The sequence below is a fragment of the Balaenoptera physalus genome (assembly GCF_965194825.1).
Source record: "Balaenoptera physalus genome assembly, chromosome: 20".
Lineage (NCBI taxonomy): Eukaryota > Metazoa > Chordata > Mammalia > Artiodactyla > Balaenopteridae > Balaenoptera > Balaenoptera physalus.
Window position 1 is genome coordinate 46,110,283 of NC_138901.1, and position 520,025 is coordinate 46,630,307.

At 42.1% G+C, this 520,025-nt stretch overlaps 5 protein-coding genes, 2 long non-coding RNA genes and 2 pseudogenes across 21 annotated transcripts; 3 read left to right on the forward strand and 6 right to left on the reverse strand.

Moving 5' to 3' along the window:
- Positions 1-4,902: 4,902 nt before the first annotated feature.
- SPACA3 (sperm acrosome associated 3) lies at positions 4,903-42,659 on the reverse strand. Its single transcript, XM_082443760.1, has 5 exons — positions 40,083-42,659; positions 10,319-10,586; positions 9,375-9,533; positions 8,878-8,956; positions 4,903-6,649 (listed from the first exon to the last, which is right to left on the reverse strand). Exons 2-5 carry the CDS (start codon positions 10,503-10,505, stop codon positions 6,583-6,585), a joined length of 492 nt encoding a protein of 163 aa, XP_082299886.1. The 5' UTR covers positions 10,506-10,586; positions 40,083-42,659; the 3' UTR covers positions 4,903-6,582.
- A 154-nt stretch (positions 42,660-42,813) lies between these two features.
- On the reverse strand, positions 42,814-54,652 carry TMEM98 (transmembrane protein 98). Its single transcript, XM_082443754.1, has 7 exons — positions 54,352-54,652; positions 52,108-52,288; positions 50,830-50,961; positions 49,749-49,782; positions 47,663-47,778; positions 44,932-44,991; positions 42,814-43,659 (listed from the first exon to the last, which is right to left on the reverse strand). The coding sequence occupies exons 2-7, from the start codon at positions 52,236-52,238 to the stop codon at positions 43,452-43,454; spliced, it is 681 nt and encodes a 226-aa protein (XP_082299880.1). The 5' UTR covers positions 52,239-52,288; positions 54,352-54,652; the 3' UTR covers positions 42,814-43,451.
- An 8,921-nt stretch (positions 54,653-63,573) lies between these two features.
- On the reverse strand, positions 63,574-75,990 carry LOC309651260. 2 transcript variants are annotated; one of them, XR_014257982.1, is made up of 3 exons: positions 75,858-75,990; positions 74,218-74,581; positions 63,574-63,973 (listed from the first exon to the last, which is right to left on the reverse strand). It is a non-coding gene; the product is annotated as an uncharacterized lncRNA (long non-coding RNA). The 2 variants fall into 2 exon arrangements; XR_014257983.1 differs by having other exon boundaries at positions 74,002-74,581.
- MYO1D (myosin ID) lies at positions 75,499-426,610 on the forward strand. 8 transcript variants are annotated; one of them, XM_082443687.1, is made up of 22 exons: positions 75,501-75,973; positions 176,047-176,255; positions 178,245-178,338; positions 180,776-180,941; positions 183,169-183,222; positions 184,399-184,494; positions 188,416-188,532; positions 190,194-190,397; positions 194,726-194,871; positions 194,951-195,065; positions 199,465-199,635; positions 203,186-203,256; positions 206,729-206,803; positions 211,954-212,086; positions 223,640-223,806; positions 233,146-233,353; positions 266,966-267,189; positions 270,770-270,914; positions 271,752-271,856; positions 284,801-284,914; positions 319,108-319,262; positions 424,469-426,610. In XM_082443687.1, exons 1-22 carry the CDS (start codon positions 75,879-75,881, stop codon positions 424,623-424,625), a joined length of 3,021 nt encoding a protein of 1,006 aa, XP_082299813.1. In that variant the 5' UTR covers positions 75,501-75,878; the 3' UTR covers positions 424,626-426,610. The 8 variants fall into 8 exon arrangements, 5 of the variants coding, with proteins under 5 accessions (XP_082299816.1, XP_082299815.1, XP_082299817.1 ...); XM_082443688.1 differs by lacking the exons at positions 319,108-319,262; positions 424,469-426,610 and adding an exon at positions 299,904-300,120 and having other exon boundaries at positions 75,500-75,973; XR_014257970.1 differs by lacking the exons at positions 266,966-267,189; positions 270,770-270,914; positions 271,752-271,856; ... (1 more) ...; positions 319,108-319,262; positions 424,469-426,610 and adding exons at positions 233,694-237,096; positions 245,882-245,930; positions 249,969-250,389 and having other exon boundaries at positions 75,499-75,973.
- LOC309651255 (small ribosomal subunit protein eS24 pseudogene) lies at positions 284,921-295,955 on the reverse strand (annotated as a pseudogene). Its single transcript has one exon. The product of its transcript is annotated as a small ribosomal subunit protein eS24 pseudogene (transcript).
- Positions 426,611-427,906: 1,296 nt separating the features above from the next.
- On the reverse strand, positions 427,907-433,271 carry CDK5R1 (cyclin dependent kinase 5 regulatory subunit 1). 3 transcript variants are annotated; one of them, XR_014257976.1, is made up of 3 exons: positions 432,055-433,271; positions 430,124-431,734; positions 427,907-429,433 (listed from the first exon to the last, which is right to left on the reverse strand). XR_014257976.1 is itself a non-coding variant. In XM_082443748.1 (2 exons), the coding sequence occupies exon 2, from the start codon at positions 431,593-431,595 to the stop codon at positions 430,672-430,674; it is 924 nt and encodes a 307-aa protein (XP_082299874.1). In that variant the 5' UTR covers positions 431,596-431,734; positions 432,055-433,271; the 3' UTR covers positions 427,907-430,671. The 3 variants fall into 3 exon arrangements, 1 of the variants encoding a protein (XP_082299874.1); XR_014257977.1 differs by having other exon boundaries at positions 427,907-428,443; positions 428,911-431,734; XM_082443748.1 differs by having other exon boundaries at positions 427,907-431,734.
- A 2,840-nt stretch (positions 433,272-436,111) lies between these two features.
- Positions 436,112-466,443, reverse strand: PSMD11 (proteasome 26S subunit, non-ATPase 11). Of its 3 annotated transcripts, XM_082443718.1 has the most exons (15): positions 466,283-466,443; positions 463,799-463,900; positions 458,022-458,146; positions 456,053-456,073; positions 451,138-451,209; positions 450,680-450,737; positions 448,424-448,618; positions 443,941-444,085; positions 442,938-442,998; positions 441,083-441,145; positions 439,085-439,210; positions 438,544-438,579; positions 438,228-438,279; positions 437,786-437,928; positions 436,112-437,667 (listed from the first exon to the last, which is right to left on the reverse strand). In XM_082443718.1, the coding sequence occupies exons 1-14, from the start codon at positions 466,371-466,373 to the stop codon at positions 437,786-437,788; spliced, it is 1,290 nt and encodes a 429-aa protein (XP_082299844.1). In that variant the 5' UTR covers positions 466,374-466,443; the 3' UTR covers positions 436,112-437,667. The 3 variants fall into 3 exon arrangements, with proteins under 3 accessions (XP_082299844.1, XP_082299845.1, XP_082299846.1); XM_082443719.1 differs by lacking the exon at positions 456,053-456,073; XM_082443720.1 differs by lacking the exons at positions 436,112-437,667; positions 437,786-437,928; positions 438,228-438,279; positions 438,544-438,579; positions 439,085-439,210 and adding an exon at positions 439,217-439,351.
- LOC309651199 (very-long-chain (3R)-3-hydroxyacyl-CoA dehydratase 1 pseudogene) lies at positions 446,288-448,406 on the forward strand (annotated as a pseudogene). Its single transcript has one exon. The product of its transcript is annotated as a very-long-chain (3R)-3-hydroxyacyl-CoA dehydratase 1 pseudogene (transcript).
- Positions 466,444-466,913: 470 nt separating the features above from the next.
- On the forward strand, positions 466,914-484,008 carry LOC309651265. Its single transcript, XR_014257987.1, has 2 exons — positions 466,914-472,288; positions 472,602-484,008. It is a non-coding gene; the product is annotated as an uncharacterized lncRNA (long non-coding RNA).
- Positions 484,009-520,025: the final 36,017 nt, after the last annotated feature.

The following is a 520,025-nucleotide window of genomic DNA, read 5'->3' on the forward strand; positions in this document are numbered from 1 at the left end:
CCAGGGCTGTCAGCAAAGCTGGGTTTTAATTTTCAGAAACAGGGTGCACAGCTGCTGGAAGTGTCCTTGTTTTCGTGTTCTATCTCTGCCGTAACAAAATGACAAACTTAGTGGCTTAAAACAACACAGATGTATTATCTTACAGTTCAGGAGGCCAAGAATCAGACATGGGTCTCACTGGTTTAAAATCTAGGTGTCAGCAGGACTGCCTTCCTTTCTGAAGCATCTAGAGGAGAAACCATTTCCTCACCTTTTCCTTCTACAGGCTACCCACGTTCCTTGGCTTGTGGCCTCTTCCTCTTTCAAAGACAGGAATGATGGGTTGAGTCCTTACATCACAAAGACAATGACCTTCTCCTGTAGTCACACCTCCCTCTAGCTCAGATCCTCTCCTGCTTGCCTCTTCCATTTTTAAAGGACTCAGATGAATTAGATTAGATTAGATTAGGCTAGATTAGATTAGGTGCAGCCAATAATCCAGGATAACCCTCCTATTTCAAGGTTATTAACTAATCACATCTTCAAAGTTTCTTTTGCCATGTAAAGCAACATATTCACAGGTTCCAGGCCTTGGGACCTGGACCTTTTTGGGGGCCATTATTCTGCCTACCCTAGCCCTTTGGACCACGTAATCTACTTACCCTCATTTTCCAAATGAGCGGACCCAAAAAGGGAGGGAAGAGACTTGCCTAGCATCACACGGTGAGTTAGCAGCAGTGCCCAAACTACACTCCCAAGCTCCCAGGCTCACAATTCCATCTGTAGGCCCACTTCAAGCAAGAAGGACTGAGAGTGATCATTTTTCCAAACTTTGCCAGGGCATGGAAGTCTTTCTCCTGAGAGAGGTTCACTCCTCATTACGTCAGGCTGGAAAGTGTCCTTCTGGTGCCTAGACTATAGGATGTAGAAGAACAGAAAATGTCTTCAGACTGCTCCCATCAGGGATAGAATTCAAATTAAATGTCTATTCAGTGAGTTGGGAGTCTGTTGGATGCTTCTGCCTCGTTCCAGTTTAACAGTTTCATACATTTTTTTTAAATCTGTAATTTAAATTTCAATTTGAACTGCTTCATTGGATTCCTGGCTTCCTTTAAAACAAACAAACAAAACAAAAACTTCAGATCAATTTGGGATGGAGTGAAGAATATCCTAACAGGTTTGGATTGCTTCAGGCTTCTGTATGTGCCCCTTCTGATTTGGGGATTCTGGCTTTGTTCATCTGGGAGCAGGTCTACAAACTGAACCTGTTTAAAGAAAAAAAGACAGGAAATTCGAGAGAATAAATTAATAGCCAGCTACCGATTATAATTAACTGGTTGTTGAGCAAAGACATAGTCGTAAGCCTAAATTCTTGGGAGTGGTGGTATTTTTTAGTATCATTATTTCAAACAAGTAGCATTGTGTGCAATCATTCCTTTAGTGGAGAAATGATTTCTTTACTGAAGAGGTTCGGTAGACAGAGAAGACCTGGGAATTGTCACATTTTCAAGAGTCACCCAAATGATGACATGATGGCCGCGAGTTTGGACTGATCGCAAGCCCAGCAAAGCACAGGGATGAATCATCAGGGACCTCAAAGTGTCACGTCAACCAATCAATTGATCGATCAACCAAATAATGGCACATAATCTCAGAATCGGTGGTCTGCTGCAGTTAGGTGAAAGGAATAAGCATTTCTGTGAGGAGCCTTGCCAGGGACCGAGCCAGCTGCTTAAATGCTGTTTTTTTCTTGTTGTTTTGGGCGGAGAGAGGTCAGGGTTATTTTCCTCTCTCCAGCTGGGAGTTATTTTTGTAACAGTCTCAACCAGGAGCGCACCTAGTGACCAAGGGTCCACAGAGGGTCTCTGGCTAGGTTCTTGGTGAGCTGGGAGGGAGGAAGGCAGGGCAGGCCCCGCCCACAGGTGTGATCTTTGTGGTAATGGTTCCCTCAGGTGAAGCTCAGCTCAGCCAGCCTGAGCCTGAGACGCAAGGAAGAACCTGGGACCTCCTCCTCCACAAGCTCAGAGATTTCAATTCGATTCTGAGACCTAAACTCGGAGCAGAGGCAAGAGGCCTCCAGAAAGCGCCTCCAGAAAGCTCCCCCGTTACAGAGAAGCAAGGAATTTACTTCTCCGGGGGTGTGGGCTGCCAGCCCTGATTCACCCACAGCCAGGGCAGACCCCGCGCTGCATAGAACAAGCTTCTTGGCAGAGCTGGGAGGGGAGCAGGGCGATGCGGAAAGGGGAAACACGTGAAGAACACGGGTTCTCCATTTATTGATGGTCTATTGTGTGCCGGGCACTGGCCCTCAAGGAATTTATCATCTGAGCAGGGGACACTAAGTAAACAGATGACTCTCAGAGATGGATCTGAATTTTGCAGCGGAAGGAGAGCAAGAGAGCAGCATGTGCAAAGCCAGGGGGTGAGGTGGAACGGGGGAGTGTTGGAGGAGGCACAGTCCTGGGACTGCACGGAAGTGCAGGCAGGCAGATGCCAAAGGATGAAGGGCCACGGCAGCAGGTTGAGGGCTGTATCACGGCTGAAGTCTCTCAGGCTCCTTCCTCTGCTCTCCAAGGGTCTAGGACCGTATTTCCCAAGCCAAGGGTTGATGCATCTATCTAATTGCTCTGGGATTCCTAGCACGTAGAATCATTTTGCGCATGCATCTGTGTATTCCTAAGGCTCATAGGCTGAGTGTGTTTGGGGCCACGAGGTCCCTGGAGACCATGAAACAGGTCAGTGGGAACCAGCCCGGCCTGAGGATGGGTGGAAAGGGGAGGGTGTCTTACTAATTCGGTTTAATAGTCAATGAAACCTACGCTTACCGGGTTTGCAGGAATAAAGCAATAGTTGGCAAAAGCTTTGGACAGAGTCAAAAGATTGAATCTCTAACCTGTTTCTGCTGTAAACTAACCATATAACTTTGGAAAATGTATTTCACTTCTCTGGGCCTCAGTTTCCCCCTCTATAAGAGGGGAGGGATGGGAAATGGACAAATAATCCCTTTGGTGCATCCCAATTCTAATGGTCTATGAGTCTAAATTGAGAATGGGTGTCAGGTATCCAAGCAAAGATTCCGTTTACTGCTCGGAGCCTCTGTTTCCCATCTATATAACGGTGATAATGATACCTAGGTGTCAGGGTAATTATGAGGATTAAACGAGCCGAGGTGTATACTTTCTATCTTTTCTTCTTTCCTTGTTTCTTCCTGTAAAACATTGATTCTAAATCTTGCTTGGATTAAAAATAAGGTGAAAACTATGAACTCTCTCCCCAGAAAAAAAAATGCACGTGGCCCCCATAGATGTACATAAAATTTTGCATGCAATTTTAGGAGGGTTATGGACCCCAGAAGCCCATCTGTGATCCCCTAGGGATGCACCCCTGGTCTAGAAAGTGCTAAACATTCCCCCAGAAGAGCTGAAGGAGGAGAGTACCACTAGAGCAACCAACATTTCTTCCCCTAAATGATATTCTGACTGTCATTTTTCAATTTACAGGCAGGAAAAAGGATAGATTGGGTTTGATCAATGTCAACTTTTTTCTCCTATAATTTTTTAAACCTTTGGAACCTGCTGCAGCTTGTGTGCTAGCAAGTTCTCACAGAGGGCAAAATGAATGAACGAGCAGAAAATCAGTATGAACAGAGAACCTCTGAGATTACTTTATGCACGTGGTGATTACGAGGGCCGAGGAGACCTGCATACATAGAAAGCAACTGTAGCATCGCTCTACAAACATCCCTGTGGCCTGATTCTTCAGGAATGTGATCACTGAGTCCACTGCATGCAGGAAACGCACGCTCATGGTCTCTGTATGCCGTTGAGCCCCTAGACACGCACCCCTGTTGACATCTCATTTGTTTTTGAGCAAGACTGTAATCGTGCTTTTTGTTTAAAAAGAAAAAAAGAAAAAACACCCCGTGATAATGGCCGTGAGTGATGCCTTGGCATGGGGAATTTGGATGTCTTGACTCCTTAAAACTACTCTCCACACCACCTGCTTCCGAAGGCAGTGGCTCATTTGGCTAACTTAACACCATCATGGGCTGTTTGTCTTTAGTGTAATTCAGACTTTGTGGCTTCTTTTCAAAAGGAATTCTATCCAAGTTAAAATAAGCCCAAGAGAAAGTGATTGGAGGGCACCAAAGCATCCTCAGTTCAACCTGTCTTACAGGGAGGAGGGACAAGAAACAACTGGAAGGCTTCCCAGCACCAGCTGGGGGTCTCCATCCGGACTTCCTCACTCCATGAGCATTTTCTGCGTGGCTCATATATCAAGAGGACACAATCTCAGGGAGCTCAGAGTCTAGGCAGGCAGAGGTAGGCAACAGACACGCACACGGGAACCTGAGCAGAGAGACGTAAAGTGGAGATGCATCTGGTATGCACACTCATTGGAGAAGAGGCACCAGGGCTGTCTGCCGGGCTGAGGCATTAGTAGGTTCTGGCTGAAGCCTTGAGAGGTGGGTGGAAGTTGCCAGGGAGGCAGGTCTGCAGAGGAGACACCTGAGCAAAGGCTTGGAGGCAGAGGAGAACGTGAAGTGTCTGAGGAAAGACAGATGCTTGATGGATAGAACTGAGCTGTCTCTCCACTGCCCTCCATCCACTGTGCCTTCCCACCCCAGGGGTCCAGCCGACTGAGAGTCCAAGGGCTGGTCCAGCTATGGAGGCTGAGACATGCTGAGGACAAAGCACAGCCTTTGGAGTTCAACAGCCCCATCCGAATCCCAGCTCCACCAACTGTGTTACCTTGGGCAAGTTCTAGAACTTGTCTGGGGCTCAGTTTTCTCCTGAAAAATGGGGATGACCATCTCTACCCCCTGGGGATGCTGCGAGGGTGGTGAGATAAACCATGGAAAGTGCTGGTGAGATGCCTGACACGTGGCAGTTCGGAGATGATGAAGTCCTATCCTACCTGCCATTGAAGTGTCAGAAGGATTCCTGGCCACATAGAATAGAGGCTTGTGCTCAGTTTACAATAGCGGTGTCCGGTGAGTGCTGGATCCCATCTGATTGGGCCAGTTTCCCGTAGTTTCCCACTCTAGAAGCTTCAGGCCAGTGTCCAGAGTGGAAAAAGCCAGCCACATCCAGCTGAGGGTATGGATCTCACAGGCAGAGCACAGGGACCTCTGCCCAAGAGAAGCACACTGCAGAGCCCCACTCATCTGCCAGGAGCCTCGGGGCCCCTCACCTGTACTTGCCAGTAGAGAAGGAACAGCACCTTAGCAAGCTAATTATCCCCTGGGGCATTCACCCCACCCTTAGCACAAAAGATAAAGTCCATTTCCAATTAGTCTCCTGGAGCCAAACTAGTCCAAGAATGAGGTGACTAGGACTTTTTTTTTTTCCTTTTTTTTTTAAACATTTTTAATTGGAATATAGTTGATTTACAATGTTGTGTTAGTTTCAGGTGTACAGCAAAGTGAATCAGTTATACATATATCCACTTTTGGGGGGGGATTCTTTACCCATATAGGTCATTACAGAGTATTGAGTAGAGTTCCCTGTGCTATACAGTGGGTCCTTATTAGTGACTTGAACTTTAAAAAGTGCCAGAACTTCACTTAATTCTCCCCACTTCCCATAGAAATTTCTGCCACTTTATCCAAACCATCCCCGTGCCTCTTCTGCTCTTTCTTCCACACCTTCTCCTCTCCTCTTCCTCCTTCTCAGCAAACAGTGACGAGGACATTGGTGCAGACCTCCCAAGGAAGCCCTGGTCACCAGGACAGGCAGGACGTGTGCCCACCAGGTGGGCTGGGGCTTGGCACCCCCAGAGCTCAGGGAAGCCAGACAAGAGGCCAGTGTTTCTTAAGTCCCTCCCACTCTGTGCCACGCCCTGTACCAGGTGCCTCCCTGCTCTGTATTATGTGATTGATATCAATACGATATTGCAAGCTGGCCTTTATTAGCTCCTCTTGTCCGTGAGGAATTTGCCCGTGAGAGGTGGAGTGACCTTCCCAAGGTCGGGCAGCCAGGATAAAGGAGAAACCCCATTAAGCCAGCTCTTCCCGAATCGTGCCAAACCCCCCACTGCTCCAAGATATGGCCAAGTGCGAGGTGAGCGAGACTTGAATGAGAAGCAGGCAGAGCGGTCCCCCTGAGAGGGAGAGAGCTCGGGAGGGGCTGTGGTTCCATCTAGAGAGAAGCCTGGGGCCTGACAGCTACTGTTGAATGAACTGTTGCTATGTTGAAAGAAGGTATCGGGGCCCATTCATTTACTAGTTCTACAAACGTTAGCTGAGTGCCTACCATACATTCAGGATGCATCGTTCATGCATCAATCATATATTCAAGAGGTTCATGTAGGAAACTCTGCCAGGTGTGGGCAACACAGGCACTGACACCCCCCCTCCCCCAGGCTTCCAGGAATGGAGGCAAACCTCCCTTAGAGTCCAGCTGAACCCCAGCTCATGAGGATAGTGAGGAAACCCTGAGATGCTTCTGGCTCCAACACGCCACCTGGACACACAGTGATAGCTGAGAACCACACTTATATTAAACTATACTTTATTAGTTGGCTTGTCTCCCCAGGCCTGGGTCAGGAACCAAACCACATCTCCCAAGCTGCTGTGCATGGCCTGTCCATCCAGAGAGAATCCTACAATTCACAGCCATCCACCCAGTCACTGAGGTCCTTGCCCTGGCAGTGATGCCTCCAGACCTCCCTGAGGATGGAAGATGGGGAAGAGGAGAGACCAAATCAGCTGCGGTCTTCAGTCTTCGCTCAGAGAAGAACAGGATGGAGGCGAGGGCTCTAAACCAGAAGTGAGGTGAGGAAAGGGGCTAGCAAGGGGAAGAGAGACAAGTCAGCTGTGTTAACTAGCAAAGAACCCCCTAAAAGAAGTAAAAAAAAAAGAGAGAGAGAATGGCCCTTAAAAAGTTACCTGTCTAGCCTCCATATTTTACCGATGGAGATAACAGAGTAACTTGCTCAAGTTCACCCAGAAGTCAGTGGCAAAGACTGGGGTCCAGAGCCCCAATTCAATGCTCGCTTCCTACACCATGCTGTTTCTGCAGACAGTGATGCCACTGTACATGTGTACAGCCCTTTACAGTTTACACAGCACTGTCACACCCATCACCCATTTATCTGCCATCCCCCCCAGCAGCTCTATAAGGTGGATTGGGCAGATATTATGTTCCCTATATTCCAAATGAAAAGCTGAGACTAAGATGCAAAATTACTTGCCCAAGGTCCACAGCTTGTAAATGACAGAAATGCACCTACTCCCAATTCTCCTTGGCTACCAATCTGGATCTTTCAGTTGCTGGTAACTATAGTTTAGAGGCTCTTTTAGGACCATTACCTTGTTCCAGTGTCATACTAGCCTCTTGAGTAAGTTAAGCAAGATCCTGGGATCCTGGGGGTCCCAAGTTCCCAGGGGTTCCAAACTTGGAAAACTAGTGTCCTCTATGATGTCAATGTCAGAGAGCCCAATGGCAAGGAGGGCCCCTAAAGGACCTTGGTAGATCTATCAAGCGAGAGGGTTGACTGGCTTGTTCATCTCTTCCATTAGACTGAGACCCTTGAGGGCAAAGAACGGTGTCTTGGCCACGCCTGAAGCCCAGCACCCAGCACAGAGCCTGGCACAGATGAGTTCTCCGGTGTGCATGTGGAGGGAATAAACAGCACCCTTCCTACATTCTAGGACCACTTCCTATTAGCCTCAGCCAACTCTCAGAGGTTATACATGCCACAGATTTACTCCCAGCGTACAAGAGAGTTGTTCTTTGATTTAACCCCAAAGAACCTGTTTCTTCCATCCCAGGGTAGTGCCCCCAAGGCCTCAAGCCCTTGCATTCCTACCTGAGCCTGCATTCACCCTTCCTGATTTTATAGATGTGCATTCTATCCTGCTGAGCCTGCCTCATTCCAGATTCAGCTCCCGGGGCTTCAACTGTTCTCAAATCAACACATCTCCAAAGCTGTGGCCATTGTCAAGGCCCACCTTGGACCTTCTCTATGTTCGTGGTCCTTTCCACCTCCTCCTCTCGCTCACTGGCCATGTATCACGTGTCCCTGTTCCTCCTCCACAGCCCCTCCCCCCAACCCCTCTCCTGTCCATCACCTATACAACTGAGTCCACACCCTCCGTCTCTCATTTAGACTCCTGCAAAGGCTTCCCAACTAGCCCCCCTGCCTCTAGTCCGTCTCGCCTCCTTCTGATCATGGAGTGACATTTGATACTTTCCTAATTACCCCACCAGCCTCGTCACTATCGCATCTGCCCTGAGTTCTGGTACTCTGGCCACCTGGAGGGATTTTACCTTCCCCACATTCTGTCCCCTGCCGCTATCCAGATAGGGGAGTAAAGGGAGGTTGGAGACTCTATGTAGAGAAGCTCCCATCGGAAGAGGCTGGGAAGCTGTAGGCCTGCTGCTTCAGGGGCTCCAAAGATATAGTCCAATGCCCCATCGGATGCTCGTCCGAACTCCCTTGCCTATGAGGATGGCTGCAAAGGCCATCTCGTGGGAAGGAGGTGAGTAAAGGGAAGGCTGATAGGCTGCGGCTCCAGAGCACCCACCCGTGCTTCAAGCCGGGAACTTCTTTGATCTCTTGTACTAGGCAAAGATGCCACAGTTAAGAAGCAAACAAAGTTCCTAGACCCTGGTCTAATGAACTTGTAGGCAGGCATCCCAACATAGGCAGATCTTGGAAGAGCCAGGCTTGGCTCCGTGACCTTCAGTGACTTGCTTATCCTCCCTGAAATTCAGTGCGTTGTCTGTAAATACATCAGTGGTAGTGAGCTCTGCCACCAAAAGTTGCCGTGTGGATTAGATTGTGAGACCATAGAATGGTGCCTGGGATAAGTAAGACACTCAGAGAAGGTTAGTTCCCTACTGTGGTCCTGGCCACATCACCTTGCAGGGGGCTCCAACCTACATTACTTACCAGGTGCCCAGACCCTGGGGATCTTGAATTATCTTCATGGCACAGATAACAGTATCCTTGAGGTTAGGATTCAACAAGTCTGGGGAGGGAGGCAGAGAAACACGATGAGGGAGCGGGGGGTGGAGCTGGACAGCCAGAGTCTGTCTCTATCTCTCTGTCTTTCTCACACATGTACACACCCTCCTCCATCCTAAATTCAACCCTGTCTCTCGACCGCCCTGGAAGCACAGGGCTTACCCGATCACTTCCCCCCATCAGAAGCCATCCCCCCTCCCTTCCCATAGCTCTCAGGGCAGTGTCCCATCTGGGACCCCAAATCAGATTCACGGAGGACCCATCCTCATCACTTGCCCCATCCCGCCCTCCTTGGTAGACCCAGCAGGCAGCGGGGGTCCCCACTCAGACATAAGGCAGGAGGAACACACAAGGCTGGGGAAGAAACAATGGCCAGTGCAGAGCCTGGCCCCAGCCAGCCCCGGGGCCCAGGCCCAGCCTACCGGAGCAGTACATCTGGCATATGTTTGGGACATTGGGTTTGAGATTTTTGCACCACTTCCGGCTGTTGATCTGGAAGATGCCGTTGTTGGTACTTCCATCGGCTTCGTGGTCCATGGCAGCTGTGTCGAAGCCACTTGCGAAGTAAGCAAGACAGACCCCTGCACAGGGCGGAGACACCGGCCTGCGGGTCGGATGACGGAGGCCAACCCAGACCAGAGGGCTCATGGGGAAACTCCACACGTCACCTCCTCCGAGCCTCAACTCCTGTTTCCAGGCAGTCAGGGCAGACGCCCTCCCACCTCCTTGACAAATGAATCCATCGAAGCTCGGAGGGGCAAAGTGACTTACTCAAGGTCACACAGAGCTACCAAAGAGCAAGAGTCAGGACCGGACCTCAGGCGTCCTGACTCCTAGGCTAGCAATCTTCCCACGGTCTCACTGCCCGCACATAGTAGGACCCAAGAAATGCTGTGGGATGAATGAACAAGAGCTCGCTCTTCAGAGACATGATTAAGAAGGCACAGGGGGAACCTAGAGAGAGGGCTAGAACCAGAGAAGAAATGAGTCCCCGTGTGGGTGTACTTCATAGCTCCTCGAAGCTGCCACCAGCTTGAAGAGTTTGGTATTTACTGCTTTGCTCAGCTTGCCCTAAACTTCACTGGGAATGTCTGATCCTAGTGGCCACAATTCAGATTAGGGTAGGAAACCATTCTTTTCCTTTGGCTCCCGACTTTACCAGCGGGGGAGAAAATGAAGAGGTCATTCTGATTTGGCTGCCTGTCGCCTGCCTGCTGTGTATTCACGACCCAGTGCCAGGTGTTCTCTGCCTCTCAGCTCATAGGATCCTTGTTTGACAAAGGAGAACAGAAGCTCCCAAGGCCACAGCCTGTGAGGGAGGAGGAGGGAGGGAGAGCAGGAGGGAGGGAGGGAGTGCAGTCCTTACAGTCTGCCAGGCTGTATCCCCGGAATCCATCCAGGCCGAAATCCTGCAGCACTCTGGCCAGCTCACAGCGACTGTAGACCTTGGCCTGGCCTGAGGTGAGAAGGCAGCTGAGCAGAGAGGCCAAGGCCAGCAGCGTGATCCCAGGCAGGCACGACCACCTTCTGGGAGCCCAGCTCCCACCTTCCATGCGGGTGGCAGGGTTGGAGACCCCGCCACCCTGGCTCAAAGTTGGGCTTTGAGATGACAGGCAGCTCACAGAAGGCTACCCCTGGAAGAAGACGGGAAACAGGGCCTGAGTGTACCTGGGAGGTGGGCAGAAGGTTCCAGCACTGCCAACCTGCTCCCTTGCAGGCCTGATGGAGCATTAGCCGTACCACCAAGAGCCAGAAGAGGGTTCCCCGAGGCCAGCCCCTCTCCCCTCCAATCCTGCTTTGTACCCCCCTGTCCTGGAAGCTGAGAGAAGAGGAGGGGAACCGGGGAGAGGACAAACATATTCTGAGCTCCATACTACTTGCCAGGCATCACGGAATCCTGAAGCCCAAGACTTCACAACTCAGAAGGGACAAAGTTTGGACTGAGACCAAAGTTTATGTTACTCCAAAGTCCCACGAGGGTTTGGCCACAAGCAGATGCTCCCAGAGGGGACAGCCGAGCAGTGACATCAGTGTAAATCAATCCCTCAGCCCAGATGCCACGAAGCTCTCTTCTAGCACTGAGCCTACACCTCCTGGCCTGCACGGAAGCCAGGTCTCCCCCTAGAACACTGCCACCCTGCAGCCTCTCAGGTAGAGGATGCCCTTTCTCCCACACACAGGCCGCCCAAGGCGATGCTGAAACTCTCCTCCATGCCCGCCACCCCATCTAAACCATCATCTTGTTAAAGCCCGGCCTCCCTCGAAGCTCACCTCGCCCGGTTCGGTTTCCCCTCCACGCCTCTCATCACTGGCTCTGCAGACCTGTCCCCAACATCGTGAAGGACATTTGCAGCTGGGTATGACCTTGGCCTCCACTCTGTCTCAGAATAGAGAAGTGTCTCTATTCTACTTCTATCTCTCCCCAGCCACCTGTGACCTACCTCTCCATGTCTCTCACGACCTCGGCCCCCCAACTTGCCCTCCACCTTCATAGATTCCAAAAACGAAACACAACCTCGGGAGTGGGTGTCCCTACAACTGGGTGGCCCCGAGCCCAAGGATGACAAGACAAGGGTGTGCTTTGCAGTAAGTCTCGTCTCAGCGGGAAGCCCGCCCCTACGCATAACGTCTCCGACGTGGACACTTTCCCAGCACCATCTTCTTCCTCTATAACGTGAAGAAATGAATAACACCTGCCTCATCGGATTGTTGAAAGAATGAATGAGAAAAGAAAGGCACAGAGAGAACAGGGCTCTTTGTACTGGAACTCGGCTGGTCATTATTTCTATTAGGATGTGATGTTGGCACCGGCCCTGATGCTCGTCTTGGTCAGCTTTCTCTCTCCCTTCTCCCTCAGAGGGTATTCATGACCCTCATTACTGTCCTTGAGTCCCCTCCCCGCCCTGTCCCACCTCACCTCCCGCCTCACTGAGAAAAACAAGGTGCTCACAGGTGAGATTTCCTTCCTCTTTCTGCTTTTACCCCATCCCACTCACAGGTGCATGAGTGGCCACACCTACCCTCACAGAGGAGGTGCCTCTACACTGATGGGGGCCCATCTTTCCTCCAAGCTCTGTGTTTCATCCTTTCCCGTCTCTCCACCTTGTTCCACCAGCCACTTCTCCTCTCTCAGCCTCACCAGCAACTCTTCTCCACCAGCTTCTCCTTCCTCTGCAGGTACCGACATGCTTAGGTCTCCAGCTTCTAAAATACCTTCCCTGGACTCTTCATCTATACTGACCTGTCCCTCTCCCTCTCTTTCTCATTTCAACTTCTAGGGGGAAATCTACGATTTTCTCACCTCCCATTTGTTTCTCAACCCAGTGATACTTAACATCACCACCACGGCCACTCGCCTGACACTGTTCTGCGCAGTCCAGTGGACCCTCGTCAGCTCCTGTCTCGCGGGAGCCCTCAGCAGCCTTGCACGCCGCTGCCACTCCCCCTGGTTGAAACTCCTGCCTCTCTCCGCTTCCAGGATGCTCCCCTCTCGCGGGTTCCTTGGATTCCCTTTTGTGGAATCCACTTCCGCCCAGGCCTTAAATGCTGATATGCTTCCCAGGCATTTCTCCCTTGAGCCCTGCTCTCTCCCACTTCAGGAAACCCTCTGGGCAGCCTGCAGGAAGCCTAAGCCTGTCTGTGCCTACTGCTCGCAGGATGTACAGGATGATGGCTTATATGACATCTTCACCGGAGCAGCAGACCTCATAGGGAGCTGCCTCCTGGGCATTTCCGCTTGGATAAGACACGGTGAACTCAAACTAAGCACGTCCAAAACAGAACGAAGCTTCCCACTATTTTAGTGCTCTTTTGTATGTCTTCCCTTTCTTGGTTTAAAACATTCTTGGCTTTAAACTCATCATGTTTTATTGTTTAAACCTATTTATCCAAATTGGTTAACATTTTTATCCAGATATAAATGTCATTCTTCACTCCTCTCCATCACAACATCTTTCACTCATCCCCAAGCCATCAATCCCAATGTGCTGTTGAGTCCACCTTCCCTCCAAGGGCAACATCTTTTCCTTAGTTCGGGCCACCCTCCTGGTGTGCTGATGGTCTCCTGGGACCCAGTCCTGACCTTCTCCCCAACTATTCTACCCACATTCACCAGCATGACGGTTTTACACAAAAAGCCTGGCGTGTGACATCCTTTGATGGCTTCCTTCCTCACTGCTCCTAAGCGTGGTCCACAAGGACCCTCGTGACCCAGCCTTGCTGACCTCTCCCCCGCGACACATTAAGTTCCAGTAATGCCATGTCATTCGCTCACGATGATCTTGCCGTCTGAACGGGAACCCTCTCGTTTCCTCTACATGCTTCACTCTTACCTATACTTCAAGGGTCATATTAGAGGTGAGTTTCCCAGCAAGACTCCCCCAGTGTACGCCCCCGCCCCCCCCTAATACTCCCAAAGCGCCCTGGGCTTCTGCCCTCCTGCACAGTAGACTGTAAAAGACGTTAGCCTTTCCCGCTACAAGGTGAACTTCCAAAGAACAATGGTGCTCTTATTTATCTTCTTATCCTGAGAGTCAAGCAGAGCTGCCGGCATGGAGTGGCTGATCAGTGGGTGCTTCTTAAGACTGAAGTACATTGAAGTCGTGTCCACAAGCACGTGAGCCCTTCTCATCAAAGTGTGGAGGATGAGAGGGAAGAAGACACACTTCTGAGTTCTTAAAATCTGGCAGACAGTGTGCTGGGCTTTTTCTGGATGTTTTCTGACTTAATCTCATCTAATCCTCTCAACAATTCAAGGTGGGGAGGATTATCTCCAACTTATAGATGAAGAAACCAAGCTGACTGCTCTACAGAGACTGTTTTTGCTTTTTCGGTAGCAGAGTTATTTAAAGGTAATTTCATCCTGAGCATTTCCCAGCAGGTCTAGAGGTAGCAGGAGTCAGGTCTGCTGATCCAGAGACCAGAGACTGCCAGCGTGGTCTCCAATCTCTCTCTCTCAACTCCCCACCCCCGCTTCACCAGCCCAGGATCTGCCCCCCAACCCCCGCCCCACCATCTCTGACCACTGCCTTCCTTTCTCCATGTCTCTCCCTGACCAGTTCACAGCTGCAGGAAGAGGGGGAAGGGGGCTCACTGATCAGGTGTCGTCCGCACCAGAGCTGACACAGCAGTGACAGTGGCAGTAACAGCAGTGGCCCAACACCCTGCTTCAGCCCAGGACACCCCCCATGATACAGCTGGGGCCCCAGGCACGCAGCTTGAAGAGAATGATGGGAAAGGGCAGGCTCCAAACTGACGTGGGGCCTTCTGGAACTCCCCAGTTCTGTGAGCTCATCTTCTAGAACCATCTTCACCCACCCAGCTTTGCTAGCCCCCCTGAGCCCCTCAATGTCAGGGCCTGGGGACATATTAGGAGGATCTAAGCTCAACCCCTCTTGCCCACCTTTGCTCACACACACAATACTTTGAAGGATGACTCACTCCTCTCCTCCCAACAGACCCTTCCGGTGGGTACCCAGGGATGACAATGCTGGCGGGTGGCCACCGCCGCCCCAGGCATCCGACCTCACGGTCAAACTCCTTTGTTCTTCTTCCTTGATGCCGAGCCATGAACCGCCCCCTTTCTCCATCTGGATGATGACAGTTCAATGTGGACAAGCCTGGAACAAATGTGATGCTGTCGACCCTAAAGCTTGTGGGACAGAGCAGTAAAATAGAAGGGCATGTGACACCCGTGTCTATACCCCACAGGGGTCCCTGCTTGGAGGCCGTGTGGCACAGCAGTTAGAGCATGGACCTTTGCAGTCAGGCTGACCTGAGAACGAACACGGGCGCTAGTGACTACCAGCTGGGTGTCCCAGTAAAAGTGACTTAACCTCTCAGTTTCCTTCATTCTCAAGGGGGAATAACAATACAGGAAACATCTCTAGAGACACACAATACACAGGATCAATTACCGCTAAGAGCAGAGCACAACCAAAAACATGTCAAGCTGCCCCTGTTCATCCTGTCTGCCTGGGCCCCATCCCAGACAGACCAGATTCGAATTGAGGGTTGACCCACGTTTGCATCAGGATTTCTCTCTCTCTTTTTTTTTTTTTTTTAATTTTACTGTGGTAGGAATACATGAGTCACTTAACATGAGATCTACCCTCAACAAAATTTTAAATGTATAGTATGGTGTAGTTGATCCTAGGTACAGTGTTGTACAGCAGATCCCCAGAAACTTCTTCCTCTTGTTTCACTGAAACTTTATGCCCGTAGATTAGTAACTCCCCACTCCCTTCTCCCCCAGACCCTGGCAACCACCATTCCACTCTTTGATTCTATGGACTTGACTCTTTTAGATACCTCCTATAAGTGGAATCATGCGGTGTTTGTCTTTCTGTGACCGGCTTGTTTCCCTGAGCATAATGTGTCCTCCAGGTTCATCCGTGTGGTCACATGTTACAGAATTTCCTTCCTTTTTAAGGCTGAATAGTACACCACTGGGTGTATAGACTGCATTTTCTTTATCCATTCATCTGATGGACATTTAGGTTTTTTCCACATCTTGGCTATTGTGGATAGTGCTGCAATGAACATAGGAGTGCTAATATCTCTTCAAGTTCCTGATTTCAGTTCTTTGGGATAAATAGAAGTGGGGTTGCTGGATCACACGGTAGTTCTGTTTGTAATGTTTTGAGGATACTGTATTCCACAGCAGCTACGCCGTTTTGCATTCCTACCAACAGTGCACAAGGGTTCCCATTTCTCCATGTCCTTGCCAAAACTTATCTTTTGCTTTTTCTATAATAGCCATCCTGACAGGTGTGAGGTGATATCTCATTGTGGTTTTGATTTGCATCCCCCTAATGATTAGTGATGCTGAACATTTTTTTCATATGCCTGTTGGCCACCCGTGTGTCTTCTTTAGAGAAATGTCTCTTTGGCATCAGTATTTCTTAAAAGCCCCCCCAGAAGACTCCAATGCACAGCCAAGGCTTGAGCCTTTGTCCTGGGGGAAGGGCTCTGGACTTGAGTTAGAAAACCTGAGTTCAATGTCTTGGTCTGCCCTTGACTGGCTATTTAGTCTTGGCCGGTTAACCTCCACTTCCTCATCTATAAAATGGAGTCGTTACCCTGACCCACCCCCCTGGAACCACGGTAATCTCCCCAAGCCTCATTTTGCTCCTCTGTAAAATGGGAATAATCCTCCCTCACTGTCTCAATGCCTGAAGATACATACCACTTGGATCAGTACATCTTAACTATTGTTTTTATTGTCTGGCCCTGGGTGGTGATTCTGTGTGGTTAAGTTTTGGGGTTTTTACTGTATCAGCCTGCTTTTACTATTTTGTCACTTCTTTTCATTGAGTCATCTTTCAGCTTATTTTTATTTTATTGTATGTTTTGTTATTTCCCACTTGACTTTCACTCTTAAATGGAGAAGAAGAAACAGAAAGCTCAAAAGAAAAAGTTACAAGGGCAGACAAGGCCCCCAGCTGACAATTGGTGGGTCTTTATTTCTCTGCTGAGCTCAGCACGAGTCTTTCCTGTTTCCCCAAAGCAAGCTCGGATGCTTGACCACATCCCAGCAGAGATCCCCCACCAGCTCCCTTCAGGTTTAAGTTCTCCTGAAGCATCTCTTACCTTTCTGCTTCTCAGTCCTGGCTGCACTTTAGAAAAAATACACCTGGGCACCACCCCAGTCCAATTACATCCAAATCTCTGGGGGTAAAACCCAGGCATTACTATTTTTTCAACACTTCCAGGAGATTCCAAAGTGCTACCAGAGGTGAGGACCACTGTTCTAATCAAACTTTAGTTCCCTAAATGTGTGCCAGTGCTTTGCAACCATGTCTTACATGCTATTATATAAGCTTTTCCCTCTGTCCAGTACACTCTTTCTGTTCCAACTAACTGGCTAGCTGCTGGTCCTCCTTAAAGCATTGCTGGAGCTGAACTTCCTCCCCTGGACTCCTTGTGTTGAGTCAGGAGTCCCCTATACCCTGGCACAGCAATCAATGTTAATGTGTCATCTCAGCATCTACCACACTTCATCAGTATCTTCTTTCTCCATCACTCCCACCAGACTAGGAGATGCCCGATGCGTCCCAATTGTCTATTTTCCCATTGTTGACAACAAGATCAAAAAATACTATGGAAAGAAATGAAGAAATGAATGAAAATCATCTAGTCGGTTGATTCAGAAGAACCTCAACTCAGAAGACTCCATCAGGAGAGCGCCGAGGGTGGTCCCAAGGAGTATGCAGGGGTCTCTGTGGACAATGAAGAAATGAGTCCTACTCTGCCTGCAAGTAGGGAAAGGCTGGAGCTCCTAGAGAAAGGTCTACTCACCCGATGCACTCCCAACTCATAACAGTGAAAATAGAACTGACCTCTTCTTGATAAGTTGTGTCCCTGTTATTTTCATCTTTGATCACAGTATGTGGCTGTAATCACAAGACATTGTTATCAGGAGGCCTGAGGCATGTAAAGTCACTAACCCTGCACTGCAGGGTCTCACCTCATCATATTCTTTTAGTTTTGTGTCTCCTTTATTAATCTGTCTTCTTCCTCTTGATGGTTAATTTTCTGTGTCAACTTGACTGGGCCACAGGGTGCCCAGATATTTGGTCAAACATTATCCTGGGTGTTTCTATGAGGGTGTTTCTGGAGGAGATTAACATCTTTAAAAATTGAAACATATTTGACACATAAGGTTGTGTAAATTTAAGGTGTACAGCATGTTAATTTGATACATTTCTATATTGTGATATGATTATCATCATAGTCATAATTAACACCTCAGTCACATTACATCATTATTTCTTTTTAGTGGCTGGAATAATCAAGTTCTAGTCTCTTAGCAAGCTTGATGATTACAATACAATATTGTGGTCTATATTCATTATACTGTGCATTAGATGAGATGAACATTTAAATCACTAGACTGAGTAAAGCAGATTGCCCTCCCTAATGTGGGTGGCCTCATCCAACCAGTGGAAGGCCTGAAGAGAACAAAAAGGCTGATCCTCCCTGAATAAGAGGGAATTGCCCCTGCCTGACTGCAATTCAAACTAAGACATTGACTTTTTTCCTGCCTCTGAACTAGAACTGAAACACCAGCTCTTCCTGGGTCTTGAGGCTGCCAGCCTTTAGACTGGAATGCCACCATTGATTCTCTTGGGTCTCCAGCTTACCAACTCACCCGGCAGATCTTGGAACTCACCCACTTCCACAACTGCATAAGCCTTATTCCAAATATATATATAACGACTGTTCTAACCAAATTTTTATAGTTCCCTATATGTGTATTTATATACACAAATCTTATTTGTTCTGTTCCTCTGGAGAACCCTGACTGATACAGCCCTCCGTGAAGTTGGTAGAAAATCACTTAATCACTTGAGGAACTTGAGGTTCCTCAATCCACATTATTCCCTTCCTTGCTGTGGTGCCACTACTGGCTGACAGTCTTCCCTCCCCGCTTATGATGCGTGCCTTCCACAGTACAGGGCAGCTGAATGAAAGCAGCCAGACCTGGGCTGGAGTCCTGACGTCACAGAATTTACTAGCTCTGTGACCTTGGTGGGTTCGTTAGCCTCAATATCTTCACCCATAAAGTTAAAAGGACTGCCACCCAGGGGGTTGCTGAGAGGATTAATGAGATAACATGCAAATCATCTTACACAGGACCTGGCACCAAGCAGACACTCAATAAAAGGTAGTTCTTTAATTATTGTTATTCTGGGAGAGAGGAAACTAACTAACCATACTTTTGAGAACTTCACTTGAATTGTCAAAAAAGGCTCTGAGTGAAAGGGCCTAAAGGATATTGCAAAGGGAAAGCAGGAGCTAGTTTTAACCAATCAGAGGCCTTTTTCCCATCCAATTTTGTGCTGTGTTGGCCCTCGCGGAAGTCACAACATCTCTGGATGAGCAAGGAATTAATCTACTAGCATTCATCTTCCTGGACTTACATCCTAGGGATTTGCTCTCAGGGAAACCGACACAGCCTAAAGAGGAAGGAAAAAAGTGCTTGTTCATCTATGTCATACTCCCCCCTCCCCATCCTGATGTCCTTCAGAGGTCAAAAATGGTTCCTCCGTATCTGCCCCCATCACTCTGGTTGGTGCTGTCAGCGTATCTTATCTGAGACTACAATCATTCCCTAAGGGGTCTCTCTCTACATCTAAGTGATAGAACTGAATACACCAGTCCCCGTTTTTAAATCTTTCACTGGATGTCTATCACTTGCAGAACTAGTTCAGAGGTCCTCCACGCTCTGTCCTCTCCCCACTTCTCCAGCCCTTCCTCCCAACACTTCTCTCCCTGCAACGCCATCCCCTGGGCTTCCACGGTTCTGAGCTACCCACTCTTCCCCAAATTTATCTGTCTAAAATCTCTCCTCATTGGGCACCTGATAACTCCATTTCACCCTTCAAAATCAGCCTAGCATTGCAACTTCCACAGAAAGTGTTAATCCCACACTCTCTACCTCCTGAACCCTCCAATCTATTTTCTTGCCCCCGGCCCTTGAATTTCTCCCTGTCACAGAACTCCCACATTGCACTATAATTTATGATGTACATGACTGTAGCCCTGTCTGTGAGCTCTTCCAGAGCAAGGAGTACGTTATATTTAATCTCTGTATTTCCTTGACCTATTAATGGGTGAGACACCCAAAAGGCACTGAGTAAAGGTTAGGAGAATACATTTAAAAACACACTGGTTGGGGAGGGAAGGAGATGCCCACGATTCTATAGGGAGAACACAAGGGAGATTTTGTGGTGCTGGGACAGTTCTGTATCTTGATCCGGATGGTAGGTACACAAATGCACGTCGTAAAATGACGCGAAACCGTACACACACATCATCGCAATGTCAATGTCCTGACTGATATTACAGTGGGTCCCTTGGTATCTGTAGGGTTTTGGTTCCAGGACCACCTCCCCGCCCACACCCAGGATACCAAAATCTGCAGATGTTCAAGTACCTATAGCAAATGCCCTAGTACGGTTGGCCTGTATCCATGGGTTTCGCAACCTCAGGTTCAACCAACTGCAGGTGGAAACCCACAGATACGGGAGGCCAACTGTATATTATGTTGTAGAAGGATATTGCAAAGGGAAAGCAGGAGTTTGTTTCAACCAATCAGAGGTCTTTTCCCCATCCAAGTTTGCGCTGTGTTGGCCCTCGTGGAAGTCACGAGCTCTCTGGATGAGCAGGGAATTACTCTACTAAGCATTGATCCTTTTGGAAGATGTAACCGTTGGGGGAAACTGGATGAAGAGGCCACAGGATTTCTTTCTACCCTCTTTGTAACTTTCTGGGAATAACTATTTGATAATAAAAAGTTTTTTAAAAAAGGAAAAATGCACTGACGACTTTTACTGTTCCGACTCATCTAATAAAATTATTGGAAATGAGGGGCAGTCAACCCTGGAATTTTTCACAATCTAATTTAAGATTATTTAAAACTGACCAGCTAGAAGGTGAATTATGAGAACACAAACATAACCCAAATGTGCTTCAACATCTGCTTTTTTTTTTTTTTTTAAATCATCACCTTTTTTGACCAGGATTCTTTCTTTGTTTATTTATTTATTTATTTATGGCTGTGTTGGGTCTTCGTTTCTGTGTGAGGGCTTTCTCTAGTTGCAGCAAGCAGGGACCACTCTTCATGGCGGTGCGCGGGCCTCTCACTATCGCGGTCTCTCTTGTTGCGGAGCACAGGCTCCAGACGCGCAGGCTCAGCAATTGTGGCTCACGGGCCTAGTTGCTCCACGGCATGTGGGATCTTCCCAGACCAGGGCTCAAACCCGTGTCCCCTGCATTGGCAGGCGGATTCTCAACCACTGCGCCACCAGGGAAGCCCCATCTGCTTTATTTAGAATAGTAACAAGTTTCTGCTCTAAAGGCCTTGGAATCAGTACCTAAATGGGAAGAACCGGGAGTAGAATGAATCAGGTCAGCACAGCTGTGGGAGCAGAACGAGGCCGCCTGTGATGAAGCACCTGAGAAAAACAGAAAGCTTCTGTGACTCTACCTGACCAGAGAAAGAGGCTGAATGGGTGGGAGAAAACTGCATTTCTGACCCATGACTTGGGAGGCCCTGAACCTAAAAACCTGAGTCCACATTCTTAGTAACTTGGAAACCCTCACATGCTGGAGGTGCTAAAAACTGAGGTTTTGGGAATTCCCTGGCGGTCCAGTGGTTAAGACTTCACGCTTCCACTGCGTGGCATGGGTTCAATCCCTGGTTGAACTAAGGCAACTAAGATCCCTCATGCATGCTGCACAGGACAGCCAAAATAAAATAAAATAATTAATTAATTAATTAATTAAGAACCGAGGTTTCCAGTAAACTAGCACCTTCAACAGCAGAAGGCCTCCACACACCCAGGGCCTCTGACCTCCTGAGATTCCTAGCAACCAGGGTGGGCTCACAACCTGATGATGTCAATAGCCCTAGGAGCCTGAGACCCCTAATAACTGATGTCTCTGAGAACCATGAAGCCTTTAATAAATTGAAAAACTGAATAACCCAGGGCTTCTACAGACCGAAGGACTATAATAAACGGAGACTCTTAGCAACCCAGGTCTCCTAGCAACCTGGGGACTCTGATTGTCAGAGACTCCTGGCAACCAGGGAGATTGCACAATCTGGGGCCCCAGCACACATCCAACCCTGGGCCTAGACTTCCTCTCCCTCTGTGGTGATTCCACACTGAACCTTGAGAGGAACTGTGATCTGAGAGACAGAGGCAGAATCAGGAGCCAAAGACCTGGGTAAAACGTTCTGATCTGGCCACTTACTAACTGTATATCCTTTGGCTTAATCTCCCTATCAGACTCCTTACATACAATATGAGAATGATAATTATAATCTCTAGCTCATAAAATTATTGTGAGCATCAGGTAAGAAGGCTTAAGGGAAAGCATTTTAACAGCTATACATATGCATGTTGCCATTTCCAATTGCACCCTGTCCCCTCCCATCTCAAGACCCACCATACTGCATCAATTGGAAGTCAATGCTACTTCCAAAACATTTTTCCCATCTATTCCAGCTCCATCACCACCACCAGAGTCGCAAGCCCCCATTGTCTACATTGCCACCAGTTATCTTTCCAACACACAAGTGCTCTCCTTTCTCTTTTGCCCACAGGCTTCTATTGGCTCCCTTGTTCTTTGAGTCAAGTTCAACTCTTTGGCATGGTATATAAACTCTTCATGATCAAGCCCTATCTTTCCAGTTCATCTTCAATCACTCTCCCAACTCCCACTTCCTTTATTTACTCTGAAAACAAACCTGAGAGGTGGGTATTCATCATCTCAGTTTCACAGATAAAGAAAACAGGGCTGAAGTAGCTCACGCAAGTGCATACAGCCTGGAAGCAGTGATTTGAGGCCAAGTTGGATTGTAAGACCCAAGTCCTTTGACTGCAAAGCCATTACCTCCTTTTGGAAGCTTCCCAAAAAGCATACTTCTCTGGTTACTCTCTTAATAAACCAACTTTGGTCTTGTCCCAAAGCCCCTCCACCCTTTTCTGCAAGAGCCGCTGAACAACATTCAGCTTTGGTGGAGCTTAAATTTACACTAGGGGGCGCTCTCCTTGCACACAGAACTATATACATCATCCCTAAGAGACTATTGAGACCACGCCCAGTGATGCTTTACCTGTGGCCTGGCTCATTTTGCCATATGGTTCGAGGTGTAATTCTAGGATAAATGTAATTTTAGGATAAACTGCTTCCATGTTGCTGCTCCTCAAAAAAGCCCAGATATTAACATTTCAGGGGCTAAAAAAAGTCATTTTTATTAACATCCTTCCTGTCAATGGAACAGGTTAACCTAAGTTTTAAGAATATACCTGTTCTTCCATAGGACTCAATAAAGCTTCTCTCATTTTCCACTAAAATAAATAGGACCTGAAAACAGCTGTATTTGCTGTTTGATTCTCAAGGTTCGGGGTGTGGGGAGGTTGGTGGGGACAGCAGGACAATTTCTCATCATGGGTACAATCTGACATCTTCATTCTATGAATGTGAGGACAAAAATCCCCAAAGGGAAAGCACATTGCTTCAGGGCCCATGTCAAGTAAGAGTCAGGGCAGGGACCAGATCTAATTCTCCAGAACACATCTTCATATTCATAGACTCATCTTGTAATTAACAGAGAGTACATAAGCGGAGCCCTCTGATGTTACGGCTCATGGGCTCAGAGCACACGGCATGCATACTGTATGGGGCTCCTTATGGCGTATGGAAGAGAAACCATACTTGGTTCCGTGGGTGTGTCCAACCCTCTGAACATGTGTGAGATGGGGGAATATGTACGGGTGCCTCTCAGAAGGCCTGGCTTTCCTGATGTGCTCGCTCTGGTACCTTCCCCCACCTCTCTGAGAGCTGTCCTCTCCAGGCTGAGATCAGGGGCCCCAGAGAGCTCTCCAAAGGTGCTGGGCAGGGTAGGGTTGGGAGGAAAGACTTTCTCCCCTTAGACCCAAAAACAATCTCCCCCCGAAACTGCCAGGGGAGAACTCAGCACCAGGTTCATGCTGTTCAATGAGCCTGAAGGGATTCTCATTTGGGGATGATTTTACCCCCCAGAGAACACTTAGCAATGACTGAAGACCTTTCTGGTTACCACAAAGTGAGGAGAGGCATGCTACTGGCATTTAGTGAGTCAAAGGAGGTGAAGATGGCTACTCTTGACTGTTTAAAGCAGGGCAGGTGCCATCCAACCCCTGAGCCTCAGCAAAAAAAGCAATCCTTGTAACACAGAATCTGTCCCATGGTGAAGCCAAGACCATCTTTTATTGATTGAAGGTCAACAAGGATGTAGATAACTGAAGCTATGCAGGGAACTAACATTCTGAAATGCCAAATCCTACGGCTAAAAGTCTAAAACCAATCATTCAAAATACAAGGAGGGCTTCCCTGGTGGTGCAGTGGTTGAGAATCCGCCTGCCAATGCAGGGGACACAGGTTCGAGCCCTGGTCCGGGAAGATCCCACATGCCGCGGAGCAACTGGGCCCATGAGCCACAACTACCGAGCCTGCGCGTCTGGAGCCTGTGCTCCGCAACCAGAGAGGCCGCGATAGTGAGAGGCCCGCGCACCGCGATGAAGAGTGGCCCCCGCTTGCCGCAACTGGAGAAAACCCTCGCACAGAAACGAAGACCCAACAGAGCCAAAAATAAATAAATTAATTAATTAATTTAAAAAAAAAATACAAGGAGATGCAACTCCGAGGACCGATCAGAATCTGAATGGCTCCACTGGATCTAAAACCCAGATCGCCAACATGCCGCTAAGGTTCCCACATGGAGGGCTGTCACCGAGCTCAGAGCCGACACTGCACGAAATGCACGGAGTTCACGGGAATGTACGCAGATCTGTGAGCACCCACGTGTGCATTCCTACCGCTCGGAGGCTGGAGAGAGTCAGGCTGGGCAGAAGAAATAGAAAGGAAGGCAGAGGAAGCCGAAGTGAACGGTGACATCCAATTCTGTTTCCTTCGACATTCCAAAACAACAGTGGAAACTCACTCTTCTCCTGGTTAATCCTTCCTGTCTCCAAGGAAGCTGGCTTTTAGTTATCATTCAGTTTTCTCATCAAAGGAAGCCAATTTACTGTATAGAAAGCCAATGGAGTTATTCCAGAGCCTTTAATCTAATTGTATTATCAGCACTTGGCCTTAAATTCAATACTTGTCCTTAAAAAGTACCCAGTTCCTTTGAGTCTAGGGCAAGGGGTTGAGAACAAGCCAGGGCAAAGCTCAGGACAGCGTTTGGTAAGAGGAGGATTTCAGCTCCAGGGCTGGCCTCTGGAGAAGGCACCCCTGAAGCCTCAAGGGGTTAAGTTCAACAGGTAAAGCAAGCTCCAGGGTGAAAGAAACAAAGGTCAGGAAAGCTGCTCTGGCTGGGATAAGGGCACAGCAGTGGAAGGTCTGAGTGGGCAGCCAAAGCTAAGAGTAGAGAAGTCAGTCTTGGAAAATCTGTCCATCTGGGGCAAGACCTCACCAGCAAGTGGGTGGGGAAGAGAATGTGTATCCAGCCTTATCTTCTTGTTTCTCACTATCTTCTCAGGGCCTAACCCAGACACTGGTACCTAATAGGTGCTTAATAAGTATTTGCAGAGTGAATGAATGAAAAACAAAACCCCTAGAGATACCAAGTCCACACACCTCCTTCTTGCCTCTACCATCCTGCCCTATGGGGATGAGAGAGGATGCCACTGCCTGCCTAGGGACTCCTTGGTGATTTATTAAATCACTAATTTTAATTAGGCACCAAGAACAAAAGGATGAACACCGCCAAGTTGCAAAGGACGAGAATATTGTGGGAGAAATCTAATGGGAAACACGGAGCATGGAGATGGACCTGCTGATTGAGCTCTGGGGGCCGGGACTGGGAGGGGTAAATGTGGCCACTGCCAGAGCAAGTGGGGCTGGCAACAGATGCCCTGTGGGTTTGTCCCCCCTGTGGCCTGGAGAGAGGCAGAGGAGGCTGGACCTTGCTTCCTGGTCTGGCCAGAGGCAGGCGACTAAAACCTACATAGAGTGATCCAGCCAGCCCACAATGGGGTGTGGCCTGGCCCATCACATGAGCGTTTTCCCTTCCCCGCATGGGCTCCTCGTGCAGCCAGTGGGAGAGCAAAGAAGTAGGGAGGCCAGGTAGGAGGGGCTTGGCCTCGGCTCAGTTCTACAAACAGCAAGCAGGCGGCCTGCTCCAAAGGCGCTGCTGAGACCATGGTGAAAACTTGGTAATGGTAAGAGCCACAGTCCCCCAGCCAGGAGCCTCAGGCCCTGGGAGCCAGATGTTCCACAGGACAAGAACGTCCTGTACCCGAGTCGGGAGGAGGCAAGGAGCTGAGGTTGCTGCAAGGTGGTCAAGAGGCATGTGGAGTAGACTGGGACCCACCCCACCGCTTGGAGCCAAGCAGAGCTCAGCAGCATGCAAATCAGCCAAACCCCAGCCCACTTGCCGTCCAAAGCCCAGAATGAATGCTTGTTGTAAGTCATTGAAGTTTCACAGTAGTTTGTTATGCGGCAACATCACTGACTGCACTGTGCCTTCTGAGGGCCTTTTCAGTGCCTTCAGTTAAAGAAAGAGTCTGGCTATTAAAAGGAAAAGTTTACAGAAAATTCGAACACTCCTTGGTTCTCCCATTTGGGAGAGCAATTTCACAACTTCCAGAAAAGTTGAAGATGCACGTACGTTAGCGGTCAACTACTCCACCTCTAGGTGACTACACACCACAGAGCAGGGTCAGAAAAGTGTTTCTGTAAAGGGCCAGAGAGTGAGCATTTTAGGCATTTCAGACTAGATGGTCTCTACGAGACTATACAACCATTCGACTCTGCCATTTTAGCGTAAAAGCAGACGCAGACAATACTGAAATGAATGCCCGTGGCTGTGTTCCGATAAACCTTTTTTATGGACACTGAAAGGTGAATTTCATGGATCACAAAATATTCTTATTTTTTTATCCATTAAAAATGTAAAAACCATCCATTGACAGGTGAATGGATAAACAAAATGTGGTAGGTACATACAATGGAATGTCATTCAGCCTTAAAAGGAAGGAAATTCTGACATGTGCAACATGGATGAACCTTGAGGTCATCATGCTAAGTGAAGTAAGCCAGTCACAAAAAGACAAATAGTGTGTGATTTCATTCATACAAGGTACCTAGAGTAGTCCAATTTATAGAGACAGAAAGTGGATGAGTGGACAGGGGCATAGAAGTTATTGTTCAATGGGCAAAGAATTTCGATTTAGGAAGATGAAAAAGTTCTGGAGATGAATGGTGGTGATGGTTATACAACAATGTGAATGTACTCAATGTCACTAAACTATACACTTAAAAATAGTTAAGGGCTTCCCGGGTGGTGCAGTGGTTGAGAGTCTGCCTGCCAATGCAGGGGACACGGGTTCGAGCCCTGGTCTGGGAAGATCTCACATGCCGCGGAGCGACTAGGTCCGTGAGCCACAATTGCTGAGCCTGTGCATCTGGAGCCTGTGCTCCGCAACAAGAGAGGCCGCGACAGTGAGAGGCCCGCACACCGCGATGAAGAGTGGCCCCCACTCGCCGCAACTAGAGAAAGTCCTCGCACAGAAACGAAGACCCAACACAGCCAAAAAATAAATAAATAAATAAATAAATAAATTTTTTTTTTTAAATGGTTAAAATGGGAACATTGTATGCTAGGTATATGTTACTGCAATTTTTTAAAATTAAAATTATAAAAAGAAAAAATTAAAAATTATTCTTAATTTACAACCCCATACTAAAACAGGTGGCAGTGGATTTGACCTATCGGCTGTAGTTAATAACACTTGCCCTAAAGAAACTCTCTTAGATGTGCCCAGGAGATAAGTACAGGAGTACTTATCACGGCACTGTCTGGGTTATAGAAAAACAACAGGAAATAACCTAAATATTCATCAAGAGGAAAATGGAGCAATGCATTGTGGTATAATTATTCAATGGAATACACAGTGATAAGTGGAGTATGCTATAATTTATATCTAAAACTTAAAACCCTACTGAATAATGCTATATTGTATTAATGCATACATAAAAATGTAAGTGTAAAACCATACATAGGAATGATAAACACTGGATTCACAGTAATAGTTACCTCTGAGGAGGAGGGAGAAGAATAGAAATGGGAATGGAAAATACAGGGAGCTTCAATTATATCAGTAATGTTTTATTTCTTTAAATGAGATCTGATGCAAATGACACAATGTTAAGATTAGATAAAGCTTAATGGTGGGTAAATAGGTAGTCATTACGCTCTTTTCTATTCTTGTCTGATCTTTGAAATATTTCACGATGAAAAAATTAATTCATAAAAGGGGAAAAAAGCAAAGGGAGGAACAAATTTTTAAGGAAAAACAAAAGCCAGCAATTTCAAAGCATGCCAGTAGCAGCCAGAGGAATAACAGAAGAGGTTATCAATTCATCTCACTCGTCCTTCTGGGTTTCCTCCACCAGCTTAGAACTCAGGGGGGTGAACCTGATGCAGAGACCCACATTCGGAACCACTAGATGGCTCTGCCTGTGAGTTTGTTCTGTGTGTCTGGAGAAGGAAGGCTGACAGATCCCAGACCAGCCAACCCTGAGAACCATGTTCCAGCCACAACCTGCTTTCCAGAGGCAAACCTGCCCTCACCCACAAGGCACAGGAAGGCATTTCAGGGCTTCAAGGTGTTTCATTGTGAAAACCAGGTTCTCTCACCAATACCTGCAGAGACGGAAGTGACAGGCCACCTCTCAAGCCTTCTCTTGGGGACGTTGCTTGACCTTAGTTCTTGTCCGTATTTAATGCTGTCAATTAAGATTAGGTTAGATTGAAAGTAACAGGAAATGCAAACAACAGTGGCTTCAACAAGACAGAAGTTTATTTTTGTCTCATGTAAGATAAATCCAGAGGTAGATAACTCAGGGTAGTGTCAAAGCTACGGTGTGACCTGTCCTCCGGTTCCAAGATGGCAGCTGGAGCTCCAGTTATCAGATCTGCCTTCCAAGCAGCAAGACAGAAGAAAGGGAGAAGGACCTGCCTCCTCCTTTTTATTATTTATTTATTTATTTATTTATTTTGGCTGCACACGGGCTCTCTCTAGTTGCGGCGAGCGGGGGGCTGCTCTTCGTTGCGGTGCGCGGGCTTCTCATTGCACTGGCTTCCCTTGTTGCGGAGCACGGGTTCTAGGCGCAAGGGCTTCAGTAGTTGTGGCTCGCGGACTCTAGAGCGCAGGCTCAGTAGTTGTGGCGCACGGGCTTAGTTGCTCTGCGGCATGTGGGATCTTCCCGGACCAGGGCTCAAACCCATGTCCCCTGCATTGGCAGGCGGATTCCTAACCACTGCGCCACCAGGGAAGCCCCCTGCCTCCTCCCTTTTAAAGGAGTCTTCCAGAAAGCATCCCATGATTTTTCCACTGACATCTCATTGTCCAGAACATAGTCAAATGGCCACACTTACTCCAAGAAAACTTAGGAAATGTCTTTTTCTGAGAAGCCATGAACCCAGCTGAAAACCAGGAGCTCCCTTACTAAGGAAGAAAAGGAGAACAGATATTAGAGAAGGCAACTTGCAATCTCTGTCACAGTTGCCACCTTACTGTGTCACTTTGAGCAACTGCTGTCACTTCCTCACCCTTCAGTCAATGCACTGGACTAGGTAGGTCAGAGCTAAGATCCTTCCCAGATCTGACATCCTATTCTATGCTAAAGTGTTATATTTATGTAAATCTTTGACTCCAAAGTTGGAAGAGGCAAGTGAAAGAAACTAACATTTATTACTTACTCATGAGTGATCGATTCTTTCTCTGTTTAACTCTTTTCAACCTCATCAGCGACTATATGATGTTGGATGTATTACTGCCTTTTAGAGAAGAGAAAATTGAGGTTAAAAAAGGCTAAACCACCTCCCAAATTCACACAGCTTTAAGTGATGGAACCAGGATTTGAACCCCACACATGCTCCTTCACTATACCATGCTGCCCATTTCCGTATTTGGAAATAGACCAGAACACAATTCCAGGTCTGACACTTATTGACAGCGTAACCTTGGACAAGTTACTTAATCTCTCTGTGCCTCATTTTTCTCATCTGCAAAATGGGAATAATAATGGTACCTAGGCTATAGGGTTGTTGAGAAGATTACATGAGTGAATAAACATAAAACACTTAGAACATGCCTGGCATGCAGAATTAGTCTGCAAGTGTTAGCTATCATCATATTAGGCAACATTTGAGAGGTTCCACGAGGGAGAACTGAGGAACAGAGAGGATGTTCCAGGCTGAGGGAACAGCCCAATCCAAAGCTGGGAGACGGTGACGGCAGAGTCAGGTCTAAAGGCATGAGCAGGAGTCATGAGTCTCCAACTTCAATACTTAATCGGGGTCTCCGCGTGAGGTAGGGCCTCACTAGTTACATACTTGATTTGAATAGATCTCAGGAAAACCCCTAAGAATGAAAAACGTCTATAGATACGAATCTCAAATTTTACCTTGAAGGGAAGGGAAGAGTGACATACACCGGCTCCCAACTGCGAGCTCCCCATATGCTAGGAGCATGAAAAGGGGGGCAGCCTAACACCCAGAGCAAAGTATATGCACTTGGGTCCTTGCTCTGCCTGGCCTTTATGGTGCCATATTCCGGGTGTTATAGCTTATTATTCACAGCTGGCAGCCAGCCAGCACCAAAGCACCCAGCCCCACCTTCTGAACTTTGCCCCCAAGCAGGAAAATTTTCTCCTCTGTGTACTTAAGAAAGGGACAGCTACACAGTGTCACACCCACGGGTACTTCCGGCCACAGTTCTACAGCCAACCGGAGGCCTGAGGGACAGGGCTGTCCTCCCCACGCCAGCCCCTCCCAGGGAGGAGCGTCTCCCTCTGCCAGGGACCAGGTGCAGACCCAGCCTTTATAAAACTGGGCGAACCAAGATAGGAGGCAAGCACCTGAAAATGGGACTTCGGAGACCTGGGTTCTTACCCCAAATCTGCTACTAAGTCGTTCTGTGGCCTCGGGCCAACACCCTGCTTGCCTTAAACCAAGGGCCAGTGGAAATAATCACATGCTTCTTGTAAGATCGCTCACTGGTTGTGAATATTAAATGAAATAATGCACGTAAGGTGTTTAAATCAGCTCAGCATGCAGTAGGGACACAGCCCATGCAAGGTCCCTTGTCTCTTAAGGTTTCTGTCAGCGTCAGAACTCTCCGAAGCGTGATGATAATTCCCATAAGTGATTAGATGGCTTCTCTTTTTTCGTCCTAAGCATCCTCAGTGCTCCTGCACTTAATGAGTTTACCTTTGGACTCTTCCACACTGTTCATGCTTTTACGACTTTTTATCACACCTTTCCCATGATGACCAATGGTAGGGGCCCCAGGTAACACGTTCCTCTCCTCTTCTCCAAAAGCACCAATAAGATAAACCAATGACACAGACACACAAGGATTATAAGCCAAATGGAAGTAAATATCATCTTCCCTGGTACGTTGCAGACCTCAAACCACAGGCTTTCCTTTAATTTGTGTTGGAGAATTCAGATCAGGCCAAGGGTAGCTGTGGGACTTCTTAACTCCCAAATCTAGATATTGGAACATATTTCCTCGCACACACCCTGAAGCTTGCCTGCAGAGACGGTGATGAGGTCTGAGAGGAAGCTCAGCTCAGCTATATAGACAAGGATGCAAGCCTTCTAGAAGGTAGCCCTGAGCCTGGACCAAATATGCTCCAAGCTGAGACAGTAAGAGGAGGAGGGCTTGCTGAGGAGGGAGGGAAGTTGAGCAGGAAGCAGCCGACCTGGCTCCTGATTTGGAGTCACAGCAGCCCTGACCACTAAAAGCTGACCCAGTGACCATCCGTTTCTGCCCAGCCGGTCCAAACACTCCTCTTCCTGGACAGAAGCAAAGAACAGTAGGGAGGGAGACACTACACATCCTCCGACGTGCCTCCCTCCTGAGAAAAGCACATTTGAGAGGAGTTTCTAAAGGAAGGTGAGAAGGAGAGATATTTTCTCTTGCCCGACAACATGGGTCTTCTGTTTTTAGCCTAGCTTAAGCAAGAGCAAATCCCTGCCCTTGAAGATGCACACTTGTGCACACACACACACACACACACACACACACACACACACACACCTGATCCCACTTGTGCAGACAGCACCAGGTTTAAATTGAGTGGAATGATTGAGTTCGGCCTCCTCGCTGAACTTCTTATCCAGACAGAACACAGAAGTTGGACCAAAGGCACATCCAAACCAGAAAACCATTGGGACTGCATGCCTTACACCCGGTGTACAGGGAAGATGCTGCTGAATCTTGTTCCCAGAGTCCTTGTGGCTGACATCCTAAAAATTAATAGCAACATGGTGATTCGTCTGCCATTCTGAAACATAAACCCAACAGACCAGCAGGCCAGGGCCATGGGCTCACACTAACAGGGGTTTATGGTACCTTCCTGAGAATGGGATCCAGAGCTCACCCCTGCATGAGCCGCCTGTCCAGTCATCACATCCAGGTGGAGCCCTGGGCCCGGCAATGAACTGGGAATTCCTTGGTGTCCTTTCTCCTCTCAGGTCTTCCGTTACTAGCCACACGAACTTGGAGAGTTAGTTCCTCTTCTTGGGCCTCAATTTCCTCCCTGCTAAGCCTTGTTTTCTTAATTTCATAACAGGAAAAATAATTGCTACCCCTATGGACCTCCCAGGCCCATGGACTCCAGCAAGGTGGGTATGGGACGTGATCTCCCGACGAGAGGGCATGGGGGTCACACAAAGTCCCATCAGGTCAGGAGGAAATGACCAGTCCAGCAACAACAGTAAGCCTGGGAAAGGCAGTTTTGTTCATTTTCCAGGTGGGGCTGGGTCACCTGGAAAGACAACCTGAGAAAGGTTCTCACGGGGAAGAATAAAGCCAAAAGTTATAAGGAGCAAAACAGGTAATCCCATTCGCAGAAGTAAATAATGAAGAGCACAGAGAAAAATGGCAAAGGTGATGGACTGAAACAGAAATCACTAAAAAATAAAAATTAAAAAAAAAGAACCAAAGTGAGAAGTCTGCATAAACAGAATGGTAATTAGGAGAGAAAGACAGGGTAGCAGGCAGGGAGGAAGGTCAGGTGCAGACATCCCTCAGAAATTCTGTGGGGTGGGGGTCAGAGGGCAGCAGTGGAGCTGAAAGGGGAGAGACAGATAAAGGTGGTGCCAGGGAGAAGTATGGGCAACAAGCAGTGTTCAGAGCTCTGTTCCAGGAGCAAGGAAGGCTCGGAGAGAGTGGGGGGCAGGCTGTGGAGGGAGAATATGGTTTCCAGCTAACATCACAATTCTAGAACCGACCAAGCCCTAAAACCAAGACAGTGCCCCAAGGACTTGGGGTCTGGCTATCGAGCTCTCCAAACTGCCTCAAGACCAAGCAAACTTGGATTGCTGTCAAGGGAAAAGGAGAGGGCTAGCCAAGGACACAATACGCGTGTACTCTATATAAAATAGAGAAACAACAGTGCTACTGTAGAGCACAGGGAACTATAGTCAATATCTTGAAATAACCTATTATGGAAAAGAATCTGAAAAGGACTAGATATAATTAACAGAATCACTTTGCTGTATACCCGAAATTAACACAACCATGTAAATCAACTATACTTCAATTTTAAATTTTTTATTATATTTAAAATTTTTATTTTATATATTTTAATATATATTCTTAATATAGATACTTATAATGTATAAATATATATTTATATTTTTAATGTATTTATATTTTTTCAGATTCTTTTCTATTCTATATATTCTTTTTCAGATTCTTCTAAATTCTATTCTATATATATATTCTCTCTATATATTCTATTCTATATATATATATGAATCACTTTGCTGTACACAAGAAACTAACACAACATTGTAAATCAACTATACTTCAATTTAAAAAATAATTTAAATAATAAAAATAAAAACAGTACATGTGGAAAGGGCAGTGGGCAGCTCTGACAAGCTGGAACCCAGTGCTGTGGTTTGATCCCACCAAAAGTAGGAGCCAGGCTTCGGCACCAAGCATGGTGTGAGGGGGGTGCCCCAGCAGATAAGGCAGTGGGTGCCATGCGGGATGGCAGTGAACCACTCGGCCATCATAGGGGAAACTACAGGGGGACCCACAGAAGAAGTGTTGGGGGAGTCATCACGCTCAGATCCACAATAGGCTTTGAGCCAGGAGAAATGTCGGCGGGAACTTTGGAGGCGAAGAAAATGCCAAATATTTGAAAGAAAGAACCTGGAGAAGAAGGTGCCGTGCAGGGTGAGGTTCAGATATTAGCCTTGGAAAACTGCATGATGGTGGACCAAGCAAAGTGTGTCACCCTCAGGCAGGGATGGACCAATAGGGCAAAGACAGAAAGTCATTTGAGTATTTGCTGCTGAAAGAAGAAACACTGACCCTCATTAGTGCATATGTGGTACTTCGAAATGTCTGTAGCCACAATTTTTTGAGCACCGGCTGGGTGTAGGGAAGTGGGCTAGGCACACTACAGACATTAGATCCCTCAATTCACACACACACATACACACACACTTTATTGGCAACAACATTGAGACTTAAGAGTGGGTAAGCAATTTGCCTAAAGCCACACAGCTAGTAAGTGGCAAAACTGGGATTTGGATGCGGGTTGGCCTCACTCCCAAGGCCACGTTCATAACTGCTCTTCTGTCCCTTAAGAAGACAGAAGGTAACTCTGCTTTGAGAGATGCTTTCATTTCTCCCATCCGACTAAAAATCGGTTCTCTAGAACGGGAAGGGGCCCTGAGTCATCTGCTCAGGGCTGAATGAGGGGCTTCTCTCTATTCTCCTCCAGCCCCTCTGCTTCCCCTGCCTTCACATTGCATTATAATCATTTGTTTACACATCCGTCTCATCCATTAGGCCAGCAGTGCTTCTCATCCTTGGCTGCACATTTAAAATCTCTTTTACAAAATAACAATTCCTGGGTCCCACTCAAGACCCATTAAATCAGAATCTCTAGGGCCAGGACTTTGACATCTTTTTTTTAATTCAATGATTCAAATGTGCCATTGGGTCTGCAACCCACTATTGCAGACTGTGGGCACTTCAAGTTCACGGACCAGGTCATGGGTATCTGAATCCCCAGAGCCCAGCACAGTCTGATCCATCGCAGGGGCTCCATACATGTTTAATGAGAGGATGAACACAGAAAACAGAAGATGAAGATCAAGAGCAGAGAAAGAAAAATCAGGGAAGTATTATGCAGAAGGGGGGCGCGGAGAAGGCAGTGATATGAGACTGAGAAGCAGAGAGAATCTTTTAAGATGCCCGGGGCAAAGGAAGAACCTGGATGAGGTTGTCTTGCATAGCAAATCTCTAGTTAAAGCTAACATGAAGCTTCAGTGCAGAATAAACAGCACCTGCCTCAGAGAGAAATGAGGTGAAGAGGAGTCAAAAACGTGAGTTTCTCAATGTGCCGGAACGGTGGGCTTTGGGGGCCAGAAGACTTGGTATCGGTGAAAGGAGATGAAGAGGGCAAGTGCCAAGAAAAAAAGAAAGAGAACAGAATTGTGATTTTGAGAACCACTGAAACATGGGAAAGAATATGACCGGGAAGATAAAACTCACAATTTGAAAATAAAATGGGAAAACAAGAGAAAGCAAGGTTAAGTATAAGAGAGGAATGAATTCCTAAGTCATCCATATGTGTATTTGCTCAAAATGCTATTGTTTCAGTGCTAGGGAAAGAATTAGAGGTAAATAAAATATACAAATGCATTTCATGATGAACAATCCTGTGATGAACAATGGAGATAATCGCTGTAAAAATTCTCTGAAAATAAACCACAAAATGTTCTAGAAATGAAAGGTGGCATGATTATCATTCTAAGGTAGGTGTTGCTGTATGTGCTAAGAAAATTGGCTCTCCAAGTGTTGGTCATTGGTCAACTAAACAAAGGCCCAGAGTTCTCTTAGGTCGGTTTCAGAGAGCTCTCAAAAAGGTAGGCGCTCCAGGGCTGAGTCTTGGAAGAGAACAGTGCTTGCCTAGTATATACACCAAGTACCCTGGGGCCATCTCAAGTTGGAAGAATTAGGTTTAAGTCTCTGGCTGCAACACATAGAGCCAGAAAGTACAGAGAAATAAAATAAAGGTAGCAGAGTAGTTAAAAGGAGAGAAGGGAAATGTATCTAGCATTTATTGAGTGCATACGGCAGGCCAGGCACTGGGCATATGGTATTTTAGGCAACCATCAGAATAACTCCACAACAGGGGCTTCCCTGGTGGCGCAGTGGTTAAGAATCCACCTGCCAATGCAGGGGACACGGGTTCAAGCCCTGGTCCAGGAAGATCCCACATGCTGCAGAGCAACTATGCCCATGCGCCACAGCTACCGAGCCTGCGCTCTAGAGCCCGCGAGCCACAGCTACTGAGCCCACGTGCCACAACTACTGAAGACCACACGCCTACAGCCCGTGCTCCGCAGCAAGAGAAGCCACTGCAACGAGAAGCCTGCGCATCTCAACGAAGAGTAGCCCCTGCGTAGCCCCCCCGCTCGCTGCAACTAGAGAAAGCCCGCGTGCAGCAACAGAGACCCAAGGCAGCCAAAAATAAATTAAATGAATTAAATTAAAATAACTCTACAACAGCCTTAGACTGGCCCAAGATCATATTAGATGTCAGAGTGCCTTATGGCCCTGCTCTATTTTCACTCCATACTGTTTCGCTAGCATCGCCCCATTAGCCGTAACTCCAACAACAAGGACCTCTGAAAAGCCTCCAGCCCAGTCTTCTCTAAGCTTCAGACCATTATATCACACCCAGCTTAGATATCTCAAATGCACCTAATATTCTTCAAATCCAAAGCAGATGGTTTTAACCTCTTCCCCAAACCTGGTCCTCTTCTGGCATTTCCTATACCAGTGACCCCTGTTCCCAAACTCTCATAGCCATGTTAGGTGTGCAAACCTGAAACCTAGGAGTCTTTCTGGACACCCCATCATCTTGCATCACTGCCCCATATCGAATCCATCCCAAGTCCTATTTCTTTTACTTCCTCTCTCAAATGTAACCACTCCCCTAACTTTCCATCTCCCTCTCCCTGCTCAGACCAAGCTACCGTCTTCTCTTGCCTTGACTAATGCAATAGCACTGGGTCTCCCCTATCCACTCTGGCCCAATCTAACTGGTTCTCCACAAAGAAGCCAAAAATACCTTTTCGAAATACAAATCCGATTGTATCTCTACCTCCAGCCCACGCCAACCCCACCAGCTTTGAATAAACCATTTGAATGGATTCACATGGCTCTTCAGATAAAGACCAATATCCTTCACATGGCTTAAAAGGTCGGGCATGGTTTGACCTCCTGCCTCATTCTCACCTTTGTCTCCCTTGTCTTTCCGCCAAAAGACCTTTGCATGGGCTGCTCCTTGTGTTTCAACTCCTCCACCTCTGAACTCCCGCTTATCCTCCAGGGAGTAGATCCCTTTTAATGGAAGCCTTCCTTGACATCTACATAGATCAGTTTCCCTAATAATGTTTCGTAAGATTTTCTCTCTCTTCTTAAAATACTTTAAAAACTTTTCATTTTCCATTGATTCAGAGAATCATTTGCTTGATACCTGCCTTTCCTCACTAGTCTATGATCCCACGCAGGCAGAAATTGTGTGGTTTATCTCTGCCTTGTATCCCCACCACTTAGACGATGCTTGGCACAGAACATGCGTCGGATGGAATTTGCAGAAGGAAGGGAGGCAAGCAGGTGGGAAAGGAGATGGCTCTGGAGTGGCAGAGTCAGGACCCAAACCCAGACTCCCTCCTGGCACCAGGGAAGAGAGGGAAAAAGGATGAGAGATGACAGGGACTTCCCTGGCGATCCAGTGGTTAAGACTCTGCACTTCCACTGCAGGGGGCACGAGGCACGGGTTCAATCCCTGGCTGCGGATCCCATATGCCACGCGGTGCGGCCAAAAAAAAAGAATGAGAGATGACATTATCTCCCCACCATCTGGTCCAGATGAAGAGAGGCTAGTCTCTTAAGGGAGTGCAGTCTACACCCAGCCATACTATCCTGAACCTGCCCGATCTCGTCCAAGGGAAAGCAGACTAGTGCCATGGTCAAGTCTGTCATCGGTCTTCCTTTCCAGTTACTTTTGACTCCCAGGCTATGCCTCCTCAAATGAAATGGCTCCATGAGGCACCAAGAATTATTTGGATTATGTCTTCAATGTTCTCAGAGCACAGTGAGCCTAGTTTATGGGCCCTGCTTGGCTCTCCCTGATTCTCTTTCCAACCTCGTCTCCCATCCCTGCTTCTTCTCATGTTAGATTCTAACCAAACACACTATGTTCCTCCATACCTAACTTGGGACATGTAGCTTCCTCCCCACGCTGACCACCTCCTACTAGTTCTTCAAGACTCTCTCTGCCTCTCCCCAACAGCCTCATCCAACTCTTTGATCCCTCTGGTTCCTCCTACCTTTAACCTTGAGCTGGGTTTGGGGTGAATAAATGAAGGTTTGATTTCTTCCAGCCTGGTTTGTTTGTTTTGCCACTACCTCTAACCTGTGAATATTATTATCAATCATTCACCCACAACACTTCACTGCTTCAAACATTTCAATGCTATTTATTTGATCTTGGATGAGAGAGGATTTTCTAAGCATAAAAGCAACGGAAGAAGTCACTAAGGGAAAGAAAATCAATACATTTGACAACACCAAATTTAAAATGTCTGGATGTCAGAAACCATTCTAAACAAAACTAAAAGGCAAATGACAAGGCTGGGGAAAGTCTATGCAATAAATATGACAAAGGGTTGTTATCCTTAATATATAAAGAGCTCATATAGATCGATAAGAAAAATATTAAAATCCCAGAAGAAAAATGGGAAAAGGACATGAATAAGTACAAAGAGCTAATAAACCCATAAAAAATCCTTCACTCCACCAGTAGTCAGGGAAACACAAATTAACACAATGCTAACGATGGTTCATCTATCAACTTCGGATAACATTAAAGGCAGATAAAAGTGAGGAGATTAAAAAAAATTTAATAAAAAGTATGGAGATCATGTGATTGTTTTCCAAGAAAAAGTAAGCACTTTTTCAACTTTCAATAGCTCCCTACCACCTAAAGAAAAAAGTCCAGGCTCTGGTCTTCACCTTCCTCTCCTGTCTCATCTCCCACCACGCCCCCCCTCCCCTCTGACACTTGCAGCAATAATTCCCTGAGCCCGGCATGGGATGCTGGCTGCAAAGACTGCCCTTCTTCGATTCTCTGTCCTCCTCCACCTCCATCATCTACTATCCCACACAATCTTCTTCTCCCAGGTAACACCTACTCCTCCTTCACAATTCTTCTGAGACAGCATCACCTTCGGGAAACTCTCGCAACCTGGGGTTGGTGCCCCTGCTCCGTGCTCTCATTACGCACACGTTCCCTTACCCAGCGCTTACTGAATTAGATTGAAAATGACTCTTGATGGGTTTCTTTCTACCTTAGAGTATATGCATCTCAAGAGAGGCATTATATTTTTATTTATTCCTGTATCCCAGGGTTTAATCCATGTAGATGCTCCACAGATGACTCCTGAACTAATCAATCATGTAATAAATTCATTATTCCATGTTGCACCATAAATTTTTTTTCTTGCCACTATTCTGGTAAATGCATGTTTTACTTAAAAAGGATAAAACTAAGCCGTTTTGAATGGAGAGAGAATACCTCACCCATGCCCCAGCCCTCATTTTAGTGCCCATGTCCTATCATCTTGTGGGTTGTAACCGATTAGTGGGCCATGAAATTAATCTATGGGTCATGACCACCAATTTTTTTAATGAAAAACACTAGAACTAGAAGAGAAAAGAATAACTCTGGGATCTGCTGTTTCCTTCGTATTGTGGATTTCCCCACCCACTGAACCCAGGCAGGCAGGAGTGGTGGTAAAGAACACCAGGTGGGGAGTTGAAGTTCCTGCTCTCATTCTTTTTTTTCTTTTTTTTTTCTGGCCATGCTGCGCAGCTTGTAGGATCTCAGTTCCCCAGCCAGGGACTGAACCCAGGTCCTGGCAGTGAAAGCGCTGAAACCTAACCACTAGACCACCAGGGAACTCCCCCTGCTCTCATTCTTAATAACACCACGAAAGTTACTGGTCTCTCTAGGCCTTGGTTTCCTTATCTGTAAAATGGGGATGATAAAATACAGATAGAATGAGACAGCAAGGAGGACCCAGTGACGCTGCAAATCCTCAAAACTGCTCATCAGCATTTCTGATACAAAGACACTGTAACTACCTACCAGGATGAGATCCAGCACGACCTCACTACTACCCCGGCCCATTCTGTTCTAACGCCTAGCCTCCCTCTTCCTCCACCCTGCCTTTCTGCCATGATTGAGTCATGAGCCTCTCAGGCTCTGCAGGAAACACGTGCTCAGTGGCATCAGGCACATTTATGGGTCTTGACGTCTAACGTCATAGGGTATGAAGTAAATGACTCTTTCTAAATTGCAAATCTGACCAAATCACTCCCCAGTTAAACCTTTTCCAGGGTCCCCATTATGCTCAGGATAAAGCTTCAACTCCCTAATATAACCTCTAAGACCCTCCATGATCTGCCAACCTGTCCAACCCCACCCTCACAGCCCACCCTCCAGCCCTTCCCCATCACCTGCAGTTCTCAAATGAGTGTGCTCTCTTGGCCCTGGACCTTTCCCATGTGGTCCAGTCTGCCTGGAACACCTCGATAACACTCTGTCAACTCTCCACTCGGGCATCAGCTCTTCCCAGGTTTCTTCCCTATCTCGACCCCGCCCCTTCCCTGTCCCGTGCCCGCTCAGGGGCCCCCGGCTAGGCATCCCTCCCTCATTGCACTGGCCACAGTCATGTTTCAATCAACTGCTCACTTGTCTCTGCTTCTTAAGGCCAGGTATTGTGGCTTTGGTTCCATATCCCCAGCACCTAGCACTATGCTTCTGCCTAAGTAAACAGTACTTGTTTGTGGGAGAGAAGGGTGGAGGGAGGGAGAAGAAGAGAAGGGAGGAAGAGGAGGACAGAGGGAGGAGGAAATAGATGGAAATTCTTCATTTGACACTTTCCCAAAGTGTCCAAGGTCATAACGTAACTCAGGGGCTTTGAACTGTAAGTCATTTTCTAAAGATCAGGCTCATGTGGCCACACGGAGTAGAAAGGGTCTCTGAAGAGAAGGAACTCCTGGAATGTGGCGGTCAGGGTAAGCACCAGGGTAAGTTGGATGCCAGGAACACGTGTTCTGTCTGGGAGATTTCACAAGCTGGTGGAGACTCTGGGCTGCGCTCTGGAGGAATGCAAGCTTGGGCAGTCAACCCTGGAACACTGATAAGAGGCCAAGAGCTTTGATTGCCTTCCTGTTGTGAACATACTTGGGGTGGGGCAGGAACGAGGTTGGGCCAGTGATTCCAGAATTTTGGCTATTTGGTTCCAGAGCTCATGAACAGAGCTTAGACAGAGCCATGGTAACTGGGGTGACACCATCTCGATCAGCTGCATCAGGGCACGGGGGACTTTGGAGAGAGAAGTATTAACATTGGCTAATCAGTACCAGGCACACAATTGGACATTTCACATACACTGCTTCATGCAATTGACATACCAACCCAATGAGGCAGTAGCCTTGATTTTACAGGTGAGAGAGCTAAGGACCAGAGAGGTTAAGAAACTTGTCCAAGTTCACACAGTCAATGACTGAGCCCAAATCTGAATCTAATTCTGTCTGACTTCAAAGACCTTGCTCTTTTCACCCTCAATTCCTATCCCTAATTCCTTCTTCATTCAGAATTTGAGTCTGATGCTCCTACTCCAGAGTAAGAGGGGGTGGGGGTCATGGAAGAAAATCATGGAGGAAAAGATCTATGACAATATACACAGACACTAGTGAACTAGGGACTCAGGATGTGTCCATCATCTGGGAAACCATACCTGGCTGGATCCCCAGTGCTTGCCAACCAGTCCCTCCCAAATGAGGAGGCAAGTTCAGCCAACTCCCAAAGGGCTAGAAGAGTCCCACCCCAAAGACAGTGCTTCCACCTCAACCATCAGTCACCAACACCAACCTGATCCAGAGACTTCTTATTTGTCCTGCACCGGAAACAAAAGAAAGGCTCCACAGCAGCAGAATCAGAGATCCTGCAGCCTAGCAGACACTTCCAAGGTCTTCAGCCACCTCTTCTCACTACTAAAAGGGCAGCATCTCAGAGCTTGAGGAAGTAGGTGGGTCAGGACTTGCCAGGGTTCAGAGATGGGAGGTGGTGCTGGGAAACTTCTCCACCTCTAACCCCACACCTTGTGGATGGTATTTGAGAGATTAAGGGCTCTCTCTGGCTTAGGGCTCTGGTCCAGGTTAAAATACAGGGACATTGACAACCATGGCAGCCACTGCAACCTTAGCATGGTGGTTTCCAGTCTGCTTATGAAAGCAGGTATTGAAACGGAGGGGAAAAGACAAAAACAGGAGGACTCTGGATATCTATCGGTGGAGGACACAGATAGAAAAGTCACAGTGACTCTGTGGACACTGCCCATTCACAGCTCACCAGCAGGACAGGAAAGTTACCTAGCACGTGTTCAGGGCTGATGGGAGTGGACAATCCAGTAAGGCGTCTCCCCTGTCCTCAGGAATCCCTCTATCCTTCCATGAGGGTTGAGCCCCAGCTTCCCTCTCCTGACTCCACCTCCCCAAGTGGGAATTGGTGTGCACTGTGCTGGAGAGAAGCATCTTGCTTTTCAGGAGAGAATGAAATTGGATGGATGACACATCTCAATGACAAACAAGGCCCCGATCTTGGACTTGGGAACATGGGTTCCTGGTTCTCTAGAATCAGGCTGAGGGATTTGCTGACTTGAATTAGGGCACAGAAAATGAAATGGGAACAGACATGGAGCTCCAAACATGCTTAACAGCATAGGATATGAACCAAGGCAGCCCCCAAGCCAGGGCCCTCTCCCAAGAGTGAGGTTGGCTCTGAGATCCTGGGAGGAAAAAAAGTATTTCAGGTGTTCCTATATGCTTGTGATGGAAATTATAGAATTTGGATGCAGTCTGGATTATACAATTGTGATTCTGGGTTCCCCAAAGGTCTCAAGTCATAAAAATGCCCCTCATCTTTCAGTACTTGCCAAACAAGCAGATACCAGAAGAAAGGGGACCCATCTTTCCTGGATGTCATTGGTAGTGTGGAAACAATACTTCATGGTGGTTATCTTCACCTCTGCCTGAACTCTGGAGGGTCTCTGAATATCTTATTTTGAGTCATACACACAAGGCATCCTTGGGATTCTTAGCCTCTCTCCTTCCACCCTCAGTCCTCAGACAAATACGTCCCGCCACACACCGTGCATCAGAATTTGACTAAACAACCACACAATTGAGGGAAAGCTAAGTATATGTTTACTCTCCACCTAGTGGTAGCTAGGTAAAATTGCAGGCATAATGATAAAAAGGAAATGATCAACTCTACGTTGCTCATCTTCAAACCCAAACCTGTAAAGAGAAGGAGGGACCCAGAAGCCTCAGGGACCGGGCAGATAATACAAATAAATGAAACAGGCCAGGTGAGAGAGTACAAGTATTGTCAAGAGAGGCAACTCCTACGTAGTTCCAATTGATTGTCCTCTGTGGAAAATGCAGATCAGAGTTGCCTCAACTTCTGATTGTTCAAGAGAAACCAGATATTCTGATTTAATGTGAAACCTCCTGATTCTTAGATGGTGGCTGGATTTTCTTGAAAACACTAGGTGAGCTAAATAAAGCTTACAGTCCTCCAGTTTTCAAAGCTCTGCTGTACAGATGGTGACTGTCATCTCCCCTAACTGTGGGATTAGACTGCCACTCACCAGCCACCATTTGTAACTACAACAGAGGCATCAACTGCTTTACTACACACACACAGCTGGACTCCCCAGCTGTGGAGAACTAACTCTACAGGAAGAAGTAGAAGGCACAGCTGAGCCAGCCAGCCATGGCAGCAGGCTGGCCCTGTGACCAGCTGTGGGCTGGTAGGCACTAAATGGCCGACTGCTCCTGCAGGAAGCCTTCAGGGCCTGGGAGACCTTTATCTGGCTCCGAAGCCAGGGCTGCTTCTCGAAGGACTTCCAAGTGCTCCTCGGCAGCTGACAGCGACTGGTCAATCCAATCCAGGCCCCCGGTCAGGTGGCAGGCATTCCTGGTCACCAGCACCAGATGACTGACAGACAGGAGCAAGGCAGTTGTCCTAAAAAAAACAACAGGATCAGGTTCCGAAGGATCTAAGGGACTTTGCCCCAAAGCCCAAAGGGATAGAGTCTAGACTGGTGTTCCCCAAGCTGGAGTCCCTTCCTTAGGAGGTTGCTGAGTATGTAATTTAAAGAGAGTTCGATGCTCAAAGAAAGCTGGGAACGCCTGGGTTAAACAAAGGTAACTGAAGCCCTTCTCAGATGATGCACGTGGTAAAGCTCTAAGGGGAGAATGTAATACTCTGAGTCTCACTAACTTATTTAAGACTGGGAGCCCACTTTCTGCAACACATCCATTAACATCTCCCAGAAGAGGGTTTTGTGGGACAATTTGGATCTAGTCAATTGGATAAGCACATCCCCAACTGCTGCCCCCTTGAAGACAGGATATTCATACCCCACCTTGGGCATCACTTAATGATTCTGAATCAATGAGGGCCAGGGCTGGTTTACCGCATCCTAAAAAATTTAATTGCAAACTAAACTGAGGAGGAGGCTTTTCAGTATTGAAAGATTCAGTGCAGAATATCTTCTATATAGTGAGTGTGCACGATGCATTTGGGAATGCATTGCAGATGACTAGCCCATGAACACAGCTGGGCAGTAATAGGAGTGGGGCGGAGAGACCAACTGAATTGCTGTGACCCACAGCCTGTCTGGCAATTATTACACAGTGGGCCTATGAAACAGTCATATCAATCTGAGAGACAAAGGAACATGTTTTTTTTTTTAAGTGGGTTTATAACTCGTAGAGGAACATAACAACTTCAAAAGCCTAAGTACACTCTGCATATTAGGGGAGGATCATGAGACGGGGCTCCTGGGTACGTCCTGTGGAAGGTGAGCACAGCTTTAGCTGACCTGTCACTTGCATTCTCATTTCCTGCCCACCACCCGTACCAGCGACCCACCGGGCGGCACTCACAGCTGAGGCATGTCTGCTTCCGGCGTCCAAAGGGCAGAGAGAGCTATGGGGGAAGTGGGAGGGAGGGAAGGTGCAGATAGGACTTGGCCTGGGTGGACGTTTAATCACAAAAATTCAAAATCTAAGACTGGCTCTTCCTCCTCTGGGGTTTCAGGAAGAGCCCTGGCCGCCAGCATCCAGCCAGGCTTCGTTCGCTGGTTGGCTGACCATTACCCACAGCCCAGGCAGCCTTGGGAACCCACCAACACAGCTCTCTCCTCCACAACCTGAACAGCCGACCTCACAGATGTGATAACACAGGGAGCCTCCAGCATGAAAAGACACACGACCACTCCACCCCTCTCACCGGGCATCCAGGAGCTTCGGGTCCAACGGAGGGTACATTGACTTCACAACATCGTCCACTCTGAGGGGAGGCAAAAGGTTTTCAGTATTTCGCTTTTCTTATGGCCTTTTCTCCTTCCTTTCTTTCCTTATCCCTATGCTTCTCTTTTGATATTCCAGACCCAGTCTTTAGGGACTTTAACTGCATTCTCAGACAGGGACTTAAACAGAAAGACTTAAGATTCAGTTTAGCGAATATTTCTTCTGGTTTTGTTTTAGCTCCAGTGGTCTAAAAAGTACAAGTTCGCACATCTGGAATGATGTTCAAGATATACAACTACATTTGGACTTCCCTGGTGGTGCAGTGGTTAAGAAACCGCCTGCCAATGCAGGGGACACGGGTTCGAGCCCTGGTCCGGGAAGATTCCACATGTCGCGGAGCAACTAAGCCCATGTGCCACAACTACTGAGCCTGCGTGCCACAGCTACTGAAGCCCACACACCTAGAGTGCATGTTCCGCAACAAGAGAAACCACTGCAATGAGAAGCCCTTGCACCACAATGAAGAGTAACCCCGGCTCGCCGCAACTAGAGAAATCCCGTGCACAGCAACGAAGATCCAATGCAGTCAAAAATAAATAAATAAATTTATTAAAAAAAAAAAAAAAAAGATATACTACTACATTAAAATAGCATATTGCCAAACAATATGTAAAGTTTGATTGATCTCATTTGCGGAAAAATGAATAAACAAAAGCTGTGAAATGCAGTGGGCAGGGGCAGTCTGGAGGAATACTCACCAGTCAACAGGGATTACCTCCAGGAATTAGGATGGGGTGGAATTAGGGGGTCCTTCACTTTTCAGATACTCTATTTCTGCAACGTTTTAACTTTTACAAGTGTTTATTACTTTTACATTTAATTTTTTAAAAATGGTTAAAGGTAGTTATATAGAACACTAAAAAAACCCTCCAAGTTTAATTTGGGTTCAAACTACTGCATTGGATTTCTTTTAGCACACGGTACAGTTCATGGTTAATTTTCTTTTAATCAAATTCTAGAAGGAGCTACTATTCATCCTCATTTACATGGTTCAAGGTTTTCATCCAAATCCTTGCTCTTGGACCACCTGATAGTCAAGAAGCAAAAAATAACGATGTATTGTTTGATTCCCAAAGGCACTTGAAAACAGATGCCCTTGAAAGTCCTTGTCTTGGGACTGAGGGGCTGGTGCGGAAGTACAGAGGTGTGGTCACTCAGTGCCCATCTTAGCCGGCCCCTTTCTCTGCCCTGCAGCTGAAGCCACTCTTCTTGAAACTAACATGCTATCAACACACTGTATGGAATAGATGGAGCAAGAAAAACAGTTGAGACAAAAAACAGCCCGAAGGAGAAAGAAGTGTGAGGGCAAAAAGACAAAGCAAGGCCCCTGATTGATTTATGGCAGGGATCATTCTGGAAGCAATCCAAGGTGCTCTGTAGGACGGGCCAGTGAGCACAAGGTGAGGTCTGCCCTCTGAGCGATGCCACACCCTGGCTCTAGCACCATTGCTAATCCTGACCACCCAGGACTTCAATGGGACTCAGAAATCTCAATCTCTTTCCTCCTCCGAGCCCTCCTGGCGATGCTGCCTTGTAACCTGGGGTCACATGAATTCGTCTGGCCCCTGGGATGGCTCTCAGAAGTAACAAGAAGCATGAGGAAGGTCCAGCAGATATGAGCAATGCAGCCTCTACCAATCACGGGAGGCCAGAGGAAGGTCTGGTGCTTGCCCAGAGCCTGGGTCGGAGGGTCTTCAGGCCAAGGGCCGACCTAGGCTGATCCCACTCAAGTAGCCACACCCACCCGGGGCAGCTCCAGAGAAAGCCAAGAACTCTTCTGGATCATCTCCTTCCCACGTTCTCAACTCACTGAACTCCCTGGACAGAGTTCAAGTGTACCAACTCTTTCATGTTCCCTCCAAGGGCTGGTTCCTCGTGATCTACCCGAGGCCACTGCAACGTGGAAAGCGAGGACCTCTGGAACTCCGAGGCTGATAAAGAAAACATCCTGAACTCGAAAAACTCCCAACTCAGGCACATCCACATGCCAGCCACCAGATGGCAGCACCAACTTAGTACCGCCCTTCCCTCTAAGAGAAGGGCTTTATTTTCTTCACAAGATCGAGCCCAAATGAGGGGGTGGAGCTGTTGACTACAATCCTGCTCCTTGCCTCCCACATGGTATTCTGCAGACAGCCTGGAATTTGGGAGATCTGAATGATGTCTTCACCTCCCACCCGGTCCCGGAGGCTGCTGGCTGGGCCCTGGATGGGGCCGGGGGTGACAGCACAGAGACAGGGAGCTGGTCTACAGTACAGACGCCAGCCACGAGGTCACTGCACACAGGGCTGTGGGCACCAGTGGGAAATGTGCTTGCTGGCCCGGAGCCCAGGAAGAAGGTGTGGCAAAAGGAAGGAAAGCAGCCCCGGCTGGCACGGGACCCAGGAAGAAGGAGCCACTCAGCACTAGTCATATGCTGGCATTTCCCAAAAAGCCTACAGGAGGGGGCACTCTGGAGGGGAGGGGAGCTGTATGACACCACCTTAGCCTGAAAGCCTCCCAGCGTCTACACCCTCCTGGGTGCTCTGGGAATGTGTAGGACATAAACCACTCAAGTTGCCCCTGGAGTGTCTCAGGAGAGCCTGGTCTTTCCCTCATCCCAGCTGCCGGCCCCTCCCCTCCCCCTCCCCCGCGGAGTATGGGGACCTCACCTGGGGCTGATCCGCTTGGCCACCACGATGATGTCACTGACACTGGCTGAGGTCTTCATCTTGGCCCCCGAGCCCATTGTCATGGCAACAAGTTTTTCCGTCAGAGTGTGACAAATCTACCGCAGCAGGGAGGAGAGAGGTGATGAGGAGGGACCCAGCTCCCCCGAGGGCTTCTGCCAACCCCACAAAGCCAAACACGCCCCCCATCTCACAGCTGGGCCCAACCTAACGGACAGATTGAAGTGAAAAGTACACAGAGATGAGAGGAAATGGGATGGAAGAGGCAAACCCGAGGACACGGCCGGGTGAGGAGAGAGGGGTGGGAACCTCAGATCAGGGTCAGGGTTTCGGCTTAGAGAAGTCTGAGCTGAAATAATCTGTCTAAGAAAAATCATGTGCTCTAATTTCACCTTCTCACTTAAGGGCAAAAACCTATTTTCTCTCTCGATTCCTTCACCTCCTGGCTTCGTCTTCCAAAACGATAAAGATCTCCATGGGCACCCTCAGAACTATGGACGGACAAAGGGCAACTGTTCCCTGTAAGCACATCCTCCAAAAGTGGAACTTATTTCAGCACTTTTCTAGGGTAACATTTTCACGTTTGTCAAGATGATGATAAAAGGGCCTTGGAAAAAAAGCAGGAAAACAGCAAGACCAGGACACGTGGCCTTTTTCATCACGCACCAACAATGCTGGCCGCCCCCAAAGCTTTGCTCCTCACTTTCACACCTCCCCGATGTCAGAACCTGGATGTGCTTCAGGCCCTGGCAAAGAAGTTCCATCACTTGCCTTATACTTGGGGCTGGAAAAGAGAGGCCGAAAGAAGCCCAATAGCCCACCGAGGAGAGAGCCCAGGCCCTTCCCTCGAGGCCCCATCACAGGGATTCAAGGGCATGTGGCCAAGCAAAAGGGCCTCGGGATCCCAAGAGGAAGATGAGAGGCTCTCCTTTGATCTAAGGCTCTCAGGATGGACCACTGATTCCAATCCAATAAGACACCTTCTGGCTGATTTAACCCACACCTCAGCTGTCATTCATTCCCCCTCCTCCAACAGGCAAGGGCAGGGGACAAAACCCAGAGCCAGGACACATCCTGGTTGGGAGAAGGGGGATGTAATATGGTGTCATTGCTCTAGACATTAGACCCTTGTATCTCCATCTATAACCACATCTATACCCCAAGAGCTTCTTGGAATTCAATAATAAGCCTGGACTCTGGGACTACAATGTCCCACCAGGAACTTCTTTGTCCCCCAAGAGAACAGCTGAAGAAGAGGTGGGATGAAAGACTTTTTAATATTTTGTACTGAATGACACTTAAAGCTGTCTTTTTTGAAATCTTGAATAATTGCTAGACAGAGAGAGAAATGTGTGGTTCGCCAGGTTACTGAAATGAACGATATTTGCCATTGGCCAAACATTTCAATATTATTATTATCCTATTAAGTAGGAGAGCGTGAGGCAAGAATTGAAAGCCAAATGCCGAAACTATAAAAATTACCCCAAACTATAAAAATTTCCCCAAATGCAAATTGGATGCAACTCTCCACCCTGTCCTGGAGGCTGTAGGCATTAGAAGAAAAAAGTCTGCCTTCAGGTTGAAGTACTCACGGTTTGGCTTTTTTTTTAACACTGATTGTCCCGTTTGGCTGACTACCGTCACAGTCAAAGAGGGCTGGTGAGCAACTTCTATTAACTGCAGAAGCCCCAATAACAGAACTCAACTTGCTGTCGAGGGCTGAGCTCTCTGTTCATGAAAGAAAGTGCCCAGGAGAAGCTGAGAAGCCCCGTCTCCCCCTAAACACGGTCTCTATTCTGCACACAGCTTTCTCCATGGTCAGTGAAAATGGGGTTAGCGACTGCCTGTATGAGGACCATGTGGGAAGGGCCTTGAGAATTCTAAAGCAGAACAGACCATCCAGGGGGAGCAGAAGTGAACAGTAGAAACTCCAACCGTCAGGCATGTTACAAAAGGCCTCCTGCACAGGTCAGCGCTCTTCCCAAAGTTCCTTCCCCTCGGACAGTCTGCGGACACGGATGCTTTGGTGACCACCCCTTATTCTCCTGGGGAAATCGCAGACTATTACCTTCAAGATGGCAATGCAGTGGGACATGAGACCCCTGGGGAGACAAGAAGCATTTGTCAGTGCTCCTCCTGAGAGGCCCACCTCCCTCCAGCGACCACCTCCGTGCCTCATCCAGCTCTGACCAGTGGGCACAGCTGGACACCACCTGAGAACAGGGGTGCCTCAGCGATAAAACGAACAAGCCCAGTAGCTAAACCAGGAGGCACCTTCTGTCCCGTCTTTCCCTTTCCTCTCCTGCACCCAACCATGCTGTTTTAGAGCTCTGAGCTTCTGAGACTGTTCCCTCCACCCAGGGAATCCTTCCCTGTATCCTCAGCCTGGGCGGTCCAGCGGTTAAGACTCCGCACTTCCACTGCAGGGGGCACGAGTTCGATCCCTGGTGGGGGAAGTTCCGCACGCCGCACGGTGCGGCCAGAAAAAGACCCAGGACAAAAGGCACGCACTCTGGGAAAGCCTTCACGAAATCCAGCCCCACCTCCAGCCAGGCAGCTCTAGACGCCACCTCCTCCGCGTGTCCGCTGCACCGCGCACAGAGACCCCCCTCCATCATTTCTGCAATACTGTATTTTAGTAGAATTCTGCCTCCACCGCCAGTTCCATAGCTGCAGCGCCTGGCCCAGAGCCCGCACATCACACCTGTAAACATCTGCCCAGTGAATGAACGGCTGAGTGACAGGAAAGGGAGCGGCACACTCTTCTCAAGCTACAGCATCTCCTGGTGGGTGGAGGGATCTCCGAGGGACACCGGAGACAAAGGCAGCATCCCTGGAGCCTGAGGGTCAAATTCACAGGCGCCCCAAGAATAACCCAAGCACATCAGAGTGACTTTAGAACAACTCTGCCACACATCTATGGGCCTCAGTGCTCAGGTCTACAAAATGGGGAGAGCAAGGACAAACACCGTGGTGTCATATTCTAAGTTCCCTCCACAGTGAAGGCAGGGGAAAGAGAAGCAAGTGGCACAGCGCTCCTGGGCGCTCAGTCGAGGGCTCTGGAAAAGGAGGCCACGCAAGGGCACCCAGGAGCCTCGGTCGTCATCCCCAGGCGGCCGCAGGAAAGCAAATGGTCCCCAAGGCCTTACGAGGCATCTTCAATCCACTCTTCGTTCTCCAGAATGGCCTCGATGTGGGGGTTGGTGATGACGACATCATCCAGTTCCAGCTCCGAGGGCTCAGACTGGGTCTCCATGGCGCCGATGAGGTCCACAATGGGCCTGGAAGGAAAGCCCAGCTAAGTGGTTTCAAGATGGGCGACCGCTGCTGACTCTCTCCTCATCGAGGTCCACATATCCGCCCGAAAGGATAAAGGGAGTGAGTAAGTTCAAGCAGGGACTTGTTCTGGAGCCAAACCTGAGGCTAGTGGAACTGCACTGTGGGCAGGGCACATGGCTAGACAGTGAGTCAAGGAAGTAGGGGCACGAAAACACAAGAAAAGTGACACAGAACAAGATGCGCCACTAAGAGAAAGGCAGGGCTACAACCACAAGAATTACAAAGATGTACTAGACAGGGCTGCTCCTTTGGGACAAAATAATATCCGTTTGTAACTTATTTGCCCTCCACACCTACCTTTCATGGAGACGCTAAGGTTCCTAATACTCAAACTGACCTGTACTTGTTCTGCAGAATCAACTCCTGGGAGCGACCTTGGTCCACCGGCACGAGCCCATCCCCTCCTAGTTATACTAGAGAAGCGGGCGAAGTAAAAATACCTCCTACTTTACAACAGGGCCCTTGAAAACATGAGACGCCACAGCAGAGCTTTCCTGGGTCATACAAATGGTCATTTACTAATTATTAACCACTCAACAGAGATGCTGATAGGATTCAGATAGAGGGGTAAGAGAAACTAAGGGTTTAGTGGCCAGGGTCCCTTGGGATCTATCAATTAAAATATCCCTAAACTGAAAACGGGATCTTGCTTACAAAGTATGTTTCACATGAAGAACATCATGAAGAAATTCGAGCAGAGAGAGAGGCGCTCCTATGCTGGGGTTTCGTAGCCCCAAGTGTCTGTTGCTTAGATGTGTGGCTGTAATGTGGGCACTGGATTTCTGTTCCTATGAGTTTGGCTGGAAAGGGATTTGGCCTGTCCAAATGCTAAGTGACGTGGCCAAGTTTGGGATAGATTTGTGCTAGGTGAACATGTTCAGAGACAGAGTCCGAGATGGCTCAGGATGTTGGGGGAGCTTAAGGAGCATTATTAAGCTCTGAGGTCTTTATAGGGAAGGACAGCCTTTGGGTACCATTTTAGAGATAAAAAGCTGAACGACAGCTGCCCAGCACCAAAGTTCTTTTTCTTTTGTCGGGGCCCCAGGGCACAGCCCCTCTCTCCTCCTTCCCCTCCCTGAGCCACTCACTTGGAATCATAGCGCTGCAGGAGATCTCGAGGCCGGCAGTAGCGCTGCCTGCAAACCACCACCAAGGCTGCAAACGAGGCCAGAAAGATGGTGGCCAGCACACCTATGGCAACAATCACCACGGTCTCCATGCTTCCAGGTGGCTCCCTCAGTCCTGGTCAATCCCCCGCATGGGCTGAAGCTGGAAAGACACAAGGGCAGAGCAGCCTGGTAAAGAAGCAATGAAAAGTAGTGTGGTGGTGTGGGGTCTTCCCTGCTGGCGGGTTGATGGGGAGGGCAGCTAGGTTCCCCAAAGTCACCTGTAGAGACCTGAGGGCATGAACAGAATCAAGACGCATTTTAGGTCATGCCCCAAATTTGATCTTTTCCTTCACTAAAAGCGTTTGCTCCCCAATTAAACGGGGATGGCCTTTTCAACCTGGGACAAAAGGAAACATTGTCACTAGCACTGTTGTTTTCACATCTGCACCAGGAGCATGAAAGAACACCCACCTAAGAAGAAAGGTGGAACTGTAGTCCCTGAGGGTCTACTCTGTGCCAGGCACTTGGTATGTGTTCACTCTTCTAACGATCCTATGAGGTAGGTATCAGTATCCCCATTTTACAGTTGAGAAAACTGAGGTCCAGAGAGGTTAAGTAATTTGTCCAAGTTTACGTAGTCAGGAAGCAGAAAGCCATCCACTCAAACTGAGATGGACGGTCACCTCCCTTGTCCTTTCTAAGGAGGAAAGAGGATTCTAAAAATTCTGGGGAAAGTTTCGATTGTGAGTTTCAGCGTTGGAAACTTACAACTGGTATTAAAGTGTTCCTTGCCTATTCACTGCCTGTTTTCATTTAGGTCGTTCTTTCACACCTATCTTAAACTCATAGGCTGGAGGAACAATGGCATCTCAGGGAAGCATGTATTCACAATGTTATTTCATTGCAGGTCTCCTACTTGTGTCCTTTTGAGCAAGTCTTCTCCCCTCTCTGGGCTTTAATTTCTCCACCTGCAAAAAAGGGTGCTTTGACCTAGAATTCTCTCTGACTCCAGGACAGTACATCTTCTCTCTTTGGATTTAATGCTATGTTCTATGTCTTGGAGGGTCCAAATGCTCCTGATCATCATTCAATAAGTATTTATTGTTCATTTACTATGCACCAAGCACTGGACTGGATTCTGGAGATTGGAGATAAATAAGACATGGGCCCCAAAACCTGGGGAGCTGGGGGGAGAGGCAGACAGGCAGACAAACCATTTCAACTCCGTGTGCCTGTGTCACATGCAGAAGTACACAGAAAACAGAGTGCCAGTGCTTACATGACACTCTCTAGGAAAGCTTTCCTCCCAGGGCAGGTGATGCCTGAGCTGGGTTTTGAAGGATGAGGAGTTTTCCAGGGGGACTTCACTGGCTCAAAGTGCCAAGGAAGCCTTCTCAGAGAACTCACAGAGCTGCTCTCCCATGTGATGCTCACGTGCCCACAAGGGTAAGAAGGCTGGGATCTACCTTTTTCATCTCTGCATCTCTGTGTTTGTGGGGGGAGGGATCCTGCGTCAGTTTCTCTAGGTGTGTTTCTCTATACTATCCCTCCTAAAGGACTACCTCCTTTAGCCCTTTGTCCTTCCTCCTCCTCTCACTTCTCACTCTCTTCATTTTTCCCTGTCTCAGCTTTCCTCTCCACCCTTCCTTCTGTTTTCCCCCTCCCCTCATCTCTTGCTTTCTCGGTGTTTCCCTTCCCCTCCCCCTGCCCCAGGTCTCCAAGACCGCCCGCTTTGTTTCCTGTCTTCCTGTGCGTTTCGGGTGAGTTTCCCTGAGTGTGTAGGAGCTTTTCTGTGAGTTGTTGCCGTCTCCCTCCGTGATCGGTCTGTACGAGTGTTTCTTCGTGTGTTTTCTTTTTTCTTTGTGTATTCTCCTCTGTGTGTTTCAGGATGAGTTTTTCTGTTTCCCTCTAGCGGGTTCTAAATCCACAAGGATAAAACAGACCCAAGACCCGCCTCCTTCCCCCTGCGCGGCCACCCAGAACACCCACGCCACACGCAGGACCTAGGGAGGGACCCCCACGCGCCCCGGCGCGCGCCACGCGGGGCTCGATGGCTCCGGGGCGCGCAGCTCCGCCTCTCCCCCCTCGCGGGCGCCGGGCTCCCCTCCCCCTCCTCTCCCGCACCCCCCGCCCGCCCCGCGCACCCGGCTCCAAAGGGGCTGCCAGGGGGCGGCCCGCGTGGAGCCCCGGTCCCCAGCTCCGCGGTGCGCCGGGCTCACCCACCTGAGGCTGCGGCTCCGGGACGCAGGCGGGGGCGCTCCCGCGGCCGGGCCCCCCGCGATGGCAAAGTCCGGGCGCGGGACTGGCGGCCGCCTGCGAGCGGGGCATGCCGGGAAGGCACCGAGATAAGTCCCGGCGGCCAAACCCCCGGAGGTGGTGCGGGCGGGGGAGCCGCCGGCCGAGCATCCAAATCCCCCGCTACCAGGCGCCGCCGTCACCGCCAGGCCCCCGGGGCCGGCCGGGGGTTGGGGCCGCGGAAGGCCCGGGCAGCTGCGAGGCTGTGGCTCAGCGACCCGACAGGCGGTTCCCGCGCCCCCGCGGAGGCCGGGCCGTGGAGGGGAGGGGAAGGGGGAGGGAGGGGGAGGGGGACGCGGAGGGTCTGGCCGTCCGGTGGGGGTGGGGAGCGCCAGGCGTCTCCACAGTGTGGCTGGGCCGGGAGCGAGTCTGCTCTGCTCCCCGCTGTCTGGTTTAAATCCTGGCTCTGCCACTCACTAGCTTGTGGGCAACTGATTTCACTCCTCGGTACCTTGGTTTCTTCCTCTGTGAAAGGCACTACGACTTGTAAGCATCCTGAGTTAGTTAAATGCCACGATGCATGCAATGCTGGGCCCAGGGTCAGTGGTAATCAGTGAGCCACCCTGGGCAGTGACAAGCAGGCCCACCCCTACCAACTGCCTGGCCAGGGGCAAGAGTACGATTGCAGGACCCTGGTTGGCAGTCCTGCCCCTTCCGTTCAAACCCTACTCCATCCCATACCAAAGGGGGACTCACAGTGCGTTCATACGGACACAGCCTCCACCCTGCAGTGAGCCATCCCTCAGGCCTGAAGATGCCCACGACAGGCGGTGCCGGCTGCCTTGGAAGGATGGAGGTCCACGCAGCCCCCGGAAGCAGGCTGGGGGCCGTCTGAGCAGGGATTTCCAGAGTCCAGAGTACCAGGAGCATGGTCTAGAAGGATCATGGGCATTCTCCCTTGGCTCTTGAACTCCTAGCCCTGTGAGGAAGAGGCAGGACCAGGGCAGGACCAACTAAAGCCTGGGGCCCAGTTAACCAGTCTCAGGTCAGTACTGGTCATAAGTACCGAAGGATGCAGACCAGGTCCCGGGCACTTAATGCAGGCTCTGCAATCTTGTAGCCCCTAGGCCACATCCAGCCCACAGAGGTATTGCTTTGGCTTACAGTTTTTAAAAACTCAAATTAATTGCCAACATTTTAAAAAATCAGGAATTTTACTTATACCTCTAGATTTCTAGCTTCCCTGGAAAATGCATAAGCTCTCTCAAAATGCAGCCCATATTCCATTGGGTGCAACAGTCAGTAAGAGAAGGGTGGCTGAATTTCCAGGCCTGTTCTCCTGGCCTACCCCCTTTCCTGCTGGGTGCAACATACACCGTATGCACATACCCTCGCACTTCGCGTTCTTTTAAGGGCCTGGCCCTGTGGGAGCTGAGGTTACGCACCATTGGCACTCAGGGATGAGAAGGTTGAGGAATGATTTTATTACCCTCCAAAGGGCTTTCATGGAGAAGTTACAATCCGTGTAAGGAAAATGGACTGACAGCAAACATCAGAATGGGTGACTGGGGACAATGTCTCCATGTCTTGGGGATACTATGAGAAGAATGGAGTGCTATTTTTGTCTAGGGTGGTTTAGACACTTGTGACTCTGTGGGAGAGATATAAAAGAAAGCCTTAACCTTGGCAGGGGGGTTGTAAGTGGAAAAGACTTACCAACACAAACAGAAACAACCAAACGGAAAAAAAATAATCTCAGCTGCTGCCTGGAGCTGACGGTGCAAATGCCCCAATTAACCACCCACTACCCAGCTGTAGGGAAGACAGGGTGGCACTAAGGTTGAGCCAGTGCCTTTCCTAGTCAGCTGTGTCCCATCATTCTAGCAACTCCTGCCATCCCAATGCCCCTTGAAGTCCCCCCAGACTGACCTGAAAAGACCTTGTGAGTACTCAGTGTTCTTACTTGCAAGCAATAGAAATTGGTTGCTTGTCCCATGTGGAAAGGGATCTTGTTGAAAGCATCTGGGGTATTTGCAGAATCAGCGGGAGACTGAAGACCTGGATTAGGACATGGGCAGGCACCACAGGGGCTCCAAGGGCTGGGTGCCATTGCCCTGAAATGATTGTGACCCTCCCTTCAGCTTTACCTTCATTCCGGATTCAAAGTCCTGGGTAGGACCTCGCCCTGTCGGCTTGCACTGTAGGAGACGAGGCACAGGCAGTATCCTGCCTTCCAATATCTCTGCATGCGAGGGAGGTCCCCCCAACAAAAGATAAGAGGGAGAGTTGCCAGGCTGCTGCCCCCAATTCCAATACTCCTAAATACGGCCTCTCCCCACTTAATCTGAACATCAAATGGTGTAGCAAGAGTTCCCAAATCAAGGACTGAACTCGATGGGTAGCAAGGAGAAGCCAGCAGGTGGGCAGTGGTGCTGACCGTGGTGAGGCTTGGTTCCTGGCCGGTGGGTGCAAGCTCGTGCTCCACCCAGGCAAGGAGTGAACATTTATTGAGCGCCAACTATGTACCAGACACTGATTAGGCATCCTACATGCCTTATCTCATTTGATCTTCCCACCAACCCTGAATAGATGGTATGATTATGTTTGCAAGGAAGGAAATAGACTCGGAGGGGTAAGGCCACTTCCCCAAGCTCTTTCAGCTTGTAAGTGGTAGAGCAGGAGTGGAACTCAGGACTCCCTGGCATCAAAGCCCAGACCACTCGAACCAGGAAACTGCCAGCTCTTCCAGTGACCTGGGTATCAGAACACAGCAGGTTGCCATGGCCCCAGCAACAGCTACAATAGCTAGAGACACTCTATCCCAACTCTGTGTGCACCCCATCCTCAAAAATACACTTCCTCTGGTCCTGGAAGTGAGCCTGTCCCATTGTGATATCCTTTCACTTTGTTTTGTCTTTTCCTTCTGATGCCAGCTGCAGAGTTGTATCTGTGTCATTTGATCCTCCTGGGTGATTCCTTTTGCAGCACCTAATGCTGTGTTATGTCCTAGTAATAATAGATGGGGATAGTGCTGCTTGGCAGGCTGGATGCCAAGCACCTAAGATACTCGTGCTCGTCCACTCAGGGCAGCTGAGCATTCCCTGAAAGGCAGCTCCAAAGACCGAGGTGGGAAAGGAGTGAGGTAGACAGATGTCGATCACCTACCTTCCCCCCCCAGCCCCCAACCCATAGCTCTGGGCAGCAGCCCCTTCCTTCCAGACAGGCAGGACCAAAACCCCCTCCTGCCCCAGCAAGAAAAGCACCTCACATGGCCTGTAACCCTCACTAAACCCTCCCGACCCACCTCCGGGCCATCAGAGGGACAGCAGAACGGCATCCTTCACCCCCACCAGGTAGGCGGTTGAGAGTAGGAGCTGAGCCAGGGAAACTGCGGTCTGAGGTCTGCCTCCTCTGCTTGGAAGCTGTGTGATCTTGGACAGTTTCCTCCAAGTGTCCCCATCTGGAGAATGGGCATGACAGCAAAACCTATGGCCTCCAGTTGTTCTGAGGATTAAATGAGATGATGCATTTAAAATGCTCATCACAGAGAAAGTGGAATGGTGGTTACCAGGGGCTGGAGGGAGAAAGGAATGGGGAGTTGTTGTTTAATGGGTACAGAGTTTCCGTTTGGGAAGATGAAAACATGTTGGGAAGGAGTAGTGCTAATGGTTGCCCAACAGTGAGAATGTGCTTAATGCCGTGACCATATACTTAAAAATGATTAAAGTGGTCAAATTTATGTCGTGTATATTGTATCACAGTTTTTTTAAGAAGTGTTCATCACAGTATGACATACAAAAAAATGGGGCCTCTTTGACATTCCTCAAACATGCCCAGCTCACCCTGCATCCTGGTTGGGCTTTGCTCAAAAGTCAGGGCACAGGTTGCCATCAGGAGGGCAGGATCCACGCTTCATTTCCGTCTCTGGATCTACGTGCTGGTTAAATAGGTGGATCCGCTTCTTTAAAATTCCCTATATTCCTGGACTCCTTGCTGCTGTTGTTCCCACGGCTCCCTCCCTCCCTTTGGTCAGATGGCTGCTCAAGAGTCACCTCTACCAAGAAGTCTTCCCTGATCACCCCATCTGAAGGAGCATCTCCCATTGTCCACACTCCCCTGGCCTGATGTGGTTTTTTGAATGGCACTTTTGCTACCGGACAGTGCATTAAATATTTGTTTATTGTTTCTTCCCTTTCAGAATGTAAGTTCCACGAGAGCAGGGACTTGACTGTCTTATACTTTACTCTGCTGACCTCCAGTTCCTAGAACAATGCCTGGCATTTAGTAGGTGCTCAATAAACACTTGTGGGAGGAATGAACATAAAGCTTAACTATCGTCACTGTCATTCTACAGCGGGGATAGGAACTCTAGACCCATTCCCAGCACTCGGAAGCCCCCTGGGGTGTGGCCGCCAGGGGGAGGTTTAAGGCAGGAGGTTTAAGGCACGTGGGAAGCACTCAGAGAGGGTAAGGCAGCAAGCACTGGAAAGAAAGGAAGGTTGATCGGAATTTGAGTCGCAGTTTTAAATCCCTGATTTGATTCCGAGTTCATACTTGTTTGAAGTGTTCGGGCCCTTTTACGGGCTAGTGAACAGCTTTCCAAGGAGACAGAGGCCAGCAGGGAGGGGTTTGTGTACACGCACGTCAGTCCTCCTCTGAGCTATGGGCGTGGACAGACATCACAGTGAAGCCAGTCTGCCTTGCAGGAGCAAAAGCCAGCAAACCCTCAGAAGGGTTGGGTCTGGCAGCAGCGAGGGAACAGGACCAGAAAGCAGCGAGAAGGGAGAAGGCTGGAGGAGGGCAGGGCTGGGCCGGGCTCCCCACTGGGAACAAAGGCCAGATTTGCATTTCCTCTACATCAAAGCAACTGGACCAGTGGACATAGAGACCATTAATACAGATTTCCCCCAGGGGACATTAGGGCATGTGCACGTGGGCAATGGAGCGGGGGCGGGGTGGGGGGTTTCGGGGGGTGGAGCAAGGGAAATTATACTGTGTCAGTATAAGAAACACTTTCATGTACGTTACTTGACTTTTACCACAACTGTGTGCAGGGGGCGTTACCATCACTATTTTACGGATGTGGAAACAGATGTGGGCAAGTGGCTACCTGACTGCAAGTTCAGTGCAGACTCTTGCCACTACACCAGGCGGCCCCCTAAGTTCAAAGTCAAGATCAAGCTGGCGACTGTGAGATAAGAGATGGGGAAGAGGGTTAGAGGCGAGTCAGACAGTCTTCCTCCATTTCCATTTCTTGACCACCTTCGAAACCATCTTCTTCAACCTGCCCCACTCCAGGGTTCACGCCTCAGCGACACATCCTCATTTCACCCCCTTGTGCCTGGACTTAAAACCGGATTGGCTAACCTCTTAAAGTGAAAGATAAACAGCAGGTCTTAGTGAAAGGTAATTAGACAGAATAATAAAAGTATCGATAACTTAGGTCATTGCACAGGGAGTTAAGTGTGCTATCTTGGTCCTCTTTGTATTTCCCGTGAATACAAAAACTAATCAAGACACAAGCACCCCTATGTTCATTGCAGCATTATTTACAATAGCCAAGATATGAGAACCACCTAAGTGTCCATCAGTGGATGAATGGTTAAGGAAGATGTGGAATATATATACAATGGAATACTACTCAGCCATAAAAAAAGATGAAATCTTGCCATTTGCAACAACATGGATGGACCTGGAGGGTATTATGTTAAGAGAAGTAAGTCAGACAGAGAGAAACAAATATTGCATGATTTCACTCATATGTGGAATACAAAAACCAACAACAAAAACATAAACAAAAGATAAAATAAACCAACCAGACAAAACAAACACATAAATACAGAGAACAGAGTAGTGGTTATCAGAGGGGAAGAGGCAGGGGTGGGGGGAGGATGAAATGGATAAAGATGATCAACTGTACGGTGATGGACGGTGAGACACTGCAGTGTATACAGAAGTAAACATATAATGTTGTACACGTGAAACTTACACAATGTTATAAAGCAATGTTAGCTCAATAGAAAATTAGTTTTAAAAATAATGAAGAGGGGTAATAAAATACTAGAGCAAGAGAGGAAGGCTGTGAAATCTGTCTTTAGACGTCTTTCCAAAAAAAGTGTTTTGACAATTTTAAGTGTTTCTGCCAAGAGTACAGAACAGCTTCTAACTGAGATGCAACCAAATCCTTAGCCCAGAAGTCAAGCCTGGTACCTGTGATGGGTGACAGGATTTGGGGAGAAACTGTGTTTCCCTCTAGACTAAGTCAGACCCCAGCGCTTGGGGAAGGAGAATCGCGGGGGAGTTTGAGACATTAGGACCCTCTCAGCTCTTGAGTCAGCTGGGTTGACAATTCCCCAGGACAACCGTGGGCTGGAAGAGGTTTGCGTCACTACCTGGCATTTGTCTAAACCCTAAGGGTTTAGGCATTCCCAAAGCCATCCTAAGATGCTTGTTCTGGATCCCCAGGACGGCAGAGACCTAGCAGGGAAGCCCATGTCTGGGCTTACAGCTGCCAGGTTGCCTTCAATGCCTCGACTGTCCATGTCTAGTTACCCACCTGGGCAGCATCTCTACCCCCTTCGAGAGCGCAGGGCCAGTGGTCCAACTATGGAGAGAATCGGGGAGGGCTTGAGTGCCTCCCAAGTGGAGCAGAACGCCCCCTGATCACTTCATACAAGCTGGCTTTGGGGTCTGCTGACAACATAAAACTGAGAAGGTGCACTTCAAGGAGTGGTCACTGGGTGTCACCCCTGCTTCTTAGGCAAGAGCCCTCATGGGTTAGCTAACACTGAACGGCGCTGGAGAGAGAAAATTCCTTCTCTGAGATTCAGTTTACAGGCCTGACATCTTCCGTGCCTTCTGTGAATCCCATGAGGTTTTGCCCCTCTCTTCCCACTCCTCCCCGCCACATCCTGGCTGGCCTGGATTCGACGGTCCATCGTGCGGTAGCTCCCTTGCTCCTCTCTCCTTCCTAGTTCACTCCGCAGAACCCACACTGCATTCTGCAGCCAGGCACTGGAGCAGATACATGCCGTGGAGAAAGTCACACAGCAAGACTGGCTTTGCTTTCAATTCATGACCACAGACCTTAAGCAGGTGCTCAGTCCTGGGGAGCCATTTGTCCACAGATGTCCCAGCTTCACGCTTAGTCCCTTAGACAACAACTTCATATCTTGTCTGCAAACTTCCCATGTCCCTCCTCCACTTTCACTTGTTTCACTCAAAAAAAAAAAAAAGTACTAATTTCCTCATTTTTTCATACCAAATCTCTAAACTTCCCATATTTGTACACATCGTCTCCTCTTTCATTTCTACTCTGAATCCCATCCCCACCATCACCCTGTTGAGGTCCTTGGTCCTTTGCCTTTTTCTACGTTCTTCTGAATCTCCCTCTACGCTGGAGAATTCCCATCAGCAAACAATGGCGTTCTAGTACCTATCATCTTCAAACTCTCTGTACCCAGTGACTCTCCAACTACCAGCCCAAGTCTCTGTTCCCTTTCAGCGCTAAATTTCTCCCTTTGTCTGAACACCGTCAGAAAAGCGGTCTCCACTGACTAGCTCCCATTCACTCTTCAACCTGCTCAAATCTGGCTGATACCCACCCTGCTCCAGTGGGCAGATTTCTCAATGGCACCATGATCCCCTTGTCACCAAGTGCAACAGACACAAGCATCTCCTTTTAACACTCTCCCCAGGATTGTGCACAGTGGACTGGACCCCTTTCTCCTCTCCTGGCTTCCACGACACTACCCTCTCCTGATTTCTCACATTTCCCGCCCTTTGTTTCCTTTGTCTGTTCTCCACTACCTGAATCTAAATATTAGAATTTCTTTGGTCTTGGTCCGAATTGTCTTCTCTTTTCCTTTTTATCCCATCTTCCTAGGTAATCACACCCATTCCTGCTGATGTATATGTTGCTATTTTATGCTGATTCCCAAATTTGTATCTTTGGTCCTTCCTACCTGTTTGACATCTCCATTTGCATGTTTCACAGGTATTTAAGACTTAACCTGTCCAGAATGCAAATCTCAGTTTACACCTCTCCCCCAAAACACCTGTCCTCCTTCCTAGAGTCTTGTCTATTTCTATAACCAGCCCCACTGTCCACCACACTGCTCAAGCCCTAAACTTAGGAACCATCACTTTTTCCTTCACTTCTCATATCCATTCCATGAGCAAATTCTATTGATTTGATCGCAAATTCTATTTCAAATCTCCTCACTTCTTTTCATTGCTACCCACCATCAAGCAGCCCACCATCATCCCTCCACTAAACTCATGCAAAACATTTTGAACAAATCTGCCCATTTCCACATTCTCTTGAATCTATTCTTGACACGGCAGCAACAGTGAAGGAAATGTGCTGTATCTTATTCTGAGTATATATAAACATATATATGTAAAACTTTGAGGTATGCTTAAGATTTATACACCTTACTGTGGGATAAACCTCAACTAAAAACAACAAAAACCTAAACAAGATGTCAATTCCCTAGTTAAAATCCTTCAGCAGCTTCACATTGTCCTTGGAATAACAAACCAACCCTGCATGACTCGGCCCCAGGCTTTTTCTCCAACCTCATCTCCTAATGTACTTCTTTCTTGCTTGCTAGAACCCGGCTGCTCTGACTTTCATTTAGTTTCTCTAACAAGCTAAAAGCTTTCCTGTCGGCCTCAGGACCTTTGCTCATGCTGTTCCCTCAGCCCAGAATCCTTCTCCCCTTCTTTTCCTTCATGTCACCTACCCAGGCTGTCCCAGACCACAATGTCTAAAATATATCAGCCCATTTATTCTTTCTGCTCCTAAATTATTGTATTTTTATACTACTATTATAATTGGTTTGTTTTTCCATGGTTGGGACCAGCTTTTACATTTGACTGACACTTATTACATACATGCTATTATGCTAGGTGCTATATAGATAAACAATGTCATGGGTCTTATACTCAAAGAGCAAACAGACCCCTTTTCCCTTTATTTTTTAGTTTCCATAAGTCAAGGTAGGGGTGCTTAAATTAAGAAAAAAAATCCTCAGTTCATATCAGTGCCGCAGCCCCTACCCTGGGGCTGGAGTGGGGTGAGCGATGGTAAGTCCACAGTGTAACATGTTGTATTGTGTCCAAAAATACAATAGGTAAGCTCAAAACAGGGCAGATGCGTGCTTCAGAAAAAATGTTAAAAACCATAAGCAAGCATCACACACAAGAGAAAGTGCCTTTCCTTTATTAATTTATCTATTTTCACAAATTAAGTCAGAGGCTAAAAATGCAAGACCCAGAGACCAGGTGTGTCACACCGAGACCACCACTGCAGCGGGTTCTTCTCAGATACTTCATCTTCCAGCTCAGTCCTCCAGCGGATCCAATTTTGTTTGACAAGTGTAATCATTTCAACAACAGGGCCATCCAGATTCACTTCATTTATTCCCAAGCTCTTCCGAGAGCATCTCTGCTTGACTGCCTCAAGGATCTCTCTGCTGGTGACGGTTCTTCTGTGGTTGTAGAGGGACAGTCTAACCGCCTCCAGGCTAACCCGTTCCAGCCACCAATCCTCCAGAGCTCCCAGTGCATCCAAGATCCAGAAGCACCCACTGAAGTCTGGGTGGGTCTGGGACAGAGACAGCATAAGGGTGAGACAGAGAGGTGAAGGCTCCCACAGTCAGGAACGTATGGTCCAACCCAGCACCCGAGTACCCATGGCTTCTGTGGATTCATGCGTCCGTGGAAACATACGACCCACCCAGAGGGACAACGGTAGGGATATGATGAAGGAAACCAGGCCATTGTACCTATCAGCTCTCTCTGAGGAAGAGGGAGGGAAGGGAATTTGTAGCTATGTGAGAAAGGTAACCTTTGGATAATACAAACTAACTCTGGTTACTTCAACTTTTGCGCCTTGGTTTTTCCTAATTGAAGCAGTTAACATCTGGCACCTTCTGAAGATGGAAAATATAGTTTTAGCTTCCAGTATACTTTCACACTCTATATTCATACTAGTGAGCATTTAACACTTTCTAATTTCCCGCCTTACTTCCTTGTGCCAACAGGATCTCCAGCCAAGCTGGGAATACTTGCTCTTCCTCAGGTGTGTCCCTATGTTTTCCGGTCCCCATGCCACTGTGGATCTGTCACCTCTACCTCCCATGCCTGCACCCAGCTCCACCTTTCAAATCCCATCCATCCTTTAAGGCTCTTCCCCAAGTGCCACCTCTGGCTTATCTGCATTCCATACAATCCCCCCACTGAGGACCAGAGCACTTTTTGTTCTCAGAGCCTGTGTCACACACTGCCTATGTCATTAGTGTCCTTGTCTGAAGTTAGAGAGGCAGCAGAAACAGTCCAAAGAACGCTGCCCTGAGAATCACCCCTCCTGGGCTCTAATCCTAACTAGACAAGAGACATCATGTTAGCAAGTCATAGACTCACACTGGGCCTCAGTTTCTTGAAAGGAAAGGTTTGAGGTAGGATTCTAAACATTCCTCGTGGTTTTCATAATTTACAGGTATTTCCTCAGTGCGTCCCCCAATGCGCGCGCACACACACACACACACACACACACACACACACACACACACACACACACACACAGCAGCACTGTGAGCCCCTCTACAGCAGAGCCCTCACCGTTTTCATCTGAGCTCCCGCAGCAGGCCTGGCTGGCACTTAGGCACTCAATATGTTTATCCAACCAACATCTGGTTTTATCCTTGCAGTGCCCTGAAAGGCTGACCCAAGGTCACGGACCTGACCCTTTGGAGGCTTGAAGAAGCAGGGCGGCCTGCTAGACCCACAAGGTTAAGGACAGGCCAAGGAAAAACTAATGCTCAGTAGACTTCTTAGTCCAAGTACTCCCACCGAAGGCCTTTCCAGCCAAATGCAGGATCTCCTGCAGGAGCTCGCAACTGGGGGGTGATTTTGCCCTCCAGGGGACATTGGGCATTATTTGTGGAAATTTTTGGTCGTCACACTGGGAGGGAGGGTGCTACTGGCATTTAGTGGGTAGAGGCCGGGGATGCTGGTCAACATCCCACAATGCACAGGACAGCCTCCCGCGCAAAGAATTACCCAGACCCCACTGTCAACAGTGCTGTGGTTGAGAGCCCCGTTCTGAATCACACACCTTCTCTCCTTCTCCTGTCATTCCTTAATCCCATTTTCCCTTCTTCTCCCAGGATAAACAACAGATTCCAAACGATACTACTGGAATACAGGGGGCTTCGGTACAATTACAGACACGAGCACTCAGCCTTGCTTCATGGGCATGAAGAAGTAAAATCCCATTAACATATGCACACTATTGTATATAAAATAGATAATCAACACGGACCTGCTGTAGAGCACAGGGAACTCTACTCAACACTCTGAAAAAGAATAGATACATGTGTATGTATAACTGAAAAAGAATAGATACATGTATATGTATAACTGAAAAATAGATACATGTATATGTATAACTGAATCACTTTGCTGTACACCTGATACTAACACAACATTGTAAATCAACTACACTCCAATATAAAATAAAAATTTAAAAAAAAAGAAGTAATATCCCCAATCAAGCCTTAACACATCTTCCAGAAAATCTCCTTCCTGTCTTCCCCATAGCTTCTCTTGAAGGGGAAGACTTTCCTGATTTTGTTTTCTACAATTTGTATGCCATGGGGTGAGGTGTTGGGTGGGCAGGAAAAAAGGAATGAGTGCCTACCTACTTAAAGAAATTTCTAAGTGTAACACAGATGACCATTTAATGAAAACCTGCTAGTTGCAACTCTTCAAAGTGACAGAACAGACGAGGTGGTGAATCCCCTCTCTGCAGGAAAAGGGGAGGGCATTTAAGAATCACTTTACAGATTAGCTGCCAACAGATACAAGAAAGGGAGACACGAAGGGCTCAGGTGTTCAGAGTTGCTGCCAACAGAAAGAAAGGCAAGTAGGAGAAGATAGCAGCCATTCACAGATCCAGTTTATAGCAGCAACTTTTCGGGAGCTCAACGTGTGAGGAAGGACTCCTGCACCAGAAGTTGAAGTCAAGGTCACACCCAGGGCCACTAACATGATACCTGTCTTGGGCATCCTCAGTTTGCATAAAGAGAGTCCCAACTCACTTGCTTTAGAATTTTCCCCATGTAACTAAAATATGCCTCTTTCTTCTTCCTCCTCTTCTTCCCAAAGGCGGAGCTGGCCCGCTCATCTTTCTCTTTGGCTGGGATATAAATTGTGGGCTTCTTCTTAGGGAATCGTAGGCCATGTAAGCAAATGAAGTGCATGTGGAAGACTTGTCTTTACACTTCTAGCTCAGAGCACTGGCCGTAGGCAAGGGCAGTGCTGAAGAGGTTTTATAGGGAGTGCTGGAAGACACTCTTTCCTAATAAAATCAGTCATTAGTGACTGCACTTGCAGGAGATGAAGGCTCTCAGAATCCTCAAGAGATATTAGACGTAGGGTCTAAAGCCAGCTTGTGTTACCTTCCCGAAGGAGCATGAGGTGGGAAACTCATGTGTGCTTTGGCTCTGTCCCAGGTGAAAGGGAGCACCGATTTGAGGTAAGAGCCATCCGTTTACCAGGTAATGCTCATTTCAGAAGTTATTCTTTGTATGTGCCTAACTCCAGGTAGTCTTATGACAATGGTTCTTAGCCATGAAAATTCCAATTCAAAAGGACCAGAAGTGGGATCCTGGAAGCCGTATTTTTCGAAAGCATCCCAGGTGAACCTAATGACCAGCCAGATTTGGGATTCATGGGTCTATAAGACCTTCCTAAAGCAACTACACCAGACTCGGGGGTGGGGCTGGAGAAGCTCCTCACAGATGTGATGCTTAGGCCCCGTGTATTTCTATCTGCCTTGCGAGAGAAATGTCTCTCTTGAAAGGCAAGTGTGTGCCTAGTTACGCAAATGCAATTAGGAACTCAGGAGCCAAAGCTTGGATGGGAAAGCCAGCAAGTCACTGTAACTGCAAGACTGAAGGTTGAGAAATTGTAGATAGAGAGGCCGTGAACTGCCTGCGATTAGTGTATCAGCTCAGCTACAAGGACGTGACCAGCCTGACACGAACCAGCAGATAAGAGGACACCAGAGAACCAGGGTTCAAAAGACAAAAAGGACCAGAATGGAACACTCTTTCCTCTCCCACCTGGTTATGAGCCGTATCGAAGTCCCAGTAGAGGGACTGGTGAATAAGGAAGTACTATCAGCTTACATTTATTGAGCCCTAACTATGTCCCGGACCCCATGCTAGGTGCTTAACATACTTTATCCCACTTAATTATCATAGCAATATTACGAGGTAAGATGTATGTATTACTTGAACTTTACAGAAGAGGAAACTGAGTCTCAGAGGGCTGACGTGACTTGCCTGATGTCACATCAGTGAGTAAGTGTCAGAATCAGCCCCTGAGCCTTTGCTTCTAACCCCACACTCTACCACCTTCCAGACCTGAACACCAGAGCCCCACGACCCTTATAATTACCCGTGTGTGCTCTGTGCAGTTGCTATGTGTATCATTCATTGATGGAGAACTTGGAATGTAACTTATCCATAGCGTAGGCTCAATTCTTCTGAATTAATCATTTGATCACCACCACGGAAGCTAAACTGAACCCTTCTGTGAAAGGAAAAAGTGATTCCTTCTTACCTGGTTGTCACAGCCACGTCCCGCCCACCACTCCAACTCCTCCCATTTCACCATTTCACCAGCTTCCTCTCTCATTATTTCTCTGTTTAAAATATAACCTATGCCTAGAGCATATATTGTATGATGAGGTGAATTGGACGTTTTAATGCAAAGAAGTAAATGAAAACTGGCAGGTATCATAAAGGCATTGTGGGATAGCACTGTTCACTGGAACCGGGCAGTGGGAAGGGTCGGGCCAGGAGGGAACTGAATCAGTGCCATAATGTCAAGATGCTGGAGAGCATTTGGGGGAAGGGTGAGAAGAACAGATGTGGTGTTGCCATGGGAATGTAGCACAGAAGGTCTAGCCAGATGGCATTCTCTCGATGCAAAATATTCGGCAATTTTTGATCCCCTACTAAGTGTAAGGTCCATGGTTATGCATGGAAATGGTAATAAATTACCAATACGAATCACAAAACTCAGAGGAAAACGTGATCAGAAGATGCACCAACATCTATTAGAAATCTCAGTCTGCTAAAAAGGACATGAAATCAATGATTACCTGGTAATAATTTCCCTATCCTGAAGATAAAAGAAGAAATTACACTAATAGGCACGCTAGCTCATATTCATTGAGTGCTTGCTACCTGCCTTGAATTATACGAAGCACCTTATAGACGTCATCTCATTTCATGGTTTTAACACTCACAGATGGGTTTTATCATCTCTTTAACAAAGATGAGGAAACTGAGGCTTATCAAATGACCTAAGATGTTCAAGGTCACACAGGTAGTAAGTTGCAGAACTAGGAATTGAGCTGCAATATGTCTGACATCAAAATTCCCATCAATATTTCTCTAAATTAGGCCCCCTGCCCACCGGCAGCAGAATCCCTTGGGCTGCTCATTAAAATGAAGACCCCCCAACCCCTATCCTACACCACCAGTACAGGTATCTAAAGTTTGGGTACCACTGTACTACCTCCGCCTCTTGAGGATGGGAAAAATGCTACTCTGAACTGAAGGGCTATTCTGTGCAGAAGGGCTATATAGAGACTTGGAAAGGATGGGAACACTGGGAGAAAGTGACTGTGACATGGCTAAGAGATAGCAGTCAGACACAGAACTTAACGTTGAGAAGGCAGAGTTCAAAGAGATCAGAGAACATAGTGTTAGGGTTCTATGGATAGAAACCCTAAAAGGCAGATCAGCTCAAGAAAAACAGGAGGCTTTTCCTTAACTGGCTATGACCTCGGCTCCTCTCCTTGATTACAATTCACTTCAATCCGGTCCTCTCTTGGTGGAAAAGCAGATGCAAAGGGCAAACCAAGTTCATACATGCGGATTATGAGTAACCGGAGCAGAGGATGGGAGTGTTGGGAGCTGGCTGACATACAGGGCACGGAGCGAGTCTGAGCAGGGATTCAGGAGTCAGATTGAGTGAAAGGGTGTCGAGCCCGCTTTTGTGTGGACACATCTGCATGGCATGGAGGAGGCCTAATGAGTCAAATGCCTGGTAGATCCAGGCATTGTATTCAATAGCATATGGTAGAGGGGATTCAGGCATTGGGTGGGATACTGGATCACTTGGCCACTGAGGTCTCCTAGGTTTTGTGGATTCTACTTTTCAATCATTAAAAATTCCCCCCTGTATCATTTCTTTAGAGTTCAGGTTGTCAGAATTTGGATAGAAGTACTGCTCATCGTATTCTACCTCTAGGTAGTCTGAAGAATGAATCCAGTTGACTGGATAAAGTCAGAGGGTCACACTGTGCATTTTAACATCATCTTATTTCATGATCTTAACACTAGGAGATGAATACAGCCGCAGCTCACCAGTTGAGAAACTTCTCATGAATGGCAGGAGGAGATGGGGTCTGGGAGGCAGATTAGAAGACGTCACCTTGAGTATGATGTCACACTCTTCCTGCAATGTCAGTTCTCTGGATACTAATCAAACATTAATGGCAGATGTTATCTGTACTAACTACTTGCTATTCTGTCAGGTGGAGGGGAGAAAGGAATTGGACTTTTCCTGACCCCAGCAATATTTTCTCTAGCCTCTACTCCAAGCTTTTAGAAGAGAACAAGGCGAATGGGGAAAAGGAGGACATCAGCCTCCCACTTAGAAATGGGGTAGGGAGGTCCTGGGGTTACCCAGGGGAGATCTAGGGTGCTGCTCTCCTTTTTCTTTACTACACACACACACACACACACACACACACACACACACACACAGACACACACACACATACACTGTCTTACAAGTGAGTATTCATGTTGGATAGTGGAAGCAATCCACTACCCAAATCGGAAGTTGTATAAGTTCTGGTCTCAGCTCTACCAGTGCCTCACTCTGACCTAGTCAAAGTCAGAAGCTCTTCCTGGGGCTCACTTTCCCCATCTGTAAAGGGGTACATATGTTTGATTACATGGCCATTAGGATTCCTTAGAATCCTGCTACCCAGGGAGGTCTGGTCTACAATCTGGCTGCAGCAGCGTCACTAGGGGATCCTGTTAAAATGCAGATTGCAATTCAGTGAGTTCAGATCTACTCAGGTGGGACCTGAGACTGCATTTCTAACAAGATCCCAAGTGATTCTTATACACCTTAAAATTTGTGACATCCTGCCTTAAGATGCAGGATTCAATCCATGAATTGATTGTGGATGTGTCTTCCCTCTCATGGGTTCCTATCACACTCCCAAATTTTCTAGCTCTAGGACTCCTTCCAATGGCCAGAATAGCTTGAGTTATTGATTTTCTGGCATAGGGCACAGAGAAATGTCACACGCTCCCTGAAATATAACCCTACATCTACACACCCCCATTTACAAATAAATTAACTCACTAATTAATTCACCTACTCGATTCAAGAAATATCTAAGGGGCATCAGGCACAGACTGAGGGCTGGAGATAAAAGGATGAGTAGGGCGTGGCCTCTGTCCTAGCAAGTTGAGGGACGTGCCTGGACAGCCAGCTCCTACCATCTGACCTTGTCTTTCCTGAGGCCTTAAACAATGTGGCTCCAGTGCCAACTCCCGGGGACGTGCTCTTGGGACAGCCCTTTTCTGGTGACTCACGGGACACTGACAGTCATGCCTTGCTTAAGTTCTTCTCCATTCCCCAATGATTAGGACCTGTGGTGTGATCCCCCTCTTAGCTCAGGGGTTCTTTTTTTCTTTTTTTTTAATTTATTTTTTGGCTGCACCTCGCGGCTTGCGGGATCTTAATTCCCGGACCAGGGATCAAACCTGGGCCACAGCAGTGAAAGCGCCAAGTCCTAACCACTGGTCCACCAGGGAATTCCCAGGGGTTCTTTTTTTTTTTTTTTTTTTAACATCTTTATTGGAGTATAGTTGCTTTACAATGGTGTGTTAGTTTCCGCCCAGGGGTTCTTAACTTGGGATCCACAGACAGGTTATTCTGGGCCTGGGAGAATCAGGAGAGTCCACGTGCAAACTGTTTTGCATGTGTGCTTAAGACATTTGTCTTGGGAGAGAAAGTTCCCGTGTTTTCATCAAAGGACAATGAAACCTAAAAATTGGAAACCAGTGTCTTGTTACTATCCACTTGCTGCCCTGAGACCCTGGCAGTTGCAGCCACTTTCCTTCTCTTCTTCCTCCTCCATCTCCTCCCCCTCCTCAGCTGCTATCTCCCAACTTCCTCTGCGCTTAGGTTGATTATGTTAAAAGTAGCTCTGTCTATAGTATCAGCCATTTCAAAGAGCTAAGGGAAGATCCTTGTCCCCAACTCAGCATCGTCACAGGTAAGCACAGCTGAACCACAGGCACAGCGGGCAAGAAACTCCTAGAACCCGGAGACAGGTCTTGAGCAATTGGCCCGCCGTCCCTCTGTCTTTAATAGCTAGAGGTGAGAAGGTGAGCTTCTTAAGTCACTTTCTGGGCTTTCAGGGTAGTTTATGACAGTGACCTCTGCTATGAAAATTCCCTTTCCTTTGTGCTGTGAGATGTCTAAAGAGTGAAAGGCAGGGGTGAGGGAGTTGGGGGTGGGTGGGGGGAGGGGTCAACAGGTGGGCAAGTCATCAATGACACCAGGGAGACAACTGTTGGGTCTGTTTTTACTCTAAAAAATTTAGGCTTCAGAAACCATAGAGAGCATATACGCTGTCTTTGATGTATCGTTCTTAGTTCAAATCCAACCTTAGGCATGAAAGAGGAGGATGTATGTTTTGGATAATATCTAAGGCAGAGGGTTCCATATCATTTCCATATGGTTGTGAGTGCATTAGGAAGTTATTTTGCAACATAAATTCGCCTTTCTACTTCTGCTCTAGAATAATTGGGGCTTATACAATAAATTTATAAAATGCCCTTTGGATATACTTTGTGACTATGTCCCTCCTGGCCTTCCTGCTTGTCTTGTGGGACTTATGCTGAGCCATCTTCCCGGATACAACGCACCTGGTAAAGAGAGGGAGGGTGGGCAGCCCAGAAACATTCTGGGAAAGTAGAAGAATGGGAGCAAATATCTGCTGTGGAAAATTCAGAGTTGATTTTTTAGGGAGAACCCAGAGCAGATCCTCTGCAGCTGGTGTCAACAGCAGACGGGTTTTTCGGACAACAGCTTTTGTTCAGTGTGAACATGTAGCATGCAGGCCTGGCCCCAAGAGAGAAGTGAACACAGCCCAGAGACCTGCCTGCAGGGGCAGGAGATGAGAATGAGATAAACGCTGCACAAAGAACGGCTTTTAATGCAGAAAATCTACCAACAAGGGTGGATTTACAAACTCACATTACATAACCCATAGATTCACAGATCATCCCCTATTCCTTCATCAAGCAAGCGTCTATTAAGAGCTTCACACGCTAAGCACTGTGCTACTAGGGGCCAGAGCTACATCCAAGAACAGGACAGACACAGCTTCCAGTACTCATGGCCCCGACACTCTAATGTGATAGATGGACAATAGGTTTGTTAAAGTGCGTTCAGCCTGTAACGAGGATGACACTTCCAGGGTGCTGTGGGGGCGCAGAGGAGGGACTTAGCCAACCCTGACTTAGGAGATCATGGAAGCCTTCCTGGAGGAAGTGACGTTGAGGCTGAGGGCAGAGGGATGAGCAGAAATTAGCTAGGCCACAGGGGTGAGAGGCAGGACAAGAGGGAAGAGAATTTCAGGCAGGGAACAGGTTGTACCCTCTCTGGGGCATATTTGACAACTAAGGTAAACATGAAATTATTTCATCTAAATTATAAAAACATATTTAAAATAGAAATTGTTGAAATTATTTTTGGTTTTAGAATTATTTTTGGTTTTAGTGTTTATAATCTCCTAGCATATGTATGGCAACCAGAGCGAATAGATAGTCTGTACCAGAGCTTTCAAAGTGTGTGCTGGTTTTCCAGTTCTGGAATGTCTGCAAACTTCCGATGTGACTTTCATTTCTAAGTGTTACATGATTGCTTTCTCTCTCTCTTTTTTTTTTCCTTTTAAGTATAGTAGATTTGTAATGTATTAGTTTCAGGTGTACAGCAAAGTGATTCAGATGTGTGTGTATGTGTGTGTGTGTGTGTGTGTGTGTATTCTTTTTCAGATTTTCTTCCAAAATAGGAAAAAATTATTACAATGCGATTTCTTAAAAATAAACCTTTTAAAATTTTAGAACAGTTTTAGATTATTTGATTTTTAACTTTATATTTCAAAATAATTTCAAACTTACAGAAAAGTTGCAAGAAGACTGGAAAAAAAAAAAGGCTCCCATATATACTTTATACACCAATAGTTAATATTTTCCTACAGCCCCACTGGACAGATTTGAGTTCAGCAAAAGAGCTTCATTGGTCTCAATGCCTGATTTTATACTAATTTGCACTTTAAGTTGATACACTACCCTTTGCATATGTTGTGTATATGTTTTACACATTGGGCTCCTGTACAAGACACTGATTAACGCAGGAGTCCCCTTGCTTTGGCCATGTGAAAACCAGAGCTGCATCCCACCATAGATCCTACCCACTGTACAACTGCTTTTGCCCTAACAACCCAGGGGAAATACCTACCTCCATCTTCCAATAATCGTTTCCAATGAGTGTGGTCCCTGGTTGCTCTAAATTGCACAGAATTTGAGATTTCTTCCTTTTCTTTTTGAAACTCAGTTTTATTGTATACTAAAACATACCAATGCAAACATTTTAGGAATGTACCACACTCTACGCAATCACCCACTTAGCCACTGACCCACCCACACAAATGACCCAAGCAAAGGATGGTCCTACCTTGGAAAGTATCTAACCCAGAGGTCTTATTCCACAAACGAGGATGCTGAGATTCAGAGAGGTGTCTTCTGAAGAACGAGAGGTGCTAATGGTAGTCAGACTGCAACTCATCTCTGCCTGTGACAGAGATTGGGGTGGCTTTCTCATGGCAGACGTGCTCATGCAGGAGGTGATCAAGCTGTCTTACCCTCTCTCTTGGCCAGGGTGGGTTGTTGGAAGCTGAAGCAAACGTGAGCAAGGTCCTTAGGTCTGGCTTACACATCTCACAGTCAGCCATAGTGTAGAAGTCCAGCCAGGTCTTTGGGGGCTTCTAGATTTCCTAGTAGGTTTTGAAATAGAAGATAGTCCTAATAGAAACACAGGACTGAAGAGGTGCAGCTGCCTTAGAAAGCCATTTATAATAGATTTTCACTGAGAAAATGCAGTCTAGGTTCCAAAAGAATTTTCCAAGATCAACCAATGTATCTATAAATTGGAGATCACTTAAAACCCATTCTATTCCATTGAACCATTGTGCATTTCATATGTATATGTGCAAGGCACTACACCAAGCTCGTTGGTGTGTGTCAAGGGGGATATGGAGAAGTTCAGGACATGGTCCCATGCTCAAGAAGCCTACAGTAATCCCAGGGAGATGATACACAGATAGATGAAAAACTTAATAACAATATAAGATAATGTTTGATGACATGCTTAGGTGAGTGGAAGAGAAAAATGGATCACGGAACACTGGAGAAGGAAAGCAGTCTGCCATGTGGCTAAACGCTGGGGCTCATAAGTCAAATGACCTGGATGAAATTGCAGCTTCCCCACTACTTAGGTAGCCGTGCGCAAGTTACTTAAGTTCTCTAAGGCCCTTATAAAAGCTCTGGGCACTTTTGGTACCCGCAACGTGTTAATTATTATTACTATCTCTCAGTCTGAGCGTGAACCATCATTTTAAGGACGGAGAGGATGTGAGCAGAAGAGCAGGAGAGGGCTTCGCAAAAGGGTGACAGAATCGTAATGAATTATCCACGCGAGAAGCTCCACAAGATACTTTCGTAACTTTGTTGGCATATACCAAGCCCGGGCGGAGGCGGCAATCCTGGAAACTTGATTCCACCCACCTCCTACGTTCGCACGCCTCGGCACCGCCCCCCTGAGCTCCCAGCGCCCGTCCCCAGAGGGCGCTGCCACCCCGCCGCCTCTGCCCGGCCCGGAGCGCGCCCCCGCCGGCCGCCCCGCGCGTGCGCGCCGCCCAGGTGAGGAGGTGGTGGCCTGCGCCGCGGGGGCGGCTCCTCGGCCGGGGGGGGCGGGGCGGGGCGGAGAGGCCGGGCCGCGGCGGGTGGGGCGGGCAGCCGCGGGGCCGGGGCCAGACAAGGCCAGAGGCGGGACCAGCCGCCGCCGTCTCCGTCTCGTTGTCTCTTCCCCCACGGCGCCGGGCAGCAGCCGCGGGAAAAGCGGAAACTGCCGGGTGAGCCGCGCGGGACGAGAGCGCGCTGAGGAGCAGCGGGGCGGCCTCCGTCCCGCCCAGCCCCGCCGAGCCGCCGCGGCGCCCCCTTCCCCGCGCCCCGCCCCGGCCCCGGCCCCGCCCGAGCTCGCCGCGCGCCCCCGCCTCCGCCGCCCGAGCGCGCCCACCTGAACCCGTTCGCGCCCACCTGAGCCCGTGCGCCGGCGCCATGGCGGAGCAGGAGAGCCTGGAGTTCGGGAAGGCGGACTTCGTGCTGATGGACACCGTCTCCATGCCCGAGTTCATGACCAACCTCCGGCTCAGGTGAGGGCGGAGCGGCCGTGCGCAATGCCGCGAGCCTGCGCTTTCCCGAGAGGGGGCGCCCTTGCGGTGCGGCCGGATTGGGGGTGTCGGGGGTGCACCGAGCGCGAGGGATGGAGTGCGGCCGGATTGGTGTGTCCGGGGTCCTCTGAGCTCGATGGTTGAGCTTTCCCGAGAGAGGACGCCCTGGGGTGCGGCCGCATTGGAGTGGAACGGGCGTGCCGAGCTCCAGGGACTGCGCCTTCTAGAGAGGGGGTGTCCTTGGGTGCTGTCCGGACGGGGGAGGGAGTGTCGGGGGGAGGCAGCGCTTGGGGCCAGGCAGCTAGTGCGCTGCCCCAGGTAAGTGCTGTGGGCGGGCCGGGTGACCTAATGGAAACAAGAGTAAAGGGAAATAAAAACTTTTGGGAGAGTCGTGGCGGCCGCAAGGCTCTGGGAAGACTGGAGGGTTGTTTTGGAGAGAGGCTAGGGTCTCATCGCGGTTTCACACTTGGTTCTTTTCTTTTTTCGCTTTCGTCTTTTTTTATTTTTTCCTGGCGTGGTTCCATCACGTCATTCAGGACGCTATGGAGTGATCCCTGAGCTGTCTGTTCCGGGACACCGGCTATTTTTTAGTTACTCTCTGAACGTAATTAGACACGTTTCCAGACATCGAAGAGACTGCTCTGCTTGCCAGTGCCAAGATAAACTGTCTGAATTTGACAAGGCATTCGTGGTTTCAGTTTTTTTCAAGGAGTTGTGGATGGAACCCTTGTGTTACTGACATCCTTGAGAATGTAGTCACAACTCAACGCCCCGGGATGGGCTTCCAGGACGAGTTTGTTTTAGAAAGGCTTCTACATGGGATTATTTCACTCCTGATAGAGTAATATGTAAGCAGAGCTTTAAAGTAGTTTGACCTTTTTTTTTTTTTTTTTAAAGAAAACATTACAGTAAATGGAGTTTCAAAATAACTGAGTTGGGGGGGGGGGGAGGTGTTTCCTGGAAGTTCTGACTCCATTTCTTGTAGGTTTTAAATATCGCTCCATAAACTTAAAAGTGAAAATCTTAATCTCGGTTTGGGTGCTTAACTAATCCCACTTCTCAGTATGAATTCCCCTGTTAACTTTAAGAATTTTAAAAACTTTTTTAATCTTCAAAATTGCAGTCTCCATAGTCTTCATCTGCCCTTAGCCAGGCTTCATTGTGTCCCAGAGTAAGGAGCAGGGGTCACAGACTGGAGTTCTACACCCACCTACCATAAACGACTTTGAGCCAGTCCGTGTGTCTGAGTTTCCTAATTTGTAAAATAATGATCTCCAAGATTTTTCTGCCCTTAGGTTCTGTTTTTGCTTTCACATATCATTGGTTGCAAAGTCTTGTGAGGCTTGCCTCTTAAGAAAGATTATTAATGTGAGCCTAACTTAGCTCAGAAGAGAACTTTGCACAGGAGAGAACTTTGCGATTTAATTCTGCATTATGCAGGGTACTTTAGGAGGTAAGGTGGGAGGGTCCAAAGAACCATCAGATGTGTCCTTACCTCTCAAAGACATGCAATGTTTATGAAGACAGGGAGCAAGGTGAAAATTTTTATTCATTTAAATAATAGGTGAAGAAAACAACAGAAAAGTTAAGCTTTGTAGAGCTTAGATGATTCTTTGCCAAGTAATTGTACAACCTGATTGTTCTGGAAGTTCAGCAGAGGGAGAGATGCCTTAGGCTGGCTCAGAAACACCATCGAGAGGAGAGGAGGGGTTGAGAGTAGTTGCAGAGGATGGGTAGGAGCTGTGTAGGTGGAGAACGTTCCAGGTGGATAAAGTGCCAAGCAGAGGAGTGGAGCTTAAAAGCTGACTCTGGGTGATCGTGAATACACTGAGTTGTCCGGAGGGGAAGGAGTGGGTGTTGGGGAGTTGTGGAAGGAATCGCCAGCTCTCATTAGTATGACCCTTGGCTAACGCCCGGGTTTCTAGGTCTACCTTTATTCCCAGTCACCAGGTCCATCAAGATTCGGATGTTGTATGCGTCTCACCTGTGTGTGTACTCGACCACTCTGCAAATTGGCTGCAAGTCTCAGCGCACGGGTTCAGTGATTGTTCATGGTTTATTTATAAGTTGGGAGGGGTTGGTTCCCGGGAGCTGTAAAAAAGGGTAGCAGTGCCCTTGCCTCCTCCCCAGCTGTAAATCTTGATGACCCAGGTGGAAAGCAGGCCGCTCTCTGATAGTTGGAATTTCCTATCAGCCTGGTGTTCCTCCAGACTGTTCCAGTGTTTTAGCTGTATGAGCTACTGGGCTCATGCTCGTGTGGACCCTTGGATATCTGTGTCCCTCTGCAGAAGGTGACCACAAACCCACTGTAGATCCAGGTGCGATTATGTCATGTAATGTTTTCATCTCCTGGAATATGGGTGGTTGGTCCATACGGGGTGTATATTTATGGTTGTATAGAGGCGAAATTTGAGTGTATTTCATCTCACAGTGGGTATGTGCGCACGTGCTCCATCATTCCTGCCTTCCCCAAGCTGCGGCTTCTCCTCTCACTCCCGTCTGGAATGTCCTGTCCCCTGCTGTCTATCTGGCTCTTCTGCAAGGCCCCTTTCCTTCATTTATGGTCTGTGACATGCGTTTAGGCACTTACAGCTACAGTTGTTTCAGGGGTCTGTGTCATCCAAACTGAATTTTAATTTTCCCTACAGTAGCACCCACTGTGACAACATTTTTTATAGAGAGAGAAAAAAAGGAATGTTTCGGTTACTTTTTTTTTTTTTAAAGCTTTTGTGACGTTGTCCATTTAGAATTATCTTCTTATTTTGCTACTAGTCTGGCTTTCTTTTCCTCTCTTGGGTAAAAGCTTTATTTTTAGACATCTGCTACAATCAATGTCACTTTCCCCTTACTGTTATTATTTTTAAAAATTGATGTAGGCATGTGTCTGTGCCTGCGGGTCTGGATGAGGCAAGACTCAATGATGTGGATTAGTGTGAGTTAGCATATCTGAGAAGGACTTTCAGTTTGTATTTTACCCTTATACCAAAAACTGCTAGGATCTTGAGGGCTGCCTTCTCTCCCTCCTAGGAGTCTCTTGCTAAGGGAGATTTGTTCTATTTATTTGCTTTTCCTTTTGGTGGAGGCAGAGGTGTCGGTGGTTTTGGTGATGGTGGTAAGCTCCTCACTCCACTTCCAAGGGTCCAGTCCAGGAGTCAGATGCCTGCACAAGCACCTCCAGCCTTCATGGTCAGGCCTGGTTCCCGCCAAACCCCCGCATGGCCACCTGAAGGCCCGACCTCGGCATCCCCACCATGGTCTGCTTTCTTCCTAGCCGCTTCCTTTTCAGAGCCTTTGGTTCCTTTTCTCGTGGCTTGGGCCGTTCCTGGACTTGAGTTCTAACAAAATTCACATCAGCTCTGCACCGTGTCTCGCAGTGAGAGACCCGCCTGGTGCAGCCACGCGGAGCATCTGGTCCTCTCTGTGCTCTTACTCGCCACTTAGCCGTCCTCGAGGAAGGAGGAATGCGGGCAGCTGTTCCTGGGGACAGTGGCCTGAGACATGTGCTTTTCATGTCACAGGTCGAGGAAACCCACTTCAGGCTTCCAGTTTCTAACTTTGCTGGTGGTGGTTCCTGTTTTGAGAATAAGGCATCTGCTCAGCCTGGTGTCTTGGCTCTTTGGAAATTTAATTTGTCCTCTTTTCTTACCGGTTTTTCTCTTCCATAAAAGCAGTGATTTGAAGCACTGTGTTTACCGAAGCTCCAGGCAACTTCTCACCTTTAACCTAACACAGTGTTCCTTTTGTACCTTTGCTTAGACCAGGCTTTCCTCAGGCTTGGTGCTGTTGACAGTGGAGCTGGGTCATGCTTTGCTGGGGGGCGGGGGGGGCTGCCCTGTGTGTTGTCGGATGTTTGGCAGCACCCCTGGCCTCTACCCACCAGATGCCAGGAGCACCCCTCCCCTCCCATATGACAACCAAAAATGTTTCCAGATGTTGCCAAATGTCCCCTGGGGGAGGGGGCAGAATTGTCCCCAGTTGAGAACCACTGGCCTCGGCTGTTCTCACTCCCTGGAATGCCCTGGAATGTCCTCCCCCTACTCTCTACCCTCATTCTCTGCCTGTCAGACTCTTACTTGTCCTGCGAGACCAGTTCTGAAAAGTCTTTCCCAAACGTCCAAGGCAAGGGTTAAGCATACCCTCACCTGTGCTTCCAAGATATATGGGCACTTGATCATAACTGTTAGAGAGGATTTATCATGCTATGTTGTTTTCTCTGCATGTCTGCATTCCCACCAAATTGTGAGATTCCCTAAAGCCAGAGAGCCTGTCCGGAGGTGGATCCAGGTTGTGTGGTCCTTTGAAATTCATTACAGTTGGGGAGGGGGGAACCACCTCTAAGAAAAAGAGTATAAATTAATGAATGTCAAATTAGATACACGGCTTTGGAAGGGCAAGCACAAGTGAGTGGCTGTGAAGCAAACCCACCTCTAGCCCTTCTGCATTTTCTATCACGCTCCAGAATTGGGCAGCTATGTGTTCAACACATTTTAAAATGAGTGAACTGGGACTCCCCTGGTGGTCCAGTGGTTAGGACTCCGCGATTTCACTGCCGAGGGCCTGGGTTCGATCCCTGGTCAGGGAACTAAGATCCCACAAGGCACGCGGCGTGGCCAAAAAGTAAAAAAAATTAAAATAAAAAAATAAAATGAGTGAACTAAGCCGTCAAATGTTGGCTGATTATTCTTCAGCCCATGGAATTCTTAACTTTAAAAAAGCATACAATCATCTCAAAATGTTGTACTTAATTTAATACAACTTCAGTGTGTGTGGGGGGCGGGCAGGAACAATGAGCTGCAGAATTAGAAAGGCAGTGAACAGGTGCTCGCTTTCGCTCTCTCACTCGCCACACAACCTCTGCACTCTTTCTGCAGCTCTTTGATCATTTGGAAAATTAGATAGGACAGAGGGTCCCTCTTGCTTCCTGGGGCACAACCTTAGGTACCCTGGTGGTCCTCAAGCACGTGTCAATCTGTGATTGGTTCAGAGCTCTCCTTCAAAGGAGCTGTAGTTAGATTCATAGGAGAGGTGAATGGCACACTAAATCTTTTTGGCTTGCATGTGAAATTCTTTGGCAACCACTTTTAGAGGCCTTCGGAAAAGGACAGTTTGCTCTGGGCCTGTTTTGCACATTGGCTTCATATTGGGACAAAAAAATGAGAATTTGGGTTTCGGAGCTGCCATTTGGAGTGAATCACCCAGCCGTCTTGTTTCCTTTCCTACTCCGTGACAGATTTCCAAGACTATTTTTATTCGGGGTCATTTGTTGACCCTGGAGACTTCTGCTGAATTTAGCTCCCAAACAGAGCCAGATGTGGGTGGAATCAAGCACTCAGAAGCTGCTACTGGTGTGTTTCATCACAGGTTCTGAAGGGTTCTTCTTCTTCCTTAAAGAGAGGAGCTTTGACTTTTTGCTCAACTTGGAGACGAAAATGGTGACGCTGGTATAGACAGAAGTGTGTTTGTTTAATGACTCGTGTAAGCTGTCAGTGTTGTGAATTATCCTAATGTGGAGAGCTGTTTGCTGACATTTTCACCTAAGTCTGAGCCGCCTCAGCAAAAAGGACCAGATCTCAAGGACCGGCCTCATTTTATGCTAACTCTCTGGCATCCCTTGCTGTGTTGCTGTTGGGACAGGATTGGGTCATGTGTGTCACTGCCAAGCCTATCTAGTGGGATCTGCTGTCAACAGTGCCTCCAGCCCCACTGGTGATGAGCCCCACTGACATGGCCTATCAAAAAGTCAGCTAGATTCAGGAATGGGTTCAGAGGGTAACAGCAGTTTTAAATATACATTGCAAGTCTCTCTCTTTCTGTCTATTCAGTTTCTTGGTTGAGATAACAGTTTTATTTCCTCTGGGATGGAGGCTCCCTTCAGTTTACCTGCTGTGTAATAACTGGGCAGATCTCTTAGTCGATGGTGTTTCCCAAACTTTAGTTTTTGTTGTTTATGGGAAGAAGAAAGGGGAGCACGTGCTTACATCGGAAAGCAGTGAAGAGAGCAAAGGCTTCGAGTCCTGCCTGACCAAGTTCAAATCCCAGCTTCACTTTCACTCTTTTTATTAGCATTATACCTTAGGGTAAGTTAACTTACCTAAGCCTCAATTTCCTTATATATGTAAAATGATTGCCTCTTAGGGTAATTGGGATGAAATCACATGAAGTGTAAAAAGTGTGTGGTCGGTGCTTGGTACATAATTCCCTCCCAACTAATGTTAACTCTGTTTCTGAATCCTTCCCACATGGCCTCACCTCCCTGCCCTGACCCTGAAGGGCTTGCTCTTCCTTCCTCACAAAGACAGAGTCATTCGTTTTGGCTTTATTTGGGGGGCAAGAATGAAAAGTGTTCTAGAAGGGGTTGGGGTTACCTAGTGGAGAAAGCAGAAACATTGGAGATAAATAGCCCTGGACCTTAATCCTTTCTCTGTCCGCTACTACCACCCACGTGGGCTTAGACAAGTTGCTTAGCCTCCCTGAGTCTCGGTTTCTTCATCTGTAAAGATGAAGCGTTACTGCAAAGATTAAATTCTACCACCTGTAAAACACCTAGCGTGGTACCCGTAGCATAGTAGATGCTCAGCAGATGGTCCTCTGTCTCTCCTCTCCATCCCCTCTCAGTGCAGCCCTGTGGATCAAGTGCCCTTGTTGGTCCCAACTGTCTCCGTGACTGTCACACTCATAACCCTGTTCCCTCCAGGGTTACCACTATTTAGTTCCTGAAAATTGTTTTAAACTCTTTGGCAAAGGAGATCAGCTGTTCATATTATTCATAAGTGTTCCAAAATATTTCATTCTTCATGTTTACTGTTCTCTGCTTTCATGAAGGTTGGTGGCATTGGTGCCTGAAGTCTCCAGACACTATAGATGGGTGATTAACTTTAAATATAGTCTTAAAAAAAAAAAACCTCTAACTTACTTCCTTATTTAACTATAGACCTTATGTATTTTTAATATAATCTCCTGACTTTAAAGCTAGCAGCTACTTGAATTCTTGCTGTGTGCTCATCACTATGTTGGGCACTTTGGTGGGGGTTACTTTATAAAAAGTCATTCTTTGGGGGATAGCTTAATTGGGAGTAAAAGATACCTTAATAAATAGATCCAGGTCAAGTAGAATATGATTGAGCCAAAATGAATATTGCAGACAGTCAATTATTTTTAGGGCTTCCTAGAGAGAAGGAGCCAATGAAGCAGATTTTTTAAAAACAGAACTGATGACAATGTAATTAAGAGTTGTATATATGTTATGTACTGGAGTTCTCAGGGAATTCAGAAAAAGAGAAAATGGGATTGGGAGTAAGTAGACAGTGCTCTGTGGAAGAGGTAGAATGTGAGCAGACCCTTGTTGGGAGGAGAGAGAGTTTCTCATCGGGAGACACCCCTTTCACCTGGGCCCTGATGTGCTAGCCCTTTGCTTTCTCGCCATCCACTTTCAGCGCCAGTGGGCTGGCCATGCTGCCCGCCAGCTTCCACTGCTTGAAAATATCTACCACTACCACCACCCCACGCATTGTCGGCACTTTTTCATTCCTGTCTTATGCTACCCCCAAATTCTCCCAACTAGAGACTGAGTCAGGCTGATAAGAATCCTCTTCCAAAGTCAAATACTTCTAATGCAGCCCAGGCACATGAGGGTAAATTTGCTGGGTCCTTTCTGTCTCATGCCTTGATGAGGTCAGTTAGAAGGAGGGACTGAGAATTTCATTGCTGAGTAATAATTTTGCAGCCTGTCACTGCAGACCTGCGATGGAGAGCTGAACTCTGGCGGGAAGGATGGGCCAAAGATAGTGTGAGCCCAGTTTATTCCTGGGGAGGCAGGCTCTGAGGACAGAGAGGGAGGGTGCCAGAGAAAAACTTGGCTCAATTAAAAAATTTGTCTGTGGCTTATCTTTGGGTCTAGAAGAGGAAATGGAAAAAAAATTTTTTTTCTTCCTTTATTTTATGCCTAATTACAGAACTTTTAAGACTCAGCACCCAGACTGCGTGGTGAATACTATGGTCATTCCATTGTGGGTTAGAGACATATGTGAGCCAGCCTGTGACTCTAATCATGGCTTTCAACATTTCTTGGTGAAATAGAATGGTCCACTTTTGGAAAGTAGGCCATTTTAAAGTAAGGGTTTCTGATAAGTGACTTTAATTGATGGAGAAGGGATTTGAGAGCCTCAACTGGTTCCTTTCTGATACTTCGCCCACCTTCCCGTCTCCTCCTTGTCTCAGCCTCACCCCTGAGGATACCCCAATTTGTATTCCAGACACAGCTGCTCATGGGGGAGTAGTTACTCTGTGTCTCAATGAGACCGTCTTCATTCTCCCCACCTTTCTGCCCCTTGGTGCACAGTATGGAAATGGATTTCGCTTTAGTGAGATTAAAGCATTAATTTTAGTAAAGCTATTTTGCTTTAATAAAAAGGTTGTTTAGTGCTGAACATAGCTTTTTTCCAAAAAATACACAGGCCAATTCAAGGTTCTATTGAAACAAAACAAAACAAAAACTTCTGGAATAGATGGGGAAATGCATCAAGAGACAAACCCAACTTTGCTTTCATTCCTCCTCTCCATTTATCACCCACAGTCATATTACTAAGACTTGGGGGAAAAAATTACCGCTTACATACACCAGGGTCCCATAAGCGCTAGAAGCCAATGAATTAGTCAAAAAATGGCTTCATCTAAAACAATGAAGCAAACACCAAGAGCAATTCAAACAATTTTTTCCCCTCTGATCACAAAGTCTGCTTTGAGTAACTTGTACAATAGAGGATCATCCGTAGCCGGGTCAGGGCGATCCCGAAGGGCTTTGTCTCAAACCGCTGCTCTGTGCTCAGTATAAAGTCGAGAAAAATTTCATAGTCAATTAAAAAAAAAAAAAGTCAAACTCCATTTAAAAAAAACACAAAACCTTACACTTATTTTGGATCACCCTAAAATCAGTTATGTTTCAGTTTTGGCTTTCATGGACATCTCGGTCATTTAAAATTTATTGTAAGAATAGCCTTTGATCATGAGGTTGAGTTAGCCTGATTCTGCCATCCTAGCCTATGTTACTTGTAACTAAGAAGAAAACCTTTTTTAAAAAATCCTCCAAAGAACATCTCTAGAGTAGTTCAAATGTCAGGAAGTACAACTATGAGGAGTTCTTTTTTTTTTTTTTTTTTTTACCAATTGGTGACCTGTCTTTTTTTTTTTTTTTTTTTTAATTTATTTATTTATGGCTGTGTTGGGTCTTCGTTTCTGTGCGAGGGCTTTCTCTAGTTGCGGCAAGCGGGGGCCACTCTTCATCGCTGTGCGCGGGCCTCTCACTATCGCGGCCTCTCTTGTTGCGGAGCACAGGCTCCAGACGCGCAGGCGCAGTAATTGTGGCTCACGGGCCCAGCTGCTCCGCGGCATGTGGGATCTTCCCGGACCAGGGCTTGAACCCGTGTCCCCTGCATTGGCAGGCGGATTCTTAACCACTGCGCCACCAGGGAAGCCCAGGAGTTCTTTTTTTTTTTTATTGCATTCAGCCCATGCTGTCAATTCGTATTTGTGTCCTACCTCTAGTCTCGAAGTCCCGAGGGCAACTTTATCTTCTTTATCTCTGAAGCCTTCTTTCCAGGCATTAAGAACAAAATGTTTTCACATCTATCAGTGAATGAGTAAATGAACGCATAATATTTCCACATCTTTGATTCCTGCCTGAACTATGTATTTTCCGGATTTTGTGTATTGTATTTTGTATATTTAAACAATCTGATTTTTCTGCTGTAACTCTAGTCTTTGGGAAGATAGGAAAATAAAACTACCATTACTCTTGGGGGAGAAAAATAGCACTGAAATATATTTGGGATCCTTGTGAAATGATAGACATCTTTTCAAAGACTTGTAGAACTCAGACAGGTGGAGCTTGTCATCCATACAACAAGGGGGAAACCTACTTGAGTGGTTCTGTAGTCTCGTGTTGTTGCTTACCTTAGCAAGTCGATGACATTTTTTACCAGCATCGGGAGGCCTTTATATAACTTGGTATCATTTGTTGAATGTCTCTAAAGGGACACTCTTTCATACAGCAAACCCAGTGACTCAGATCATACGATTGGTGCTCTTTCAGTCTGCATTCTGTGGTGTCCTGGGCCATGAGAAGCCATCTTGGATGCCAGGTAGGGGTGGAGTAGGGCTTCAGCCCCTCTCCTTTCGACAGAGCAGCTCTGCATCTACATATTGGGGTTCCAAGGAATTCTTTTCTTGATGAGCTAATTTATTTTTATTTTTAATTTATTTTTTCAATGAAGTATAGTTGATTTACAATATTATACTAGTTTCAGGTATACCGCATAGTGATTCAATATTTTTATAGATTATACTCCATTTAAAGTTATTACAAAATAATGGCTATATTTCCCTGTGCTGTACAGTATATCCTTGTTGCTTATTTACTTTATATAGAGTAGTTAGTATCTCTTAATCCCTACCACTATCATTGCCCTTCCCCTTTTCCCTAACCACTAGTTTGTTCTCTATATCTATGACCAAGGAATTTTTTGTTTGAGAAGAAATGCTATCACATTGAAAAACCAGTTTGAAAACCACTGTTCTAGGTGCTTGTTTTCCAGATGGCTTTTAGTCTTACAACCACACACATACACACACACACAAAATTAGAAATACTTCTAACCAAGATGATTTAAAAAGTGGCAGTGCGGTATGATATAATGAGCAAAGGAAATATTTCAGTTATCCGAACTTAAGCATGGCTCTGCTATAGGTACTATATGACGTAAACAATGTACTTCAGTTCTCTGGGCCTCTACTGCCTGGTTTTAAAATGGGACTGATCCCTTACAAGGTTATTTCATAAAATGAGATCATAGATGGGTTGTTTATTGTTGTAAACATATCAAGGACGCTCAAATGCTAATGCTGTCTCACTCTTGCTTCCTTAAACAGAATGTAAGGAACGTAATTTAACTTTTTCCCTAAAGGACCTAGATCATGATAGTCATAGTTACGAACAATTGTTTTCACACCTCTGGGGTTTATTGAGGTACTGTGATGTTTTGTTCCACACCAAATTGATGTGAACAATGTAACATTTTAGAGTATATGGTTAAATTTCTATAGTTTCTCTTCGTGGGCCTCCCTATGGATTCTCTACCCCCTCTTAATCTACAAATGTGATCTGCTCTGGGACTGTCTCATGGAAAGGAATAGAGAGGAGTTAATGAGTTCTACTGAAGACTGAGGGGTTGCCCTCAGTCAACTCAGGGTTGCCCTTAGTCAAACACTGAGGGGTGTTTCAGTTCTGGGGCATGAATTTTGTGACGTCTGTTTTTGTTTTTTGTTTTTTTAATTAATTAATTAATTTATTTTTGGTTGTGTTGAGTCTTCGTTTCTGTGCGAGAGCTTTCTCTAGTTGCGGCAAGCGGGGGCCACTCTTCATCGCGGTGCGCGGGCCTCTCACTATCGCGGCCTCTCTTGTTCCGGAGCACAGGCTCCAGACGCGCAGGCTCAGTAGTTGTGGCTCACGGGCCTAGTTGCTTCGCGGCATGTGGGATCTTCCCAGACCAGGACTTGAACCCGTGTCCCCTGCATTGGCAGGCAGATTCTCAACCACTGTGCCACCAGGGAAGCCCAAGACGTCTGTTTTTTATCTTCTCTGCTCAGAATTATTTTTTGATTGCTTTGGTGTGTGAAGCCAAGGCTGAGTTCTGAGTCGTAGGCAAAGTGCTAGTCCAAAACTTACTCCTGCCCTTGGTATTTGAATTATTTGTGTGGTTGAACAAACCAGCGCATGCTGCATGGGTTTTTCCACACTGCATGCACTTTATGATTGCTTGTTGATTTGTGAGAGGCGGCAGCTGTTGGCAGAATCTGTTACCATTTGCATCTCTGCCTCCTAGGTTCCTGGTTTATCTGAAACCGTTACTGAAAAGAAACCTGTTCTTTAACTTCTTCGTTTATCCTAGGCTGGTGGTTCTCCAATTTGGCTTTGTATCAGAATCACCCAGCTCTTAAAATACCCAGATTCCCAGGACTCTACCTCCCAGAGACTCTGATGTATTGAGCCTCCTGAATGCCCAGTGATTCTCAGGTGCAGCCAGGTTAGGGACCACGATCCCGATCCTAGGCTACTGGTTTTTCATCCACAGCTGTGTTCTGTTGAAGCTATATGGGGTGTGAACTGACTGGCATAGTAACAAATGTATCATAACTTATCCAGATAATCAGTGTTCTTAGTTCTGTTGTGATTACTAAATCAATTTAATTATTTGATAGTCACCCTTTTTTTTTTTTTTTTTTTTTGGCTGCGCTGCATCGCATGCGGGATCGTAGTTCCCTGCCCAGGGATCGAACTTGTGCCCCCTGCAGTGGAAACACAGAGTCTTAACCACTGGACCGACAGGGAAGTCCCGATAGTCACATTTTACTCTTCATCCTTACAACACATTTTCTTTCACTCTGTGGTTATGGTTGTCCACTTTTAGCATACCGTATATTATTTTTCTGTCACCAGATTCCCCATACCAAAAAAAAAAAAAAGGGTAATCATACCATCCTTGTTAATACCTTGATATATTTCCTTATAATATTTTGTACATATATAAATGTATATATTTAAACATTGGGAATCTTCCTGCTTAAACAAGATACACTTTTGTAAACAGTTTTCTCATATAATGATGTAGTGTCCTCAGCATGTTTTTCGTGTCCTTAAGTTGTCATTGAAAGTATGATGGCAGCCACAGCATTGTCGTTCTTTTCTGGGTACGCAGGGGCAACCCAGACAGACATGGTTTCTTCTCCCATAGAGCTGAGGGAGACATACAAAACTGGTAAACAACAAAAGAATAATTACAGGTGGTAATAAGTGCTAGGAAGGAATGAACAGGGTTCCCTCCCAGGGGAAGTGGCAGCGGTATGTGTTCACGCCACGGAGAAGGCATTTTATGAGGAAGTTGACTTTAAGTGAGATCAGAAGGATGAGGTATCTGCGTGGGGGGGGGGGGGTGGAGGCAGGTGTGGGGCAGGGAAATCAGATAGGGGAGGGTGGTTCAGGCCAGGCAGAATGAGTCACTAGAGAGGGAGAGAGGCAGCTACTGATGGAGCGCTAGTCAGGACCACACTTTGCAAAGGGCCTTGGGAACGAAGGGCTCAGACTTTAAGTGCACTGGGAAGCTTTGAAGGGCTTCCCACATCTTGCAGTCACTTCAGGTTGATAGCGTACTTTTTAAGTGTCTGGGTTCAGCTGCCAAAACTCCCCAGGTCTGGTGGCTGTGCTGAATGTTTTTGTCAAATTGGTGAATGGAGTGAGGAGTTGGCAGTTGCTTTCTACACTTGTCGTTCAGCGATAGTAAACACACATACAGTTCCGTCTTGATCTGTCGTATAACAGAGCTGTTTCTTGGAAGAGGCAGCCCCAAAACAGTGTTTTGTTGATTTGAAGTCAATCTCAATTAATGACTAATAGGCTACAGCTGATTTTTGGGAGCTGCTTTTTCTGATTTTATGCTTCAAGCAATAGAAGAAGGATTCTGAGCCATGAATTCCCTGATGAAATCTCTGAGTTGTAGGACTTTAATGCCAGAAGGGAACCTGGAGGTTATCTCCCTGATGTACAGATACATGAAATTAGGAACACAGAAATTATGTGATTTTTTTTCCCCCAGGATTCTTCAGTAGTCTAGTGGCACAGTTATAACTGGAGCAAAAATCTCTGGTGTCCTAGCTCTGTATTTGTTCTTCTTCTTCTGTCTTCTTTACTCTGGATTGCTTTGCAATCAAGTAGCAATTCTTTAACTTCCTTTTTCATTCACCAACCCCCCCCCCCCCCCCGCCCCCCTTAAAACAAACTTACTTTAAAAGATCTGAGCAGGTTGAAACAATGAAGAAGCTAGCAATGTAAATATGAAGTAAATCTCTGGTTCTGTTACTGAAGGGCAACAGTACAAATACAAAATAACATTTTAGGAGTGCCAAAGATGAGGGTTTTAGGAGCCAGTGTCATGTGTCAACATCCACCTGGGCTCTATCAAGGAAAAAGAGACGAAGACTCAACACAGCCATAAATAAATAAATAAATAAATAAAAGAACGTGAACTTCTAAAAAAAAAAGAAAAGAAAAAAGGGGACTTGGAAGTTCTACTCTGGTTCATCCCACCTGCCCTGGAGGGGTGTGTAGTTCTCACTGCTTTATCAGTTAAAATGCTGTTGGCTGCAGTGAAAAGAAAACCTGACCAAACTGGCTTACACAGAAAGGAAACACATTATCTCACACAACCAGAAGTCAGTGATAAGAGAGGCTCTGGCTAGTCGTTAAGGACTCTGGCTCCACTAGTCTGTGATTATCTCAGTTTTGTCCTTCTGGGGCTGGTTTCACCCTCACACTGGCTGAGGATAGTTACAGCAGTTCTGTGCATCTCATCCAGACACAGTACCCTCCAAAGGAAGAAGAGGGAACCATCTGCTTGTCTTTGCTTCTTTTTTAGGAAGTCCCTAGAAGACTTCCTTGTGTTTCATTGGTCCACATTTGCTCACATGCAAATTACTAAACCCATCACTGGTTCTGAGGAATGCGGTTATCATGATTGATTGAGAATGCACACAGTTATGTGGAAGGGAGTAGATACTGGAACAAAATCAGCTTCTTTTAGGGAGGAATGGATTTTAGGGGGGAGAATAGGATGTTGAATAGGCAACCAAGAGTGCCTACTCTGTACACTTTTATAAGCTGTGTAGACAGAATGATGTTAATTCAGAAAAGAATGCTCAGTGTGATGAGGGCACATGAAACTATGTCATTATGAAACTATCTCATTTTTAAATGACTGAAGGAGCCATGGAAGCCACCTAAATGTCCATCGATAAGATGAATGGAAAAGAAGATGTGGTACATATATACAATGGAATATTACTTAGCCATAAAAAAGAACGAAATAATGCCATTTGCAGTGATATGGATGGACCTAGAGATTGTCATACTGGGTAAAGTAAGTCAGAGAAAGACAAATACCATATGATATCGCTTATATGTGGAATCTAAAAAAATATGGTACAAATGAACTTATTTACAAAACAAATAGTGTCACAGATGTAGAAAACAAACTTATGGTCACCAAGGGGGAGATAAATTAGGAGATTGGGATTGACATATATAAACTACTATATATAAAATAGATAACTAATAAGAACCTATTGTATAGCACAGGGAACTCTACTCAATATTCTGTAATGACCTGTATGGGAAAAGAATCTTGAAAAGAGTGATATATGTATGTATAACTGATTTAACTTTGCTGTACAGCAGAAACTAACACAGCATTGTAAATCAACTATACTCCAATAAAAATTAATTAAAAAGTAAAATAAAATGACTGAAGGAATAAGACAGAGGATGTGATAACTTTGGTGTGTTTTCCAGCATCACCAAGCAGTTCTCCACTTCTCAGTGGACACCAACTGGGTGTCTAACAAATTTAATGTGCACATTAAATGCACATTTAATGATCTGGTATGATCTACAGATCCTACAGGCTAAGGGCTCAGTCCCACAAGACTGCCTGCCACTTCAGACAGCAAGTCCAGGCTGTCACTTGTGCTTCGGACCAACCAACTGTAAACTGGAGGTTCCCACAACCCCTTCCTCTGATTTGATTTAATTTGCTAGAGTGGCTCACAGAACCCAGGGAAACATTTACTTATGTTTACCAGTTGATTATGAAGGATAGAGGTGAACAGCCAGGTGAAGAGGTACATAGGCTGAGATCTGGAAGCATCCTGAGCACAGGAGCTTCTGCCCATCCACACTCTGCAATATTATAGACCAAACTAAAAGAAAAAGGCTGTGTATGTATTGGCCTGAACATATGCCATGATATGTGATATTGGGTTGGCCAAAAAGTTCCTTCAGTTTTTAAGTAAAAATAAAAGACACATTTTTCATTTTCACCAAGAACTTTATTGAACAATGCAGTCACCATTCTGTTCCACTACCTTCTGCCATTTTTCAGGCAACTTCATAATTCTGTCTTTCCAAAACTTTTTATCTTTTTAAGCAAAGAACTGTTCCAGGTACCTTTTACAGTCTTCCAGGGAATTGAAATTTTTTCCATTAAGAGAATTTTGTAAAGACCTAAATTAATGGAAATCCTAAGGTGCAGTGTCTGGTGAATATGACAGATGAATCAGAACTTCCCAGCCAAGCTGTAGCCGTTTTTACCTGGTCATCAAAGAAACATGCAGTCTTGCATTATCCTGTTGGAAGATTATGTGTTTTCTGTTGACTAATTCCAGATGCTTTTCGTCGAGTCCTGCTTTCAGTTGGTCTGATTGGGAGCACTGCTTGTTGGAATTAATCGTTTGGTTTTCCAGGAGGAGCTCACAATAGAGGACTCTATTCCAATCCCACCATATACACAACATCACCTTCTTCGGATGAAGACTGGCCTTTGGTGTGGTTAAGGGTGGTTCATTTCGCTTGCCCCCTGATCTCTTCTGTTCCACATTGTTGTACAGTATCCACTTTTCATTGCCCATCACAATTTGTTTTAAAAATGGAACGTTTTCGTTACGTTTCAGTAGAGAATTGCATGCGGAAATACAGTCAAGAAGGTTTTCTTCGCTTAACTTACGTGGAACCGAAACATCAAAGCGATTAACATAACTGGTGCAAATGATTTTCAGTGCTTGATTTGGATATTCTGAGTATGTCGGCTATCTCCCGAGTGGTATAACATTGATTGTTCTCAGTTAATGTCTCGATTTGATTGCCGTCAACTTCAACTGGCCTACCTGACCATGGAGCATCAGCCAGCGAGAAATCTCCAGCACGAAACCTCACAAACCACTTTTGACACTTTGGACCAGTCACGGCACCTTCTCCATATGCTGCACAAATCTTTTTTTGTGTTTCAGTTACATTTTCACCTTTCTTGAAATAATAAAGCATAATATGCCAAAAATGTTGCTTTTTTTCCTTCCATCTTTAATATTAAAATGGCTACACAAAAATTCACCAATTTTGATAAGTTTTGTTTTAAATGCACGCTGATATTACAGCTGTCACAATACAGTCTAACAAAATTGTTTCAAATGAAGTTAAAGATAACTAAGCGCTACTGGAGCCATCTTATGGAAAAAAACAAATGAACTTTTGGGCCAACCCAATCTATTTAATGAAATAGGTGGTATAATTCCATTTTTATAAATAAAGAGGTGAATGGTATCCCTTCCTGTTTTAAAACAAACAAATAAAAAACAAAAAGCAAGATGAGCCTGGGGCATCTTGCTGTGCCAGAAACAAAAGAAGTCCTCAAGGAATGATGGACAATGTAAAGAAGATACAAAAACCAGCTCGAAGGAGCTCCCTCTGGCTAAATCTGGATCAGCTTGAGCATCCAATTGAAATAGGAAACCACGAGTCCATACTTACATAAACTAATCCGCTAATATCTTGAAATTTGTTGAGGAATGAGATCTTAGTATCTCGTTCTTAGTATCTCATTTAGTATCTCCCTGCAAAATACTCATTAATTAATATCAAAGAAAAACTAGAATATTGTTGCAGTAGAGAAGCCTGGTAGACACCACCTAAGTAAGTGAGCATAAGGGACTGCATCAGTAATGGGACGAATCAGATCACATACTACGGGCACAGATGCAGTGAGAACACAGTATCGCATCTTCTGAGACATTCTTTTTTTTTTTTTAATTTTTATTTATTTATTTATGGCTGTGTTGGGTCTTAGTTTCTGTGCGAGGGCTTTCTCCAGTTGCGGCAAGCGGGGGCCACTCTTCATCGTGGTGCGCGGGCCTCTCACTATCGCGGCCTCTCTTGTTGCGGAGCACAGGCTCCAGACGCGCAGGCTCAGTAGTTGTGGCTCACGGGCCTAGTTGCTCCGTGGCATGTGGGATCTTCCCAGACCAGGGCTCGAACCCGTGTCCCCTGCATTGGCAGGCAGATTCTCAACCATTGCGCCACCAGGGAAGCCCTCTGAGACATTCTTGCTAAAGATGCATAACCTGGATCTAATCAGAGGAAACGTCTGGCAAGTTCAAATCAAAGGACCAAATAACTATAATCTTTAAAAATGTCACATTCATAAAAATCAAGGAAAGACTGAGGAACTATTCTAGAATGATATAACAACTAAAGGTAAAGCACGATTCTGAACTGGATTCTTTTGCTATAAAGGACAGAATTGAGACACTTGGTGGAATTGGAATGGAGTTTGAGAATTCATTGTTGGTAAATGTATCACATATTAATTTCCTGATTTTGATGATTGTGTTGTGGTTACATAGGAGAATGTCACTGTGGGAAGCACATATGAATGGGTGGTAGGGCATCAGGTCAGCACATTACTCTCAAGTAGCTCAGGAAGAAAGAGGTAGTTGCAACTTTTTTGGTTGCAAGTTTGAGATTAAAAATAAAAAAAAAAAGTAACTGCTACCTAGCCATCAAATGGGTTCCCAAAGGTGGTAGTGAGCCTCTGGTTGTAGGGATGCATTGAAACAGAAGTTGGAAGTTCACCCGCTGAGGCCATTGCAAAGGGATGTTGTACATCTGGAAGGCTGGTCTACATGGCCTCTGAGGTCCCAGATGCTAAGATTCTGGGTGTCTATATACATATTTTAAAGTAATAGTTGAATTTATTAAATGATGTTTATGCCTTCAGTTATTACACACAAAAGGAGCTTGACCTCATACCAATCAGCAGGTGTTATTTAAAACTCTTTGCTAGAGGGCTTCCCTGGTGGCACAGTGGATAAGAATCTGCCTGCCAATGCAGGGGACATGGGTTCGATACCTGGTCCAGGAAGATCCCATATGCCGCGGAGCAGCTAAGCCCATGCGCCACAACTACTGAGCCTGCGCTCTAGAGCCCGTGAGCCACAACTGCTGAAGCCCGCGTACCTAGAGTCTGTGCTCCACAACAAGAGAAGCCACTGCAATGAGAAGCCCACGCACCGCAGTGAAGAGTAGCCCCTGCTCGCCGCAACTAGAGAAAGCCCGCGCGCAGCAACGAAGACCCAACACAGCCAAAAATAAATAATACAATTTTTAAAAATTAAAAAAAAACACAAAAATACTCTTTGCTAGAGACTTTGTATACTAAGGACTGTGTATGACTCCCTACAGGAAACGTTAATGATGTCATTGGGTAAAAAGGGCACTGACATAAAAAAGAATCTGACCCCCATACAGTAGTATATAATAAATACCAGATCAGTGGGACTGATATTCTACAGTTCAGACTGGGGGATGTTTCTGTGAGCTCAGGAAGGCCTTTAAAGAGCTATGGGATGGGGCTGGGTGCTGGAGCATGAGTAAGACTTAGGTATGCATGGAGTAAGAGTGGAAGGGGGACATTCCATGCAGAGGTGCCTCTGTGAAGGGGCACAACGTGTTTGGGGACAATGAGAGGACTAGTCTGACAGGTTTGGAGGGTTCCTATAGGAGAGCCCTGCTTTAAATACAGTGTAGTCAGGGAGACAGGACTAGCTTCCATAAAAAGGAAGACGGGGAGGAAACTCAGGATTGGGACATCAGGCACTGGGTTAGATGGTTTTTTAATTTGTGAAATTCATTCATTCATTTCTCTCTTAATGCATTCAGTCCTACAAGATAGGTGTTGCACTCATTATACGAATGTGAAACATTGTATTCAGAGAGAGGAAATGACTCTCTGAAAGTTACAGAGCTGATTTAAGAGGCAGTTTGAATCGGAAGCCAGATCAGCATGACTTCAAAGCCCATACCCTTCCTCTACCCCATCTGCTTCTTACACGTGGAAAAGGAATAGAGGGCAGTGATGTACGCTGGGGTTGCTGACTGTGTGTGTAGAATACTGGAAAGAGTATTGGAAAAGGGAGAATGTCTCTCAATACCTCCTGTCACGTTGAGATGGAGGTGCCCATGGGACATGCCGTGAGATTATCGGAAAAGAGCATGAGGTGTGGGAAAAGGGCCAAGGACTGAATCCTGAGGAGCATCTGTGCTTAAGGGACAGTCAGAAGAACACCCTCATGGGATCCTGCAGAGGAGCGTCCAGGGAGGTTGGAAGTAAACAGGAGAGTGTGATGTCACAGGAGTCCAGAGGAGAGGGTGTGGTTGGCAGAGCTGAGCACTGCCTAGAAGTCAGGGAAGATGCAGGTGGAGAAGCGTCCATTAGACCCAGCACCAAGGAGGGCATTGGGGACCTTAATGAGAGTGGTCTCAGTTGCGGGCAGAGGTGGAAAACAGTCACAGTGGGTTGAACAGTGAAGGGGGAGGGGAAGAGAACTAGAAACCGTGAAAGGTGAGAAGGCTTTCAGGAAGTTTTCTCTGAAGGGAAGGAGAACAGGCCGTAGCTACAGGAGGTGGTGGATGGAGTTTTGCTTTTCTCTTATTTTTAAGCCTGGAAAGTTGAGTAGGAGTAAATGATGATGGGAAGGAGACAGGAGAGAGAGAGAGAGCTTTGAGAGAAGAGAGGGTCTGATGCAAAAGGTGAGACCCCTGAGGAGATGGGCAGGATGGGGGGGGTAACGGAGGCACCATGCTCATTGTCTACACTGCCTGCTTCCCCCCACCCCCAGACACCAAAAGTCTCCGTGTGCCCATGCAAGGTGGCCTTACTGACCATAGCTTCCTGGTCCCCGCCATTTCCAAAACACATCATCCACAAAGAGCATCTGCTGCACATTTGGAACAAGGGCAGCGAAGGAATATTCTGTTTAAAGTGGCTCAATTCAGTGCTGTCTGTTTGTGCTCAATTCAATGCTATTTGTTCTGAAATAGCTTCCTTTAAAAAAATAGGTGTCCAAGGAGAATGAGGGAATGAGAATGAATACACTCAGGCCAGGAAAGCCAGTCCTGCCGAGACCACAGCCTGGGCCAGCATGGCCTTGGATGGGCCTCAGCCTCATCCAGGGGAGTCTAGACCACGCTTCTCAGGGCTGAATGTGTTTTGAAACACATGGTGTTTACTCTGTCATGGCCTCATTTACCACCATTTAATTGGGCATCTGAAGAACGATTTTGATCTGTAATAGCTGACAAAAACTGTTTTGAATAAATGAAGCATGCAAAAAAAAAAAAAAAAAAAGTGCTAGACCTGTATGTTAGATGTTAAAATGCAAGACGGAGTAAGAGCCCAAACTTGGGAAGAACACAAGTTCCCATCAGGAGTGGGATGGAAAAATAAATGGTGGTATTCGTACAGTAGAGGAACTAGATAACAACAGAAAGGAATGGATAACAGCTCCATGCGTCAGCACGAATTAATCTCACAGTCGTAACACTGAGCAAAAGAAGTTGGACACAAAACAATCCCTACGCTGTGCCTTCATCAATATAAAATTCAAACCCAAGCAACACTGATCTGTGGCGCTGGAAGTCAGGGTAATGGGAATTTGGGCAGAGGAGAGAGGGAGCAGTGATTGGGAGGAGGCTAAAGCAGGGCTTCCAGGGCTGCGGGTCATAGTCTTCTTAACACAGGAGTGTCGCACAGGTGTGTTCCCTGCGGTAATTCATCACATTGTGCTCTCATGATTTGTGCACTTTTATGTGTGTGTATTACGCTTCAATAAAATGTGTTTTTTTAGAAGAGACAATAAGGAAGTGGTTGAGGAAGCAGTATAAAAATCAGCAAGCAGTTCAGAGTTGGTGGAAGTCCTTTGACCTTACGCACGGCATCATAAATCTCATTGCAGCCAATGAGGATTAACTACCAGTTTATCAGTGCCAGCTGAAGGGTGGCATGACTGCAGTGGATTTGCAGAGACTGGAAGAGCAGCTACCAGATACGGCATCTGTGCGTGTGTGTGAGGTGACGTTCACACACGATACGTACACACTTGTATACCAGGCGTCGGTGTCTCAGAGAGACCACAGTGCAGGGACTCAGTATAGGGTGTGGATTCAGCCAGTGTGCTCACACCCAGCAGTGTCCCAACTCCTTATCTCCAATTTGTGTGTGCTATAGGCATAGTTACAGATTTTACTGGGCTTCCTCAACCTTTACTCTGTGTTTATTGCTTCCCTTCAGATTACTTTCTGATTTCGAGTCTCGGATGCCTTCAAGAATTGCATACTTACGGGATGTTTTGAATCCCCAGCTCTGCTTCACTGGCTCAGTGGGTTTGTGTGCAGAAAGTGCAAACTGATTCTAATATTAGTTTGTCAAATAAAATTAAATCTCTAACCACTGCATAAAGTGTATAGTGTATCCCAAAGTGAGGCAGAATTATTTTTGGATTATTTGTTGTTTGCAGTTGACTTCGTCAATGATTTTCTGCCTTAGGCCGGAGAAAAACTAAAGTTGTTTTGCTTCCATGTGCAAGCTCGTTCACTTGCAGGTTTATTTCAGGTGGAACTTTGCTTTTTTGGAGAAGGGTGACTCACTTGTGAGGAATTTTGAGTAGTTAAGCAAGGAAGAGATCTGTTTTTCAGGGTTTCATAAATTGTCAATAGTCTCTACTTTGCCAGGATACATCTTTATTTCTTCATAACCCCTTATGAGTTAGATCTTCATGAAAATTCTGGTTAATTTAAATTCCCAAGGGTTACCTCTTGCATGTGTTTGGAATGAATGGAGAAGAAGCTCTCCATGAAGTGAAATGGAGATTTTATTTTTCTTTAGTTCAGACTGATTCCAGTATGATTCCGGTTGTTGACATTGCTGGTAAAAAGAGTATTTGACTTTTTCTATTTTTAGGAAACTAAGATAATTTTTGCCTGTATTTGAAATCAGTAGCTCTGAAAGGTGACTTTCAAACATGTGCCTCAGAGAGAAAAAAAAAGTTAGGGAAAGATTCTTACGAATTAATCTAAAAACGTGTACACTTCCAAAGTGACTACAAGATAGCTATGTAAACTTAGTCAGATACCACACTTCATAATGTTCAACTTATTACTTGTTTCAGTTATTTATTTAGTAAATTTTCCACCTTGCATATATTGATTCTTAGAGCACTGGTTAAGTTGTGTGAGAAAAAAAAAATCCATAATTTGTTAATCCATCCTGTACTTACCTTATTACCCAAAGTAGGAATATGGGGATGGTGGGGCTGTTTACCGAGACTAGAGAGAAGAAGATTTGGAGTGTGGGAAGGAGGCTAAGACAACAGGTAGAGGCCATGGTTCTTGTGAGTCATCACAGGGAATTGTCTAGAAGCCACATGGAAGCTCAGTTCTGAAGCTTAGAAGAGTGACCTGCGCTAGGGACACAGGTGTCAGTCATCTGTAGATGGTGACATTTGGTGCTTCTGGAGTACATGAGATTACCTGCTGGAGAATGGGCAGGGTGAGAAGTGAAGGCAAACATCACCTTTCAGGAAAAAAGTTTGGGCCCTCTTATTGAATTTGTTTTTCATACATGGGTTTTTTCCTCTCAAAATACAAACGATCCCTGTCAAAAACTTGGAAAGTGCAAAAATATATAAAGACAGTAAGATTCACCAATAATGTAATTCTCATTTCCCAAGAAAATCACTGTTAACATTTGGAATATTTCTTTCCAGACTTTTTCCTATGCACATGCTTTCCACACAGTTGAGATGCCGCTGTGTAGACAATTTTGCATCATATTTTTTTCCACTTAACATTAGTTCAAGCATAGTGTCATCTTATTAAAATTATAAATAACATTGCATTTAATATTTCTGTGCAAGAATTATTTCTTTCATTATTTAGGATTGTCTTCTTAGCATGGATTCCTAGAGGTAGAATAACTGGGTTAAAGGATATGAACAATGTAAAGTTGTACATTTTATTAAGTGTTTTTCAAAATTTTTGTTTCAGTTTCTACTCCCATTGATAGATGGCTCTAATTAACATTTAAGGGTTTCACTGGAGGAAGAGTTAATAAAAGAAATAGATGAACCAGAAAGTAATGGTATGAGAGAAACTAATAAAAGAGAGAATTCCTAGAAAGAAACATCAGCAGTAGTAAATGCTGTAGAGAGGTCACATAAGCAAAGGATAGACGGATCCATTGGGTTTGGTGCCTGGAGGCATTGGTGTAATGGTAGGGTGTTAGCCAGGTTTACAGTGAGCTGACAGATGGATGAAGTAGATATGGTTTATTCCAGAATCATAGCTGTGAAGGGCAGGAAAGAGAGGGTTATTAGGTAGAGGGGCTGCAGAATTGATAAAAGGTGTTATGTTGTTTGTTTTTAAAGATGGGTGAGACGTAGGCCTATATGCAGGAATTGATGCTGGAGGACGTGAGAGAGGCTGGGGTCCAGAGCTCTAGGGCCACCTCTTTTTCAGAGACAGGAGGAAGGGGGGTCAGGATGGGAGTGGATGCAGGTAAACTGGTAGGAAGTTGGAGGAGTTTCTGTCTAATAGCTTTATTTTTCTCTGTGAAAGAGAAGGCAAGACATTGGCTGAGAGTGAAGGGAGTGGTAGAAACATCCGCTCGGTGACGAGGTGACGGTGAACAAGTTTACTTTCTGATGCAGGTGACAGTCCAGGGAGCTGTCTGAGGACAACCATGGGCATCACCAAGTCGAAACTTCACCAGCGTCGGAGGTTTTCCTGAGGTTGAAAACCACAAATCTGTAGCGTTTCCCATCTGTCAATCTGGGGGATTTCTCTGGCAGTACTTAACAGCCCAGGTGCAGGGGAGAAGCAAAGTAATCAGTTGGTCCTCCGAAAAAAATTTTCCTTGCAAGTATATTTAAATAACTTTAAAGTAAGTACAGGGAGGTTTATTCTCTCATAAACAAGAAAAAGGAAACGGATTGACTCCCATGGTAAGCTGGTGATCAAGCTCCATCCAGACCTTGATAATGACTCTGTTCCCTTTGAATTCACTAATGCTTGTAGTTAGGTTTTAGAAAAAAAAAATTTTTTTCAAGTGCTGGTAAAAGAAAAGTTGGCATATCCTTGTATGCTAGATCTTAGAAAAATAAAAAGACAGGGCACATAGTTTAAGTGAGGAGAAAGAAAAAAAAAAAAGAAGGCATCATTACTATGCTATTCCTGTTCAGAACTGCTGAATGTTATTGGAGGGGCAGTAATTATTTAGACATTGGAAGTTTTAGAGAAGCAATGAAAGAGAAGGCAATAGAGCACTCACAAAAGCCATTTAGTTTTTGTACTGCCCAGACATTTTACGTGAAGGATACCTTTTTAAAAATTATCTTCAAATACAATTTCATTTCAAAGTAAAATGGCTGTGTTCTATGGTAGTATTGCTGTACAGAAGGTAAAAGAGCAGTACGATAGTTCAGGGCCAATGGTGTGATGTGTTAGAGGATGGGCAATTGTCCATCTAAACGTTAGTGGATAATTAGCATTATGTCTATGAGAAAAGTTCACACAGTTTGATTCACTCTTCAAGTATTATAAAGCAACACTAATTTCTTTATCCAACTACCTTTTTTCTCTCTTAACATGGTTTTGAGTGAATCAGTTTTTAGTGAATGTAAACAACCATCCTCTGGAACAGTAGCTATTAAAATTGGTTTGAAAGCTGCTTGACAACGATGAAAAAAAAAATATTATTTCCCAAAGGACTGCAGTAAGACTGATGATTTTTATGCTAGTGGAAGGCCAGTTTTTACCACAAAAATTTCCCTGTAACCTTTCATGATTGAAAACATATTACTTGCTATTCAAAAACACAGGCAAATTAGTGAGGAGAGTTTCTAAAATAAGTTCAAGGGTTAGACATATACTTTGCGGATGACATGTAAAGTGTAGTCATGATAGTGAAGTGTATTTCCTTCTGTGTTTTGTTTTAAACTGTAGAAAGTATATGAAACACCACAATTCAGGCTGCAGACATGTTTTTACAGCTGTAAGATGAGCACACCTAATTTTTAAGGGACTGTCTGTTTCAAGTGTCTATGTCTTACTCCAGAATGTTTATTGCTCGCAATGTATTTCTTCTCTTATTTTATAATATATGTTTATCTGACTTTGCATGGGTCCATAGGAATGTCAGGGAACTTGGCATTGCCTTTGAAATGTTCATCTAGGAGCCTCTTCATTACAGGGCTGTTCTCTTAAAACATATATTTTAAGGAACAAATGTGAGATTTGGGGCTGCTGGGGTGAGTGAGCCCAACTACAGACTGTGACAATAAGGGTGCAGAAGACAGTAGCTAGATACTAACTGCCCCAAGAATTCACGCTTTAAGTAGTCATTGAATGACCCCACGGTAAACAGCCATGTGCTCTGCTATCAGGAGTGAATCAGTTCTGGATCCAGCATGACCATCAGAGCTAGCAACAGAATACAGTGGCCCTTCAAGCCAACTAAAGGCCTCTGCAGCATCCAGAACATTCCATTTCCTTGCTCACTCTGAGACTGAACCACCACAGAACCACTTGTTTTCTGAAGGAAATGTCAAGAAAAAGATCAATTAACTCTCTGGTAACTTTTTAGTTTGGCATAATTTTAAATTTCTGAAAAGTGACAGGACCTCCCTTGTACTCTTCACCCAGCCTTACCGATTGTTTGGCATTCGCTTTGCTGCTGCCCTCACCAGTAATGTGAGAGTAAGTTGCAGGCATCATGCCCTGTATCCCTAACACTTGAGTGTGCATTTCCTAAGAACAAGGAGAGTCTCTTACCTAACCCCAGTGCAGATACTGGAAGCAGGAAATTTTACTTTGGATTAGATAATTGTCTCGTATCAAAGTCCATGTTGAGATTTTGCCAGTTGCCCCCAATAATGTCTTTATAGCAGTTTTTTTTTTCCCGGCCTAGGATTCATACCATATCCTCTTTGAGCTGGATTAATCTTAAATGAATTAACTATTTTGAGCGAAACGGAGAGGGGGGCACGTTTTCATTGCATGCTTTTGTTACATGCATGTCCATTTCAACATCTTTTCTGAAGCAGAGTGACAGGAGATTTTATAGAGCAGCTGTCATGTAGTAAATACTCGTACTTCATGGCTCATGAGCCTAGTACCTTTTCCAGCAGGTGAACTACTTTCTGTACAAGCAACCACTGGTTCTTATGAAGTCTTGCTGTAAACGTATTATTGTTTGCTGAGTACAGTACCAAGCTTTCTTTTGTTCAAGACTGTCTTTTTAACATGTGAGAGCTGCTATTTCGTCCCATTGAACATTTTGTATAAGTTTTGAGCAAGTTGTGTAAGTTCAACTTATCTGCAGCTTGTCTTTCGCTGAGGAAGGATGACAGGTAGCCATCGTTTTTCTGCCTAAGGCCAGCAATTGGGTTGTAATTATTCTCTGGAGCATGGGAACAAAGCAGCATATGCTTGTTACTCAAAATCACTCATAACCTCTACCACATTTGTTCCATTGAAAATTGCATGACAGTTTTCTGTTCTGATGTTTCATTCTATAAGGTGTGGCAGAGCTCTGCTTTCAATTCATTCTCACAAGATATGAAGAATTCCCAAAATGAGATTTTTCTTAGAAGACTCATGGCCTAAATGGAATCACATAACTAAGAAATTCAGTACAGTTTTTAAAGGATTATTTTGTCTAATGTTATGATTCTACAAAGATGAGAATTATGCTATCATCTCACCTCTGTATCCTGTCTTGATTATTTAAATTGTTATAAATGTTTGGCTACAAAAGGATATAATGTTCTTCCCTAAGTTGACCTAGGAATGTGCTCTTAATGTTTATACTGTCAACCTATTCCCCTGTTTATTTAATGCTTTGAAATTTGGGGATAGTTTTTATACATAAAATTATCAGGTTTCTTAACTACCACCAATTACTGTAGTTTACTTTTTTGCAAGACTGTATTTCTATTTCAGATGATAGAATTTCAACACATAAAGTACAAAATTAGATTTTTTTCCCCAAGATACATCTAGATACTTACCTATAGATGGACCTGTATTAGTAAGTCTGATGACACACTTTGTCCATATTGCTGACTCTGTAATGCTGATCAGATATAACTTTAACAGTCGTGTGTGTGATCACATGATGTACGTGCACGTTTTGGGTAATACCTGAGATGATGTTTAAGTAGGCATTCTGCTATTTGACCTTTCAGAGGTCAAGACCAAAGCCACAAGAGGGTGTTACCCTGTCAGCTTTCTTCTCACCTTGTTTCATTAAGCCCAAGTTGCACTGCAGACCAACTCTGAGGCACAGAGGCTGTGTGGGGCAGGGGTAGACACCTAAACAAAATCTTAGCTCCATTACAAAGGAAGAAGAGGGTGACTAGGTGCTAGGTAGGCAGCCCCCCGAGTTCACTGTACCACCTTTCGGGTTCTTCTGGTGCCCCTCTTCTGCTATTCACTGTTCCCCAGCTATTCCAGCCACCTTTCAGTTATCCTAATTAAGCACAGTATTTTTTTTTCCTATAATTTTTCAGAGATTCATATGTTGTAGGGAAAGATCATCAAGTAATATCTTCCTTTTTTTCAAGAGGGCAAAGCAAGGGTGTAGAAAGCCACCACATGAGTGGAAAATGTTATTGGCATGGAAATCGCATCATTTCTGTGGTGATGGAAATATCTGTATCTGCCACAGTCCAGCACAGTAGCCACTAACCACATGTGGCTACTGAGCCCTTGAAATGTGACTAGTGCAACTAAGGAACTGAATTTTAAATTCTGTATCATTTTAATCAACTTAAATTTAAATAACCACTTGTGGTTAGTGGCTACCATCTTGGATGGTGCAAGCTAGCACCATTATTCACCAAACTGAGACCCTGGGCTCATCCTTCCACCTCTCCTAACTCAGGCTACTTATCTTAAAAGTGAGGATTATGCTTCCCCTGCCTTTTACGTAGACTTGAGGACCAAATAACGTTGTGGATATAAAGGCTCTTTAAAAATTGTAATTGAAAATGTAAAATGACATTGTCAGTATTAAGGCACCCCTGTCTTTTTTCCATACAAACCTGGAAACAACCACTTTTTATTGGTTATCTCAGTCCTATTATTTCTCCTGTTCTACTGCTGATTATTTCTTTTAGCAAGGATAAACTTAGAGTCTATTGTATAAATAGGGAAAGGAAACAAAATTAAAATAATTCATTATTTGATAATAATTTTTGAACCTTATTCGCTCTTAAAAAGGTTTGAAAGTGAATTGAAGATAGATTTGTTAAAATGAAAACTTAATGTATAAAAATAATATATGGTCCTTATTTTTTTTAATGGAGTCAAGACAGAGTTACAAAGAGGAAAGTAAAAATCACTCCAAGTCTCACCTCCAGAAAAGCCATTATCAATGTTTTGGTGTATCCTTCCAGATTTCTTTTCTTGTATATGTATAACATTTTATAAAACACAAATATGGGAACATGCTCCTTTTAGCCTGCATTTTCCACTTAAAATGTCTTATTGATATATTTACATGTCAATACATATACATGTACTTTGAAATAGCTATAGGTCTCCAATTACAAACGTAATACAAAGTCCCACAAAATTAAAAATTCAAGCATTGTATAAATATAAAATAAACAAAGAGAAATTCCCAGAATTCACATCCCCCATGACATTATTGTTCGGTGCACATTTCTTCTATCTTTATACACATATTGAATATGTATATACATGTCTACATACACATTAACATTATTTAAATTTTTATTTTTATAAAAACTAGATGACACTATATATACTCTTTTTAAACTTGCTTTTTTCACATAGCAACATATGTTTAATACATGTATTTTATATACAGTAAGTCCCCTACATACTAATGGGTTGCGTTCCGAGAGCGCGTTCGTTAAGTCCAATTTGTTCATAAGTCCAACAAAGTTAGCCTAAGTACCCAACTAACACAATCGGCTATAGAGTACTGTACTGTAATAGTTTCTAATACTTTTCACACAAATAATACATAAACAAACAAAAAATTAAGAAAAAATTTTAATCGTACAGTACCTTGAAAAGTACAGTAGTACAGTACAACAGCTGGTATTCAGGGGCTGGCATCGAGTGAACAGGCAAGAAGAGTTACCAGTTGGAGGAAGGAGAGGAGGTGGGAGATGGTAGAGCTGAAAGATCGTCAGCAGTAGGAGACAGAGGGCTAGCTGCAATTTCACTCACGTCTGACATTCATGGAACGAACGCACGTTTGTGTCTTTGAAAGTTCGCAACTTGAAGGTTCGTATGTAGGAGGCTTACTGTATTATTTATTGTATTCTATACAGTAGAATATTTAATCAATTTAGTGGTGAGCCGCTTTCAGTTTTTTGCTAATAAAGATATTGCGCTAACGAATATCTTTGTGTGTGTGTGTGTGTGTGTGTGTGTGTATAAAACTGTGTCTTTTTTCCTTAGTATAGATTCCTAGAAGTAAAATAAGGGGTCAAAATGTATGTACCTTTAACATTTTTATATTTATTGCTAGATTGCTCGATAATTAAAGTGATGTTAATTCAATAGAACATGAGAGTGTCTTCAAAATGGGTATTGCCATATTCATTTGGGGCAAAAAAAAGAGTTTTCTTAATGAATTTTGTTTATGTTACTCCTTGGTTGAAGTTGAGCTAGATGAGTCTGTGTGTATGTCCTTCGGGGGTTGTAGAGCACTGCCCCCCACCCCATTTTGCCTGCAGTACCTTGATGAAGGCCACTGCCTTTCCTTCAGTCCTGGTTCCTGGGTCTGTAAACTACTTCTTCCTCCCTTATTTCTATCTTTGCATACCACCCAGAAAATACTTAGTGACTAAGAAACATAAGGCTAGTAGTCATTACTAAGCATTCCATTTGATTCATTCAACATTCCATTACTAATTTGCCAGGTTGTTGGGCAGCTTTGAATACATTTTCTATAAACACACTTCCCATTTTCTCCTTGGTCACAGGAGTTTGTTCTTTATAGATACTCAGTGTGGTGTATGAGCTTTAGAATAAGAAGACAGTTGTCTACTTCTTGGGCTGTCTCAGTCCTTTCAATCAAGAGTATTTCATAGTCTCCAACTACACACATACATTTTGGCTTAAAAATTGAATTTAAGAAGATTTCCTGTCCTTAAGGAGGATGAGAAATAAAACAAATGACAGTATAATTATGTGGAATAAAAAAAAAATCTCTGTATTGGAAGAAATAGTGATTTGTGTTAGGTAAAATCTTGGAGAGCTTCCTTGAAGAAATTGGGTACTTACCCAGGTTTTGAAAGTTGGTGAGATTTTGCAGTCTGGGCACATGGAATGGGAAGTGTATTCTGAATGAGAGTGGAGAGAAGGCGTGTAAAACGCCGTGGGTGGAAGGTTGAGTCCCGCAGCATCTTGGAAATAACATGTTGTTTTCTTTGGATTGGAATAGATAACCTGACCTGAGAAAGAATGCAAGTAGCTTATCAAGGGGGGGGTGGGGAGAGAGAGAGAGAGAGAGAGAGAGAGAGATGGGGGCACCCCCCTTTAAGTGTATACTGTATGTAAAGGCTTTGAGGAATAATTGAATATTTCTGACCAAGCAAAATATCAGAGAAACCATCAATCCAGTGTGCATCTGACTCATAAGGGGCCTATGTGATCCCTGTTGGGACGCTGCTGGGATTAACTGTCTCAGAAACCTTGCAGCTGACTAAACTGGTCATGCGTCACATCCCTGTGCTCTTGGTCATCTCCCAAGATGTCATCTGTCTTCCCGTTCTCATACTTCTTCCTTCTTCCTTCTGACCTGGGATTGTCAACCCAAGCTCCATTGCATCTGTCTTCTCAACCTTAGACTGCACTGTCCCGCTGTCCTTCAGGGGGCCCTTACCTGCAAAAGTCCAGCCCTGGACCTATCAAGTTGCTCTTTTTTATTTGCCTCTATAGATTCTATATTAGGGCAGCTGAGACTTGCAGGAGAAAATTATACTACTGTACAGATAGGTATCAATAAATTTAGAGTTGCTACCCTCACTCAGGTGGTAACACTGCTGGGCATTCCTCCTGTGCTTTCCTAGGCTGCTCGCCGTCATTTCACATAGCATCTATTTCATATTCTTTCCACTAATCTCATATTTCTATCCTGCTCCCTCCCTCCTGCATCACTTTCCTGCTTCTCAGAGAGATACTTCTTCAGACCTGAACTATACCAATTCTGCCGGCACATTTAAACCCTGTGCGTTCACCCACTCCTTCCTCCTTCCTTCCTGTCTACTCCTCCTCTGCAAGGCCGGTCCCACGTGCCCTACCATGGACCCTATCTCTTCTCACCCTCACAGGGACACTGACCTCGCTATTATCATTTTGCTCTTTTGAACCTTCATCCTTGCCCTCTTTCCCAGATTCTTCCCTTCAGCATTCAAATCTTGTAGTGAACACCTATTGTTTTTCTGACTAGCATCCCTCCCTGCAGTCTACTCAAATGGTAACTCTGGGACCTGCAATTTAAATACAAGATACTCTTCCTTTTTTTGGCCACTGTTGATTGGTCCAGGAGTGGACACCTGACTCAAGCTGGACCAACCATAGTTCTTCACCAGAATTCTATATTTGAAACGAAATCGTTTTTCTCTCTCTTTTGGTGGTGGGGAATTCAGAATGTGTATATTTTGGAACTGTTTGGAATTGAATTCTGCTTGAGTATTGAAGAGTAGAAAAAAATAATAGAGAAGAATGAGGTAACGGAGACAGAGAGAGAGAGAATATGAATGAATGAATTTGAAAGAATTACAGCAGAGGGGCCAAAACAGCATTTCGTGAGTTCTTTACAAGCAGTAATTGCCAGCCTTTTTCATGTCATGACCCACATACAATAGGATAATATCAGTACTGCCCACTGAGGGAAATGAATAAGGCTGCGCTTATGGCTGGTGGGTACACCTGTGGTCTGAGCACAGGTTAGGAAGCTGTACTCTGCAGTGTTCTGGGAGAGCACGCCTTTAACCCACACCCCGGTGGGGTTACCCCGTTCCAGTGTCTGGTTCCAGGTCTTAGCTTGGGCCCCAGCCTGTGGGTCCTATGGGACACCCACATAACCTTCCCATGGAGTCACTTCCTCCAGACCGCCTTCCTGAACTCCCCACAGGCCTCCCCCATGTGCTCCCGTGCTCCCGTCCCCCATGGGACCTTGCACGCTGTACCCTAATTATCAGTGATTTTTCCCTCTACCCCCTTGTACTTTGAGCCCCAGGAGGACAGGCAGCACATCTCCCTTTTCATCCTGAGAGCCCCGGTGCCTTGAGTGTAGTAAACATCTCTGGAATGAAGAAATTATGCTCTGCCCAGGTAAAAAGATTAGGGGGAAGACTGCAATTGGAGCAGAGTCTTAGGTGTAAGATTCTTTTTTTCTAAGAGAGACAACTTTGGGAGCCCTGGAAAGGAAAGTGCATGAGAACTGTGTCTTTTTGTCATTATCGATCTAGCAGTTTTGTCAGACTGAAATCTTTCAGTTTCCCATATTTTGACTTAAATTACATATCTCAGCGTTCGAAGTGGAAAATAAGACTCAAACCCTTTTCAGAATAACAAATCTCTTGTGAAAAAAATGCCCTTAAAGACCCTAAGAATAGTGTCCATCGACAGATGAATGGATAAAGAAGATGTGGCACCATATATACAATGGAATATTACTCAGCCATAAAAAGAGACGAAATTGAGTTATTTGTAGTGAGGTGGATGGACCTAGAGTCTGTCATACAGAGTGAAGTAAGTCAGAAAGAGAAAAACAAATACCGTATGCTAACGCATATATATGGAATCTAAAAAAAAAAAAATGGTTCTGATGAACCTAGGGGCAGGACAGGAATAAAGACGCAGACGTAGAGAATGGACTTGAGGACACAGGGAGTGGGAAGGGAAAGCTGGGACGAAGTGAGAGCAGCATTGACATATATATATACTACCAAATGTAAAATAGATAGCTAGTGGGAAGCAGGTGCATAGCACAGGGAGATCAGCTCGGTGCTTTGTGACCACCTAGAGGGGTGGGATAGGGAGGGTGGGAGGGAGACACAAGAGGGAGGGGATATGAGGATGCATGTATATGTATAGCTGATTCACTTTGTTATACAGCAGAAACTAACACACCATTGTAAAGCAATTACACTCCAATAAAGATGCTTTAAAAATAAAAAACCCTAAGAATAAATATAGATGTAACACATATGGGCAGTTTCTCTGCTTTGTCCATTGGCAGAGTGATGTGTCCATTCTTGTTTGTCAATACTGAAGAGTGCTCCGAGGCATAGTTTCTTTCTTATAGGGTGGACCTCCTTCCCTGGCTTTCCTTCATTCTCTCTCTTTCTCTGGAGGAAGCCTTTTAGCCCCAGTTTGCTGTCTATCACAGAATTTCCACGTTCACCGCTCCACTTTGCTTTGGTGTGAGAGAATCCAGACTAGAACTGATTAGGTGAAGCCATACACAGATACAGTTTTGAAGCACCTGAGGTCTGCTTTAGGATCATTTTCACTCCTTTGGTTCTTCGCCCCCAGTACTATGGCTTATAATTATTTCAGTAAAACTTCAGCATGCTTTGAATTCTGGTCAGAGTTTTTTTCTTTATTCACTTCTTGGCTTTTGGAAAAATAAGGTTCTTTCTTCATTGGGACCTAGGCATACCTGTATTTAATGCTGGAGTTTAAAACGTCCATCTGGCTCTCTCCGGACAGCTTGGTCTGCCTTCTTGGCTTAGACCTTAGTCCTTTTTGTTTTTGCTTCCCTTTGGCTTTTGGCATTTCCTGTGTTTTTGGTCAAGATTAAGCCTCTCCTGTCCCGCCTTTCCCCCTTCATTTTTGTTTTGCTAACAACCATGCATAACCACATAACCTTCCCACAGAGTCAGTTCTTCCAAGCTGAACCCCCCCAGATGCGTCTCCCCTGTGCTCCAACAGCACCTTGCACCCTGTACTCTAATTGTCTAATTATTTTTCTCTACTCCCTGTTGTATCATGAGCCCCAGGAAGACAGGAAGCACATCTCCCTTTTCATCCTGATAACCCCAGTGCCTTGAGTGAAGTAAACATCTTTGGAATGAAGTAATTACGCTCTGCCCAGATAAAAAGATTAAGGAAGTCTTATGTTCCAGAAATACATGGTGAAAGGAGATATATGGTTTAGCAGCAGTTATTTAAAAACCGTAGGGAAAATGATATATAGAATTGTCATTCTTCATAAGTTCATTTAAACATTTAATATCATTTCAAATAAAGTCACAGTTGGATTGGAATGGAGTCAGGTGTACAGGAGGGAACTTGGCTAAATAATTTCAATATTAATCTGGAAAAATAAATATGTCATAGTAGCATAGAAAGTTTGAAAAAGAAGTACTGAGTCAGGACTTAATTCTACTACTGGTACCCTAGGTAGGCTCCTTGGCTGTTCTCTTGACTTCTAGTAAATGATTTTTTCATCCTCCTATATAGCCAAAGTGGTCTTTCTCAAATACATATCCAAAGTGGTCTTTCTAAAATGCATATCTGAACACTTTGCTCCATGATTAAACCCTTGAGTGGCTTCCCTTGCCCTCAGGAGAAAGTACAAAATCATTTTTAAAGTCTTGCGTGATCTTGCCTTTGATACCTCTTCAGCCTCAGCTCTTACCACACTCCTTCTCCCACCCCATGCTCCACTTCCAGTGCCCTTTTCTCTTTCACTTCCCGATCTTTTCAACAGGCTTTCTGCTCGGCCATAAGACATCACCTCCTCCAGGAACCGTGTCCTCATTCCCCACGTCCAGGTTAGGGGCCCCTCAGCTCCCTGTGCATCTCCTGTCATACGCATCGCACTCTGTTGTCACCACCTGTTGACTTGTCTTCGTCCTCCCACTAGTCTGTACATGCCATAAGGACAGGAACCAGGTGTGTGCCTTCACCACTTTAACCTTAGGGTCTAACACAATGCAGGGGCTGAATGAATATTAGTCAAATGAAATAATTATAAGGCTACAAGAATGGAAACAATATAATTGTATTGTAAAAACTGACAGACAAATTGGTGGAACTGAAAAGAGCCCAGAAAGAGATGATCACCTGCATAAAAAATTTAATAAGCGATAAAGTATGCATCATAAATCCAAAGAAGGAAGGAGTATTTGTTTGATAAATGGTACTTTCACAGCTGGTTATCAGTTTAAGAAAAGATAAGATTTAGAGATAAGTCCACTACAGTACTGCCCAAAAGGTTGCTAAGGGACTAAGGAGTTAAATAATTTTAAAAATAGAAGAAAATGGATGTGAATATTTATAGAGAAATATATCTGTAGGGAACACTTAATAAGGAATATTGTAGGGAGAAGACATTTCTAAGCTTGGATGTGATCAGAGATTTGACTACATAAAACTTTTAGAAGCACAAAGCACATTACATCTTGGGGAATGATTGCAGTAAATAAAATAAAATAAAATAATATTAAAATAATATGGAAAAGGAAAAGAAAAGCAAAGCTTAATACCTTGAGTGAATGAGAAAAACTCTAAAGACCGCAGTAGATAAATGCACACACACAAAATGAACAGACCATTTGCAAAAGTGAAAAATAAATGGCTAAACAAAAATATTTTCAATTTCACTGGTAGTCATAGAACCAAATATTAAAACAATAAAATACTAAATTTTTTTCTATCAAACCGGAAAAGATTTTTTTTTTTTTAAAGCCAGGGTCATTGAGGACATGGTGAGCAGGTATTGTCACTCACTGTTGAGTATCAATATCAATTGATAAAATTCTTTCTGAAGCAGCTGGGCTCTGTCTGTATCAATACCAAATGGTCATATGCATTGATTCAGTAATTCTACTTCTGTGAGTCTAGGTTAAGGAAAAATTTTTAGATACAGATAAAGCTTTAAAAGTTGGTAATCAACAAGTTTGATTACAGCAAAAATTAGAAATAATCTAAATATCCAGCAATAGGAAAATAGTTAAATGATGACATATCTAATTGATACAATAATACATAACTTTTAAAAGTGAATATGAGCCACATTTGGAAAAAGATTTTTGCAATACATATATCTGACAAAAGACTCATAGCCAGAACATGTAAAGAACTCCTAGAAAAAAAATAAATAAAAATTAAAAATAAAAATAACCAAATGATCAATAAACACTTGAAAAGTCCACAGTATCATTGCACATCAGGGAAGTGCAAGCTAAAAACCGCAAAATAGCATTATGTGTTCATCAGAGTGGTTCAAATTTAAAAGACGTGACAAAAATCAAATGTTGGTGAGGGCATGAAGCAGCTGGAACTGTTACCTATTGCTATGAAGACTATAAATGAATTCAGTCGCTTTGGAAAACTCTTTGGCAATGTCTCCTCGGGTTAGATATATACCTGTCCTATGACCCAGCAGTTCGACTCCCAGGTAGATAAATGCACACACACAAAATGAACAGACCATTTGCAAAAGTGAGAAATTCATTCAGGAGAGTGAATTCATATGTCTACCAAAAGACCTATGCATGGTTGTTCAAAGCAGCTTTATTCAAACTAGCCCAAAACTGGAAACAACCCACGTGATCATAAGAAGAGGAGCATGGATTAATAAACTGGTATGTTCCTATATGGAATACCGCATAGCTATAACAAAAGAACAAATTAGTCACGCACATGACAACACGAATGAATCTTACCGACATTATCTTGAATAGAAGAAGACAGACTGAAGGAGTGCACACTAAATGATTCCAGTTATATGATGCAAGAACAGGCAAATTAACTGATAGTGAAAGAAGTCAGAACAGTGGTTACACCTGGGTGGGAGAACTGACTGGGAACGGACGCAAGAGAACCTTCTGGGGTGATGAAAGTTTTCTAAATGTTAATCTGTATGAGGGTTACATAAGTCTATACATATGTCCAAATTCAACAGACTGTACATTTTATATGTATGCACTCCTTTACATTTCTCACTGATTTAAAAAAAAAAAAATCAGGAAATAAAGGACACGTGGCCTTGGACCAGTCACTTCATTTTCCGAAGCTTCAGTATTCTCATCTGTAAATCATAAGGATACTTAACTTGCATGTTCGTTGTTATAATAGCACATGGTCAGTGTGTAATATATGACAGTTTCTGAGCAACCAGAAATATTTTTAAATGTTTATGACATGTGAAATATATATAAATTGAATATATAGTATGGTTGGAGAAATAGAAACCAATACTCCCTTATATGTTAAGAAAATTAATTCATAAGATATACTCAATGAATTAGATGTTGTTGGTGGGATTTTTTTTCCTATTTTTAGTTTACAAAAATGTTTAATGACTGTTGGTTTCGTAATGGAAACCTATTAACCTTACTTTAAACAGTAAAAATTTTTCAGGCAATAGTAAGCTCAATAAGAACCAACAATTAGTGTGAACCCGCACATATTAATTCTGTTTTAGGTAAGGTTAATTGAAGAGTGGTAACTACGACAAAGGAAGCGATAGTCATTTGGTTTTAGGAGCCACCATTCTAAAGGGATATAAATAACCTAGAACCTATTCAGAAGAAGCACAGCCAGGAAGGTAGAGAGAATCCAGGTTGTGATATATGAAAGAAGGCTGAAAGAACTGGTCATGGTTCTCTGGGAGAAGAAATACCCAGGAGGGTCTGACGGCTGTTTTCAAATTAGAAAGGCATTCGTGTGACAAAGAGTGTGTTGTCGGGGGTGAGAAGGGGATGCTGGGACGAAGTGAGAGAGTGGCATGGACATATATACAGTACCAAACGTAAAATAGATAGCTAGTGGGAAGCAGCCGCATAGCACAGGGAGATCAGCTCGGGGCTTTTTGTCCACCTAGGGGGTGGGATAGGGAGGGTGGGAGGGAGACGCAAGAGGGAGGGGATATGGGGACATTTGTATACGTATAGCTGATTCACTTTGTTATACAGCAGAAACTAACACACCACTGTAAAGCAATTATGCTCCAATGAAGATGTTAAAAAAAAAAAAGTGTGTTGTGTTCTCTGTGGTTTCAAGCAGAAGCAGTGTCAGCAGGTAACGGCCATTCCAGGGAACCAATTTCAGGGCTGTGTAAGAAAACTCTGTGGCGATTGTATTCATTCATTTATTCAAGATATTGATCGAATGCTTTTCTGTTGTAGGTGTTCTGCTTAGCCTAGAGTTTGGAAAATAAGTAACATGTGGTCCCTTCAGTGAGCTTGTGTAGTGACAAAGGAAGCTCTGCAAATAATAACAGATAATGTCCTCAGTGCTGTGATAGAAGTAGGAACAGAGTGTTAGGAGAGCATAGAGGAGAGAAGCATTCTCTTCTGCAGGGAATTGGAGGAGGTAACCTTTTAGTGGAGCATTGAATGTTGGGTTAATCAGTGTTTGCTAAGGAGCCAGGCAGGGAATGGTATCTGGGGCAAAAAACCAGAGCTGTGTTGGATGAACCTACCAAGGTATGTTTGGGACCAGATTGTTCAGGACTTTGTAAGCAATGAGAAGTGATTAAAGAAATTTAGGAAAGGGAATGCAGTGGTGTTTTTGTGGGGGGCAGTAACTCCAGCCACATTGTGTGAGACAGACCGGATGGGGGGAGACTGGTAGCAAGATGCTAGTTGGGGGAATAATACTGCACTTCTCAGGGAGCAGACTGAAGGCTGGGGAATTGAGTGATGGAGGAGCTAGAGGCTTTGACTGTGTATGACACATTCCTGAGGTAGACTCGAGAGGTCTTGATGACAGATCTGTTCATTGGTTTAGAAGGTAAGAGAGAAAAAAAATTGTGGGTGATTCACAGGTTGCCAGCTTGGGAAACGGGGCCTGCTGACCCCGACCTTATGTACAGGCACCTTTTGATCATGGTTGCAGGGACAGGGGAGTAGGTACCTTCACTTGACTGTCACCTTCATGAGGGCAGGTCACTGATCTGCTGTTTTCCCAGTGGCAGTGACCCTGAATGAGTGAACAGGTTGCCTCCCAGAGGGTCCTACTAAATTGGAGGCAATTCTTGGACTTCTGTCTTTTGTACTTAATTACTATTGATCAGGTTAAACATGATATCAAATATTATTAAAGTTTGGAAAGCTGACTCATTTGTTTATTCAACAAATGCTGATTGAGTGCCTACTCTATGCCAGGCACCATTCTTCGCTCCGGAGGAAACAAAAAAGACAAAATCCATGCTTTCATGGAGTTTTCATTCTGTGAGGGGGAGTAGAAGGAGATGTGGTCAGAGCTGGGGGTGGATTGGAGTCAGAAGGCTGATGGAAGGGTGTGGCATTTTTCTGAGCTGAGAAGCCTTGGAGGGTTGGAGCAGAGGAAGGACATGACCTGACTTACATGGTAACAGAATCACTCGGGCTGCTGTAAACTGAACAAACGGAAGAGGAAGCAAGGGCAGAGGCAGGGAAGCCGTGCAGGGGGCCGTGCGATAATCCAGGTGAGAGGGATGATGGTTGCGTGGACCAGGATGGCAGCAGCAGAGGTGGGGAGAAGTTGGATTCTGCATGTAGTTGGAAGATAGGTATTGCTGATGGATCAGGTGTGGGGTGTAGAGAGAAGATGGGGCAGGCTCAGGATACCAGGAGCTCAGTTTGAACATGTTATGTTTGCAGTGCCCAACACACATCCAAGTAGAGATGCTAAGTAGGCAGGTGGATAGACTATTCTGAGGTTCAGGGGAGAAGCCAGGCTGGAGAGAGAAATACTGTGAGTGTAGTTTATGATTTGAACACCCACGACTCAGGGGAGTGCCATACACAACACTACTTTAGAATCATGTAAAGGTCCCTTGGGAAGATTTCAGATTATGTTTTGTAGGCACAAAAACATTTTATATTGATAGATCAGGTAAATTAAGCTGCTACCTTGTACCCAAGTTAAAAGTTATTTGCATTTTAAAAACAGTGCCTTCTTAAATCACGTATAACTTCTGTTCTTTACATTTGCTTTTTAGTTTTACTTTATTTTTAAAATAAACATGCCTCTTAAGTCAGTAAAATTGGTGACATTAACAGTTTTTTGTGTGTGCAGCCACCTTTACTCTAAACATCCATTCCTTTCTTTTTTTTTTTTTTCTCTCTTTGGCCATGGCATGCAGGATCTTAGTTCCCTGACCAGGAATCGAACCTGTGCCCCCTGCAGTGGAAGTGTGGAGTTCTAACCACTGGACCGCCAAGGAATTCCCCCATTCCTTTCCTGTCTTGCTTTGCCCTTCTCATTAATGTGTGTTCACAGACTGCAAGTTAATTTTAACAAATGTATGATGTAATTAGGAAATAATGCAGAGTATACCAGACTTAATTCCCTAATTTATGAATGATAGCTATAAGCAGATTGGGAGCTATAAGTCATATTTAAGCATTTTTTATAGCTAAACACTTTATGATGTATAAACACTGATATTCTATTTACTGTAGCATTACTTTGAGGACCCTGAATAGTACTTACTTTAGTAAGGAATTAAGAAAAATAGCCATCTTGATACAGTGGTATAAAATGAGGATTGTTTGTTAGTGAAATCTTTTCCCTTTCTTTTAATATTTAGTCTCACACACAATTAATTAGCATTTATTAAGTGTATCGTTATGGAAAGCATTTGGCCCCGTCTGGGGTTGGGGTAGTTGCCTCAGACACCACCTGAAAAGGTAAATAGATTGGTGAAAGCGTGGAACTTTATTCATTCTTTCTTCTAAGCCTACTATGTTTCAGGCATTTCATTTAATCTAATAGGTGTTAGATGTAGAGAAACTAAAGATATTCTGGAAACAGAACACAGTACAATAGAAGTACTCTGATAGGGGAAAATAGAATCAAAAAGCGATGAGAGGCAGCAGCAAAGGATCCTACTCGGCTTCACATCAGTGATGTAATGACAGGAGCTGACACTCATGTAACAGTATGTGTGACGCACAGTGTAAACCCATTACATGTATCAGCTCTGAACAGCAGCCCTACTGAGGTTGGTGCTCTATCTCCATTTGCACTTGTGGAAACTGAGACAGAGGTGTAACTTGCTCAAGTTCACAGCAAAGTGGTAGAGCCAGGATTTGACTAGGCAGGTGTCACTCTCGAGTACTTCCTTCCTGCCAGGCACTGTGCTGAATGCCTTATATACATTCATTAATGAATCTTATACCCCACGTAGAAGATTGTAACCCCCATTTTTATACCTGAGGCTGCAGAAGCTTAGAGAGCCAACTACCCAAAATCACACAGCTAGACTAGGGCTCAAGTCCGGCTCAGAATCTGTGCCACTGCATTGCCACAGCTAGAAAAAGTCAAGAGATGGTGAAAGATGCCTTGCATTTATGTGTTGTGACGGTAGCATGCCTAGTTACCTGATCAAGCAATTCAAATCCCAGGAAAAGAAAGCAGCAGGTCAACATGAAATTATGTCAATATTTGTTTAAGAATAATACATAAACCTAAGTACAAATACCCCAGCATAAGTTATTTTAAGTGTTTTAAAAAAAAAAAGTAATCAAATTCTCTAGGGCACAAATTGAGTTAATAAATGAAATACAGTTTTCTTTTTTTAACTACGCAATTCTGGTTATTATTTTGCATCGCATCAATAATTAATTATTGTTTTTTCCTCATTTACTTAGAATTGAGCATATGTTACATTGTAATTGATCCCAAGCCTTCATTTTAAACACAAATTAGTAGAAGCCTGATGATCACATTCCTCTTTAAACAGTTATTTTAATGGAATTACTAAGTATTTCATTATCTGAAAGCACTTAATTCTCTATCAGCATGGGTTCTCCTAAGCAATGTTCACACATTAGTTTGAAGGAGATTGAAAGAAATTCCATCTGTGAATATTTCCCTGGGTGTCATTAGTAGAGAGTACCCTTTATAGATTTCCTGCAGTAAAAATTCAGCATGCTCTAACACAGAAAAAAAAAAAGCAAAAAGCAATTTCTTTTTTCTCCCAGTGAATATTATGTGCTTTGAAAAAATGTTACTCTCTTTCTCAGCAGAATTTGGAAGCATTTTCTGATTAACACTATCAAAATTGCTGCTTAGAACTGTGCCAAATTCTATTTTCTTTTTAATTTGTGACACTGTTTCTTCTCTCTGTATATTGATCACAAGTCAGTAATATATTTATTAAAACCTCGTCTTTCCCTGCCCTTTGCTCTCACATCAGTATCTTTTAAAACCTTTTTCTTTTGTTGTAGAAAATAGAAATTGAGTATTAGGAAAAAGAAAAAAAACCCTGTAATTCTTCCATTTAGTGATAACCAGTCTTAATATTTTGTGTTTATCTGCCCAGACTTTTTCTTGCATATAGATACAGATATACAGATAAGAGAAATGCCTATGTGATTTTTAAAAATAAAAATGGATTCCTACCATAAATAGGTATAAGACTGTATCTTTCATTTATTGCTTTTTAAAACTTTTTCCTTTGTCAATAGATAATGTCTCTTCAGCATTATCTTTATCAGCTTCATACTCTGTTTCAAAGCCTTGCCTCTGCCTACCCTGCTTTTAGTCATCCCCACTTTAATCCAATGATAGCAGTTCCTGGGGGTACTCGGCTGTTATGCATTTTTAGTATTATATTAAATGATAATTAAGTTGTGATAATGCCATTTTCATTGGATGGAGAATTTTGCTTTAATGATGAATATCTTGATTTAAATGTTACCATTTTCTTTATTTACCCCAGTTATTTAGAACACAGTTGAGGTCAGAGTAAAATATATTTCATGCAAGCTAAAATAGATACTGTAATCAATTCACTTCATTCCTAGGAGACCGTCCCAGGCCTTTATTTGGAGCCTTTTTTCTCTCTAACTTTACGTATGACTCTAGAGCTAAAAACCCTAGAAATCAGGGGCTTGAATTACCCGGAAAATTTGATGACATTGTAATTAAAGTAACTACACCTATTAAGTCATCTCTTTTATCCTTAGAAGAAATGTTTGTTTGATTGATGGTAAGGGGAATGCATAGACCTTTTGATGATGAGTCCTATGCTCACCTTTTCATTACCCCTTTGCAAATTCCCCAAGGCGGGTATTCCATCGTCTGTGTCTCTGTCTCTCTCTTCCTTTCCTCATTTGTTTAAAAAAAAAACAAAACATGAGATCATGTTCCTGCTCCTACCAAGTGATAGAATAAGGGTCCAACCTCAGGAATGATGGCAAAGCCCATGGTTTTAGGATTCATGCAGAGTGTAGGTATATGTATAATTCAAAGTGGAAAAAATAACTTTTGATTTGGGATAAACACAGTTTTACCATTCGTTTGAAAAATAGGTATGTCTGATGTTCTGATAAACACCAGCCCTCCCTCCCCCAAAAAAGGGCATAAAAGTGCCCCAAGAAGACCTTTCTCAAAGATGCCCTTGAGAGATCCAGTTTCCCTGTTGAGTGTCTGCCTGGCCCCTCCCTGTGAGTCAACTCTCTTTTGCTACTATTTCAAGATCTCATCTTAAAAGTAAATGTTTTGTAGTTTATTTTGGCATCCACCAGAGCATATTTTCCTTCTATCATTTCCATTTTTACTCCTGCTTTACTGTGTCCTGCCTGTGTGGAACTGAGGCTGCACAGCTCAGGAAGCCCTGAGCCTTGGAGTCAGTCCTGGCCTTGCCTCCCACCTCCGTTATTTACTATGAGAGTGTGGCTTCAAGCAAGTCTACCCAACTTGCATGCGCCTCAGTTTTCACGGCAGTCAAATTGGAATATAATAATGTGGAATCAATAGAACGCGTAATACAGGATACAACCTCAGAGAGTCGCTGTGACCTTCAAATGAGAAAAATGCATAGAAGGTAGCAACTTGCCTCTCAGCACAAAGCAAGGACTCAAAACTTAGCTCTTATACCCCTTGTACTCCTTTAAGTAATATGAAGTCACCGATCTTGCTCAGTGGCTTACACTGCCCATTCCCCCGTCCCCCTGCCTCCACCCCCATCCTGCCCTTGAATACAGAATTAAAGAGAACACTGGAATGTGGCATACCACTGCCAAGGGTCTACTCATGCTCTGATGGACTCGTCCACATATGCACCTGTTTCCTGTCTTCTCATCTGAATAACACACAAGAATGAAAACAGTCTGATTTACTTACACAAAACAATTACCTCTTACCCAGAGCCTTTCTGGTAAATGACACCTGCCATTTGTATTACTGGCTTCCACGTCAGCCGGATCGCTGGAGGCCTGAACTTGAAGTGTTTTCCAGTGTGCATTTAGCCTCTCCCAAGTTCAGTGTTCTGTTCTTTGTCCAGTATTTAACAGTTAGTGATCGTGTGCTTTCGCCGGTGGTATGGTTCTAACTTGGTAAGAGTTATCTTTTTGATGCTTTACAGTGACATCCCTTTTTTCCCTTGTTGAAAATGTAGTTAATAAGTGAGGATAGGCATCATCTTTTACCTGCAAACCAGACTTCTGAAAATATTTTGCAGATAGTTGCTTAAGTGAGAGTTTCGTTTTAAGCTCACTTTTTCCTCATTGCCTTGGCATGAAAGACAATTCCTTGTGTACATAGTCACTAACTGTTTTGTGGGCTGTAGATTCTAGAGAGGATCTAGAATCTACTAAAGTTTAGTCTTTAAACTTAATGACGTTTTTTATTTTCTACTTTGTGTGTGTGTGTACACATTAGTTGACTAGATTGGAGGTTGGAAATATAGAGAAGTAAGGAAAAGCTTTTGTTTTTCAAAAACAATGAAATGCTTCCTACTCAATTTTTATTGTGGTAAAATAAACATAAAGTGTATCATCTTCACCCTTTTGAATGTACATTTCAGTGGCATTAAGTACATTCACATGATGTATAGCCCTCCCCACTATCCATCTCTGGACCTTTTTCATCACCCCAAACCGAAACTCTGTACCCATTCAACACTGACTCCCCTCAGCCCCAACTCATCCCACCCTACCCCCATCCCTGGTAACCACTCTACTTTCTGGCTCTAGGAACTTGACTATTCTAGGGACCTCATGTAAGTAGAATTTGACAGTATTTATCCTTTTGTGACTGGCTTATTTCACTCAGCATAATATTTTCAAGGTTCATCCATGTTATAGCATGTGTCAGAATTTCATTCCTTTTTATAATTAATTTATTATTATTATTTTATTTTTGGCTGCGTTGGGTCTTCGTTGCTGCACGCGGACTTTCTCTAGTTGCGGGCAAGCGGGGGCTACTCTTGGTTGTGGCGTGCGGGCTTCTCATTGCGGTGGCTTCTCTTGCTGTGGAGCACGGGCTCTAGGTGCGCCGGCTCAGTAGTTGTGGCTCGCGGGCTCTAGGGCGCAGGCTTAGTAGTTGTGGCGCACGGGCTTAGTTGCTCCGCGGCATGTGAGATCTTCCCGGACCAGGGCTCGAACCCGTGTCCTCTGCATTGCCAGGTGGATTCTTAACCACTGGACCACCAGGGAAGTCCCTCATTCCTTTTTAAGGTGGAATAATATTCTATTGTATATACACCACATTTTGTTTCTCCATTCGTTTGGGTTATTTCCACCTTTTGGCTGTTGTGAATAATGCTGCTGTGAACACTGGTGTGCAAATATCTGAGTTCCTGCTTTCAATTCTTTTGGGTGTGTACCTAGAGGTGGAATTGCTGGATCATATGGTAATTCTGTGTTTAATTGTTTGAGAAACCACCATACTGTCTTCCACAACTGGCTGTACCACTTTACATTCACATGGTTCCTAATAAAATTATATAGACTTAAAAAAAATTTTTTTAATAAATAATGTATACCTTTCCAACAATGGTCCTATCAGAATTGAGCAGGAAATCATGGAATGGCATGAGAAATGCATAACTAAATATTGCACTCTTTCATGTTTCTTCAAGATAATTTTATGTCCATCAAATTAGTTTACTGTTTGGTATGAGTTGTCTTCTGTTCAAATAGAAATTTTCTACTATCACAATAGTGTGGAAGATCTAGTGCCCACTGTGTTCTAACTCAGCCCAGGATTTTTGGTATCCTAGGTGGTATCACCTAGGTAGATTACATTGTGTCCAGTTTTATTAAATATCAAGTTTTGATAGATTTCAGATTTTAATAGTAGCAAAAAACAATTACTGAAGGGATGCACATTTTTCTACAGGTAACTTTTCAAGCCATAGATTTACTCATTTGCCACTAAATATTTAAGTTTCTATTCTTTCTAAGGTAATAAGATGGTGTCAAAGAAAAAACTATTCAACGGCACTTGTTAAAGCTCAGTAAGGAAGACTTTATGCAAGTGGGCTGCACACTATCTCATAGGGACCACCCCTTCAGTGGGATTTTATGGTGGGTGGAGAGATTGGGCTCAACCCTAAAAACAGCATGGGAATGTAGGAATTTTTAGCCAAGGAGCAGGGTGGATGTCAGTGGATGGAAAATTACTAAGAGGAAACATTAGGAGTAAGGGGGGTTCTGGCTAAACCGACGTAACAGAATTCTTGCTGGAAACAGGCCAGGGTGATCAGACATCAGTGAGGGGGCTGGCGGGGCATGGAGGGTGAGGAACCTTATCAGATATGGAGAGTGATCAGATATTGAGTGTGGGGCGTTCTGGTTAAACTGACTTAGAAGGGTTCTTGCTAAAACTAGATTTTGCACAGATGCTGCCTAGGAAAGGCTTCAGGAGCCTGATTAGTTTGGTCAAGCAGGGAATCTTCGCCATTGGCTATTGTAACTGAAGTATCCCTAAACATTTTTCCACATATGTCTAAAAGCATTTATGTCAACCAACTTTTATTGACTTGCTGTGTGCCAGGCTCTGGGCTCAATGGGTTGGGATGGGGATGCTGATTACAGACAAGCAAACAGCCAAGTCCTTATGGTAAGTTCTGTGAAAGGGGAGGTACAGAGTATTTGGGGAGTGGATGGGAGTAAGCAAGCTACCCAAAATTTGGACATGAGAGGAGAACGTATCACCAAGATCCCTAAAAGACCTCAAAATTCTTCAGGAAGTATATTCTCCCTTGAGTAGTCGACTCCCAGGATAAAGAAGTAATAAACATTTTCATAGCATTTTAACATCATCTCTTGTTTGTAAAATGAGTATTCTGTTAAGAAAGCAGCAATTATGCTCAGGCTATTAAAATACCAATAGAGTTTCAAAACTCTATGAATATGAGCATGTTACTGTACTTAAAGAAAATTCACCCTGAAATAAGGAATAACCTGCATTATAAAGTAGTGTATTATGGAAAAATTTCCCCTGGTTTTACTGAGATATAATTGACATATAACATTGTATTAGTTTGAAGTGTACAACATAATGATTTGATATATGGAATACTGTCAAATGATTACCACAATAAGTTTAGTTAACATCTGTTACCTCATGCAGTTAGTTTTTTTCCTCATGATGACAGCTTTTAAGATCTACTCTCTCAGCAACTTTCAAATATATAATACAGTATTGTTAACTATAGTCACTATGCTGTACATTACATCTTCAGAATGTATTTATCTTATAACTGGAAGTTTGTACCTTTTGACCATCTTCACCCACTTCTCCCACCACCTACCCCATGCCTCTGGCAGCTACTAATCTGTTTCCTGTTTCTATGAGTTTGGGATTTTTTTTTAGATTCCACATGTAAGTGGGGTCATATAATATTTGTCCTTTTCTGTCTGACTTATTTCACTTAGCACAGTGCCTTCAAGGTATGTGTGTGTATATATATATATATACACACATATACCTCACATACACACACATACACACATACCACATTTTCTTTATCCATTCATCCACTGATGGATACTTGGTTATTTTCATATCTTGGCTCTTATAAGTAATGATTCAATGAACACAGGGGTGCAGATAGCTCTTTAAGAAGGTGATTTTGTTTCCTTTGGAATTGCTGGATCATATGTTAGTTCTGTTTTTAATTTTTTGAGGCACCTCCATACTTTTTTCCATAGTGGCTGCACCAGTTTACATTCCCACCAACAGTGCACAAGGGCTTCCTTTTTCCACATCCTTGCCAACACTTATTACCTCTTGTCTTTTTGTTGATAGCCATTCTAACAGGTGTGAGGTGATAGCTCATTGTGGTTTTGATGTGCATTTCTCTTATGATTAGTGGTGTTGAGCACCTTTCCATGTACCTGTTAGCCATTTGTATGCCTTCTTGGGAAATAACTATTCAGTTTCCCAGCCCATTTTTAAGTTGGATTACTTGGCTCTTTGCTATGGAATTGAATGAGTTACTTATATATTTTGGATGTTAGCCCCTTATCAGACATATGACTTGCAAATATTTCCTCCTATTCCATACATTGCCTTTTCAGTCTGTTGATGGTTTTCTTTGCTGTGCAGAAGCTTTTTAGTTTGATGTAATCTCACTTATTTATTTTTGCTTTAGTTGTCTTTGCTTTTGGTGTCAAATCCAAAACAATCATTGCCAAGACCAGCGTCAAGGAGCTTACCCCCTGTGTTTTCTTCTAGGAGTTTTATGGTGTCAGATCTTACATTCGAGTTGATTTTTGTGTATGTTGTAAGGTGTAGGGGTCCACTTTCATTATTTTGCATGTGGCTGTCCAGTTTTCCCAATCACCATTTATTGAAGGGACTGTCCTTTGCTCATTATATATTTGGGGCTCTTTTGTTTTAAATTAATTGACCATATATGCATGGGTTTATTTCTGGGCTCTACATCCTGTTCCATTGATCTGTGTGTCTGTTTTTATGCCAACATCATACCATTTTGATTACTATAGCTTTGTAATATAGTAGTATTTTGTTAAGGAAGCAGCAATTAACTTCTGTCATGCTCAGGCAATTAAAAATATCAATAGAGTTTCAAAACTCTGTGAATATGAGTATGTTAGCTTAATTAAAATTCATCCTGAGATCAGAAATAAACTGTGTTAAGAGTAATGTAATATGGATATTTTTGTTTTAATAGTATTCAGTACTTCATTTGGGTGTGAAAATGTTCCACACAAAGCTAAATAAGCGCAACAAGTATTTCTAATGTCACAGTTTTCAAGTAAGCCACAGCTGAGATGTAACAAAGATATGCTGTTCTTTGGATAAACCTTCTCTTTGAATTAATTTGTTTTACATCTTAGTTACTTTTAATTTGGCTTACTTTTTTTATCCTTATTTTCTTTTTAATTATTAAAGGAAAACATCTTTCCAACAAGCCAAAGTAAATGAAGTAAAATGTGAAATTTCCCCCCTTCCTACTCCTCCCCCAATGCTACTCCCCCAGAGTAAACACTGGAAGTTTGGTGTATCTCTTTCCAGAGCGTGCAAACATTTGGACAACTAACTAGTTACATATATAAGAGGTAGGAGAGAGTAAGGAAGGAAGAAGAGAGGGAGAGAGATTGTGTGAGTGTGTTTGTGTGTGTGTGCACAGGCATGTATACACACATGTATAGTTTCAACTTAAAAAATAATATAATGTTGTATGGTATTAAATCTCCATAAGAACAAACAAAATTTTAACAGGGACCATGCCATAATAATGTTCTATAGTGTGGTTCTTTTTCCCTTTAATACAGTGTGTCCTTAACCTCTTTCGGTGTTAAGTGTATTGGATTCTGCCTCACTCTTTCCACTGGCCACATCATATGTCATTGTTTGGATGTAATCATTTTCCTAGTCATGATTGTTTGTGAAGTGTTGGCATTACAAGCATACTGCAGTGAGTACCCTTGTGTATGTATTTTTGCACACTTGGGCTAGTATTTCTATAGGATAGATGCCCAGAAATGTGATTGCTGAGCCCTTTGTATATGCACATATTCATCATTTAAAGCTCTTTGATGCAGTTTACCAAACTGCTCTTTCAAATACTTGAACCTGTTAACCAAAAACCTTATCCCTTTAACACTCGATTTTACAATTGTAAACAGCTTTTGCTAATCTAAGGTGAAAAATGCTATGTCATTATTTTATGGTACATTCCTGCATTGTTAGGTTGAGTATCTTTTCCTAGATGTATTAGCTATTTATATTCTCAAAGTGCCTATTTTTATTAGAGTATTTGTTGTATTCCTATTGATTTTAATAACTTTTTAAATATTATTCCTCTCTACTGCATAAGTTGGGAATATTTTTCATTTTGTTCTTTTAACTTTATGTGTAGTAACTCTTGACAAATAAAAGTTTTTAATATTTATATAGTCAAATCTATCAACTGTTTCCTTTATGGCTTCTGGGTTTGGTATCATAATAAAGACCCTTCCAAATCCAAGATTATGAAAATATTCATCTACTTCTATCTGTTCATTTATTACATTAAATTGTGAATGCATTTGCAATTTATTTTTGTGTAAGATACAAAAGATCTAATTTTATTTGTTTCAGCATAGAGGTTCACTGGTCCCAAAGCAATTTATTGAATAATTTTATCCTTTATTCATTATTTAGAAATACCACATTTTTCTTATGAATGGCGTCCCTTATATTCTGTTTCACTGAGCTACCTGTCTTGCTAGGAGGCAGTTTTGTGTAGTGAGCTAGGCCAGAGCACCAGCTCTGGAGGAAGAGGTCCTGGGTCAAACCTGAGCCATCACCTACTGGCTGTGTGACCGTAGACAACGATGCAATCTTCCTAAATCCCAGTTTTGTCATCTGGAAAATAGGGGTGGTATCCTGGCTACTCTGCAGGGTTGTGAGGATTAAATGAGATAATACATGTAAAGCACTTACAGCAGTGCTTTACACGTGCCACACTGGACAAATACCAATAGAGTATTGTCCATACCCAATACCATACCCTTTATGCTGTGTTTTCCTGTGTGAAAGGATACAGATCTCTTTATTGTTCTTTACTTTTCCAAAGTTGAACTTTAAAGCCAGCTTTTCAAGTTCCAAAATGAAAGTTCATTAAGATTTCAAGTGTGATTGCGTTAAGTTTGTAAATTCAATTTTGGGAGAATTGGGACCAGTTTTCAGAGTTGCTTTGTTCCAATGAGTCACTTGTGTTCAGCCTATAGTTTGCTTTTACTTTGTGATCATTCTGAGTCTTGCTTTAGATGATTTTATATGATCCTTTATTGATATGACAGGTATGTTTGGTCTTAGTTCTATCTTAATTTGTGTAATTTTTTTTTGTTTTTTTGTTTTTTTTTGCTTTTAATACTTCTTAAATAGTTTTTACCCCAGGTCCCATGTTTGCCTTGCTTTGTGTTGTGTGTTATTTTCCTTCTGACAATTTGTACATTTATAATTAGTTTTTAGTGGCCTTTTTTCCTGTAGTTATCTTTGTGACTACAACTTTACATTGCCCCTCTCCCGTTCATCACCCAATTGTTGATTAGTTATATTACAATTAGTCATTTTTCTAGTGATAATTCAGTTAGGATTGTGTTTGGTTTTTATGGAGTAGAACTCCCACATCAGTGGCCTCACCAAGTAGGGGTTTATTTTCCTCATAAAATGAACAGTGCAGAGGTCAGCGGTCAGGCTGGTTTCATAGCTACCCGGCGTCATCAGCATCCCTGGCTCTTTTTTTTTTTTTTTTAACATCTTTATTGGAGTATAACTGCTTTACAATGGTGTGTTAGTTTCTGCTTTATAACAAAGTGAATCAGTTATACATATACATATGTTCCCATATCTCTTCCCTCTTGCATCTCCCTCCCTCCCACCCTCCCTATCCCACCCCTCTAGGTGGTGACAAAGCACCGAGCTGATCTCCCTGTGCTATGCGGTTGCTTCCCACTAGCTAGCTATTTTATGTTTGGTAGTGTATATATGTCCATCCCTGGCTCTTGGTGCCCTCCCCCACGCTAGCCTCGGCTTTTGTGCCCATGCTTGCCTTAGAGTGGAATGCTGGTTGCTCCACCTTCAACCTCTCATCTGCATTCTAGATGGGAAGGAAAAAGAGGAAAAGGGAAAGGGGTGCCTGAACTGGAGAGGCAGAACTTTCCTAGAAACCCTCCACTGTGTCTCATTGACCAGAACTACGTTGCACCGTCATCCCCTGGCTGTCATCCTGGCCGGGAGGGTGAGTGTGGTTAACGGGGCCCGATGCCTCCCTGAACCAAATCGTGGTTCTGTTGGTCAGGAAGGAAGGTGACAAGACATCGAATAGGCAGTTAGTTCTGTAGGACGCAGTATGCGTTCGCATCTTTAAATAGTAACCCGTATCCTCTCATAACTTAGCCTGTGAGCTGTGAACGGTACCTGCAGACGCCCGACGGGGAAGATGAAGTCAGAATATTTAAACGAACTTCTGCCTTTTTTCCTCTCCTGCATTTTGTTAATGATATTACTGTTCTTAATACACATTGTCACTTTTTTACCACATTTTCATGCTGTCCACTCATGAATCCAGCACTTGCCTCCCGCCCTTTTGCTTCCCCTCAGCCCTTGGTTGATGTGACTCCTCTCTAAGTGTCTTCAGAGTGGACTCTTGTGAGCATTTCCATTCCTGCACTTTTCCAAATCCCTGCGTGATGCCTTTATACTAAAGGGATGGTTTGGGTAATAAAATTCCCCTGTCGTACTTTCTTTTCTGTGTAATCATTGCTGTGCCGTTGTCTGAGGTTGAATATTACTGAAAGTCTGAGGCTTGCCTAATTTTTCTCTTGCGAGAGACCGTGGCCTGATTTTTTTTTCTTGTTTTAATGTCGATGGAATTATTTTGTTGCTCTTTTATCTTTGAAGCACAGTAACTTCACTCCAATATGTTCTGGTGTTCGTTCATCTCTATTAGTTTATCTTAGAACATATTTGGCCCTTCAGCGCTTTAAAACGACCTCTTGGATTTCTTGAATTATCCTTTGGAGCCTTTTCATTTCTTTGTTCTTCAGAGATACCAATGAGGGGAATGTTGATTCTCCACGGCCTCCCCCTATATCTATTATTTTCTCTCAAATCCTTTTGTTTTCCATTGCGTTTTCTCACTTTTCTCAAGCTTGTCTTCCTTAGCCTCAGATGCCTTTTCAGCAGGGTCTTTGCTCCTTTTCGTTGCTTCCAACGTGGCCTTTTTTATGAGATGACTTTTACTCTTCCTTTCCTTTCTGAGCGCCACTAGCTCATTTTTTTCCACCTTTAGTTGTTGTATCATTTCTTTTCTCTTTTGAGCTGTTTTAAGCTCTTGTTTCATAAAGCCTTAAAGATTACCTGTAACAAACTACCACAAACTAGTGGTAAACAACAAAGGTTTATTATAGTTCTGGATGTCAGGAGTCTGATGTGGGTGTCACTGGGCTGCAATCAAGGTGTCGGCAGGTCTGGTTCCTCTCCGGAGGTTCTGGAGGAGAATCCCCGTTTTCTCACCTTTTTCGGCTCCTAGAGACCGAAGATACTCCGCGCCTCGGGTCCTCTCTCTCCACCTTCAAAGTCGGCAAAGCCCTTCCCACATCGAATAGCACTGCCCTTCTGACCTTCCGTTAGTCACATCTCCCTCTAACTCTGACTTTTGTGCCTCCCTATCATTTTTTTTTTAAACGCTAACCTAATAGGATACCCCTATTTTAACTCTCCATTTCCTTGCTATTACTCTTTTTTTTTTAATTTATTTATTTTATTTACATTTATTTTTGGCTGCATTGGGTCTTCGTTGCTGCTCGCGGGCCTTCTCTAGTTGCGGCGAGCGGGGGCTACTCTTCTTGCGGTGCGAGGGCTTCTCATTCCAGTGGCTTCTCTTGTTGCCGAGCTCTGGCTCTAGAGCGCAGGCTCAGTAGTTGTGGCTCACGGGCTTAGTTGCTCCGTGGCATGTGGGATCCTCCTGGACCAGGGATCAAACCCGTGTCCTGTGCATTGGCAGGCGGATTCTTAACCACTGTGCCACCAGGGAAGCCCTCCCTGTCATTTTTAAGGACCCTGGTGATTCCATGGGCCCCATCCAGGTAATCTGTGATCATCTCCCTATTTTAAAGTTAGCTGATTAGCAACCTTCATTCCCCTTTGCCATGTAAGGTGACAGATTCACAGGGGTTAGGACCTGGACATCTTTGGGGGTAAGGGTGAGGCATAGTTCTGCCTACCAGAAAGATCATGTTAAAAGTAATGTCTTTGCTCACAGACATAGAGATCAGACTTGGGTTGCCAAGGGGTGGGGGGAGGGAAGGGAGAGGGATGGAGTGGAAATTGGGGGTTGGTAGGTGCAAACTATTACATGTAGAATGCATAAACAACAAGGTCCTACTGTATAGCACAGGGAACTATATCCAATCTCCTGGGATAAACCATAATGGAAAAGAAAATTTAAAACAGAATGCCTATATGTGTAAAACTGAGTCACTTTTCTGTACAGCAGAGATTGGTACAACATTGTAAATCAACTATACTTCAGTTAAAAAGTAAAAAATAAGTAAAAGTAATATCTTTGGCCATGATTTTTTACCTGGTCTTGCAAAATTATGGTATATATTCTTTTTTCATTTCCCACATACGTATTCCTTTTCCCTTTCTCCCTCCCTCCCTCCTTCTCCCTCTTCCCTCCCTGCACTCCCCCTTTCCTCCCTCCCCCCCACTATTTTTTAGAAGTACTTCTGTGTTTGTCCTTAAATAAGAGGAGTTTTTCCTTGACCCAGGCTGTTCGTGTGAGCCACGGGTTGGAGAATAAGCTACCATAGCTAGTACTTTGAATTTAGATCTGTCCATGGAAATTCAGTTCTAAGGCAGGACCTGATTTTCCTGGATCCATAGGGAAGCCCCCTCTTAATCAGGGGTGTGTATTTGTTCGTGTGTATGTACGTGTGGCGGGGGAGGTGAATTAGTTTTATTTCTCTTCAGCTGACAGGCTCCTGGCCCCCCTTATTTCTCTACCACAGTATTACTCTTACCTGACTTGTAATTCTTAAAGATAAGTTTCAGTTAGTTAGTTGATTTTGAAATATTCCTAGAAGACAGACAATGAAAGGGATGGTTATACTAGATGTATGAATTAATTAAGTATGCCTGCCTCCCACCTACACCCTTTTTAAGAGTAACCACTCTCTACAGCCTGGCCGAGCAGAGGCTGTGTTTTGAGCCGTCGGATCCCCCTGCTTCCCTCCACCCTCACCCTGCTGCAGCTGGGATAGGACTTGATCCAAAGATGGCCAACCTGTGGTCTTACCAGCAACCCGTGGCTTGATTCAGAGAGTGTAACTCAACCCGTTTTAAGCACTACGTATATTATCTAGGCTCAAATTCAAGCTCAGCCAGTTACTAGTCGGGTAACCCTGAGCACCTCCCTCAGGGTTCACTATGCCCCGGTTTCCTTTCTGTAAAATATTAGATCCTATATAATGTTTTGAGAATTAAAAATAGTTAATTCACTTAAAGTTCATACAGCAGGGTCTGGCTCATACTCAAAGCTGCATAAATGGTGGCCATTCTTATTATTCTACTAGGAATTTGGAATTAGGAAACTGAATGACTTTGAGAGTCACCAGTAGAAACGAAAGCTGGCATGTCAGGGGACAGAGCAGAGTGCCTCCCTCCTTTTACGGAGTCATTGCCTTCTTGAGGCATCTGATGAAAACACGGGCAGTTCCCTGCAGAAGGGGACACATGCATACGTGAATGTACACAAAGTCAAGGTGGAAAGCGCCTCATCTAGAGAAGGAAGGGAAGGGCTCTGGCAAGTCAAAGCCACGTGCAGGTCAGATTCATGAAGGAACAGAAACACATCAAAGCAAGGGAGCTGTTTCATAAAGGGCGGAGGTGGACTGAGTAAGCAGAGAGAAACAGGAGCCGGGAGACACCCCTCAGTTTCCGGTCCCTCGATTTCTCCCCCAGGCTTCCCCTGCGACCCCTGCCCTTCTCCTCACTGACCTGGACATAAACACGCTGGCCCGCTCTCACATCTTGCGACCAAATTAGCCAGACAAAAGCAGTGATGACGCTGACCTGTACATGATGAAGAATTACTGCCGTGTCATCTCAGATTGCTTGTAGCCAACATTATGAAGTTTTCCTGTGGTGTGATTCTATCAACAGCCAGTGCTCTCTGAATAAAGTGAATAACCAGCTGCCGCAACTTTTCAACGACTGCTGACTTCCTTTTTTGTAGGTTGAACACGTTCCAGGAGTATCCTATTTTGTAATATTCCAGTTTAAGGAAAAAGCAAGGAAGAGGGTGACATCAACCTCTTCAGTGGAATTCTTTTTTTTTTATTTTGGTTAATCTTCACAAGTGTTTGAACTGAAAATGGGGCCGAACTTCGTAAGATTTTTAGAGCTGGAAAGGATTTTAAAGATTTTTCTAGTCTCGCTACTTTTCGAACTAAAGGAAACTGGACCCAGTATCACATTGCACGCCCCGCCTCATCTAGTACTCACAACACCCGTGTGTGGTACAGTACCCTCCCTTTACAGATGAGGACACAGGCTTGGAGAGATGAACTCCTTACCCAAGATCAAAGATACAACAAGTGGTGGAAGTAGGATTTGAACCCAGGTCTTTCTGACTACAAAGCATGTTAGAAATGCCTCTGTGGGCTCTAAAGCTCAGGCTAGAGAAGAGCAAGGCTTTTATTTTACATTTCCTTCCCTCTACATGGTCTTTCTTTCAACGTCTCTTCCAGAAAAGAAGGCCAGAAATGTACAATCCCCGCTTTTTAACCCATGAGCTAGAAGGGTCTTGAACATAGCCATCGACCACCTGCCTCCAAAGCAGTGAAGTATCCACCAATTAGAAATCTTCCTACTGAGCTGGAACTGCTGTTGGAGATCTATCCAACCTTCCTTCCATATAGAGGCCCTCATGTGGAACCACAGCCAGGCGGCGCTAGGGGCGAAGGTCAGAGACTGCTGGGGCCTCAGTGTCCAGTTTGAGCATGACCTGAATCGTATTTGATGACAGATTACTTGCAGGAGGCAGGAGTGGTTAAGAGCTCTGGCTCTAAAAGTAGGCTGCTTCCGTGAATCCCAGCTCTTCTGTTTGATGCTTGTGTGACCTTGAACCAGAATCTACTGCTTCTCAAAGTCGTGGTTTCTTTATCCATAACAGAAGGGCTATGTGATACATTGGATTGTTGCGAGGATGAAATGCAATCATGTATATAAACCACTTCACACAGGGCCTGGCATAGTCATGCTCAACAGATGTTGGCCATTATTATACTCTTCAAAAACAGTGTGCAGAAACAGCAAGGAAGAGGTGACATCAGTCTCTCACTAGAATCCTCTTTCATTTTGGTTAATTTTTAAAAGTTTTTGAACTTAAAACAAGTAACTTTATAGGCTTTCATAGCTGGGAAGGATTACTTTCCTTGAAAGTGGTTACTTGAAAATGGCAACTCCAGTGTTGAGCTGACAAGACCAATTTTTAAAACTGCAGTCACATTATAAGTGTAAAGTATTCATTTCAAAATGCAGAAGATGTACATACGTTTTATGACTATAATGAAGAGAGGTAGAAATATGTTCTTGCTCCGAGTTTTTTTGTTGCTAAACCATTAAATAATATGGCTGTGGTTTTCCTGGTCCTCAGCAGAATAAGGAAGCTTTAGTGCCCATATCTTTTTGGACTGAAAAAATTTTATAGAATTTTTAATGCATTCTTATAACATTACTATGAAGTGGCTAGCAGGTGAATACTATTTTTATTTTATTTATAACAATATACCAATATTCGATTTTAAACAATAACTCAAAATTCTCTTCTGGTTCGCTACCCAGATGAATAATTTTTAAATATTTTTTGTTCTCATAGACTACATGATTTGTGTTGGGCCACAGTGATTTTTCTAGCTTCCTAGACATTTCAATGTACAGTGGAAGTTTTGGTTTGCACAGTGTACTACCAATTAATGTATAACTTGTGCCAGTGTACAATGTATTATCGTGCAATGTACTTATTGTACAAACTTACAAAATACAATAATGTGGGAACTTCTCTGGTGGCGCAGTGGATAAGAATCCGCCTGCCAGTGCAGGGGACACGGGTTCGATCCCTGGTCTGGGAAGATCCCACATGCCGCGGAGCAAATAAGCCCGTGCGCCACACCTACTGAGCCTGCGCTCTGGAGCCCGTGAGCCACAACTACTGAGCCCACGCACCTAGAACCCGTGCTCCGCAACAAGAGAGGCCACCACAGTGAGAAGCCTGCGCACTGCAACAAAGAGTAGCCCCCGCTCGCCGCAACTAGAGAAAGCCTGTGTGCAGCAATGAAGACCCAACGTAGCCAAAAATAAATAAAATTAAATCTTTTAAAAAAATACAATAATGTACAATTTACCATTAGGTGATTTTCTGGGGCAGAGTTACACACAAATTTGAGAGGCTGACATTTGACAGGTACAAAAACCACATGCATTTAGAATCATAATAAGTTGACCTGGAAGGGAATTTAGAAATGATTCCAGACTAGTACCTCATTAAATAGAAAATTGAGGCACAGATAGTCACTTGTCTAAGTTACATAGATGAGTTGTGATCGTTTTTCCTTTCCAAAAATTTTTGTGCTGTGGCTTCTATTACCATTTGTCTTCCCCCTTTTTGTTAAAAATATTAATTAAAAAAATTATTTTAAAAATCTCCAAACAAGGGCTTCCCTGGTGGCGCAGTGGTTGAGAATCTGCCTGCCAATGCAGGGGACGCAGGTTTGGGCCCTGGTCTGGGAAGATCCCACATGCCGCGGAGCAACTAGGCCCGTGAGCCACAACTACTGAGCCTGCGCGTCTGGAGCCTGTGCTCCGCAACAAGAGAGGCCGCAATAGTGAGAGGCCCGCGCACCACGATGAAGAGTGGCCCCCACTCGCCGCAACTGGAGAAAGCCCTCGCACAGAAACGAAGACCCAACACAGCCAAAAATAAACAAATTAATTTTTTTTAAAAATCCCCAAACAAGATAGTATTGTATTTGAAGAAGAAAGGCTGAATCCTCTTTTTATGATCAAGATGGATTAGGGTTTTGATAGTGCATTTTCCGGGAGTTTTCTATAGTGTCTGCAGTTAAGAGCGTCCATCTATTAGATTTAGACCACTTTTTAAACATAAAACAATATCTAAAGCAGAACTAACTCATGGTCCACTAATTGCAAATAAATAGTATAAGTATTTTCAAAGAAAAAAATGCATTCAAGAGTTTTCCTCTCCTCTAGTATTTGAAGATACTGTTAAAGAATTGCTGTCTATTGCAAACTGGGCTGGTTAGGATCACACCGCATTGTTTAAAATTCAGTTGTAATAGTGCTCCAGCAATCAAATGGGGAGAAAGCAAAAGAAGTATTAAAATGATTTCAGAGCTCAAGACCAGAAGTAATAATATCGGGCTAGGTTTCCAGTCTTTCCTACCACAGCCTGTCCTGCTCCCTTGGTCTGGAACATTCTTTTTTTTTTTGTCTGTTTGTGTTTTTGTTTTGGCCTGCGCAGCTTGCAGGTTCTTAGTTCCCCGATCAGGGATCGAACCCGAGCCCTTGGCAGGGAAAGCGCGGAGTCCTAACCACTGAACCTCCAGGGAACTCCCTGGTCTGGAACATTCTTAACCTTCTTCCGCACCTGTCTAACCCTTATTTATCCTTCATGGTCCTGCTTTCATCTCAGTGGAAACTTCCCTAAACCAGTGAGGTCTCAGGTTAAATACTATGTTAGCATTCTGCTGTCCTTCATATCTCTAATTTATCTGGATCGTAATAATAGGGTTATTGGTAGTTTTTTAAAAAACTGTGTTCCTCACTTGACTATAAGTTCTATCAGCTCAGGAACCAAATGTCTTTTTTACTGCTACACCCTTCATGAAGAGCATCATGCTAGATGCATAGACATCCTCCAGAAATATTTATTGACTGATGGATGAATGGATTCCTTGTTTAGGATGTTGTCGCAAAGAGACGTTGAGAGGACTCAGCTGGCTGCTTCACACAGGCCTTCAGGTCACGTTCATTGCTACTAGGTCACTGTGAGTAAAGGATTTGGTTAGGTTTGCAAGCCCAGAAATTTACTTTGATCATTTTGATTATCAGATTCATTTGTAAACAAACTTACAAGAAGCTAATTTGTGTGCCAGAATACAACTTTTCAATTTACAGTAGGAAATGTACCCAAGAACTGGGCCTTACAATCTGTGCAGGTGTGGCCGAGACACTAATCACTGGATAACCTTGTACTTTTTTTTTTTTTTAATATTTATTTGGCTGTGTGTGCCGGTCTTAGTTGCGGCATGCGGGACCTTCGTTGCCGTGTGCGAGATCTTTTAGTTGCGGCACGTGGGCTCCTTCATTGCAGCACGCATGCAGGATCTAGTTCCCTGACCAGGGATTGGACCCTTGCCCCCTGCATTGGGAGTGTGGAGTCTTAACCGCTGGACCATCAGTGAATAACTTTGTACTTCTCTACATTTCCCAGCCTGGCCTGCTGTTAGGTTGGGACTGCATAACTGGAACTGACCAGTGGATTCTGAGCCAAAGTGATAGATGTTACTCTGGGGCCCAGGTAGTTAGAGCTGATGTGCTTTCTTCATTTCTTTCTCCTCTGCCATGGCAGCTAAGCCATGTGTTCTAGTTGGCAAGTCTACAAGATGGAAGAGGACTGGCTAACCAGGATGGGACTCAAATGAGCAAGAAATAAACCTCAGTGTTAGTCACTGAGATTTCAGCAGTTTATGTGTTACCATAACATAGCCTAGTATTACCTTGATTAATAAATTAGAAACTTTCTCTTGGTTTATAAATTTCCATTCAGAGAAACAAATTATAAACATGAAGCTTGTTTCTTGGGAAAACCCTCCATATTTGGATCTTACCTGTTCCCTTGACCTTGAACTACCTCAAACGATAACTATGCTTTATATAAAAATGATGAGAATAAGAGCTAACGAATGAAAATGTAAAACATCTAAGTAATTCATAGCCAGTAACTGGGATTTTGTAGTACTTTAGAAGCCATGTTCATGATTCCTATTGAACCACAAGTTTGGCATGTTTCTTCCACAGTAATAATTTTGGTCTCTTCTTGGTAAATAAGAAAAAATCCAGGTTGAAATGAGCAACTGCTATATATCAAGATCTTAGAAATCATCTTTTTCCCTACATTCCTTCAGTTTTTGTATTCCACAATTCTTTTAGCAGCAGTTTATGCCATAATGTGGGTCTCTTACAGGGTAATATTTTTCATAAAGTATTTTTTTCAATACGATTGTATTTGAGTACTGGGATTCCAGTTCTCTTTGAGATACTGTTAGGCTTTGCCACTTTGCAAAGATGAATGAGTCAGATGTCTTGTCCTCAGAATTTTCCCATCTGTGACAGAGACTGCTAACTATTCACCAAAACTTGTTTCCTCTTCTTTATGGGCACACCCTCCCTTGCAATTCCGTGTCTCGTGTGACCAAGTTCTTGCCAGTGGAACTTCCGAGGTCCAGCCACTTCCAAGCCTAGCTTGTAAAAGCCTCCCGCATGTGATTCTTCATTCTCTGCCCACTTCCGCTTCGATGCTCACGGTGACCTGGAAGTCTTGAGCTGAAGATGGAAGAGTTTCTGTGAAACAATTCACTGTATGATTGCCAGGAGCAAAGGCCCACTCCCTCTCCCCAGAAGCATTTGTGTTGGACTAATGTGTGAATAACAAACTTCTCTTGTTAAGCCACTGGAAGTTTGGAATTTATTATTGCAACTAACATCACCCTAAGGCAGCATTTCATAGCCAACACAGCACTTTCAGAGTAAATATTGAACATTTCAAGAGTGATGAACTTATGTCTTAATTTGTAATGTAACTTAGAAGAAACAAAGGTTTCATTTTAAAATAATCTTCTAGTTCTCAGTCTTTCATTATTCCAAATGACTTGGCTCTTCCTAAAACAGCCAACTAGTGGCTACTCTGATTAAGTAGGCCCTTTGTTTATCCTCCTTCCTCTCACACCATTTTATAAGGTCACATTCTGTGTTTACAAATCCAGGGAGCATTTACTCTTACTTAAAAGTGCAGTAGAAAAAAGAGAAGGAATACATTTAAAATGTCAACACAAAAGTGTAATTTATGTGGCTGACGCAGACTCTGGCAGGTCACTTTTCTAAAACGTGTCACTGCCTTGAGAAATTTACCAACATGTAAAAGCTGCTCTGTGTTCAGCCTTCCACCTAATGCCCAAGCCGGAAATCTGGTTATTCTTGATTCGTCTCTCTTTTTAACCATCTCCACCCCCATCTAGTCAGTCACCAGATGGGGTCAGTTCAGTTTCCTAAGTGTCTTTTGAATCTGTCTCCCACTGTGTTCTAGTTTAGGTCTCTATTAAGGATCCCATGGATGCAGTTTCTCCTCACTGGCCTCCTAGTTGTCTCCTGTCTTAATACTTCCATGCCATAGCCAGAATTCGCTTTCTGAAATGCAAAACTCAACACCTATGCCTCTGTGTTGAAATCCTTCAGTGACTCTCCCTTTGGGGATAAAGCCTAAACTTAACGGGACTTGCAAGGCCCTGTGTCATCAGTGATTAGTTCTCCTATCTTCTCTCTCACTGTCTTTCCTTCCCTTTACCTGCACTATCTTTCATGTGCCCTGTGCTCCATCCTTACAGAACTTCTTTTCTTTAAACATACCTTCCTCTGTCTTAAGCTTCTCAGCCTTTGTTCCCGCTGTGACCTCTGTGTGGAGCACTGCTTTTCCACCACCCCATCTGTATCCCCTGATCATGCCTACCCATCCTTTAGTTCTCAACTTAGATGTTCCTTCTTGGATCACCTTCTCAGATCCTCAAGGTCTGGGTTAACTGCCCTTCATTTGTACTCCAATATCACCCTGCATTTTCTCTATCATGATAGCTCCTGTGCTGTATTTTCTACTTACTTGTTTGTATACCCTGCAAGGCTGTCCGGAGGATCTCAGGCCATGATTATATTGATGACCATTGTACATAAGCCCATAGCACACTGTGTAACACAATAAACACTTGGATAAATGAGTAATAGGAACCCAGTCTTTTTCAGATTTGTCCACAAAGCGATATTTGAGGATATAATAAAGGTGACTAAACTTAGTGCCAGAATATCTTTCCAAATATTGGGAAACCATTGGTGCTGAAGACCATTTATATGAGAAATGATTGCTTCTGGATACACTTTGAAGGTTGAACTAATAGGATTTGCGGATGGATTTGCTGACGGATGTAAAGGACTCTATGCTTATAAATTCTATTTGCTTGGTGAAATTGTTCATGAAAAGATGGTGTCACGATTATGGTTAAGGTAATTGTGAGGATTAAATGATATAAAGTTACTCCTAGCCTAGTGCTTGGCATTTGGGTAGGTATTCAGTAAATACTATTTTCCTATTTGTAAGTGACTTAGTATCTTGTTAAGACCAGAAAGTGAAATGCATTGTAGCTGCTCCTCATCCAAAGCGTGCATCGGGTGTCGTCGGCGTCCAGCCTCTGCCTGCACCTCTGCGCCCTCTCTCTTGTCCTGTACAGACTGTCCACAGGCTGTCTCGGGGCCAGAGCCTCGCCCCTGACCTGGGACTCTGGTTGTCTCCCCAGTTCCCTCACTTTCAGAGTTTGTGACTGTTACACCTCACTCTTTCCCTGCAGATGGAACTGCGCCTTTTAAAGTGTTATGCTTCGTCTTCACCTCTCTGATTACTGCTCATTACGACTCCACTCTTTTCCCTTCCTGTGATTTAAGCGTAGGTCGCGTGGCATAAAGAGCTGAGCGTTTACTCTGTCGTCAGCCAGCTGGGTTTGAACTGCGGCACTGATACCCACCACCTCTGTAACCTTTGGCAACTTACTAAACCTCTCTGGTCCTCATTTCTGCCATATGTAAAGTAGGGGTGGAAACTTCCATTGTTGCGAGTTGTGAGGATAAGAGAGAGATTCTTTTAATACATTTGGAATGGGGCCTAGCCCATAAGAAGCACTGAATAATTGTTAGCCGTCATTAGTCATAATCATACCTGGTGACTGCAGCTACTCTGATGTAACTGGAAATGTCACTTCTGTACTTGAATCTACTCTCCTCTCCTCTCCCCCATTCTCATCCTTTGATCTTGTTTCCACTTGGATGTCCCACAATAAACTCAAACTCAGTATTCATAGCTAAGCTTATCAAACTGTTATCTGTAGCAGGATGCTTTGGCTACAAGTCACAGAAAACCCAAATAAAAGTGGCTTATAAACAACAAGGGAAGTTATTTCTCTCCTGTAACCAGAAGTCTGGAGTTAGGATAGATCCAATTTGGGTAACCTAGTTGCTCAACCCTGTCCTCAGAGACCCAGGTCCTTTCCATTCCCTCAGCCATTTCACTGATCCTTTTCAGCCGGCTCCCCTCACCTCAAGATGAAAATCCAGGAACCATGTACAACATTCTAAAAGGATTTCTCCCTCATCTTCGCTCAGATGAAGGAGACTTTCCTAATCTGATCACTGACAGGGGGATTGGAATTCCCAGTTTCAGCTTGCTAACCAAGATCCGTTTTCCTGGAGCTGGGGAGAGGATTCCATTCCCTGAGCAGACTGAGGGGGTGTGTGGCGGGAATGGGGGTACGGGGGGTGGGACGCTGAACACCTGTACGGAATCAGGGCTCTGCTGGCAAAGAAAGAGGGTTGGGGGATGGATTTGGGTAGAGACCATACAGAGTCTGCTACCGTGTTCGAAATATGTCATACTTAGAGGGGGAAAAAATCTAAAACTGAAGAATTGGGAGTCACCATTGAAGTCAGGAAAACTAGGTAGTGGGTATTGTAGAAAATCAAGTCAGACCAAGGAGTGAGGCTGGAGCAGAGGGGATGGATTTGAGAGATGCGTCTGGCGTCCTCAGTGGCTGGCAGAGGGTAGGGAAGAAGGGCCTCATTTGCTTTCCAGTTTCTTTGTGGCTGAGTGGATAACCGTTCATGGAGATGTGGAAAAGAACAAGATTTGCAGGCTTCATTGATAGGAGTTTAAGTTCCAAACACATTGAGTCTGCGGTACCTGTGAGACATCCTGGTGGAAATATTCCACAGGCAGTTGGAAGAAATGTCTGAATTGGAAATATAGATTTCAAAATGCTGCTCTTTTGCCCCCCAAAGTTCTGCCTTTCCCCTTTCCTTCACTCTCGGAGCTGTTGCCCAGTATCAAGCCCTCCTCTTCTTCCTTGATTACCTGTCTTCTCCTAGGTGACAGCCTTCTCCCTCTCTTCTTAGGGAACCCATCCTCTTTTGGCGAAGCCATTGCTTCAACCACTATGTGCTCAGGTTTCTGTGTAAGGATGGAAGTCAAGTAACCATCCACCGTTAAGATTAATTCAGAATTTACAAAGCCAAGTGATTTAGTTGGCCCACTTTTTAAAAGGCCCATAAACATTATTAAATTCAAAAAAAAAAAAAAAACCAGCTCCCACACCAGAATACCTCTACACTCATGCCCAGGAAATTGTGATAAGTGGACAGAGTTGTTTAAAGGCATATTAAAAGTTACAATCTTACCTTAGGGATTCCCCCAAGTTACAACCATGAAAATAGTGTTCAAAGTATCCATTTTCAGTTTGCTCTTTAGACCTGAATTAGCAGGGAAAATCAGCACATTCTGACAGAGGACACCCAACCATCTGTACCTTTACTGAGTCTGTGACCCCTGACCTTCAGGGTTGCCCTTATCAACTCCTTGCCTGCTCCCTTCTGTTTCTCTTGCCAACAGCTCCCCAGCCTGCCCTTTCTCAGCCTCACATCTGGTGTCCCGGCACTCTCCTCTCCAGCTTCCTCACCCTTCACATGCGATCCATTGTCACGTTGGTCCCTGGCACTGGTCACTACTTTCAGTGTCCTACCACGTCTCTGGAGTGTTTGCAGACACCTTTCAGCCACATCAGTCTCCTTGCTGTTTCCCGGTCAGACCTCTCCACTCACCTGCACTGCTCTTGCTTCTTCCTGCCTGCCCTGTATTACCCTCATCCTTTACTTAGCCCATTTCCCTGGCCTTTAGGAGAGGAGAAGGGTTAAAGTAGTTTGGACCTGACATTGGGGCAGCTTGATCGCTGTGAATTTGTTTTGCAAACACTACATAGATTGTGAGTTCACCTGACAGTTATAGCTGGACCTCTTCCCTTAAGATAATGCAAAAGGCTTGCCCAAATATTAGCAGTTGTTATTATTGCTGTCACAGAAACACAGCATGAGCGCCTCTTATTTTAAAGACAGCTGTAGAAGAGTGTGGGGAAACAGGCACTCTCATGGAGAGGCAATTTAGAAATCTCTCTCAGAATCTACCCTAAATATACATAAGTGCATGCGTATCTCTATATATGCATATACATATATCCATACAGAGCTATATAATTTTGCATATATATTCATATATTTGATATCTCTCAAGATACATATGAAATTGATAACATTGGTTATAGTCAGAGGAAGGCAATGGGATAGGGTGTGAGAGAGACTTTTCGTTGCATTCCTTTGTGTGCCTTTTGAATTTTGGTCATTGAAGTATTACTTATTTAAAAAATATTTTTAGTGTACTATTCTATGCCCAGCAATTCCACTTCAAGGAATTTATCCCACAGAAATATTTGTATACGTGTTAGCAAAACTGCATGTAAAATAGTGTTAATGGTGACATGTCTATAGTAACAACAATAACAAAACTAGGAGCAACCTCAAAGTCCATCAGTAGGGGCTGGTGCATCAGTTACTACTTACCTCTACTGTTGTTTAGAAGAATGAGGTAGACTAATACGGAAAGGTTGCTGAATTAGGATGTGGTAGGGTATGCTGCAGTCACAAACAACCCCCAAGTCTCAGCAGCTTAGTGTAACAAAGGATTGTGTCTCACTCCGAGAAAACCTGTGGATCCAGCGGACTCTGCAGGCAGCCACTGAGCACTCAGGCTGCTTGGATCTTGTGGCTCTGCCGTCTCAAACACAAAGCTTCCTCAATCACCAGGGTGGCGTGGACGCCAGCTTCTCTGCTCTTTGGCCCAGGAGTGTGTGTATCCCATAGCCTGTTGGCCAGAGCTAATCACATGGCCTGCCTCACTGCAAGAGGGGCTGGCAGTGCGGGAGAACAGATGGAATGTTTGGGGTGCAGCCATCTTGGCCATATCATTTAGAGTAGACTAATTTTAAAAAGCAACGTATAGATCAGGTTATATAGTGTGTGTGTATGTTTTATATATTATACACACACACATATATCTACACACATATATAATTTTATTTTAAAAATAAATGTATCTGGAGCATAGGCACATAAAGTTTTCTGGAAGGATGTATAAGAAGTTATTAACAATAGGAACCTCTGAAGAGTGGGACTAAGGTTTCCTTGTTTGAATTTTTTTACCGTTATTTTTAATATTTTCAATCTAACAGGAAAATGTTTAAACTGCCTTAAACACTATAGTGTAGTCTTTACCTTCTATTAATATATATTGAGGGTAGAATTAACAAATATTAATTTTTGTGGTTTTTTTGAATCTGGTCTAAATTGACTCCATGAAATGATTCCTGAAAAAAAATTTCAGTTTGAGAAATCTGCATTGTACAACTGTTAATTTACCTTAAATGAAATTAATTTAGAGCTCCAACATGAATGTGTGTATATAATATGAACAGAGTAGAGAGAATAGCAAAATCCACCTATATTTGTACTTCCTTGTGTTCTTTAGTTAAGCCTCACATTTGCCAGTTTTTTAAAATGGGAAATGCCCTTCACCATTTACTCTGTACCACTCCTTTCCTGAATATGCTGGAATTAAAGGGCAGGCAAAGAAATAAGCAATTCATTCATCGTGCACAAGCAAGGAACTGCCTTGCGTCACCTTGGAAAGCCAAATACCCAGCGAGCTATAAAAATACAGTAACAGATGACATAATCCTTACTCCTACGAGAAACATCTTAAAATATATTAATCTCTTGAGGCATTCAAAACACGAAGGTTCACTTTTACAGGTTAATGCCCTCTTTCTACAAAACCAGACATTTTCATTTACAGATGGAGTATATATTCAATGTACATTTAAAAAATACATTTAAACTCTGATTGAAAAACCAAACAGCATACCACCTTGGATGCAGTGGCCTTAGGTTCCTTTTACAGTCGGCATCTTCTCTCTCTCATCAAACCCTCAAAGGACAATGTAATCCCTGAAGGTGCCTATGGCCTGAAAAGAACAATGCGGTTTGAGCTTGTCTGTCTACCAGCGAGAGTCTCTGGAACCCCAGGAAAGAGCCTGCAGCCTCTGATATAGCTCTTCCAGTTCAGGTCCAACACCTATGCTTCTTTGCCCGACTCCTATCTTGATGTCCTTATGGACTGCCTTGACCAGGCTGAGACTATCCTGTAAATGTTAGCTTTTTCTCTCAAATACATCTTTTGATTTTGAAGTTATTTCTTTATGTGTAAATGCTGCCTTATTTTGATGCTTTTATGGCTTTATTAGTTAGTCATCTCTGCCAATAACACACCTCCCCATCAGTTGTGGCTCCAAAACCAGACTCAGTGTATGAGGGACTCATACCTCTCAGTGAACTTAGTACAGACTCTTTTGGTCTCCATTTCTCTGGACCCACTTTCATCATTATCATTTGGTTAACTACGACTGCTACATTCAGAAAAAATGTGTCTTTTCTGGACAAAACAAGGCTGTGAAGCTTATTTTGCTGAGGATTAGGCTTAAGTTAAATTAGATTAAAAATAAATAATACAAAGGGGGGGCCTTCAAGATGGCAGAGGAGTAAGACGTGAAGATCACCTTCCTCCCCACAAATACATCAAAACTCCATCTACATGTGGAACAACTCTTACAGAACACCTACTAAACGCTGGCAGAAGACTCAGACTTCCCAAAAGGCAAGAAACTCCCCACTTACCCAGACACCCTCAGGGGACCTACACGCAGAGATGGGGCCAAACCCAAAGCTGAACCCCAGGAGCTGTGTGAACAAAGAAGAGAAAAGGAAATCTCTCCCAGCAGCCTCAGGAGCAGCAGATTAAATCTCCACAATCAACTTGATGTACCTGCATCTGTGGAATACCTGAATAGACAACGAATCATCCCAAAATTGAGGTGGTGGACTTTGGGAGCAACTGTAGACTTGGGGTTTGCTATCTGCATCTAATTTGTTTCTGGTTTTATGTTTATCTTAGTTTAGTATTTAGAGCTTATTATCATTGGTAGATTTGTTTATTGATTTGGTTGCTCTCTTCCTTTTTTAAATTTTTTATATATATATGTATATTTTTTTCCTTTTTCTCTTTTTGTGAGTGTGTATGTATATGCTTCTTTCTGTGATTTTGTCTGTATAGCTTTGCTTTTGCCATTTGTCCTAGGGTTCTGACTGTCCTTTTTTTTTTTTTTTTAATATAGTTATTAGCGCTTGTTATCATTGGTGGATTTGTTTTTTGGTTTGGTTGCTCTCTTCTTTCTTTTTTTTTATTACTTTTTAATTTTTTTATTTTTAATAATTTTTTTCTATTTTAATAACTTTATTTATTTATTTATTTATTTTTCTTTCTTTTTTTTTCTCTGTTTTCTTCTGAGCCATATGGCTGACAGGGTCTTGGTGCTCTGGCCAGGTGTCAGGCCTGAGCCTCTGAGGTGGGAGAGCCAAGTTCAGGACATTGGTCCACCAGAAACCTCCCGGCCCCACGTAATATCAAATGGCAAAAGCTCTCCCAGACATCTCCATCTCAATGCTAAGACCCAGTTCCACTCAACGACCAGCAAGCCACAGTGCTGGACACCCTATGCCAAACAACTAGCAAGACAGGAACACAACCCCACCCATTAGCAGAGAGGCTGCCAAAAATCATAATAAGGTCACAGACACCCCAAAACACACCACTGGACGCGGTCCTGCCCACCAGAAAGAGAAGATCCAGCCTCATCCACCAGAACACAGACACCAGTCCCCTCCACCAGGAAGCCTACACAACCCACTGAACCACCCTTACCCACTGGGAGCAGACACCAAAAACAATGGGAACTACGAAACTGCACCCTGTGAAAAGGACACCCCAAACACAGTAAGTTAAGCAAAATGAGAAGACAGAGAAATACACAGCAGATGAAGGAGCAAGGTAGAAACCCACCAGACCAAACAAATGAAGAGGAAATAGGCAGTCTACCTGAAAAAGAATTCAGAGTAATGATAGTAAAGATGATCCAAAATCTTGGAAACAGAATGGAGAAAATACAAGAAACGTTTAACAAGGACCTAGAAGAACTAAAGAACAAACAATGATGAACAACACAATAAATGAAATTAAAAATTCTCTAGAAGGAATCAATAACAGAATAACTGAGGCAGAAGAATGGATAAGTGACCTGGAACATAAAATAGTGGAAATAACTACTGCAGAGCAGAATAAAGAAAAAAGAATGAAAAGAATTGAGGACAATCTCAGAGACCTCTGGGATAATATCAAACAACCAACATTTGAATTATAGGGGTCCCAGAAGAAGAAGAGAAAAAAAAAGGGACTGAGAAAATATTTGAAGAGATTATAGTTGAAAACTTCCCTAATATGGGTAAGGAAATAGTCAAGTCCAGGAAGCACAGAGAGTCCCATACAGTATAAATCCAAGGAGAAACACACCAAGACACATATTAATCAAAGTATCAAAAATTAAATACAAAGAGAAACTATTAAAAGCAGCAAGGGAAAAGCAACAATTAACATACAGTGGAATCCCCGTAAGGTTAACAGCTGATCTTTCAGCAGAAACGCTGCAAGCCAGAAGGGAGTGTCAGGACATATTTAAAGTGATGAAACGGAAAAACCTACAACCAACATTACTCTACCCAGCAAGGATCTCATTCAGATTCGACAGAGAAATTAAAACCTTTACAGATAAGCAAAAGCTAAGAGAATTCAGCACCACCAAACCAGCTCTACAACAAATGCTAAAGGAACTTCTCTAGTCAGGAGACACAAGAGAAGGAAAAGACCTACAACAACAAACCCAAAACAATTAAGAAAATGGTAATAGGAACATACATATCGATAATTACCTTAAATGTAAATAGATTAAATGCTCCAACCAAAAGACATAGACTGGCTGAATGGATACAAAAACAAGACTCATACATATGCTGTCTACAAGAGACCCACTTCAGACCTAGGGACACATACAGACTGAAAGTGAGGGGATGGAAAAAGATATTCCATGCAAATGGAAATCAGAAGAAAGCTGGAGTAGCAATTCTCATATCAGACAAAACAGACTTTAAAATAAAGACTATTACAAGAGACAAAGAAGGACACTAAATAATGATAAAGGGATCAATCCAAGAAGAAGATACAACAATTGTAAATATTTATGCACCCAACATAGGAGCACCTCAATACATAATGCAAATGGTAACAGCCATAAGAGGGGAGATCGACAGTAACACAATCATAGTAGGGGACTTTAACACCCCACTCTCACCAATGAACAGATCATCCAAAATGAAAATAAATAAGGAAACACAAGCTTTAAATGATACATTAAACAAAATGGACTTAATTGATATTAATAGGACACTCCATCCAAAAACAGCAGATTACACTTTCTTCTCAAGTGCTCACGGAACATTCTCCAGGATAGATCATATCATGTGTCACAAATCAAGCCTTGGTAAATTTAAGAAAATTGAAATCGTATCAAGTATCTTTTCAGACCACAACGCTATAAGACTAGATATCAATTATAGGAAAAAGTCTGTAAAAGATACAAACACATGGAGGCTAAACAGTACACTACTAAATAACCAAGAGGTCACTGAAGAAATCAAAGAGAAAATCAAAAAATACCTAGAAACAAATGACAATGAAAACACAACGAGGGCTTCCCTGGTGGCGCAGTGGTTGAGAATCTGCCTGCCAATGCAGGGGACACGGGTTCGAGCCCTGGTCTGGGAAGATCCCACATGCCACGGAGCAACTAGGCCCGTGAGCCACAATTACTGAGCCTGCGCGTCTGGAGCCTGTGCTCCGCAACAAGAGAAGCCGCGACAGTGAGAGGCCCGCGCACCGCGATGAAGAGTGGCCCCCACTTGCCGCAACTGGAGAAAGCCCTCACACAGAAACGAAGACCCAACACAGCCGTAAATAAATAAATAAATAAATAAATAAATCCAAAGTTTAAAAAAATGTCAGGACTAATCTCTACCTTCGTTAAAAAAAAAAAAAAAGAAAGAAAACACAACGACCCAAAACCTATAGGATGCAGCAAAAGCAGTTCTAAGAGGGAAGTTTATAGCAATACATTCCTACCTCAAGAAACAAGAAACACCTCAAATAAACAACCTAAACTTACACCTAAAGCAATTATAGAAAGAAAAACAAAAAAACCCCAAAGGTAGCAGAAGGAAAGAAATCATAAAGATTAGATCAGAAATAAATGAAAAAGAAATGAAGGAAACAATAGCAAAGATCAATAAAACTAAAAGCTGGTTCTTTGAGAAGGTAAAAATATTGATAAACCATTAGCCAGACTCATCAAGAAAAAAAGGGAGAAGACTCAAATCAATAGAATTAGAAATGAAAAAAGAGAAGTAACCGCTGACACTGCAGAAATACAAAGGATCATGAGGGATTACTACAAGCAACTGTATGCCAATAAAATGGATAACCTGGAAGAAATGGATTAATTCTTAGAAAAGCACAACCTTCCGAGACTGAACCAGGGAGAAATAGAAAATATAAACAGACCAATCACCAGCACCGAAATTGAGACTGTGATTAAAAATCTTCCAACAAACAAAAGCCCAGGACCAGATGACTTCATAGGCGAATTCTATCAAACATTTAGAGAAGAGCTAACACCTATCCTTGTCAAACTCTTCCAAAATATAGCCGAGGGAGGAACACTCCCAAACTCATTCTACGAGGCCACCATCACCCTGATACCAAAAGATGCCACAAAAAAATAAAACTATAGGCCAGTAGTTTGATGAACTAGATGCAAAACTGATGAACATAGATGCAAAAATCCTCAACAAAATACTAGCAAACAGAATCCAACAGCACATTAAAAGGATCACACCATGATCAAGTGGGGTTTATGCCAGGAATGCAAGGATTCTTCAATATACGCAAATCAACCAATGTGATAATCCATATTAACAAATTGAAGGAGAAAATCCATATGATCATCTCAATAGATGCAGAAAAAGCTTTTGACAAAATTCAACACCCATTTATGATAAAAACCCTCCAGAAAGTAGGCATAGAGGGAACTTACCTCAACATAATAAAGACCATATATGACAGACCCACAGCCAATATCATTCTCAATGGTGAAAAACTGAAACCATTTCCACTAAGATCGGGAACAAGACAAAGGTTGCCCACTCTCACTGCTATTATTCAACATATTTTTGGAAGTTTTAGCCACAGAAATCAGAGAAGAAAAAGAAATAAAAGGAATCCAAATGGGAAAAGAAGAAGTCAAACTGTCACTGTGTGCAGATGACATGATACTTTACATAGAGAATCCTAAAGATGCTACCAGAAAACTCCTAGAGCTAATCAATGAATTTGGTAAAGTAGCAGGAGACAAAATTAATGCACAGAAATCTCTTGCATTCCTATACACTAATGGTGAAAAATCTGAAAGAGAAATTAAGGAAACACTCCCATTTACCACTGCAACAAAAAGAATAAAATACCTAGGAATAAAACCTACCTAAGTAGACAAAAGACCTGTATGCAGAAAACTATAAGACTGATGAAAGAAATTAAAGGTGATACAAACAGATGGAGAGATATACCGTGTTCTTGGATTGGAGGAATCAACATTGTGAAAATGACTATACTACACAAAGCAATCTACAGATTCAATGCGATCCCTATCAAACAACAATGGCATTTTTCACAGAACTAGAACTAAAAATTTCACAATTTGTATGGAAACACAAAAGACCCTGAATAGCCAAAGCAATCTTGAGAAAGAAAAACGGAGCTGGAGGAATCAGGCTCCCTGACTTCAGACTCTAATACAGAGCTACAGTAATCAAGACAGTATGGTACTGGCACAAAAACAGCAATATAGATCAGTGGAACAGGATAGAAAGCCCAGAGATAAACCCACGCACATATGGTCACCCTATCTTTGATAAAGGAGGCAAGACTATACAGTGGAGAAAAGACAGCCTGTTTAATAAGTGGTGCTGGGGAAACTGGACAGCTACATGTAAAAGAATGAAATTAGAACACTCCCTAACACCATACACAAAAACAAACTCAAAATGGATTAAAGACCTAAATGTAAGGCCAGACACTATAAAACTCTTAGAGGAAAACATAGGCAGAACACTCCATGACATAAATCACAGCAAGATCCTTTTTGACCCACCTCCTAGAGAAATGGAAATAAAAACAAAAATAAATGGGACCTAATGAAACTTAAAAGCTTTTGCACAGCAAAGGAAACCATAAACAAGACGAAAAGACAGCCCTTAGAATGGGAGAAAATATTTGCAAACGAAGTAACTGACAAAGGATTAATCTCCAAAATATACAAGCAGCACATGCAGCTCAATATCAAAAAAACAAGCAACCCAATCCAAAAATGGGCAGAAGACCTAAATAGACATTTCTCCAAAGAAGATATACAGATTCCCAGCGAACACATGAAAGGATGCTCAACATCACTAATCATTAGAGAAATGCAAATCAAAACTATAATAAGGTATCACCTCACACTGGTCAGAATGGCCATCATCAAAAAATCTACAAACAGTAAATGCTGGAGAGGGTGTGGAGAAAAGGGAACCCTCTTGCACTGTTGGTGGGAATGTAAATTGATACAGCCACTATGGAGAACAGTATGGAGGGTCCTCAAAAAACTAAAAATAGAACTACCATATGACCCAGCAATCCTACTACTGGGCATATACCCTGAGAAAACCATAATTCAAAAAGAGTCATGTACCACAATGTTCATTGCAGCTCTATTTTCAATAGCCAGGACACAGAAGCAACCTAAGTGTCCATTGACAGATGAATGGATGAAGAAGATGTGGCACATATATACAATGGAATATTACTCAGCCATAAAAAGAAATGAAAGTGAGTTATTTGTAGTGAGGTGGATGGACCTAGAGTCTGTCATACAGAGTGAAGTAAGTCAGAAAGAGAAAAACAAATACCGTATGCTAACACATATATATGGAATCTAAAAGAAAAAAAAAAGGTTCTGAAGAACCTAGGGGCAGGACAGGAATAAAGACGCAGATGTAGAGAATGGACTTGAGGACACGAGGAGGGGGAAGGGTAAGCTGGGACAAAGTGAGAGAGTGGCATGGACATATATACACTACCAAATGTAAAATAGATAGCTAGTGGGAAGCAGCCGCATAGCACAGGGAGATCAGCTCAGTGCTTTGTGTCCACCTAGAGGGGTGGGATAGGGAGGGTAGGACGGAGACACAAGAGGGAGGAGATATGGGGATGTATGTATACATATAGCTGATTCACTTTCTTTTACAGCAGAAACTAACACACCATTGGAAAGCAATTATACTCCAAGAAAGATGTTAAATAAATAAATAAATAATACAAATGTTACTTTCCTGACGTAGCTGATAGCGTTAAACTGCTAATTGAAAACCAGGCCTTATCAAAATTTAAAGAATTGTAAACATAGAAAGTAATAAAAATAAATACATGCTTACACTGCTGAGATTTTTATGGACTTTTGAGTTAGATTTTATAAACTATTCTTAAGTATTACAAATTGTAACTTGGTCCTGCCGTGGATGACGAATATCCAGCCTGGGTCATGCTCGACTACACCATAAGAGTTTAACAGCATCCAGAATGGTCCATACTTTGTTGAACAAAATGAGTTCACGGGTCTCACTCTTGGCTGTCACTGTAATGTCAAATTGTCATAAAGAGTTTCTGAATGCCCTCTGTTTCCGTACTTACCACAGACCAAGCAACAAACAATTTGCAGACTGGAACACTTGGAGTAACACTTCTTGGGACTATTGGAGAATATAAGGAAATATAGAAGCACTTGAAATATTAAACAGCAATAAAAATTCTGTAGCTTAAAGGGTAATAAAAGAATGGCCCCAGTGTAGCATCCAGTTCATTGACAAATAAGTTGTAGAGTCAGTGAATCCTTAGTATCCAGTAAAGAGAGAGATTATTCAGGCTAGAGGGGCCAAGGAGAGAGAGTGGAGCTGGTGGAACTTGAAACACTTCTTAAAGGATAATTAAATGTTTAAAAATATAATTCGGATCAATTTTATTTTAGTCATTGTAGTATCTTGATTAACTAATTGAATTGTTCTATAAGCCAAAACTAAACATTAGTCATACTAATTAGTAATATGTAAATACTGATTTTACTACATAAATCTTAATGTCAGCCTTTGAATGCAAAGGACACTTCCTTGCTCGTGTTCTTTTTTAAAAATAAATAAATTAAAAGTCTTTGTTCTTTTGAATCATTACAAATTTCTTGGTAATTACTGTGTTTGAACCAGATTCTTTGTAAGTGAGAATACTCCGTAAGTTTCCTTTAAAAAGCTCTGCTTTGCAGATGTTGTTTTGTAATATGGGATCAATTCTTGCCAGCTCAATCTTCCTTTTTTATTTATCCTGCATGTAGTTTGTATTGCATCACTTCCTTTGCAAGGGAATTGACTACAGGATCTGAGGGTAGGGTCATTTTTTCATTGTTTTTGCACAGTGTCTATTACCTATTTATGGAATTATAACTTTCTGTTAGTCATCACCAAAAATTAAATGGGAGTTATTATTGCACCTGTCAACTGGTAGTGTGGTGAGCTGTACACAAGTGAGAGATGAATTTTTTTTCCTCAGACCAGTTTTATTATTTTTAAGCCTTAGTCCCATTTTAAAATAGGATACTATCCCTAAAAGAATCCATATTTCTACCTTCTCTTGAAAAATTAGAACTTCTGGTGCAACTCAATCTACATTTCAGAATAGGAACCATCTATGAAAGTAATAGCTGCACCCTTTATACAGAGCACACACTTGTCTAGTCCCAGCCATGCCATTTGACTGACTTTCTGCTTCACTTGTGTTTCCTGATGCCTGGCCTTCATAGACAGCTTGGTTTGATCATAGGACTAGCCTGTAAGAGCATGATTTACCCACCAAATTCAAAACCACACCAAAACAAAACCCTCAGCTTTACCAGCACCATCAGTTACCTTTCCTAACTTGACTTATGTGTCATTTGAATAATTAAATTATGTATAAATCTGTGGTTAAATAAATTGATCTCAGAAATAGATTATTATCTGTATAAACAAATATTGTGTGTATATGGATATTTACACACACATTTATGTGAGAATAAGACAAATCTGAAAACATGCTAACAATTGGAGAATCATCTGAGTGAAGGATATTTGAGAGTTTCTTAATGCTCTTCCTACAACTTTTAAGTTTGAAATTATTTCAATATGAAAATTATTTTTAAACGTCAAAGCTAACTCTCAGTCACAGATTGTCAGTGAGAAAGATTTTTTCTTCCCTAAGTGATTAATCTTTTAGTCTGAATTTAGGGAAGGGGAACATTTAAGGCCAACCTAATTGATACCACGTCTTACAAGTTATCTTCCAGTAAAGAAAAATTTTTTTCTTCTAGTTGATATGCAGAATAAAACTTAGAAAAAAGATTTTTTGTATGTATGAGCAACCGAAACAACTTGTCTCTGCATCTAATTGTTAGTACCATGACATAAGCAAGCATTCAAAGCACAAATATTAATAAATGCAGGCTTCTATGTATCCAAAGAAGGACCTTATTAGCAGAGTTTATCCATATTTCTGATGGGTAGACATCCACATCTTACATATTTTAAACAAGCAACCGTGTTGTCAAGAGGGCACAGATTTGAGCTATGTGTTCATTTGTGGTGAAGAACTTGTGCCAGTTTAGTCGCACACTTTGGCCTCATCAGCAGTATGTGTCTCCTAGAAGGCTGGTAAGGATACCAGCTGTAGCGCACACAGCCGCAACAGAGAACAAAGATAAATCGTCAACAACCAAATGCATTCTCCTTACTTTCCCAAATAAACCAGACGATTTGTCCCAGATTTGGGTAGTGGAAGCCTCTTTCTGCTGGCAGCAGTATCCTTTTGACATGTCCCTGTCATTCTTGGAGCACTTCCTTACTCCCTGGCTCAGGAATACTGATTCCAGGTTCATCTAGTGCTTTCCCTGGCCGGGTGATGGATTCAGCCATTTCTTCCAAGAGCCTTGGTTCCTGTTGGTGGTGTGTGGCTTTTAAAAACCAAGATCTGGGTAGTGGGTCCAGTTGTTGCTGCCAGTGTATCATTGCTTCCAGGCTTGCTCAGCAGAATTTGAGGGGGAACATGCTTACACACATATACATACGTGGGTTTCTATTTCTTTGTCTATTTATGTGAAATATCAGGAGTTCATCCCAGTACCTCCCATTTCAGTCTAACCCCCTGGGTTTGTTTGCGCCGTCTCGCTTCCGTATTTGTAATTTCTTTCTGCAGAAGTGAGAAGCCTGGCTCCCATCGTCCTCAACATATTTACTTATTTCCTTAATCCTCCCGTATGTAACTGATTTCCCCACCGTGCGGCCCCTACCCTGTTGGACACCCCAGCTGCCCTGGTGGAATCCTCCTCCTGGCCTCACCACTCACACCGAGCCAGCCGAGTCCTCGGTCCTGGCTCTGCCAAGTACACCAGCCATGCTGGCCAAACCTTGACTTTTTAAACTTAGATGACTTATAAGCAAAAACTCGAGACAGCGTATTTCCTGAAATTAGAAAATGAGAGGATTAATATTTTTCTTTATTCAATCGCATAGTTTCAATTCTTATTCACAGAGGACGACGGAAGTTATTTCAGTTAAAGATTTGGAAATAATGCTGTTTGTAAGTAGGCTTAGCTTTTCTTTTCCTTTTTGAAGTGTAACGTTAACAGACATTTAGAGAAACTGTGTGCAGCTTCCATGAGCAAGGCTGAACTTCAGGGACAGCTGCTTTCTGAGGGCAGCTAGAGCTTTTCCTATTGGCCCGGTTACAGGGGGACACTTAAAAGAAAAAATAAATATTATAGTATTTGTCTTACATTGGCCACCAGTCTACTCACATAAATTCCTTTCTCAGTTTGATCTTAGCAATAATAAAAAAAGATTTTTTCTGCTTTAGGAACTTAGAAAAAATAGGGAAAATTATTTGTTTTTTCCATTTCCTGATGTATTTGATCTGTTTTTAGTTTTTGACTCTCTTCTTTGCCACCACATTCTTCCTCTCTTAGTTCACTTCCTGATGTCTGCTGCTCCTGAGTGTAAGACAGCACTTGGTTATTTTCACAAGTGGAAAAGGACCGATTGGATCAAGCAGAGTCGTTGATTATCCATGTCTGTGTGGCTTCAGAATGTGTTGATTTTTATCATTTGAATATGGGCCCATCTAATACTTTCCAATTCTAATAATGAATCTCTTATGGTGCCAGGTCCCTCCTCCCTTAATAAAAATTCCCTTGGGTCCCACGGCAGCGTGCTAGGAATGAGTAAAAATAAATTTAAAAGAAATCTGGCTCATGGTTTCTTAGGGAACTTGATGACAATTTAGGAATAAAGCTGTAAAATGCAACATCTCAAATATCATGTAAAGATGAAAACACTTTGCAGAGCTGTAAGAGTTGATGGCTTTTGACTTTTATATCTTCTCAACCCCTTCCAAAGTCAGCTCCCTTCTCCTTACCATAATAACTTTATCCCCAAATGAACAGCCATTATTGAAGGACCCTGGTGAGCAGCTCTTGATATTTCACTTGGAGATGCCATGTGACATTCTTAATTTCCTTTTAAAGCTTGTTGGCATCGGAGGAGTTGCAGTATTAGCAGATTAGCACTGTGAAAGTTCTGTACGCCCCGGACACTTCCAACATGGGACAGTAAGTGTGCCAACTTAACCTCCCTCCTTCCCCTGAGGCTGCTGTCCCCAGCCCCAGAGTCAGGCTACCAAAATGACATGTATCCTACACCACTGATAGGGGAAAGGAAGTTAACCCTTCACTCTACCTTAGACACAAAACAGGTTGTTTAAAAAAAGCAAAACAAAAAACCGCAAGCCAAGAGAGAAGGCCAGCTCTAGCAAGTACGAAGATAATGCAACATTAAAAGCTTTACATGAGGAGATGTGGCCTTAATAGATGTTGCAGACTTCTGACAAGGAAAGCCAAGGAGAGAGCCAGGCGACAAAGTTTCTGGCCATTCATTCAGTAAATATTTTTGCTGGTTTTAAAATCCTCTGCTCAGTGGCGGCTATTAATTCACCCCAACAGAAACAATAGCGGAACACATAACTTAGGAGCATCTGGGCAAATTTCCAGTTTCCTTCCTCTTATGAAACCCCTCTGTAGGAGAAACAGATCTCCCTCCCAGGCCAATGAAAGCTTTGCTTTGTGGTTCACATTTCTCCAAGCAGAGATAATGGTTAGGAGATTGTTTTAAATATATGGTGATTTTCTTCTTACCTGTAACTGGGCATGTGACGTCAACAAAAGGTTTGGGAAGATTTTCTGTTAATATTTAAAAACATATGATTAGCAACATATGTGAAAAATATCTAACGCAGTTCTTGATACAACAGGTGCACAATAAATATAAGTTTAGTGTGACTTTGTTTATTGACTTAAAGCAGGTGTTTAAGTTCAATAAACAGGTGTATTTAAAACAAAAAACAGCTGTATTTACAAAGGAAATAATTCATTCACTTGGCTACAGAGCCATTTATTTCTCTTCAGTGTCACCTGCAACATAGCTACCACCCAGCTTGTACCCAAAAGCTGCCTACCTGGTTGACCCAGGACTGAATAGCAAAGCCTTCACATGTTATGAAAACCGGGATAAGGAACTATAGTTTTTGAAAAGTGATACAGTATATTGATTAGGTGTTCTGTCATTTACTAAATTAGGCATAGTTGTGAAAAAGTGACAGGGTATGCCTGTTAGCTTTCCTGTCTCCCAGGGAACCCAGGGAGCAGGATACCTGGGTACAGGTAAGGTAGAGGGGCTTCCTACCAGTATAAATTTGAGGGTGGGGTGGGATAAGAATCCTAAGTTTACTATATATAAAATAGATAATCAACAAGGACCTACTGTATAACACAGGGAACTCTACTCAATATTCTGTAATAACCTATATGAGAAAAGAATCTGAAAAAGAATGGATATATGTATATGTATAACTGAATCAGTTTGCTGTACACCTGAAACTAACACAACATTGTAAATTAACTATACTCCAATATAAAATAAAAATGAAAAAAACATTTTAAAAATGCTTAATAACTAAACATTCAAAAAAAAAAAAAGAATCCTAAGTTTATCCTATTTAGTTTCAGTCCTCAGACATCTTTGGGATTTATGTATGTGTTTTTTAGGAGTGTTCAGTACTGTAGTTTAAGTGGTTTATAGTATTATTCAAAATGCATAATTGTTATCCATATATGTAATTGTGCATTCCTACCGAAGAGTTTTCTGACTCATTTTCCTGAGCAGTGTTGGGTTTATAAATAGGCTAACTCCTTGGTTAAGGCAAAATGGAGTTAACTACTTCCCCAGGTAGACAAATGGTTACTTTAATCAAAAATCATTTTTAAATGAAATGGATATAAAGGAATAAATATGTAACAGTTGAGCCCTGTGTTGGATAAATTATATTTGTTACTTGTCGATTGGAAGAGAAAATATTGTGTCATGTCATTAATAGGACAGTTTCCTTTTTTTAAATATTTTATTTATTTGGTTGTGCTGGGTCTTAGTTGCAGCCGGCAGGCTCCTTAGTTGTGGCGTGCGCACTCAGTTACAGCATGCATGTGGGATCCAGTTCCCTGACCAGGGATCGAACCTGGGCCTCCTGCATTGGGAGCATGGAGTCTTGGGCAGTCCTAGGCAGTTTCCCTTTTATCTTTGGTCTAGATCTTCATGCCTGTCATTATCAGACACTCAGCATCTCATAGCTAAATAATACTATTGTGATGTAGTCATACACTGACATTGTAAGATACATAACATCTTTATTATGGGAGTTTTTTGTTTTGTTTTTTGTTTTTACTGATTTTACGTTTTTTGTTTTTACTAATATTATTTGAATATCTGAGCATCCGTTCTCTTGGTCTGAGGGTCTCTAGTTTCTGTGGACTCTTATAGTTTCTTATAGTGACTTTACTGTGGTTCAGTTCACCCATCTTTGTATTTCCTCAACTAGGATTTGAGGAACATCAGTCAATTAAATATTTAAATACTATCTAAAAGCTACAGGGTGGCAGATGACCAAAACAGATGATGCGAGTTCCGTGGTGTGGGTTTGGTAAGCTTACAGACCTTTTATGATCTCATGGGAAGAACAGCTTTCCTTGCAAGATCAAAATGTGGCCATTTCAGATTGATTTTCAACAGTGTGTTGAAGGTGCAGGTGCTCCAGACCTAACAGTGACTGTCTACCCTGTGTGGCCGTGTCCTGACACCAGTAGTAGTAGAGACTCACCTGTTGTAAAGTGCCTGGTTGGCTGAGTGCCCTGTGAGTGGGCAGTGTCCTTCTCATGATGCTGACCGACTTGAAAGTTGAACCTTTCCAGACACCCCAGCTGACAGAACAACACAACCTGAAAAGCAGTCCATTTACAGATGTCAACCCAACTGCTGTATTTGACAGATTATGTTTTATATCCTCAAGACTTCTCTTGTTTTCATTGAACTATACCTTAAAATGCTCTGTTTCCTTTTGCCAGGTGAATGAGTTGTGATCTTTGGTAAAAGTGTCTTTCATAGTCAAGAGATTTAGACAGTGTACTGAGAGCTAGTCATTGTATTTTAGTTTTTAACCAAATTGCCTGGGACCTTAGGCGATAGCCTTTATGGAAGTGGGTGTTGGATTGTTTCTAGTGTTTTCTTATACCAAGAAAGGAGAATCATTGAGTAACTTGACATGACCAAATTCAGTTAATGAAAAATTTAAAATAGAACCCAGATATCTACTATCTCTTTAAAATCTTTTTCTTGATTTTAAGTTGGGCAGTAGAGCATGTGGTCCCCTGGCAATGTTTGCCCACCGTGACAGGTAAGGATTTCTGGCTGCCCTTTCTGTTTTCTTTCTTTTTTTTTTTAATTTTAATTTTATTTTTATTTTTTTTAATTTTATTTATTTATTTATTTATTTATTTATTTATTTATTTATTTATTTATTTATTTATTTATTTATTTATTTATTTATGGCTGTGTTGGGTCTTCGTTTCTGTGCGAGGGCTTTCTCTAGTTGTGGCGAGTGGGGGCCACTCTTCATCACGGTGCACGGGCCCCTCACTATTGCAGCTTCTCTTGTTGCGGAGCACAGGCTCCAGACGCGCAGGCTCAGCAATTGTGGCTCACGGGCCTAGTTGCTCCGCGGCATGTGGGATCTTAGTTTCCTGACCAGGGATCAAACCCGCGTCCCCTGCATTGCAAGGCGGATTCTTTACTACTGGACCACCAGGGAAGTCCCCCCTCTCTGTTTTCTTAATACTCTCCCACCCTCTGTGTTGTTCCCTTTGTGTCCAAGGGATCAGATTTAATTAGATTGTGAGAGAAAGAAGAGGAACGTCTTCAGTTGGCTGTCTCTCAGGAATTAGCCTGTCTAAATCCCGGCCACCTCCTAAAATTCTGCTCCTCCTCCACTGTCCCCGTTCTCATTCACAAGCAGCATCGTGGTCTGCTCAGCTCTGGAGGTGAGAAGGCCCGACCCCTCCCTCTTTCTCACCTCTCACATCCAGTCTGGGTCATCCTGTCTCATCAGTTCTGCATCTGCGCTTCAAGCCTGTCTGCTGCTCCGTCTCTCCACCGCTCTGTCCCAACCAAAGCCCTGGTCATCCCTTCCTGGGGCTAATGCAGAAGTATCCTCACTGCTCCACCACCAGGCACTCAATCTTTTCCAGCCCGTGGTCAGAGGGGGCTTGCAAAAAAGTAAATGTGATCAATACTTACAACCCTGCCCTTGAGATAAACCCCAAATCCCCTACGATGTGCCTGCAAGGCTTGCATACTCTAGCCTCTCCCCTCACGCCCCTGACATCACTGTCCCCTTGCTCTCTCTGCTCTGGTCACATTGTCCCGCTCTGGATTCCCCAGGCACGTGTTCTCCCCTCCACCCACGCAGTGTACATTCTGTTGCCTCTTCCCCACACCCCTGTTGAGTGCTGTCCTTCTCGTTACCCTGCACTGGGGCGGGGACAGGTCTGCCTGTTTGTTCCTCCACCCACGGCTCCCAGCACAGTGCTTAGAACATGGGCACTAATAATGATTTATTGAATGAATGAATGCAAATAAAATTAAAGACAGCAGTAAGAACATTTAAAGTTACTATTTCTCTACAAGGAATGCCTTACTATATAATAGAAATGTGTTTTGAAAAAGCAATCATAATCTTTAAAGGGTATATATCAAAAATAAATTATTTCCATAGAGAGGGAAGGGTAGGGGAGGGAAGGGTAGGGAAGGGAAGGGAGGAAGGAAATGAATGGATGAATGAATAATTCAGCCAGGCATCTCCAGACCACACTTTCTGGTTGACTACCTTTGGTGTTGCTCACATGAAGAGACGTTGCTCTGGAGAAGAAAACCAAGAGATGAACTTAGGAAGTCTATAAAACCACCGCCAGTGGCCCTAGCTAGTTTCCTATATCCTGTGAAAAGCCTAAACGTTCTTATGGAGGGGTTTTGGCTTCAGAGGGTCCGTCCTAGAAGAGCGCTTTCTGTCCACGATGCCTAGCTGGATCACGATTCGTTCCACTAACAGAAGTGACCCTCGCCTGAGGATAAACGCAGCGCAGCGCAGGTGCAGCAAGCGGGACACTGGGACCTGAGCGGGGGAAGGACACTGCCTGCCATTCAGAGGGCTGGCGGTGCCGCTCACGGTAAAAATAGGACCTGGTCTTCTGCACCGCATGCCAGTAGTGTGCCTCGGGGTCCGTGGTGGAGTGTCTCATTTCTTATCACGGTCCTGGGAGGTGAGGTAGACACTAGCATTGTCCCACCTTCCAGATGAAGACAGACCCTCTCTAGCAGAGAGGTAAGATCACTTGCCCGTAATCATAGAGCTGGTTGGTGCTGCACCGCCGTCAGGTTGCAGAGCACGCTTTCTTAATGCGCCCTTCTGTCTGCTGTGAGGGTCCAGGGAGGCCTTGCGCTGCACTGGTGGGCTGAGGTGGTACTGCTCAAGCCCGCTCTTCCAGGACTGCAGTGTGTTAATAAAAAGTCAACATCGAGCATCCATCCTATCTCAGATGCTCTTAAGGCAGTGTAAACCAAGAGGTGCCTGGAATTACCTAGATGGAGGCTGTATAATCACATAAATAACGTAAATGTCAAGTAACTTAATTTTTAGGATGCCTTCTTTGAACCTTCCCACTGCTAGAGATGGATTAGGTGTCTTTTCTCTAAGCTTCCATAGCATCCTTTCTATCTTGTTGCCTTAAATCTTTTCTGAAACAGCATGTGTGTGTATCTGTGTGTGTGTGTGTGAGAGAGAGAGAGAGAGAGAGAGAGAGAAAGAGAAGGAGGGAGGGAGGGAAGAAGGGAATGATTTAAAAAATTATGTAATTTTTTTTTAATTTTTATTTATTTATTTATTTGTTTGTTTATTTATGGGTGTATTTGGTCTTTGTTTCTGTGCGAGGGCTTCCTCTAGTTGCGGCGAGTGGGGGCCACTCTTCATCGCGGTGCGCAGGCCTCTCACTATCGCGGCCTCTCTTGTTGCGGGGCACAGGCTCCAGACACGCAGGCTCAGTAATTGTGGCTCACGGGCCTAGCCGCTCTGTGGCATGTGGGATCTTCCCAGACCAGGGCTCGAACCCGTGTCTCCTGCATTAGCAGGCAGATACTCAACCCCTGCGCCACCAGGGAAGCCCAAATTATGTAATTTTTAAACTCTCTTTCATTATGCTTACCACATGGCCTTGTCTGTTTATGTAAACCTTTTAGTACAACAATGCCATGCCTTATTCTTTGTAACTCAGGCTCCTGACATAGTGCCTGGCACGCAGCACTTTTTAGTTCTACTCACATGTTTATGAACACACACAACCAGCAACTAGCAGAGCAGGATTCAAACCCAGGGCTCCAGGGCCGTATAACTCTAAAGCTCGTAATCTTTCCAACGTAGTCCCTGCCCATCTCAGGAACATACGGTAACAAAGGGGATAAAACGAATTGACTCCATCACATAGAGACCATGATTTTGCCAGAAGCAGAAACAAGATGCCTTCACCCTTGGGAGAGATTCTCCCCTAAGAACTGGGGGAGGTGAACTGAGCCGTATTAAAGTTGGCAGTAAGCTAATGAGTGTTGCATAAGTTTGGTACACCAGTAAAGAAAGGGGTCAAAGTTTTGTGTACTTTGAAAATAAAACTGCAATATAGTCTGTCCTTTTGAAACGGGCCAGCATCATTGATTGAAAAAACCCACACCCAGGAAACAGAAATCTCATAGATTGTAAGTGGAAGTATAAATTGCTGCAACCTCTTTGGAAAATAATCTGGCAATAATTCATAAATTTAAATTGCAGATAATCCTCTGAATTACCAATTTCAATTCTAGAAATGTTTTCTACAAGTGTATATACACATATGCACAAAGAAATATATGCCATTATATATATAGTTGCATTGTTCATAGTAACAAATGATTGGTAATAATCAATTAAATATTTTATTGTATATTCACCCATGAAATGAAGTACTATACAGGCATTAAAAATGAGGCTTTTCTCTATTTACTTACATGAAGCCATTGCCAAGATATATATTTTTTTAATTAGAGAGACAGAAGTCATCCATGGAAAAAACTACATGAATGCATATGTGTGTGTATGCCTAAACTATTTCTAGAAGAATTCACAGGAAACCAGTGACAGTGGTTACCTCTGATGAGGGAAGCTGTGGCAGAGATGAGAGAAATACTTTTCACTACCTATTCATTGATATCTTTTGAATCTTTTACTAAGAGTCTGTATTGCCTATTCAAAAGTAATAAATTAATAAAATTTAAACCTACTATATAAGGAAGCATGGAAGTTGGATTTTTATTAGCAACTTTTAATTTTGATATACTTTCAAATTGACAGAAAAATTTCAAGAATACTACAAGAAACTTCCTAGGAGTATACCTTGCATTTAGTTGTTATCTCTCTCTCTTTTTTTTTGTCTTTCGGCCACGCTGCATGGCTTGTGGGTTCTTAGTTCCCCAACCGGGGATCGAACCCATGCCCTCAGCAGTGAAGGAAATGGAGTCCTAACCACTGGACCACCAGGGAGTTCCTGTTGTATCTCTTCTAATCTGGACTGTTATTCAGCATTTGTCTGTTTTCTTGACTGTGAAGTTTTCCACTTATTTTGTAGACTGTCCTTCAGTTTAGGGTTGTTTTCTGTTTCCTCCTGATTAGATTCGGGTTGCGTGTTTTTGGCAGACACCACAGAAGTGATGGCTGTGTCCTCACCGCCTTCTACCAGGAGGAGCTGTCTTTCTCTGGGTTCTCAGCCCCGAGGCTGCAGGAGACACAGCTCTCCTTCAGGGCACACATAGAAGCTTTCAGGTCATTTCATGGCTCTTAAGCTGGGAACTTGAATCCCTGAGGTCATCCTTTTCATTCACCACTTTGTCCAGGGACATTAGGACCTCCCAGCCAACTTCCTATACTTGTTAACTTTTCCAAGAATGTTTGAAAATATCATATATAGTCACCCAGCTCTTTGTTTCTTACAAAGGTTGATTAGGAGTATCCAATGGAGATTTTTTTTTTAGGCGAGTTTATTTTTATTTATTTATTTACATTTTGGCCACGCCTCATGGCATGTGGGATCTTAGTTTCCTGACCAGGGATCGAACCCGTGCCCCCTGCAGTGAAAGTTTGGAGTCCTAACCACTGGACTGCCAAGGAGGTCCCCGCGATGGAGATATTGATGTATCTCTATGGCCAGATCACACCATGGACTATCAGTGCTCTCTTTACTACTAGAAATAGAGTCATTAGTGGCTGTAAATCTAATCATATTAGAGAGCCAATTCCAGAACCCCCAGAACCAGTTCAGAAAACTCATCCTGAAACGGGAACCTTCCTGCACTGTTGGTGGGAATGTAAATTGATACAGCCACTATGGACAACAGTATGGAGGTTCTTTAAAAAAATAAAAAGAGAACTACCATATAACCCAGCAATCCCACTACTGGGCACATACCCTGAGAAAACCATAATTCAAAAAGAGACATGTACCACAATGTTCATTGCAGCTCTATTTACAATAGCCAGGACATGGAAGCAACCTAAGTGTCCATCAGTAGATGAATGGATAAAGAAGATGTGGCACATATATACAATGGAATATTACTCAGCCATAAAAAGGAACGAAACTGAGTTATTTGTAGTGAGGTGGATGGGCCTGGAGTCTGTCATACAGAGTGAAGTAAGTCAGAAAGAGAAAAACAAATACCGTATGCTAACACATATATATGGAATCTAAGAAAGCAGTACTGATGAACCTAGTGGCAGGGCAGGAATAAAGATGCAGATGTAGAGAATGGACTTGAGGACATGGGGAGGGGGAAGGGTAAGCTGGGACGAAGTGAGAGAGTGGCATGGACATATATACACTACCAAATGTAAAATAGATAGCTAGTGGGAAGCAGCCGCATAGCACAGGGAGATCAGCTCAGTGCTTTGTGACCACCTAGAGGGGTGGGATAGGGAGGGTGGGAGGGAGGCTCAAGAGGGGTGGGATAGGGAGGGGATATGGAGATGTATGTATACATATAGCTGATTCACTTTGTTTTAAAGCAGAAACTAACACACCATTGTAAAGCAATTATACTCCAAGAAAGATGTGGGGGGAAAAAAAAAAACTCATCCTTAAAATTCTGTTCCTCTGGAACCACTCTTGGTACCAAAATCTGTGTTAGTTTAGGTTACCCAGAGAAACAGAACCAACAGGATAAGAGTATGTGTGTGTGTGTGTGTGTGTGTGTGTGTGTGTGTGTGTGTGTAAACAGTTTTTCGCTTATGTAATTTTGGACACTGTGAAGTCCAAGACCTGCAGTAGGCAAGCAGGAGACCCAAGACAGCCGATGGTGTAAATTCTAATCTGAGTGTGTACTAAGGCAGGAGACCTATGTCCCAGCCAGCTCAAAGACAGCCAGGCAGAAAGGATGCCTTCTTACCCGTTTATTCTAATCAGGCCTTCGACGGTTGGATGAGGCTCGCACATTGGGGAGGGCACTCTGCTTTGCTCGGTCTGCTGATTCTAATGTAATCTCAACTAAAATGACCCTCACAAACACACCCAGAAAAATGTTTGACCAAACGTCTGGGCACCCCGTGGCCCAGTCAACTTGACATATCAGATTAACCACCACAGGCACATGCGTTTGTTTGTTTCAGTATTGGTGATATTAATTTTGATCAGTTGGTTTAAGTGGCTATAAGGTTTCTCCACTAAAAATTATTATCTTTCCCTTTTGTAATTAATAAGTGATTTATGGGGAGATCCTTTGAGTCTGTGTAAATATCCTCTTCCTAGTCACACTTTCAACTCCTTGTTTAGCATACTTGGATCATTTTCTAACTCACATCATTCCTTCTGTATTTCTTAAGTGGCATTCCACTCTAAAGAAGGGCTTTTCCTTCTCTTATTTATTTCTTTTTTACATTGGTGTGGACTCACAGATTCTTATTTTATCCAAAGGATTATAATGTTCCTAACCTTAATTATTTTAATGCTCATATGGTCCTAGATTTGGCCAGGAGCCCATTCAAGCTGGCTGCTCTGGCCTTTTGACATGTCCCCGTTGTTCCTTGAGTACTTCCCTACTTTCTGGCTCAACATGCTATTCCAGTTTCATCTTCTGTTTTCCCTGTCCAAGCTCTGGAGTCAGCTTTTCCTCCAAGGAGCCCTGGGTCCTTTTAGTTAATTAAGAAGGACGGTATTTATAAGCCAACATCTGGGTGCCATTGCTTCTAAGCTCTCTCAGCAAACGGAGCTAGGAAATGTATGTGTACATACATCATCCCCCCTTTTATCTCCCGTAATCCATAAATTTATACTGAAATCTCCAATTCTAAGTCAACCCCATGTATTTTGTAACTTCCTTCTCTAACAGTGAAAAAAACCTGTCTTGGTTGGAGTAGGTACCGTTCAATCATATTTTCCTGGAATAAAAATTGCTATTTATATCTAGATTATGTGAAGTTTCCCACATGAAGGGAAAGATTATTTTATGTTGGGTCATGGGGATATGGCCCATTTTTAACTAGATGACATCTTGCTATATTTAGTACTCCCCCCACCCCAGTTTTTGAAAGTCACAAGGAAATAAGAGAAGTGAAACAAAGTATATAAATAGGAAAAAATGGTAAGGATGGCAGGTGATTTAAAGTTTTGCACACCTGATAGCCTGGATTTTCTCTGTAAGTAGAATGTAAAACCATTTTCTGAGAGAGTAGAGGTGGGATAAAGGAATATATTCATTCATTCCTTTATTTTTTCATTCATCAAATATTTAACCACCCCCTATAAATTCCAGGAGCATGTTGCATGCTGAAGATAAAACAATGATCAAGATAGATATGATCTGTACTCCCCCGCTGGAGACAGACAATAAACAAGAAACTGCTTGTGGTAAATACTATAAAGGAAACAAGTAAGTGTGAGATGATGGGGGTGGGGTGCAGTTTAGACGGGAAAGAATTTGTTTTATTCTCAGCCAGAGCACACAGTGACCAGGAGTAGTTGGCATGAGATGGGCCAGTATCTCAATATCAGATTGGCCTGACATTGAGGTTTTCCACGGAAGAGATTTAAGGATAGGAATGAGTAGTTAGGTTTATATTTTCAGATCATGCTTCCTGCTGTATGGAGATTGAAAGGGGACAGACCAATTAAGACGATACCTATGATGGGGAAGATACCTGTGACTCCATATTCTTGCTAACATTGTTCACTATAAAACTCTTGATCTATAGGTGAAAAATTGTATCATATTGTTGGTTGGATTTGCATTTCCTTAAATGTAAGTGAAATTGAGACACATTTTCATGGAATTTATTTTGGTATAACTAGTTGCATCAGGTTCCTAGAGTTGCTGCAACAAATTACAACAAACTAGGTGGCTTAAAGCAGTGGGCATTTATTGTCTCACGGTTCTGAAGGCTGGAAGTCCAAAATGGAGGTGTCAGCCGGCCATGCTTTCCTCTGAAACCTGTAGAGGAGAAATCCTTCCTTGCCTCCTTGCGAGCTTCCAGTGGTGACCATCAGACTGTGGCATTCCTTGGCTGGTAGCTGCATCTGCCTCTGTCATCACAGGGCATCCTCCCTCGGTATCTGTCTGTCTTCACAGGCATTTTCCTCTTCTTGGAAGGATACCAGTCATACTGGATTAGGGCCCATCTAATGACCTCATCTTGATCACATCTGAAAAACCTTATTTCCAAATAAGGTCACCCTCCCAGGTATCAGGAATTAGCACTTCAACATACCTTTTTGGGGGAACACAATTCAAGCCACCACACTAATAATCTGCATTTTGTTTTTCCAGGTGGCTAGCTCATTTTCTAACACTATTTATTGACATTTATTATTGGTATTATTGCTGTTTTGAAATGTCACCACTGCCATATACTGAAGTCTTCAGGAATACCAATTATGTCACCTCCGTTATCTCCCACTTCTAGAATTCCTTCTTTCTATTTTAATTTTGTTTTTCCATTTCATTTTGCTTACATTTCTCTACCCCTTCTTCTTGTCCCTGGCTATTTTCAGCAGTGCCCATTCCCCTTTTCTTTGTCTTTTAACGTGACCTTCATTTCTTTGGGGTTTTTTCCTTGAGCTCTTTCAGTTTATCTCCTTTAAAAAAAATGGTTTTAAATATGCTTTTTCTCTTTTTTAGCAATGTTTTCTTTGATCTCTTGGTTTATAGGGCTATATTTTCTTTACATTCTTTGCTTTCATGCAGAAATATTTTTTCATAATTTTTCTCCTTTATGGCACACTTTTCTTTTTCGTGGGTATTCTTTTTTTTTTTTTTAAATTTTTATTTATTTATTTATTTTTAATTTATGGCTATGTTGGGTCTTCGTTTCTGCGCGAGGGCTCTCACCAGTTGTGGCAAGTGGGGGTCACTCTTCATCGCTGTGCGCGGGCCTCTCACCATCGCGGCCTCTTCTTGTTGCGGAGCACAGGCTCCAGACGCGCAGGCTCAGTAATTGTGGCTCTCGGGCCCAGCCGCTCCGCGGCATGTGGGATCCTCCCAGACCAGGGCTCGAACCCGCGTTCCCTGCATTAGCAGGCAGACTCTCAACCACTGCGCCACCAGGGAAGCCCTCGTGGGTATTCTTGATCTGCTTTTTGTCCGTCCAATTCTTTGCCTACTTTTTTCCTTTAACATCTTATCATGGGCGCCATTCTGTTTCACTTTTGATTACTGCCATCTTTTTTTTTTTTTTTTTTAACATCTTTATTGGCGTATAATTGCTTTACAATGGTGTGTTAGTTTCTGCTTTATAACAAAGTGAATCAGTTATACATATACATATGTTCCCATATCTCTTCCCTCTTGCATCTCCCTCCCTCCCACCCTCCCTATCCCACCCCTCTAGGTGGTCACAAAGCACCAAGCTGATCTCCCTGTGCTATGCGGTTGCTTCCCACTAGCTATCTATTTTACGTTTGGTAGTGTATATATGTCCATGCCACTCTCTCACTTTGTCACAGCTTACCCTTCCCCCTCCCCATATCCTCAAGTCCATTCTCTAGTAGGTCTGTGTCTTTATTCCCGTCTTGCCACTAGGTTCTTCATGACCTATTTTTTTTCTTTCCTTAGATTCCATATATATGTGTTAGCATACTGTATTTGTTTTTCTCTTTCTGACTTACTTCACTCTGTATGACAGACTCTAACTCCATCCACCTACAACCAAGATTACTCATACCGCCATCTTTGAATAGGTGTGTTTCATTCTGGGTTGGTTAGTTGCTGAAAGATAGTGTGTAGAAGGACCAGTAGATCGCTGAGTTTGGGATCTGTTACTTCTAGACTCCTTCTCACCAACACTCTGCCCTGAAATGGCAAGAAGTTTGCTTGACTAGCTAGCAGGTCCCATACGTACGCCATGAGACTCCTGGGAGGTGAGTTAGCATTACCTCTTTTCATTTATGAAGATCACCTGCCATAGAGCAGTTGTGTCTAATTTTTCATTTTCTCCTCTCCGTTCTGACAGTCTGCTTTTTTGCAAAAACATATTGAATAATTTCTACTCATTTCTTCACGTAGCTCCACCTTGCAGCTATTCAGAAGTGTCAAATGGGACCCATTTTGTTCCGCAGCCACCTGCATCCTGAGACCCTGCCATTCTTGTCAAAATACAGTTGCCTTGGCCACTTAGGAACTGCAGCCACTTCTGGAGTACTTGCCTGGGCTTTGCAGAGGCACACGCTCCCTCTTGGCAGCCTTCTTCCATGAGGGCTTGTTTTCCAACACTTCACACCCTTTCTTCACAGCTTGTGTTTCCGAGTTGTAGCTCGTTTTCTGTTTCCTCATAGGTAAAGTTTTCTTTTCTGGTTTTATTTTGTCTTGTTGATTATCAGAGGGTAGAGTAGGACTAAGGTATCATTACTCCAGCCTCCTTAAATGGGCATCCCTTAGGTGGTATATGAAGTTGATACTGGACCCAACCCTAGAGAACTTGAGTGTTTAGAGATCTTTGGGAAAGAGGAGCCAGCAAAGGAGACTGAGGAGGAAAACCCAGAGAATGTGGCCTCACAGAAGCCAAGAAAGAATGTGGGGAGGAAATAGGAGTCAATGTCAGATGCTGCTGGGACACCAGTAAGTTGAGGACAGTCAGCCAGTGGATTTAGCAGTTTCGTTGGGAACTTACTTTGGGAAGTTTGATCAAGGTTTACTGAAGTGCTGGACAGGAACCCAGATTGGAGTTGGTTGAGGAGATAATGGAAGACAAAAAAAAAAAAAAAAGGCATGTGTAGGTGAACATTCCTGAGAAATGCAAACATTCAAAGCAATTTAAGATTGCCTTCGCATTGAAAAGGGGAAGAAAACAGGCCAAATCGATGTGGTTAAGCATCACCTATTTGAAAACGTATGTTCTCATGAAATAAATAGTATTTATTCGTGAATAAAAATATTAAGTACATAGTAGACTTTTTTTTTTTTTTTATTTATGGCTGTGTTGGGTCTTCGTTTCTGTGCGAGGGCTTCCTCTAATTGCGGCAAGTGGGAGCCACTCTTCATCGCAGCGCGGGCCTCTCACTATCGCAGCCTCTCTTGTTGCGGAGCACAGGCTCCAGACGCGCAGGCTCAGTAGTTGTGGCTCACGGTCCCAGTTGCTCCGCGGCACGTGGGATCTTCCCAGACCAGGGCTCGAACCCGTGTCCCCTACATTGGCAGGCAGATTCTCAACTGCTGCGCCACCAGGGAAGCCCCCCATAGTAGACTATTCACAGAGAATTTTCCTCCTGGTGATAGAGTCCATATAGTTTAAGAAGTCGATCAAGGGTAACACTGAATTCTGTTAGTGGGTGAACTTAGAATCCTCGGGAGTACATTTTGGAATCTCATCATCCAAAATAAATTCCTTTTTCTCTTCCACCCGACTCAAAAGTTAAATATAGTTTTGTCTCTCATGTTCAGCAGGTGTTCAAATTCTGCCCACTCTCCCTTTGAAACAACTCAAATTTCTCTTTCTCTCATTTCTACTGTTGTTCCTTTCATTGAGGCCCAGCCTTATTGATCTCTTTAGCTAGAAAAGTCTTCACTTTTTTTCTTGTTTCCAGTCACATCAAATTTAGACTTCCTCAATCTGGTTTTCAAAGCCTATCGTGTCAGAAAATAACCTAAGTGTCCATCAGGGGATGAATGGATAAAGAAGATGTGGTACATATATACAGTGGAATACTATTCAGCCATTTAAAAAAAGAAAGAAACCTTGGCATTTGTGAAATGAGGGCATTAGGCTGAGTGAAATAAGTCAGAGAGAAAAACAAATACCGTACTATCTCACTTAAAGGTGGAATCTTAAAAAAAAATACACCAAAAACCCAAGCTCATAGATACAGAGAACAGATTGGTGATCTCCAGAGGTGGGAGTTGGGCCGGGGGGGATGGGAAATGGGTGAAGGGAGTCAAAAGGTACAAACTTCCAGTCATAAATAAGTCATGGGGATGTAATGCACAGCATGGTGACTAGAGTTAATAACACCGTGTTGCCTATTTGAAAGTTGCTAAGAGAGTAGACCTTAAAAATTCTCATCACAAGAAAATACCTGTAACTTTGTATAGTGACAGATGTTAACTAGACTTATTGTGCTGACCATTTCACAGTATATACAAATATTGAACCATTACGCTGTACGCCTGAAACAAATATAATGTTGCATGTCAATTATACCTCAATTTTTAAAAAAAAGCCTGTCATATCAAATCTGACTCCCTCCTACTTTTCCAACTGTTTCCTGACATTCCCTAGTACAAGTTTTCTGCTCTGGTTAGGCCAGCCTCCTTCCCGTACTTCTAATCTTGCCACATGGTTCTGCCTTCATGCTTAAGTTCATGTTCGCAATTAGCACTTCATTATCTTTAGGATTGTTTTGTGTGTGTTGCCCCACCCCCAGTGTCATACTTCTCTGTAGGGTTGTACACATAGTCTGTCCATGTCTGATCTGAGGGAGCTGCATACATCTTGACTTATAGGTAATCTTTTATAGAAGCACATGTGCAAATTAACGAGGCTACGTTTTTAAAAAAATAAATGTTTCAGGGACTCCCTTGGTGGTGCAGTGGTTAAGACTCCGCACTCCCAACACAGGGGGCCCTGGTTCGATCCGTGGTCAGGGAACTAAATCCCACACGCCTGCCGCAACTACGAGTTCACATTGTCACAATTAAGGAGCCCACCTGCCGCAGCTAAGACCAGAAGCAACCCAATAAATAAATAAATAATTTTAAAATAATAATAATAGATGTTTCAGAATTGATGTACGAAAGACTATTGTTCTCCAGAGGCATAACCTTGGTATTTTCTCCATTGCTACTCACTAATTCAAAAACTTTTTAGAACCTCTTTGTTTCATTCAGAAGCCAGTGAAAATAATCCAGCGCGTTCAATACATATTTTTAATAAACTCCTTAAAGAAATTGTTTTAAAAATCAATTGCTGTTAAGCTATTTTCACTATTTGGGAAGTTTCAAAGGGAAAAAAAAAAAACTGAACAGAGCGAAGACTATAGTAGCCCTAGTGTTGGGGATGGGTACCAAGAATGGCTTCCTCGAGGAGCTGAGTTTCAGGCTTTTGAAGAAGGAGTGGAAATCTGCCAAGCAGAGGGGGGAAGAAGAGGCAGGTGGAGAAGGGCATTCTAGGCAGAATGGACCCCATGGGCAAACCATGCAGGCATGGTGGCCTTGGGAACTGGAACTAGCTCATTAACGTGAGAGCAAGAGTGACATGGGCTGGAGGGGTGGGAGTGGGGTTGATGTGTGGAAGTGTGTGGAGTTAGGAGGGTCCAGTGGAGAGAAATGTGGAGGCCAGAACACAAAAGACTTGTGTGCCCTACTGTAGTTTGTATATTACCCTTCAGGGTTCCATATCAGAAGGAGTTTGTCGTGATCTTCTTTGCCACCATGGTACCTGCTTTTAGCATCTTACCTATCACACTGTGTCATTATTATTTATTTATAATACTTCACTGTTCTTTATTCCTTTTTTAATCCCCAGGGTCACACCCAGTGCCTGGCACAAAGTAGATATTGAATAATGAATTATAAAATTTATGAAACCTGAAATATTTCAACTATGCAGAATGAGTGATAAAAGTTTGTCATAAAAGGTTTGCACACAGAGGTCCTAGAAATGCCTTCCTTGGTCTCTTGTAAGAGATGGTATCACGCATTTGTCATCTAGGATAATTACTGACATTCCTCCTAGAGGCAAACCAGAGGTGAGGATTACCTAAGTGCTTGCTTACTTCATACCCTGAGGCTCTCCAAAGCAAACGGAAATCTTGGGTTGGTGTTAAGGTGTATGCTGACACCATCTAGTGGTGATTTTGAGACCTAACCGAATTGAAAGTTTCGTCTTTAACAACCAAACTTTTGCTGAAACATTGTATTTAATGTCGTATTTTGTTAAGCCTTTGCCACTGTCTTCAAGTTCATAGCTACTCAGTGGATGGTTTTACCTATTGTGTTTTACAAAGATGCTCAGAAGTTTTGATAAACAAAACATTCTATTTGAAATAAAATGGAATTTCAGAGAAAGTACATGATTGGACGGACCTGGAGTCTTAGAACAACATTGTAATCTCATATGTTATTTGCTGTCTCTTAGTCACAGAGTTCCAGACTCATGAGGCAATTTTTTTTTCCTAATATCCTTCTCCTTCTCTTTACTTTTCTTTTTGGACAGTGTTTTTTAAGCTAAAGAATTTTGTCCTTTCGATTCTTATCTTTGAAGATAGCTATCGAGCATGTCCTTCAAATTTTCAGGTTAAGCCAGAAAGGCTTAGCTTCTTATTATGTTTGTGGGTCTTTGAACATGAGTTATGTAGACATTTTGCTTGTGACTTGTGTTGGTTGACAGCTGAGGCAGGCAATCGAATTAGGATCACTGCATTAATTCCTCACGTGTAGGGATTGCTGTGATTTTCGTAGCAATGTTAATAAAATGAAAGCATTCATTAAAAATCTCCTTCATGCAGAACGTAATTGGATGCATAAGATTAATTGCTTTTTTTTTTTTTTAAGTACTCAATGCCAGAGGGAGGGACGGGTATAATTATCACCATTTTACAGGTGAAGGAGGCAGAAACTCATGGAGGGTAAGCAGCTTTCATAGGCTCGCTGCTCTTAAGTTTGCAGGGTGAGCCTTTGGACTCAGGTGTCAAGGATTCCAGGGTTGGTGCATTTAGCTAGCATGTAAACTTTCTGTCCAACAATGGGGAGGATGCCTTGGAAAAGCACAGGAGAAAAATGCACAGAAAACCTTAATGTAGTCAGTAACTCTTATTTAAACATACACTAACTACTTGATAAAAATCTTGGTCTTAATTTATTGTTGACATTATCAGCATATTTGTTTCCACTCCTAATTATAGCTGACAGCCTTCATTCCAGTGTAAAGGGAGTTTAAGGGTCTTGCCCTTTGCTCTCAAATGCTTCAGTTATTTCTCGCTGCAGTGACCCTGCAACAGGAGTGCTCAGAGACCCGGCCGCTGTCCACGGACCAGCATTCTCCCATCCTGGTGCTCCCTTCTCCCAGCTCTTGGAAGCGAGCTCTCTCTGCCTGTGCCTCTCAGCAGGTGGAGAGTGTAGTGGCAGCCACTTGTGTAGAAACGTCCATTTGGGTGTTGGCCTCGCTCTGGTTCATATGTGTTTATATGTGTGAGTTAATGTGTCAATGGTAAATATATATGGGTTTTCTAAATTTTATATTGAACTTTTTCTTTGCAAATATAGTCACATGATTTTGCACAATTGGAGTCATATCATGTATGCTGGGTTTGTTTTTTTTACTCTTTTTTTTCTTAGTTCCTCTGGCTTTCTTCCAGCTGCCCACATGGCCTTCCTCCTCATCACCCTACTGTATGTATTTAAAAATACGTAAGACATAATATGCAGCCTTCCATATTTTTCTATGCTCATGTAATCATTTACAAAATATATTTATGTACAATTTATATACATATCATATATATATACAGGGTGGATTTTTAGCTTCTTATATGTGTGAGTGGTGGGATCATGTTATACTTTTTAAAATACACATACCTTTCAACCAGCTATCCCATTCCTGGGAATCCGTTTCACAGAAATAAAGGCACTGATTTGTAAGATTATGTGCCAAGAGTACTCTCTACAATATTGTTCATAAGAGCAGGAAGGATGGGGGGATGATTGAATAAATAAGGGTATATCTGCACTGTGGAATTTTAGGCAATCATTTTTTTAAAAAGTGAATTTGATTTATGCCAGAAATGCCTCCTCTACCATTCTCTCTGGTATGGGTTTTGCTGTTTTTATTCCTTTACTGACATTTTAGTGGGATTTCAAGAGGGAGAAGAAATAAACGTATTTGGACAATTTTCTTTACAACTGAAAATCTGACTAAATGGATTTCAAGACCTGCTCCGGCTTCTGTTATCTTTTCCTCCTAGAGCTCTAAGGTTGTCTTCAACTCTTTTTATTTCTTACCCTTCTGTATTTTGGAAATTAGGAAATCCCCAGCCTCCAAAATATTAAATTCTTTCTTCTCTCTTGGCTTATAACCCCTACTGGTCTTTTCTACCAGCAGCATCCGAAGGAACCCAGCCTCAAGCATTATCTCTAAAAGTAAACTCAGAACCGTGAAATGTCAGTTCAGAAATAGTTCCTGGGATGTTTGGATTTTCTTGGAAATAAGAGACTCACAGGAAAGAAATAGCATCTCTGTATAACCACAGCTCCATCTTCCTTTTCTTTGGCTTCTGTGCAGATTTGAAAAAGGGCGCATCTACACATTCATTGGAGAAGTCGTTGTCTCTGTGAATCCCTACAAGTTGTTGAACATCTATGGGAGAGACACAATCGAGCAGTACAAAGGGCGCGAACTGTACGAGAGACCTCCGCATCTTTTTGCCATCGCCGATGCTGCTTACAAGGCCATGAAGAGGCGATCAAAGGACACTTGCATTGTGATATCAGGTATTTAAGGAGTTCCCTGTACTTCCAAGGTCAATATATATTTAACTGACTTGGTACTCAAGGGTCCGAACAATTGATTAGGTCTCTTTTGAAGTTAAAAGCTTAAATAATTTTATAGGAGAAAAAAAAAATGTAATGCCAGATTATTTCTATCATTTCTGAGCATCTGCTAATCTTGGTTCATTTACACATTACCTATTATGTTTGGATGGACTTCTGGTCAATTTTGTAGACCGAGGTGACATGGGAAATTCATCCTCCCATCTCAAACACGGAAAACTACTGGATAAAAATGTAACAAAAATTATTTTAAATAATCACAGAATGAAACCAGGAAAATGAAATCCTGAGGTACCAAAAAGGAAGAATGAACTCCAAGTCAGACTGGTGAACGGGAGCTAGTGACCAGGGACATACAGAGGCCTGGGGGCTGGAAACAGGCTCTCAGAGCTGGGGGCCAGAGCTTTAAAGGCCGCAGAGGGGGAGACAGGTGACAGACCCTGGGTGCTCAAGTACGGGAGCCAAGCCCTCTGTGTAAAGCTGAGCTCTTCAAGGAATCTTGTGTAGTGAGTTGGGAACAAGAAAATACCTGCCCACTGACCCAGGATACCCTCTCCCAAACTGTGGGACTTTTTTTTCGTGCTAATAATACCTCATATTCGCATGAGTGGCTTTATACTTTTACAAGGCTTTGGTGATATTTATTCCATTTTGGTTATCAGTGCAGCTCTCTGATTGGTAAGTAGGACAGTTGTGTTTCTACTTCACAGATGAGGATATTAAGGGTCAGAGAAGTGAGGCAACTTAGTGTTGGAGTTGAAGAATTATATCCTAGGGCTACATTTTATTAAAACAAATTTTGAAGGCAGTATTATTGCCTGATTGTAAAAGGTGGCGGGGTGCGGGGGAGGCAATTTTACAAGTGTATAAAGTGAAAGCAAAAAGTCCCTTTCCCTTGAATACCTTGTTCCCCCCAAAATTCTAGCAGTAACGCCTGTGAACAATAAAGCATTTATCCTTTTAAACATTTTCTCTGTGTGTGCAAATATGTATAGTCACACATGCATATGTAATTATAAATATAGAATTATAGAATTATGTTATAACTGCTATTACATAACTTGTTTTTCCATTTAACAATGTCTAGTGGACATCTTTTCATTAGAGTACCTATAGAAGTAGTGCATTCTCTAACAGTTGTGTAGTATGCCATTGAATAGTTGAATCATAATTTATTTACCCAATCCTCTACTGATGGGCATATTATTTTCAGATTTTAGCTATAACACATAGTATAGTCTGCAGAAATAGTCTGAAAACCTTTGAAGATTATTATTGGATTATATTAGTATTTTTAGTATTTCTAGAGTATAAAATTCTACGAGTGGAGTTTTGGGTCACAAGGGATAAACATTTAAAAATCTGGGTTGATAATTATAAACTTATCCTTCTTCCCCTCCTTATGTCAGTTGTCATGCTTTTTCTGTGACACCATATGTCTGGAGCTTGCTGCTTTTGTTTTGTTTTTTCACTAAAATTTATCTAATTTTCTGAAAAAATTATTTCATCCCCATTAAGATTTTTTAAAACTCTGCCATAGAAAACAAAGTTATATGAGTTTTGCCGTGGCCACTGTTTGTCACTTTCTTGTTTCTTTTCCAATGGACTTCAGAGTCACTAAGTACTAAGACTTTAAGGAATTAGTTTACCACGTTTTATCCCTCGATATTTTTACTAAGTAAATCTTGATCTGTAATCTGTTATTTTGCTTCTACAATAGTTTTAATTTTTTCAACATGTTCAGACCTGTTAGAACCAATCCCATATCAAGACAGGATGAAATAACTCAAAAAAACCCCCAAAAAACCAAACAATGAAACATAAGGGATTTCAAATGAATAACTAATGTCAAAACTTGAAATTATTCTATTAAAAATTATTCCTCTTGGTTTAAGTTGTGATCTTAAGCCTTGCACAATTCTTCCCCAGGGGAAAGTGGAGCTGGTAAAACGGAAGCCAGTAAGTACATCATGCAGTACATTGCGGCCATCACCAACCCCAGTCAGAGAGCGGAGATTGAAAGGTAAGGGCAGTCTAACAACGCGAGGAAGTTCTCACTGGAGCTTCATTTTCTATACAGACTTGACTAGGTTAGGCCTAAACTCTGATATGCATGGAGTGTTTATTAATGGTTAAGCTACTTTGATTCCCTTCCTGCATACTGTCCCTGTACTTTTATTTATATCCCTCGATTTCTATATTTGTTTTTAATAGAAAGATACTGCTAAGGTGATTCTAGTCTATCACCGCTGCCTTCAGTGTTATGTGTGCTCAGCAAAGATGTTATACTTACTGGTAGCTGTATTGTTCAAGCTCTCACAGGTTTCTTGCTCTTTCTACTTTACCAGCATCTTTTCTAAACTGTGTTCTACACTCCCTAGAGTGAAAGGGGGACTCTAGGAGGCAGATCCATGCTGTTCCATCATTGCTAGAAGCAGAACCTTGGTATTAGAAGCTCTGAATAGGGTTCATTTCCTGAACGGGTTTCAGGCCGCATCATGCTCTGCTCACAGCAAGATGAGTGATAAAGCGGGTGCACACTGTCTGGGGCCCAGTGTTCAGCAGAGTGTCTGGTACGTGGTATTTACGTAGTAAATATGTAAGGAATGAAGGGGTGGGTTTTTTTAAAAAAAAAAGAAAGTAGGAAGTGTGGCTATAAAGCAACATGACTTGACTTTCTTATGTGGTGTGGACTTTTTGAAGAGGAAAAAGCAAGAGCTTTCCAAAGTTGCTACTTTGAGGCTCAGTATTTATTTACAGAAGAATCACATTCTGTATATACATCTCAATCTTCAGTTTTATGAATAGAGAGAAAGGAAGCTGGGTTGGTCTGAAAGCAGAGAATTTGGACTAGACTACCCTGCATGGGTAGAATTGGGCTAGATTGCCAGGTCAAAAGAGGTATTTTTCTTAATAGTGATACATCCCCAATTCTGATTCTGACTTTGCAACCTAATAGGACAAGAACAAGGATATAAGTAAGTTTTTAAAATTTCCTTTGGAGCTGAGGAGAGTAACTGGCTGAGAACTAAATTTTATTTCTAAACCCAGTTGGTACAGTGGAGTAAGGCATATTTACATTTACTAGTTTATTTATTTATTTTTTTAATTATTATTTTTTTTTTGGCTGCGTTGGGTCTTTGTTGCTGCGCCCGGGCTTTCTCTAGTTGCGGCGAGCGGGGGCTACTCTTCGTTGCGGTGCACGGGCTTCTCATTGCAGTGGCTTCTCTTGTTGCAGAGCACAGACTCTAGGCACGCGGGCTTCAGTAGTTGCGGTGCGTGGGCTCAGTAGTTGTGGCTTGCGGGCTGTAGAGCACAGGCTCAGTAGTTGTGGTGCACGGGCTTAATTTCTCCGCGGCATGTGGGATCTTCCAGACCCGGGCTTGAACCCGTGTCCCCTGCATTGGCAGGCGGATTCTTAACCACTGCACCACCAGGGAAGCCCCATTTACTGGTTTTTTAAGAGCATATCTTACCACAGTTTTATAGACACTTTCTTTTATTTACCATAAGCAAGCAGTTTCCCTTGCCCCAATTATAAGTATACTTTCATTCGTGAGGAGATAAATTTGTAGGGTCACTTAACAGTGGTAGTGGAAGGACCAGGGGATCCAGTACATCAGGTTATTTCGGCGATATGCCCATGTAAGAGGGATTTTGTCAGTGAAATAGAAACAAAGGCATAAAGCCTAGAATGAAGTTAAAATATATCCACTGGGAGAGACTGCTCTATAAAGAGTTAGCATTCATCGAATAAAGAATGACTTAAGTACCTGGTACCAAAGAGAGATTCCGTACAGCTTCAGACGAAATGACGAGCAGTTTCTAAACTAAGCAAGACCACATTTATGATGTATTAACCAAATGCAGTAAATTTCACTAGGCTTTATAAGCAAGAACTTTAAAAAATGGAGTCATTTTCTGTATCACCCGTTCTTTTCAGAACATCTCTTTTTAAGATTTTTCTTTATGTAAATAAAATATGTTCATTTAAAAGAATAACTAAAATTTACAGCATGATGTAAAACATGAAAGTTCCCTGAAATTCCACCCTACCTACCCCATCAACCTAGGTAACCATAGTGAAGTGTGCTGTCCCCTCCAGATTTGTAAGCATTTACTAACACGTGTGTGTGTGTGTGCACACACATGCACCCCCCACACACACACACACACAAATCCTGCAATACATATTATTTTGCAACTTCATCTCACATTCATTAATATATTCTGCACATCTTTCTATGTCACTGCATATTATACTGGGAAACAAAAATTTATTTTTATCCATCCCTATTGGTGGACATTTAGGTTGTTTGCAATATGTATATTTTTTGATGTTACAATGTTACAGTCAGCATCTTTGTACACAAATTTGCATGTCTTTTAATGAAATTTAGTTTCTTTAAAGTCCCAGCCTTTAAAACTTTTACAGCGACTTTCATTTATCTGTGTTAAAGAGTGAAGAACATGTTGCTTAAGTCCAACTGTGTCTTGGAAGCTTTCGGAAATGCCAAAACCAACCGCAATGACAATTCAAGCAGGTTTGGAAAATACATGGATATCAACTTTGATTTCAAGGGGGACCCTATTGGTGGACATATCAATAACTACTTACTGGAGAAGGTAAAAAGTGCTTAATTTCTGAGGGTAATGTTTGCAAATGCTGATTTTTTTGCCCTAGAATTGTCTTTTCAAATTGAGTTATAATTAACCTACAATATTAGTTTCAGGTGTACAATGTAGTGATTCAGTATTTTTATACATTCTAAAATGATCACCACACTAAGACCAGTTACCATCCATCACCATACAAAGTTTACAGTATTATTGACTATATTCCCTATGTGTACATTACCTCCCCGTGACTTATTTATTTTGTAACTGGTAGTTTGTACTTCTTAATCCCCTTCACCTATTTCATCCATCCCCCCAACCCCATCCCCTCTGGCAACCACCAGTTTGTTCTCTGTATCTATGAGTCTGTTAATGCTGAATGTTTTTTTTAAAAACCTGATTATATTAATAGAATTTCTTTCATTGCCCCAAAGTAGCTGTTAATCCTGTTCTCTGTCCCTTCCTGCTCCTCAGTCAGCTTTCTATGGCAAAATAATCTCTTTTTGTGTTCTCTTATTAGCACTTACAGTATCAAGCTGGGAAAAGTTATAGACTTTGTAGGTAAAGGTTTAGGTGGGGGGAGGGGGGAGGGGTGCCAACTTTGGGTAAGGTTTAACAAAAACCTATCTAGGATTAATCACTTCTACTCCTTCTACACATCCTCCCATGTTTTTATTTTAATTGACTGGCAATCTCGTTTTCTTCTAGTTTCTCTTTGCTCACTGCTTTATAGTAACATAGATGTACTTTGTGATCTTACAGCCTAATTACGAAGCATACTGCATTTGGTCTGTGAAAACTTAGAGTGTGTTTTTATCTGCCCATGTGAATGATAGGCCCAATTTGTAGAAGATTCCAGTTAAAACTCTCCTCTTGGGACTGCCAGAGAGGTTGTGTCCTAACTAATCTTGAGTAGATTCGCCTGGTTATTACAGTTAAGATTGAACTTTACTAGGTTAAGTCTCCACCTTGAATTGTACTCAGGTTTGAACTGACATGCCTTCTCAGTTAAGTGTTTTCCATCTCAGTCACACCATAGCAATCTTTATGGCAGCAGAATGCAGTATAAATCTTATTTTTGTTTGTTAAACTGAAGTCAAACTGTTAAGGAAATCTTGTTTTATCAGAGTCAGTTGAAAAATGACAGGAAATGCCAGTTATTATCAGTCTTTTTTCCAGAATGTTTCATGGCTTCACTTTATGTACATGCTCAATCAAAAGAATCCCCTTGAATGAACATACATTTTGAGTCCTCTCTCAAGAGCAATCTTTTTGAAACCATCTAAAGCAGAGGTCTCTGTATATGGATTTTGTTCAGCTCACTTTATTACAGGATATAAGGCATTGCTTTTTGAAATACCAGCAGACCCTCAGGAAGGGAATGTTGAGAATATTCCTCCCTAAACATTCCTTCCTGTTCTCCCCACTTGCAATCCCCCCACCCAAAAAATTTCCTCTTTAGGCTCTAGGTTTAAAAAATCAAAATAGCTTCATTTTCAGAAAGTTTAAGGAACTCTGTTTTTAAAAGAGTAAAAAGAATTATCAAAAAATTGCACAGAAAACCCCATAGAGGAGATCTAGTTTTAGGTTGGTCCCATCCGTGCGGTCTTTAGGACATTTCAGTGCACTGTTGATACAGGATTCCCTGGGAAAGTGGCTCTCACTTTCTTTTAGGAGTACATTCTCAGATTAGTGATTTTTTAAAAATTTATTTTATTGAAGTATAGTTGATTTACAATGTGTTAATTTCTGCCATACAGCACAGTGATTCAGTTATATATGTATATTCTTTTTCATATCCTTTTCCATTATGGTTATCACAGGATATTGAATATAGTTCCCTGTGCTATACAGTAGGCCCTTGTTGTTTATTCATTCTATATTATATATTCTATAATAGTTTGCATCTGCTAATCCCAAACTCCCAATCCATCCCCCCCCATCCCCTCTCCCCTTTGGAGATCACAAGTCTGTTCTCTATGTCTGTGAGTCTGTTTCTGTTTTGTAAATAAGTTCATTTGTATTATTTTTTAGATTCCACATATAAGTGATATCACATGATATTTGTCTTTCTCTTTCTGATTTGCTTCACTTAGTATGATAATCTCTAGGGCCATCCATGTTGCTTCAAATGGCATTATTTCATTCTTTTTCATGACTGAGTAGTATTCCATTGTATATATGTCCCTCATCAGATTAATGATTTTAATGTGCTTTTTTTCTTTTTTTTTTTTAGTCTAGAGTGATTGTGCAACAGCCAGGAGAAAGAAGCTTTCATTCTTTCTATCAGGTTAGTAATCTGTTATGCAGATAATCAACCATTTGCTCAGTTGTACAGGAAATGGATGTTTTTATTTGGGACTCTCTCCTGTCCTGTGCCTCCCATGCCTCCATTGGCCCACGACACGTTACACATGCGTGCACACACGCATACACTCTACCCCGTGGGCTTCTTCAGAGACTTGAGGAGCATAGCTGTTATAAAGAGCTAGCAGGTGGTTAACCAACCAGACGACTGCCTTAGTTGAGCATCCCTGTGTTTCTTTGCAGTGTAGGTAACATTTTAATGACCCTAAAAGCTTTTGAAATGGTACATTCTGAATATGTTAAATTAATTTTGTCTTATTTTTGAATTGAAACTTTTGTTCCCATTTTGGGGTGTTCCAGAGATGGGAATAGAAATTCAGGTTGTTTTCGTTAAAAAAATCAATTTTAAAAATCCAATAGTTACATCTTTTCAGTAAACCAAAGTGTGCAGTTTAATATAGAGGATTTAAATGTATTACCTTCTAAAATGCACGTTCTATGTAGAAGGACTATGCGTATTGTATTTGTGTTTTTGTTGACAATTCGCCATGTTTCCAATAAACTAGCTTTCTACCCAATATAAGAGTTCTGTTCATTTCAAGAACCCGTAACTTTTTCCGCACTTGAGTGAGAGTGTTGGAATTTGTCTTTGTCCACCACTACAGTCCTGGTTACCCAGTTGTCCTTTCCTGGGATATAGAGATTGATGAGGAAAAGCTGTTTGTTTCCAGTGTGATTCAACATATGACTGACTGCTGACACCTCTTAGTTCTGAGGCAATATTGACTTTTTCTGAATTTGAAACATAACCCTATGCTGTCCAGATAGCAAGGCTGCTAAGCACGTGACCACCACAGAGCGCGAGCTCCTGTTTTACAAATGGCCACAGTCAAAGCAAAACCTTTCATGCCAGTTATGTTGTGAAAGGGCTAAGACTTTTTTAAGTAATCTTCCTCATGACTGTATAACATTGTCCATCACTGATGATGTTGAAGCCATTCTTCGAGGTTTAAAAAAAAAAATCTTCAAAGCTAGAAACAGGAGGACCTAAGTGAATTAGCCCAGAAAATGAAAAAAAGCTAGACTACCAGTAAGAATACATGGTGTGTTGGGTTCAGGATATATTTTGCTAACTTATTTTTAATTAAATATGTTTCAGCTACTCCAAGGAGGTTCAGAGCAGATGCTCCGCTCTCTGCATCTCCAGAAATCCCTTTCATCCTACAACTACATCCATGTGGGAGCCCAATTAAAGGTAAGAGTTTCCTTTTTGAGATGATTCAGAAATAGAATCAGAGAATCAGAAGGGACATTAAATAATTATCTGGTCCAGCCTGCTGCCTTTAGGCAAATGAATGGCTCTTTTATTCTATTCTATTTTTAAAATTCTCAGGGACGGAGATTCAATATATTATTGACTCAATAACTTTGCTTAATAACCCATTACTGTATTTTATCACCATCCGATAGGAAAGAAGTTTCTCTCTTATGATCTTGTGGGGTTTAAAAAATTTTTTAATCCTATTACTTTTATTTTGACACTATAAAAATATTGTTAGAAGTAGGAAGTCCACCGCAAAAGAAGGTACCATATCATTTGGCCAAAGGCAAGTTGGTAAGACAAAAGAAAGTTTAAAAGCACTGTGGTTAAAAATAAATAAATAAAAGCACTGTGGTTGAAAATGGATATCAAAGATTGCCATTCACTATTTTTTCCAATAATGATTTTGATGTATCCTAGAAATAGTTTTGTGACCCTTGGAGCATTTCTAGTCAGCCTTCAATTTTTTTCCATTATTTTCCCCTTCCTTTGCATGTAAGCCCTTGCTCACACATATGCAGATCTTTTTGCCCTTTTATTTCTAATTAGTTTTCTGCTATATATATAATACAATTTCTGCTAGCCATTTTATAGCTAATCCTAGTAATATAGTAGCTTATTGATGATAGGTTATAAAACAGTAATTGCAGTGTTACCCAATTTTGTTGGGGGAATGGTGTGTGTGTGTGTGTATATATATATATATATATATATATATATATATATATATATATATATATATACACACACACACACACATACATACACACACACGCACACACACATACACACATACATGAAATAAGATTTGGAGGGAACTAGACCAGGGTTTTACTTCTTTACTCTGGATGGATGAGATTATGGGTATTTGTGTTCTTCTGCTTTTTCCACATTGCACATTTCTTCTATAATTAAATATGCACAGCTTTTGTAGATGGGGGAAAAATAAAAGAATTTATAAAAGGAAAGAATCTAGATGTGGAGGTGTTTTTTGTTTTTTGTTTTGTAATTTTTGCTCTTCGTCTTAAGCTAATTATACCTGCATTACTTGTTCAATGGTATTTTTATTATTGTGCATATAAATAAATGATATTTAGGGTTTTGCAATTAATTTTCCATTGTTTGAAATTTAAGTTGCACGAATTTTTTACTTTTACAGTCATCTGAGAACAGGATGTTTGGCTGAAAATTAATTGAAAGCAAACAAAACACCAGAAGGCAATACTCCAGCTTTCTGAGAATAGGTCAGAGGTACTTAAAGATGTATAAAGGATTGTAAAATGAACACTTAAAAAGCCAGTGACTGAAAATATTCTTTTTAAATCAGATTGTCTTATTGACCAAGTGGCTTTTGGCCCAGTCATGTAGAGCCCCACAGAAAGCAAGTATTAAATAAACATTTAGCCTTTTTTTTCAAAGCTAAATTTAGCTTAGGTTCCCCTTCCATCAAAGTTTTCCATTCCTATTCCTCCCCCTCCTTTTTTTCTGCCTCTCTAATAAAAACAAAGAAGCAATACATGATCACAGTCAAAACCTAAAATAAAGATGAACCAAAAGGAAATAAAAATATGCTAAAGCTCACCATCCAGAGATAATTATTGATAACAGTTTATGTGTATATATTTATTCACGGAATCATATAATAAATCCTGATGAAATAAACCTTTTATTATATTATAATCATTAATATCTTCCCATGTAAACAAATATAAATTAATAGAATGATTTTAGTAACTATAAAGTATTGCACTCTGTGTATCATACTTTTACTTAGCTATTCTAAAATATAGGACTCATGTACAATTACGACCCTGTGGGTTGCAGGTAAGGTAAGACCCAATTAAAAGTCACCAAAAACAATAAGGAACTTGGTTATCTCACATAACAAGAAGCCCGAGGATGGGGCAGTTCCAGACGTGGTTAATTCAGTGCCTTAACAATGTTGATAGGGACCCAGATGTTCGTTTATTTGTTTCTCCCACTTACCAATTCTGCCATCCTCACTGGATCGGGCTGGTCTGCTACAGCTGATTTTCCTCATGGTCCCCAAATGGCAGCAACAGTTCTAGGAGTCACAGGCAGAGGAAACGTTCCTGGCCGTAACCCTTGATAAGCTAGGGAAACCTCATGTCTTATGGACCAGAATGGCATCACATGCCCATGGCTGACCAATCACTTGGTAAAGGGAATAAGGTCCCTGTGATTTGTTTAGACCAATGAAGATTTACCTCCTGAGGCTGGCACCAATCCTGAAGAACGGGTGCACTCAGAGAGGGGTAAACAAATCAGGGTTCTATCAACAAGAAAGAAATGGGGCTGGGGAATGCCTGTTAGGTAAGCAGCCGACAGTTCTCCTCAGTAGGACACATAGACTTTGTGTCTGGTTTCTTTGCAGTTTTGACATGGTTACAGCTTCTAATAATAGTAATATCTGATACTCGAGTGCTTTTTATGTGCTAGGAACTAGGGAGGTGCTTTATATAAATTCTCATTCCATTCCCACAACAGCCCTGTAAGAAAGGTATTATTATGCCCATTGTACCCACGAAGGAATTGAGACTTGACAAGGTTAACTGTCTCACTCAGAACTGGGAGGGGGAAGAGCTTGCCTGGTCGTGTCCTGGACGTTAGAGGACCACATGCTCATCAGGCAGAGGGGAACCCTCCCTGTGCTCTTCCGTAGCAGGTGAGCATCTGGCCAGGTCTCTGTGTCCCGGCCAGAGCAGAAACTCACCAAGGAAGAGATCAGGCCCTCCGCAGATGCTGCTTTGGGAAAACTGCTAAGATAAGCAGTTACCGTTGCTTTATTGTAAATTTTATTGACACGCTTGTATTTCCAACCTGAGGGCTACAGATCCTCAAGGCAGACGATTTATCTTTGAACCCCCGCCTTAGTCTAGCTGGGCTGCTACAACAGAAATACCATAAACTGGGGTGCCTTATACACAACAAAAGTTGATTTTCACAATTCTGGAGGCTGGGAAGTCCATGATCAAGGCACCTGCAGAGTCAGTGCACGCTTCCTGGTTCAAAGGTGGTGCCTGCTTGCTGTGTCCTCACAGGGCAGAAGGACTAGGGATCTCTGGGGTCTCTTTTATATGGGCACCAATCCCATCGTAAGGGCTTCACCCTCAAGACCTAATCACCTCCCAGAGACCCCACCTCCTAACACCATCACCTTGGGGGTTAGGATTTCAACATACAAATTTGGGGGTCAGGGGACAGACATTTATTCTACAGCAGCACTTCTGTGCCATTTAAAGATCTGACTTGCTGAATGTTTGTTGAATGCCTGAAAAAGCGAAGTGATAGTCCCAGACCATTTCCCAAACTAGCTTGCTGAATGATCAAGGCAGGCCACTTGGCTTTGGGAGGCCTCCTCTTCCTCACCTGTGGAGTAGAAAGCCTAACCGTACAAGCATGGGAGTGTTGTTACAAGCCTGGACAAGACTAATTGTGGAACAGAAAGCCACAGACGACAGTAGCTAGGCATATGTCTCGGAGGCTCCGTCAGTCAGAGTTTCCATTTGTGGTCTCACATCTCACGCCACTTCCTCCACACATCCTGGAGCTTCTCTGAGCCAGCTCAGGACTTGCTTCCTCACCAAAGGTTCCAGAAATGTTCCTGGTGCTTGTCTTAGGTGACGACGACTCTCACAATTGGGCATTGTGGGTGCTGTGTTCTGTTTCTACCCCTGAAATCATTTTTATTTTCTTTGGATACCCATCATCCCTTCAATGACTTGCTCCAAAGGCATCAAGACCGTGGCTACACTTGAATTTAGTCTCATAGTTTTTGGATGTTAATGCTCACATGCAGTGTCTGTGACCTCAGTTTCCTGTTTTCATTCCTAGTCGTCTATCAATGATGCTGCAGAATTCAAAGTAGTAGCTGACGCCATGAAAGTCATTGGCTTCCAACCCGAGGAGATTCAAACAGTGTATAAAATTTTGGGTGCTATTCTTCACTTGGTGAGTGGGGACGCCTCTCAGAATTCTTCGCCTCCCTGTGGGACTAGGGTGTTCTTTCAGAAGGTTTGGGGTTTTGTAAAAAGTAATTTATGTAGAGAAAATTCCTCTGACATTTTGAAGAAATTACTCTATCTGTAGTTTCCTCCAACGTGTTATAATAATATGAGGGATTTTCCAAGCCACTGTGGGTTTTGAGACTGTGGCTTTAGTTCACTGCCTTCCTGGTATGTCAGACTTCGAACTGGTTAATTTCAAAGGTAAAAGAGTTCAGCAGTGATGTGACCACCAGTGGGATAAGCTAAAATCTTTTGAACGGAGCAAATTTCTAAAGGCATTTGAAACATAGAATCATAGATTTCTAGAACTAGAATTTTGATTATCTCATTTTATAGATTGGAAATGACTGGCTTAAAAGCACATCCAGTTCATTGCAGCCAACACCACGGACCACCCTGGCCCACTTATGCACAGGTTATTTTCCACACATCACACCAACCTTAGAAGTAAAGAACCATCAGTCGGAGTCCTTTCATTACTGTCTATATGATTAGAGATGTTGAAAACGTAATGAACATGTAACCTGGTAGTAAATGAGTGACAACATGGATACAAATCTGGAGTAAAAACGACCTTTCACTTTCCTGCAGTGAGATTTAACTCTAAGTGAATCAGAAATACACAGGACCTATATGAAAAATATTATATAGCAGTATATAAACAATCTCTTAAATGTTCCTGACTAGGAAGACTTTAACATTCTAAATTGTCTCATTCTTTCAACTAGTTTATAAATACGGTGCAACAATAATCCTTCAGAATCCAAAGAGGAATTTTGTTTTTCAGTTGACGTAATGATTCTAGAATTTACCTAGAGCAATAAACATGTAAGAAGGTCGAATAAAATGTGTTAGAGTAGTAGGGTAGGGGGAGCAGGGGAGAGGAGGCACGACTAATTCCACCAGGTTTAAAATGATAGTAAAAGCCACAGTACTTTAAAACTTGCTGCATAAATTCAGCACCAGATTAATCAACAGATTAGTTCATGTGCTGGACACTTGGTAGATGGCTAATAAGTATTTATTGCTTATTGAATGAGTGGAATATAAATAGACTCAAAAACTTGGTGGAAATTAATATGTAATAAAGGTGATATTTCAAATCAGGAGGAAAAGCTAGACTATTCGATTAATGGTGTCAGAGCAACTAACCATCTGAAAAAATAAAGTTAAATTCTTACTTTACACCACATACCAACATACATTCTGGTGGATAAAAAGCTTAAATGTAAGAATAGCTGTATGAGGAATAGAAGAAAATATTAAATATTCATAAAATCTTCAGAGTAGGAATGATCTAAGTATAACACCAAAGAAAGAGAAACCCGGAAGCAAATGATTCATAGATTTGACTACATAAAAATGTAAAATTTCCATCCATCAAAAACATATGCTGAAAATTAAAATATAGATGAGTGTCGGGGGGAGGAAAAAATGCATAAAACACTAGGTTTTTATATGTTGAGATATTAATGTATTTAGGAAAATAGGCGCTCCAAACAAGGTCCCTTGGAATTCTCTCTTAAACTGGCAAATACATCCCTGACATCGTGTTTCAGAATCTCATTGGAAGTGGTGTGTCTTGGTTTTTCTCTTCTGATACAGGGAAATTTAAAGTTTGTAGTGGATGGTGACGTGCCTCTGATTGAAAATGGCAGGCTTGTATCTATCATAGCAGAATTGCTGTCCACCAAGGCAGACATGGTTGAGAAAGCCCTCCTTTACCGGACAGTGGCTACGGGTCGTGATGTCATCGACAAGCAACACACAGAACAGGAAGCCAGCTACGGCAGGGATGCCTTCGCTAAGGTGGGATTTTAAAGGCATTGTGTCTGCCTTGCGAGGGTTCTGGTACCAGAATTTCTAACATCATGGGGAGGAGGTGTTTCCATACACCGCCAGCTCTCTGTGATGCCAGCTGGGTGTCCTACAACTTAACTCAATCCTAACACTGTCTACCGGAGATAGTATCACATCCCACAGGTTAAGGGCTCAGTCCCGCAAGTCTGTCCCCCAACATACACGCACGCACGCGCGCACACACACACACACACACACACACACACACACACACGCTTATCACCTGTGCTTCTGACCAACCAGCTATAGGTGGGAAGTACCAGCAACCTCCTCCTTGGATTCCATTAATTGCTAGAGTGGCTCACAGAACCCAGGGAAACATTCACTTACATTTACCAGTTATTAAAGGATATGATAAAGGATACAGACCAACAGCCAGATGAAGAGATTCACAGGGCAAAGTCTGGGAGGGTCCCGAGAACAGGAGCTTCCGTCCCCTTGGAGTTGGGGTACATCACCCTCCCAGTGTGTGGATGTGTTCGCCAGCTGGGAAGCTCCCAAGCCCTGTACTTTGGGGATATTATGGAGCTTCCTCATGTAGGCATGGTCAGTTATTAACTCCATTTCCAGCCCCTATTCCCTCTCTGGAGGATGAAAGGTGGGACTGGAAGTTCTAAGCTTCTGATCGTGGCTTGGTCTTCCTGGTACCCAGCCCCCAGCTAGGAGCCCACTCATAGTCACCTCAGTAGAGTAAAGATGCTCCTAATGCCCTTATCACGCAGAAATTTACAGGGGTTTTAGGAGCCCCGGGTCAGGGATGGGGTCCAGGACCAATATCAGAACAAGAGACGCTCCGAGTGTTCTTATCACGTAGGAAATTACAAGGGTTTCAAGAGCTCTGTGCCAGGAACCAGGGGCAGAGACCGGTATATTTTCTATTATCTCACAGCCTGGTGTTGATCTCAGTTTCATTTTTAGTGAAATTCTGTGAGGAGGTGTTCAGACGTTCCTTGAAAGCAGGTTAAGCCTCTTGAAACCAGAGTGGTGCTTTTTGACCATCATGGTCTCAACAACACCCCATGGCTGTGAGCATCGCTGCCAGAAACATTCTCAGAAAAGCAGAAGCTGACTGACCGGGGAGCTCAGGGCCCCTCGCTTGCACAGGCCCCTTTTGTGGCCCTTCGTTTTGCTTTCCTCACTCGATAATGCTTCGTGCAAGTCCCCTTCAAGCCAATGGATGGACCCATTGTTTTAGTGTCTGTGTGGTGATGGGACCATAATTTATTAACCATCCACCTCTTATGTCATTCACCTTGTTCCCTTTTTTTTTTTTGCCACTACAAACAATGCTGCATCCTTGTCCCTCTTTCCTGACACACCAGTGCTTTTATTTCAGTTAGATGGCCTCCCAGGAATGAGCAGGTCAAAGGACACCCCGATCTGAAGCTTTAAGTGACTGATTTTCTGGGTGTACAGTGATACCTCATTGTTACTTTAGTTTTCATCGCTAGTGTATTTGAGCATCTTTTCCTATTTTTGTAAAGTATTTACATCTATTCTGAGAATTGCTTGGGTATATGCTTTGTACATTTTTCTTTGGGGCTGTTACCTTTTTACTGTCCATTTGTAAGAGCTCATAACTTTAACCCATTGTCTGTTATCCATGTGGCAAATATTTTATTTTCCCAAGTTTACATTTTCTCTTTTTCTTGTTTGCTGGTTGATTAGGTTGCTCCATATTCCATTTTTTACTCTTGTAAACCTCTTGCTTGGTTTTTAGTCTTCAGAGGAATTTGAATTTATCCAAATGCAATGGAGAGTGGAATAGTTTAAGCAGAGGCAATGTCATCAAGTTTGAATTTTTAAAATGATGGCTCTGACCTTAGTATGAGAATCTTGTGGGGCTCTGACCTTAGTATGAGAATCTTATGGGGCAGTGGGTAGGGCAAGGGTGGAAGCAAAGAGACCAATTAAGAGGATATTTCAGTAATCCAGGAGGATGCTGATAGCAGCTTGGACAGGGAAAGTAGCAGTGGAAATGGGGAAAAGAGGATGATTTGAGACAGACTGTATCTGGAGAATAAAATCCACAGGACCTGTTGTTCTGGGGATGAGGGAATCAAGAATAATTTCTGACATGGTCCAACCGACCTCTCCTGTCTCATTTCCTGCCATATTCCAGACTCGTTTCTCCCCTTTACCACATTAGACTTCTCTCAGGCCTTACGTGTTGTCTTTATCCCTTTATCCTTCCAGCCACAGGGCCTCTGCACATGCTGTTTCCTCTGCCTGGATTGTTCTTCTCTCCCCTCTCACCTGGTTAACTCTTACCATCCTTCTGATCTCAGCCCACTTTCTCAGAGAAGCCATCCCTGGCCTTTCTGAACACTGAACAGGTTGAAATCTCCTCACATCCCATGCACCTCATCTGTGTGCATGTGTGTGTGCGCGTGTGTGTGTGATTTTCCTTCACTCTACTCCCTGAGCTCCTTGGAGACAGAGACAATGTTCATTTTACTTGGTACAGTATCTTCCACAAACTGCACAGAGCAAGTACCCAGCAAACATTTAATGAGTGAATGAATCCCCAAGTTTCTGTTTCTATTTATTTATGGTTAAAAGTTGGGTAGGAAGGACTTCCCTGGTGGCACAGTGGTTAAGAATCCGCCTGACTATGCAGGGGACACGGGTTCAAGCCCTGGTCCAGGAAGATCCCACATGCCACAGAGCAACAAAGCCCGTGCACCACAACTGCTGAGCCTGCGCTCTAGAGCCCGCGAAGCCACAACTACTGAGCCCGCGTGCCACAACTACTGAATTCTGCGCACCTAGAGCACATGCTCCTCAACAAGAGAAGCCACCGCACTGAGAAGCCCTCACAATGCAACAAAGAGTAGCCCCCGCTCGCCGCAACTAGAGAAAGCCCACACACAGCAACAAAGACCCAACGCAGCCAAAAATAAAAATTAATTAATTAATTAAATTTAAAAAAAGAAAAGTTGGGTAGGAACAGTTTTAGGAGGTGGGAAGATCAATAGTCCAGACAGGACATAAGTTTGAGACAGCTGTGAGACATCCAAGAGTGTTGTCAGGTAGGCAGTCAAACACGGGAGCCTGGAGCTCGGAGGAGAGGTCTGCATTCAGGTGATACATTTAGGGGTAATATTATATCACCGTTCTTTAATATTGTGTGAAATGACTTAGGAAGAGATAGGGAGTGAAGAGGACTAGGAAGAGATCCAACTTTTAGAGATCAGGTAGAGGAGGAGACCTACTAAAGGTCACCGAGAAGGAGCAGCCAGTGAAATAAGAGGAAAATGAAGAAAGTGTGGATTCAGGACTTCCCTGGGAGTCCAGTGGCTAAGACCTCACTCTTCCACTGCAGGGGGCGTAGGTTCGATCCCTGGTTGGGGAACTAAGTTCCCGCATGCCACCTGGCATGGCCAAAAACAAACAAACAAAGTGTGATATTACAAATCCCAGAGAGCCCAATGTTTCAAGACAAGAGTAGGAAATTGGGTTGAGTGATGCTGAGTATCTGAGTAAGATGTCCCTATAGAGGTACAAGAAAGGGTCCATATAGAGGTGCTTGGGGTCCTTGATGAGCCATTTCAATGGAGTCATGAGGGAGAGGTGAAGGCTGGAGTGGCTGGAAGCGTAAAGGGGGGAGGGGGAGGGGAGGAATGGAGGTGATGTGTATAGATGTGTGTAGGTGAAGAGAGAGGGTTGCTGGAGGGAGATGTTAAGGAAAGGTTTTCTAAAGATGTGACATTGCAGCGCACATTTGTGTCAGGATGTGAATGTGTGTGAGTGTGTGGTGCCTTTGTCCCTGTGTGTGTTTGCGTGTGTATGCTTATGTATTGACTGTGTATTTGATTCTCAAGGAATTTGAAATGGTGGCCTTTTGGCTCAGATCTTTATTTAGCATTATAAATCAATGTTCATATATTTAGAATCCATAGGGCATAGAACTCATTGGTTCTCTGCTTTTTATAGTTGATGAGATTAAAATAAAGCAATGAAGTGACTTATACGAGGCAGTAGGCAAATTATTGGTATTAGCAGGGCACAGAAACACACCTCAGGAATGTTGTTGGAATACAGCACATGTAGTGACCCATAATAATCTTTTAAAACTCCAAACGTCATGCATACGTCGTATAATTTTTAAACAGATGATGTGCATTTCTCATTTTTCAGCTTAGAGGATTAACAGCTAAACGGTAAGGAGGAGGTCAATAGGAATTTAATTCAATAGGAATTTAAAACTTATCACAAATCCAAACAGGGGGCGCATTTCCAAGGGGCAAGAATTTACGATGTCATTTTCATCACAGGCCATATATGAGCGCCTTTTTTGTTGGATTGTTTCTCGCATCAATGATATTATTGAGGTCAAGAGCTCTGACACCACCATCCACGGGAAGAACACTGTTATTGGTGTCTTGGATATCTACGGCTTTGAAATCTTCGACAACAACAGGTAAACCGGATAAGATACTGAAAACCCTATTGTTTATTTTTTTTATTTGTTTGAGCCTAATTGATTCCTTTTCTTGCAGCTTTGAACAATTCTGCATCAATTACTGCAATGAGAAGCTCCAGCAGCTGTTTATTCAGCTGGTCCTGAAGCAAGAACAGGAGGAGTACCAGCGGGAAGGGATCCCCTGGAAGCACGTGAGTGGACTCGTACAGACTGTTCACGATAACGTCAACTCTTAGCATCTTGGGTATCTGCTGATCTTCTTGGGTGCTTGAAACACCTAAACCTTAGCTTTCCTTTTTGGGGTATTGAAATATTACAGTTCATTTTCAGGGTTGATAGGTGGGATTTCTCTAATTTGGTCGACTGTCTGGTTGGTGCCCAGAAAAGGCTGAGTTAAAAATCAGTAAACTTATGTTCACTTTACAGCTGATACCACATAGTTTTTTGATTCACATCTGTCTATTAGAGTTTAGCATCATTTATAAGTTACTCAGAGCAGCAACTTATGCCTTCAGTTGGCTGAACTTTGCTTCCAAATTGAGTTTCTTCCCCTTCCTTCTTTCTTTTTTTGCTCTGATTTCTCCTTTTTTCTTCTCCTACTTTGTAAGCTCGGTGGCATTTTATTGTCTTTGGTTAATGAGGTTCATATTCCCTGAAACCCAAGCATGAAAACATGTGTATTAACTTTGATTTCCATTTACTTTCCTTTGTGTCACACACACCTATCACCTCTCTTTTCCTGGCTCTCTGTGAACTTTGTATTTGTCACTAGTCCGATAAGATGCAGCCAGACAGTATGATTGATGCTGGGTGCAATACCACAGATCACAGCTAAAAACATGACAATTAGACCTCCTGCTCACAATAGAAATGGGACCCTGTAATTTTCTTTGAAATTTGTATTTTTAAACAATTTTGAGGACAGACATGAAAAATTCAAAAACTTGAGTTTCCATAAATTTCTGTGTTTATCCTTTTGCCAAATAGTATAGATAATGAAGTCAGTATTTGTATTTTGATATCCAATGTAAGCAGTAAAAAGCTATTTGAAATGCTGTATTTAAATTACTTTTATATTCCTTCCCATCTTCCTACTTTCCATCTCCTCTCATTCAGAAAAAGGAGATACTGATATAATAACTAGCTTTCCTGCTTCAAATTTCTTCTTTGCCTTCCATCCATCGTGTGTTAAATATTAGAATACCGTAACAATTTTGTTCAAGTATAGTAGTATGAATTCTACATATTTACAAGTAAAGCAAAGGGTGTATTATTACTTTTTAATAGGAATACCTACAGTTTTGATTTAAAGAGTGAAGTCTCATCGCATATTTAAGATGTAATTCAATTCAATTACGTTTATATGCAGCTTTCTTAGAACAAATCTGTTGCATAACATAATACACAACTATAACTAGGGCTTAGGTTTTTATAGCAAACTTAATCATAAAACTTGTTATTCAGATGTGGTTCAGAGATACTGGTCCAAAATATCCTTTAACAATCAGAATATCAAATTCCACAGGCATAGTTGATAAAGGGAAAAGTCAACAATTGCAGGAGACTATTCCAAACATCTGAAAAAGGAGCAAAAGCCCTTTAAAACAATTCTTAGTGAAATAAACCAAGAAAAATGTGACCTAGAGGTAACAGAAAGCTCACTCCAAAATAATAGTTACTGAATACAGCCTGGGTCCCCAAATTAGAATCTCCATTCTGGGCAAGTATTTCCTTTAAAAACCCCAAACTTTAGAACATAGTAATTAATTTTAAAAAATTTTTTATTATGGAAAATTTCAAGCATACATAAGAGCAGAGATCACAATATAATAAACTCATTGTACCCATCACTCAGCTTTAATAGTTATCAGTGAATTGCCAGTCTTGTGTCATCTGTACCCCACCCACCCCCAGATTATTTTGAAGCAAATCTCAGACATCACATTATTTCATCTGTAAATATTTCAGTGTGTTTCTCTAAAAGATAAAGACTTTTATAAAAAACCATAACCACGACACCATTATCACACCTAAAAAATTAACAGTAATTCCTTAGTGTCATCAAATATGCAGCCAGTGTTCACATTTCACATTTCCTCAGTTGTCTTAGAGTTTTTGGTTTTGCTTTTATAGTTTGTTTGAATTTGGATCCAAATAAGTTACTTACGTTGTGATTGGTTGATAGGCCTCTCGAACATCCATCGATTTTCTCCTCTCTCCTCTCTCTGTCTCTCTTTTCCTTGCAATCTTTTGTTCTTTAGAGTTGCCCACTGTCTGGATTTTGCTAATGGGGTTCCCGAGGTGTCACCTAATCTGTTTCTCTGTTCCTTATATGTCCTGTACATTGGTTATTAGATCTAGAGTCTTGACTGGTGTCAGGATCACCGTCTACTTCATAGGTGGTATGTGAACTTCCACCAAGAGATTCATAATGTCTTGTCTCCCTAATTGATTCGCCTTTACATGATTTTGGTGCTGTAGTTTGCAAGTCATCTTTAGGTGCTGAGAACTTGACTCTATTTGGCACAAAGCTGCTCTATTTGGAGTGAGGATGGGAGGCCCAGAGCCCTGTGCCCCTGAACTATCCCCTCTCATCTCTCTTTGTCCCCTGCATCCGCTAAGAAACCTCCTGGGAATACCAGGTTGCTGGAAGAACCTAGTTTGAAAACCACGACTGTAAGCAATGTTTGAAGCAACAATAAACTGTGAACCAGAAGCTACTGGACTCTTCAGCAAAGACTAATCACTTTTAGTTAGACAGTTGGAATTTGGGGAACTTAATTCTTTTGTTCTTGCCACAAAAGACTTAATCTTTAATTCCATGGTCACAGAGTCTACGATTTCAGCTGTTAATTACTACAGAGTTCCTGCTTTTGGAATATTTTAAGGATATTTTTTCCAAAGATAGAAATAACTTTTCTCCATTATGAGAAATGTAATAAGTGCCCACAATAAAAGTAAATACTTAGACCAGGGCTTCTCCATCTCTGTACTAACATTTTAGACCAGATAACTGTTGTGAGTCTGTCCTGTGCTTTGTAGGATGTTTAGTAGTATCCCTGGCCTCTTCCCACTGGATGCCAGTAGCATTCTACTAGTCATGACCACCTAAAATGTCTCCAGACATTGCCAAATGCCCCTGGGGGGCAACGTCACCCTCTGTTGAGAATCACTGATTTAGACAAACCAGAAAAGTACAAAAAACAAAGAAAAAACCCACCCAGTTCGCAGACTTTCAGTCCATGGAATACAGAGGAGGACTTGGAAGACTAGGGATGGAGCTGAAAGCCACAGACATATAGCTGGCATGAGCCCTTGGATTTTAAAAAGCATTGAACAGGGATCCATGAGACACAGTAATCCTCTATCGTGAGTGTGTCGATCTTACAGAAGGTAGTGGGGACAACTCGCAGTTCAGGTACCTCCTAAATGAGGCGGGACACATCAACACACAAGATTAAAATGTGTAAGCTGCCCGTCTTCAAATGAGGTACTCCAGCTTTCCTGAGTCAGGCCCACGTGTGCTTTCTGTGTGTGTGGTGATATGTATGCTGCAGACTATCGGAACAGACAGGTGTAGAAGAGGATTATTACACAAACCTTGTGTGTGCTGAAGTGGCTAAAGAGCCTGCAGTTATTTACAACTTTATTCGGCCTGTGGAAGCAAGTGAAAAGCTTATTCTTATCCTTTATGGATACTTATTTCTCAGAATTAAATTTTTTATATTGTACCCTGGAAACCTCTGTTAGACCCATATATGCTTTTTAACTTTGGAAAACTGAAGGAGATACTCTTTGGGATTTTTAGTCAGCCAGGGCCGTGTAACTAAAAATGCAAGTTCTCAGAAACACCTTAACTCCATCAAGTTCAATATCAATGAATACTTCAAGGTTATTTGTTGGTACTCAGTGGAATCTGGGTCTTGCGGTTAACAGCCAACAGATTGAGGGATTGAGGGTCTGACGAATAAGGTTAGGTGCAGGATGTGAAGACAGGATTAAAACAAGAGTTAGCGAAGGGAGAAACATTATCTACTTTATAATTTTTGCCTGGAGCTGTACTCATTTAAGGCAAAACGTTTTATGATAAAAAGTCCACAAATACATTTTTAAAATAAATTTATTTATTTGTTTGTTTTTATTTTTGGCTGCGTTGGGTCTTCATTGCTGGGCACAGGCTTTCCCTTGGGGCGAGCAGGGGCTACTCTTCCTTGCAGTGCGCGGGCTTCTCATTGTCGTGGCTTCTCTCGTTGCGGAGCACGGGCTCTAGAGCGCCGGCTCAGTAGTTGTGGCGCACGCGCTTAGTTGCTCCTCAACATGTGGGATCTTCCCAGACCAGGGCTCGAACCCGCGTCCCCTGCATTGGCAGGCGGATTCTTAACCACTGCGCCACCAGGGAAGCCCCACAAATACATTTTTTTAAAAACCTCTGTTAGAATGTGTGCTCCTTTTAGCGTTATACCTCATTAGTGTTATTCACCTCTTCGACACCAAAGTGACTTAAATTCCTGATACCTATGGAGGCATTGCTGTTGCACCTGTTCCTGGTTTCCGTTGCCTTTGGAATTGCCGCTTTGCTGTGTCCTGCAGATCGATTACTTCAACAATCAGATCATCGTGGACCTCGTGGAACAGCAACACAAGGGCATCATCGCCATCCTGGATGACGCCTGCATGAATGTCGGCAAAGTCACCGATGAGATGTTCCTGGAAGCACTTAACAGTAAACTGGGCAAACATGGTCATTTTTCCAGCCGAAAGGTAGTGTGTATAATGAGAACTTCCTCTCATTTTGATCATTAAGAGTTTCCTCATTGTTGGACAGAATTCAATGACTTTATATGTTGGGTTGAAAGAATGTCCATTCAAGTGAGAGAGACCATAAACATCCGTGAAATGATTTATTGCTGTGGCTAAATTCTGCCTTTCTGGTTTGTAGGATGACGAGATTGATAGAAATCACAGTGTCCAGGAGAGGGAGCTCTAGACTATTCCATTTGCTAGAAATAGGAAAAATGAACATGATGCTTTAGAAAGCATGATGTCATTTGTAACCAATAGGTACAGAGTCCTTGTTCATGTGCTAGAATTTTGCTCCTGCATCTGATAATTCTGGCACTGAAAATAGCTTTTGTCCTTGACTTTCTACTGTAATCCTCAGTTATAAAAATCTAGTATGTGTTCTCTGCTGTAGTTCTTCAGACTATGTGACTTTCTTGAAAACAAGGAAATTCTAGCTGAAATCCTAGTGTTACAAGGAAACTCATTCCTTAAATGAATGGTGATCCTTCTTAAGTCCCTATTTTTCACATTCTAAAAATGTTATAAGTAGATCATATCTCCATGATAGTTGGTGGCAGTCGTGGTTATCCGACATTTGTGCTGTGCCTAGCATATAGTATGTTTGCCATAATATTTGTCATAGAAGAGACACGCCGTCATCCCTAGGTGTTCCCTACAAATGTAGGCTTGTCTAGCAACCATAAGCTGAAGGAAAAACAGGCCCCATTCTTCTTCACTTCCAGAAGGAAAGGGGCCAACATTTCTGCTCCTCCATAATTCCATATAAATCTATGACCCACTGCCACTTTTTAGCATGAATAAATCTGTATTCTGACTTTGTCCCTTCTGAAATTATGTAATCAGAACAGTAAGAGTCCCCAATTAACTGGAGACAGCACAAATCATCAAGAAATATATTACTGGCTGATATTTATTTTAGACTAGTTTATTTCTAAAATATTCTCCTTGGTCTACTACTGAGGACTAACTTGTAGCCTTCTGTAAGTCGGCTTTCAGATGCTACAATCTGATCTTTGACATTAGGGGTCTAGCTAGGGTTATTCCTTCAGTCATTTCCTATTTATAACACAAATACTTAAGTGCCTCTCATTTTCCAGGTACAATCCTGGGTGCTGGGGACGGAGCAGCGAGCCAAGTTAGAAGCCCCGTAAATAATTTACAGAGGTGCTTTGAAAGACGGCATGATTACAGGGCAAATGTCCTGTCTCTGAGGGGATGGGTATAAATGTCCTTTATAATCACAATTCAGGTTTTGGAGACTCGCCTGGCATTGGTAGACCATCTGTGTTTGTCCAATTCAGTTGAATTGGTCACAGTCATACCAAATAGACCTTATGAAATATTGAATTCCAAACTAAAACAGGCAAGGCTTCACTTTGTTTAAATAAATAACTATGATTCTCATGTGAGAAATCACTTCATTTTGTTATGTTTCACCTTGGCCATTTATACACTCGAATTTATCAACCAAATATTTTGAAATATAATTTCATATTTACAGTAGAAACTGTACATACGGTACTTTTAAGCAGCTGCTACTGACTTGATAGGAAATGCTAAATAGTAATTTATCTGTGGAGGTGGAATTTTTTTTTTCTTTCCTTTCTTTTTTTTTAATGTGGGAGCCCAGGTTTTCCCAACTCTCAGACCAGGTGGTTCCTTTCTCCCTCAGCATCCTCCCCCAGACAAATCCCGAGATGGAAATTTTTTGTGTGTTCTTTTCTGGAATTTTTGCCTAATGAAGGAAAGAAATGAAATAACCAAGCTGTCAGGATATTTTCATCACTATGAGTCTTTCTGTTAAATAAATGCTATTATTCTGTATGTTAAAGCAGGTATTATCATTGCTATTGGTTATTAACGATTAGCTAGAATTATTGGCAGGCTAAATAAGAAGTTTCTGGCTTGTGCTTATTTAGGGGCTAAGTTGTTTCTCATGCCTTAAAGTTATCTTGGAGAGGCAGGCAGATGATCCAATAAACCATAAAATAACTGTGTAAAATATTATTAACATATAAAGTTGAATGATAAATGCGTAACTTGTATTATTTTTTTATAAAGTAAAGAAAAATCTAAAAACTTCTGTGTTTAGATCAGTTAAGACTTTGCAGTATCCAAATGTAAGAATATTCAATTATAATGGTATAGATATCTCTTGGGTCCTTTTCCTTTGGGCATTTTGTAAGTAAAAGGGTTTTGTAAAAGTGGTTAATAAGAGAGAGAGAAGGAAAGAGGAATTAAATATTTTGGAGACCCTGCTGAATGTTAGACACTTTGGTCTCCATAGTTCATTTAACCTCCAGACCAACTCTCTGAAATAAGTGATTACTAAAGGAAACAGAACAAGTAGATGGTAGAGCCAAGATTGGAACCTCAGAAGTCTGACACTAGCTTCCTATAATTATTCATTTGTTGAATTAATAGACTAATTATTCCTTTAATAATCTAGACATCCACATAGAACCCACCAACCTGGTTGGGGTTGTTTGCTGTCTAACACTACAAGTCAAGTGGTGTTTGTATGTAACTGCACTCAATGCTTATGGATTCTTAGACGTCTGCTTTTGAATCTGTAGGATATCAAGTGATCCTTCACAGGGCGGTCAAAGAATCTAGGTGCTACTGTAATAAGGAAATTGCAGAAAGTTATAGAGACCCAGGGCTATATAAAAACTGCCTTCCCATAAAGTTCCTCTTCAGTGAGAAACAGCTGCAGAAGGTTGATCTGTGAAGCGATAGACCTGGAGTCCCGGCTTAGCAGAAGACAGGTGAGCCAGGCTGTTGTGTACATAGGAGAGTACAGACATTGCATTCAGTCCCAAGAATCCTTCCCAGAGCTACCACTTACCAGCTGGACCTTGGGCCAGTTACCTAATGTCTTTGAGCCTTAGTTTCCATGTATGTAAAAGAGAGCCCATAATACTTAGTCTAGATGTCAGTTGTGAGTATTGAATGAGATGTCCATGCCTAGGAGATAGCAAACCCTCAATATGGTCCTCCTTAAGTGGGACATGGAGGAGAAAGAGACTCTATCAGTCAAGGTAGGCTGGGCTGTGTTAAGATAGCAACCAAGATTTAAGTGTCATAGACAATAGAAGTCTGTTTCCCTCCCGGGGACCCAGACTTCTTCCATCTTCTGGCTCTTCCAGCCCCTGGGGACTATCCTTCTCTGCATCCAACTAGTGGGAGGTGAAAAGAAAGTACAGAGGAGAATCACCCACTTCTTACCAGCTTTGGCCTTGAACAGCCTCACCTCACTTGCACTCACCTTCCATCATCCAGAACTTGGTCACTCGGCCAAGAAATGAAGTCTGACTATGTGGACTTCTGGTGAAAATTCTCAGTCTTTACCACATTCGCCAAATTAAATCAAGCCCCACTCACTGTGATTTCCTTCATAATGATATCGTGATTTGTGACATGATTATCCTCTCCTATTAAGTTGGAACATATTTTTAGGAAAGAGAGAATGTCTGTTTTCAAGATCATCCCCTTCTTGATTTCTTAGCTCTGCGCCTCGGACAAAATCCTGGAGTTTGATCGAGATTTTCGAATTCGACATTATGCAGGTGACGTGGTGTGAGTATCTTACTTTGGTACCTGATGTGATGATTTGCATGCAGCCTCACTTCAGAAAATATAATCGAGGAAAATGGAAATTGTTTTTATATTCATTTGCATTTTCCAGCCATTTCATATGCCAGTATATTTTAATTTCTTCACTTAAAACATTGGCGTAGCTTCATTCATCCCTTGCTTTTCAAACATTTATTGAAGACACACCACGTGACCATACACAGTTCCTGGCATTGTTGGCACTCAGTCAAAATCAGCTGATGGTTAAATAAACCATGGAAGTATGTTAAGAACTGGGATAGAAAGATGGGTAATATGGGCCGTGCCCTGAAGAAGCTAACAGTTTAGTGGAGGATACAGGCAGAATACATGGTAAGTTGTTATAATGGAGAACGGAAGGGGTTAAATTGGAGACACGCAAGGCATTATGGGAACACTGAGGAGGAGTAATTAACCCAGAATGAGGAGTGTGGCCAAGCCTTTTAGGAAGTGATGTCCCAGCTGAGTCCTAGGAGTAAAAGAGGCTTAGTCACAAGACAGAATTAGGAAGAGAAGAGTAAGAGAGGGCATTCCAAGCAGAAGAGATAGCAGGCCTGCGGGCCCAGAGGTGAAAGTCACCATTGTACATAAAGAACTACTAGTGGTTGGGTAACTATATGAGCAAAAACCGGTTTACCATATGAATTTTCAAGTGTTATTTGAAAAAGTGAAATTCTCACAAGCTACATTTTCTGGTTATAATATAATAAAAGTAGAATTGGGGAAGAAAATGAAACTAAAAAAATATACCTAAACTAAAAAAATACGTTAGTATTTTCGTTTCCTAGGGCTGCTGTAACAAATGACCACAAATTGGTGGCGTAAAACAGTAGAAACTTATTCTTTCACAGTTCTGGAGGCCAGAAGTTAGAAATCTAGGAGCCGGCAGGGCCACACTCTGGAGGCTTTAGAGGAGGATTGTTCCTTGCTCTCTCCAGCGTCTGGTGGCTGCCAGCCTTCCTTGGTTTGCGGCTGCATCACTCCAGTCTCTGCCTCTGTGGTCACACTGCCTCCTCCTGTTCAGGGTGTCTGTATTAAATCTGCCTCTGTCTTAAAACTACACTTGTGATGGCATTTAAGGCCCACCTGAATAATACGGGATGAATTTCTCTTCCCAAGGTCCTTCATGTAATCACATCTTTTACCATGTAAGGTAACATTCGCAGGTTCCAGGGAATTTGACATGGTTGTCTTTCAAACGTGGCATCTTTCAGTCTGCTACGCTTACTATGTTTTGCCCACCCAACACTGCTTACTATCTTGTTTTTGTTTGAAGTCCCCTCTTTTCCTTTCTGCTTATTTTTTACATTAGGAATCCTATTCATGTAACCCATTACGGGAAGAAATTAAACAACAACAGAAAGCAAATGATCATCTGTATAAATGCCAAAAAGACATTTGAGGAAATTTTAATAGCTGTTCCTGATGTGAATTAAAACTCTAGAATCATAAAATAATATGGCTCAAAATTATCACCCCCCCCCACCCCGCCCTGTCAAACTAGGCGTTAGTGCTGGAATGGCACCATTATCCACTTTTTCTGGTGCTATTTCCAGGTTCCGGAATACTGCAGAGGGAAGATCCAGGACCATGCAGATATCTGCCTCTGAAAATCCAGGCCTCACTTATAGAGAGTACTTTTTATACAGCCCAGATTGGCATAACTGCAGAGCTGGACAGAGGCCTTAGAGAGCATGCAGGGCATGAAGAAATTTATGCAGAGTGTGTAAAATTCTTACCCAAGGTCACACAGCAAGCTTACGGAATAGCTGAGACAATAACTAGGTTTTCAGACTCGTGTTCCAGAAAGCTAGCCGGCCCCATAGCGGAATATTTGATGCCTCAGACTTCCCCTCCTCTTCTTAAGCTCTTCAACCCTTTTTCAGATTTTTGCTGGGTATCTTCTGTGTGCACAATACTTTATAAAGTATGTTCCCTGCCCACAAAGAGCCTTCCATGCATACATACATACATATGTGGTTGTGTGCATGTATTTATTAACACACACTCCCATATATATATACACATACACACATTTATATACATACACTGATACAACAAAAGATGGTTGAAAATAATTGCCGTATGAGTAATAATGTGTTGCCAGAATTCAGAATAAGCAAATGATATAATACTTCTAACTGTGTGTGATAAACCCAGGAAGGCAGATGCTGGTCCTTGGGTGCTAGGAATTATTTTTATAAGAAAAAGTGGGAAGAAGGCTAAAAATATTTAGGAAGTAGTAACTAGACCCATTTGACTGGAGTGTATCCTTTGGTGGCATAGAGAAGGAGAAACGCCTAGAAAAGTAGATTGAGATCAAATCACAATGAGTCTTAAAGGCCAAAATAAGGAGTTTGAAGTTTGAATTGTATGGGTCTAATGATAGATTAAGAGTCAGGTGACTTCAAGGGCTCAGTCAGAAGAGACTTGAAGGTATTAGGAAGAAGACCGAGGTTGGAGGAGGCAAGGAAATAATTTTGGACCTGACGGCCTTAATGTATGCCCACGGGCAGCACAGCCTGAAGGAACGTCCTTGCATAATTAAACATGTAAGGCTGGAACATCGGTGGGGGGTCAGGGTTAGGTGCGATTGTCAAGGAAGACAATATAGTCAGGCAAGAAAGGAGAGCTGTAAGGAGCAGCTGCCTCTATAGGGTTACTACTTACCCAGCCTCCTCTCAGCCTGTTTTAATCATGCAGAACCCTCCCTTCCTGTTATCCCCCCTCATCCCCTAGTTTTCTCCCTCTAGAGCCATGCCAGTCACTGCAGCAGAGCAACCCCCATTCCTACCTTTGTCACCAGCTGCAATCTTAGCTGGACCTTCAGGACATTACTCACGTCCCTTCCTCCAAACCATGAACACTGACCTTTTCATTTCCTCTTGAGAACGCCGCGCATGTGCCTGCTCCCGCCCTTTCATTTAATCTGTTTCCCTGTGTGATCTGCCTTCCTCTGTCTCTTCTGCTTATCCAAATCTTACCATCCTTTGCAGCTCTTCTTGGATTCTTTTCTCCCACCCTGAACGCAGTGAGCGAGCCTTAGGCAAGTCATTTGACCTCCCTACGGATAAGACTGTTAGATCCTGTACGTTGCCGTTTTGCTTTTATCTTAGGAATGCTGGATGATAAATACAGCTGTCTTTTTAAAAGTCATCGTCTTGAGGTAAGCAACAAACCAGTAGAGAATGATGATCTTAATCATAATGATGACACTGATGTTGGCTCTCCTTTGGAGGAATAGAAACAGCACCCCCTCTGTGCAGTAGGTGAATTCGTTATTCTTTAGCCCAGAACCGGGTGGGCGATATCAGCTTTATAGATGGTTGGTTATAGATAATTTAACTGTGGAAAGGCTTGTAGACTTCTAGAAAAGCTTAAAAGTGGCTCTCGCTTGGTGAATAATGTGTTTTCTTTTTTTTTTTTTCTCAACTAGCTATTCTGTCGTCGGTTTTATTGACAAAAACAAAGACACTTTATTTCAAGATTTCAAGCGCCTCATGTATAACAGGTAGGATTGAAATTTTATTATTTGTCTTTATGTTAAGCTCTTTGACATGTATATTACATAATATATATGCACATGATTATTTTATGTGACAATTTTAAGAGTTTCTGGTAATTTTTCTAGTTCTGCTTGATCATACTTAATGAGTGAAATAATATATTACTTTATGATGATAAAATCTGTAAACTTAGGGCAGGAACCCTGTTATTAATATGATGTTCCTTGATTTCCCTTGGGTTGCTTCAGTTTCTCCGTTCATTGCTGCCATCCTCTGGCACCCCTGCCAGTGTACTCAGCAGTCCCCCAGCCAGGGCAGTGGCCATGGGAGACTGTCAAATAGCCTCTGGCCCAGCCGAAAGCTTTACATACTCAGATTCCCACTGTAGTGTCTTTTTAGTGTCTCCAGCTAAGGGACCACCCTAATATCAGAGTGGCTCTGGTGTCAGTGGTGATAGATCCTGAGTGGTCAGAATCTCTCACAATCCAAGAAAATGTGAAAAATCTGTGGAGAAATAAAACCAGGCAGAGGATAGCAAGTTCACACCCAGTACGGATACCTTGGAAAGAAGGCCTACGAAGAAGAGAAGCTTCCTAGCCAGCTGCTTCTTTTGGAATAAAGTGTTGTCGCTCACGTATTAAGTCTACTCAGCCCGTTGGTCAGTAGGTCAGACAAGGTGTATGGAGCACCTCTGAGCTACACGTTCTTCTGTGCTCTTGGGGTGCAAAGCCCCTGCCCTCCTGAGGTCTTTTATTCTAGTGGAGATGACAGTTAATAAACAATAAAACAACGAACTTTCAGGTGGTAACAAGTGCTGTGAAGAAAAGTAAAGTAGTTGAGAGATTGAAGGGTACAGACCAGGAAGGGCCAGGGAGGCATTACAGGTAGGGTGGTCGGAAAAGGCTTCTTAAAAGAGGGGTCATTTGAGCTGAGACCTGAGTGAAGTGAGAGCATGAACCATGAACAGGGCGGGGAAGAGAGGGGGAGAGCATTCAGGCAGAGAGAAGGGCTAGTTCACCAAGGCACTAAGGTGGGAACGAGCTTGGGTGTGTTGAGGACGGCAGGAAGGCCAGTGTGGCTGAAATCAGTGAGGGGAGGGGAGAGTGATTGGGAGTGACTGCAGAGAGGTCCGCAGGGTCCAGCTCACGAAGAGTCCATGAGCCAAGCATGATGGGAAGCCATTGGAATGGATGATGTGAGGTGATCTCTATTTTAAAGAAATCATCGGAGCCACTGTGTAAAACCCAGACTGTAAAGGGCAAGAGTAGACATGCAGAGACCAGGTAGGAGGCTCGTTGAGTGATCCAGGCTGAGGCGTGGATGGTGGTTGCAGAGATGATGAAAAGTGGTGTGAGTGGGTGATGTTTTGAAAGTAGAGCCAGCAAGGTTTGCTGATGGATAGGATGTGTGATGTGAGAAAAACAGAAATCAAAGACGATGCCTGAGCAATGGGGAAGGGATGCTCGATCGTGGGAAAGACAAGGGGAGGCGCTCATTTTGGGGGGAAATCAAGAGTTTCGTTTCGGATGTGTTTTGTCGGAGGTGCGTTTTGGGCATCCAGTTGAAAATGCCAAATAGGCGATTGTTTGTGTGCATCTAGAGCTCAGAGTAAAGGCAGGACTAGAGACGTAAATTCATGGCCACCAGTCTATTGATATTATTTAAAGCCATAGTCCTGGGTGAGTTTGTCTAGGGTGAGCAGAGATAAAAAATAAAAGAGAGAAGGGGTTGAAAGATGAATCCCTGAGATACTCCACCGTTTCGAGTCAAGCAAGGAAAGAGGAACTAGCAAAGGAAACTGAGAGCATGCCTGTGAGTTAGGAAGAAAGCCAGGAATCTGGTGTCAGGCCAGGTCAAGTAAAAAAGATAAACTGTGTCAAACACTGTCAAGAGCAGAGTCCTATGAGGACCAAGATTCACCACTGGATTTGCAAACATGAAGGTCATTGGGACCCTGACAACACTGGCTTCAGTAGAGTCGTGAAGACAGATGTCTGACGGAAGCGGGCGCGAGAGAATGCAGAAAATGAGAATGTGGAGAAAGTGTGTTTCAACAGTTCTTTCAAGAGGTTTTGGTATAAAATGTTTCATCTGGATGGATGAAGCCTGCCAGAGCAGAGATGGAGCCATCATCACTAGAAAGTCACAGAGACGTGGGAATGTCAGAGGGGACCCATGTAAGAGCTGGTTTGGGGAGAAGAGAGTTTCAGAAAGAAGTTTCAGTGCTCGGTTTATCAGGTAAGATGCACCCATTTTGAGAGAGAAATCAAAGAGTCTGGCATTGCTCTGTGTGTAGAAAATGTCAAAAAGTCAAATCGGAAAAACGGCCTCAGTCGGCCAGTGACAAAGTCGGGGTGTGTTGCCCGGGGAAGGCAGCCAGGCTGTGTACCGGGAGGCTGCACAGGGTGGCATTCGTTACCTTCTTGAATTATCACAGCCCAGAGGTTCAGCTCACAGAGAACAGCTGCACCTTCTAGTGGTGGATTCACGTAACCCCCAGCTCGCAGGACCGATGCAGAAACAGACCAGCGAGCAGATTTATTTCCAGCGGGCAATCTAGCGGTCTCATGGTATGGAACACTTGCGTGGGGATAACAGCTCTTCTTCCCCATTGGAAAACCTGCCTGGGAAGTCAAATAGAACTCTGTTAATTGCCCATGAAAAATATCACCTATAGAATGCTTAGTTGCTTGGTAAGCCTGGAATCAGGACAAAGGAACTTAGATAAATCCAACAATTAAGGGCATCAGTCTGAGATGAATCCATTTCACAACAGGGATGGTCTTGCCAAAGGTATAAAAACATTAAAAGTCTGTTCACTGCAACTTGTTGTATATATCTCCGTAATAGGAAAGGCCTTGCCAGTGGGATGGAAAGTCTTGAAATGATTTTGGTTAAAACCATCCTCCTGGATGGTGTTTAGATGGGCTACCTTTGCCTTTTCGATGCTTCCATGGCTAAATGACCTTTCCAAATTCAATCCTTTCTTTATATCTGTTTAAAGAGTAACCCCTGGACCTCTAGTTCTGTAGAGTATCCATGCATGTGTGCAGGCACATGCGTGTGTGTGTACATAAAGGGAAGGAGGCAAGGAGCAAGCAGGTGGCATGCGAGGTGCACAGATCGCCCTTTACCACTCTCGTTAGCCAGCTAAGTTCCTCCTTATCTGTTACACGTACTGGGTTTCTGGATAAATAAGCTTCCCTTTTAAGGGAAAGTTTCTTCTAAATAAGTTTGAAAACTATGTTGACTTACTGGCCTGAAAGTTCTTTTTCTTTAAAACAATTGTATGTGTCTGTTTTGATTCATTATGCATCAGTTCTACTGTTTAATAACGTAATAATAATAAACATCTTATTTCCTTCATTCCCAACATTCCCCCCTCCCTTCATTTACAAGGTAGTGTCTGAAACAAGACCAAAAGGGAGTAAGGTGGCACTGAGGGTAGAAACTGTGTAGACAAAGCCAGTGATTTTCTGTCTTTGATGTGCATCAGAATTTTCAAAGTGCACACGCTCTAGTTTCTGGAAATTCTATTCCAGAGGTGTTAGGAAGGCATCCAGGCATTGTGGGCACTAAAGGTTGAAAGCCATTGCCTCAAGTTCTCTCTCTGCTAAAGGTTGAAATGGAAAAGTTAAGGAAAAGCAATATACATTTATGTGGTCATTTTTATTGATACGTGTATCATTGGAAAATTATGGAATAGGATTAGAAGGTAGTAAAACTGGGTCCATGAACCACAGATCATGCATTATTTTATAGCCACTTTTGATGGTAGTTGGCACAGCTTGCTGGCAATGGAGAGGGTTAGGACTGTTTTTCTTTTTCTGCCTTCATTCACAGACCCAGTCAGTCTTCACCTCACCGTTTATCTCCTTCACTCTTGTCATCCATTCTGGCAGTTTGCTGCTATTATTTAGAGCCTTTTTGTACAGAATTTTACTAGGTGTTCGGGGAACCAACTCAATTTTCTCAGTTTTATATCAGGAAAAGAAAAGTGGGCAAAATGATGGCAGCAGTAAACACAATTAGAAGAAAAAACAAAATCCATGTTAGGTCTTTTCTATTCTCAATCCCCAATTAAAAAAAAAAAATTCTGACGAGAGAAAAGTTTCCAGGATGCAAGCAACATTTCAAGTTCCAGTTACTTTAAAATCAAAAGCACCCAGTGTTGTGTTCGTTTCAGGTGTACAGCAAAGTGAATCAGTTACACATGTACATATATCCACTCTTTTTTAGATTCTTTTCCCATATAGGTCATTACAGAGTATTGAGTAGAGTTCCCTGTGCTATACAGTAGCTCCTTATTAGTTATTTTATATATAGTAGTGTGTATATGTCAGTCCCAACACAACATTGTAAATCAACTATACTCCAATAAAAATTTTTTAAAAATCAAAAGCACCCAAAGTGAAACAGGAAGAAAATCAGAGCTGAGACCACCATACATGTTTATAAAAATGTCTCCACTGAGCCAAATAAAGAATACAGTATATCATTTTTAGCCTGAAAACTGGTCTTAAGTACACTTCAAGAATCGGATTGCAACCGTCTTAGTGTCACATCAATAAAATACTGTAACCGCCGGTGCTACCTATAATGTGTTCATAATTCAGCTGCAGTAAAGGGATTTACTAGATGACAGTGTAAAAGTGGTTATTTTCTATTCCTATCTGTATTTTTTGAAAGACCTGGCTTTTTGTGACCTATACTGAATGAATATTTGTTTCAATTAAAAGGTGCTTTCTCTTTCATGATTTCTGCCCATGACATTGAGGATCGTTTTCCTACTAGTGGTTTGTTCTCATTCTTATAACGACCACCAGTACCATTTTATTTTAGGTATATGGTATCAGAGCTATGCAAACCATTTGAGGATCCTGCATAATAATAACATCGAGGTCACTTTAAAGAAGTTTAAAGAATTTTTCGAATGTGGTCTCGTTTGGACACATCTTCTCACTCTGTAGTGCAGTATCTGTCATTATACCCTCAGCCTAATTTTCTGGGTGGGATCATTTTTCCAATCAGGGCTTGTGAGTTCTGTCTGCAATGCAATCGTGGCTCCCAGGATACAGTTCAACAGGATTGCTTAGCAATTCATATTCAGCTTATTTGAATGTAGCATTCAAACCACTCTTTCTTTGCTTCTCAGTTCAAATCCTGTGCTGAAGAATATGTGGCCCGAAGGCAAACTGAGCATTACAGAGGTGACCAAGAGACCTCTGACTGCCGCCACCTTATTTAAGAATTCTATGATTGCTTTAGTAGACAACCTTGCATCAAAGGTAATTACTGTCTTTTTTAAATATCCATTTCATTTCATAGATTCCCTCTTGATATATGTTATAGAGAATGTATGTGTGGTTTGCTTTGTAGGTGATTATAGTAAATCAAATTGAAGAACATATTTAAAGTGAGTGTTACAATAGAATTCTTAATCCTGTTTTGTTTGTTTGTTTGTTTGTTTTTTGTTTGTTTGTTTGTTTTTTAACATGGCTTGGTAAAACAGTTGTTTGTGTCCCAGATGAAATGCTCTTCTTAAATTTGGGCCTTTTATCCTACTGTAGTCATTAATGGGAAAGTCTTAGTAAGATCTTTAAAAAAAAAAAAAGCAATATACTACAGGCATAGTATATGCCTGACAAAATAAACTTCAGCCCTGTGCTGAAGACAGGGCCTGGCTTAAAAAAAAAATCTTGAAATAAATTGTAACATACCATCTTTATGTTGTATCTGAAGACAAAATGACCAGATAGAGGTTTAAGAGGAAGTTTAGTATTTAAGTATTGTCCTTAGGCTGTTTTAAATAGTTGAACTAAAAAGATGTATTATTGGCAGTTATTTCTGCTTTTTATTGTTCCTTTGAGGTCTAATACTGTTTGATAACTTTAGTCTGGGATTTTTTTTCCCCTTAAAGAACAGATTTCTACTCTTAACTGCTGCTGTTGACAAGTTTGATAAATTAGGCAGCATTCTGGGACTCATTATTTTTAGTGCCTTCATTTTTATCTTTCTCTTCTGATGCTTTTCCAGTATATTTTTTCTTCTTCATTTTTAACTTTTTTTTAAAAATCAACTTCCTCTCTAAAAATTTAAATCTATATTATTTTTGGTTACTTCCCTGTGGATAAATTAGGCAAATCACAAGAACACATCTATTCAGTAGCTTTCTGTTCTTTTCATCAGGATTCTTTGGCCTCAGGTGACAACAGATAAGCACAATGTGTTGGCTTGTATAATCAAAAATCCAGAAAGGCAGGGAGGGGTAAGGACATGGAGTGGTAGACTAGAATACCCTTAGGGCCCCTCCTCTTGTCCCTCAGCTTCTCTCTGCATGTCAGCTTCAACCTGTCTCATCCAGCAAGAAGGAAAGTGAACCTAGAAGGAAGGCATGGGACACAAGAAACAGAGTTGAACACAGAATTTTATAAAATGTATTTTATACAATACATTAATTATAAATATATAGTTTATAAAACATATTCGATTTATTCAATTAACTAGAAAAGAATCACTTTTGTTTTCTAAATTTGGTAGTTAAATGTGAATTTTTTTAAAATAAAAATTCTAGAACCATCTATAATTTCTGTATGGGCAATTGCATTCAGCTACTAAACAACTGAACCCCCCCTCCCCAAATTAGTGGCTTAAACAAGAGACACATTTATTTCTCTCTCTGTAAATGAAGTACAGGAGAAGGTATCCCAGCACTCGTATAGCAGCTCTAAGGTTATTAGAGACAAGTTCCTTCTGTCTTTCTGCTCTACCATCCTAGTGCTTGGCATCCCTCCTCCTGGTCCGAGATGGCAATTGGAGCCTCTTCCCTTTTAAAGAGACTTCCTGGAAGTCTCATATAGCACTTTAGCTACATCTCATTTGCTGTACCTAGTTGCCAGGGAAGCTGGGAAGTGCCTTTTTATTCTGGTCAGCAGTGCACCCAGCTAGAAGTAAATTTTCTGTTTTGAAGTAGGAAAAAAAATACTGTGTGTGAGGTAGGCAACGAGTCTAGCAGTCTCTGCTACAGCTCCCCAGTCTGTGTGTTTGTTGAGGTGGGGGAATGAGGGAGAGAGTAGGGACAAGCAAAAGAATAGAGACAACCTATCAGTCTAATAGAAGGCAGGAAGGTGGGCAGGGCAGAAACAAAGGAAAAATGTTACATTTAGAAAATACATACATGATAGAAATAAATCTAATTAATTGGTACTCACCATAAATGTAAATAGACTGAACAGACTGGATAGGTGGAAAATCCAGGTACAGGCATACCTTGTTTTATTGCAATTCACAGATAGTGCATTTTTTACACATTGAAGGTTTGTGGCAACCCTGCAACAAGTAAGGTTACCAACACCATTTTCCCAGCACCATTTTCTCACTTGTATCTCTGTGTCACAGTTTGGTAATTCTTGCAGTATTTCAAACATTTTCATTATTGTTATATTTGCTGTGGTGATCTGTGACCAGTGATCTTTGATGATCTACGGCTCGCTGAAGGCTTAGGTGATGGTTAGTGTGTTTTAGCAATAAAGTATTTTTAATTCAGGTATTGGTTTTTTAAGGCATAATTCTATTGCACACTTAATAGACTATAGTGTCATGTAAACATAACTTTTATATGCACTGGTAAACCAGAAAATTCGTGTGACTTAGCCTGTTGCAGTATTCATGTTATTGCCATGGTCTTGAACTGAATCTGCAGTAACACCAAGGTTTTGCCATGTTGTTTATAGGAGCTACCTAGTTGACACTATGCAGAAAGATTAAGAACAAAAAGGTGGATAAAGATATATCAAGTCCCCACCCCAAAAAACACCCCTGGTGAAAGCAATATTAATGTGAAAAAACATAGAATTTAAGGGAAAAAAGTATTATTACAGATAAAGAGACTAATCATAATAAAATGAAAACTCAGTAAAGCCATTTTGAACTAGCTACCTAACAGCACAGCCATGAAGGTACTTGAACTCTATAAAGCAAAAAAAAAAAAAAAGAACCTGAAAAACTGTAAAAGGCAAAATTGACAGGTCCACAATCCTGGAGGGAGATTTTAAACCAACTCTACCAGAAACTGATAGATCAAGCAAAAACCTTAGTAAGAGTGCAGCAGCCAAATTTAAACTTTATCTAATAGATCAAAAGATCTCTGTACCCAGGAGATAGGAAATACATATTCCTTTCAGGTATACATGCAACATTTACAAGAATTGACCACGTGCTAGATCACAAAAGAAGTCTCAGCTATTTTAACAAATGTATATATAGATGCATCTCCATCCTCACAGCAAATGAAAAGAAAATCAGCATTAAAAAAGTTTTGTTTTTGTTTTTAATGTGCTTGGGAACTTAAAAATACTCCTAAAGTGGTCTACTTGTTATGCCTTTATTTAAAAAAAAAAAAAAAACAAGGAAGACTGAAAGTAAATGAGTTAACTTCAACTCAAGAAGCCAGAAAGGGAAATCCAAAAAAAATCTAAAGAAAAAATTAAGAAAATTTTTAAATAGCAAAAACTAAAAGTAATCAAAAAATTAATCAAATAGACCTTTAAAAAACTTATTTTAAAAATAGAAAATAATGTTAAAAATGAAAAAATGATACAACTTTATATATTGCAGAGATTTTTAAAAGTATCAGAATATTATGAACAACTGTATGCCAGTGAATTTGAAAAATTCGTTTTCTAGAAAAATATTATCAAAATTAACTCAAGAAGAAATAGAAAGCCTGAATAAATCAGTAACCTTAAAGATTCTGAATCACTAATCAGAAGTCTGCCTTCCCCCAATTCTGCCAAGAACTTCAGGCCCAGATGGTTTTACAGATAAGTTTTACAAATCCTTCAAGGAGCCAGTAATTCCTATCATACATACATTGTTTTGGAGGATGGGAAGAAGAGAGGCCACTACCCAATTCATTTTATGAGCTTAGTATTACCTTAGTACGAGGTTAACGTGAAAAAATGAAATTAGAGATGATTTTCACCTAGGAACATAAACATGAAGATTTTTAAAATACGTGTAAGTAATGCATTTTCCGGCAACAGGGTGAACAAAGCACCCCCTAAAACCAACTGAGAGCAACCAAAAATTGATAAATTATAAAAACCTACTTCCTGAATACGATCATGAACTAACAAGAAAGCAAAGAATATGCAGGCCTGGTGCTGAGTGAAGGCAGAAATTAACTGAATGGAGGGAAAAATAACTAGAGCACCAGAGCTGCTTTCACCCTGTCAGCATCTGTTGAAGTGGGTGACTTTGAGTATAGGTATCCAAGGCTGGTCCTTGGAGGGAAGCCCAGGGCCTGCCCAGAGTAGGGTGACTAACAAGGAATCACAAACCACATGCATACTCACACATATGTACACACACAAACACATGCACACACACAATGGTAGGTCTCCAGAGGGCTGCCTCCTCAGAGAGCTACCTCTAGAATGAGCTAGAAATAACCCCTCATTATCTGAAAGGAAAACTGCCTGTCTTGGTCCTTGGCACTGAGCCAAGCAGGGTGGGTGGCCATCCCTTGAGAATTTATAATTGTAAGCCAGCTTTTGTGAGATTTGCAGTCCAAATTCACACTACCTGGGTGGCCTGAAAAGGCTCAAGCCTGGTCAATTCAGGTCTGGTATTGCCCCCAGGCATCTGATGGAAGCAAGGTGAGGGAACCACCTTCATTCCAGACCTTAAAGAACTTCCACAGATGGAGTTCTAAGGAAAATAGGGAGTTCGTAGTAAAAGATCTCCACAGACATAAAGAAGCAAGACAGGACACAGGGAGAGTCAGTCTAAACAACAGACTCATGAAAATGTCTTATACTGGATTATCAGAAACAGACTATAAGAATGTTTAATATGTTTCAAGAAATGAAAGGCCTAAAAATATGAGAACTAGTAATTGAGAGCAGGTAACTAGTCAATTGATAGAAATAAAAACTAAATAATTAAAACTCAGTGGATAGGTTTAACATCAGTTTAGACAAAGCTGAAGAGAGAATAGGGAAATGAAAGAAACAATTGAAGAAATTATCCAGAATCCCACTTAAAGAGACCAAGAAATTAAAACTATAAAAGACACATTAAGAGACATTGAAGATAAAATGAAAAGGTCTAACATGCATCTAACCAGAGTCAAAGAAGGAGAGGAGAGAATGGGCAGAACAATAGAAGGAAAAGAAAAAAGAATTTCAAGAATGATGAAAGACACCACTGTACAGGGTCAGGAAGTCCAGTGTATCCTGAGCTGGAAAAATTAAAAGAAATCTGCTCCCAAGCACCTAGTGAAACCCCAGAATACCAAAGACAAAGAAAATACCTTAAAAGCAGATTAGCTATGAAGAGAGAAAATAACCAGAATTCTATACCAAGAGAATTTATATTTTTCAAGAAGAGAGACACAACAAAGAATCTTTCTGAAAAATAAAAACAGAGAGTTAGAACCACAGTAAAGGAAATTCTAAAAGATATATGTCAGATAGGACGATGTCTGATTACTGAACGAAAGTCTGAAATGCAAAATGAAGAGCAAAGAAATTGGTAAATATGTGGGTGCATATAAACTGACTCTGTAAAATAATATTTTATTGGATTAAAAATACAGGTTAGAGCTAAGTAACACAACAACAATAGCATATAAATTGGAAGGGTGGGTGATTATATTTCAACTGTTTAAGGTGCTTGGTTGTTCAGGAAAAGGATAAAAGTATTGGTTAGCTTATAACTCTCATGAGTTATAAATACATATGAAATTTTCTAGTGTAGTCATTGAAAGAATAGAAATGAGTTTATAACTTCCAAACTAGTGGTTGGGGGTGGGGGAAGCCAGAATGAAAAAAAAAATCATTAGTCCTAAAAAACAGGAAAGAGGAGACAAAATAACATAGGAAAGCTGGGACAAATAAAGATGGTAGAAATAAATCCAAATATATTAGTAATTACAGTGAATATAAATGGAGAAAAATTATCAAATCAGATTAAAGAAAAAGAATACAGATATATTGCCACTTATTAATGACATCTAATCATAACAGAAAGGTTGAAAGTTTACATTTAAAAAGATATATCAGGGCTTCCGTGGTGGCGCAGTGGTTGAGAATCTGCCTGCCAATGCAGGGGACACGGGTTCGAGCCCTGGTCTGGGAAGATCCTACATGCCACGGAGCAACAAGGCCCGTGAGCCACAACTACTGAGCCTGCGCATCTGGAGCCTGTGCTCTGCAACAAGAGAGGCCGCGATAGTGAGAGGCCCACGCACCACAATGAAGAGTGGCCCCCGCTTGCCACAACTAGAGAAAGCCCTTGCACAGAAACGAAGACCCAACACAGCCAAAAAATAAATAAATAAATAAATAAATAAATTTTAAAAATAGAGGAATTCCTTTAAAAAAAAAAAAAAGATATATCCGGCAAATTCTGACATTCTGGAATCACCTTAATCCAATTTCAGGACCTGTAGTGGCTCAGCAGTGAGCTGCCTCCCATCCCTGAAAGTGCCAGACTATTTTCCATTCACCTTTAACTCCCAAGTTTAGCTCTTCAGGATTCCAGACCAAAGTGTAGCTCTGCATCCAAGGTCTCAAATTCCAGCTTTCATCCCCTGAACCCCACAAGGCTGTCAGCAGCCGTGCTCAGCCTCACAGCTGCCTCTCCAGATCAACGGTTGCCTCTAAGACAAAAGCAGCCCTGAAGGCTGGCTTCACCCCTCTGGGCTTTAGTCTTACTCTCATCTTGGCTATGTTATTAGCTCTGATGCATTGAGATTTCTCCCCTCTCCCCATATTTTGTGTAGCACTTATTTTCAGCGACTCCCTCAGGAAGGTTGGTATGAATTGCCTGGTCCTCCATCACCAGAAGTGCATTTTCTCAGAGTCCACACAGTGGTTTTGTTTTGTTTTGTTTTGTTTTACTTTTTAAATGTTTATTTATTTTATTGACATACAATTGACATACAACAGTATATCAGTTTCAGATGTACAACATAATGATTCAATATTCGTATATTTTGCAAAATGATCACCACAATAAGTCTAATTAACATCCATCACCATGCACAGTTACACTTTTTTTTCCCTGTGATGAGAACTTTTAAGATTTACTCTCTCAGCAGCTTTCAAATATACAATACAGTATTATTAACTATAGCACACAGTGTTTTTAAATGTATGTCTTATCGCCACCTAGATTATAAGTCTTTTGAATCTAAAGAATGACTTCTACTAATTTTATATACTTCTTGATACCTCATAAAGCACTCTGGGGCTTCCCTGGTGGCGCAGTGGTTGAGAATCTGCCTGCCAATGCAGGGGACACGGGTTCGAGCCCTGGTCTGGGAAGATCCCACATGCCGCGGAGCAACTAGGCCCGTGAGCCACAACTACTGAGCCTGCGCGTCTGGAGCCTGTGCTCCGTAACAAAAGAGGCCACGATAGTGAGAGGCCCGCGCACCGCGATGAAGAGTGAACCCCGCTTGCCGCAACTAGAGAAAGCCCTTGCACAGAAACGAAGACCCAACACAGCCAAACAAACAAACAAACAAATAAATAAATAAATAAATAATTTTTTAAAAAAGTCACAGGCTGGCAATCATGCACTCCAGCAATATTTAAAAAAAAAAAACAGCGCTCTGAACAGACGGTCAGTAAATTATTAAATGAACTTGAATTTGCCTTTGACTCTATTTATACTGTTCAACACATGTTAAATATCAATAGATGAATATCTATCTAAATCAGGTATCTTCTGCCTAATACATATACTGATTGGTGTACTTTGGCAAAGGATGTTTTTCACAAAAATATAGGGAGAAATAGGTTTGAAAGCACAAGATAATAAGATCACTATCAACTTTGGGAATTTAACTTTAATAAGACACTTTGAATTTGTCAAATTTAGGATTTCTTAGGTTGAGTCAATCTGGATATTTACAAAGGAGAGAGGAGGCGGCGTTTATAAATTGAAACAGAATTCTGATTAAATATAGAGAAAGTATTTCCACTAGCTTCCTTATCTGAAGGTTTTTATGTTACTAACCAGGATGAAAGGGCATTCCCCCACCCCTTAGCTGGTCATGAAGTGTCTATTCCAGTGTTACCACTTCCTGTGCATAATCAGTCAATACTGGTAAAATTCCATTCAACTGGGTTCTGTTTAGTAAAGTTACTTATACTACTCAAATGATACCTTACACTAAGATTGCTTTGCCCACATGATTGCATAAATTATTGAGTTCAAAATATTTTCTAATTCATACTGTAATTTTCTTTTAGACCTGAGGGTAATTTAGAAGTATATTTCTTAATTTCCAGCCTTATATGATTTTCTAATTATCTTCTTGCTCTTGATTTCTAGCTTAATCTCATTTGATCAGAGGATAGACTCTGTGTGATTTCAGTCCTTAGAAATTTGTGAAGTTTTCTTTGTGTTAAAATTATTTGCATTTAATATTCTACACACATCCATTAGTTTGCTAGTCATATTATTATTGTCCAGTGTTTCTGCATTCTTACTAATTACTTTGTTTTGTCAGTGCTGAAATGTGTGATAAAACCTACTTTGATTCTGAACTTGTCTACTTCTTGTTGTACCTTCCATTTTTGCTTTAAATATTTTGAGAATTTATTAGGCTTATTCAAATTAGAACGGTTATATCTCCCTAGTGTTTGAGTCATTTATCACTATGAAATGTCTTTATATTGCTTTTTGCCTTAAAGTCAGCTTTGCATGAATAAAAAAGTTAAAAGCAGCTTTTCTTTTGGCCAGGGCTTGCATGGTCTATCCTTTTCCACCCTTTTGCTTTCAACCTTTCCATATCCTTATGTTTCAAGTTTGTCCCTCATAAATAGCATATAGTTAGTTTTGTTTTTTATCCCTTCTGACCATCTTTGTCTTTCAAATAAATCACTTAGTTCATTTATTCTTTTTTTTTTAATAAGTTTATTTTATTTACTTTTGGCTGCGTTGGGTCTTTGTTGCTGTGTGCAGGCTTTCTCTAGTTGTGGCGAGCAGGGGCTACTCTTTGTTGTGGTGCACGGGCTTCTTATTGCGGTGGCTTCTCTTGTTGCGGAGCATGGACTCTAGGCGTGCGGGCTGCAGTTGTTGTGGCTCGCAGGCTCTAGAGTGCAGGCTCAGTAGTTGCGGCTCACAGGCTTAGTTGCTCCGCGCATGTGGGATCTTCCCAGACCAGGGCTTGAACCCGTGTCCCCTGCGTTGGCAGGTGGATTCTTAACCACTGTGCCACCAGGGAAGCCCAGTTCAGTTACTCTTAACGTAGCTACCGTATGTTGTATTTAAATCAACCATCTCATTAGTGCTTTCTGTTTGTCTCTTCTATATTTCTTTTTCTTTGCTTCCTAACGTTTTTGATTGATTACTGTGGGCAAAAGGTAAACAGAATTCTATTCCTTCTGCTTGATAACCTCAGTTAAATTTCTAACTCTGTTCCCCTGTTAACCTAGTATGATGTATATCAACTATATTACTAGGCAACATCACTTAAGATAAAAATTACCCCTATTGGTAAATTGCACCTGTACTGGGAAAATGATAATTGTCTGGTGGGGATGACATACTTTTGGCTTCCTGAGTGTGATGACTCATGTATTAGGCATGTCCCTTTCAAGGACCCTGGAAGCTATGTCTTTAGAGTTGTTACAGAGATATTGAATCCTATGGGGCATGAGGCTTTTAAACCAAGGGCACTTCCCACATCTGTCTGATATGGACCTCATCTTATTGTGCCCAAGCTATTACCTGACTGCAGTATGGGCTGCTGCACGACCTTGACATGCCTGCTGGCAAACCGTGTTCTTGTCCTCCTGGGTAGACTCCTGCCAAGTGCGGGCTGTAAGTCTTTTGAGTCAGAATGTTCAGTTAGACCTAGGGAGGCATCCTTTCCTTGCACTGCCGCCGCCCCCACCCCACCCCCACTACCACTCAGTATTGCAATGATTTTTTATTACTACATTTATTCACGTTATTATTTTGGAAGATTTACATTATAATATTGTTTTGGTGGTTACTCAAGTTATTACAATGTCATTTTGGATTATAGAAATCTAATCTTATTTGGTGCTTTCACCTCCTTCCTGGACAATGCAAGGTCCATAAAACATCTTAATTCCATTTGTCTTCCTCCCAACTTACGCGCTCTTTTGGTCATGTACTTATAAATATTTTATTTATTTATTTATTTATTTATTTATTTATTTATACACATATATATACAGATATATATGTGTATATATATATATAAAGCCAGTAAGATGATGACATCATCATCATCATTATTATTACTACTAGGTTTAGTCAATATCTGTTTAGATTTACTCATTTATTACTTCTTTTTTCCTCTTTCTATATCACTGAGCTTCCTCTTGGACCATTCTTCTTCTCCCTGAATTTCATCCTGTTATATCTGAGGCCTGATGTTGACAAATTCTGAAAATATTTTATGCTGTTTTCCTTCTTGAAGAATATTTTTGCTGGGTGTAAAATTCTACATTGGCAGTTCTTTAAGCATTTCAAAGACAATACTCATTTGTCTTCTGGATTCCATATTTTCTTTTGAGAAGTCAGCTGTCAGTCTATTTGTTGCTCCTTTAGGTAGTCAGCCTTTTTTCTTCTGGCTGCCCTTCTTTGGTTTTCAGAAGTTTAACTGACGTACCTAGGTGTAAATTTTTCTTTTTAAATCTTGCTTGCAGTTTGTAGCACTTCTTCAGTTTGTTACAGCTTGATTGTTTTTCATCAGTTTTACAAAGTTCTTGGCTATTAGCTCTTCAAATATTGCTTCTGCCCCTTCTGTCTCCTCCCTTTGGGACTGCAGTTACTTAGACCACTTCACTGTGTCTTCTGTGCCTCTTAACCTCTCTTCTTTATTTTCCATCTTTTTGTCTCTCCATGATCCATTCTGGGAAAATTCTTCTCACCTTCCTTCTAGTTCACTAATTTTTTTCTTCACCAGTTTCTAATCTACTCTTCTACTGATCCACTGAGTTCTTAATTTCCATTATTGTATTTTTAAGTCCTAGGTTTTCCACTTGTTCTGGTTCTTTTTTGTAGTTTCTGGTTCTCTAAAAAAATTCTCAATATTGTCTTTTGTCATCTTGAACATGCTAAGCGTAGTTGTTTTAATATTTCTATCTGATAACTCCAGTATCTGGACCCTTACAGATCTTTTTATTTTGTATGTTGTTTTGCTATTTCTAATTCATGTTATCTTGGCTCCTTATATATCTGGTTAACTTTTATTTTGTTCCAAACATTATATTTGCAAAACTGTTTATAGAAATAATTGGAGGCCCAAGTTTATGTAATCTTTCTCTAGGGAAGATTTATCTTTGCTCCTTTTAGGCACCTAAAAGCACTGATATTCCAAAGAAGCTATTCCAGTTTGAAGGACTGAAATGATTCAAAGCTGAAAGGAGCACTTAGTATGTACCAGGGCTGTGCCAATTATTTTACATTCTTAAACAATGCATTTTTACCACAGCTTCTGCCTCTTTCTATTAAATTACTCCTTCTGTTACTTTTAACCATGTTTCTGTAAATACACAAAAACTTGATGTTTACATGTCTCAGTTGTTTACACCCTAGTTTTATCCCCTTTTTACTATTCCTGATGAGTCCTAAAATATAATAATACAAAATTTTAACTGAATGCCTGAGAATTTCCAGGCATTAAATTGAAGGGAAATTTAAGTTGAAGGGAAAGGAAGAATTTTTTTATAAGTCAAATGAGAGTCACAGAGCTCAATTTGACACAGCTAACACTAATGACATGTTAATGTCTTTAGTCCGGGATTTTTCTCCAGTGAAACTTATCATTTGCCGATTCATTTCTTTAGGAACCATATTATGTACGTTGCATCAAACCCAATGACAAGAAGTCCCCACAGATCTTTGACGATGAACGCTGCCGGCATCAAGTAGAGTATCTTGGACTCCTGGAAAATGTGAGGGTGCGTCGGGCAGGGTTCGCCTTCCGCCAGACCTACGAGAAGTTTCTTCACAGGTGAGAATAGACTAAACAAGGAAACCTGCTAACACACTGAGAATTATGGAGTCCTCCCCATGTTTAAACATGCATCAGCTCCTATCAGACAATCTAAATGTTTGTTGAATGAACAGAAGAGTTGAGGAAACTGCAACTATGAAAGACCTTCCCAGAATCGGCAGGAGTCCCCTTGAGTCTGTGGTTTACGGACCATGGGGAAAAGTTTTATTCTTCATGGGGAAAATGGGGGCATATAGTATAGGAGAAAAAACAAGGATTTGGAGTCACAGCTGGGTTGGAATCCTGGCTATGCTACTCATTTGCTTCACGACCTTGAGCTAGAAATTTAACTTCTTTGACTCGCCTTCTGCATCTATAAAATGAGTATAGTAACACTACCTCATAAGCCTTTTGTTGTGAGGATTAAATTAACCAAAGTAAAAAGGCTAGGTGCCTGACACATAATAGATGTTCAATTAATGCTGCTTAGCATTACCGATATTGCTAACTATAATAATAACAAAATATTAAGTAGTTAATCATGGAGCCCCTAAAATTAGTCTACCTGATTGAATCCTGGCTTTGCCATTTCTTAGCTTTTTGACCTTAGGCAAATCATATAACCTTTCCATGCCTCAGGTTCCTATGTATAAAATGGGGGAAATTAATTAATCTTTTTAAATGGGAATAATAATGGTAACTACCTGGTAGGGCTGCTGGGGGATGAAGTAATATATGTAAAGTACTTAGAATGGTACCTGGCATATAGTAATCACTCAATAAATGTAAGGTATCATTGCTATTGTTATTTATTTTTACTAACAATAATGATAGTTGACACCTGGTATCATAAAAATAGTGTTTTAAATGCCATCTATTCATTTATTTAAAAATATTTATTGAGCATTTCCTATGTTGTAGACTGCAGATTCCACAAAATATGAATAAACAAATACATAAAATACTGATTGGTGAGAAGAGTATCTAAGGAGATAATAATGACAGGAAGGGGTCAGCCATACAAAGGTCAAAGAATAGAGCAGGTAGAGCAGAGGAAACAGCAGAGAAAAGTCTCTCTTGCAATAATAAGTGGTGTTTTAGGTACCAAACATCATCCAGTGTGGTTGGAGGATGCTGAGTGACAGGGCAGTGGTGTAGGGTGAGATCAGAGATGGACATAGGCCAGATCATGTTGAATGTTGTAATCCAGACTAAACAGTTTAGATTTTGGCTAATTGTGGTAGAAAACCACTGGTGGATTTTATGCAGGGAGCAACCCAATCTTATGGATGTCTTAAGATATCACTGTGGCTGCTGTGTGAATAGGAAGCAAGGAGACATTTAGAGATGCTATTGCAGGAATCCAGGAGAGGCAGCTCAGCGAGAGTGCCTTGAACAAGGAATTATTGTAGATCCAAGAGTAGTGGACTAATTCAGGGTATGTTTTGTGGAAGGGTAGACTAGACTTGCTCATGGATTGGCGCGATGAGAGAGGAGTAGAGAGGGATGAAGGTTAACAAGTAGATTCTGGCTGGAGCATCTGGGTAAGCATGGTACCATTTGCTGAGGCGAGAAAGATTGGGGAAGAGAAGTTTGAGGAGGAGGACATGGAACTGGGGCAAAGATGGAATCAAGATTGTCTCCTGACTGTGTTAGGTTTGAAATGGCTACTAAATGTCTAGGTAGAAATACTAAGTAAGTTATTAGCCATACATATCTGGAGTTCCGGGAAGAAGTCCAGGCTGGAAATAGAAATTTTGGAGTTATTAGTATACAGATTGTATATAAAGTCTTGGAACTGGATAGAAAAGAGGAGGAGGCCCATGCCAACATTTAGGTTTGTGGTCTGACATGAAAGAACCAGCAAAGAGAAGAGAAGAAGCAACCAAGAGGATAGAAGAAATATCAGAAGAGGGTTATGTCACAGAAGCCAAGAGAAGATGGCATTTCAAGAAGAAGAGTACAGTTATCATATTAAATGTTGCTGTGCCATCAAGTAAGATAAAAGCAGAAGCTTAACCGTTAGACTAGGCAACATAGAGGTCAAAGGAGAAAAGGCTGGACAGAGCCCCATTTGAGCAGGATGGGGAAGTGAAGTGAGAATTTGGATGTCTCTGGACAACTCAAGAATGTGTGCTATGAATGAGAGCAGAGAAAAATAGAAGCAGCAGCCAGAGTGGAATGTGAGGTCAAGGAGATACTAGAAAATGTATGTATGCAGGTGGGGATGATTCAGAACAGAGGGAGAAACCAGCAACACAGGAGGGAGGGAGATAATTGTAATAGTAACATCCTTGAGAAGGCAAGGAATGAAATCCCAAGCACAAGTGGAAGGTTTGTCAGCTTTAGATGGGAGCAGGGAGGCTTCATCCTTAGCAACAGGATGAAAGGCAGAGAATATGAATACAGATGCAGGAAGCCTCAAAGCTTGGCTGATGGCAAAGATGAAGATGTTCCTATCTGATTGCTTCTATTTCCTTAATAAAGTATGAGGCAAGGTCATGAGCTGAGAGTGAAGATTAGGAGATGTGTAGGACGTTGGAGGGGAAATGAAAATACTCATTTTGGAGAGTGGGAAAGCATAGGTGTGTATGGTAGTTTTGCTGCTAGGAAGATCTGAGCACCCACTTGACATTTGAGGTTATAAGTGTACAGTGACACCACCTAGCCACTGTCTGTTGTTCTCCACCAGTGTTCAGCTACTTGTGTGAAGAAGTGAAAGGGATTTACACTAATTGGAGACTCTTGGAATGAATAAAACTTTATAGCAGAATAGCCTAGAAAATTGAAACAGTTTTATATTGATCAAAAGGTTATGCTCAAAACTGATCATTTTCCTTATTGAAATCATACTGTTCTTTAAATTTTTTTTTTTTTTTTATTGAGGCTGTCGAGTAGGAATGTTATCATGAGTAGAGATGTGTTCATTCTGAGTCTTGACTTCAAACAGTGTCAAATTATATTAATAGGAAGATTGTTAGTCCCTTGTCATTACTCAGAATTCTAGCAATTACTCAATTGTAGTATTGATTTTTGTGTTGTCACATATATAAGATCAGCAGAAGTTAAGTATTAGAATGAGCAAGATGGGAATGGGTAACTATAGGATGGGGATGAACTAAAAGTATATTTCCCTAAAATATATATTTCTCTAACTAAAAATATATTATCATGATAATAGAAGCCATGGAAAGAAGTTGAAATAAGAGAATAAGCAAGCTTGATTTGGAGGGGACAAAGACTTTTGCAAGTGCATATCCTCACTCTTAATCTCTTTATGCACCTATTTTACTTTCAACTCAAGATGTTTGGTGTGTTTTTTGGCATGAAAGACATGCTATAAGGATTGGATTCTGTTTTCTCATACTCATGTAAAAATAGAAAAGATTAAAAAGAACCTATGAATTTCAAATATGATGGTCTTAGGAGTACAAGCTTAAATCTGCCATTCCCACTCCAGAACATCCCCCAATAATATAAAATATGTGTATTTAAAGCCACGTTAATGCATAGCCACACTATGGAATCAAAAGGGGGATTCTCAGTGAACCTCCTAAATACCTCCTAAGATGTGAATCACTCCTAAATACACTATGAAGCAGACATGAAGACCCAGAAGTAAGCCAAGGTCACAGTTTTAAGGAAAGACTGCCTTGTGAGGCTTGAGCTGCCATTCAGGAAGCATCTCAGCTACTGTGCTGGAGTTTACCCAGCTGCAGCACCGGGAGGTTGCCATAATGGCCAGGGCAAGTAACCGCCTCAGCAACTGTAACGGAGACATCATAGGTATATTGGCCAAGACTCAGGAAGCAAAAGTAGCCACCTAACAAGAGGCCAACAAAGGCCAAGATGTACACGTACATAGAAGGACTCTGGGGAAGGAGACGAGATAACAGTCAAACATCTGAGAAAGGCCAGACCAATGAAAAAGAGACAATAAGCTCAACAAATAAAAAACCTCACCCCCAAGGGACCAGAGCAAGGAGTGAAAGACATTAGAATAAGCCTATTTCATATTCTCCAAGAGATAAAGGAGAGAATTATGGTCCTAAAATAGGAATACAAAGTTAGAAACAAGAACAGGTAGTTATTAAAAAGAACTAATTAGAGATTTAGAAAATGAAAACCAGATCAAGCACAATGAAAGAGTGAATTGTCCATCAGTAGAAGGAGTCAGCAATTTGTAGTGTAATCATACAATGGTTACTAATCAGCATTAAAGAGAATGAATGGCTAATACAGCAACAACATGGATGAATAAAACATTATGTGGAAAAGGAGTCACCGAAGAGTAATTTCTTTATGCTGCCATTTATATGAAGTTTAAGAACAGATAGAAATCAGAGCAGTGCTTTGCTCTGGGTTGGGGGTTAACTGGAAAGGGGGAAGGGCAATGGGGGAACTCTTTGAGATTATGGAGATGATCTGTATCTTGATTGGCATGTCAGTTCCATGGGTGTACACATTTTTCAAACTTACTGATTCGTGTACTTAAATGTGTGCATTTTACTATACGTAAAGTTTACCACAATTAGAAAAATTTTTTTCTTAAATAAACTTCTTTTAAACAACTTAGTGAGCTAGAGGATCAAGCTGCAGACTTCTTCCAGACCTCTTCACAAAGAAAAAGAGATGGGAAGTACTAAAGAAAGGTCAAGCTGCGTGTAAGGTTAATCCAGGAGGGCCAAAAGCCATCTAACTGGAGCTCCAGAAGGAAAGAAGAGTCTAGGGGTCAGATTGAAAGAATACACTGAGTGTAAAACATACAAAGTTTTTTAATGAAACTTAGGTACATTATGTTCACTTTCAGAATGTTAGACATAAATAAAAATGCTTAGAGCTCCCAAGAAGAAAGGCAAACTACCTGTGAGGGAGTGAGACTCATACTGACATTAGACTTCTCATTAGCAACATTCAGTGTAAACAAAGGAGCAGTATCTTCATAGTGAAGGGGAATGAAGTGTATGCTTAGAATTTTATTCCATGCCAAGTTATCATTCAAGAGTGTGGGCAAAATAAAAATGTTTTCTGACATAATATAGGCTCAGAAAGTTTACTATTCTGAGAGGGTCATAGACCCTCTGAAAAATCTCTAGAGGGTATACTTTAGCAAAAAGGAGAATAAATGCAGGAGGGAAATATGGAATGCAAAAAAGCAACATTGAACAAATAAGTAGGTAAAACTTTTTGTGAAATCTGAACAAGTATTGATTGTAAGGGGGAAAAAGTCTGTAGTAATCATTTGCAGCAAAAATTAAAATAGTAGTGAGAAATATAGAGAAGTAAAGACTTTTGTACTCCTTATGGGAAGAATATAGATGTTAATTAACTAGACAGGAAATAGTATATATTTTTACATAAATAAATGTTTACATATTTAATTTTTCAGAATGATAATAATAATAGTGCTGACATTGTGAAGTGCTCACACCATATGTACCCAGCACTGTTGTAAACAATCTGCATGTAGTCTGTCCCTAAAGCTGGCAACCAGATGAGGAGAGTGTGTTACCCCCATTTTATGCAGATGAGGAAACCGAGGCACACAGGTTAAGGAACTTGCCTCAGGTCATGGAGCCAGGTAGTGGTGTAGCCGTGTCTGAGCTCAGGCAGTTGCCTCCTGAACCTACCGTCTTTAACAGTGCACCGCCTCACAACTGAATGTGCGGCTTTATCAGAGGAAGGAATAAAATGGAATAAAGAAAACTCAGTCTACCCAAGAGAAAACAGGGTAAAAAGCAACGAAGAGAAAGCACAACTAATAGAAAACATTAAATGAGAAGTTGAGAAAATTGAAACATATTAATAATCACAATAAAAGTGTCAGACTTGCCCTTTAAAAGACAGAATTGTGGGAAGACTGAAGTCTCTCTAGTTGATGACTATCTAAGTTCAGATTAGGTTCTCTCTACTAGACTCATCTAGGAAGAGTGCTGGATGAGATGGTGGGATGTGCATCTGGGTGGGATGTGCATCTGGGAAGATGGTCTATCCCTCCTCTGCAGGCTGTGTTTATCTGCCACTTTACATAAAATGTGTTTGTTCACATTGAAAAATTGACATTTTATTGTCATACTGATTGAACTAATTAACAATGGGACATGGGGTAGGATGGAAGGTGTGTAGGACATTGGATCAATGTTTTCAGTCCTGGTGGGAGAAAAAGTAATATTTTCCTCAATGAGTTTGTGCTTTTAGATTCTGCAGATTTTTTGTAAGCTAGCTTTGAACCTAAATTTCTACTTGTCATTTTCATTTTCATTCTTTTATTGAAAAAGAGAGAGAAGGATTTTAAATGTACCGATAACCTTAAAAGCTGCTAAAGTCTTTCAGGGAGGTAAAACTAGTTGTCAGAAAGCAGATGAATTTAGCTTTTTAATTTGCAAGTTCAGGATGCTGGTTTGCTGAAGAACTTGAGGCATGCCCTTGACCGTCAGGAAGAAAGGAAGGGCGCCGTTATCCTGATGTGTTAGCTGAGCAGTGTGGCAGTAGGATTGCTTCTAGTTTCTGCAACGTGCCTAAAACTTTAAACAAATGCCATTACTCCCTGTTGACTCTTATTCTATCGAGAGTTTTATAATGAATTTGGAAGTTTTTAGATTTTATTTCCTTTTTTCACATGACGTTGCTTAATATTACCTTTCTCTTCATATTAGAACTCTGGTTTCTGTTTCTGTCTCTATCTGGCAAGTGACTAGACTTTTAAATGTATTTTCTTCCATTCTTTCATTCAGTAGATATCTCGTTCCTCATTGTATGGTGGACAACACGATAGGCACATGGCATATAGTGGGGAACAAAACAAAATTCCTGCCTTCGTGGTACCCATAGACTGACATTCAACAGACAAACACACAAATCAATATGATTACAAACTGTGATGAATGGTGTGAGGAAAAGAAACCCATCTGGCTGCCCTAGAGAGGAATAATGGGGGTGAGGGTTGATGGTTGATGAAGGAAAATCAAAAAAAGACTAAGGAGTCTCAGCCTTTCAAAGAGTAGATTAAAAAGCATTCCAGGCAATGGGAACAGCATATGCAAAGTCTCCAAGACAAGAAAGAGGCAACCGCATTACAGGGCCCTAAAGAAGGCCAAGGTGACTGGAGTAGAATAATGAAAGCAGGAGAGCAGTAAAAGATAAAAATGATGTGAGGCTTTTTGGAATACTACTCTGGCTGCTAAATATGCAGAATGGATTGAAGAGGAAATGGAAAACTGGTTAGGAGTCTATTGTAGTAAACTTGATGGTGGCTTATATTAGGATTGTAGCAGTAAAGATGAGAATAGTTGAATTTTAAATATATTTTGGAGGTGGAGTCAATAGACTTGATGATGGATTAGAAGGAATGATAGAGAAGAGAAGGGATCAAATATGACTCCCAGGATTCTGGCTTTAGTAACTGAGGACATTGAGGTAGGAAGGACTGAAAGAGGAATTTAAGATGCCTTTAGGTCTATATAGGCATTGGATATGTGAGTCTGAAGCTCAGAACTGAGAACTGGGCTTGGGATAATAAATGCATGAGTTGAAAAATAAAGTGGATGGAATAGATGAAGTGATGTGGGAGGTTGTACATAGAGAGAAGAGGGCCTGATATGAGCTCTGGGACACTCCAACATTTGGGGGTCCAGTAATGAGGAGTTGCCAGAAAATGAGATTGAGAAGAGATACCCGGAGAGACAGAAGGAAGCCAGGGAGAGTGTGCTGTTGTGGAAGCTAAGATGGAAATCAGGAAAAGAGAGAGACATCAAGAAGAAGGGATCAGATGCCCCTTAGATACATAGTATCTTAACCAGAAATGTGTAAAGCCCTAGGAGGAAAGCGTGCAGACTCCTGAAAGGCACGAAAGTAGACTTGAACTAATGGAATGATATCCCTTGTTCTTGGATAGGACAACTCGACATCATAGCTAAATTTAATGAATTTAACATGGGAACCCAATAAAAATACCAGAAAGGATTCATTTGTTTTGTGATTGTTTTCCCCTGGAACTATGCAAATTGATTCTAAAGTTCATATAGAAAAATGAACACATAGGAATATCTAGAAAGACCTTTAAAAAGGAAAAGAAGGAGAAGAGACCACCAGATATTAAAATATACTTATAACATCTATAATTAGAAATTTGCAGTACTGGTGGGGCAGAGGGACAGACAAAGCAATGAAACAGACCAGAAAACCCAGAAATGAACTGAAGTACATATGAAAATTTAGCATATGATAAGATGGCATATTAAATCAGAGGGAGAAAGACAGACGTTTTAGTAAATCATATCGGAAATAGCCTTTTGTCAAAAGTTGGATCCGTATCATGTGGACCCATATCAAAGTAAACTCCAAATGGATCAGAGATCTAAATATAAAAAATGAAAACATATAAGTACTAGAAGAACCCATAGGTGAATTACTCTGTAACCTGAATATGAGGAAAGCCTTTCTCACTATGACTTAAAATTCAGATGCAGTATGTGAAAAACATTACTAAATTTGACTACATGTATGAAACAACTTTGCACCAGGAATGGAGGAAAAGCACTGCAGTAGGCAGCCTTCTAAGCTGGTCCCAGTGATCCCCACCTACTGGTATTCACGCCTGTGTAATCCCCTTCCTGTGCGTATGGGCTGGCCCTAGTGAATTGCTTCTAGCAAAATGGAATACGTCAAAAGTGATGGGATGTCGCTCGTGAGATTAGGCTACAAAAGGCTGAGACTCTGTGACTACTGTCTTGCTCACGGTCACCCTCACGAAGAAGCTGGTGTGTAGTAAACTAACCTATGAGAGGGCCACGTATTGAGGAACTGTTGGCTGCTTGTATGTAGAATTGCAAATGATCTGTGTATTGACCTTATGTGCAGAACTGTGCTTAGTTTTCTTTTAGTGATGATAGTTTATCTGAAGATCTGCTTGATGTCCTTTGAAGCGAGTCATATTGTTCATAACTAATGTCAGTCATTTACCAGTTCAAAAACCCATGATAGAGGCATCCTTTTCTTGTTTCTGTTTGTAAAGACAATGCTTCCAAGGTTACGACATTACAAATAATACTTGCTGCAAGTTTTTGGCAAATAGCTTTTATTAAATTAAGGAATACCCTTCTAATCCTTGGTTGGTGAGTGTTGTATTTTATTGAAGGAGTGTTGTATTTTATTGAAGGAGTGTTGTATTTTATTGAAGCCTTTTTCTATGACTCTTATCAGGCTAATGAAATTCATCCCTATTCCTAGTTTGCTAAGAAGTTTTTTCTTCTTTCTTTCTATGAAGCATCTTGAATTTTATTGGATAGCTTTTCTGCATCTGTTGATACCACGTGGTTTTTCTCCCTTAATCCATGCCGTGTTCTTTTTTTCATCCAGGTACAAAATGATCTCTGAATTCACCTGGCCCAACCATGACCTCCCTTCAGACAAAGAGGCTGTCAAGAAACTGATTAAACATTGTGGCTTTCAGGATGATGTAGCTTATGGGAAGACCAAAATTTTCATTCGAACACCCCAAACATTGTTTACCTTGGAAGAGCTCCGTGCCCAGATGCTCGTAAGGATTGTCCTCTTTCTACAAAAGGTAATTTAATATTTTATATATAAGGATAAGGCCTTAGTTTTATGTTCTTAAAGATGAGTTGAATGTTTTCTTTGATTCAAGAAATGTTCACGATGGTATATTTTTTGCATCTATATGCATATCTTAAGAGTGTTTTCTGTTGCCTTCACACATGGAAAACTTACTGGGCTGCGTGAACTCAAAATTATTTTATCCTCAGAACTCTGAAGCTATTTTGTCTTCTGGTATTTAGAATCAGAGAGATGTCTGAAGCAGTCTGGTTTTTGTCTCTTGCAGTTAACTGAGTTGTTTGCCTCAGCTTAACTGCATAAAGGACTTTTTCTATCTTATAATTCAAAAGCTTGGCCAGCCTGTGTGAAACCACCTCCCTCACCCATCACGACCCACCACCAGCACTTGCCAAGGTGTGCAGTGCTCACTCAACGATCCTCGTAAGACCATGGTACCTGTCATCACTGATCTGTGCAGGGCCCCTTCTCATTTCATTCAATCACTCAGGTATTTCTTTTTATCCCTCTTACCCATTTCCGTACCTTCTGATTGAACCATTTTAATGTAAAAAAATTATATATGCATATAAAAAGAAATCGTGTTCCTCTAGGAGAATGTCCTTGGGGTATCCATCAGGGGAAAGGTGGCTGGGTCATTGGGTATATGTAGACCTAATTGGTATAAGTAGTGCCAGGCTCCTCTCCAGAATGTCTGCCAGTTTGCACATCACCAGTTTGTATGTAGAGGTTACTATGTGCCCACATCCTTACCAGTATCATCCAGGTCCCTAAATTTTGCCAGACTAGTAAGTATAATGATATCTCATTGTTGTTTTACTTCCTATTTCTCTGATTACCATTGAATTTGAGCATCTCATTAAATGCTTGTTTGCTTTTTGGGTTTTCCTATAAACTGCCTGTTCATATCTTGTATCCATTTTTCTACTGTAATTGGTATCATTTTCTTGTTGATTAGCAGGAATTCCTTGACTATTTTAGACATTAATCTCTTATTCACTTTAGATATTATAAATATATTCTCCTATTCTGTCGGCATTCTAATGAACTTTCTAATGTGCTTTGTTGATGAGAATCCTTAATTTTGACATAATCAAATTCTTCGATTTTTTTTTTTTTTGGCCTTATATTTTGTGCCTTGGAATTTTATTTAAGAGGGCTTTCCTTGTATCTAGGTCACAAAGGTACTATCCTGTGTTTTCTTCTATGAACTGTATAGTTTTACCTTTCACATTTAGGTCTTTAATCCATTCAGAATCCATCTATGTATGTGGTTCTCTCTAGGAATCCAGTTTTACTTTCTTCTGTATGGTGAGCAAGTTTTCTCAATACCATCTAAATACTAAATAATCTGTTCTTTCCCTATTGATTTGTGGTGCCACTTTTATTATGTATGAAGTTTATATATATATATATACATATACATATATACGTATTCTGTTTCTGAGTGCTCTATTCTGTTCCATTTTTGTATCTGCCTCTTTTCATACTAATGCCATATAGTTTTTATTGTAGTATGTTTTAGTATATGGTAGGATAAGTCCATCTTCTCTACTCTTCTTTATTGAGGTTGATTATTCTATACATAGACCTTTATTCTGTAATATAAATTTTAATCTGTTTATTGAGTTCATTAAATTCAACAATACTTTTTATTAGGATTGCATTGAATTTATAGGTTAATGTGAAAGGATTAACATTTTTATAATATTAAATCATCTTAAGAGTATTGAATAGGCTTATTTAAATCATTTTTTTGACTTTTAGACTTAGAGAGGTCTTATGAAGTCATAGTTAATTCCTAGATATTTTATTGTTTTTGTAGCTGCTGTGTTTTTATTATTGTGTTTCTATTATATTTTCTATGTGTCAGTGTTGGTATAGAGAAGTAATATTGGCTTATGTTGGTTTAACTGTATCCAGAATGAAACGTTTCTTGATTCATATTTGTTGATTCTATTAGTTTTTCTGGGTAAAAGATTATATCATATGCAGATTATAAAAGTTCTCTTCCAATTGCCAAGATGTTTCTGAGTGTTGGTCTCGTTCATTTATTTTTCCTAGAACTCAGGAAAACTTTTGAAGTGGAATACTAAATTCTGTTTCATCTTAGAACAGTTTCCTTCTATTAATTGTTTTTTTTAATATTGCTTTTACTCCGTTCTGTTTTCTTTCTCAAGACAGCTTGTAAATTTGCAAGGTGAATCTCTGTTTTTTGTCTGCCATAGTAAGTTATTTTCACGCATCTGTTCTTCTGTATATTCAAATCCTTACTTTTGATCTTCCCTACTTAGCAGTGGGATATTTTGTTGTTGCAGATCTGCTACTTTGTCTTTCTTCTTCATACCTATCCAAGACATTGACCAGACTCAGGGCTTGGCCCTGAGCCAGGATGACCATACCTCTCAGTTTGGTTGGGACGATCCTGGTTTATGACTGTGGTCTGTTGTAAATATTAGTAGGAAACCTTTCACTCTCAAAGTGTCCCAGCATGGGTGACAAATGATACAATAGTCACCCTACCATGAACTCACTTTCTTTCCACTTGTTGGCTGGTAGAATCCTCTTCTTAAATCTACATCGGCATTTTGTTTACTTCTTTCACAATTGTCAGTGTCCCAGAGACTTTAACCTGTTGCAGCTCTCAGCCAAAGATGGGGCCCACCCTGTCCCTCCCCACCCCAGGGCCCAGCTCTTACAGAAAAGGTTGAATTCCAGATCTTTCTCAGTCCTCTCTCTCTACAGCACCTCTGCTTGCTTTCTGGTGAGAAATTACAATTTCTACCTAGAAAAGAGAGATTCTAAAAGACAAGGGATGGCTGCTTCATAAACCATCACCTGCGCCATGGAGGGAAAGCTGTCCAGTCTTCTCTGTGGTGTAGATCTTGCATTTCTTAACCATAAGGCAGTGAGTAGGGGATGACCTCCCTCTAAATTCTCAGGCACACCATCCTAGAGTACGATACACGTGATCTACTGATTATGTTCTTCGAACCAACTCCACGGGCCATAAAATTAGTGAGAATTTCAGTTTCTGGGAAGAGGTCATCAGTCACCTAACTTTCCATGTGACGTGTTTTCAATTTTTCTGTTTCCTTATGGGAATGTAGTGTGACGCTGTAGAGGCAGCATCAGGAGATGCTATTTTAAACAAGACTCCCCAGCAATTAATTTTTTAAATTTCCTTTTTAAATAAAAATTAGCTTTGTCTTTTTTATTGTATAATTAAAGTGTGCTCATTGTAAAAACAAATTCAAACCATAATGAAAAGTATAAGGAAATCCATGGGAAACCACCTAAAATCCCACCATCCAAAGGTAACACACCAAGTGTGTGAATTTTTCCATTCTTATCAGTAAGAAATGCTACCTCGTTTCTACTATTTCATTTTTTATTTTCATGACTACTAGCAAGGGTGTGTTTATTGGCTTTTTGGATTGCCTCCTCTGTTACTCATTTTTATCAGTGGCCCATTTTTCTGTTGGATTGTTTGCCTTTTTCTTAGGAATTTCTGGGAGCTATTATCTTTATGTGTTGCAGCTATTTTTCCCAAGCTGTCATTTGTCATTTGATTCTGTTCATGGTATACTCTTTGATGTGAAATTTTTTCACTGAATGTAATGAAATATGTCTTTTTCTTTATAGTTTTTGAGTTTCTTCCAGAAACAAATTATAGATCTGGGATTTCATTTTGTACATGGTGTGATGTAAGGGTCCAACTCTATTTTGATCCAGGTATTCAATTCCATTTATTTAAAAAATTCCTCTCTTTTTTCCACTAAATTGAAATCCCACCTTTGTCTAATATTAAATGCCTATATATGCTTGAATCTATTTCAGGACTCACTATTTTGTTCCATGGTCAATTCCTATGCCAGAATCATACTGTGTTTATTATAGTACATCTTAATAGGTTTTAACATGTGAGAACGTGGCTTTCAGTACCTGTTCTGTGCCTTAGTGGAGATTCAGTGTCAAGTTGGAAGAATCAGTGATGTTGCCTAAAACCAGAACCTCCAAAATTAATTGTTCTTAAAGGAATAAACTGTATAACCACAAAGATTGCAGAGGAGATACAAACTATGTTGCTTTCTGATTCATAAAAAAATGTCTAGTTCTCCACTGTCACCATCTAAACCATTAACCACTTGGTATCAAGAATTATGGATAATCCGTGTAGTGCATCTTGTTTCTCTTCATATACTTGGTCATATGCTTGACATTTTAGAGGATTTTTGAAATTGCTAGAAATATCTTTTTTTAAGAAATAACCCTCTAGATTTCAAAGAATTTCATTGGTTTTATAGTACATAAGTAATAGCAATACAAGTTCATGTAGAATCGTGAAAAAATATAAATCCTTTTATAGTTTTAAAATGTAATTTTCTTTTATATTATACATAAATTTTAATCATAACATACCATTGTACAATATTTTTTGTTATAACTTTACACGTGTAAACACTAATTTGCGTATTTATAATAACTGACTTAGTCCTTAGTATGATTTACTAGAGTTTCCTCAATCTGTCTGCTATTACTGGATGTTTGGGTATTTCCAGTGATACATTCTTACAGGTCCCATTGCAGGGCACATCTCTGTTTACTTAGAGTACTGCCTGACACCAAGTTCAATAATGATACCTGTTGTTATTACTACTGCTACTGGTATTACTGCTATTAAGTATTTGTAAACATCCTCGATTATTTTCTTGGAATAAACTCATAGACACAAAATTGTTGGGTTAAAAGATGCGTACTTTTAAGATTTTCTATACCTGCTATCAAATGGCTTCCAGAAAGATTGTGCCGGTGTATGGTCCCACCAACTGATGAGTGAAAGAGCTTGCCTCACTGAAGCACTGGATATTTTCATTCTTACAAATACCCTTTCTGGATGACCTAAAATCTGAATGTTTTGCCTGAATACAGGCATACCTCAGAGATACTGCAGGTTCGGTTCCAGATCACCACAAATAAAGCGAATATTGCAATAAAGTAAATTACATGAACTTTTGGTATCCCAGCGCACATACAAGTTATGTTCACATAATACTATAGTCTGCTAAGTATGCAGTAAAATTATATGTAAAAAGAATGTACATACCTTAATTTAAAAACACTTTTATGGCTAAAAAATGCTAACCATCATCTGAGCCTTCAGCAAGTCATAATCTTTTTGCAGTAGTAACATCAAAGATCACTGATCACAGATCACCATAACACATATAATAATAATGAGAAGGTCATCTGCAAACAGTGACAGTCTGTCTTCTTCTTTTCCAATTTGGATTCCTTTTATTTCTTTTTCTTCTCTGATTGCCATGACTAAAACTTGCAAAACTATATTGAATAATAGTGGTGAGAGTGGGCAACCTTGTCTTATTCCTGATCTTAGAGGAAGTGGTTTCAGTTTTTCACCACTGAGAACGATGAGAAAACCATAATTCAAAAAGAGACATGTACCACAATGTTCATTGCAGCACTATTTACAACAGCCAGGACATGGAAGCAACCCAAGTGTCCATCAACAGATGAACGGATAAAGAAGATGTGGTACATATATACAATGGAACATTACTCAGCCATAAAAAGAAACGAAATTGAGTTATTTGCAGTGAGGTGGATGGACCTAGAGTCTGTCATACAGAGTGAAGTAAGTCAGAAAGAGAAAAACAAATACCGTATGCTAACACATATATATGGAATCTAAAAAAAAATGGTTCTGATGAACCTAGGGGCAGGGCAGGAATAAAGACGCAGATGTAGAGAATGGACTTGAGGACACGGGGAGCGGGAAGGGTAAGCTGGGATGAAGTGAGAGAGTGGCATGGACATATATACACTACCAAATGTAAAATAGATAGCTAGTGGGAAGCAGCCGCATAGCACAGGGAGATCAGCTCGGTGCTTTGTCTCCACCTAGAGGGGTGGGATAGGGAGGGTGGGAGGGAGGCTCAAGAGGGAGGCGATATAGGGATATATGTATACATATAGCTGATTCACTTTGTTATACAGCAGAAACTAACAAACCATTGTAAAGCAATTATACTCCAATACGGATGTTAAAAAAAATAACGAGAAGGTTCGAAATATTGTGAGAATTACTGAAATGTGATACAGAGACACTAAGTGAGCAAATGCTGTTGGAAAAGTGGCACTGATCGACTTGCTAGATGCAGGGCTGCCACAAACCTTCAATTTGTAAAAAAAAAAAAAAAAAATCTGTGAAGGGCAATAAAGTGAGGTATGCCTGTATTTTAAAAATTATTTTCTAAGAAGCCCTGGATGTAGTACTGCATGTTTGCATCATTAAATTAAAAGAAATGAAGCTGTGTAGCAGTGGGATTTTTTTTTTAAGATCATCTTCTCTTCCTTTCACAATACGCAATTGCTTCACTTCCCCACACAACCTCTACACTGGAGCTTGTGTGTGTTCTTTACGTCACATTTGAATGAGAAATCAAATAAGGTGGAATTTCTAGACAGCACTGAAGAAACTACAGTTTTCAGAATTACAGCTTTAAGCAAGGAGGTGCCGAGACATCGGTAGTCAGTTCAGCAGCAAACACACGGGGCTGTCAACATGTGTAATGATTGTTTTAAGTGTGTTGTGCAGCAGAGCTGTCCAAGCTGATTTCCTTTTAACTTTTTTCCATCTTCATCCTGTACCTTCCTGATTTGGTGTTTCCTATCATCCATCTTCTATATGTTGTATTCATTAATTCCCAGAAAATAAAGATACTTACTTGTTGTGTGGTTGGGGAGATCCTGAAAGAAGACTATAGTTTTCACTGTTAACTGGTAGTTAACTGTTAACTGATTTTTAATGAAAATATCTCACCAAATGCATTACAAAGCATCACGGTTCTCTAATATTCTGTACTCACTTAGTTTTAAATATTTTGCTCTCTCAGAAAAGGAGTGGGGGAGCTTCCCTGGTTGTCCAGCAGTTAAGACTCTGCGCTCCCAATGCAGGGGACCCGGGTTCGATCCCTGGTCAGGGAACTGGATCCCACATGCCACAACTAAAGATCCTGCATGCTGCAACTAAAAAAAGATCCTGCGTGCCGCAACTAAGACCCAACACAGCCAAATAAATAAATATTAAGAAGAGAGGGAGAGCTTATTAAAAAAAAAAAGAAAGAAAGAAAGGAGTGGGGTACAGAACCCCTCAAGAAACTCCCTTATTTTTTTGGTGCATGTATAGTTTTAAATGTATGTTCTCATCTTATGGCATCATAGGACAAGATCAAAATCATCATATAAGGTGATATTAAAAATGGATTCTCAAAGGGAGATAGAAAAGTACTGGGAGACTTCATCTTTTGTGTGGCCATTACCAACAAATATGGAATGAGGTGATGGATTTTGAAGAGTGGCTTTCTTGACCCACCTATAAGACAAATAGATGCTTTTGTGAATTGTGTCTTCTTTTGGGGAAATTGGCCCTTTCTTAAAGGGCATCTATAATCGATTATAGACAGACACCTTAATTGGTCACTGTGTTATGTATTTGGGCCAATTCAGATCACACAGCTTTGATCCTAGCTCTAGGAATAGATTTATCCTTTCCGGTGTGCCATGTTATAGTTAAGAGGCCAAGGCCCCTCCTCTGCCACGTACTGAAGGCTACTAAGCATAGATATTCTTTCTTAAAGTAATATCTTAAGGCTCTAATCATTTTTCTCCAAGCAATTTGTGGTCACCCTGAGATCACAATTACAACTCCCGAATTCCCCAGCAGCAAGAGCTGCCAGCCCTTTGAAAATTTAAATTATGCTAGCCTCTGACCTGCTCCACACTCCATGCCACGAGTTTTTGTGGGTTTTATTTCAATCCTAAATACGGCTCACAGCTTATAGCATCCATGACACATGAGCTGTGGGGTCCAGAGTCAAGCTCGAATCTGACATCAGTTGTCAATCTTCTTTTATAGTCATGTGAAATTACAGACATGTTTATATGGGAAATACAAAAGCTTCATGCTATCAATGTTCAGATCAGTCAGCCTCCTGGATCACTTGGCTCCCAGAATTTTATTTTTGCTTGTCTGGTGTCTGCCTGAAAGGATAGTAGTGGCTTGATTATTAGGTCATAACAAAATTGGTGCAATCTCAAAGGCAGGACAGGGGAGAACAAAGGAATGAGTGGAGGAGAAAGTGTGGAAAAGATGTGGATGAGAAAAAAAGGTGATGTAACGCTGAGAAAGGAGGAAAAGACATCAAGTCAGTGAAATAAAATACTCAAAATGTAGGCTAAAATGACATGTGATTGTCATTTCTAATTTTATGTGGAATTCAAGATGGAATTGTAGAGGGCTTCCCTGGTGGCACAGTGGTAGAGAATCCGCCTGCCAATGCAGGGGACACAGGTTCGAGCCCTGGTCCAGGAAGATCCCACATGCCACAGAGCAGCTAAGCCCGTGCACCACAACTACTGAGCCCACATGCTGCAACTACTGAAGTCCGTGTGCCACAACTCCTGAGCCCGCGTGCTGCAACTACTGAAGCCTGTGCGCCCTAGGGCCTGCGTGCCGCAACTACTGAGTGTGTGTGCTGCAACTACTCAAGCCAGCGCACCTATAGCACTGAAGCCCATGTGCTCTAGGGCCCACATGCCGCAACTACTGAGCCCGCGTGCTACAACTGCTGAAGCCTGCATGCCTAGAGCCCGTGCTCCGCAACAAGAGAAGCCACCACAATGAGAAGCCTGCGCACCACAATGAAGAGCAGCCCCTGCTTGCCACAACTAGAAAAAGCCCGTGTGCAGCTACAAAGACCCAGCGTAGCCAAAAATAAGTAAATATTTTTAAAAATTAAAAAAGAAAAGGCGGCTCATGTATCACAAGAACTGCCCTGGTTGTTTTTTCCCAATTAATAATTTAATATTATTTTTATGTTCTTGTATTTATTTGTTAAATTCGCATTTTTCATTCTTTTTTTAATTAATTTTTATTGGAGTATAGTTGCTTTACAACGTTGTGTTAGTTTCTACTGTACAGCAAAATGAATCAGTTATACGTATACATATATCCCCTCTTTTTTGGATTTCCTTCCCATTTAGGTCACCAGCACTTTACATTCTTATTGTTGGGTTATATTATAGTCCCAATCACAAGAAGGATCTTGTGAAGAGTTAAGAGTGACTCATAAAAGCATAAACGTATAATGAAAATAGCAAATTCTGAAACTGAGAATATTATCATCACTATTAATGATAAGTAATCGCAAAGGTTAATATAGGTCTGAGTGTAATAATTTTGTAAACCAACCAGAGAAAAAGTGTGAATAGAATCATTATCTGAAAATCAGATTGTATTGGTGTAGTTATTCATTTGCCCCTATTCCCTGATATATTGTTTATTGTGAAACTTTGTCAAGTAGTAGCATAAAGCTATGGGGTTTTCACGTTATTTTCAAACAAAGCTCACCAGCTTCTTTGTGAAACCAGTCAAGTGTTTTATTTCTCAGACTAAAAGCAAAATAATTATCTCTCATATGAAATTGATTACTTTTGCCCTTAAATTAAAAAAGAAAAAAAAGCTACTAATATAGTAGCTAATCTTTACTGAGTGGCAGGCACTATTCTGAGCATTTTGCATATATTAACTAAACCTTTATAAGAACTCTGTGAATGAGTGTCTATCAGTATTTTTCATATAATAGGAAAGGGAACTTAAGCCACGTGAATAGCTGAGTGCCTTGCTGGAGATCACACCAATAGTGGACCCCACAGCTGGGATTTGAACCCAGTGGTGCAGGCTTCTGCACACTTTTAACCCCTATTCACTTATACCACACTAGCATCATTCAGTGTGCACTCCTTATAGGAAAAACAGGTAACAGGTATGACTCACACTATTGAAGAAAAGTTTATAAAACCAGCCACAAAGATGATGATGGCATCATGCTCAGAGAGAAAGAAGGTGATTTGGCCCTAGTGCTGTCTGAGTCATTGACTATTGAGTATGTGAACTAAGATATATCTTTACTACGATTGGAAGGAAACACTGATGTTTCCTGTATGAATCAGCTCTTGACATATGTACGGTAATGAAAAGTGATCAGTGACTCTCTCTTTTTTTTTTTTTTTTTAATTTATTTTATTTATGGCTGTGTTGGGTCTTCGTTTCTGTGCGAGGGCTTTCTCCAGTTGCGGCAAGTGGGGGCCACTCTTCATCACGGTGCGCGGGCCTCTCACTATTGCGGCCTCTCTTGTTGCGGAGCACAGGCTCCAGACGCGCAGGCTCAGTAATTGTGGCTCACGGGCCCAGTTGCTCCGCGGCATGTGGGATCTCCCCAGACCAGGGCTCGAACCAGTGTCCCCTGCATTGGCAGGCAGACTCTCAACCACTGCGCCACCAGGGAAGCCCAGTGACTCTCTTTTACTGAGAATACGTGCTCCAGGAGAAGAGTTTTACTTGTTGTGGTAAAAGTTACTTTCGAGCCAGGAGTGGGTTGGGAAAGGTGTGTCTGGATGACTGTGGACAAAGCATGAGCTGAATTACAGGAAGGGTAGGGGAGGCATGGCTCTGTGATAAGAGAGGTTGCCCCCAGTGCCAGTCAACTCACTGCTTTATTCATGGGGAATACTTATGGTCAAAAATACGCTGCTTGACCTCAGCTAGTATTGAAAGAAATAAAGAAAGATGTGCCTTTGATCAAATGACCACCATTGACATTATGTCTTTTCAGTAGGAGGTGAGAAGAAACAGGTAGCTAATGTCCTTTCCAACACTGTGATGTGTGGCCGGGTGGGAGAAGAGCACTCGTGTATTTTAAATGAGTAATAAACATGGATTTGTCCATTCATTACTGAATAGGGATATACAACGAGCAAGACAGAGCTCCATCCAGAGGAAGCTGACAGCCGAGGCAGAAGGGAGATGTGTTAGCACTCAACCAGTGCAGTAGAGTAATGGTGACACTGTTGAGTAGGTAACGACTGCCAGGTGGGCTCAGAGAAGAGTCACCTACCTGAGCTGGGAGAGAAGGCTTTTTGGAAGAAGGAGAGATGCCAAAAAGTTGGAGAACAACTCTGTCAGATTCACATTTTACTTGAAAGTCCATTGTAGGGAGGACATATCTTAATCTCTATTTCATAAACCATTTATACAGGTTGAGTTCATTGGAGCTGGGTCATTGATGTGATAGCAGGTTAATTGTCACTAAGGTTAGTGGGTAAACTAAACTTCCTATGACAAAAACAGGGAACGAAGTTCTACAAAAATATCAAACAAATGTTGTTTTCCATAATAAATGTATACTAGTCTCAGTCCTTGGAATTACTGAAACTGCCCTTTCGATGTTACAGGAGAGTTCTTTGCCCTCCTTAGAAATTAGGACAATTAAGATGCAAATATACATGGCAGCCATGCAACTCGTGATGATAGAATTAAATTTAGCTGAATTTTATCACAAGTTTATAAATATTTACTAACCTTTCCCCTGTTTATCTAACAAGAGGTAAAGAGCTAGCTCTGGATTTGTCTTCTCAAAGCACCTAGGTCAACAATTTCCATTCTGTCATGGTTCCTCATTAATAACTGCTAGTAAAGGCTGGCAGCCTCTGATTTGATTGGGGGTTTTTTTCTTTGTTTGTTTTTGGTTGTGGCTTACAATATTCTGTTTCCACACTATACTGTACAAAGTCTCTGCAACTTGAGAGAAGGGGTGCAGAGGCAGGAGCGTATTTGGAGGAACTTAATAGTTTGGGGCATAGTTCAAAGTGCCTCTGAGACATTCGAGTCAAGATGACCAGCATATTGGATGTATGAGTCAGGGAAGCAGAGGAAGTAACAAATTTCAAGTAAGAAGGAATGATCAGCAGTGTCAAACACAGAATCATCCAACAAAATAAAGGACTGAAAGTGCCCACTTAATCTGGCAATTGGGAGATCACTGGTTTATTAATAACCAGCATGTTAAAGATGATCAGGATGAAAGGCAGAGTACAGGAAGAGAAGAAAAACACACCAAGTACTAGAATCCTCCAGGAAGAAAGTAGGTTGAACATTTATTGGTAACTCATGGTAATATGGTAATGAACATAGGTATAGGAAAGTATGTATGTTTTTAATGAAGAAATCAAGGAGTATTTATCATTTACAAGACATTTAATAAGTGATTATTGAATGTTGAAGCCTTACCCCTACATATGTTACTAAGCAGTCCTAATAAAATAACATTATTCAGTACAAGTCATTGATTTTTATTATTGTGAAGAAAATTTCTATTGATTTATAATGTAAGCCAATAACTGATGCCCTTTAGTATTTACATATTGACAAATGCAAAGCCCTTTTAGAACAATAAAAATGCTTCAGCAAAAATTTAACATTAGAACAACAGAGCATCCTTTCTTCTCTCTCTCTCTCTCTCTTTCTTTCTTTCTCCGTACCCACCTCCCCACCCTTTTCCTCCTCCCACCCAACTGAGGAATAAAAAAGATAAAAGCATATTTGGAAAATAATGATGACATGTCAAAAATAATTTGTTTCTTATTTATCTCCTCTCAGATACTGCCAATAAGAAGCCACTGCCGCCCCTTCCCCAGCCTGTTCCCCTGTAAGTTGGAAGCAGATGATTTGCTCTCCTGAAAGAGCAGCAAATCCGTTGCCCGGGTGATATCTCATTACTAAGGCAACCAATTTGGTGCATCAGTGTGAATCCCAATTTTAAAATGTAATTATGCCAAGATATGTACATATGCTTGAGATTTGCTTAAAAGAAATCTGTTCTCCTTTGGAAGGAAAACATTTCCTATGTTAGTTGAAAGAAAGGGGGAAATACTTCTTTTATTCTTTGCTAGTTAAATACACCTTTCAACTGAGCTCCCACCATGCTTAGTGAAAGAGCTTGCATTCGTTCTCTCTCACCACTTTTTTTTTAACTTGAGATCTTCCCTTTCCAAGACACTTCTCTCTTGAGACCTGTCACTCATAACCCAGCAGCTGTTGTCACCATGACAACATTTTCTGGCCCCTATAGGTGGCGGAAGGAAAAAAAAAAAAAAAGTGGCTCCATTTTCATTGCACTTTTCTTTTTAATTGCTGGGAACTCAAGAGATTGACTCTTTGTAAGGAATTAATTAGTGAAGGGGAAGTGATTCAATGAATAGGTGTTAACATTAAATTAAAAACTTGTGAACAATTCAGTGAGGATTGCTATCCCGGACTCAAATGAAAGATCTTATAGATAGGAGGTGTACACCAAAAGCTTGGCTGGAGGAAGACAGCCAAGCCAAACAAAATACCATCGAATCACTGCTGAGCAATTAATTTTTCTTCCTCCTCGACAAAAATTATTGTTTAAAAATTAAAAACGTATTTGGGTGCAGGGAATATTTAATTAACAATCTTATTAAATAATGAAACCCATGCAACTCATTAAGTTTCCCATTTGCTGAAGCTGCCAGGAAGCTCAGGATTCAGATTTGTACTCAGATCCAAGAACCATTCTTAGCTGGGGTTTCAAGTGTGACTGTCACCCTTCCTACTGAGACCCCCACCCATTGCCTACCTGTCCTTTTATCCTCAGTTGGGTGACTATGTTGTCTATGTACCTTTTTTTAAAAAAATTTATTTATTTAATTTATTTTTGGCTGAGTTGGGTCTTCGTTGCTGCACGCGGGTTTTCTCTAGTTGCAGCGAGCGGGGGCTACTCTTCATTGCGGTGCGCAGGCTTCTCATTGCGGTGGCTTCTCGTTGCGGAGCACCGGCTCTAGGCGCATGGGCTTCAGTAGTTGTAGCACACGGGCTCAGTAGTTGTGGCTCGCGGGCTCTAGAGCGCAGGCTCAGTAGTTGTGGCGCACGGGCTTAGTTGCTCCGTGACATGTGGGATCCTCCCGGACCAGGGCTCAAACCCGTGTCCCCTGCATTGGCAGGCGGATTCTTAACCACCTTGCCACCAGGGAAGCCCCCTTGTCTATGTACCTTTTATGTAAGTTCCCTCCGATCCTTTTGGAAGTAATTGGGTGACACATATTAAAGGCAACGATGAAAATATCATAATGGGTATTCACTACCTAGTGGCAATGCTGATATTTCACGTAAAATATCACCCCCCAAAAAAGATGATTTTCAAAACTGCCTTTTTAAAAAGGCCTTTCTGAAGTACATCATTTTGCCACATATTTCATTAAGCCAAGACACTTTATGGGTGACAAAATATATCCTCATATCCTATTAGGTATATAAAAGAATATATGTGGTTTAAGTGTAAGGGCTATGGTGTTGAGGTTTACTTTAGTCTTTTTCTTGCTATAGCACCAAGAAATCTAAGTGTGTCAGAAATTGCTTATATCTTTGTCCTGGCACATTTAAACACATTCTGCTTGGACTATTAAGTTTTGCTAACCAAAAAAAAAAGTTTATGAAATATTCAAATGTTCTGGGAAATGTATCATTATTTATTGCATATATTTAGAGCATTCAGTTTCTCTTTATGGGGAGACGTATAGTGGCTTTAAACTCGATCTTTTTCATTTCAGCACATGCAGAGTATAAATACCTTTAACGTACAAAAGGCCCTTCCAAAGAAATGAAATAAATACCTCACTAGAAAACTGAGGAAAACTATAGACAATCAGTCCACCAGAAAAAAAGAAAAATGGCCAGCCACTATATTTTCACCTATCAAATACTCAGGGTTTGTTTTTTTTTTTCTTTTAATCCTACACAGTGTTGTTGATGATATGTTTACTACTGGCATGAGAGTAAATTGGTGAGGACTTTCTGGACAGTAGTTTAGCAATGTGTTTCCAAAAAATCTAAAAGTTGGGTTTGCCTCTAATCTAGCAATTATACTTGTAGAAATTTATACTAAGGAAATTCTTGAAAATTCATGTAAAAATCCAGTTGTAAGAATTTTCTCTTCAGTATTTCTCATGAAAGTGGAAAATAATGGAGAAAAATGTTAAGAAGTGAGTCATATAAATTGTGGTACATCCCTACAATAGAAAACTAAGCAGCCGTTAACAGTAACAATATAAATAAATTTAATAACAGCAAGTGCTCATGGTAAATGTTAAGTGAGAATATATGTTACAAAACAGGATGTTCAGTATGATTCCTTTTTAACCACATTGTTAATTCTAGACATACCTACACATGCATGCATGTGTGCACACACACCCATTATATAGACTGAGGAGGAGTCATTCCTTTGGGGGGGGCTTTATTTATAACTAAAGAAAATTTAGGGCTATTTATTTATATTCAGTATTTTTTGTCAGAAAGTCTTACTGTTGCCAAACATCACTCTCCATTCAAATTCAGTACTACAAGGAGAATCTGTATTTTTTTTTAAATTGAAGTATAATTGAATTACAATGTTGTGTTAGTTTCTGCTGTACAGCAAAGTGATTCAGTTAAATATGTATACGTATATATATACATATATATATTCTTTTTCATATTCTTTTCCATTATGGTTTATCATAGCATATTGAATATAGTTCCCTGTGCTATACAGTACAACCTTGTTGATTATCCACTCTATATATAATAGTTTGTATCTGCTAACCCCAAACTCCCAATCTATCCCTGCCCTACTCCCCTCCCCCTTGGCAACACAGGTCTGTCCTCTATGTCTGCAAGTCTGTCTCTGTTTTGTAGATAAGTTCAATTGTGTCATATTTTAGATTCCACATATAAGTGATATCATATGATATTTGTCTTTCTGTTTCTGACTGACTTCGCTTAATATGATAATCTCTAGATCCATCCATGTTGCTGCAAATGGCATAATTTCATTCTTTTTCATGGTTGTGTAGTATTCCATTGTGTATATGTACCACATCTTCTTTACCCAGAGACTCTATATTTTTAAGAAAATTTAATTTCAAAATAAGATGTTTACTAGCCAGTTGTCCTGAGTTGGTCTTATTGTATTTGTGTAGATACAAACACCCAAAGAAATCAAACAGTCATAGAAAATATGTCAGTGACAAATATCCTCGGGGAACTAAAAATACAATCAAGCACTCGTGATTTAAATGCAGGTTACAGACCAAGTACTTTATTCACAAGTTTACTTTAAATGGATTATAGGGCTTCCCTGGTGGCGCAGTGGGTAAGAATCCGCCTGCCAATGCAGGGGACACGGGTTCGAGCCCTAGTCCGGGAAGATCCCACATGCCATGGAGCAGCTAAGCCCGTGCGCCACAACTGCTGAGCCTGAGCTCTAGAGCCCACAAGCCAGAACTACTGAGCCCGTGTGCCCTAGAGCCCATGCTCCGCAACAAGAGAAGCCACCACAATGAGAAGCCCACGCACCACAATGAAGAGTAGCCCCGGCTCGCCACAACTAGAGAAAGCCCATGCGCAGCAACGAAGACCCAACGCAGCCATAAATAAATAAATAAATAAATTTATTTTTAAAATGGATTATAAATAGGAACAACATAGAGCTGTAATCACATTATTTCCATCTAAAATTTTAATTGTTTTTATTATAAAGTAATACGTATTCATTGTGAAATTTAAAAATATACTTAAAGAAGGAAATAACATCATCCATCATCTCACCACCAAAAGGTAACTACTATTAATGGTTTGGAAGGTGTCATAACAGTCTTTGTCCTACTCTCTCTTACACACACAGTTTTCTAAATTGAAGTCATGCTGTGTACACTGTAAAGGGCTGTTCCAGATGAAAATCGGCAGAACCACGGTGATGGTTGTGGTACGGGGTCCCTGGACCACTTCTGTGTGATCTTCCAAGCTTCTCTCCTTGACCCACATCTGCAAAGCATCACCATCTGAGTTTTAATGATGTTGTTCCTCTGTTCAAAAGCCCTTCAATCACCTACAAAATTCAGACCAGGCTCTGCCAGCATCTTTCACTGTGCCACCATGCAGCGTCATCGTGTTTTTCCCTGCACTCTCACATACATCTCTTTCCCACCTGTGCGCTTTACACATACCATTTGCCTTGCCTTTTGTATCTTCAAATTAGACTCCACCCCCTCATTCAAGCCCTCCTGGCCAGACTAGTCTAAATAAAGTCATCTTTACTTCCTTCACCAGCACCCATTTGTCGATTTTACGTGGCTCTCTGAGGCAGTAACTTTAACAGGAGGTAGGAACTGTGGGCCTGCTGTTAGTTTGGGGGTTGTGTAAGGTTTTAGGTCATCACTTCCTTTATCTGTAAAACGATAGGCTTGGATATGGGCACATCTGTTACAATCAAGTATGAGGTGTATTATGAGTAACTTGGTACTAATAATAAGTTAGCAAAGATAATGAATTAATTTGTAAATAGGAGCTGATGCGAGGTTATTTCTATAAAATTTATATTTGCTTTCTTGAGTGGGCAAGAAAGGTCCATTTCAGGGATGGTACAACCCCCGAGGGTTGTTGCACGTGTGTTGCACGTGTGAGTGTCCTTCCTAAAGTGTGCCGTGGAAGAGTCAGGGCAGAGAACCTCCCAGCTGATGGTTTATAAGAGGTCTTCAGCTCAAAGATTCCCTCCGAATTCTAAGATTTCTGTAGTCTGTAGAGCATCTATTAATTTTGCACCTTTGTCTTCTCTCCTCAACCAGATTATAAATTGTTGAGGGAAGCAGTGTCCTTACACTTGTTTGTACTCCACCCAGGGGCCCCAGCATGGTGCCCTGTGCACAGTGGCTCACGTGGTATTTTGACAATAATGTAGTATCATGACTCAATACTAGGTGCTCTGGGATTATAAAGGTTCCTATTAGCTATGTTATGTTTATTAATACTTAAGAGCTAGTCATATGCATTTAAATGAGGTACCTTCATCATACCAAGCAAATGGAGTAATTAGTAGGCATAAGAGTTATTCCTAACTGGGAAAGAAGCCTTTAAGTTTTAACTCTGCTGCCAGAGTTGAAGAATCGCTAATTTCTGTGTAATTTCTAGTCTCTACTGCTGCCTAACCAGCAGGTAGTTCTTGGCTTCAGTCAACCACAAGGCACTTGGGTTCCAATCCCAGCTCCAACACTTACAAGATGAAACTTTGGGACCTCTCTGTTCTTCAGTTTCCTCATCTGTAAAAGGGAAGTAAGAGTACCCACCTTATAGTATGGTTGTAAGTATTAAATGACTTAATATATTCAACATACTTTGATCAGTGCCTAGCATATGGCAGGTACTATATGTTTGCTATTCTTATTAACATTGATATTATTAATATTATTATTATTGGTTTGGGTATATATCAGTTGACCATTGGCATAATTATGCCACAAACCACCTGTATTGGTTTCCTATGACTACTATAAAAATTATCACAAACTTGGTGGCTTGAAACAACAGAAATTTATCCTCTCACGGTTCTGGAGGCCAGAAGTCTGAAATCAGTTTCACTGAGCCAAAATCAAGGTGACATCAAGGCCACACTTCCTCTAGTGGTTGTAGGGGATTATCTATTCCTGGTTTCTTCCAGCTTCTGGTAGCTGCCAGAATTCCATGGTTTGTGGCTGCAGTCTCTGCTTCCATAGTCATATGTCATCCCCTTGTCTGTCTTCAGATCTCCTACCACCTCCCTCTTATATAGATATATGGGATTGCATTTAGGGTCCAAATAGATATATGGGATTGCATTTAGGGTCCAAACAGATAACCCAGGATAATCTACCCATCTCAAGATCCTTAACCTAATCACATCTGCAAAGTCCTTTTTTTGTCACGTGAAGTAACATTTACCGGTTCCAAGGATTAAGAGGTAGAAATCTTTTCGTGGGCGGGGGGGGGGGCGGGGGGTGGATTGTTCAGCCCACCACATCTCTAAAACACAGTGGCTATAACAGTCAGAATTTACTTCTTCCTCATGCATCCAAGGTTTGGCCATTTTTGGCTGAGCCCATCCCAGGCCGTGGGCTGAGTACAGATAGTCTCCACATGTGGCTTATTTTTTTCTGGTGTCAGTGGATCCCAGGGGCATGTTCTTCTCATAGTTAACAGCAAAAGCCTAAGAGGGCAAGGCTGACCACACAAGCACATTTCAAGCTGTTCAGGTCACATGCATATGTATCTCGTTGACCAAAGCAGGTCACATCAATGGGGTGACCCACGTAGGTCAAGAGGAAGGGAATAAATATTTGCTATCATAACAACTTAGCATGGGGTTTTCTGTAGACGACAGCTAACTTAAAGCTACATTAACAATATATGTATTTGGAAGAGGAAGAAAATCCAGGATTCAAAGCAAAGTTATTTAGTAATAAGACAGTTTCCTATAGTTGTTATTTGAAGGTTAAGTCAAGAAGCTATGTGTTTTGTAGTCTTAGTCTGGCCAGATACAGTCCTGAATGTGGTGATCACAGGAAACTTGTTGCATGATTTTTGATTTAGAGGATAAACCTCCACAGACGTGGAATGAGCTACCCAGCTCCTTTTGCCATAATGTAATGTAGTGACTCGGTGAACTCCTTGGAGATGTGAAAAAGAAGCAAGAGTTTTCTGCCCCTCTGGCAGAACAGAATATGTGCTGGGTAGCCTCGCAAGAAGAGAAGGGACCTAGAGAATACCTGTCAGCTGCTGAGTTAAAGCCAAAGCTACATTAATTACAGTATCTTCTCAGTCATCCTTGACCTATGAGCCTGAATAGATAGTTCATCTAAGTGATCTAACCAAGAGCTGGTTCCTTATACATTCATTGGAACCTGATTTTTGTTAATTTGAGAACTAGTATACAATATTTGTATATCTGAATTGGATAGAATTTCCCAATCTAGGGGGTTTTTTCCCCCTCTTTCCTCTCATTCCGGTAATAGAGAAATTAGATTATTCTCACAGGCCCAGTGAAAGAAAGGAATAATACACAGTAGAGTCTATGAGCTCTTTCTCAGTCTCTTTGGCTCCAGGACAGAATAAAGGATGTACCAGGTCACATTTTCCTCAGTCACTTGATAAAAAGCAGTGACACTAAGGTGTTGACTTGTGTCAAGGAAAAAAAAAAAAAAGGAAGAAAGTAAAAAAGCAAAGGGGGAACTTTTCATGAAAAATCCTGTAACTGGGATGAATGGAATTAGGAACTTAATTTAGAGTATCCGTATTTAAGATGAAGATTTTTACGTTTTTAGTGAAGGAAATTCTTTTAACATAAATGAAACATTCACTGAAAACCAGACTTCTTCACGACTCATGTTCCTCACTGGCAAACTGGCAGCAGTTTGCCAAGCAGATGCTCATTCATGCTAGACTGCTCTAGAACCATCAAGTGTCACCACTGATCTTGAAATTCCATTAAGGCTTGAGAACTGCGTGGCAGCTGCCGTGTGTCACTTCCTTGGATGTTTCATCATTTGCTTGGCTCGACTGCACTGCTGTGTAACGGGATGAGTTGCTTCTCTTAAGTGAGCTCTTAAACCCTAAGGTTACTTGGTTGTCAGACATTCCGTGGGGCCTTTTTCACAGATAAGTAAGTCTTCTTTTAAACTTGTAATAAAAGATCTTTAGTGTATTCAAGCCAATAAGTATCCATTCATTCAACAGATGTGTTTATTGCCAGGCACTCTTTGGAGACACCGGGATGAATATAATAGAAATAGTCCTTGTCTTCATGCAACATACATTCTAATTGAGGAGTAAGACAGAAAAACTTAGTCAACAAATAATTATAAGTTATGTAACAGGCATGAAGGAAAGGAAGGCCTGAATTGGGACAGTCATTCAGAGGACAAGGGAAATGGGCTGGTCAGGGAAGACCTCTCTGAGGAGGTGACATTAAAGTGAGACCGAAAAATTGAGAACGAGCTGACTCTAGGAGAAGTCCAGGGAGAGGAGATGCAAGCAGAGGGAACTACATAAGCAAAAAACTCTGCAGCAAGAGAGGGTGTGAACATTTGGAAGGCATTTTCAGCAGTATCACTGCCGCGTCTGTGCTTCTGTCACTTTTTTTTTTTTTTTTGAAATACTGGTGCACATTCCTTTCTTCAAGGCTCAGTGCAGCAGAATTTCTGTCTGTGAAGTTTTCAGCTGGAATTTGGGTTTAGGTTTTCTGGAAGGATACCTGGAGGGCAGCTAAGGAAGAGTTCCCTGAAATATTGATCACAAGCCAGTTGAGATGAGTGAAAAAGACCAAAAAGAAGGGTAGAGTTTGATGGTCCGAAAATATTTCACAGACAGAAAGAGTTGTTTATTGGCAAGTCTAACGCTGATGTTCGTTCTAAAAGCAGTCTGATTATTCTCTAAATCCAAGATATGGTTGAGCTGACTTTGTATGAAAATGCTGATTTAATGTGACTTATATATTAAAATCTATAGAATATACCCTTTCACTATAGCTTACGCCTTTTGCAGTCAAGTAGTTTTATGTATGTGGGTGGGTGGGAGTGTGGCTATATATATATCTCCTGATTATTATATATTCCTGATTATTTCCCAGTGATTTTTTTATGCAGCTATTTCAGAGGAGACATCCTCATAAAGATTTCCAGTGTTAACTCTTCTTAATGCCTGACCAGGTAGGATCTGACTTAGATTCATTCCACTCACATAAGTTTGATCCAAATAGAACATTTCTCCTGTCATACTCATCAGCCGTAGCTGGTAACTCATTTGTATTTCAAAGAATCCAGAGCTTTAGTGGGCATTTCACACATCTTTAATTATGGATAATCTACTAGAGTAGACACAGTTTCCTGCCATTCATGAAGTGATTGTGAAATAAAGGCTCTCTCCTATTTGTGATTGAGACCACTCCTCCACATAGAACTTACATTTTAACAAGACAAATTCTTTTTATAGACACATATTTAAAGTTTTTTTCTGAGATGTGCAATTTATTTATTTTTATTTATTATTTAAATTTTTGGCCACACCCCGAGGCATGTGTGTTCCCCGACCAGGGATCAAACCCACGGCCCCTGCATTGAAAGGCAGAGTCTTAACCACTGAACCACCAGTGAAGTCCCTAGACACATATTGATTTTAAAGTAGGGAGGGCCTTTCTGAGTTTAGCAGCAGCAAAAGAAGAATCATAAGGGCAAACGTTGATAAATATCTCTGAATAAACATTTAAAATTTCTGTTTCTCAAAAAATATCATTGTATCACAATGTGTTCAGTTGCAAGGAAGGGAGAAGGGGAGAAAAAGAGAGTAGGAGGGAAGGGGAAAGGAATAGAGGGGAGGAGAGGAGAGGGAAGGAGGGGAGAGCGTAAAAAGAAAACTCAACTCAGACGGGCACAGAGTGTAACGGGGATTTATTTCATACATCAGGAAGCCTTCTCTTGGGTCATCTTCTTTCTCAGTGTGGCTCCCCCTTGTGGTTGCCAGATGGCTGCCAGCAGTTACAGAAGCCACGTTTCGTTATTCAAGGAAATCTCTTCTAGAAGTACTTGGACATTCTCTCTGAAGAGTGAGACATTTTCTTTCTCAGAAACACCTAGAAAATGTCTTCTCATGTTTTATTAGCCAGGACCAATAACCATGGCCAGGAGATGTTAAAAGGCAAAATGCTAAAGAGCCTTTGTAAATGTAATAAAAGTTTAGCTTATTTCATATATAAAAAGCCCTTACAAATCATTATGTAAAATTACAAATATGTGATGGACAAAAACAAGGAATGGAAAGAGAATTCACAACAGAAAAAATTCAAATAGCCAGTGAATTTTTTATATTCCTAATCAAAGCAATTGAACCATAGCGACAATATGTTATCCTATATCAATCTAGTTAATTCTTTTTAACTCTTCGCGTGGTAGAGTTTGGAAATGAATACTTTAGTATGTGGCATTTGGAAATGTAAATGAGTCGCAGCAGCAATTCTATTTCTAGAATTAGAATTAGAATATGTACAATGATACTCCTAAAATGATATTTTAAATTGCAGAAAACACCAGAAATACCGCACAGTAGGAGGTTGGTTAACTGAATTATATGCATGTATCTGGTTGAGTACTGTGAGGCCATTCAGAATCACATTATAGGAGGATATTTGATCACATGGGAAAATGTGCTTGATGTATCAAATAAAAAGCATTGCAAAGCACTTTATGATAATTATGTGATCTCAGTTTTGTGTAAAATATGTATGTAACCATAAAAGAAAAATGAATACATTTGACCGCACACAATTTTTTTAAAAGACAACTTCTGTATGGTAGTATACCATAAATAGTACCAAAAGATCATTGGCCTACTGGAAAAAATATTTAAAATGCTAATAACAAAAAGATGATTCCCTTAATTTATAAAGAGCTCAATACAAATCAATAAAAGACAGTCCAAAGAAAATGGATTTTAAAAATAGAAATATGCCGTTTATAAAAAAGAATTTTAAATGACTGATAAAAATATACACGTTATATTTATATTTATATTAGTTGAAAAATCAATTATATTCCTGTTGACATCCATTTTAAATCTGTTCTGACTTGATTGGCATATAACTAAGAAACTTCAGTCTTCAAATATTATGTTATAAAACATTTCTTGGGAAAGAAATAGATTAGGTAGTAGGATTTTTCAGATTTGTAAGTACAAGGTTGTGTTTCCGGTAGGATTTTCAGTAATATAGTTATAGCTATGTGTACAAGTGTAAAACCTCAACATCACTGAGAAAACCTAGCATTTTAGTTTAGATTTTTCTCTAAATAGTAGCATTTCTGTCTGTCTCACCACAGCATTTTTCCAGCATGAGCTACTTAATACTCTGATCATAATAGTGTGTTGCCTACTATTACGATAAATCATGCACCCAACAGCGCAGTTGTATTCTTTTTTTTCTCTTTGGCATTGAGTTATGACCAGGAATGATCTTCATAGTTTTTTAATCATATTATGTTGAACTTGTGTAAATTTGAACTGTTGAAAAAGTATCTGTCCTTAGTAAGTGTACTTTTTCTTATCCTGCCATTTCGCCTTACATTAATTACAGTCTAAGACAGAAAAATAAAAAGAGGAAGCATATTTAATGTTTACCCAAGTAATCTAAGGGGCCTTTTCCAAATTATTTCCTTTCCCCCAACATTCTGAAATCCCCCCCCCAGGAAGCATCATCACCCCACATCACCATCGGTGTGAACACTGGGAACCGATAGCATATTCGGGGTACAGGGATACATTGAAGAGCGCTGGTCTCAACAAAACCCTGCTGGCACCATCACCCATTGCCTACAGCCAGAGCCAGGCTCCTAGCAAGAGCTGTGAATATGAATCACATTGCTCTGTAAAAGCAGGGTTTTAGGTCTGAAAAATGACTGTTTCTCAAAGCCAAGTGTTTGCCAGCAAAAAATATATTAATGTATGACTTCAAGAAACTTATGTCAAATGTATTCCCTGCTTTTTTTAATGTTGAATTATTAGTTGGAGAAACATAAAGCAGCAACGTACAAATATATGTCAAGCATAAGTGCCTTAAAAACCTATTTTTAATGTATATCAAGTGTTTAGCATAAGGCCTAGTCCATAATAATGAAATAATGTTTTCTCTCCCTAGTCTGAGGAGTCATAACAGTAATCAGATGAAAATCAAAGATAGTGGTTGTCAATGCCATGTGCACTTTAGATCAGAAAGAACCTTTAACACTTAAAAATTTTTGTTCATTATCAGTAGCTGTTAAGATAGAATATGAGTATGTGCTCTTATAAATCATCTAGTGTAACATCCTTGCTTTACAGCCGAAGCACCTGAAGCCTGCAAAGTAGTCTGTAGGGAATGCTGGCCTCTCCAGGGAAAGATTCTTTCCACTCCACCCCAACTCCCTGCCAGACAGGGAGCTGTCCCTCTCGCAGTGCTGGACTTCTTGAAAGAGCCTCACTGTGACAGGAATTCAAGCTTCTTTACATTGAGGTTTCCATTGTTGTGGCCTTTGACCAGATCTCACTTTTTAGGGGATCAGTTGTAGTTGTTTCCCAGTTATCTCATAGGCATGTTTGGTTTTTCCTAGAATATCATAGGTGTCCCCTGTTTTCCTCTATATCCCCAATAGAAACCAAACGTACAGTAGGAATTTGGGAAATTCTTATAGAACGAACAAATGCTCAGTAATGCTTATGCCACCATGGCATGTTTTGGGATGGCATATATTGATCCCCTTCAAAATGAATGAGTAATCTGTGTACAAAGGGTTCTGTAGTTAAATTTTGTTTTTAAATTTAAAAAATTTAAATGTTTTTAAAATTTTGTTGAACAAAGTTAAAATAGGTTTACTTACATAGAACTTCTTAAAGCTTTTAATATGCTAATGTACATTATGAATCTCCAAAAAGGAATTGCAGTATGCAGCCTTCCTGAACTTACTGAAAATGGAACCCTTTTTTCAAGGAGCATTTCGAAGGCCTTATGTTCCAGAATTCACTTTTGAAACTCTATAGAAAAGAATATTAGGATGCACCTTCAAATACCAGTTATTATCTGAGTTTTTGAGAGACCTAGGGAACCATTCAAAATTGAGATCATTTGCAAGCATCTGAAACAAAGGTTACTGGGTTTTGTTTTTTTTTTTTAAGGAATTCTGCATGTTCTAGATGCTAGACATAAAGGAAGAAAAGTCAGAACATTTATTACATAAGATAAAAGCCCAACCTGTCCCCTGACTGGTTGATGAGCCACCTCTGTCTTGGATGACAGTGGATCTGGGGGTGGACAAGGCAGCAGGTGTCTTCACACAAACTTAAAACATCCCCAGATGCCTCGTTGGATCTACTGAAATGCCCAAACACTTGACCCAAACCCTGAGGTTCTATGTCAAAAAGCAGTTCTGAAATAGCCTTGACCTGAGCGATTTTTGAAGATGAATTATCAACTTTGTACCTCTTAAGAAAAAAAAATTTTTTTAACCAAACAGAAGAAAGCAACCACTTCAATAGAGCTCCACAGGCAGTTTACTTTTGAACAAGATTGAATCCTGAAAGGCCCATCAGAATTACTTAACCTGTTAGCTGGAGTAATTTTGTTTTCGTTTATCTTCAAACTAATTGCAATTTGGGTTTTGACAGAGTTAATGTTGAGCTAGTCTTCTGACAATAATTGACTAAGAGGTTCGATTGCTTCTTGAAGTTACAGTTACAAGGAGGTTGTCAAACTATAGCATCATCATATTAGGCAACAGTTGTATGCACTAAAGAATTTCTAGGCTAATGGATCTGGAGAAGGCCATATAGAAGATGTATGAGTCCCAAATGAAGGTTCACAAGTCAACTAACTCGGCAAGTTAGTCTACCAGACCAAGGTAAAGCTCAGGGGTGATCATTTCTAAATTACACTCACACGCACATAGTTAAGTTCATCAGGATAATTTATAATGATCAGGCTCACACATGCTCTTTTTTTTGTTTTTTTTGGCGGGGGACGGGTCTCTTTATTTGAAGAGTTTACATCTGTTTATTGACTGAAGATCTGGTTATTTCATTTCTTTCTTTAATTTTTATTTTATATTGGAGTATAGTTGATTTACAATGTTGTGTTAGTTTCAGGTGTACAGCAAGGTGATTCAGTTATACGTATACATGTATCTATTCTTTTTCACATTCTTTTCCCTTATAGGTTATTACAGAATATTGAGTAGATTTCCCTGTGCTATACAGTAGGTCCTTGTTGGTTATCTGTCTTATATATAGTAGTGTGTGTATGTTAATCTCAAACTCCTAATTTATCCCTCCCCTCCACCTTTCCCCTTTGGTAACCATAAGTTTGTTTTCTAAGTCTGTGAGTCTGTTTCTGTTTTGTATATAAGTTCATTTATATCATTTTTTTAGATTCCACATATAAGTGATATCATATGATATTTGTCTTTCTCTGTCTGCCATACTTCACTTAGTATATTTCATTATTTCTTAATTTCTCCCCTGGGTCATCTGAAATGCTATTAATTTATCTGTAAAACCAAGGAATTTTGTGTCAAAATTTATGCTAAGAACTTACAAATTATATTCACTGGGTCTTAGTTTCTTCTTGGTACATATTAACCTGCTATTCTGGTAAAAACATGGGTACCGCACTAGCATTTTAAAAATAGCACATCAGGTCTTTATTCATTTTGTCCCTCATAGAGATATTTGGGTTGAAGAGGAATAACTCAGAAAATTTTTTCTGTCTTTGAATCTTCGTTTAAAATAACTCCTAGGAGGGGCCTTCCTTTAAAATAACTCCTTCGTTAATCGGTCATGAAATATTCCAAAATGGATGTCGTATTCTTAATATGATGGGGTATATGGATACCAAAGATAGATTTTGTGTATTTGCTCAGAGTTCAACCTGGTACCTAAATAAATTCTCTTCCACCACAACTCTTTAGCAACCGTATGCTGTCAGAACTCAGCCAGAATGACTGTATGGAGGACTTAAGGCTAGAAATAGAAGAAAGATGCCTCTCCCAAAAGTTGTCCCTAGGCATGGAGGGCCTGGGAAGCTTGGAAGCTGGAATTTTGAAGGATTTCAGTTGTAGAAACTAAGAGAATATCCAATTCAAGGCAACAGGGAGCTGTTTGAGAACAGGCAGAAAAGACCCAGCACCCATAATGACTAGAAAACAAAAACATGGAGAACTAGAGAAAAACAGAAAGCTGACCTGTGTTTGTTTCTGAAGCTAAACTGAAACTATGTAATTGACCTACTTCTTAACAGAGTGTTACCTAGAATCCTACATCTTTTGCAAAGTGTATCTTGTACTTTAATGACTGACAGACGTTGCTTTGAAATGCCTGACCACCAAGGAAGAGGAAAACATGGTCGAATTAAGATGGCATTATAAAACATCTGGTTAGACATGCCAGACTGTGCTTATATCTACTCCTCTCAAAACCCCTCAATCAGCAGTAGGGGATGAAAATTGGAGAAACTCACAAGGACAAATAGAACCATAATGGAAACAACAGCAGAAAAGAGGCATCAACATAATTTTGGAAGTAAGTGGACATGTGGTTAGTCCCCCAAGCTGGTGGAGAAAGCTGAAATCTAAGTGCCTGCAGACAAGCAAGCCAGGTCACCCAACCATGGGGCTGTAGGAAGATTCAGGATGGGAAGGACCAGGTACCTCTGTAGGTAGGGGTGAGGGGTGGAGCTGGAGGAGTAGAATGGTTGAAACTCTGTATAAAGAGCAATTATAGCGACTTGCCTGGTGGCACGGTAGTTAAGAATCCACCTGCCAATGCACGGGACACGGGTTCGAGCCCTGGTCTGGGAGGATCCCACGTGCCACGGAGCAACTAAGCCTGTGTGCCACAACTACTGAAGCCCGCGCTCCTAGATCCCGTGCTCCACAACAAGAGAAGCCACCACAATGAGAAGCCCGCCCACTGCAGCGAAGACCCAACGCAGCAAAAAATTAATTAATTAATTAATTAATTTAAAAAGAGAGCAATTATACATCCAACTCTCCTAACCTCACAAAGTTGGACGAGCTACCTCAGTCTCATTCTGATAGAAGACAAGAAGTTTACTCTGAAGAAATTGAACCAGAGAAGCTCTGGGCTTGGGGACATCATGCACCAGTGGAGGAGAGGGGTCAGGCACCATGTTGAAATCAGGTAAATTAAGCGAAAGTCTAGATACGAAAGATTTCCTCCAGCCCCCTTCACTCAGAATTCTGGCAGCAATGAGAAAACAGTTTAAGGTACGGACATTGCTGGGGTCCCCCACAGATGGTTGGTCCCCACCTAGTCACCCTGTAGTGAAGTCCACCACCCACCAAGCACACATACAGAGCTTCCAAGTGGCTTTTCACTTTTCAGTGAATGGACAGCCAAGGATCCCCAGTCATTCAAGCAAGGCCTCTAGCTCAAAAGACCAAGACCAAGACAAATGGGAGAAGAGGGGATTTATAGGTAACAGATGCAATGTGGGGAGCAGCATAAAAAGTAAAACCATAATTCATCTGCTTGAGAGGAAGGATGCTTTTGTAAAACAAGAGCAACATGCTTTTAAAAGGGATATTTGGAGAACGAAGATGAGTTCTTGAAAGTGGAAAACGTGACAGCGAAAATGAAAGATTCAATATCAGGCTTGCAAGATGAAGTTGAAAACATTCAGTCACTCAACAAATACTATTTTTTTTTTAAACATCTTTATTGGAGTATAATTGCTTTACAATGGTGTGTTAGTTTCTGCTGTATAACAAAGTGAATCAGCTATACATAAACATATATCCCCATATCTCCTCCCTCTTGCGTCTCCCTCCCACCCTCCCTATCCCACCCCTCTAGGTGGACACAAAGCACCGAGCTGATCTCCCTGTGCTATGCAGCTGCTTCCCACTAGCTATCTATTTTACATTTGGTAGTGTATATATGTCCATGCCACTCTCTCACTTCGTCCCAGCTTACCCTTCCCCCTCCCCATGTCCTCAAGTCCATTCTCTACATCTGCGTCTTTATTCCTGTCCTGCCCCTAGGTTCTTCAGAACCTTTTTTTTTTTTTTTTAGACTCCATATATATGCGTTAGCATACGGTATTTGTTTTTCTCTTTCTGACTTACTTCACTCGTATGACAGACTCTAACTCCATCCACCTCACTACAAATAACTCAATTTCGTTTCCTTTTATGGCTGAGTAATATTCCATTGTATATATGTGCCACATCTTCTTTATCCATTCATCTGTCAATGGACACTTAGGTTGCTTCCATGTCCTGGCTATTGTAAATAGAGCTGCTATGAACATTGTGGTACATGACTCTTTCTGAATTACGGTTTTCTCAGGGTATATGCCATACGACCCAACAAATACTATTGAGTGGCTACTATGTCCTTGGCACTGTTCCAGGCAGTGGAGATTCATCAGTGAGCAAAAGAAGCAAAGATCCCTGGCCTAGTAGAGCTTAAATTCCAGTAGAGGGAGAGCATAAACAATACAATCATATGTAAATTACAGGTGTTATAGAGTGTTAAGTGCTGGAGGCAAGAGAAGAAAATAGAGCATGGTACAGAGAGTGGAGAGTACCAGGAGGGGAGGGTGGACAAGGGGAATTTTTCCATAGATGGTCAGGGCCGGGCTCATTGGGAAGGTGACAGCTGAGCAAGGACTTAGAGAGTGAGGAAGATAGCCATGTGATATCTGGAGGAAGATCCTTCCAGGCAGAAGGAGAGGCCCTGAGACAGGAGGCCTGTGCAGGGTAGAGCAGGGCCCAGTGTGGCTGGAGTGATGCAGGAGAGGACAGTGGAAGGAGCTGGACGGTGACAGTACCAACTTATGTGGCGCTTGTGGGCCAGGGGAGGGACTTTGGCTTTCACTCTGGGGGAGCTGGAGCACTGCAGCAGAGTTTTAAGCAGAGAAGTGACACGATCTGACTTTGGTCTTAAAAGGATCACTCAGGGGACTTCCCTGGTGGCACAGTGGTTAAGAGTCCGCCTGCCAGTGCAGGGGACATGGGTTCGAGCCCTGGTCCAGGAGGATACCACATGCCGCGGAGCAACTAAGCCCATGCGCCACAACTACTGAGCCTGCGCTCTAGAGCCCGCGAGCCACAACTACTGAGCCCGTGCGCCACAACTGCTGAAGCCCGTGCGCCACAACTGCTGAAGCCCTCACGCCTAGAGCCTGTGCCCCGCAACAAGAGAAGCCACTGCAATGAGAAGCCCACTCTTGCTGCAACTAGAGAAAGCCCGTGTGCAGCAATGAGACCCAACGCAGCCAAAATAAATTAATTAATTTAAAAAGAAAAAAAGGATCACTCGGCTGCTGTGTTGAAAATTAACTGTAGGGGGTCAAGGTACCGAAGAGAGGAATTGTGTCTAAAATTCAGTAGCAGGGATGTGTGACCTGTGGCCCTAATGTTCTCTTTTTATACCTCAGTGTGTCCTCCAATTCACCCGCTCTGTTCGCCTCTATCCTCGGTTCCACCTAAGAAATGACTTGCTTGCCCTCTCCGTCAGCCTGATCCCTGCCTTGTACCTTCTGATAAATTCCTCTCCCAGATCCCATCAGGTCTCCTTCAGTGTTCAGCCCCCACTCTCTTGCATCAGATCCTAAAGCACATAATGTCTGGTTGGTCCCACTTTTAGTGTTCATATTGTTGAATGAGGGCCCCTCTGGCTCCCTGGTTTTTTGCTGAACCTCTCTAGGCATAATCAAATAAGCATTAAGCATTTGCTTATTGAATATAACATTTAATTTTCCCCCTTTAGACGCTCTATCATCAGGCTAAGTCCTCTCTGGAGGTAATCTTTGTATGACTTGAAAAACCCCACAGTTTAAGCTCTTTAAACAAAGAGGGAAACGGGAAGATCTGTCTCATACCTTAAGTTCCAACCTTCAGACCCTTCATGAGACGATCAACCACAGCCCTTCTCCCACAGAAAGTCCTGGGGAGCGTATCCGTTTATAAGGCATTATAAGGGAAAATACATGAATCATTTTTTTGCATAGAAATCATTTGCCTCCGTAGTTTTCACTGCCACTTTTTCTCTGATGTTAGAAAAATAAATAAAGCCGAAGGGACTTCTGATAAAGTTGATGATATTACTGCAGGCTCACAAAATTCCTTTCTCCCAAATAATATAGTTAATATAACAGATGTAATAATGTAAACACTATGGACTTTAAATTTTTGATGTAATTATTATTGGGATTATAAAGGAGAGGTAATAGTGATGGTAGGAGAGCTAAATCACCAATTTCTGTAATTTGGATAGGGTCTCAAAGGAGCCACCAAGAAATAACAGTATATGTGTATTATACAGCATATGTGTATCCTGTGTATATGTATGTGTATACATATAAATAAATTATATGTGTATTTAACTGCCACGAGAAGAAACAGTTAAAATAGTTGGCATGAAATAACACTGTGAGATGGGGAGGTGGGCTTAGGTGGGCAAGGGGAAGGGCTGCTGTCTTTTTTATAGCATTTTTGTGCTATCTGATTTTTCAACTACACAAAACCTAAATAAACTAAGGACACAGATGAAATCTAAAAGGTTGCCCAAAAAAAAAAAAACTACCCCTTAAGAAGCACCTACTTATACATTTTTTTTCAGATTATACTAGAGTCTAACCAAAAACATTTTAATAAAAAATCTTTATAAAACACTTTTTGAAAACTATAAGATTGATTTCCTATATAGATGTGGCTCCAGGGGGGGTCTTAATTTCCTTCCTCTTAAAAAAAAAAAAAAAAAGCAACAAACAGTATGAAACTTTAAAAATGTGTTTTCTTTAAAAAATTGAATTCCAGATTTCTACCCTCTAATTGTACTCTTTTGGTTTTTCAAGATACTAAAGAAGGGACCTTTATTTTAGCACTTGGGTGAAGGCCTGACAAAGCCATGTGCGTGATAGATTCGTCCACAAGAAGCGAGGCATCTTGACTAAAACAGGTTACTGTGCTGATGCCACACGCAGCAACGAGTGACTTTTCACTGCCTCTTTGTCTTTATATATTCTGTTTATACGTGAGCTCCAGGTTCATCCGAAATTGCTCCTATGTCGTGTTTCCCTCACATATCATGGTTTTTCTTGACCCATTAGTTCCTCTTTGGGGTCCGTGGATGACCTCCTCATATTTGTACAGCAGGCTGGAAAGGGAGGGCTTTGCAAGCACATGGTACCTGTTGAGGAGCCTTCATGAAGACCAACCTAAAATGGCTGAATAAAAGACGTATCATACCAGTTTTTCTGAGAGAAAGTGGTGGGCACAGATGGGGATCTAAGAAGAAATAAAAGAACCCTGAGTGATCCTGGAGAACCCATACTGTGGGCTTTGAACTGGAGGTTGAATATCTTGGTCCTGAGAGGCCAGAGATGGGGAGGGAAGTAGTACCATCAACCTAAGAATTGGGACAGTCATTTAAGTAGCAGCAGTGAGGATCGCCTGGAGCGTGATGCCGATGTGTACGAGGAGTTTATCCAAGAAAACAATGAGGAAGTTTGGGGTCTTGGGACTGTAGTAGCAGAAAGGGAAAGAAAGGGATTTATACTGGAAATACCGTGGAAGAAAGAATACGTTTGGTGGTAGAAAGCGTATTTAGGGGAAGAGCCAATAATGAAGATTAAACCAAATTTCTTCTTACTTGAGAGATTGAGAAGTATGGGGTCCTGAAAAAAATATAAGTATCTGTGACTTCACCATGTTTGGATAAAGCAGGCACCGAGACGTTTACATAATGTCTGATTGATTTCTGATCACTGAAAAAATTTAACAGATTTCATATTAGTAATTTGTTTTTTATCCTTTCTCCAGGAATACATATAAATTCTTGGGAGTTTACCTGGGGAGGGGGGCTGCACAGACTGTGTATAAATCAGTTCATACATCCAACGTGACATTACACTAGTGGCCAATGTGTATAATCTATGCAAAGCTAGGTTTCATAAGAGAATTATGGATGCTGATGGCTTTGTGTTCTGACTCATCTTGCTTCCTTTCAACATTCTTAAAATATTTATCCAAAGATAATGGTATTTTGGCTTTCTTCTTTACACGACCGTAAAGTTAGAACAGGGCTCTGCTTCAGAATCCGCGCACGCCTCCTTTGGAGATAACGAACAGCTAGACACTGAATCAAAATGAGGGACGTGACTCCTAGTGCCATCTGTTGGTGGCAGGCAGAACTGACATGCTCTGGCTGATTTTGTGACGCATACAAATTGCCAGGTTGAGCTTCTAAGTAAAGGAGCTTCTGTGATTTCAACGTGATCTACTACTCAGCCAACCAGCAACATTTTCCTTTTTTTTTTCCTCTATTGCGAAGGTGTGGCGGGGCACCCTGGCCCGTATGCGGTACAAGAGGACCAAGGCAGCTCTGACAATTATCAGATACTACCGTCGCTACAAAGTGAAGTCGTACATCCACGAGGTGTCCAGACGCTTCCACGGCATCAAGACCATGAGGGACCACGGCAAGCACGTGAAGTGGCCAGCCCCTCCCAGAGTGCTCTGCCGTTTCGAGGAAGCCCTACAGGCTATTTTTAATAGGTAAGGACTTGGTATGTGCTGCATCCATTTGTGGCAGTACACGTACTGTATAAATTTACAGATCTAAGACCGTGACATTAGCTCCACCATTTGCTACATGACGTTGCTTTTACCTTGTGTCTCCACCTTTGTAGATTTCACTTTCAAAGGGCATTTGCCTACCCCTCCAAATAATAGAACTGTCCATTTATTTTTCCATTAGCAGTAGACAGCAGTATGCCACAAGGCCTGAATCAAGCCAAGTTTAAGATAAGCTAGTGGCATGATGTCTCTCCTTTCTTTTATTAGCAAAAAGATAACTTTATTAAAATCACCACACGTCACTCACACTAGGAAGTCTGTTCATCCTTTCAGAGCAGGGGTTCTCTATCCCGCACCTGACATTCACAAGGAGTTTATAAAACACACTGATGCCCAACTCCCACCTCCAGAAAGTCCTGTTTAATGGTGCCGGGGAGCGGAGCCCAAGCGGAGGTCCTTTTTAAAGTTTTCCAGGTGATTTTAAAGTAAAAGGCAGAAAACACTGTTACAGAGCAAGCTATTTTTTTAAACAAATAAGTAAATAAATTAATTAACGCCCATGTAACATTTGATACCTTTCCAGCTAATCTTCATTTTTTTAATAAACTGCCCTGAATCTGACTTTGTAGTTACTCTTAGCTCCTTTCTCCTCGCTTTTTGAGCTTGTTTGTTGACAGCGTGCACCAGATATGTTTAGCTATGTCTTAGACACAGCCATCTAGTCGCATAAACTAAGCTGATGGTTCTGAAATGTGGTCCTTTGGCATTATGGTATTCCACCAAGAACACCATGAGCTAATTAACGTATTGATGTAATTGATGTATTGAATGTAAATCAATGTATTGAATGGCAGATATCAAAAGAAAGAAAATGCATGCAAGGAAAACTCTTTAATATGTATCTCATTTGCTTTTAAAAAAATGATTGCTCATAAAAAGAAAAAAATAAAACAGTAGAGCATTATTGAAAGCAAAAGCACCCCAGCCCTCCATTCTCCCATACAGTACTATAAATGTTAGCTGTAAATCTTGGCAGCCTTTTTACTGCACAGATAAATTTTTTTTCATGAATCGTATCATATCACCTGCATTTTTGACGTAATCTAAAAAGTGATTACATGATACATGAATACATGATCATTTTTTTGAAGTGACATAGGGACTTCCCTGGAGGTCCAGTGGTTAAGACTCTGTGCTCCCACTGCAGGGGCATGGGTTCAATCCTGGTTGGGGAACTAAGATTCCACATGCTATGTGGTGCGGCCAAAAAAATTTTTTTAAAGTAAATAAAGTGACATAATATAAAAATTTACAGGATATAAAGTTGAAATCCTCCACACCTCCTCTTGTCTCTCCCCATTTTCTTTCTTTCCCCTAAGATAACCACTCATTAACAATTAGTTTGTATCCTTCTAAATCTTTGTCTATGCACTTACAAACACATACACACATAAGAGAAGCATGATACAGTGGTTAAGAACACACACCCTGGAGCCTGGGTTCATATTCTAGCTCTGCCACTGACTAGTTGTGTAACCTTGGGCAAATGAGTTAACCTCTCTGTGCCTCAGTTTTCTTATCTGTAAAAGGGCCATAATCATAGCACCTGCTCGTAGGGTTGTTGAAAGGATTATGAGTAAATATGTATAAAGCATTTCAGATAGTGCCTGACACACAATAAGTACTATGGAAGTGTGTGCTTATACTGTGAGTGTGTATGCATTTGGGTGTTTTCCCCTCTCTTTTTTCCACAAGGAGGACTATATGTATGGTTACATGACTTTACTTAAAAATAAGTCTTGGAGACCTGTCCATCACAATAAGTAAAGATCTATGTCATATTTTTAATGGCTGCAAAGAATTATTGATTTTGATGATGTCACACTGTAGCCTGTACAGTCTTCTTTTTTAGACTTGGAGGTTTTATGTATGGCCTAGAATTGATTATTTTTTGTAAAATTCAGTTTATTCATTCAGCAAGTATTTACTCAACACCTGCTGTGTCACAGACACTGACCTAGGTTCTAGGGATACAGTGACAAACAAGAAGGATGTGAAATACTGTCCCAGCCTTCTTAGGGCTTATAGTCAATGAGCATTTTGAAAATAATACATCTGCTCTGTGTCTTGACTGTACACACACACACACACACACACATTGAATGAATCTTGCCAGCTGTGTTAATCTAGTTCAAAGGCACACTTTTTCTGTAAAGGACCAGATAGTAAATATTTTAGGCTTTGTGGGCTCCATATGGTCTTTGTCACATATTTTATTTTGTTTGGTTAAACACGTAAAAACTATTCTTAGCTCTATGGGCCGTGTTTGGCACAGGCTGTAGTTTACCAACCCCTGGTCTAGTCACTGTATCATATTTAATTTATTCTTGCATTTTTGATCTGTGGAATCCTGAGAGAAGTGTGTTAAAGGATTTTGCTGTGATTGTGGGGTCTTGTTTTCTTCTAACATCTCCGTGTGTGTCTAATCGTACTTAAGCTCGCTCCCACTCCTCCTAGTAATTCTTTCTCATCCTGGGAAGGCTGGGAGCCTTCCTCACGCCCAGCTTCTTCATGTGGTCAAGGCTGCTCACGTTTCCGGCGGCAGCTGTTGTCAGCTACACATGTTTAAAGATGGCAGTTTGCTTGATCAGGATGAGAAGCGTGTGCTTCTGTTTGCCATGGGTCTCTGGAGTCAGTCAGCTGTGGACCCTGTCCTGGGCCACTGTGGGCGGTGAAGAGGGGACAGGCTGACCAGGCACAGGGCCCTCTTGGCTCTGTGGATCCTGGCCCCGGCTCTCCCTCTGACACCCCCTCCTATTCCCCTCCCCCAGGCCCCTGCTCCAGCTCACAGGACTCCTTGCTTGTCCTCTCACACACCAAACCAGCTCACACTTCAGAGCCTTTGCACTCACTGTTTTCTCTTCCTGGAACAAGTATCCATACAGCTGGCTCCTCCACTTCCTGCTCACATATCCTCATCAGGGGTGCCTCCCAGACCACCCTCTGTGACTAACACCTGCTCCCTGGTCCTTCCCTCTGCGGCACTCCTGTCCCCCTTTCCTTGCCTTATTTTCTTCCATAGCACTAATCACATCATCCATCCTGTGTATTTAGGCATTGGTTTGTATCTTGTCTGTCTCTGCTCTCTAGACTATCAGCACCTAGCAGAAAGGACCTTCATCTGTTTGTTTACTGCTGTGCTTCCACTCCCTAGAACAGCATCTGGAGTTTAGTACGTGCCTAGAAAACATTTGTTCAATGAATGAGTGATGAATCCGAAGTTCCTACACCCTAACTATAGATATAAGAGAGTCCACATATCACTAAATTCTGGTTGCTTCCAAAACACGCAAACAGCAAAGGAAGTTTTACAAAAAATCTCTGTCCACATACAACTATGTGTATTTTAACATGTTCTGTGTATATTTTGGAGGCATTTTACTTTTTTTAGGGTAGCACGCAAGTAATTTAATTCTATTTAATGGCTGCTTCAGTTATTTTTGAGAATGAATGGGATGTGATTTCTAAAGTCTCATACATTTTGCTTGTTTACTTATAGATGGAGAGCATCCCAGCTCATCAAGACCATACCTGCTTCAGACCTGCCCCAGGTTAGGGCAAAGGTTGCAGCTGTAGAAATGTTGAAGGGCCAAAGGGCTGACCTTGGGCTCCAGAGGGCCTGGGAGGGCAACTATCTTGCTTCGGTAAGTCCAGGAGGACAAAGTGGAATCCACTCCTGCTCCCCTAACAAAGAAAGAGAAGGATTTTTCTCCAAGTGTTTGTAGAAAGACTAAGACACCTTCAGAAACTATATTTCTATGAGAGATACTAAACTAAAAGACTTTATTGCTTCTCAGTGTACGATATTTGATGTTTCCCTCACTTTAAAGAGAGTTCTCTGTCTTGTATCCATATGAATTACGTGCATTCAGTAATCTGGCTTTGATCATTTAAACCTTCCCTTGCAAAATTGAGCAACTATTTTTAATTACCACCTTTGTATCAGTTATTCCCGAAGCTGGATTTCATCCTCTCTCCCATTCCTTACTTTTAAAATATTCTAGGACTGTTGGTGTTATATTAACCCTTTAGTAGCTTATCATCTGGGATGGGGAGGTAAAAAGTACATGTGTGAAGTTATGTGAGTAGAGTTACAAAGCAGTAAAAGACTGCCTTCTCATCTAAAATGTTAAGCAGGGCTTCCCTGGTGGTGCAGTGGTTAAGAATCCGCCTGCCAATGCAGGGGACATGGGTTCAATCCCTGGTCTGGGAAGATCCCACACGCTGCAGAGCAGCTGAGCCCGCGTGCCACAGCTACTGAAGCCCGCGTGCCTAGAGCCCGTGCTCCACAACAAGAGAAGCCACCGCAATGAGAAGCCTGTGCACCGCAACGATGAGTAGACCCCGCTCTGCAACTAGAGAAAGCCTGCACACAGCAACAAAGACTCAACACAGCCAAAAATGAATGAATTAATTAATTTTAAAAAAATAAAGTAAAATGTTAAGCTTACTCATTTTATCGTGTTTCCTTGATCTTTCAGAAGCCAGATACACCTCAGACCTCAGGCACATTCGTTCCCGTTGCGAACGAACTGAAACGGAAGGACAAATACATGAACGTCCTCTTTTCCTGTCATGTCCGTAAGGTAAGGCAAGCTTGAAACAGACCTCCTTGGAAAGAAAAGTCTGATTCAGGTGAAACTGACTTAGCTATGACCACAGTAAAACAGAACAATAGGTACATAACTGGCTTCATCATCAGTGAGCTCTACCTGTATATATATGGTGAGGCATTGATGGAATGGCTGAAGTGACTACAAGTTTGGGGTTAGGCTATAAAGACTAATTAGGGAAGTGAATATTTTTGGTAGCCATTTCTTTTTAAGACAGGAGAAGGGGAATCTCCCTGAGGTCAGGGATTTGTGTTTTATTGCATGTATCTCTCATAGCACTTTGTCTATAGCATACTGGTCTGGCTTGTATTTAACGGTCATTCAGTACTTTTTATACATGTTTTATTATGATTTTTTTAAAAAACAGGGAACGGGGAGAAAACGTAATTTGGAAAAGGGAGAAGGACATAGTGAGACTTGGAAGTGGGGTGGAGGGGAATTATGTGCTATGACTATATTTGCGTATCTGAAGCAGGACACATGAGGACTGTTTTTTACCTGGGAATGAGAGCAGTTGAGCAAGGGGAAATATGGAAGCTGGAAAGTGGAAGGAAAGGGATATAGTTGGTGTTTAAAACCTTAAAACACTTGTTTTCAAAAAATAGAGGGAAAATTGAGATAATTGTAAAAGAGCATTTTGAAAAATTATGCAAATAAATTTTAAAATACCAATGAAATGGGTTAATTTAAGAAAAATATTGCCAGATTGACCCCAGAAATGATATTGACATAAATATGCCAATATTCCAAAGGAAGAATTAAGAAAATTATCAAAGAATTACTTATAACAAAGGTCCAGATTTAGGTGATTTTAGAGGTGTTTTGTATCACATCTTCAAAAAGTGCATAACTGCAGTATTATTCAGATCAAAATAGTGAAATATTATTTTTCAACTATAAATTTAGCAAACTTTAAAATGTTGATAACAACCAGTATTCTCAAGGGTTTGGGGAAATGCTATTGGTAGGAGTATAAGATACAGTCCTTTTGAATGGACAGTAAATACACAGACCAGGACTTCCCTGGTGGCACAGTGGTTAAGAATCCGCCTGCCAATGCAAGGGACATGGGTTCGAGCCCTGGTCCGGGAATATCCCACATGCCACGGAGCAGCTAAGCCTGTGAGCCACAACTACTGAAGCCTGCACGCCTAGAGCCCAAGGTCCGCAGCAAGAGAAGCCACTGCAGAGAAGCCCGCATACCACAACGAAGAGTATGAAGAGTAGCCCCCACTCGCTGCAACTAGAGAAAACCCACGCGCAGCAATGAAGACCCAATGCAGCCATAAATAAATAAATAAATAAATTTTTAAAAATAAATAAAATAAAATACACAGACCACTTTATCTAGGAATTCCATAACTCAGGATTTATCCTGCAATATATTTACACATATATCCAAAGATAGATATATGAACAGTTTCATACATTGTAGCAGTCAAAAAACTGGGTGAAAAAACATAAGTATGCATCAGTATGTGATTGGATTAATAAATAATCATGTATGTACACAATAGAATACAGTGTATCTACTAAAATGAATGAAAGGATAAAGGTTAAAAAAGCAAAAGGACAAAATATGTGTAACTGGTTTTCAAGACAGTGCACATGCAGGAGGGAGGGACTGAGAGTTTGGGGTTAGTAGATGCAAACTATTATGTGTAGAATGGATAAACAACAAGGTTCTACTGTATAGCACAGGGAACTATATGCAATATCCTGGGATAAACCACAGTGGAAAAGGATATAAAAAAGAATGTTTATATGTGTATAACTGAGTCACTTTGCTGTACAGCAGAAATTAACACAACATTGTAAATGAGCTATACTTCAATTTAAAAAAAAAAATACAGTGCACATCCAGCAAGGAAAGGCAGTGATCCCCGAAGGATGAGAAACAAATGAAGTGATGAGCCCTACAATTAGCCAGTTTACTTCCTGGAGAGAGTTCTGGTCTGTGGCATGAGCAGGGGGCAGCCAAGGCAGAGCTGCGAGCTGGGAGATACTAAGACAGCTAGAGTTTGCAGCGCAGAGTACCAGAGCAGAGAGAGTGCACAGAACTCCAGAGATCTTCAGAGGGTCCACTTCAGGTATTCAGCCGAGTAGTTCAGCACATGCATGTGAGGAAACCACCCAAGGCTTGGGAAAGAACCACCCAAAGAATTAAAGGTAACAATACCCAGTGCTCACACAGGGTTGCAAGTAGTGCCTGTCTCTGCAGCCAGATTGGAAAAACCTCATGATTCATGGGACATTGGATAGAATCCTAACAAGAATCTTGGCCTCAGTGGTGGGGTATAATTAGCCCTGACTAAACACTGCCCTAATCCCACCCAACAAATCACCAGAAGAACCAAACTGTTTCCAAGTAATCTAACAGTGTCCCAGAACAAAGCCCTCAGATATTTACAGGAATACATAATATCCAGCACTCAGAAGATAAAATTCAGAGTGCATGGCATCCAATCAAAAATTACCAGGCGTACAAAACAGCAGGAAACTATAAAATGAGAAGAAAAATCAATCAAACTGATCCAGAACTGACACAGATTATAGAATTAACAGACAAGGTCATTAAAACAATTGTTTTAATAAAATATGTATATTTTTTGAATAGAAATGAAAAATATAGTGTCTGATGTTTAGAAAAAATACACTTGATGGAATTAACAGTTTAGACATATGCAGCAGAAGAGTAAACTTGAAGATATAGCAATAAAACTACCCAGAATGAAATACATGGACTTCCCTGGTGGTCCAGCAGAATGAAATACGCGGGGTAGGGGGGGCGGGGGGAGATGCTTCCCCAAAAGAACAGAATATTAGGATGCCATGAGCCAACTTCAGGTGGCCTAATATAAGTGCATGTGGAGTCTCTGTAAGAGAGAAGAGGAGGGAAAATTTTTTAATATTTGAAAAAATAATGGCTGAAATTTTTCCAAATTTGATGAAAACTGTAAACTCATCAACAGACATCAAACACAAAAAAACATGAAGAAAACTATACCAAGGCACAACATGACAAAAAACTGCTTAAAACCAGTGATAAAGAGAAAAGAGACAGGAAAGAGATGAGGATGCATCAGATTTTTTGTCAGAAACAATGCAAGTGAGAAGACAGTGGAGCACCAACTTTAAAACTTTTTTTTTTTTTTAATTTTCATTTATTTATTTTTGGCTGTGTTGGGTCTTCGTTTCTGTGCGAGGGCTTTCTCTAGTTGTGGCAAGCAGGGGCCACTCCTCATCGCGGTGTGCGGGCCTCTCACTATCGTGGCCTCTCTTGTTGGGAGCACAGGCTCCAGACGCGCAGGCTCAGCAGTTGTGGCTCATGGGCCTAGTTGCTCCGCGGCATGCGGGGTCTTCCCAGACCAGGTCTCGAACCCGCGTCCCCTGCATTGGCAGGCAGACTCTCAACCACTGCGCCACCAGGGAAACCCTAAAACTTTTTTTACTGAAAGAAAAAAAAAAAAACCTGTCAACCTAGAATTCTGTATCTAGCAAAGGGTATCTTTCAAAAACCAAAGTGAAATGAAGACTTTTTTAGGCATGTCTGAAGATATGCACTCATAGGAAATGTTAAAGGGAGTCCTTCAGGCAGAAGGAAATGTGGACATACCCCAAAGAATGAAGAGCAAGGGAAGTGGTAGCTGCATGGGTAAATACCTAAAATTTTTCTTATCGCTTAAATCTCTTTAAAAGATAATTGACTGTACTGCAGTGTTCATAGCAGCATTCTTCACAGTAGTTAAAGGTGGAAATAACCCAAATGTCCGTCAACAGATGAATGAATAAAGAATATGTGTGTCCATTCAGTGGAATACTGTTCAGCCATTAAAAAAAAAAAAAAAGGGAATGAAATACATGCTACAATGTGGATGAACCTTGAAGATATTATCTAAGTGATAAGACACAAAAAGACAAACATTGTGTGATTCCACTTCCATGAAATATCTAGAACAGTCAAATTAATAGAAACAGAAAGTAGAATGGTGGTTACCAGGGGCTGGGGGGAGGAAGTAATGGGGAATTATTATTTAATGGGTATTAGTGTTCAAATAGTCTATGGAAAAAAGATCAACTCAGTATAATACAGACTTTTTAACAAAATAGCAGCTTGTTTTAAACTTAGAATGAAATACACGTCTCCAAGAAAAGCTTGCTGGCAGTAGCTTGGGGTGGTTACCAAAGTGTAGAGTCTAATTCTGAACTCCTAGATCCAGAAACTCTATTTTATAAGTATACCTAGAGCTGATCAGACAACCAAGAAATGACTTTCGCTAACCAGATGCACACACCCACACAAAACAGTATAAGCCATGATGCCAGTTTTTGAATTTGACAAAGGAATGTACCATTTTAGTGAATTCATTTAGTGAATTTATCTACTATCTAGGATACCTTCCTTTCTAGTATCAAGATATCTGGGAAGTCAAATTAGTCATCAGAACAACTGATCAGAGAGAGTTGGATGGTTTTGAGAATTACATCATCTGCTATAGAAAAGCCTGGCATCTCTGGTTCTGTCTTTCTAGTGATAACAATTTGATGTCTGACAGCATGTCTCTCCCTGGGTCCTACTGCATAAAAACTGAAAACGTTTTAGTCATGCTTGTGTATTTCTAAGTTCCATGCAAAATAATACAGTGTACTTCTTCACATTATAGCTTAGATAATGTCATCTTTAGAAACTTTTCAATCCCCAAGGATGTACCGAGGGAAACTTGACATGATTTTACTAAAGCCCTCTTCTTTATGCTTTGGTTCTTTTCGAAACAGCCACTTTCCACTAACTACAATTATGAAATGTCCTTTAAGGTCGGAGACCTGTGTAAATAGTTAGTTGCACCCATAATGTGTCCTCTCCTGGTCTGACTCCAGGGAAACTTTATCTCTGGCCCCCTGTGCAGTTGATGAAACCTACAGACAGATCCCTGGAAGTGTTCAGGCAAGAGCAAGTGATAGGGATTTTTCTCTGGTTGAGGGTTTTAGCTTGGGTAATAGAAGACATCAGATGAGATCTTATCTAACACTGAGTCTGTGATCTAGTTTTTCTTTTACATTATGAATTTAAGAGGAACAAAAATTGTGTCCCTATGCCAGAACTACTTCAAGTAAGTCTGAATTTACAAATTCACATGTGTATGTAAGACATTTGTCTTTGCCGTTTTGACTGAGCTAAATTTTGCAACTCAAAGCTTTTCCTTCATTACATCAATGTCCTTCCCACTCATTTGATTCATGCTCTAAGGATGATTTGAGTTGCTAAACCTCAAGGTAAAGTCTTTTGACCTGTTCTCTTTAGAAATTACATTTCTACATTAAAAAGAATGAAATGTTTCTAAACAGTGCTTCAGTGGAACTGCTGCTTTTAGGTTTTTGTTTGTTGGTTTCCAGATTAACTCATGGACACATCATAAGAAGAGCTATACCCTCCACTTTACCACCCTGCCTATTGTTTTTCTGAATCTTGTGTGACCTTGTGAAATTATGCAACAAGTTTTGTTTTTTTCATTTTCTTTTGCAACACACTCATATATTTCTCAGCGTGACTTCACAAAAGATGAGGAGCCCTACTTTTACTTGTTATGCAGATTCTATTTTAGATGTTCTCCGTTTTCCATATTCTAAGATGGATACAAATGACTAGTGTTCTCCCAGAGGGTTTTCACAAACCAATGTTCCATTGAATATGAATTTGTTTTTTTAAAAGAGTTCCACAACTAAATGTGTTTGGGAGAGGCTGGGTTAAACAGTTAAACATGCTTTTTAAGTGCAGAATTCTATGAGCCTTTGATGTATCCGTGGGATCTGAACACCACTGGTGGGGCGGTGGGGGGGGCGGTGAGGGAGGAGGGGGGTGTTTGCAGTTCCTCAAACCAGCTTGACTTGGAAACCTGTCTCTCACAAAGCATTGCACAAGGCTAGGGTTGTGCAAAACAACTTAGAAAAACGCTGATGTAGAAGCCCTGCAACCACCTTGTTTCAACTCTTATGACAAGTGCCAGTTCTCTTTTATGGCAAAAACCGTTGCTATGTGAAGTAAATAATTACCACCAAGACTGGTTATTACTTTACCACATAGACTCTGTTTTTCTCTTAATTACAGATACCATTTTTGTCAAGTTGAAGACTGGAAAATATGCTCTGTGTAAAGGAATGTTTAGAAAATGGACTGATTTCTAAGACTATGAGGCAAAGGGGAGAAGACAATAAAATTCAAACTAAAACTTGAAGTTTAGTTTGCTATATCCTACCTATAGCAATATATTCCACTACATTCTACCCTACCTATCCTAATTTAGTTAACTGTATCACAACTATACCTTCTAGTCTACTAAGGGGAAGGTTCTTAGTTGGTTCTTTCGTTGTTTTCTTTTGTTTTGTTTTGTTTTGCTTTCCTTTTCCTTTCAGTCACTGAGACACATGACATGGTAGTTGTTCAGAAATTTTTAGTGCCTGGTATCTTGATTTAAATATTACCCAAATCTAAAATTGAACCGTCCTCATCAGCAAGTTGTTAACTACTTATTTACAAAAATATCCTGTGGTTAATTCTGTCTTTTAGGAAAAGGTTTACCTGCAAATGTGGGCATTCTCTGACTCTCTAGCAAAGTAGCACTCTGTAGCATCAGACACGTACATTTTCTCCCAAACCCATTATCCAGTTTTGTTTTCTTTATGTGAAATTATATTTATATTTATTTATATTATGTTTTTCTTTCTATGAAATTACTTTCACTTTTTAGTTTCTTATCTATCTCAACTCCCATCTACCAGTCTCAGACTCCTATTGTAACAGAGGACTTCATGTCATTCCTTTGTATGTCATCAGCAGTTTTTAAAGTGCTTGAAAATGCACATTGTAAACTTTGGGGAAAAAAATTATCAAATTACTTAACTTGAGTAAATGCTTACCAGTATAATTTTTTTTCAGTTAATAGGAGTTGGGTGCTAGATTTCAAAATGTAGAAAAAATTAAGCTCAATCCCATCTTTAGATTTCTGGTAATAAAAAGACACGTTTCTCAATGAAATTGTGAGTCTAAAAGAGATCTTAGGGAATTCCCTGGCGGTCCAGTGGTTAGGACTCCGCGCTCTCACTGCTGAGGGCCTGGGTTCAATCCCTGGTCGGGGAACTAAAATCCCACAAGCCGCACAGGGAAGCCAAAAAAAAAAAAAAAAAAGTTTTTTAATAGAAGTAAATAAAGAAATAAAAGAGATCTTAGAAGGGTAGCTACTACCAAGCAACGCGTCGTTGCAAATACAGACTCGGAACCACTGAGGACAGCTTCTCTGGTCCGTTGGCATTCTGTGTGCAGAGTCTTATAGTGATGGCTGGTCGTAAAAGTCTTACCCTCCAGGGACTTAGACTCCAAAGGGAAAAATTAAATTAATGCATGGAAAAGATACTTTATGAGAGAAAAGAAAATGTACAAGTAAATCTCAACAATTTCAACAAGGAGAATAAAAAATAACAAAACAGTAATCCATGTGCTTATGTAGTACATGCCATATTAGGGAGCTTTTCATTACAGAGACAGCTGACGAATAAAATGGCTGCCAGCCTCGGAAATAAAAAAGCGAGAGGGCTTCCCTGGTGGCGCAGTGGTTGGGAGTCTGCCTGCTAGTGCAGGGGACACGGGTTCGAGCCCTGGTCTGGGAGGATCCCACATGCCGCGGAGCGACTAGGCCCGTGAGTCACAACTGCTGAGCCTGCGCGTCTGGAGCCTGTGCTCCGCAACAAGAGAGGCCAAGATAGTGAGAGGCCCGTGCACCGCGATGAAGAGTGGCCCCCGCTTGCCGCAACTGGAGAAAGCCCTCGCACGGAAACGAAGACCCAACGCAGCCAAAGATAAATATAAAAATAAAAAAAATAAAAAAAAAAAACCGAGAAATCCGTGGTTGCCCTTTCTTCAGTGAAGACATGAAGTTTTTCCACGACCCAACTGGGCAGTGGGGACTGAAGCTGTTGAGCCACTGTGCTTTCACTTGCCACTGGGGAGATGCTTTTCTTACATAATGCAGCCTCCGCAGTGTGCTGCAGCCGTCTTCCATCTGTTTTCCAGCCAGACAGTTCCTGTCGTCAACACTGATTGGCTCATGTAGGGAAGAAGACTTCTTGAAATTATCCTGTGGGATTAAAAGTGCTCTCAAAGCCTGTTGACTTCCCTGGTGGCGCAGTGGTTGAGAATCTGCCTGCCAATGCAGGGGACACGGGTTCGAGCCCTGATCCGGGAAGATCCCACATGCCGCAGAGCAGCTAAGCCTATGCGCCACAACTACTGAGCCTGTGCTCTAGAACCCGCGAGCCACAAGTACTGAACCCGTGAGCCACAACTACTGAAGCCCGCGCGCCTAGAGCCCATGCTCCGCAACAAGAGAAGACACCGCAGTGAGAAACCCGCGCACCACAACGAAGAGTAACGCCTGCTCGCCGCAACTAGAGAAAGCCCGCACGCAGCAATGAAGACCTAATGCAGCCATAAATAAATAAATAAATAATTTTAAAAAAGAAAGTAAAAACAAGCTTTAAAAAAAAAAAAAGTGCTCTCAAAACCCACTGATCAGCAAGGATGTACTAAGTCCTACAGGTTGCCCACTTCTGTACTGGGGGCTGTGACGTACAAGAAAAAAGGCACCATACGGTCATTAGCCTCAAGGAGCTTCCAGGCGGGCTGGAACACAGGAGTACTGTTCATGAAATAGTAAGGCAATAAGTAAAAACCTGCCCTGGATATCTGAGATTCTACATTATTCTTGTTCTGTTCATGCATTTGTTTGTATTGCGGTATAATTTATGTACAGGTAAATGCACAGATCTCAAGTATACAGTTCACTGAGCTTTGACTAGTGCATATGCCTGTGTAAATCACAACCCCATCAAGATACAGAACATTTCCATCACCGGAGAGAGCTCCCTCAGCTCCCTTCCCAGCCAAGCCCCACCACTACCAAAGGCAACCACTGTTCCGATTTCTTTTACCACAGATTAGTTTAGCTGTCTCTTAACCCTCATTTAAAAAAAAAAAAAAAAAGAAATCCTACAGTTGTATGTGAGATTTTTACTTTGTTTTGAAGTGAATTTGTTAGTCTTATTTATGACTATTTTGATAACTTATTTGTAGCTATTTTATAAGGAAAGCAGCTTTTGGATAGACTTCCAATTTTAAGACAATCTGTATAACCTTTGATATTGGCTCAGTTAATTAGAGCTCGATTAGTGAGGATATAGTCAGTAGATTTATTATCACAAGATTAATAAGTAAAATCAACCTCTTTTGCTGAACATAGCTTCAACTATAAGTTTAAAAAACACAGCATTCCACACAGCTATTTTAGCAAGTATATTTTTCATGACAAGCATTCATGGTCTAAAAGTTACAAGTTAGCTGTCCTTAAAATTATTAAAACATTCCAATTATTAAGTGAGAACTTCTGCTTTCTAAGAGACTAAGGAAACTGAATTGTCTTGGTTTTATAAGCATCGGCCAACCTTCCTCCCTGTCATTTTCTCCAAGCAAAGAGTAATGATGTAGCCAGTGTTTTCCGTTAGCAAAAGCACTTAGACTAATAGTTTCTCCTTTTCTCAGGTATCCTGCTTTAAAAGTAAAACCTGTGCTTTTTGGTTTCAGGGTCAATTTTTTGTTTCATTCTTAATTCTGCATATATCCTGTATATTGATTCTACAACTGTTTTGTAGAAGTTCAGAAAAAAGCCATGAAAAAAAGAGTGAAATAATGTCATTTGTGGCAACACGAATGGACCTAGAGATTATCATACTAAGTGAAATAAGCCAGACAGAGAAAGGTAAATATCATATGATATCACATATATAGAATGTAAAAAACAAAAAAAGATACGAATGAACTTATTTATAAACCAGAAATGTAACCACAGACATAGATAACAGACTTATGGTTACCAAAGAGGAAAGGGGTGGGAAGGATAAATTAGGAGGTTGGGATTAACATATACACACTACTATATATAAGTAGATAACCAACAAGGACCTACTGTATAGCACAAGGAACTGTACTCAATATTTTGTAATAACCTATAGGGGAAAACAATCTGAGGGGCTTCCCTAGCAGTCCAGTGGTTAAGATTCCACACTTCCATTGCAGGGGGCACACATTCGATTCCTGGTCAGGGAACTAAGATCCCTCATGCAGCACGGCATGGCCAAAATAAATAAATAAATAAAAAGAATCTGAAAAATAATAGATACATATATAATAATAGATACATATGTATAACTGAATCACTTTGCTGTACACCTGAAACTAACACAACATTGTAAATCAACTATACTTCAATTTTAAAAATAAATAATTTTTTAAACTTTTTAATTAAAAAAATTTTTTAAATAGAAAAAAAGAGAGTGATCATTTTATTTATTTATTTATTTATTTATTTATTTATTTATTTATTTATTTATTTATTTTTGGCTGTGTTGGGTCTTCGTTTCCGTGCGAGGGCTTTCTCTAGTTGCGGCAAGCGGGGGCCACTCACTATCATCGCGGTGCGCGGGCCTCTCACTATCGCGGCCTCTCTTGTTGCGGAGCACAAGCTCCGGACGCACAGGCTCAGTAGTTGTGGCTCACAGGCCTAGTTGCTCCGCGTCATGTGGGATCTTCCCAGACCAGGGCTCGAACCCGTGCCCCTGCATTGGCAGGCAGATTCTCAACCACTGCGCCACCAGGGAATCCCGAGAGTGATCATTTTTTACTAGAGGAATTGAAGAGGTTTTATAATAGAATGAGAAATTGAACACTGAGCATTATCTTGACATATACATGGATAAAGAGCAAAAGGAGGGAGTAGAAAATCATAAACATTTAAGAGAGAGCATGACATGAGGAAACCTATCAGAAAGGAGCCAGAGCCCTTGAAGAAATATGTAAAGTCAAATAAATAGAATAGTGGCAGATAGGAAAACTCTTGAAAGTCAGATAAAGGAATCGTAGAATCTGAGTGGCAGGGCACCTTGGAGATCCTTAGACTTCCTATTTAAAGCCCTTCCCTTCCACCGCACCCACATCAGATGTCTATTTAGCTTACGCTGAATCCTTTCTGTGTGGGCACTTACTGCCTTCTCATATGGTGCATTCTTTTTATGGAGAGTAATAATATGAGGAAATTATTTATGCTATATGCAATAGGAAGGCACTATCTGTTTTTGGATATTTAATCTTTTTTATTTTGTATGTTACAGCTGTACAGTGTAGTGATTCACAATTATAAAGGTTATACTCCATTTATAGTTATTACAAAATATTGGCTATTTTCCCCATGTTGTACAATATATCCTTGTAGCTTATCTTATACCTAATAGTTTGTACCTCTTAATCCCCTACCCTTATACTACCCCTGCCCTCTCCCACTGGTAACCACTAGTTTGTACTCTCTATCTGTGAGTCTGCTTCTTTTTTGTTATCTTCACTAATTTGTTGTATTTTTTACATTCCACATATAAGTGATATCATACAGTATTTGTCTCTCTCTGACTTATTTCACTTAACATAAGTAGATTTAATGTAGAACATGTAGATTCATAAACACGTTTTAGGGAATTTAATCTGAAATATACCTGCCCAGTGCATTAGGAAAGGGACAGAATGAGTTGTTTCAAACAGGTTTTTTTTTTTTAACAGCTTTATTGAGATATGATTCACTTAACATACAGTTCACCATTTTAAAGTATACAGTTTTAGTGTGTTTAGAGCTATATATCCATCTCTACAACCAATTGCTAAACATTTTCATTAACCCAAAAAGAAACCCCACACCCCTTAGCTGTCCTTCCCGCAAACCTCCCATCTCCCCCAGCCCTATGAAACCACTAACCTATGCTCTGTTTCTATAGATTTGCTTATTCTGGACATTTCATATAAATGGAATCATACAACATATGGTCCTTTGTGACTCTCTTCTTTTACTTGGCATGTTTTCAGGGTTCATCCACATTATAGCATGTATCAATACTTTATTCTTTTTATTGCCAAATTATATTCCATTGTATGGATACATCACATTTTATTCATTCATCAGTTGACAGATATTGAGGTTGTTTCTACTTTTTAGCTATTATGATTAAGGCTGCTGTGAACATTCAGGCACAAGTTTTTGTGTGGATATGTTTTCAGTTCCCCTGTGTATATACTTAGGAGTGGAATATCTGAGTCACGTGGCAATTCTATGTTTAACCATTTAAGGAGCTGCCAGACTATTTTCTAAAGCAACTTCATCATTTTAGACCCCGACCAGTAGTGAGGGTTCCAATTTCTCCACATCCTGGCCAACATTTGTTACTGTCTTTTTTATTATTGTCATCCTAGTGGGTGTGAGGTGGTATCTCACTGTGGTTCTGATTTACGTTTTCCTGATGGCTGATGATGTCAAGCATCTTTTCATGTTTTTTACAGCCATTCGTATGTCTTCTCTGGAGAAATGTCTCTTCAAATTCTTTACCCATTTAAAATTTGGAGGGTGGGGGCGGTCTTTTTATTATTGAGTTATATACTCTAGATACAACTTATATTCTATTCTTTCTTTATTCTAGGTAAAAGTTCCTGTTCAGATATATGATTTACAAAATTTTCTCCTATTCTGTGGGTTGCCTTTTCACTTTCATTATAGTGTCTGGGTTACGTGTTTTTAGTTCTTTAATTCTTCTGTGTTCCTCTCGTTTTCCCTGTTAGATGGTAAACTTGGGAAATTTACATTGTAAAATTCCACAAATCTGGAAACACTCCTTTTCCATCTCTGTTGCATCCAGAGAGTGGTCATAGGTGGTGCACATCAATTACAGAATCTGGCTTCACAGCCAGCCACCTCTGCTCCTAGATGTTTTCCTGACAGATCATTTGATTTCATTCTTGATGAGATATTATGGTTGATTATTTTGTTTTCTTACAGGTGAATCGCTTTAGTAAGGTGGAAGATAGAGCAATTTTTGTCACTGACCGTCACCTGTATAAAATGGATCCCACAAAGCAGTACAAAGTGATGAAGACTATCCCTCTATACAACGTAAGTGTTCTCTGCTTCTCTCTGAATAAAGGATTCTTAACCTGGTGTTCATAGACCACGAGTGGGTCACCAGACTGATCACTAGAACCTCTGGGGCTTTAGGGAGTCCATGAATTCCTAAAATTTTCTGCCAATCTCATGTTTTATACAAAAGCACGATTTTCTATAAGGAGGATCAAAGCTTCCAGTAGAAAAACGAAGGCGTTTTGTTTTAAAGTGTAGGACTCTGCATTCTACGTGACCTTTATCACTAATCCCACTCACTACTTAAATGTTATGACATGAAATGTATTTTCTTATTGATTTTCATAAGGCTTGTTTTTATGTGGAAATGGAATCAGGTAGAGAAATAGTAGGGAATTACTTTATGAAAACGTTACCTCTCTTTTAAATGTAAAATGTATGCTGTTTCCAGAAGTTATTTTCACCAATATATTTTACCTCTGATCTAAACCCGCTTAGTTATTCACTTTCGCCATGGGGTTTTCAAATTCTCTAATCATTCCTTATTTGAAATATGAAATTTGGTGGGTGTCTCCTTGAATTTCAATTTGAGACTTTAAAAAATTTGTTTATCCTGCTGTATGGGGTCTGCTTTACAAGTGACGGTTTGTTCTGATCTTGAAAAAGACCCTCCTGGACTGCTGGATCTTTCCATGTGTCAGGTGACTTTCCTCTGTCCGCTCGTTCTTAAAGAGGGAGGTCTGGGTTTGTCCAATCATGGGATCTATGAGGAGTATTATTTAAAGATTGTTTTAAATCCTTTTGGCCTCTGCAAAAGGGAATAGGAAACATACTGTTTTATAGTTTTATTTCGTTAAATCAGGAGTCCTGTTGGCTGTGAGGTTCAATGAAGACAAACTATTCCTGGCTTCGCTAAATAATTTAGAACATCCCTGCAGTCCTGTCACCCGATGATGAGGCTGAGATTTGTCTCCGTCACCCAGTCCCCCCACCCCACACACACATGCATACACACCTTTCTCCCTTTCAGTAGGAAGGCGAATGGATTGCAGCTAAGAAGGAAATGATGTTCTAAGACATTCTTGATCATATGTAGTCTTCTTAGCAAAGACTTGTGATCTTATATAGCCATCACAGTTTAAGCCTCATAACCCTGCAGTCTCGAAGAAGGAGATGAAGGAAGATACGGGAGAAAACCAAATTTTGTCAAAGTCTAATAAAGTTTACTTTATTTCTTTTCCTTACTTTCTATTAAAGGGAAATCAATCAGGCACGTGATACGAGTTCAATAAGTAGTTAACCCGGTCTTTGAACCGAAGTTATTTTCCCAAACTACCTTCCTTTTTCATGTTGACTGGTGTACATTTAGAGTCAGTGTTACCCTTCATCATCATTTTCATCATCAGTGTTATCAATAATATCATATTATACAAAAATTAACCATGCTTAACACTCGTAAAGGTAAACGATGTCAGTAGGATGGATACACACTGTCACAGATGCTGTCGGTACTCTGCCCACCTCCCCTTGTATTCCCTTACCATTTTTGTACACAACAGCCTAACTTCTGACAGCCAACACCTTTGTCGAAAGGCTTCCCTCAGGCTGCTGGAGTCCATAGAGGGCTGGAAACGCCCAGCCACCCAAATGACTAGTGGGTGTGGGGTATAAATGCTCCATCCCCACCATTCATCGGTCACAATGATTCTCAGGTGTGTTTAACACCATTTGCTGGAGGTTTTCTGTAGGAATCAGCTGCGCTGCCCACCGTGTTAGCTGCTTAGTAACGGGCCCTACTGGCTACTTTCCCTTCCTGAGCCACCTCCCCACTCCCTCGCCCGTGTACCTGCACCTCCCGAATCAATTCTGAGGCTCATCGGCCTTTGTCTCGGGATCTGCTTTGGGGAGGAACTGCCCTCTTAGGAGGGAGCAGATTGAATGGGGCACAGGACTTCCAGCCGTGTCTACCTATAAAAATGTTGTTCAGTCTGAAGCAAACACAGCCAGATATTAAGTCTGGATCATAGGGGCATGGGTGTTTGTTATTTTATTCTTTATCCTTTTTGTATGAAATGTTTTGAAGTTACAAAGTTTAAGACAAGGAACCTTTAAAAATGATACTGCTAATAGCAGGGATGAAGAAGCTGGGAGGGGATGAAGGAGAAAGATTTCAATCTTAACTAAGTTGCGTTTCAGGTATTGGTGAGACTTGTAAGTATATACCCCATAGATCACTGGCGTCTAATATTATAAAGGAGTGGTGGGTAGCATTCAGCACTTAGGATAAAAATTTAAGAGCAGACAGATGCATGTATAATTGGAGGCTGAAATTATGAGTCTAGAGGGAGAAGGGGCAGGTGATTTGAGAACATCCATGCTTAAATGGTGGGGAAAAGAGAGTGGCTGAAGGAAATGGAATAAAAAGGAGATCTCTTCTTTCTGGACCTCCATTTTCTCCTCTCTCTTCTAATGTGCCGAATGAGCTCTAATTTCCCTTCAGTTCCATAAGGTTATGAATTATTCCAGGAAGGGAAAGAACTTTGGGAACACTGTGTTTCAGAATCAAGTTGGAAAGTTTTCAGAAATAAGAGTAATCAGTGGGAACATATAGCTGAGGATCCCACAGTTACTCTTCCCCTTCTCTGCTCTTCATTCCTCCTTCTGCCGGGGTGCCTTTCCTGTGTTAGACGGACATTTCTGGCTCCAGGGAACAGATTGGTATTAGGGGGAGGGGGAAATTTCCCTCTGTCCCTGTTGAGTTCCTGTGGCTGGACTAATAATAAAATTGACACGAGGCAGATTAACAGGAGAAAACCCAACTTAGTTTTGTGGGCACAGGAGATCATAAAATGATGCACAGAGAGTGACCAAAAGCAGGTAACTTTTATGTCTTTGTGTACAAAGAAACAATAAATTTGTGAGGATTGGACAGGACAGAGAGACTTAGGTTCGGGTGCATAATTATAAGGAATTTAAGCAAAGATTGGGCTTGGGTAGTAAATTAGTAAAGAAGTAGCAAGGTTTATTTATACAGGCTTCTCAGACCTGAATTCCCTGTCTCTGACGATAATGATGTCTTTCTACCTCCCAGCCCAGGGAAGGCACCTTTCACATGAGAGGTTTATTTCCCAGTTTCAGAGAAACAGAGAGGAGCATCAAAGTGTCCTTCTTGCATTTGGTTGTTTCTTAAGTAACTTTAATTCAAAACAATCGATATGCCATTGAGACATATTTGGGGGCCTGCCCTGGGCCCCAATATGACTATATACTATCTCAAGTAATGCTTTGCTTTGTTTTTGATAAAGGATACACGTGGTAGTAAGGGAAAGGAATCTCACAGAAACCCAGGAAGCTATTCAGGTTTTAAGGCAGCTCTGAGGGATCATATTATTCCGTGACCCCCTCAGCAACATGATGCTTAGGATGGTCTAAGTTTCTGCCATTCTCTGTCTCTACTTCTCCTTGTGTGTCTTCTTACTAACAATTACCTTTCTTGCCAGATGGCCTGGGCCAGTGCTAGGCTTAGGTCTGAGTCAGCCAACCCACCAAACCATTAGAGTTTCATCCTGCAGTAACATGGAACACCGTGTCTCCCATGAGGCCTCACCATAGCAACCAATTCTGCAGAATCCAAACTGGTACTTCAGCTCCTTGTCAAGCACTTGCAAATCTATGCATAGTCTTCCCTGACTTCTCCTAGCGTAGCACCAATAATGACTACAGTTCACTTGAGGTGTAAATGATCTCTTCCCTCTACAATTTTTGACTGCTGTCCTTAGGCCCCAGCCACATTTGGTCCTGCTGATTATTGAGGTGGGTCATTAGGTTTTCCTAGTGGGAAAGAGTCAGTGGGAGAGCAGTGCTTCAAGTAGGCTACATTCATCAGGCATCCTTGGGTCCTTGGACTCTCCCACCTACCGCCATTCCACTTGCCAGGATCCCAGTCTTTGTCAAGCAGGACCTAAACTGCGCCCATGGACGACCACCATAGGTAGGAATTCAGCTGATGCTGCAATTTGACAATGGGTCCAGCCAGTTTTTGAACCTGTGCTTTCAGCGGAAAAGTATTGCCTCAGTTTCTTTACAGCTCCCAGCCAGGCAATATGGGACCACTATTTGTTGCTTTCCTAATGCACCATAAAAAGTACCCATCCAATTCATTATCTATATCTTCTAATTCATTGAACTTCTATAAAGCAGCAGCACCTAAGTGCCCCAAGCACTTAACGTTAATGGGCACTTGGTGTCATTTAAGTAAAACTGAGAGCATTGGATTGGCAGACCCTTGGAATATTTTATTGACATGTAGCACACGCTCTACTGCTATTCACATCTGGGCAAATATTTTCACTTGCTTATTGAAGTATGCCCTACATGCAGAAAAATGCACAGATCTTAAGCGTATAGCTTGACAAATTATCACAAAGTGAGTTCACCTGTGTAACCGTCCCCAACGTCAAGATATAGGTCATTAATAGGACTCCCCAAAAAACCCCACATGTCCTCTTGCAGTCGCTACCTCTTCCTTCCTTTTCAGAGGCACACTTTTGCTCGTTTTGAACTTAATGTAAGTGAAATCAAACACTGTGTATTCCTTTTTGTGTTTCTTTCAACATTATCTTCACGAGAACAGCCACGTTATTTCATATAATTCTAGTTTGCCCATTTTCATCACTGTGTAGCATTTCCTTGTGAGAATATACCACAAGTTGTTTATCCATTCACATGTTGATGGATATTTGAGATTTTTAAAATCACTCCTGTGCGTGTCTTTTGGTGTCTATATGATGCATACATTTTCATTGGACAAACGCCCAGGAGTGAGACTGCTATTGAATTTTAGTAGATAGTTCCAGTTTTCCAAAGTAGTCATACTGGTTTACAACCCCCATCCCCACCCCAGCAAAATGGGAAAGTTCCAATTGCTCCATTTCCTCTCCAACCCTAGGTACTGACAGTCCTGAATTTCAGCAATCCTGGTAGGTATGTGATAGTTACGGTTCTAGCTTAATTGAGGTATAACAGACATATAACATCGTGTAAGTTTAAGGTGTACAGTGTGTTGACTTGATACATTTATCTGTTGCAGTACGATTACCACCATAACATCAGGCAACACCTCCATCATGTCACATAATTGCCATTTCTTTTTTGTAGTGAGAACATTGAAGATCTGATTACTTGGCAACTTTCAAGTTATATAATACTGTACTATTAGCTGTAATCACCATGCTGTATAATAGATCCCAAGAACTTATTCATCTTCTATCTGGAAGTTTGTACCCTCTGACCAGTATCTCCCCATTTTCCCCACCCTCCCTGAGCCCCTGGCAACCACCACTCTCTCTGTTCCTCCGAGTTTATCATTTTTAGATTCTACATATAAGTGATATAATAGAGTATTTGTCTTTCTCTGTCTGGCTTATTTCCGTTATAATGCCCTCAGGATTCACCCAGGTTGTTGCACACGGCAGGATTTCCTTCTTTCTCACGGCTGAACAATATCACATTGTGAATGTATACCACATCTCTATCCATTCATCCATTGACGGATACACATTGTGGGTTTTCTTTGTAATTCCCTTATTACTAATAGGGTTGAGCCCCTTTCTTTGTGTTTATTGGTCATTTGGATGTCTTTTATGAAGTGCCTGTTCACGTCTCTTGCTGTTTTTCTATTGGGCTGTCTTTTAAAAATTGATTTCTAGGAGTTCTTTTTATACTCTGCCTGTGTGCCCATTGACAGTTACATGTGTTGCAGATATTTTCTCCAGCTCTGGGACTTGCCTTTTCATTCTTTTAGTGTTGTCTCTGAACAACATTTTTCATGTTGATATAGTTCAGTTTATCAGTTTTTTCCTTTAAGGTTGATGCTTTTTTATTTTTGTTTAAGAAATCACTCCCTGTCCCGAGGTCGTGAAGATATTCTCATCTGTTGTATTCTATAAGCTTTATTGCTGTGCCTTTCACATTGACATATTACAGTCCACCTAGAATTGATTTTTGTGTATATGCGAGGCATCAGCCCAGGGTTTATTTTTCTCCCGTATGGGTAAACAGTTGAAAAGACCATCTTTCCCCCATTGCTCTTCAGCCCCGCCTTTGTCCTAAATCAAGTGTGTCCATATGTCTCTTCCTAGTTTCTCTACTCTGTTCTATTGGTCTATTGTCTATCTTTGTGCCAGAGACAGTTTTAATGACTGTTGGGCAAAGGTTTTATGAACTCTAAAATTATAACAAATTTCCAAAATCTCTCCCTTCAGTTTCACCCTCCTCCCAATATAATGTTCTCATTAGCTATATCCATGTGGAGGAAAAGAGAGCTGGGGATGCTGGTAAAGCAGATCCTAGCAGAAGGGACAGCTTGCTGTTTACCCATTTTCTTTGTCAAAAAGTCAGATTCCTTTAGGAGTCAGTCAGGTTCAGAAATGAATAAAGTTCATACCCATCAAGGGGCAGTCACCACTCCACTGTAATCCATTGTGACCACGCCAGAGTCTAGTATGCCAGACCTTTGGATTCACCTAGAAAAAAAGCTGAAGTCTGTATTATATGTAAGGTCTCCTGATTGTTAAATGCCACATAAGCCAAACAGAACACGTCTTGTAAGCCGTATTCAGCCCACGGGACACCAGTTTGCTGCTCCTATTAAAACAGGTCTTTACCATGGAGAATGGACTTGGAGACACAGGGAGGGGGAAGGGTAAGCTGGGGCGAAGTGAGAGAGTAGCATTGACATATATATACTACCATATGTAAAATAGATAGCTAGTGGGAAGCAGCCGTATAGCACAGGGAGATCAGCTCATGCTTTGTGACCACCTAGAGGGGTGGGATAGGGAGGGTGGGAGGGAGACGCAAGAGGGAGGGCATATGGGGATATATGTATACATACAGCTGATTCACTTTGTTATATAGCAGAAACTAACGCAACGTTGTAAAGCAATTATACTCCGATGAAGATGTTAAAAAAAAAGGTCTTTACCTATTTGTTCCTCTAAATGAGCTATAACCATATTCCTTGGCCTCCTCCCTGCCAACCTTTAAAAATTCTAAAATCTGTGGTATGTTTTATTCTAGATTTTACGTATCAATAGTAGAAACAAACACTAACCATTTCTCACTTATAGAAAGCTATAACTGGGTGTGAGCTTTAGAAGAGTACATTTTCTACTTCAATTAGCCAGGAAGGAAAGGAATAAAGGAAATCTTTGATATAGGTGTATTTCCAACCTTTAGAACCTTCTACCCCTTCAGAGTTCACTGCTAATTCTATTCTTCTGACTTTTTATTATAAAATTTTTCAAATATACAGAGAAGTTGAAAGGATATTACAGAGAGCACGCATATGCCCTCCACCTCGATTCAGTATTTAATTTACTTTTTGGCGTATTTGTTTTCTCTCTCTCATGACACTTCACCAGTAAAATGCTCCCGTGTGCATTCTCCTAAGAATAAGGACATTCTCCTTCATAACCACAATACCATTTTCATTTCTAAGAAAATTAATAATATTTCCATAATATTTAATATAATACATAATCATTATCCATTATGTGTTGGACAACTCATGTTCAAATTTCCTCAGTTGTTCAAAGAATGTCTTTTATACCCATTTTTTTAAAACCCCATCTAGGTGCATATTTTGAATTTGGTAATTACATCTCTTTTAGTCCAAAACTGTATCTCTACACACACACCCTTTTTTTTCATGATAATGACTTTTTAAAACAGCATTACTGAGGTATAATTTACTGTTATAGGCTGAACTGTGTTCCTTCAAAATTCATTTGTTGAAGTCCTAACCCTCAGTAATTCAGAATGTGACTGTGTTTAGTGACAGAATCTCTAAAGAGGTAATCAGGTTAAAATGAGAGCATGAGGGTGGGCCCTGATCCACTATGACTGGTGTCTCTATAAGAAGAGGAGATTAGGACACAGACACATACAGAGGAAAGATCATGTGAGGACACAGGTTGAGACAGACATCCGCAAGCAAGGAGAGAGGCCTCAGAAGGACCCAGCCTTGCCCACACTTTGGTCTTGGACTTCCAGCCTCCAGAACTGTGAGCAAATAGATTTCTGTTGTTTAAGCTACCTGGTCTGGTACTTTGTTATGGCAGCCCTGGCAAACTAATACACTTAGAGTACTTACCCCAAAATTCACCCATTGTAAGGTACAGTTCAGTTACTTTTAGTAAACTTATGCAGTTGTACAAACATGACATAATTCCAGTTTTGGAACATTTCTGTCACTCCAGAAAGTTCTCTCGTGCTCATTTGCAGTAAATCCCCACTCCCAACGTCAGCCCTAGACAATCACTGATCTTTCTGTCTCTATACTTTTACCTTTTCTAGAAATTTCATGCACACAGAATTAAACAATAGATATTGTTTTGTGTCTGGCTTCCTCTACTCAGCCTAATGTTTTTGAGGTTCATCCATGTTCCATATATCATTGGTCCTTTCGTTTCATTGCTGAGTAATATTCCATTGCATGGATCTACCATATTTCGTTTCTCCATTCACCAGTTGATGGACATTTGGCTGCTACGTATGTTCTCATACAAGACTTTACATGGGCATGTGTTTTCATTTCTCATGGGTGGCTATCTATGAATGGAATTATTCCATATGGCATTTGTTTAACTTTGTAAGAAACTACCAAACTGTTTTCCAAAGTGGATGCTCCAATTTTACATTCCCTTCAGTATGAGACTTCTGGTTTCTCCACATCCTCACTAACACTTGGTATGTATGATGTTGAGTTTTTTTTGGTTTTTTTTTTTAAGGGACAATATTTATTTATTTATTTATTTATTTATTTATTTTTAAACATCTTTATTGGAGTATAATTGCTTTACAATGGTGTGTTAGTTTCTGCTTTATAACAAAGTGAATCAGTTATACATATACATATATTCCCATATCTCTTCCCTCTTGCATCTCCCTCCCTCCCACCCTCCCTATCCCACCCCTCTAGGTGGTCGCAAAGCACCGAGCTGATCTCCCTGTGCTATGCGGCTGTTTCCCACTAGCTATCTGTTTTACGTTTGGTAGTGTATATATGTCCATGCCACTCTCTCACTTTGTCCCAGCTTACCCTTCCCCCCGCCTGTGTCCTCAAGTCTGACGCTGAGTTTTTAAAGAGTCCAGCACTGGTCTCGTCTGGATTTGTCTGATTGTTTCCTCATGGTTCATGTAACTTACTCTCCTAGTCCCTGTATTTCCTATAAACTGGAAGTTAAATCAGGAAGTGTTAATTTTGTTTCAATAGTACACTTCCACATACTTCAGATTATACCTTGCATCTCAACAAAGAAGGCACACATACAGCAAACTCTGCCTTGTGGATCGCCTTTGGAAAATGTTTCATTGTAGCCAAGCTATTATTATGTTGCCCTCCCTGTAGCCTAAATTTCTAACTGCTTGTAGAACAGATCCCATGTTTTCCTGTGAACAATTAGAATTTAGCATAAAAAACTAAGATAAATATTGCCATCAAGTATTTACCTATTAATAAGTTGCCCATCAGTAACAATACCTGTTATTTTCAGTTTCTTTTCCCAGTCTCTTTTTATACCAAAATTCTTCCAATGCTTTGCTGTTTGATAGTTCTTTTTTTTTAAGTTTTCACAGTTTCTTAATCCTCTTATTTAAAATCTGCACAATCACAGCAGATAAAGTCACTGCATCATCTTTACTCCCTCTTTCTGTCAGCACCATCAGTGGCCTTTACAGTCCCCTGACTTTGTTCATTCTGTTCTTGTGTTCCTTTCACTGTTTTCTTGAAGTCTTTTTCTTCTCATACAGGCCAGGTCTTGCAAGTCTATGTATGGCTTTATTTTTCTTTGCATCATCCAAGGAATCGTAAATGACACCAAAGCCATTTATCTTGCCACCACCGAAATGGTTCTGAATCCAAACACAAAGATGACACCTAGTGTAGTCTTGTACATTTTGTCTGGTTTTTCCCAAATTTCTTAGATACTGTTGCCTTTCCAGGATGAAGGACATCAGTGACCATTTGTTTCCATAGTTGGTTGGTCATGAACTTCCTGGTCCAGATAGTTACTGTGTCATTCCTAATGGTGGTTGATCCTCAGGCAGCCAGGAAGGAAAACCTGGATACTTCTTATATGTTTCTACAACTATTCTCTCTCTTCCCCAAACCTCTGGCAACCGCTGATCATTTTACTGTCTCTATAGTTGTGCCTTTTCTAGAATATCATATAGTTGGAATCATACAGTATGTAACGTTTTCCTTCTGGCTTCTTTCACTTAGCAATAAGTATTTGAGGTTTTTATATACCTTTTTGTGGCCTGATAGCTTATTCTTTTTATTGCTGAATAATAGTCCATTGTATGGATGTACCATAGTTTGTTTATCCATTTGCCTATTGAAACATCTTGGTTGCTTCCAGTTTTTGGCAATTATGAATACAGCTGCTAGAAACATTCACATGCAGGTTTTCGTATGGGCGCGAGTTTTCAAATCATTTGGGTAAACACCTTCAAGTGCAATTTTAGCTCCTGTGATAAGGCCAAATTTGGCTTTATAAGAACTACCAAACTGTCTTCCAAAGTGACTGTCATTTATGCAGTCCCACCAGCAATGATCGAGAGTTCTGTTGCTTCTTACCCTCACCAGCATCTGCTATTACCAGTTTTGTTTTGTTTTTTTTAATTTTAACCATTCTAACAGGTGTGTAGTGGTATCACGTATTTTTCTATTACCCTAAATTATATAACCCAGCACACACTGGGGTCTCAGTCAATCTTGAATTACAAGAATCATCTCTCCCCTCTCTGTGGTTAGTTGGTTTGTGTTCAGGAGATAATGACTGATCTTTACATAAGCCTAAACAAAATATAATTAAAAGATAAATTTGAGACCTTTTTTTTCCCTTCCATTAGCAAAAATTATTCAATCAATTTATCATTTAGCCATGGTTCCAGTCACTCTTCACAGAAAAGATGAAAATAGGAAACTGAAAGGTTTTTGCGAATACCCTCACAAATGGCATGGTCAACTAACTGTACACAGAAATCTGAGGATGAAACACTCAAGTTACAGGTGACCCCTTTATTAACCACAGAGTGACTTTCTAGGTACAAGTGCTGCATAGTTAGTTAGGTTAGGAATCGGTGTTATTGTCAAATTAGTGTCATCCCCCTTGAGTCACTCTCGACACTATATTTGTAAATGGTAATATTGAAATAAAGCATTAATTCCAAAACAGTTGTCAAGAAAGGTTAAAATTTATACAGGGTGGGGGGCAGTGGGATCAGAATCCAAATGTTTTGCAAAGCAGGGAGACTCGTGGTAGCCGCAGCTTGATGCAGAGAACAAAGGCAAGAAGTAGCCCGCACAATTAGTCACGTTGTATGCAAAACTCTGGTCACAACCTCTTTAACTCCGTGTATCATCCTAGAGATCAGTATAAATCAGTGGGGAAAATTGCATCCCATGGCTGTGGCACATTGCTCGAATCAATGCACTGCTGCCCCTGCCTTTCGAGTTCCTGTGGGCATGGGCTCTCCCCAGCCGGCGCTCAGGGAGCTGATTGCCAAGACTGAGTTTAATTTGCGTAAACATGAAATCTGTTCACCGGTTTCGAGGGAGACCGCATAAACTGAAACATTTAACCTGACCTCAGCTGGAACTCCTCTCACCCTTTTGTTGGGGGAACTGTGTTGGTTTTGCCTGATGGGTTGGTTTGAAAAATATTTGAATCTGCCCTTGAATGCTATTTGATATAGTCCCTTTTTATCAGTATGGGCTTGATGGCTAAGGAAGCAGCCAATTAATTTACACAAATACCTCCTTTAGTCCTATGGAGAATACAAAACAAGCAGGCGGGAGGAGAGAAGAGAGACAATTATCTGAAAGGGTGTGACTGTTTTGTAGAGGTAAATGGATTGTAATTCTGCCAGGCATCATGCTTTATTACTCTATCTGACGGGACTGGCTAGAAAGATACTGTTTCATTTGGAAGATAGATTGTCCTTGTAATATGTTACAGGGCTGAATCCTGCTAAAAATCCATGGGCCTGCTGGCTCTGCTCCCCATCACCATTTCTAAAGCACCCTGCCCTCGTGGCATTGTCCCAGGAGAAGGTGTTTCCATGGTAATCTCAATGGAGGCAGTCAGCTGACGTCTGGCACCGCCTGAGCTGGTGCGCGCCAGCCTTCTCTCTCACTCCTCCCTCGAGCCTTTAAACTATATTTATTAGTCCTCTTTAATGGAAAGTATATAACCCCTTAATGTCAGACACTGAGTGCACTCGGGTTTATTTATTTATTTGGGTAACAAGCTTACTACCTTCCTAATTAATTCTCAGCAGTTCCTGCAAGCTGTATTATTATTTTGAATATCTTGTGCAAACGTTTATATTTTTGCCTGTTACAACAAAGAGCATTGCTTAGCAATATTGGGTATTTGGAAACCTCCGTTCTTAGAAAAAAAGCAATGTCTATATTAAAGAAGAATTTTAAAAGATAAAGATGTTAGGGTTTCAGTTTAATTTTTCAAGAATCTTTTCTTGCTCTGATGCTGTGGCAATGAAATGGTCCAGTCTCCTTGTAATTTCTTTCAGCACTCCATTATTTTATGATTGGATCTGAGTGAGCCACGTGGTTTTAAAATACTTCTAAGAAATGTGACATCTAGCCATGTTATCTCATTTTTTTTTAAATAAGAGAAAAAAGTCAGAATTTCAGAGCTAACCTGAAATTGATTGTTTTCCTGACATGTGTTTGGAAGTAAATGCCTTTTGTTGTACCGGTTAGAGACCCCCGCTTAATGCTAAACCATACTAAATAAGCAAACCGACTTAACGGTGTCAAAAGTCAGTGCTTTGGGTCAGGATGTAGAGTCCATTTTCATTAGTACTGTGCTTGGAAATTCAATTACAAATGTAAAAGATGTATCAAAGCGGTGTCTGAAAGCAACAATCATTAGAACCAATGCATGACTCCTTTGAAAAGCTATCTTGTTAAAGAAACACAAAGCCTTTTTAAAAATAAAGCATAAGAAAATTAGTATGACACCACCTCATTTATCCAGAGGTCAGATTGCTAGAAACAAGATCCTTTTAAAACAAAGCCCTGAATGCAGGCGTGCACATAAAAGATCTGTGCATTTGCAGAAACAGACGTCACTAACCTTGCAGTAGTAGGTTTCCTTTTACACAACTGTCTTATCAGAGCTCTCTTTTCCGCAGTCAGCCTTTTTGAACACCTACTATGTGCTGTGCATTTGCCAGGCACTAGCAGTGGAATAGTCTATCACTCAGTCTGCCCACAGGCCCGTGGGAGAGGCAGAGAAGCGAACCAGCCCGCCCAGCACAGGCCTGTGGCAGCTGTATAGGTACAGATGACTGTACCTTCCTCTCCAGGGGAAACTGTCGCTCAGCAAGGTAAAGTAATGGCCCAAGGTCACAAAGCTCACAGGCAGTGGCACCTGGCTTCCGTTAGACCCTGGAGCCCTCAGAATCACAACCCCGATGGTTACCTCCTATCACCGCCTCCCATTTTATGATGAATAACGCATACAATTCAGATCCTATTTTAAGAAGAGGAAAGAAATAGCAGAACTAACATTAGTCACATGCCCAGTGTCAGGCATTTATTAGGAGATTTTTTTCTCTTATAAATTTATTTATTTATTTATTTATTTTTGGCTGCGTTGGGTCTTTGTTGCCGCGCGCGGGCTTTCTCTAGTTGCGGCAAGTGGGGGCTACTGTTCGTTGTGCGCGGGCTTCTCATTGCGGTGGCTTCTCTTGTTGCGGAGCACGGGCTCTAGGCACATGGGCTTCAGTAGTTGTGGCTCTCGGGCTCTAGAGCGCAGGCTTAGTAGTTGTGGTGCACGGGCTTAGTTGCTTTGCGGCATGTGGGATGTGGGATCTTCCCGGACCAGGGCTCGAACCCGTGTCCCCTGCATTGGCAGGCGGATTCTTAACCACTGCGCCACCAGGGAAGCCCTATTAGGAGATGTGAATATACTGTGTCTCCATCTTTATAAGAATTCTATGCAGGAAGTTAAGTATCATTTATCAATGAATCACTTGAGTTTCCAAGTACAGTACTGATGAAAATGGAGTTTACCTCCTGCCCCAAAGCCCTGACTTTCGACATTATAACTCGATTTGCTTAGTACCGTTTACCGTAAGCAGTCGTCTCTAACCATTACAATTCCCAGAGGTATTGGTCACTAGTGCAGGATTTCAGTACAGATTTTCAGGCACCAGAGCCCCAAAGCCCTAGTGAGCCATAACGCTAAGCATCTTCTGGCTTAGTTGCATGTGATGCTGTCTCTTTTTTTCTCTCCCCCCATTCTCCTTGCTTATTTAGGTCTTTCTTACAGTAATAATTGCTTCCTAAAATATTTCATCGTAACCTTTTGAGGATAAGTGACCTGTAGGCCTTGGGGATCCCGCAGGAAATGACATAATCAAGACAAGAGCTAGTGTACCAGCCGTGTTCTACCTGTCAAGGACTCTCAAGGTGTGGTGCATTAGGGTACAAAAAGAAAAAGAAAAAGGAAACCTTTTGCTTCATTTCTTTTGGAGAAAAAAAAACAGCACTTGGAATCGAGCTGCCACATTGTACTTACATTTGCACAGCTGTTTCTCTCTTAATTGCCATCCTATCTTTTCCAAGAATAAGCATGTAGGAAAAGGTACCATAGTCTCAGGCAGGCCAGAAAAAAATATGGTGCTTTCACTGCTAACCTGATACTTAGGAGATTTGAATTTGATTTCATTTAGTTTCCAGTTGTCAAGCCCAAATCAAAAATGTTTGTAGCTTCTAACTCGGGGGTTCTCAACCTTGGCCGCACATTGGAATAGCTTGGGGAGTTTTTTAAAAATTCTGATACCCAGGCCGCATCCCAGACCAATGAAACTGAGTCTCTGTGGGTAGGCACCGGCATGTTTTAAAGCTCCCTAGGGTGCAGCCAGGGAGGCAATCCACTGATCTAACTATTCTGTTAACCAAATTTATTCACTTTTGTCGTTCTAGCTATTTCTTGGAATCATCTGTTGAAAGTTGGACTTGCCCCCAAATTCAGTTCTGCCATTAGATTTTTCTCACCTCTGTGTGTGTGTGCGCGTGCGCGTGCAAGCACACAGGCACGTGCACACATACGTGGGAAAGTGACAGGGAGAGAGTGTGTGTGTTTTCTGGAAAGCCTCGGGATCCTGTGATCTGTATCAAAAATTAAATCTTCTTGAAGGTACTGGCTATGGTTTCCTATTTGCAGATGGTCTCATCGGAAGATCTTCCTTCAACAAGAGTAGTAGAGATAATCACTTTATATTTGCTGACTTCCATCCCTTGTGATGGACGTCACCATACACTGTCTCACTTGACCCTCCCCACATCACTGGGAGGCAGTCCTGCACTGGTCCTGAACTCTTAGGTATTAAATAAATGAGCTTATTTCTTTGTTACTGGTTGAGGTTCAGAGCAAACGTTCTTTACACTGAATTATTATAGCAAAGTTCTAATGCACTGCAGGGAGAATCTGATTTTCTGACATAACAGACCGAAAAAAAGATTTTATTTTATTGGAATTATATCTAAATAAAGACGTCTTTACAACGTGTCGGGGATGGAGATACATCAGGCAGGGTAGGTAGAGTGGACAAGTTCAGGATCCTCTCTCCTGACACGGCTAGGTTACTTCTTTGGCTTCTGTGCACGGAACAGTCACTTTGCTCCATAGGAAGCCTCCTCCAGTGTCTGCCCTTACTCCCCTGCTCCTCCATCCCTTACCATTTCACGAAGCCCGTTGAACTGTAAAAATATCTCACGTTGCATTTAAAGACTATTACGCTCTAAATGGTAAAGGACAGAAGAAGAGTCAAATCCGGTGGGCAGTGTCTGGCAAACACAGGCATTAGGATATGTGGAAGCATGTGGGTAGTTGTTGCATTTATGCCCCATTTTAACAATAGCACCCACCGCAGTGGCGCGTTGAGGCCTGAAATGAGGTGCATGTAAACAAGTCTGAAGTCAGGCATGTGAAGCCCTTAGCGTAGCTCTTGTCACATAGTAAAATGCTCAATAATTATCAGCTCTTAAACCCCCTGCAGACCGGCAGTCCAGTGCCTGTGGACAGCAGAGGGGTGGGATAAAGTCAGCCCTCAGCATCCTCACCGTTTATTCTGTCCTCTCGCTTGTCCTTCTGCCTGGAGTGTTCTCCTCCCAGATAACTGCCTGGCTCCCTCACTTCATTCAGCTCTCTGCGCAGAATAACCTCCAAGGGGTTGTCTAGAAGCATCCATCCTATCCCTCTCTACACCTTGGTACTGCTACTATATTCGTCCTCATAGACCCTGTCACCACTGTCACCTTATACAGCTGTTTACGCTCTGGCTCCCCCTACTCCCTATTAAAACATAGACTCCATGAGAGAAGTGCTGTGGCCATATAGTAGGTGCTCAATAAATGGGCATTGACGAATGCACTGGAGGGGTCAGGACTGGTGATAGGGAAAGCAGTTCAGAGGCTGCTGCTATAATCCTGTTAAGAAATGACAAGGGCCTGGGCTTCCCTGGTGGCGCAGTGGTTGAGAATCCGCCTGCCAATGCAGGGGACACGGGCTCGAGCCCTGGTCCGGGAAGATCCCACATGCCGCGGAGCACCTCAGTCCATGCGCCACAACTACTGAGCCTGCGCTCTGGAGCCTGCGAGCCACAACTACTGAGCCCTCAAGCCACAACTACTGAAGCCTGTGCGATTGGAGCTCGTGCTCCGCAGCAGGAGAGGCCACCGCAATGAGAGGCCCGCGCACCGCAACGAAGAGTGGCCCCCACTCGCCGCAGCTAGAGAAAGCCCACTTGCAGCAGTGAAGACCCAACGCAGCCAAAAATAATAAATAAAAATAAAATAAATAAATGTTAAAATATATATTAAAAAAAAGAAAAAGAAATTACAAGGGCTTGAACTCAAGCAAGGACAGTTAAAGGGGTCAAGTGGTCTGGATTCAAGAGCTATTTAAGTGGTAGAAGGCCTTGGGCATCAAGAGGAAAGGGTCTAGACTCATAGATTTCTTTCTTGGACAACTTGGGTAGGCAGTGATGGTTACTCACCAAGATGGGAAATGTAGGGGGGGGGGAAACAGAGATGTGGTAGGAGAGGGTGGAAATAAATTCAGTCCTAAATGGATTTCATTTGAGGAGTCTGAGGAACGAAAAATGGAGAGGCCCGCTAGACAATTAACTGTCTAGAGAACAATCCAGAATAGAGACAGATTTGGAAGCCGTGAGTGGGTGTAGCTTAAACCGTGAGAGTGGATAAGAGCATCCAGAGAGGAGAAAGGGGAAATTACCAGGAGAACAGGGCTTTTAAGGCTACGATGAAGGGTAGGGCTTTGATAAAGAGGAACACATGGGAACCATCGGAGTTTCCTGAGCAAAGAGAGCCCTTCGACCTCATCTGTACCTTTTACTCATTGTCCTCCACACATTCAGTAAATCGTGATCATCTGCTGCCTACTGCGGCGCTATGGCACTGTGCTAGGTGCTAGAAATAAAGAGGAAAAAGACTGCCTCTGCTTGTTGTTTAGTGGGTGAGGCAAATAGATACAGACATCATCGCAGGACAACTCCTTACATGCTAAAACAGAGCAGCATGAATTGCTGAGAGAGTGTGGAGGAAGGGTGGACCTGGTTTCTCAGACAAGGAAGAGTTTCAGGGATTCATAAGTATATGCAAACACTTGTGCACTTTTCTATACAGAGTACCTGTGGCTTTTTTCAGATTCTTAAAGGGATTTGTGAATGACTGCTTTTGGCAACGCAGAGCGACAGATTTTAAGAGGCCTGAAGAGGTTTGTTTTTTAGGAAGCTAATTCCGACAACATTACAAAGTTTGGATGAACTGGGAAGAGGCTGGTGAAATAACTACCATTCAGTAAATACTCTTTGGGGCTTGGGACATGGTGCCACTGGTGATACTGAATTGAAATAGGGCCCCAAGAAGGACAGTGGTTAAGGCAAGGTAATGAGTTTCATCTTGGTTAAGTCAAATCTGTGGTCCCCATGGGCCCTCCACGGGACCCCTGTCTGAGTTTTCCCCAGACAGGCCAAATACCCATCTGGCACTCCAAGAAATGTCTAAGCTGACATTCACATTTGAGAATTATCGGTATTTTAAGGAGAGGGAAACTTGCAGCTCCCTCTCCCACTAAGCCCATGTGGTCCCCTCCTGCAATATATGCCTCTTGGCTCCCCAGCTGCATCATGAACTCACTAAAGAGAAAGCCACATTCTCTAATTCATTTGCATGCATGATCTAGAATAGAGAGTTGGAACTTCCAGTTCTGGACAAGATTAGAATAGATGCATTTCTCCCTATCCTCCTCGCTAAATACAGCTAAAAACCCTGGACATCATATTATAAAACAAACGTTAAGAAGACTCTGAAAGGTGGAGAGAAAGTGAACTAGCTAGGGACTTTAAGACATGAAAAGCAACATGGCAGTGAGCTCCTTGGGATTTCTTTTTGTCTCTGTACATCCCAGACTGCATTGCTGGAGAAGCCCCCTGTCCAGATGGGCACAGACAAGAAAAGCTTTCTCTCTCTTGCCAAAGGACCAGGAAATGGGCAGCCTATCTGACAACAAACATTCTCTGGAAAACACCTAGGAGGGTTGCAGGCCCCCCTAACTTCCGTCAGCAAAGGCCTCATGGAGAGCCTGGACCTCTACCCTTGCCCGAAGCGAAGAGGTACCCTTCCCCGTCCCCACTGGGGTGGCACCAAAGAGGCCCAAAGGGGAGCCTGGACTTGCACCCCCCACCCAGGGCAAGGGCGGTGCCCCTTCCCCTCTGCATAGAGTCAGGGGAGGCCAGGTGAGGAGCTAGCTTTCCACCAGCTCCTGGTGGTTCTAAGGTGCCTCTCATACTCCCCAGCAGGGTGGTATTGAGGAGCCCAAGTGGGGCCTGGACTTCCACTCCTCCCACCCTGCAGTAAAGCATTGGTGCCTCCTTCCCCTACTGGTCCCTTTTTAGCAGAAGCCTGACAAAGTAGAAGATTTACATTAAATCCAGAGTCTCATAACATAATACCCAGAATGACCAGGATGTGATCAAAAGTCACTCACCATCCCTAAAATAGAGCAATACTAGTCTACATGGATTCAACTTGCTGACAAACACGAGATAAGGAAAGGAAACCTAAAACTATGAGGGAATAATCTCTGCATTGAGAGGACCGTTAATTTGTAAGGTTAAAAAAAATTCAATGGAAAGACCAATAAGGAGAGTAACTTAAGTTGGTATTTTAAGAGAGAAAAGAAAATAAATTCAAAATCACATAAAACTTGATTAATAAAACAATTAGCTTTGTAAAATGATAATTTGAGTGTCTAAGATGAAGTTATGTAATGGTTTTACCTAAATCAATGGTGGTGTGTGATTAGAATCACTTGGGGAGGTTCTAAAAACTATAGATGCCCAGCCCCATCCAGGACCAAATAAATCAGAGTAGCCCCACTGATTGTAACATGCAGCCGGGGTTGAGAACGTTGGCCTAAATGAACCATAGGGGATAAATAGAATATAAGTGGAGAAATTTTACAACTTTTGCAGAGTCAAGATAGATGTGATGGAGTTTGTGTACTAAATTTTGCATGCCCTTTCTAAAGAAGGGCCCTCTTGGGCCATTTATCTTGCTTCATGCACCCTTGTGATGAATCTGATGATCTGGTCCCCAAGCCCACAACAATAAATCTGAAGCAGTAATTAAGCAGGAGCCAGTCTCTCGCAGGCAGGCGTATTGATGGTTGCAATATATGAAAACTGAAAGTACAGGAGGACTCTGAGGCGGTTCAGTTTAGTTCTACTAGGTGGCTTGGTATTAAAAAGCTTGTTGGAGTGATTTCTTGAGCTGTCTCCTCAGAGCAGTCTTTTTGGAATTAAAATTCAGTTTTTCATGAAACTGCTGAATACCAAGCTGCAAGACAAACCCTGGAACTCACACTGCCAGATAATCTAAGAGAGAGACCTCCAATAGGCCTGTCTGAGACTTTTAGCGAAAAGAAAACAATTAGCCATGTGGCTGATACCCATGAACTGGGAGGTTCTAACCCCCTTTCTAGGAAGGAATTTGACACACTTAATCTAAATATGAAAAAGTCAAACTTGCACGCCACAAATGAGGTACTTGCACCAAAAGGGAAAAATGACTCAAACATTTAAATTAATAAAGGAGGCTATGGCAGGCCCAGATTCCTGGGTAACTCTCTCTAAAGGAATTTGTATCGTAAAGTACAAAGTTCGTTTGTGATGGGAACATTATCTAGGTTGTAAATTTTCTTCTTGATGGTGCCCTTAATCCCTGTCAAGATGAGGAATATTTGGAAGAAATTGGAGTTGAATATGGAGATGTCATTTATTCAGTGCAGTTAGATGGGTTGATATTGGAAATTTACTGAAGAGTTTTGCTGAGTTGCTTTCATGAAGCTGTTAAAATCAAGGGTTGAAAGGCCTTATCGATAAATAGTAGAAACTTAGCCCTTTTGTCAGTTGATGACAGTGATTTTCATTGACCTGAATAATATTGATCAATAGTACTAGGCTTATAACTAAGTGCTTGTGCCTAAAGTTGATTAAACTGGCTTTAAGACAATTTTTTGGTTACTGCTCATGGCACGTATTTTGTAGAAAAGGGTCTGTTTCACCATTAGAATGTCATGTGCTTTACACACACAGGCATGATTTTTGGAACATGTGGTCCAAGGGGTATGGTCATAGGAACGCCAGTAGCCCTGAAGATGCATCTGTTTTAAAGCACGTTTACTTATTACTGTTCACCATAACAACTCTGAATCCTTAAGAAAGTAAAAGAATAATTTTATAATGTTTAATGAAGCTGGAAAATATTTCTGAAAAAGAGTGTGTTCCTACATGTTCTTCCAACATGGTAAAATTTTTAAAAACTGTTTTGTTGAAAGTGATTTTTGTTTGTAAAGGCATAAACTCTTAGTTATCCTGAACTATGCATTCTTTCCATGACACATTTACAAAATTAAGATTTCTCTATTTTCTGGTCACTATTGCTGCATAACAATTTACCCCAAACTTATAACCACCTCCTTTTTATTATGGTCATAGGTTCTTTTAGGTCAGGAATTCAGAAAGGGCAAAGCAGATGGCCTGTCTCTGCTCTGCAATATCTGGGGCCTCAGCTGAGGAGACTAGAAGGTTGGGGGGCGACTCAAGGGCTGAGAGCTGGAATCATTTGAAGGCTCATTCACTCAGATGACTGACACCTACCTGGGCTGGGAGGACTTGAAGACCGGGGCTACTGACTGGAGAGCCTTATGAGCCCTTTCGGAGATTCTTGGCTTCCTTATGGCACGGTGGCCGCAGGGTAATCAGGCTTCTTACGGGGGGCTTAGGGCTCAGAATATGAGCGTCCCAGTGAACGAGGCAGAAGCTGCATCCCCTTTTTATGACCTAACCTCGGAAGTCACACAGCATCACCTCTTTGCATTTTATTGGTTAGAAGCAAGTACTATGATCAGCCCAGATTCAAGGGAAGGGAACAGAGACCCCCATCTCTCAATGGGAGGAATGTCAAAGGATTTATGAACAAGTTTTAAACCCTCCACGGTCTACCCCTTTGTCAAAAATTATTTTCAAAAAATAAAAAATTATTTTCATTACTCTGACATTCAAAATATACTCACCCCCACCCAAGATGCCCCAAAGTCTCATCCCCTAATGTCATCAGGTTCAGGGTTGTGGTCCAGGATCTCATCATGTAAGTCAGTTTAGATGCAGTTCCTCAACTAGAGTTCTTCAATCTGAAGACCTGTGAAACTCAGGTCCTTAAAAGGACAAGTTATCTGCCCCACATACCCAACATACAATGGTGACACAGGGATGGGATACCCCACTAGACACTCCCCATTCCAAGAGATGGGAAATGGGAGGCACATAATAGTCAAGGGCCATTTGTGTTTGAAACTAAGTAGCCTTCTTGGTCTGCTTCCTGCCCATCAGAGGTTGGGGGTGCAAAAGCCTCTGCACATTTTGTAACGTCTCTGTCCCTTTCAGTGCAACCTGATACAATTCCTTTGAAATCTTGGTGGACTTATTGTGCATCAATTTATAATCCACTGAAACCACGCCCACAAACCTCTGCAAGATAAGCTCTCCTGTACCTGGGGCTCCTTATGAGCTACTATGGGACAAGGTCCCTAAGACTCTTAAGAGCCCCATTGTTTAATAGAGAAAGGCACGCCCTGAAGATCTTTAATCTGCCTGGAAGTTTCTATGTGACACTGCCTTAGATCTTTCTGAGGTTTTGACAAAGGATTTTACAGTCCCGCTCTGGACTTGATCATTGCCCTGAAACCATTTCCCAATTTGAGAATCATTTGCCATCTGGAGAAGCTGGGAATAAGAAACAGTTTTATTTTCAAACCCAGCAAGTGCAGGCTGCTTTATATTTCCTCTAAATTTTGCATGAAAGCTGAACAGTTCTGTATTAAGATCATCTCTCTCCTCTCACGTGTTTTCATAGACAGCAAGAAGCAGCCAGATGGCACTTCCAGTGTCCTGTCTAGAAATCCTTATCTAGATCATTGAATTTGTTAGGTACGTTTTCTGTTTTCTGCCTTCCCATAGTCAACAGTGTTGTCAAATTTCCTGCCACTTTGTATCAAGGGTCTCCTTTCCTCAAGCTTGAAATCATATTTGACTTGCTTCCCTTCAGGCCCTTGTGACCACCTGCTTAAAGCCCATCGTGATTTCACCAGCAGGCTCCTCAAGGCTCTTCCAGCTGTGACCCACTTCACAAAGCCAGTGCCAGCTGTTTAGTATTGTGTTACAGTAGCACCTCTCTTCTCCCAAATTTTGATTCCAGTCAACTATTGCTGTGTACCCAACCACCCCAGACTTAGTGGAGTAAAATAAATGACCTTTTTTTTTTTTTTTTAATTTTTATTTTGTTTTGGAGTACAGTTGATTCAATGGTGTGTTAGTTACAGGTGTATAGCAAAGTGATTCAGTTATACCCATACAAGTATCCTTTCTTTTTCAGATTCTTTTCCCATTTAGGTTACTGCAGAATATTGAGCCCAGTTCCCTGTGCTATACAGTAGGTCCTTGTTGGTTACCTATTTTAAATATAGTAGTGTACCACCATTTTATTATGATCATGGATTCCATGGGTCAGGACTTTGGAAAGGGCACAATGGGGCCAGTTCACCTTTGTTCCACAATACCTAGGGCTTTGGTTGGGAAGACACAAAAGCTGGAAGTTACTCAACAACTGAGGCTTGGGATCATTGGGACCCTCATATGCTCACTCTTCTGGCACTGGGGCTGGGAGGGCTCGTACCAGGACTGCTGACCGGAGGGTCAACCCTTGACCTCTCCAAGAGGCTTGAGATCCTCACAGCACAGTGACCTCGGGATAGAGCCACCCCTACATAGTGGCTCAGGGCACAAGCATTGCTTCCAAATGATGAGGGATAAACTCTTATTTATCCCAAACTCTGCATTATTTCTATGACAGATCTGATTCATTAAGATCTCTGATTTATAGCTAGTTGGGCCAAGGAGAGAGAGGAAGAGAAGGAGGAAGAAAGAGGGAAAGGGAGAGAAGAAGGGAGATCGGGAGAGACAGATGAACAGAGAACAGGGAGACAAAGCAAGAAATAAAGTCACCAGGCATCCTACAGAAAGTCAGAGCATCTGTCTTCCAAGCTTCTGAATGGAAAACAGAATGAACAGAATGTTCTCCATCGTTGAGCAGCCAAATCAATTTGTTAAATGAGATCAAAAGAGCATAAATATTATAACTCTGCTGTCAAACCAAAGAACTGAAGTAGGGAATAGAAAATCCCAAAGGCCAAGTGTATATATCACAATACAAGCAGATACCTGAAGAAACGAAATGATTTTCGTACAATTTTATGAAAGCTCTTTGTTTTTTAAGCACATCCCTGATTGGGGTGGGGGGCAGCCCCAAGTTAGTGAAGTCCCTTGGAGGTGTTTGCAGAGAGCACTAACCACAGAAGAGAAGAGATCCCCCCACTCAAGAAGACATGGAGTAGCTGCTTCCTGGGAGTAAGTCTGGAACAAGAAGGCCCCAGAGTGAAAACTAGCCAGGAAGCCCTATAAAAAAGCATGCATTCTCCTCCCTGGTCAGACCTGGATGGCTTTAAAGGAGTTGATCACCATTTTAAAAGATTAACTCTTTTCAAAGTCACAAGAGCTCAAGGGCTCGTGGCGTATTCCATTATTAGAGATTTTTGTCATAAAGTATCAGGGCCCTTTCTCGTGATTCCCACATTCTCCAGAAGTCTTCAGTGTTTTGAAATTGTTGTTTGGGATCCTGGAATTTACTGCTAGCATTTTGAGGCCCCACAGTTTTCAGTGACAAAGCTTGTGCACACACGTACAGATGCAGACAGAGAAATAAAGATAGAATATGAAGCAAAAGAGACAGCAAGCACAATTTGAAAAGATACTTGCACCACAATGTTCATTGCAGCACTATTTATAGTAGCGAAAACACGGAAGCAACCTAAATGTCCATTGACAGATGAATGGATAAAGAAGATGTGGTACATATATACAATGGAATATTACTCAGCCATAAAAAAAGAATGAAATAATGTCATTTGCAGCAACATGGATTGTCACACTGAGTGAAGTAAGTCAGACAGAGAAAAACAAATATATCGCTTATATGTGGAATCTTAAAAAATGGTACAAATGAACTTATCTACAGAACAGAAATAGAGTCGCAGATGTAGAACACAAACTTATGGTTACCAGGGGGAAAGAGGGGAGGAAATTAGGAGATTGGGATTGACATATACATACTACTATATATAAAATAGATAACTAATAAGGACCTACTGTGTAGCACAGGGAACTCTTCTCAATACTCTGTAATGACCTGAAAGAATTTTTACAAGAGTGGATATATGTTTTAAAAAAAGACAGCAAGCAAAATGACTTGTGGTTACAGTGGACTTTGGGGAAGTATTAACCCCGTCCCTGTTCTTGTCCTACAAAGTGAGGCTGAACCCAGTCCAACAACTGTGGGTTTATAGCCTCAACATAATTTTTTTTTAATTATTGAAAACTGGAGATTAGAAGCCAAGGACTATCTGTCATTAAGAGAAATCAAATGAAGTTAAATTCTATTGCAATGAATCTTACTATGAGAAGAATATATAGACCACCAAAAAATAATTTAAATTCCAAACTACCTATTTCAAGCAATTTGAATAAACCTATATTCTATTATTATCATATTTTAAATAGTTCCTTTAAGATTACCATTACAGCATTTGTCTGGTTTGTCACCTTCAAAGATTAACTATTTTCTTTGTAAAATTCTCATAATCCTAATGGTAACAATTTATGAAAATAGAGAAAAGATAAAGAGAAAATTCAGTATTTTGTGAGTTTGTTCTTACTACAGTGGACCTCTGGCTTTCTAGGTCTAAGTAATGAGCTAATCTTTTTAGCTCTCAAGAGCTAAGTAAGCCAATTTGACTTACAAATATAGAACTAAGTCTTAAAAAAGAACATTCAGAGGAAACTCTCTGGCATGATGGAAATGTTCTGTATCTTGATTTGGGTGTCAAAAATCATCTACCTAAACACTTAAAAGTCTGTGAATTTTACTGTACATAATTTATACCTCAATTTTTAAAATCCTATTTGACTGATGGGTCAAGATGTATGGAGTATTTTGGTGTGAGTAGGGTCATATGTTTTAATTTCCAGTTAATTCTTTTCTTACCTGCTATTTATAAAAATAGTAAAAGAGAGACAGTATCTATTAACATACTTAGTCTCTGTCATTTAAAAATTGTATTAAAAGATCCAGGCCAAAGTCTCCATGCTCAGTCATGATACTTGTTTCTAGTCCAGTAATAACTTTTCTACAGGGGAGGAAGTCTATTCTCTCCTTTATCCACAATGCTTTGCTGGCAAAGATTACCAGTGGTTAGAAAAAAGTTAAAACTAATATTGTAGGGTTGATATGATAATAAATACATTTGAGTATTTACCAACTTTCTATGGAGAGAGATACTGTTTTATATACCATGGAATACTGTAAAATAAAAACAGTACAAGGACATAACTTCATACTTGCCTTGAAAAAGTGAAAGCTGTCAAGCAAGGAGATAATTCTAGTGGGACAAACACACAGATGATGCATAAATGTGACCTATTAATCAGCTGAGCAATATGGATGCATTTCTTGTTAGTGAACCATCCTTACACTTGTGAACCGTGCCCTCTTGGTCATGGTGTATTAGCCTGCTGAATTGAGTTTGTTAATTATTTTGTATATTTGCATCTGTCCTTGTGAGACTGGTCTCTAGGTGTGTGTGCGTGTGTGTGAAAGAGATCTTCATCAAGTTTTGCTACCACGATTCAATAAAATGAGTCGGGATGGTGTCTGTTTATGTTCTAGAGCATTTTCCGTAGCATAGGAATTACCTGGGGCTTGATGGCCTATACTACCATCATCTGTGCCCAGGAACATTTAGGAGAGTGTTTTCCGCCAACGTGAAAAAAAATTCCCCTAGTTATGAATTGATTCTGATTATGTCATCTTTCTTTGAGTCAATTTTTAGTAATTTGTATTTTCCTATAAAAGCATGCATTTCACAAATACTTAATTTATTAATAGGAAATTACAGATGTTATTCTCATAATTTCTAAAGACATCACACCTTTTCTTAAATCTCTTTCTCATTCCTCATGTTAGATATCTGTGTTTTTGCCTTGTTTTTTCCTGATTAGACGCTGCCAAGGGTTTGGTTCTTTAGTGGTCTTTTCAAAGAACCAGCTCTTGGGTTTATCATCTATATTGTTTTTCTCATTCATCGATTTCTGATTTTATCTTCACTGATTTTTACCTTGATAGATTTCTTCTGCCCTTTCTCTAGGTTTTTGGTATTTAATTTACTTCCTTTTTTTCTTACTTAATAACAAAAGTATTTGAGGCAATGTGTTTTCTTTTGAATATAGCTTTGGCTGCATCCATGAATTCTGATGTAAAATTCTCTTTCTCATTAACTTACTCATTGTCTGTAGTTGCAACTATAATCCAGGAGTTGCCTAAAGAGATACTTCTTTTAAAAAATTCTCAGTGATAAGGTTGTGTTGTTAACCTTTATATAATTTTCTAGTTTTACTGCACTATGATTAGGATCAGTGCATATCCTACTTTTTGTAATTGGGGAGAGGAATGTTACTTTTGGCCCCATACATAATACATATGTGTAAATGTTTCAGGGACCGCAATAAATGTGTGTAAAAATTCCACGTAACTGATAATCAAATACGTTGATTATTCAGCCACTCTCCATACTCATTTGCTTTTTGCCTGCTTGAACTGCCAAGCACTGGGTCGTCCACTAAAATCACAACTTGGTCCATTTCTTTTGTATAAGAATAATTTTTGCTTTGTATGTTTCAGTACCATGTTATTCAGTGCATGAAGATGGTGGTTTTCATTTTTTGTTATATTTTTGTCAATATAAAATGAAAAAGTTTTGTTTTTTGCCTTGGATTTTGCTTTGTCTGTTATTCCTATTCCCATCCCTAGTTTCTTTCTGATACGTCTTTGTCCATCCTTTCATTTTTGTTCTATGTCTTTTTGTTTTAGATGCATCTTTTATAAACAGAGTATAGTTAAATTTCTTTTTTGACCTAATCCGTGACCCATTTTCATCCAATAAAAGAGTTGTATCCCATTCACATTTCTTATAGAAACTGACAAATTTTGTTTTCTTAAATTTGATTGTGTTATTTAAACGCTTTCCATTTTTAATACTTCTGTGCTATTTCCTTCTTTTTTTTCTGGTTGCTATGTTGTTCAAGTTTTATTTATTCTCTTTTTACTAATGATTAGAAAGTTATAACGTTCTTTTTTTTAAATTATTATTTATTTATTTATTTATTTATTTATTTATTTATTGGCTCTGTTGGGTCTTTGTTTCTGTGCGAGGGCTTCCTCTAGTTGCGGCAAGCGGGGGCCACTCTTCATCGCGATGCGCGGGCCTCTCACCATCGCGGCCTCTCTTGTTGCGGAGCACAGGCTCCAGACGCACAGGCTCAGTAATTGTGGCTCACGGGCCTAGTTGCTCCGCGGCATGTGGGATCTTCCCAGACCAGGGCTCGAACCTGTGTCCCCTGCATTAGCAGGCAGATTCTCAACCACTGCGCCACCAGGGAAGCCCTATAACGTTCTTTTTACTTGTCTGGTTATGTTCACTGTTTGATCCTCCATAGGAGGAGGGTCTAGGAGAATTGAGTTAGATTAACATCAGAGATTGTATCTGCCCTGCTCAAACCTTCAAAACCAAAGAAGAGGAAGGTTTAGATTTCTAATAGCATAAGGATCTCACAGATTATGAAAAATAAGAAGGCAACTAGTAGGGGGAAGCCCTGATAAGGAGTTTCACTTTTGTTCAGAGAACTTACTTGTGTGTTCTGGCTGCCCGAAGACAACTGAGGTAGGATCCCTTCCCTAACTAATGTATTTGCATACAATACCTCCCTTGGCGTGGTACTTGTGTAAAGTTTTTCAGATTTCGCTGGCGTATCTTCTCTTAGAGTGTAAAGACCCTTGAAGGCAGGGGGTTTTGCTTATTTATCTTTTTATACCTCTGAGTTGCTCCTATTTGATCCTTGCCACAATCTTACGAGGTAGATGAGACACCTAGTAGGATCCTTATCTTGCAGAAAAGGAGACAGATGGCCTCCCCCAAAATTAAATGATTCGCTCAGGCTCACACGGCTGGATTGAGGTGAACACCCAGGTCATCCCTTACTGCACTGCTTTCTCCCATCTAGCATCCTGTCTCCCAGAACAAAAGAGACATCCTGGATGCTGTCTGTCCTGCCTTGGTGACAACAGGATCTTAATCTTTCATTAGCTGTGCAGCAGAGGAAAGTAGGTGCTGTTTTCCCTCTTTTCTGCTGGGGCTCTGGCACGCCCATAGGCCTGAGAACACACGTGAAGAATTCCTATGCCCGTCCAGGTGAAGCCTCTCAGGCAGGGCAGAATAGGGAAGGGCAGGAAGGGAAGCCCACGCCCCGAGGTGGGAAGGTGGCTGAGAAAACAGTCATAGGCGCCTCTGCTCTAGCCCGACAGCATCCAGGAAGGGACCTTCTGTCTGGATGGTTTCAGCATTCACTGCTGAATCGGTCCCTTTCCCCGGACCCCTGCAGCTAACGTTCCTGGGATACGCAGGCAGAGTTGGTGCTGTTAGAATTCTCATTTTATTAGGCTTTAATCAAGCTCTCCTGTGAAGTGCTACATAAATTTCATTTTGAATTTTGTATATAAAATAAATGAGAGAGAAGGATCATGGACATAACATGTTTTTTTAAATGAAAATGATATTTTTAATTTACTCATATAAAAATCATCTGGGGGTGGGGGAGGGAAGGATTGGGAGCTTGGGGTTAGCAGATGCAAACTAGTATATATAGGATGGATAAACAACAAGTTCCTACTGTATAGCACAGGGAACTATATTCAATATCCTGTGATAAACCATAATGGAAAAGAAATGAAAAATATATATGTATATATATATACATACATATATATATGTATAACTGAATCACTTTGCTGTGCAGCAGAAATTGACACAACACTGTAAATCAACTATACTTCAATAAAATATTTTTAAAAGGAACTTTAAAAAAAGCCAATGTACACCAAACCAAACCAAAAAAAAAAACACAAAAAAATCATCTAAGTGTCAGAAAGATTGTTACATTCTCTTATCCATGGCCTCAGAAAACCCATGATCTAACGTAGGTTTGTCAAATGATTTCCAGCTCCTTGAATATTTTGCCTTCTCTCCATTGAGCGCTGACACTGGTATTCTTTAAAATCAACCTAAGAACTCACCTCCTATGAAAATTTATTTATGTGACATTTAGGGATGCTTATTTTTACAGCTTATGTTCATTTGTCCTTGATATTTGGAAAAGCCTACTGTGATAGAAAGAACATGGGTCTGGGTCAGTCTGCAGGCCTGAGTTCCAGTTTCAGGGTCTGCAAGTTAGCTAACTTCTTTGAGCCTCAGTTTTCTTATCTGTAAAATATGGGCATGAGACTAAATGATCTTCCAAACGTATGAACTGTTAAAGTGTTCTTCAGTTGTTGGGTATGTGTCTCTTCCACTCATCCAACTGGATCATGAATCCCCGTAGAACAGGGATTATACCTTCTGCATCTTTGGTACTTCCATCCCCACCCCCAGGCTGCCTGGCACTCTGCATTGCCCCCAGCGGGTATCCTGTCAATGCTGATTGCCAGACTGACAGCACCTGTGGCAGCCAGGAGTTGGCACTTTGGTATTTTCTGCAATAGAAGAACAAACCACAGAATAAGAAATCACTCGGGTTTCTGCTTTATTGACCAAGGTAGATCTAGGGATCAAAATAACCAAGGAGCTATATTTTTTTAATTTGCGTATAATAGATAAAATTGGCTTTTGGTAGTGGTGATTGTATACAGGTCTGTGGGTCTTAATACATGCATAGATTTCTGTAACCACCACCACAATGAGGATACAGAGTCATTCCATTACCCCCAAAAAACTCCTTTGTATCAGACTCTCCCTGACCCCAATCCCTGACAACTATATTCCAGAATATCACATAAATGGAGTCGTATAGTATGTAAACTTTTGATACTGGCTGCTTTCACTCAGCATCATGCCTTTGAAAATAAACCATGGTGATGCATATCAATAATTTGTATTATTAGTTCATTCCTTTTTATTGCTGAATAGCATTCCATTGTATAGATGTATCACAGTTTGCTTATTCACCTATTGATGGATATTCTGGTGGTTTCCAGTTTGGGGCAGTTATGAATAGAGCTGCTGTAAACATTCATGTGTAAGTTTTTGTGTGAACATAAATTTTTATTTCTCTGGGATAAATGCCTAGGACCGAGATTTCTGGTTCATGTGGTAATTCTATGTTTAACTTTTTGAGTAACTGCCAAACTGTTTTCCCAGTGATCGTACCATTTTACATTCCCACCAACAATGTATGAGAGTTGATTGTTGTACATCCTCTTTGGTATTGTCACTTTTGTTGTTGTTCTTCTTCTTTGTTTCGTCTTTATTTTGGCCATTCTGATAGGCTTGTGGTGATATCTTGTTATAGTCTTAATTTGCATTTCTGTAGTGCCTAGTGATGTTGAGCACCTGTTTGCCACCCATAGGTCTTCTTTGGTAAAGTGACTTCAAATCTTTTGCCCATTTTAAGTTGACTTGTTTGCTCTCTTGTTGTTGAGTTTTAAGAGTTTTTTATATATTCTGGACACAGGTCCTTTATCAGATATATCTCTGCAAATATTTTCTCCCAATCTGTGGGCAGTCTTTCCATTCTCCTACCAATGTCTTTCTTAGAGAAAAGTTCTAAATTTTATGAAGTTTAGTTTAACAGTATTTTTTTCTTTTATGGGTTGTGCTTTTGGTGTCATTTCTAAGAAATCTTTGCCCAATCCAAGGTCACAGAGATTTTCTCCTGTGTTTTCTTCTAAAAGTTTTATGGTTTTACATTTTACATTTAGATCTATGACCCATTTTGAATTAATTTTTCATGAGGTGTGAGATTTAGGTCAATGTTTATTTCTTTTGGCATGTGGATGTCCAAATGTTCTGAGTTATCCAAATGTCCAAAGTATCCTTTCTCCATTGAATTGCCTTTGCATCTTTGTGAAAAATCAATCGGTCATATTTATGTGAGACTGTATCTGACTCTCCATTCTGTTCCCACTGATCTATGTTTTTATCCCTTTGACAATCCTTTTGACAATTACGTTGTCTTGATTACTGTAGCTTTACAGTAAGAAAATCAGCTACTGTGAGTCCTCCAACTTTGTTCTTCTTTTTCAAATTGTTTTGGCTACTCTAGTTCCTTTGCCTTTCCATATACGTTTTAGAATCAGCTTGTTGATATCTACCAAAAATTCTGCTGGGATTTTGGTTGGGATTGCATTAAATCTATAGATCGATTTGGGGGAAATTGGCAGTATTCAACAATATTGAGTTTTCCAAACCATGAACACATTATTCCTCTCTGTGTATTTAGATTTTCTTTTATTCCTGTCATCAGCATTTTCATTTGATTTCTTTCATCAGCATTTCATAGTTTTCAGCTTACAGGTCTTACACACGTTTTGTTATATTTATATCTAAGTATTTTTGGTTTTGAAGTTGTGGATGGTTTTGGTTTTAAATTTCTGTTTCCAGTTTTTCATTGCTGGTATATAGAAATATTTTTGTCTGTTGACCTTGTGTTTTGTGACCTTGCTAAACCCACTAATTAGTTCTGAGAGCTATTTTGTAAATTCCTTGGGATTTTCTACATAGACAATCATGTAATCTGAAAATAAAGTCATTTGTTTCTTCCCTTTTAAACTGTATGCCTTTTAATTTATTTAAACCTGCCTTAAGGCACTGGCTAGGGCTTCCAGTATGAAGTTGCCCAGCAGCAGTAACAGTAGAAATCCTTACATCGCTGCTGATCTTTGGGGAAAACATTCAGTCTTTCACCACTTAGTAAGATGTTAGCTGTGGCGTTTTTGTAGATGTCATTAATAGGTTGAATTCTCTTCTAATCCTGTTTGCTGAGAGATTTATATCATGAATGGATGTTGAATTTTGTCAAATGCTTTTTCTGCGTCAACTGATATGATAGCTTTCTTTTTTTATATATCTTTATTGGAGTATAATTGCTTTACAATGTTGTGTTAGTTTCTGTTGTACAACAAAGTGAATCAGCTATAATTATACATATATCCCCATATCCCCTTCCTCTTGAGCCTCCCTCCCATCCTCCCTATCCCACCCCTCTAGGTGGTCACAAAGCATCAAGCTGATCTCCGTGTGCTATGCGGCTGCTTCCCACTAGCCATCCATTTTACATGTGGTAGTGCGTATATGTCATTGCTACTCTTTCACTTTGTCCCAGCTTCCCCTTCCCCGTGTCCTCAAGTCCATTCTCTACGTCTGCGTCTTTATTCCTGCCCTGCCACTAGGTTCATCAGTACTGTTTTTTTTAGATTCCATATATGTGCGTTAGCACACAGTATTTGTTTTTCTCATTCTGACTTACTTCACTCTGTATGACAGACTCTAGGTCCATCCACCTCACTACAAATAAGTCAATTTTGTTTCTTTTTATGGCTGTGTAATATTCCATTGTATATATATATATATATGCCACATCTTCTTTATGCATTCATCTGTCAGTGGACATTTAGGTTGCTTCCATGTCCTGACAATTGTAAATAGTGTAGCTTTGTTTTTTTTTCTGTTGCTATGATGGATTACATTGATTGATATTTTTAATACAAAACTAGCTATGCATTTCTTAGATTATCTCCACTTGGTCATGATGCATTTTTGTTTTTATGTATTTTTGGATTTGATTTGCTGATATTTTGGCCATTCTAATTACATCCATGTTCATGAAGGATATTGGATATTGGTTTGTAGTTTTCTTGTACTGCCTTTGTCTATTTTTGGCATCAGGACAGTGCCCATAAAATGAGTTGTGAAGTGTTCCCTTCTCTTCTGTTTTCTAGAAGAGATGTGGAGAATTGGTGTTATTTCTTCTTTAAATATTTGGTAGAATTTACCAAGGCAATCATCTGAGCCTCCTGGAGTTTTCTTTTTTGAAAGGTTTTTAACTACAAATTTAATTTCTTTAATAGATATAGCAGTATTCAGGTTATCTATTTCTTCTTGGGTGAATTTTGGTAGTTTATGGCTTTCAAGGAATTGTTTGGTTTTGTCTAAGTTGTTGAACTTATGTGCATAAAGTTGTTGTAAATATTCCTTTATTATCCTTTTAATGTCTACGTGGTCTGTAGTAATAGCCCCTCTTCCATTTCTGATATGGGTAATTAGGTTTTCTCTCTTTTATTCTTTCGGACTAGAGATTCAGCAATTGTATTTATCTTTTGAAAGAACCAGCTCTTTGTTTCATTGATTTTACCCTATTGTTTTTCTGCTTTAAATTTTATTAATTTTTGTTCTTATCTTTATTATTTCCTTTCATCTGCTTGTTTCATGAAGCTCGATAAGGATTAATGTCATCAGAGTTACTGAGTAGAACCATTACAAACTGTATTTTTAAATTCCTTCTTTTGAGAACCACCCTTACAGTTTCCATGCCTTGTCTCCTTGCAGTTGACTGGTCTGAGTGTCTCCAATGGGAAGGACCAACTGGTAGTGTTCCATACAAAAGACAACAAAGACCTCATCGTCTGTCTCTTCAGCAAACAGCCAACCCATGAGAGTCGAATTGGAGAGCTGGTTGGAGTCCTGGTGAATCATTTCAAGAGGTAAAGTTTGATTTTTGTTTAACTAAGTTGAAAATATATGAAATCTTTTATCATAATTCTCACTGAACTTGTTTTGTGCCAATTTTAGTGTACTGAGTTATTTTCCTTCTTAAGGAAAACTTAAATCATCTGTTTCCCAGAAGGCAAAATTAGCATCCAGCCTTAGTTTCAAGATGAGGGATGATCGTCTACTTTTCCAGCCTCCAGCTGAACCAACAGTGAGAGATTTCCCCAATGGTGATTTCTTCACTGCCAATCCAAATGTAATTAAATCCAAAAGACAGAAAACTTACTTTATATTCTTATTGTCACAGCTTCTCATTTACCCCACGTATAATCAGTTAGAGTAGCTACTATGAATATAAACAAATTAGAAGGCAGGTTTAGGATGACATGTAGGTCCACAAAGACTAAAGGGATTCTTTTTTTTTTTTTTTATTTTTAATAAAGTGATTTATTTTCTCACAATTCTGGAGGCTAGATTTAGAGATCAAGGTGTCTGCAGGGTTGTTTCTTCTGAGGCCACTCTTCTTGGCTTGTAGATGGCCATCTTCTCTCTGTGTCTTCACATGGTCTTCCTTCTGTACATGACTATGTCCAAATTTCCTCTTCCTTTAAGGATACCAGTCATGTTGGATTAAGACTCACCTTAATGACCTTATTTTGACTAAAGGGATTCTGAAGAGGCAATTACCTCTGCAAAAACATGGAGTCATGAGGGAACGTGGCATTGTCTTGAGAACTTCATAGTAGCCCTAGGCGATACCTGGGGTGGTTGTTTATGTCAGTGTAGTGAACAGTGATGTGAGAGATATAAACGGGGAGCAGATCCTGATGGTGATGGGGACCAGTGAATGGATAATTTTAAGCAGAGAAGTGACTTGTTATTTATTAGAGTTGTTTTAGAGATGGGGTTTCTCTTCCCAAAGGAGGTCATGGAGTATTTGGAGTTGGGTGTTTCTCTGACTCCAAACTCAGATGTTCTTCCCATTGTGGCACACTGTCTCTGCCACCCCACCACCCTGATGCCAGAAGGAGACCACTCCTCCAAACTCAGGGACTGAGAAATGAGCCCAGTGTCCAGTTCCTTTTCTTCCTAAAAGACATTTACTACGTTGCCAACAGTAATCTAGTTCCTCATGAGTATTTCTTTTCCTTTAAGTTTAGACATGGCTTTTCTCTAAACAAAGGCTTATTTAGAATCTGCTGTCCACACATCTAATTCTGCTGTGTTCCTTTTTACTGATAAATGTATGGAGTATAATTTTAAAAGTGAGCTGCACAGGCCATTTATTTTATGTTCTTAAACCTTGTATCCTAGATCAAAACAGATCTTTAAATATCTTATATAATTAAATGTTTTTAAATGCTATAAATAAAATAATGTTTCATGGTCATCTGGTGGGAAAAAATAAGATCCAACTAAGGAATTACCAAAAGATAGTAATAAACATATAGGCCTTTGAAAAATTCCCTTCCATCTGCCAAATAACTATGAAGTAAGAGAAATACTGAAGAGTTTAGAATGGAAGGGAAAGACATGGAGAAGGCATCTCTACAATAAAGTCTATAACTCAAATAAACAGGCCTATTTTCCTCCTAATATGTAGTTATAGCACAGTATGGATAATCAAAGGGATTTTAATCTTTACCTTTCATTTGGATGCCTGTAGTAATAAATAGTTTTTGCCTGGGAAACTGAAGTATTTTTTCTCAATCTGAGTCCTTATTTCTGAAATTCTAACCCCTGTTAAATGCCTCTACAAGTGGTGGAAATATGTGAATCTGGTTCTAGAATCCATCAACTGCTTTCTTTTCCTAGCATGTGTTCTGAGACACATTTCTATCTCGAAAATATGTAAGAATTTTTTTTAACATCTTTATTGGAATATAATTGCTTTACAATGGTGTGTTAGTTTCTGCTGTATCACAAAATGAATCAGCTATATGCATACATATATTCCCATATCCCCTCCCTCTTGCGTCTCCCTCCCACCCTCCCTATCCCACCTCCCTAGGTAGTGAACAAAGGACCAAGCTGATCTCCCTGTGCTATGCAGCTGCTTCCCACTAGCTATCTGTTTTACATTTGGTAGTGTATATATGTCCATGCCACTCTCTCACTTCGTCCCAGCTTACCCTTCCCCCTCCCCGTGTCCTCAAGTCCATTCCCTACGTCTGCATCTTTATTCCTGTCCTGCCCCTAGGTTCTTCTGAACCTTTTTTTTTTAGATTCCATATATATGTGTTAGCATACAGTATTTGTTTTTCTCTTTCTGACTTACTTCACTCGTATGACAGACTCTAGGTCCATCCACCTCACTACAAATAACTCAATTTCATTTCTTTTTATGGCTGAGTAATATTCCATTGTATATATGTGCCACATCTTCTTTATCCATTCATCTGTCAATGGACACTTAGGTTGCTTCCATGTCCTGGCTATTGTAAATAGAGCTGCAGTGAACATTGTGGTACATGACTCTTTGAATTATGGTTTTCTCAGGGTATATGCCCAATAGTGGGATTGCTGGGTCATATGGTAGTTCTATTTTTAGTTTTTTAAGGAACCTCCATACTGTTGTCCATAGTGGCTGTATCAATTTACATTCCCACCAACACTGCAAGAGGGTTCCCTTTCTTCCACACCCTCTCCAGCATTTATTGTTTGTAGACTTTTTGATGATGGCCATTCTGACCAGTGTGAGGTGATACCTCATTGTAGTTTTGATTTGCATTTCTCTAATGATTAGTGATGTTGAGCATCCTTTCATGTCTTTGTTGGCAATCTGTATATCTTCTTTGGAGAAATGTCTGTTTAGGTCTTCTGCCCATTTTTGGATTGGGTTGTTTGTTTGTTTTTGATATTGAGCTGCATGAGCTGCTTGTATATTTTGGAGATTAATCCTTTGTCAGTTGCTTCATTTGCAAATATTTTCTCCCATTCTGAGGGTTGTCATTTCATCTTGTTTATGGTTTCCTTTGCTGTGAAAAAGCTTTTAAGTTTCATTAGGTACCATTTGTTTATTTTTGTTTTTATTTCCCTTTCTCTAGGAGGTGGGTCAAAAAGGATCTTGCTGTGATTTATGTCATAGAGTGTTCTGCCTGTGTTTTCCTCTAAGAGTTTTATAGTGTCTGGCCTTACATTTATGTCTTTAATCCATTTTGAGTTTGTTTTTGTGTGTGGTGTTAGGGAGTGTTCTAATTTCATACTTTTACATGTAGCTGTCCAGTTTTTCCAGCACCACTTATTGAAGAGGCTGTCTTTTCTCCATTGTATTTTCTTCCCTCCTTAATCAAAGATAAGGTGACAATATGTGCATGGGTTTATCTCTGGGCTTTCTATCCTGTTCCTTTGATGTATATTTTTGTTTTTGTGCCAGTACCATACTGTCTTGATTACTGTAGCTTTGTAGTAGAGTCTGAAGTCAGGGAGCCTGCTTCCTCCAGCTCCGTTTTTCTTTCTCAAGATTCCTTTGGCTGTTCGGGGTCTTTTGTGTTTCCATACAAATTGTGGAATTTTTTTTCTAGTTCTGTGAAAAATGCCATTGGTAGTTTGATAGGGATTGCAATGAATCTGTAGATTGCTTTGGGTAGTATAGTCATTTTCACAATGTTGATTCTTCCAATCCAAGAACATGGTATATCTCTCCATTTGTTTGTATCATCTTTAATTTCTTTCATCAGTGTCTTATAGTTTTCTGCATACAGGTCTTTTGTCTCCTTAGGTAGGTTTATTCCTAGGTATTTTATTATTTTTGTTGCAATGGTAAATGGGAATGTTTCCTTAATTTCTCTTTCAGATTCTTCATCCTTAGTGTATAGGAATGCAAGAGATTTCCATGCATTAATTTTGTCTCCTGCTACTTTACCAAATTCATTGATGAGCTCTAGTAGTTTTCTGGTGGCATCTTTAGGATTCTCTATGTACAGTATCATGTCATCTGCAAACAGTGACAGTTTTACTTCTTCTTTTCCCATTTGGATTCCTTTTATTTCTTTTTCTTCTCTGATTGCTGTGGCTAAAACTTCCAAAACTATGTTGAATAATAGTGGTGAGAGTGGGCAACCTTGTCTTGTTCCTGATTTTAGTGGAAATGGTTTCAGGTTTTCACCATTGAGAACGATGTTGGCTGTGGATGTTTCATATATGGCCTTTATTATGTTGAGTTAAGTTCCCTCTATGCCTACTTTCTGGAGAGTTTTTATCATAAATGGGTGCTGAATTTTGTCAAAAGCTTTTTCTGCATCTATTGAGATTATCATATGGTGGTTTTTATCCTTCAATTTGTTAATTTGGTTTATCACATTGATTGATTTGCATATATTGAAGAATCCTTGCATTCCTGGCATAAACCCCACTTGATCATGGTGTATGATCCTTTTAATGTGCTGTTGGATTCTGTTTGCCAGTATTTTGTTGAGGATTTTTGCATCTATGTTCATCAGTGATATTGGCCAGTAGTTTTCTTTTTTTGTGGCATCTTTGGTTTTGGTATCAGGGTGATGGTGGCCTCGTAGAATGAGTTTGGGAGTGTTCCTCCCTCTGCTATATTTTGGAAGAGTTTGACAAGGATAGGTGTTAGCTCTTCTCTAAATGTTTGATAGAATTCCCCTGTGAAGCCATCTGGTCCTGGACTTTTGTTTGTTGGAAGATTTGTAATCACAGTCTCAATTTCAGTGCTTGTGATTGGTCTGTTTATATATTCTATTTCTTCCTGGTTCAGTCTTGGAAGGTTGTGTTTTTCTAGGAATTTGTCCATTTCTTCCAGGTTGTCCATTTTATTGGCATATAGTTGCTTGTAGTAATCTCTCATGATCCTTTGTATTTCTGCATTGTCAGTTGTTACTTCTCCTTTTTCATTTCTAATTCTGTTGATTTGAGTCTTCTCCCATTTTTTCTTGATGAGTCTGGCTAATGGTTTATCAATTTTTTTATCTTCTCAAAGAACCAGCTTTTAGTTTTATTGATCTCTGCTATCGTTTCCTGCATTTCTTTTTCATTTATTTCTGATCTAGTCTTTATGATTTCTTTCCTTCTGCTAACTTAGGTGTTTTTTTGTTCTTCTTTCTCTAATTGCTTTAGGTGTAAGGTTAGATTGTTTATTTGAGATGTTTCTTGTTTCTTGAGGTAGGATTGTATTGCTATAAACTTCCCTCTTAGAACTGCTTTTGCTGCATCCCATAGGTTTTGGGTCATCGTGTTTTCATTGTCATTTGTTTCTAGGTATTTTTTGATTTCCTCTTTGATTTCTTCAGTGATCTCTTGGTTACTTAGTAGTGTATTGTTTAGCCTCCATGTGTTTGTATTTTTTACAGTTTTTTTCTTGTAAGTGATATCTAGTCTTATAGTGTTGTGGTCAGAAAAGATACTTGATATGATTTCAATTTTCTTAAATTTACCAGGGCTTGATTTGTGACCCCAGATATGATCTATCCTGGACAATGTTCTATGAGCACTTGAGAAGAAAGTGTATTCTGTTGTTTTTGGATGGAATGTCCTATAAATATCAATTAAGTCCATCTTGTTTAATGTGTCATTTAAAGCTTGTGTTTCTTTATTTATTTTCATTTTGGTTGATTTGTCCATTAGTGAAAGTGGGTTGTTAAAGTCTCCTACTATTGTTGTGTCACTGTCGATTTCCCTTTCATGGCTGTTAACATTTGCCTTATGTATTGAGGTGCTCCTATGTTGGGTGCATAAATATTTACAATTGTTATATCTTCTTCTTGGATTGATCCCTTGATCATTATGTAGTGTCGTTCTTTGTCTTATTTTAAAGTCTATTTTGTCTGACATGAGAATTGCTACTCCAGCTTTCTTTTGATTTCCATTTGCATGGAATATCCATTTCCATCCCCTCACTTTCAGTCTGTATGTGTCCCTAGGTCTTAAGTGGGTCTCTTGTAGACAGCATATGTACAGGTCTTGTTTTTGTATCCATTCAACCAGTCTATGTCTTTTGGTTGGAGCATTTAATACATTTCCATTTAAGGTAATTATCGATATGTATGTTCCTGTTATCATTTTCTTAATTGTTTTGGATTTGTTATTGTAGGTCTTTTCCTTCTTTTGTGTTTCCTAACTAGAGAAGTTCCTTTAGCATTTGTTGTGAAGCTGAAGGTGGTGCTGAATTCTCTTAGCTTTTGCTTGTCTGTAAAAGTTTTAATTTCTCCGTCGAATCTGAATGAGATCCTTGCTGGGTACAGTAATCTTGGTTGTAGGTTTTTCTCTTTCATCACTTTAAATATGTCCTGCCACTCCCTTCTGGCTTGCAGAGTTTCTGCTGAAAGATCAGCTGTTAACCTTATGGGGATTCCCTTGTATGTTATTTGTTGCTTTTCCCTTGCTGCTTTTAATATTTTTTCTTTGTATTTAATTTTTGATAGTTTGATTAATGTGTGTCTTGGCGTGTTTCTCCTTGCATTTATCCTGTATGGGACTCTCTGCGCTTCATGGACTTGATTGACTATTTCCCTTCCCATATTAGGGAAGTTTTCAATTATAATCTCTTCAAATATTTTCTCAGTCCCTTTCTTTTTCTCTTCTTCTGGGATCCCTATAATTCGAATGTTGGTGCGTTTAATGTTGTCCCAGAGGTCTCTGAGACTGTACTCAATTCTTTTCATTCTTTTTTCTTTATTCTGTTCCATGGCAGTGATTTCCACCATTCTGTCTTGCAGATCACTTATCCGTTCTTCTGCCTCAGTTATTCTGCTATTGATTCCTTCTAGAGAATTTTTAATTTCATTTATTGTATAGTTCATCATTGTTTGTTTGCTCTTTAGTTCTTCTAGGTCCTTGTTAAACGTTTCTTGTATTTTCTCCATTCTATTTCCAAGATTTTGGATCATCTTTACTATCATTACTGTGAATTCTTTTTCAGGTAGACTGCCTATTTCCTCTTCAGTTGTTTGGTCTGTTGGGTTTTTACCTTGCTCCTTCATCTGCTGTGTATTTCTCTGTCTTCTCATTTTCCTTAACTTACTGTGTTTGGGGTCTCCTTTTCACAGGCTGCAGGTTTGTAGTTCCTGTTGTTTTTGGTGTCTGCCCCTGGTGGGTAAGGTTGGTTCAGTGGGTTGTGTAGGCTTCCTGGTGGAGGGGACTGATGCCTGTGTTCTGATGGTTGGGGCTTGATCTTTTCTTTCTGGTGGGCAGGACTGTGTCCGGTGGTATGTTTTGGGGTGTCTGTGACCTTATTATGATTTTGGTCAGCATCTCTGCTAATGGGTGGGGTTGTGTTCCTGATTTGCTAGTTGTTTGGCATGGGGTGTCCAGCACTGGAGCTTGCTGGTCGTTGAGTGGAGCTGGGTCTTAGTGTTGAGACGGAGATCTGTGGGAGAGCTCTCGCCGATTGATATCACGTGGGGCCAGGAGGTCTCTGGTTGTACAATGTCCTGAACTCGGCTCTCCCACCTCAGAGGCTCAGGTCTGACACCCGGCCGGAGCACCAAGACCCTGTCAGCCACACAGTAGTTCTGTGATCATGGACCAGGCAGTTTACTTCTTGTGCCTCAGACTTCCTTTCGTGCAGCACCTCCTTGCCCCAGAGGCCCAGTCAGGTGTGAGGGAAGGGCTGTCGCTCACAGGCTCTGCAGGGAGGAAGCCCGCGAGGCTGGCACAGGACGCTTTGAATATACGTAAGAATTTTAAATGTCTTTAAAATTTATAAATGGAAGGAAGAGAAGACTGTCAAGATACTGGATTTTTTTTTTTTTAGTTCCTTTTTTTTGTCACTGCTTTGTGTGTTTGTTTATTGGCGTATAGTTGAGTATAGGGCTATGCCCTAAGAATACAAGGATGGTTATCCATTAGAAAGGTCTGTCTATTCACAGAATAATTCTTAATGGAACACAGAAGTACTATTTGATAAAATTGAATATTTATTATTGTTCATAAATCTTCAGTAAAATAGGAATAGGAACAAATAAGAAGCAAACCTGCAGCTGCCAACCATAGTCATTAGAGCAGAAATGGTTACAGGGATACACCCAGAGCACCTGTGGCCTAAGGAACTTCTAAGTCATGCTGACCCCAGTGTATGGAAGGTGAAGAGGAAGGACAGAGTCAGCCGAGGGAAGAAGTGGCCTCAGGCAGAGGCTGCTGCAGTTTGGAGAGAGGAGGACGTGAGGTCAACAGCCTGAATTGAAACTGTAGGACAACCCTAGTGTGGTAACCTCACCTCTTCTAGGGCTGCATTTCAACAACCCTAGTGTGGTAACCTCACCTCTTCTAGGGCTGCATTTCAGCAAATAACTGCCCCCACTGAAAGCAAATAATAAGCCAGAAAGAAAACAGCAAGAGAACTATGCACAGGCAAGATGAAAATAAGGAGCAAAGAAAACAAGGAAAGCCATATGAATAAAAAAGGAAAACATGGGAGTAAACTTTACGTTAAAAAGGGGAGGGGGACTAGCCTTACCCTTATGCCTAAAACAACAACAACAGCGCAAAGACAGAATCTGTGAAACAGCCATTTTCAAGACCGTAGACGTCAGGCAGTGAAGGGCAATGATCCCTGAGAGGTGAAAAGCAAACAAGGTGAGGTCTACAATTACCCCAGCACACTGCCTTGGGTGAGCTCCAGGCCGTGGTGCATGCAGGGGGAACCCAGGGGAAGCACAAGGACTCCCTGGGTTCAGGAGATGGAGGCATGTGTCTGGGGAGACCAAGTAAGCTAAAGTTTGCAGGACAAAGTACCAGAGAGGAGCACAGAGAGAGAAGGCTAGAGATCTGTGTAGGATCCCCCTCAAGTCCCACCTAATAAATCTTAAGAGCAAGACCCAAAAGGATCAGACTGCTACCAAGTAATTTAACTGTGTCCTAGAACAAAGTTCATGAATATGTATAGCAATGCAAAAATATCCACCCCCAACAAGGTAGAATTCACAATGTCTGACGTCCAATCAAAGATTACCAGGCATACAAATAGGCAGGAAAATGCAATCCAGTATGAGGGGAAAACCATCATCCAATTGAAACCAACCCAGAACTGACAAAGGTGTTAGAATTAGCAGACCCAGACATGAAAACAGTTATTATAACTAAATTTCAGGTGTTCAAAAGTTAAGTAGAGACATGGAAAATATAAAAAAAGACTCATCAAACTTCTAGATGAAAAATGCACTGATGTTTGAAATATTTCATGATTAAAAACAAAAACAAAAATGTTAAAGCTTATGGCTTTCTCCTCTACCTAGTGAATTTCTCATGACCATCTTCTCTCACGAGCTGAAGCCAGCCCTTTCCTGGCATTTCCTTCTATACTGATCTGAAACTAGATCCAACTAAATATAAATTAGCCTTTCTCTCACCTCCTTCAGTCTTTACTTAACCTGGACCCATTATTTCTGCCTCTGCAAGAACTCACGCACACATTTCACATTTTCTAAAACATTTGAAGATAGTCTTTTAATAAAGTATATTCAAAGGGGTGACATTTACAATATTTAACAACCAGCATGGCTCAAGCACAGACCATTCAGAACAGACGCCCTCCAGAAACACCTGATCCAGCCATACCAGCAAGTCCTGGCTACATTCCACAGACCGGAAGTTATACCAAAGCAGAAAGGTAGGGGTCCCAGAGTCAGGTATATTTAGGATTCCCTGATGAAGTTAAACAGGTTTCTTTACTGCAGTACTTCTCAGAGCTTTTAATATGCTTTGTTCATTTTAAATACAGCCAATTAAAAAATTGTAAGGACATATATATGTGTGCATGTGTATATATCACACACACACAATTATGTATATTATAGACTAGATCCAGAAAGACATTCAGGAAGTGAGTAACTATGTTTGTCTCTGGAGAGGGGAGATGGGGTACTGGGAGAAAGAGGCATAGGAGGTATAGGAGGGAGATTTATTTTTCACTGTAAACCTTTTGCAACAAAAATATGTGTTACTTATCTAAAAATTTTTTCATTTAAATAATAAACGGCAGCTAGTTTTCAGGTATATTATAGATGGCTCTAAATTCATGGTTGTTTTCCTTTTCTGTTTAGACAAGTAGAAAAGAACAAAAGAGCTTTCTAAGTGAATGATTTATCTCATGGCATTGAATAAGTTGAAATAAACCCAAATAAAACCTCTTGGAATACTACTGTTCTCTGGGGTCCCATTGTGTTGGTCACATGAAGCTAAGGTGAGGTTTCTTTGTGGTGGTTATGCCAGTGGTTTCCCAGGCCAGTTTGCTTTGCCAAGGTTATGAAAATGGCTGACTTGACTTTCGGTTTGTATCTCATGCTCAGCAGTGACTACCTACCGGTAGTGAGCTTTTCTGCCCACTAGTAAACAGATGGCCTCACACTGGCCACCCTACAGAGTTACCAGAGTTACCAGAAAGTCTGCAATATTAAGCTGTCAAAGGACCCATCTGCCCTAAGCAGCTGTCTAGGCATTTGCCTGTCTGGATGCTGGAAACCTCAGTATAACCCCAATCTTAGGCACAGAAACTTCTTATTTTTCCTGTTCTGTTTCTGTGGTGAAAGCCAGAAGTCAGTGCCATCTGCTTCTTGTTTTTCATAAGCAGTATCTTTAACACCTGCTTAATTAAAGGAGCACCGCTACTGAATTTAACTGAATGCTTGACCTGCTTCTCTGTTGTAGTTTGCTTATGTTCTTTTTAACTCACACTAAAACTATGGGTAGAATCAGACGAACAAGCAGGCCATTGGTATGGCCACAGGGGCCAGAGGAGATGAGCCCTCCTGAGCAGGGGTGAAGGTGGAGGAGGGAGGCCACCTCACAAAGGCCTCTGCTCCTGGCCCTCTCTGTCCGGTCCTTCTGATGCGCACGCCTTCCTGCTCCTCCCTCATTATCCGCGCTCCTCTGCCCCTGAACCCGGATACCCATTTTCCTGGCTCGTAATCTGTATTCCCAAACTGCTTTCCTTGAATGCCTGGCTACTAATCATAGTAGTTTATATTACAACTAAAAATATTTAAGTAAAATAGAGATAGTTGAAAATAATGTAGATAGACAACTACAGTTGTCCCTCAGAATCCAAGGGAGGATTGGTTCAAGGACCCACCGGCAGGAGATCCGCAGATGCTCAAGTTCCCTAGTTGGCCCTCTGTATCCACAGTTCCTTATCCGTGGATTCAGCCAACTGGGGGATCGTGTGGTCCTGCAGTATTTATTGAAAAAAATCCATGTATAAGTAGATCCAGGCAGTTCAAACCTGTTGTTCAAGGGTCAACTGTATAGAAGATTGGTTAATTAAATTATGGTCCATCTTCTGAACGGAGTATTGGGGCCATTTAAAATGATAATTATTGAAGTCATCTGATTCCTGGTGACAGAAAAGTGAGTGACCACAATTCACCCTCCTCTGCTTTCCAGTAGAGATACACATGAAAACATAGAAAGAGATACCAACGTTCCTTAGTACAGGAAACTAGAAATGTTGCTCAACCAGAGGTCCACTGAGAGGTACATCCTTCACCTCTGCTCACATGTCACCTCATCAGGCCTTCCGTAACTGTCGTGTAGAGAATAGCAGTTCACTCACCCCAGAACTCCCTGACTCCTACTCTGCTTAGTTTTCCCCCATGGCTTTCATCTCCATCTGACACTGTATCTTTAGTTTTTGCTTATTGTATATATTCCAACTAGAATATAAGCCCCATGTAAGCAGAGACTTTATTTCTATTTATTTCTATTTCACTGCAGTTTCCCTAGTGTTCAGAACATCCCTGGCACTCAGAAGACTCCCAGTAGATAATTGTTGAAAACAGAGGCTGGCTGATGGAGCTCTCTGGCCGTAGGATACTCCTAGCCCTTTCCTACCAATATGTGCATCTTGCCCACCAGAGGGTGGTAACTTAGTCCTCCTTCTGTATGAAGGAAAGGAAGAACTCTTTTACAGTTTCCTTCCCTTTATGAATACTTCTCGTCTTATACCGATTGCAGGATTACCACTCTAAGCAATGTAATACATCTGGGGACAGAAGTGAATAGGTATTTCAAGATATTAAATTAGCAAATAAAAGAGCTATGGGCTGGAAGAGCCATGGGTATGTTGTATGCTGGGGGTTGCAGCTTTTCCTTTACTGTTTTTTTTTTTAACAACTTAAGAACTAGAAATAATTTCAAACTTTCCTTCTCGGTAGGCTGACAGGGCAGCAAGATGTAGGGATTCCCTCTCAGATCAGCATCTTCATAGTAAGTAAAAGACTTCAGAACCACACCTAGAGGCTGTGTCCATAAGGCAGCTCTCCAGCTTAAAAGCGGAGAAATGGATTCCAACTATAAACAGGTGGACTTTAAGGACGACTCCAGAAGGATCCATATGCCCCTTTCGTGCGAGAACACCAGAACTGTCTCCTTAGTTATGAGACCTATAAAGAAAGCCAGTAGCAGTGACAATGGTGTAGATTATAGCCTTAAAAGAAAAAGCAAAGCATATTTCTGAAAAGGAGTATAACAGAAAATTCACATTATAGAAACTAACTGTATTCTGAATAAAATTCAAGAAAGCATGGATTCTACGTAAACAGACCAAAGATTACATGACAGACCGAGATGAAGAGGGTCCTGGCTGAGAAACAAAAATGTCCAATTATTTGAATGAAATAAGAAATGATATTAAAGAATTTAAATTAACATGAAAATGTAGAAATGACACAATTGGTATTGCAGAAAATAGAATCAATATGAAAGAAAAGTTTAAGACGGTCTCTTGGCATACAGAGGAAGGGGGTAATAACAAAGAAGCTGACAGATATAGAAGGCAGAGAACAAAAAATTTACATTCAAATAATAGGTGTACTTGAAAAAGAGAAATACACTGAGCAAAAGTAAGACTTGTTTTACTGATTCTAAGGAATACATTTTTTTTAATTTTAGCATCTCTGAAATTGGGCTGTGACTTATAATTGGTGGATTCTTACAGTGATAATGGGCAACATCTTTGTGATACACAAATAAGGGTACATCTTACAGAGAAGGCATCTTATATTCAATAAAATGTGTTAGTTTAAAACATAGTAGAAGAAAATCTTCCTGTGTCAGAGTAAGCAAGATTGTCACCACGTGGGTAAGATGCCTACCCCAGTAGAAGTCACTTTGGCCAGAGAAGTGGGTCTTCTCAGAATATGGAAGTCTCCAATAAGACCAGGGGAAGAACATTTTTTGGAACAGGGCAAAACAGCTGGGTGGGAGTGTTTGGAGGTGAAGTATTTGAGGCCAACATTTCACAAAAGAAGCAGAAAGTGGTGCTGTGCAGAAGAAACAAATAGTATAGCATCATTATTAATTGTGAAAACACAGAAACCATATAAAAGTCCATGAAAATAAATATGGTTAAAGATGTTATGGTATTTCCATACAAAGAAATAGCATTTGCCATGAAAAAACAATGATAGTCTTTCTTTTTTTTTAATTATTTATTTTTGGCTGCATTGGGTCTTTGTTTCTGCGCGCAGGCTTTTCTCTGGTTGAAGCGAGCGGGGGCTACTCTTTGTTGCAGTGCTTGGGCTTTTCATTGCGGTGGCTTCTCGTTGTGGAGCACGGGCTCTAGGTGCACAGGCTTCGGTAGTTGTGGCACGTGGGCTCAGTAGTTGTGGCTCACGGGCTCTAGAGCGCAGGCTCAGTAGTTATGGCGCACAGGCTTAGTTGCTCCATGGCATGTGGGATCTTCCTGGACCAGCGCTCGAATCCATCTCCCCTGCATTGGCAGGTAGATTCTTAACCACTGTGCCACCAGGGAAGTCCAGTGATAGTCTTTCTTTAGCAGGGTTCCTTAAAGTGTGGGCGGCATCTGCATTGGGATCACCTGGAGGTGCTTGTTCAAAAGGCAAATTGCTGGGCCCCATCCCAGGCCTTCTAAATCCGAATCTCCAGGAATCTACACCCTTAGTGAACTACCCAAGTGATTCCCATTGGTTTCATGAACTGACACAGAAAATGGCCAGGATAAGCACATGATATTTTCATATGGCCTTTCTGCTGAAGCCATGTGACAAAGGTAGCATTTTTTTTTTTAAAGCAAACCACTAAAGCTTCGTGTTTTTAAAATGATTATTACCAAATAAGGTGCAAAATAAGCATCTCCTCCTACCCCGGGGAAGAGAGGCAGGGTGAGGAATGGGCTGAGGTTCAGGGAGAAGGGTGAAAGGGGTGGAGATGAGAAATGAGATGAGAATTGGCAGGAACCAGGATTCTGTTTACCACCTCTGCTTGTCCCAGAAAGAGCCACTCCCCATTCTAAGCAATGGTCTTCAATTACCCTATGAAGTTTGCAGTTAGGACCTGCCTGCCCATTTCCAGGTAAGATACCCCACCTGCAAATAACAGGCTTCCAAGGAATGAACTTAACCCATTTCTGTATAGTCATACCCATCTTCTATACACAAAAGAACCCCAGAGAGAAGTCTTAAAAGCTTTTCAGTGTGACTGAGGCAGGACCAGAATCAAACAGCATTAAGGTGTGACAGCTGTTGAGGACCGTGAGCCATCTACTGACGTTCCATTTCTCTCGCGCTGCACCGTGCCTGTCTGCCTTGAGAAGCAGCTGCCCTTGGACAAAGCCCCCTCAGAGGACATGCAGGGGTGCACGGTCATCCTCAGCTTTACCTGCTCTTATGACAGCGATTTACTGGAGATTTTTGTGCAGATCAAACATACTTATTTGCTTTATGAAATATCCATCTTTGCCTTTCATGTTGAAAGAGAAAATCCAAAAGTACTGGAAAACTGATCATCTTTTCAGCATCTCTGCAGGAAGATATGGTACAGTTAGAGTAATCGTATTACTTTTTTTAAAGGCCCATAGCACTAACATTACAATATATGTTAAAATGGAGATCTTTCTGTGAGGTATTCATGAATTCACCAAATGATTATATACCCTGGTTTGTGCTATCTGTTGGAATTTTTTCCTAAATGGTCAGATAGAACTTTTTAACTTAATGAGGTTTTTTTCTTTTTTTTAAAGGAAAGGGGGAGGGTTTTTGTTTTTTATTTATTTATTTTTGGCTGTGTTGGGTCTTCGTTTCTGTGCGACAGCTTTCTCTAGTTGCGGCAAGCGGGGGCCACTCTTCATCGCGGTGCGCGGGCCTTTCACTGTCGTGGCCTCTCGTGTTGTAGGGCACAGGCTCCAGACGCACAGGCTCAGTAGTTGTGGCTCACGGGCCTAGTTGCTCCGCGGCATGTGGGATCTTTCCGGACCAGGGCTCAAACCCGTGTCCCCTGCATTGACAGGCAGATTCTCAACCACTGCGCCACCAGGGAAGCCCCTTAATGAGTTTTTGAAAGCTTTCTTCGTGTGTTTATTTCAAGTCTTATCAGCTGTATAGGAAGCGTAATGTACTTAAAGTATTTAATCTGAAACCAACACTGCTATATTTTCATACTGTCATTCAGCCTTCATTCTCTGGAACACCCACTGCAGATCTGGCTATGGGTGAGGGGGTCGAGGGGGTAGGAGGGATGCAAAGATGGACGATTTGGTCCTTTTCCTCAAACAGCACTTAATCTCATGGGGAAGACTGTATGCATGCTCCATTGTCTGATACATGGTGCGATGGGGCTGGGCCATGGACGCACAGGGGATGAACTGGTTCCCTTTGCCTGTGAGAGTCAGGAAAACCCTGATAGAACAGGTGATCATCCAACTGGGTCTTCAAGGCTGGCTGGGGTTTTATCAGTTGGGAATGGAGCAAGGTTTTCCCCTGGAGAATGGAGCAGAATATGCAAAGGCTTGGTGGATGGGGCTTCCCTGGTGGCGCAGTGGTTAAGAATCCACCTGCCAATGCAGGGGACAGGGGTTCAAGCCCTGGGCCGGGAAGATCCCACATGCCGTGCAGCAACTAAGCCCGTGCACCACAACTACTGAGTCCGCATCCCACTACTACTGAAGCCTGCGCGCCTAGAACCCATGCTCCACAACAAGAGAAGCCACCGCAGTGAGAAGCCCGCGCACCGCAACAAAGAGCAGCCACATAAGCTGTGACGAAGTGAGAGAGTGGCATGGACATATATAACGTAAAATAGATAGCTAGTGGGAAGCAGCCGCATAGCACAGGGAGATCAGCTCGGTGGTTTGTGACCACCTAGAGGGGTGGGATAGGGAGGGTGGAAGGGAGGGGGATGCAAGAGGGAAGAGATATGGGAACATATGTATATGTATGACTGATTTACTTTGTTATAAAGCAGAAACTAACACACCATTGTAAAGCAATTATACTCCAATAAAGATGTTAAAAAAGACAAATTGCATCAAAAGAAAGAGAAAATAAAAGCCTAATTCATTCTGGTAAAAAAAAAAAAGTCGAAAATAATATCTCATTTTTGAAATTACCCATGAAAACTGGCAACCACTCTGTTGAATAAAATATTTAGCAAATTTTAAAAAAATACATAAATAAAAAACTCTCAGACCTAAAAAATAGTAGCCACCGCTCACCGCAACTAGAGAAAGCCCGCACAGCAACAAAGACACAATGCAGCCAAAAATAAAAATAAAAATAAATAAAATAAATAAAAAGATTGGTGGAAAAAAATAGTTGAAATAGGAGTTTATAAGACCCCATGCCAGTAACTTTGAACTTTATCATATAGGTTATGGGGAGAAAATAAGTATTAAAATATACAACTGCCCAATGACACAAAGCCTAATGACACAATATCTTCCATGTTAGAGATGCTCAGGAAGGCAAAACAATTGTCCACTTAAGAGAAATGGAAATTTGAAGACACTAGTTGATATATCATACATCCGTGGCCCCCATATGCCAAAAAGAATGAATTAAATGGAGAAAGAGCTAGCAAGGTAGAGGTTAGAAAGACAAGTGCAACTCTTAGTAATAACATCAGAAATCAAAAGTCCTCAAAGGAGTAAGAGCTATAACAAAATTCCTTAGCTTTTGTAACTTCCTTCCTGTAATTTTGGCGACCTAAAATACGTAGTTATTAGCAAAAAAAATTCCCTGAGAAAGAACTAGATTTTTGCCTTCCTGGACAGCGGGGAAGTAAGAGGTTAAAGAAGGTTCACTGCATGCTACAGCCATTTTTAAGCGAGAGAAGATTCTCCAGGGGTAAATGATGGTGACACTGAAGAGAGGGTGGAGGCACTTGGGTGTGGGGACATTTGTCGTTGGGTCTCTGCAGCAGCCCCTTCTTCTGCAACCTCCCTCTTCCCTGTCATTCAGCTCCATGGTTCCCACCAGAGGCGTTACATCCTTACATCCCCCGACTCCCTGGAAAGAGCTGAGTAGCGCAGGGATGGCACCTGGCCCACACTGCACCACTTTTCCCTTCCTCAAGATTGGTGGGCCTCAGACCAGAGAAGACTTACAGGTCATTGCCTCTCCAGAAATTGGGAGCTGTGGTGACCACATTTCCAAAGGTGGAGAAAGCTGCTCTCAGAGAGAACGGCATAGCTGACCCACAGAGAAGCAGAGATGGCAGTGAAGGAGAATGTGGTGCAGTGGGGCCCTGTGTCAGCTGAACTGTGTGGCCAGCCTCTGTGTGGCCTCACATTGTATGACCTTGTTTGACACTAAGATCTTGCATCATCTGATGCAGGCTGCTTTATCAAAAATCAGTTCACCAGTGCACATGTGGTCGACAGGACTGTGCTGTATGTATACTTGGAAATTGTTAAGCAGGTGAAGTTTTTATTATGTGGCTTTTCTTTCCAGTTTTTTAAAAATAGATTTTAAAAAATCAATTTGCCAAAAGTCAATTTGCCAAGTGGCCAGTTCACTGAATTTGCAAAAATTTGCAGAGTTACCAAAAACTGGTTTCGAGGAATATCCTTCTTGAATTTGTTCCTTGTAACAGCATTTTAAGGCATGTTCAGGTTAAAGAAAACTAAGCCTTTTGGATTAGCTTAGTCTTTTTGTGAATTTTAGCTGAAAAATGGACTTCACTCTATTTGCACATGTATTGTTTGGAGTTTATTTAGAATGGTTAGGAAAGGATATCCTTTTGTTAGATACCTGCAAAGAACCAGCAAGAACATATGTCTTTTATACAAGCGTTGTGCTCTTAGGGCCTCAAAAGTCCATAGAACCATTCCCAAATAGCAGTGCCACATGTTATGGTTTGACTCACAGAGAGGCAGCCTGCATTTCAGGTCATCCAGACTCAAGCTTTTCCTAGAAACTGGCACCACCCACTTTCCACACCAGATCTTAAAATACAAAGCAACTGTCAGAATCCACAGATGTTAACATTTCCTTATGGGAAATTTAGTTTATACTAAATCTTCAAATTCTCCTTCAGTTATTTTCCATTTGATATTTAGTACTCTTCCATCAAATTTGCCCAAATGACTAATTCATCTCATTTACCAATTTACCAAAAATTTGTTCCTTTTGACTCTTTATAAAGTTTACAATTCAGTTAGATGAGATGGCAATTAATAGCTTTTGAGAATTTCCAGGAAGTGTAATTGATCAGTTTTCATAACAACAGTCTAAGGAGTCCCTTTGTCTCTGGCCCTGCTGTTGTAGCTGGAAGTAGCCGGAAGAGAGGAAGGAAGAGAGGAGAGTGTGTGCCCCATGCACCTGGGTGCCAATCCTGGTGGGGAGGGGGGACAAAAGGGACAGGCTGATAGGTGAGGGAGAGCCGGATGGCCCAAGAACCGTAAGTGTCCAGCCAATCCATCCAGCAAAAACTGGATAAACAAAAAAACAGTTTTGTTAAATATGCAAATTTGACAAATTTGTCATTCAGCATATTGATCTTTGGTGAATTCACATTTGGCAAATTACTTTTCCTCAATGAATTGTCCTAGTTCATAACAGGTTCCCCTCACTTAAGCTAGTAGGAACTGGGTTTGTGTCCCTGTATCCAGAAGTCCTAACTCAATGCACTGAAGTCCTGCAAAAGTCAACAGTTTTGATACACTTGTACCTACTAATAAATAATATAGCAGATGTTGTTGGATCTTGGTAAAACATATAGTTGGTACTTTATTGCCAACATTTAGTATTCCTCCTAAGATACCTGTTGAACCTGCCTCTAAACTCTTTTTTTTTTTTTTTTTAATTTATTTTTTTTGGCTGAGTTGGATCTTTGTTGCTGTGCACAGGCTTTCTCTAGTTGTGGAGAGCGGGGGCTACTCTTTGTTGCGGTGCGTGGGCTTCTCACTGCAGTGGCTTCTCTCATTGTGGAGCACAGGCTCTAGGCGCACAGGCGTCAGTAGTTGTGGCACACGGGCTCTAGAGCGCAGGCTCAGTAGTTGTGGCGCACGGGCTTAGTTGCTCTGCGGCATGTGGGATCTTCCCGGACCAGGGCTCGAACCCATGTCCCCTGCATTGGCAGGCAGATTCTTAACCACTGAACCACCAGGAAAGTCCTCTAAACTCTTTCTGGAGTCTCTTTAGCAGATTCAAGTGTCCCTGTTTTGTAAATGTTGGGGTGTTAAACTCATCTGTAGGTATAAGAGATGTTCCTTTATAAATTGATATTGTGAAGTTGTATTTTATCCAATTTAACTTTGCTGATTTTGTAACTGAGCTTTTTAAAAAATGCTTGAGAATCTGCCAGTTGTTGGTTGTAGTTTTTTCCTCGTCTCTGGGCATCAACATTGAAGACATCAGTTATTTGGAATTTTTAATTGCTGTGTTAGTGTCTGCGTTGCCAGACAGACATCATTCCATTTTCTTCCTTCTCCATCCAGAGACATATTCTCGTCTCTATGTTTTATTTTTTTGATTGACGTAAAGTTGATTTACAATGTTGTGTTAGTTTCTGCTGTACAGCAAAGTGATTCAGTTATACATATGTATACATTCTTTTTTATATTCTTTTCTATTATGGTTTATCACAGAATATTGAATATGGTTCCCTATGCTATACAGTAGGACCTTGTTGTCCTTGTCTATATGTTTTCAATTCTTCCCAGCATTATTTTAATTTTTCCTCAAGGGTGAAATAAAAAAACCTAATACACAATTGAAATGAAAACAATAGATTGTCAAGTCTGTTGGAAGAAAATGGATTTTGTAATGACAAATGAGGCAAGTCTGAGGATAGCCAAACTTGAGACTTTAGCAAGCAGGTCTCAAAAAAATACAGAAAATGTGAGTGTTAATCCATGACTAAACCCTCTAAAATAAAATATGCTCCAGAAAAGAAACATTTCCCTTACTCATGAAATCTCTACAGTTTTATATAACAAACAGGGGAGGAAATTAAAGAAACCAACGTGGCTGAACCTAAATCAGCCTGAGCTCAGATTTAAGAAAACTAGGGGGAAAGATAGAAGGAAGGTGGTAACCACAAGCAGTGATAAAAATGTCAGTTGCCCGTAAAAATACTGTCAAGAAGACCTACGTCATAGATGAGCTGAGACTTGGGGAAAATAATAATAAAAATGAGGGAAGAACACTGCTTTGTTGAACAAGGATGGGAAAGCGGTATCATGTGAATAGAAGGTGTTTTCATTTTACCCATCAAGAAATGTTTCTGAAACTAAAAGCAAGCATTAGGGAAAGTAAAGCCCAACTAAGAAAAAGAAGACAGCTGGATGCTGTATTAGTTCCAACCTCCAAGCCAGGTGACTCCCATCCCGAGACTCTGGAAAGATTCAGTAGGAGCCCCCGTCCACTGGCAGGAATCTTTGAGCAGCCAGAGAGAATGGAAAAGGTGCCCCCAAACTGAAGACAAGCTTTCCTAGTTTTGCAAATGTGAACAGGGATCCAAAAATTATAATTCTTGTTGAACCTGACATAATCTTTCAGCAAAAGTCTAAAATCAACAGTTATATTTTATAAGTACTTAGTGAAAAAAGTAACAAAAGTGAGAAGAAATTGAGTTAGAACTCACCTCTCAATGATTTCTCTCAAACAATGACTTAGGTAAAGACATATTTACCAAGTTTGCAAATAGCGCAAACCCAGGAAGGATAACTTGTATTTTGGATGACAGAATCAGGATTCAAAATATCATCAGGCTAGAATAATGAGAAGAAACCACAAAAATGACATAAATGTAAAGTTCTGCCTTTGGGTTCAAAATGTCATTTGCACACATGTGCCCTAGGAAAGCCTCTTGGGGGGGTGGCGTGAGACCCCCCAAGACTCTAGTATCTGTGATTCAGTCATGTGCAGCACTGGCGTGCAGGTAAGAAACTTACTGCTAGAGAGGAAAGCAAGAGATCATTCTTTCATATTTAATTGGAACCATTTTCTTGAATTTTCAGAGGGCAAGGAGCATAGAATTTTCTAGAGCTTAGAACACTGAAATAGTGCCAGAAAACAAATTCTTGTGTTTTGCTCAGTTGTTTCAACATGGCATACGTTCCTGGCCAGACCCTCTGCAGAGCCCAGGCTTCTCTCTGTAGAGGGGGAAGGTTTGCTTTGTTGAACTCAAAGCCCATCATCCAGCCTTTCTGAAAAAGGTAATAGCAGTTACTTCCTTTAGCTTCTCTTTGACACCAAGAAAAATTGTTCCCAGCCTCCTTTTCTTCATATTTGAGACCAAAAGAAATAGCCAACATGACATTTATGATTTTTTAAATGGTTTTTGCATTTAATATCTTGCTTATGGCTTTCCTGTTAACTTGTCTAAAAAATTATGGAATGTCAAATTTTCTGTAATTGTCATTATTAATTTTTATTTATTTATTTATTTTTGGCTGTGTTGGGTCTTCGTTGCTGCGCACGGGCTTTCTGTAGTTGCAGTGAGCGGGGGCTACTCTTTGTTGCAGTGCACGGGCTTCTCATCACGGTAGCGTCTCTCGTTGTGGAGCACAGGCTCTAGGTGCGCGGGCTTCAGTAGTTGTGGCGCGGGCTCAGTAGCTATGGCGCGTGGGCTCAGTAGCTGTGGCTCGCCGGCTGTAGAGCACAGGCTCCGTAGTTGTGGTGCACAGTCTTAGTTGCTCCACGGCATGTGGGATCTTCCCAGACCAGGGCTCAAACCCGTGTCCCCTGCATTGCAGGTGGATTCTTAACCAGTGCACCACCAGAGAAGTCCCATCGTTATTAATTTTATAACCAGAACAAATATTTAAAAGTTATGAGATTATTTTAGAATATCTTTTCTTCTAGAAACAAAACAACTAAAAACCAGTAAATTCCCATGAAATTTTCATAGTGGAAAAAAATCAGCTTGATCACATGCATCCATCCTTGGTGAGAGAGAGTCATTACTAAATGAAGCAAAGAGTTATATATCCTGGTCTTAGAAAGATACCAGGCCTAGAGATAGCATAGAAAATGAAAAGAACCTGACTGAGGCTGTAAGGAGAAAAGAAATTTTGGTATAAAATGGAATAGGAAAGCAGCCTTACAATAGTACTAGATGACTCAGAGAACCCCTTATCAGAAAAAAAAAATCAAGGAACAGTTTGTTAAAGAATATTATATTGCTTTCTAACCAAGACAAATTAAAAAAACTCAAGCCCAGCCTCACTAAATTATGCCATTCAGAATTAGTAACTTCTGACTTTCCACATCTGAGGCTTCTTTGATGCATGGCGATTCTTGGCCTTCTCTGTTCAGCATGTGCATTGAATTTACAGACCTGGAAGGAATGAGTATTTGACAGGAAACAGTATGTCTTCTGGTCTTAACTCCACCACCAGCTCGCTATAAGCCCTTGAGCAGATCAACCTTTTTTAATCAAGATTAAAAGTCTTCACCAAATTTCTTTATTCATTTAAAAAAATATATTTCTATTTTCATGATGAAAAAGCTCTGGAGATGTTTCACAACGGTGTGAAACATTACTGAACTGTACACTTACAAATGGTTAAGATAGTAAAAACAAAATAAAAGTCAGTGTTGGCTACTGAGCACCATAGAAGCAGGGTGAGGGGGATATATCTTGAGGCTCAATCATATATCAGACATTGTCTTAGGCATAGTGACACAAAGACCCACCTCCTGCCATCGAGAAGCTTGTGGTCTGTCAAAGGAGATGAATGCATAACTCATAATAAGCTTATAAGAGTATAAAGAAAGCGGCTTAATGCACAAAGGTCAGAGTATATCTTTAGACCAAAGTGAGAGACGTGAAAAATGTTCTGGGGAAACTTCATCAAAGAGGAGTGGTGTTTGTACCAGGCTTAAAAGGAGATCTCCAAAGTTTAAAAAGTGGCCTTCCACGTCTAGCCAAGATGGAGTAACAAGGATGAAACTTACCCTCTTACCTGATACAACAAAAAAAGCAGACAAAATATATGAAACAATAGTTTTCAGGATACTAGATATCAGACAGTGAAGGATGGTGATCCCTGAGAGACAGAGAACAAATGAGGTGAGCCCTACAGCTGCCCTAGCTTACTGCCTTGAGAGAATATCCAGGCTGTGGCACAGGGAGGGGGAACCACCATGGAGCCTGAGGGCCTGGGAGACTAAGGCCACTGAAGTTTACAGGTCAAAGTAACAGAGGAGAGAGCTGCACAGAAAACTGGAGATCTGCAAGGGCCTCTGGTAAGTATCCACCTGAATACTAATCAGCACATGTTGTTAGAAAACCACCTGAGGACAAAAGAACAATCAGGAAGATTAGAAGGAGCAGTGCCTGGTACTCAGAGACTGGGGAGTAGTACCTGTTCCCAGCAGCCAGACTGGAAAACCTCATTAATTCACGGGGCATTAAATATAGTGCTCAGAAGGATCTTGCTTCAGTAGTGGGGAATAATTGGCCCTAGACTGAGCACTGCTCTGGTTTCCTCTAACAGATTTGAAAGTAAGACCCAAAAGGATCAAATTATTTCCAAGTAACTTAACTGCAACCCAGAAAAAGCTCAAGAATATTTATAGGAATACAAAATTATCCACCGTCAAGTAGGTAAAATTCACTGTGTCTGGCATTCAATCAAAAATTAGCAAGCCTGCAGAGAAGCAGGAGAATGAAACCCATTATGAGGATAAAAATCAATCAGAACCAAGCCAGAACTGCCACAGATGTTAGAAATAACCAACGGGACATTAAAATAGTTATTATCACTTTATTATAACAGTTAAAGACATGGAAGATATCAAAAAAGACCCAAGTCAAACTTCTAGAAGTGAAAACTACATCTGACATGAAAATACACTGGATGGGATTGATAGCATATTAGATATTGAAGAAATAAAGATTATTATTAATAAAGTGAACCTGAAGACATAGCAATAGAAAGTATCCAAAATGAAGCACACAGAGAAAAATTTTTTGAAGAAGGAACAGATCATCAGTGAACTATGGGATAACTTCAGCCAGTCTAATATATGGGTAAATGAAGTCCCCGACCAAAGGGGGAAGACAGAAAAAAATATTTAAAGAAATAATGGCTGAAAACTTTCCAAATTTGATGAAAATCTCATAAACCGACAAATCCTAGAAATTACACCCAAAAAATCATGAAGAAAATTACACCAAGGCATATCACAATCAAATTGCTCAAAACCAATGATAAAAATAAAAACTAAAAGGCAGCCAGAGGAAAAAGACACATTTTATACAAAGGAATAAATATAAGGCTGTAGCAAATCTCCCATTAGTACCAATGAAAAGTGAGAAAGCAGAACAACATCTTTAAAATACTGAAGGAAGAAACTGTCAACCTACAATTCTATACCAATCGGTAATAGCTTTCAAAAATGAAAGTGAATTAAAGACCTTTCAGACACACAAAGGCTGAAACAGTGCATTTACCAGTAGATTCACAGCACAAGAATGTTAAAGAATGTTAAAGTCCTTCAGGCAGAAAAAAATATATATACTAGATGGAAATACAAATCTCCACAAACGAATAAAGAGCACTAGAAATAGCAGCTATGTGGGTAAATATATAAGCTTCTTTCCTTGCTACTTCAATCTTTTTAAAGGCAATTGTTTAAAGAATGACAGTAACAAAGTAATATGGGTCAATTCATAAATTGACCATAACCAACCTAATTGTTCATGCCCCTAATAAGAGAGTTTCAAAATATGTGAAGCAAAAACTGATAGAACTACAAGGAAAAATGGAGAAATACACAATTACAGTTGTAAATTTCAATGCCCCCTCTCTCAGTAATTGATAGAACAAGTCAACAGAAAAATAAGTAGGCATATGGAAGACCTGAACCACACTGTCAACTGAATTGACCTAATTGACATTTATAGAACATTCTACCTAACAGCATGAGAATACACATTCTCTTCAAGTACATATTTGCCAAGATAGACCATATTCTGGGCCATGATACAAGTCACAATTAATATAAAGGATTCAAGGTCCCTGCCATAATGAAATAAAATTAGAAATCAATAACAAAAAGATCGCCGAAAAATCTCCAAATAAGTAGAAGCCAAATAACACACTTCAGAGCAACACACAGGTCAAAGAGTTGATTAAAATGAAGGATAGAAAGTATTTTGAACTGCATGAAGATGAAAACACAGCATATCAAAATTTATGTAATGCTGCTAAAGCAATTCTTGGGTGGAAATTTATAGCACTAAATGCCTAGAACAGAAAAGGAGAGAGGTCTCAAATCAGTGAGGTCGGCTTCCGCTTCAAGAAACTAGAAAAATAAGAGTAAATTAAACAAAATAAGCAAAAAAAAAAAAGAAAGAAAGAAAAAAGAAGACAATAAAAAATCAAAGCTGAAATCAATGAAATAGAAAGCAGAAAAACAGTAGCAAATATCAGTCAGACCAAAATAAAATAGATCAGCATCTAATCAGATGAAGAGGAAAAACAGATGACACAAATTACCAGTATCAGGATGAGAGAGGTGATATGCATACAGCTTCTATAGATACTAAAAAGATTCAAAGGGAATATTATTATTAACATTTTATGCCAGTAAATTTGACAGCTTACATGAAACGGGCAGATTCTTTAAAAGGCACAAACTACACCAAAGCTCACACAAGAAGAAATAAATAACCACAATATTTCTTTGTCTATTAAGGAAATTGAATTAGTATTTAAAACTTTCCCACAGAGAAAACTCCAGGTCCAGGTGGCTTCACTGGTGAATTCTATACATTTAAGGAAAAAAATACCAGGTATATACAAACTCTTCCAGAACACTGAAAAGGAGACACTTCCCAACTCATTCTACGAGGCCAGCCTTACCCTGATACCAAAACCAGACAAAAATATTACAAGAAAAGAAAACTACAGAACAATATCCATTGGGAACATAGATATAAAAAATCTAAGCAAAACTGAGTATATCCACTTCAGCAGTATATAGAAGGAAAAATCAAATCCAACAATATATAAAACGAATAATACATTATGACCAAGTGAGATTTATCCCAAGCATGCAAGGTTGATTTAACATTCAAAAATCAATCTATGTAATTCACCATGTAAATAAACTAAGAAGAAAAACCATATGACATCTCAATAGATGCAGGAAAAGCATTTGATAAAATCCAACATCCGTTTCTGATAAAAACTCTCAGCAGACTAACAATAGAAGTAACTTCCTCAATCTGATAAAGGGCATCTGTGAAAAGTCTTTCACCATGTTTAATGGTGAAAGATTGAATGCTTTCCCCCTCAGACAGGATTCAGCACAATTGGATATTTTTAGGATAGTTACATTGTCCATTTTGGATAATTGTATTAATTGGATAATTTGTATTGTCTCTTTATAGTGTCACTTTGGGAAACAGTGGCAGTTTTTTAAAAAGTTAAACATACCTAACCCTCCTAGGAATTTACCGAAGGGAAAAATGAATGCATATAAGCACATAAAGACTCATACACAAACGTTCATGGCAGCTTTATTTGTAACAGTCAACTACAGGGAATAGCCCAAATGTCCATTAACAGGTGAATGGATAAGCAAGCTGTGGTATCCGTACAGTGGACTCCCACTCAGCAATAAAAAGAATGACTATTGATACACACTGCCACATGGCTGAATTTCAAAATTCATTTCAAAATGGACACTTGGTCAAAGAAGCCCACCTTAAAAATGTACATACTGTATGATTCCGTTTCTATAAAACTCTAGAAAATACAAACTAAGCTACAGTAACAGGAAGCACATCATAAGTGGTTATCTGGGAAAGGAGGGTAGGTGGGGAGGAGGCAAGAAGAAGAGATTACAAAGGAGAACAAGGAAACTTGTGGGGGGCAGCAGATATTTTGAGCATGGCCATGCTTTCAGGGTATATACACATCTCAGAACTTTTCCTATTGTACACTTCAAATGTGTGGAGTTTATCAGATGTCAGTGATGCCACAATGAAGCTGTTAATAAGCTTGGAACTGGGCTCTAGAGTCTAGTGAAGGAGGTCCAGGTGAGATGGGTCAGTGCATTGGGGGTAGAAGAAAACAGCATGAACAAAGCCATAAAGGGAATACTTGAAAATACATGGGCTCTGTTCTGAGAACAGTGAGAAGTAGTCTGGTGTGGCAGCCTCAGAGGTTGTACAGAGGGAGTGGCAAGAAATACTAGAAAGGTATGTAGGTGTGACCAGATTGTCAAGGAACTTGAAGGCAATGTCATGAGTCTGAATTGATGCCAAAGCAGGAGGAAGTTGCCAAGGAGAACATGCAGAGTGAAAAGAGGGACCAGATTGGAACCCTAGGCAAATCCCGTGTTTAATGGATGGGAAGTCAAAAGGGTAGAAGGAGACTTGAGGGAAGTAATCTCTTGGAAAGAAGAGGACAGCATGATCAAATGCCTCAGCGTAAAAGGAGATTAAGACCCGGAAAAATCCCTTTGACTTGGTGGCCTTAGAAAGTGCGTTTATTTAAGTGTTGGAGGTAAAAGCCAAATTGCAAATAATAGAATTAATCAAAAAGATTGAATGGAAGTATAGTCTGATCTTTAAAATGTTAGCTTATCTCTTTCTATTCTAAATTCTATGACTTGACACTCAGAAATTTAATTTTTTTTGTACTGTACCAGTTCAGAAAAACCAGCTCCGGATATCTCTTTTGTGAGTGAGAACCTGAAAGTCCAGATGTAGATGTTCTAAACTTGACCGGCCAGTGCTGACTCCCCGATGAGCAAGGTTCTGAAGTTGTTATTCTTCCGCTAGGTGAAAGCAGTAATTCTGCAATTGGTAAACAGTGGTTGATCCTAAGAGATCAGGGTACAATTCTCAAACCTTATACACATGGGGATTCTGATACCCCATCTCCCATGGGACCCTCTGTTATTTGATAGCAGTTTATTGGACCTCTCATGTGGGTTGAAAAAAGAACTTAAGGGACTTCCCTGGTGGCGCAGCAGTTAAGAATCCGCCTGCCAATGCAGGGGACATGGGTTCCAGCCCTGGTCCGGGAAGATCCCACATGCCGCGGAGCAACTAAGCCCGTGCACCACAACTACTGAGCCTGCGCTCTAGAGTTTGCGAGCCACAACTGCTGAGCCCGTGTATCACAACTACTGAAGCCTGCACGCTCTAGAGCCCATGCTCCGCAACAAGAGAAGCCACCACAATGAGAAGCCCGCGCATTGTAGGGAAGAGTGGCCCCCGCTCACCACAACTAGAGAAAGCCTGCAAGCAGCAACAAAGACCCAGTGCAGCCAAAATAAATAAATAAATAAAATTATTTTTTAGAAAAAGAACTTAAGGCCACGAACAAAGGGAAATCGTTTTACAAAGTAACTTGTTTTATGTATATGAGCTTTCAGAGACATATTCTACTACTTTCTTATATACAATTTCTGCCAATTGTTTCTTATATTTTATAAACCCAAGCATTCTAATAGCTAACTCCAGGGTCTCTTTGAAACTTGTTTCTGCATCTTAAAAGTCATCCCATCTGTCGGATTCTTATTTCAGTGCTATTTTCAACTGTCACTAGTGGAAGCTAAATCATATTCACTATTTTGTGACTAGACTCTGAATCCTTGGTAAATAAACTCAGCATTGTCAGTTAAATGATAGCCATCTGTTCAGAAGAACAGAACTCAAACCTGAAAGTATACCTTTAGCAAAAGGAAAGGTGTAAAAATAAACATCTCAGCACCCGACAAACCTTGGTTAATTGTTAGATATTACACATTATTCCTGTTCTAAGTCACTTAACCTTTCTAGAAGAGAGGCAGTAATAAATCAAAGCTGGTGTTTATCACATTGAGAAGATGTGAATATTAACTCCCGGAAGCACATTTCTTAGCCCCTGGCCTACCATCATATCATGTAGTCCAGGTGGGTGGTTTTGATATCCTGAACAGTGTGTGAGGTGCTTTTGATATGTGTTACAGAATTTTCTTTAGGGTTTTATACTGTTCAGAAAACCTTTTCACCTTTGTTGCATAAAAGATTAGACAGTTACAGTCGTCCCCAGGAAGCCTTGGCAGGTGACTCTAAAAGCAGATTCCTGGGGAATTCCCTGGTGGCGCAGTGGTTAAGAATCCACCTGCCAACGCAGGGGACACAGGTTCCAGCCCTGGTCTGGGAAGATCCCACTTGCTGCGGAGCAACGAAGCCCATGCGCCACAACTACTGAGCCTGGGCTCTAGAGCCCACGAGCCACAACTACTGAGCCCACGCACCACAACTACTGAAGCCCGTGTGCCTAGAGCCCGTGCTCCGCAACAAGAAAAGCCACCGCAATGAGAAGCCCGTGCACTGCAACGAAGAGGAGCCCCCGCTCGCTGCAACTAGAGAAAGCCCGCGTGCAGCAACGAAGACCCAACTCAGCCAAAAATAAATAAAGTTATTAAAAAAATAATTTAAAATAGTAAAAGCAGATTCCTGGGGACTTCCCTGGTGGTACAGTGGTAAAGAATCCACCTTCCAGTCCTCAGGGGACGTGGACTAGATCCCTGGCTGGGGAACTAAGATCCCACATGCCACGTGGCAACTAAGCCCGTGCACCACAGCTCTTGAGCTCACCAGCCTCGACAAGAGAGCCCACGTGCTGCAAACTACAGAGCCCACGCACAGACGGAGCGGACCGCACACCATAACAAAAAGATCCCACACGCCTCAACAAAGATCCCATGTGCCGCAACTAAGACCCAACGCAGCCAAAAAATAAATAAATAAAAATAAGGAAAATAAATATGTTTAAAATAAGTAAATAAATAAATAAATGCAGGTTCCTGAATGTGCTGTCCTTTGTAGCTTCCATCCTGGATAGAGGAGTAAGAAGGTCAGGAGACCCAGGTTCCTTTAAATATAAAACCTTATGGTTTAAAAGCTTGCCATCAGTTATAGTGCTTGGAACCTAAAATAGCAAATAGGGCAGAGTAGCACGCTTGCCAGTTCTACAGTGTTCTTCGTCTTGCACATTTGGGAAAAGAGATTTTTTTGACATTCTTCCTCTTCCTTCTCCCTGACTCTCCCCTGATCTACCTAGCAATGAGTTAAACTTATTGCAATTTTGTTCTCAGATTCTATTAGCAGATTCCCTTTAGTAGTAAAAAGGAGTCCGATATAAGGCTTTTTGTGGCTTTCAGGTTCCTGTCTGCCTTGTTTCTGCACCTCTGCTGTTGTCAGATCTCTCAGACGAGGGCACTGATTGACCACAAACCAAAACAAAAAGATGCTCCCTTGCTGATAAGCATCATTGGAACCTAGCTTTTAAGAAGTCCTATTTTCTTTCCGGTGCTGTGGGTATGCTGAACCCGGGATTGATGGCTACTAGAGGTAGTTGAGCAGATAATCATCGTGGGAACTCTGGAGTCCATGTGATGAACTTATTCCTCACCCCTCAACCTAGCTATCATTTCTCTGAAGAGCAGTCATCCAGACACACTCCAAAGAAAGAAACAGGAATCCTTACAAGATAATGGATGGAAAACAATATTAGGAGAAGCCCGCCCCAGAGGGAATGGTGAGTGAAGGCCAGGGCATACGATGGAAAGAGGGGACCTGCAGAGCAGACAGAGAACTCAGTGCATCTAATCTAATAGGACTGAAATAAGAAGATCGATATCCTTAAGTCACCCCAAAAATCCCTTTCCCAGTTGTATGTTATCATACCACATGTATATTTGATGTTGTTTAACCAAACAAAATTTATTGTAAACATAAAACTTATAATAAAACCTCACTTATTTCTGTTTTACTCATTCAAAATTTTCATCAGTAAGGAAAAGGATGTAAAAGAAATCAAACATAAGACTTTGTAGCTTGAGGCTCCTGCCTAACGATTTTTTAATGGATTGGGCTGTACACACAAGGTCAATCAAAGGTGGCAGGGGTGGAACTGCAGGAGGTATGAAGGACTTTGGGCCTGGACCAAAAGGAACCTCAGATTTAGAAACTTGTTAATTATTTCAGTTTTGCTATAGATTATTATCATCATGCTTAGTATTATGTGAAACAGTCTATAAAATCTGGATTTTTTCCATCAAAATGAATGCTTTAGGTTTGATTTCTATATATCAATTTTTCATTGCTTTTATTAATGAAAATAGTAGTAGTAACTACTTAAGGTCCTATTATTATGTCCATTTATTTACATAAATTATAGATTTAATCTTCAAAGTCACTGTACTGCAGCGTAGACATTCTTATCCCCATTTTACAGGTGAAGAAATGGGTTCAGAGCATATAAGCGATTGACTCAAGGTCGCAAAGCTAATTAAGTAGCAGAGCAGAGTCAGAGGCAAAACCAAGTTCTCTGACTGTAACACTCATGATCTCTGAAAGCCACTGTCTTCGTGTGAAGACCAGGAGCGTAAAAAGCTTGACAGGGACGCGCGTCTTGACTTTCAGAGAGCTTTAGCTGTACCGCACCTTGTATGGCTTTGCTCTTGTTTCCTCAGCCTGTAGAGTGAGCCCTGACTCAAAAGCATGAGACTTTCTGTAGATAAGTTAGATGCCAGAGATACAGCAAGACACCCCTCCTTCCCGCACTGAGTTTACAAATAGATAACAGAAAGCAATTACAGTTTTGCTGAGAACCATGCAGGTGAACTGAGGAGTACTGTGAATAAAAGGTTTGCTTAAAAATTTTTTAAAAATAAAAAATTAGGAAAAGACTTGTAGGAAAGTATTTAGCCTAATCATGAGAAGAATTTGTGGAGAACTTCCTATTTTTAGAAGAAATAAAATTGAATTTCTTTACTCAACGAACTATAATTCAACCTAATTCAGGCAAAACTAGCTAGCTTTGCAGAATTTTATCTTTTTTTTTTTAACATCTTTATTGGAGTATAATTGCTTTACAATGTTGTGTTAGTTTCTGCTGTATAACAAAGTGAATCAGCTATATGTATACATATATCCCCATATCCCCTCCCTCTTGCGTCTCCCTCCCACCCTCCCTATCCCACCCCTCTAGGTGGTCACAAAGCACCGAGCTGATATCCCTGTGCTATGCGGCTGCTTCCCACTAGCTATGTATTTTACATTTGATAGTGTATATATGTCAATGCTTACTCTCTCACTTCATCCCAGCTTACCCTTCCCCCTCCCCGTGTCCTCAAGTCCACTCTCTACGTCTGCAACTTTATTCCTGTCCTGCCCCTAGGTTCTTCTGAACCTTTTTTTTTTTAGATTCCATATATATGTGTTAGCATACGGTATTTGTTTTTCTCTTCCTGACTTACTTCACTCTGTATGTCAGACTCTAGGTCCATCCACCTCACTACAAATAACTCAATTTCTTTTCTTTTTATGGCTGAGTAATATTCCATTGTATATATGTGCCACATCTTCTTTATCCATTCATCTGTCAGTGGACACTTAGGTTGCTTCCATGTCCTGGCTATTGTAAATAGTGCTGCAATGAACATTGTGGTACATGACTCTTTTTGAGTTATGGTTTTCTCTGGGTATATACCCAGTAGTGGGATTGCTGGGTCGTATGGTAGTTCTATTTTTAGTTTTCTAAGGAACCTCCATACTGTTCTCCACAGTGGCTGTATCAATTTACATTCCCACCAACAGTGCAAGAGGGTTCCCTTTTCTCCACACCCTCTCCAGCATTTGTTGTTTGTAGATTTTTTTGATGATGGCCATTCTGACCAGTGTGAGGTGATATCTCCTTGTAGTTTTGATTTGCATTTCTCTAATGATTAGTGATGTTGAGCATCCTTTCATGTGTTTGTTGGAGATCTGTATATCTTCTTTGGAAATATGTCTGTTTAGGTCTTCTGCCCATTTTTGGATTGGGTTGTTTGTTTTTTGGATATTGAGCTGCATGTGCTGCTTGTATATTTTGGAGATTAATCCTTTGTCAGTTGCTTCATTTGAAAATATTTTCTCCCATTCTGAGTGTTGTCTTTTCATCTTCTTTATGGTTTCCTTTGCTATGCAAAAGCTTTTAAGTTTCATTGGGTACCATTTGTTTATTTTTGTTTTTATTTCCCTTTCTCTAGGAGGTGGGTCAAAAAGGATCTTGCTGTGATTTATGTCACAGGGTGTTCTGCCTATGTTTTCCTCTAAGAGTTTTATGTGGCCTTACATTTATGTCTTTAATCCATTTTGAGTTTATTTTTGTGTATGGTATTAGGAGGTGTTCTAATTTCATTCTTTCACATGTAGCTGTCCAGTTTTTCCAGCACCACTTATTGAAGAGGCTGTCTTTTCTCCATTGTATATTCTCGCCTCCTTTATCAAAGATAAGGTGACCATATGTATGTGGGTTTATCTCAGGGCTTTCTATCCTGTTCCACTGATGTATATTTCTGTTTTTGTGCCAGTACCATACTGTCTTGATTACTGTAGCTTTGTAATATAGTCTGAAGTCAGGGAGCCTGATTCCTCCAGCTCCGTTTTTCTTTCTCAAGTTTGCTTTGGCTATTCGGGGTCTTTTGTGTTTCCATACAAATTGTGAAATTTTTAGTTCTAGTTCTGTGAGAAATGCCATTGGTAGTTTGATAGGGATTGCATTGAATCTGTAGATTGCTTTGGGTAGTATAGTCATTTTCACAATGTTGATTCTTCCAATCCAAGAACATGGTATATCTCTCCATCTGTTTGTATCATCTTTAATTTCTTTCATCAGTGTCTTATAGTTTTCTGCATACAGGTCTTTTGTCTCCTTAGGTAGGTTTATTCCTAGGTATTTTATTCTTTTTGTTGCAGTGATAAATGGGCATGTTTCCTTAATTTCTCTTTCAGATTTTTCATCATTAGTATATAGGAATGCAAGAGATTTCTGTGAGAATTTTATCTTGTATTCATCACCCTGAGTAGTCTTTGCCAATTACTGATACAATTGTTTCCTGTAAACATCTTTTTTGGGAAGTCTTAGTTGGCACTGAGATTGTACCTATAACTGTGTACATATGTGAATTCTCTTCACTTATACCAGGTGGTGAAAGACAATGGAAAATTGTAACGTACTGAGAGGAAAGTATTGTCAACCTATAATTCTTTACCCAGCCAAAGTATTAATCAGGTGTGAAATTAAAAAACCAAAACAAACGAACAAGGGGGAAAACATGGTCAGACAAGCAGAGGCTTTTCACACACCCTTTCATAGGAAATTTTCCGAGGATATATTCCCGCAAACTAAGGTAATAAAACAAGAACGAGGAAGACCTGAGGACCAAGATGTAGCAGATCCAAATCAGGAAGGAAACAAAGCCTGAGCGGCAGCTGTGGTTTAGACTTAGCGGAGCCATCCGTCCAAATCAGAGCGAGCAGATACAGGACCATCAGTGAATGGTCCCTGGGGAAAGGGGGGCTCATGGGTTTCTATTTTATCCTTAAAAAGCTAGACCATGACGACAAAAGGCAATTATAAATTCCAAGGGGGAAAAAAAACATTCAAGACAGAATGTATTTTGGGACATTACTGAAGTAATGAATAATAATTACATGGTTGCAGTAATAAAACACTGCTTGATTTCCAACTTTTGGAATTAATCTTAGTCAAAGCAATTGCTAAGCATGGAAGCCTTCGAAATGTTACAGAACACTGAGTTGATAATAGTCAATATTTTTTTAATGCCTTCTATGTTCCAGGCACTGTTCTAGATGAGGGGATACAGTGAACAAAAGAGTTCTCAATGCTCACATTCTAGAAGCCAGCGGGGGGGGGGGAGGGGGGGGCGGGGGCGGTAAACAAACACATACAAATAAGTAAGAGAATGTCTAGAGTAGCATGAAGATAAACAGGATAACATGAGAGTGCATAGCTAGGGGTAAGAGGTTGCTTTTGCTCACGTGGAAGACCTTTCAGAAGGAGTGATGCTCCAATTAGGATTCCAAAGATGAGGAAAAGGAGAAGATCCGGGGTGTTACCAGGCCAAGAGCAAAGGCCTTAAAACAGGAATGAACTTGTGATGGTCAAAAGAAAAGGGGAGGGAGATGCAAGAGGGAGGAGATATGGGGATATATGTATATGTATAGCTGATTCACTTTGTTATACAGCAGAAACTAACACACCATTGTAAAGCAATTACACTCCAATAAAGATGTTAAAAAAAAAAAAAGATAAAGGCCAGTTTAGCTGGAGCAGAGCAAATGAGGAGGAGAGTGTAAGAGCGTGGATGTTAGAGAAAGCCCAGGCCAGATGATTGAAGGTCGTATGGGCAATGGTGAGGGGGTTGCAATGAGAGACCACTTTTTAACAAGAGGAGTGATGTGATGCGATCTGATTTATATTTCAGAAAGATCACGCTGGCTGTTTTGTAGAGGACAGATTATAGCGAGATAAGAGGTGCCGGTCCTGGAGAGAGAAAGTGATGACTTGCACTAGTGTTTTAGCAGTGGGGACGGTGAGAATATATTTTGGAGACAGCGATGACAGGACTTACGTGGGGTGAAAGGGAAGGAGAGGATTCATTTCTGGCTGGAGCACCTGGTAGTTGGGGTAGCGTTGACTGAGAGTGGGATATTTGGGACAGGAGCACCTTTTGGAGGTAAAATGAAGAGTCCATTGTTGGAGATGTAACAAAAGAAATATTCTCAACCTCGAGGAGGTACAAGTATTTGGGAGGGAAGCAGAAGTGCTAAAAGGATAGAGATGCCAGGATCCTCACCTTATACAGTGAGCAGTAAAAATATGGTTTCTTGTTGATGGAACAAAGCAAAGGATACCTATATTATTTCATGTAATAAAGAGAATCCAAAGTGATACAACTATATTGATTAAGTTACAGATGAGGGGGACAAGAGGAGGCTATTAGTGATATAAATGCAGATGTGTCATAAAAAGAAGTCAATGGATAATATCTAAAATTGGTAAATTAAGAAAGAACTGTATGAGCATATTATTAAGTGATTGGAGCGAACCATCAAAAGAACTAAAAATAGAAGCAATTTAAAAAAACAAGCATGAAAGAAGGGAGCAGTGGGTCAAGGGACTGTTGCTTTTTTTTTTTTTTTTCAGTCCTCTGTGTGGGTTATTTCGTTAAAGAATGAAAGGGTAATGTTTTTAATGGCCTCAACAAAATCAGATTTTCTGCATATAGCGTGGAAGTACTTTTTGGTTTCCCAAAATTAATTGAACAGTGGGGAAGGAGGGGGGTATTAAAAGTCTTATTTCTCCAAAATAATACCAAGAATCTTCCACTTTAAAACATGCTAGAAGGTGGGTGTGCTACCAGGTGTCACAAGAAGAGGTTAGTCGTCTGTTCCTTTCTTGACCTGTAGGTGTTTCAACAATTCTAATTTAATTTAATTCTAATTTAAATCATGTTCCGTGTCCTCTACCACCTTCTAGAGAACCATCCAAGGCCCTACCAGAATTTACGGTTTTTCTGGGCTATTTGGCCAACTTAATGGAGTGGAGAGTCCCAGGAAAGGAAGAAAGGCTGGAGACAGAAGGCAGTGCAAAGGAGCAGAGTGGCAGCCGCAGAAACAGACACTTAAAAAGTGACTGTGGGGACTTCCCTGGCGGTCCAGTGGTTAAGACTGCGTGCTTCCAATGCAGGGGGCGTGGGTTCGATCCCTGGTCTGGGAACTAAGATCCCGCATGCCGTGCTGCACGGCAAAAAAAAAAAAAAAAAAAAAAAAGTGACCATGGAGGGGAGGGCCACACGGGGGATTGCAAGTATATAGTTTAGCTGGAGATTTGTGGTCAATTCCTTGGCCACGTACCTATCAACAAAAGTGTCTTTACCCACACGCCTGCCTCCTCTCTCCCAGCCCTCCAGCCCAGCCAGCTGAGGACACACTTGCCACTGACTCACCTGCTCTAGCATAAATGGGGAAGAGACCCTTTTAAGACCTCTTCTGAGTGATGTTCTGAGTTGCTATCAGGAGAAATTCTCTTCCGTGTGTTTCTATTTACTTTTCTCTCCACTCTCTTAGCCTGTTTGTTACTGTGACTTCTGCTTCTCCTTTTGCCCCACATTCTCCCTCCCAGACCGCTTCCTCCCTGGAACCACCCTTTCCGTAGCCTGGGCTCAGCTACCTTCCCTCACCTCCTCCCCTGCAACAGACATGCGCCCTGGGTGGCTGATATCCATGGAAGATTAGTTACAGCATCGATGGACACCCTTAGGATGCGCGTGTTTTAGGAAGAGGAATGTTGTGTTAAAATTCCATCCAGGTTCCATCCCTCACTCCCTAATATTTAATTTAATGCCTCACACCCCAAAGCGTGGCATCATAATATCCATCTGTGCACGGAGTAATCCCATCAAACTCGAATTTCACCCAGTCTTGTGGATTTTCTGGAAGTTTACAACAGAAGCTTTGAAAGCATGAGCAATGTCAGAAGAGCCTTAAACAGCATGATAACCTTAGCTTACTGTGGACGTGCACTGGTAGGAGGAAACTCTCTCATTCCCATCTTACAACCAAGAAAGTTTGACTAAACATCAGGACAGGTTTTTTTTTTTTTTTTTTTTTTTAAATTTATTTATTTATTTATTTTTGGCTGTGTTTGGTCTACGTTTCTGTGCGAGGGCTTCCTCTAGTTGCGGCGAGCGGGGACCACTCTTCATCGTTGTGCGTGGGCCTCTCACTATCGCAGCCTCTCTTGTTACGGAGCACAGGCTCCAGACGCGCAGGCTCAGTAATTGTGGCTCACGGGGGGGGGGCCAGCCGCTCCGCGGCATGTGGGATCTTCCCAGACCAGGGCTCGAACCCGTGTCCCCTGCATTGGCAGACAGATTCTCAACCACTAGCGCCACCAGGGAAGCCCAGGACAGGTTTTTGACTGTCAGAGACTGATGAAATGATGGGAACTGCAGATATAACTGCTTTCCATCCTTAGTGATACCTAAAAATAGAAGTCATATTATATTGTTGCCCGGGAGCAAATCAGGTAACTTCTGAGGTCCCTCTGCCTCTCAGTTCTGCTCATCTTTCACTGGCAATTGATGGAGTATCGTGAGACTGTAGGGTTGGGAAGAGCTTAAAGATTCCAGCCAGTTCCAGGCAATGGTCAGATTTCAACAGAACTCATCCCTGACTGCTTAATAATTGCTCTGTTTGTAAGGACCTCCAGACAAATCGATTCCACAGCTCAAATATCCCACTCAGGAAATTTGGTCCTCTCCCTAAACCAAAATTTCCTATGCTTTGGTTTCTTCTCGTTCTCAGGGACTGTGGGAACAGCTGTCACCATCTAGTGACTCACCTTATGATACCTTCATATACTCATCTGACCTTTTATCTCCTTTATTCATGGGTCTCATTCTCCGGCTCTTTAATGTATTCAAATTATGTGTGCTCAAGATCAACAACAGTTGGAAAGCAGTAATAGTGGGATGACTGCTGAGTTGTGTCTACTTCCTCACTCTGTATTACTGGAAATTCAGATTTAGCCCGATATACCAATCGTTGACCAATCATTGCTCATCACTCCCAGATTCATGCTTTGAGAGACAGGAAATTCACGCTACTGGGCGTGCACTCCATGGCTCACGCAGAGGGAGGTGGCATTTCTCAGTCTCGGTCTGAGAAACTTCCTTTCGCTTCCCTTAGGCGCTCCCCATTGTAAGAGACGGGTTCGATTGGGAGGGGCCGCACAGGAATGTCACGGGTGTCTTGGCTGTAGCAGACACCAGCACAGAGTCTGTCTGCAGGCCTGAGAGCGGGTTACAGCGCGAGAGGCCTGCGTGCCCTTGGGCCCGAGACAGCTCAGAATGCTCCAGAGATTAGTCACCCTTCGCAGGTTCAGCATTTTGGCCTAGAGCAACACCATCCCCAGTGAACAATGGAAGTGAAATATGCCTCTTACTATCTCCACCACTGAGAAAACGAATTGCTCATATTATTTTTCTATGATACCAGGACAGTCAGTGGCTCGGTAATAAAACGCTGTAGTCACGAATGTTTATTGACAGGGCAGACGTCAAGGTATTTATTGAAAAGCTATCAGATTCTCTAGTCATGGAATTGATTTATTATCAATGAACATTTACGGAGCACTTATGACCCAGGAAACACCCTTCTGTACATTGTCGGTAGCCACACGCATCCTTTGGTCCCCGGCCTTGAGGAGCTCCTAGTCTTGAGAGCCAACATGAACCCAGACGAGCGCTGGTACCCCAGTGAAGTCTGTGTTAAAGGTGCATGAAAGCATAGAGGCCGGAGCCCCTAACTCTGCCTTGGAGAGTACAAGGTGCTGTTCTGCCAGCTGGTCTGGAAGCACTTGTCCAGCAGAGAGGCGGGGAAGGGCTGAGGTACGGCGCCGGAAAGCACCGGAAAGGCAGGTACCTCTCAGGGGCTGATCTGGGTGGGACAGATTGCCAGGCACCTTCTATGTGAGATGACCGTAGGTCCTAGCTTGCCAGGGACAGTCGTGCTTTATGGCTGTTGCCCCAACATAATAATTAATAGAGCTGCCTCTTTTAACTCTGAAGAGTGTCCCAGACAGATGATCAGTTACACAGCCACCTGACGTATACACTATGCAAGTGGGCTTAGTAAGTTTTGTAAAGCGGTGAACTAATCAGATTTGTGTTCTGGAAAGATAACTCCAGCAGCCATGAGGAGGACAGTTTGTAGAGGGAAGAGACTAGAAGCAGAGAGGGAGGGAGAGAGAGAAGTAGAATTAGATAACACTTGCCTTGAAAACTAACTCTGTCCTAACCCTATCCCGAACACAGGCTTGCCTAAGTGTTGGTTATAAGAACATCTCTGTCTCCAGTTATAATTTTTTGAACAGCGTCAAAGCTGCATAGATGTTCTGAATGTGTCTTGGTCTTTTAAGTTCTTAGTAGTTTTCAGAAATTATATTAGCAATGTATCTACCAACCTGCCTTTTTTTTTTTTTTTTTTTAAACAATATCACAGAGACAAAGAAGATTCTGAGAAATTCTTGGGGGGGAAACATCTCCAGACGTTTTTGGAGAAAAGGTCTCTGCAAGGTAGAGGAGCTCGGATTTGCGCAAGTTTGTGTTAGAAGGTCACGTGATCTTCTGATAGGCAGCTGCTCCTGGCCTTTACTGTGACATTCCTTTGAATGGCTTTCCTAGCCTTACAAACAGGTTTTACCAAGCCACCCACACTTCTCAGGTGTTTTCTCTGAGACAGATGACTTGGGCCAAGGTGTCTAAGCCATGGAGCTGAGCTAATTGGACCTGGAGACTAACCAGGAATAGTGGCCTCATTAGCACCCCTGAACTAACCCGGCACAGCCTCATTGCACAAGGCACTTCCGGTAAATGCACCTTGTAGGCGGATGTCTGGGATCGCCCACATCTGGGGCATGTGTGCTTCCTTCCTATGGGGCTGCTCGGACAGGGTTACTAAGCATGGTGACAGCATGAGACCCCGCAGCGGCCAAGTCATCTGGAAGGGCCTGGAGCCCAATTTACCAACATGTTCATGCTTGAGAAGCAGCGTGATGTGGCCGAAAGAGCACAGGCTTTGGACTGAGACTGGCTCGCGTTTCAGTGCATTTCTGGACGAGACACCTTGGGTGTTTTCCTAAACCTCTGGGTACCTAATAATTCATCATCCGTGAGTGAGGATGACAGTGCCTGCTTTGCATGTTGGTGGAATGGGGTTAGTCCAGCCAAACAACGAGCACAGCTGTGGCACATAATAGGTGCTCAGTTGATGGTGGCTGAGTTTATTCCTGTTGTCATCATGATTATTACAGAATCGGTTCTGTCCCAATACAGCCATTCGTCCAACAAATACTTTTTGAGCACATATTACTTGCTGGGCAGTGTCCTCTGCACCAGGGCTATAGCCATGAACAAAATAAACAAGGCTTCTGTCCTTAGGATGCTTAGACAGACACCCTAATTCACCTCGTCTTCCTTCGTTCACTTTTTTTTTCAGTTGTTTATAGCATGTTTTATTGTATGTAATTTTTCAACATTCTTTTTTTCATATTCTTTTCCATTATGGTTTATCACAGAGTACTGAATACAGTTCCCTGTGCTATACAGTAGGACCTTGTTGTCTATCCTCTTCATTCACTTCTTAATTTATCAGCTTCTGCCCCCACTGCCACTTGTTACCCTTTGCCAGTGTCCCCTTACCCTCAGCCAGAAACTCCTGTCTCCTCAATAGTTTTACCCCATTAACACCCCCAAAAGGCCAGCATCTGCACCTCCTCCTCACCTGCAGGCACACCCACTTCCCTTCACAGATGGTCCCTGACTTACAATTGTTCGACTTAGAATGTTTTGACTGTATGATGGTGTGAAAGTGATAATCATTCAGTAGAAACTGTACTTCACATTTTGAATTGTGACCTTTTCCCAGGCTAGTGAGATGCATCCCTGACTCTCTCGTGATGCTGGGCAACCACGCCATCACGAGGGTGAGCCACCGACACAGGTGCGACCACTCTGTACCCAGAGGACCGTTCTGTTGTTCACTTTCAGTACAGTATTCAACCAGTTACATGAGAAATCCAATGCAACAGACATTGTGTTCGATGATTTTGCCAGCTATAGGCTAATGTAAGTGTTCTGAGCACGTTGAAGGTGGGCTAGGTTCAGCCGTGATGTCAGTAGGTCAGGCGTATTAATTGCATTTTTGGCTTATGATATTTTCAGCTTACAATGGGTTTATTGGGATGTAACCCCATCGTAAATTGAGAAAGATCTGTACTTTCTCAAGCAAGCAGCCCACCCTACCTACCTTGGAGACGTCTCAGGTGCTAGACCTTCTGCTGGGAACGGACCCCCATTCATCTTTCAGGTTTCAGCTTAGATGACCCCATCCCCAGACAAATTTAAGTCCTCATGTTCGTGTCATCTAGTAACACCCTATTTTTCCCTCATAACACCACAGTTATAATTAATTTGTGTGCATGTGTTAATTTAGCATCTGTCACTTTCAGGAAGTTGTGAGGAGTTCCAGAAGGGGAGGTCTGTGCCTGAGGACCAGTCTAGATGCTCAGAAACTATGTATTGTATGAATATTGATTTAGGAAGCCACAGATGGATTTCTCATCACTGAAGGTGTTTGATCGTAATGAGAAACTTTGAAGCAGGTGCGTGGAATTGACCTTCAGTGCTGGACTCCCTGTTCAGATGCCACTGGTGGTGACACAGCCCCTCCTTGAGAGTGTTTAGTGATGACCACGCTGTAGGTCAGTTTGGTCCCGAATAGATGTGTCCTCAACTACCAAACCGTTGCTGGCCAGATGAAGAGCAGCTGCTCTCAGGGACAGAGGTGGCAGGGCAGGTGACTGAGAGCTAAGGGCTGAATAGGTTCCAGAATCTGAGCAGCTGCTCCCTGTGGTCAGGGTTCCAGGATCCATTGGGGTGAGGTTGAAGAGGGACAGAGGTGGGAACTGCATTGTGAAAGTGGGTGCTGTCAGGATGCCTTCTGTTGCTACAGAGAAGAATCTTCTCTTTAAGGGACAGGTTTAGCACATGACAGTGTTTCCTAGATGATGACATTATTTTTAGTTCTACACATTATGCAACAGCAAGCACTGTCATCAAAGGTGATGGACTGTTTGTATAATTCTGAGGCTAGGGGGTATGTTTTCTCTAGAAGGATCACATATTCCCTTTGCAACAAGTGACAACAAAATGCAGATGGGCCTTGTTGGGATTCCCGTCTGTACCCTCCCCCTTAAATGTCACAGGGCCTTGAACCTCGGATGACTCCTTAGAATGAAGTGGAACTACATGCAGGGGTCTCTGTGCCTCTTTATTTGTTATCTCTGTGCTCACCGTTACCTTCCCTTCATTTTCTAGTTATCCGTCCTCTTAGTCTGTCTCCCCCCATTAAACTGTAAACTCCCTAAGAACAGGGGATGTGTCGTGTGTATATCTGAGTCATCCACTGCCCCAGCACAGGAAGCGCTAAACAAACATCAAAGGAGGGAAGGAAAGAGGCAGGTAGGCTCTGGTCAGAGGAATTCACCCTGGGTTGTACACTGCACCGAAACCCTGACTGTAGAGCCACTTAGCAATCATTGACAAGTGTAGGGTGTCGGCTTAGAAAGGAAAGGGACCTAACATGCTGACTGAGATTTTCCTAAGTGACTTTGAAGGAAGCTGATGTCGGATCCAGATTTGTGTGAATAATTAGAAACTTCAGAGCGAGCATAAGAAAAATCTACCTGCTAAATGACAGCCCTCTTCTCAGCCCATTTTGACCCAATCTTGAAGGGAAAGAAATGCAGAGGTGTGAGGTTCCGCTCCTTTTGTGCCTGGGCTCCGCTCCCAGCCTCCCAGAGCAGCCAGGACCCCACGCGGTTGCTGGAAGCCGGTGTGGTTACAGGGGAAAGTGCTTCTACAGACAATCTGCTAACTGACTTCCAGGTTCTGACAGATAAAGTTAAGCAAAGCAGGTTTTAATCAATTGTTGATACATCTCACTAGCTCTCGCTATTTTTATATTCCCACATAGCCTTTTTAGCCCAGCAAGAAAGGTAGTAAACCAAAATAACATCATACCAAAAAAGGTTTAAAAAACCAAATACATTAAATCAAATACTTAGTAGCTTATCTTACACCGAGACATAGCAGTTTAAGGCGGGATTGACTGTCATGCGTGCAGTGGAGGGAGGTGGGAGGGGACAGAGAACTGCATGATTTTCCGGCTCCTCATGGGTGAAGCAGCCCTTCACTCTCCTGATTCTTACTCAGTTTGAAATCGTTCCCACTGGTACCCAAATGCGTGGGCTAAGTACATACTTAGGAGCCTTAAATTAACCTCATCTGCCACTAATCACTATGTATTTAGAAATACCTATGTTAGCAAAGAAAATTCACCCAAAAAAAGATACCAAAAAAGATAGAAAAAATGATACACATTTGAATACATATCAACTTCATTAATAATCAAAGGTATGTTAACAAAACAATAAGGTACTACTTTTCCCTTCAAGTCAGTGTAGTTTATTTTAATGATAACGTTCTACATTAGTGAGAATGAAGTAAGATTCTGCATTGGTTTATTGCTAGTGAGAGAGGTAATTGATACAGATCTGGAAAACCATTTGCAAGCATGAATCAAAAGACTTGAAAATCTTCCTGCCCTTAAAAGGAATGAAAGGAAATATAATAGAATTTAATATTTAATGTAATAGTATTTATTTCAAGGATTACATTGTACATTTAGAGTCAGAGGAAAAAATAACATTACTAATTTTGTAATGCTCATATTCTTTGTCCTAACAATCACCTTTCAAGATATATGTCCTCAGAAAGTAATTAGAAATGTGGACAAAAATCTATATGTAAAGATGCATGTAGCAGTTATCTATAAATAGTGAAAACTGTAAACAACCGAAACATTGAAAGAATATCTGAACAAATACTTGTATAGCCATATGATGAAATTTTTTACAGCCTCTAAAACTTATCTTTACAAACTTTTTTTTTTTTAATTTTATTTATTTATTTATGGCTGTGTTGGGTCTTCGTTTCTGTGCAAGGGCTTTCTCCAGTTGCGGCAAGTGGGAGCCACTCTTCATCGCGGTGTGCGGGCCTCTCACTATCGCGGCCTCTCTTATTGCGGAGCACAGGCTCCAGACGCGCGCAGGCTCAGCAATTGTGGCTCACGGGCCTAGTCGCCCCGCGGCATGTGGGATCTTCCCAGACCAGGGCTTGAACCCGTGTCCCCTGCATTGGCAGGCAAACTCTCAACCACTGCGCCACCAGGGAAGCCCTTTACAAACTTTTTGATGTCAAAAGAAAGCGCTTATGATATATTAAGTTTTTAAAGTACAAAATATTATATACAAATTGCAATCACAACTTTGAAAAGAATATAGACATAAAAAGGAGTAGAAGAAAATATACCAAAGTGGTTAATGCTAGGTGCTTTTGTTCTTACTTCTTACAATTTTCTGTACTTTCTAGCTTATTTCAATGACAATCAAGGGAAAATTGTAAGAAAAAATCATTTTTATGGCAAAATTTAATCACTAGAAGGGTATGTTAAATATCAGTGTTACTATGTAAATATGTCAAAATATTAACCAAGGTTCTCTCCCGAGATGGTGAGGTAGTATTATGGGTAAAATTTTGTTTCTCCTGCTTTATACTTTCCTCCATTTTCCAAATTTTCTACGGTGAACATGTATGAATTCTAGAATTAGATTAAAAAAAAAAAAAGTTGGAAAACATGAAAGCAAAAAAAGTGCAGAACGTATAATAGGACTGAGTTAATGACAGTTATAAATGTTGTTAGTTTGCTCGTAAAAATCTTCAAAAACATAGCTTTCTCAGAATGATTCACCAACTAATCTTGAGAGTCAGAATTTTAATTTTCGGTGTGAAAGTTTTGTATCATGGATCATTTATTTTAGTTGTCTCTGGGTATTAAAATTTCTTTTTAATTCAAACGCTCCATAATATACATATTTTTGTCGCAGCACGTTTCTGGGACTACTAGTCATCTAGGTTGGCTTTGTCTCAGCAGTCCTTATAAACTAGAAGCTGTATCTCTGGTGACCTACCATGGCCATATACATCAGTTACCATACTTACGCATAAGGAGGGATTAGGTTTTTCCCAAAATAGTTTAATATTTTAACAACCGGCATATTCAGTTTGCCACAAACACACTTTTGCAGTCGAATGAGGTTTACTATAGAATAACTACCCTGTTATTACACGCACAGCATTGATAGACACAGAAGGTGAAGCTGAAAGGTCAAGAAATACTTCATTTAAAGTTCTGTGGCTGGGGATGGACATAGTTTATTTACATTTCAAGAAACTGATGATAAGTGATCAATAAAAGAGAAGGATATTTAAGAGAGTAGAAGGAGTATTAGGGATGGAAATAATAAAACATGATAAAAAGGTAATGGTCATAAAGCATATGAGAAAAATTAACTTCAAACAATTAAGATCCCTATTGCATATGGATTACAAGTATGTAGATTTTTTTTTTTTTAAGACTTTTTTTATGCAACCTTTCTTTAAGGAACTTCCACAACAGGCAAAGGGCAGGAAATTCAAGATCACATTCAGTAATTTAAAAGCCCTTGAAGGACAATTTGGTTCATAATCAAAAGAAGATTCATAGCTGAGTAGCCTTGGGCCACTAAACCTCGGTTTATTTCCTATAAAAAGGGGATAATACCTGGCCAGCTGAGGATCAGATTAAAATTTGTGTGTGTGTGTGTGTGTGTGAAAGCACACACATGAGCACACATTCTGGGGTACTTGATAAGCACATGAAGATAATAATAAAAACAGTTAACATTCATCTTGTCCTTATTCCGAGCTAGGCTCTATTCCAAGCACCGTACGTGCACTAACACACATAAACCTCACAACTTGAGAAGGGTGCTATTATTATCCTCATTTTATAGCTGAAGAAACTGAGGCACAGAGAGGTTCAGGAACTTGCTCAAAAGCACAGCTAATTAGTAACAGACAAGCACCCAGGCATCCTGTACCCTAGATGCTGCTTCCTCTCCGATGTAAAGCACCCGTATTATTCAAAGCGGAAGGAGTGAAGTATTTAGAACGGAGGCACACTTTAAAACAGAAAATGAGAGGGGCAGAAGAGAACTTGGAAATAACCTCTATTTCCTCTCATCTCCCTGGGAATGCATTCTGTAGCCAAACCAGTGAGAATTGTGGAGGGAGCCTTTTTCTCATGAAAAGGATGTTTCCTGGGCTCTCTTACTGTCAGCAGTTGTGTCATCTGACAGCGAGCCTTGGAAGGAGAACGGTTTGTATGCCATTTCAAACCACAGGTGCAACCACGTGATGATAGCTGCGTGTTACTTATTTGCCGTTTATCCTGCAGTGAAAAGGCACTAATATAATGTGCTTCCATAAAGTGTGAACCAAACACTTTTACTCAAACTTCAAAGAACACTCTTCACTTCCAAGAGCAAAGTCTTTTTCCCTCGTTGCTCCATCTTAAATTAACCATCCAGTGCGCGACATTGTTTTCTGGTCTGGTCATGCTCAGAAATAAGTTGTTTCTATTGGGCCTCGGCGCTCAAGTGTTGGAACTTACTCTTTGGAGATCAGGGCTCTGCCTCTGAGAGTGTGTCTTTTCACTGTCCAACTGCTGCCCATACAGATAAACTGTCATAAACTAGCCCTGAGATCAGCAAACTGTGGCCCGCGGGCCACACGTGGCCCGCCACCAAGGTGGTTTTGCATTTTTAAATGGTTAGCAGAAAAAAATCAAAAGAAGGATAATGTTTCATGACACCTGAAAATTACATAAAATTCAAATCCATTGTCCACAAGTAAAACTGTCTGGGAACGCAGCCAGGCCCGTCCATTTACGTCTACACAGCATCCAAGCTGAGTGCTTGCAGCACAGATTGTGTGGCCTGCAGAGCTGAAATAGTCACTCTCTGGCCCTTTAGAGAGAAACTTTGCCGACCCCTAACTAACAACGCAGCATCTCAGGCCCCATCCAGTTTGGCCACTTTTACAAAAATAGGCTAAGCCTCCCGAGTTGAAAGGCTCACGTTATTTCGCCGAGTAATAACTGCACTGCTGAAACCTCAGTCGGATTTGACACTTTGTCCAAGTCACTGACCATCTCTGCATTTGGCATACTTAAACTAGACCATCTCTTAAGCTGCCTTAATTGGGGTGAGTGCCCTGCATTACTTGTCTGTAAAATGTTTGGGGTTTCTGGGAGCATACTGTAAAAGAAACGGACATCAGTTTACAGGTTCCACACAAGGAGCCTATACATTCCTTAGATTAAGGAGTGTGGCACAATTCACTTTCTGACAGACCCAAAGGCACCATGATATTCCTCTTTTCCCTTCTTTTAATTCTACGGTCTTAATGTTAGATTTTCTGTTGTTCATTTCTTTTTTTTCTGAAGCTCAGAAATTAATTGTTAACTAACCAGTTGCTAAAATTCGTTTTAAAATGTAGCTAAAACTTTTTGTTGCCACAAACCCCGTGCCTGCCCAAAATGTGTGAGCAGCATTTCCTCATACGTGTGAGTTGTAGCAGCTGCTTGGTCCCAGCATGGTTTCCTCCACCCACTGGGAGCCCCTCCTCCATTCATTCAGAGCACGTGCTTGTTGAGTGTCTACAGCACACCAGGCCTTGACCCTGTACCCAGTCTCCATCTCAGAGCACCTACAGTCCATTTCAGGGTTTGTAAAGAAACAATTGCATTAGTGTTGTTAAAAATACAGTGAGAGAGGGACTTCCCTGGCAGTCCAGTGGTTAGGACTCCATGCTTCCACTGCCATGGGCCCGGGTTCAGTCCCTGGTCGGGGAACTAAGATCCCACAAGCCATGCAGCACAGCCAAATAAATAAATAAAAATTAAAATACAGATAGAGAAAGGTTGGCGGAGATGAGCACACAGCGCCCCATGGGAAGACAGAAGGATACGTTACAGAACAGCTGGCCTTTCCATTGTCTGTCCATTCCATAAGGAACTGTGTTCTCCCAGGTGTGAGGCCCCAGGTTGGATCATAGCCCCAATCCTCCTGGAGCTTACACTCAAGTAGAGCAAACCCCCCCTCCCAAAACAAGTAAACAAATGAATAAAAATAGTTCTCTATAGTAGCAAGTGCTAAGGAGGAATAAACAGGGTTCTGAGACAGAGAATTAAAGGAGGTGACCTATTTTGGATAGAGTGGTTGGAGAAGGCCAAGGGCAGAGGTGACATTTAAGTTAAGGTTCGAAAGATGAAAAGGAGCTCTTCATGTAAAGACGGAGCCAGGCAGAAAAAATGATAGGTGCAAAGGCCCTGAGGCAGAAGAGAATTTGGTGAGTTGAGAGAAGACCAGGAATTGGAGAGGCAGACTGTTTAGAAGGATGAGGAGTTAACCAATCCTGGGAGCGCGGTGGAGAAGAAGGAGAGGTGTGGCTCTGCGGGCAAAGGTTTAGAACAACCAGGCTTGCTGGTGGATAAGCACGTGACGCGGGGATCCCCGAATATGGTACTCTGCCGGGAAGAGCAGGGAGAGCAGGCTGGGACGCCGATGAGGAGCCAGATTGTGACAGGCCTCGCATATCAGGCCAAGGGATTTGGGTTTCATCCAGTAGACAACAGGCAGCCAAAACGGGAATTTTTGTGTCTCTAGTTAAAAATATTTTTTTCTGATAACAAAAGTAACTCTATGTGTGGAAATTTGGGGAAATGTACATGAGGACACTGAAGAAAAAGGTCTGTACGCACACATGCAAACCACTGTTAACATTTTTTGTATCTTTTGCATACTGATATAGTTTTCCAAAAATGAGTTTTTTTTTAATACAGTCTATTTTATAATTGCTATTTCACTTAACATTGTAGAGCAAACATTCTGAAATTGTCTTCCTATGTCACTCAGTATTCTTTCCCAGCACAACTTTGCATACCTGTGTGGTATTTCATGCTAAAAATGAACTAAAATTTATTTATATTGTTTCATTGTCAGCCCTTACAGTTGAGCATCTAGAATGTTTCTAGTGTTTAGTTCTATAAGCAGTGCTGTGATAATTGTCCTTAGAGGGATGTATTTATATCTATCCATGATTGTTTCCTTAGGGACTCCTAGAAGTGGAATTGTGGGGTCAAAGGGCATATATTCTATTTCTAGATTAGCTTTCTAAAGCTTGTGCCATTTTGCGCTCCCACCAGCCAACTATCAGCGTGCCTCATGTACCAAATTACTCACTCAGCACTGGATTTCATTTGCCTATTTGACAGAGAAAAAACTTTATACCTGTCGTTTTCATCTACATTTTTTAAATGAAATTGAACAGTTTCTCCCATGGGTCTACTTGTCATCTGTACATGTGCTGTGAATTGTTCATATCCTTTGCCTCTTTTTATCTTTTGGTGCCTCCATCATTGGGTTACTAGTTTGTAAGAGCTCTTTATCTATTAGGACTATTACCCTCATATGGTGCAAATATTTTCCCAATCTGTCTTTTTTTAATTGCATTATTTTTTTCTACAGAAGTTTCGCATTTTTGTGTAATCAGATCTGCCTTTTCCTTTAGCCTTCGCATGAATGCTTTAAAAAGTCTTACCCATCCAAAGGTTAAAGACTCACTTATATTTCCTTCTCATTCTGCAGTAGTTTTGTTTTGTATATTTCAACACATTGTCATCTTTAATCAGACTTCCGTGTTAAAAAGACAACTGGAGAATTGTGGAGGAGATTTTAGAGGGAGATGAACTGGTATCAGGGGGCCATTTAACTAGTTACTGCAGTTGGCCAAGATGTATGTGGTCATGCCAGTGAATCTAACCCCCAGACACAGTCCAACTGCACAGCATATGCCCATCAGTAAAATCGCATCACATGCAGTGATTCTCAGCTGAGGGGAGGCAAGTGGGAGAACTCCCAGCTCAGTTGGGAATCCCTGGTGGAGATTTAAAGGAAAGGGGATTTTTTTTTTTTTTAATACAGCAGGTTCTTATTAGTCATCTATTTTATACACTTCAGTGTATACATGTCAATCCCAATTGCCCATTTCATCACACCACCATCCCCAACCCCCCGCCGCTTTCCACCCTTGGTGTCCATACGTTTGTTCTCTACATCTGTGTCTCAATTTCTACCCTGCAAACTGGTTCATCTGTACCATTTTTCTAGGTTCCACATATATGCGTTAATATACGATATTTGTTTTTCCCTTTCTGACTTACTTCACTCTGTATGACAGTCTCTAGATCCATCCACGTCTCAACAAATGACCCAATTTCGTTCCTTTTTATGGCTGAGTACTATTCCATTGTATATATGTACCACATCTTCTTTATCCATTCATCTGTCAGTGGGCATTTAGGTTGCTTCCATGACCTGGCAATTGTAAATAGTGCTGCAGTGAACATTGGGGTGCATGTGTCTTTTTGAATTATGGTTTTCTCTGGGTATATGCCCAGTAGTGGGATTGCTGGGTCATATGGTGGTACTATTTTTAGTTTTTTAAGGAACCTCCATACTGTTGTCCATAGTGGCTGTATCAATTTACCTTCCCACCAACAGTGCAAGAGGGTTCCCTTTTCTCCACACCCTCTCCAGCATTTGTTGTTTGTAGATTTTCTGATGATGCCCATTCTAACTGGTGTGAGGTGATACCTCATTGTAGTTTTCATTTGCATTTCTCTAATAATTAGTGATGTTGAGCAGCTTTTCATGTGCTTCTTGGCCATCTGTATGTCTTCTTTGGAGAAATGTCTATTTAGGTCTTCTGCCCATTTTTGGATTGGGTTGTTTGTTTCTTTAATATTGAGCTGCATGAGCTGTTTATATATTTTGGAGATTAATCCTTTGTCCGTTGATTCGTTTGCAAATATTTTCTCCCATTCTGAGGGTTGTCTTTTCATCTTGTTTATGGTTTCCTTTGCTGTGCAAAAGCTTTGAAGTTTCATTAGGTCCCATTTGTTTATTTTTGTTTTTATTTCCATTACTCTAGGAGGTGGATCAAAAAAGATCTTGCTGTGATTTATGTCATAGAGTGTTCTTCCTATGTTTTCCTCTAAGAGTTTTATAGTGTCCAGTCTTACATTTAGGTCTCGAATCCATTTTGAGTTTATTTTTGTGTATAGTGTTAGGGAGTGTTCTAATTTCATTCTTTTACATGTAGCTGTCCAGCTTTCCCAGCACCACTTATTGAAGAGACTGTCTTTTCTCCATTGTATATCCTTGCCTCCTTTGTCATAGATGAGTTGGCCGTAGGTGTGTGGGTTTGTCTCTGGGCTTTCTATCTTGTTCCATTGATCTATATTTCTGTTTTTGTACCAGTACCATACTGTCTTGATTACTGTAGCTTTGTAGTATAGTCTGAAGTCAGGGAGTCTGATTCCTCCAGCTCTGTTTTTTTCCCTCAAGACTGCTTTGGCTATTCGGGGTCTTTTGTGTCTCCATACAAATTTTAAGATTTTTTGTTCTAGTTCTGTAAAAAATGCCATTGGTAATTTGATAGGGATTGCATTGAATCTGTAGATTGCTTTGGGTAGTATAGTCATTTTCACAATATTAATTCTTCCAATCCAAGAACATGGTATATACCTCTCCATCTGTTGGTATCATCTTTAATTTCTTTCATCAGTGTCTTATAGTTTTCTGCATACAGGTCATTTGTTTCCCTAGGTAGGTTTATTCCTAGGTATTTTATACTTTTTGTTGCAATGGTAAATGGGAGTGTTTCCTTAATTTCTCTTTCAGATTTTTCATCATTAGTGTATAGGAATGCAAGAGATTTCTGTGCATTAATTTTGTATCCTGCAGCTTTACCATATGCATTGATTAGCTCTAGTAGTTTTCTGGTGGCATCTTTAGGATTCTCTATGTATAGTATCATGTCATCTGCAAACAGTGACAGTTTTACTTCTTCTTCTCCAATTTGTATTCCTTTTATTTCTTTTTCCTCTCTGATTGCCGTGGCTAGGACTTCCAAAACTATGTTGAATAATAGGGGTGAGAGTGGACATCCTTGTCTTGTTCCTGATCTTAGAGGACATGCTTTCAGTTTTTCACCATTGAGAATGATGTTTGCTGTGGGTTTGTCGTATATGGCCTTTATTATGTTGAGGTAGGTTCCCTCTATGCCCACTTTCTGGAGAGTATTTAACATAAATGGGTGTTGAATTTTGTCAAAAACTTTTTCTGCATCTATTGAGATGATCATATGGTTTTTCTTCTTCAATTTGTTAATAAGGTGTATCACATTTATTGATTTGCATATATTGAAGAATCCTTGCATCCCTGGGATAAATCCCACTTGATCATGGTGAATGATCCTTTTAATGTGTTGTTGGATTCTGTTTGCTAGTATTTTGTTGAGGATTTTTGCATCTATATTCATCAGTGATATTGGTCTATAATTTTCTTTTTTTGTAGTATCTTTGTCTGGTTTTGGTATCAGGGTGATGGTGGCCTCATAGAATGAGTTTGGGAGTGTTCCTTCCTCTGCAGTTTTTTCGAAGAGTTTGAGAAGGATGGGTGTTAGCTCTTCTCTAAATGTTTGATAGAATTCACCTGTGAAGCCATCTGGTCCTGGACTTTTGTTTGTTGGAAGATTTTAAATCACAGTTTCAATTTCATTACTTATGATTGGTCTGTTCATATTTTCTATTTCTTCCTGGTTCAGTCTTAGAAGGTTATACCTTTCTAAGAATTTGTCCATTTCTTCCAGGTTGTCCATTTTATTGGCATAGAGTTGCTTGTAGTAGTCTCTTAGGATGCTTTGTATTTCTGTGGTGTCTGTTGTAACTTCTCCTTTTTCATTTCTAATTTTATTGATTTGAGTCCTCTCCCTCTTTTTCTTGATGAGTCTGGCTAATGGTTCATCAATTTTGTTTATCTTCTCAAAGAACCAGCTTTTAGTTTTATTGATCTTTGCTGTTGTTTTCTTTGTATTTCATTTATTTCTGCTCTGATCTTTATGATCTCTTTCCTTCTGCTAACTTTGGGTTTTGTTTGTTCTTCTTTCTCTAGTTCCTTTAGGTTTTTTTTTTTTTTTTTAATTTATTTATTTATTTATTTTTGGCTGTGTTGGGTCTTCGTTTCTGTGCAAGGGCTTTCTCTAGTTGTGGCAAGCGGGGGCCACTCTTCATTGCGGTGCGCGGGCCTCTCACTGTCGCGGCCTCTCTTGTTGTGGAGCACAGGCTCCAGACGCGCAGGCTCAGTAGTTGTGGCACACGGGCCTAGTTGCTCCGTGGCATGTGGGATCTTCCCAGACCAGGGCTCGAACCCGTGTCCCCTGCATTGGCAGGCAGACTCTCAACCACTGCGCCACCAGGGAAGCCCCTCTTTAGGTTTAAGTTTAGATTGTTTATTTGAGATTTTTCTTGTTTCTTGAGGTAGGCTTGTATAGCTATAAACTTCCCTCTTAGAACTGCTTTTACTGCATCCCATAGGTTTTGGATCGTCATGTTTTCATTATCATTTGTCTCTAGGTATTTTTTGATTTCCTCTTTGATTTCTTCAGTGATCTCTTGGTTATTTAGTAACGTTTTGTTTAGCCTCCATGTGTTTGTATTTTTTACAGTTTTTTCTCTGTAATTCATTTCTAATCTCACAGCACTGTGGTCAGAAAAGATGCTTGATATGATTTCAATTTTCTTAAATTTACTGAGGCTTGATTTGTGACCCAAGATGTGATCTATCCTGGAGAATGTTCCATGCGCACTTGAGAAGAAAGTGCAATCTGCTGTTTTTGGATGGAATGTCCTATAAATATCAATGAAATCTATCTGGTCTATTGTGTCATTTAAAGCTTGTGTTTCCTTATTTATTTTCATTTTGGATGATCTGTCCATTGGTGTAAGTGAGGTGTTAAAGTCCCCCACTATTATTGTGTTACTGTCAATTTCGTCTTTTATAGCTGTGGGCAGTTGCCTTATGTATTGAGGTGCTCCTATGTTGGATACATATATATTTATAATTGTTATATCTTCTTCTTGGATTGATCCCTTGATCATTATGTAGTGTCCTTCCTTGTCTCTTGTAGCATTCTTTATTTTAAAGTCTATTTTATCTGATATGAGTATTGCTATTCCAGCTTTCTTTTGATTTCCATTTGCATGGAATATCTTTTTCCATCCCCTCACTTTCGGTCTGTATGTGTCCCTAGGTCTGAAGTGGGTCTCTTGTAGACAGCATATATATGGGTCTTGTTTTTGTATCCATTCAGCAAGCCTGTGATTTTGGTTGGAGCATTTAATCCATTCACGTTTAAGGTAATTATCGATATATATGTTCCTATGACCATTTTCTTAATTGTTTTGGGTTTGTTTTTGTAGGTCCTTTTCTTCTCTTGTGTTTCCCACTTAGAGAAGTTCCTTTAGCATTTGTTGTAGAGGTGGTTTGGTGGTGTTGAATTCTCTTAGCTTTTGCTTGTCTGTAAAGCTTTTGATTTCTCCATCGACTCTAAATGAGATCCTTGCCGGGTAGAGTAATCTTGGTTGTAGGTTCTTCCCTTTCATCACTCTAAGTATATCATGCCACTCCCTTCTGGCCTGTAGAGTTTCTGCTGAGAAATCAGCTGTTAACCTTATGGGAGTTCCCTTGTATGTTATTTGTCGTTTTTCCCTTGCTGCTTTCAATAATTTTTCTTTGTCTTTAATTTTTGCCAATTTGATTACTATGTGTCTCAGCATGTTTCTCCTTGGGTTTATCCTGTTTGGGACTCTCTGTGCTTCCTGGACTTGGGTGGCTATTTCCTTTCCCATGTTAGGGAAGTTTTCGACTATAATCTCTTCAAGTATTTTCTCGGGTCCTTTCTCTCTCTCTTCTCCTTCTGGGACCCCTATAATGTGAATGTTGTTTCATTTAATGTTGTCCCAGAGGTCTGTTAGGCTGTCTTTATTTCTTTTCATTCTTTCTTCTTTATTCTGTTCTGCAGCAGTGAATTCCACCATTCTGTCTTCCAGGTCACTTATCCGTTCTTCTGCCTCAGTTATTCTGCTATTGGTTCCTTCTAGTGTAGTTTTCATTTCAGTTATTGTATTGTTCATCTCTGTTTGTTTGTTCTTTAATTCTTCTAGGTCTTTGTTAATCATTTCTTGCATCTTCTCAATCTTTGCCTCCGTTCTTATTCCGAGGTCCTGGATCATCTTCACTATCATTATTCTGAATTCTTTTTCTGGAAGGTTGCCTATCTTCACTTCATTTAGTTGTTTTATTGGGGTTTTATCTTGTTCCTTCATCTGGTACATAGCCCTCTGCCTTTTCATCTTGTCTATCTTTCTGTGAATGTGGCTTTTGTTCCACAGGCTTCAGGATTGTAGTTCTTCTTGCTTCTGCTGTCTGCCCTCTGGTCTTGCCATGTGGTCTTAATTTGGATGTCCAGTGGTCGTCTCGGTGGATCTTCTCCCAGAATCCTTCTTGCTGGAATCCATCTTGGCTGAGCAATGTGTGTGCCACCAGGAAAGACCCTGAATCAGAATCTGAAAGGGGATATTTAACAGAGGTTTAGGAGAGGTGCTGATTGGCTGTAAGTGATAAGCAAAGTAACTGGTGACTCTGGAGTTTTTATTTGGGTGATTGGGTGGATCGTGGTTCCATTAACCTAGACTGTAGAGACTGGCAGAAACAGCCTTAGAAAGGAGGAAGGAGCATGAAAGGTGATAGAGACAACTTAGGACTTATTTGTTTTGAAAGGCTATATAGGTCGATTTAGGTTGAGATAACCATGCAATGAGAAACGGGTGTCTGGAGCCCAGAGGTCTGCACTGGGGAATGTAGATTTGGAAGCCAGCTGCTTAAAGGAAGTTGAAGCAGAGGGAGTGAATGAAACCATCCGTGTGAGGAGAATAAGAAGGAGAACATGGCCAAAAAGGAACTCTGGGGAATGCTAAAATACAAGGGCTGGGGGAGGCATGTTGAAGAGGGAAAACAAGCAAAAGGAACTAAGAAGAAATTGCCAAAGAAGTAGGAGAACCAGAATACAGTGGTCCCAAGAGAAAAAGAGTTTCAAGGATAGAAACTGGTCTCCAGCATTGGAACTTTCTAGGACGATAACTGGGCCCTTCTCTGTACAGCCAAAACCTACCTCCTTTTTCAGCTACCGCTAGACTCCTCCTTGTGCTTCTCATGTATCAGACCCATTCCCAACTCCTTATAGCTGTGCATCGTGCTTCCGCTGCCCACAGCGACGGTCCCCTCCTTTTCCACATGGTAAACCACTCATCTTCCAGGAGCTACCTCAGATGTCACCTCCTCTGTAAAGGTAATCCTGCCTACCCCTCCCCAGAATTGTCCCGTTCATGCTCAGAACTCGAGTTCTTACCTCTAGGCTAATGTGTCACCTTGTGTGGCAGTTACCTACTTATCAATGCTCTTCAGACTTAGGAAATACCCCTAGCAAGAGAAGAGTAAACTCAACATTCACTGGGGTCATATCCTAAAACAGCCTATGGCATGTTTCTTTTAAAGTCCTGTGTTTTATTTTAACCATTAAGCTACTTTTCATGCTATTTTTCATTCTGTCTTTTTAAACACTGGCGTTAATTTGAGTGTTAAATGTTTCCAGTTATTTACATGGAGTAAAGCTGATCCTCCTGGAAGATTCTCTGTGTTTGTTCCAGGGCTTCACTTACTATAGTACACTCCTGAGTAGCCAGGGGAATTGTACCCCAGTTTAAGAATCTCAAGTTTACACACCCATATTTCCCACCAGATCAATAACACTTCCACTACAGAGATTATGTCTTCTTCAATACCGTATTCCCAGTGCGGTACCTAGTACATCGCAGACATTGATATTTATTTACAGAAGCAAAGGAAGGAGAGAGGGAGGAAGGGGATGGAAGACAGATGAATGGATGAAGGAATGATGGGAGGAAGAGGGTAGGTGGACAGATGAATGGGAGGGAGGTAGGGAATGGATGGATGGATGGATTGCAAAATAATGTTAAAGAATAAACAGTACAGAAGTAAAGGTAATGTATATACTCTCTTAAAAGAGAGCTTTTGGTCTTTAATAGGAGACTTGTACCTGCTTTTAGGCTGAGGAAAAAGCAGATAGCCAGTAGAGGAGAGACCAAAAATATTTATTCAACTACCCCAAGAAATGTTTATTGATTACCAACAATATGCCAGGCACTGTACCAGAGAGTTAGCAAGACAGGGCTTTTATCCTGGTGGGAATATAGGGAAGAGAGAGAGAAAGGATGATGGGCTGTCATCCAATAGAAGATGGCACCTCATGCTGATTGCTGCTTTCTCAGGAAGAGCAAAATATTTTAATGTTAGTCTAGATCAAACATAATTATGGAGGTAAGACTGCTGGGGAAAAAAAAACCACATGCATTCCAAAGCCTCCTGGATATGGTGGGTGGGTGTGTGTGTGTGTGTGAGAGTGAGAGAGAGAGACATGGAGAAAGAATAAGGCTGGATGTGTCCAATATATATTTGCCAAAAAGATTTCTCTCCTGTTATTCAAACAAGGTAGTGCTTTCAGGATATAGAAGTGGAACAGGGGCAGAAAAAGACGTGGTTGCGTCTCCATCTAGCCAGTTGGCCTAAGCTTTTCTGGTATTTAGTAAGTGACTCATTTCCCTTTTGTGTGGTTGTCTTAGCGTATTCTGCATAAAACTAGCTGTTACATCCAAATGCAAATAAAACATGTGATCTGGGCATATGCTGCATCTTGATTTAATCCACTTCATGATCATATCGATGTTCATTCTCTTGGAGTCTATAGTTTAGTCCATTTCACAGACCCCACCCTCACCCCCAGAAGTCATTTATTACCAGCTCTGTGTTTAGTTACAGTGAATAAAATATTTTCAGTGTCAGAAACTAGAAGATCTCATTTGTAACTCTAGATTAATTCTGTTTCATAGATATTATTAAGAAGAAATGGCTGTGAATTAGATGAAAAGATTATTTTTAAATTACTCCATTTTTATTATTTCTGTTCCTTTTATTGTAGGCTATCCCCAAATACTTTTTAGAAGTCGGCAGAGTGTATTCACAAGTACCTTTTTAATTACTTAGAAAACAAATCTATAAAGACTAAAAACATTGGACTCAAGTGTGTGATCTGCTCATTTTTAATGATGCGGAATTATAGAGGCCTTACTAATCCTCTATGATTAACTGTGGAAAATTTTGCTTTAATCTTTGCAACAGGTTAGATCATGAGGCAGTGAATGCCAAAAAAAAAAAAAAAAAAAAACACAACTCTGTACTATCGAAATTTTTATATTGAATATTTCTTAAGAAATCACTGCTCAAAGCTTTGAAAATCATTTTGTTTTCCATGGTGATTGTAAAGAGACTTGATCTAATATAAATATTAAGCTTTAAATTGTTTGTAGAATACTGAGTTAGGCACATTTTTATAGATTTGATACTTTTCTCAGGGTTTTTTTGTACTTTGCAGTTCAACCTCACAACACTCCCATAAGGTAGAGAGTGGAGTTAACAGTATCCTTCATTTTACAGATGAGGATGAGGGAGGCACCTGGGTTAAAGAGGCCTGTCACAGGTCATACAGGTAAATAGACATCTACAGATATCACAGATCTTGCCACCAAAGAGTTTAGAGTCTAAGGCAGAGGCAAGTGAGCATTTATAAGAGTAAACCTCATTCCCATGAGCAGAAAGAAATGATCTTAACAGCACTAAACACAGAGCTTCAGGAAGTTGCCAAGTCAGTGTTGTTCCTCCTTTGACCTTGCTAACCTTTCCAGAAGGTAGATCACTGCTCACTGCCCTTCTTTAAATCTTGGTATTTCTATTTGGAACAAACAGCTATACATTTTGTGGAGAGTGTGTGTCTATGTGTGTGTATAATTCGAGTCTCATCCAAAACACGGTTTCCCACTGGCACTGAGGAACAGGTTTCTTCCCCGTGGGGCAAATGGTCATAGAGTCAGTGATCGGCTGAGATCCTCTTGTTGAGCTCAAACAGATCCTAACCTGGCTCGTTCTCATTTCCCTCTTCTCCCGTCCATACCCGGATATTCTAGAGGACAAACTTTCAGCCAGAACCAAGTTTCTTAGTTTAGCACTCAGTAGAAGCTCCAACAATGATTGCTCTTCGCTCACGTGAGGAACAGACCAAGACTGCTGTCCAAACACAGACTGTTCTTAGTAAATTCTCCATCACTGGTTGTACCCAAGCTGAGAGCAGACAATCAGCTGGGATGTCTTAGAAGGTGTTGGTTGGTTGGAAAAGAGAATCATGAAAGCCTTTTCCTAATCCAGGCATCTATCTATGATTCTAACGCAGCAGAAGTCACCTTTATCCCTGTGGGCACAGCTTGTGTGATGTGGTAACACCTATGCAGTATGGAAGAGCATGGCGTTTATTTAATTTACCTAATTGCGCTGAGCTGCACATTCCTGAGCTGTAAAATTGGGATAAAAATACCTGCCTCACGGGATTTTCAGGCAGATAAATTTAAATCATGACACAGAATGCAAAATGCCTGGTACAGTGTCTTTCATTTGCTAAGTGATGGTTATGTTTAAAATTCCCCATATACCAGGTACCATTACATATTCAAAAAAGACTTGATTGCTGCTCTGGATAAGAGTGTTCTCCCTTTTTGTGACTTGGTCAGCCTTCAGTATTGGCACTCAGCAATAGCCTAGATAGTGCAAACAAAATAAAGCAAACATCACTTTGTACTTTGAGTTGCATCCCTGAACTTGCATTTGGGCATTACTGATCTACCCATAAACCTTTAGGCTTTATAGGATATGAACTATAATAGAATTTAGGATTTGTTTCTCAGGGTCTCAAAAGACAGAACTCATTTTTCCATATTTGGAAACACAAAGATTTGGGGAAGCAGTGGCTTCTCTTTAAACAGTATCCCTAACAGCTATCCCCCCAAAAATCCTTTGTCTGCTTCTCTAGGAAAGGTGCTGGAAAGGAGCCAGCATGTAGGAATTTAAAAGACAACTGGTACAGAACGAAATGTGTGCTAAAAATACCAAAACCAACAAGGATTAGTCTGAAAGCAGAATAGAGACTCTGTATGCCCTGCTTCTGGATTTGCTCAGAGCGGTGATGGCTCTGTGTTATTTGGGGAATGACAGTAATTATGGAGCTGGGGTGCTCCTCAGCAGAGACAGACAGAGCTCCGGAGTGGAGGAATGGTTTCCATGGCAATAGCATCAGCATCTGAATGACTTCCTGTCACAACAAGTTGGTGATTTAATGAGTTCATTACTGAATTCCAAAGGAAAACTAGAGAGTGGATGAGCTACTGTTCAACCCTCCAAGTGCCTAAATCCATAGTGGGAGAGCCATTTCTTTCAGTGCAGCCTCAGAATGGAAACGCTTGTATAACGCTCAGGGCCGTTATACAAGCAGCCTGGGGGCTCCAAGGCGGGTGTACCAAGGGGAGGGAATCCAGAACTGAATCTGCAGCCACGTGGTCTGTGAAGGCCTCAGTGCCTGTTATTCAAGGAGTGTGAAAGAATTACTTGAGTCTCCATTCTAAGCTTGCCCTGTCCAAACCTGATGAAATTAATGATCACAGGAATCTAGCCCAGGGCTTCAGATGCATACCCTCAAGTATCCCAAGTCCTTTAGAAAAAAAACCAAGAAAAGAGAAACAGACCTTAAATTCTAATAGTGTACGAACAGAAGCAAAGGAGGAAAGCATGTCAGCCTACTTCTATTCTACAATGTAGTATAGAGAGAGAGAGACACTTAATATGGGAAAAAAAAATCATCCAGATACCTTCAGAAATCCGGGCTGTCGTTCCTATGGTCAATTGCATATGAAATTTGAGCAGAGAGGTAATGTATTAGAGTAAGAATGTATCCTAATTAACCTTTCATACCTTGCTTTCTTTGCTGGTGAAAATCGACCGTCTGGCTGGTAAAGCCATATAACCTTAGTCTGATCGATTCACTGGGAGCCAGAGGAGGGCAGAGTAAGGGAGTGGTCGTGATTCTTCAGGAGCACCTTGCTAGTAGGAAGTGCAGTGGTCTTCCATTCCTCTCACATCCATTTCCCCATTCGTTCAATAAATATTTGATCCCTCAAAGTGTTCACAGTCTAATAACGGGGGCCGAATAAATTCAGAAGGAAGCACAATAAAGGAAGAGAAGATGCTGCCATGTGCGGACCGCTGGCTGGGCGCTACCCCTGAGCCTTGTGCTTCAGGTACGTTCTTCTCCTTAAGCTTCTCGTAACCCCAAGTGGGATGGGTGTCGCTCCCATTTTTCGAATGAGGAAGCTGAGACCCAGAGAGGCTGTGTCGCTTGCCAGAGATGCCCACGGCCAGTAAGCGGCAGGGCCAGGATTTCACCTCAGTCCTCGTTGACTCCTCGACCCGTGTTCTTATCCGTTCTTCCTAAAGAGAGGTGCAGACTTGGGGCCACGGCGTGAAGCGGGGAGAGGTCAGAAAGGAGGGGATACTTGATGGGACCTTGGAAGGTGGGCAGATTGCTCCTCCCTCCCTCCCGCTGCATTAAGCAGTGGCTCCATGTTGGTGCTGTAAGGCAGGTGGGCCAGGTCTGTGCTCAGTTACAAGGAAGAGGAAGTTTAGAGAAGGAAAAACCACAGAGAACTAAAAATACTCATTTTTATCTTCCATCAAATATTCTACCAGATCAACTAATAAGGTAGGAAATTTGACTAATTTATATATATATATGTAAATATATTAGAATAGCCTAGAAGGTAAAGGGTTGTGTCTGTGTACACATGTGTGCACATATGCCAGTGCTGATCCTTTTCTGTTTTAATAAAGAGAAGGAAAAGCCTGACTGACAGGACACCCACGAAGAAAGTATAGTTGAGTCTCATTTGTCTATAGGTGAATGTACTGACTTTCAGACATGACATCTGCATATTTTCCCAGGATCCCTGAGAGCTATTGGCCTTCCGTTGTTTTTCTAACCCTAACCAATAAAATACACCGGAGCCAAGAGACAGTTGCTAGTGTTTGCTAAGAGTACTGCCCTAAGATGTGGCCACTGACGAAAGTTCTTACCAACTCAGCCCTCCTCGTGTCTGGAGGATCCTTTAAAATATAGCACCGTTTCATTAAGTCACGTGTACAATTTAGACAGTGTTTTCAAAAGAATGCCAGCATCAGATAAAACTAAGCAAGCCCTTATTGCTTGAACAGACACGGGGTTATCTAATCAAGATTTAGCCGGGGTCCCTGCAGGGCAGCACTTCGGAGGGTGCCTCTCACCTAGACTGTGCTGTGAAGGGGTCTGCCCCAGAGTTGCGCAGCACGGCAGCCTTCATGTTCCAGGTAACTCTCACCAGACACTCAGATCAGCGCATCACAGATTACAATAACTGCAGTGGAGCTAAGGATCCCCAAACCCAGCATCTCCTCGCTCCCCACGTCATCCGCCCTGGCGTGGGTGCCTCTGGATTAGGGCACTCGCTATCTGAGGTTTAGAGGCCTCCCTGGACTTATCACTGCCTGTGCTTATGACAGTCATGCCTTCCCGTCCCCAGACTGTGGGCTTTTTTTGAGCATTACCTCCTACAGGGTTTGCAAATGCATTTTCCCTACGCTGCAAGGTGTGAACATCACGCCGTTTTTGCTCATTAGCTGTCCCTTCCATTAAGTACACGTGTCTGAACGTGTGCATCAGTTAAGTACTAATAAACCAACAGGGCCACGGCTAAAATGGAACCTGACCTGGGTCACGAGAGAGGCCATGCATCCCTCCCTCATCACTCCACGGGAAGCAGGTGGTGGGCGAGTCTGCACATGTACGCGTTTAAGGTAAGGCACAAGAGCCATCGCGCTGGGCTCCCAGCCCCAGAGAAACAGGGACGGTCTTCAGTCTGGAAAGCAAGGGGAAAATCTTTCCTTTTTCCTAGGAGAGATTTTGCTGTACTAGCGGCGCCGCGGTAATTCTCTTTAGGCCCAGCGGTCATTTAGCACGTTCACTTCTTACTCTGTGTCACTCTGCTTGGCACTGAGCATATAAAAATGAATAAGACACAGCAGACAGACAGACAGACGCCCTGGAGCATGGTGAGTGCTGAGAGACTGTGTGCCCACAGCTGACCCGGCGGAAAGGGTAGGTGGTCTTCAGAGCCTGTCGGGGACACTTCCTGGAGACATACAGCTGAGGATACACAGAAGGGGAGGAAAAGAGGAATTAGCCAGGTGAAGGCAGCAGAGAAAGAATATTCTAGTAAAAGCAGGGTGTGCTGTGCCTGTTTCAGGGGACTCGAAGAGGTAGTATAGCGGGGGTGGGGGGAGGTGATGGAGGCTGCCCTGAATGAGGGCTAAAGGGATGCAAAGGGGCCAGAGGTAGGCAAGGGCCAAGTCCCATAGAGCTTCAAATGCCAGGTAGATAATAACAGTGGTCACATGTAAGGTATCTACCACGTGCCAGGGACTTTGCTAAGGCCTTCCATTCATGTTCTGTCTTATCCATCTACACATTCTCCTGGAGCTAAGACTGGACCAAAGACTGATTCTGTAGACTGACTGTGTCTGTCTGTCTGTCTATCTATCTATCTAGAGCTTTACTGAGATATAATTCACATAAAATATACTTCACTCATTTAAAACATATAATTTTCTGGTTTTTAGTATATTCAGAGTTGTGTGACCATCACCACAATCAAAACATTTTCATCACCCCAAATAGAAATCCCATACCTATTGGCAGTCACCCACCCCCAGTTCCCTCTAAACCCCTAACCCAACCCCAGGCAACCGTTAATCTGCTTTCTATCACTATGGATTTTCCTACTCTAGATGTTTCATATAATGGAATCATAAAATAGGTGGGCCTTTGTGACTGGCTTCTTTCACTTAGTGTAGTGTTTTCAAGGGTCATCTTTGTGGTAGCAATGTATCCTGTCCCTTCCTCATTCCTTTTCATTGCCAAATAGTGTTCCATTATGTGGATACACAGCATTTTGTGTATCCATTTGTCAGTTGATGAACATTTGAGCTGTTTCTACTTTTTGGCTATCATGAATAAGGCTGCTGTGAACATTCCTATATAAGTTTTGTGTGGATTTGTTTTCATTTTTCTTGGATATATACCTAGGAGTGAAATTACTAGGTCATATGGTAACTCCGCGTTTAACTTTCTGAGGAACTGCCAAATTATTTTCCAAAGCAGTGCACCATTTTATATTTCCACCAACAGTGTATGAGGGTTCCAATTTCTCTGTTCCTTGCCAATACTTGTTATTATGTCTTTTTTATTATCACCATACTAGTCAGTATGAAGTGGTATTTCCTTGTGGTTTTGATTTGCATTTCCCTGATGACTAATGATGTAGAGCATCTTTTCATGTGTTTCTTTTTTTTTTTGGTCAGTTTCATATCTCCTTTAAATAAATGTCTATTTCGATCTTTTGCTTATTTTTAAATTGTTGTTTGTCTTTTTATTATTGAGTTCTAAGAGCTCATTGTATATTCCCAGTACAAGTTCCTTATCATTTATATTATTTGCAATCTTTTTCTCTCATTCTGTGAGTTCTTTTCACTTTCTTGTTGGTATCCTTTGACACACACAAGTTTTTAATCTTGAAGTGCAATTTATCTCTTTTTCTTTTGTTTCTTGTGCTTTCTCTGGTTGCAGCGAGTGGTGGCTACTCTTCGTTGCCGTGCGTGGACTTCTCATTGCAGTGGCTTCTCTTGTTGTGGCGCACGGGCTTAGTTGCTCCAGGGAACATGGGATCTTCCCAGACCAGGGCTCGAACCCATGTCCCCTGCATTGGCAGGCAGATTGTTAACCACTGCACCACCAGGGAAGCCCTGTATTTTTTTTTTTTTAATCAAACTAATGCATGAGTAGGCTGATAATGGCTCCCAAAGATATGTCCATGGGCTTCCCTGGTGGCTCAGTGGTTAAGAATCTGCCTGCCAATGCAGGGGACACGGGTTCGAGCCCTGGTCCGGGAAGATCCCACATGCCCCGGAACAACTAAGCCCACGCGCCACAACTACTGAGCCTGCGCTCTAGAGCCCGTGTGCCACAACTACTGAAGCCCGTGTGCCACAACTACTGAAGCCCGTGTGCCTAGAGCCCATGCTCTGCAACAAGAGAAGCCACCACAATGAGAAGCCTGCGTACCACAACCAGAGAAAAGCCCGTGCGCAGCAACAAAGACCCAACTCAGCCAAAAATAAAATTAATTAATTTTTTTTTTTAATTTTTTTTAAAAATAGGTATGTCCATGTCCTAATACCAGGAACTGGTGAATGTTACTTATTTGGACAAAAAGGTCTTTGCAGATATAATAATTAAGTTAAGGATCTTGAAATTGGGAGATATCCTAGATTATCCAGGTGGGTCCTAAGTGCTACCGTGAGTGTGCTTATAAGAGAAAGGCAGAGGGAGATTTGACACACACAGAGAAGGTGATATGAAGACACAGGCAGAGATTGGTGTGATGCAGCCACAAGTCAGGGGATGCTGGCAGACGCCAGAAGCTGGAAGAGGCAAAGAACCCTTGAACCTCTGAAGGAATGTGGCCTTGGAACCATCTTGATTTCAGACTTCGGGCCTCCAGAACTAGGAGAGAATAAATTTCTTTTTAAGTCACCAAGATTGTGGTAATTTGTTAGAGCAACCATGAGAAACATACAGTGTGGTTTTTTAAAAATCAAAGAGTGGAAGGGTTTTTAATGAAAAGATATATAAACAACATGCTTATGCTGTCATCTTTTAAAATTTTATCACGTTTATTTATTTATTTGGCTGCATCAGATCTTCGTTGCAGCATGCGGGATCTGTAGTTGCAGCATGTGAACTCTTAGTTGCGGCATGTGGGATCTAGTTCCCTGACGAGGGATCAAACCCAGGCCCCCTGCATTGGGAGCGTGGAGTCTTAACCACTGAACCACCAGGGAAGTCCCTAAAACATTATCATGTTTAGACATTATCTATTGACCTTTGACTCTAAGAGATGATGGTTTATTTAGCTGCCTTTGGTCACTCCCTCCCAATAACTGTTAGTTTTTTCACTGTCTTTAGTTTACTATTAGTTACTTTTACAACTCAAAATACTGCATTATCAAATCTAAGATGCCATCTATTATAAGATGCACCATTATTTTATATTCCACTAAGGAAAACAACATGCCAATTATACTTTTAAGGTATCCTCAAGAGTAAGGAGTATCCCAGTTTCAAATATATTAAAGGTTGAAAAGATGTGAGCTTTTACAATCTGTGAAATACAAAAATATATAAGAATCTCTTTTTCATGCTCCATCAACTTCAGACCTGACCATCTCTTAACTCACCAGTATGTGGAATGAAGATACAACTGCCCCTGCTTGAACTTTTTGGCACTTAGAGCTTTACTTTTACATTGTTAATATTAATATTTACATTGTTTTACACTTCGGTGATTGACTTTAAAGCTGAAAACCAATAACTAGCCTTTATATTACTATAATGTTATAAACATAGTTTCCTTCAGAGCCAAGCAGTGTACTAGGATACGTTTCTTTCTCTGTGGATTCATTTCTTTCTCTAGGATCCCTTTGCTACTTAATGGCCAGCCCTTGGTTCAGACTGTTCATTTCCCATCCCCTGATCTAGAAGAATAAATTCTGACCCTCATATCTTGGAACAAGAGTCAAGATTTTGGGACTTCCCTGGTGGTCCAGTGGTTAAGACTTCGCCTTCCAATGCAGGGGGTGTGGGTTCAATCCCTGGTCGGAGAGCTAAGATCCCACATGCCTCAGGGCCAAAACCCAAAACATAAAGCAGAAGCAGTATTGTAACAAATTCAATAAAGATTTTAAAAATGGTCCGTACCAAAAAAAAATAAACAAACTTTAAAAAATAAAAAAATTTTTTAAAACAGTCAAGATTTCAACTTGGAAGGTTTTGAATAATATAGATTTAAATGATTGTGACATGGATCACATAAGACTAAAATAAACACCTGAAAATCTAAAATTCTTGAGACATGGTTAGTGTGGGTTATCTTAGGGCACTAGGAGGAAACAAGTCCACTGAAGTTGCATTTCTCCATTTCTTGGGTAAATCAAGTAAGACAGAACAGAGAAATGTCTTTCATCCAACCACACATTTCTGGGTCAAAGGTGGCCTTTTAACTCCAAAAATAGAATTCTTCCCAACCTCCACTTCCTGCTAACAAGAAGTGTGAACCCTTCGATTTCTAACTGTGAAAGGATGCGATTCATGGGACTTTTTTTCAACCACCAAAATGAAATCCTGGGTAAAGAAGCTTAAAAGGAGTCAGTAACAATTGTTGGAATATTGCCAATGTTTAAGGCTGCCGAGTGGAAAATTCTACAGATCAGACCCAGGTCTGATTCCAAGAAATAATTCAAACTTCAAAATGAAATATACTGCTTAATAATATTTTCTTATTCATACTGTCTTTTTTTTTCCAACTCAGATCTAATTCTGAGAAACTAATAAATTGGCATTGCCTTTAGAATTATCCATTTGAAAATCTAGGAAATTAAGCCAGGACATAAGGTTCATCACTCACTTAACCCAAACAGCCATATTTATGGTTCATTTTCATATCTAAACCAATAAGAACTCACTCACTTTATCCAGCTGTAACAATGAAAGTCAATTTGGAGTTTTAAATGACCTGATAACAATAGGATCTTCTTTTGTTGTCCCTCATCAAGACTTGACTCATGATTTCATGCTGGTTTCCTTTTTTCCAGATCTAGAAGATAACAGAATCAGAGTCTGTGGCTAGGAGGCTTGTAACTCTTATCTGCTCCCTTCTCTCTTACTGTCCCCTGCTTCTCATGTCTTTGAGGACACACTCTTCACAGGAACAGGGTGACACACAAGAAATTGGCCATTCTCCCTCTTGTTGCTACAGTCTTGTATCTGCAGGGAAAACACTCTGAGATTCTCAAAGATTTTATCTAAATGTTATTGGGTTTTCTATAAATATTGTATAAGTACAATATTGTCTCTCTTCCAAAAGCTTGAACTCTTGGTTTCAGAAGTATGTTTTTCAATTATTTACTTGATTACTTCGTTATTTAATACATGCTTTGCAACAAATGCTCTGTGCTAGGTCATAAAGTGAAAACTCAATCAGCAGTTAAGTGAGCAAAAGATGCTGTATTTCCAGTTTTATGCTTTAAGATGATGTTTTGTGTAAGCTAAAAGTTTCATCTCATTTTCCCAAAAGTATACCATGCTCTTCCAACATGGCTTATGGATTAAACTCCAAATTTAATTAAGACAGAAAAGAACCTTTCATGGAAATAGTATACATGCTTGATTGGGTGGGAAACTCCCTTTATATGTAATATTCTCAGGCCTGCACTCAGTGTCTCCTGTTACTTTGCAAAGACAGACGTATCACAAATGGCCACTGAATACAGCTGTATGGACTTAGCTGAATGATCTTCATTTTTCTGGAGAACAAAACGTTTGTGTGTTAACTTTCCATTCTCTGTTCGTAGCTGGACGCACAGATTGGCAAGGATGCCACCTGTTGCTCCCTGCTGACTGAAGCACAGCAGCTGGGGGGTTTAAGAGTTAACCATATTTTGCTCACTCAATTCTTGGGGCCCTCCAGCTGGTTCAACAACACGGAAACATATGCGCATATCGACAGGGGGTTAAGAGGAGAGGGCAGAGGGATTTATTCAGTGATGGAAACACACATCCCAAAAATGAGGAGTTAATATTAGCCCTAGCATTTGTCATTTGTCATGTCAGCAGAAACCTCCCACACCCTCTTCAGCTGTTTTTTTACTTCACCCTTTGCAACAGATTATTATAGAACTCACTAACAAGCTTCTAGATATCACATCAGTTGATTTAAACTTTCCATACAAAGCACTCCTCCCTTGAGACTTGGTCTGTCTACATCTACCCTCATTTTACCTGGTTCAGGGATATTCCTCTTTAAAAAAAAAAAAAAATCACTGCGTTTTTTCCTAATTAGGAAAGTAATTACTGCATGTTCATGGGTAAATTGTGAAAAACATAGAAAAGTCTAAAGAAGAAAATGTAAATCACTAGTAATTTTGCCATGCAGAAATAACTACTGCTGCTATTTTATTTTTTTTTTTTAATTTTATTATTTATTTATATTTATTTTTGGCTGTGTTGGGTCTTCGTTTCTGTGCGAGGGCTTTCTCTAGTCGTGGCAAGCAGGACCCACTCTTCATCGCAGTGCGCGGGCCTCTCACTATCGCGGCCTCTCTTGTTGTGGAGCACAGGTTCCAGACGCGCAGGCTCAGTAGTTGTGGCTCACGGGCCCAGTTGCTCCGCGGCATGTGGGATCTTCCCAGACCAGGGCTCGAACCCGTGTCCCCTGCATTGGCAGGCAGATTCTCAACTACTGCGCCACCAGGGAAGCCCACTGCTGCTATTTTAGTATCTATGAAGTTGTGATGGAAAGCAAGTTTCATAATTTGGTTTTCTCACTTAATATACTATGAGCAATGTCCCAGTAACACAAAACTTCATGCAGTCATTTTAAAACTGTTTTTGTTGGCATTTTGGTAGTTTTCAGGGTTTTTTATTGTAATTTGTGCTGTGATGAGTATCCTATAATAAATACATGTTGGCATTTCAGATTATTTCCTTAGGATAAACTTGGAATAGGGAAGGGGTGATGAGGAAAGAGTGTGCTGGCAAAGCGAAAAGCAAGTGAAAGCCAGGAACTGCCAGCAGGGCCGAGGAGTATCTGGAAATAGTTGAGTAGGTCTGGAGCCCAGGAAGCTCAGGAGGGAGTTGAGGAGCCCGGAACAGGAGAGGTAAGCAGATCACAGAGATACCGGCAACAGTTTGGTCTTGTTCATTAGAGCGGGGAGGAGCTCAAGGAGAGCTTCAAGCAAGGGATCAGATTTGTAACTTACATGTTTATATCTTTGTAAGATCATTCTGGTTGCAGCTTGAAGGGTGGAGGGGAGGCAGGGAGACCAGAAAGGAAGCTGTTAGAGTGATTTGGGTGAGATTCGATGGAAGTGTGGGTAGTGGAGTGGTAGTAAGGATGAAAGGGGAGACACGGTGAGAGAAAGAGGGTGGAGTCCAGGAGCATCTGCAGGCTTCTCGGGTGGGTGGTTGTACAATAAACCAACCAAGAGGAGATGCCCAGGAGGCAGCTGAACCTAAGGCTGGGGATTCACATGGGCTATAGGTATAGATTTGGGAGTTATCAGCATATAGTAATAAAGCCATACACATGGAGGAAGAGGGGAGAGGTGGGGAGAAGAGGACGGGAAGGTTAAACACGCTGTACCACGGAGGCCACGTAAGAGGGTGTTCTAAAGCCACCACGTCAGGCACTTCATCAAGGGACAGGAACGAAGGTAGAAAACCAACTATTGACTGAATTCATTGACCTGGAAAACCCAGGGAAGCAAGGCGCCATAATGAAGGCTGGCTTCTTAAAGAGGATCTCTCATTCATTTCGTACCACCGTGCAAAATAACCTTAGTGTGGATAAAGGTAAATAGAATTGTTTTACACCCAGTAATGGGAGCAGAGGGCCTCAGCTCTGCTGTGACAGAATGGACACACCAGTCTCTATGTATTCTAAGATGCACATAGAATTTTTAGTGAGATCGTCTACCCAATACTGGTTCTCTTGGACTTTGAATAATCCCCCATTTGTGCTTCTTAGATTAATCCGAATGCCCCACTATGGGCACCTCTTTTAAGGCCGTGGGTCACCACAAAGGGTTGGGACTATACTGTTTCATCTGCTACAGTCTCTTAATTTCTGAATATGTGTCATTGAGCAGGCCCTATTAGTAGCAGATATAAACTTGTGTAGAGGTTCCAAAGAAGGCAGATCCTGTCTGGTTAAAAGAGAAAAGAAAGATGGAGATCAGAAAAGGGTTCAGAGAAAGATTCATATTTTTACCATTCCTTTGTCTCTGGTACTTGTTTCAGAGAATTGTTTTCTCGCTGCTTAAACTGGATGTCGTCAGTGGAATTCTCAGTAGCCATAATGGGGCCAGGGATGGTGCAGGGTAGGGCCTTGAGAGTCTTCTTACCCTACAGGAGCATGGTGGATTAGATGCCACGCCACAGCAGATCAGCTCTTTGGTGATGGGGGTTTGCAGCCACGTAATGATGTAGCCATTAAGAGCGAGTGTAAGCTTTAAGTTCAGTGGCCTCTAAGATAGTACCATGTTGTGATTCCTGATGCTACTGTTGAAACATGAATTTTTCCTGTTCAGTAAGCAAACAGTATGAAAAATAATAACCGGTGCTTAATAGTCTAGAAGCTGAAATGTTGTCCCAATCACTCGTCCACATTTCAGCATTATTTTCTGTGTATATGTTGAATTCACTTCCCCATGCTGGTCATGCTCGTCAGGTGTTAGAATAATCTAGCTTCTCCCAGTATTCATCATGATGCATGCACATGGCCTTTTTGTTTGATTAATACAGAAGGTTGTTAATGCTGAGCCAGGTTTAGAAAACTGGGGATTGATATCTCCAAATGCTGAGCTGATCTCATGTTTTTCAGGAAAAACAATGACCTTTGTAGAATCTTTTTCCAACAACATTCTTATTTGCCCTTCATCAAGGTTTATTTATTATTGCACAGTAAGCTCACACTATAAATCAGAGCTCTTTCAGATGAAGCGACCAGTTTAAACCCAAAATCGAATATCCTGGAAGGAACTCACAGAGTTGTAGGACCCTGGGGGCTTAAGCCCTAGAAGCAAGACCCTTTCTTCTTCCCCTAGCCAGACTCTCTTGGCTCCACTCCCCCCAATCTCTGTGTGTTGGCCTCATTCTGTCTTACTACAGGCTTCTTCTACACAGGGGAAAAAGTGGCCATGGGCAGCTCCAGGCTTGTATTATGCCAGCATAGCAACTTACAGGAAAGAGAAAATCTTTCCTACTTCAAAATCTATGAATCCCAAGGTGGGTCCACTCTGGATCACATGACCTCCATCCAGGCTCAAGCCCTGAGGCTGGGGAGTGTGGTCCTGGCATGGGCACCACTGCCTGTGGCTGGAGTCGGGGTAGATCGGCTCTTGGAGGCCTGGAAAGATGTCTCTCATTATTGTCCCAGAGTGTCCTGATGAGTCACAATGAAATTATTATATTCTTGGCAAGAAGCTAACAGTCTGTATTTTTTTCTACCCCTCATTAGTATCATGTTGTATATTTCCTTATGCTGTACATTACTATATCATAGGTTGGGACACAATTACTGTAACTTAAAAAGCGCTTTCACATACATTATCACATTCAATTGTTTTTAATAAGCCAAGCCATTTGTAATTATATTAACCCTATTTTACAGATGGACAAAAAGACTTAAAACCAAAGACCGCGGAGGCAGGAGAATTGGGGGTTTGATAAGCACACATCTTCTGGCTCCTTTGCTAGTTCCTCTTGGGTTCAGTGCCTTAAGACATCTGCCACCTGTATCTTTGTCTGGTTTGGGTCTTTGTTTCTCCCCGGAGAAAGGAGACTGTGCCGTCTGCAGCTGGCCCTTGAACAACACGGGGGTTAGGGGTGCAACCCTCCCCGCAGTCGAAAATCCAGGTAGATATAGTCGGCCCTCCATATACCTTGTTCCTTTGTACCCACAGATTCAACCAACCTCAGATGGTAGAGTACTGCTGTATTTACCATCGAAACGAATCCGTGTGTAAGGGGACCAGCGCAGTTCCAAGCCGTGTTGTTTAGGGTCCACCGTACTTTTCCTGCAGACCCTCACACAGCCTCCTCTGTGCCGACCTCCCCCTCCTCCTCCAGTGCCGCAGATGCTGTGCATGTTTAGTAAGTGGCGCTGACTGGAAATGAATTGGGGGTTTAAGATGTTATCGTTCAAGGGTCGGTCCAACTGGGAGCCCAGGGCTGTGGTCCCAGCCACAGTGAGGGGACTGGTCCCCACGTCTGTGGACCCGCGGGGAGTCAGCACAGGGCCTCCTCCGTGGCCAGGAGCCTGTCTCTGGAGAGCCTCTGCTATTGCTGCCGGGACCATGGAAAGAGTGATCGTCCCTGCCCCCGGGCATTTCTCACCTCCTGTGCCCCTTCGTCTTCCCTTGGAGAGACCATAGCAACACCATAGCCTCCTAAGCTGGAAGCCGTTCCTTAAGCTAAATGACACCCACCCCACCCCCCAAATGCCACAGGAGCCCAAAGATCGCACCCACCCAAAGCGGCACTCGTACCACCCATGCTGGCCGCGGCCATAAAGCGCACCCAGAAATCAGATGCCCCTGTAGTCCTCTTTTTAAAACTAAATCACCACCCGGGAGGATACCACTTATCCCTAGGGAAGAGTTTTAAGATGGAACAGAAAAAGGGTCAGGCCTTCCTTCACCCCTTATTCTTCCTGAGGGAGCAGCTTCTTAGAGGTGCAGGCAGGTCCCTCCCTTCCCCTGTTCCAAGGCATGTGTTCCTCTCCCCGCTGACCAGGATGTGCACACCTCAGAGGGAAGCCTCTCCTCATCTTCCTCTGCTTCCCTTCTTGTCTCCATCATGCGTCCGCGATGCCTTCTTGGGCTTTCCCCGATTAAGCTGGGGGAGATGGTCCCACACTTCTTTTTTTCAATTCACAGCTGCCTGTTCCAATTTGCAGTGAATTACTCTAGAGATGGCCTAACGCTGCAAAGCTAGATAAGAGCAGTTGCTGATTCATATACAGGAGGGGTGGGTGTGTGTGTGTGTGTGTGTTCGTTCCGAATTTTGATACTGGCTCCACGTAGTGAATATAATACTATGAAATGCTTGTTCTCTTTTATTGGTCTCCCCCCTATAATGCTTGTTGGAACTGAGTCAGAAGTCTTATCAACTGGCACGTCTACCTAAACTGTAGCTTAGTTTCTCATTGCTGCCGTAACAAATCACCACAAACTTAGTGGCTTACCAGTGGTCCCCAGCCTTCCTGGCACCAGGGACTGGCTTTGGGGAAGACGGTTTTCCCACGGGCGGGAATGCGAGCGATGGAGAGCAGCAGATGGCGCTCCGCTCGCGGGCCCGCCGCTCACCGCCTGCTGTGCGGCCCGGTTCCTAACGGGCTGCAGAGCAGCACCGGTCTGCGGCCTGGGGGCTGGGGGCCCCTGGCTTAAACAACAGAAATTTGTTTTCTCACAGTACTGCAGGTCAGCAGGCCGAAAGCAGTCTCGCCGATTTGATTTTGGCCTAAAGCCAAGGGGTTGGCAGGACTGTGCTCCTTCCAGAGGCCCAAGGGAGAACCTGCTCCTTGCCTCCTCCAGCTTCTGGGGCAGCCGGCACCCCTTGGCTTGTGGCCGCATCCTTCCGGTCTCTGCCTCCCTGATCCTTCTCTCCCGTCCGTGTCAAATCTCCCTCTGCCGCCCTCTTATAAGGACACCTGTGATTGCCCTTAGCCTCCGCCTGGATAATTCAGGATACCCTCCCTATCTCAGCATCCTTATGTAATCACATCTGCAACGTCCTTTCTTGCAATGTAATGTTACAGTCACAGCCCCCAGGGGTCAGGATGTGGATATCTTTTGCGGGGCTGTTCTTCAGCCTACCCTCTGCCCATCCCCATAATTCCCACGCACATACCCCCGAGTTCTGAGGAAGGGTTAGCTCCCCTCCCTTTTGACTTCCTGAATCTGAGGAGACCAGCTTCCCAGCACTGCCCTTGTGCTCGTTATCTTTGTACTTTCTGCCATCTGCAGAAGCCACGGGATCCTGGGTGTCTCGCAGCCAGCCCTCCAGAGGGCAGAGGACGTTAAACGTGTCCTCTAGTCAGGACACCTTCTTCCCCCAAACCTGGTGGGCCAGGACAGGCACAAGCCTTAAAGTGGGTAGACCCCAAACAGGCCAGTTTTGTTACCGTGAGAATCAAGTTGTTTTGCGTTTGCTTAGATTTGACTCATGCAGGGAACGTCTTGCCTCTGCCTGTCTGACGGAGCATCTCTAGAATGTCAAGCCAGCAAGGGCAGGAAGCAGATCCTTGGCCCCTGGCCCACGGTGCCTGGCGATATCTCAACAGACTAGACACCCAGTCACCACTCATCTTGCCCACACCCCTCGGATAGCCATGCGGGCCCCCACCCCCGCTGTGGTGGGCCACCACCAGCCAGTTATCTCACCAGCATACGGGGTGGATCTGGAGGCACCAGACACGGCTTCAGATGCCACTAGTGTCATTCTGAAGCGCTGCGTTTGGATGGAGGTCTTGTTCCTGTGACCTTTTTTCAGGCAAAAAGTTGAATCCCATGCCAAATACTGTGTTACAGTTACAAGAGGCGTGTGCTGTCATCATAAACACCATGTACACTGCTGCACGAAGATACCACTTGACGGTGAGGGCTGGGGAAAGACACCCATTGTGAAAAGGTGAAAAATAGTCCCATGGAAAGTCATCGTGGAGAAACCAGCGGCGGTGCTGTATGGCACTGCTGATAATTGCGGGCCCTGGCATCAGCTCCTATCTGCCGGGAGCAGAAAGTTGGGGGTGGGGAGAAGAAGGGACTTCGTGGGGACTGTATGTGACAGAACACTTCCTCTCCACTGTAAGAATTCTCTCGAAGGGAAATAGAAAACAGTTCCGGGTGATCAATGGAAGATTTTTCTTGGTTGGAAACCTCTGCTATCTCCTCATCAAGAAGAACTATGCCTGGAGCTTCCCTGGTGGCACAGTGGTTAAGAATCCTCCTGCCAATGCAGGGGACACGGGTTCGAGCCCTGGTCTGGGAACATCCCACGTGCCGCAGAGCAACTAAGCCCGTGAGCCACAACTACTGAGCCTGCGAGCCACAACTGCTGAAGCCCGCGTGCCTAGAGCCCATGCTCCACAACAAGAGAAGCCACCGCAATGAGAAGCCTGGGCACCACAACGAAGAGTAGCCGCCACTTGCCGCAACTAGAGAAAGCCCATGCGCAGCAACGAAGACCCAACGCAGCCAAAAAAAAAAAGAGAAGAACTATGCCTTGAAAATAGGGGTCCAGACTTACCAGCCCACAAAAAACAAAGGCTTCATGAAGCAGAATGACCAGGAGACAGAGGAAAAGTCTCTAGCTCCTTCCAATTATCCAGCCCCGGTTTCCACTTTTCCTTGATGTATTTCTCTTAGACACGGACACTATCCAGGTGTCTACAGCGTAACGTAACCTTTTCATACCTATAAGCACAATTGAAGAACTTTTTTCAAACTCAGAATTAGCAAAGGACTTGATCTGAATAGATACAGTGATGAAATAGAAGGCTTAGAGAACTGATTTGAGGAGCAAAGAGTTGGATACGGTCTGAAAAAATGTATAGGAGGGAGGAAAAAAAAGAGGGAGTTCTTGGTGAGTCTGGAACATTATTCAGCAAATACTTACAGACCACCTGCTATGTGCTGGGCCAGACACTGGGCTAGGAAGTGGAGAGACAACAGAGAACCAGACCCCAACCCTGCCCAGGAGCTTACAATCTAGTTGTGGGGAGGGGGTACTGGATGAGTAAACAGGCGATTACAATCCAGTGTGTTAAGTACATTGAAGAGACAGTGAGCCCTGTCTTGAAGGATCAGAAAAGGCTCCTAAAACTGATGCTGATGTTGAGAATCAAATGACAAATAGAAGTTGGTCTGGAAAATGGACCAAGAGCCTTCCAGGCAGGAACAGCACGTGCAAAAAGGCCTGAAGGCAAAAGCATCACGGCAGATGGGTGTATGTGGGTGAAACCAATAGACTAATAGCTGCATGACCCAGAGAGATGGGGAGGTAAGTGTCTCGGGGGAGAAAAGATGGTGAGAAGCGGGAGGAAGCATGCGGTCCAGCCCAGCTCTCCCCCCAGCTGAGTAACGCAGCCTCTTGTACATTTTAGCTGTTGTCACTGAAGGTAGGCTCCCCGCAGGCCGGTATGCTGCTTCATCCTCTCTGCTTTCTTCCTGAGATCCCCAAGAGACAGTGGCCCCCTTTCTCAAGTTGGAAAGCTAGAGGGAGGGCCTTAAGGAAGGTGTCAGAAGCAGAGCCCACCGCAGTGTCTCTCATCCCAGACCTGATAGTTCTGGGGCAGAGAAATTTGAGTCCCAGAAACTGAAATACATCTTCCTTTCTAGCAGGGTTCTGGATTCATCCCTAATCTGGAGCAGCTTATCGGACGCACAGCTCAGGTGTCACACCTAAGACACCAGGGGAAAAAAGTTCTTGGGATCACCTGGAAAAAAACAGGGAATTTTAGAAATCACCTGATAAGAAATGTCAAGTAATACTGACTGGAAATCAAACCACAGCAGCTGCTTTCCACAGCTGCATGCCATGTGGTGACCGTGTTTGAAGACTTTGACTAAAAGAGGCTAAAAATAACCAGGAATGTAAAACCCTTCAGGAGTCAGGTCTCTAAATGAGATAGCCCAAGAAATCCACATGGGTATGAGGATGGGGAAGGGGAAGGAGAGAGAGGGGAGGTTTGTCTTTGAGCCACTGGCTCAGTGGTCAGAGGATTATCACCTGAGAGGTCGAAGAAATAACACTGCTGGACCCCAGGAGCCTGCTGTTCCCCTTTCATATTCATAGGTTCAACGTTGTGGTACCCATTTTACAGATGGTGAAAAATGTATGGCGCCACCTGAACTCTTGCAGACTGAGGATTCCTAATCTCAGCTCTAATCCGAGTCCAGTTGACTTCCTACGGAAAACAAGAGTAATGAAATGCAGAAATGTCACCTCCTCCTTATTTCCATCCTACACCTCGGCCCTGGTAGCGTGGTGAGAGCTTGTGCCACTGTGCTAAGAAGCAACCTTTTATTTAGTTGTGAAACTGAGACTGGGACTTTCTCTGCAGCGGAAGAAAGAGTAAGGTGATGTCAGAAGGAAGCATGCTTCACCAAAGACAAAAGCAAAAGGATGCTTTTTATATTGTGGGAAACTCAAAAAGATATAGATACTCATTTAGCCCCAAAGAAAATAGATATGCTTTCCCATGCAGAGAAACCACCAATGAATATTTTTTACTGCATTTTTCTAGTAAGAAAAACGAATTTGTCCCTGGTTGTGGTAGCTCTATAGTAATCATAATAATAGTAACCACAAATGCTTATTAAGTGTTTATACTCCAGACACTGTTGAGAAAGCTCTTTGCCACGGATCACGATTTTTTGATCTTCACAAAATCTATATGAGGGGTGATACTACCATTATCCCTATTTCATGGTTAAGGAAACTGAGGCCTGGACAGGTTTAGAAACTTGCCCCCGGTCACACTGCCTCTCAGTGGAGAAGTCAGGGTTTGCTCCGACCAGACTCACGATGCTTTAGTTCACTGCCTCAGGTTCTATTATTTTGTCATAAAGACTAAATAGACTGATTTCTAGAATCTTCTCAATTTCCTGTGAAGAGTTTTTCTGTTTTTCATTTGCATTTTGCTCTTTCATTATTGGTGATATTTGGTACTTCTACCCTTTCCTTTCCTCTTATAAACTAGATGAATGGACGCTGAGTTGGAAGTCTGAGGTCTGGGTGACAGTTTCACTTCTGCCACTACCTACCTAAGTGATCTGGCGCACTTCACAGCCTCTTTGGGCCTGGTTCCTTCTCTGGAAAATGAAGCTGTAGGATTGTAACGAAGGTCCACGCCTATGCTGAATACACCCTTTTCTCTTTCCTCCTGCCCCTCTTGTCCTCCCATCCCCCCATCTCTCTTCCTTCCTTCTCGTCCTGGCCACTAGCAAGCCCTCAGGCCCTCCGTCCTCTGCGTCTCTGGTCTTCTGTCTTACACATGGCAGGCAGGCAGGCAGGGGACGTGGTGTGAGAGCACACCCTTGTCAGGAAGCTTGGGGACACGGATAGTAAGGAGATAGACAAGCAGTGTGAGGTAGCTCAGTGGAACGCTGGCCGTCCTCAAGAGTGTAGGGTGAGTCAGTCTTGGCTTTGGGAGCTCTCTGCCTCTGCTCTGGTTTTTCCTTGGTCCCCATCATTAGCGTCCGCGTACTGCCCTTCGGCTTCCTATCCCAGTCCTCTTTGTACCAGGTCATCCCATCCTCCTCCTGTCGTGCCTCATCTGAGCATCACGTGGTACTTGTCCTGTATCCCGTTCCCTCAGGACTCTGCTGTCTGTTAAGGAAACAGTATGTCCCATCTTCCTCATGTGTTCACTCAACATCCCCTCCAAGCATATACAGTACTTTATCTCGTGTTTTTTGGCTGCATTGGGTCTTCGTTGCTGCGCGCGGGGTTTCTCTAGTTGTGGCGAGTGGGGGCTACTCTCCGTTGCGGTGCGTGGGCTTCTCATTGCAGTGGCTTCTCTTGTTATGGAGCACGGGCTCTAGGCGCGCGGGCTTCAGTAGTCATGGAGTGCGGGCTCAGTAGTTGTGGCGCATGGGCTTAGTTGCTCCGCGGCATGTGGGATCTTCCCGGACCAGGGCTTGAACCTGTGTCTCCTGCATTGGCAGGCAGATTCTTAAGCACTGTGCCAGCAGGGGAGTCTTTATCTCGTCTTAAGAAACATCTAAAAATTAAGAAGGCCTTCAAGAAATTATGGTGGTTTTGGGCAGAATTCTTTCATTCTGTCCACCAATGGAGCACCTACTTTTGCTCCAAAGACTTCCTAACCCTGAATCCAGTGCTTTCATGATTAGGAGAGAACACCAGGCCTCCCACGGTGAGATGGGAGCCAGGACGGCAAGTGGGAGGATACCCCAGGAAGAGAATTGATATGACAACCTTGTCATTTTTAGTTTTTCTTTTAACTACAGAACAAAAAAATCATTTGCTCCTGAAGAATATGTACATTTAATTAGACATGAATATTTGAAATAGTCCGGAGAAACAGATTTACTTAATCCTGGTCGGCTGGTTAGGATTCCACGGACAAAGAAGCAACACCAGCCATGTCTCCGGCAATTAAGGTTTTCCCGACTCATTTTAAATTGTTGGGCATTCATTTCACTAGTATCTATTTAATATTTAATATTCCTTGAAGCGCAGGCTACCAAGCAAAGGAGCAACTTATATGAGGCCATGAAAATTCCTCTTCCTTTAACTTCCTCAGAGTTCTTTCCAGTTTGTTGATGATTGTGTGGGAATCTGTGGGCCTTCGTCACACAAAGTCAGCCCCTAAAGGGACACTGCTCTAACGTTCACCATCAGAACTCTCCTTTTAGACTGCAGAAACGGCGTGCGTCGCCTGAGCCTTCACATCCCTATTTTAGGTGTGTTTCCAAGGAGTAGGTTGGTTGTCATGGTTTGGGAGAACTTCACCGTCAGGATGCAGTAACTCTAGGGGGAGGCACGGCCCATCTGTCCCTAAGGGAGAGGTCCAGAGGGAATAAATAGCCTGCTGGCCAGAATGTTCTAGCTGTTTCCCTGCTTAAAGCAGCCCTCAAGGTTAGAGCCTCTGTCAAGGCCCAGTTCTAGAATTCTCAGCTTCCAGGATGGAGGTTTGGTCTCTTTGGTCAGTCCTTTAAAAGACAGTGTGTTATCTGTAGGCCTTGCTGAGCAGAGGGGGCTCATTCCCTGCCCTGTGCCCTCAGCATCTTAGTCCTTCCATTCCCTGTTTATTCTCCAGCTGCCGGGAAGATGAGCTTTGCCAGCCGTCTTTGACTATGGTCAGGTCAGAATTCTGGGACGCAAGAGTAATCGCAGTTTGCATTTCTCATTCTTATTCATGGTTTTTCTGTCACTGGCTGTGGCAGGGTCTGGTTGAGAAGACTCCTCCCGTACCCTGGGATGCCAGAGTGGCTTCCCAGATGGTCCCCAACTACTTAGGACTCTTGGAGTAGACACAGCGCCTGTCCAGAGAGAGAGACCCAGTTGTATGGGTCAGGAAGGGGCCCTCCGTTCAGTCGGAGACTGCGCCCTCTCATTCCTGGGAACCCCACAGCTCGCAGAGCAGTTGGGAGCCAGCTCCTGCCAGCCCACACTGCCCTGTCAACATGCCTGTTATTCATCAACATCCGTCTTTATTTTCTTACCAAGTATGATGCTCCAGACCCAGGCGAGATGTGTCATACAGGGGAGACTTCACCTGGTGGCTAAGAAGGCATATGTTCCTGCCCACGCTCTGCTGAGTTTTCAGGAACTTCCCAGACACACCCGTTGGTCTTTGTTTGCCTTCACGGCGAGGCCTTAAGGCATCGTGCTCCCAGGATGTTTCTGGGCCCCAGTCCCTCTTACACTCAGGAGGCTGGTCTCCGGAAGTCCTCTCTGCAGATTTCACTTGTGCACCGTGGCCAGCCATCGCCCTTGCCTGGGATGTGGCGAGTCCCATCATGGGCTCAGCAGTTGCAGCGATGATTAAGGCCAGTTTCTGCCCTCAGAGTACAGTTTCATGAGCTTTTCCCTGTTTGTGCTGAAATAATACAGTTTGAGAGAGAGTACCATGGGGTGGGGCTTCAAGTACCAAAAAAAAAGTGCACAGATTGATTTTCTTTTTCTGGAGCAGGAATCTGAGCAGGAAAATTGTCACGTGTGGCAAACTGCTGCAGGATGGTTCCCGTGGGCCTTGGTCTTCAGGGTTTCCGCTAATCCTATTTCACATGTCTGCAGGCTAGCCCTTTCTCCTCCCTTTCCTTTTAACTATTTCTGGCTAATTCACAGCCCTGGTTTTAAAAAAAAAAAAAAGGGAGGAAGGAAGGAAAGAAAGAGAGAAAGCAAGCCTATTTGCCCAAATATTCCGTTTCTTGATGTTTTTGTCTTAAACCAGTCACATACCCTTAGCTAACCCAAATCCATATGCCCATTCCCTTTTAGCAGCCCAGTGAGCTCATCAATATGCCAGCAGATGATCTAAGCCCCCAATTATCACCTTCTGTAGAAAGACAAACAAACAAAAACAGCCGGAAGGAGGGAGGGCGGATTGGAAGCGGGTGCACGATAAATGATGCATAAAACTACAGCCTAAAAGGGGCCCCCGCCGCCCGGCCCCTCGGAGGGCGTGCGTGTGTGTGAGCGCACATTTTCCACCCGCCGGCCGAAGCACCCCAGCTCCGGGCCGGCGGCGGCGGCGGCATTTTAATGTCAGATGGAATCGCTAATGCCCGCGTTGCCATGGCGACCGCGGGAGCGGCGGAGCTAAAAGCCGCTGCCTGGGCCTGGCGCCGCCTCCCCCGCTGCAGCCCACCCGGGCGGTGTAGATTCCCTTTGTCTTGCTCGCTCCCCGCCTCCTCCCTCTCCCTCTCTTTCCTTTTTCATCCCCCTTCTCCCCCTCTTCCATCCTCCCTCCCCTCCCGGCCTCCCTCTCCTTTATTGCCCCGCCCCCACGCTCCCCGGCACCTGCCCTTCCCGAGCTGCCGCAGGTCCTGGACCCCTGGCCTCCGCTCCGCCGCAGGTGCCGGATCAAGCAGCCCGCTCCCCTCACCCGGAGGCATAGACAGGCCCGGGGCCCGGTTGTTATTCTTGGGGACCTTATGCCTCACTTGAAACCAGTCTTTTAAAAAAGAGGATTAAGAAAACAGGAAGTATTGTTCTTCCCGCACCTGGACGGCTGCCCTTCGGCACATGGTCTGTCTCGCCGGCCCCCGGCCCGCCGTGGTCGCCCTGGCGTGAGAGGACTGGCCGAGGCCCCCCGCGGGCGCTTGTTGCCCCCCGCCGCTCCCCAGAGTGACTGGAGTTGACAGTCATGGAAATGCACGTGCCTCATCTGGCCTCGGAGAGGACGCAGCAGCTATGGCAGTTCCTCACCTAGATGGGCTTTGCTGCCCCCAGAGCAGAATTACCAGGGCTTCCAGGGCCTGAACTCCTGATTGGGGGCGGGGGGCGGGGGGGTAGTGTCCTGTACTGCTATTAGCATCCACGTAAGCTGGTAATGAAGAGCACTGAGACCACAGTAATGACCCCCAACCCGTAACCCTTGTGTCATCCATCTTTGTCCTGGGGCAGCATAGCAGCTCTAATGGCACTGGCTTAAAATGTCAGATTAGCTCATGGTCTAGCTGATGCCCTCATCTTCGAGGAGAAAAAAAAAAAAGCAAAAAGAAAACAGATTTGTGCCACTCTATTGGAGTGTCTGTAAAAAGGACACACCATGGTCTAATTAGATTTTAAAAATAAAAGGCATTTTCTAGACACCAACTGTATCCAACACATAGTTAGGTATTTGGTTTAACACTATGTTTTGGAATGACTTCTTCCATGTTCTGAAGGCTACACCTAGTATTTAAATGATGAAACACTGATTAGCAGCCAGCAACCTTGGACCACTCTTACCATGGTTTTGAGTCAGTGGCTCTGCAGTATCCATCTTGCTTCCATAACATACCATGGCCCCGTCACTGTCATTCCTACATCTGAAATGAAAGGTATGCCTTTAAGATGGTTAAAGGCTGGGGTTTTGCTTTAGAGTCCCTGCCCCCCAGTGAGTATACACGTATATGTATGTAGGTTAGGTATTGGCTACATTCACACAGAACAATGCCTGCACGGATGCACACACAGCAAGTGGAACTGCGGTTGCCTCTAGGGAACACTTTCCCCAAGAGTAGATGAGACTAGACTACATCCCCCCACTGATTCCAAAGCATTCTGCACTTTTTCCGTTCAGAGCTCTTCCCAGAATTAGGGATAAACAGGGATAAACAGTGATGAGTGTGTAATGCATGTTTACGTACGTCTCCGCACCAGACTGTAAGCTTGGTGAGGGCAGGAGCAACGCTTGTCTTTTACACCCCTGTATCTTCAAGGGCCAGCACACATTCAGGGTTTAGTATGTATCTGTTGAATAAAGAGATGAGAAGTGGGCAAGAAAGAGGGTGCTGACAGAGTGATGGGGCCTGGGGGCTGTCCAGAGGGTGAGCAGGGGTGCCAGGAGGGGTGCCCATCTCCATGGTCCTCTTGTGAGCTTAGGGGCCCCCCCCAGGGACTCCACCCTTCCTGTACAAAGTACCTCAATAAAGCTGTTCTAAGTAATTCTTGTGTAAGTAGAATATGTCTGAAACTCATCATAATAAAAAGCTTGATGAATCAGTTAAGTTGTAAATAAGGGGAACGCTGTCATTTGCCAAGCCAGTTCCTGAGCAGCTGACTGGAGCACTTACCCAAGGCAAGGCAAGGCAGCCCTTCTTTCTGGTCCTTCCCAGGGAAGGTGATGTTTTGGTGCTCTGCAGCAGGGGCTCACAGGAATACTACCCAGGGCTTTAAAACACTAACAAACATCCAAGGGCCCACATGCAGACTGGCTGATCAGAGTCTCTCCAAGTAAGGACTGACCACTGCTTTTCAGATGCTCCTCTGACAATTCTGATGCTCAGTCAAGGTTAACAGCGTTGCTCTGTGGGCTCCCAGAAGTGGAGGAGGTAAGAGGACGCAAGGACACTGAAACTCACCAAACCCAGAGATTCGACTTCAGCTATGAAGCTGATGCTGATACACTTTAGGCTGAACAAAGAGATGATTGGCTGCAGCCCACTTCAGGTTGTTTCAGCACTGCTCACAGAACCTCTCTTTGCCTTAAAAAGCCTGCGGGTCCCCTCCTTTGACAGTCGTTTAAAACAAATCTGTAACTGTCTAATCAGGGCACGAACCATTTTTCAGACTTGCCCAGGCAGCAGTGACCTAAATATTACTCAGGGTGTCTGACTTCCAGCCCCAGAGGAAGAGTGTATTTGGTTTGATTGTTTTTATGCTGATGAAGTTGAGCCAGTAATTCAAGGTCCCCATAGGGATGGCTGAATCATTCGATGCTATGAATTAGTTCTTTAGACCGAATGCAGTGGTGCAGAGTTATTATTGAATTACTCACTTCTCAATAGCATCACTTATGCACTCACTCGATCTAATTTGTTGTGCCATTTTTAATTGATATGAGCTAAAATGAGCAGAACCTGGAGGGTTTGGTGGGAGTGGCCCAGCCCATTTATACCAGCCAGGTATAAAGAGTAGATCTCTGGAAAATGTGACTAACCCATTTCGGAGCCAACGGGCGTAGCGGCAGATTGCTCTGCTCTCTCTCCCAGGTAACCCTGCAGGCAGTAAATAGAGCCTGTATTAGAAGCCACAAAAGCTGAAAACACACACAGCAGGGAAATCTGCCTAAATTGCCCAACAAGATATCAGGTGCAATTGACTTTCCACTAGAAGTGTGTCTGCCCGCAAGGTCAAGGCAATTTGGCAAGAAGCCACATGGGGACACTTTACGTTGAAATCTCTTAGGAAACTGAGGACAGGGAAATAAAGGTTAGTCTTGGGCTCTTCAACCAAGTTAGTGATTGTGGAGAGAACAGGAACTCTTCAGGTCAGGCAGGAAAAGCACCGGTGTGCCCCGGGCAAACCCACACTGTCTTTCCCAGCCAGCAAGCTCCAGCCTGGATCTAAACAGCCCATTTCTGGGAACTTAAAATAAAAACTAAGATAGCAGTCGAATGGTCTCAAGTCCCCTACAGGGCCTTTGATGTGTATCCCAGCAGCAGCAACATGGCGAATGGTTTCTGTAATGTGGGATTCCTGGGCAAGTGGGCCTGGACCACCGCCACTGGTTCCTCTCTCATTATAGGGCCAGAAATAGATGCCGCGTCCCAGGAAAGGGGAAGTAAGGCTGCATGGAATGTTTCATCTGTTGGAATACTGTTCTGCGCCGCCTGACAAGATTACTGAGTTCTCAGTTCTGTAGCAGTGGCATTGAGTAAGAGTCTGAAAATTGATGCATTATGTACTCGCTTAAAATAGCAAATGCAGAATAGGAAAAGCAGAGCTGCTAAGAAGTGTGCAGAACATATTGATGGAAAGGCCTGTGCTGCCTCTGTCATTACCAGCATGAAAGGGTGTATCGGAGCAGGGGGTGGATTTTCCATCAAAAGCATTCGTGTGGTAAAGGCTTCTGTACCACAATGAGTCAGGGGTACATTTTTTAGCTAACATAACTGAGTGCAAATCCTTCTGTTCTCAAACAGGTGGTAGAAAGTGAGCAATTTGTTTCTTTTCATCTCAGTGTTCTGGGTTGGTTCATGAGATAGTTGCTTCTATTTTAACCTTGTTGAGTTCCCCCTTAGAACAGAAATCCCCAGTTACTCGCTACCTAATCAGATATTCCACGCTGTGGATTACAGCTGCCTGGATGGGCAGCAAGGTGTAGGGCGAGTGAGGTGGAAAGTGCATAAAAGGAATGTGTCATCCGCCCCCGAGAAGAAAGCATCATGTTTAGTCAGCATAGATGGGATTTTAAAATGCTCAAGAACAAGTTAAAAGGGCCTTCTGGAATCAACAAGCCTTTTCACCAATATGGCCCTAGGAGGAGGCATGGTTATTGCTTAAGGGGCTATCCATGGTCAAGCCAAGAGGCCTTGAGACACAAGGGCAAGGGTCCCTTCAGCCCCTGTATCAATTGTTTAACCAACATTCTAAACATAAGAACCTCCTTCTTTAAAGTACTTGGCGCCATTAACAAACGTTCAAGGGGCACTTACTCCGAGCCAGGCATTGCCCTAGCCACTGTGCCTATGTATATTTTGTCCTTTAACTCTCACCAAAACCCTTTGGAAGAAAGCGTTACCACTGTTTATTCTCCCAGTTCAGGAAACCAAGCTTCAAAGGATAAGTGATCGCCCAGAGCCATACAGCTGGATTCACACCCTAGACTGGCTGATTCCAAAGGCCTGTTCTCTGTACCAGGCCCCCGTTGTCTCCTGTCTTGATTAAGCAACATTCCTAGAAATACACAGAACCTGGAAGTCCCCAGTCCCCGTGTCTTCCCTGCTGCTGCTGCCAGCTGGAATGTCTGACTCCCGGGTGTGTTATCGCCAGAGTTCCAAAGGACTCGTTAGTATCCACGAGAAATCACTTTTTCCAGGCTCAGCAAGCAGTTGGATGTGCAAACCGCCCCTACGTGGGAACTTGAATTAACTGTTCAGGAAACCATAACGTGCTGATTGTTGTTGGACCGTGACCAGTTTCCGGTTTCCTGGAGGTCACCACAGTTCTAGAGAACGTGACCTTTTATTTGCAGAGCAAGAATTAGGCCTTTCTTTTCCTCGCCCCTCCCCTCCACCTTTATAATTTGCACTATTGCTGCTAGGAATACTGCTTTTAAAGTTTGGATATTTTCAGATAAAAATTGCTGGAAAGAATGGTGGGAAAAGTATCAACAAGAAGACCATTGATGGGCTTCCCTGGTGGCGCAGTGGCTAAGAATCCGCCTGCCAATGCAGGGAACACGGGTTCGAGCCCTGGTCCGGGAAGATCCCACATGCCGCGGAGCAACTAAGTCCATGTGCCACAACTACTGAGTCTGTGCTCTAGAGCCCGCAAGCCACAACTACTGAGCCCATGTGCCACAACTACTGAAGCCCGCGTGCCTAGAGCCCGTGCTCTGCAACAACAGAAACCACCGCGATGAGAAGCCCGCGCACCGCAACGAAGAGTAGCCCCCACTCGCCGCAACTACAGAAAGCCCATGCACAGCAACGAAGACCCAAGGCAGCCAAAAATAAATAAATAAATAAATAAATTTATAAAAAAAAAAAAGACCATTGAGACTTCCCTGGTGGTCTAGTGGTTAAGACTCTGCGCTTCCACTGCAGGGGGGCTCAGGTTCAAACCCTGCTCAGGGAACTAAGATCCCACATGCCGCGGGGAGTGGCCAAAAAAAGAAGAAGACCATTGAATAAAAAGTGAGAAACGTTATGGAGTTTAGGGTGCATGAGAATGGTAGTCAGGCTGCTCACTTGCCATTTTAACACGGAATTGTCAAATTGGAGGCTTATTTGCTTAATATAGCACGGCACCAGGATAATATTGTAAATACTTACTTTATAGCAGAATTTACTTACAAAATAGGTTTGGGAAACAATTTTGATATCTGATCTCCCCACTGGATCACACAGTCCTTTAAGGGGGGGAGAACAATGAGGTGTATGTTCCCCAGTGAGTCCTCATAACATGTAGCGAAACCCTTTGGATCGTTTCCAGAGGAAGTGAAACCATCATTGTCCCAAACCAAACTCACTCTCTGTTTCCTTCTCCATCACCCCCGCTGGCAACCTAGGGTTGTGGAAGACTCTACCTTTTACCATCTACGTTCAGTGGTCACCAAATTCTTGCTCTGAAGCATCTCTCAAACTTGACCTGTCTCTGCCCTCTTAACAACCACAGCCCTTTCTTCCCTGATTTACAGTTTCCTACCTGGTCTGCCTGCTTTTAAACACCCCCATCAAGTCTATCCTCCACATCACCTGTTTCCTATCAATTTCATGTAGTTGCTCTCTTATTAAATAAGCACCTACTTTATGCCAGACACTCTCAGGCACAGCGATAAGGAGGCGGTCCCATTCCCATGGAGCTTCCCTTTAGGAAGGGGGTGGGAGCCATAGGAAGACGGACAGTGAACAAGCCAAGAAGCAAATAGGTCAGTTTCAGATAGCGGTAAGCGCACTGATGAAAGCAAAGTATCATCTCCCTTCTAAGCGCACTGATGAAAGCAAAGTATCATCTCCCTTCTAAGCGCACTGATGAAAGCAAAGTATCATCTCCCTTCTAAGCGCACTGATGAAAGCAAAGTATCATCTCCCTTCTAAGCGCACTGATGAAAGCAAAGTATCATCTCCCTTCTAAGCGCACTGATGAAAGCAAAGTATCATCTCCCTTCTAAGCGCACTGATGAAAGCAAAGTATCATCTCCCTTCTAAGCGCACTGATGAAAGCAAAGTATCATCTCCCTTCTAAGCGCACTGATGAAAGCAAAGTATCATCTCCCTTCTAAGCGCACTGATGAAAGCAAAGTATCATCTCCCTTCTAAGCGCACTGATGAAAGCAAAGTATCATCTCCCTTCTAAGCGCACTGATGAAAGCAAAGTATCATCTCCCTTCTAAGCGCACTGATGAAAGCAAAGTATCATCTCCCTTCTAAGCGCACTGATGAAAGCAAAGTATCATCTCCCTTCTAAGCGCACTGATGAAAGCAAAGTATCATCTCCCTTCTAAGCGCACTGATGAAAGCAAAGTATCATCTCCCTTCTAAGCGCACTGATGAAAACAAAGTATCATCTCTCTTCTAAGCGCACTGATGAAAGCAAAGTATCATCTCTCTTCTAAGCGCACTGATGAAAACAAAGTATCATCTCCCTTCTAAGCGCACTGATGAAAACAAAGTATCATCTCCCTTCTAAGCGCACTGATGAAAACAAAGTATCATCTCCCTTCTAAGCGCACTGATGAAAGCAAAGTATCATCTCCCTTCTAAGCGCACTGATGAAAACAAAGTATCATCTCTCTTCTAAGCGCACTGATGAAAACAAAGTATCATCTCTCTTCTAAGCGCACTGATGAAAACAAAGTATCATCTCCCTTCTAAGCGCACTGATGAAAGCAAAGTATCATCTCCCTTCTAAGCGCACTGATGAAAACAAAAAGTATCATCTCTCTTCTAAGCGCACTGATGAAAACAAAGTATCATCTCTCTTCTCCACTCAAGGGTCCTTAAGGGAGTCCCCACTGCCTGCAGAGTTGAGCCTAAACTCCTCGCCTGTTATCTACCCCAGCCTCTCTCCCACCACGGTCTCCAGACACAGTTGCATCCTGAACTACAGCCCCACGCTTGCCGTTCCCTGCATATTCTCTAAATTTCACTTTTAGGCTTCAACAAGGCCATCTCTGTTCGTCCGAGTCCTCCTCACCCTCCAAGGGGCAGTTCGTCACCTCCTGTCTTTGGGTTTTGGAGATCTGGGCTGGGGAGGCCCAGGTAGGCTGCAGGGAGGAAGGGCAACTAGAGCTTGAGGGACGTTGTTGGAGGGAGGAGAGGTGCCGGCCGAGCTGGGCGAGGCCGCTAGGCTGAGGGTGTGCCCGTTCCACGGGATTCCGCACGCTGCCCCGCGGCTCTGGCTTCCTCCACAGGCATGGGGAGCAGCGTGAGGAAGAGAAATCAGGTCACATTCTGGACCGGGGTGCTGAGAGCCCAGTTTATTCCCACGATGCATCTGCATTTCAAAGCCTCAAGCTCCACGGCCCAAGAGGCTGCACCCAGCAGCAAGCAGGCAGAATCCTTCATTCCCTGCACCCTGCGCTTCCTGAGCGCACCCTGCAGCCCTTTAATGGTGCCAACTTTCGCGCCTTACATAGTAGCTGTTTGTCAGCAAGTCGGCCTCCCTCCCCAGACTCTGAGCTTCTTGAGAACGGAGGCTGTTTTATTATTTATCTTCTATCCCAGAGCCTTAGACACAGATATTTGATGTAGGACATGTTTCAAGATAATGCCAAGGAATTCCTGAGCTCACGGCAAGACTTCTTCTTAGTTCCCAACCCTGTTCAGAAGTGCCATCATTAATCATATTTAAGCATTCTTTGATGACTCTCTTTTTAGTATATATGTCCCCAGTGTGTGTGTGTGTGTGTGTGTTTGTGTGTGTGTGTGTGTAGCTGCAAACCGCCTGCAATGCCCAGTTCTCGGATGGCAGAGACTGGGGTGCTACAAACTCCCCTGTGCAGTGGGGCCACAGCCCCACACAAATAGAAGCTCAGATGCTTCTTGATGATGGTGAATAGAACAGGTAGATACAGAATGGTATTCCAACAAACCACTAAAAGTCATCTGTTCAAAGGAAGATGCGGGTCCTGATTTGTGTTCAATCCAGTCTTATTTAGCACCTTCATTAATGATGTGAATAGAAAATAAACACCAGTGTTCACAGACGGAGCTGACTTTGGAGGTACTGTTAACAGAAGTGTCAGGATAGGAGGAGGAGAAATGTAAGCAGGAAACAGCCAAGATGGAAAAAAAGAAAAGAAAGAAAAAAAGCTTAACACAGCAAAGGGAAAAAAAAATCTCTCAAACAGATATTTTTTGATAAAGTCCCAAAGACAATAGAGCCAGTCACTGAGATGAGAAGTTGAAGGGAGACAGAGAAAGAAGGGAGAGGTGGGAAGAGAGAGGAGGTCACGGAAGGTGGGATGGACGCAGAGGACCTGAGCTCAGGCTCCAGAGCCGACACCCTCTTGTTGGAGGTGATGGGGCAGCGCCCTGAGGGGACACCACCCCCCCGGCCCCTGATGCCGCTCTGTCCACAGCTGCCATCCCATTTGTTTTGTGGTAGAGGTCTGGTTTGGTTTGGTGGTGTTTTGTTTTGTTGCTTCTGTTTTCTGTTCTTTCCTCATATCTGAGGGAGTGGTGGCTTTGTTCTTTTAGTTCAGTTTTGAAAGGTTTCATTATCCCCGGCATAAAGCATCAATTTGGACATTTTGGGAGGGACAGAGGAATGCCGCCTGTAAAGAGTCCAGATTCCAAATATATAAAGCAAAGTGGAACATCCTCACTGCCTTGGTCTCTGATGTTGGTGGAAGGGAAACAAATCCAAGGGCCGAGCAGCAGTCCCCGGGCCTCTCAGGATGGGCTCAGCCAGGCCACGTCCAGCACGCAGAGGCCAGGCCCGGGTCCACCTTGCCCGGGGAGGGCCCCCGACGCACGAAGAATAGGAACCTTCTGGTTGACAAAACCAGAAGCCAGGAGCCTCCAGAGAGCAACAGTCCTCCTCAGGGACTCCAGCTGGAAAGTCAAGATGCCAGTGTGTGCCGGGGAATAGTTTAAAAAAGTACATGAATTCTCCAAGCGCCAGGAGAACACCCCTTCTTTGACAGCCTGGAATCAACCAGGCCTGGAAACACCGATGTAAAATGTTGTAAACGGGGGCTTCCGTGGTGGTGCAGTGGTTGAGAATCTGCCTGCCAATGCAGGGGACACCGGTTCGAGCCCTGGTCTGGGAAGATCCCACATGCCGCGGAGCAACTAAGCCCGTGCGCCACAACTACTGAGCCTGCGCGTCTGGAGCCTGTGCTCCGCAACAAGAGAGGCCGCAATAGTGAGAGGCCCGCGCACCGCGATGGAGTGGCCCCCGCTTGCCGCAACTAGAGAAAGCCCTCGCACAGAAACAAAGACCCAACACAGCCAAAAATAAATAAATAAATAAATAAAATTTAAAAAATAAAACGTAATATGGTAACTTAATGCCAATACATTAAAAAAAAAAAAATGTTGTAAACGCCAAGGAAGTGAACGACAAGTGGTGACAGTGGGGGTCATGGCTGTGGGTCAGGATGCCCCAACCTTAGCACCATGACAGCAGATTCCAAATCCTATTTCCTGACTCGTAAGCACCAAGTATTAAAGAATTGCGTGCAGCAGAGGTATTGCCCCACGCTACAGCTAGACACATCCGTCCATCCGAGGTCTAAATGCAATGGGGCAAAAAAAAATAAAGCAAATAAATAAATGGAAGGGGGCTTCAATGTGTCACTCAAGAAACAGACACCACTTTCCAGCTGTGCAGAACTCCTTGACCTTGCTAAGCTTCTGTGCCCTCATCTGTGGCGTGGGCATAATGACAGTGCCTCGTAAGGTGTCAGCAAGGATTAAAGGAGATGCTGCATGTAACATGTTTAATGCAGTGCCTAGCGTGTGGTAAGCTCTCCGCAAGTGGACGATGGTGGTTGCCAAGCTCCCCTCCCCCGATCCCAGACCCCTTTCACAGCTACACAAGGCGCGCTGCTAAGTAGCACCAGCCATAGCCGGCAGACGGCTAAGTGATCGCGGGCATCTCTGTTCACGTTGCTCCGGGTAGTACTGAGAAACACGCATGGCACCAGTGTCTGCTCATCTCCGTTCAACCTCAAGAAAAAAGAAAAAAAAAAAGATGACAACACGTTCATTGATGTAATTCCTGGAACTCCTTCAACCTTGCGTGTATGTTTCCAGAAATCCATCAGTCCAAACGTTTGTCATCCTACGAACATTTTTGTTTCCCTGAGAACTTCATTAGCAATGGGGCGGCAGCACCTAATATGTGAGAGTTTGGATTTGCAAAGCAAAGTAATGACTCACTTTGCAGAAGGGTTCTTTGGCTCCCGAAAAGCAACCCTGGAATAGTGAGCATTCCTAGGGCCTCTTCATCTGCCTTAATCACACTCTACACCTCAACACACCCTTGCACAGAGCACAGTGCCAGGAGGGCACCTGCTCCCCAAAGCCCAGCCCCTGCTCACCGATGGCGCCAACTCACTTCTCAACAACACTGCTTTGAAGATGCTTGACATTGCCCTCGGGTCTTCTGGTTAGTATCCGATGTCGAAGTGAGTCCCAACTGCTTTCTTAATTATGTCTCTTTAAAAAATTCATTCTTTCTGTAGACAGTTATGGAACTCCTATTCCATATCAGATGCTGCCCTAGGAGCTCTTGATTGGGGGATGAAAACTGCTCAGAAGCACTTACTAAGTAGGGAGCTCAGCTAACGATTATATTCTAATGACTATTTTAGTGGCAGTGTGCACAGAGGTTAAGACTTGGACTCCAGCCCGGGTGCCTGGGTTCAAATCTGGCTCCACTCTGTGACCTTGGCAGGTACTTAGCCTCATTGGGCCTCATATCCTCTTCTGAAAATGGAACTTACTTCGTGCTGTCATGAGGATTTCATGAGTTGCTATTTGTAAAGCACTTTGCAAAAAAGCATACAAGGACTTCCCTGGTGGCGCAGTGGTTAAGAATCCGCCTGCCAATTCAGGGGACACGGGTTCGAGCCCTGCTCCAGGAAGATCCCACAAGCTGCGGAGCAACTAAGCCCGTGTGCCACAAATACTGAGCCCACGAGCCGCAACTACTGAAGCCCATGTGCTGCAACTACTGAAGGCCACGCGGCCTAGAGCCCGTGCTCCACAACAAGAGAAGCCACTGCACTGAGTAGCCCGTGCACCGCAACAAAGAGTAGCCCCTGCTCGCCACAACTAGAGTAAGCCGGTGTGCAGTAAGGAAGACCCAATGCAGCCAAAAATAAATAAATAAAATTTTTTTAAAAAGCACACAGTACTTACTATTGTTATTATATTCTCCTTTTATTTGATTTCTATTTGTATTGCATTATAGTCAGAGAAGATAGTTTCAGTCAGATGCTAATTCTTAAGTATTTATTGAACCACCTTTTAGGGTCTGTTACCTATTCCAAGTGTACTTCAAAACAACGTGTATTCTCTAATTGTTGGGTGTAGTTGAGCACACAAGCTTATTAATTGGGTTCAAATCTATGTTATTAATTGGGTTCAAGTCTATGTTCTTTTTTTTTTTTTTTTTAATTTTTATTTATTTATGGCTGTGTTGCGTCTTCATTTCTGTACGAGGGCTTTCTCCAGTTGTGGCAAGCGGGGGCCACTCTTCATCGCGGTGCACAGGCCTCTCACTGTCGTGGCCTCTCTTCTTGCGGAGCACAGGCTCCAGACGCGCAGGCTCAGTAATTGTGGCTCACGGGCCCAGTTGCTCCATGGCATGTGGGATCTTCCCAGACCAGGGTTCGAACCCGTGTCCCCTGCATTGGCAGGCAGATTCTCAACCACTGCGCCACCAGGGAAGCCCCTGTGTTCTTTTAATATCTGCAGATCTATACGTTTTGGGGAAAAGTATATTAAGATTGTTGACTATTTGCAGACATGTCATTATATCTTTGCAGAGCTCACGCCATCTCACACACACGTTATTAACTTTTATTTTCTGGAGTGTATCTTCCTGGTGAACAACTCCTTAGTAAAGGAGACAGTTATCTCACGAGTTCTTTCCCCAGCAGCGCTGTTTGCCAGCTTTCTTGTGATTAACATTTGCCTTATGTATCTTGTTCCGTTCCCTTAACTTTTCTTTGTCATTAGGCTCTAGATGGGTCTCTTGCAAATAGTCTCATAGCTGTATTTCTCAATTCAATCTGAGAACTCTCTTTTAACAGGGATTCCCATCCATGTCAGTTTGTGTTTTCTCGTCCTCGTGTTTCTTTGCTCCTTTTATCCCCCTTTCCTCCCTTCCATTAAGTGAAGCAGACTTTCTTCTCCCCCCTCTTCCTTCTACTTCTCTGGAACGTGTACGCTGCCATCTCACGGTCTCATTTACCGTCAATCGCCTTCATTCCCCAGCTTGTCTGTGGAGCCTGAAGTTCATCGGCACCCCCTACCCTCCTCCCAGATGAGACAGGGACCTTGAAATGCTTCCCTGGGATCACACCCCGTCTCTCATGTTGTTCTTCTCCAAGATGTTGTTCTTCTCCAAGATGTCATTCAGCGTTGGTTTAAACCCCCCAAATAGTCGTCTTCGTTGGTGCTGCGTTTACAGTGAACGCTTACTTAGATTGACCTGCATGTTTGCCTGTTCGTCTGCTCCCCACGCGTCGCCCACACCACTCTTTTCCTCTGGATCCATTGTCTTTCCTGACAGACGACGAGTCCTTCTTTACCTGAGAGCTGAGCTTGCCCGACTTCCCCAGGCTCACCCTTGTTTCGTCTGAGAAAGTCTCCCTGTGGCACTCGCGCTCAGGTGATGGGTTGGGGATAGAATTCTAGGTTGACGGTTATTTTCCTTGAACCCTTTGACGAGTCTGTGTTTTCATTTTTTTCCCTCATATTTGATGAGAAAGCCTGTTATTCCTTTGCAAGCAAGGTCTCTTTTCGCCCTGGGTGTTCTTCAGGTTTGCTCTGCCTTTGGTGACCTGCAGCGGATCTGCTTTCAAAGGGGTCAAGAGAAGAAAGCTTGAGGTTTCCGTTTCTTACTGAAAAACCTTTGTGTGTGTGTATCTTCTCACGCCATGGTTCCGTGCCCTTCTGCCAGGCTGAGAGGCAGACTCCTGGTGGGCTTTCCTAGGCCGGGCAGCCTCATGCTGACCTCAGGCCTGGTGCCCTCGCAGGTGGCCTGCACGTCCTGGGCTTGGCATCTGCTGGCCTCCCATCCCCTCCTTCCTCCTGACTCCCGGAGGTTACCCTCCCTTTCCTGCAACCTCCACTTTGATTTTAAATATTCTTTCTGGGGAGTTGTATTCACATCGGAGACACTTGTAAGCGGTCGGGAAAGCTTGTCAGCTCCGATCGTGCTGTTGGAAGCAGCATAGCACCATTGCCTGCTCAGAGCTTCGAGAGAACTGGGGACACAGATGAACACCCAGTTCAGCCTGGGGGTGGGGGTGGGAGGCAGGCAGTTCTGGAAAGCTCCGGGGAATGACTGAAGAGGTTTCAGCAGGGGGACGACAGGATCTTTTTCGTGCCTTTGAATATCTCTCTGATGACAATGTGGAGGACACGTTTGAAGCAGGGTGCGGGGCAAAGCGAAGACAGAGGAACGGGTTAGGAGGCTACGTTTGGAACCGGGAAAAAGGGGCTGAGGTTCTGGGCAGTGATGGTGGCAGTGGAGAGAGAACGAGAAAGTGAAATGGATAGAACTTGGTGCCCTGACCTGGGCGGAGGAGGGATCCAGGCTGATCTGGGCTTTCTGGCCTCCGTGATGGGTAGATGACGCCACCTCTCTCCAGGACAGGCTTGACAGGAGGAGGGAAGCAGTTTGGGGAAGTCACCAAGAGGACGAGCTCAGTGTTGGACACAGGGAGACTCAGCCATCTGCGGCACATTCAGGGGATTTGTCTGGTCGGTGGTTGCACATATGTGCTTGGACCTCTTGCTGGGACAGGGGACACTGGGTAATTGTCTGTCATTGAAACCGCAGCATGGGTGACACACTGGGAAAATGTACAAAATGAAAAGGACCAAAGGTAAAACAATACTTAGGGAGTGAGGAAACAGACATACTCCTGCAGGATTCCTGCTGCTTCTTGAGGTGTGGGTCTGACACGGCCCCTTCTGGAAGCCCACGCCAGCCACCCACGCTTAGGTGGCCCCTGTGCGTATCTCGGTGTTTGTTCACCTTTGCCCATCCTCTCGGTGTTGACGGGTGCCTTGAGGTCGGGGCCTGCATCCCACCCATTTTGTGTTCACTCTCTCTGGACGAAGCCCACCTCATCGTGGGCGCTCGGTAAATACCCGCCAAGAGAAGGAGAGCGGGTGGGGGAGGGATGGGTGATGGGGGCCCAAGAGAGGAAAGCCCTGGGGGAAGGGGGTCCCTGACCGGAGGGCCAGGAGGGTTGGGGGCTGGGCGGGGGTTCTGCCCACTGGACCAGGAGCCTGCGCCGGGGGCCTCGGGACACACGTGCTGCCTGCCTAGAACCATATAGTGACTGGAGTTTTATTTTCTAAATAAAAGTGGTGTCACCCCATCCCTCACCAGCTACAAACCCAGAGAGGACTCAGCAGGTCGGGGATGCGACACGCCCCCCTCAGGACGGCTGGCCTCTTAGACTCGCTCTAGAAGTGACTGTGGTCAAAGTGTCCATTCGACCCTGACAAAAACAGAAGTAGCCCTTCCTAAAGCAGGATTTTGAAAGAGCTGCCCTCTGTGATTTGCCATGGGCAGAGGGTCTTCCTTCTGGAAGGAAGCGAAACACACGGAGAACAGCTGCAGACGTGAGTGGGCCATTGTCCTCAAGGAGAGCTGGAGACCCTGCCCTTGTGTCCCGGCGGCGTCCAAGTGGAGGGCCGCCTGTCCTGATGACGCTGAGGTTTATCGTGAAACACTCACTCTGCGTATCACCCCCGGGAAAAGCATCTGTTTACGACCTGCCTGTGCTTGGTGCAAGGCGAGCTTCCCCACACACACATCCTGTGACCAAACACAGAGAATGCTGCGTTAGCGCCGAAGTCTCTGGAAGTGCTGGCCGCTCCCCCAGAGGATCCGTGCACCAGGCCACTGCACTTCACCTCACTCCCATCCCGGTTCCCTTGCAAGTGCTAGAGCTCCAGTGGGAAATGCCACTGGAATGCCATGGAGAAGAGAGGGTGGCTCAAGTCCCGGGCTGCCAGGGGGTAAGAGTCTTCTGCTGACCAGGGGTCTGTACAGGAGGGGACATGTTCTGGGCTGCTTCAGCCCCTGGAGAGACTTGTGATGTCCAACCCTGTGCAGGACTTTTCAATGCGCGGCTGCACCAGGACGCCCGCGGATCCGGTCTTTCATTGACCCACGGATTTCTCTGATGAGCAGAGGACGAGGAAACGGAAGCAAAGTAACTTGATCGAGGCCATTTGACTGCAGTGATAGCTTGGAGCAGATGAAGCAAGATGAAAGTCCCCGAATTCCACAGTTTGCTGAGCCATTAAATCCTGTAACAGAAGATGGGGAGGAAAGCCCCTCCCCCTTGCAGCCAGCCAGCCTCCATCGCAGCTGTCACTCGCAGCTATAAAATCTGCTTTCTTTTCTTGAGAAAATAAGGCGGGTGCTCTGGTTCCGTAAAGATTTCCAGTGTGGTGAAGCGCCAGCAGGAGATGCCACTGGACCCCCTGGAGTGTCCACTCCCCTGTCTGCTGCTCCGGCCCTGCCACTGCTCTGTCTCCAAAATAGGCACAAGAGACCCCTCAGTGGCCTTAAAACCATTTTGGTTTGAACTTAAAATGGGGAGAAAAAACATGGTTTGAGGGCAAGTTCTTATTTTTCCTTTAGATCAACCCATTTAAAAAAGATTATTGTGTGGACTTCCCTGGTGGTCTGGTGGTTAAGAATCCACCTTCCAGTACAGGGGACGTGGGTTTGATCCCTGGTCAGGGAACTAAGATCCCACATGCTGCAGGGCAACTAAGCCTGCACGCTCTAAAGCCCGCGCAGCGTAACTAGAGAGAAGCCCTCACGCCGCAATGACAGATCCCACATGCCGCAACTAAGACCTGACGCAGCCAAAAAAAAAAAAAAATTTTTTTTTAATTATTATAAAATACCCATAACTTAAAATTTACCATTAGTCACAGTTAGTACATTCACAATGTTGTGCAACCATCACCACGGTCTAGCTCCAGAATATTTTCATCACCCCAAAAGGAAATACCCTGACTCCTCTGCTTTCTGGCTCTGTGGATTTGCCTATTCTGGACATCTCATATAAGTGGAATTACACACAGTATGTGGCTTTTTGTGTCTGGCTTCTTTCACTTAGCATAATGTGTTCAAGGTTCATCCGTGTTGTAGCAGATATCATTACTTCATTCCTTCTTATGGCTGAATAATATTTCATTGGATGGATAGACCACATTTTGTTTGTCCCTTCATCAGTTGATAGATATTTGGGTTATTTCTACCTTTTTTTTTTTTTTGGAAGTATAGTTAATTTACAATGTTGTGGTAGTTTCAAGTGTACAGCAAAGTGATTCAGTTATATATATATTATTATATATTATGTATATTTATTATATATTATATATATTTATTATGTATCATATATTATATTATACATATATTATTTTCCAGATTCTTTTCCATTATAGGTTATTACAAGATGTTGAGTATAGTTCCCTGTGCTATACAGTAGGTCCTTGTTGTTTACTTATTTTATATATAGTAGTGTGTATATGTTAATCCCAAACTCCTAATTTATCTGTCCTCCATTCCTCTATCCCCTTTGGGAACCATAAGTTTGTTTTCTATGTCTGTAAGTCTATTTCAGTTTTGTAAATAAGTTCATTTATATGATTTTTTTAGATTCCACATATATCATATGATATCACTTATTTGTCTTTCTCTGTCTGGCTTACATCACTTAGTATGATAACCTCTAGGTCCAACCATGTTGCTGCAAATGGCATTATTTCATTCTTTTTATGGCCAAGTAGTATTCCATTGTATATATGTACCACATCTTCTTTATCTATTCATCTGTCAATGGACATTGAGGTTGCTTCCATGTAAATAGTGCTGCAGGGAACATTGGGGTACACATATCTTTTTGAATTATGTTTTTTTCTGGATATATGCCCAGGAGTGGGATGATACTATAAAACTCCTAGAGGAAAACATAGGCAGAACACGCTTTGACATAAATCGTAGCAATATCTTTTTGGATCTGTCTCCTAGAGTAATGGAAATAAAAACAAAAATAAACAAACCGGGGCTTCTCTGGTGGCACAGTGGTTAAGAATCTGCCTGCCAATACAGGGGACACAGGTTCGATCCCTGGTCCGGGAAGATCCCACATGCCGCGGAGCAACTAAGCCCGTGTGCCACAACTACTGAGCCTGCGCTCTAGAGCCCACGAGCCACAACTACTGGAGCCCACAAGCCACAACTACTGAAGCCCACGTGCTACAACTACTGAAGCCCTCACGCCTAGAGCCCGTGCTCCACAACGAGAAGCCACTGCAATGAGAAGCCCGTGCACCGCAATGAAAAGTAGCCCCTGCTCACCACAACTAGAGAAAGCCCGCGCACAGCAACAAAGACCCAACGTAGCCAAAAATAAATGAATTTAAAATAAATTTTAGAATAAATAAATAAAAAATAAGCAAACGGAGTTTAACTAAACTTAAAAGTTTTTGCACAGCAAAGGAAACCATAAACAAAATGAAAGAACCTACAGGATGGGAGAAAATATTTGCAAACAATGCTACTACCAACAAGGAATTAATCTCCAAAGTATACAAACAGCTCATAGCACTTAATATCAAAAAAAAAAAAAAAGAACCCAATCAAAAGATGGGCAGAAGGGCTTCCCTGGTGGCGCAGTGGTTGAGAATATGCCTGCCAATGCAGGGGACACGGGTTCGAGCCCTGGTCTGGGAAGATCCCACATGCCATGGAGCGACTAGGCCCATGAGCCACAATTGCTGAGCCTGTGCGTCTGGAGCCTGTGCTCCGCAACAAGAGAGGCCGCGATAGTGAGAGGCCCGCACACCGTGATGAAGAGTGGCCCCCACTTGCCGCAACTAGAGAAAGCCCTACGCACAGAAACGAAGACCCAACACAGCCATAAATAAATAAATAAATAAAATTTTTTTTAAAAAGATGGGCAGAAGACCTAAACAGACATTTCTCCAAAGAAGACGTACAGGGACTTCGCTGGTGGCGCAATGGTTAAGAATCCGCCTGCCAATGCAGGGGACATGGGTTCCAGCCCTGGTCCGGGAATTTCCCACATGCTGCGGAGCAACTAAGCCCATGCACCACACTACTGAGCCTGTGCTCTAGAGCCTGCGAGCCACAACTACTGAACCCATGTGCCACAACTGCTGAGCCTGCGTGCTGCAACTACTGAAGTCCATGGGCCTAGAGCCCGTGCTCTGCAACGAGAAGCCACTGCAATGAGAAGCCCGCGCACCGCAACGAAGTAGCCCCTGCTCGCTGCAACTAGAGAAAGCCCGCATGCAGCAACGAAGATCCAATGCAGCTAAAAAATAAATTAAAATTAAAATAATTTTTAAAAGACATACAGATGGCCAAAAGGCACATGAAAAGATGTGCTAATAATTAGAGAAATGCAAATCAAACCTACAATGAGGTATCACCTCACATCAGTCAGAATGGCCATCTTCAAAAGGTCTACAAATAATAAATGGTAGAGAGAGTGTGGAGAAAAAGGAACCCTCCTACACTGTTGTTGGGAATGTCAATTGGTACAGCCACTATGGAGAACAGTATGGAGGTTCCTTTAAAAACTAAAAATAGAGCTGCCATATGACCCTGCAGTCCCACTCCTGGGCATATAATAGGAGTTTTATAGTATCCGGTCTTACATTTAGGTCTTTAATCCATTTTGAGTTTATTTTTGTATATGGTATTAGAGAATGTTCTAGTTTCATTCTTTTACATGGAGGTGTCCAGTTTTACCAGCACCACTTATTGAAGAGACTGTCTTTTCTCCACTGTATATTCTAACCTCCTCTGTCATAGACTAAATTGACCATAAGTGTGTGGGTTTATTTCTGGGCTTTCTGTCCTGTTCCATTGATCTATATTTCTGTTTTTGTGCCGGTACCATACTGTTTTGATTACTGTAGCTTTGTAGTACAGTCTGAAGTCAGGGAGCATGATTCCTCCAGCTCTGTTCTTCTTTCTCAACATTGCTTTGGTTATTCAGGGTTTTTTGTGTTTCCATACAAATTTAAAAATTTAAGTTCTGTGAACTAGAACAAATGAAAAATGCCATTGGTAATTTGATAGGGATTGCATTGAGTCTGTAGATTGCCTTAGGTAGTACAGTCATTTTAACAATATTGATTCTTCCAATCCAAGAACACAGTATATCTTTCCATTCGTTTGTGTGGCCTTCCGTTTCTTTCATCAGTGTCTTACAGTTTTCGGAGTACAGGTCTTTTGCCTCCTTAGGTGGGTTTATTCCTAGGTATTTTATTCTTTTTGATATGAATGTAAATGGGTTTGTTTCCTTAATTTCTCTTTCTGATATTTCATTGTTAGTGTATAGAAATGCAATAGATTTCTGTATATTAATTTTGTACCCAGCAACTTCACTGAATTCACTGATGAGCTCTAGTAGTTTTCTGGTAGCATCTTCAGGATTTTCCATGTTTAGTATCATGTCATCTGCGAACAGTGACAGTTTTACTTCTTTTCCAATTTGGGTTCCTATTATTTCTTTTTCTTCTCTAATTGCTGTGGCTAGGACTTCCAAAACTATGTTGAATAAAAGTGGTGAGAGTGGGCATCCTTGTCTTGTTCCTGATCTTGGAGGAAATGCTTTCAGATTTTCACTATTGAGTATGAGGTTAGCTGTGAGTTTGTCATATATGGCCTTTTTTTTTTTTTTATTTTTATTGGAGTCTGGTTGCTTTACAATGTTGCATTAGCCTCCACTGCACAACAAAATGAATCAGCCATACACATCCAGATATCCCGTCCCTTTTGGACTTCCCTCCCATTTATATGGCCTTTAAGTTGAGGTATGTTCCCTCTATGCCCACTTTCTGAAGGGTTTTTTATTGTAAATGGGTGTTGAATTTTATCAAAAGCTTTTTCTGCATTGTTGTAAATAATGCTGCTATAAACATCCCTGTACAAGTTTTTGTTTGAACACCTATTTTCACTTCTTTTGGGTATATATCCAGGAGTGGAATTGCTGGGTCGTGTGGTAATTCTGTGTTTGACTTATTGAGGAAGCAAACTCAATCCATGTTGTCTTACTTTGTTGTCTGTTGATGGCAGTGTGGACGGCACCAGCCGGGGGTTGCTTAGCTGCCTAGCTTTTCAGACCAGAAAGCCAGTTCTTCTTCCTGCCCTCAACACATGGAACCACTCACCCCCATCTCTTCTGCCCAAATCCCATGGCAGCCCCACGGAGACAGGCAGGGAATCAGGGCAGGGCCACTCAGGGCTGCAGTGCTGGGGCTTTGCTTGCTCCAGGCCAGCAAGAGGGCCAGGATGAGGGTCGAAGGACCCCTCACCCAGATCACAGGCTGTGCGTCTACCCCCAGGGCAGCCTGGCTCCCGCAGGAATGGAGAGGTGCCCGAGTCACTGCCTCCAATGGGCTCTGCTATTTTTATGTCCAAGTCTGGTTAAAAATAGCCGTCCTAAGCCAAGGTTTTAGCTGCAGCTAACAAGACATTAAGCATCAGATACCTAATGCCCACGAGAGATAACCACGGGTCTCTTCCTGTGTTCATTTTCTGTTTCTACAAGATGTTTAACAAGAAAGGGGGCTTCCCTGGTGGCGCAGTGGTTGAGAATCCACCTGCCAATGCAGGGGACACGGGTTCGAACCCTGGCCCATGAGGATCCCACATGCCGCAGAGCAACTAAGCCTGTGCGCCACAACTATGGAGCCTGCGCTGTAGACCCCGCGAGCCACAGCTACTGAAGCCCGCGTGCCTAAAGACTATGCTCTGTAACAAGAGAAGCCACCGCAACGAGGAGCCCGTGCACTGCAACGAAAAGTAGCCCCCACTCGCCGCAACTAGAGAAAAGCCCGCACGCAGCAACGAAGACCCAATGCAGCCAAAAATAAATAATAAAAATAAATAAATTTAAAAAAAAAAAAAAAAACAGGTAGGAAACAGCCATGAGGAAAGCCCCTAAGAACATCTCCATCCCTGCCCCCTGGGCGCTCCAACACAGCCCAGCCCAGTGTTCTGGGCACTCAGAGGCCAAGAGCGCCACTGCCCGCGGGCCCCCTTCCTGCAGAAAGTGGGTCTGAGTGATGTTGCCGCCCAGGCCAGCCAGTGCCTGAGCAGTGCCTCCCTGTCCCCTGGGCCAGGCGGGCGGACGCATAGTTGTGCCGGCCTCCCCTGCCGTCTGACCCTTGGCATCCCCTGTCCGACGCCGAGAGCAACAGCCACCCAGGGAGCCCGGCCCGCCCGCCCCCAGCGCCACCCTGGGGAAATGAAGGCGTTCAGAGCACAGGGAACAGGGCCTTCTCCTCTCGCCTCCCAGCACAGAGAAGGCCGATGAGGCATGAGGCGCAGCGCTGGACTGTGCCAGCCGCTGAGTCTCCCAGCTCTTCCACCGGCGGCATCTGAAGTGCGTTCAGTGCCCGGCCAGGCGCCCGAGGACGGGCTGCTCCCACCCAGCAGGTGCGCAACCACCCCGCCGGCACTCCGCGCCCTCCGACTGCTCAGCAGGTGGGAAGAAGCGGCACTCCGCGCCCTCCGACTGCTCAGCAGGTGGGAAGAAGCCCCGCTGGGCCTGCAGGGCCGCGTGGCTCCTGGGCAGGGGAGCGCGCTCCTGCCCCGCACGCTGCCGGCCACACAGGTAGAAGCACCGCTGACCCTCCCTCCCACCTTCCCGGCCTCCGGGAATCTGACGTCCGACCGGTTCTAACAGCGGGACCCGCGACAGGCAGGGCCGAGCCGGGACTCACAGAAGACATTTCTCTCATCGTCGTAGTCGGGCGCCACGTGCGGGGAAGAGTCCCCATTTATGCCTGGACGCAGCGTCCCCAGGGCTCCGTGTTGCCATCAGAGAGAACTGATAAACAGTGGCATCAGAGCCCCGTGCTGTGACATCCCCCCGCTGACATCTAAAGCCCAGTGCCTGGTCCTCAGCCTCAGGCCAGAGGGTGGTGGCCGTGGCTGCGCCGTGGCTCCCCGCCCTGTGCTGCCCCACACGCGGGTTCTCAGGAGCCCGGCAGCGCCTGAACCTCGGGCCCTGGCTCCCCGATGGCTTTGGTTCGGGACCGCAGCCCAGCACCGTCTCTCCCGCCCTCATCCTCTCTGTGCCCTGGCCTGGAGACGCCTGTGAGGCCCAGGGGCATGCCGGGGAGACTCTCCCACCTGGGCCCCCTGCTAACCGCCTGTCTTCTTTTCGGTCCTTCCAGTGAGAAGCGCCACCTGCAAGTCAACGTCACCAACCCTGTGCAATGCAGCCTGCACGGGAAGAAGTGCACCGTCTCCGTGGAGACGCGGCTCAACCAGCCGCAGCCCGACTTCACCAAGAACCGCTCGGGCTTCATCCTCAGCGTGCCAGGCAACTGATGCGCAGGGAGGTGGGGCCGCCCGAAGCCCGCCCGCTAGGCTCCACGCTGGGAGGGGCCCCCGCCTCCCCTGCAGCCCCTCCCCGAGGCCCACCCCCAGCTTTCCGCCTTTGGCCTCCGTCTTCCTCGGTCGCAACTGTCCACAGCCCCCTCAGCAAACCAAAGACCCCGTGTCCTGTCCAGCCCCTAGCCACGCCCCGACTACAGCTCCCCTGCAGTCAGTGAAGGCTGCCCGCTGCCAGGCCAGGTCAGCCTGCCTGACCCCGTGACCAGCAGCTGGCCCTGCAAGGCGAGGGGTTGGGGAGCCCGGATGCAGCTTCTAGCCAAAGCCATGCCCCCGGGTCGGGGGAGGTTTGGGGGAGGTGAGCTGGGGAGGTAGCCCTCCTGTCTCCCTGGGCCCAGCTGCCCTCTCCCCAAGGTGATGGCAGCCCCATGCCCTGGCTCAGGGAGCTTCTCAGAGCTCCTCGTGGACCCCCTCCCCACCAGCAGCCAGCCGAGGCCACCAGGTGAGCAGGTTCACCTGTAGGGCCAGCCCCTCAGCCCAGGAGCCAAGGGCCGGCAGTCTGTCCTGCCCAGAGCCTGCCCCCAGCCCCATGGCCACTTCCCCAGAGAGCGCAGCGCAGGGGATGCGCCAGGGATCATCTTACTTAACCGCGCAGCCTGGGCCGTGGTTGTCTTACACTTATTTTTGCAGTTTGCTAATCAGATATCATGTCTGCTGTGCCCACACTCGTGTCAGGAACGCTAATTAATAAAGAAAATAGAATGGGGGGCGGGGAGCAGGGGAGCACTCGGGGGTTTGGAAGTTGCCCCTCCAGACACCTCTGCCTCGCACTCATGTGGAGAACCAGGACTGGGGTGAGAGGGTCTGAGCCCCAGGAACTTGGGGAAGTGGAACGACAGAAACAGTGCGGGGGTCCTGGCACTGCAGGCCAGGCCAGGAGAGCCGCCGCCTTGCCAGTCCCTGCCCAGCAGAGAGCGCGTGTGCTCCGGATGCTCCCGGGACCACCCTCCTCTGGGCCTCAGCCGAGCAGGGCGCCACACACCCCTGGGCAGCCCGGGCCTCCCGGCCTGGAGCCTTAAAAAAAGGAAAGACTCAGGCACCCGCTGTGGTCAGGGGGCTGAGGGTGAGCCCACGCCCCAGGAGGAGGCTGGCCGGGTGTCAGAGGGATGTGCTGACGTTTTCTTCGCTTTCTGCCACAGAGGCTCCCCCTGCCACCCCGCTCTGTGCTCCCCTCCTGCCATGCCGACCCCACAAAGCATACCAGGTGCCACCTCCTGTGCCTGCCGCGGCCCCCTGGCCGGCTCCCAGGCGGTCCCAGCAGCTTGGTCTCGCGGCTGCCCCACCCCTGCTTCCCAGGGCTCGAGCACATTCTCACCCCGTGCAGTGCACAGCAAAGAGCCCCGCTGGCATCCTGGCCTTGGAAACCCATTCATCCTCCAAGCCTGGTCCGCTGCCCGCACGGGACCCCGTTCAGCAGCGCCCGTAGCTTTGCCAATCGCCTTGACACTATCGATCCATCTTAACTGGAACATCACCTCTCCTTTCCACTCGTTTCCCCAAACTTGTTGCTTTGCTAGATACATGGAAATGTATGTTTTAGACACACCAAAAAGAACATGCCAAACGAGTGCCGTTCAGAGGCTGGAGAGGACGGGGTCTGGAGTCCTGCCCTCCCACCTTTTGGTGTCGCCTCTGGTCCCTGAGCCCTCAGCCAGAGCACCGCCGCCGTCCACAAGTACTTTTTCATGATGTCCTACAGGAAGTCACAGTGTGTGGCAAGTGAAGAAAGAATTTCAGGTGTGATCACAGTGCTGAGGGGAAAGCAGGAGGACACAGTGATTGTATGCAATGAAGTGTTTCTCTTGATTTAATTAAATGCGGTTTTATGGTTTGGTGCGTATATTCCTATTTTCCATTAAATTAACTTTATTTCTAAAGCATATTTTGATTTATCATCAAGAGCAATAAAGCATTAAATCTTACATTTAAAGGTGTTCTGCTCTTTGAATTGAAAACTATATCTACAGTTGTGAAATTTTGGCTTCTATAAACTCAACTGTTATCCCAGAGAATGGAAGGGAGCATTAAACACAAATCAGGTAAAAATGGAGGATAGTTTACGTGGGGCTGTTGATGAAAAGTATTCAATAGTGAGTGAGCAGCTGTGGGGAGGAGGAGCCAGGAGGCAGACAGGCAGTGGAGTTAAATCCAAACACTTTCTCCCACCATTTTGAGGCCTGTGCACTAGACTCGAAGCTCATTGCTTTCACGTTTACTGAAATCGAAGCACGTATAGAATAAAGGCAAGGCTGGGAGCCCCAGGGCTGCAGTTCGAGGAGAGGTCTGAGTGAGCCGTGGCTGGTCAGCCTCTCTCTGAGCCCTCAGGTTGGGGTCAGGGAGCTACAGGCAAGCAAGGCCCTGCGGGGAGACGGGGCATCCCCAGCACCCAAGGGCTCTGCAGCCAGAGGATGCTACCGGGTCCCCGGTCACTGGCGGGACGGAGCCCGCAGTGATGGCTTCTGAGTCAGACAAAGGAGGTGCCCTGATCACAAGGCTGACAGCTTCCAAGGTGCCACTTGAGCAGGTGCAACGCGTCCCGCCCCCAGGCCCAGGGCAGCTCCAGCCAGCGGGGCACAGGGCCAGGGAGATTGGAGGTGGGGGACCAAATCCAAAACGCCAGGTCCCAGCGGCTCAGGGTGGTGGCATGAGTGGGCACAGACCGCTGGCAGTACAACCAGTAGGGGGACCCACCCTTGCCACAATTAGGGGCTAGGGTGGCTGCTTGTCTGGGAGCCCCGGGGCTGGAGTTCTCTCTTTCAGAAACCTGCACAGAGCTAGGCTGGCGGGGTTGAACCACACGGGCCCCTGCTGGCCTGGGAGCCTCTGGGCCGTGGGCCACGAGCAGAGCCGGGCCCAGAACACCTGGAGCAGCAGCCTTAGTGCCAAGCCGGGTGCCCTGCAGGACCCGCTGAGCCAGCCCTCACGAGGCCATGCCTGGGCCCGACCCTCTGGCTGGAGGTCCCGGTCACCCAGCTCCGCCAAGCCAAGGGAGCCTTTGGAGAGCAACTCATGAGAAACCAGAATTGACTTAACCTGTGCTTCTTTCTTAATCACCTTAACATGAACGCGCTTGTTAAGGCCTCTCCCCCTAACCCTCCCTCCTCCCATACTCCCCTCCCCCACAATGCAATCCAATTATGTTTTGAGCGCAGGAATCATTTATAAGAGGGGCCCCCAGCCTGCTCGTGAAGGATGTGCCCACAGAAAAGGTCTATGTGATGGATGGTCAGTGCATTTTATTTACTCAGCACAGTACAAAAATAAATAAAAATAAGGGAAGGGGAATTAAATTACAGCCAAACTGAGCTTCATGACCTTGTCAGATTATAAACCACACATACTTACAAACACGCTACGCATACATACAAAATGAGACAAATATAAATTAATATTAACAACACCCACAGTTTGGTCAAAGAATAGCTACAGAAGAAATTGCACTAAAAAACCAACATACATCGCACGTGTGTAATTAGCAGTTTCAAATATACAGCTATGAATAATTCTGAGTGAAAAAAAATGGCACATTTTCTTTTCATTGCAAGTTTAACAACTGCTGGAACAAAACTAAGTTCTAATAACTGCATGGAAAGAATATATCAACCCTTCAGGTTTACAAGAAAAAGAGAAAAACCAAATCCTGAACTATTATTCCTGTGACTTGTTCTGTGCACGGGTGTAGTTTTCACAGCCATCTGTTCTAAGATTATTTTTCTTAAGACACAAAATGCTCCTGGTTTGCATGCACAATATCACTGTAAAAGCAACAATGAAAGAATAAAGGTTTTTTTTTTTGTAGGTTAGTTTTTTCCTTTTTTTTTTTTTTTAATTGTTCTAAAAGTAGTCTTCATAGCAGCATGTCAAATGGGTTCATTGCTTGCACACTCAAGTATATCAGTTCCTTTACACAATACTGATGACCAGTGCAAGGGAGGGAGGAGACCCCACCAGGCTTCATATTGATGGAACTAGAGAGTTCTTTCCTTAGTCCCCAACCACTCCTGAAATTTGCACCGCCTCCAAAACTTAAAAAAATAAATATGGAGAGAGAGAGAAGGAAACACACAAAACTGGAATCCTGCGGATGCGCCTTCCCGCAGTTTCAGGCCCAGCGCAGCCCGCGAAGGAGCGACTACAGACCCACGCCCCTGCTCTTCAGAGTCGGCACCCGGACCCCCCTCTCGTGTGCCGCCAGGGCCCGCTGCCCCCACGGGCCTCCTACCTCAGGTCACACATGGCAGCAGGATCTGCACAGACGGGCTGGGTGGCAACTCCAGCAGAGAAGAGACGCCGCGGCGAGGTCCGCGCCAGCAGCCCCGGGCTCCTTCCAGCCCCGCGGCAGGTTATCTGGCTGACGGGCCGAGAAAGGCTCAGCGTGGGCCTAGGGGCGCAGCTGCAGCCAATGCTCTCCCGCTCGGGCAGGCCCTCTTCCTCGGGAGCACCACGGGCCCGCAGGCTCGGCTCCGGGCCTATTAAATCGGGACCTCAATTTCACAGCTTTTTCTTTTTTCTGTGAATTTCAGTAGTGCTTCTGCTGAAATCGGCAGCCACCTGGAAGCTAATCCTATGTAAAACAGCCCCCTGCCTCCCCCCAGCCTCTCCTTCCAGCACCCCCTGGGGGACCGGGACTGGAAGAGAGAATTCTCTGTAGCATCTTCACATCAGTCTTTGTTCCCCAAAGCCGAAGGGACAGAGGAAGACTTGCTCCCTTCTCTTGGTCCTCTCCCAAGCCCCAAGCCACCGATCTGGGAGAATTAGAAAGAAAATTGATTAAGTACACATCATGTGTTTTTACAGCCACCAACCAGGCTAAGGCGGAAACCAAAACCAGCAGCTGCAAATGATCAGTTGTAGAATCAGCAGGCAATCAGGAGTTCTGCTCCCGTCTTGTAATTGTCTCCAAGATCCAGCTGTCTCACTGGGCCTTTCGGGACAAGGCTTCACCTTCAGAAGAAACTGAACTGTTTGGGAACAGCTTTAAATCAACAGGGGTGAGGGCGGGGGTACCTCACTACCACTACCACATCACCCTGATCCCTGACATCAACCCCCACCCCCCCGCAGCTCTGCAGGACAAACGTCACGTGCACCAGCAAGAGGCCTTAGCCCTTAGGTGGGCACCGGCTCAGTCCCAGGCATGGCAACCCCACCTGCCCAGAAGGCAGGCTGTTGACAATGGGCACCTGAAGATGTCCTGGCCTTCACCACAGGGTGACTAAGCTGCATGATTCAAATGAAAAATTCACCCAGGAAAGGAGGTGTCCCCAGCTTCACCCCACCCCTTTAGAGCTGGGACCCAAAATGAAAGAACTTAATGAGTCAAACCAGCTCGTTAACCAACACTGCCAACACCGCTGGGAGCAGGGGGAGGGGGGCGAGTTCCACATCTCCACGAAAGGAAAGCCCTTCTCCCTAAAAAAGAAAAAAGAGCAAACCAGGGGCGTGCATGGTCAAACGACAGGACACCATCTTTGCACCAGGCCGGCTTCCCCTCAATTGAAGAGGCTGTCCCAGGGCCACGGGCATCTTGCCTCACAGCCCCACATGCGGCTCGGTCAGGGTGGCTGGCTCCAAGAGCCTCTGGGAGAACGGAGGACCCAAAACGGGACCCGGAAAAGGGCCTCCAACCAGAAACTCCAATTCCTCTCTGGGCTGCCTGGCTGTGGGGAGCAGAGGGCAGCCTCCCCTGCCTTGGTCCAGCGAGAGCACAGGCGGCAGAGGCAGGTCAGTCCTTTGAATTCCCCAAAGTGAGAGATCAGGAGCCAGGGTGGCTCTGAATACATCTTCTGAATTTTGCACAAGGTTCGGGAGTTCAAAAGCATCCAGAGTTCTTGGCAGGGCTGAAGAAAACCCCGAGGAGAGAAGGTGGGAAGGGAGAGGCCCTTGGTGGCTTCGCTAGACACATACTGTACACAAAATCTGATTTAATAATAAATTTTTAAAAATGAATTGAATCCTTGAGCCGTGATGCAGGCTAGCGGGCTCACCGGTCCAGCCCTAGGAGGAGCCGCTTCTTGTCCTCCTGGCCACTCTCGTTCTTCAGGTCGGAGAACACCTGTGTGAAGTAGTGGGGGTCGGCGTTGATCTGCAGCATCTTGGAGCTCATGAGGTTGATGACGGAGAGGCAGCGGTCCCAAAAGGCCTCCTTGCAGCTCTCCACCAGGAAGGGCTTGAGCGGGTAGGAGATCTCATTGCCCATGTAGGAGTAGGAGAGGTACAGGCAGGTCAGCAGGACGGCCTGGAGCTCGTGGTCGGAGCCCACCTCGGAGGAGATGACATCCCGGCAGAGCATGTAAAGGAAGACCACGTTGGCGGGCGTGATGAAGCCCTGGTCCTGCCAGCCCTGCAGGAGCAGCGAGCGGTCCACGCTGCGCAGCCAGAGCACAGGGTCCGTGGGGGACAGGTGCTTCAGGCGGTAGCACCGGCGACAGAGAAACTCACCCAGGCAGCGCAGCAGCTCGCTGGTGGACGCCTGGACGATGACCCGTTTGGGCGTCCCTGCGGAGGTGACGGCAGGATGCGGGGCCTTCTTGACGGAGGAGGAGACCCCCGTCTGGGAGCCCGAGAGCTGGCTGGCAGGGGGTGCGGGCGGCTGCGCCGGTGGGGGCTGGGCGAACGTGGACAGGTTGGCGCACGACAGCGACTTCTTCAGGTTCTCATTGTTGAGGTGCGTGATGTTGTTCTGGTAGCTGCTGTTGGGCTGCACCTTCTTGGAGTTCTTCTTCTTGGCCGACACGGCCACGATCCTCTTCCAAGGCAGCACGGAGATGATAGAGTGCCGCTTCAGGTTCTTGTCCTTGGCGTTCTTGCTGTTCTGCACGGCCGTGTAGTGGCCCACCGTGGCCGCGCCATCCTCAAACAGCGTGGCCTTCCGGTAGCTGGGGGACAGGGACAGCACCGTGCCCATGGTGCCGCTGCGCGCCGGGCGGGGACCTGCGCCCCTGCGCGCCCAGCCTGCCGGCCGGAGGGACGAAACAGCTCACCGAGGCCGAGGCGGCCAGGGGGAGGCCGCGGCGCTCCCGGGGTCGCGTGCCGCCCCTTCGGATCTGTGTGAAAAACAAGATGGTTCTCAGCACCAGGCGGGGCTCGCGTCGCGCTCCTCCGCCCCGGCCTCGGCGGCCCGGCGGACCTGGCCCCGGACCCGCGCCCAGGCCTTCCCCGGCCGGCACGGCCCCGCCCGCGCCCCCGCGCCGCAACCCGGCCGCTCCACTGCGGCACCGGCACCCGCGCCCGCCGGGGTCCGGATGGCAGCGCGGGGGACCGGGAACCGGCGGAGGCGCCCGGGGACCCCGCCTCGACACCGCGCCCGGCCGCGACCCCGGCCCGGCTCCCCGGGGACAGCGGACGGCCCGAGGCGCAGGCTTACCGAGCAGGTGGCTCCTGCGCTCTGCACCCTCCGCAATGCGCGCCGCGGCTCGACGCCGCGGTCCCGGCGCTCGGTGGGGCTCGGCGGGGCTCGCGCTCGGCGGCGGCGGTGGCGGCGGCGGCTCCGGAGCTTCTGTCCAAGGTTCTGCAGGCGCCGCGGCCCCGCCCCCCGCTCGGCCGCCTTCGCCGCCGCCGCGCCCGCGCCCGCCCCGGCGCGCACCTCAGCGGCCTCCCTCTCGGGCGCGCGCGCGGCCCACGCGCAGGACCGGCCAGGCCTGGTCTCGCCCGGGAGCCGGAGCCGCCGCCGTGCTCAGCACCAGCTGCGCGCGGTGCTGGCAGCGACACGGCCGCGAGCCCCAGGCGCCGCTCTACTCGCCGCGCCCCATCCAGGACCCGGGCTCGGGCGGCGGGTACTCGCGGCACCGCCCCGCCCCGCGGGGCCGCCCCCCTCCCGCACTGCTTGCAGCCCTCTCGGCGCCGCCCCGCCACCAACAGCCCGGCCGTGTGAGGCGCGGGCGCACAGCGCAGCCGAGCTCGGGCGGGTGGGGAAGCTCCGGGCGGGGCGGGGCCGAGGGCCGACCCCGCCCGCCGCCCCGCCCAGACACGTGCTGCCTTTGTTCCCGCCGCGGCTCCGGCAGCTGCGGGCCGCGGGGGCGCTCTCGGCCGCGTCCTCGCCCTGGCCGCCAGAGAAGCCATCCACGGAGGCTAGGGCCCCGAGCAGCCTCCTTCCATTTAACCTCCTCGTCCCCGGGGAAGGAAGCTAGGGAGCTCAGGGAGCAAGGTGGGGAGAGGCTAAGCCTTTGCTGAGGCCGCCTGAGCGCCCCGAGCATCCCGAGGGGACTGTCCCATCACTTTTGAGTGCCTTTCCCTCCGGGATCTCCGTTGCCCCATCCCAGGTAAATGCCCACGGCCCAGGTACAGAGCGACTGGCCTTCCCACACCACACCTGGGACAGAGCCCTGAGGCTCCTGGCTCGGTCGCTGCCCCAGAGAAGGGCCAGTACTGAGCCCATCACAAATGTGACCTCAAAATTTCCACCGGCCCTCTTATGTTATAGAACGACTGAAGCAACTGCTTCTCCAACCAGTCTCTGATCTGCTGATTTAAATATTTTTCATGCTAAGCATATATAATTTGAAGATTCGGTGCCCATAAAATTAAATTCTGAGTAAAACTCTGGTTCTAATAAGAACTTTTCCTCTCACAAGGAACAAGAATCCACATTTGTTATTCTTTTAGTTTAGTTCTGGAGATTTGACTCAGATTTGACCACAAACCTGGGAAACAGGAGACTTAAACCATACCTTAATCCAAATTACCGCCTCTGGACCTGGTGATGAGGAAGTGGCAATCCAGAGAACATCCAATCCCCTGACTCCCAGACCACTCCAGCACACAGCCTGTGCCAGTTCTGCCAACTGCTCTAAGCAGTAAAGAAATCTGGTATCAAACAATGCTACCATCATCAGAAAGTACTAGAATTTGCTAAAGTACTACCCAGAGATTCCTCTGTCAATAGTGGCAACAAAGCTTTAGGGGCCTTGGTGACCATATAGTGGGAAATGCATTACTCTGTACCCAGAAGGCTACTTCTTGTAGAGTCCTTGAGAAACATCCACAGTAGCTGTCATCTTAACTTAGAAGATAAAGGCAGGCCCTTAGCCCAGTGTGCCCCTCCCTCTGAACATTCCTCCGTGTACAACCCCTACCTGCTCTTCAAATGGAGCTGTCCTCCATAGTAAGGAGCTCTAAGAATCAATCTCCTCCAGGTCCACTGGCCCAATGACTCTCTTCCTAAGGCAAAGTTGGACCCCAGCCTTTTTTCATCCTGCCCCTAATGGAGGCCCAGCTCCTGAGTTGGCCCATGTCCACATTGCCTTTCCTATGTTGAGCAGGGGTTAAGTGCTTTCCACTTCCCGAAATAGGCTTAGATTTCTAAGCCTGTAATCCACCCATCAGAACTATCTGGAGCCGCCCTGTACTTACCTGTGCCTACAAAATTTCAATACTAACTATTCCAATTCATGGTGGGCAGTACCAAGCTCCACTTCACCCCACCCCATTTCCCAAACCATGGACGCTCGCATTGGCCTGGGCCTTTTCCAGCCTGCGTCCTCTCTTGCCTTTGTCCAGCCAGCTCTCCCCTACTACCTTCAAAAAGAGCTCTTGGCAGAACCACTCCAACCTCCTCACACTTGTCAGAGGCAAAGTCGTGTGTGCAGCAGAGCATGAATGGGATGGCACTGCCAGCACAGTGGCTTTTGTGACCGAAGAACCCTGAACCCTGTCCACCCGTGTTGTGCCTGCTCTGCCTGTTTTGAGGCACCACACCACTCCTCTGCTCACTCAACACACCAACAACCCCCCTCCCCCTCCAAGCTCCCAGTACTTCTCCAACTGAGAAGCAAAGAAGGAAGAGCTACCATCTGCCAAAAATGGCAGATCAAGGACCCAGGAGGCAGACCTGGATGAATGATGCACAGCTGTTTTCTTCCCAGTCTTCACCAGAGAACTGCAGGGAAGCTCTCCAAATCCCACCCCCATCAATCAGCCTCTTTATCCTATAGTCTATCTCTAGCTGCCGGAAAAGCCAGCCTGCGTGTTACATGCACGGCTGGGATGTCCATGGAGAGTTCCCATCCTCTACATGCCCCCTTCCCATACCACTCTGAGGAAGGGAGGCCAAAGCCCCAGCCAGCCAGCTCCCAGAAAGGGTTCCAAATAAAGCAGGTCTGAGCCCTGGCTCCTGAGGAAGTCGTGCTTTGTTCTCTCAGGCATCACAGAGCAGCATCTAGTGGCCTCTCTGGGCAGCACAGGTTACATAACTAGCATGCAGCAGGGCTCCACAGCCAAGGGCCGCAGCCGCCGCTCCCAACGCCATCAGGATCTCATTAACACACAAGGAAGCCCAGGCACCGTGAAGCCTGGTGCCAGGAAGGGCCCATAAGTGAGGGAGCCAGGCCCATGCTAGCCCATGGCCACCCCACCCTCTCAGCTGCGCCTAGATGCAGCTTATCGAGGCCTGGGAGGGGAAGCAGTCCCTCGAGGGCTGGAGCAGCGCTGTCCAAAAGAAACCATGAGCCACAAATGCAAGCCACGTAGATAATTATTTTCTAGCAGCCACATTAAAAAAGTTAAAGAAACAGGTATATTTTAATAGTACATTTAACCCAATAAATGCTCAAAATATTTCAACATATATAAAAAAGAAGTTGAGCAATTTTTCATTCTTTTTTCACATTCTTCAAAGTCTGGTTTGTTTACATTTGCAGGGCATCACAGCTTGAACTAGCCACAATTTCAAGGACTCAACAGCCATATGGGGCTCATGGCCACACACTGGACAGCACGGGTCTGCAGGAAGTCAGCAGACCTGCCCAGGGAGATGAAGAGAAGGTTGCTGCCCCACTGAGCTCCTGGGACTGCCCTCCCCCCATTGCTCGGGCTCTGGATCTCTTTGGAACATTTTTGAAGTCCTTTATTGAAGCACAACTCTTCCTTAAGTAAAACTATACACAGAGACACAATACTGAAAGAGAACAGAGAGTGGCTCGACTGGAGTTGGTGGCTAGAGCCCACCCTCCCTCCCAGTGGCCCCAGAGCCTCACAAGACAGGTCACTCCCAGGGTCTGGGGGGTAGTATGAAAGTCAATCCTTTTGAACAAGATTCCAAAAAACTAAAACTCAGCCACAACTGACTGCCAGGGCTCTCCAGGCACCTGTACTTCCATGACTTCATGTAACACTCCCACCACAATTACCTACCAAGAAAGCGCCATCACTTGTCGTGTAAGTGAGGAAACGGGCTCAGAGGATATTACAACCCAAACCCCATGTCCTCACTGGACCACGATGCCTTGGAAAAACAAAGGTAACTGAGCCCCATTTCCCATTTTAGCCCTCACAGACCAACTTTCTCACCCAAAGCCCTTCACTTGACCCCGGATCTAAAGGTCTCCCATGAAGCAAATGAGACAGTAGAGCTTTGTCCAGTCTAGAAGGCTACACAGAGCTGTCTGGACTTGATCAGAAGCCCTCCAGCACTCAAGAAAGGACACTTTTTGAAAAAAAAATTGTTTTTATTGGAACTCATCTGAACATCAGATATACCTGGTGTTGGTTAGCAAGAACCGTTTGTACATTTGATATTGATGGTGCCAAAACCAAAACAGTGACTGGACATGATGGGGAAAGATGTTGAGAACAAAAACCTGATTTTGGAGAGGAAAATAAAAACCAGTCAGATTCAGTAAGGATGCAAAACCTGGTACAACAAAATCCTTTTACAAAATATAAATTTATTACGAAAACCTGGAAGGATAATCTGACAAAGGGAAAGAAAGATAAAAGGAGGCCAGCAGGAAGGAGGCAGGAGGAGGGGGAGAGGAAAAAAGAAGACAAAGAAGAATGAGAGGAAGAAGAAAATATAGCTGAGCACAACAGAGGTGCAGAAGCTTACCTGCCCAAATGGCATTAAAGCCTTGCTATGTAATCTCATCATAAAACAAAGCATGCTGGAGTACAGTGCTCTACCTGCCATCCGTTCCACTTCTAAGAGGTAAATAAAGAAAGCTCCCTGGGAGGGGGGACATGAGGTTGCTCAAAAACCCAAAAACAAAAATTGGGAGGGAAAAAAAAAAAGAACAACACACCCCACAGTCTCATTTCCGATGTTCACTGTTTAAAAAAGGAATAAATCCATCTGACAGCAGGAGAGAAGCAGGGGGATGGGGAGAGAAGCTGAAGGATTTCAGACAGCCTGGCTCCCCTGGAGGGGGGAAGGAGGAAGGAAGAGAGACATGGGATGGTCTCCCGGTTGAGAGAAGGGGAAAGAGGGGGAGAGAGAAAAGAGCAGAGGAGAGGGGCAATTAAAACACTGACACCTAATCTAGTTTACTGTGTTAAAAAGAGCCACATGCACAGCAGGCCCCCTGAGGGCCTACACTGCTCCCCGTGTGGCCATGGTGACACTAGCTCCTGGCCATGTCCCCATTCCTTCCCAGGTCGGAGCGGAGCCGTGCAGGTGCTGCTGCGGCGGTGGCGGCGGCGGGACCTTCGGCCAGTCTGCTGGAGCCATTGTTGGGGGAGGGCGGGGGGATGGGCCACATGGCAGGGGAAAGGACACCGGAACGCCTCATTTCAAATAAAAAGGAAAATAGCAGTCTATACACAGTTGTTTGTTTTGGTTCAGTACAAACAGAATAAAAAGTCGTTGGTTTGATAGGCGAACACCCAATTCTGGAGAGGAGGCGAGGTGACGCCCAGCGGGTGGGTTAGGAGCCCCAGTGGCTGGCGGAGCGCCTGGCTTGGCGGCCCTCTCCCAGGAGGCAGAGAGCACAGCTTTAGGTAGTGTAAGCCTTTTTCCTTTTATTTAGAATAACCTTTTTTTTTCTTTTTTTTCTTTTTTTAAGCAATTTCCCCACTCCCAAGTTGGGCCAGTAAAGATTACATGAAAACTGGCACACCTATCGGCTGGAATACAGGTGCACCAAATGAGGATTTAAAAACTTTCTGAGCGAAAAGTAGAACAGAAAGAAAAAACTCCTAGCATTTTCCCCAAAGGTTTCACTCTCCCGCCACACACACTCTCCAAAGGACCGCTACAGATCCAACTCTGCAAGAGAAGACAGAGCAGTGTCAATCGGGGAAGCCGCAAGGCCACCAGGAGGCTTTCAGTCTCGACAGGCAGAAGACAGCGCTGCCCGGGCCCGGGTCCCGGAGTCAGCACTCACCTATGTCAGTTTCTTGGCTTTGTTGTAGAGGGAATCCACTACTTTACTCATGTTCTGAATTGTTTCCAGAGCAGCTTCATAAGTTTTATCTACTGGGGGTTCATCAAAAATAATCAAGACACCCTCCCCCTGGTCCAAGATCCCTGCAGAAAACACAAGCAAACCCAGGTAAAAGAAAGGATTAGACACATGAGCATTTGAGAAGCAGCCCACTCCCTAGCTGCCTCACTTTCTCCAGAAAGGAGGGGAAACAGAAGTCATCTTCCTGTTCCATTCGTGCATGTTTATTACACTCTCATCACAGGCATGAGAGGGGCAAGGATCCCAGGGAACCACCAGGTGATACAATGGAGCATCTTCTTTCAAGATAAACAAGAGCATGATGCCTCTTCACCATTCCATCACCTCCACCAGCCCCCTCGCCTGTATGACTGCTACTCACCATGAAATTTCTTGTCAAGAATCATCTGTGATAATTTCCTTTCCACGTCGGCCTAAAATCAAAGCACATGATTAAAGGGCCCAGCATCTACTAGTCAGAGATCACACTGACATGAAAGGCTTGTATAAAAGGATCTTATGGCAAACGGTCTGAAGATAAAACAGCAACAATGCATCTGCAGCTCTCAGCCCACGGTCCCCAGTCCCCACTGAGAAGCTTGGGAGCTTTGCAGTAAGGCCCAGCGGGTGTAAATGGCAGCCCCTCCACATGCCCCTTTCCCCATCCCTACCCTCAAGACAAGCTCAGGACTCCTTACCTTGGAGAGTTTGATGAGGCTAGATATGTGTTCGATCTAAAAGGAAAGGTAAAAAGACACCAACACTGAAAGTTTTACTTCTGCCTCTAATATCGGGATGAGGGTGGTGCTGTATCTTGAAATCCTGCCGAATGTCTCTACAGGGACAGATTCTCTTTGGCTGTGCTTAGGTCTCTTGTGCTTGGTCCATCTGCCTACCCTGCATCACTACAGACAACAAATACACTCCTGTCCCACACACCCAGAACAGAAAGCGTTTACCACACACACAGTGACTGCAAAAGCCAGGCGGAGACTGCACTGAAAACAAGCAGGGGCAACCTCACCAGACTCTACCCCACAGCATCCCTCCCTCTCCTTGACTCTCATTCCCTGTCAAGAAAATCCCAAGCTCTTGGGGGTCTCTTGCCCAGCAGGCACACCCTTGGAAGTGAGTTCCTACTCTGGATGGTTGTGGGAAGGGAGGTGGCTACAGTGAGGACGCCTAGCCAGAAACCCCCTGCCACCAGAGAAGAGCTAGGGTCCCCAAGAGGGTTCTTACCTGTACTCGGGAAAAAGGCTCAATGACTCGGATCAGATTCTGTTCCAGCAAGTTATCATACAACTTGGCCAAGTGTGTGCTGATTATTGGGTCATCCCGGAGCTCTGCCCGGTAATCTGTCAGAGCCTGCCAAAAGAGCCGAGATTGGCACAGAAAAGGACTTGAAAGTCACGCTACTCGCAGCTTCCTAAGTAGTGTGCTGGCCCTTGTAACTACATGGTTGACTGTAGTTCTGGAGGATTTGGGAAGATGAAAGAACAGCCACGACTGAAGGCAAAAGAAAATGAAAAGAAGTAAAAGACGGAGCCTAACCCTAGGCACCATCTTCCCGTCCAAAAGCCTCACGTTGACAGCTCAGACCATGTAAGCCCTAAGAGCAGCTCAGCTTGCAAGCTAAATTCACTGCAAAAGCAGTTCTCAATATGTATTCCACAGAACAAATAAGGCCTCCATGGGGGCAGGAGGAGGGGGGATTCTCAGGTTAAATAATAGGAAATGCTTAATTCCACAGCTAGCTCTTGGGGTTTTATAAGGAATATCAGCACAGAAAACAAAGTACCTTTCTAATTTTGTTTAGCCCTAGTGTTTCCCAAATATCTGATCACAGACCCTTTTTTTAATCCCTACTAGAAGTGTTCCATCCAAATCTGGGGATAAAATGATCTAGACTCTTTGTTTATTTGTGCATGTGATTTATTTACCTTTAGTAATGTTCTCACAATATCCCAGCCTCATGTCAGCTGTGCTATAAGGTGTTAAGGGAAGCAAGCAAATCATGCCAAGTAAGGAAATGAAATTGGCAAGAACCTCAAGGAAGATGATGAACCCTGGGGACAGTCAGAGAGCCACATGGTCTAGTTTCTGTCCATACTACTTTTCTTCCTGGATCTAGGTTTTTATTAAGTTGGTCATTATACTCAGACTAAGAGAGAAGTATAAGTCTCACCCTATTGCTTAGACAAGTTTTTCTCCCTTTCCAAACCTTCACAAACATTGAGTGAAAGGCACAGGAGGCAAGGCCAGCCTAGAACTTCTGTCCTAAGGAAGTGTCTTTCAGCCCAGATGCACACATCAAAACTTCTCTTCTGTCCACAGAGGAGAAGCAGACCTGGCATTTCTGGAGCTGAAGTAACATCTAAGACCATGCTGCATGGTGCTTGTGTCAGACCCTGACACACATGAGCTGTGTGACCCAGGCCTCCTCTTTAAATTCCAGCTTCCCCAAGCATAAAATACAGGTAACAGGTTTGCTGTGAAAAAAATCAAATGAAAGGGGACTTCCCTAGTGGTGCAGTGGTTAAGAATCCACCTGCCAATGCAGGGGACATGGGTTCAATCACTGGTCCATGAAGAGCCCACATGCAGCGGAGCAACTAAGCCCGTGCTCCACAACTACTGAGCCTGCGCTCTAGAGCCCACGAGCCCCAACTACTGAGCCCACGCACTACAACTACTGAAGACCGCGCTCCCTAGAGCCTGCACGCCACAACTACTGAGCCCGTGTGCTGCAACTACTGAAGCCCACACGCTCTAGGGCCCACGTGCCGCAACTACTGAGCCCGTGTGCTGCAACTACTGAAGCCCACACGCGTAGAGCCCGTGCTCCGCAACAAAGAGTGGCCCCCCCACCCGCAGCAACTAGAGAAAGCCTGCACACAGCAACGAAGACCCAACGCAGCCAAAACAACAAAAAAAAAATCAAGTGAAAGAAGGACGACAGAACTTTTTGAAACTGAAAGGTACTGTATATAAATGAGGTATGACAACTCAACAAGTTTCATTGTACAAAAGTGCTTAACTACTTCCTGGTTTTGATACTGTACTATAGATAAGATGTAACCACTGGGGAAAACTGGGTGAATGGTACATGGGATCACTCTGTACTATCTTTGCAACTTCTTGTAAAACTATAATCATTTAAAGATAAAAAAAACTTTTTAAAGTGCTCAAATGCCCCTCCCCTCCACGAGTTCCCTACCAACCCAATACCTTGCTTACCTTTTCAAAATCTGCCAGTGATCTGTTCTTGCTAGCCTGAGCCACACATTTTAATGCTTCTGTCTAAGAATAAAGAGAGAAACAGTGAAAGTGATCTGCATACTCACATCCCAACAAGTCTCATAAGGAACATGCTATGTCCACACAACTTCTGGCTGCAAGGAAGAACCTGCCCCACCACTGCTCTTCTTCAGAGGCCTAGGAAGAAAAGCTAGAGGAATACCACTGTGTGCCAACCAGTTTCCCTTTGAAAGCTGAAGTGACTTAAAGGTACTAGGAAATAGGAAGTTTTCCAAAAAAGAGACTTTGATAAAGCATTCTCCAAAGATGACAAGCTAAAAGGGAAAATGGCCAGAGAAGTGCGATTTCCTCCCCCCTCCTCCAAGACTCCCTATCCCTACACCCCACAGATGCCTTCCTGCCCTCAGACTTGATCATACCTTGTGCTTTATAAAAACTCATTCTGCTGGGTTTGGTGCAGGGCACAGACCAAGGTTTACTTTCATTAGGCCTGAAGCATCAAAACTCTACGTATCATACTGAATGTTAAAACCCCAGAGTGATGAAGGTATAACCAAGGGTTGAGGGGCAACTTCTAACTTTATAAAACATTATAAAAAGTACCCAACCAAGCTGTTAAGTCTCTACTCAGCACGAAATCTACAACATTCATCTTCCTGAGTGCCTGACTCCTGCTTGAAAGCTGTCATAAAGGTACAAAGGACCAGAGGGAGCTCCTCTTGTACCAGCCTATGTACTTAAACAAGGAAGGTAGTGTCTTATACTGCAGACTTTAAAAATGATGCAAAGCTAATCATTAGTGTAGTTTGTCTCCAGCATTTGTCCTATAGACAGAAAAATGTCATAATGAGAATAGCATGAAACTCAGAGCCAGATAACCCAAGTTCAAAGTCTCGCTTCACCATTACTAGTTACCTGGCCTTGTTCTGGACACTTGACCTCTCTTAGCCCATCTCCTCAACTCTAATTCTAGATATGATAGTGAGTCTTTCACTACAGAAATAACCAATATTCTTTTGGTCAAAACTAGGAGCTGATCTGAAACTTTTTCTGATGAAAAGCCAATTAGGGCCACTTGTATAGAAGGAAGAAATCATCTGTTGTGGACATTCTGCCAAAGATACAGTGAGATAGCCAACGTGTCTGTTGTTTAGAGACAACTGCATTTGAAACCTAGAAAGACTACTTTTACTTTACCAGTGATAATCAAGTAAAGTACAAAGTGATGATGCAGACATCTGAGACATCATCTTTGCACAGGTCACACTCTTACCTATTCAGGCATAAAAGCCATCACAAATAGGGCTACCGACCATCAAAGGCCTCTTCTTGACCACACCCAAACTCAGGACAAGAGTGGGAAGGTACTGATAAGAGAAGCACCTGAATGAGTCATCAAAACCTAGTTTCTGCACCAAGCAATCTGACCTCTCTAAAGCACATGCGCACCAGACCTTACCCGGCTCCACACTCTTGGAGAATCCAAGATTTCTTATTCCGCACATTAAATTTTCAAGCCAAGATCATGGTAGATACACTTTCCGGTCGAAGCTAAATGCAACCTAACTCACTGTAAATGCTACAGTTCAATTCTGAGTTCTGTAAGTCCCTCAAACCACCCTATACCCACAAGAACACCAAACATTGACTTTTCAGGGCAAGAATTAACAATACAGGAAATATACCGAACGAGCTTAATGAAAAGAAGAGGCGGGAAGAAAGAATGAAGAGCAGAATGGAGACCTGAAGAGCACGGTCTCACTGAACACCATGTCTAATAACACGCTGCCTCAGAGTGAGCAGAGATCAGAGCCGCAGTGAAGGCATCCCCTACCTGCCTCCCCGCATACCGAAGTGCAAGCTTCCCGCTCACCAAGGCCTGGACATCTTCTGGGCTAAAAAGAAAATACATACTCGGTCAACTGCTCCAGGATGTTATGCTTCTAAGCATATGTTTAGGCAAATATCTTTTCCTCTGAAAAGACTCTGCCCACCCCTAAACCCACAGGCCTCTCACACCACAGAAGCTAGGCTTTCTCCACTCTGGGCTCAGTGCTGAAAAGCAGCAAAACTGAACATTAAAAAGAAAGCCACACTGGGAATTCCCTGGCGGTCCAGTGGTTAGGACTTGGCGCTTTCACTGCTGTGGCCCCGGGTTCAATCCCTGGTCTGGTCAGGGAACTAATATCCCGCCATCTGCACGACATAGCCAAAAAAAAAAAAAAAAAAAAGAAAAAGAAAGCCACACTGAACCTACCAGAAGTAATAGACCCAACAGGCAAAATGATACATATAAATCATATCCCAGTATAACAGATCTTTCAAAACACAAGCCCTGTTTAATCCCAAGATCCAAAAAGAATCCCAGTCAATATCTCATTTAACCCCAAAAAAGAATGTGGAATAATTCTGTAAATCTTCAGAAAAAGATCTAGCTGTCATACTTGCCATTGTTGCCTTTTTCAAACCTCTCCCTAACCTCTCCTTTAACCACTCCCATTCTGGGTGGCCCAATGGCTGGTGGTGGTCTGTAAGCCATTTCCTGGCCCTCTGTCCTGTGCTCAACAACTCTCTGGACAGAACTGTAGGACGAGGAGAACACTCAGAGGGGCTGGGAAAGAGATTTCTGAAATCTGTCTCCCCAATTCTGAAAGACTAGCAAGGAAAAGTGCTCTGGATTACCTTCGATCCTCCCATTCCACCTCAATCAGCCCCACGAGGTGGCAGCCGCTGCTTCTGTAACTGGCCAAACTCCCTGCCCAAGCCATCTCTGCCATGGCAGAAAATCTTAGATGAAGGACCTGAGTTCTCATATCCCAAAGTTAATGTGCACCTACGTGTTGAGCATGATTTTGCACAGCAACATGTACTTCAGAGATGTGATGGCCTTGGGGCTATCGATGGAGTCATAACCCTCAAATGCCTCATAGAAATATGAGTATGCAGTTTTCCAATCCTTCTCCTCTGCTGCATGGATAATACCTGGGCATTGAAAAGAAAAGAGTAAGAACCATATGAAATAATAGAACCATAAAATGTCACAGCTGGGAAGGGCCTCAAAAATCTATCCCAACCTCATCTACTTATTGATGAGGTCAGGAAAGAATAAAGGACCTGCCCAAAGTCACTGCCATCTAGTGGCAAAGCTGGGATTAGAATCCAGGTCTCTGGATTAATTCCAAAGGAGTTAGAGACCCAACAAAAGGGGATCCTAAAAACCGCATACGGTAACATCTTTTCGCACCACCACAGCAGTCCTGCTAGCCATTGGAACCACTAGAAAAGGCCACGTTTACCCTCCATGACATTACCTTCACGGGTCAGAAAACTGACACAAACATCCCTCCCTGGTCTGCCCAAATTAGTAGTTTTAATAACATCAACCATTTCTTTAAGGTAGCTTTTCTAAACTTGACATTTTTATAAGTAAGCAAGCTTTCATGAGAGAGAAAAAAAAAAATCCAACCTCTTACAGTCTCATTTCAGATACTGGTCATTTATAGATAGATGTACCTTTGCCTTGATGCGATCAGTAAATGGATTTCATGTAATGCCAAATCCATGAACTTAACTGTACACAGTTAAGCAGTATTTCCTTAGGCTGATACGCTACACTTCATCTAACCAGTTCTCTTACTGTTTAGAAGTTGGGTTGCTCCCAATGAGCCTAACTTTGACTGAACCTGCTATTACTTCCAACCTATGCTATCACGTGGGATGACGTGAAAATTAGTTCTTCCTAGCTTGGAAGGCAACTAAGCCCTAAGATTCTGTGTATCAGTTCTAACCCTGCCTCAGCCACATCCATTTGTTTACCACAGGGCTTCCCAACTTTTCCACATCAAGGTACACGAATAAAGTATTCAGCACACTGGAGTAAAAGGATGAAACTGCTCACACATGACCCCAGGGGATCACTGTTTCAGACCACCCGTCACATACCTGTGTGCCTGGCATGCCAGTTGGGAACTTATGAATTAATAACCACTACTGAGTGATATGTGCCAAACCTACCCAAAAAGCCTCCTGTTTAGAGGCTGAAGGAATCAGGTCCTTCTCCTACTACTGTTCTTAACTACAGAGGCCTGGAGAAAACCCACCCTCCTCTGTAGCCAAGGAGACCTCCCTCAAAAATACCCAACAGACTACTAGCACTGCCAAATTAAATGAGACAAATGCCCATTTTCCCATTTTTCCCAGTCCAGAGTTAGAATAGACCAGACAAAAAATAAGACTGATTAAAAAAAGAAAAAAGTAAAGAAGAACTGGTATACTGCTTTCCAAAACACATTAGCAAATAGAGACCACATTAGGACTACAAGTATCACAGCTGGCATAGGACATTTATTATTTAAAGAAACAAAACATTAGACTGTTACTCATTCAACACAAATATTAACAAGGGCCTACCATGTGCCAAGCACTGATATAACTACTATAGAGAAAATAAATATGAATAAGGCCCTGAAGGAGCTCACAGTCTCACAGTGGTCATCAAAACAGAAACAAGGAGATTCGTACCATAATATGTACCAAAGAATGTACTTTTCATAGGGAAGTCCAAAGTAAAGAAGGCACTGAAGAGGGTTTATAAGGCAGACATGTGAGCTTGATCCGGAAGGATGCATAGGAGTTTGCCAAGGGGAGAAGATGGAAAGGGGAATTCCAAGCACAGAAGACAAAATATATAAAGGCACAGGAGCAGGAACACATAAAGTCATTTGGTGACTAGGACTGAAAACCAGAGATAACCATGAAAAGGATGTCTTCCTTCTGAATGCACTGTTAAAGTAAAATAGCCTGGGGATAATGGGGAACCATGGAGTTACACGATCAGATTTGTGTTTCCAGAAAATGACTTTAGGACTAGTTAGCAAGATGGATTGAGAAAAGTGACTAGGGACAGTTAGATCAGTAAAAGACTACTCCAGTGGTCCGGTGGCATTAATTAGAGCAGTGATTGTAGAAATGGAAAAGAAAGGGCAGATTTGGAGACAGACTCAACCTGATACATCAGAAGAAAGAGTGACTGAGGATAATTAGTCAAGGGAGGAGAACCAAGAAGATAATGCTGTCAAAGAAGCATGGAGTGCTCAACAGTGTCAAACCCCACCAAATCTGACAGAGGATACAGGGGAGTAACTGTCTTTCAAGGAGTCAACAGAGACACCAGAGTAATGACATTCTTTCAATTTTTCCAAGAAGCCTGACAGAAAAGGAGAAGACAGCAATTTTAAAAGGACAAAAGGCTGTGCTTTTTCAGCTGGGGCCGTTCAACGACTGAGAGGAAGGCAGGGGGCCAGGCTGGCAGGGCGCCTGACCGTGGCGGCAGCAGTGCGCTCAGCCAGGCCCCCTCCCGCTCCCCTGCCCCTCTTGTCCACATCCCCCAGCAAGGAGGGCGGCACCAATGGTGGTGCCTCGGAGGCCGGCGAGAAGAGGGAGGCCGTGGGCAAGAGGAGGCGCCTGGGCTTGCTGGCCACCGCCTGGCTCACCTTCTACAACATCACCATGACCGCGGGGTGGCTGGTACTGCCTATTGTTCTTATATGGAAAAAGGAACACACAAAGGTTTATATAAAAGTATTCAGAAGACACTTAAATTTTTCCAGACATTCATCTTGCTTGAGACAGTCCACTGTTCAATTGGAATTGTACCTACTTCTGTGCTTGTGGCTGGGGTCCAAGGGAGTTCAAGAATCTTTATGGTGTGGCTCGTTACTCACAGTATAAAACCAATATAATTTTTTTATCACCTTATATCCTGTCGGAGTTGCTGGTGAACTTCATACGATACGCGACATACAATATACGCTGCCTTACGACACGTGAAGAAAACAGGAATGTTCTCAATAAGACTTCCCAATAAATACAATGTCTCTTTTGACTACTATCATTTTCTTCTTATAACCATGGCCTCATGTATACCATTGTTTCCACAACTCTACTTTCATACATTACGTCAGAGAAGACAGGTGCTTCATGCAGAGGTGATTGTCGAAAAGGATGATTAAATGATCCCTACAACAAGGTGCTTTTTCCAGAATAACCAGGATTACTTGAGTCCAAGTTTTAATAACAAGAATAAAGAGCTTGATGAGAAAAAAAAAAAAAAGACTGAGAGGAAGATCCAAGTGGAGACGAGAAACTAGACTTAGAATTGAAAAACTAAAGACTTAAAAAAGGACAGGTAGAAGGATCATGCTTGATAATGGGTAAAAACGAACAATGAAACAAATTCTGGGGAGGAAAGAGAAATAAAGAAGGTTCACATAAAAATGGCCTCTATCTGCTCTGAGAAATAAGATGCAAGTTCATCTCTTGACCATGAAGAAAGAACATAATGAAGAGCAGTGGCTTAAACAAAGTGCCGGTATTTGGTCAAAGCAAGGTACTGTGTGATAAGAGCTTACATTCATCATCTCATTTAATCCTCACTCCCATCCTATGAGGAGGTACAATTATTTATCGCCATTTTTCAGATGAGCTAAAGAAAAATCTAAGTAACTTGCCCAGTCACACAGCTAGAAATTTGCAGAACCAAAATTTCAACCTAGAAAAGTCGTTTTCTAGACTTTTTTCTAGAGCTTCTGCTTTTAACCTGAATCACAAAACATGCCATTTGATACTTACAATACCTGAGAGGCAAGTATGGTAGCTATTATCTCCCTCTTACAGTTTTACATGGAAACAAAGATTGCGAAGAGGTAATACCAGGTAACACTAGTTAGTCCTCTGACTCCAATAATGCTCGTTCAATATTGATAATAAGTTATAACTAATAAAAGCTGCTGACTACAAGAAAAAGTATTCTATTGCCAATCCATGGCCTCCTAGCCCCAAAATTCACACACTCCATCAGAAAGCAACCCACTACACTCGACTGAAATGGGGGGGTGGGGGGGGGTGTCCTTCCTCAGCCTAGATCTGAGGCCCTTTAGAAAAGTCCAACATGCTTTACAAAGATCTCCAAGTGACAAGAGACTTGGGTTAGTCCAATTCTGGAGAGAAGTGCTACCATTCTGAGTAAGTGACTAAGATGGAAGATAAGGGAGAGCTTTTTAAACCTAAGTGAGACCTCTCTAGGGTGTTGGTTCTAATAATCAGTTTGCCTGGTCAACCACAGGTTAAGTATGTTCTTTATATATTTTAGGCAGTTAACAGCAAGTGAAGAGGAGAGGGGCAGCTAGTGAGAGAGGTAACCTTCCACTGGTTTCTCTGAGGAAGCTTGAGCCAAAACAGCCAATTTTATTCTCCAGCCCTAACCCCCCAGTCCTTTCACCTGTGAGGTAAGATGAGCTTTAAGAAAACATTGGGTGTTACCTGACTGCATATCCAAGGTGGCCTGCAATTTAGGGGGGCAGTAAATGGCATTTGCTGTGGTTCGAGCAGAGGTTAAGGCAGCTCGGGCTTTTGGCAGGTTGCTCAGGGCATGGTATGTTTTGCTTTCTAAAAGCTGTACTTCCACCAAAAGGGCTTTGTCATCCATCTTTTTCAACTCCCGCAGCAACTGAGAACCTGGAGAAAGAAAAAACATATACCCCCTTTGTTAGCCATAATCTTAATATTTTAATATCGTAATATTTTCCTCTCACCCTCATAAGAACACTGAGAATAAAGAAACCTGCCTGAACTCAAAAAGAGGTTATTTATTTGCAAGATTTAAATTTTCTGCTAATGTGCTATCTTCCAAAAGAGAAACACAGATCTCTTTGAAGCCTTTCTGCACACAAAGGACATTACAGCCAAGAATCATATAAGCTTACTCCTAAGATTTGAATACAGTGGGAATCCCCACCCAGAAAATGCTGAAATTACTTATCCAGTTCAGACAGACACTTGATCTCACTCTCTTCCTGTCCAATAATCACAAGACTACATAAGAAACACCAGGCACTAGGGTTGGTGGGGGAAGGAAAGAGCTTTGGATATACTAACATTCTCCAAATACACCTTCTTCCCCATGCTCAACATCACTAGTTTAGTCATTAGGGAAATGTAAATCAAAACCAAAATGAGATACTACTTCACACCCACTAAGATGGCTAAAATTAAAAAGACAGACAATATTAGGAAATGTTGGTGAGGATGTGGAGAAACTGGAACTCTCCTTATACATTGCTGGTGAGAATGTAAAATGCTGTAGCCACTTTGGAAAACAGTTTGGCAGTTCCTCAAAAGCTAAACAGAGTTACCATATGACCCAGCAATTCTACTTCTGGGTATATACCCAAAAGGGAAACGTGTCCACATAAAACCTGTTCACAGCAGTGTTCATAATAGCCAAAAAGTGGAAACAATCTAAATGTCCATCAACTGATGAATGGATGAATAAAATGTTGTACAGCTATACAATGGAATATTATTCATCAATAAAAGCACTGCTATATGCTACAACACAGATGAACCTTGAAAACATTATGCTACGAGAAAGAAGCCAATCAAAAAGACCACACACTGTATGATTCCATTCATGTGAAATGTCCAGAACAGGCAAATCTACAGAGGCAAAAAGTAGTTAGTGATTGCCTGGGAAGATGGGCAGGCAGAGATGATGGATGGGGAATTAATGGGAAGAGACAACAAATGGGTACAAGGTTACTTTCTGGGGTGATGAAAATATTCTGAAATCAGACAGTGGTGACAGTGGCACAACTCTGTGAATATACTAAAAATCACTGATTGTACACTTTTTTTTTTTTTTTTTTTTTTGGCTGTGTTGGGTCTTCGTTTCTGTGTGAGGGCTTTCTGTAGTTGTGGCAAGCGGGGGCCGCTCTTCATCACGGTGCACGGGCCTCTCACTATCGCGGCCTCTCTTGTTGCGGAGCACAGGCTCCAGACGCGCAGGCTCAGTAGTTGTGGCTCACGGGCCTAGTTGCTCCGCGGCATGTGGGATCTTCCCAGACCAGGGCTCGAACCCGTGTCCCTTGCATTAGCAGGCAGATTCTCAACCACTGCACCACCAGGGAAGCCCCTGTACACTTTTAAAGGGTGAGTTTTATGGTCTGTGAATTATATCTCAATAAACCTGTTATTTTTTTTAAATGGTACTAGTTGTTTGAACCATATGAAATTTCCATTTTTGCAGGATAAGAATTGAATATTGGCAATTTTTTCAACTTAATAGATCATGAAAGCCGTGTTCTTCCATCTGGAGAAAACAGTCCAGATGTATCCATTAATTAAAAAAAAAAACAGCAGGCAAAGATTTCACAGTGTTTAAAAGCCAAAAGGAAAAGCCTTTAGTTGACCCACTTCAGGTTTCCTATGTATTTGCACCCAGTTAATTTCTTGATTTTTAAAATAGATTTTAGGAATAATTATAAACAGATACAGTAGATGTGACAGTAAATACGAGCAATTTGACCCTTTTGTTCTCTAAAGTTGACAGTTAGTTTCTTAGAACTTCTAAATGGCATTTTTCCATGACAGATTCAGTAAATGTAAGCCACCCTAAATCCTTCTTAGAAGTAGGCAGAATATAAATTATTAATATGTAACTAATAAGAGTAGCCAGGTTTGGAATACATTCATTTACCCAGCTACAGACGCCTTACTAGCTTCCATCAGCTTACTTACCCAAATGCAATGCTTCCTGGTACCTCTTGGTATCAAAGTACAAAGACACCAGTCTTGCCTAGGAAAGAGAAAAGGCATTGACTGACGGAAAGGGGAGGAAAAAAGCCAAAGAAAGAAATCAAAGATTGACAGTCACAGAACTGTTACTGTTGAATATTCAAGTCCTGATGAAAGCATCAAATTCAGCCTAAAAAATCATCTAGTCCGTGATATTATCTCCTATTATAGCCAGTGACTGACTAAACCACGTTGCTGCTTACTTTTCTGAGCCAAGCAGCAGGTCTGTCTCAAAACTTGAACCAGAGCAAGTCTCGTGAGTGGGACACTGCTACCGATAATTGCAGGCGCCGGGATAACACAAAGTTGCTGAAAATACTTTTGATCAGGATGGTATTACTTCTATGCACAGTCCTTCAAATGCCTAGAGATCTGAAATCAGTACTAATGTAGGCACATACCTCCAAAGCTTGGCGTAAGAAAGTTCTCTTCTCTGATTTGGCCCATTCGATGCACTCTAAACACAACTCGACCTGCAACAGGGAGAGACAGTACGTGCAACATTATGTCTTCACGTTCTTCCCACAAGCCTTGCTCTGGAGAACAGCTTTCATCTCCTCCTTACATACCCATGTTTACTGTCTCAGGGGCATGCCTTGATCCCCAGTATCTCAATATGTAATGATTATAGCATGATGGAAAATCAACTTGGCCTTTTACACACAAAGTATCTTTGTACTTAGATTGTGTTCCCTTGGAAAAGAGTTTCATCTTCAAGATTCCTCTTCTACTGTCCCAGGAGGGACCCAGGCTACATACATAGCCCTGGAATGTAGATTTCTATAATGGCTGAGAAATTTTTAAAGCAGAAATTTCTCCCTGAATAGTAATAGTAATGTGTTCATGTGACTATATTGGTCATAAAGGGGAGAAATTCTCAGCCTAGGCACAAGTGTCTTACTCCTAACAGTTGCTTGTAAGACTCAAAAGGCCCATCTGGCTTTTCCCTTCCAGATTCTACGAAGTGCAACAAACAATTCTCATCACAATACAGCAAACTTAGCTTGTACTAAAGGAAGTAAAAAGAAATGAGAATTAGCCTAACACTTTAAGAGGCTTTTAAGCTTTCTTTAAAGCTACTTTTATCCCCAGTTCTGTATGCTACCCAAGCAGTAAGGTACCATGCAAAGTAACTAACGTAAAGTAGTGTTCTATGCTAGATGGTCTACATGCCATAGGTACCCTTGCCACAGTAGCTCTGACAAGTACATATTAAGAGCTTCAGATCTTGTATCACGTCTGTTACTGCGAGTTAAGATTCATAATCAGAGCATAAAAAGAAACTAAGCTTTCCAGAGAACTAAGTGCTAAAAGAACAGGTTTTTATGTAAATCCCAATTTCTCTTAAGAGATGTTACAAGGAGGGAAAAGTGAAGGGACAAAATCCAAATTAACAGACCTTCTGCCTTTAGATAAATGGATGGCATTACATGGTATTTGGAGGATTCACCAGTAAGAGTCAATGAAATCTTTATAACTCACTGGAGCCCCCTAGTGGCTACTTAATACCCAACTCTAAACTCAACTGCCCTCATACAGTAAATTCTACAAAACCTAAAATAAAAGCAAGCCAATCACAATTTCACGGTTTTGAGTTTTGTTCTAAAAAGCCAAACTCAAAGTAATATCTCTGTTCATGACATGAATGGAACTGAAAATATTTTGCTGAACATTTTTAGCAACAAGAATAAAAATCTTCAGTCCTACGTGTCTTTGGGGGCTAAGAAATGCTTACCATCAGTTTTACCCAGCAAGCTTTTTCAAACAATGCAGAAATGAACACCTAGGCTCCTGATCCAGTAGTCTGGAATAAAAGGTTGGCCACTCTGATGTATATCCCTAATTAAGAAACACTGAGTTCTACTCTAGCATCTCAACCTGTCCCCATTTCCCTGACAGTCCAGATGTTAAGTGACTCACCCAAGGTCACGTATTCAGCTGTTGGGACCAAAACTTGACCCTACCTCAACCCAGCCTTAATAAACTCAGGTCAATACAGACATTTCTCCTAGAGCGGGGAATCTGTACAACATGAACTGCCTATCTGTTATCAATTACAGGGTACATGCTTTGCAATATCTGGGACTATAATTGGTGAAACCAGTGCTTCAGTTTTAAGAAAAAATTTTAAAGGCCACTGCACTTGCTACATAGCTTGAGAGGCTTTGTCCTTTGTTAATGCTAAGGATGACTGATAAAGGGGATAAGAATACACAAGAAGCCCATGCTTCTGGAGGAAGCCCTACTTGAGTACAAAAGCTTGACACGGTCAAAATTAGGTATTTTTTAAGCTTTAAATAAATACACTTAGTCATTTTTTATATGCCTTTATTAACTAAATTCCTAAGGGAAAAAATTAACTACCACTCTAAGTCTGAAATTCTCTAGCACAAACTCCCTTTTTTCCATTGAAATAATTGTTTCATTAACAGGATTTTTGATGTAAGGTTTCTTAAAATGTCCTATTGCATTTTAGCTGGAAAGACTACACCAAAAAATGGCTTCCCATAGAAACTGCCTAGAGATCCCTAGAAGGTAGAATGAATTCTGGAATTTCAGTTCACTATTTGGCAGGGATCTGGTTCACTCTTCTTGCTCCCCTCTTCACCCCAACTCTCTACTCCCCTACCCTTGCTAACCACCCCAATCCTCAGTCCCCCACCCCACCCATACAGCCTCACTTCCTAGGCTCTAAACTTTAGTACTGCAAATGACCAGAACCTAACTTGAATCATATCAGCTTTCGGAATACAGCAAGCTGAAGATTGTTCTGTAGATCTGACTTATGGTCAGTCCCCAAATACAAAAAGGCAAGGAAAATCCCCTCCCCCATACTCTTGGTGTTAAACTCCCCAATACTCTAGCTCTTGGTACCAAACTCCCCCAAACTCCTAGCTCTCTTAACAATGTCCTAACACTTCATATTTTGCCTCAGGCCTCAATAGTACTATGACAGTGATCCACCTATGACTTGCTCCTCTATCCTTTCCCATTAGTCAATCAAAGAATTTTAAAAGAACCTAGAATTTTCCAAGATGAAGAAGACTATATCCAATTTCCCCAAGTCAGAGGCCTTGAGTCACATAGACAAATGTAGTAACAATACCCCGTGCTTATATCTCAAGTCAATAAACTTAAGTCTTAATTCAACAAAGTATCTCCTGAGCACCTACCATCTGGAAGGCATAATCCATACATTCCCTCAACAAATACTAGTTATGTAGCTTCTCTGGGCCAAACTACCCTAAGTGCAGAGGATGCAGCAGTAAATAGGACACAGTACCTATCCTCATGAAACTTATACTCTAAGTAGGAAACGGATGTTAATAAGTAAAATAAATACGAAGAAAGCAGAGATAGGCATTTTAGATAAGGTGATAACAGAAGGTCTCTGAGGAAATGAGATGTAAGCAAAGACTTGAAATGACGTGAAGAAAAAAGCCGTGTTAAGATCAGGCTGAGAGCGGGACTTCCCTGGCGGTACAGTGGTTAGGACTCAGTGCTTCCATTGCAGGGGGCACAGGTTCGATCCCTGGTCAGGGAACTAAGATCCCACAAGCAGTGCAGCGCGGCAAAAAAAAAAAGGTCAGATGTATAAAAATGCCCCAAAGCTAGAACAGTTTAGAGCTAAGGCAAAAGGCCAGTGTTACAGCTGTAAAGAAAGTAAAAGAAAGAATAATATGGTAGGTGAGGTCAGAGGTAGCCATGGTTAAGGAATAGCCATGAATTAGGAATGAGAAAGGCACTGTGGTACTTACTACAAGGTATATAGGGCTTCACCTGAATGAGACTACATTACAGTAAATAAAATAAAGCAAGGGACTTCCCTGGTGGCGCAGTGGTTAAGAATCCGCCTGCCAATGCAGGGGACATGGGTTCAAGCCCTGGTCCAGGAAGATCCCACATGCCGCAGAGCAACTAAGCCCGTGCTCCATAACTACTGAGCCTGTGCTCTATAGCCTCGAGCCACAACTACTGAGCGCGCGTGCCACAACTACTGAAGCCCATGCTCCGCAACAAGAGAAGCCACCGCAAGGAGAAGCCCACGCACCACAATGAAGAGTAGCCCCCGCTCGCCACAACTAGAGAAAGCCTGCACGCAGCAACGAAGACCCAAAGCAGCCAAAAATAAATAAATAAATTTATTTTTTAAAAAAATTTAAAAAAAGAAAGAAAATAAAGCAAATGTTTAGGTAATCATCATACAAGGCATAATCAAAAATATAACATGTACAAAATATAATATGGATCACTGAAGAGTTAAGATCACAGTGACATCAACAAGGAAAGATTTCAGAGGAGGTGGTACTTGACATGGAACTACAGAAGGGAAAGGTACTATCATGAAGAGTGTACAGGACTTGCTGAGCAAGTATCCAACAAGGCTGGCATGTTTGGTACACTTCATAGAGTCTAGCAGATCAGACTGTCATGCTAAGCTGTATTGTAGAAAAACATGTAATACCTAATTCTGTAGGCAACAGAGAGTCACTGAAGGCTCAAGTTACGGGTGAACAGAGAGAGGAATAAAATGTTCAGAAGGTTACTTTGTGGGGATATCTCTCAAAACGGTGGTACGAGGCTTTTGCAGTAGTCTAAGTAAGAAATAATTAGAACCCACTGTATATCAACAATACCTCAAAAAAAAAAGAGAAGAATTAGAACCCAAACTAGACGGCAGCTGTACATAGAGAACAAATATAAAAAGAGGTGGAGAACAGAGATTGAAGAAAGTTGCATTGACAGAATTTAATAAATGGTTGGATGTTGATGTTGCCATGTTGAGTTTGAGGTGCAAGTAGCGCCATCTAGATGATTGATAATTTATTCCAAAACAAGCAAATAACCTATAATCCACAAAAATTACTGAAAGAAGACCTGCTAAGTGGATTAAGACTCTCGCTCTTGATAAAAAGCTGAACTACTGTGACTTCCCTGGTGGCACAGTGGATAAGAATCCACCTGCCAACGCAGGGGACACAGGTTCAATCCCTGGTCCGGGAAGATCCCACATACCGCGGAGCAACTAAGCCCGTGCACCACAACTACTGAAGCCTGCGCGCCTAGAGCCCGTGCTATGCAACAAGAGAAGCCACTGCAATGAGAAGCCCACGCACCACAAGGAAGAGTAGCACCCGCTCACCACAGTTAGAGAAAGCCTGCACGCAGCAACGAAGAACCAACGCAGCCAAAAATAAATAAAATTAAATCTTTAAAAAAAAAAAAAAAAGCTATACTACTAAACATCAAAAACAAAAGAAACCAACAGCTCTTACTCAGCACTAAGATGACACTGACAATAAAATGACACAGTACCTGAGAGTGTTTCCTTTCACCCTAAGATAAGGAAGAAAGGTTTCTAGTTGACAAAAAAGTAATGTGCAATGAACAATAGCAATGTACACACACAGTTAAAAGGAGGGCCTACCCAGACATGGAATACATGACAAAGGCCAGTAAACCCCACTAGCCAATTACAGGAGAGCACTAAATTATTATTTCAATAATTTGGACAAAGGAGTAGAACTGATCATTAAACAACTGCAGTTCTATCCACTGAGTCAGCTCTATGTTACGGGAAGGGACAAAGTCCAAGACTTCAGTGTCAAAGAAGCAGCTTGGATAATTAATTTTTTCTGCCTAAAATGTTCCAAGTAACATTTATTAGCCTGTTTCAAGTTAACACTTATTGGTCAGCCCATTCTAAGGCATCCTAGGGGACTTCCCTAGCGGTCCAGTGGTTAAGACTCCATCCACGCTTCCAATGCAGGGGGCGCGGGTTCGACCCCTAGTTGGGGAACTAAGATCCCACATGTCGCACGGCGTAGCCAAGGAAAAAAAAAAAAAGAACAAGGCATCCTAATTCAAACAAAAGATGGGGTGTCACTTTTTCATGAGAATAAATACAATTTTTTTAAAAAATTAGGGTTAGATATAAGAGTAGTACCCCTTAGAAAAATCACTTTTTCTTTTAAATTATTCATAAAAATAATTCTAATGCTTTGGTTCAAAAGGCAGCTATCTACGTATCTATTTTTGATCTACTGTCATGAAACACAGTTCTCCCAGAAACAAATGAATTTGAAGACTTCACTACAGATGAATTTTCTACAATGAAGTTAGTTTATGGTGTTTAAACTAGGTTTCAAAGAATCATTAAGGCAAGAAACCAGATTTTACAAAATGGTTTTTGTAAAACCATTTTACATGATTTCAAAGGGAGATCCATATGTCCTAGGTTTCTGAAGTTCCCCATTATTTACTCAATATGCCACTAAGCCCCTTCATATCTTTTACACCCACAGAGGCTATGGCAAACAATGATATATATATATATATATATATATATATATATATATATATATATATATATATATATATATATATGTATATATATATATAAAATAACCAACTACCAATTCCTATCCCTTGCCTTTATACCATCTGACGTTTTATATATTTGTTTATTACCTGCCTTCATCATTAAAATATAATTCTCATGAGAGCAACAACTGTATGCTGTTACAAATGAATCCCCAGTATCTATAACAGTGCCTAACACATAACAAGCACTAGTGAGTGCTGATCAATAAATCTACAGAAAAGACTACAACTGTAGTCTTCCTACAAACAGATTCAAGCAACCACCATATACCCTGCTTGAATCTGCCACTTTTTACAGAATGAATTTTAACTTTGGTAGCGTCTCCTTCTCCTGAATTGCAGACAATACAGCTATCTTTGAAGAATGGGAAGAGGCTCAGTGATTCCAAAGAGGCACTCTTCAGTGCAGCTCAGGGTCTAGTCTGAACTCACAGAGGACATGTACAGGTATACCAGTCACTTCTGCACACACAAGACAAAAACAGATGGATGCTCACCCCTCAATAAAGGCATAAATGCAGTACAAGACATGCCAAGAAGGGATGCCACAAGACTTACTTAGTGCTCACAAGGAGCTTTGTGACACAGAATGAAAGGTACCACAGACACAGAAAACATTACAAAGGTGTGGCAATACAATACCTCAAAGACAAGAATCAGTTTGTGACCCTGATGTAATGAGGATTCCAGGGACCACTGACAATCTCCACTTACAAAGCAAAGCATGGAACAGACCCAAAGTATCAAATGCCCTGTAACAAAGAGAAACTGACATGATAAGTCCTGCGCTGTCCTCCCAGTTGTCCCTTCCACATTAGTACCACAATGCAAGCAGGCATTTCTTTCACTGAAACAACACTTTGCTCCATATTGTCTACCTTCTGTCATTAAAGTAGCTTACCTCCTGTCCTGTAGCTGCTTCCATATCAAGAAACAGATCAAGAAGAGATCGGACCAGACGAGCTGCTTTAGCCTTGCTGATGGAATTCAAGAAGGGTCGCACATACTTCAGCAGTCCTCCAAGCTCTGCGTGGAAGGCAATTCAGAGAGGAAAAAGTACACATCAATATTAGGGACAAAATACCCATTAAAAAATGACCCAAGGGCTTCCCTGGTGGCGCAGTGGTTGAGAATCTGCCTCCCAATGCAGGCGACACGGGTTCGAGCCCTGGTCTGGGAAGATCCCACATGCCGCGGAGCGACTAGGCCCGTGAGCCACAATTACTCAGCCTGCGCGTCTGGAGCTTGTGCTCCGCAACAAGAGAGGCCGCGATAGTGAGAGGTCCGCGCACCGTGATGAAGAGTGGCCCCCACTTGCCGCAACTAGAGAAAGCCCTCGCACAGACGAAGACCCAACACAGCCATAAATTTAAAAAAAAAAAAAAATGTGTTTAAGTCTTTAAAAAAAATTAAAAAATAAAAAAAAATTAAAAAAAAAAAAAATGACCCAAGATCATAAAACCAGTACTGATGTCTGGAATCAGTCAAAATGAAACTTAGGAGGAATTTAAAGCATTCTTAGCAGGTAATGGAGCAGCAAAAAAGTTAACAACATATACCAAATCTGTATTCCATTCCCCATCAGCCTCTGGATTACTGTGAGGGTCCTGGGAAAAGCTCATGTCTGTCTGCCTCATGAGTACAGCAAAGTACTCATACTCTCAGAAAACAGTTTTCTAGAACACGAAATATGCTATGCCTCTACCACCTTAGACAAAATTACTTCCCCACAGCTAACAAATTTATCAGGTTATAGGAGTTTATTTTTTTTTTCCTAATTTCCAACCAAGTCTGTCTCAGCAGTTCCCCTTAAACAGAGATTTTCAATTCCAGGTTCCTTTTTTCCTCCCTTCCTGAAGTAATGCCCAGCTTAGACTTTTACCAATATAATTTCCATGGCACTCTTCTGAATCAACTTTTCACATAAAAGTTAGGGTGTTTGTCCCTTAAAGTTATACTATAACCTTTTAAAATTCCTCATTAATCGGCAAAACCTAAGTATTAAACTATGACAAAAAAGCCGTCTACCACAGAGGTTTCCCCCCATCCCTTATGTAAGAAAAGAGGGTGGCACAGTAATCTAAGGGAGCACCTTTAGAAACAAACGTGAAAATCAGAGAACATTTCAACTACACAACTAAGGAAGTACTTTTGGAATGTAGGTTAAAATTACTTTAGTGCCACTGCCTCCAACTGTAGACTCAGCCTCCTGAGAACTCGAATTCAGGGCAAGCAAGCCTCCCCCTCCTGAGAATGCTAATTCAGGGTCTTGAATCCTCATCTGCCTGCACAGTCACAGGATACATGGGACTGTGCCAGGTATAAAAGGAACTTTATACAGAGTGGAAAAGTTCATCTTTCCCTTCACTCCCCAGTACTGACCTGTGAATCCCACCGTCTAAGATTTTTTTCCAATTCTGCCACTCCATTCACCCCTGTACTGACTACACACACGCCTGCTTTCATGCCTCGCTCATGCTGCATTTCCACCTGGAATCCCTCCCCATCACTTCCACCTATGTAGATCTTAGATATCCTTTTAGGTCCAGCTGAAGTCCTAGTGAGTCTTCCATGCCAATGCCAGGCTACACTGATTTCTCTCCCTCAAATTACTTTTGCATTTATGCAAACTTCAATTATGTTATATAATCATAGCTTTTTAAAAGCAGTCTAGTGCAATGTCCCTTCTGAAACAGCATTTCCCACTATGCTTGAACAAATCTAAACACTCCCTAGTGACAGAAATATTCAGAAAGTAGACGATTCCAGTGTTGGTCAAACTAAATTGTTCTTTTCTGAAACATGAGTCTATATCCTCTTTCCACGTGGCTTCAAATATATGAAGATAACTATCCCTCATATCTCCCTAACTTTCCCTTTCTCCAAGCTAAACAGCTTTAACTATTTCAACTGTTCCTCCAATGTCCTGGTTTCTAGATTCCTTGTCACCTTAGCTGCCCTCCTCTGAATTAACTCTAGTTTGCAAATGTACCACTTGTGGTCCCCAGAACTGAATCAACGTTCCATGTAGGGTCAGACCAGCAGTCATGGCTTGATTCTCCTGATTGGACTGCCACATGTAACACAAGAAGCATGTTTTGCTTTTGCTAATAGCACTCTTTGTTCAGACTGAGTCCATAAGGTCTTTTTGCATAGAGAGGTAATTCCCCACGTTCCTCTGTTTTGATAAATAGTTTAAGTATATAACTTTATACTTTCCACACTGAATTTAATCTTGTTGGCTTTGACAATAACTCTGAATCTTAATTCTGTTCTCTACTGTACTGAATCATCTACAAAAATAAGCATACCTTCTGATATGGCTTTAGCTATACTGCCAGATACTGACCAGAAGAACAAGGACAGATCCCTATGACATGATGCTAGAGACTTCCCTCCAGCTCGACCAATGATCCATTTGTCATGGCAAATGTTCAAAGACCCTGCTTACATCAGATATGTTGTCTATATCATTCTTCCTATCCCAGGGGTTGGCAAACTTTTTCTGTGAAGGACCAGATAGTAAATATTTTTGGCTTTGTGGGCTATATGGTCTCAGCGGCAGGTACTCAACTCAGCCACTGTAGTGCAGAAGCAGTCATGGGCAGTATGTAAACAAATGGGTATGGCTATGTTCCAACAAAACTTTATTTACAAAGACAGTTGGCAAGCCATTGCCTGTGGACCCCTGCAAATCTGCTGTCTGATAAGGCTAACCAAAGAGAACCAAGGTGAGTTTGGAATAACCTTTTCTTAATAAACCCACTGCTTTATGTGCTTAAAACCTACTTATCAAATAATCTGTCCTGGAACTTTACTGATGATTACCAGTTTACAGTGTCTAGAATTTATTCTTTTCGTTATCTTTTTGAAAAGTGGAATAATGTTCTGCCCATCCTCAGTTTCCTTATACCTCTCCACCCTCCATGATTTTTCTCAGAATAATAGTGGCTCTATAAATATATCTGCTACAACTATTCTTTTGATATTAAAAGACAGAAGTTTTCAGAGCCTAGAAACTTGAACTTATTTAAAAAAGACTACCTGCTCTCTCTTCTCTCACCTACCTTAGCTTTAATTCTCTCTTTCTAATGTTATTTCTATCTTTTTCTTTTTGAAAATCATTTTCCTTCCTGGAAAAGGCAGAAGTGAAACATGAGCTAAGGAGTCTGCACTTCTCTCCAGCACTTGCTAGCATTACAGTATCTTCTCCAAGTTATTCTTCTTACTCTAACAGAAAAACAAATGACCTCTTAGTTGCCGAAGACTCAGTTCATTTTTCATTTTAGTCTATTACTGTTTCTTAGTCGTTCTTGGTTATATTCCGTTTCTTTCCATTTTCACACTGATTTTTTTTTAATTCTTATAGAATCATATTGAGTTCTTCCTTCTATTGTTACTGAAATTATTTGCAACTGTGTGACCAGAACTTCCTTTTCAGAACCTCACAGAACTCAACACACTCCTTTTAAGAGTCTCAGGCTATGAAATCTACAGATCCTGAGCCTAGGCACCATGTCTGATGACGAACACCACTACTTTCAATCAATATTCTGCATCAGACACTGTCTTATTCACTAATTCCCAAGTGATTGATGTCCATCAGGGACCCTACCTTAAACTTTCTGAGTAGAGTACTTAGCGCAGTGCTAGCCATATATTAAATGCATAACAAAACAAAATTAAAAATCAGTGGAACAGACATATTTTCTGTTCTCAGGGAACCCAAAAATCAAAGGAAACAACACAAACCGATCAATTATTAATAGCAAAGATAGGTAAATGAATGTAGGCCCCAAAACTTCCTTATTATACTTGTCAAAGTCTTTCTTAGAAAACAATGATAAGTAACCTGGAAATGTTTTTTAAAGTTCCTATGATTCACCTGTTAAATTCCAATAAGTTTCCCTGTACACTTCTAAACTTCTCAGGTAGGTCACAGGGAGGGGAGGGCAAGGAATAAGGAGAGAGTAAAGCATGAAATAACTTCAAGCAAAGCAGTAACATTTTTGGACAAATTTTCTGAAACACTGACTATACTACATGCTGTTTTTAATTATCCATTCTACTTGAGAAAAACAGACATTTGGATCGTTCAACAACAGAAAAATCATTTCAGGGAATTCCCTGGCAGTCCAGTGGTTAGGACTCCGGGTTCTCACTGCCAAGGGCCCAGGTTCAATCCCTGTTCAGGAAACTAAGATCTCACGAGCCACACAGCGCAGCCAAAAAAAAAAAAAAAAAAATCATTTCACCTGGTTTTCTAATTCTTTCAGGAAAATTACCTTATTAATTATATTTCATGTGGACTAATGATCAAAAGTGTTTTGCAACCCCAAGCTCACATTAACTGACAGGCAAAAGAATCCATAAACATGTTAAATAGGAGAGAAGTCAGCCTAAAATGAAAAAACCACCACCTACCACTGATAACTCATAAGTGGATAACTATGGAAAGCAAATACTTCAAGGTCATGAGCTCTGAAATAGGACTACATGGATTCAAATTCTGAGTCTCCCATACTAGCTGAGTGCCCTTAAATAAGATATTTAACTTTTCTGTGCTCAGTTTCCTCAGGTATAAAATAGGTAATAGTATATACCTTACCAAGTTGTTTCGAGGATTCAATAACCTAAATCCTGTTTGGGCTTAAAACAATAACTACTTCATAATAAGCACTCAAAAACGGTTTTTCTTATTATAGATATTTTTAATGATATTTTAAATAAGATACAAGATCCATATAAACACATCCTCCCAATTTCATACAACTTTATTCAACTTTCTATTGACTGAGCCTAATAATTAATAAGTTATCATCCTTAATTGGAAAAGATCTTTATTTTCAAGTTCAAGAAATTTTGCTAACTTACACGTATCATCCTTTTGGATAACAACATAATTTGGGGGAAAGTAATTCACGAGATCAACCATGTTTAATCCATTCTAATCAGATAAGCTCTAAATTCACTTTAAAGTTGACAAAAATCATCCATTTTAAGTTTAAGCAGGCTACTCTCTAAATACTATTGTCACTTTACTGTCAAAAGCCCTTCCTTGTCAACAAGACTCTCTCCTTCTAAGGACACACCCACCCATCATCAGAATATCATCTCGAGCTTGCAAAGTCAATGGTTCAATTACAACTAGAATGTTTGGGCAACAACAGGCACAAAGCCCTAGGTACCAGTGGAGAAATCCTGGGAAGGTTCTCTCCATTTAATGTCTTACTCATTGTGTATCAGGAAAAAAGGACAGCAAAGCCACTTCCTTGGACACAAAATCCCTAGTCATTTTGAAGTCAGGGGCCTAGAGTCACTATCCAACGTAAATACATCAGAGCAGCTCCATGAAATCACCGAAGACTGCTACTGCCCACATGTAAGGGAATGCAGTGAAAATCCGAACCAGAAACAAATCACAGGTCACTATATTCCAAAAGAAACAGGATTTTTTTCCCTCATCTGCAGAACAAAAGTCTTCAATGAAAGACGTGAGTTTAAAGGTCTCTTAACTTCCTGATAGAAAACTAAAGCTCAACAAGTTGGCAATAAAACTGAATTACACTACCAATAAACTGTATGGGTGCATTCCTATGTTCCCTCACTCCAACCAAAAAAAGAAAAACTTCACGCAGCATTTCAGGTAAAAGAAAGCAATCCACTTGTAGCACTTACCTGCAGCTTGTCCGGTCTTCGCCAGGAGAGACCCCAGTTCCAGGATGCTCTGCTCTTTGACCTGCACTGCCTCCTCATCATTCTCCTGAATGTCACGCTTCACTGGGAGAGGAAAATGCAAACTCTCTTAAAATTCTGACAAAAAATGAAAACTAAAGGAAATTTCACCCTCACAAGACCAACTACAAACTCAAACAGTTAGCAAAAGACAAATTCTAGAGAGCTTTAAAAACAAAAACTCTAAATAAGAAAAAGTAAAATGATCATGTAGTACATGTCCCATGTATATCATAAGAACAGATTCCTCTCTTTTGATTTTAAATGTGCCTTTTCATTCTACCAATTAGAATTTCCCTTACCCACATACATTGAGATTTCTGTTGCTGTCACTTGGTTAATGCAAAATTCAAACAAGTTCTTCCAGTTGTGGTGGTAAGCCCCATGCCAGGAACTATGTTATGTGAAAATATTAAACATAACTGTCTGTGCATTTACCTGCCACAAACTAAAATCAAATGACCAAGTTACTGATAACTATAAAGTCAAAAGTCTTTCAATAAACTTTAGACCTGTGGAGAGCCTCAGCTGATGGGTGTGTTAGGGATAAATAATTCTACAAAGCCATTCAGGAAACATAACCCTGTCAAAGCTCCAGTGTGATCCTTAGGAGGGAATGCTACTTTAAGGGATTCAGGACCTGTTAAAATAACTTCGTGCTATCTGTCCCACTTCCAACTGTTAATAACTATTCTACCACTCAAACACTGGACAGCCTCTTCAAGTTTGTAGTGATAATTTTAGCAATCATCACTAGTTAAAACTTCTCTCACAAAGCATCATGACTTGACAAAAACCAAGATTTTGATACTCCATGATGGAGTCCGGAAAAAGTAAGGCTGTCAACCATGATGACTCAAGCTTGTTCTAACAGGAAAGCTTTCAAGGAAACTCTCTCCCAGTATAGTGGGCAAGCAAGAAATACTCTAATTATAATGTTTACCATAATTCGCACTTTATAAAAGACAACGTAGTAGGCAATAGACACAAAAAATAAAATAAAATCCATGCTTCTCACATTAGTTCTAAATATTAGTGTGTATTCACAGGAAGAAAAGACACATTGAAAATGACTCTGGTTCTTAACTATAACTGACTTAAGTCAAGATCAGAACTTCAAAAGGAAACACCCTTTATTTACCAATATCGTCCATTCACTGATGCATCTTAACCCCCACTTCCTCCCTTTTTCTAGTAACCCCAAAGATAAAGACATCCAGATCTTGTCACTGTCCTTCCTCCATGAAAGTCAGGAGTACCAAAATTCAACGGACTAATGAGTCGACATAAAAGCCAACAGCCTTGAGGTCCCACATACACGTGCAAACTACTTGTTGATTCAACCCGAATCTTCTCAAGCTATATTAAAAAAGATCACACTACTACATGTGCAGTGAAGAGCTAGCCCATGCCCTAACTGAACCCTTGATGGCTGAACATTAAACGCCCCCTCTGTCATCATAAATTTATTTCTGGTCACACCTGAATCCCAGTAGAAAACTGTCGGAAGCGACGGGCTCCAGCTCCCATTTCAGTTTTCCAGTCGTGTGCAAGGTGTAAAGCAATCATACTACAGTGCTAACATGTTTTTCTTTGATTTTCTCCAGCAACGTGCAGCCGGCCGGTTCCAAAGAGTTCCCAGAACTCCGCGGCTGACAACTAACTCCCCGAACTCTCTTCCACCCTCTACGGCAGACTAGGACGATTAGTCACCTCCTCTGGCCGGGCGGTCCAACGCCAACACCTCGCTCTTACCCCCTACACGGGGGGCAAAGGAACGTCTCAGTCACCTCCCCAAACCAAATGCCAATCCGAGGTGTGTGTGTCCCCTCGGTATTTCAAACCACACTCAGAAAGAGACCCCCTGAAGTGGAGCCTTCCGCGGTGCGGTGGAGCTGCGAGAAGTAGCAGCTCCCAGCGTCCCGGGGAAGGAAACTCCAAGAGAAGAACGAGCGCTTGCGCTCGCGCTCCCACCCGAGCAGGCTGGGCTGAGAACAACGGCGGGAAATGCCTGTCCAGAGCGGGTTTCGCCAAGGCCCTCAACACGAGGCGCTCAGCCCAGTTCGCGACAAGCCCGCCGGCCAGCACCGCTCGCGGTCCCGGGCCAGCCCGCACGGGCCAGAGCGGGAGACAAGGCTGGGTAGTGGTGGGGCCCCGGCTCGGCCCACTCTCCCACACCGCGCCGAGCCCACCGTGAGTCAGCAGCCGGCGAGTGGACTCCGGGGTTGCCTCGGGGCTTCCCACCGGGGTGGGGACCAGGAAGCCCCAGGGAGCTCCGAGCGGCCTGAGACCCCGGCCCGGCCCCCCTCACACACACAGTGAGTCAGCAGCACCAGAGCCGGCTAGCCCGGCCCCGCTCCGCCGCCGTGGACCGACACAGGCCGAGCTGGGCCGGTGGGGCCGGAGAGGGGGCGCGGCGACCTTTACCGATGGAGTGGAGGATGTCGATGGAGGCCTCCCGGTCGGTGCTGAGTAGAGACTGGGCTCTCTGGAACTCCACCACTGCCGCAGCCGCCATCTTACCGCTCTCACACCGTACCCGGCCGAGGCCGCCGACGCCGGAAACACACGCCCGGAAGGCCCGCCCTCGCGCCTCTCCCCACTCCCCTCATTTGCCCCGCCTCCTCCACTCCCAGAGCACCACGGGAGTTGTAGTCTCTCCGCGGGGCGCGGAAGGAGGGATGTAGGGGTGTGGATGAGAGCTGGGGAGCTTGCCGCCCACCAGCGAGGCTCTCCAGCACCGCCCAGCGGCTACCCACGAATAAAAGAGGCGGTGTCTAGCAATAGGAGCCCGAGGCTAATCCCCACCCACCCTAAAAGAGGCCTCTTAACCCCAACTCCCCTCGCTCGCCCTTGACAGTATTTGAGCACCCGGTGGGTATCCAGTCAAAGCTGTTTAGTTTTCTTTGTAGTTTCCACATTCGGCCATTCATTCAGGGCAATAAATGATCTTATAAAGTGCTCACTATGTGGCAGACAAAGAATAGCACCATTCAAATGCGTTCAAGTGTCCGGCAACACGTGGGACTCGCGCGCGCGCGCGCACACGCGCACACACACACACACACACACACACACACACACACTTTCCAGGCTACAATCCTACAGAATCCTAGCCAGGCTGTGATTAAACGCACCAGTGTTAGAGAAAACTGATGTTAGAAAGTAAAATATCATCTTTGCCCCCATTCACTCAATCCCTCTTGGGGGGGTCACATAGAAATCGAACAGCTACTCCAACTCCCCAGATCAATAAAGAAAAAACCGATTTTTCCTTCCAATGTCTCCAGTGCCTTCGACTAAAATCACAGGTGTCTGAAAAGCTGTCAAGTAGAAGGGAAAAAAAGACATTCTATGTGCCCACTGAGGGTTGAATTTAAAGGAGTACTAAAACGTATACAGTCAGTGCAGTATGAGGAAGATCTTCCTGCAGGTGAAGACAATCCAAAAATGCAATATGCTGGGACTTCCCTGGTGGTCCAGTGGTTAGGACAACACCCTTCCAATGCAGGGGGCATGGGTTCAATCCCTGGTCGGGGAACTAAGATACTGCATGCCGCATCTCCCAGCCAAAAAAAAAAACCCAAAAAACAATATGCTGTCCCCTAATGGAACCTGTAAAGGAACCAACTTTGCACTCCTCTGTGTCTGGGTTAGGCAATTTATATGTCTATTTCCTTTTACTTTACCAGCAATGTTCTGTGAAGAAGAAATTATTTACACCCCATTTATAGATGAGGAAACAGGGGGTTTTAAGTGATTTGGTGACGCTCGTATGGTAATTGACAGCACTGAGATCTGAGAGTTAGGGAATGGGTTCCTAGTTCCTGGATGTGTTCAAATGAAAACTGGATAACATCTCATTAAGTCGTAAACAGGATTCACGACATTGATTGGGGAATTGGATAGAGTGGCTTCTAAATGTCTCCTAAAACTGAGCCTTTCTTTGCTCAAAAAAGGCATTCCTCACATCTCAATTTGGTATGCAATTAATATTGTACCAGAATGTTAATGGGCTGTAAAATTCCAAAGCTGAGACCAACAGGCCATACGTATCCCCACCTTCTAAAGAAGCGTTACCAGTTACATCCCCAAAGAACTTGCTAAAAAGTGACTAGGCCAGTCCTGTAACCTTCATCCACTCCCAGCCTACAGCAGGGAGACATAAAAATTCTAAAGGAATTCATTAGAAGAAATCATAGAATGGGACAGAGTGCTTACCTCACTACAAAAAGGGGGTACTACAAAAGACTAGGGGTGTCTGCCAAACCTCTCTCCCAAGCTGGTGAGTCTTGCTGACTGTAGGAAATTTTAAGTTCATCTCTGCGCAACCACCATTGTGAGAGTTGGAGGTGAACCAGGTATGTTTCTCTGGGAGTTTGGGGCCTTCGTGCACATTCATGAAAAGAGTCACCCACTTTTGGACTGCAGAATTCTGAATTAGTGAAGTTGGTTGATACACCCCACAACAGGACAAGGAGAAAGGGCAGCAGTGAGGCAGCCTCCACTACCTGTGTTTGACATGCGCCAAGTGCAAAAGTAGATTACCCAGGACCATCTTGAAAGGACCTACTCAGTAGGGCCATCTGCCAGAGTGAGGAGACCTATAATAAAAGGCTGGAATGATGGACTTCAGGAAGCATTCACTGAACGGGGATTGTGAGGTCCACCAGCGGAGCTGCCAAAGAACCCACAAATGCTTTCAACAAGAGAGAATCAGCACCTATAGTTTCAATCCAGTAACCATGATAGCACTCTGTTTTACTTTCTACCTAGGACATAACACAGTCTGTGATTTTATTATTTCACCTGTTTAAAGCTCATCTCCCTCCACAAAGTTTCAGGGACCTCATCAATCTTGTCCAGTTATAGTCCCAACTCCTACAATAGCAGCTTGCGCAAAGGGCAACCACTCAATAAAGATTTGTTGGGTGATGAGTGCTAGAATCTGTCCTTCCACAATCTTCTGCTGCCCTAAATGTCCATGTCCTACACTATGTGACTATTCACTTGAGCCACTGCTGACTGGATTGGGGTGAGTGTGAAAGGGCTGTCACAGATTAACCAGTGACCTAGGGCATATAGGGACTGGCCTGAAATGATTAGCTGGACCAATACAATTCCTCCCTCGGGAATTGGGGAATTGAGACCCTGAGCCAGTTAGCCAAGGGAATGGAAATCAAAATCTGTCACTTGGAACCAACTAGAGCCAAGTTGCTAGAGAGAAAACTCAGTAGATGAGTGGAGAGAAGCAGGAATATCATGGAAGGAAATCCAAATACCTCCATAGAAGGCCACCTCAGTTCCTATCAACTTTCTACTTTCCAGCTCTTCTCCCATGAGGTCCACCCACACCATATTCCCCATTCTTGAAATACTGTGACATTTCCTTTCCAAATATCTTCCAATCCTTATTATTATGTGAAGAAGAAAGGTCCAGTGAGGTGTCGTTATGTTTTTAATGGCTCTCTATTAAAGATATTCCTTTATCTTTCTTTTTAACAAAGTGAGAGAAGGCAACAGTATCTAGATGGAGTTTAGATTTCCTTGTTTTTGTTTTTATGGATACATTCTAGTTATGGCCAATACTACTACTGGTTTTCCATTGAAGGTAGAGACATAAAATTACAACAAAAAACAAAGTGGGTCAATTTAAATAACTTTTTCCGTGTGGACATGGAAAAAGTCAGGATTATGTACAATAAGCAAATGACTATTTGGGCTAGAAAATCAAATCCTGATTTTAATATCACTGTGTAGACAACCATCTACCTTTCCTTATCATTCTTTTTATTCCAGAATCACATCTCTAATTGGAAGACCCAGTTAGTCCTTTAGGTTCCTGCCCTAGATTTATAATCTTTAAAGATGACTTTCAAGTTACTCCTGGCAAAGGCACTACATGCTGGAGAAGAAGAGTACGGAATTTGAAGTCGGACAAACATGGAGCACAAATCTTTACTACTAACTAATTGTCAAATTACTTAAACTCTCTGAGTTTGGTCATCATTAAAATTATTTTAAAAATCTACTTCACTTTATGGTTGCACAACAATGTGAATGTGCTTAACATCACAGAACTGTGCACTTTAAAATGGTTAAAATTGTAAATTTTATTATGTATGCTTTACCACAATAAAAAAATCTACTTCACAGAAGTATTTGAAGATTATATTTTCAAAGACAGTGGAACACTTCACCACTATGACTGACACATGTAAGTGCTCATTAAATGGCAGCTATTAAAATAATCATCAAGCTGCTGAATAAATTAGCTATGGCACACACTACTCCCCTTCCTCAGGGAGCCCACTTGGAGGGCTAAACAAATCTAATCGGTGATTTTTATAGCAATAGAGGGGCAAACAACTGTCAGTTCTGTTTTCCATCTTAGACTTTCTCACCCTTGGTCTGGCCTCTTTTCCCTCTCTGTCAAGCTTCTTTCTGTCCCAAGACAACTCCCAAACACACTACAAAGCCCTAATCTCCCCTCATGCTATCTATAGTCCAAAGCTATTTCTTTCCTCTCTGTACTTGTTAATTTTTCACTGAGCTTTCTTTGTATCACATAGTTGAGCAAATAGGGGAATGCTATAATGTACTATCCTGCTAATACGAGAGTATATACTCCTCCTCTTTCTTCTATGCCTATACTCTGTGCAGCAGACAGGAAGCTAAGGTTAGGAATTCTAAGCTAGTACTGATCCCTCAACTCTACACATTCCCTGCCATTGGAGCTATAGAGAGAGAAAGAGAGAGGGAAAAAAAAAAACTAAAGAGTATACAAAGTATGTCATTATCTTTTCACCCTCTTTGGAAATCCTTCTCTCTCACACTGCCACCTCTCCCCAGACCTCCAATACGTTGCTGTATTTGTGTTTTATTATGGTTCTCCTTCAGTGAAAGTCTGTCAGTGATAAACTTTGTCTTCGGCTGAAATGTCTTTATTTTACTCTCATTCTTAATCCATCGTTCCAGTGGGTACAAAGTTCCTACACTGACACTTATTTTTACTCAGCATTTCAAAGATATTAAAGATGACTCTTCTCAGTCTAATTGAAGTTCCTTCATAGGTAATCTGTCTTATCTCTTTGGTTAATTTTAATATCTCTTCTGTCCTAGGCTCTCTACAGGTTCACTACAAAATATTTACACTCTGATGAAGTCTTTTGAGTCTGAGGATTCATGCCTTACATGAATCCTGGAAATTTCTCAACCATATCTCTTCACATACTGCCTCCTCTACCTCTCTTCTCTCTGGAAATCTTTTTAGGCATAAGTTAGATCTACATTGTCCAACACGGTAGTCACTAGCCACATGTGGCTAGTGAGCACTTGAAATGCGGCTAGTCCAATCTGAGCTGTGGTACAAATGCAAACTATCAATACACACTGGATTTTATTAAAGACAGTATGGAAAAAAAGTAAAATATCTCATTCACAATTTTTATACTGATTATATGTCAAAATGATCATATTTCAAATTAATCTCACCCATTCCTTTTTACTTTCTTTAATGTTGGTACTATGAATTTTAAAACTATATACTTAATTCACATTATATTTCTATTGGACTGTGCTGTTAGACTATCTGCTTCTTTTCACCATATTTCTTATCCATTCCATCTCCTCATCTCTCTGTGCTACATTCTAGGTAATTTGTAGAAAGTTATTTAATAGTTCACTGATTATATCATCAGCTGCTTCTAATCTGCTATTTAGTCCATCCACTAAGCTTTAATTTTAATGAAATTTGAAATATATATTTCCATTTCCACAAGATTGATTTGGTCCTTTTTCCAAACTGTCCCTTTTTCAAAGTATTGTATTATTATGCTTTGGGTTCCTTCTTTCATGTTCTTAATCATTTAAGCCAAAGTCTATAATCTGTATCTGATAATTATTTGATGTTCTTGGGGATCTAATCCTACAGGTTGTTGTGTCTGCTGACTCTCCCTCCTGGAGGACTGTCTCCTCATGTGTTTGTAATTTTGGATTGTGAGCTCATCTTCAGCAGGGTTTTATCTTCCTTATTCCTAGGAGACCTGGGTTGGGTTTGCTTCTGCCAACCTGTCCTGATATCACTGTTCCATGACAGTAATTTATGTTACTTTACAGACTTCGGGGAATTCCTACACTATACAGATAATAACAGACATGAAGAACAAAGGCATCTACCAAAAAGATAACTGATGTCCCTGAGATAAGGAACCTAACAAATAAAATGGGAAAATCATTTAAAGAAATAATTTTTGAAAAGTTCTCTTTTACAAATGAAGAAATTAGTTACAGACGGAAATAACAAACCACGTTCCAAGAAGGAAAAAAAAAAAAATGACACAGAATGGTGACACCGATCTCTATCCCAGTTGAGTTGCTAAACATCAAAGAAGTCTTTGAACAACCAGACAGACAAAGCAAGTCGACTAAAAGGCGTGAAGTGGGGCTTCCCTGGTGGCGCAGTGGTTGAGAATCTGCCTGCTAATGCAGGGAACACGGGTTCGAGCCCTGGTCTGGGAGGATCCTACATGCCGTGGAGTGGCTGGGCCCGTGAGCCACAATTACTGAGCCTGCGTGTCTGGAGCCTGTGCTCCGCAACAAGAGAGGCCGCGATAGTGAGAGGCCCGCGCACAGCGATGAAGAATGGCCCCCACTTGCCACAACTAGTGAAAGCCCTCGCACAGAAACGAAGACCCAACATAGCCATAAATTAAAAATAAATAAATAAATAAATAAAAATTAAAAGGCGTGAAGTGGAGTGGGAATCAGTCTTATCTCAGATGTCTCTAAGGCAAGATTCAATGCCAGAAAACAGTGAAATATTGCCACAAATTTGAGAAAGAAAGAAAAACGTGGCCCAAGAATATTGTTAAATATAAGAGAAACAGACAGATAGTCTCAACCCGAAAAAAATCAGGGAATACAAGACAAAGTGCTTTTCTAGGAAAAAAAATATTGACAAAAATCTATGGATTAGGGATTTCCCTGGTGGCGCAATGGTTAAGAATCCTCCTGCCAATGCAGGGGACACAAGTTCGAGCACTGGTCCGGGAGGATCCCACATGCCATAGAGCAACTAAGCCCGTGCGCCACAACTACTGAGCTTGTGCTCTAGAGCCTGTGAGCCACAACTGCTGAAGCCTGCGCACCTAGAGCCCGTGCGCCGCAACAAGAGAAGCCACCGCAGTGAGAAGCCCGCATACCGCAACAAAGAGTAGCCCCCGCTTGATGCAACTAGAGAAAGCCCACGTGCAGCAACAAAGACCCAACCCAGCCAAATAAATAAATAAATAAATAAATTTTTTTTAAAATTAGTGGTTTAAAAAAAAATCTATGGATTAAAACAATGAACTCAATAATGGGAAGTCACTGCTGACAGTAAGCAGTGATTCCATTTAAATATAGAACTAAGACTAAACAGGACAAAAAGTAAATGTCATAAACCCTGACAAATAATAACATCAAAAACAGGTGGGGAGAGAAGACAGAAAGTTTATCAGTGTTAACTTCAATTTCTTCCTCTATCCATAGTAAGATGTTAAGCAAGTATCCAAAAATAAAACATGCGGTAAAATATACAATGATTTCAATTATTTAATGTTTTTAATGTCCTTTTTCTTAATTTTGAAGTGTCTGGAAAATAATAGTTCTTCCAATGAAGAAATATTTACTGAAGTTCAACCATTTCTTGAATTTTACTTTCTTTTTGCTGTTGTTGTTAATTTCTGAGGAAAAAAGTAAGTAGAGAAAAGTAGTAGGAATTATAAAACAAACTCTTACATTCCTACCACTCAGAATTAATAATTATAAATGTGTCAAATGTGATGCATCGTTTTAGGGAATAAAACATTAAGGAGAGATAACTAATGTCCCTTTTAAGCTCCATTCTTAGTCCCATCTCTCCTATGCAGAGCAAAAACTTTTCCATTCAGTTTACGTAGATAAACAGACAGATAGATAGATATCAGTAACTGATATATAGTATTGCCTTGTGTGAACAATCATTTTTTATTTATATAATGGTAGCATATCAAACATATTATTCTGCATCTTGCTTTTTTCATTCATTGTTCAATGAGCTGCATATAAGAGCTAGTTTATTCCTATTAACAGCATAAATTCCACTGTGTGACTATTCCACATTTATTCATGCATTCCACTATTAATGAACACTTAGACTGTTACCCTTGGATTTATTTTTTGCTGTTACAAACAATGCTCCCATGAACATCCTTGCACAAGTGTAAAAGTTTCTCAGTATACCTAGAAGTGTAATCATCAGATTATAAAAATAGGCACATTTTCAATTTTATTAGATACTGCCAAATTGCTCTTCCAAATGACCATGTGTCAGTCAATACATCCAACCCTCAAAAAAAAGGAAAAAAAAAATTTTTTAAAGAAAAAAAAAAATACACCCAACCCTTTCTCAAGTGGTGTGACAGAATACCATTTTCTCCATATCTTCGACAGTACTTGATATTTGGGGCCATCTAAGTGAAATAGTATCTTGTTGTTTTGTATTTGCCTAATACTAATAGGGTTGAGATTATTTGCATGATGGCAGACGGAGTATTCCTTCTAAAAAATGAAATTTCCTCTTAAAAAAATTTTCCTCTATATATAACACTTTGGTATTAAATTGCTACTCTAGATGACTTTTGGCTACTATTTGCCTGCTGTATCTTCTTCTATTTAATATTTAGGTTTTTTATGTTGTTTTACATGTGTCTCCTGTAAATATCATATGGCTAGATTTTGGCATGTGTGTGTAATTTTAATCCAAGCTGAGCTTTTTTAAAAGTAGTGTATTTAAAAAAAAAAAAAAAAGTAGTGTATTTACTGCAGTAACCTACATGGGAGGGAAGTCCAAAAGGGAGGGGATCTCTGTACGTGTATGGCTGATTCATTTTGTTGTGCAGTGAAGGCTAACACAACATTGTAAAGCAACCATACTCCAATAAAAATTAATTTTAAAAAAGTAGTGCCTTTAACCCATTTTCTTTATGGTAATTTATAAAATAAATTTTGAGCATTCTACTTAATGTATTTTCTCCTTTTTATCTCCCCATTGCCATATTCCTGACTTCCACTGGATTGATCATTTTTTCACTCAGTTTTTTTCTACTCTCTTTTGTTTGTTTTTGTTTTTTTGGCCACACCACGTGTAGTGCAGGATCTTAGTTCCCTGACCAGGGATGGAACCCATGTCCCCTGCAGTGGAAGCGCGGAGTCTTAACCACTGGACCACCAGGGAATTCCCCCTCTACTCAACTTTTAATCTTCTACGTGGCTACCTTTACACTGTTACACATATAAACATTATTTTTCTAATAATATCTAGAGGTAATCAATATCTGTATCTCCCCCTTGAAAAGACAGGGTTCCAAAATCCTTGGCATGTTTTCACTTCCTCTTGCTGAGTGCTTCCCTGCCCCAATATACCATACCTACCACATTGTTATGACTGGAATTTTGGCTCATAACTACTTTAAAACTTTTAAATCCAATTAATATTTAGACACTAAGTTCTGCTCATTAATTTGCTTACTGTTTCTTCTTGTACATCATCCTTGTTCTTGCAAAGCACATCTTCTGTCAAAGAAACCAACTTAAAAAATGACATACCTGTAGGAGTATCCTTTGTGTGCACCTAGGTTGGAGCACCCCTAGGGTAAGGCAGATGCTTCACTTCTGGATAAAACTGAACCTGGGTGTGAGGCTGCAGAAAATCTAACTAAAATAACTAAAAGTAGTTATTTCAGAGTGAATTTATGCGTGGCAAATTTTCCAAGCTCCTTCTGTGCCTCTAATTATTTATATTTTCTCCTCAAATTTGTGTGATGGTTTGGCTGGAATATAATTCCTAATTGCAACATTTATTTTCCTTTCAGCACTCTGAAGAAATTGTTTGTGAAATGGGCAGGTATAATTCTGACTTAAAAAGAAATGTGGGACTTCCCTGGTGGCGCAGTGGTTAAGAATCTGCCTGCCAATGCAGGGGACACGGGTTCGTTCCCTGGTCTGGGAAGATCCCACATGCCGTGGAGCAACTAAGCCCGAGCGCCGCAACTCCTGAGCCCACGCGCCTAGAGCCCATGCTCCGCAACAAGGGAAGCCACCTCAACAAGAAGCCCACGCACCGCAATGAAGAGTAGCCCCCACTCGCCACAAGTAGAGAAAGCCCGCGCGCAGCAACGAAGACCCAACACAGCCAAAAATAAATAAAATAAATTTTTTAAAATAGGAGAAATGCGACATGAAAAAATTTGTCTCTTGGTTGCAATCTTGTGGACCTAAAAATACTTTCTTTATGCAAGAGTTGCAACATGCTGTGACTTGCCATTCTCTATGCCAATAAGAAATACAAAGATACAAAATATTTACAATCCATCAACTAAAGAAAGAGCCTTGATCAAGGAGAGTAAAAGGTCTCAAGTTAAATTTGACATGCTCTGTTTTCTATCATAAGTTACAGCCCTTCTTGCTGTGCTTTGTGGCAGAGATAATATCTCCTTGAGATATCAAATTGTTTTATGTCAAACCTTTTCTTTTAACATGTGAAATAAAATCTCCTCACTCCAATGTTTGGGTTAACTCCAAAGCTCATAAAACATGTTTCAAAGAATTGCATAAAATCAAAATATCAAATGTTAAGAAATATTGGTCCATAACATACGCCTATCATTATTCATTTAAATTATAAATTGTCTCAATTCTTTTATGTATGCATTTTCCCTCCAATGTATAGATAATGTGTAAAACTTCCGGGCAGAGAGAACAGTTCAGTTTTCTGGCCTCCCTGTGCTATCAAGCTTGAGTTTAAAGATACATCATGAAGTCTTCTAAAAAAAAGAACATAGCATGAAGCTCTGTTTTTCCCACATGCTCCACAGCATTCTTGTGTCAGAGGTTGCTGAAGAAAAGTCACATGCCAATCTGATTCTTATTCTTTTCTCAGAAGTCTACTTTTTCTCTCTGATAACTTTAAGAGTGTCTTTTATTTTTTGATGCTCTAAAATATCATTATTACATGACTCTGTGCAGGCTTTTTCTTACTTATTCTATCCAGCAATTATCTCCAAATCTATAAATCACAAATAGAATTCACATTGTTTCTCTTTAAATAAAAACAGTAAAAATACTGTAAAATTTATATAAAGGAGAAAAGTCCATGAATAGCTGAGCTAACCTTAAAAAAGAAGAGAAAATGGGGAAAAGGAGGCTTGCTCTACCAGATATTAAGACACATTGCAAGGCCATAATAGATGGGTATCAGTGCAAAAGGACAAAAGGAACAAGGTAGAAAACTCTAAGAAGGACCCATTTATAATGGGAATTTGATATACAATAAAGGAGGCATCACAAATCAATGGGGAAAGATGAGATCATTTATTAGGTGGAGTTGGAAAAACTTGCCCACTACATGGAGAAGAATAAAACTGGATTGCTACCTAGCATCATCTATAAGGGTGAACTCCAGATGAGTTAAGGAAATAAATGTGAAAGTAAAACCATAAATCCAACTGAGTAAAATGTAGGATGAACTTCGTGACCTAGAGACAGGGAAGAACTTTAAATGTCAAAAGCACAAACCAATACAGGAAAACAATCGAGAATTTGATTATATCAAAATTATTTCTATCCATGAAAGATACCACATAAACAAAGTTAATAGGTGACAGAATAGAAGGAGGCATTTGCAAAGTCTAAAACATATAGGGGATTAACATCTAAAGTATACAAGGACTCAAGGTCCACCTTTCTGTTCAGCCATTCTCAGCACTGCTTTTGTCCCCAAGTGGTTGCAAGATGACCACTACAGCTCCAGATAGTGTATCCTCACACAACTGCATCCAAACACAGGAAGCAGTCGTTCCTTGTGCGTCTCTTGGTATTGTGGAGAAATACTCATAGAAGTCGCCTAGCAGAACTCCTGTCTGGTCCCACTGGTCAGGACTGGATCACACATCAATGCCCCAGTTGCAAGGGTGACTGGAAAAACAATTGGTGGGCATGTTCAGCAACTATGGTGGGAGACAGCCTGGCCAGCAGGGGAGAAGGGTTGGAGAACAGCAGTTAGAGGATTAACAAAAAACGTTGCCATATCTGCCCTCCATTTTCTCCACTTTCTCCTGTCACTCCTATTAGATAGATGTGAGCACTTGATCTACCCCCCCATGGCTTTCATTCCTCCACCTACTTTCTTTTCCTACTGCATTCTGAGAGAATTTCTCCATCCAGTTTTCCAGAACAGTATTCACTCTTCTGTGTATCCACTCTGCCATTCAACCCACCTATTGTTTTATTTCAAAAAGTATGTTTTTCATTGTTAAGAGCTCCAATTTACTTCATTTTTGTAATGCCTGTTCATGCTCTGTGGATGCAATATCCTTGCATCTCTCTGATATTATTCTAAAGGTTTGTTCCAATTTTATTAGCTTTGTTTCCTCAAGTGAAATTCTTCTCTTTTATTAATTCCATTTCGAGGTGCTACTCAAGTATACGGGGATTATTTACCCAAGATCCAGTTTTTCCACTGAGAACAGTTTTATGGTATGTGAATTATATCTCAATAATGCCGTTTTTTTGTTTTTTGTGGGTTTTTTTAAAGAAGGAACTGATTGCTTACACTTCTGCCTCTGAGAGGAGTACTCAGACTTTTCCTTGGGCCTCTGAAATTACACTCTGTACTAGCGAGGCTTGTTTGGAAACCCATCCTGTGCAAGAACTGGAGCATTATTAGCCTTACAACCATTTATAAAGGGCTTTGTGGCATCTACAACTTGCTCCATTTGTTTTTCCTCCACTGGGCAGAAGTAAAATGATTAAAAATAAGTATCACAAGTTAGAACAGGACTCAAAGTGCTAGTGTTACGGTAGCTAGAGGCTAGAAGTGAAGTGACATCATGCTCTGCCTATCGATCTTAGGAGCTCCTTGGCAGAAGGGAGCTTATCAAGTATCCAATAGTGAAACTTTCACATATATTACTTCACTTCATCCTTAAAGCCACCTTTAGTAGCAGGCACTACAGATCTGTGTTTTACAGATGAGGAAACTGAGGCTAGTTTAGAGAAGTTAAGGAACTTGCCCAGAACCCACAATAAGAAAGTTGTGGAGTCACTGTAAAGCACCAGGGAACTATACAAAGATCAAGGAGAGTGAGAAGACATAAACTTACCTCACCTGAGACAACTCCAACAAACAAGGCCACTCAGATGTCACCATTCAATGGCTGTGTTCTTGGCAGGCATTTTGATACACAGGCATTTGGTAGCTTTTCTAAGGAAGTCTCCATTTCTCCTCGATTCTTTTTTTCAGAGACAATTTTTCATGACCTTTTTATTACCTGGATCATCTCAAGAGTATTTCACTGTCCCTCTCTGAAGAATATTCTAAGCCAAATAAATGTCCTACCTTTACCTGATGGTCTGGTGCAAGCTAGTAAATTCGAGGACCTCTTCCCTGACTTTGCTTCTCAGGACCTGATGAACACTTCTTCAAGATATGGCAACACAGAACCACCAGCATATCATCAGATCTGTGAAGTCTAGTCAGGGTTTTGTGTATCTCAGAGAGGGTCTTTCAAACTCATGTTTATTCTTAGGCATCACAGGGAGTCTGTTGTCTTTTATCGATTAGAGGTCGCTGCTTCAGTCGGTTTTAGCCATCTTTAGTAACTCATACCGCCGCCGCCCCCGCCCCGCCTCCACCACCACACACACTGATGCACACAGAGCTGCAAGGTTTCATCCTGCACAATGCTTCTCTGACCAGCCTATAGTTTACCATTGTTTTGCCACAGTAACAAGACCTATATAACAGAAGCCTGGTCTCAGATAACATCAGGACTTGCCTCCAGTTCTCATGACTTCTAGCCCAGGTTCCCTTTGCATTAGTCCAAGCTGCATCTTATGTAGATGATTCTGACATATTATGTGCAAAATCTGGACAGAGCTGTATGGTTACTAGACAAATAAGCCGTCTGCATTAAGTTGGTAAATCACAAGCTACATTTTTAGAATGTTTCTCTTCTCACTTGGCTAATTCAATAATACAGATATCTGTCCAAATTTTAAACAAGAATTTTGTGCTGTCAGAATGAATTTTCCTAGTAGAAATTGTTTCTGGTACAAGGTGGTAGCATTTCCATTATGTAATGTATAAAGTAAATGTATTCAATATGTATAATCTGAGTTACTAGTAACAGCTTTTCCTGATACCTCACAGTTTCTCTTTGTTCATCACTATAATCAGTGAGATTAAAAGACAGAGATCTTACATATGACTCCTCATACACCTGGGTTTTCGATTCCATCTAGTATCTATAAATTTCCCTTTTCAAACCACCTCCTTAGGATCCTTATCAGAGAGCAAGGAACAGAAATTCTATGCCATTAGATCAGCAGAAGGTAAAAAGTACTCTCTACATATTATTCCATTTAATCCTCCCAACCCTTTGGAAATAGACATTGTATAACAACAACAAAAAAGCACATTGCTATAAAAGATCAGAGGTAGTATTCAAATCCAGGTATTTCCAACCTAAGAACTCATGTTCTTCCTTCTATACCATGATTTAAGAAGCAGACACATTCATGTAATAATATGACACAACTGTAACATAATTTCTCATAAGAGAAATATAAAAATGTTCCCCCAAACTCATGGTTCCTTTTATTTAGTATAAAGAGAAAGGATTCTTGTTAGCTAGTAGAAAAACTGGAGAAGACTTTGGGAGAAAATAGCAATTAAGAGAGGCTTTTAAGGATGGATAAAATATCAACAGGTCCTGAAAATATAGCCATCAAGTAAATTCGCCAAGCAGATTCACAGGGACTGTCTCTCATAATCTTATCACTCTGAAAATTCCTCAGGACTTTGAATCCCTGCTCATCTTCAGAGTTCTCTCCATTCCATCTGCAAATGCTCCCTGAGCCCCACCCCAAACTCCTTTATAAATTTTCTTTCAAGACACTTAGGGTTATCATTGTTTAAAAATAGCCTATCAGCTCTGAGGTATAAGACTTTTTAACAGCACTCTGAATTCTACTCATCCCATGCATTATGATTCATTTGCATCTACCTAATAGTGTCTTATCTTGGTTTGTACTTCACAAGATTTCTTTCAGAGCCCTTATAAATATGGCCTGGTCTCTATTCCTCCTCAATAGCAATTCCTATTCTAAAAGCTAAAAGCAGTAGGCCTAAGGATGTGTTTATTTAAGTGTAATATGAACTGGATAAATAGATCTAACAACAAAGCTAAAAAACAGAATGCATTTCCTTTGATGATCAAATGTTAACAACACACAATTTCAATAACTGGTACAGTAATATTTTCATGAAAATTTCTTTGTATTAACAATGGAAAACTAATGTTAGAAGGGAACTCTAACTCTTTACTGAGTTTACATACCTTTGAGGTGCAAATAAAATGTGCCAAATATTGCTCCAGCTGTTTGTATCACTGATAGTAGAATAATTGTACTTACTATATGCTAAGCACTGTGGTAAGATTTTATTTAATTTCCATTACCCTATAAAGTAACACTAGTGCTTTTTTTTTACAAATGAAGAAATTGAGATTCAGAGAAGTTAAGTCACTTGCCCAGAGTTACAATGCTAGTCAGAGTCAGGATTTGAACCCAAACACTCTTGATTTGAGCCCAAATCACTCTGATGACAAAACTTCTGTTCTTTCAGTTACAGAATGCCACCTTCATCCCCAAATCCTGCACAAAAGAGGAGGTCAAATTACAGAACCAACATGAGATTTTCCCAAAATTATCAATCATCTCACGATGTCCCCACATGTGGGATGATGGTTAGTCACTAATCAAATCTGCATCTGAATTCCACAAAAGCAACCAGAGGTTACTAGGCAATGTTAACACATGCCCTCTACTAGATATTGCAAATCTATCATCCAAAGGCCAGTCCTGGTGGAAAAATCTTGACTTGGCCTTGGTAAGGAGACTAGCAGAGCCAGAGGATCTCCCTGAAGGCTAGCATTCTCTGATTTGATGATAGCACTGCTCAAAATAATTCCATTATTTCCTTGGGTAGAGGTCTTATGTCAGAATAAGTTATCAGAATAAAGGGATCCCATTCCAAAAGAAAACCAGCTCCTAACAAAGCTTTTGTTATGGTGCTCACAGGGTCACTTCCACATGAAGTAAGGAACTCTACACAACACATAAAAGAATCTGCAGGGACTTCCCTGGTGATCCAGTGGTTGGGAATCCACCTTCCAATGCAGGGGACACGGGTTTGATCCCTGGTCCGGGAACTAGGATCCCACATGCCGCTGGTCAACTAGGTCTGCGCACCACAACTACAGAGCCCACACGCTCTGGAGTTCACGTACCACAACTAGAGAGAGGCCCGCGTGCTGCAACTAAGACCCAACACAGCCATAAATAAACAAATAGATAGACAGAGTTAAAAGAATTTATTTTAAAAAAAAAAGAATCTGCAATAGATTTGTATATTCTTCCTTGGTATCAGATGTGTATTGGTGTAATTAATATGTATATATGCTCCTGAAGGAGCACAAGTGTATTTAATATGAATGGACTATTTATTCATCACTGATGCCTAACTGAAAAAAAAGCAAATTTTTCTGAGTGTATAAGAGACATACCCTAGAGGAATGGTTTCTCTGTTTCTCAAAATTTAAAAATACCTTTCTACTTAATTATGTTATTGATATGCTGATCACTTCAACACCCCTGTGGAGCTAATAATGATAATAATCACAGATTTTCTGTTCTTCATTTCAGGGGCTTTTGTTTTTGCTGAAGTTTGACTCTTTTCATCTACTTCAAGCAATAGATTTGCCATGTTTTATTTCTCTCCATCTTTTTCAGATCTAAAAATAACAACACAAGGGCCTCCCTGGTGGCGCAGTGGCTGAGAATCCGCCTGCCAATGTAGGGGACATGGGTTCGAGCCCTCGTCCAGGAAGATCCCACATGCCGCAGAGCAACTAAGCCCATGCGCCACAACTACTGAGCCTGCACTCTAGAGCCTGCGAGCCACAGCTACTGAAGCCCGCGCACCTAGAGCCCGTGCTCCGCAACAAGAGAAGCCACCGCAATGAGGAGCCCGTACACCGCAACAAAGAGTAGCCCCCGCTTGATGCAACTAGAGAAAGCCCACGCGCAGCAACGAAGACCCTATGCAGCCAAAAATAAATTAATTAATTTTAAAAAATAAAATAGAAATAACAACACAAAGCTACAAAGCATTAATTATCTAAAATATTTCTAATAAACAAAATTGCATTTTGGATGCAAGGGGCCAAATTATGCTCATAGATTAATCACTCCTTCTACAAATACAATATCAAGGAGGGTGGCCTAGGTTCAATGTTCTAATATATCACTCGGATTTTTTGGAGGAAAAAAATTATAACTGTGGAAAATACAATTTTCAAAAGTATATCAAATCAGCTATATAAATTATGAAATATAATTCCAAAATGGTGTAAAAAAACACCAATTCTTCCTTGAAACAAAATATGTAATATATCAAATCAACACATTGTACACCTTAACTTACACAATGTTACATATCGATTATTTTTCTCTCAATAAAGTTGGAAAAAAAAAGGAAAAAATATATGAGTATAAGTGCCATCAGTATCTATCATTAACACCTCCCAATAATGTCTCTCCCCTAATCACTGTTTTCATATAAACACTTCTGACTATATTCCAGTGTTGTCTGTTGATGTTACCTGAGGTCAGAGTCCTTGTCTTATCTTTGGGTTCCCAAGATCTAGTACAAAACCTAGCACAAAAACTACTCTATAAATGATCACTGAACTGAAATAAACATCCTTTATGTATCTTTGAGGCACAAGTGAAATAATATATGTAAAAGTACTTTGGAAATGACATTGGATTTGTCAGTGATTTCTTGGATATGAAAAAACAGACAAACTGGACTTCATAAAAAATTTTTTACTTTTGTGTATCAAAGGACACTATCAAAAGAGTAAAAAGGCAACCCACAGAATGGGAAAAAATATTTGCAAATGATATATCTGAGAAGGGATTAATATTCAGGCTATATAGAGAATTTCTAAAACTCAACAGCAACAAGGACAACAAAAAACCAACCTGATTCAAAAGTGGACGAAGGACTTGAATAGACATTTCTCCAAAGAAGATCTACAAGTAGTCAAGAAGCACATGAAAAGACACTAAACGCCACTAATCATCGGGCAAATGCAAATCAAAACTACTATGAGATAACACTTCATACCCATTAGGATGGCCACTATCAAAAAAACCCCAGAAACAACAAATGTGAACTGTTGCTGGGAATGTAAGCTGGTACAGCTGCTGTGAAAACAGTATGGTGGTCCATCAAAAAATTAGAAATAGGGACTTCCCTGGTGGCACAGTGGTTAAGAATCCACCTGCTAATGCAGGGGACAGGGGTTCGAGCCCTGGTCTGGGAAGATCCCACATGCCACGGAGCAACTAAGCCCGTGTGCCACAACTACTGAGCCTGCGCTCTAGAACCCGTGAGCCACAACTACTGAGCCCACGCACCTAGAGCCCGTGCTCCGCAACAAGAGAAGCCGCTGCAATGAGAAGCCCGCACAACCGCAACAAAGAGTAGCCCCCGCTCACCACAACTAGAGAAAGCCCGTGAGCAGCAACGAAGACCCAACTCAACCAAAAATAATTTTAAAAAAATAAAGTTGTCTTAACGTTCCAGGTTTTTTACTTTTTCATACAAAATTTTTTTTTAATTTTAAAAAATATTTATTTATTTACCTGCATCAGGTCTTAGTTGCAGCATGTGGGATCTTTAGTTGTGGCATGCGAACTCTTCGTTGTGGCATGTTGAATCTAGCTCCCTGACCAGGGACCGAACCCGGGGCCCCTGCATTGGGAGTGTGGAGTCTTAGCCACAGGACCACCAGAGAAGTCCCCCATATAAATCTTAGATTATTGTCAAGTTCCAGGGAAAATCATTAGGCATACTGTTTATAGATTTGGAGAGAACTGATATTTTTCTGATACATTTTTCCATCTATGAATCTATCTCCATGACGTCAGGACTTTTTTGTTCCCTAATAGTATCTTGCAATATTTTCCATTGCATCTTTCATTACATTAATTTCTGAGTAGCTTATGGTTTAAGTCACTATTATAAATTGGATCATTTTTCTATTACATATACTAATCGTTACTTGTAAGAATGCTAATCTTTATATAAGTTACATTGCTGAACTTTCTAATAGTTTTAATAGTTTGTAGATTCTCTTGAATATTTAGTGTAGACTTCCTTTACAATTAGGACAGCTTTTTTTTTACTTTTCAATTTTATATCCCTTAGTACTTTTTCCTGTCCTTGCATAAAATTGAACAGGTGAGAGCAGCGACTTCTTGTCTCGGCTCTGTCTTTGATGTAACTGTTCCTCAAGTTTCACCATCAAGTATGCCATTAACTCTAAATTTTTTTATCATTAGCAAGTTAAAGACATTCTTTTCTATTTGTTTGCTAAGAGTTCTTTTCATGAATGAATAATTTTATCAAATTCTTCTGCATATGAGCTTATCATATGATTTTTCTCTTTTACCCTGTGGGTAGATTTTCTGATGTTGAACTAGTCATTCATTCATTCAACAAATATTTACTGAGTGACTGTGATGTGCCAGACACTGTTTTAGACTCTGGGAAAACAACAGGGAACAGACTGGCAAAAACCCCTGCCCTCATGAAGCTTAAATTCTATTTGGGAAGACAGGTAATAAACAATAAAATAAAATACAGCACAAGTCATAAGTGCTCTGGAGAAAAACAAGGCAGAGCAGGAGGGTAAGGAGTGCTAGCTAGAAAATGAAATTTAACTAGGATAGTCAGGGAAGGGCTCACTGGAGTGACATTTGAGGGAAGATCAAAGAAAGTCCATAGGCTGAAGGAACCACAGGTGCAAAGGCCCTCAAGGCAGAACTTTTAATTTTGCCACTGAAGAATTGTCAGCAGAGGAGTGATAAATGACTTATATTTTAAAATAATTTTAAAATTCTTGCATTTCTAAAATACATCCTCTTTGCCCATTATGCATTATTTTAGTACACTGTTAAATTTGTGAGAATGTTTTTCTTTCATCTCTACTCCTGAGATTGGTTTCTGATTATCTTTCTTGAACACCCTTGCTCACCCTCGTATTAAGGTTGTAATCTTGCAAAAAGCATCATAGAATGAGTTAGTTGTTACTAGTGTTTTTTTCCCATTACATGTACTAACTGTAATGCATGTACAAGAATGCTTGTTTTTTGTAAGCTGATTTTTTTTTTCTTTAATCTGCTATACTAATTTCTGATTGAGCTGCACCAAAATTTTCCACCACGACCAGAGAGTCTGTCAATTTGTCCTTGCAGTTGTCAGCAAATACACTGGAAGGTACATAGTTTTTTACTTTAGTATCTTCTTAGATTTCTTTTACCACTAGGTACTGTCCCTCTTTATCCTAATTAATGGGTTTTGCCTTAAATGTTATTTTGCCTAATAATAATATTGCTGCACAAGCTTCCTTTTAGTATTTACCTGAATTGTTTTCTCCTTTATTTTCAACATTTTCAAAAATTAGGTTTTAGCTGTGTCTCTTTTAAGCAACATATAAATGGATTTTTAAAAATCCAATATGACAAACTAATCTTTTACAGAGGAGTTGATTCACACTTTTGACTACTGATGTAGCTGGATTTATTTCCCTACTTTATATAGTTTTCAATATATTTGTTATCCTTCTGATTCTTTTCTCCTGCCTTCTATTGAATTGATAGATTTCTATATTCCCTTTTATAGCTCTGCTTGTTTGGAAATTATAGATGCCTTCTTTTTCTTTCCGTAATTTTTTTTTCTTCTTTTCTTTTTAGGCTGTGGCATGCGAACTCTTAGTTGTGGCATGTTGAAATCTAGATCCCTGACCAGGTATCGAACCTGTGTCCCCTGCATTGGGAGCACAGTCTTAACCACTGGACTGCCAGGGAAGTCCCTATTCTTACTTTTAGAGGGCACACTTAACTTTACCTTTATTCTAAATATTCTTCAGCTATGTTTGCCTTCCTCCTGAAAATAAAGAGGTTCTTAGTGAAGAGGTCCTCTCTCATTAGAGCAGCTGTTCGAGTGTTTCCCGAGACCCATTCAAGAATCTGCAAGGTTAAAGCTGGTTTATAATATTACTAAGATGTTACTTTTTCCCCACTCTGTTGACATTTGCACTGATGATATGAAAGCAATCATGGGTAAAACAGCTGGCGCCTTACATGAATCAGGGCAGTGGTACCAAACTGTCCCAGCTGTCATTGTATTCTTCATTGTCATGCACTCACAGAAAAAAAAGCCAATTATGCTTAAGAGTGCCCTTGATGAGGCAGTAAAAATTACTGATTTTATTCAATTTTGACCCACAAATACATCTTTTTAAAAATCTGGGTGATGATATAGGAAACATGCATAAAGCACTTTTGCGGCACACAGTACAGTAGTTGTCTCTTGGAGAAGCACTCGTGTGATTGAGTTTAACAAGCCACTTTTTTTCACAGAACATCATTTTTATTTGAAGAACGACTGACAAACCATGGTTCTGCAGACATGGGTATGTGACAGACATTTCCTTGAAAACGAAGTGATCTTGTCACTTCAAGGAAAACAACTCAGTATTTGTTGCAAAGAAAAGAATTTAAGCTGTCAAGCAAAAAGGCTATTAATATATTCCCTTCTCCAACTACATGTCTGTGTGAGGCTGAATTTTCTACAGGTATTTCAATTCAGAAATAGGAATTTATGAATAATGTGATTCATCTATAATAATATATACATGAAAATGAATACTCGATTCATATATAAGAACCCAGTTGTCTTCTAAGCCACACATTAAAGACACTGGCAAAAATGTACAAATAATGCCACTCATTAAATTTCTATCTTGGGAAATATTTTTCATAAAAATGTTAACATGTAGTGGGTTTATTATTTGCAAATGAAATAGTATTTTTTAAATATTAGTTTTAATTTCTAATATGGCAAATATCAGTTGATATAACCCATGTAACAAAAGCTCTTTGGAGCTGGCCGGTTAGCTCAGTTGGTTAGAGCGTGGTGCTGATAACAAAAGCTCTTTGGGCCTACAATAATTTTTAAGAGTATAAAGGGATCCTAAGACCAACACATTCAGGAACTGTTGGCTTAAATGTTTATTTCAGCTTTTTTATGACAAAAAGTGTCTACTTTACAGTCAATAACTGATTTAAATGTACTGACTTGTCAAATCAATTTCTATGTTCAGATTATTTTTTTAGCCACCTCTCCTACTGCAGAAACTGCCTTTGCTTCTTTACTCCCACATCTTCTCTCTGGATTCACTTTTCTCCTTGCAGAAATGTATCTTTTAATAATTTTTTAAAATAAATGTATTTATTTATTTTTGGCTGTGTTGAGTCTTCGTTGCTGTGCACAGGCTTTCTCTAGTTGCGGCGAGCGGGGACTACTCTTCGTTGCAGTGCGCAGGCTTCTCATTGCGATGGCTTCTCTTGCTGCAGAGCACGGGCTCTAGGCGCACAGGCTTCAGTAGTTGTGGCACACATCCTCAGTAGTTGTGGCGCACGGATTTAGTTGCTCCGTGGCACGTGGGAATCTTCCTGGAGCAGGGCTCGAACCTGTGTCCCCTGCACTGGCAGGCGGATTCTTAACCACTGCACCACCAGGGAAGCCCTCTTCTAATAATTTTTAAGTGAGGTTCTGTACTAAACTCATGTCTAAGAATGTTTCAGATTTATAGTCATTCATGAATGTTATTTTAGCTGTGGATAAAGTTCTAGGTCAATATATATGCCCTCAGCATTTGAGACATTGTTTCCTGGCCTCTATTATTGCTGATGAGAAGTCAGCTGACATCGTAATTGGTGGCCCTTTGTATATACAGTAGTGTTTTTTTTTTTAATTTATATATTTATTTTTGCTGTGTTGTGTCTTCGTTGCTGCACACGGGATTTCTCTAGTTGAGCCGAGCGGGGGCTACTCTTCGTTGCAGTGTGCAGACTTCTCATTGACGTGGCTTCTCTTGTTGCGGAGCACAGGCTCTAGGCGCACAGGCTTCAGTAGTTCTGGCCTGTGGGCTCCAGAGTGCAGGCTCAGTAGTTGTGGCACATGGGTTTAGTTGCTCCCCAGCATAAGGGATCTACCCAGAGCAGGGCTCGAACTCGTGTCCCCTGCATTGGCAGGTGGATTCTTAACCACTGTGCCACCAGTGAAGTCCAAGAACTAGGTCTTAAATAGTGTTTTGAACCTACTTTGATACCCTTAAATCACAGATCTAGCTACTGAGTCAACAGGCTACTTGGCTGTTTTTGGTTTTAAAAAACCCCAAAGCCATGTTTTTCTCATTTACTCTCATTGGGCCCAGTTTTTTATAAAGCAGCAGTCCCAGGCCGAAAGTCAACAGTTTTACCAGCCTGCTTTCACAAACTGACACCCATACCAGGCCCTGGCTTTGATCACTATTCCTAGCTCTTTTGCCTCGGTCATGGAGCTCTCAAAAAGATTTTTACGAACAGAGGTCATGGTCTTGGCCACCCTGGTTCTAGACCCAGAGCCCGAGTTCCCACTCACCATGAGGGCTTTCTCTTCTGTTTTTAGTCACATAAATATATCTGCTTTTATCTTAACCATTTTACCTGTTATTGTTAAGTGTTTGAGGCAGAGGAATTGTGTAGAAGCATGAACTCACTTTAATATCTCAATCAGAGGTAATAACTTATTTATACATTTTAAAAAATGATAATGTATTTTGTAAGCAGAAAAAAAGCTTTAACAATTTTAACATTTACTCTCTTCACTATAACAGAGGCAAATAAAAAGTGGAGTTATGGATGCAGAGAGAAAGAGCCAAATGCTGATCACGGGAACTGGAAAAAGCTTCACATTTCAACCAGTTGTTTGCCCACATCCTAAAATGGTCTATGGATTCACTGGAACCATAAAGGAAGAAGTGAGACAAATACTTAGTCATATCTAATGAACTTATTAGAAAAGAGTGATGCAGTACTTGGTAGAAATGTCTCATCAGAGATGAAATGGAAGCTGTTCCCCTGCAGTAGCGCAGTGGAGCCAGTCCTGTGCGGGGCAGGAGGTGCACAAATATCAATTTAGTTTGCTTCATCTATGTGTCTCTGGTCTGCTCTGTCCTTTGTTATACATGGAAACTGGGGCAGTTTAGCAACTCGTTAAGAAACACACAAGATGGGCAGCAGATGGGGAAGCATCATGGGCTGGGGCTCACAGCAGTGGTGAGAGCAAAGCAGTCCCCAGTGAACTAGGTGTCAGGTAGGCCAAGAAAGAGGGGCAAGTTCTGAAAACTGGAATATGGCAGAGAAGGTGGAAATAAGACAAGTGCTCTGATACTAAAACACACTAAAGTCAGAATGAGTTCAACAAATGAGGGCAGGGAGGAAGTCAGTCCCAAGCCTGAGGTTTAGCTGGGTTTGTGGTTGAGACTGAGTGGCTCCAGCAGTGGAGATAAAGGACCCGGGTCAGACAAGGAGCCATACGTGTAAGTCCACACATTCAGAGCACGAGACCTATCAACAACAGGGATGAAGATCCACGAAATTAGCTTTAGATATTTCAGTGCTGTGCTCTAGTTCTATTTTTTAGTATTATAAAGTAGACATTAATTCACAAACAGCCAACTACAGGAACCTTCCTAACTCCTCAAGAAAGAAGCAATTTGCATACAGAGATATGAATATAAATTCAAGGTATTATTAAAGTTCATTCCCTTTTCTCCTAGCTGTCAATTACCTTAAAATAGTAAAACTTTAAAACAATGTACCCTAGACTCAATAGTACTATTAACTTTTTCAAAAAACAAAAAAAAATCTACTTCAGATCCAAATTTCTTGGTCAAGTAAAACTAAGAGATTGATCACTAAATTACAAAAACAAATCCATATGTAATAATCTCAACTTTTAAATAAAGGTTTCTTCCCACCAATGCCAGAAAATAAAATTTTCATGAGTTGGCCTCACAAAGGTTGTGTCTAGACCAGAAATGCCCAATTAAAACAGACATAATCCAAGGTGCTGAGTTCTGAGTGGTTAAGCACTATGGACAAGGTACTAGCTAGTCAGAATGGCTACTGGTAAGGTGAGTTTGAATTATTGCCTGGAAGGGTACCAGCAGTATCATATTAAACATTTACCCAGGGCTTCCTTTAAGTATTTGGGGAGGTGACATACCTTAAATATTAATGTTACTGTTTATTCATCAAATATTTATGGAACCCATACTATGGACCCAAACCCTGTATTAAGCACTAGATCTGGTTCTCAAGGAGCTTGCCATGAGTTACATTGTTAATAAAAGCAATATTACTAACAAAAAAATTAAAATAAATTATGTGCTGTGTGCCAGATATTGTACTAGGTGTTTTATATTAGTATTTCACTTAATCCCATTTTAAAGGTGAGAAAACTCAGGCTTAGAGGTTGAGTAACTTGCCCAAGTTCACAGAGCTAGGATCTGGTGCTGTAATTAGAACTCCAATCTGTTCCAGAGCCCCAAATCCTATCCATTATGCATATTGCCTCTGGTAAGGGAGATAAGACATAAAGAGCGTAATTATCATATAAGGTCAAAAGTGAAAAAGGAAAAAAGAACTGTAGATAATTAAGCACATTCAAGAAGACAAATTTCTTCCAAGTGGGCGAGCAAGGAATGGCTTTGTGAAGCAAGTGATATTTACACAGATTTTTGTCAGATGGATAGGATCTGGTTGTACAGACAAAGGATATGAAGGACAAGGTGTAAAAAGTATGGGTGGTGGAAGGCGTGTTGCACCTGATCGGAAGATCAGGTTCAAGCTTTACTCCTCAACTGTGCACAAGAAGCAAGCCACTTACCTCTCTAGGCTTCACGTTATTCTTATGTAAAATGTCCAGTATGGTTCATTAAAAAAAAAACAAAAACATAAGCTATATTCAAGAAGATAGTCACAGTAGTCATTTATAAAAGTAAAATCTAGGAAACAACTTACCAACAATCAAGAAACAGGTAAATAACTCAAATTATTATGCAGCCTTTCTGACAATAATTGTGGCTACTGTAGCAACATAAAAAAGTGTAACAAACAGCAAATAATAAAAACTATTCACTACTGCACTATTACAAACATACATATGACCAAAACTAAAGCATAGTATACAGAAATAAAATTTGAAAAATAAAAATACACATACCAAATCTGTTCCCCAGACCTCTTAAAGTAAAAAAACTCTAGGGATTCTCCAAGTGACTCTGATGTATACCCAGGACTGGGAGGCACTGATAGGATATCTAATGTTTCTTTCAACTTGAACATTCTAATTCTTTAAGTGCATTTCGTATACCATGGCAAAGTAGACAAATGCTAAGAAAAGATTATAGAAATGTACAGGGAATAAAATTAGTTTGGGGTAACTGCACCACAGTTGTGGTTGTCTGTCACAGTTGTCTGTCAAAGAGAGCATGAAGGAACATGAAGGCCTTGATAGGCTAAGGAGGGGTTTGGACATCATGCTGTTGGCCATAGGAGGTTATCTATAGCTTCTGAGCTAAGTAAAACAGTGAGAGCAGCACCAGCTCTCTGGAGTCTGGAGTCTTAGCAGCCTTGGGGTTTCTGCTGCCTTTGGCTGGCATCACTGGATTTAAAGGGCCCTCACTGGTCTCCAAAAATGTCCCTAATTTTCTTATGAGGACAATCTAAGATAGCTCTTAGGGAGAGCAGGGATGTCAATTACCTGGCATATTAGGTAGTACTATATTCTCCCTCACCTGAGGCAGACTTCACTAACCACTCACAGTACTCTTTCCCAATAAGCCTAGTTGGCTTCAAAATAATTCTCAATACTTCTCATAGCCCTCCAGGAAGCCAGGAGACCCTTCTAATGGCAGAGATTTTTCCATCTCCCTACTCTTGAGCCTTAGAAGCAGAACCTACCCCTTCAATCTGGCTAAAAAGTGCTCCAAGGATTGGACAGGAACTCTAACAGTTCTAACTTCCTTTTGTGTGTGTAAGTACGTCACAGGTTCATCTTATACCAAGGGAAAAAGAAAAAAAACGGCACACAGGAACGTAATTCCTAGTTAAGGTAGTGAACTTTAAGGATTAAAAATAAATCATATAAAAGTACAGACAAAAGTAAATTTATCTATAAAGGAGGGGTGTGGGGGGAAAGCTGGCTTTGGTCTCCTTCTTAGCTACATCACATGCCAGTAGGTACAAAACTTACAGAATATTGATGGGAATTCTTTATCCAGACTGTTGATCACGTTTGAAGGCAACAGAAAAATGTTCTCAAATATGCAAAGAGTCAAGAAGTACACCAGCTATGTACACTTCTTCTCAAAAATGTACCTGAAGATATCATCCAGCCAACCAATGAAAAAAGAGAACACGCTTTTGATTTGGAATGTGTGACATGAAAGGACTAACAGTATTTGAACCTTTAAGGCTAAATAAGTAGGAGGATGAGAAGAAATATATGTATGATCATTTCCTCACATTTAATACAGTGAACAAATAAATTTTATTCTTGATGAATCAAGAAATATATATGAATATTATTTAACAATACAAAAAACCATAATAAAAACAGAGAAAGCGACAAGGATTTACTGTACAGCACAGGGAATTATATTAGGTATGTTGTACTAATCTATAATGGAATATAATCACAGAAAAAAATAACTGAATCACTATGCTGTACTCCTGAAACTAACACAATATTGTAAATCAACTTTACTTCAATTTAAAAAAAGAGAGTCTATCATTTAATTTACCAGAAGATGGGAAGATATACCAAAAATACATAGAGAAATGTGTGGAGGAATATGCATCAAAATATATTAACATGTTATCTCCAGATGGCTGGATCGAGGGTAAGTTCTGCTCTCTTATTCTTTAAATTTCACCACAGTTCCCCACCTCACGGCCTTAGGACTTGCTGCTCCCACCACCTGAAATACTCTTAACCTATCTTCACATGGCTAAGTCTGTCTCTGCAGGGCTGTCTCTCTCTCTCATTACTTAGATACAGCTCACATACGATTTATTTCCTCAGAAAGGCATTCCTTGATCATCCAATCTAGAGCAGTCCCATCCCCACAAATCACTAGTATTTTACTGTCTTATTGTGTTCATGGCACTTTGCCAGTATCTTAAATTAAAAATTATCTTATTTTTTCTTTGAATATTGTTAATCTTCCACACTAGAAATGGAAGCTCCATGAGGGGAGGGGCTTGTCCCTTCTGTTTCAATGCTGTATCTCCCCTTAGGACCTTGAAGCATACTTTGGCACATAATATTTGTTGAAAAATGTATATCCATAAGTCAATTTTGTAATCAGAACAAAAAAATAAAGTTACTTACTTTTGAGAAATGAAAGAAATAAAAGCAGAGAGAATTAAGTTAGTTAAAAAAGTGAAAGATAAGACTATACTAGGGTATCATTTTATGCACACTTAATTGGCAAAAAAAATGTATAAGTATGAGAACCTTAAATGTTGGAAAAGATATGGCTCAATGGGAACTCATATGTCACTGGTGGAGTATAAATCAATTCACTACTTTGGTAAACAATGTGATATTCTCTTATAGAGTTCATCATTTGCATGTCCTATTACCCAGCAATTCCACTGCTGGAGAAACCTCTTCATATGTATGCACCAAGAGACACATGTTATAATGTTCACAGCAACACTGTAAAGGCAAAAGAACTGGACTCCTAAACAGCCATCAAAAAGAAAACGAATAAATTCTGGTACATCAGACAAAAGTAGAAATGAATGTACTGCAGCTACCCAAAACAACATGGATGAATCTTAGTATGATTTAGCATAATTCCCATGATTCCAATTTTATAAAGCTTAGAAACAGAATTAAATACATTGTTTAGATATAAGTAGATGTACAAACAAAAACAAAAGCAAAAATATGATAAACATGTTCCATATATTCTTTTGTGTCAGCTATTTTAAAAAAGTTAAATAAGGAGACTTCCCTGGTGGCGCAGTGGTTAAGAATCTACTGGCCAATGCAGGGGACACGGGTTCAATCCCTGGTCCAGGAAGATTCCACATCTGCAGCAAGAGAAGCCACCGCCATAAGAAGTCCACGCACCGCAACAAAGAGTAGCCCCCGCTCGCCACAACTAGAGAAAGCCCACGTGCAGCAACAAAGACCCAACGCAGCCAAAAAATTAATTAAAAAAAAAAAAAAGTTAAATAAGAAAAAAATTGGACCTCACTTTGGAGTTGACCATATCTATCATTCAAATATGAATACTACACTTTTAGGAATTTTGGTTACAAACAATGAATTTTTTAAAAAATATATTAGTTCTAAAAAGAAAAACTTTAAAAAATTACAGTAGGCCTCTGACTTAAAGCTAACAATATTTTACAACTGTATTTCCTATATATAGCAGAGTAGGTGTTCAGTAAATATGTATTTGCTGAATGAATGATAGGTGATACATAATTGAAGGACCATTAATAAAAACAGCTAACTTTTATCAAGCTAGGAACAGTTTTAAACACTTCACAAAAAGTGTTCCATTTAATCTTCATAATAATCTTATGAGGCAAGTCATATACATTATCCCCACTCATGGAAGTACTAGAAAGTTCTATGAGAATATAGAGAAGAGAGTACTTGTCTCAGCCCCAGAGGGTCGAAGATTATAAAAATGTCCTAGTATGCTCAACTAATCTATGACAAAGTAGGCAAAGATATACAATGGAGAAAAGACAGTCTCTTCAATAAGTGGTGCTGGGAAAACTGGACAGCTACATGTAAAAGAATGAAATTAGAATACTCCCTAACACCATACACAAAAATAAACTCAAAATGGATTAGAGACCTAAATGTAAGACTGGACACTATAAAACTCTTAGAGGAAAACATAGGAAGAACACTCTTTGACATAAATCACAGCAAGATCTTTTTTGATCCACCTCCTAGAGTAATGGAAATAAAAACAAAAATAAACAAGTGGGACCTAATGAAACTTCAAAGCTTTTGCACAGCAAAGGAAACCATGAACAAGACGAAAAGACAACCCTCAGAATGGGAGAAAGTATTTGCAAACGAATCAACGGACAAAGGATTAATCTCCAAAATATATAAACAGCTCATTCAGCTCAATATTAAAGAAACAAACTCCCCAATCCAAAAATGGGCAGAAGACCTAAATAGACATTTCTCCAAAGAAGACATACAGACGGCCACGAAGCACATGAAAAGATGCTCAACATCACTAATTATCAGAGAAATGCAAATCAAAACTACAATGAGGTATCACCTCACTCCTGTTAGAACGGGCATCATCAGAAAATCTACAAACAACAAATGCTGGAGAGGGTGTGGAGAAAAGGGAAACCTCTTGCACTGTTGGTGGGAATGTAAATTGATACAGCCACTATGGAGAACAACATGGAGGTTCCTTAAAAAACTTAAAATAGAATTACCATATGACCCAGCAATCCCACTGGGCATATACCCAGAGAAAACCGTAATTCAAAAAGACACATGCACCCGAATGTTCATTGCAGCACTATTTACAATAGCCAGGTCATGGAAGTAACCTAAATGCCCATCAACAGACGAATGGATAAAGAAGATGTGGTACATATATACAATGGAATATTACTCAGCCATAAAAAGGAACGAAATTGAGTCATTTGTTGAGACTGTCATACAGAGTGAAGTAAGTCAGAAAGAGAAAAACAAATATCGTATATTAATGCATGTATGTGGAACCTAGAAAAATGGTACAGATGAGCCAGTTTGCAGGGCAGAAGTTGAGACACAGATGTAGACAATGGATATGGACACCAAGGGGGGAAAACTGCGGTGAGGTGGGGATGGTGGTGTGCTGAATTGGGCGATTGGGATTGACATGTATACACTGATGTGTATAAAATTGATGCCTAATAAGAACCTGCAGTATAAAAAAACAAACAAAACAACTAATACTAAACTTTCATTGGGTTATTTGTATGGAAATATGTTAATATGTTTCAGACATTACATGAAATTTCTAAAAATCTTATATTTGTATTTGTATGGAAATATGTATGGAAATATGTTAATATAAATGTTTCAGACATTACATGAAATTTCTAAAAATCTTATATGTTCTGGTATAATGTTATAAGTAATAATCCTAGTTATTACTTTAAAATGTGTATCTCAGAAATAACTAATTTTGTCAACTGCATTATTATGAACTTTCATCAAATCTTTAACCGTGGTCATTTTTAAGTCTTTTGTCATTTACAGACAGTTCTGGGTGTACTCTGATGATTTTGCAAATATGTTCCTATAAAAGGGTTTCATCTTCAAGAAATTCATGGAAAAGACTCTGACAAGTACAGGTTTCTGGTAACTGACTGTACTGCTGAACTGAATGAATAAGCATTTTCAGAACTCTAATGAAAAACTGATGAACTCATAAAAGTGCTAACAAAAGATCAAGATGAAAAAAAAAATTAATTACATGGGACTGAGTGAACTGATGAGGATGAGTATAATTTTTGTGACTTTCTGTCTGAATTAAAAAAAAAAAAATCCCACAAGCACTCAGAGGCAAAGAATATACAAATCAATTTTCACTGCAAAGTAAAGGAGCTGTTGCAGTGGAGGATTACTGGACTGAATGTCAATAGTATGACATAGTATGAGTGCGTTTCATGTTTGGTAATTGCAATCATTGTTGCTTTTGTTGTGGTCATCCATGTACAATGCTTGGTGTCAGTCTATTTATCTCTTGTAAAAATAAAATACAGTGTGTGTGTGTGAAAAAAAAAACAATAAAAGATTAGGCTAAATGCAAAAAAAAAAAATTTAAAAAATAAATAAATAAATAAAATAAAAATGTCCTAGTTAGGAGCAAACTGGAGCAATTAAACTTATTTCAATACAATTTAAGTTTCTGAAGTTACATGCTTCACTTTCTTTTCTTTGATGTAGTCTGTCAGCAATAAAATTAAGGCAAATGTATTGTTAGGCTCATGTAAATTTTAAAAATTGTACCTGGTACCCTTTACAAATCCTGAATTCAAAAGTACAGCACTATTTACGTTGGAGAGAAGAAAGGAAATTACTAGATTTCATTTGGTTGTATATAGTTTAATTAGTGAAAGAATTGAAGGCGTGTGAGGTATAATAAACTGGTTCATTTTCAGGAACTTAGGAAATTCTTGATAAAATGTGAATGCACAAAATTTTAAGGAAAACTTCTAGAATGAAATGGGGCTTTGTGATGACTAAATATTTTAGAAATGTACATTACAAATTTCCAGTTTAAAGATGAAAAATGTCTTATCACCATGGGAACCCTCTCTCCTTCACTTCTAAAAAGAATTTCAAGTAAACAAGACCAAAAAGTGAGAAACATATATAACTATGTTTAAAAGTCCACAATAAAAACAGTCATATTATTTAAGACATGGTAGCCTAAAGTATCACATATTAAAAAATAAGCACTTGCTACTAATTTGGGTGGGTTACAGGTTCTAATTTGCCCCATCCTACATCTGCTTCAAACAGCTGCTTCAAGCAGTTCATCTCTGCATCTCTGTAAAATGAGGTTAGACTAGATCTTTAAGGTGCCTTCTAATTCTAACATCCTATGGTTCTATAAAGACAGTACTTTTAAGCAGGATAATTTTAAAAATTCCAATCTTCAAACCAGATACAGTAGTTCCGATCCCAAATGTAAAACTTTTAACTGCTAGGCTTAAATTAAAATACAAACTAAATGTGTCTCCCTTTCCTGGTGGGGAGCTGAGAAGAACCAATTCAGGTGTCTTGGGTTTCCCAGGACTAGGGTTTTCCCACCACTAGAGTGTTTCTTAAGAGAGAAATACCAAGGTTGAGTCAGAGAAGCAATCAAAAGAGGTCATATGAAGAGGGCCAGGGAGAACAATAAAAGAATAGAGGCAATATGGATAAATATCCAAGTAAACTCCCTAACGAAGACTTCATTTTGTAGATATCAAATCTCCTAATATTTGTATCCCTTTTAACTACTTCCTACCCACTTTTTCTAAGTTTTTTTAGGTGAAAACAAAACACCTCAAATTTAGTTTTTAACTATGCAAAGGGGCTCATAAATATTTTTGAATGAAAATCGGAATTCTGTCTGTATCCCTGGAGATCTTAAAATTCTTTTTTCCAGTAATACAAGAGGCCCTAAGGTACTTGGTGAAGAATACATTGGTCTAGAACTTGTACTAATTTTTATCTAAAAGCATAATTAGTTTGATGAAATTTATATGAATAAGATGATACACATGGGACTTCCCTGGTGGCGCAGTGGTTAAGAATCCACCTGCCAATGCAGGGGACACAGGTTTGAGCACTGCTCCGGGAAGATCCCACATGCCGCGGAGCAACTAAGCCGTGCGCCACAACTACTGAGCCTGTGCTCTAGAGCCCGCAAGCCACAACTACCGAGCTCACGTGCCACAACTACTGAAGCCCGCGCGCCTAGAGCCCGTGCTCCACAACAAGAGAAGCCACTGCAATGAGAAGCGCACCACAACGAAGAGTAGCCCCTGCTCGTCACAACTACAGAAAGCCTGCGCACAGCAACAAAGACCCACACAGCCAAAAAGAAATAAGTAAATAAATTTATTTTAAAAAATATATATGATACAGTATCTATTATAAGGGAAGTATCTTTCTACATCACCAACTTGATGAGGCATATTCCATTACGAAAGTCCTACACACACAATACATTTCATTTTCAAATTGTGAAGTGCTTCTGGTAGTAAGTATGTACATTGAAAATAAAATTCTGAATTTGAAAAACATTTTAAGTATCAGAGAGCAAAGCTTCACTACTTGCATAATAAGGTAATAAATTATCGTTTATTACATAATTTTTTTTCAGCCACTGAGTATTAAGCCCAGAGTAAGACTGTCTCATATTTCATAAGAAAGACTTTCCAGGGACTTCCCTGGTGGTCAATGCAGGGAACATGGGTTTGAGCCCTGGTCCGGGAAGATCCCACATGCCACAGAGCAACTAAGCCCGTGCGCCCTAACTACTGAGCCTGCGCTCTAGAACCCGCATGCCACAACTACTGAAGTCCACGCGCCTAGAGCCCATGCTCCACAGCAAGAGAAGCCACTGCAATAAGAAGCCTGCATATGGCAACAAAGAGTAGCCCCTGCTCGCCACAACTACAGAAAGCCCGTGTGCAGCAATGAAGACAACGCAGCCAAAAATTAAAAAATGAATAAGGACTTTCCAAAGAGAAAAAATAGAAAAGAAAAAAACATTAAAAAAAGAATACTTTCCAGCAAAAACTCAGTCAAGTTTTTAATGATTATAAAAAAACCCAGAAGATATAAGAAGATTAAGGAGACAAGTACCAATACTCTTTATCCATTCACTAACTTTACCAAAATGAAATCCTCAAGGAAGCACTTGAGTACTGAAATACACCCGAGAACACCCAGTTATTGGTGTTTTTGGCACCTTATACTTTAAAAAATTGAGGATGCCCAGATGAGGTCAAGAAAAAAGTATTTGTAATTTACTTTAAAATACTTCAGTATTTGCAATGTGGCAAAATGTATTATTTAGGTTAAGCTATAACCCAGGTGCTAATCAAGAATACACAGTCCCTGAGTGGTCTAGTGGTGTTTTAATTATGAAACATAAAACCAGAAGCTGTACCTACAGGCCAATCTGACATCTCTAGTTACGTGGATCAGCTACACTTAAACAGTCCTCACTCCTGCAAAAACAGACTGGATAAGAATTATGTGAGGCCTGTATCCTTTACTCTTCGATTCGATACTCTAGGTTAAATTTCCACAGGATCCTGTATCTAACAGTTAATTTTGGTTGATGTTTGCCCAGAGATTTCTGTAAGAGAGCTCGACCTCTGAAATTTTATAATTTTCTCTGAGTTCACTTTTCATGGTAGATGGTGGTTGGATTACCTAGAGGACAGACAGCTGCAACTTGCTTAGATCAATATGCTTTCATCTGGACACGGGATAAATGTCTGCTATGCAAACAGTGGCCTTTACTATATGCTGACCTCTCTGCAACAGATTACCTTTCTCCCACTCCATCTACTGTCTGCCCAACATCCTTCAAGACTCAGAAGTAATCACTTCTGTACAGTCTTCCCTCTTCAACCAACCACCACCAGGCTGCGTTAAGAAGTACTCCATTTCTATTTTTACAGCCCTTCGCACACCACACTATTTACACCACATTTTACATCACTAAAACCATTGTCTGTTTCTTCCACTGGACTGTATGCTCAATGAGAACATGTGCTATTTTCTTAAGTATATCCACATATACACCACCTAGCTTTAGCACTTTGCTGTATTTGCTGCAGATCTTTAAGAAATAAAATATGACAAATAGTTGAAGCACTTTGTTTACCTCCACCCCCAACAAGAGGTAACTTATACCCTGTATTTGGTATTTACCATTCCCATGCAGCTCTCCATACTTTTGTTACATATATCTGTATGCATAAACACTAGTGTTGCATGTTTCCAACATTTAAATGCTTTAACATTGTACATACCTTTACTCAACTTGCTTTTATCACGCATTATTTGATATTTATCCAGGTTGAGAGTTAATTTTAACTATTTTTTTGCATTTACCTATACATATTTATTCATTCCTCTACTGATGAATATTTTGGTTGTTTCAAATTTTTCAGTTGCAAATAATATCACAGTATTTTTGTACATCTCCTTGTGCACGTCTGGTTTCTGTAAGACATATATCCAGAGGTGGAGCTGGTGGATCTAGGAATATGTCATCTCCAATCTTATTCATAATCTTGCCAAAATGCTCTCCAAAGTGACTGAACTAGTTTACTCTACGTGGCAATATCTGCTAAGAGGTCCAAGATATTCTCTCCTTCTTCCTTTAATAACAGATCCTCCAAATTTTAGATGCGCGCATAGCCAACTAGAATATATAATATCATTTCTCAAAATTTTTGTAACTATCTGTGGCCATGTGCCTAAGTTCTGGCCAATGGGATGTAAATAGAAGTTGGGCCACTTCTAGGTGATACCCTTAAAAAGATGAGATGGACCCTCCCCCTTCTTAATTGGTATGTGGATATGATGACCATAGCTGGAGTAGCTATCATGAAACCAAAGAATGAAGTTGCCTACTAAAGCTGACAGATCAAAAAACTAAAAGAAGCCTGTATCACAAACACTTTTATCAGCTCTATGCTTGTACTGTTACGAGAGAAAAACTTCCACTTCACTAAACCATGTTACAGTTGGATTTTTGTTACAACAGTCAGAACGTGTATCCTAACGAAACACACTCCCATTGGCAGTGTGTAAGAACATATGTTGTTCCGCATCTTTGTCAACATTTTTATCAGACCTTAATTTTTGCCAAATCGATATAGGTTTTTGAAATGGTATTCTACTGCTTTAACTTGTATTTTTATGACTCCTAGTGAAGTTGAGTCATCTTTTCATATTTATTGGTCATTCTAGTCTTCTCTCTTGTGAAGTGCCAGTTGATACTCTTTGCCCATTTTTCCACCACTGGATTATACTTTTCTTGTCAACTAAAAGCTTTAAATATTCTGGAGATATATATATATATATATATAGCAAAATACTTCTTCCTGACTTACCCTTACTGTTGTGAGCTAACTTCAGTTTTCTTAGCTGTCCAACAAGGAGGTTAACATGGTTTTACAGCATTTTCATTTGAGTGAATATAGGCTGGGAACATAATTCTCAGTTCTGAATATGAAGACATCTTTCAGAAAGCATCCAGGATTTGCAAACATACTTCTAAAATACTACATAATGGATTTTTCTTATAAAAGGCACACAACAATCAAAAAAAAAAAAGAAAAGGAATTCCAGAGACTGACACTGTCCTCAAAAAATCGTTAGAACTAAAGGATGTAATAAAGCAGGCAAAGTGAAAGAGAGAGACAGACTGACTCCAGGTAAAACAAAAAACTTTACTGAAAAGGAAATGTAATCACATTACACTTCGTGGCCTTTTGAGTAATATTTACTATTATAAGAAATCTGTCGATTTCTAATTTTAAAATCTGTAAAAAGAAATAAAAAAATCAATCTATAGACAAAACATGTTATGTTTTACAGAAAATGCAAATATCCGAGCCTTGACACTGCAGAAAGTATAGATGTGCTAAGTAAAAAGTAAAAGGTAGAAAAGGAACAGAAGAATAAACGATGATATATTTGTTACTAAGCAAGGAGTTGAGATACTGTCTTTAATTGATGGAACAAGGAATAAAGATATGTTATAGAGGTAACAAATAGTGGAACAAAAAAAAGTGATATAATTACATGAAGAAGGATAGTATTGATGGAGTAAGCTAAATCATTACTTAAGACAGTGGAAATCAACAAATGTTAATATTTTAAGTCAGTAACAGAAAGATGTCATTTATACATACTGAGAGGAAGCCAAATGAAAATACTATTAAAAGTAGTTCTTCCTTGGTACTGTGACTGGGGGTGGGGCAGGGAACTATTGTCTTTTTTTTGGCCACACCACACAGCTTGCAGGATCTTAGTTCCCAAACCAAGGATTGAACCCAGGCCCATGGCAGTGAAGACGCCAAGTCCTAACCACTGGACCGCCAGGGAGGCCCCCTATTGCTTTTTTATTTGATCCACATTGGATTTTTAAAAGTGATATGCAATACTTTAAACAAAAATTTACTGTTTCAAAAAGGAACAGTATGAACTCTGTACAAATTTCCAGGGACCACGTAAAAGATCAGGTGCGCTTAGAAATTATGAATTTCTGGAGTTAAATTCTTTTTTTTTTTTTTTTGGTCTCACCACTGCTTGCTTGCTGATTGAGAAACAGATACCTGAGATATGCTTGTCAATGTCCTGACAGTTATCACAGCTTTTTTGATTTGAGAATTGAGATCACAGAGATGAACCTATTCAATGCAACAAACACTTATTGCCCACTATGTGCCAGGCACTATGAACCAGAGGTAGAATAAACACCAGGGTAATAAATTTAGTCACCTATTTTAACTGTTTCCAAGATATGTCTTCCACCCAAACAATTCTCTGGTTGTTAAGTTTTACTTTCATGATCTCAACCCTCTTAGAATACTGCACTGCCACCAAAACCCTTCTAGGAACTGAAATCCTGATGCTGAACACTAATTTCTTTATTTATTCCCATCTACAACCTTCAACTTAGTCATAGTGGCCAATTACTGGTTCAACTGCACCACTCTTGTTCCCCGACATCATGCTCCATCAAGCTGACAGATTATTTGCTTGTCCATTATCAAACCTTCCTCTCTGGGACTATCTGGGTTTCCTGCTATTGACAGCTGCTAGATAAATTCCCACAAACATCAGTTTCCATCCAAGAAGCCCCACACTGGTGACCCACAGAAGAACTGGTCTGAAGGTGTGTTTGGCTCATAGTGTTTCATTTAATTTTTAAAACAGAACTACCTTTTTGCCAAATTCAAAAAGATTTCTAACTTTTCTAGGAAAACGAAATCTGACAACCCTGACCAAACGTTACACACGGCATGAACCTCATTCAGAAGGGTCATGAGTTCAGCACTCTCCAATTGGCTCATTTCACTCATTTCTACTGCCTATCTAGTTCTAGGTATTTTATGAATAGTTTGCAATCCCTAGTCCAGCCTACCTCTATTCTAAATTCGAGCTGATCTTTCACCATGTAGGAAAGGGGAACTTTTTATTCTGGTAGACATCCTATAGGAAAAGTTACTTCTCAAAAATCCTTCTAATCTTCCTGGAAAAGCACAAACTACACTGTTTCTCAGAACAGTTTTGTCCAAGAAACCTTTACTGTTGGAAAGCGTTATTCATTAGCCAATCAATAAGTACCTTCTAAAATCCTGCTTAAAAAAAAAAAATCCTGCTCAAAAGAACAGCATGAGTTAGTCAGATTTAAACTGCACAATGCTCAAATAAAGGCACATGTCTATGTGAACCGCTAGTCTGCTCTGATGAAACCAACCCACGATTGGCAAGTTAGTTGAATTCAGTCATTATTAAGTGCCTCTCTTTAAGTACTGAGTTGGCCAAAAAGCTCATGCGGGCTTCCCTGGTGGTGCAGTGGTTGAGAATCTGCCTGTGAATGCAGGGGACACGGGTTCGAGCCCTGGTCTGGGAAGATCCCACATGCCGCGGAGCAACTAGGCCCGTGAGCCACAACTACTGAGCCTGCGCGTCTCGAGCCTGTGCTCCGCAACAAGAGAGGCCGCGATAGTGAGAGGCCCGCGCACTGCGATGAAGAGTGGCCCCCGCTTGCCGCAACTAGAGAAAGCCCTCGCACAGAAACTAAGACCCAACACAGCCAAAAATAAATAAATAAATATAAGTAAAAATAAAGGAATTCCTTTAAAAAAAAAAAAAAAAAAAAGCTCATGCAGCTCTTTCTGTAAGTTACCGAAAAAACCCAAACGAACTTTTTGGCCGACCGAATACCACACAGCAGCATTCTAGGTTTTAGAAATATAATGAACAAGACACACACCTCCATTCCAGGAGGCTGCACTACAGTCCAAACAGGCAACATTAACGGTTGAGTACTTGGTGTAATGAAACCATATATGAAGGTCATCGTGAAGGCTCAGGAATTTTTAAGAGGAAATAACCTCTAAACTAAAATTTGCTAAGTGTAAAGATGAGGACGTCAACCAAGACAAGAGGTAATGGGAGGAGACAGGGTGTTCAGCCTAAGAGAATTGAGAGTTTGAACTGAGTACAAAGGGGAAATGGAAAGAAGTGAAACTGGGAAGATAAGCAGTGGTCAGATTATGAAAGTTCTTCCAAGCCAAATAAAGAAGTAAAACCTGAGTATCACCCTTGACTCCTACCCTTTATGCCGCTTCCAATCATTCAAGTTTCATCCTGAGGGAAAAGAGAAGTCATTAAATGAGGAACAGGAAAAGAAGCTTAAGAAGCACCAAAAGGAATAATCTAGAGAGCACTAAGAAGGTAGAAGTTGCTCTGTAAAGACATTATCAAGACAAGCACAGAAAACAAGCACAGACTGGGAGAATACATTTGCAAAAAAAAAAAATCTGATAAAGGACTTTGCGCCCAAAATATAAAAACAAAATTATTAAAACTCAATAAGGAACCAACCCAATTTAAAAATGGGCCAAAGACCTTAACGGAAACCTTACTAAAGAAGATATATGCATATGAAAAAATGCTACATGTTATATGAAGGAAATGCACAGTTAAATGAGATACGACTACACACCTATTAGAATGGCCAGAGTCTAGGACACCGACACCACCAAATGCTAGCAAGGATGCAGAGCAGGAGGAGCCTGCATACATTGCTGGTGGGTATGCAAAATGGCACAGACACTTTGGCAGAGTTTGGCAGTTTCTTATAAAACTAAACAATTTTTACCATACAATCCAGCAATTACATTTCTTCACACTTATTCCAAACGATATGAAACCTTATGTCAACGCAAAAACCTACACATTGATGTTTATAGCAGCTTTACTCGTAACTGTCAAAACCTGGAAGCAACCAAGACGTCCTTCAGTAGGTGAATCGATAAACTGGTACATCCAATTGAATATTATTCAGCACTAAAAAGAAATGAGCTAACAAACCATAAAGACATGGAAGACCCTTAAACACATATTACTGACAGAAGCTTATCTGAGGCTATATGCTGTATGATTCCAATTGTATGACATTCTGAAAAAGGTTAAACTATGAAAACAAAAAAAGATGTGATTTCTAGGGGTGGGAGTCAGGGAGATGAATAGGCAGAGCACAGAGAATGTTTAGGGCAGTGAAAATGCTCTGTATATTACAATGATGGATATGTCACTATACTTTTATTCAAACCCATAGAAAGCACATCTAGTGAACCCTATGGTAAATTACAGATCTATAGACTTTGGGTGATTATGATGTATCAGTGTACATTCATCCATAATATTTTTTAAAAAAAGTACCATTCTGGTAAATGATGTTGATAATGGGAGAGGCTAGGTGTGGGGGCAGAAGGTATATGAGAAATCCCTGAACTCCTCTCAATTTTGTTGTAAACCTAGAACTGCTCTAAAAGAAAAAAAAAAAAAAGGCAGTTGGTGGAATTCCAGAGCACAGTAAAAGGGGTTACCATGAAGAATTGGATATTGAGTCCAAAGCAATAAAGGGTGTAAATACAGGTTATTTTATTTTATAGCTATGGTATCTAAAAGTTAAAGGCTTTGACTTTTTATTACCTTCATGAATTAGGAAGCAAAGCCATGAGACAAGTACATATATGCCGTGTGTGCTGGCATGGGAAGGAAGCAGACAAGGATTTGAAGACACATGGAACAAATGAGCGGAAAAGGTGACTATATCCTTACACAGAATTGCTTTGCAGCACCATGGGCTCAGCAAAGGTTGAAAAGGTTATATGTTATACATCTACAGTGTATGATTATACCCTATTAGACAACAACTTGCAAAGTTGTGTGATTGCTTCAATAGTGTCACTACAACCCATATTCTTCAAAAAATATTAATCATTCACTCAAAAAAACAGACAAAAAAAAAAGCCATTGAGCACCTATTACGTAAGTAGTGTGCCAAAAACTTCAATAAAAAGGAACTTTCAGGGCTTCCCTGGTGGCACAGTGGTTGAGAGTCTGCCTGCCAATGCAGGGGACACGGGTTCGAGCCCTGGTCTGGGAAGATCCCACATGCCACGGAGCAACTGGGCCCGTGAGCCACAATTGCTGAGCCTGCGCGTCTGGAGCTTGTGCTCCGCAACAAGAGAGGCCGCGATGGTGAGAGGCCCGCGCACCGCGATGAAGAGTGGTCCCCACTTGCCGCAGCTGGAGGAAGCCCTCGCACAGAAACGAAGACTCAACACAGTCATAAATAAATAAATAAATAAATAAAAGAACGTGAATTTCTTTAAAAAAAAAAAAAAAGGAACTTTCAGGAGTCAGTAAATTAAAGCAGAGGGATAAAAGTCATGAGGTCAAATGGAACAAATGAGCTTATAAATAAGTTTGTTTTGTTTCAAGTAATGAGCAGCTCACTGATCCTACCTTTCAAACTCCAGGTACAAATAAGCTGGATGAACAGCACACTCAGACAACTATTAGAAACTGACTGTGGAAAACCAGTTTGGGGGAAGGTTTTATGAAGAGTTCAGTTATGTGAAATAAGATTTACCTGGGCCTAACAGAAAGGTTTTTGAAGCAGGGGAGCAGTCTTACTACTGAGAGAAAGTGCCAGAAAAAATTGAGGTATTACAAGACGGTGACCAAGTAAAGTCTGAGATACAGAGGGCTGCCAAAACGTTTTAAGCCAGCCCTTGTGAACAGGAGGAATTTTAGTTTTAACTTGACTGAGTCAATAGCAGTTAGGCCCAATTACTGTTCCTGAATCCTACTACTCCACATCACCAGGACAACAGTGGCACTGAGGAAATGGTGACAGCGTCTGGTGATCTGGTGGTAGACTGTGGATGCTTCTGAAGAGATGTGGAGTCCAAAACGAAACTCTCATCAGTGAAGATCAAAGGCACTCCAATTCCTAGAGGAAATGTATATCCTTAATGTGGTATTTAAGGACCTCTACAGGCACACCTTGCATTTTCTTCTCATTCTCTGCAACTTTCACTCACATACCTCTTTATATTGTTGGGTTTTCCAGTCATTCCCTTAACATTTTTTCATATTTGTCCAAATCCTAACAACTCTTCAAGACCTAGTTCAAATGCCACTTTTTCCCAACACAAAGCAGGTGGAATTACCGTCCTCCAAACTTCCTCAGAGGGCATTTTCACTTTGTGTTAGCATTTATCCTTAAAACTAAAAAGACTGAAGCTTTCTCAATGCCTTACCAGATCCTCAATAAACATTTCCTAAATGAAAGATCAGGTGTGGGCTAAACCATGTGTTAAGAGTCTAACTTTCAAATCTTTTTGACTTTTTTTGTGCTTAGGTTTGGCATCATCTAACTTCTTCTCCAATGATCATCTAAGCCACAGTAATTCATAACATCAGTTATTCTTGAGTTCTGTTTAGAGCCAGGTTCTTGCCTTCTAACTAGTCCCTATACTGCCCACCAATCCCCCCACCCTCAAACAACTTAGAATGAGCTTTTAAAAATCATATATACTACTCAACAGGTCAAAGTCCTTCAATGACTTCCATTAGAATAAAATTCAAACCATGGCCTGTGATTTGGTCTACCTTTCCAAGCTGCACAAAGGCCATCCCAACCCACCACTCATATACTTCATTTTTTGCTCCTCCAAGATGCTATGCTTTTCCATCTCAGCTTCTGCACATACTATTCCTTCTGCCTGTAATACTGTTACCCAACAAGACTTTCTGCAATGGCTGGCTTCTTAAATCCTCAACCTCAAGGTCCCTTTTGAGATGCATTTCCTGTCTACCTGTACACAGGAGAGTATCCAAGCATGTCACAGGCATTCATATTTACTAAATGAAATTTTTAGGTTTTCAATAACTGCCTATCCCGTCCCTAGCCCTGCCATTTCCACTGATCCATCAGGCAAGGCTAAGTTGTTTCACACAGTAACTTTTTCTCACAAGTCTAGGAAAATTACCATCATTTTAGAGAAGTTAACTTGTTCAAGGTCATAAAACTACTAAATGATGGAGAAGGATCTGATTGCAAGGTCTAATTTTATGCCTATAGTCTAAACCACTATGCTACTCCTGGCTCCATCTACTTGTTCAACCTTAATACCTAATCACAATTACCCCATACCCACAGTCTAAACCTCCTCATTTACCCTTTAAATACTTTCTCCTAATACACATTCCATATTTAATAAAAATAACTTTGTATTCTATTTCCCAAGGCATACCAAAAACCGTTCAGGGCAGCTGATGTGTATCATTATAATTCATTCTCAACAGAATTTGTTCTGGATACAACTTAATAAAACGGGCTCAGACAAGTATCATAAATAATAAATGAAAAAAATTTTTACTACTTTTTGTTAAGAACAAGCACTCAAATGTTTTTTTTCTCAAATATTTATTAATGGTCAATCATTACCTTGAAAAAGAGGCTTGCTTTTAAGTATGCGGAAGCAAAAATCCTTCAACCTTTAAAAGAAAACAAAAACTGAAAACTGCTTCCAATATGAAAATAAAGTACCATTTCTCAAATGGTAGTTTTGGCTTTCTTAAAGCCTAGGAAGCACTCCCAGATGACCTCAAAAGAGAAAGAAAATAAACACTTCAGTGCCTTTTGTGAGCTCTAATAATTACATGGCTCCATACACTAAAGAACACCTAGGAACATCTCTTCCATCCAAACCCTACCAGTAGGCTAAAATTTAATACAGTTAACAACTATAAACGTGGTCATCCATTTTTCTTATGCACTATCTTCCAGGTACTATGTCAAAGTGACAAAATGCACTACTACTCGTGTAAGAAAAAATTTTAAATACACCCTGCCCAAAAAAATTCCAAGTATTAACTGCTAGTGTTTTCTTTTTTTCTTTTTTGGAGTGGGGGGCGGGGGGCCCAAGCTGCAGGCTTGCAGGATCTTAGTTCCCTGCCCAGGGATGGAACCCAGTAATTTGGCATTGACAGCGCTGAGTCCTAACAACTGGACTGCCAGGGAATTCCCCCATGATTTTTTTTGGGGGGGCAGCTACAGTTTTAAAGTTGGTAATAATTTAAAGCTAGTATTTAATTACAACCTTTAAATCACAGAGTTCACTTACTTACATTAAAGGTTATGCCACTAGTCAATATTTTTTTGTTTAGCTAGACCATTTAATCATACACATGGACTAGCATTTATCCTCCCTTGTTCGTTTTGTTCAGGTCCTCCTTACCATCATATCATACCCCTTGTATGACTTGCTCTTCACTTCCCTCCTTGCCATTACAATACCGGAGTGAAGCCTGGAGACTGAATGGAGGGAAGCCACCCGCCCCCAACCCCCAACCCCGGTCCCAACCCTTTAAGATCTTGTACCACTTCACAAAATAATGCTATACCAGTTTAGAAAAATGTAGACACATCGCTCAGATATAAATCACGTTCCCTGCTGTAGTAATTGAATGTTTTCACTTTAACCTCTATTTACTCTCTTCTTATTAATAGTAATGCAGTTCCAGGGAGGAGAGATTCCAAAATCTCACCACCTTTTTCTCTTAATTTAAAAACCACTCCTTCCATGAAAATCCAGCATTGGCTTAATATTATTATACAATGATTCCTACAATATTCCAGAAAGAGCACAAAGATTTCTTTCCCATTTTTGATCAGTTGTCTATTGTCAGCTTTAACTGGAGCTGAAAAACAGAAGGCCTACATAAACTGAAAGTCATCACTGAGTTTTAAGATAGGAAGATTCAAATAATTCTTCTTGAAGATATTTTCTTTACCCGCCACTTATTTCTATCCTGAAAAAACCCTGAAATATGAAATTAGTAAAGCACCATACAAAATAAAAAGAAAACAATGCAGACAAAGGAGTAAGGTACATTTCAATTTAATCAATGTGCACACAAATATGTAAAAATTCTAGACACATACATTAAGTCGCAAAGAAGATTCAAGAATTCTTGTTCACATCTAAATATCAGCTTAAACTGTGGAAATTTGGCTACTTATTCTCATCACTATTACATGCATTTAGTTACATACTTACCAAATTTTCAGTGTCTGCTTATCCTTGCTAGGAAAGGACAGAGTTCCTTAGAAATTTACTTCACTTTAAATCTTAAAGACATAAATTGAGGGTCCACACTTTGGGTAGTGCTTATCTAGAAGAATACATTACCATTATCACATATTCAAATTATCAATTTTCAGATTTATTTTAGAAGACTATCACTGTTCATACTAAAAAGCATGAGTTGACTTTTTATTATTGGCCTACAAAGATCACAACAGGAAATACAACGTGAAAACATCCTTAGATAAACTGACGTTAGCTAGGATGTGGCTAAAAGCTAGAGAGAAAAAATCCATGTGTTACAATGAGGGAAGGGATTTAACAGGGGATCAAGTAATTAGAAATATGCTCAGGCTAATTTTCACTGGTATACACAGTCCCAGAAATCAGTAGTCCAACCCAAGTTTTTCATGCAAGGTTAGAATGATTTAAGAATACATTTGAAATTCTCAAGCCTCACTCAGAGACTCCAGTAAGCAATTAGTCTGCATGACCATTTTGGGCAAGCTTTCCTTCAACTCTATTCCCAGCTTAACTACTCAAGAATCACTGGACAGAAAGAAATTCTGGTCTTTTAACACTAGTTTTGAGTAAAAACATCTTTCCTATCTCACCAAAAAGAAATAATTTACATGTTAAAGTTTTTGCAGTTATATAGTCTATTAAGTGAAGGTCAGGAAAAAAGTGAGCCCCAATTATTAGAGAAACATCAGGAGGTAAAATAATCTTCTTAACATTCCCGATTCAGGTAATAGAGTGTAGAAACTCATACACTTTGATCAAAGTGTCCAACTTAAGTTAAATTTAAATGGAAAAAAAGTGATATATAAAAGTATAAAATAGTACTCACCAGAAAAGCAGCTTTAAAGAGATGGTTTTAAGGAAAACCATTTCCACTGTATCTACACCATTTCTTATACAGATTAAACTGTGAAAGGCAATGAAACTTAAGCCCTTAGGCAATTCTATATATTAAAAAACAAGTGGATAGCTTATAAAATATATTTTATTATCGATTGATAAATCAAGGTCTTTAAAAAACTTAACTGCAAGCACGACTTTCATATAAAATAACATTAAGATGATCTGTTAAAAAAAAAAAAAAAAAAAAAAAAAAAAGATGATCTGTTTTCAGTGGCTCATCACCATCCCAGTTTAATAGGAGTAAAAGATCAGTAGTTGTACGGACAGACTCACATTACACTTAAGGTGAAGAGGAAGCCATATAGAATAGCAGAATGGTTCAGGCAGGCTTGTATAAACTAATTGTATACTTTCTTCTTCTCTCCTCAGTATTTAAAATTTTTATCAACATAAGAGCACAATATTTAAAGGTTAAAGGAAATCTCTGAAGGATGGTTCAAGACAACAATGAACGCTGGTAGAACCAATGAAAGTAATAAGAACTTTAACATAACTTTCATAACCTGTTATGTCCTCACTGCTCCTCAAAAGGAATACACAAAGAATGTGTCTAGATTTCTTGATGGGTAGTCAGCTCTCATTTGAATATTAAAAAGGTTCTTCTTAGTTCAAATTAAAATGAACCCACAGTGGAGGTGCACCAACATGTTATAGTTTACAAATAGGATGAACAAAATTAGTACTTACAACAAGGGTTACTAAAAACATTTAAGAACAAAAAAGCAGTATAAAAATATATTCTGGCATATGACTGCACACCATTTATCACTACTAGAGGTGAGGAAACTTGACTTTTTATCTGTTGATTCATACTGTAAAAAGTTAAAAGGTAAGTATGAGTACCAAGGAGTGGCTTAAGTAGGAGACCCTGGACCCAAACCCCTGCACTCCATATACCAACATGGGCACATAGCCAATTGAAACTTCCACTGTCTTCCTTCTGTGTACAACATGTCTATTTAGGTTTAACCATAACCCGATAATAAAGCAGTATTACACCTTTATTACGACTAAGGTGAGCAAACCTAGAGCTACTTTGGCCCAAGTACTGAGTGTTTAGAAGTGTCCAATGTCATACTCACATTTAAGTAACTGCACAGCTTTCTTCCTGGTGTGGGTTATATGGATATGTTTGAAAAAAATAGGAACATCAGGTACTTACAGATTAAACTAACCTGTACTGGCAGGGCTGTGGGATTTTTCTTCTCTACCAGTAAGTAGCAAATGCTGAAATTCTGCTGCTAGTTAACAAAAACACAAATTGTATTAAACTGAGGAGTTCAATTCATAGTTTAAAAAGTCAATGTGCATAAAATTTCCTCAGAGCCTGACATTACTACAGTAAAAAAAATTTCCCTGTCTTACAAAAAGTACCTTATATTGGCTATTAAATTTAGAGTGACCTTATGAGAATGAGTTAATAATACTGTGTATCTCTTGGACACCTCTCAATTTTAAATAAATTATATATTCCAGTATGTGTTCTACAAAGATATGGGTTACTCTAAAAGGAGAGGGAGTACATATATCTAGGAAAAAAAATCTCTGCATGATAATTTCTAATTTAAGTACATGTAGACACATCCCACAGAAACAAGCAATTTTTAATATTTTAAATTCAACTTCTAAAATACCTGACTTCATTTCCGTATATTAATTTTCAAATTTAAAAACATGGGCTGAAAAGTACATTCTGTTGCTTCTCCTAGAAGTACACCAACAAGCTAACAGCTAAAAGGCAGGCTATGCTCAGTAACTAAATCTCTCATGTTTTTCTAACTCAAACTTACAGAAACTTTAATAACGCTTCCCTTGGTCCACTTGGGTAGTTAAGCAGCCTTGTTTTATTAGTAGAAACTGGAAAATGATGTGGCAAACCTTGTTTATTTTCATCTCTGATTGCCAAATTATTTATAAATAATAATATTAAGAATGAGCTACATTATAATAAATGATTTGATGAAATCTTGCATAACAAATGTAAACCAAGGCCAAAATACTATTACCTTTCATTACATTTAAGGTTCTTAAAAGTCTAACAATACTATACAATGGCCTCTCACCCAAATAATCACTACTGGTTTGTGTGTAGTAGGCTGGGCAGACAACATTCTTCATTTTTATCCAAGTTGGGCATCAATGAATTTCACTGCCAGTTCCTCACATTTAAACAAAAATGAAGGCATATGATTCTTAACCATAATAATGGTAAAAAAAAAAAAAACCCAGACACAGTAAGAATGCCAAAAGGCCCAGAGAATTCCAATAAAGGACTTCCCCTTTTTACAAACAAAGCATTACACAAACCCCTGACCAAACACACAGCACATTACTGAAACTGTGCCGCATCACAACCTTACATACCATTATAGCATGTGGAATTAATGGCTGGGGTCCAAGTAATCAATTGTTAAAACAGTTTACTCACATGTATCTTCTCTGTAGTTAATGTGCCCAAAATTACAACATATACACAAACATATATTCTCATGATAAAGCTGGTGATTATTTGCCTCCTAAAGAACCTAACCATGAACCAGTCTTCATTTATAATACAGTGTTCAATTTGCTTCAAATAGAAATAGTTCAAATTAGCTTCAGTGAAGATGTCCTTTGGGTCTCCAATTTCTGCCTTAATATGATTTCTATATCCTGACTCGAAAATGTAATTTCCCCTGAGAATATACATGAGATTAGTTGAATAGATTTAAAGAGAGATGGTTCAAAAATTTCAAACTAATACAGTTTCAAGCTATTATTTTTCCAGAGTTGGGAAGAAAATGAAAAGCTCTTTCTTTTATGGCCAAATTATTATGCAAAATTGTATGAAGTCCACAGCAAGAAAAACAATGCTTATAAAACACAATTCTCCTCTGAGCCTTACTGAAGAAATCTAGTTTTTTAAAAAATGATACTTTCAAACTTATTTTCCTACAAAAATGCCAAGTAAGAACATGAAAACACTTGGAAATGTTGGAGATGCTTAAAGTATTAGGGAGCTCAAACTGAGGTCCTGCTTTCCCCATTTGCTATGTATTAGTTTGAATTAGATTCATAACAGGGGACGCCTAAGAGTCAAGATATTAAAAGTATAGTTCTGAAAATTCAACATTAATTACAAAATTGTGAATATCCACTATGTGCATGACACTATATATAAGATCATTAAAGTAGCTGCTTATTTTACCAAGAAATATCTCACAGAAATGTTAGATGATTGCTATGCTATTAAAACAAAAGATCATTTATTAAAATGATTCAGATGACAGAAAACAAAATACTGAGAAAGAAGGCTAAAAAGGAGTAACCTATACTAATATTCAAATCATGAGACAGCCAGCAGAAGTTTAAGTGGGAGAATGTTTCCTTACAAAACTCTGCCTTATATGTCAATGAATCTCTTCTTTTAGAAGACTTCCATAAAAGAGTAAGAAAACCAGTTTCATTTTGGAATAACATACAAAGGTTATTCAATAAGGTAGATAAATACCGCCTTTAAAAAAAGACATACCTGATTTACACAAAATTTTAGGGAACATGTTTACTACTTTTTAAAAAATCCCCTAACCGATACAAAGTGTCAGTTTACTTAAAATTTTATCTCAGTAAAGTGACTTCAACATTTCCTTTCCGTAATTTACCAAGTTTTACCTGTGGATATAATAGATACCTGAAAGTTAAGTAATTCTCAAAACTGTATTTGTCTGAGTTAGAGGACTACAAAGACCGAAGAACCTACATCTTAGATATCTGTATCACCTTCAACAAATTATGTCACCCTCAGAAAATCCCTCCCACCCCAGTACTCAAGCATGTAAGAGGGTATTTCAATTATAATCACTTCAATGATCACTATTAGAATTAGGACAAGCAACTTCACTCTTGATTATTTCAGTATATTGGGGAATGATGGATGCAATAGAAAACAACTCCAACTGAGGAGTCTTAAAAGATGCAGTTATTGAGCAGGTAGTAAAATATTCCAGTGGAATTTTTTTGTTGTGACACAATTCTTTTTTCAAACATTAATATCTTTTTTCCATGATTCAGTTACAGAGAAAAGCTTATGTTCTAATTACAGAGGTGAAAATTTGGAATTCATTTAATGCATTTTTCTTCTTTATGCTTCCAAGAATTAAAACCACATAGAAACACAAGCCTGGGTTTGCTAAACATTGTACTATAAGTGAACTGTTACCGTTCAGAGGAAAATGCTATCTGCATAGAACAGTGGCTTTAACACAGGAAGGAACAAAAATAATCCAAGTTAATGTTTTGGCCTCTCTTCCAGTTCCCCTGTTACTTGCCCACTACAACATACACACATAAACACAACTTTTTCCACCAAATAAAAGCAATTTTTAGCTGGAAACAAACACGGATGTTTTTCATGTGTGCATATTGCATCAAATGTTGTTCAGTACGGATAAAAATGAAAGTCAAAATAATCGTTCCAAAACCACAATTCAATATACTAAACTTTACTATGTGAAACAATTTCAGTTTTTGGCTGCCTGAAAACTTGTAATCCATCCATACTGATAAGTGTGTAATACCCAAACTCTTTTATTATATCAAATGTGTAGTGCATACGCATACATACCACACATACACACCATCTTCCCACTTTTCACAGGGCTCTACATTAACATTTGCTCTAATGTGGTGAGATTTGGAAATATTAAAAATCACAAGCATTTCCAGATGACCTTTCAACCTTAACGTTCAATGCATAACTTTGGGATTAAAAATGCAGATTTCAGTATCCAGTGGCATTTCCAATGATTATTATCCTTGAGGTTAAATTTAATAGTTTGAGGAGAAAATAACCAGTAAGATTTTCCTAAAAGTGAAAGGGAAAATTTGAATGAAACATTTCATGCCTCCAAATCAAGAACGTCAAATTTTATCAATTTACTGAAGTTCAATATAAATAACACCAGCTTTACTGAGGCTGTTAAATATTATGTAACACCAAGTAAATTACATAAAATTACATATGTCAAATACTTTTTTCTGTTTATTAACACCACAGTCAAACGTGAATATTAATATAGAGCCTTCTCTGCCAAAAGAGTATAAAAATCCTAAATTTAATTAAATTTAGGGGCCTTCACCAAACTTGCTGCAAGTTTGGGGACATGAATATCCAACAGCCATAAAGCTGTGAAAGCCCCTATAAGGAATAAAATAAATCCCACTTGCCTCAGACTGAACAGGGCAACACTGAGACTCAGCCTCAGCCTGTCCTATGGCAGGGCTATAGGAAGAAGAAAATTTTAATTTTAGAAAAACATTACCCAATTAATTTAAAAGACATGCATTAAAAAAAATCCCAATGACCAAGCAAGCAAAGGAAAAAAGAGTAGCTCTTTAAAAAAAAAAAAAATCTATTGTCCATTATAATTCCACTCTGAGCCCATACTTTTATTGGGAATCTCGCCCACCCCTGCAAATAACTAAATTTAATTAAACTGAGTTTAAGTTCAGTATGTGACTTGATCAGTGGAACAGGAGTGCTCAAAGAATATTTACCCCATTCCTAACAGTAAAAGTGTGAAAGATTGCTAAAATAGTAAGTATTCAAATCAAATGATATCCAGCAGTCACTCAAAAGTTGATCCTCACCTGCTGGTCTTGTTACTGTCATACACACAATAGAAACTAGTGCCAGACAAAAATCGTTTGTTTTTTTTAAAGAAAGTGGTAACAGTGGATGTAAGGTAGAGCCAAAACTGGCAGCTCCATTAATCTTACAACTTCCTAAATTATGGCAATCACAATGCCTGCCGGTATATATCAAGTCCCCAAAGCTGTCTTCTGTGAGGGCAGATGAAGTTTATTTCAACTCAACTCCATCTATTCTTTAAGAAAGCGTAAGTCAGAGTTAATTATTTCAACATAATTTGTTCCACTCGTGATTTAACCACATTATGGACCCCAGAAGCAATTAGGTAAAAGATATTTTCTAGAAGCTTAATTACGCTCTGATGCATGCACAAATTACACATTAAATATACCAAATGGGCACCGTCTGAGCCATATACCTACAAAATACAAGAGATGAATGATGTGCCTAAGTGTTATGCTTAACATTTTGAATTAACTTTTAATTAGAATTCTATCACTTCTTTAAAAGTGGCAATATTTTCTCCTTTCTGACCTCAGAAAGCAACAAACCTCAATATATTGGTTCTCTTTGCATTAAATGCAAATCAAACTTTGCATAATTTTTGAAACATTACTAACCCATTTTTTTTCCTCTTCCTGATCCCTCTCCCCCACTGCTATAATCCATTCGTAGTTTGCTGATAAGCCTGTACATGAAATGCTTGAGAGACGTTTGGTTTGGGAGAATATTTCCTATTTAATAATTCTAAATTTAATTATGCCATTTTTACCTTAAAGATTTTCAACACAGGTCTTTCTTTGGCAGTATTTTAAACATGCTGCCAAATCTAAGAAGTATATAATTTCAAAACTATTTACGTAGACAGGCGTTTGGTGAGAAAGGGGTAGAGACTTGGCTGCTGGCAGCAGGAAGAAATGCATTCTTGGCGATACATGCATGTTGCCTTTTCAAACTATGAAATTTTTTGACCCTCAAAAATAGCACAGGAAAAAAAAAATAGCACAGGAGCTGTAAAACCACTGGAGCAAAATAGCAGATTTAAAATAACACTCAGCTTTGTTAATACTTACAATGTTTTGTTTAAGATGAATGACTTTTACTTGTCACTTATATACACTCTTTTATGATAATTAAAACATCTTTCAGTATTTTCTTAACATGGTTAAAGCTTTCTTTTGTTTAAACAAAACTTCAGATTCTGTGCCTTATACCTACACCTTCACATAAAGGTTATAAAGAAATGTTATTTTCTTAGCCGTCTTAACTTTATACTGAGGAAAACTAAACCTGAGTTCATGATATATTAATAATTATACTTTGTACAGGTCATCTGATACTTAGTCATAAAAGTACTCTGCAAAAATGAAGATCAAAAAAATGGATGCCAAAAAGAGGTCAACAAGGCTATTAATATATGAGACTCGCAACATAAGATACTGAGTAATAGCAGTCATCTCTACAGAAAAGTTCTCCATAGAGCACAGTTGAACATTCAAATTTCCAAGGATGAAAAGGTTAACAGTAAAAAGCCACTTAGGCTTAATAATAACAGAAGGCAGCCATTTAATCAAAGAAATAATGTAATCTTCCAGGAACATAATAAAATAAAAAATTTCAAATCCATCTGTTAACCATCTTAACAGAGGCACATGTAGATTCTCATCATTACATTAGAATATATACCAGTCATTAACAGTACAGAAGGCTATTACTGCATGCACCTAAGCTTCTAGAAGTTTGCACCTGAAAAGCTTCTGAGGTCCACACAGTACCGCAGTCTCAAAAATAATCGGAAGGAAATGAATGGGTCTG

What these genes read in the sequence shown, in the direction of transcription:
- SPACA3 (XM_082443760.1), bottom strand. Translation starts at nt 10,505, where the DNA reads ATGGAAGGTGGGAGCTGGGCTCCCAGAAGGTGGTCGTGCCTGCCTGGG. An exon ending in GGGATACAGCCTGGCAGACT is followed by an intron (nt 9,534 to 10,318) that starts GTAAGGACTGCA and finishes CGCCCTGTGCAG; the next exon opens with GGGTCTGTCTTGCTTACTTC. An exon ending in ATGCCAGATGTACTGCTCCG is followed by an intron (nt 8,957 to 9,374) that starts GTAGGCTGGGCC and finishes CTCCCTCCCCAG; the next exon opens with ACTTGTTGAATCCTAACCTC.
- TMEM98 (XM_082443754.1), bottom strand. Translation starts at nt 52,238, where the DNA reads ATGGAGACCGTGGTGATTGTTGCCATAGGTGTGCTGGCCACCATCTTT. An exon ending in CTGCAGCGCTATGATTCCAA is followed by an intron (nt 50,962 to 52,107) that starts GTGAGTGGCTCA and finishes CTTTCCTTCCAG; the next exon opens with GCCCATTGTGGACCTCATCG. An exon ending in GCCAAGCGGATCAGCCCCAG is followed by an intron (nt 44,992 to 47,662) that starts GTGAGGTCCCCA and finishes GCCTCCCCTCAG; the next exon opens with AGTGGACGATGTTGTGAAGT.
- MYO1D (XM_082443687.1), top strand. Translation starts at nt 75,879, where the DNA reads ATGGCGGAGCAGGAGAGCCTGGAGTTCGGGAAGGCGGACTTCGTGCTG. An exon ending in ATAACTACTTACTGGAGAAG is followed by an intron (nt 180,942 to 183,168) that starts GTAAAAAGTGCT and finishes TTTTTTTTTTAG; the next exon opens with TCTAGAGTGATTGTGCAACA. An exon ending in TTGTCCTCTTTCTACAAAAG is followed by an intron (nt 233,354 to 266,965) that starts GTAATTTAATAT and finishes TCTATTGCGAAG; the next exon opens with GTGTGGCGGGGCACCCTGGC.
- CDK5R1 (XM_082443748.1), bottom strand. Translation starts at nt 431,595, where the DNA reads ATGGGCACGGTGCTGTCCCTGTCCCCCAGCTACCGGAAGGCCACGCTG.
- PSMD11 (XM_082443718.1), bottom strand. Translation starts at nt 466,373, where the DNA reads ATGGCGGCTGCGGCAGTGGTGGAGTTCCAGAGAGCCCAGTCTCTACTC. An exon ending in GAAGACCGGACAAGCTGCAG is followed by an intron (nt 458,147 to 463,798) that starts GTAAGTGCTACA and finishes CCTTCCACGCAG; the next exon opens with AGCTTGGAGGACTGCTGAAG. An exon ending in AAGCAGCTACAGGACAGGAG is followed by an intron (nt 456,074 to 458,021) that starts GTAAGCTACTTT and finishes TCCTTATCTTAG; the next exon opens with GGTGAAAGGAAACACTCTCA.